General features: G+C 39.5%; 1 protein-coding gene across 8 annotated transcripts; it reads left to right on the top strand.

Moving 5' to 3' along the window:
• The first annotated feature begins 8569 nt into the window (after positions 1 to 8569).
• Nalcn (sodium leak channel, non-selective) lies at positions 8570 to 331365 on the top strand. 8 transcript variants are annotated; one of them, XM_087193083.1, is made up of 44 exons: positions 8803 to 8937; positions 25778 to 25924; positions 29451 to 29633; positions 51374 to 51457; positions 52729 to 52868; positions 52956 to 53084; positions 74685 to 74839; positions 122461 to 122603; positions 122733 to 122837; positions 130837 to 130923; positions 148893 to 149024; positions 166340 to 166507; positions 172889 to 173080; positions 207400 to 207537; positions 224169 to 224243; positions 249064 to 249200; positions 250545 to 250686; positions 265962 to 266035; positions 279149 to 279250; positions 279647 to 279716; positions 282808 to 282899; positions 282987 to 283109; positions 285166 to 285222; positions 285455 to 285575; positions 285672 to 285803; positions 286732 to 286899; positions 288402 to 288506; positions 294962 to 295068; positions 302300 to 302420; positions 302507 to 302605; positions 307709 to 307802; positions 308294 to 308400; positions 309009 to 309083; positions 309803 to 309922; positions 312569 to 312637; positions 313694 to 313842; positions 314684 to 314777; positions 316355 to 316487; positions 317162 to 317277; positions 319757 to 319914; positions 323368 to 323518; positions 324823 to 324972; positions 327103 to 327220; positions 329626 to 331365. In XM_087193083.1, the coding sequence occupies exons 2-44, from the start codon at positions 25817 to 25819 to the stop codon at positions 329817 to 329819; spliced, it is 5217 nt and encodes a 1738-aa protein (XP_087049209.1). In that variant the 5' UTR covers positions 8803 to 8937; positions 25778 to 25816; the 3' UTR covers positions 329820 to 331365. The 8 variants fall into 8 exon arrangements, with proteins under 8 accessions (XP_087049211.1, XP_087049209.1, XP_087049213.1 ...); XM_087193087.1 differs by having other exon boundaries at positions 8856 to 8937; positions 74685 to 74804; XM_021239415.2 differs by lacking the exon at positions 8803 to 8937 and adding an exon at positions 23481 to 23674.
• Positions 331366 to 495498: the final 164133 nt, after the last annotated feature.

Here is a 495498-nt window from a genome sequence, read left to right as displayed (position 1 = left end):
AGACTACAGACATTCCTTTATTAATTCAACAAGTTAAAATTGAGTGCCTATATGTGAGAAGCACTGTTCTAGGTGCTGAGTATAGACAAATGGGTAAAACAGACAAAGTCCTGCCCTGATGGGCCTTCCATTCCAGCAGTGTAGACCAGAAAATGAGTAAATGCACAAAATTTGATAGATGTAAAATAGCTAAAATTAAAGATTTTAAAAAATATAAAGGGTATGGAAATAAGAAATATTGGATTGAGGTCAATGAATCTTTACATAGGATTGACTGGGAAGTTTTCATTGAGAATGTGATACACAAAAACTGACGGCCTGTGTGAGCCCAAAAGATTTCTGAGAGAATAGTACTCCAGAGCAAAGAGTAGGTGCAAAGGTCCTGGAGTAGAAGTGTGCTTGATCATTTCAGAGACAGCAAGGAGTAAACATGGCTGGAGTAGAAATCATGAAGGAAGAGTGAAGGAGTGGGAAGGTCAGAGAGCTGATGGGGGTCACATCATGTATGACACAGGAAGTCCGAGTGAGGACCCCAAGTGTGAAAGGACATTCTCACCATTGTTGCAGAGTGGTATTATTCTATGCATTCATTATATTTGCTGTAGTTGAGTTTGCTGAGATTTGAACACAGGAGGTAGAAATGGGCAGCAGAAACAGGGAGACCATACAATAGAGGAGCAATCCTGGCAAACGCTGGAAGGGATAACAGTAACAAGAGAGTGAGCAGTGATTATATTTTCTCATATGGTTATCAGGAAATTTGCAAACAAAAAAATCCTAAGAATTGTACAAGGCACACACAAACACCCACCACCTTGATTCGGCCAGAAGAGTTTACCTGCTCTATTTCACAGCATCCATCTCCCCTTTCTCCATCCAGCCATCGGTGTGTCCTAGATTTTGATGCATTGCAAAGTAAACTGCAGACATCCTTACTGATCTGCCTAAATATTCAGGATGTTATCAACCATAGCTCTCTATATTTTGCAGTCTTTTCTATTATGGAAAATTTGCATAAGGTAAAGAAGACATCTTATTTAGAAAAAAAGTGCAGCTCACTGCCAATGTTCATTTAATTTTCAGTGATCAAGAATGACTGTATTTTATAAATGGAAATGCCACTACTGAAAACAGAATGGTATAAATAGAATGATGTGCTTTATTTCCAAAAACGATCAATGTGCTAGAATGATGTAAAATAATAAGAAAAGCAAGATATTGCCTGGTAAGCTTTGCAGGAAAGTTAGACTGTAATCTGCTGATTATCTCAGAGTGCTGGAGTCGCCTGTGCTACTGGCAGATACCCTCCAGGAAAATTAGAAATCGGTTAACATACAGAATGTTACCATCATTCCCAGAACTTCCCTCATGCCCTTTACTAGTCAGTCTTCCCTTGATCCAGCAGCAAACGCACTTCTGACTTTTTTCTCCAATACTTTTTCTATTTTAAAAATATATTGACTAGGGCCAGGGATTTAGCCCAATGGTTCTGCCGCCTGTCTCGCAAGCACAAGGACCCGAGTTTGATCCCTGGTACCAAAAAGAAAAAAAAATGGGGCCAGGGATTTAGCTCAGTGATTTCGCTGCCTGCTGCGCAAGAGCAAGGACCTGAGTTCGATCCCCAGTACCAAAAAATAAATAAATAAATAAATATTGACTAAATTGTACATTATTAATCCTTTGGTATAAAGTTTCTCAGCATATTAGTAAGATTTATCTATGTTCCAGTAGTTCATTCTTTTTAATGCTTTTCCAATTGATAGGACTAAGCTCAATAACTATGGAGAAATCTATTTCATTTTTCAAACAGATTTGATGACCCAGGCTAGCCTGCATGGTTAGGTTGTCACGTTTAAAATTACATTTATTTTTCTAAAAAAAAAATGGTTGAATCCAGAAGCAGTAGTCATTTATGAAATAAGTATCCCAGGGTTTACAGCATTAAATTATAACCCTCAAGAGTTTTGCACAACCAAAGGTTGAAATGTTTTATTAACACATAAGTGTACATATTTATGGGGTACAGTGTGATATTTAAATATATTTATACATTGTGTATTGGTCAGTTAAAGCAATTAACATTTCCATCTTCTTTTTACTACTTTTTATATGGAGCTCTTCTTGTGCAGCTATTCATAAAATATATAAATTATTATGAACTAAAGTCCTCATCTGCTCTTTTGGGTCTACAAGTGCTAGAACGAATATTATAATTTTTAAAAATTATTTCTGATCAAAGAGTTGGTGAGATAGTGAGAATTCATTAGGCCAAGTGTAGGTACCAAGACAGAACTCAGAAATACAGAGTGTGAAGCCATTTGACCATATCCGGGTAAAGATGTGGGTTTGCAGCTCAGAGAAGGGAAACAGGAGCAGCAGCCTCAAATCTCCCACTACCTTCCTTAAACTTGAAAAGTCAAAGGACCTTGAGGACATCTGCCTTGAAGCTGAGGAGGAGGGAGCCACTGTCCCTAAGAACTTGTAACTAGGAGCCAGAACTGGCATGGGACTTTAGATAAAACACATTAAATCACAATGAAAGCTATACGCCACACATTTTGTCACACTTGTACTACAGACCACAAATCCCCTGTGGAGAAATCACCTTCATCCTAAGCTTCAAATAACTTCATGGAAGACTTTTCTTCAGAGAGATTTTAGTGAAAAAATAACCAAATTACAGGGGAGAGGGGGCACTCTTTGGAAAAATCTACAGAAAAAATAGATACTATAAACAGACCCATAAAATCTTCGGACTTTGAAATTACCAGGCACATCTTACAAGATAACAGTATCTGTATGCTTGAAGCATAAGAGATAAAGGGCTAGCTAAAAACAAGCTCTGTAAGAAATAGAAAATTATGACTACTGACCGAGCTTTTATCATTTCAAGTGAACTATTAAATTTACGAACTACAAACATCTCTTTAATAGTTGAGTACACACAGCAAGGTAGATAAGTGAACTTGAAGATAGATCAGAAACTATCAGAATGCCTCAAAAACAATAAAAAGAGCAAATGACTATAGATTCAGAGACATAAAAGATAAAGCATGAAGTCTAATATACAATTAAATTGGAGCCTCAGAAAGAATGGAGAAATTAAGACCAATCGATAAGTTCCAAAAGGTTAATAAATCTCAAGTAGGATAAATAAAATGACATTAATATATTGACCCATCATAGAGAAACTTTTGAGAACCAAAGACAAGGAGAAAAATGCTTTAAAGCTGTCAGCCAAAAAGGTAAATTAACTTCAGCAAGAAAACATCTAGCTTGAACACTGATTTCTCAAAAGTAAATTTGAAAAGTATATTGTCAGAGGTTAGTGAAATTTTACATTCAATTTGCTGAGATAACATAAATGTTAACTTGGATTAGGATTTAGTCTATCAGGACAGGATTTTTTTAAGGAATTAGTCATTAATAGTATTATCAAGAAAACAAGCAACATATAACAATTGGCCACCAGCAGATTTTCAAGGTGGAAGTTTGGGAAAATATATAAATTTTCAATTTCAAAAGTAGGCACAACTAGAAGCATCTAAAAAAATAGAATTTAGATAGGTAAAACTAAAAGGCTGAAGTTTAATGAAAAGAAAGTCCCTAAAATGCAGTAAAAACATAAAGGATAAAAAAATACAGGCAGAGGGCTGGTATACCCAATAAAAAGACACTTTGGAACCACAATAGTTTTAATTCATTGGGAAAATATAGCAATTTTAAACATATATAATACTTCATATCATAGCCCCAGATCATGTGAAGTGAATGTAAAAGGTAAAATATCACCTTCCATCAAAATGGGAGATTTTAATACAACTTTTTCACAAACTGATAAATGAAGTAAAGAAAAATTCAGTAAAGATGCTAAAGCAGAATACTGAGGGGCATGATCAACAATATGGGCCTAGTCAACACTGTGAGAAACATTATCCCATGGTCTGGATCATCAAAACAATGTTGAGTGCACATTCCTTTCGAACGCACATGAAGATGCCCTTCAGCTCCAGCCTGGACCTTTGGGAAGCTAGGGAAAGAATACACCCCAGGGCTGGCCCAGCTGGAAGCAAGGGCTTCCCTTGTGCAGTTGGGTTGGGTCTATGGGTCAGAGGCTCTAGGCCATTGGTCATAGGTCATAGGTCTAGGTCATAGGTCAGTGGGCTCTAGTGGGTGGTGGTGGGGGTGGTGGTTAGATTGCATCTCCTGGGGGCATCTCTAGCCCGAAGTGGCCTATTCACTGGGTTCTAACAGCAGCTGGTGACAGCTGCACTGCCCTGTTACAGAGGCTCTGGTTGTGAAGTGGACAAAGTCTATCACTGCCCACACTTCACTCCTCAGACACTCAAGTCCACTGCTTCTCACACTAAGTTTATCCCACCCAAGCCAAGTTTACCCTGGATTCTTGTTGGTCTCCATTTCTGGGTAATTTGCAAGATGGGAATTAGCAAGGTGAGTGGCAGCCTCTACTGTGACAGCTGAGTTCCTCCTCCTCACCCTGACCCCACTGGACCCCTTTTCTGCAGCCAGCACCTGTGGGCAGCGAGAGTGACCCAGCCTGTCAATCCTGAGAGCTCTGAGCACCCGATTACTACACACTTACTTAGATATTTCCTACAAGAAATACAATCTCCAAGGTTATTTTTGGAACACAAAGATTTACTCCTGTCTGTTAGCAGTTTGTATTAAAAGAGTCAAAATACCCGTCATTTTATTATGGAGCAGTTCACTTGAAACATGACCTTTGTTTTTAGAATCCATCAATTCCTCTGGGTGATCAGCTCAGAGGTGGCTCCACACAATGAAACCTCTGTTTTGCTCCCGCGAGACCATTTAATTGGTATTGGTTTATTCCTGATTTCATGGCATTCTTTTTTTCCTTCTAAAACCTAGTTTTCCCTTGGAAGTATACTCCAAAAGTAGAATGAAGTGGCGAGGAAGAAAATTTCCTCAATTAACCTGTAAAGTATGCACAGTGTGATCACACATACTCTTACATGATGTGATTCTCTAAGACCAAAGCGGCCTCTGTGGACTCCTGGACCAGGCAGTTGATGTTTCTACACAGAGACCAATTGCATTTGTTACCCAGAGGACTCTCTGTCCAGTGTAAGAGTCACAGCTCTGGTCTTTCTGAGGTTCAACAGCATCTCTCCATGGACTTAGCCTTCCTTCTCTGATTTTCTGTTGAGCGGTATGCCAAACTTACTTCCCATCCAGGCTGCATTCAGTGCAAGTAAGAACTACGTGAAACACTGAACAGCCAGATGACAACCTGGCAAAGGCCTCAACTCTGACACAGCAGATGGCCTGTTACCACCTAGTTGCACTCACTTATTTTAGTGCTTCAGGTAACACAGCTACAAAGTACGTGCAAGGTCTTCGGGGATTTCTGAGCTGATCCAACCTGCAGACTGCAAGGGAGGCTCTTGTGACTTTCAGCAGAGGGGAAGGCTGGGAGAGTTCCCTGGTATCTGTGAGGAAGGAATGCCTTGCAAAGTATGACAGGAATGGGTTACTCAAATGATAGTTGTTTTATCCAGAGAAGGTCCCCATAGTTACCATCCCATCCCAGAGACACTTAGAATTTCAACCAGGTGTGGTGGTGCACTCCTGTAATCCCAGCACTCTGGAAGGTTGAAGCAGGAGGATTACAAGTTTGAGCCCAGTCTGGGAAATTTAGGGACTTTTCAAGACTCTGCCTCAAAATAAAATGGGCTAGGATGCAGCCCTGAGTTCAATCCCCAGAAGTACACCCACAAACAAATCAGGATTTCCACAGAAATATTTAAGATGGCCCAAGTGACTGATCTCAACTATCAGGGAAATTTAGCCAATATCATGTTAGGAAAAAGTAAGAAACAAGGTGTCTTCCAAAACCTTCCAATATTTAAATTATGAATAAATGTTTTGTGGCTGTTTGGAGATGCTGACTCGTGAGAAAACAAGGACTTAGTCAATGTATCCATCTACAAAATCTCTGGCAAGGAAAGAAACCAACCCGGAAGTTCTTTCCTCAGCAGACCCATATCACAGGTCTTACTTCCCCAAAGATCCAGGACAGCGCTAAATTGTTTTCGGGACTGCACAGATTAGCAAAATCCCCTTTCAGTAGCTCTTCCCTTCCCCAGAGGCACTTGATGATGCCAACCTGCTTGCAACTGTGTAGAAGCCCTCAACACCACCATTAAAAAAATGCATCCCTTCTACTTAGATTGAATTCTATCCATGAGAATCCAGAGAGAGTACACAAGCAGGAGATGCGGGTTGGTTAGCATCTTTACAGTTTTTAAGTGGGCCTGCCTCAAATGTCTCTAACAGAAGATTCGTCATATCAGTATTTAGTGGGCAGCAGGCCTTGAAAATCACACAAAATACACAGGTGTGTACTGCCTTAAAACAATCTCCTCACAAGAAGCTCAGAAGCAATGGAGAGCCTTGGGTAGTTACTAAGCATAAAGTACCCGTAAATCAAACTGGATGGAATCTTCCTCCAGGACAATCCTTCCCAAGTAGAATCCAGCACCTATATGTCCATAGAGCACAAGGCATCTCCCCTCTCCACAGATTTTTAAATTTCTCTCTTAGCAAGGTTATTGTTTCCTCAGTACCTCATTGTGGCATCAAGGGTGACACTAATTTTTAGTGGAGATAAATAGTGGGAACAGATGAGTTGTAAGAACCAAGTGTCCTTCTTTCATCAGATTCTTACTGTTTCCATAGTTACATCCACTCCAAAACACTTGCCAGATGATCAGCACAATTTCCTCTAAGTTATAGCTTGTTCATTGTCTTGGTTGTACATTGGCCTGGACTCGCCCTCTGTACTGCAAAATCCTCTGTGTCAGCTGTTTCCTCTCTGTTTGGCCATGCACCTTTCCCAATCTCATACCATTTAATACAAATTTAACCCTAAATTTCACACTCGAGTACCTTCCGGGGCCCAGAAGATGCCCCCAGATGTTCTCTGACATGTGGCAATGCAGACCTGGCCCCGCCAGATCTTACTACTTTTCATGACAAACTAAAAAGCTCACAGTATTTAAATGTTGGTAATCAATCTTAATTTGTCAAAAATCTGTTGCCAGTTGGGCTAAACCCACCTGTGAATTTCACTGAAACCACAAGGAAGCATTCTGGAAAAGATGCTTATCCACCTTCCCTCCTTTTACTAAAAGAAGATAGCAGGAATGATGAGCAGGTAGAAGGAGCCACATGACATTTTGTACACAATAGCAGCCTTTTTGAATGCTTATCCACTTCCAGATACAGCAACTATTTAGATTCCAGAATGGATGTACTGAGCTTTTCCAAACATTCTTTAGATTTCCCAAAACTCCTAGGGATTTTCCTTGAACAGGATAGATCCTCCAGCTGTCTTCATTGACCCTGGGATTGTTTGGCTAGTGAGAGAAACTATAGATACCTACGCAGAGGTACAACCATGGCAGAGAATGATCTGAAACTCCTGTTGGATGAAGGGTAGAGCTGAGATTAGTAACATCATTGTTTTGTTACATCATTCAAAGCATTTTTAAGTATCCTAGTGTTTAAGTATTTCATTAGTACGATTTTCTGACCTACAATTCAAACTTAAGGTCCAAAGAATGATACACAGCTATATATTTTAAGAGAGGTGCTGAAGTGAACTATTATTTAGATCTATTGAGAGTAGTGACATAAATCGGTAAACAATTTTTTCCAAACAAATTACAGTTTTATCTGTTAAAATTACTTTTAATTTTGTTATGATAAGTGATCTCATCATTTGCTTAAAATTTAGCTTTTCATACAGTTGGTCTTCCTGAAGTCTTCAAAGTTTCAGGAAAAACAATCACACGTGTTTCTGTGTCTTATGAAAACCCAACTGCTTTAAATTTTCCCTTAAAACAAAAAAGTGCTAATATGGATTTTAAAGGTTAATAGATTGTGAGTAGGTTTTTTTAAAGGCAGTAACTTAATTAAATATACTAGAAAATGCATTTTTAAATGTAGGCCATTAATCTTGCTTTTATCCCTGGAGATACAACATTTTGTGATACACAGCTGTCCTGGGTTTAGGATTTCTGCTGTGGAGGAAGCGTCACTCTGTTTTCTCCGTCCCCGTGCCTGCGTGTGTGATGTTTAGCTGGCGGAGAGTCCCTTATTGTAGTATCTGGCCACAGGGCAAGATGCCAGCTCCTAAGCAAGCAATTCAGAGTTCTACCTAGAGGGAGGGCGTCCTCGGGGCTGAGGATGCTGCGGAAGACCCAATATTCCCGTCCTCCTGCTCTGCGGGGAGCCCAGGGAGCCCCACTCGAGTGGAGCCTCCCACCTGGGTTCCACATACAGGGTGTGGGGCCGCTCTCAATTTGTGAACGGACTTTCATTCTCACTCACACGGCATCTGTGTTATGGGAAACGCCACCGTGTTTCGGAGACGGGAAGAGTGGCTGGCGCGTTCGCCGCTCAGCAACTCGTCCGCTGCGGTCCGCAGGCCGGGTCGCTGCGCCCCGCGGAGGCGCGCGCTGGGGCCTGGCGGGTACCGGCGTACGCCCGCTCGCGTGTACACGGGCGTGCCGAGTGTGCCGGAGACCCCGGGCCGGCAGAGCCGCGCGGCTGTGGCTGCGAGGCTGGGGTGGCGGCCAGCGAGGAGCCCGCGAGCACCGACCTGGCGCGCTCGCCACCGCCGCGGCGCGGCCTCCTCCGCCCCTCCCTCCGGCCTGGGCATCACCGCAGCGCCCGCAGCACAGCCAATTTTAAAGCTGAATTAAACTTAGAACCTGTGACGGCTCCAACCCCCGAGCCTCAGCCTCCGTCCTCCCTGCCCCCACGCGCGCGGCGAGGCTCGGGACGCTCGGGCGGCGCGCGGTGACGGAGCCGGCGTAGGAGAGGCCGCGTCCCGCCCGCCGCCGCCGCCCGCGGGCACCGTGACCGCTCTGCGCGCCGGGGTTACAGGTTGGTCACTGGCGCTGGGCCCGGCCGGGCGGACGGGCGGGGACGCGGGGCTGTGGCCGGGAGCGGCGCGCAGCTCCTCGGGGTCGCGGCCGGGAAGGGGCCCGGAGCCGCGCGGCGTCCGCGTCCGCGTCCGCGCTGTCCCTGCGCGCGGGTGCCCCCGGCGCCTGCACCGAGCCGCCCCGGCCGGGCCTGAGAAGCCGGGGCTGCCGAGCCGGGGCTGCCCCGCCGGGCATACAGCAGGTGTTGGGGGTGGGGCTGGGACGCGAGCACCGCCCTGACTGCCCCAGCTCGGAGGCCTGGGTCAACCCCAGGGCCAAAGCGCAGGTGTGTGGGGCAGTTCCGCTCCAGCAGGTTTCAAGGAGGGCCCAGGCCTCCCCCCAGCCCTGCATCTGGCATCTGCAGATTTGTTTGCTAAATATCCTTCATTTTCCTAATAGGCCTGGTCGAGCAGCTATCATTAGGGTGGCCACCCAGCCAGCAGAGCTGTGTCCTTCCCAGGCAGCTCCGTTTTGTCATTGAACCTCGAAGGGCCTATTGCCCTGGCCTGGCTGGAATCCCCAGCCACTTGGCCACCTAGAACCCTGACTGAAGGGTGATCTTGCTGAAGCCGTGTTCCTCTTTCAGGATGTTGTGATGACTCTGAACTCGGATCTTAAATTCTTGAAATACTGTAGGAATAAATTTTCAGATTCAGGCTCCATTTTTCAAGGCATACACACACACACACACACACACACACACACACTCAAGCTTACAAAGCTTTCAGTCTTTGTCTTGTGTTTGTGTGTCATCTCCTAGGCCTGGATTTCCTTGGCAGTGAAATGACAGTTAAGGAGCAGTGAGGTTTTTTTGGTCTGTGGTTAGTGGAGAAGCACTCTCATAGGGGGGGTCAAAATTAACAGGTGGCTATTTTTTTAAAAAATTAGAATCCCTATTTTCGTTGCTGCAGCTGTAACTTGTTACATGGGAAGGAGTCCGTGGGCGGTGCAGATCTCTGTGAAGCAGGTGCCCAGCAAGAGGGGCATTTTGCATCTAAAGATGAGTAAGAATCATGGCTTCTTCAGCCACCACAACCATTAATGTCCGAACTGGCTGCTTGTCATTCACGGTGTTCAATGTCGGCGACTTCATTCTTACATAGTGTATTTTTACCCAGCCATTGCTAAAACCAGAGTGAAGGAAAAATCAGGCTTTGGAGGAAAACCGAAAAAGTGAACAGGCCTATTGAATTCTCTTACATGTTCATAGATAACTCGATGTCTTTGTGGAGAACAAGACCTGTCACTGGAAAGAACGGTGAGGGAGCCTCAATAAAAGCTAAGCATTCTTGTGGCATGGTGTTAATGGATTTATAACTTTGGATGTGACTTGAAGGCTATTTAGTAGAGGAGAAATGCACTTTTAAAAGAAAAAATATTCATAATAGTAACATTATCTTGCAGTTTAGTGAGTTGGAGGTTTCAGTAGCATTTTCTTCTCCTTTGGGTACGGCATTTCTCTGAAATGTGCTCCAATCACTTCTTTTCCCTTCCCTCAGTACATCGTGAATGTGCACCTGTATTCGTTGGCACACGTGTGTGCATGTGCACGCAGATATATGTGTGTTTTACCAGTGATACTGAGATACCATCAGAATTTTTATGGCTGTCAGGTTATCGTTGGGGAAAAGAGTCACAGGTGGATTTGAAGTTTGTGGAGAAAAGCCCACATGGGCACCACTACGTCGTAGTAAAAACCAGGCACCGGGCCAGCAGCTGGGTGCTTAGTCAGGTGGAGAGATGGCCCAGGCTCTGTGAATCTGTCAGGAAAGAGAAATAATGTAAGCAAATACAAATATAAGGAGGTATCCTATCTTCTAGTTTGGGTTTGGAAACTATGATTTCATACTTAGAGAAATTATGAGTTATACCCCCAAAATGGTATCAACAATTTTAGACCTTAGCTAAAATTTTAGACCTTCACATTGTTTTTTTCTTTTTAATTTACAAAGAATGGTTTTTTGGTTCAAGCTGTATGGTTCTCACCTATCTCAAGAACCTGTCCAAGAAGCTTTAAATTTTCAGAACTTTCATGTGCAAAACTTAACTTCATTGGCTATTTTTGAATTTTAAAATAAAAGGTTAGAGATGACAGAAGGGTGGATAAGAGAAAATAAGCACTCATAGTTCTAACAAACTTAAAGAAGCAACTGTGATATCTGTCTTCTTCCTGTAGTTTCTAAAGGCAGAACTTTAGTTGTCATGATGTTGTATAATTTTTATACTGGCTGTTCCCTTTAATATTTATCATAAACATTTTTTAAAATTTTATATATAATTTTTCTCAAAATTTATACAAGACTATGTAACACTTGTGCTTAAAGAGAATATCTTTACTTCTTTAACTCATGCTTAAAGAAATTCACTATGCTTAGTGAATATAACCTCACATGTACAGCCATACCTCTATCATTGGACATTTATGGTTCCTAATACTTCATCATTAGAAACAATGTCCTGATAGATTGTTACAGTACAGTGATTTATTTCTATTTTGCTTTTTCCTTAAAGTTTCTTACGAACTATATTTCTGAGAACAAGAAGTATCTAAATTGGATATACACATACAAATTTTATATATACCTATATTTTATCTATTATATATATCATATCTATGTATTCTTATGTGTCTTCAGAGTAGCTTCCTAAACACTTCACACTGTAATTTAGAATAAGTTGCTTGATATGCTTTCAAAGTAAATCTGCCATTTTAAAAAAATATTTATAAATCACCTTCCCTCTTTTATGAGAATAAAAAAAGATAAAATAATAACTTGGACTTATGACACTTGTGCCATACAAAAATTAGAACTTTAACGAGTTCTTCTGAAAACCAGATGACAAAATGCACCTCTTACAGTAAAACCAAAATAGGAATGTTAATAGAAAAAATAAGTACATGCCAGTTCTTTTAGGAAAAATGGCTGTTGAGTTGCGTTTAATTTTGCTTTTGCTTTCCAACTCAGATGTCAAATGCATGATCAAAAACCTGCATATGGGGAAAAATCTGTACCCCATACAGAGGAGCCTTTGTCCCTAGGCAGCAGAATCCAAGATGTTTCTGCCCGGTTCAATGGAGATGGAGCTGGACCGATGGGCAAAACTAAGGTTCTGCTCACAATTCCCTTTCTAAGAGAGTTGTACGAAAACCTAGGAAGGAAGATCCTGGGAGGACCCCTTCATATGAAGGCCTTGGGAGCAGGGGGTTGGTAAGAGAGATGTGATTTCCAAAGCAATTTCTCTGTGAGCTCCAAAGGCAAGAGCAGCTAGACCAAAGGAAATATGCTCAGAGGACAGACACTCACCCTAGGCCCGCAGATGGAGGCCAGAACAAGGCGGAGCAACTCAAGGAGAATGAGAAGCTCGAAAGGCCAGAACCCTACAGCCAGAGGAGACTGTTCATGGGGAGAGGAAGATTATGCAGAGGAAGGAGATGAAAGGAAGACTTTGTTTGCGGAGGGAGGGTATGTGTGGAAGACACCCAGCAGGGTCACACAAACACATGCTCTTCCTGGCTGAGAAAGCAGAGCACGGAACACAGCCAACTTGCACAGTGAAATGACACCATTTTTCCCTGGTAGATAAAAAAGTACAGATCGAAATAGGTTATCATGTGCCAGGAAAGATAAATAAAATGTAGGCAAGACTGAGATATAGCCTGGTGAACACATGAATTTGAGGGTAATAAGAAGAGAAATGATTCATCAGCATCTGGATCAAGTTTCTCACAAAATTACCTGTCCACATAGGGACAACTTAGATTGACTTTTAACATCCTTTCCAAAATCGTCAACAAATCGTCATTTCGTTTCCCGAAAATGTGTGGTCCTAAAAATATCACAAGACAATTCTCTTAGGGTAATAATATGGCTCAAAAATGAAAAATATATGAAATGTGTACATCCTAGGCAAGTGCTACTGAGAGAAAAAAAAGGACAAGATTGAAATATGTGACTATCAGAAAAACAGTTCCAAAATAATTAAATAAGAAAAAGAGGACTTTGAAGTAATAAAAGTCACTACTTTTAATAAAGTAATTACAGGCTTCCTGTAAATACTAATTATAGCATCATAGTAATGTGTATAGTGAAAAGTATTCTTGTGATAATTTGGGGGCCAGAGGAGACATGGCCCATTGATCTAGTATCCTCAAAAAGGATCCTGTATCCCAAACGGGCACTTAGAGTAAGCATTTCAAATAAGTAAAGAAAACAAAGAAATAGAACTTCATTGCTGTATTTCTTCAGAGGAAGAAAATAAAAGAGTAAAGTTTAAAAATTAAAAACACAAATGATTTCAGTGGACACTCAAGTTGCGATCAGCCTGACATATGAACAGCTTGGGTTAGGACTGGAATTTTAGTTTTAACTTATGAACAGTCTTGAGTTATGACCTGAAAGCTGGCTGCTTGGTCTCAGAAGCAGATTCAGCCCTTAAATCTGGAAGGAATGTTATAGCATCCTCCCCTGTGAGGTTCAGAAATCCTAGGCCAGTGTCTCTCTAAGGACACTGAGATCTGTCTCTACACAGGAGAGAGACTCTGAAGGCTGTGTAGAGGAGCCTGAGCCTTCAGTTGACCAACTTGAGTTACAGCCAGCCCTTGAGAACAAATTGAGTTCGTTAGTCAAGGGTCCACTGTGACTACAATGTAGAACAGCTCTGGATCTGATAGAAGAAAGCTACCAGCTGCAGCATTCTAACCTGTCAAGATTATTAAGCTGCAGATAGCTATAGGAAGAATTAGAACACCAAGAAATAAGAACTATGAAGAATGAAAAGAAGGTTAGTGGAAGAAGGTGTTAGAGAAATGGGTGATCAGACTATAGTAATGCAAATGGAGAGGGGTGGGAGCGATGGATCAGTGGCTTCCACCATGCTGACCGCGTTTAGAGACTGAAGAAAGAGAAGGAAAGGGAGCAGGAGATTCAGAATAAATTCAGGTCTCCAAGCCTGCATGACAGTGGGTAGTCTTGTTGGTATTTAGTTATATCAAGATAAAGCAATGAATTATCTTTCAGTTAATAGTATCTATGTGTTAAATACTTCATTTTCTCTAATTGTTCTTTTTATTAGAAAATCTACTTCACAATTTCACAAATCACTTCTGGAGCAGAGGAAGGAATTTTTTTTTGAAAATTAACATTTTTGAAAACAAATTATGGAAGACTTTGTCAGATAAGATACAAATTTATATTAGATGAGATATAAGTCATTGATTTATTAAAATTCAGTTTAATATTAGTTATAAAGCTTGCCTGAAGATAAAAAACAATAAACCTAGATAATGTAAAAATGGGGATCTTTCAGGCATGGAAATTTGTTAATTATTCATTCCAAGGACCAAAACACAGAGATTAAAATATATGTTGTAAATAAGAGATTAAATTCCTAAAAATAAAATTTAATGCCCTTAGGAAGACCTTTACTTGAATTATCCCCTTCCTTTCTCTCACTTTAATATTTGTCGATATTTTAGGGAGAAAAATAATTTTAACTCTGGGAATCCTCAAAAATAATTTTCTATTTTTAGCAGTAAAAAATCAGTACAACTTTAAAATCTGCTAGTTGAATTAGGAAGTTTTGTTTTAATTTCTTCACTGAAAGACATCAAATAGCTATTTTAACGGTATATTCTAGATTAGAAAATTAGACCAGAAATCAACAAGAAGACTTTTATCTTTTATAAGACAAAATAATTCCTATATATAAACACAGTGCAGTTATTTAATTTTTGAGAAAATCTAAAGATCTCCAAGGAAAATTTAAGAATGGAATATACCAGATATACAAATAATTATCAATCAAAATTTTTTCTCAGATTTATATTTTGCCTATTTTTTATAACTAGACTCATATTTTTCCCAAACAATAAGCCCTGATTGTGAACTGAAAACTCTTTAAGTATTAAATGCCCTCCTGAGTAGCTAAACTAGTGATGACCCAGATGTCTACAAATCATTTGGGGAGAGGTTTTAAAAAATATTATTTTTCATGCTCCACCTTTGGAGACTCCAATCTCGTATGGGTGAGGTGCAGGAAGCATAGGTCACATGTCTCAATCATCATGGCTGCTATAACAAATGCCATACCCTGGGCAGTTTAAACAACAGGCATTGCTTTCTTAAAGTTCTGGAGATTGGGAAGCCCAAGGTCAAACTGTTTTCCACTTCCTAATGAGAGCTCATTTCTTGTCTTCAGGTGGTACCATCTTGCTGTATTCTCACACAACCAAGAGAGGTTCTTCTAAGGGCACTAATCTTACTGAAGAGGGTCCTACCCTCTAACTAACTAACTGCCTACCAAAGGCCCTATCTCCAAATACCATACAATCAGACCTAAGGATTTTAACTGTGATTTATGAAGAACAACAAACATTCAGTCTATAGCTTTGAGAATGTTTATAAACCTCACTAGATGAATCAGATGTTGGGTAATTTTTAGAAATCAGTATTTTATTGACAGTCTTTATCCAAATTATTTGGATTCATATTACAAAATGAATCGATCACAAAAAACTTAGAAATCGCATTGTGATTTTCCTTAATGCTGTATTTAAATAGAATAGCAAGTCTTGGAAGGCACTATTTAAAACAATCCACTTTCTTAGTCAACCCTTTGCAGATTCATACTACAAAAATTAAATAACCACTAAAAACAGATACCTTGGGCTGGGGAAATAGCTAAATGGTAGAGCACTTGTTTAAGATGTGTGAGGCCCTGGATTACAATCCCTACCACCACAAAAATTTTAAAAATCTTTAAAAAGAATATTTTTATACTATTTAAATGACAATAGCAGCTCCTCAGAATGAAATGCCTGTCACTAGACAATTGACAATGACAACCTGTGACATTTATGGCACTTCATAAGGACAGAAGACACTTTAGAGACTCCTCTGAAATTGGAAAGCTTTGTACAAAGCCACACAGTAAACCTGAGGAGGTTTTTAACTTGATATTCTTTCCTTAAAATTTCCCTTTACCTACATTGTACCCAGAATAACTCAAAAAAATTAGAAGTTTATGTCCTTTCTAATCATGGAGAGAATGACAAGGGCTTGTTAAACGGGCTGAGTTTTTAGAGGCTCCCTAAAGATGCTTAGCTTCCATCTGCAATCTGGTTACCTGGATTTGTAATCAGTGAGGTGTCTTAAATAGCGAAACTCACAGGAGCAGCGAGGAACATGGCGGCTTCTAGGGCCTGGAGGAAGGAGGAGTGGAGAGCTGCTGGTATTGGGTGTCAGGTTGCAGTTGGGCTGGGATTTAGCTCAGTGGCACCACGCCTGCCTTGTGAGTGCAAGGTCCTGAGTTCGATCCCCGGTACCCCCCCCCCCCCGCCAAAAAAAGGTTGCAGTTATGGAAAAGGAATATGTTCCGGAGGTCTGCTCTACACCGTGGTGGTTATTGTTAACAACACTGTGCACCTAGCACTGTTGTGGGGATACATGTCATGTCAAGTGACCTCACCACTGTATTTTAAAGTGCAGCAATTTAAGTAACACAAATACAACCTCATTTCCTCTCTTACTGCCAGACTGTTTTGGTTTTGGCCATTGAGTGCCATAAAGAAAGAATATTGCGGATATTGCCAGACATATTTGTTTTTCCAGTACTTGGGATTAAATTCAGGGATGCTGCACTGAGCTACATCTCCAGCCCTTTCTTATTTTATTTTGAGACAGGGTTTCTCTAAGTTTCCCAGACTAGGCTAGAAATTTCAATCCTCCTGCCTCAGCTTCCCAGAGTGCTAGAATTACAAGCATGTACTACAATGACAGGGCTCAGACTCTGCTTTTTAAAGGTCAAGTAAAATTCAGTTTTTAAAATTAAAAAAATAAGCAGAACAAACCTTGGTGAAGTAATCACATTGTTTTAGAATATGTGTAGAAAAAGCTGAGAAAAATAGAATGTTGTTTTTCTTTGAGATTTAGTAAATAGAGTCAGTATACAAAGCAAGGAACCATTTTCCTGTTTCTAATAAGTATGTTGAGGAGGGACAAGAAAAAAAATAGAGCCTATTTTGGGTGATGGCATTTGGAAATGTTTGGCTTCCTCTGTGTGGTTGATATGGGGTACCAAGTAATCCAAACAAGCAAAATAATCCAAACAAGGGGAACATTATAACTCCAAACCTGCTAGATATGGGAATCGCTAGTTCATGTTCTCTAAAATCAAAGAATGAATTCTAGGAACAACAGAGGTTAAGAGTAGGAAAAATTTATTGAGAGAAAGAAAGCTTCTGCCTAAGAGAGACAGATGGGGGACCAGAAAGTGAGTTGCTCACCCCCCTTGCTTTTCAAAGGTGTTTTATAGGGCAAAGACATGAGGTGGGGTGGGTACAAAATGAGACAAAACTGTAGTCAACTAATGATCCAATGGAAAATCACAAGGTGGGCATGAGGCGGGACAAACCCATGATTAACCAATAAAATTACAAGTACAGTCACCCAGGTAATATTGATTGAGTGGGGATCAAATGGGGAAAACAAGTCAGGTAGCAAGCTTATATAGAATGAACAAGGAATTTCTGGAAAGGAAATGGGCTAGGGAGATTGATGCCTATTTAGAATATCAATCACTGCTATTCATCTCCAGGAGAAGTAGGTAAGTACCTTTTCTCTGTGTAATGCTAACCAGTGAATGTGCTTCATTTGGTTTTTATGCTGAGAGCCCAGTCTTGTCCTTATAATAATTTCAAACTAACTGAGCTATCTGCAGTGTGGTCACTGTCTTGGGTGGCCTGGTGGGCCTCCTGGGACTACCTACCATGGTGTTTTTGCAGCGATACATCCTGATTTCATGAGGGTCAAAACAGAGAGGCAGAGATGAATAAGAATCTCAAAATGAAAGTAACATTTGGAGGAGGGAAAGGGGAGGAAAGGAGAGAGGGGGACAAGAGAACCAGCACAACTGAATCAGGGTATTCACTTTCATAGAAAATTAGATTGAACATCAACCACTGCTGAGAAACACCTGCAGCCTCTGCACTGCAGACACACATCGTTTCCATGACCCACGGGGGCTGACCTTTCCAGGATGTGTTAGTTCTCCCACTAATGTGACACTCTCCAGTGTTGCTGGGGGAAGGCAGGACTCCAGAATGTGACTCAGAGAGAAAATAACCCAGCTGCCTGTCTTCCCTCCAGGCGAGTCCAGATGAAAGGGAATTGGGCACCCAGTGCATCACAGTTCCTGAGCTAGGGATCCCAGCGGGGAAGGGGGGCCTGGGGTACATGGCTGGACAGAGTCTGGTGTTGCAGTGGTTCAGGTCTAGTGGCAGCCATGCTCCCATCTGATTTCGCCACTTAGGCATGGGAGAGGCAGAAGGGGAGACTCCATCTCTCGTCCGGGAAACATGCTTCCATTCCTAAATCCTTGGAAGGGTCTGACTGAGATTCACCGTGACCAACCTCGAAAAGACCTGGCTCCCTGGTGGCTCATCACACGCTAGCTGTGTGACCCCAGCAGGGCACTCACCTTGTCCACTGCATCGCAAAATAGGAATGACGGGGACGCCTGCCTCCTTGGCCTGGTTAGAAGTAGATGAAATGACTCATGCAAAGCTCCTAGCTTTGCTCATAATAAACCCTCAGCAAGTGTTAGGTAAGAACGACTTAAGCTTCAATTTTAAAAATACTTTCTACTTAACTTTACACGAAAAGTATCATCATTGCCAAATATTTGAAATAGATAAAAGGTCTTAATATTAAGAAGTGAAAAATCAAATTCTTCCTTCCTCTACTTTAGTTCTTCAAGCAAAACACACTACTCCAGTTTCTCTGTGAAAACATTTGATTTTATTTCAAATTTTGTTTTTCACACTCTTCTTTTAAGTATGTTTAATGATTAAATAAAAAGGCAATAATCGAGCAGCTACTAAAAAGGTGACACCGGGGTTGGTGGATTCTAGTTTGAGGAAGTGCAGTGTCCCCTTTGGGAGTCTCTGGAGGCTGTAGGGTGTGACCTCCTGGAGAGAGGAATAGGGAGAGAGAGGGTGCAGTCAGTGGTGCCCATGATGGGAGACGGGGGTGATCTGGGCTTTCAGCCATTGAGACACAGGGAGAGGACCCTCAGTAGGGCAGAGGGAGGGGAGCAAGCCAAGGGTCCCAGGCTTAATAGTGCCCGGGGCTGGGAGGAAGGTCCACAAATAGAGACAGTTGAGCAGGAGGAGGGGAGAGGGATGCTGAAGAACAAGAAATAAGACGAAAATAGTGGGGTGTCCCCTCTAATTTAAACCGTGGCATAAAACTTACGATGCTGTCTTCATTTATTCTGGATGAGAAGGAATTTGACAAAATAGAAAGTCCAACTTTACAGAAACAATATGTTACTGAGCCAGCATCAGGAACAAGTGTCCTCTTTTGTCTTCAGGGATGTATCATGACATGTTGAAGTATGGTGAGAGATGTAAATATGTTTCTGGGAGAACAGGAAAGTCTGGTTTGTGGCTTGGGTTGTGTGGCCATTAAAAAAAAAGAGGGAGAAATACACACACTTGAAATAATTAAGATTGGAATGCTCAAATCAACAAATTGAAAACATCAGATTCAATTATCTCCCAAAGTATGAGGTGACACTTTTCTCAGTTACTAATTCACTACCCGAAAGCTAATCTAGAAAGATGAGCTTCTGTCTGTTTACTTTGCCAGGCCTCATATATACAAGGATGTGAATGAGCTTGGATGATGAGGAGGGGAAAGGAGAGGTGCGATGTTCGAAGGTGGTGTTTATTTACACAGGATTTGGTGTGCATGCATATTTATTGACAAAGATGTTCACAAGATACTGCTGGGTGGCAAAAAAGCTGATGACAGAATAATAAGGAAGCGGCCATTTAAAAATAAATACATGCATGAAAAAATGTATATGGAAAATAAAATCCTAAAAGAGAAAGAATTCACACCCCAGTGGAGAGAAAGCACACCAGCTAAAGAAAATCCACAAGGAGAGGGACCATATCTGGCTCTGACTTCATCTGCAGCCCCTTGCCCAGTGGCTGACACAATGAACGTGCTCAGCAAACACTCGACAAAAATGATTCTCGTGAAGTGGAATATCCCAGTGGCTTTCACTGCTGTCTTTCATTTTGTTTATATTTTATTTTCTCTTTTTCCTATAACAAATCTGTATTACTTCTTTTAATAAAAATAAAATAAAAATCAGAGTATTTTCTTCTAATTTAAGGTAGAAGTGTTTGAAGTCTAGGAAAGGACTAGATAGGGAGCCATTATTGCATGAGTCTCCTTTCCCCTGATAGCAGAGAGGCATGCTGGGAGTTATCTGATAGCAGAGAGGCATGCTGGGAGTTAGCTGATAGCAGAGAAGCATGTTGGGAGTTAGCTGATAGCAGAGAGGCATGCTGAGAGTTAGCTGTTCCCTATTCCTTGCTCAGGAAGGAGGGATGGAGCCAGCAGAAAGCTGTAAGGTATGAAAGGACCATAAGGTGGAGGTTGAAGGGTAACTGCATCATGGTAGAATCTCTCCTTTAATTAACCAGTGCTCTACCTTTAAATTGTGCACGCTCTCTGTCCTGTCAGGAACATGGCGCATCCAGGAATTGTAGGAGGGAAGAGACCAAGTACATTTTGTTCAATGCTAAATCCATGTCACCTACCAATGGCTGGGGTTCTTTTTAAATGAATGGAATCATGTAGAATGAAGGAGGGGAAACTTCCTATTAGTGATGATGATTACTCTTTCAAAGACACAAAAGTAAGTTTAGAGTGAGGAATGAGACGGAACTTATCGAACATTGTTTTCTGAATATTTTTCTCAAATTTTGACAGTAAGTACTGGGGTAAAAGCCCGTGTGTTGTGTGTGTTGTGTGCGTGCACGCGTGCACGCATGCGCGTGGATCAAACTCAGGACCTTGCGCTTGTGAGGCAGGCGCGGTGGCACTGAGCTACATCCCCCACCCTAAATCTTGTTTGTTATATGTTATAGCAAACAAATCACACACAGACCAAATTTGCTCATAAGTTAACTTAGGGAATTAGGAATGACTGATGTGGGACTGGGAATAAACAAAGAGGACGCAGCTGGAATAAAGGATTTGAAGTAGCTGAGAAAAGTTGGAGAATAGTGGCGTATTTGGTATATGTGAGTGGAGCGTGTAGGTCTGGTTATGAAAGGAAGTTCAGGTAAAATCAGTGATTTTCTATGTCCTGGGAATGTAAGATTAAGTAAAGAAGGCAATTTTTAAGATCCAAGAATGCCTTTCATGTTCTCTTCTATATGTTGAGCACATAGTGCCGTGCTTAAAACGATATGCATATGTTTGCAGTGTGAATGAATGAATGAGAAACAAGATAATGAGATTTTCTGAGTTGCAGGATAGACTATATCAGATTGTTAGAAAGTTCATTTCTTTAAAATATGAATTATGTCAGTCTATAAACCTGGGTAATCTTTCCATTTACTTTTGTCTTCAATTTCTTTTATCAATGTTTTATAGTTTTCATTGTATAGATCTTTAACCTCCTGGGTTAAACTTATTCATAGCCTTTTCATTATTTTGTAGCTATAGTAAAAGATTTTTTTTTATGAAAGAGAAATTTCTTATCAGTATATAGAGATGCTGTTCATTATTGTCTGTTGATTTTACAACATGCAAAATCAAATTTACTGAATTTGTGAGCTAGTTCTTCAAAAGTTTTAGAATTTTCTATATTGCAGATCATATCATCTGCAAACAGGGACAATTTAAATTCCTCCTTTCCAATTTGGATGCCTTTTGTTTCTTTTTCTTGCCTAATTTCTCTGGCGAGGACTTCCAGTACCTTGTTGAATATCAGCATGGAGAGAGGGCTTCCCTGTCTTGTTCCAGATCTTAGAGGACAAACTTTCACCTTTTGCCTGTTGAATGTGATGTTGGTTGTGGGTTTGTCAAATATGGTCTTTCTTATATGGAGGCACATTTCTTCTATACCTAATTTGTTAAGAGTTTTTTTTTTTTTTCATGAAGGAAAGTTGAATTTTGGCAATTTTTTTCTGCATCAATTGAAATGATCATATGGGAAGTTGATTTTTACACAAATAAGGGTTTATTTAAAAAGCAACCCAAGGGCTGGGGATATAGCTTAGTGGGAGAGATATTGCCTAACATGTGTCTGGCCCTTGATTCAATCGTCAGGACCAAAAAAAAAGCCTCGACCTGGAGGGAGCCTGTAGTGATGAGACCCTTGTACATACATGGAAACAAGAAAAGACGTCACTGTCGAGAGTGTGGGAGACTTGGGTATTGTGCATCCCTGTGGTCCTGCAGGCAGTGGGACCTGGGACATGAGAGGAAAGAGGAAAGTAGAAAGGTCCTAACTCATACCAGTCTGTTGTGTTGCATCTTAAGTGACGGTGGGTGGGGTCCATGTGTCTCCCTTTACCCAGGGAAGAGGCAGCCCAGATACATGACACAGCAGTGGTAGCTGAAATTAACAGATAGAAATAGAAACTATAAGAACAGATGATAAAGCCAGTCCTGGTAGCACATGCCTGTAATCCCAGCACTGGAGACCTGAGACAGGAGGATTGCTGCGAGTTCAAGTCCAGCCTGAATTACATAGCAAGACCCTGTCTCAAAAAACCAAAGGGAAAAACAACAACAAAAGAACAGATGATGATGTTTAAGTAGAGCAGACAAGCAAATGGGAAAGTTGGAAGAAGCATGTTGCAAACTATAATGCAGAAGAAGAGTTTGGTGACTTTCATATAGAGCCCAGGAGAGTAACAAGGAAGAGAAACTACCATTAGGTGGAAATATCTTACTTAAAGAAAAAAATATCCTCAGGGCTGGGGATTTAGCTCAGTGGTTCCGCTGCCTGCTTTACAAGTGCAAGGTCCTGAGTTCGATCCCCAGTACCAAAGGAAAAAAAAAAAGAAAAAATATCTTCATTTTAATTTGGTCAAGAGAGGGCAAGAATGAAGGAGGAAAAGGATATGCCAATAGAACTTAAACTGCTACCATGAATTATAAAAACTAGATCTTAACTATTTAAAAGAGAGCAATGAACCAAAGTATGTTTTCTCCTGGAGTTGCTGTTAGCAGTTTCCAAGTAAGATTTATCAGTGAGCATATCGTAGCTGTGTGTCCTGTCTCCCAATATTGAACTATTTAAATAGAGACTATTCTAAGTAAGTGTGAAAAAGCTGTTGAAAGCCCTGTTTTTCAAACTTAGTGCACTGCTTTATGAAAGACTTTTGTGGAAACAGGAAAAACATTAGCTTATAAACACATAATGGTGATAAGCCAGAGATATGAGGCAGCAATTTCCTATCAAAGCACTAAACTTGCCTAGATACTTAAATATCCCTCCTGGTCTTTGTCGAAAGAATATTAATTTCTATGCACAAATATTGATCCAATATGAACAATGGTATAAAACAACGTTACTAAGTATAAAGGATAATTATTACAATCAATGGCCTCAAATTAATCTTAGATTCTTTATATTTGTAACTTACATTTACTACTTGAATACTTTATGTCATTTATTTTTTTCCTGCCTCAGGCCTCCAAATGCTGGGATTACAGGAAGGTGCCACCATGCCTGGCTCTCATTTAATATTTTTAAATGAGTCAAAATTTAAGGAATTCAGGAGCTCTTTTTTGAGTTGTGAGGTCCTCGTCAATGAGGCTGTTTCTCTGGAGTTTGGACAGTTTGTTCTTTGGACACTGTTTGATTCGGGGACATGCTGGCAGCAGGTAAAATGAGCGTCAAAGTGACTGACAAGGTCATTCAATTATGGTTGCACTGTTTTGATGGATTAAATATAGCTAAAACAGATACTACTTTAAAAAGAATTCTGGAGGTATGTTGCTTTAGACAAGTCAATCAAAAATCAACTTTTCTTCAGGTGGCATATTGGTAGTGAGAGATGCATAGAACTCATAGGGCCATCAGTAACCCTGTGGCTGTCTGTGAGTCTAACTTTGGGATTCCATTGTGAACCCCCTCTTTTACTCCCTAGTTTGTGTTCTGTCATCTTGAAAGATTTCTAAAATTTTGCATCCAGTGTTTGGATGTGTAGAAGACTGTCATTCAAGTGGCATCTCAACTAGAGGCCACCAGATGTTTCCCCCTCCAAAGTAAACCAGAGAGCAAGTGTAATTTGAATATTTTGCATACATTTACATAGGATGTCAAGAGTCCCTAACTCCAATTATGTAAAATAAAATTAATTAGTGCACCCTCCTGCAAAGCTGTATTCAGGCTCAGCATCGAAGGCAGTAAGAGCCTGGAAATACCTCACAGTCTGAGACCCAATTAGGTTGATTTCCTCCAGGAGCAGGAGAGTTAGGCTGAGGTGCCATTCAGTGGATTGAGCAGCACATGGCAGAATAGACACTCATGGTGCCCTGTGTAAGGCAGATTCACAGCTGAGTCAGAGTCAAAGTTCGGTCATCCCGAGGGGCTGTGGTTTATCCTTTTTCCCAGTGGAAGTTGTGAGTGCGCATTTTTACCTGCACTGTGAACACATTTTTGCCCGTCTTGTGCTCCAGTAAGGACTGAGTGGCACTCCTTAGCTGCTCTTGCTCCATTTCTTCCTGCCGCTCCGTGGGCCACCAGCAGGAGAGCCAGTGGGCCTTCCCGGTGTTAAGCCGAACTTCCCTTTTCCTGACTGGGATTGGCATGGCTGCACAATGCCTGAAGGGCGCTCCACTGCTCTCTGCCTTTAGTTGTCTCAGCACCGCCACCGTGGTCACCTCTGCATGCCTTACACTTTGTCATCAGCTAGATCTTGTTTTAAATTTCAAGTTTTCTTAGGTGGCCTTGGCCAAGTGGTTATCAGCCTGGAGGCTAGAATTTCCCATGCATGCATTGAAAAACAAGATGATTTCTCTATTAGAGCTATTGTAAAGATTAAATAATATACCACTACTCATTACTCCAAACTTAAGTAGATATTGAAAAAACATTAGATATTCTCCTTATCTGAGACTCAATCCAGGTGTTAATCGAATGGGAAGTCTCACTGTGGACTCCCTGCCTTGACAACGTCTCTTTTATTTTCATGTATTTGCTATTTGTATCCCAAGGCCCCCTTCTGTGGCTGCTGATCTATGGGAGGTGGGGACAGTGGCCAAAAGGAGGAAGCACAAAGGGCAGGATGCAAATGACTCGGAATTGTGGAAAATTCAGCAGCAAGCCAATACCTCATCTCCCCCTCCATGCAAACTGATGAAGACATTACCTCAGAGTGGCTGGAAGAATTGAGATAATCACTGCATATATAAAATCAAATTTTAAAAAATCTCTTCTTAAAGGAGATTCTACTCTGATTCTTTCTAATCCCCATCCTTTCTGGGAAGTACAAAATTGGTAGATAGACTTGGGACTATTGTTGGAAATAGGAGATGCCTGTGAATGCTGTTAATTTAACACAGGGGAAACCCTGGGAGAAACTGTATTTCATCTAGATTCCTTAGCAGTGCTCTAGTGCAGACTGCCTTAAGGTGGATGCAGCTTTAGGTGTATGGACATCTATCTCAGAACATTCCCAAATAATGGATATACGCTATGAGGTAAGCATTTGTAACCCATCCATTCTACACATTCGTTTCTAAACTACTTATGAAGTACATAAGATAAACTACTGGGTTAGGAGAAAAAAGAATTGAGCTTTTATTAATATTAATTTATCCCATTCCTTTCCCATTTTTATTTATATAGGTTTGTTATCTACACTAACTAGAGTAGAACATGTGTGTGATCTACAAATGCATCAACACACATGAGGAATTTGATTTTTTAGATGAAGACAAAGATGACTTAGGTGATGACTGAAGCTCTCTTTCTTTTCCCAGACTGTGGTTTGGTTCCTGCCCCTCAAAGCTAACTCCAGCATGCTCAAAAGGAAGCAGAGTTCCAGGGTGGAAGCCCAGCCCGTTACTGACTTTGGTCCTGATGAATCTCTGTCAGACAATGCTGACATACTCTGGATTAACAAGCCAGTAAGTTTCATTTTGAAGTCTGGGAGGAACATGCTGATGTAAGGGAAATTTGATTCATAAATTCTTTGAACTGTCTGTTTGAGCTGCAGTGAAGTATGAGTGAATCTCCAGCGTCTGGAAGTTGGGCACAATTCAAAGGAAAGAATGAGGCTTTGCTGTGAGCTCCTTACATAGGAAGATATGCCAGGTGGTCTGGTTCCCTCCCATCCTCTCTCTGGAATCGCTGTCCTTAGAGTCAAAGTGTAGAGAGAATTCCACCTCCTAGACTGATCTGAGATGAGAAAACTATTGTCCCCGCCCCAACACTGAGGACTGAACCTGCGACCTTTTCACTGAGCTACATCCTCAGCTTTCCTTTTATTCTTTATTTTGAGACAAGGTCTCTCTAAGTCACTAAATTGCCCAGGTTGGGCCCAAATGCAGTCCTCCTGCCCCCGCCTTCCGGAGTCCTGGGATTGCAGGATTTACCACTGCACCTGGTTGACCAAGCTATTCTTAACCAAAGTCTTTTCCTTACCAGTCCTTTCCTCTCAATATGCACGAGTCTGAGACACTGAGCACATATTGGGAATTAAAGGGCTTCTTTTGAGTTGCAAGCTTTGAATCAATGGAAAGGCTAATGAGATAGCAGATAGTGTCTCTGCAGAACTCTGTCACTTTCTCTGCCTAATTAAGTGGATGAGAACATGAGAGGAAGAGCTTCCATGCCAGCTTACCATTGCTTGCTAGGCAGGACAGCAATCAGAACTGAGCAAGAACGGCCAACCTGTCAGTCTTGGAGCTCAGCTCTGCAATATAAAGTAGGGGCAACTCCCTTCCTCACCTGGGTGATAATGCTGAGTCCAGGCACAGGCGGACCTGCTGCCTCCCTCAGGGCTTCTTCCTTTCCCCCAGCCGGGTAAAGATGCTCTGCTGGCCTTCCATCCATCCTTCCTCATCTTTCCTTCTCTAACCTGCTTTCCAGATTCCTTCCCCAAGCCGCTCTTCTCTCTCTCTAAGGTGCTGCTCCTGCTCTCATTCCCCTTGTTTTACAACCACGGAAACATCCCTGGTCCTTCACTGCAAATTCTGACATGCTGAGCTCGGTTTACAGTGCTACTTGCAGGCTCTGGGCTGGTGGCAGCCACCCCTGGTCTGCAGCTGCACACTGCTCTCTTGACCCTCAGCAGCCCCTTCCCGCAAAGCCTCCCCAGGCTCTGACTTGTGCACATTGGTGTCCTTTGTTCGTGCCCTGGCTCAAAGGGCCTTGTCCTCACTCCTCTGATGGCTCAAATCCTCCTCCTCCTCCTCCCCCCTCCCACCTCTGCCTCCTCCGTCAGGGCAGCCTGAGATTCAGCCCCTCTGCACCCCAGCCCTACTCAAAATGAACCTCTTCTCTGTCCACACATCCTATTTGTGTGTACAAGCCACGTGTGATCCAACACTATGGCTGGTGTTTAAAGTTTTTAAAATTATTACAGTAAAGGACACATTGCCATTAATCCTCCCCCCAAAAAAAACTCCAAAACTCCTCCTCGCTTTGAGCACACTTACACCATTGTTCTTGCCACTTTCTGAAGCAGTTCTGGAAGCTCTTCCATAATTGTCTTTATGAGCTGTGATTAAAAAAAAAAAATACAGTGAATGCTGCTGCCCAGTGCCATCCAACAGAAAGGCAGGGCTGTAAAACCATGAGTGTGCTCTCACCCACCTCACTGACCAGAGCTGTGACTGTGCGACTTCTGCTTCTTCCCAAAGCCAAAATGACCATGGCAAGAAAACATTCTGAATCCATTCAGCACCTCGAGACAGCCAGGATGGCACAGCTAAAGATAATCACGAAAGAGGACTCCCAGGACTGTTTCAGAAAGTGGAGACAGTGCTGGGAGAAGTGTGTTCAATGCCAGGGGGAGTATTTTGAAGTTGATTAAGGGCACCCTATTTTTTATTGTAAAACATTTTGGAATTTAAACATCCGCTGTATTTTTTCATCACACCTCATAGGTCTTCCATTTATGTTTAGAGAATTGAATGGAATAGAGAATAAAGCACTCACTAAACTTTTCATGCTGTCTGCTCCGTAAAGAAATTTCTGAGAACTGCTGAAAAAGGTAGTGTTATAAATGGAGCCTCAGAGGCACTAACTGTAATTATTAATACTTTCGATTCTTTCTTCAAACTCTAAACAGGTTTGCTGGGGAAGAACCCATCTTTTGAAGCTCTTTTGGTAATTGGATCCTTTATGTTGGAGGTCCAGATGGGACTAAATTCAAACACTGATACTTTTTGAAGTGCTTCCAAATTGCATGAAAAGTACATCAACCCTTAAAATAAATCGAATCCTAAGTATCTTATGTGATATGGAATTACTGGCATTGTGTCTTTATGTAAATATAACTGCCAGGCAAATATTAAAATCCAGTCACTAGCCTACAAGTGTCTGAATCTCCTTAAAATTCAGACAGTCTTTTTTACTTTTTATCTTAAGGACTTGCTAGTTTGCATAGCTGCAGAATCCATCTACCAAATTAAACACTTTCTCTTCAGGTTGAATGTAAAATCAATGAATTAACATGACCACATATATATTGAAGATATTCAATAAATAGCATTTGAATATGTCTAAGAATTGTGTACTAAATTCATTAGTAACATTAATTGTATGTGGTTAGCACATAGATGTAGTTATTTTTCATCCAATTATTTTTCACAATAAAATATTATATGTGAGTGACTATATGTCCTGTGCATAGACACATGTAAACACACACATTTGTTATTTTAATTCTTTCTTCTTATTTTAGCATTAAGGAAAATCTTTATGCAGTGTATGTACTATTAGGTTTATACAGAAACTTAATTTTTAGAATTTGAGAGAGGTTCTATTTTAAAAATAATTTTTCTAAAATAGAAAATTCCACTTAGTACCTTTTTAGAATGTAGGATGAAGCCAGATTTTTAAAAACAATTTTCATACAAAGAGATTATATATGATACAATTCGCAACCAAACCCTATGTATAAGAAGTGTTTCGTATCAGTTGATTTTAAGAGCATTTGTAAGCTACTGTGATAGCTCCTTGGATAGTAGGGATGTTATAATAAGTAGAATATGGCCCTTAATTCTAGGTGCTCATACTACAAAAAAGGAAAAGAGTAACACCAGCTTTTATAGGAGTTAATTGCTAACGTATAATTTAATAGAACTTGAATTTTGCATATCATGGCCTGATGCCTTGGAAGTTACTGGAGCCTTGGAGTCACTGAGCAGCTGTAAATTTAGCTTTTGGCTCTTGTGAATGTATGACCACAGGAATGTCTCTTCACCTTCCTGAGTCTCAGCGTCATGTGGAAAATCAGCTGCTTTGAGAATCAAATGCTACAAAAATGGGTGAAAATATTTAGCACATCATATGCACTTAGCAGATGTTTGCTTCCTTCTGTGCGGGTGTCATATTTTAGCCTTGGTATTGATTTTTAAATAGCGTGGTTCATAAAGAAGGCCCCAGTTTCTAGTCCCTCATAATCACTTTGGGCCATCCTTGCAGTGGGTCCACTCTCTGCTGCGCATCTGCGCCATCATCAGCGTGATCTCTGTGTGCATGAACACGCCCATGACCTTCGAGCACTATCCTCCTCTTCAGTATGTGACCTTTACCTTGGACACTTTATTGATGTTTCTCTACACGGCAGAGATGATAGCAAAAATGCACATCCGGGGTATTGTCAAGGTGAGTGTTCCCATGTCATTTAAATTAATAACCGAAGTACATTTTTGAACATCTTAATAAGTTTAATATTTTCATATGAATTTCAGTAAAACAAAGCATCATTTTTTTGGTACCGGGGATTGAACTCAGGACCTTGTGCTTGGGAGGCAGGCACGGCACCACTGAGCTAAATCCCGGGCCCATCAAAGCATCTTTTTATTTTACTCATATTGAAATCTTGTGAAATTCCCATTGGTAAAAATATGTTACATAAGAATGTTTTGGGGGGGGGATTTAGCTCAGTGGCACCGCGCCTTCATCACAAGCATAAGGGCCTGAGTTTGATCCCTGGTACAAAAAAAAAAAAAAAAGAATGTTTAAAGGATTAATGGTTGTATTAGCTGTCCTCTTACTGAGACACAATACCGACACCCACAACTTAAAGGAGAGGTTTAATTCATCTCATAGTTTCAAGGGATTCAGTCCATGGTTAGCTGGCTACAAGGTATCTTGGTGGAAGAGGATGGTGAAGCAAAGATGTTTAGTTCACAGTGACCAAGAAGCAGAGCAGGATAATAGTGCCAGAGTGGAAGGAGCCAGGGACTATACATGGTGTCCAAAGTCATGCCTCCATGCCCACACAGACACACCCAGAAATGTGTGGGGTGGTTTCCAACCTAATCAAATTGACGTCATTAAGTGCAACCACCTCTATGAAGTCTTGGAATATCTGGAAAAGAAGCAGGTGGGCTAAGTGTGGGCTCCGTGGAGTGCAGAGGAGGGTTTAGCAGGTCACCTAGGGCCGAACCCATGACCTTATGGCCCAGTCGCTTGGCCCGGAACATGCATGTTAATATTTGTTGATTGATGGAATATAGAATAAGTGTTTTATGATAAAGTTAGAGTGTGATGATACTCAGTAAGATATCATCAACTGCAGCATTTTGAAAATACAAAAGGATAAAATTCTGAGACTATAAGAAAAAGAATGTGTAGCATGCAGTTGACAACAGTGAGAAACAAAAATAAGTCAAAAATGTTAGGGTCGGGGGTTTAGCTCAGTGGCATGGCACTGGCCTCACAAGCGCAGGGTCCTGAGTTCGATCCCTGGTACAAAAAAAAAAAAATATATATATATATATATATATATTTACATAAAAAAGAAAAAGGGAAGTATTTCTGTCACAGGATGTCTCTTCCTTTGGTATCACTAACCTTTACTGAAGTTAAAAATCCATAGATAATGCTATCCGAAAATATTCTAAATTATACCATTTGAGGTGACAGTAGTATAATGACACAGCAGCCTGGGCTTTAGAATTTGACAAATGACAGATTTGACTCAAAGCCTGGCTCTTATTTACTGTTCTATCAATGTCTCAAGTCAGGAAATTGGCAGAGGACAGTGTTTCATTCTGTATAAGGACTTTGAAAATGCAATAGGATGATACATAGCTCACAGTTATTAGTCAATTTTGTTGCTTCCCTTCATCCATAATGCATTTGGTGCTGTCCTTAAGAAAGAGTGATCACAGACAACGTATTCCTGTGCTCATTTTTAAGTTTTCATCACAGAATTTTAATTTTTTATTACAGAATTTCAAAGTTTAAATGAAAGTAGATTTAGGGTTAATGAATCCTAACATTAACAATGAGCAACATTTGGCTAGTTTTGTTTTACTTTGAAACAACTCTGAGAAATCAAGTCATTTAAGAAACAGGTCTTTATGCATTGGAAAGAAAGCAGAATTTTCTTTACTTTTTTTTTTCTTTGCTTTTTTATGTAAGGACTATCCTTACATAGAGAAAAATTAACAAAAATTCCTTGACATCGGCTGGTACTCACCCCATGTTTGTTGTATCCCATTGTCACAAGTATTACTTTTTACAATAAGTTTATTTGAATCAGAACTCGAAGTTCACATAGTGTGTTTGATTGTTATATTTTAAGTCTTTTTAAAGTCACTTTAAATCTATTAAGTCTCAGACCCATTCATTTTGCAAAATATTTTTCGATGTCATTGATCCATTGGGATAAATGAGTCTTTTGTCCCCTGGAATATTCTGCACTCTGGATTGGCTGGTTGCTTCCTGGTGATTTCATTTAAAACTTTTTTAAACACCATATGCCCTGAACTATCTTGACTAGCAGTATACACAACTGACTCTTTTCTCCTACATGTTCAACACAAAAATGCCTAAATGTTTCTTAATCAGATGGGTGGGAAATGATAAATCTGTATAAATTAATTTGCATTTCCCTTTTGGGAGTAAGGTTGGGCACAACTGTATTTATCCAAGAGCCATTTTCAGTCCTTTTCATTCACATTTGGAGTATTCTGTAAGTGGTGGGAATATTAGCCTCTGTGATATGTTACAATTTCTTTTTTCAGTTTCCCATTGTCTTGGGGTTGCTCATTGTTGAGTGTGCCATACAGAATCCTTCTTGTCCAACTTATGGGCAGACTTTCTGTTCTGCTTTTGTGTTTTGGAGGACTGCTGTATAGTTTTCCTCATACAGATCTTCCTAATCTTTGTTTATACTTATGCTTTCATGTGTTCTCTGTTTGTTGTCTAGATAAGTTTTTATCTTCAATTATATATTCCAAATTATAGTTCTTTTAAGCAAAAGCAGTTGATTTCTCTCTATTAATATTATATTCTGCTCCTTTAGTAGATTAACTAAAATCTTGCATTATTTATAGGAGTCTTTCCATTATTTCTTTTGATATTTTCATATCACATATCAAATGCAAATAAAAACACTTAGCTCTTTCCAATTGTCATACCCCTAATTTTTTCTTATATTTAATTGGACCAGCTAATATTCCTGATAAAATTATAAATAGCGTTAGAAGCATGAACATGTTTGTTTTGTTCCTGGTTTACCCAAAGCAATTCTAGGATTTTCTCATTGAGTAATTTTAGGGATTTGAGCTTAAAGTATGGATATCTTTATCAGATTAAAGGACTACACATTAATTCTAATTTTTCAGTTGTATTTGGGATAGATTTTTAACTTTTTCCATTGATTATTGTTCTCCTTTTGTAATAAATTTTCTAATACTAAGTTATTCTTACGTTCTTGGATGAAACCCCACTAGGAAGTGATATATTTTTATTCTTACATGTTTTTATTTTCATACAGTTTCAGTGTGTTATTTGATTATATTTCTTATTGTTTTTTATTTTGAATTCTGTAGAATATTTTTCAGGTTTTACTATTAGATTTCTTGTGTGTGTGTATGTGCATAAGCATGCACTTCGATAATCCAAAATAATCTGAATACACAGGATCTTTTTAACTTTCAGTTTTGGCATAAATGTCCTCTGAAGCCATCTGATTTTGCTACTGTTTGATTTGGTTCACCTTGCAGTATTTCCTGGTTTTTAATGGAATTTGGTCTACTTAGACTTATTTGATCTATTGGAGTCTGTTTATTGAAGTGTATTTTCCTAGGAAACTATCCATTATTTGGTCTGTCTCATTTATTAACTTAAGATTGCTTTTAAGTAACAATTTTAATTTCCTGTTTGAGTAGCATTTGTTATTTTAATCTGAGCTTTTTATTAAATTTGCTAGTATTGTTTGTTCCACTTTGCTTTAGATTAGCCAGTTGGTTACTTACTCTGTTACTTATTTTTTAAAAAAAAACAAAAACTCATTTATTTATTTTTCTAACTCAATTTTTGCTTTTATATTTATTAATTTCTTGTTTTATTTATGTTGTTGATCTATTTCTAGCTTTTTGTGCTTCTCAAATTTCTATTTCTTGAAGTTCTTAGATGTGCTGCTTCATTGCTTTGTGGGGTAAAATGCTGCTGCTGGTGCTGCTAAAAATATTTTCTTTCTTCTGTGTGACTTGATTTTTCCTATTAAATATTGAAAGACTCTATTGTTAAAGTCTGCAGTTCTATGAAAATATACTTTTTATTGTTGAGTGCTAGGGACACCGTTTACTGAGTACATTGTGTGATATTTATTTCATTCCATTCTGCATTGTTCCTCAGGATTCTTTTCTATTCCAATTGGCCTGGGTCCTATCTCAATCTTTCATTTCCATCATTTTCTTTAAATTCAGTTCCATTGATTTTTACCTGTTCTGTTTTTCACTTCCCTCACTGTACTTGGCATGCTGTCTCTTTTTCCTTTTAGTTTATTTCTCTTTCCAAAATGATCTTTTCATTCCTTTAAAATTTCCTGAACACTTTCTTTTTTTTTTAAGTCTCAACAGTTGAGATATCATTTTTGTGCTTTTCTATTTTTAGTTTTTGGTGCTTCTATACTCATTTCTTTTGCTTATTTTGTTATATTCTACTATGATTTTCATCTTTTGTGGGTTTTTGCATTTGCATGTTTATGCATTATTTCAATCATTTAATAAACTATAATATATTTGTAAGGACTGGATCATCACTCCTTGTCTTATCTTGTAACTCTATATGAAGTGAGAACTTATGCATTAGAGTGGCTTCCGTTGACACTCAGTGTGAGCTGTCCCTCCACTGTAGTTACCTTGACATAAAAGCTACAGTTTCTCTGTTACCTACTGTAAGACCGAGGGCCTTACCAAACGCTCTGAGGAGCTGACTGCAGCAAAGAACACCCAGGAGGGAACACACCGGACAAGTTGGAAAGTAAAACAGACCTTTATTAGTCTGGCCAGACGGCACTCCCAAAGCAAAGTAGCTTAGAGAGGCAGCTGGCTCAGAGTCCGAGGCTCTTTTATAGGGGTTGCAAGGGGAAGTGAGCAAGCAGAGATTACAAAAGGGAGATGCTGACGGTTAGGGGATTTAGATAGCATGTTCCAATACATTTAGATAGTAGATAGCATGTTCCAGTACATTTTCTGTTTATGGGGAGTTGGGTAATTTTAAAGAACACTGTGCATTTTGTGAACCTTTGTTTTTCTTCCCAGAAATGACATCACATGGTTTACTCAGAAGGGGAGGGGGAGTATCGAGTGAGGCAACATAGAATAACCTTTGTTCAATTTCATATAGTCCCACATTCCCCACTGATTTTTGTGGATTTTAAGTAATCTTATGCAAGGCCCTAGGCAAACATTGTATGTAACAACAGGATAACAGCAAACATACATACTTTTTTGATAAATCACTTCTGCACACCTTCTCCATGTACCTAAGCCTTCTGGTCTTGTATATCTTTTTTTATCCTTTTAATAAGACAAAATACAAAATCCTTTTATATCAAAAGTATATCTCTTTTACTTATAGCCTTTTAAATATTTTTTTCTCCGTCTCACTACAAACCTTTTATAACAAACTTGTCTTCAGCTGTTAAAATTTTAAAGTGTCCCTTTTTTTTTCTGTTCTCAGATTGTTACATGTTAAAATTCGACTGGCTGTCAACAGAACAGTAATAACCTTGAGTTCTTTGTCAACAAAGTACAGAAAAGAGCAAGTTAACCCTATAATTACAATTTAAGAATTTGTAATGTACAAGAAGTCTTTTAAGCACACCAATTAAACATCAACTCAAATTGCAACAAAGATACATTTATCAGTTAGCTACAATTTGTAACTTGGTTTTTTTTGTAAAATCTCTTGACGTCTGGTAGAGCACAGTTGCAGTTTCTCTGGTTTTGTTTTGGATTTCAGACCTTTGTAGCTGCATCGGGCGGATAACACAGCGCTGGCCTTGGCTCTCAAAGCCAGAAGTGTTTTTTTTTATTTTGTTTTATTTTGTTTTATGTTCTTCAGAGCTTTTTTAGTAGTTTTTAATCTATAGAAAAAAACTATATCAAACTTAAATTTTTAATTCTTACAGATTCAAAGTAAGAAAAATATTTTTAGTTTTCAGTAAATAGCTCCTAATCTGTTGATAGGAATTTAAAAAATACTAATTTATATCATTTTGAAAACAAGTTGGTCATAAATTATAAAGCTTTATTTTTCTTCAGTGCTGGGGATTGAACCCATGGCCTTCACACAGAGCTGCATCTCCAGCCCTTTTAAGTTTTTATTTTGTGACAGGGTCTCACCAAGTAGTTAAGTTGCCCAGGTGGGGCTTCAAGTTGGGATCACGCTGCCTCAGGATCTCAGAGTGCTGCAATTACAGATGTGCACCCCCACACCTGACTAATTTTCCTCCCTTAATTATTGATTCAGCTTCTAATATTTAAATCATTAAAACATCAGTCAGTACTCTGTTCTCTTGGAATGAATATGTAATTTATGTATCTCATCTACCTCTGTGCTTTTTTTTGTTAGACTGTGACAGTTAAGAGTGGTTCCTAGTGTGATTTTTGTGATGTGAAATCCATGTCTTGCTTTATTAAATGACTGAAAAACAGAGTTTTATTCTAGGCAATTGTCATATAGTTGTTTTATTCAAGCTGAAATCTTTAAAAAGCCAACACATGGCGACTTCAATCACAAAGCACTCTACCCAGAATATTCAGCTCTTTCACTGCAAGGGCAGAGGCGGCCAACATCTAGATGACCAACCTACACAAGTGACCAGGACATCCAGGGCCCCCTGGGTGAATCACAGTATGGAAAACAGGGCCAGCCAATGCCCAGGAGGGTTAAGTAACAAATGCGCAAAAGTTACTTGAGCATTCTCCAAAGATCAACTTTCCTCCAACACCACCTCCTGAGATAGCAACTGGTTCTCTGAATGAAACTAAACCGAGTGCTTAGAGAAAACAGGCTGACAAGTTTGTGGAAGACCTAGAGGGTCTGGGGGTCATCCTGAAACCCTTGCACTGAGGCCATGATGAGCTTACTCCCATGCACCAACAGAACTCCATAACATAGAAAGTACTATTGAATGCAAGTAGAACACTGAGTGGAAATGTGAGAAAAGGAAACTGAGACTAAATGGCTAGCGTTCGTTGTAGAACTGTAACTTAGTGGGCTACAAACTACACGTGAATGTAAAGCAAAAGAACAAAACAAAAGTAAATAAGCAACTATGACAAATGTCACCAAGGCATTTCTGAAAGATGAAAGGTCATGAAACCCCTGATCTAAGGGCACCAACAAAAACTCTTTTCAGGAGGCTAGACACTATGCTGGTAAATAACTCCACGCTGGGTTAGGCAGGCACTGTGGGGCCAGTGCAGAAGGATTAGTTGAGAGGACCAGTATTCTAGAGGAAGTGGAACTCAGAACAGTGGTGCCTTCTCACTGAGTGTTCACCATCTTTGCCACCAGTCACGAGGTGGCGACAGAGCAGGCGCTGCTGTACCCAAGTCATCCCCCGCTTTATCCAAGCCCTAACTTCATGGCTGTGCACCGCGTGCTGCTTCAAACAGGCATTTCAGGACAGGCACAGATCAAAGATTAGATTGGGCTTGACATTACAGTCTTAGATTTAAAACTTAAACTTTTAATCAGAGAGTCTTAACAAAATATCATCTGTCTCATGTTGTTAATTTAAATTTTATTGCTTTGTATTTAATTTGGTTTTTTGCTTTTATAGCTACATGAGTAATATGGACATAATATAATTATTTAAGTTACATCATAATAAAAAAATCTGTTGGGCAGGGCATGGTGGTGCATAACTGTAATCCCAGCATTCGGGAGGCTGAGGCAGGAGGATTGCTGTGAGTTTGAAGCCAGCCTGGGCTACATAGTGAGTTCATGGCCAGCCTGAACTACAAAGGGAGACCCTGCCTCAAAAAAACAAAACAAAACAAAAACCCCACACATCTGTCCACAGAAGGGCTCTATGAGGCTTTTGAGAGGACCTCTTTCATTTATATTGTAAAGTGTGGCTTCGTGTGCTCTCATTACTTAAATCTATGATCATTTTACAAAGTTTGATTAAGTACCTGTGTTGTAAAACCTTTTTTTTCATACTTTTTCTACCTTAATTCATTTGCCAAAAGCTCTGCCATTATTCCTCACCCAATTTGTAGACTCTTCATCCACAGTCATTTGCAAATACTTGTGTTCACTCATAAGGTGTAAGCTTATGTGTGCATGTACACGTGTGGGCCATCAGATGACTCTTGTCTTAATAAGTTTTCACATTGCTTGGAACAGAAGTGAACAAATATTAAATCTGTAATATGCATCGATTTGTACCTGATACATTTCCAAGAATCGGGCAGATTGAGTTATTGAGTGAAGAACAGCTGCTTTGCCGTGTCTTCCGTGTGGAAAAGAGCATGTGAGTTGATGTACATACTTACCAGGGATCCTGGGCATGCTGCTTTTTTCATTTTTTTTTTTTATTTTCATGAGTAAGTGTATTAACTCCCCAATTATTTTTAAAATTTGTTATATTTTATTTATTTTTTAAAATTTTATTTTGAGACAAGTCTTATATAGTTGCCCAGGGTAATCCTCCTGCCTTAGCGTCTCAGCATTTACACACATGTACCACCACATCCAAACTCATAATAAATCATTTATAGAAGAAAAACAACGCATATTTGCCCATCTACAGGTCATTAAGTTTTAAAATTATTTCTACCCTGTCTTGGCAATATTATATAACATCTAATATTATCCAAGAGTTCCTAATGTATAAAATTATGTCTAACAAGTCAACCCCAGAAATTTTATGTTTCAAAAACAAAGCACTGAAATGACAATTTCCTAGAATTTCCCACTAGTTTTACTGACCTAATATTTTGCCAAATTTATTAAAATATGTATAAATATTAAATGTTTCAGATATTTAAAATGTTAAGATATTTAAGAGGTAACTATATTTTAGTGTAAGAATTATATTCTTAAACCCAAGTACAGTTTCCATGTTTTCCTTTAGTCATTCAACAGGCATTTATTGAACACTTGTGTTGAGTTCACCATTGTCCCAGGAAAAAGTAAACAGACAAAGCCAAGCAGAGCCTCAGTCCCAGAGAGAAACTTACCTCCTTAGCTGGCACTTCCATTTTCCATATCCAGTATGTTCTTGAAATCACGTTGAATAGCATATTTTCAGAAGAAAGCCATCTATATCCATTAACTTAAATGGGAAGACTAATAATGTTTTAGGGCAACACCAACCAGTTTCACCAAATATCATTACTTCCCTCTCTGACTCCTTGATAACGGCGAACCAGCCTATTTCTGCATAATAAAAAGCATTTAAAACTCTCACCACTCAATTATTTGAATGTACTAAACTCAGCAGTGAATGTTTCCTATGCACCCAACAACAGTGGAATGTGGGCTGGGAGGGGCAGTGCATATCTCTAATCCCAGCCATCTGAGAGATGAGACAGGAGGCTCGCAAGTTTGAGGCTGCCCTTGGCAACTTAGTGAGACCTTTCTCAAAACTAAAAAACAAATTAAAAAATAAAGCTGGGGGTATAGCTCAGTGGAAGGGAGCTTGGGTAGGATGCGTCAGCTCTAGGTTCAGTTCCTGGAAAGGCCAAAATAAACCAACCAACAAACAAAGTAATAGCGTAATACGCTAATTCACTGAATTACCATATTTCACTAAATTGCTTATTTCATTCGTTGATTGTTCATAGATTCACAGATCCTTAAATAATATTATAAAAACTGCCAGTTACTCTTTTACTATAAAATTAAAGATAGGCATTGATGGAACCATTACAAGATGCACCCTAAATTCAGAAGCACTAAACTGTGTTGCGACAAGGGAGCAAATCTCAGGCCTGACAGAAGATGTAATGGAGCTGGGCCGGGGGTCTCCAGTCTCCGATCCTATGAGAGGGAGGGAAGAGGAAGCCAGTGACTCTGGTATTTAATAGTTAAGCAGGTCAATGGTGGCAGAACAGGATTTAGTCTAAAGGAACCAAGATAACACCACATTTCAAAGTGTACCCTTGGCAGGATTCATGGATAACTTAAATGTTTCCACTGGCACAGGTATGGATTCATTATAGTGGCTCTTCTAGTTTCATAGTAATTTGGGGGGCAAATACTTTAACAAATATACATAGCAAATATTGGCAGAGAGAGATGACAGAGAGAAATAGAGAGACAGAGACAGACACAGACAGAGAGAATGAATCAGTGTTTTGTGGATTTGAATAAAAGCTAGGGGGAGGCAGGAATAAAAAGAGAGACTGAGAAGTCTGCTGGGGATATCAGAGAAGGAGTGGGATGTAAAGTCTGGAAGATTGAACAAGGTGATATGTCAGGGGACAGGAGGAAAGGATTTCACAGAGAAAGGGGAGACTTGGGTGCACTGAGATGAGCACTGCTGGGGAGGGCCCCAGAACTGGAGGGGCCGCCGCTGCCTCTTGTAGGGCTCCGTGTCTTACAAGTTGGGACTTCATTCTGTGGTCTGTAAAGATACATAGGGGATCTTACTCCATCAGTGACACAGTGCTTCTCTGGACAGAGCATGCTCAATGTACTGCTGGAGAGAGAAATTGAAGCAGAAATTTCTAGCAAAAATAGCCTTTAAACATTTTTGTTAGATATATTTGTTTTAAGATTTTCCCGTATTTTATGTTTTCCCATGCCCCTGAGGCAAAAGTAAACCATGCTGATAATACTCTTTGTGCTACTGCAAAGCGTCCGGTGTATTGCAGACTGAATTCTTCCAACGATTTTCACTTGTCTGTCATCTGCCAATAGGCCTAGGTAAAAGTAGCAGGTGTCCTTTGAGCTCAGTTGAAGTGATAAATAATAATGCCGAGACACAGTGACAGATGGGCCCCGGGAACTTGGGACAATAAATCATGCTCTCGTGAAGCCAAACCAGTGCATATCACTCTGTGATTGCGGAATGTATCTCTACAAATCTGTTTGGTTTCTCTGCTTCTTCAATACTTGGAAGTCATGCCAAGTTACTTTCTTGTACTAGATAATTGATTGGCAGCTTCCAACTGTTTACTTTCTCTACACATTGACAGGCAGCTCTTGAATACCTCATCTGCTCAGCCTACAGGGTGTTGATTTCTACCCAAACCTCAAGCCCCTCCACCCTTCATTTTCTGTTGATACAACAAACAAATTAAAACCTTCCTTTCATATTTGAGGTGTTAAATGTCTTAAGTACCACTAGGTATTCTTGTATGTTTGATTCTGGTTACTTATTTTGGAAGCAGGGAAAGAGGGCAATTTACTTTTTATAAATATTAAAACCAGGGCATTAATGCAGTGAGATTTTAGGTAATCTGAACATACTTATATATTGAACCATAGCAACATTAAATCAATTATGGTAAGGCCTTTGAAAACAAAAATTGAAAAACAGATTTGCTGAGAGTGTCAAACAAAAAGTATAATTCAAGATTATATCTCAGAGTACCAGATGTCAAAGTCTCTATTCTATATATGAAACATTCTTTGAACTTCTTTAGCCTTGTGATTATTGACAATGATTAATATGATAGCAATTTTGATTCCCACCAGTCAGTTCCATTTACAATTTCGTTATAATGCACAAATTGTCTAAACCATGACCCTGTTAGAGCCTGTTCACATGGAGTGTTCAGCTGTTCTTACCTAAACCATACTAATCCAGGAAATAACCATTTTATCTCCTAATCTTATCTGTGGATTTTCATGATCATACAGCAGGAGTATTAACTTTATGATGTTAACTTCCTCTCTTTTCCACATCTTCCTGTTAGAAGCAATACTAGTAGTTTCATCAGTGACAGGTGGTCACAGTCATCCGGCACACTAACTGGTTTCTTGCTGAGCACATGATAATCTGCAGAAGCTCTGTCTAGGGTATGACTCATGTGCTTATGAGATCATTCATGTGATAAATGCTGAATGTCACTCCCTGTGACAGGTGCTGAAACTACAGCCCTCAATTATCTTGGTTCAAGTCCCAAGGAATTACTAATGTTTAGAACAAACTCAAACACTTACCATGGGAGATAGACTTATTTTTTAAAAATGCAACATGAAAGAGTAGATTCAAAGATTTAAGTAGGAAAGCCAAACATCACCATGAGATCTGATCTCAACTATAAGTTCGTGAAGCAATCACTAATGATTACTAAAGACCATTCTGTGAGGACCCAGCCTGAGCAAATGGTAGAGTACCTCCTGTGAGTCAGGAGGTGGTCTGAGTAGGCAGTGGTCAGATTAGAACTGAGAGTGAATTTTTTTAGGAAGACAGAGGAGAATTAGGAACAAAAAATGGTAAGAGAAACAGGTTAAAAAAATCATGGAAAAACACTGAGTTACTAGTCTTTGTATCTTGGCTCACTAAAAATCTGCTTAGTTGGGGCCAGGGATTTAGCCCAGTGGTGCTGCTGCCTGTCTTGCAAGCACAAAGGCCTGAGTTCAATTCCTGGTACAAAAAAAAGCACCAAACAAATCTGCTTAGGAAAGGTCTTCAAGAATCCTGAAGGACTTTTAGAAGCACAAGCCAAAAACTAATATTAAAAACTATGTCTGGTGGATTATTTCCTGAGTTTACTGGGAAGGTGAAAGGTTCTAACTGACCAGTGCACACCAGCTAGTGTGTGGTGGGCGTATTGGTGATAGGTAAATGTACTGTGAATCTCTGGAAAGTCCACCTAAGAAAACATCCCATAACTAGCATTATTTATTAACTCAAAACAGTAGTTTTCTCTTTTCTCCAGTCATGGTGACACACATGTAATCTCAACACTCTGGGAGGCTGAGACAGGAGTTTGAAAAGTTCGAACCCAGCCTAGGCAACTTAGTGACCTACAAGATCCTGTGTAAAAATAAATAAATAAATAAAAATAATCTGTCCTTTTATATAGTTTGAAATAGACTGTGGGTCAGCATTACATCAGTTTCCTTAGCAAACAAATTAGGACATAGGACATAAAAGTCAGCCATTAACATTCTGAATTTAGGAGGTCCAGATTTTTAGATTTTATTTTATTTTTGGCAAATGAAGAAGTGATTTTTATGAAGGCTAAAATAATCACCATTTAAAAATATTACTTCTGAAAATCTCTTTTAAGACACTTATGTCATAGGCATTAAACAATACATAAGGATACATAGTGAAAAGTATGTCTCTCTTCCACCCCAGGCTGCTCGCAATCCCCGCCCTGGCAGGGAAACATCACTGTTTATCTTCACTAATGTTAGACTCTAAGTAATCCTCAGTATAATGATGAGCCCTCCTTCTATATCTTATGTTCATTCATTCATTTAATTCATTAACAAAGCAAATTTTAAGCATGAAAGGAGGTTATATTGTCATTACATAGAACATTTTTAATAATAAAAAATCATTACTAATACTGTTCAGGAAAAAATACCAAATAAACTCACCTATCTATGCCTCTGTACCCAGTGACCTCTTAACTAGCTGTTTCTTGCTTAACATTTACTCATTAACTGGTGTGATTTTTAAACAGTTCTCTCCTGAGTCCCATTAAATTTCAGTTTTCAGTTTTGGAATTCTTTACCTTGATTTTAAATAATAATAAGTATATCTAGTTCTTTAAATACAGATCAGTTGCTATTTTTCTCTTCTCATCTGAAGTAAAAGGCAAATGTGTTTATTTAGTATCAGGCAGTTTGAAAATACACACTCATTTTCCTTCCTACCTACTTATCGACACATAATGTAATGTATGTATCACATTTTGTTTAATTAATTGAGAACATACGTGAGGGCAGATGTTTGCTTTTTACTCCTGAATTACTGGTTCTCGAACACTGCCCAGATGGTAGAAGTGTCCAGTGCCTGGTATAAACGAGTGAAACCCAAGCACAACTTTAAATACTTTATCCTGTTGGATGTTAATTAAAATTAGGCTCAGAGAAAATTCCTTTTCTATCTTAGCTACATTGTATTTATTAAGATTATAGCTAATTTGTGTTTTCAAGTCATGGCACAATACAAGGTGAATGCGATCCTGATAGAAGGTGTTCTGTGAGGCTTCAAAGGGAACTCTAATATGGTTGAATTTTTGTTTATATTCAGTAAGTGCATGTGTGTTTATGTGTAGACATAACCTGCAGCATCCTAAGATGCAGTTTTCCTCTTCCCTGGGTATAAATTATATCATGATCATGACAGTTATTTTAATAAGCTTATTGTCCTCCTGTCACCTAGAGCCAAGGCTCAGAGTTTGCTTTCAAAATAACTCTTTTGGGAGTTTTCTCAAACCCATGAGTCAACAAGTATGGTTCATTTTCTTGCCACTGGTAAAATTTTTTGCACATTTATTTGGGAACTAGCACTGCTTTCTCTAAACTCTTCATAGACTTCATCCTCCTACTTCCCCACCATGTTTATAACTTTATTATAAATTATACTGCCTGTGTATTATCTGGGTTTGTTCAGATCTATTTTTCTACAAAATTGTTATTGTTGGTGTGGTGGTGGTGGTTGTGTGAGCGTGTGTGTGTGTGTGTGTTTTCTAGGCATTCATTAAGCATCTTTTGTAAAGCATGTTTATTAACTGGAGATTATATCTCATATCTCAGTCTGAGATATGAAGTTATATGAGACAATTTTCACTGAGTATTTCATTAATTTGTTAATTTTGTGAACAACATAATTGTTTTTGGAAACTTTTCAAGGAAATTTTTTTTGATAACCTACTTGCTATTAAAGGTGACAGGCTATGGGAATTATTTTATTTTCTTAAATATTCTGCATTATGGTTTATGTTTTATTTTAATTGTTTGCATTGTTCAATTTTTATCTTCTTGGTGGATTCAACCATGAATAGTAATGTTATCTGTAACCAAACTGAGAATTGAGTTAACATGGATGATCCCAAGCTAGTAATTTGCTGAGACAGTCATGTAAAAGTAAAGCATTCCTATTTAAAGTTGCCAGTTCTAACCTCATGATATTCTCTATGTTGTTATTCTAAAGCAAAATTATTTTCTAAAATTCTCATTTTAATAAAACTTGCATCTCATATCAGTAGAGATTCCCTGCTTAAAAATGAAGTGCTAGATCTTTATCTTTCTTTTACATGCATAAACCCATTGCAGTTAAAGTCAACATGTATTTTATTTCCAACTTAAGACAAATTTCTTCTTCTTTTTTAGCTTGAAGTAGGTTTGTCGTTAACTTTCCTACCAGTAGTGGCTGATGGAACAGTTTGGAAGGCCTCATGTGGCCGACTGTGTGCTCAGGTTCTTGTAGGAATGGACCTGGGGTAGGAGCAACATAGCCCTGGACAAATCAACTCATGTACATAACTAAATACTCATGAAAAACAGCTAAGAAAATTCGTATTCCATTGTATACTGCTCAACATAAATACTACATTGCAGATATAAGTGCCATAGAACAGTGTTTGTTCCTTAAGGGGTAGCATTCATGTGGCTGAGAAAACAAACTGTGGTTTTGCTTTGCATGAATTTAAAATTTTACACTCAAATAAGGACTAAAATATTTAATAGATATTGTGAAATAGGAAGAAAATGCTCAAAAGAGAAGGGAAACTAGGGACGGGGACAGGGAGGAAGGGAAAAGAAAAAAAACAAGAGAAGAAGGAAAAATGGAAACAGCTTCTGTAGCTAAGGAAGGGAAGAGGGTTGAAGGGAGAGATGGGGAATGGGAAAAAAAAGAAGCAGCAAGATGTATCATGCACAGGTACAAATTCCCTCGGATGAATGTGATAAGTATATCTAAAATGTACCAATAAATTTAACTAAAGAAAATTTTATACTCAGAGTTCTGAAGTTTCTCCTGTTTCAGTAAATCATTTGTCTTAAAAATAATGCCATTTAAAATGCCATATATAAAAAAACCCCACGTCTTCTTTATCCAGTTTCCAGTTCATGGGCCTGGGCTGCTTCCAAGCTTTAGCTATTGCAAATTGTGCCGCTATAAACATGGGTGCACATATATCGCTGTGGTATTATTCTGTGAGACCTAAATAACTCCATTTTAAAATTTGACTCCATCTTAGAACAAGGCAGTAAAGTGGCCTATACATAAATTCCACTTCACTGAAGTCAACTATTCCCCTAGTCTCCTTTGTGCCCATAAAGTAATGATAAAATGTCCTTGCTCTGGGACAACAGATAAAAAAAGGACACAGCTCCTAACTCAATCCTCTGTTTGCCCAGAAAACAGACGCTCCTGGGCCCATTATCTATGTGCTGACCATGAACATTCTGTCAATGAGCTGATTGTTCCTTTTTTATAAAATCTACATGTAGCCACCCCTCTTCCCCCGCCCCCTCGTACACCCCATACTTGCTAAATATCAACCAATCATGTAACTGCTAAATGGAAAATCCCCAAACCTTGCTGTAGCCACAATAAAAACCCTGCTGATTTAAAATTCGGGACTCTCAATCCTGCATCTGCGAGAGTCCCTGCTGGAGCTTGAATAAACGACCCTCTTGTGTTTGCATCAGAATCGGCTCCTTGGTGGTCTTTGGGGACTTCGCGACCTGGGCACAACAATTCCTTTGACTCTTTGGGGAAGATACCCAGCAGGGGAATAGCTGGGTCAAATGGGACCTCTAGCCCTAGTTCTTTGAGGTATCTCCATACTGATTTCCACAGTGGTTGCACCAGTCTGCACTCCCACCAACAATGGAGAAGGGTTCCTTTCTCCCCACAACCCCGCCAGCATTTGTTATTGGATGGTTTCTTGACAGCAGCCATTCTTTGTGGGGTGAGGTGGAATCTCAGTGTTGTTTTCATCTGTATCTTTTGAATGACCAGTCATGTTGAACATTTTTTCACATATTTATTTGCTGCTTTTACTTCTTTGTCTGAGAAATGTCTGTTCATTTCAGATGCCCATTTTTGAATTGGGTGTTTGAATTTGGGGGGTCTGATTTTTTTCAGTTCTTTATATATTTTAGGTAGTAGTCCTTTGTCTAAGGTAGAGCTGCTGAAAATTTTTTCCCAAATTGTAGGTTGTCTCTTAGCTCTGTTGGTGGTTTATCTTTCAGCGCAGAAGCTTTTTAATAAGCTGAGATCCCAGTTGTTGATTCTTTGTGCTAGTTCCCCTGATACTAAGGTTTTGTTCATGAAGTCTTCTCCTATGCCAATGTCTTCAAGTGTTTTACCTAACTTATCTTCCAGCAAATTTAGTGTTTCTGTCTTAAAATTTAAATCTTTAATCCACTTTGATGTTAGTTTAGTGCATGGTGATAGGTATGGGTCTAGTTTTAATCTTTGACAGGTTGAAATCCAGTTTTTCCAACACCATTTATTAAATAGGCTATCTTTCCTCCAATGAGGGTGGTTGGCTCCTTTGTTAAAGATGAGGTGGCTGAGTATGTCTGGAGTTATTTCTGCATCTTCTAATCTATTCCACTGATCCTCAGGTCTGTTTCTTTGTCAGTACCATGCTGTTTTTAATCACAGTAGCTTTGTAGTATAGTTTCAAGTTGGGGATTGTGATAACCCCAGCCATGACTCTGTTGCCTAGAATTGCTTTTGCTATTCTAGGTTTCTTCTGCTTCCAAATGAATTTTTGGATTGTTTTCTCTAGTTCTGTGAAATATATTGTTGGAATTTCAATCGGCACTGCATTGCATCTACATAGTAGATTTGGAAATATGTCCATTTTCACTATATTGGTTCTTCCTACCCAGGAACAAGGGAAATCTTTCCTTTTTCTTATGTCCTCCTCGATCTCCTTGTTCAGAATGCTGTAGTTTTCAGTGTAGAGATCTTTTGCTTCCTTTGTTAGATTGATTCCTAGATATTTCATTTTTTGGGATGCTATTGTAAAAGGAATTGTTTCCCTAATTTCTTTCTCAGTGAGTCTGTTATTTGTGTATAAGACAGCTATTATTTTTTGAGTGTTGACCTTATATCCAGCTACTCTACTGAATCTGTCAATTAAGTGTAGAAGTCTTTTGGCTGAGTTTTTTGGGTCTTCTATGTAAAGTATCATATCATCAGCAAATAATGACAATTTAGCTTCTTCCTTTCCTATCTTTATTCCTTTTATTTCTTTCTCTTGTCTAATTGCTGTGGCTAATGTTTCCAGAACTTTATTGAACCAGAGTGGTGATGGTGGACATCTTTATCTTGCTCCTGATTTTACCGTGAAAGTTTTCAGTTTTTGATAATTTAGTATGATGTTGGCTGTTGGTTTTTCATAGATAGCCTTAATCAGGTTGCGATAAAACCAATTCCAATTCCAATTTTCTGTAGGGTGTTTATCATGAATGGGTGTTGGATTTTGTCAAATGCCTTTTCTGCATCTGCTGAGATGATCATGTGGTTTTTTTTGTCCTTGACTCTGTTAATATAGTGTATTACATTTATTGATTTACATATGATGAACCATCCTTGCATCCCTGGGATAAATCTGACTTGGTCAGGCTGTATGATCTTCTTGATGACCCTCTGTATTCTGTTTGCCAGTATCTTGTTGAGGATTTTTGCATCTATGTTCATTAGGGAGATTGGCCCGTAGTTCTCTTTTTGGGTTGGGTCTTTCCCTGGTTTTAGAATCAAAGTAACACTTGCTTCCTGAAATGAATTTGGAAGCCTTGAATTTCCTTGATGAGTTTAAAGAGTAATGGCAATAGTTCTTTAAATATCTTGTAGAATTCAGCAGTGAAGCCATCAGGACCTGGGCTTTTCTTTGTTGGTAAATTTTTTATTACATTTTCAATTTCACTCATGTAATTGAGGTGTTTAGAATTTCTATATCTTCTTCATTTAACTTTGGCAGTTCATATGTATCTAGAAATCTGTCCATTTCTTCTGTGTTTTCCATTTTTATTACAATACAGGTTCTCGAAGTAGGTATTGATGATGCTTTGGATTTCTGCTGGATCTGTTGTGACTTCACCTTTTTCATTCTTAATTGCATGTATTTGTGCTTTTTCTTTCCTTTTTTTGATAAGGTTGGCTAAAGGTTTATCAATTTTATTTATTCTTTCAAAAAACCAACCCTTTGATTCATTAATTTTTTATATTGTTCTCTTAGTCTCCATTGCATTGATTTCTGCTCTAATCTTTATAATTTCCTCTCTTGTATGAGCTTTGGGTTTGTTATGCTCTTCTTTTTTCTAGGAGCATGAGGTTCTGGATTTGGTTATTTTTCTGAGTTCTCTCTGTTTTCCTAATATGGGCATTCACTACTATGAATTTCCCATGTAGAGCTGCTTTCATTGTGACCCATAGATTTCTGTATGTTGTACTGGCATTATCATTTACTTGTAGAAACTGTCTAATTTATTTAATTTCCTCTGTGACCCATTGGTTGTTTGGAGGGTGTTATTCAATTTCCATGTGTTTGTGGGAGTTTTGTGGTTTCTTATGTTATTGATCTCCAATTTTATTGCACTATGGTCTGATAATATACAGGGGGTAACTTCAGTTCTTTTACATTGACTTAGACATGTCCTATGAGCTAGCATGTGGTCTATTTTAGAGAATGACCCGTGTGCAGCTGAAAAGAATGTATATTCTGATTTTGTGGGGAGGAACACTCTGTAAACATCTATTAAGTCCATTTGTTCAATAGCTTGGTTCAGTTCTAGAATTTCGTTAATTTTTTGCCTAGATGATCTGTCTATTTGTGATAGTGGGGTATTAAGGTCCCCCACTACAATTGTATTAGTGCTTATTTGGTTTTTCATGTCCATTAATATTTGTTTTGTATAGTTGGGGGCATTCATATTTGGTGCATATATATTTAGGATTGTCATCTCTTCCTCTTGGATTGTTCCCTTCACAAGGATGTAGTGACCATCTTTGTCTCTCTTAATTAGTTTTGGTTTGAAATCTACTTTGTCTGCAAATAAGATTGCTATGCCTGCTTTTTTCTGGGTTCCTGTGGCATGGAGAACTGTTTTCCATCCTTTTACTTTCAGTCTATGAATTTCTTTTTGAGTTATGTGTGTTTCTTGTATACAGCATATTGCTGGATTTTGCTTCTTAATCCATTCTGTCAATCTGTTTCCTTTGATTGGTGCATTGAGGCTATTAACATTGATAGTTATAATTGATAGATATTGACTCATCCTTGTCATGATGTTTTACTATTGTTGGCTATTTTATTTCTTATTTTTTCCCCTTTTCCCTTTAGTTTCTTACCTTGCCTCGTGGCTTCCCTCCATTGAGCCTCATGGAGTTGTGACCTTCATTGTCTTTTTCTAGGATATTCCTTAGAGTTGTTTGGAGTGCTGGTTTGGTGTTCATGAAATTTCTCAGGTGATCTTTGTTGTGGAAGTATCTAATTTCCCCATCGATTTTGAAAGATAATTTTGCAGGATACAGTAGTCTAAGTTGGAAGTTATTTGCTTTTAGGGTTTGAAATCTTCCACTCTAGGTTCTCCTTGACCTGAGGGTTTGTGTCGAGAAGTCTGCCATGATTCTGATGAGCTTTCCTTTGTAGGTGATTTGTTTCTTTTCTCTAACTGTGTGTAGGATTTTGTTCTTCTGCTGGGTTTCTGGGATCTTGACTATTATATGTCTATGTGTAGAGTTTTTTTTGATCATGTGTAGTTGGAGTTCTATATGCATCACTTATCTGTATGTCCAATTCTCTACCTCTGTCTGGGAAGTTTTCTACTATTACTTCTGTGAACAGTTTTTTTATGTCAATTGTACTTTCTCCTGTTTTTTCATGGACTCCTATCAGTCTTATGTTATTCTTCTTTGCATCATCTAGCAGCTGCTGGATTGATTTCTCGTGGTCCCTTACTATTTTTAAGAAATCTCTCTTTTCATGGTCTTTAACCACAATCCTGTCTTCTATATCTGATATTCTATCTTCAGAGTCCCTTAATCTGCTGTGCATGCTTTCAATAAAATTTTTAATCTCCTGAATATCTGTTTGAATCTGTGTCATGGATTCCATTTCTTTCTTATGTTGGGAGATCATGGTTTCCATTTCTTTGTTACGCTGGGCATTCATGGCTTCCAGCAACCATGCTGTTTTCAATCACAGTAGCTTTGTAGTATAGTTTCAAGTTGGGGATTGTGATAACCCCAGCCATGCCTCTGCTGCCTAGAATTGCTTTTGTTATCCTAGGTCTCTTTTGGTTCCAAATGAATTTTTGCATTGTTTTCTCTAGTTCTGTGAAATATATTGTTGGAATTGCAATCAGCACTGCATTAAATCTATGTAGTAGTTTTAGAAGTGTGGCCATTTTCACTTTATTGGTTCTTTCTACCCAGAAATAAGGGATTTCTTTCCATTTTCTTATGTCCTCAATCTCCTTTTTCAGAGTGCTGTAGTTTTCAGTATAGAGGTCTTTTGCTTCCTATGTTAGATTTATTCGTAGATATTTCATTTTTTGGGATGCTATTGTAAAAGGAATTGTTTCCCTAATTTCTTTCTCAGTGAGTCTGTTACTTGTGAATAAGAAGGCTATTGAGTTTTGAGTGTTTATAAAATGGAGTACTACTCAGCCATAAAGAACGAGAAACTAGAGACATTTATAGCTAAATGGATGCATATTGAGGCCATACTCTTAAGTGAAATAAATAGGATACACATGTGTAAATACTGAATAGTTTCTCTAGTGTGAGAAACTGAAAGTGTAAATAAGGATTAAAATGATAATTTGAAATAGGAAGAAAAGGTTCAAAGGTGTAGGGGTGGTGGGAGGGGAAGGGGAAAGGAAAGAAGGGAAAGAAAAAATTATGAGAAAAGTTAAAAAATGGAAACAAAGTCTATGTAAATAGGGAAGGGTGCACAGGTAATAGGGAAAAGATAAGAACCAAGATACATCATGTACAAGTACAAGCACCCAGTGATAAATGTAAACATATTGTATACCTAAAATAAAAGAATTTAAGGGAAAAAAATGCCATATAAAAGTTTTTGTTCTATTATGATACAAATATTATGCATGACTTTTATTTAATACCCTTTGACTGTTCTGTCCATAGAAGGTTTGCCGAAATAGTACTTATTTTTCCTGATAATCCTTGTGAAATTTATTTTTAGGGGGATAGTTCCTATGTGAAAGATCGCTGGTGTGTTTTTGATGGATTCATGGTCTTTTGCCTGTGGGTTTCTTTGGTGTTACAGGTAAATATTTTTAAATCACTTTTTCCAAAGTGGGGATTATTTGCATTGAAAATTTAAATACAAATATTAAAAAATGTATATCAAATATGATCATATGATTTCCTACAATGTTTACCTTAAATGTTTATTTGTAAAAAAAAATCTAATCTATTTGTAATATTTTAATTATTTCTGGTAACACTTGTGAATTATTTCTCAATATGAAATTAAAATACTGGAAATAATTATTTCTTTTTAAACAAATATAAAGATAGTCATTAAAAGTATATGGGGAGAGATTTCTGCATTTGTTAAATAAAAATTTGAATTTAAAAATTAAAGGCCTTGTCATTTACTTTACTAAATCCTCATTAAAAGCTACTAAGTAAATTAATATTTAGGTATACACAGGTCAACAAAAAATACCTCATTTCAAATATAAATGCCTTATTATAAAAAATGGGAAACATTAAAAAGGTTTAAAGCAGAGATTTTATTGGAAAATAGTAAAATTTAGTTCTGTATATTCTTTCAGGTATGAGTTTACATTTAATTAAGGTTACTATTTTATTTCTATATAATTTGATTTGATTGTTTTTATTTTATTCTGGTAAGAACAGAACATGAAATAAAATTTTAAGTGTATAATACAGTATTATTGATTTCAGGTAAAAAAGTGAATACAGATTTCTAGAGCTTGTTCATCTATTCTTCATTAAGACTTTCACAGTTCACTTTGCCAACACTTTATAGTGTTTATTGATAAATTGTCCTTCCTTATTTATATAAAACTCACCTCTAACAATCTCACATATTAATGTGGCCTTTTCCATGTAATAACTATTTTTTTAATTTTTTTCATGTAATAACTATTGTGTTAGATATTTTCTAATTATTACTTTGCATCTGATAGTAAATGGTACAGTTTTTTGTTTTGTAATATTTTAATACTTTCTCCATAACTTTATTTTCTAAATATTAAAAAGCTTCCGTCAAAGAACATTATTAGTGAGGAAGACATATTCTATATTCTTAGTACTTGCTTTCCTAATGAAGATTGTATCTTGATATGTTAGATAGGAAATGAGTAAGATTAATGGCATTCTCATTAGTATTTGTGTCACTCAAGATATTTACAGATTTGAAATGCACTCAAAATTAATTTTGGTGGAAAATAATGTAGGACTAAATTCAGGATTCAGGGTGCACTCTTAGTTCTTATCTGTATATTCCATGACTATACACAATACTAAGGGAAATCTAAACTTGTTTATCTATCTCTTAATTTATAGGTATTTGAAATTGCCGATATAGTTGATCAAATGTCACCTTGGGGCATGTTACGGATCCCACGCCCGTTGATTATGATCAGGGCTTTCCGGATTTACTTCCGATTTGAACTGCCAAGGACCAGAATTACAAACATTTTAAAGTAAGCACTGCTGTTATTTAAGTTAATGGGGAAAATTTGTAACATTTGTTGCTAGTTTTATTCATTTTACCTACTTTTCTACCCTAGGCGGTCAGGAGAACAAATATGGAGTGTTTCAATTTTCCTGATTTTCTTTCTACTTCTTTATGGAATTTTAGGAGTTCAGATGTTTGGAACATTTACCTACCACTGTGTAGTGAATGACACAAAACCAGGGTAAGTTCATCTATTGGCTCCAATTTAAGCTAGATGATAAACAAGGGCATTTCTGCAACGTTTGTGAGAAAAAAAATTTGATGTCAAAGTTTTGGATAATAGCATTTATGTAATCTGTGTTCTGTATTCTTTAATTCCTCGGTATTGCTTTATCCAGTTTTTAAGCCAAGAGTTCATGACAGACCAGATAGAAAAATGTGGGGAAACAGATAAAGCAAATGCATAGCTGTACATTTAGAAACCTTCCCCATTTTGACCAAATGGGGAATTGTTCTAGCAACACTGACAAAGTCCTTCATGGTATCAGAATGGGTTACATGTTAGGGAAAAAAATAAACTCTAATTTATATAATTGTAATTCTGATCATTCTTCCCAAACAATTATTTTTTGTAGCATCATTCTGAGATAAAACTCTACCATTTGATGTAGTCATGTGTTGTAGGGTTGGTGGGTAAGATACTATAAATCTTTCTCTATATGTTTATGTATCTATATATACTTTGATTATCAATTAGACATTGCTTAGGTGGGTCCCTGCCTCTCCTATTTGGCTGATCACAAGGAGTGGAGCGATGGGAAGAGAGTGGATTGCTGGCACTTAGTCATGCATGACCCAGTATACATGTCCCTGGTCATACATGTCCCTTAGGACATGGAAATCAGAGTCTATGACGCCTCGCATAACTCAGAGGTGCAAGACATGTGTCAGGAATTGAGTAGTAAAACTGACTTTTACACCCTGCATTCAGATCTTTAGGCAGGAATTGATTGGTTTACAAATGAAGCACTAATTTATAAATAACAGAAAGGAAAAATTTCTCGATTTAGATCATAGAAAGTAAATTTACCATATTTTATTAAATTCAAAAGGAGATTGCAAGCAGCCATTCATCTATTTTTAATGTGTTAATATCATTTATAAATCAATTGTGTCTGTGAAGATTAATGAGTTTTAAAGACTTTGAAACTGTTACTGTGTGTTTTCTGCACTTGAAGGGTTATTTACATATCATGCATGTACTTGTATATGTGAAAATTAGATGAACCACACAAAGTGAATATTCTTGTGAGTATGGACATCATGGTAAACTTGGATTAGTTCCAAGAGTTTGTGTTGTGTGAGCTGGGATAAATGATTGATTTACCCTGAAGCAGGTATCATAACGGGGCATACTTCGGGAATCAGCAGAAGGATGAAATGAAGGAATGGGTATAGAGGCTTAAGAAAGGTGACAGGCACAAAATAAAGGTACTCAATAAATGCTACTTGTCATTGCTTTGTTGCCATAAAGATATATATATATATATAATTATGTGCTGAGATGATGCATCTAAGAGTACCTCTGGATAAGAGACAGGATAGTAAAAGAAAAGATCAATAAAGTAAGCCACATTTAAAACTCATAAGAATGGGGAAAAAAGCATGTATAAATAATTAATGGAAATACTATTTTACTAAAGAAGTAAGTAAATTAATTCTGAGTTTATTTCAAATTTATGATGACCACTAAATAATTATTAGTTTCTCTCAGAACAAAAATGTTAAGAACTGTGCTCCTAATTTATGCAAATAGAGATGTATATTATGTGACTTGAAATAGGTATGTACTATGTTTATTACTTGCTGTCTCTGTATCCTCAACGTAAACCCTGCAAGGATAGGAACCATGTGCAAGGTTCTCAGAAAATATAAATGAACACAGTAACTTGCAACAGCATCAGTATAAATTTCCTAGTTAAATGTTAAACACGATGGCCTTATCAATTAGTCAATGCCTTAGTTACATTACTTCTGTGTAGTAGGGCTATATGTGCATATCACTTCCACTTAGATGTTTACTGTAGGGCGAGAAGGGTGGAAACAGATACTATATGTTCTTTTACTTTTCACAGCATATTGTTAAAGGAGCATGCTCATTGTTTTGTTGTTATTTTAGGTAATTTTTTTTTTTGGTACCAGGGATCAAACTCGGGTCTTTCTGCTTGCACAGCAGGTGGTGGAACCATTGAGCTAAATCCCTGGCTACACTGATTGTAATTTAAAATTACTTATCTATTCACACATATTTTTAAAGAAAAATACCTCTGTTACTAGGCACACTCCCATTCTATTTTTATTCTTCAAAACATAGCCTTAGAAACCAAAGTTTGATAATAAAAATTTGATTTTCTGGGCATATTATTTTCTCTATTATCATAACTGAATCATTCTTTTTATTTAATCACTATTGAGGTTTTACTGATGTATGAAAACCAATTCATATTTAATGTGTGCATCTCCGAGAAACTCACTGCTTTGGCTGTCAGAATTAAATCTAGAGAGTAAGTTATCTCACTTCTTTTTCTACTTCCTAAAAATTACAATCCTATTTAAATAAATGTTTATATTTTCTGCGAAGTAGAGGTTGAGATGTGTTCTTTATTTAATGGTTAGAGTAGATATTGATATCTATCTTGTTTCAAAATGTAAAGGAAAAGTTTTCAGTGTTTCCACTAAGAGGGTAGCTGTGGAGTTTTAGTGTGAGTACATTACCTTTAATTCGTATATTGCTAGGGTTTTCAACAATTAATGTGTGCCACATTTTATCCAGTGCTTTTACTACAAATACTGAGATAATATTATGTCCTTTCTTTTTTGTTTTATTAATGTGAATTACATGACTAATATTAAACCACTCTTGCATTTCTGGTATCTAGATACCATTTAATATGTTGCAATATTTGATTTGCTATTTTTTTAATAAATTATTGCATCTTTGCTTATGAGGATCATTATGGTAACTTTCTTAAAGTCTGTATCAACTTTTGAAATCAGAGTGAAGATAGGACATGTCTGTTCTTTTGTTTATTAATAGCATAATGAGATTAATATACTTTCTTCCTTAAATGTTTTAGAGAATTCACTCTTGAAAACCTATGGGCCTAACATTTTTTTGTTGTTGGTTTTTGTTTGGTTTGTTGTTTTGTTTTTCATGGGGCTTTTTGCAAGAAGATTTTGAATTACAAATTAAATGTATTTACTACAAAGGCGTATTAAGATTTTATCTTTCTTGTTTGTCAGGTTTGATAAATTTTGTTTTCAAAGAACTTATATATTCTTATTGATGGTCAACACCAGCAAAATGTTTATAATCTCATTAACCACTCAATATCTGTAGGATCAGTGGGGTTAAATCATTGTTTATTCCTGATGTTAATAAATTATATTGTTTCTGTCCCTTTTTGATGTCTTTGTCTCATTCTAGTCATACGTACAAGAATACATTTTGATTTAACTTTCTCTACTTTTATTGTTTTCCATGTTGATTCCTTTCTTTATCATCATTTCCTTCTTTCTGTTTTTTCTTTTTTCTTTTTCTTCTTAAAATAAAAACATATCATTGTCTTTAACAATTTCTCTGTTTTAATGTAAGAATTTAAAGATAATAATTTTCCTCTTAAATACTGCATTCGTTCCTCTTCCAAATTTATATATTAGTATTTTCATTATTGTTTAATCAAATATTTTCTAATTTTACTTGTCCAGAAATTTTTTTCTTTTTGTATCAGGGATTGAACTCAAGACCTTGCACTTGGGAGGCAGGCATGGTGCCACTGAACTAAATCCCTGGCCCCTAATTTTACTTGTGCTATATTCTTTAACCTGTAGGTTACTTGGAAGTGTATTTTTAGAAGGATGAATTTTTCTAAACATGTTATTTTGTATGTGTGTATCTGTGTGTGTTTTATTTTGTTGTGATCAGACAACAATTCCTGTAAAATTTTAACCTCTTGAAATTGATTAAAATCATTGTAAGGACCAGTATGATGTAAATTGGTGAACATTTCTGCTGTGAGAATTTGGAAAGAATGTCAAGTCTGAAGTTTTTTAGTATCATTTTATAAATGCCACCTCAGTCAAGGTAGCTAATGATGTTGTTCTAGTTATTTCTCTCTCTTTTTGTTGCAGTAGTTGTTGATCTTTTGTTATCTGGTTGTCCCATCAATTAGTGAAAAAACACAATTACATTTTCAAAATGTGACAAGTTTTAATTTTTCTTTTAGCTGTGTCACTTTGTGCTTTATGTAACCTGCAACTCTAGCTCAGTGCATGAACATAAAAGTGTCACTGTGTCTTTCTGGTATGCAGACCATTTTATCACTCTAAATTTGAAATTTATTCTGAATTTGCTTCTGTATAGTCGGGTTTTGTGCTAGATCAGGAACATGACCTTCAAATATTTCCTTTAACAGTAACAACTAAATTTCATCTTTCTAAAACTATTTTTATTTACTCAGCTTTTTTCCTATTAACCAATTGATGTTTTCTCACAATTACTTAAAATTAAGTATTTAGTCCACTCCTACACAGGCAAGAAAAGGAAGCACGTGACAAGTACTTGCTTAGTTTTAAAGCACGAGCCACTAATTTTGGGCTCAGCCTGGTGAGGATGGAATGAAATCCAGTGATAGGAGCTAAAAGGAAGAAGAAAGCCAGCAGTAAGAGTCTGGCACAGTCAGAGGCCCTAATCAGCATTCCACTGTTAAAACCTTAGAGCTTTAGGGTTTGTTATTTTTTTAAATAAGGGAAATGCATTGATCAGCGACCACCAAATTTATTTTATCCTTCTGGCATATGGTATGCATGGAAGGGACCTGGAACTCCTATATTCTATTGATGGGAAGATAAAAGGGCACAACTACTTCAGATGACAGCTGGACAATTTTTAAAAAGATCCTAGAGTTTGGTGCCATGTGCCTCATTCATTAATTCCTTGTTGGTGGATCCATTCCTATGGTCTCTGTTGTGCTTGATGGGCCTATTTGACCATCTTCCAGCATTACTCTGGAACTCTTTGTAATCTCACTTTATGCCTGGGATCATTTCCAGCTCTCAGCCTGCCACAGGCTGAGGAATCTGTCTTCTGTCTCATGTGGGTGTGGAAACCCAAGCTCTTAATCCTGATTTGTACCCCTGTTCGCATCACCATTTTGCAAACTCATGGCCCTTCGGTTCCTACTCTGGTGCTCTCTTCTCTCTCAGGTTTTGACATTTTGGAACCTATTTTCCTTTCTTCTGAGCATGAATATTCAGTTTCAAATGTGATCTTTTATCTAATAGAGTCAGTTGTTTGTAGGAGAAAGAGTTGGATTTAATGTAGTCCATCTTGCCAGAATCAGCTCTCCGGCAATCGTGGCTATATTTTTTTCATTCTTTTATTAGTATATGTGTGCACAGCATAATGGTTACATTCATCTTGAGGCATTTATACATATACATATCACATTGTAGTAATTTTTACTTTCTTCCTCTTCCCTACCCTCCTGTTTCCCACCATCTCCAGATCCCTTCCCATTGCCCCAAAGTCTACCTCCATATTATCTAAGCTTTCTGAGGAAACCTATGGGGATGGTGGGAGAGAATAGAGCTGTGTTTACCTCCTTATCTCTAGTGCCTGGTACCCTAGCACAGAATTAGTACCTAGTCATTATTTCATGATGCCATTGTTGATATTGGTAATAACATTATGGCAAATTGATAAAGAAAAGAGAAAATAACTGAGAAAGAAGAGTAAGTCACTAAATGCAGATAAGGAGAAATAGCTAAAAATAGAAAAGCAACATCCAGGGCAGAGAAAGGCAGTAAAGTAATACAAATACAGGGTAGGAAGGTTGAAGGAAGCAATGAGTAAGGGAGTCACCTGTGTGGGCGAGGAAAGAGACAAATGCGGGAAGAAAATCTGTAGGTAGTTTGTCTTGCTGTGCTTTTTCAGTGTGTGTAGGCTGTCGAACATGTCTAGATTGTCCTGAGTGAATATGAAAATGGAAAAGAGACTGTGTGGGTGGGAGACAATAACTACAGTGATGAGAGCAGAGAAGTCACCGGAGACAGCTGTGAGAGAATTCAGTGGAGAAGTGGACGCAGGGCGCATGTCGTTAGACCGAGTCCGGAGGGGAGAGTCGGAGAGCTTGTTGGTCCCTCAAGAGGGTCAATATCAAACCGGCAAGCTGAACTTTAGCACACATAAGTTACCCCGCAAAGGTGAGCACACTTGGGTTCCATTTAACATCGACACGCGTACCGTAGCGCCCACTGGGAGGAGGCATACGGGCGTCCTCACACCCAGGGCCCTTCATTCACTTCAGAGTACCTGTGGTTGGCTTCATGCTGTGCTCTGTTTGAAGAACTGAATATCACTGCGAAAAGTACTAAAAGCCCACTTGTATTTGGGTTATTAGTGCCCACTCACTACATCATCTTAAAATAGAGTTCGTCAAGAGGAATTTCCTAAACATGGGTAGAAGTTTCAGTTCCTCTAGTCAGCAGTGATGGCAGGGCAGCTGCCTGTGCTTTTATCTCTTTCTCATATTTACAAAATCTGCCCAATAGCATGAGGTACGTGCATACATTTTGTCTCTTGTGTATGTGACTCTGAGTTTACTGTTTAAAGTGAAAATACCTAACTAGCCACTCAGTAGTAATGTTGCTCATAATGACAGCTTTTGTAGATTTGGTGATTCATCTCAAAACCAGTCATTTATACCCTTTGAATTTTCATTTCAGTATGATAGAGTTTTAAAATCCCACACACAAGTAGAAAAACTGTCAACACCATTTTTAACATTAGTTGTAGCCTGGACATTAATTTGATTTTATTTTTAGAGATTCAAAAGATGCTCACACTAACAACACAGAAAATGTCAATTTTTAAACAGTTTTCAACTTTGCTTGTTTCCTTTTGTGGCTTCTAAACTATGACATAAAAACAAAAAGAACAAATCCTGTCATTTGCAACAGCAGGAATGAACCTGGAGGACATTGTGTTAAGCAAAAAAGCCAGGCACGGAGACAAAGACTGCAGGACCTTGCTTAGAGGTGAAATCTTAAAAAGCGGATTCGGGGAGGTAGAGAGGAGAATGGTGTTCAGCAAAGGCTGAGGGTCAGCCGAGGGGTGAAGAGTGGGGAACAGGAAGAAGCTGATGGTCCAAGGGGAGTGCTCAGCAGGACAGGAAGTCTAAGCTTTGAGATCTGTATTGCACAGCAGGGTGACTACAGTCTCTAGCAATGTATTGTATGTTTCAAAATAACTAAATTTCAAATACATCACCACAACAGCTATTCTGTAATTAAGGTGATGGCTATGTTAATTAATTTGATTTAATCATTCTACATTGTATACGTATATCAGAGCATCATATTGTGCTCCATAAATGTATTACAATGATTTGTCGATTACAAAAAATATTAATTCAAAAATAATATCTCATAAAAAGATCTGAATCGGGTATTTAATTGTGGTATAATGGTTGTATTTACAGAAATCAGTGTTGCTAGGTACTAGCAGGACCTCATTTCTCATAATGATTGTTCTTTAACAGTTGTTACTATTTCTGCCTGCTTGATTTGCATGACCTGTACCTCTCAGACCAGAGCCTTGTAAATCTCAGAGTTTACCGTCCATCTCTAGAATGGATTCTGTTTAATCTCAGAGGCAAATGGGATGAAGAGGGAAGAACTCAGTGCACCCAGTTTTGCTTTTAAATAGAATATAATTCTTTTAAAGCATCTAGAAAGGAATCTTGGGTGTATCTTCAGTAGCATTATGGGTAAAGCTTTAGATTCTTCCCTGATAATGAACGACAACCTGAGGCAATTATGGAAAGAATAGTGAGATTTGAGAAGCAAAGCACGTCATTTCCTAAAGAAAGTTGAGAAGAGCAATGGCCTGTAGCAGGAACAGGTGCTGCGAAATACCAAATGTGATGGCAGAAATCCCCCTGCTGCTGAGAGAGGAACGTGTCAAGATGAGCTGTCGGGTGAAATAGAAAAGATGAGGACTTTCCTGCCCCCTTATTATCATTACTGAGGAAATAGAGAAATGTATTTAAGGCTTCATATCAGATAATGAAATCTTATTCCCAAGGGAGGGTTGATTAGAATAACTTTAAGTAAATATAAAGGTTAAATATATAAAAGTTTGTTATAGAAAGAACAGTATTCCACCAGGAGTTCAGGTTGGACCATTAGCATTAAGAGGTAAAATGCCCCTGTGTCATAAATGGCCAGGACAATTCTGGCCTCTCCTTGTTATTTCAGAGTAATTACTAATGCTTCTTCTATCTTAAGGAGGCTCAGTACACACCATCTATTCCATCCTCATCCTTTCCAGGATCAGCTTTTAGAATTTGGTTGTATTTTATACACTGGGTTGTATTAGAGACAACACAAAGTTGAATTTGTTAGGGACAATTAGCTATTGCTGATCCAAATAAAATTTAATTACCCTAAAGAATAAACTTAAATTTTATCTTACAAGTTATTTTTACAAAATGATGAATTTTTAAAAAAATGGACAAGTCAAAAGATTAAAAATAGAAGTAGTAAAACTTAGAATATTAAATTTTAATTTCTCTGGACTTTACAGATAATTTTATATAATATGTAAAATCACAAATGCCTTAAATTCATGAACGTTCTATGATGTTTCTTGATTTATTTAAACTTATTTTGAAAGGAGGAAGAAGCAAGAGTCACTGCTGTATTTAACTTACAGGACTTAGGCAAAGATGTCTGCCAGATGGGGATACAAGAATATATTTGGTAATTGCATGTGAGGAAATTTTTTATTTAAAATATTCAAATAAGAAATGAAGCATAGATAGCACTCTAATTTAATTGATAGCATTTATTGAGCACCTCTTACACTTGCTTATAACTAATTTTTAGAACAATCTGAAAGGAACTACTTCCCCTATTGTACAGATGAAGATACACTGCCAAAGAAGTTCAATAACGTATTCAGCTGGCATTTGAGAAGGTTTGAAACTTAAGTCTAGCCTCTAAGTCCATGCTTACTCCACCATTTAAGCAATTTCTGTATTTTAATTCCACATTCATAATCTTGTACATCAACAAATCTACATCCACATATATAAACTCTTTATAATATATAAAGTATACTTCCTTCACATAGAGAAATTAAAGTCCATATTGCATCTGGTCTCTACCTTGTATAGGCATTATATTCCAGGAAATTCAGTCTCATCTGAATCTATAAAAATGACATGATTATATTTTATTACTTCATATATCTCTTTAAAAATTGTCCTGCACATGAATTTCCAAGATATGAAGCACCTGAGCCATCAACGAAAATCAGTCTTTCATATGATGACAATTTTTAAAGAAAATATAAGAAATTCCACTGCCTGCCTCACAAGTGCAAGGACCTGAGTTTATCCCAGGTACCAAAAAAAACCAAAAAAACAATGGAAAGAAAATATAAGAAAACACTTCAGAATAAATTCAGCTCCCATATGAAAATGAATACCAGCATAATTTCACCTGCATAGCAAAAAAAAAAAATTACAAGAGTCTTTGTTATAAAAAAAGTAACTCCACAGTTTGAAAAGGGCTCTAAAAATTGAGTGATTTCTTGTGATAAATTCTAAGATAACATTTCTTTTGATCATGTTTCCTTCTCAAAAAGAAGATAATGTAATATATAGGTTGTAAGATTTGAATTAATAATTACTGGTAAATAACCTTTTTAAAATAACTGCCATATGTTATTTTCTTATAACAACCTAACAAGTCATGTTTCATTTTTACATTCTATTTTACAGCCAAGGAAATTGAAGGTCATATGGGTAAATATAAAGGCCAAGATAAAAGAACATTAAACTATAGAAGCAGGGCTTAAACCCTGTTCTCCTTAACTTTGATTTTCTGCTTTCAGTTGTAACTTGTTCAGTGCATAAGATAATCTGCAACATGCTTGTGTCTGGAATCTGCACAAAGTGTATAGTTTCCTTTTGGTTAAGGGGCATGTTCATAGGAGACGTTTGAAATGGGGCAGATCAGTAAGTGGTAACAGTAAGACTGCATTTTATGTACTACAAACATGTGCTAATAAAGAAAACGATCTGGAAAAAAAGACTGGATTCTCAAATGCTGTGCAGGAACTCCTGTCCAAGGGAAATGTGGAGGGGGGCTCCCACCAATTCACCCCTCACAAATAGTGTTGGCCACAGTCACACCACGGAAGTCACCTTTAGTAAGTTTGATGTCTCAGCCTTACCACCAGTCAATTTTGAAAATTAATTTCTAGATGAGATCACCGTAATGAAAAATCACACCCCTCCCCCCCCCGGCAAACTTTGTGAAAATACTGCTTTCTAAGCCACACGCATGTATTTGTATTGATAGGCAGGGTTAAGGTTCTCAGAAGTGGGAAGGTTGTAGATCAATGATTGAAAACCTTGGTTTTGCATTAAAACTCTCAAAGATAGGTCATAGGGTAGAAACCAAAATTGCATGTCATTTTAAAGACTGGATCTTGAGTCTTCGTGAAATGGCATGCTTCTAGCTAGCCTGGGGGCAACTTGGGTTTCCTCTTCCCATAAGGCTGTTCACCTACAAATGTCTAAGAAGCACACACAAAAAAATCAGAGCCTCTTGTCATTTTCAAAAAAAATCAGATTTGTCCACATGTCCTGGTAACTGCAGGGCAACCGTGGCAACTTCACTGATTTGGTGACTCTTGTATGTCTTTATTCCCAGCAATTGAATTGGACATTTGTCATTAGTGGCTGAGGGCAGCTGGGACCAGGGATTTTAATCCTTGTCTATCTTTCCTTGTCTTTCACTTTCCATTTCCTTAATGTTGTGGAGCCCTTGACATTTTCTGGACCTTCCAAAAAACGGAGCCTTACTGGAGAGGGAAGAATTACTGCTCTCCAAGCGTGAACCTTAGCCGAATCACACCAAATAAACATAACCACATTTTGAGCTCCTAACAACAAGAGATGCTTTTGGTTCATTATTGCTATTTTATAGTGCAATCTCATGGTTGAGGTGTAGGATCCTCCCCCAGAAAGGCGTGCTCCTTGCCACACACTGGCTAAATCACCAACTCCAGTCCTATATGCCTGGCTCCCAAATCTAGCAACTTCTTTTCATCAAGGCAGCTGATCCTCTGCACATCACTGCCCACCTTAGTCTTTCAGCTTCTAAGTGAAGGTAGAAGACTGCTTGATCACCTCTTGGCCAAGACTTGAAATATTAAGGGCAGTATGCTGACTTGGAACCTTAAAACAGGTTGCCCTGCCTTTGGAGCTCATCAGCACATTGCCTCGTGTCCTGACACATTACTTTTCTGATATTGTTGTGAACTCGTTCCCATGCCTCTAATCACCTGCTCCTGACTCAACTGCAGCCTTTCAGTTTCTGTCATGCACATTGTCCAGCAAAGTAGTGAGTGATATACATGGGGTAAATGAAATATACAATGAATATCTCAATTTTTAAAAATACTATAGTAAGACACATTGCTATTAATCTGCCTGAAAATAGTCCCCCTTGCTTCAAACACACTTATCCCACCATTTGTGCCACTTTCTGAAGCAGTTCTGGGAGTGCTCTTTCTAGTGTTTTTAAGAGGTATGTGCTGCTCCTGAGTGCCAACCCATGGAAAGGCAGGTTTATAAATACATTATGGTGTGTCCTCACCCACTGTGTTCACAGGATCTGGGACCATGTACTGCTGGGTCTCTCCAAACTCAAAATGACCATGAAAGGTAAAAAATTTGAATTAATTCAGAGCACTGAGGCAGCCACAACAGTGCAACTAAAGTCAGTCAGGAAAGAGGACTCCAGAACTGCTTCAGAAAGTGGCAAGAACAATGGGCTATGTGTGTTTGAAGCAAGAGGGAGTACTTTAAGTGGGGATTCATGGCAATGTGTCTTTTATTGTAATATTTTTAAAAAAATTTAAATATTCATTATATTTTTCTATCACACCTCATAGTTAAAAGAGTAAACTTGAGGGAAATATACAATTCACAAACTATTCATATATAACAATACTACTTAACAGATACTACTTGACAGACATCTTTAAAATAAAATCATATGTTGCTATTTAAATTGCATAGTCAAAAATTTGTAAAAACTGTTCAGTTTTTACTATTTTATGCACGATGTCCACAGCTCTCTACAGCCTTTGCCTGTGAGCCATTTAAGAATCAGTGGAGTGGGACAATCATGTTAAAGGCTCACTTTAACAGTAAAAAATTATTTCCCTAAGAGTGTGTCAGATTGACTTGTTTATTTAAAAGGTGTGATGCGCATACTAGTTCCTACCTCAGACTGTTTGTTTCTCAGTCTGACTGAAAGTCTAGGCAGAGCCATTGAAAGTCTTCAAAAGTCAGTAAATAATTTATCTCTGTAAATAATGTCCTTAATTCTCCACATGGGATTAGCTTTCCAAAGAATCCAGCCTTAAAATGAGCTAGGCCAATTCACAGAATTTTTTAATTAATCCTGACAAAAGGAGACTACATAGAGATGAAAACTAAGCGGATAATTCTCTGAAAGGAACCCAGAGAGCAGGTAGCAGCCCAAGCAGGTTCTCTGTGGGTTCACACAATGGCCAAGATGACTCCTAAATTCAGAGGTCAGCTTTTAGCAAGACAAAGAACCTTGTGTTCTTTTTGCCACTGACAACAAGCTAACTGCCACCACATAGGGTGTCAGAGCCCATATTCTCTGGGATCCTGGGTACAAAAGTGTGTGTGTGTGATTCTCTTTCATGGTGACTTAATTGTTACAATTATGTTCTGTTAAATTCTTCCTAGCACACATAATACAAGTAGAAAAGAAACCTTACTGATGCAACAGATAACAAAAATGCTCCTAAGTTATACAGTGTTCTTTGTTGCATGTGGATGTGACATGCATGTATAATCATGCCTAATCCTACTGAATAAAGGCAATATAACCATGGCATTGACTAATTGATAATGTCTTCCTGTTTAACGTTTAACCAGGGAATCTATACTGATGCTGTTGCAAGTTACTGTGTTCATTTCTCTTTTCTGAAAAGATTGCATATGCTTCCTAGTCTAAAATCACATGGAAAAAAGCTCTATTCTTATAGAGCTTAGTCTCTCAGGGCACCTGTTATAACAAACGACAATTCAAGAAGTCATCACCATTCGCTGATATGGTTTATGTTATGGCTGTGTCTAGATATCCCCCCAAAGCTTCATGAGGTCATAGGTGGGTGAATTTCACCTTTTTCAGAGGTTGCTGAAGTTAGAGTGTGATGCTGGGGTTAAGGGTGTGTGATTACTAAATCAGTCCACTGATTGGTTTGGCTCCACTCTAATCCTGGTAGCCTGGATACAATATAAGGGACAGAGAGAGGCTTGACCTCTCCCTTGTTGCTTTTGCTGTCTTTGCCTGCAATGAGCTGTCTCTCCTCTGTGATTCCCCCCTGCCGTGTGCCACTCTGCCTTGGATCCAGCCAACTATGGACTGAATCCTCTATGAACCGTAAGCCAAATAAACCTTCCCTCCCTTAATGTGTGGGTGTCTTGGGTATTTTGTCTCAGCAACAAGAAAAGTTACTAAGACAGCTTACATCTAAAAATCCCTCCGAAGTCTCATGTGCTCAGAGGCAGAGCTTTGAGAAGGAGATTGGATCATGGACCCTGGACCTAGTTGAAAGAGGTGGTGATTAGAGGAGTGACCTGAAGAGGTGTATTCTTGTGCAAGGCTCCCCACCCTCTGCTTCCTGGCTGCCATGATTGAGTAGCTTTCTTCTGCCATGCTGTTTCTGTCTTGAAGCCAGCTGTCCATGGAGTAAGTCCTCTGAAACCATGAGCCAAAATAAACCTCTCCTTCAGGTTTCAGGAGTTGGGTATTTTGTCCCAGTGACAGGCAAGTGACCAATATGCCTACTTGTGTTCAGTTCTTTAAGAGCCAAAAATAATGAAAATATAAACTAAATTGCTATCTATACATTCCTATCAAAGTTACATTTTGTGAAAACCCAGTAAGTAAATTTAGGAATAGGCTTCTTTGTCAAACAGTGGTTTTTAAAACGTTTCAGTGTTTCTCTGGAACTAGGGGACAGGTTATGGCTATCAGTCCAAGCTACATCAGTCATTCTGTGCCAGTTTGGAGGAAGCACATATTCTTACCTTATTCTCCATTCTGTGAAACTCTGAACATGTTTAAAAGTCCTTTGGTATGGTGACAGCTGTTTACTCACCACCCATGAGAAAACACTGAACAGCTACAGCTACAGCTACCACTGGGGGGTGACTGGCTCCTCTCTCTGCCTCCTCTCTTCTTCTCCCTCCTCTGTCTCCTCTCTCTCTCTTCATCTTCCTTTCCCCCTCCTCCTCTTTCTCTTCTACTCTCTTTTCCACCCTTTCCTCCTCCCTTTCTTCCTTCTCCTACTCTTCTTCTCTTTCTCCTCCCTCTTCCTCTCTCCCTCCCCATCCCATTCCCATCCCTTTTCCCTCCCACCTCCTCCGTCCCTCCCCACAGACGTAGGCTTGGACATTCCCACTTCCCAGAATGCAATGCCTGTTGCTCCTTTCATAGTACTCCCCCAGCAGCACTGCTGTTGGAAGGTTTTTCTAGTACCCACCAGCAGCCTTTTTGGCCATGTGTGGTACTATTACATTGTGTTTCAGAAAATCTTGCGCATATCATAGCTCTTAAAGCAGCACCATGCTGTCCTGTGGATATGCATTTTTTTCATCCTGAAGCCTGTAGGTGGGAAATATCTTCTTGGACATCTCCATTCCTATTATGGTGTGTGGCGTAAAGAAGGCCTGTGAAAAGTTATTAAATTGAATGAATGAGCAAGATAGTCAAATGAAAGTGTCCCTACTAAGAATAAGGGAAAAAACAATTTCCTAACAACAGCTGAATAATCCTAAATTATGTGCATGATGACAGTAATTACAAAAGAGCAACACTAAATGCAATGCAACAAGCAGAGACAGTAGTTTGATATCGGTAGAGAAAGAGAGTGGGAGTAACAAGAGAAGTCCAGCATGAAGCCTTGATCTTATGCTTTTAACATTGGTGAGCATGCAGAGATGAGAAACTGCACATCCTGCCTCTACCTCACAGGGCATGTGTGGAGTAAGAGGAACATGGTTTCACTTTATTTCCCTTTTCTTTTGTGTGAAAGTGTCACGAGGTTATCTGGAAATTGTTTTTTACATAGCTGGGAATTTTCTCATCTTACAAATGAGGAAACTGAGGCTCAAATGATTAAAATAACTTGTGCAATGTAAATCGGTTAATCACTGAAAGAAGATGACTGTTCTTGTTTTCTACTACACAGCTTAATAGTACTCTGTGCCATTAAGATTAATGCTTAATTTAAAACCATAGAACTCTGAAGTCCCAAAGTATTCTTGGGGGCTGTTATTATAAGCAATTTTAGTAACAAGCTCAAAACACATTTTCTTAGATCTCACATTCCTCCATAATGTTATTTGTAAATAGGATGTTTTGTTAAGAATTAAAAAAAAAAATCCAAAACCATATGCCAGGAGGATAATTAAAGCCTTTTGAAAAACAATTAACTGCTCCAAGGGATTCCAGTGCTTGTTTTGAAGTGTAGAAACTACTAAAGCCAGAAATTTAAAATACTGAAAGTCCATGCCAATGTGGAGGGATCATGCTAGAAAAATGCGTCCAAACAAAAGGATGCCCTTTTTGAAGAGTTTCTTTCTGTAGTTACTTTAGAAATAAATAGATCAACTATAGATTTATATAATGGTAGAAAGGCACATTCATTAGTTTATTTAGAAAATACTTATTAAGCATCCATTATAGAGTAGTCAAAGTTCTCCAGAGAAATACAGCTATTGATTGGCTCGAATGATGTGTCTGTATAAAGAGATTTCTTCTAAGGAATTAGCTCATGCAGTTGTGAGGGCTGGCAAGACCAACATCTTCAAGGCAGGCTGGATACTGTGGCAGGAGGTGACATTTTCAGCTTGAGTTCAGTGGCAGTCAGAAGGTAGAATGGTGTCCTCAGTCAGCATTGGAGGACCTCAGTCTTTTTACTTGAGGCCTTCAGCTAAGCAATTGGGCCTACTCATGTTATGACAGGTAATGTGCTTTACTCAAAGTCTCCTGGTTTACCTGCTAATCACTTCTAAAAACTACCTTAAGCGTAACATCTAGACTGGAATTTGACCAAACAGCTGGGTACTAACTAGTCTGACCAAGTTGACACATAAATCTAACCACCACAGGGGATATGACACAAACTGGAATTGGAGCTTATATTAAGGAACAGTTGAGTTGGAAGACATCCAAGGACTACACAAACATGAATCACACTTGCTCTAAGTGCCAGGAATGAAAAGTGAGGGCATTTTGAGAAGTTATAGCAGGGAAACCTAGCCCAGTCTGAGGGACTTGGAATGGCTCTAATGAGAAAGTGACATTCAGGCTGTTACCTGAAAGCTAAAAAGTGCAGTGAACCAAGCAAAGAAGGAGGAGGACAGGTAGAAGGAATCTTAGGAGTTGTGGGGGGAAATTATCCAAAATGTTGTTTGAGGGATGGGAAGAGCCAGATCCTTTAGGAATTTCTTGATCATGTCACAGACTTGGCACTATTAATGTAGGACAGTGATTCTGAGGAGACTTTCTATATTCTCAATGCCAAATGCATGGGAAGATCTAAGAGCAGGAAGCCAGACAGCCGGTGTGGGATCAAATACTGGGACCAGTAGAGCAGGAGAGGAGAGAGCTCACCTATCTCAGAAGATATTAGCGAGAGTGTGATGGTTAATCTTGATTGTCATCTTGATTGTCTTGAGGGACACCTAGGAAATTAGTAAAGTATATTTCTAGGTAAGTCTGAGTGAGACATATGGGAATGACCTTAGGAATGACCTCTATCTAGTTCCTGGCCTTTTACTCTCTGGCTGTTCTCCTTCTCTGTGCTTCCTAGCTGCCGAAAAGTGAGCAGCTTTCCACTTCCATACCCTCTGCCGTGTTTCTGCCTGGGAGCCAACTGACCATGGACAGTACCCTTTGCAAGTGTGAGCCAAAATAAACCTTTTCTGCTTTAAGTCAGCAATGGAAAGCTGATCAGCTCTGAGGTCTTTGGAGGACACGATAATTAGTTCTGAGGCTTGAGGGAAAAGTAGTGGTTGAGAGTGGTTCCAAGATTTCAAGTTCACTCTGTTTGGACCGTGGTCCTATTAGTTTTGAGCATAATTGCTGGGAAAGAGGCTGAATTCAGTAGGGTATATGGAGCTAGAAGGACATACTGTGTAGACAAATGGAGAGATTTAACAGACAGCTGGGTGTGTAGCCCTGACACTCTAAAAAGACATCTAAGGGGCCAGGGATTTAGCTCAGTGGTTCCACCGCCTGCCTTGCAAGTGCAAGGTCCCAAGTTCAATCCCTGGTACCAAAAAAAAAAAGACATCTAAGATGAGAGAGAGAGTGAGAGTGGATAAGATTGCATAGGGAGATATTGTGACAAGATATCAAGAGAAGAAGGCCAAGTACAAAACTCAGAGCAACTAGAGGGTAAAGGCCAATTGCAGAAGGAAGACGGCTGAATAACTGTGGGCAGAACCAGCATCTCCACAGCTACCAGAGCTGCCTCTCTGTGATTTTCTTCCATTGTCACATCTGTCTTTTTCTTCACACCCAGGAGACATTTTTCACTTTTGAGAACTCATGTGATTAGTCCAGGCCCCCATCCATAATCCAGGATAATATCTCAAACTCAAGGCTTTTAACCTTAATTGTGTCTATAACTGTATTTCTTTTTCCCAAGTAATGTAATATCGTCTTCCCTTGGTATTTGTGGGGACTTGGTTCCATGACTTCCAGTAGATACCAAAATGTGCAGATGCTGCCATTGCCTTATATGAAATGGCATACTATTTCCCTGTAACCCATGTATATCCGTCCTCCTTTATACTTTAGATGATCTCCAGATTACTTACAATGTCTAAAACAATGCAGTGCTATGTAAATAGTTGTAGTGTATTGCTTGGGTTGTTAAGACAGGGAATAATTTTGGTATATGTTCAGTGCAAATCCAATTTATAAATTTTTCTGAGGTTGGTTAAATCTTATGTGGAACTCATGTAAATGGAAGGGCAACCGAGTCTCCATAGGTACCAGAAATGGATATGTGGACATGTTTAGGGAACCATTTCTTTTTATTTTATTTTATTTTTTTTTTTGGTACCGGGAATTGAACTTGGGCCCTTGCATGGTGAAACCACTGAGCTAAATCCCCAGCTAAGGGAACCATCTCTTAAAGACAAAGGCAGCTATTTAGAACACTGCCAAGAGGTCACAGAAAACAAAAACTAAAAATTTCCTGATGTAACACATGAAAATAAACCAAAGCAATTACAGTGTTTTTGAGATCATGGAAATGGGGTAAAAAAATAAAATTGGGAAAAATACAACCAGATACTTTTTAAAGAAATCTGTTAGAAATGCTGGTCTTAAAACTCACTTAAACACGAATGAACATTTATTATAACTGGGAAATCATTATCCAAGAGTTGCCTGGTGGAGCAATAATTTAATTTTCATATTCCAGAGTGCATTTTTTAAAATTCAGACTATTTGAGAAAAAAATGAACAAGAAAATAATTAGCATTAACAAATTAAAATCTGGAAGATTCTTATTATCTGAGAGAAATTAAACTAAGATAAATAACAAATGTATATTCTGAGACTTGACGTTCATTTCATTTTTTAAATGGTAATTACCATGTGGTTTTAGATACATGTCTTGCAGAGCAATTAATCATCTAATAAATATGTCTCTAATAAGAATTCCAATAGTTTAATGTTGGCAAAAATGATATGTTTCCAATCTGCTTTCTATAAAGCCAAAAGACTTCAAAATATCTGTATTAGTGAGAGTTGTGCTTAAAGTGACAATCGATGCTATTATGAAAGATAAAGGAATTGAAATCAAAAAGGAAAAACTTCAGTATTTATAAGTGAGTGAAAACAGTCATAATACTCAAAATTATTGAATAATTAACTTATTCCCAGTGGTACTCTGAGTATGGTACTTTAGCTCATTTGATCTTTTAAGCGCTGCTACAGAGTAGGTGCAATTATTCTCCAGTTTTAGAAGGGAGCCCACTGAGGCAAGAGGCACCAGAGCTAGATTTTTAGTCTAGGCAGTCTACACATTTTAAATTGTCTCTAGCAGTAGCTATTGATAAGGAAACCAGGACCTGTTTTATGTCCTGTACAGATGTAAATCATTGCATTCTCACCCTAACCTGATGAGGTAGGCATTTTCACACCATCTTACAGGTGAAGAAACTGAGGTACGGATAACATAAGTCACACACATAGTAAGTGATTGAGCCAGAATTCACACCCAAGGCTTACTTGCTCCAGATGACAATTTCTTCTTTTCCTCTCTAAATAGCTAAAAGGTGATTCTTAAACAGTTAAACAATTTTTATTTATTTTAAATGTTTTTATTAATACATAGTTTTTGAAACTTTCCACATAGTCAAAATGTTTTCTCAAACTTGTTCTTTTAAGATATTTAAAATGTTTAGAAGCATCAATTTTGATAGGCCAGTTCACTAGTTTTATCTGAACTTTATCTTGCCTTTGTGAAGTATAATTAAAGAACTGAGCGATCTATGAACCAAAAAACTGTCTTTCAGCTCCTCAGTTCTATACACAAAACTGCTTTCAGTATCACATGCCAAAATGATTTTTTTTGAAGGGGCGGGGGGGCGGGTAGTGGAGTTTGAACTCAGACCTTTTCACTAAGCTAATTCCCAGCCCCTTTGTTTGTCTGCTTATTTTCTTGTTTTTTTGTTCACTTGAGACAGGGTCTGGCTAAGTTACTAAGTTGTCCAGGCTGGGTTAAATTTGTAGTCCTCCTGCTTCAGCCTCCCAGAGTGCTGGGCTCGACAATTCTTTACTGTTGTATTTTTACTTGCTAGGATTTATGCTATATTTAAAATGGTAATGATTAACAATAACACACAATAAACATTTATTTGAGTCCTTGCAATGTTAGACTTTATCCTATGCACATTAATTGGCTTATTTCATAAAACTCTTATACAGCTCTGCTGTTAAATATGATTATTCTCCCTATTTTACAGGTAAGAAATCTGAGCTTAGAGAGTCTTAGAACCTTACTACAGTCACACAACTAGTAAATGCAGAGCTGGGACAAAACCCAGAAAGCTTCACTCTGAAACTCTGAAGCTCAGTTACCATATTGTTCTAATGTCATAGGAGCCAAATCTTTTTTTTTCCCCTAGTACCGGGGTTCGAGCTCAGGACCTTGCGCTTGCCAGGCAAGTACAGCGACACTGAGCTACATCCCCAGCCTGCCAAATCTTAAATACAGCATCCAGTGAGACTTAAGGGAGAATGATCATTTGGCCTACAGATAAGAGAAATAAGTGATGTGACTGCCTGTCACATTTTTCTCACCCACCAAAATGATAATTTCCATAATTAGATCTTTACCTTTGAGTTTTGCCTATGAGATCCAAAGGGTCTGAATAAAATGTGACCAGAAGAAACAATAATGTAACCACTTTATTCCCAGAGAAATGTAGACTACTTAGCAGGTTTTTATCCAAGAGAAGATAAAACCCTGAAGGAATAAGCTTAGGATATCTGAATTGTAGGTGAAGCCTCTAGACCTATGTTTGAGACTAGCCAGTGGGTACAGAATCATCAGGCATGGGTGTGTGTGTGTGTGTGTGTGTGTGTGTGCGCGTGTGTGTGAGTAAAACCATTTATACATGTATGTTAGATAACAGGAGGCACACTTAAACGTCAGACTATAGAGAGTGTGTTAAATGAGGGAAAGGAAGGAGCTAATTGAATATATGAAGTCATTAAAGAAAACAAAATGGCACCCAACAGTTGAATTCCATTTGGCTTAGGGACTCAGGAAATCCCAAGAAATATTGATAGATTAAGGAATGACTGTTAAAAAATTGTTGATTTGTTAGGCTTGTGAAATTATCCAGTGTAAATTTTGCCTTCTGCCCAAACCCTTTGAATGACTTCAGATAGCTGTGGTAGGGCCCATTTTTAAGGTCATCTCAGAATGAGAGTCTGCAATGAGATTCACCATTCCAATGACTTCCTTAGTCCAGTATCCAAAAAAGCTATTACCTGTCTAAATCCTTCTAAATCAACTTAATTTCCAGCCTGGAAAGATGAAAAAACGTTAGGTTGCTATTTACCGAAAAGACCTTAATATTCCTCGAGTTATCACCACATCACCTTATCATCTCTTTCTTTCCAAGGTGATGCATTCAATCTCTCTTTATTTGTCTGCTTCTCTATCTGCAATGCACCTCTGCCAACACTGCAGAAGCCCAAACCATGTATAAGACTTGCAGTGTTTGTACCATACAAAAATGACCATAATCCCTTGACATTGATTAGACAGGAGAAATAAAATTGGTGCTTACAGTAGGAAAAGGAGTTTGTGAGTGACCAGGAATTGCCAGGAAAGTTACTTGCAAATCTATAGGAAAACTTCTTTCTTCATTTATCTGGATCTTAGTCTTTAATGACAAAAATAGTAATGGTAATATTCTTCCAAGGAGTGTTAATGGGAATTAATCAAGTATCATTTATTTGAGAATGTTTAATATCTCATTGCTGTTACGAATGCCAGTCGTGAATCACCAAGCTTAAGACTGTGTTGATATACAGCTGTTATTAATGAAGAGTGATTATATTATCCATTTTAATCAACATTTACAGTTATCCAGTTTCTAACGCTTTTGTGTGTTGTTCACAGGAATGTAACCTGGAATAGTTTAGCTATTCCAGATACACACTGCTCACCAGAGCTGGAAGAAGGCTACCAGTGTCCCGCAGGATTTAAATGCATGGACCTCGAAGATCTGGGACTTAGCAGGCAAGAGCTGGGCTACAGTGGCTTTAATGAGATAGGTCTGTCTCACTGGAGAACTCTTTCAGTTTCTGTTTTCTATGTTTATGCAATGGATGGAATGATTGTACAGTTGATATTTCAGGTTATGACTGACTAGTACAAAAGCATAAATGCAAATTTAAACGCTATGCCTATATTATAATATATTCTACCCTACAGTCTGCAGCACCCGGACTATATTAGTATACAAATTCAACACTGGCTGAATAGAGTTAAAGATCTCTCATATTAAGCTATTTTGATTCTTAATTATAACATTTAAAAATTCTTTGTTGAGTAATGTTAAGAGTTGTTGACTGAAAGATAAGTAAGACTTGGTTACTTTTCACATGTAACTGTATCCTAGAAGGCAAGGTAAGTCTTAGAAATTGTAATATTGGACTTTTATGAGGCTAGAGAGCTGGAAAGTACTCTGGAACAGAAAACAGCCAATCAAAACCAGAATGAATGCATCAGCAATGTGATGGATACAAGGGAAGTGCTTGTACATGATGTGTCAAATGTATACATTTCTTTTGGGCTTGTCATATGAAGATCTGAAATGTGCCAGTGCATATACAATGAAAGAAGTTAGCATCTGCCATCTAATCAATATCACTGTATTTATTATAATTGCATTCAAGTTGCCCATATTTTTGGTTAAAGCAAACAGTGAGATTCTAGACAAATACTTTATCCTTTGAGAATTTTTAGTGAAACAATTTTAAAGAACTAATTTATCCTTGAAATTTCCAAGCCTGGGTGTATTCAAGAGAGATCTGGACACTTTTGCTCAAACCCTAAGAGGTGTACCTTGCATTATGAAGCAGGATGGTGGCTGTACTCTTTTGGAAGCGAAATTTTTTTTTTTTGACTTTTTTTTTTGGTACTGGGGATCAAACTCAGGACCTTGCGCTTGCAAGGCAGGCAGCTGAACCACTGAGCTAAATCCCCAGCCCTATTTTTCGGCCTTTGATGTAGTTTCACATCTCAATGAGCAACATACAGTGGGAGATTCCATAGCCAGGTGTGAGCATCAGGCCCTATCAATTCTGGTTTCTACTGGTGCAAATGCAGTCATAAGATCTTCCCCACATCAGAAAAAGTGGCTGCTGAACAGAGTCCCACCAGGGCTTTCAATCTGTAGCAGCTCCAGGGTGGAGCAATGAGCTCTGGGCTGAGTGCTGGAATTTCAGAAAGGATATGTTGGAATTTCAGAAAGGTTGCATTGATTAAGGAATGCTTTCCTGATTTATGAGCTAAAGCAAAAGCTATAGATTTCAGATAGAATATAGTACTGAACTAGGGTTAAAAAGCACAAATAGATGATATTTTAAAGTGAATTTTGCAAGCACCAGCTCTGTATTTATTCTTATATTTTAATATGCCCTCACCATGGATGACCAGCAGCTTAGATGGCATTCATCCATCTCTTTTGAACAGTGACAGGGTTTCCTTATCACAGGAAAGTCTAGAAGCCAACTGATGCAAAGGATTTCAAATTGCTGTAGTCTGTTATCTACTTTTGTAATCAATATTAAGTCCTTCCCTCTGGCACAGAGGCTCCTCTGGATTGTATCAGTGACTTTCAGGCCTGAGCAGGAAATCACAGCTGTGGAACGAGAAATGTGATGTAGAGGTGGGTAGGCTTTATGAACAAGCTTCAGCAATCTCAGTAGCTGGGCGTGACCAGAATGCAAGACTGTAGCTCATTCTTTTTTTGGCGGGGTGGGCAGGGGGGTCGGTGGTAACTGAGTGTACCCATGTCTTCTAGGGAGTGTGGCAGCATTCAAGAACTTAATTACTCTTGCAAAAAAATACCTCCAGTCCTGTGAAATCATTTTGCTCATCCTAAGCAAATCACACTGACCATTTTAAGTGCACCAATCATCCTAAAATTTGACATGCTGAGTTATATTCAAGGTGAATCATCTTTCTTCACTGTGGCTTATACCAGTGTTAATTAATAAAGGGTGCAATCTCCCTTTGAGAGAGAAAACATCCTTATACAAAGTATTGGCTGGAGAGGAGCAATTGTAGGAGGCAGTTGCCCTGGGAGCAGTCAGCTCCCACAAAAGCCATGATCTTACTGCAGCTGCACTGTTGATTTGCACATTTATCTCTCAAGAATTTAAGTTCCTTGAAAACAGGAAGCTCATCTTTTCATCTTCATGGCTCCAGGGCCTCTTGCAATGCCTGGCTCATGGGGACCCTCTATAAATATTTACCAAAGGACTGAACAAAATGTGTGTTCTTTTGAATTCCTCGGTAACCAGTTATGTTTCTATTAGGAGATACAGCATAATAGAGAAATGTTATTTTATTATTGTTCTTTTTCCTTGATTTTGCATGTTTTTGTTGGCCATATTCACTGTTTGTCATGACTTCCCTTTCTATATGAGCTTAATTTAGTCTGTTTGCTTCTCCTCAAATGATGAATTAATCATCATTGTGTGACTAATGACTGGTTAGATAATGAAATGTTGACTTTGTATTATAATCAAATAAGTTTTAAATGGTCATTGTAGTTTAGGTTGAAATAAATAGCTGCTTCTTGATGTTATGCATCCTTGTAGATACACAAACATGTATTTTAGGAGATTGTTTTTTAAAGTTTTTATAAAAACAAAAGACAATATTCCTCCCAAAATAAGGCAAAGAAATTATTCTATTAGAGATATGCAATTATTTCTTTAGTGTGCAATTGAATTTAAAACATAATTAGGTGCCTGAGAGTATATATAAATTTGGCCAATATACTTACATATGTAAGTAATTGAGATTGATTTAAAAGGAGTTTCCTTTTCTTACCAACAAATTAACACGCAAAACAATGAATTTCAATTCATGTATACAATTTTTATTACAAGGAGCTTTAAGTCTCATTAGAATTTAATATAGATGCTGTTGAAAATCTCGTTTTAAAATTGTATTAAAAGCCAGACTGAGTGAGTAGAAAAACTTACAAAGAGTCCCTGTAGCAAGATGGAGAGTAAAGACATTCTTGAATCCCTAAAATCACCAAAACATAACGATATCTGAGAAACAGAACTACAGTCTCCATAGTAAGGACTGAAAACCCCGGAACTATGAGGTGCAATATCCGAGGACCGAGTCTGACAGAAAACTTCCTGAGAGGATTCTGGGTACTGTGGACCTCAGACAAGGCCAGCAGGATGTCAGTATTCTAATCAGGGTTGCTTGAGACTGGAGAGCCTGAGAGGTTTCCATTTTGAATCATGGAGTCAGAGAGTTGCTGACTGTGGGGATCTTTCTGGGACTCCGTGTGGCGTCTCAACAGAGAGGCCTCCTTGCTACAAGGAGTCGGTAGAGAGAAAGGAAGGACAGACTTACTTGTGAAGGCTCCCTGCACTGCTGACCTGGTTTGACAAGGATGAGGTGAAATCTAAACTGACTATACCTCAGAATGGCCTGTGGAGCTTTAACTTTCTCCTCTATAAGTCATTTTTAATATTTTTATTTTTGACACGTGTTCATCTTTATTAGATCCAGTGTGATATTTCAATATATGTAGGCAATGTACAGTGAACAGACTGGCACATCCATCACCTCAAACATGTATCATTTCTTTGTGTTAGGGACATTCAAAATCACCCCTATTAGCTACGTTGAAATACACAATGACACATTGTCAGCCATAGTTACCTTACTGTGCTATAGAACATTAGAAGTGATTTTTCCTGCCTAGCTGCACCCCTGTGCCCATTAACCATACTCCCTCCAAACCCCCAGCCCCATGCTCCGGTAAACACTGTTCTCTTTGCTGCTTCTGTGAGGTCAACATTTTTAGCAGTGAAAATGTGTGGCATTTGTCTCTCTGTGGCTGACTTACTTCATTTAACACCATATCCTCCAGTTGCATCCATGCTGCTACAAATGACAGGATTTCATTCTTTTTATGACTGAATAATGTTTCATTACATAGATTTATAGCACATCTAGGTTTGTTCTTTATCCTAGCTATTGTAATAAACATAGGAGTGCAAATATCCCTGATCCACCAATTGACGTGCACCATTCCGAGAACAATTAAATAGAAATCTTAGAGTGATCCCAGGCAAGATGGTATGTAAAATCTCTCCACATGGTTGTAATGACACAGAGTTGTGAACCACTGGACTAGAGCAATATACGCACCTGTACCCTATCTTAACCACACATGCCCGCATTAACTAATATCCCCAAATTCTAGTCAGTGGAGATTGTATTCCAGAAGGAAGATTCTTGGTGTTGTTTGATCTTCCTTCCTATTATCCTGCTCTCAAAAGTCTTTGCATTTCTGTGCTCTGTTTCTAGAATCATATCCACACTCACCTTGTATCATTGAATTTTTCTCCCATTTGTCAGGCCTCACACATATGTTTATTTGTATTTTATCCCTATGCATTTGCATTTGTCATCGTTGGAGCCATGCCCTGTCTTTCAGCACCTTTTCAACGGGCTCTCCTTCTGCAGCGTCCAAGAGAAACAGCTGATGGGGCGTTAGGCAGAAGCCGCAGCCCAGCTAGGTCACACATGGTCTCCAGCACTCACTGGTTTATTTTCTGGCCTCTCTTAAATCCCTGGACCATGTGGTAACTGAGATGTCCATAGTTTCCAAATCCTTTCCTTTCCTTTAAACATTTGCCATTTTTATTCCTAGGTACATATCCTATGATTGCTTGTTTAGGACTTTTAATTCACACATCCCCTCTAAGATGTTAACCTGGGTACTTAGCATATCAAGCCCTCCTCCACATTCCAGCCACAAGAAGGACCACACATAACGGGAAGGATGTCTTTGACAAACAACTGTTTAGCAGATTCAGTCTCCATGACTGAGGTGTGTGGGGAAGGTGGGTAGTAATGATAGAGGGAAAAGATTTGAAGATGGACAGAATCCAAAACCCACACTGACGAGTTGAAATAAGCACAAAATCACCCTAGCCTACCTTATTTAGAATATGTATTCCGCTTCCATTTTCTGAAAATGTTTTCTACTTTCCCCGTCTTCCGTCCCCTGTGTTCTTGCATGCTTATGAACAAGAGAGTGCTGATAATCCGAGACACACAGGAGGGGTCTGTGATTTCCTATAAGAGCCCTGACATGCAACCATAGGCGTGTACAGCTGGAAAAGACAGTGAAGTCATGAGCTTGCCCACAGTTCAGTGGGAGGGAGGCTGAGCATCAGAGAGAGCAAGGTTAGAGTTCCAGGGAACAAAGATGGAGGCAGGCTGCCTTCACCTCTCACGGTGACAGGACATCATCACTCAACCTCCCTCAGTCTCCTGTCTGTGCTTCATTAAGAAGAATAATTTTCAAAGTTTCCTTTTACTGTTAAATTTGTAGTAGGATGTTAACATTATTCACCTTCGGAGAGGTACTGATTGGAATGACCGCTGTCCAAACAGAAATATTGTGCTGTTAGAAAAAAACAAAACCAAATCTATTGTGCCAAATGTATCATTTCTACATGCAAAAGAAATCATAGCAAACACAATTAATGTGGCAAATTTATAGGTCATGATCTTACAAAGGAAAGTAAGACATCTGGTACAGGAGATGAGTACAAAACTACTCAACAGGTGGCTTGAACTTTCCATAGATTGTGCTGTCAGATGAAAAACAAAACATGTTTGGATTAAACTCAGTGAATCTCATAAAATTGATGATAAAGTTCATCCTGAAAAGTCACCTATGAAGTAAAGAGACATCAAGCATTTTTGTTACTTGCCTTCAAGTTATAATAACTGAGCTCTAGCAATAACCTAGATGCCCATTAACAGATTAAGAATAAATATATATATATATGATATATATAATGGAATTTTATTCAGCCATAAAGTAAAATGAACTCTAGTCATTTGTAGAAAAATGGATGGATCTTGAGATCATAATGTTAAATGAAATAATTCAGACAAAGAAAGTTAAATATCGCATGATTCTGTCATGTGAAAAACTCAATTTTACATAAAGAGTAAAAGGCAGATCTTTAGAGTAGGAGATGGGAATGGGCGAAGGGATAAAAAGAGTATAGAGGGGAAAGAGGATTAAAAATGATTAAGATGTTATATATCTGTACCAGCCCTGAAAATGAATGTAAATTTCATGTATTGTGAACATATATCAATAAAAAATTCAAACTTTCTAAAAAATAAATAAAAATTAAAATTCAGGCTCCCTAATAGCAAAAAACAACATATTAAAATTTATGTAATGAATCTGAAGCACAGATAATAATAAATATAAAAATTATAAGACTAAAGGAGAAAAATCCCAATTTTAAAATACCAAGAATTAAACCTGATTGAAGCAGTTTATATCAGTGGAAGCCCATACACAAAATCAGACCATAAATGAAGGTATTCTGAAAATAACTCATAGACAAGATGTCTGAATAATATATGTGCTTTTAGTACCACATGTGTTATATGTAGTGGACTATTTCTCTATTCTTTAAAAATAATACTCCAAGATGATGCCAGGAAGTCACAAACACAGGATTGTGGCAGTAACTCATTGTCCAAGGGACTGTCTTTATTTTTGTGATTGCTATCATTACTTAGGACAACCACTGCTATCAGTCATTGATTGCTTATTGGGTAACCGGCAGCTGGCAAAAGGTTTTCCATCCATTGTTTTTAATTCTCCAAATTAACCCATAAAGTGTGGTTTTTCTTCACTTGGTAGGTGAGGAGAACGAGCTGAGAAAGCATGAACTTGCCCCAGTGCCCCCTCGCCTGTTATGTCTGGAACCCAGGTTGCTGGCTCTCGGGCTACAAACTCTGCCTCACTTATGAGGTCAGCTGCAGAAAGCCTCCATGCCTGTGGGTCGTCAGCGCGGCTGGTCCATGATGGTCTCGTTCCAATAATGACAGCAGAATGGCCTGTCCGTCCTGTCCACCTGAGTCCCTTGTCCTGAACTCTTTAGGACAAGGAAAGCTTGTGACCAAAAGTGACTTCCACTGCAAACCAGGGGCCTCCAGGTTAGACCTACAGAGTACATACACATTGGGAGAGAACATAAACAGTAAGAAAAGTATGCTACTTGATATATTTTGGTCAGATGTGTACTTATTTAAGTTAATCTCAAAATTCCATTCTAAGATATATGTATTTACTATATATAATTTATACATGCATTAATTTTCCAGTATATTTGAATTTGCTTTCTCCTTCACATTGAAGAATGAATATTTAATTTCACTTTCCACATTACTGCAAAGTACCCAACAATTTTATCCAAAATGATTTCAAAAATTTAGATTAATTAATTGCCTTAATGAAGATGTGAAATGAAGAGTATTCACCTTATTAGTCCTTTTATTTTTTTAATTAATTAATTAATTTTTTGGTACCAGGGATCAAACTGGGGACCTTGGGGACCTTGTGCTTGCAAGGCAGGCCGTGGAACCACTGAGCTAAATCCCCGACCCTTTTTTTTTTTGGTATCAGGGATCGAACTCGGGACCTTGAGCTATAGTCCTTTTAATTAAAAACAATCACAAAGCTTTCCTTACAATATGTCTTTCCAAAAATATTAAGTGGAAAAATGACAAGTTTAGCTTCATGGATGTTAAAATGTGGATCTTGTGTGCTTCTATAAATTTAAAGTGATGGCTTGTAATACCTATAATTTTTTTCTGGAATTAATAAATTAATTGAGCCATTTAAAGAAAATCTGGAAAATTAAAGAGAGTTGGAGGCTGCCAGATTCTCAAATTGTCTCAAGTCACTTCTGAAGCAGGATAGTAGGGGTATTGAAATTTGAGACTAGTAAGTTTTTCCAATGGGAAAGATTGTTTGTTTGAGCTGTTATTTATTTCGTGATATAGTCTCCTTTGACTTTGGGTGGTATTGACTATAAGATTTAGAGTCAGCTTCCTGTGTTGGTCAAACATCAGTTTTATTTAATATTGATGAGAAACAAGTGTGATAACTTTTGTTACTACTCGTGTTCTGTGCTGGGAGCCACTACTGTATTTTGCTGAAATCAGATGCCAGCAAATCCACCACGCCGCCTGATGTTTCAGTTTTGATATAGGATGTGTTTGGTTTTAAAATTCTTCTGTAGGCATTTTATTGGTGTTCTATTATTTCTATAATTTTTATTTTATTACGTCCTGTATTAAATGTGGACATAAAGTACGATGAAAAAATTATATTCAAATTATGATAGAATTTAAATTGAACTTCTTTGATGCTGGTCAAAATCGATTCATCAAATTTAAATGTTGTTAAACTGTATTTCATGCTGCTGTACGTGATCTCAGATGAAAACTGTACAAATGAATAGAAAATAGAAATATTTATCCACAATGATGATTTATTACAGAATGTACATTTTTATTGCAGCTGCAAAAAAGCCACAGTCAAGACTATTTGTAAAATATGTAATTGAGATTTATAATGCTTTCTGAAAAACTCACCAAAGGGTAGTTTTGCCAGTGGAATTACTTATTGATTTTTATGAAAAATCACATATGGAAGATAGAACTAGGGCCATAGGATTCAACCAAAAGTGTTTGTGTTTACTTAAATCTGATAATTCTGTAATTTGTTCTCTGGAGGGATTCTTTTATCACCGGACAAAGAAACCCTAACATATATTTGTTGAATAGAGGACAAAGTCATGAAACTTCATAGGAGGAATAGTTGTCAAAATCCTTAGTCCAACACGGAGGGTTGTATTCCAGTGTCTTAGGTGGCTACAGACCAAAAGTGTGTGATTGAAAATTTTTAAACGGACTGAGATTTTATTAGATTCTTATACAGGGCTGTTGATTTACTTAAACTGAAATTAGTTGTGCAGACAATATTCAGGATGTTAGAAAGAGAGAAAGTTTATAGCTAGAAATTACAAATGTGATTAAAAAGAGACAGCCACTGTCTGCTGTCTCGCAGCTATTTGGGAATTCTTTTTGAATGGATAAAAAAAGGCAGCTGCTAGAGTGAATTTCCAGTAGGCAAGGAAAGGAGATTTACAGGGGATTTCAGGCTGAGGGTGTAATGCAACGGTAGAGTACTTGTCTAGCATTTCATTTGTGAGGTTTCCAAAAATCCACTGCTACTGCTCATAGTAATAATAAAATAAGAAGTGAATTTCTGAGAAAAAATGATTGAGGTTTTTTAATACTATACATGATAATACACAAAATAGCTAATGGTTTCTTAAAAATCAGCATTTTTTATAGTTATACTTTAATATTTGTAAATTATGAAATAATTCATTCCAATGATTCAATATAATGAATGTCATTATATTGTACACCTAAAATGTACCAATAAAATAAAATTTAAAAGAAAGAAATAATTCAAATAGCATTATATGTATTGAAAGAAATAAATAAATTCTGCCATATATAAATCCCTCCCGCCCTCTCTCCTTTTCTTCCTTCCTTTCTTCTTTTCTCTTTATAAAGTGCCATGGTGTTTTGTTTTGTTTTGTTTTAGGAGACAGGATCTCAGTATCCAGTTCAGGCCAGCCTTGAACTCATGGAGATCCCCCTGCCTCAGCCTCCCTAGTACTGGACTTACAAATGTGTGCCACCACGCCTGGCTTCGTGCCATGGTTTTTAATAAAATACTTTGACTCTTTTCCTTTCTGAGAGACATTGGAATAGTTCTAGGTTTTTACTACTGTGAGGATGTGTCGATTGGAACACAGAGCCACTTACCTTCAGCACAGGAGTATTCTTCAGAACCCATTCTTGAAACAATTTGAGGGCCAAAGAAAATACACATTTTTAATAGAATAGATAACCGGTGGTTTATTTTTCAAAAATGTTATAGACATTCATAATGCTGTCTTTACTGTATAAGAGTGGGCTGGGGGTGTGCTTCAGCGATAGAGTTCATGCTTAATATGCACAAGCCCCTAGGCTCAGTCTCCACCTACCCATCCATCCATCCACCCATCCATCTCTGTGTAGAAATAGTTAAATACATGGAGTCTGTAACTACTCTATATCTATAAAGAATTTTTAGTTATGCATAAACATTGAAGGGAAATTAACACTGTGTGTGCTCTGTACTTTACTGGAGACCAGCAGTTCCCTCTTTTCTTGATGAGCTCCTCCTGCTCCTCCTAGAGTTCCTCTCTCCCGCACTTGCAGCAACCTATGATTCACCCTTTCTGTGCAGCTTCTCCAATGCAACAGGAGCATTTACTACTCTCTGTCTTAACTGTGATGGCAAGGTTTGTACATAGAAGTTGACACCACATCCTACTTATGTCCCACATCTGGGGCGTGCGTGTGCATGCATGTGTGTGTGTGTGTATGGTGTTTCTTTTGTCTTGCCTGTGAGCTCATGAGACTGACATGTCTCAAGTAGGGACATTTCAAACACACATTTTGGTATCTATTCTACCCCTCATTGAGTTCAGTATATACTTGAAGACTAGCTGACCGCATCCAAGAGATCTTTACATTAGATGCATTACAAAATCATCATTCTGTGGCAATTTGGTGATTGAAAATTGAAAAAGAATTCAAATACAACTTTGGCATTTAAATTGAGCCTTAGTAGATTGGCTTCTACATTAAGCCCGATGTGGGAAACAAGTGTGAATCCATTCACAGAAGTCTGATGCAGACCGTCAGGGAGACTCTCCTTGCCAGTGAGGGCAGGCAGTGGCACCTCGTTCTTTGGATACTCACTGAAATTAAATTAATTTCACTAGCTGGTTGGTTGGCCCAGAAAAGAATAACATTGATTCAACATCAACATTTAAATAACCCTTAATCATTTGAGAAACCCTTGCTAGCTCTGACCTCAAGGCTGAGGCATTTCAGAGGAGAGCAGAGCTTGGCTCTCCATCCTAGGGGTCCTGCTGAGTCAAAACTGCTGAGGAGGAGAAGACGCTCCCGCAGCCCTCGATCAAGTGCTTTCGCCCTGAGCCACAGAGGCTGTGCAGAGAAGGTGTCCCTCCCAGCAGGCCCTGGCTGTGCAGAAAGGGGCTGCCTTCTTTCTTCTCTGTCCTCCACCCCTCAGCTCCCACACCCTTAGAGTAAAGTTTAGTAAACAGTCTAAAACATACTAAGGATGCCAAAATAAATGTGCTAAAGATTAAGATGAAAATTAATATACTAAACCCAATCACAAAAGGCTAATAAATATTAGGTGTTGCTGTTAAAACAACACTAGCAGTACACCAAAATTGCTACCAGCAAGAGTACAATTGATCAGATTTACTTTTAGATATAAGTAGAAAAAGGAGCTGAATTCCTGTTTTTATGAGAAAGTCAGAATTTTCAGAAAATATAAGATGTATTCTTACAGTAAGTATAAAAATGAGGTGTAGTCCCATACTTATTATGCATTTTCTTTGTACAGGTACTGAAAATATAACGATGAAAACAGATATAAGTAAGTTCTTGCCCTCAAATAGAGATGTTAAAAATAAGAAATGAAGGTGAAATAATTTCAGAAGAAAGGGTTACCTTTAACGTGTTTTCAATATGAATGTGTAAAATTGGACGAGTCTCACTTTTCCCACTTATCTTATTTCTCTCTTTTGTGTAACCAACCTAACTAAACAAATGCATTTCTTACTTCTGGGGATGAAAATTGCACTTTAAGAATTATGTTTTCACTTTAGATTTTGATAAGCCAGCTATATAGTGACAGATTAAGTGTAGTATCTTTAAGTTGTTGCTGGTCAAATATTCTTGGTTTTTATGCACCTTTCTGCAAATGTTTTATCTTATTTTTCATAACTAGCTCAATTGAGTGTAGAATTTTGAATTCATGTTTATTTTTCCTGAAAATTTCAAAATTATTCCACTATATTATAGAATCTATTATTGCATTGCCAGTAACATTTCACCCATGAGTCTACTTATAGAGCCTTTGCTTAGATTTTTTTCTTTTGTAACCTGTTTTTTTCTCTAGTACTTTTTAAGATTTACCCTTTAGCTTCACTATTTCATGATCTTACTGTCTGTCTGGCTATAGATCTTCGTTATTTATTTACTAGAGAGTCACTTTTTATTTGAGACTCATGCCTTCCTTCAATCCAGGTTGATTTTCAAATATTATCTTCTCAAATCACATCTCTTTCTTAGTCTGTCTTTTCTTTGATTTTGGATATTGGTTAAATACTTGGCTAATGCTTACCCTGTCACATCTTGAGCGTCTCTAAATCTTGCTTTCTAACTTCCTTCTGTTTTCTGTTTGTCCTCTGGCCCTCTTACTAGGTGCCTGGTAAATCTTGGATTATTGTCCAAGCCTCTTAAAGTTATTTCCATATTTCCCAGCTTAAATTCTTTGATAAGCTCTTTGTAATTGTCTTTATCTCTCAGTGTGTCTAGTTGGTTATTCAGCTTTTTCATTGGATCTTTAATTCCATCTATAATTTTCATATCTAGAATTTCTATTTAATTTTGTTTCAGATATGTCTTTTTCATCTTTTTTAAATACTCTGTCCTATTTCTGAACTTCTTTTCACTGTCAGAACCTTAAACATGCTGGGCAGCAGAAGCCCTGGAGGTTTATACTGATTCCCAGTTATCCATGAACCACCTTGGTTTTGGGTGCTGATCATTGTTGTGATTCTGTATTCTCTCAAACTCTCTGACTGCTAGATGTTTTGCTCACATAGATTTGACCTATTTTATACATTGAATAATTGTTTCCTGTGTATGTACATTTCCTCATCTTAGTTGAGCATCTGGTAAGGAGGGCATAGTCCAAGAAATTGTTTTTCTAGTATTAGAATTTTTATGTAATGATGCAGTTCTTTTTTCCTTGATATATCTATGAATTATATTATATTCACAGTGCATATTTAGCATTGACTCAAAATGTGACAGGTTAGTATTTATAGGAATTTAAATTTTCACTAAGATTCCCTGTTGCAGAATTTTTACAAAGATTCCATATTGTTTTGGGCTACTAAGTTATTACAACAGGCTCTGCAACCTGGGAAGGCAATATATCGCCAGGTACTTTGTATGAAAACAAAAAATGAAAAAAAGCGAGCGGGATATGAGAGCACACTGCAAATAAACAGTGGCAATAATTGAGCAATGAGAACAATTTTGACAGATAGTAGTGCTGAAACTTCTTAATATTAATTGCAGCAAATATTTGAAGGCTTTCATCCTCCACATATGTGCTTTAACAATAAGCAAAATGTAAAATGAAATAAAAACTCTAATGCAGAATTACCCTAACACAAACCAAACAAGTTTTTGAAAGGAACTCTTACTCTTCTAATAAAGCAATAATCTATATTTGTGCAGAGTGATGATGCACTATTTCACTTAAAAACTAGTGGTGACAACAAATCTTGACCCCAAATTGACATTAAACTAAGACAGTGTCTGAAGGTCTGTCACTCTGCCGACAGCATCCACAGTGTCACCTGGTGCCAGCTCCATTCTATGAGAGGGGCAGTGAGATTCAGAGAAGGAAGCAGTCCTGGAGGAGGGAGAGGCCCTGGCGCTGATTGCAGTCACTGTACTCCAGGGGAGAGCTGCTGTCCTGAGTTCTCCGGAGTGCTCAAGTCCAAGTGAAAGGGCTCAGTTTCAGGACATAGTCCACATGGTGTTAGGAGGGTGAGTTTGGACAATGTACAATCTCCAGCCTATAAAATAGGGATAAAAATAGTGTATATCTCAGAGGGCCATAGAACAATTAGATTAGCCTATTCTCATCCTCACACCTAATGAGTTCCCGGTAAAATTTTACTATGACTATAATTATCATCTCTATGAGGTATATAATTATTAAGTAAATGAGTGAAGGAATTACAATGCAAACAGTAGATGGCAAGTGGTGGAAATAGAGGCCAAATCCACCCAGTATCTACATGCTTTCCTTGGTATCAGATTACTTCATTGCAATCTTTGCAAAACGCTCATGATCATGTAACATTATTTTAAAGTGTACTCATATTTTATGGTACTGGTATATGCTGTGTTTACTGGTGTATTCTCTTTTCCATGGATGCTTTGGGAATAAAGTGTTTAAAGATATTTGACTATTTCCTGTACTTCTTTGAGATGCTCCCAGGAAGGCTGTTCCTAAGTGAAGATGCTTTGTCCTTGCAGGGCTTCTAAAGAGCTAAAGCTATGCTGCTGTCAGCAAACATGGCCAGCAGGTCAAATCCTGTTTATGGCCTGTCTTTATAAATAAAGTTTTATTGCAACCCAGGGCCATGTATTTATGCATGATCTAGGTCTGGTTTCCTCCAATAATAGCAGAGTCCAGTAGCTCCCCTGGAGACCCCAAGGTCCACAGTGTAGTTCCTGTCTGAGGCTTTAAGAAAAAGTTAGCAAATCCTTAAAGTATAATAAAGGAAGATGATATTACTGAGGCCATGTTTCATTTATTAAAGATCAAACCTAGGGCTGCACACATTCTAGGAAGTGTTCTACCATTCAGCTACCTCTCCAGGCCAATTCCTTTTTTACCATACCTTTCCACAGCTGCCCAGAATCCTCAAATCCTTATATTTGGTTCTTGCCTGTATCTCTTATGCTAGGAGGTTCACATACATCTCGTACTTTTCTGGTTTTGTAGAGAGCTCAGCCTCCTTTTCTGAGCCAATGCTCTTAAATCTCTCTATGTGAAATTTGAAAAAAGATATTATCCTAGATGAAAATACCCCTGAAAGGCACCTTCTTTCCTCTGTCCTCCTTAATTACCAGGGCTATGGTCTTTGAATCTATCATTCACTTTAAGTAAGGAATTTTTGACAAGTGGCTGATAAGCTAGACATTGAATCATTGTTAGATTTAAACTACCAAATATTTTTCATTATAAAGGTGAGAATCTCAGTGGTTAAAGACATTTCTCATAAAATTAGCATCAAGATATTAGATATCTTTCCTTAAATGCCTTGGTTTAGCCAGAAAATATAACTTGAAAATGAGTGAGAAGGGAGAAAGTAATTATACTTACTAAGCTAATAAAAATAATATAAACTACCACTTCTAAGGTAGGAAAATAATTCAACGATCACTTCCTCTGGCAGGCTTCTGGGATTTTTTGTTTTGTTTTTATTACGGGGGATTGAACTCGGGTCCTTGCGCTTGGCAGGCAGGCGGCAGAGCCACTGAGCTAAATCCCTGGCCCTCTGGTAGAGTTCTTGTGAGAAGGAAATAAGATCTTTCTTCCTTTGGGCATATATCCAGTTTGCCTCCTCTTCAACCAAGAGGTAAACTCATTTCTCTTCCCCTGGAATGTGAGCTCTGTAACTTTCTTTGCCCATGAGAATGTGACACTGTGCAAATTTTGGAGCCAGTGTCTTAGAAGGTCCTGTGGTTCCTTACTTGTTCACGTAAGTACTACCCTTAGATGACATGTAGAGAATGCTGGTCTTGTCTACAGGAAGATAAAAGGCCACATGGAGAAGACAGTCCCCAATGCTTGGTGTGACTCAGTCCTTTCAGGCTGTAGTGCCTCGTATGTCCTGCTAGACCCAGCTGAGAGCAGCAAAAGAATCATCATCTCACTCTACTGCAAACTGCTTCCCAGGGAATCATGCCAAGAAACTGTGGTTGTTTTAAACCACTACTCTTTACAGAGATTTGCTATACATGCAACATAGAATAGCAAAACTTTCATTTTGACAGAAAGGAAACTGGGGGCACTGATATTAATCAATATACCTAAGCCTACATAATAAAAATCATTCCAATTTAGCATTCATACTCTAAACCTATACACGCTACTGAATTCTGTATTTTCAAAAAATTAAAGATTATTTTATTAGCATTTTTTAAGACAAGGGTAGCCTGAGAGGTGTTTGTTTACCACTTTGATGCATTTTTGGGGGCTTTGGAAATTAGCAATGTTCAGGAAAACCAGAGCTGTACAGTTATCTACCCCAAGGAATGTTTTAAGTGGAGATTTTAGATAGTTGTTTAAAGTCCATTCATTCATTCTAAAAATATTTTTGGCATCAATTCTCTGTTAGGAACTATTTTTTCCACTGGAAGGCACCAGATCAGTGTTAATATAGAACTGGAAATGGATGCTATTATATTTTCATTCAATTAAAAATTCATTCTTGTTCCCAACTTTATTTCCTCAGTAGATGACTTGTTTCAGGCTTTGGGACTCTAAATGATGCACTAAATTCTTTTGACTAGCTTAAAGCATAGTGTTATATTTTAAGAAACAAATGGATAAACAGGGCTTATCTTTGAGGATTTTCTATTTACACCAAACTTGCAGCCTAAATAAATAAATCTAAACCATGGTAATAAGAAGAGATAACTTAGGCTTCAGGAAAGTTTGATTAAATCTCAAGTCTTCAGCATGTTTCCAAAACTAAACTGTTTTCTTCTCTTCATTGATTTAAAAAGAATGCTAATTTTTATTGTCAGTGGTGAGGTGACTTTTAAAAAGCTCTATAAAATGAGGCCAGAAGGAACAGAAATTGAGTCAAAATAATGGATGGCAGCTCTTACTTATTCTTACTGTCTTGTATCTGGCTGTACCACATTTTAACCAAAAGGGAGACACCTGGAGGGGTTAATTAGCTGGCAGCTGTCTGTGATTAGTCTGCAAAGGCTAAGAAGGAAGCCAGCCAGAAGAAAGCAGCGAGCAACAGCTAGATAATGAATGGAGGAAAGGAGCAGCTGGCAGGAAATGAGACCTGTAACCTTTACAGAGGGGTGGAGAAAGCACTGGGCCACTGAAAACGGAACCTGGGTGGAAAGACTTGGTGATAGACAGTATAAAATGAAAGTGCAGCAGCTGGCTATTTTGTGTAAGGAGCAAGATTTAGGAAGTCATTGAATTGTTGTGAGACCAGTGACCACCATTGTAGGAAGGAAGGACAGGTGAACATGTACTCAGTGGCTCCTGCATCGTGTCAAGCATGGGAGAGGAATGTGTCCCAGGTGGACTAACTTAATATGAAAAGTCCTGCTCAGCCTGTGACCTCAGATAGGTCAGAGGAGCATGGTAAATGAGAGCTGCTTTGGTCATCTCTATATATGTATATGTTTGAGATATTTAATTCAGTCAACCAATTTGTCCATTTATCCGTAGTGTGCACTGTTATAGGTTGAAACTTCAGTGAAAGAACAGAAAACACAATGACAGTTGTCAAAAGTAACAATAAAAAAGTTATTGGAGAACCAAATATATTTAAATATATATATATAATAGGCTAATAAAATATTTTAAACTCTAGTGTTCCTATTTTAGTTGTTCTTTGTCCTTTGTACAAAGGGAGGCCCACTAAACATGTTACTCATTGTTATTATTTTTATTTACTTTAATCAGAGTTAAATACTTGTACAGGAGCATAAATCATGTATTTATGCTTCTACAAAGCAGTGGAGCTATATTATGAGTATTTAAATTACTTGAATTGATGGTGACCTGTAAGCCTTGATGTATTTTGATCCTTGATAATTTTATATCTTTGATATAAAATTTTGACCCTCTGGTTGCATAATTAAAGAGAATTAAATTGATGATGCATATTTTTTAATATTCATGTCATGTGAATTTGTCAACATGGTAAGCTTCACTTCCCTTGCTTTGCTGGGGTGGGGTGTTAATTCTGTTTATTCACTGCAAATATGTGCCTGTATATCCTACAGGATCCCCAGCAATTCCTTTACCACTCTACAACAGAACAGCTGAGCCCAAAGCTAGGGGTCTATCTGGGAAAATTCCATATGGTACTGAACACAAGTGTTCAGACCGTCCACAGTATTAGCATCCCCAAGAAGAGATTACAGAGATGCTTCCTTGGTACAAAGCGCATGTAATTGTTCTTCTCTCCTCTCTCTCCTGTCCTCAAGAAAAGGCAGGAGATGTATTTTTTCCTCTCTGCTGGATCCCATCTTAAAAGCGCACTGCTTATAGGTTACAAATTATAATACCTGAGCTGATGGTGTTGAGGCTGAGCGAAGAAGAATAACTTACATGTGAGACTTATGTTGTGGTCTTTGGATGGGGCTGTTTTAATTACTGACTTCAAAGCAGTCATCATTCACTGAGAATATACAGTCTTAAACATAAATTTTGAAGAAAATGGAATAATGATAAGGGCCTATGAAAATATAATCCAAGAACATACTGTACTTCTGCTGAATTAGCAAAGTTCTGTTGTGTTTATAGGATGGAGAAAATAGTACAGATTGGTTGATAATGTCAATAGAATCTGCCATTAGATTTGTAAATTATTTGGGAAATCTTGACAACACAGAGAAATTTATTCCAATTAAAACAAATGGCTAAGATCTTTAATTATGAATTATTTAAACCTTATCATCTGCTGAGGAATTGGGCAAGTTCATTATTTATAAGTCACTGTCTGCAACTTCAGATTAATTGTAAGCTGTCTGTTTGATATGTTGATACAATTAATAGCAGCTTTTTCATGTTAAGCATATATGAAATAAAATCACAAAAATTTTGGATAATCACTAATAAAAACAGTGAGTCATGATTGTTATTTGGAAGACATACATCTTTAGAATTTTTTAAGGTTTATTCAACAAAATAGTTACTTTACTTAAAAATATACATGTAGAGATATTTTACTAAATTATCTTCAGTAATTATAGCAGTTTAAATAAATGGTTTCCATACAAATTGTAGCAGTTTAAATTATGGTCTCCACATAAATCATAAATGATAGAAGTTAGTGATGAAATAAATATATGAGATCATCAATTCCAACCTTCCACTAAGACATATTAAACTTCAAATGAAAAGCACATCAAAAATTAAACAAATGATTTCTTTAATATTCCATTTAAAGACACCAAGTTAATGAATTTAAAATATGTTTTAAAATTACTGTTCCTTGGGGATTCGTATAAAAATATCCTTTAAAGTAGGGAATTTTGTACTGTCTTAGCCACTTTCCCATCGTGGAGGAAGGGCTGCTCCTGGCATGGTGGCCAGGAGCTCATAGAGAAGGGAGGGGCATGGACTAGGGAGGAGCCCAAGACTAGCCCAGTTCAGGCCACCCCCCCACCAGGGACCCACCTCTCAGTGGTACCCAAGTATAGTGCCCTTGAGATCCAGTCACCTTCCACACACATAAGAATACACCAATGCTGATGAACTTGTACACTATTTAGCCCACTTTTGGACATTACATACTTAGGAATGTTCTTTGTATATTGCCAAATAATTTTCACGCCAGAATTTGCACATTTGAATCATGTATTTTGTTCTCTTTGTGGTATAATATGTATTTATGCATTGTTAGCTGACTTGCACACTGAGAACCAGTCATATAACTATAAATCCACTTGTGTGAATTCCCCATTTTCCACATCCATGTATGTATGCACATATAGATACACAAGTGGACTCCATGAAACTAGATTCAGTTGATACAAAGGAAATGTCATTTGAGTTATGAATTCATTGGAAAAATGTTATAAGCATGTAATTTCCCCTGATAATTATAATTTAAGAATAGATATTGTATTTTGTATGTGTTTCACTTAGAAAATATTAGTAGTAAGGGGTATGCCCCTTATAATTTTTATATTTCTTCAATTTCAGAACCTCAGTTTTATAAGAAATTTGATTCTTTAAAAAAAAATACTAAAACAGCAAACAAAATATTTTTTGATGACTACTTCCGATTTTGGTCCTCTTTCCAGTGTCTCTAGGGTAACATTTTCTACCCTTTTAGGCTTTCAAACTCATTTGTATGTGATATATATGTATGTTTACATAGAATGTGAGAAGCATCATTTACACTTTATTTGATGAAGAAATATGCTTCAGTTTGTTTTGGTTTAGCTATGAATACCACACATTTGATTCAGTCCTTCTACATTTGGTGGATATATTTTTTATTTTTGTGAGTGATTGCTAACAGTGGAATGTTATTCTTGTGCAACATACAAATGCTTCTCTATAATACCATATATATTTGGAAACAGAAGGCCTGGGTATGAACATGCTTTTATTTTTAAAAACTAAAATCTTCTAAATTGCTCCTACATAGTCCCACCAGTACTATGTCTTCCTTGCAGCCTGTCAATATTTGAGACTATCAAACTTTTAGGTTTTAGTCAACCAAATGGACATGAAAGGTATTTCTATCCTTTCTAGTAACTAGTGAGATTATAATCAAGTTAATCATTTTTCCATCTGCTCATTAACCAATCGAGTTTTTTTCTTTCTTTTCCTGGAAGTGCCAGTTTGTATTCTTGCCCTACTTTCTTCCTGGGTTGTCTGTCTTATTCTTATATATGTTCTGCATATTTGACTTTTGTCTGTTATTTATGTTATGGTTATAGTATTCCAGAGTTAACCAAAGGTAAAATGCTAAAGGGCTACCTGAACTCAGAATTATACACGGGCTTCTAAGCAGACACCATGTTCTAAGTAAGAATTTGGCATGTGGGAAAAATGGAATATGGAGCTTCATAGATAAAGGATGATATAGAGTCAAGAATGACTGTCATACCACCCTCGCTAGCGAATGGCATTGCCGCTTACGTCGTGATCAAGAAATTAACCATATTTCTCTGTGTACTGGCAAATCTCATTTCCTTTCCACTAACCTTGGGAAAGTGTTCTCAGAGTGGAAAAAATATATGACCAGGGACTGTATTAAGAGGATGTTGAAGTCAAGTAAAAGGAGGAATACTTGCACTAAAAAAAGGACAGATTTAATAGCTGTCTCCATTCCAACAATAAGAAGCAAAAGTAATAACGGGCAAGATCACCAGGGCCACGTGTCTTGGAAAGAGATTTGTGAGTTGATTGCAGTCAATGGCACAGAACCTTTCAAGATAAACTCTAGGACCTAGAGGGAGTGGTAATGGGCCATTCCTTATAATAGAGTCTTGGAAGACAGTAAGACATCTAATGGGATGCAAAAATATGGCCTTTTTCCTTCCCTACCCTAATATTTTTCTATTAAAAAAATGACATGGTACTGGAAGTAATAGCACACAGCAAGGACTCTACTTTGTAGCTTTATTGAGCATCTCAAGTGTCTGAAAGGTACAAACCTAAAAACCAAATGATTTCAGCATGCAAAATGTCCCAGAATTTTTTATTTTACTTCTAAAACAGAAATTCAAGGGGAAAATACCAACCTTAACCTATAATCAAGCCTCAATGACGAGAACTTTCCTGGTTTATATTTTATCTTAGAATGCTAAGGACTTGCAATACCCTTAGTTTTCATTAATTTTAGTAAGATGTAATTTGAGGAAACTAAAAAGGTTTCTTAAATTCCTTCATGGCTGGGAAGTTGTCGCATTACCTACAAGACTGGCTTTGTGGTTGTAAGTTGAATTCCTAAAGGTAGACGTTGGTATACTAAATAACAAGAGCTGTATGAACAGGCAGGATTAAGTGTACATTCTGTACTAACAGCACGACAGGCTGGAAAATCGAATGCATTGGGATAGCAAGAAGTATTCTTACCACATGAGAGGGAGAGAGGATAATGCAGAAAGAACAAGAACCAGTGACTGTCATGCAAAACATAAGAATTTAGTTTTAGCAGCTGCATGTTTGGGGTTGATTTCAAAAGAAAAATACTTATCTACCAATCTAGATGCCTAAGGAGCATGAAAGCTATGTTTTTAAGAAACCATAAATTTTCTATCAGTAAATTTTCACAGCTATGAACTATCGATTTCATAGAAAAGTAAAATTAAGTTTGATATATTTCTTAACAATAGAGTTTGCATTTTAAGAACCATTCAAATTCAGCCTTGTTTGTTCATTACATAGATAAGAAAGTCCTTCTATCCAGCAAAGGGGTAATCATAGGCAAACATGGTTTCTTGACCTAAAGATGCTTTTTCTCATTACAAGAGTAAAACACATGCATTCTGGGCATGTTTGAGAACATAAAAGTGTGTATCTTCCCCCCAAAAAACCCTTGAAATTATGCTTTATGTATTTCTAGGAAAATGAAGTTATATAGCTATATATATATATTTTTTTCAGGCCAATATTTAATTAAATCAATTGTGATAAAATCACTTTGTTTCAAAAGGTAATATATTTTCTGAGTATTTCATGATTTAAAGCAGCACATTTCATCTTGTCAAAGCATCATTCTAGCTTGGAGGGCCTCAGAATTGACTCAAATCAGCCTCCACACCATCACTGGGTCAGGCATGGGGTACAACAAGGACGGCAAACTGATGGTGGGCAGGAAAGGCTGCAGGAGGAACAGAGAGGTCCTGGATACAGCACATGAAGACAGAAAAATCCCCATTGCAACAGAGAAAAAAAGAGTTTCCAAGCCCTTCATTCACGTATCTGGCTGCCTTCCCAGGGGCACACTCCACCTTGGTCCAGGCAGGTTCTACCAAGAGATGCTCATGCAAGCTGCATTTCACATTTGTGTTCCCCTTAAGGAGTGTTTGATCTGCAGTTTCTCCCTGGAATGGTACTCAGTTTATTATTTTTAGTTTATACAACTCACAGCAACCTCCAGCAGCATTTTCCCTGTAGGTGGATGTTTATTGGATGTTTATTTTCTTGGCCCAGTTTCATTGAGTTTGAAGAGTAGGCAGAAATCTCTGTTTTTGTGGGTCATATGTCAGCTTTGATGAAGTCTTCTTTACATGAGAATAATCTTGCCCAATGTCATATCCATTCTACAGATGCACTATATTTAATTGTACCCACAAGGCTTTTTAAAATTTAAGCACTAGTTTTGAGTTTTAAGGATCTCTTAGTGATGAGTTATTGAAAACTGTAGTGCCTTCTTTAAAAGTTTTCTCCTCTGGACTTCCCTAATTGCACATAATTCTTGCTTTTTTGGCACAATAAAGATAAAAAGGACACCAAGTACACATATCTTAGGCTTAATTGCATTTTCTGCTCAAAAGCCAAATCATTTTTAAAAAACTGATGTTAAATAGACCTCCCATAGTTAACAAAGCTAGAAGCTTCTTCACACAGTTAGTTTTCCCCGGACCAGATGGCCATGGAAAATGCCAAACACAGCAGCTCCACTGTGTTCTAACACTGTTCAGCTTAGGGAGCCTTAGGTTTCCAAAAAGAGCAGACAGAGCAATGGGATGACTGTTTCCTATTGTTGATGCCAATATAAGCTCATCCTGCTCTTCATATATTAAGCCATCTTGGAACTCAATCTCTCACTGCTTAGGTTTATCAGACATAGACTAAGTACTGCATGTAAGGCTCTCTTCTAGTTATGGTAGAGGGATGCAGACAGGGCAGAGACATTAAGGAATTTAGAATCTACTAGGCTAAGTAGACTTGTAAATAGGTTACTTCAGTACACTACAAAAGTGCACACACCAAAAAAAAAAAAGGAATTATTTTTCCCTTTCCATTATTATAGGGTCATCCCAGAAAAACTGGCACTGCAGCTCACAAAAAAATTGATAGGAGAACTTTATGTCTTTTAGGAAACAGGGAATACTTTGTACATAAAAGGTATAAATTTGTGTATATAAACAGAGGTAAGCATAACAAGGAACCAAGCACTGATGAGCCACCACTGAGGATAAACAACTTCCTAAAGCCCTGAGGCTCCCAGTTTGGCCTGTCCCTGGAGAGCTGGGCACTCAGGAAAGACTATGGAGGAAAAGGAAGAGAGAGAATCCTGGGCTTGGAATCGAATACTGTAGAAGTCTCTAAATGAGGGGTTGAATGGCTGTCAGTAGGGACTCTTGGGTGATACTGGAGGATGTTTTAGACAGCTAAGGTTGGTCTTGGAGACCACGCTGTGTTGTAATACAGTAAATTAACCAAGGAGCATGGATAGTTACCATCCCATCTTGTTCAAACCAACGATGCTTATGAGGGAGAAATCCACTTTTGTGAACAATGCCCTGGTGCTCAATTTTTCTACACACTTTGAGCAGCCAGTGCTTAACAAGATGAATCAGATCAGAATTCTTCACTTCCTTGACCCTGTAATATCTCCAAAGGTTACCCAGCATATGATGAAAATTACTTATCTATGTCTCATGAAATTGTCTTTAGTGAATCCACATTAATAAAGATTATGCATATCAAACATTATTATTTAGACCAATAATCATGGTTTCTTAAATACACTTTTTGTGTGTAAAATGAGTGGAAATAAATTGAAAAGATCCAAGATAAACTTTCTTAATTCCCCAAAACAAAATGTGACTGTGGTCAATTTATAGAAAGTCCAACATGAGGCAAAAAGGAAGAAATTCACTGAATAATGTGTATTTCAACAAAGTATTTACAAAAAAAAGCTAGAAAAATTAAGGTTAAGTTAAAATTAAGGTAAATTAGTCATAATTTATTTGAAACTGAAAAGGTATTAAACAGTTTAACAACTGCAATAAGTACATTATATTTAACATCACAAAATTACTTAATTTCACTCATCCATCAGTGAAGTAATTTTTATACAAATCTATGGTAATATACAGAATGACATATTTGTTAAATTATGTGGATTTTAAGATTATAGCAGTCACCTGGTTCCAACCTTTGGGATATTTGGAAATCAGGAAACGTATACACTGAACACCGTTTTTCCTTCTTGCAAGGTATGAAAAACATTCAAACAAGAATTTTCCAGCATACAAGTATAAAAGGATATATTCTTTACAGGAAATCACAGTGCTGACAGACTAAAACCTCTGGTAAGATTTCCATCCAAGAAAAATTTGGTGTTTGAATTTAAGAAAATGGAAAATTTTGTTGCTGGACCATATACAATATTTCCAGTGCTGACTGAAAGTCAGGAAAGATGTATGTGGAAATAAGACATTCCTGAGAACATAGCATAAATAGGTAATTTTGAGAAATCACTGTGATGTGTCTGTCCAACTAGAGACAGCCGTCAATGGCAGTATTCTCTAGAGATCGAGAATAAATCTAGAATTACAGGAGGTTGCTCTGACCAAAATGTCTCTCTCACTGGTCAGCATGCAAGTCTGGATACTTCCTTAGTGGTGATCTAAGCAATCAATATAGTTCAATTCAGTTAAGGGTCAGCTGAATTTACAGAGATAGTATAGAATTTGATGTTTGCTAATTAGTGTGATGAATAGGCCATTATCATCTATTGCTGTGTAAGAGGGAAAGCAGAGGGGATGTACAAGATTTGAAGGGAAGAACATTTATTGGGTGGCTTTTTCCATATTGAGTGGCTTCCCAGCCTGGTGTGCTGGGCCATACCTGTAGTACGAACACTCAAGAGGATTGCAAATTTGAACCCAGCCTGGGCAAGTTAGAGAAACCCTGCATCAAAATTTTAAAAAAAGGGTAGGGCTGGGGATGTGTCACTGGGCCACTGTGTCATTAGTCCAATGGCCTAGGTTTCAATCCCCAGTACTACAAAAAAAAAAAAAAAAAGAGTTGCTCCTCATGTATGATCTAAGCATCCTTGCTCTAAATACTAAACAAAGTTTCATTTATTTCTTCAATTAGTAATAAGTAAAGGTGTGTCTTGAGTGTTGCATGGCATGGGCTCCCCATCAATTCATACATACCGCATGGCAGGGGAAGAAAGAAGGAACATCCCTGTCCCATCCACTGGGCATTTCAGAGGAGATGCTGGGACTCAGGACATGCAGGAGCATAGCAGATAAGGTTATAAACAGCAATAAGCATTAAGAAAGGAGGCTCGGGCCTTGTCAACTCTCAACACTCACCAGGGTAGGGATTGTTAACTTTCCCCTGCTACATAGAAAGAATTTGGTATTGTAGCTATGTACACTTTCTGCTCTCTGTGTTTCATATTTAAGAGACATCATCACTAGACCAGTCAATATTAATGATTAGTTCATATTAATAATTATCACTGATTAATCATTATCACTAGAAATAAATTACAAAGGGTAAATTAAATGTTAAAATATATTTTGTTAAATACATTCTTTGGGAGATTATATCTTTATGGATGGTATGTACATTCTTATTAGGGTAGTTTTCCTCTGTTTATCTTAATACCAATTTTCTCTCATTTCTACATAGAAATTTAATCTAGTTAAGATCGTTCAGACCCCTATGAAATCGTCTAGATGTGCTATCATCACTCCTGACAATTGTTCTATCTTTGCTAGAGGATAAAGTGTGAAGTAACTTGTTGAAATTAAGTCCCACTAACTCTTCTTTTCTAGCAACCCTATGGATACTCACTCCATGCAGCTGTGCATTCATCCATAAATCCATCCACACATACAGAGCGCAAATTTTGAAAAGGAAAGTGAACCATAGGAGAATTCATGCCTTCTGAAAGAGCCGAGGTTGCATTTTCCTGGCGATTTGCATTTTCTTTTCTCAGGATCTATAGAATATCTAGACCAGTGACGGTTGACCTTTTAGAGACCCAGTGAAAACTGCAACCTGAATCTTACTTATTTATCACTCAGTGCCAACACTGCAACTAAACCTGAATACTGAGGTTTTAGTTTATAAAAAAACAATTCATACATTAACATCTTTTGTCTTAAAAAAAAAAAACACATGTGCCATAGGTTTGCCACCATGGATCTACACTCTTTCTAGGATTAATAGTTATTTTAGAGTTGATAAATTTTTATGATTAGCTTCTTACTTATTTAACCATTTAAACCAATTTCTCATTTTTACCAATTTTTCTTGAAGATTATAATTTCTTTATTTGTGGGTAATAAATAATGATTACACAGATAATTAAACAGATAATGATTAGTTGTTTCTGTATTAAATTTTACTCCTGAAAGACTCTTTCACCCTGTTTCCTTTTCATTTGTAAAGCTTTTCTGCATCTGAAAAGCTAATCCTTAGGATCTTCTTTACAGCCATTTCTGGGAGCATTATTTTTGCACGTGCCCAATATCCTCCTGCACCCACTAGTGGGAAGTGTAAACCCCAGATGAGAATTTACAGACAATCTCATTGCAGACGAGAACTTACAGACAATCTGAAAGATAGGACAGGCATCGAAATGACACATAAACTGACAGCTTTGGCCTCCTGTCTTTGTACAGGATACTGCTGCTGCTGTGTTTGAATGGCAGTATTAGTTAGAGGATCTTTGAATTTGGAAATTCATTTTCACCAGTGTAATTCATTTTGCATCTAACTGAATAATTGTTCTATGTGTTTGTTTGACTGGAAAGAAAGTGGTTCCTGGTTTCTGTGGATGATGGGTAGGAATAAGAGGTGTCATAATGTAGCTGCCCCCAAACAAGTTGTACTGTACTAGAGACTGGAGAATTCTCAGTGATAGGACTATCAGGCTGTAATATGCAGACACCATCTGCCATGGAAAGAACACATTTTCAGAAAGCCCCCTGTTCCTACGTTGGCCTGGCCTTTGTCTCCAAATTTCACATGTACTCTTACATTCGTTTGCTGTTTCCCTGACTCACCCAGCTAGCTAATGACTAATGACATTTTAATATACTCCTTACATGAATATCCTGTTATGTGATTCAATCCTGACTTGATTTCTACTACAATTGATGTGTCTCTTTACTGTTTTTCTGTCCGTTCATTCCCTTTCTGGAAATCAAGTGTGTGAGAAAATATTTTTATTGATTCAGTATTCAAGAATAATTTATTAATGCCAAATGTGCCTGGCATTTCTTCAGTAAACAGATAAAAACAATCCTTGCTTTTCTGGAGCATGCACATTCTATAGGTAATAATCAAGATAAGTAAAATAAATACTGTGATAGGTAGGGCTCAGTGCTAAGAAAAGGAATGTAGACAAGGAGATGGGCTCTTCCGAAAGTAGACAGCAACTCTGAATCATTCTGGCCCAAAACTCCAGAATCATGTTTTTCTTTTCCCACACAGCCAATCTATCAATAAATCCCATTGGTGCCCCATGAACAATACATTTAGAGTCTTACTAATAATCTTCAGCATCTGCTTTGCCCAACTATGATGGTCCCAAATTCAAAGTATTTGCAATGGTTTTCCAAAATATTCCCTGTTAGTACTAAACATTTTTCATATTTCCTTGCCTTGGATAACAAGATGCAGGCTTCGTAGGTAGTCTTTCCAAGTATGTGACTTCCTGTGGGCAGTCACTGTGGTATTGTTTGATTGTGTGTGTTATTTTTAGGACTTTCCCTATATCCTAATTTTTTTTTTTCAGTAAGAAATAACACTTCTCTGGCAAGCTCTTTAAAGCCTTACAATGAGATAGATTAAAGTGTAATTCTTATTCTTGATAAAAAACTTATCATTCATGTTGCCAGATCATACAATTAGTCATGAAACCCAAATCCTAAATTTAAAAGTAACAATCTCATGCTTAAAGTATCTCTTTTCAGCATTTCAAGGAACCTTAAGCAAGTCTTTATGTGACATTGAATAGTAAATATTACCTTGTTATTGTAGATCTATGGAGAGAATTCATTCTTTGGGCTGAGAGTTTGTGTAGAGTATGAATTTCTGTGGTTCAGCTTGCCAGCAACTCCAGGAAAAGTTAATGGAATGGTTTTAGTGAGGAAAAAAAGGGCTGTTTTATGGAAAGTTATTCTTTTTGTTTCTCTGCACTATCAAATCTGTATGAAACCCTAAAGATTTATCTATTAACTTTTACATAGCACTTTTTTTTCAAACTGACATCACTAGAACTAGAACTGTGTCAATGGGCCAGAATCTACTTTGAATAGTAGTCTATGCAAAGAGTTGGGGTAACATGAGCTTGTATGAGACATAATAAGATACAGTGCCTCATGGAAGACAGAGAGCTGGTTTCTTTCAGAAGTCACCACCCTGGGTAGGTGGCATGCATGTGTGACACTGCCCTAGGAACTAATCTCACACCAGAGCCATGGGCCACAGCTCTGCCATCCTCAGCACATACTCTCCCAGGGTGACTTTGGCTTCTCTGTTTCTAGATGGGAGGAGAAAAGAGAAAAATAAGTGCTGGGATAGGGCTTTGGCCATTAGTTGGAAGTTGTCCACATGAGGAAGATCTCTGTCACATGGCCACACCTTCTCGCAGGAAATTCAGTATATATATATATATATCCCTCCCCTGAGCAGCCATGTGTGCAGGGAGATAGGAAGAAAGAGTCTGCAGTATCGGCCACAGGGTTAGTATATAGGTTAATAAATATAGTCCAAAAAATAAGCATTTTATTAAAATGAAAACAAATTTATTTTTATAAAATAATTTCTCTGTTGAATATTTTACTTCTCAAGTGGTTAAATTTTCATCATGAAACACAATCGCTAGCCAATATATATGCACCTGTGTTTATAGCGGCACAGTTTATAATAGCTAAAGTTTGGAAACAGCCCAAGTGCCCATCGACTGGAAACTGGATAAAGAAGATGTGGTTTTTTAATAGAATGGAGTACTACTCAGCCATAAAGAACAAGAAACTAGAGACATTTATAGCTAAATGGATGCACATTGAGGTGATACTCTTAAGTGAAATAAATAGGACACACGTGTATAAATACCGAATAGTTTCTCTAGTGTGAGAAATTGAAAGTGTAAATAAGGATGAAAATGATTAAAACAAATAATTGATAATTTGAAATAAGTAAAGGTCTAAGGGTTTGGGGATGGTGGAAGGGAAAGGGGAAAGGGAAGAAGGGAAAGAAAAAAATTATGAGAAAAAAAATGGCATCAAACTCTGTGTAGATAGGGAAGGTGGAGGGGGTGAAGGGTGCACAGGTAATGGGAGAAAAAATAAAAACTAAGATGCATCATGTTCTGGTACAAACACCCAATGATAAATGTAAACGTATTTTATACCTAAAATGTACCAATAAATATATATATTTTAAAAAAAGAAACACAATCTCTAGAATTTCAGTTAGGATTACTGAATTACCAAAAGGTATATTCCAAAGCTTAACAAGAGTCATGTTTAAAATTTTTCGTTGTTTGGATTTACCTAATAGATTAGTGAGAATGACTAAAATCTTGCTGTGTTTTAAGTTTTAAATCTGGAGTTTTTGTGAAAATTCTGAGAATATCTAAAATCATCTGTATCTCACTCTTGTTAGACAATAATCTGAGGAATATAGAGGAAAGGAAAGAAAGCAGATAAACACTCCCTCCTTTCCCCGGCAAAAACACAAAAGAACTATTGCTAATTCAAAAAACAGAAAGGAGTTTTCTCCTCCCCTCCCTTTCCTCTCCTTGAGTGAGTCTGTTTAACTTGAAAAGCAAAGTTTTCCTTTCACAAAGTATATCAGACAGGAATTTGTTCCGATTCCTCAAAACCTAGCCAGGGAAAGTTCAGGAGGCTCAGGCATCCATAGCAGAGTGGAAAGAACATGTCTGCCGGGAAAGCACATGTCTATCCTGATGCTGCTCCAGGCTCGCACTCCTTGTTAACTTGGGGACATGTCTCAGCTTCATGAAGCCACAGTGCCCTCACATTCAAGAGTGAGAAGACTGACCTTACCAGGTGTTGATGCAGAAATACAGCCAGAAAGGACCTAGCGTGTGATAGGATGGCTCTCTCCATAGGCGTAATCTGGGAAAGTCCTAGGAAACTCAATGTCATTATTCCTTTGGATTGATTGCCAGCATTTGAAGTTTCTCTGGGTTGGAGGTCTCATGACACCTTAGACTACCACTGCTCTGCTATCCTGAGGCATGGGTGCAAAGAGGACCTAACACTCAAGGATCTTTCAATGGAACAGGAAGAGAACTGAGACCTGGCTCTGATTATGAATTTCATGGTAATGATGGCCCAAAACAAGCTGCTACCATCTTTTAGCTATGGCTAATGTTTACCAATAGCAGAAACTCCAAGCCCACTGTGATAGTTAACTGTTGTGTCAGCTTGAGTGAGAAACACCCAACTGATTGGCTTAGTGTAGTTCTGGGTGTGAATTGAATGGATTCATCAAAGATGGAAGATCCATTCTGGGTGTGAGTGGTACCAACCAATAGGCTTGTAGCCTGAATGGAATAAAAAGGAGAAAGAAGCAGAAAGACTCACTTCTGTTTCTTTGGAGAAGCTCCAATCTTTGCCTTCACCTTGAATATTCATCTCCTGGCTTCCAACACTGACCCTTCAGAAATATCTTACATTAAATCTGTTTTTCTAATGAGCACTGACCAATACATCTCCCCTACACTTGGCTCTTCCAGGACTGACTGCTCCTCTTCAGAGCTCCACCCTTCATTTCAGAAACTAGAAAGAGGAGCCTGGGTTCTCAGAGGCTATAAAATGCACTTGAGAACAGCACCATGTTTCCCACACACAAGGAAAATCTAACAGAAATAGGAGGTCATGGTGTGAGTCCTGGGATGGAGTTCATTCCGAAGTGCCACTTACCTAGCCAGGTGATCTTGGCAAAAGACTTAAGGTGCCTCAAAGTAGGTTTGTTTATAAAATAGGATTAGTAGGATTAGTTATACTAAAGTGGCTGTGAGAATGAAATGAACAAAGCCTGGCTTGCATGAATGTGTTACAAGTCTCAGCCACTTTAATACAGCAATATAATGTTTGGGATGCAGAGGTGGTGTTTGATGGTTTCCCACCACCTGTGAATGAATGGCAGATAGATACTGAAGCCATTCAAGCCAGCATGAGGGCCAGCATACTGGATCCCCCAGGAAAAAGACAAGAGAAAGGCAGAGGCTGGAAGAGAGGTCGCATGAGATAACAAAAGAGTCTGCAAAGACAATGTAAACCCTATGTCTGGAGAGAAGGAGGGCCATGCAACTACCATTGGGATTTCAGGAGGAGGGCGTTGGGGCATGGCAGGGGTGACCAAATCTGGCTGGTAGGGTCTGTGCTGGAAGCCAGGAGACAAATGTCCAAGGTGAGGGCCATGGTCCATACTCAGGCAGCAGCAGAGCAGGTCTGCTGCCACAGGCATCAGGAGCACTGGCAGCAGGTGTGGGCCACCAGTTGGCCTTGGAAGCCATCTCTTCACAGCAATTAGTGTGACAGTCACTAATTGGTGCCCCTGTTGGAGCCCCTTCAAGATGGCAGATGAGCAGACTGACCAGCTTTCAGAGTTTTTTTACCTCTATAATAGCTACTCTCCTTGTTCTCCAAAATACCCTTCCCTATGTGTTTTCTTTTTGAATAGCAACCCTCTCCCTAACCTATTCTTTGCTGTTTAATTTCAGTTGCTTACTTAACTTCAAAGTTAGCATACTTTTGTTTATATACCAGGTACACAGAGCATGATGGTGAGCAAAGGAAAAAAAAAAACTGGCTTGTCTTGTGGACTTTGCAATCTACAAAGGGAGAGAAAGAAATAAACTTTAAAATGTGGGCAACTTTTTCAAATGCTACATTTTACTGAAAAAAAAGTTATGTAATGTATGTCCTACATTGTAGAGGATCAGAGCATCTTTAAAATGAAAGCTTTGGGGAAAAAGAAAATTTACTAGACATGAGTTTGTTATGAAGATTAAACCCTGAAGATCAGTGTTTTCATTGCTGTCTTAGTCACCTTCTGGCTGCTGTACGCAGTACCCAAAACCCACAACTTAAAGGAGGAGTAGTTTACTTTGGCTCACACTTTTTATACCATTCGGTCTATATTCAGCTGGCTCCAAAGCAGGGAGGATATGCTGAAAGGTTCTGGAGGAGGAAAACTGCCCATGTCATGGTGGCCGGAAAGCAGAGAAAAGCCAGGGAGGCAGATACACCCCTCCAGGTCATGGTCCAGTGACCCACATCTTCTGACCAGACCCCACCTCCTAACAGCACATTTAGCTACAGATTCTTCCGTGGATTAATCCAGTGATGAGTAAGGTCCCTATGATCCGGTCATCTTCCAAATGCCCAGCCTCTGAACACATTAGCCTTTTGGGGAAGTTCGAAATATAAACCATAACAGTTGCTATCTCTTTAACAGAAGAGGTAATCATGAATTCTAGGTCAAAAATAAGGGTTAAAAGACTGAAACAATTAAATGGGCCACATGAAACAGCCTCCTCACTAATGTTTACACAGATGATAAAATGTTCATGTGCCCTTTTAAACTTCAATATTTTCTGCTGGATAATTGACCTATGTCCATAAAGACAGTAGCAAATGTAATCTGGCTTAAAAGAATTATAAAATAGAACCATCATCTTAGGTACTTATTCCCAGTCTGTAAGTATTCACCTTGACAGGAAGGCCGAGAGTGACAAGATTGACCAAGTGAAAATGTAAATAAACTTTCAAAGCCACCTCCTTATTCCTCAAAACAGAGGCAACCTCTAACCTGCTCTCTCATTGCTAATTCTACTAACTGAATTTTTATGGGTGTTCATAAAACTCCTTTGTCAGTAGTATAATTCTGAGCTATGTCCGAAAACAACAGTAATAATAATTTGTTCACCAAAAATCATTTAGGTGTTTCCTTATATTTTTAAACAGTAGTTATATCTTTTTCCTTATATTTTCCTTACATTTTTAAACAGTAGCTATTAAAGCTCAAACAATTGGCTTAAAAGTAATTTGTACAAAAAATATGTACACCAGAAAAACTCATGAATAGCCTACATTGCTTGATGACAAACTATAATGAGTTAGTCGTACTAGCTGAATCACAAAATAAAGAAAAGATTATTAAAACGTTAAGTAATTGCTTCACATACTGGATGTATTTCTCTGTGTTGGACTTCAGCTAACATTCCCAGGAGTGATTTTCTATAGTCCTGATCAGTTATAAAAAGCTAATGTCACTCCATCAGCCACAGTGCAAATGTCTGATTGCTCTCTTGTTGTCATTAGCCCAGATAGTTGCTCAAAAGGTAGGATGGCTGGCCAAATGATCTCCAGCTTTGTGCAGCTGTCTTGCCAATGTGCCTAATGAGCACACAGAAAGACTTCCAGGCATAAGCAGGCCAGATCACAGCTGCCTGAAGCCCTCTGGCTTTGATTAAGTCTGTTGTGTTATTATATAATGGCTACTTGAACCATGTTCCACGAATGACAGGATTTGTCTCCCTCCTTCACTACTCTATTATCCCCCTTTTTATATTGCCTTATAGCTTCTTAAAATCAAGCAGAAAGGCCATATTGAGATATCAGGAGAAAAAGTTATTAGCAGGGGAAAATCACAAGTGGAATGTTAAAGATTCTGACACCATGATTTGGGGTCAGCCAGGAGACTCAGCCTCATCACAATTCAACTTTACTCTCTGCTAACCTGGCATCTTCAGCCCTATGCTGCTATGAGCACATAAGCCAAATTGTGGTCAAGCAGATGAGACTGTGTGCAGAGAACCATGCCTTCACACTCATTAACTTAACTCTCATTTTAATCAAATGTCTTCATTTAACTGTGCTATTTCTGATCTGTATCAAAAACCAAAAAAGTTATTTTGACTTCTGGTTTCTGCTTTGACTTGTGAAGAACTTAGAAGTCATCACTTCTACCCTCACAACAAGAAAAATATTAAACACTCTGAAATTCAACAACTCTGATAGTCAGCAGTGTTTCTTAGATCCAATAGAGAATTGGGATCACAGGGAAAACCGCTGTCTTAAAATTTGGAGACAGGTGAATACAGAGAATGACAGCTTAGGGGAAACAGAAGCCAGTGCATCCAGAAATACATAAACTGATATGGAGTCATTCTTGGTAGCATAATGTGGCCTCAAAGTTTAAAAATTCTCACAATCTTGGGGGTATTACTCCTGCTTTTATGAGTTTTATCTCCTAGAACATTCCCAGGTTCTCGTGGTGAAGTTCAGATCAGAACTTCCACATACTTGCTACAGGGGGAGAGGAAAATTAATTATTCTGAACTAGTCCCAGAGCTCTTTGGTTCTACAAAAGTGATGGCTTTAAGAAATCCACTTCTGCTGGGGATTTAGCTCAGTGATTCTACCGCCTGCCTCTTAAGCATGAGGTCCCGAGTTTGATCCCTGGTACCAAAAAAAACCAAAGGGAAATCCACTTCCCCAGAGTCATACCTGAACTAAAGGACTGTTGGATAAGTGAATCCCCCACTAGCCTTCCATTATCTCATATGCTGAGAGGGAAAGGCTAAGAAAATCTTCTGTAGGTCCCAGGTCAGGAACTCAAGCTAACTGAAAAAACTGACATTTAATCTGGGATGATAGAAGGCTTCTTCTCCCCAATAACTTCTATTGTATACACAGGGCTCCAGCATAATCTGAGAAACCTTGAAGATGCAGATTCTATTTATTCTCAATTCTTTATTAGTACAAGTTTGTGACACATAGTAAGTACATTCATCATGGGGGAAATCAGTACATACACATATCACATCTTGATCCTCTTTACTTCCTCTTTCACTCCCCTCTTCCCTCCATCCCTGGGTCCTCTTCTTAACCTTTCAAAGAACCAACTCTTGATTCATTCATTCTTTGTATTGGTTTTTGTTGTTTAATTTTCAGAAGGCATTTTAGGAAAACTTACAACAACAGGGGAGACAGAAACAAGGAAGCTGAAGGAAATGCAAGCCAATGACACCAACAGATACAGCACATTAAACACAGTCCAACTCCTAAGGAAAATAAACATAAAGACTCAGTAAATTCCTTCTTATCTCGGTTACTGGTTAACCAATAAATCATATCTGGCTCCCAACACAAAAGTACAAGTCATGGTAAAAGACAAAATCATGGAAGAGATAGCAAAGTGACAAAGCCAGCATCAGAACCAGACTTAGATACCACAAAGATTTTATACTTACCCAATAATCTGGAATTATTTTGAAAGTTAAAGTAATTGACTAATAAGCTAGCAATTCTAGTGAGAAAAGGGGACATCGTTGAAGAACACATGGGTAATGAAAGAGAGAGGAAAAAAAACTCAACAAGTGAATCAAAAGAAAATACTAAAAATAAAAAACACAGGAACAGAAATAAAGAATGCCTTCAGTGAACTTCAGTAAGCTAGAGGCTAGATGTGGCTGAGAAAAGACTCACTGAGCTTGGTTCTGTGTCAGTGGAAATTTCAGACTTAAGTACAAAGAATGAAAAAAAAGACTGAAAACAAAATGTCAAAAAGTATAGAACAATTATACAACATCTAGTATTTGCATAATGGAGACATGGGAGGAGGAAGAAAGAATCTGAGAAAAACATTAAAACTAATAATGGCAACAAATTTTCCAAAATTAATGAGGACACAAAAACAGATTCAGGAGGCCCAAAGAACACCATTGTAGTCAGGGTTTGCAAGGGAATAGATTTAATACAGGACACATAATTTTATAGAGACCCAAAGAATCCAGCCAAGGGCCTGGATCCCATGGCGGTGTTCCGCATGAGTCCAGCCAGAGGCCTAGAGCCCATGGCAATGTCTCATACAAGTCCTTATCAATGATCTGCACAGGAAAGGCCCAAGGGCTAGTGGTGGAAGCTAGAAAGTCTGCTCCACAGGGTGAAGGATCTGTGCCAGATAGCTGAGGGATCTGCACTGGAGCCAGGAAGCTACACTCAAAGGGGGAGACCAGAGCTCTCCAAAGAGAACAGTAGCCATTCTTGGCAACAGTGAGGACCCAAGCTTCTCCAATGACAGAACAGTCAAGTTCGTATTAGGAAAACCAGCCACAACAAAGCTTCTACTGGGAAATCAGCAGCATGCAATCTTCCAGTTCTCCTTTTATGCCCTTGGCAACAATCCTCAGGTGGATCTTCCATGCCCAGAGCCACACTGACTCAGTTTAGCTAGGTGTTCCCACTTAAATTCACCATTAGTTAATCCACCACAAACACCAAACAGGATAAGCCTCAAAATAGCTATACCTCAACATGTATTCCCATTACACAAAATCAAAGAGAAAAATCTTAAAAGAAGCCAAAGAAAAAATACCAATGGAGAATGAGGGTAAGAATTATGATAGACTTGTCTTCAAAACTCATGTAAACAAAAATAGGGTGAAGGTAAACATTTCAAGTATTGAAAGAGTAAAAAACAAACTATATATTTGTTTCCAGAGATATTTTCTCTCAAAAATGAAAAAAAAAAAAGAACTTTCTCATACAAGTAAAAACTCAGAAATGATAAAATTAGTTCAATCCCCAGTACCGAAAAAAAAAAAAAAAAAAAAAATGATAAAATTTCTCTGGAGAGGGAAAAGTATGTAGCTAATAGCTCAGATATATGTAAAGGAGAGTATTGGAAAATGAATAAATGATAACAAAATAAAAACATTTGGTTTTCTTATTCTAAACAGATATAATAGATAATTATTTGCTCATAATAATCATAGCAATAATATGTAATTACAGCTATTGATACATATGGATAAATGAGTCACCTATCAGCAGTGTTACAGTTCTCCTTTTCTAGGTGCCTCTATAGGCATGGTGCTGCATCCCTGTAGTCCCAGCACTCTGGGAGGCTAAGGCCAGAGTAGCTCAAGCTTAATTCCAGGCTAGACAATTCCCTTACTTAGTGAGTCTCTGTCTCAAAATAAAAAATAATTTTTAAAAAGGGCAAGGGATGTAATTCAATGACAGAGCCCTTGCCTAGCCTGTGTAAGGCTGTGGATTTGATCATCAGCACCAAAAACATAATATGCATTTTAAACCACTTGAAAAATCTTGTCTTTAAGTGTATTTCTAGGCTTTAGAAATCATAGGAAAATAATGGGCAAAAGAATGTGAGAAAAAATTTCCCCATATCTGGTTTTTAATTTATAGCAATTAATATTCCATATTTAGTCATAGTAATTAAACTATAGTATTACCATTAATGATATTTGAATATATCTTTGTTTTAAATTTTCTATTTTGATAATTTCTTTTTTTTGGTACCGGGGATGGAACTCAGGACCTCCCGCTTGTGAAGCAGGAGGCGAAGCCACTGAGCTAAATCCTTGGGAATTTTGATAATTTCTAAATTGATACAATTCAGTCTTTCACTGTACATGATGGAAATTTGATATTTATCGTAACACAAATTAAAACTCTTTTAGTTAAAATCCACATGTTGTTTACATTTCGTATATTTATTGAAAATTACTTTTGGCTCACATCACGCAAGTACCGTTCCTCCCTTCCCACTTAGATCTGACTCAGATTTTAATATTTCTAAATGAACACATTTCAACTATTTATTTCCAGTCTCGGTTGGTATTTCATCCTCTACTTATTTACTAGTTCAGTGGGCTTTTCTATTAAAAATAAACAGTAGCTGGGTATGGTGATGTACACCTCTAATCCCAGCTACTCTGGAGGCTAAGGCTGGAGAATCACCCATTAGAGGCCAGCTGTACCTCTTAAAATGCATAAAATAAAAAGGGCTGAGGATGTAACTCCCTGGTAGAGTGCCCCTAGACTCCAATCCCTACTATCAAGTAATCAGTGAACGCTTCCTGTTGTGGCAAGAGTTATCACTGCTTATGTATGATAATGCAGAAACATGAACTGTGTCACCAAATGGGATGAAAAGTGTCTTAGACCTTTTTCCCAAACACTTCGTTCTAATTTTTGGATTTTTGAGATTCTTATGTCATAACTATTAAAACTCCTTAAAGCCGGGGATTTAGCTCAGTGGTTTTGCTGCCTGCTGCACAAGCGCAAGGACCCGAGTTCGATCTCTGGTACCAAAAAAAATAATAATAAATTAAGTAAAATAAAACTCCTTAAAAATTATACAAAGTTCTAGCCCTTTGGCTTGATTTCCTCTGATTGTAACTCTGAATAAATCTTTCAAAACTAGGTGACAAAACTAAAATATTCTAAAAGAAACCATATCTCTACTAGGAAATATTTTGCTTGCTTTTTGACAAAGGTTAAAAGCTTCTAATTAACATTCATTTCATGCTTTAGTGCTTACATCATTGCCCTAGTAGATCCACAAAAAGCTGAGGTCAAAATGGTGACCAGGCTGATCCCATGTCCTGTAGATAAGGAGTAGTGGACACTTAATTTGCATGTTTGGGGAGGCAACTGACAGTTAACTGTGGCTAAGTCAATTAAGAGAAAATAAATTTCCAAAATCTGAAATCATTACTCTTGAAAAGGCAGACAGGTATCTTAACGACAGAGAGCTATGTGGCATGACTTCTTTGCTACCTTGACTCTTGGTCAACCTGGACATTGGCCAGCAGCCGAAGGCAGGGAGTGTTTTGCTTGGCATGTGGGTTCAGGGTCCTGCTTTCATACCTCAGCTTCTTCACCACGGTCAGCCTCCAGCCTTGTCAACACTTCCTTTCCATTTCTGAATGATGTGGTTACGGATTTCACCTCTCCTTTTCTGGAAGTATTTTCATTTTTGGTTTGTTTTTTTTTTGGTACCAGGAATCGAACTCAGGGACTTGTGCTTTCAAGGCAGGTGGTGGAACCACTGAGCTAAATCCCTGGCCCTCTAGAAGTATTTTCTATTCACAACTGGGATGGTTAGAAATTTACCAAGTTTTCATGAATATATGTCAACTAAAAATATCTATTACTTATTTAAAAAGTTTAACATAGAAAATATATGCAAGCATTTATATATATATGTTTTTTCTTTTAATTTTTATTAGTAAGTGTTTACAGTACATAAAGTTTTCATTCATCTAAAGAGTAGCATATGTACTTAACATATTTTGACTCTTTTTTTTGCTCTTCCCTTTCTCTGTCTCTAGATCCCCTTCCTACATTTTCATCTTTTTAAAAATTCATGTTATGACAAGTCATGATTACAGTCATTGTAGGTAGTTGGCGTATGTACATGACACATCTTAAATCTTTTTATGCCCCTCCCATCTCTTGGTCTTTTTCCCATTTGCAAAATATTTATCTCAATGGCCAATAAATACGTGAAAAAATGTTCTACTTTGCTAGCTATTACAGAATTGCAAATTAAAACAACACTGAGATTTCAGCTTACTCCAGAAAGATGTCAATCATCAAGAAATCAATAACAAATGAGGGAGAGGCTGTGGTGAAAAAAGAACCCTACTACCTTGCTGTTGGGAATACATATGCTTTTTCTATGTGATCATTGGTCTATTGCAAAATTTTAGTACTGTAGTCAGTGAGGTTTAATGGTTAAGATTTAATAATTTCACCAGTGAGGCAAAATGCTGAACTATAAAAAACAAATAGAAATCTAAATTAAAGCATAGCTCAGAAACATGAGGTTTAAATATGTTTGAAAGAGTTTAGAGTGAAATAAGTCCATTTATACTTGTTCCATGTTCTAGAATAGAAATTGAAAATGTTGTCTTGTTTTACTTTATTTTGTTTTATTACTTCATTAGCCTAATGGCTGTTTTCAGGCTGAAGGTGTGTAGCTTGTTAGTTGTGGGCAAATTGTGTTAGAGATGATTGCAATGATAAGGGTATATCACAGTCTATCATAAGGCTAATCATCAGAAAAATACATGAGTGAATCATTTTTAGAATATATTTCAGTAAAACTGAAAGTAATTTCAAGAGATAGAAAACATTGTTCATGAAGTTTTTTTGTTAGGATAAATTATTTATTAGAATAATCTGAAAGGTGATATTATCCCAAGCAATTTAAATCTAGGTGGTTTGTTCAGTGAATCTCTGAAAATAAAGATGAGCCTTTCTTGCAAGTGTTGGTCAATGACATTCTCATTTCTCAGAAGAGAGTACATTGAGCTTTCGTAACAAAGGCTTATGTTGCTCAATCCAGATGTTCACCTTAAGGATCTCTCACTTTTTAAAAAATTGTCTTGTGACAAATAGATTTACTTACTACAATTGGGTAAAATGCACTATTATTACCCATCCAACTTGAGGATTTTATGAGTTTATATGAAGTAAATGTTGAACTGTGCGAGGCCAATTTGGAGGGAAAAAACATTGGAGAAAGTGACTCTCCTGACCATTAGCTGAAATATTTTTTCACCATGTGGCTGGGATCTGTAAAAGAAATATATCAGAGAGTAAGAGAAATGAAGAGTTCACCAAAAGAAAAACAAATTTCAATATAAAATGTGTCACCAACACATGGCCTCAGCTACAAGTTGTAATTAAACAAAGGAATGTGCATCTCGCTGTACACCAGCTTGTTGCTGCTTAGATTCCATTGTTGTTCCTGCACCAGTGTGTTATGACCCATTTATGGTTCAGAAAGAATGAGATCCCAAGATCATGGATTAAGAATTAGTCTCTTTTCTGTGTTCACCCATGAGTACATTGAATGTCTCACTGTGATTCATAAGCAAAACCTGGAACAATTGCAAAACACCTTATGTTTGTGATTTGGCTTGGAATCATTCTGAAAGTAGTATATTTTGGGAAAATTTTGTGCTACTTATTTCATTCAAAATATGTAAATTTTGTCCTCAAAATTTATTTAATGCATTTCTTTTTTGGCCAATCGTGTGGATCAAACCCAGGACCTCACACATGCTAAGCAATGGTTCACCCACTGAGCTACACCTCCAATCCCCTTCATTAATGTTATTTCTAAAGTCTACTTCTATGTATGAAGATATCTTCTTCCAGGAATATGTATGTGAACAGCCATCCTAATTAATTGCAGAAATGTTAAAAGAAAGCTTTTTCTTCTAACATATGTTGTTGAAGCCATTGACTTATATAAATACTTGGAATTGGGGTGCTGTTGGGCCCTAGTGGGCAGAGGTCAGTGAAGCTACCATGCATACAACCCGCAATGCACATGGCAGGTCTACAAAACCAGCACCACCCATCCCAAATGCCCCTCTTACCAAAGTTGAAGAACCTCTGGTTAGAGTATCAGCTGAATAAGCCAGTGGTAGTTCTTCCCCTTGACACTTTCACGTTTATATAACAGTTAATTTGACTTCAATTCAAACTGACAGTACAACTTGCTTTTTGAGTAGCTGCAGTGAATTCCCCTCTAAGCTATTCAAAGCTGTTATTTTTTTCTATTGGTCCTTCCATTTAATAAGAATATTGCTGTGTGGATCAGTTCTAGGGTTTAAACTTAGAATTTAGTCGGAGGATACACAGGTTTTATACATATAAACATAACAAAACAAATGAAAACTAAATGAAGCACAGCTCATTTTATATTGGATGAGCTGCATTTCTACTAAAAGAGCTATGCAAAAAATCAAGTTCTTCCCGTATGTTCTCCTATTTGACTACTTTCCAGGATCAAATACTTTGGTCACTGCATCTGGAGTTGAGAAAATGAGCACCTGTTTGGAATTTAGGATTGGGATTGTATATTTCTACAACTTACTCTGCACTGTAAAAGCAGTTCCTTGAAACCCTGATACATCACCATTCATATGTGGTAGTAAAGGAATATACAAAGTCTTTCCCCCTTTCCAACTGAGGGAGATGTTCAAACTGAAGTTTGGATGAGGCAAAGGCAATCAGTTTATCTCTACAAAGAGTGAGTATGATCAGACTCCACTGGAGAAATAGAAAAATTTAGAAAAATTTGTAAGGAACCTGTGCTCTTGAGTAACAAGAATGTTACCATTACCTGTCCCCATACCCAGACAATATTCTGTTCCCACATGGGAAACGAAGCCAGATGAGCAGGTCAATTTCATGAATCATATTTGAAGAACCACACAAGAAACCAAGTATCTAGGCAGGGTGACCTGGGTAAAATGAAGAATGATTTGATTGATGGTGCTGGGAGCACTCATTCTCCAGACTCTTACAGCTGGTCTGTCTCCCAAAGCTGAGAGCAAATTCTAAAGGAGCCAAGGGCTGGTCTGCATCCACTGAAATGGAAACTTGCTTTACTAGGAAGAGGGCTACCTAGGAGGTGCCATGGCCCACACCACTGGAGGGATTATAGTAATTCAAGGATGTTGCCCTGAGGATCCAAACACTGAAAGAGGAATGTTTGGTCCTGAAATGAGGCCCTCTGGTTCTATTAGGAATTCTGAGTGTGGGGATGAAGGTAATTAATTATTCATTGCAAATCCTTGCACACATATTTTTCAACAGTATCAAGCCTATATCACCAATTACACATTCTCAAATTTCTTCACCATAAATCAAATTTTACCTTTTCATTTGTCTATTTTCTCCTCTTATAACAAAATACCTGATGCTGGGTACTTATAAAGAAAAAAATGTATTTACCTTACAGTTTTGAAAGCTGAAAATCGAGAATGGGACAGACTCATCTTTTGACCTCTGGTCCCCCCTTAACTGGATCACAGTATGGCAGACAACATAACGGAGAGAGTGTGGGCAGGAGGGAGAGATCACAAGGCAAGAAAGAAGACAGAGCAACTCAGAGGTCAGGCTCACTGAGAGAGAGGTCAACCCACTCTCTTGGAACTAAGAGAGGTCCCACAAGAACTACCCTAATCCCCTTTTAGAGCCCAAGGCCCTAATTACCTTGCAGGAAGACTCACTCTTAGAAGTGCTACCACTTCTTAATATGGCCACATTACGGGACCAACCACATCCCAACCATAGTGGTCACCATTTGAATAGAACACAGATACGTCCTGTTTTGAGAGAGGCTTAGTGGTGAATCATAGCTTTTAGTTTCGAGTAATTATCACTGCAATTCTGTGGCCTGTCATTTGAGAGTGGGATGACTTAATGTGGTTATGTAACCTATGACTAGGAGAAACAAGTGCGATGTCTCCGTTTTCATGAAAACCAGCAGAAGATGGTACAGTGGTAATGTAATCCTACAGATAATAAGAAAAAGATGGGAATATGGTTTTGTTCAAGCTATAAAAAATTCCTCTACTGTATCTCAAGGTAGGCAGCCTATAGCAAGTTTCAAGATTAGTGTTTATCTTCTATGTGTAGATTGCGATTCTTCCTAAATAATGAACTCAAGCTTCCAGTGGAAGAGGTCAAAGAGAACGAGTGACATTAGGAGGCCTGAGGAGCTGTGTGTCCTTATTGTGAGTTTGCTCTTCCATGATTTTAATTTGCATCTGGAGACCTTGAGGTCCGGGAAAGCACTGCTATTCCAGGAGCCGCCAGAGTATTTTCGGAACAGGTCTTACTGTTCTGTAATAAGCAAATGAATTATATCCCCAGGTGTCATTGTACAGTTATTATTCACTTAACAGAATGTGGGATTTTGGCTAGAAATTGTAGCCCAAACACTGAAAGAAAGGATGGATGGATGGTCCTAAAAGGAGTCTTCTGCTTCTGTTAGGAATTCTATTGGAAATTCCATTTACATTGACCAAAACTACTCTCTAGAAAAAAATTTCTGTGTATCAATATGTTTTCTAGGCATTTTCCACACTGGACAACACTACAGGAATAGCATCGGCTTTTGAGTTTGTACATATGTGTGCATGTATTTTAAGTGGTTTTTGAAAATTGGTGACATAAAGGTAATGAACTGTAAAATGTATTAGAAAAATGCCTTCGCGTGTCTTCAGACTGTGTGACTGTGTGATCATTGTTTGATTTATCGATGTTGGGGGTTTCTCAGAGCCTGGTGCAGATGTGAAGGATAACGTCTTAACTCTGGAAGACTCACACTAGTGAGGTGATGGAACCCAGTGCAATGAGTGCCTTGGTACAAGTGAACACAAGGCTGTCCGCAAGGGCTGGGACTGGCACCTTATGTGGCCCGAGGGCAGAGGGTGTGAGCCCTGCTGGACACTGACGAGGATTTATGCGAACATCACTGGACAGAGGGTTTCTTTCTCAGGGCTGTCATGTACTGCAGAAAATGAGAGGACCACATATTTGATTTCTGTCCATCTGAATATTGGTCAGACATTGGAAAATCTCTGCTTTTCTTTTCCTGTGTCTTGCAAAGCTGGTGGCAGAAAAGTGGTGGGGAAGGACTGGTATCCCACTGCTTTGGCCCTTGTACCCGACAGCGACTTCTTCAAAGCCTTTTTTGCTAGTACAGTTCACACGGACGGGAAGCATTTCTCCAGTAGTCCACATCTCCTGCAGTGTTTTGGGGTATAGTGTTACAAATTCCTCGTTTCTTGCTAGCAGCAAACCCAGCTCTTTGAACTGCACTGTGGGTTCCTGTTTCTTTCCCTTCTCCTCTTTGTTGAATTAGGAAAAATGGAGGAAAAGCTTCAAGGTTACATATTGCATGTGCAATTTTTTGCTTAATTCTAAATAACAGCTTCTCTGTAGATGTAGTAAAGATCTGGTCAGGAAGAAGGAAAATAATTTTCCATGTTTCCCTCAGATTTAATATTACATTGACAGTAAATTGGTCAAGCTATTAAACTTTAATGGTGATTTATAATGGATTTCTGTAGCCACTGTTCTGTATTCATTCAATAACTAGAGGAAAATAAGGCGCATACATTATTTGTTTTATGTTAAAATTACCCTTCATATTCAGTTCATAAAAGCAAAAATGTGGCCCATTTTTCAGTATATCTAAAGCATTAATGGAAACAGTCATTTGTTTTCAGTGGGCCTCTTATGGTTTGTATTTGCTGTTCTTCCATGCTTTAAACTTAGCCATCATGCCTTAGAAAAGAATGAACTCCATTAAAGCCCTGTTCTCGAGCCATAGAAAATATGAAAAACATGGCAAAAAGAAAGAATAATAAATAAGATGTGTGAACTCATTCATGGGCTCCATTTCAGATTCTGTGGCTTCCCACGTTGGGCACCTGTTTTTTGGGGGGTTTTTTTGGTACCGGGAATCGAACTCCGGTCCTTTTGCTTGCGCAGCAGGCAGCAAAACCACTGAGCTAAATCCCCAGCCCCCTGTTGGGCATCTTTGTTAACCAATGCTCTTCCTTTCCTTTGCTGCGACTTGTGAGGCTGATATGTAACCTTTTGCTCACCTCCTACCCAACTGCACAGAGGATTCCCGAGCTGCTAAATCAGTAAAAGAACCTTGGACTTGTCTTCTGTTTTTCAGTCTGTCTGTTCATCTGTACTTGTGATAATTAACTTGATAAGGGCATAAAATAAATGAATCTGATCACAGCAAAAAAAATTTTTGAAAGGGATTGGAGGGGAAGAGGGTATAAAGAATTGAGGTGTGTTACAATAAATGTAATTATTATGTACTGCAAACATGCTAATAAAAATTTTAAAAAAATTTAAATGCCTTACAAATATAAGCTGTTATGAAAATGACTTACCAGTGTACAGAATAGAATTCTTAAATGGACAGGCTCTATATACCTCAAGCTCGGACTCACAGAAGCTAAAATGTTGCTGTCTAAGATCTAGAGAACAGAATAGCTTGGGAAGGATGCTGGGGAGGAAAGTGGCAGTAGGATGGCTGTAGGATGGCTGACAGTATAGGGGTGCAATTGGATAGGAACAAACTGTCAGTGCTCTGTAGCTCACTAGGATAACTATGGTTGAAAACAACTCTATTTCAAAGTAGCGAGTAGGTAGGGCTTTGAATGCTCTCAACAAAAAATTATAACTGAAGTGAGAGAGATCTCAAAGTTCTGCTCTGATCATCACTCATCAAACACATATGAAAATGTCAAATAAATATGTACTATTACTGTTTGTCAAGTAAAAATAAAAATATGTGGAAAACAAAGCCAGTACTGTAGGAAATTATATTCTATCTAAGTCTATTAGCACACATTAATACATAATAGTGGCACGCTGTCCTCCGGCTGAGTTTTTCCTTGGGACCTCTTTATCTATTACTGCCTGCATTTGCAGCCACCTCCCCTGTGGCCCCGCATGCTTTGGGATGGCTTGATGCTGACCTGTACACACACATGCAGCAACACTCAGGTCCCCCTGACTGGAGAACCCTCCTTGTTAGCTTGGAAATGTGGTCATCTGTACATTCAAGTTGTGCCTTTCCATGTTATTAGAACATATAGGGATGGACATTAGTTTATCTTGTATAGTGTAACTTATTTATGGCATTAGAATTTAATGAGATCATATATTTATCAATTTGTGAGTAAAATATTTGTCTTTTTATTCTATGAACAACTTTCAGTCAATAGCATATTTCATTTATATGTTTTCTCATGAAATTGTATGGAACAAAAGATTTCCAAATAAATCATCATAATAATAGCAGCACCTGAAATACCTTAAGAACTCCTGGATGCCCTGGTTTAGCAGAGATTGAGTCATTTAAACCTCGTGACACTAGTAGATCTGTACACAATGGAAATCAGAAAGCTCGATATCATCACAAATAGATGGCATCTAGCCCTAGTTCCAGAATGGCAGGGCTAATTCTACTTCCCCTGCTTACTACTGTGTATCCTTGCAAAGGTTATTTTAACCTTTATGTGCTTTAGTTTTCACCCGAACTAGTGTTATGAGGATAAAACATGTCTTTTCTCGGTATGGCATTTTAGTTTCTCTTAAGCAATATTCAAAAGCCTGTTTATGTGCTTTAAACTTTCTAATATCAGGAATATTTTCAGTGAGAAAACACCATTTGATGATTTGCAACCTTACATTTTGTTGTTCATTAAATATGATAGATTCCAAAGATAAACTCCATTATATTAATATATAAAGCCTGAGATACTTCAGTCGTCAGATGAGAAAAAGGCTTTAAGTGCAACCCCATTCTTAGATTTATTTCATTTTGTTTAAAACTGGTAGGTGCTTTTCAGCCTACCGAATGTGGTGAGACCCAGGTGGCAAGCTTAAATGGTACACATTCTTTTTTATTATACCAATACTTGGTTTGAACGTTCGTTTCCTCCTCCACATTATTAGATGGATTTAACTGCAAAAGACACAACAAAATTATTTTATTGCTTGAGATAACGTAATCATATTGGCTTGAAGTCAGAAATGATTTTATCAAAATCCCGAGAATAAGAACAAAAAGATGTTGCAGGTGATTTTAATCCCTTTAGAAGGGTGTCTGTCACTGAGCAAATGAGCATGGATAACTATTGATTGTTTCCCTGAAAAATGTTTTCTTATTTCAAAAGTCAGCCCTAACCCAGTCTGTTGTCCTCTGTGTTGACAGGCACCAGCATATTCACCGTCTACGAGGCCTCCTCCCAGGAAGGCTGGGTTTTCCTCATGTACAGAGCGATTGACAGCTTTCCTTGTTGGCGTTCTTACTTCTATTTCATCACTCTCATTTTCTTTCTTGCCTGGCTTGTTAAGGTACTGGCAAAATCATACTAGTAAAGTCTACCTTTTGTACTAGTTCTGCAGATCTTGTGTTTCTTTTTGGATGCCTTCTGCTCCCTCATTCTTAGTGTTTGATAAAGCTGGTTTCTAATTTTCTTTCAGAATGTGTTTATTGCCGTCATCATTGAGACATTTGCAGAAATCAGAGTACAATTCCAACAAATGTGGGGATCAAGAAGCAGCACAACTTCCACAGCCACCACACAGGTAAGGAGTCACCGAGATGTTGCCACCACCAGCCAGACATGGAGAGATCCAGCCTCACTGCCACAGAGCCTGAGGATGCTTGATACAGTGGGTGTCTACAGTCTGACACAGTAGGGAGCCACAAAGGCCCAAGCCCAGAAAAACCAGATCGAACATGCTCGGTGTAGCATGAAAGTCACAACTCTGTGAGTGGTTTTGGTACAAAAGTGAGTTTGCCAGTCACATTTACTGTGGGCCTTTGTTTTGATTCTGACATCACAAGTCTTCAGTGGGCTTGCAGATCAAATATAGCAACTGTGGAGTTTCTGTGTTTATGTAATTGAAAGCCTAGGTAATGATGTGTATCCTGTGGTATGTATCATATATATCATGGATATATATCATGGATATAGATATATATCATAGATGATATACATATATCTATGAGATAGATATAGATAGATAGATATATATCATAGAATTTTTGGAATGGAAAATACATTTCATTCAGAAGAAACCAGTCATGGTGCAATAAACTATGGAGAAAACCCTTTCTCCGCCAGTGCATGCCTTTGATTTTTGACGGATCACTGTGTATTCAGAAGCCTCTGAGAGATTAAAGGGGAACTAGAATTTACTAAATGCAGAAGAGCAGTTAATTACATAACCAGATAATTTAGATCCACCTCTTTGTTTTCAGTTTTCGTTTTTGTGTGTGTGTTTGTTTTTGTGGTGGTTAAGAAAAGGAAGGATGGGTTTATATACATATCTTTTTCTACTATGGATCTTTATGAAAAAGAAAATAAAAATTCAAAAAAGATGATACAGTATAATGCTTTATAAATAGTATTTTAATATTAAATTCTAAAGCAAATTTAATATATGTTTGGAGAAATTATACCAATCTGTTGGGACAAAAGTATCTGTGAAACTAAGTACCAATTTTATTTTGAAAACTTTCAAACTGAATACTTAATAATTATATGTTCAGATGCTATTAAATATAGGAATATTTAGGAAAAGACTTACAATCCTATAGCATTTTTATGATACTGTAGAAGTCTGAACTGTCTTGTCAGTTTGTTACAGATGAAATAGTGTTGATATTATTCAATTTTGATAATTATTCAAACTTTTATGAAAGCTTTTTTTTTAAAATGCTATCTAGGTTATGTCAGAGATATCTTACAGGAAGGCCTTCAAGGAATCAGCCAAATCTAGTTCTTATCTCCTCTCTCAAGCCTTTCAGAAAAATATGAGAAATAGTAAAGTTCCAAGCCCATTCTGAGGTGACAGCTTCTTGAAGGTCACATTTCATGCTGGAGACATCGAGACCTAAATGAAACATAGGACTGTGGACTCGGCACTCAGCCTCCATGCAGTGGTCCTGAAAGGTGGCCTAAAATGTCTTTTAAAACACATTATATTTATTAGGTAATTGATGTATGAAAGCACAGCTGGAAAAGTAATGTGTGGAAGTGCCACCCAATCAGTCAGCAGTTATGATAGAAAGTGAAATGTAAAAAGACTTTCAACAAAGTCGTGTAAAATTATTTTGATGCAAAGTGTAAAATTATTTTGATGCAAAGATGTACTTAATCAGGAAGCATAAGTCGGTAATTCAGAGGGAATGCATCTAGATGTTCAGCAGAGGTAATCTGCTTCATTAAGAAATATGCTTTGACTGAGGACCCGGTTGCTAAGCGACCAGCTCCTACCTGCAGCCTCTTGATGAAACACCACTTAGGCAGCCTAGCAACAGGGCCTCAGGCCCCGCCCACCCATAATTGGCCACTTCCAGAGATCCCACATGCTTTTCTGTGAGACAGCTTCTGCCTGGATTCTGCTACCTTTGTAAAACCTGACTACACTCAATGACTGAGGACTTCTCCTAAAGTGCTTTAAAATACTAAATCACAAATTTCTAATTCTGATAAAACAGCCTCTAAGAAAATAAAATTAAATAAAGGTGGTTACTGAATTGTAAAGCACACAGCTTTTCAGGTATGGAGTTCAACATAGCCTTTCTCTAGTAGGTGGAAAATTTTCAATTGTTTAAGAGGATTTCTCACCAAAGAGCTAAAGATGTCTTGAGCACGTTGGATTTGTTTATGTCTCTTAAGTCTGTAGACTTCTCCTGACACCCGTGTGTGTGTGTGTGTGTGTGTGTGTGTGTGTGTGTACATTAGCAGGACAAAGAAAAAGACCTTGATATTTTAGGTGGTGCCATTTAGAGGCAAAAGGGAACCAACAATGAGAACTTTTTCTTTAAAATAACAAAGCACCCTTTTCTAATTGAATGACCACTACCAAATACCTCTGAGTCATAGCATAAAACAAATTACAGAAAGATTAATGCCAAAGGTCTTATGGTGACTGTAATACAATGTGGAAGTGAGTAACGAAAGGAAATTGGGCTAGAAACTTTCAGATTAGTAATCAGAAGTCTGCCTGAGCTCTAGGGGCTTGTGATATTTTGTACCTTCATCATTCTTAGACAGGTAGCTCGATGATGGATTGGGTTAAAAGGCAAAAGATCCACACTGCCACAATACAGTGGCCCCTCAGCCCACCTGGCACTACCCATGTCACTGTATTGTCCCGATACTGGATGTCTGGATGTCCCCAAGTGCTGGGAGAAGTCCAGATCTTACTCCAGCTGCTTAAACACTTCACTTCTGGTTCCCATTGCCAGTCCTGTGGTCTTCTGACCTGCACTGGCTCTTGACAGGGTTGAGCCAACTTTGCCTGGAGTAGAACAGAAAGAACTGCTCGGCCTCAGGGCCACTCAAGGCTGCTTTTCTGTTGTGTGCAGTGAAAGGAGATACAAACCAGGCGCCTGGAAGTCAATACATACCTAACTTCTGTAAACATAATTCATGGTGCACTAGGGCACTATCAGAGGTTTGGCAAATGTTCTCCTTGTTTAAAGAAAGTGGCAACTTCAGGATCTGTTATTATCTCTGTCTGAGGTCTCTTGTTTTCTGAATTAATATTTCCCAATTAAAATATAAAACTGAGGGGGATAGAAGTGATACAGGAAAGAGGGATGCTTTTAAAATCTTCCTCTGTGATGATTTCATCAGTATTCTTAGAACGTGCCTCCAGCCACCTTTTTATGAATATACAGTGCTCAATGCAGAGGCAGAAAGGCATGGATTAAAAAGATGCATGGTCCAAAATGAAAAGAATCCCCCCCTCCAAAAAAGACTATATACAACTTAATGCTCAAGACAGTACTTCAGGAAAAATTTATTTACTGTGTTCCAAAACCATTGGTTCCTCATGAAAGTGCATCATGAAAATAGGTGAGAAAGCAGTTTAATGAGTGAGGTTTGGAAAAGGGCCGCAGTGGCGTATACAAGAGTGACCTCCTTGGTGGAGGAGGAACAATGCATGGAACAATGCATCCGTCATAGGAAGCCCCAAGTGAGAATTAAATTTTGTGAGGCTGTCATTGAATATTTTATTTAATAATGGAATCAAGCCATGTGTCCACCCTCATAATATTTTGTGTAATAATGGCTACTGCCTGTTTTTAAAAATGATTCTGAAAAAACTCAAAGAGCATAAGAATTTCAAAATAAGTTTTACATTTTCTCTTCATTACTATGTGTGTGTGGGGGGGGTAATTTTATTTCAGCTTCTAGTGATTTCCCTGCTATCAAGATTCTTTTTCTCACCACCTCCCAACAGATAACCTGGTAATAATGATGATGTTTTGCCTGTAGAAAAAAAAAGTCCCAAAGCATACTTTATAAACCAAGTAACCCATTAAAAAGCTCTAATAGTTGAAAGTGGGCAAGTCTGAGATAATTCTCAAGCCTGAAATCTTCATGGTTTCCCAGTGATTGTACTGAGCATGCTGGAATCTGTTTACATTGGTAATTCATAACATCTTTTTACTGACATCTATTGAGGGTGGCATTAAGCACAGGGTAATGACTTTACCATCTGTCTTGTTTAATCTTCACAATAATATTGTGAAATGGGTACCATTATTGTCTCCACTTTGCTCATTAAAAATTGACAAGATTTGGAAAGTTAATCATCTTATCCAGCATCACATAGCAGGCAAGTGGAGGTCCTGGGACTCCACACTGGGCTGCTGCTCAGCTCGAGGAGCCCTGGGGTTCCCCTGCCATCACCTCCTCTTACTGGCTCAACACAAGCTGGGTGTGCTCTGGTCCCAGTTAACTCGCTCTTCTTAAAAGGACAGCACTTCTTATTGTTGGCAGAGGGAACATTCCCATATATTGTTATTTAGCATAAATTGAAACATCTTTTTTAGAAAACGGTTTGGCAATATACATCAAAAGCCTATGCGTGTGTGTGTGTGTGTGTGTGTGTGTGTGTGTGTGTGAGTGTGTGTTATTTGGCTGGTTAAGAGATTCCAATCTAGGAGTTTGTCCTAAGAAGAATTTGGACAATATTCAATGATTTACATTTGAGGGCGTCGGGGATTTAGTTCAGTGGTACTGCTGCCTGCCTTGCAAGAGCAAGGCCCTAAGTTCGATCCCCGGCCCCCCCACCAAAAAACAAAAAAGAATATGGTTTACATTTGAGGATGTTTATTGTGGCATCTTTGTAAAAAAAAAAAAAAGGAAGACATTCTAAATCTATTGACTAAATTATTGCTTATAAATTATGAAATTGAAATGAATGCAAACAATTAAAATAATGATTAAACTTTATTGACATGAAAATCTGCTGACAACATATTATACCCCCCAAAATAAAGGAAGAAAAAAAGATTTCAAGTTTGTGCATGCGCGTGCGCGTGTGTGTATTAAATATGTGTATAAAATACCTGGAAGTTTAACTCTGAAATGTTAGCCATGGTTGTCTCTGGGGGGTGAGTTCAGCTTTTTGTTGTTGTTATTGTCATTGTGTTTGTTTGTTTGAGATAGGATCTCACTATGAAGTTCAGGCTGGCCTTCAACTCACTGTGTAGTCTAGGCTGGCCTCCAATTTGCAATGACCCTCCTGCCTCAGCCTTCTGAGTGCTGGGATGACAGGTGTGCACCACCACACCCGGCAGGGTTCCAGACTTTGTACAGCTCATCCACATTTTCCAGTATGTATCAGGAAATGTGTTAGACTGTGTGATGGGATGGGAAAAGTTACACCATTAAAACAGAAGAAATCATTGACCATTCTAACTGAAACTGCAGTTCCTGTGCTAGTTAAGTTCGATCTCCTACAAGGGACTAGATTCCCAAAATAAACAGCTTAGGTAAAACAGAATTCTGTTCTCTCTCTCAGGCAAAGTTGGAAAAGATCATCTGGGGTTGGTGTGGCGGTCTGTGTTGCCACTAAGCTGGACACCTTCCAAATGTCTGCACCACAGATCCCATTCCCAAAGTTACCTCCTTGGCTAAGATGGCTGCTGTAGCTCTAACTCTCACATCTATATTCCAGTGAACAAAAAGAAATATAGGGGGCTGGGATGTGGCTCAGTGGCACCGTGCCTGCCTCATAAGCACAAGGTCTTGAGTTTGATCTCCACTACCAAAAAAAAAAAAAAAAAAAAAGAAGAGGAAGACATATAGGGAGAAAGAGGGTTTCTGCTTACATCCCATAAACAGAATGCAGCTACAAGGTCAAGATGAGCTCCCAAAAGGACACTAATTAGCCTTTGTTCTTGGGGCTTTAGTGCCCCCATAAATATCCTCAAGTTCTCTACATTTGGAAGATAAAATGAGCAGACAAAGAGACAAGACAAGGATCCTGACTTAGCTCTCCAGCTCGTCTTAAAGTTCTCCTGATGCATTACCCCAGTCTAAGTGTTGTTTTAGAACTCAGGGACCAAAGGGAAATTGAACATGTTTGCATTTCCTTTATTTTATCCAAAGCAGTCACCTTGAGAGAACTCTTTTACTGACAATTAAATTGATTCATGGCATTTTGGTCTGCTAGAAAATTTAATTTAACAGGGAAAATTAGTCTGGGATGAATCAAAGTGAATCTCAGCCCCAGGGACTCTTTGTGCCATGCTGAGACTGGATAGGGGCGGAGACAGTTGTCTTTTGTCTGTAAAGGGAGAGTCTCAGGGTTCTGACTGGGACTTGGAAAGGCACCTAACAGGTGTACTTTCCCATCCTGTGTGTTCCCAGAGGGGGCCTCTTTGTGAAGGACGCACTTGGTTCTACCACCAAGCATCGCTTTGAACTTCCATTCTCAAGGCCAGCTGGTCTCTCAGAGGGCAAATGAGATGAACGACTTGCAGTGGCATCTTTGGTCAAAGGGTCTTTGTAAAATCTGCACCTAATTTGTCCCCTAAAAGATACACACATGGCCTGTCCATTTGGGGACTTGGCTCTGGCTACCTTGCTCATTCTGCAGAGGATGCGCTTTACTTTCTGCAAGTGACCCACATCTCCACTGCCCAGAGTTTGAAAGGATACTCATATGTCCTAGGGAATGGCCATCACATCAGCTAAGATGTCCAGCAGCAGTTATCCTTTGCAGCACAGGCCCAGAGGAACAGGAGGACATCAATAAGGACACCAAAGGAAATGTTTACGTATGCAAAACAATGACCTTGGGCAAGAATAAACAGTGAGTTCGCCTAGCTAGGATCCTCACGTAGAAAAATAAAAAACTATAATTCACCCACTCCTTCTCCCCCTACCTCCACATACACCCTCGATCTCCTAAGGAACTGGGAAGAAAATATGTTAGTGGGAAAATACTTATAACTAGAAAATGTCTTCCAACTGGGTAGAATATTTACAGGTAAATAACTTTCGAGCTAGTGGGACATGCAGTAAAAATCACCAAGGCATTTAAGTTAGTGAATTCCAGGTTTAACTAAGGTAATAGTACTTTGAATTTTATCATTTGCATCCTCTAAATAAAAAGAAACTACTTGTTTCCTTCCTAACCATATAGATGAGATTCCTGTTGGGCAGGTTAGCTGCAGCCTGGTTATAACTGGTCGATTAAGCAGTCTCCTACCATGAACATAACACTTGTCTCTTTCCCTCTGCCACACTATGCTTTGGATATCTGCCCTGAGAATATTCTTTAGTTAGTTCAGTAAGAAATGCCCACCAAATACCAGGTGTGATCACAAAACACAGTGAGTGTTTAAAAAAATATTTACTACAGTAAAAAACACGTTGCTATTAATCCCCTTTAAAATACCACCCCTTGCCTGGAACACATTTATCTAATCATTCTTGCCACCTTCTGAAGCAATTCAGAAGCCTTCTTCCATGAGTGTCTTGTTGTGGCTACCTAGATGTCCTCAGTGGATTCAAAATGTTTACCGCAATTTCAGTCAAAAACATGGTGGTGTGACTTCATCCATTTTATCCACCAAATCTGGCACTGTGACTTCTGGCTCTTCCCCTAAGTCAAAATGACCTTGAAAGGTAAACGTTTTGAATCCAATCAGGACATCAAGGCAGCCCTGACAACGCAACTAAAGGCACAAAACTGAACTTCTAGAGTGGCTTCAGAAAGTGGCAAGAACAATGGGATAGATGCGTTCAAATCCTGAGGATGTATTTTGAGAGGGATTAATGACAATATGTCTTTTACTGCAATAATTTTTAAATATAAATATTCACTGTAGTTTTTATAATCATGCCTCATAAAGGTAGAAATTCACCTATATTTACCTATAGTAAAAACACACCAGACATGATTCTTTAGAGTCCTTTTTTCTCCTGGATCTAATAAATGATAATTAATATAAAGAGGATAAAACATTTATGGAATATTTCTCTAGAGGAAAAGACTATCTGAGCAATTAAATGTGAAGCCTATGAAAGATAGGTAATACATGATACATAGCAAGTGCTTAATGAATGCAGTCCTTACTCTTACTATTATTCACTTAAGTTTCAGTGTTAAAGTGAGCATAATTGAAATGATTCATGTGCCAAAGATAAACCCTTCCAAAAGCAAATTTTTCATGACGTAAAAAATGGAGAAGGCTGGAGACATAAAGTTAGAGTTCTCGATGTTCCTTATGAAATGTCTCTGACTCATCCTCTTGTTTGTCTTGAAGATGTTTCATGAAGATGCAGCAGGTGGCTGGCAGCTGGTAGCTGTGGACGTCAACAAGCCCCAGGGACGTGCCCCAGCGTGTCTCCAGGTACAGTACAAGTTCGCCCAGCAAGGTTGTTTGACTTTCATTTTTGTACAAGGGAATCCACAGCTCTGTAAGCTCTAGATTCGCCCAGATCTACAGTCCGGAAGTCAGGGAAAGTATTAACTCCACTCCTGTTCTTAGGACCCAGCATTCTTTCAGATGCCCAGTAGGCATTTGTCAAACTTGTGATGAGTGTGTGCACAGAGGTAAGAGCATAACAGCACCTCAGCAGTCTCTGATCAATGAAGAATTCTGTTGCCGTATTAAATTTTGTGAAAATATTCTTAAGGGCCTGAAGTATTTGGGGCCGAGCAGGCATGGTCACATTTCACTCAATACTGTACTTCACTGAGTGCCAGGGGAGAAATGTTCTGCGGTTTACAAGCTCCTCAGCGATGTGATGTCAGGATGCTGTGTCCTTAGCCAGGCACACCTGCAGCGAGCTTGAGGACGGGTGTTGTGGGGAAGGGGCGGGCAGCTGGAGTCCTGGAGGGACTCTCAGGCCATCGGAAGGTGGGGCCTCAGGTCCCTACCCAGAGCTTCCTGGGCTTAGCATGCGCTGGGAGCCCCCAAGGCCCAGTGTGCTCCTCCCTCCATCTCTTCTCTACCGGACCACACTGGCATCTTCTTTTGTCAATTGCAGTAATTCATTCAAAACAACGTGAGGATCTGATACACACACATACTCTGAAGTAATTGCTACAGCCAAGCTAATGAATACAGCCTTCACTTCACATCCCTCTGTGTACACTCCTGTGTACATGTGTGTAGGTGTGAGTGTGTGTGTGTGTGTGTGTGTGGTAAGAGCACATAAGTTGTCTCAGTACATTTCAAATGTACAATGCAGTATTGTTAACTGTGATCACCATTTTGTACATTAGAGCCCACAAAGGAATCATCTCATAACTGAAAGCTTGGACTGGCATCTCCCTGTTTCACTGTGGGAAGTCTGTCCATACAGACACACAGCACATCATAATTCTGATTCTTCTTACATCCTGTGCCCATCCTCCCTCTGTGCTCCTCCCATCCTCTGGCCCCCTTCCCATTGGCAAAAGAGCTGTCTTCTTTTCTTCAATTCGTTTTTCAATCCCTTTTCCCTCCTCCATTCCTTTATCTCTACATTTACTTCTCATTTGAAAAAGATCTCCCTGCTTCTTTTTATCTTTTATTTTGCTCTTTATTTATATTTTGTGTTTCTCATGTAAGACCAACCACGCACTGTTTAAGCTTGTGAGTCTGACTTATTTCACTTAATGTTATGGTCTCAAGGTGCATCCATTTACCCATGAATGATTCAAGTTTATCCTTTTTTTTCTGACATAATAATACTTCACAGAGTATAAATAGCACGTTTTCTTTATCCACTCATCTGTTGATAGGCATATCTCCCCATTTCTATAGCCCATATCTAGCCCTGGTAACCCATTCTATTCTCAGTCTCTATGCATTTGACTTTTTTAGATTCCACATATAAACAAGGTCATACAGTATTTGCCTTTCTGTGTCTGGCTTATTCCACTTAGTATTATGTCTCCTGGGTTCATCCGTTTTACTGCAAATGGCAGAATTTCCTTTTATATTGTGGTGAAATAGTCTTCCATGTTTTGTAGGTGCCACCTTTTCTCTATCCTTTATAAAACACATAATAGATTGTAGACTGTAGACACCCTGCTGTGCTGTAGAGCCCTGAACTTCTTTCTTCCATCTAATGGTATTTCCATGTCCAGTTTCTAACTCCCTTCTATCCCCCTCATTACCCTTCCTACCTTTTAGTGAGCACAATTCTCTGCTCTATTTCAATGAAATCAACATTTTCGCCTTTCATACATGAGTGAGAGAGACCATGAGGTAGCCATCCTTCTGTCCCTGCCTTATTTCCTTAATATATTTCCAGTCCCACCCATGTTGCTGTGAATGGCAAGATGTCATCCCTTTTCTGGCTGAATATATCCCACTGTGGATATATACATTTTCTTTATTCATTCACCCTGCAATGGCCATTTCAGCTGGTTCTGTATCTTAGCTATTCTGAGTAATGCTGCTGTAAACATGAGAGTGTGGTGATGCCTTCGATATGGTCATTTCATTTCCTTCTGATACATACCCTGTAGTGGAACACCTGGATCATACAGTAGTTCCATATTTAACTTTTTAAGGCACAGCCATTGTGTTTTTAATAAATTGGCTGTACCAATTTATGTTTCCACCAATAGTGTACAAAAGATACCTTTTCTCCACATCTTCACCAACATTTATCTTTTGTCTTTTTGATAGTAGCTTTTCTATCAGGTGTGAGATTATATTATTGTGGTTTTGGTATATATTTTCCTGATGGTACTGATGCTAAGTACCTTTTCATATACCTGTTGACTATTCATATATTTTCCTTGGAAAAATGTCTACTCAAGTTCTTTGTCCATCTTTAAATAATGTTGTTTTCTGCACTTTAGTTGTTCGAGTTCTTTGAATATTTTGGATTTTTTACCTTTTCAGACATAAGACTTGAGAATATTTTTTTTCTGTTCTGTAGGTTGCTTTTTCATTGAATTGCTTGTTAGTTATCTCTAGCAGTTAAAAGAATGGAGAAGGGAAAGAGAAAGATTGTTCATGAATATTGATAGTATTAAAATTATTTTTTGATGTTCTTTTCATCCTATATTTGATGGTAACAATGCTGCTAATGGGAAATGACTATAAGTACTCTACTACTGTTGCTACTAGTAATAATAACATTAACAACAGTTATAATGGTAGCTGTTAGCATAAAAGCACTTTCCCTTACATTATCCATTAATCCATCAGCTGATATTTACTTCACACCTACTGTGTGCCAGTCACTAAGATAGTCCTGAGCAAAACAAGCACAGTTCCCTGCCTTCCTGGAGCTCGCAGTGTACTTTAGGGTGGGAGGCAACAAGGCCATGTGGAAGTAGCAAGCCAAGAGCAAAGGGGATTTTGAAAAAACTAATGCAAGACATTAAGAGACTGTATCATTTGGAATCCTCTTTGCCTGGGAGGTCAGGAAAATCCTTAAGAGGTAGGGAAGTTTAAACAAAGACTATGAGAAGAAGGAAGGGAGTGGCGAAGGAGGAGTTCACGACAACCCCAAGATGTAGAGAGAAGGCTGTTCTTCCTCAGCCATTTCTCTACAGGTGAGAAAGTGATAGAAATAAATTACTGTTTTAGAGCTGCTCTGAGTCGCTAATTGGAATCATATGGGAGCCAGAATCCAGTGCTTTAAGATCTATTAAATACTTTTGAATAGCTGCCTCTGGATTTTGATGAGGAATTAGGAGGCTTGTTTATCACAAAGATTTGACACTGAAAAGGGATGAATGGCTGTAATGAAAAAACTGAGCAAGAATACAGTAAAATGAGCATTGGTGTGCATAATGGAGAATTACAGTAGGTTGAGTTTGGAGTATTTTAGACATGTGCTAGGAATATAGCAGAATATTTGGTTAAATTCTGTAAACATGAGTCATAGGGTTAGAAAATAAGGAAGTCAGACAACTCAACGTGGAGGAAGTTCCGTTCAACTCAGCTTCACATTCGGTCTTTAATCAAGCTTTTCAGAAGGACCCAACATTCGTGAAAGCATATGGATGAAAAGGGGGAGGAGCATGGAGAGAGAGAGAGAGCATTTCCATGTCTGAGCACAGTAATAATGATTATTAAAAGAAAAGAGGTAAGCAGTATCTTTAAGATGAAATGGCAGTCAGATACCTTTACGAGTGCTGAATGCTGTCCAAAACCAGGTAACAGGAACACTTCCGCTTGAGGGTTCCACTCACAGTCTTCCACTCACTCAGAATCATCTCTCACTCCCAAGGGCAAATGGTAGCACAGGCCATTTTGTTTATTTTTGTTTGTTTGTTTTCAATACTGGACATTGAACCCAGGGCCTCTGCGCTGAACTACATACACCCCAAGCGCCTTTAAATTTTTTTTCAAGCTTTTGAGACAGTGTCTCCCTCACTAAGCTTCTGTGTTGCCCAGGCTGGGCTCAAGTTTGCTATTCTCCTACCCTCCCCTCCCAGAGTGCTGGGACTGCGGGATACGACACTATGCCCAGCTGTATTTCCTTTTATTTTTAAAACAAGCAAAATGTGACTCTGTTCTCATTATTAAAAGTTAACTGTAAAAAAGTAAAAACGAGAGCTGCCCTTCCAACATTTCTTCCCTCTTTCTCCCTCTGGAGGCCACATAGAGTGGATTCTTTTCAGGCCTCTGCCTTTGTCCCTGCATTTACATATTTTGTGTAAATTTACACATTACTTCTCTTTATGCATAATTCTATGATGGGAAAGTAAGTAATAAGTGTAAAAACACATAAATGTACAAAACATGTAGCAGTGCATGAATAGAAGTTATTTTTATTTTATTTACTTATTTATTTTGGTACCAGGGATTGAACTCGGGACCTTGCGCTTGCAAGGCAGGCGGTGAAACCACTGAGCTAAATCCCCAGCCCTAGAAGTTATTTTTAGAGCACCCTGCACTTGAAGAACACTGAGAGTGAACAGACTTCTGGCCTGCTTTTCTCATCTATATTTCCTGCTGCATTCCAGGGGTCGCTTGTTTGAGTTATCATGAAATAAGTTATAATAATGCGACTTCAGATCAGAGATGTTATAATAATAAGTAATGTGAGAACTTCGAAGTGTATTTCCATATATTTTATATTTTCAAAATTTCCAAATTTTAAATTCATAACTCAGTGCAAAAAGTGAAGGCTCACAAATGAAGGACATTAAAAATCCTCTCTGTCATTTTTTAGGCTAAATTAACTAATATTCTTCATCAGTGGATTGACTAATATTCTTCTCTATTATTATCTTAGATTTTTCACTTTCTGTCGAGCTTTCTGGGTCCTTGTTAGTTTATGGGTTTGAACATCTGTCTTCTCCAGCAACTACAAGTAATTAGATAATTTAATAAAATAAGATTAATTGAAGTGGCTTAATCTTCCCACCCCTGTTAAATTAAATAGATGATATAATTGATGTTTCTGTGATGTTGGGTATTTTATGTGTAATAGCGCTCTCTCTCTCTCTCACATCATTTCTGTTCTCTCAAATCAATAAATCCATTAAAATTTAATATATTTCAGTCATTAATTAGGCTCAAATATAGCAACTAATGTTTTTGTTTCTCTATATTCTCACTACACATACATACACCAAATATCGCAGTTATGCAGTATTTCTGCTCCGAACATGTATTAGTTGTGGAGCTATGTTAAAATGAATTAGAGCACATAGTGATCTTCTAACTCCTTTACAGAATAATAGCCTCTGTAGAGCCATTTGTGGGGGGAAATAGGCACCTATGGTCTGCAATTTGAAACTATACAAATTCAAGTTTCCCAGACACAAAATTATAATTATAATAATCATAACCATAATTGTAATTATAATGGGACTCATATGCAGGAACGCTAGGAAAAGATCCAATTTTGTGCCCTTAGAGTAGTCTTTTCTGTTTTCATAATGAATAAGACTGCATGTACTCCTAAATTTAACTGCAAAACCCTAAGTTCAGGGCAGAAAGAGTGTTGAAGTGGTGGGAGGTATGTAGCAACCTCTCTAATGCCATTTGTTGAGCTTTTTGAGTTAATTTAATATTAATTATGTACTTTTGGCTAGGACCTTGCTCATGTTTATCCAATTACTAGCGAAATTCATGTTATTTTTAATGAGATACTTAGCCATGGTAAATATATGCTACTTGCAGTAAATTCATTCCTAAATTAAGAATAAATAGGCCGGTGTCCTGTAGCTCCTGATGCAGCCACCACCTGGTGAAACACTTCCTGCCTGGAGTGTTTCCTGCTGCTGCCTCCAGGGTTCCCACACTGCTGCATCAACACACGGCTGACCCTGAACAGGAGATCCTGGGAATGTGGATGAGCTGACCCTCAAAGCTGCCTTCTCCGCTTTTCTGAGCTACACCGTCGCCAACACCCATCTCCTAGCATGACCTCCCTGTCTCCCATTCCCACCTCCCTCAGCACACATGTTCTTCTGCACCCAGTACATATCTTTGAGGGGAGATAGAGCATGCTATTGCAGCCTCTTAGGAACAGACAGACATATTTCAGCCCTGCTACTTATTAGTGATGTGACATGTTTATGCAAAATGGGGCCGATAATACTTCTTTCCTGGGTTTGAGAGCATTAAGTGGATATCTGCGTATTGCTTCGTCGCAAGGAATAGACTGTACGCTGAAAAACACCACATGCTCTGGGCATAGTCCACCCTCCCAGGTGACTCTGCCTTCTGTGCCTTGCTCTCCCTCTGTTTGGGCCACGGTCTCGCCCCTTTATTTCTGTGTATGCCTCTGTCTCTGTTATCTCACCCTGAGCAATCGCTGCACTCTGGCTCTTGCATATGACTCAGACATAGCTGGCTGTGCCTGAGTTGGCTGACCTCCCAAGCAAGCTCTGAGGAGACTCCCCAAAAAGCCTCCAGAGAAGGAGGTGGGCTGGAAGGGATTACAGTTCCACTGCAGGTCACAGAAAACAGGAGATGCTGGTCAGAAGCAGCAAGTCATGAGAATTAAAATGGAAGCAGCAGGTCTATGTATTCAAGTACTCTTCCCTCAGTATCTGTGGGGGATCAGTCCCAGAAACTCCTGTGGATCCACAAATCGGTGGATGTTCAACTCCCTGTTATAAAATGGTGTGCTATTTGCATATTACCTATGCTCATCCCCCTGCAGACTTTAACTCATTTCTAAGGGACTTACAATTCCTAATGTAAGGTAAACATTATGAAATAATTCTTATACTGTGTTGTTTAGGGAATGATGACAAGAAAAAAAGCCTGTCCATGTTCAGTACAGATGGAATTACTTTTCAAACATTTCCCATCTACAGTTGGTTGAATCCACGAATGCAGAACCATGTATATACGCAAAGGGCCAATCTTGTTAGTGCCACACAGCATACACCCGAAGTAACGTGAAACCTCCCTTACTCCCGTCTGAAAACCATGCTTTGCTGGGAACACTGTTCAGCCACTGACATCAGCATGAAGGAGTGGCTGGACAAGGGACCCGACTCTGATGATAAGAATTAGGGAGACGACCTCAGCAGTTATAACCCAGGCAGAGTTTTCCTTACTAAACCTTTAAGTCTCACAGCACTTGAGAAGTATATTAAGGGTTAATTAGACCACTATTCTTTGACATAATACCCTTAAAAGATAGTTTCAGGAAACACCACATAGTTCCCATACATCTGCAAATGAATGACTTGTGAATTGATGGCATTTCAGAATATAGTAAGTCATTTCTTTGCATTTGATTATATATATATTAGAAAAAAATTTAGAAAATATATATTAAAATAATATATATTTTATCTATTAGAAAATAATATATATTAGAAAAAAAATTTTACATTAGAATATATATTAGAAAGTAATTATTATATATATTAGAAAATATATTTTAGAAAATATATATATAAGAAAATAATTTAGAAACACAGATATGAAGAATATCTACGCACTTACTGTTAGAAATAATAATGACTAACATTTATTGACCCACCCAGGGATTTATAAGTACTGCATTAAATTAATCAGTCCTTAAAATAACTCTGTAAATCCAAGTATGCTGTGATCTATGTTTTTGGCAGATGAGGAGGTACAGGCTGAGAGACCTAAAGTAACGATGACACTCATGTGTCACTAGTTAGGTCTAGGACTTTCATCTCAGGCAGTCTAATATTTTTGATGACTTCATTTTCATCACTGGAAAAATTATCCTTTTATAAAAATATTTCACCGCCAGGGACCCAAGTTTGATCCCCGATACCAAATATATATATACACATATGACTGGGCCAGAGATTTAGCTCAGTGGTTCCGCCACCTGCCTCCCAAGCACAAGGACCTGAGTTTGATCCCTGGTACAAAAATATATATATAATATATATACGACCATTTGTTTATCCATTCGTTTATTCTTCAAATTGATGGACCTCAGGGCTCATTTATTGCTTTGCTATTGAGAACGTGCTAAAATCCTGCCTCTCCCTGCCTCTGTGCACTGGTGTGAGAATCCTTCTAGCACGTATGGCCTGAAGAGCAGGTGCTAGGTAAAGGATATGCACACTCTGAACTCTGTAAGACATTTCCTAATGCTCCCCAGATAACAGCTCCACCTTTGTTGCCTATTAGCTTCTTGTAAAAATTTTCATTTGTTCTCATCCTTGTCCACACTTGTTACCCAACTTTTACATTTTGATGGTGCGAAATAGCATCTCATAATGTTAAATTTCCATCTCTCTGATTACAACCTACAAATGCCGAGCACTTTTTCATATATTCATAGGCTACTTCTGAATTGCTATAGGTTCAAAAGCAATCTGTAGATAGCCCACTTAACTGCTGATTATTTCAAATGATTTTCAGAAATTTTGTATCTTCTAAAGTAGACTTTAAATATCAGGTAAAGAGACAAATCCAAAATATTAGTCTGTGATACACGGATGCATATTTCACACCTCCGCTGTCTTTGGGCAATATAGCAATTCTTTCCAGTGGTATTTCCAAGCCATTTAGAAAGTTTCTTGAATGTGTGCTTAAGTGTGGGTCTCAGAAAAGGAAAAAGATGTAATTGATTCTTTGAGCATCAAATCAACCAATTATGCAGCTATTAAATGCTATTTTTGAATAAGCAACATCTGTACCGAGGGGTCAGTCTAATGCATGATAAACAGAATTCAATTAAATGGGAACCTCATTCCTCAGCTGCTGTGGTGACAACCATTTTCCCTTGGCTCCTCAGGTAGGAGTTTTCATCCCTTGACAGTTTGACAGATGTGGCTGCGCACTCCAAGCCTTCTCCCAACACATACCCGGTGATCTATTATCATAAAAAAAAGTCTCTGACAAGAAAATGAAAACATATATGAGACCTGGCATGCTCTTGTTCAATTTCTCTCCTACAACATCTCCTTGTATATCTTCCCTCTGTAAAGAACAGAGGCAATAGCTCTTACCATAAGTAGGTCAAATTGAGACAAAATTATTACTGCAGTGTTTTAATGCATGTTAAAAATTTTTCCGTTGAAGCTGAAGATTAGAAGGAGGTGAACTGTGTGATATAAGAATTTCAAGAGTTGAAGGGACATCGTAGGCACTTCTGACAATGTCTACCTTCTTAGTGAACCTTCCCACAAACTGGCAGATTGTTCCAAGAATTGATGGGGCCCATGAGGATCAGGTCCCTTCCACAAGCTGGCTTCTTCTGGACTTCTGGACCAGTGCGAGAAGGCAGTGTGGCCCAGCTAAGATAGCGTGGCACAGGAGCACTTGGGAAAACTCGCCCTATCTCTCTGAGCCTCAGTTTCCACACCTGAAAGAAGATCCGTAGAAACGAACCTCAGCGCATTCTTGCTCCCCTGTTCACACCTCAGGGTCTTCTGTGAGAGCTCCCTTCGCACGCATCCTGTAGTCCACTGACTTCAGTTACAGCCTGCTTCCTTTCTTAGGTTTTAGACATACGCTCTACCCTCCACAGTTGACTTATCTAAGTTGAAAGATAAAATTGTATGTCTTTATCATGTCAGCGTGTTGCCTTGAAGAACATACCCATGACAGAATGCTAAATCCATAGGCACCACCTTGAATAGCTATCATTTTTGCAGGAAGAACCCTGCATGTCTCACCTCCTCATGCTTCCAAATTGCAGTGTGTGGTCAGTAAGTAGTCATTGTGTGGGCAATGATTTTTCATCTGACTCTCATGTCCAGCTGTACCTTTGTGACCTTTGAGCAACATCTAAGGGTCTGGCAGGCCCTTTGCTGAGGGCTTCTCAGATACACCACCTCTTTCGCCCCCCAAAATTATCTCACTTCTGCCCTGCTCTTTTCACAGAGAACCCAGCCTTTTCCTGCATTTCCAGGAACCTTGCTGTGGTTTAAATCTCGACTCCTAAAGCTTCCTGTGTCTGGAAGGCTGTTGGATTATGGGGGCATTATAGTTGAGCTGCTGTTAGGAGAGAGGGTCTGATTGAAAAAGGAAGTCACTGGAGACGTGGCCCAGAAGGGTCTATCTCCCTCCCCAGCTCTTCTTTCCTCTCTCTCTGCTTCCTGACCACCAGACCAGAGCAGCTTCCCTCCACCCAGGCCCTTCCTCCATTTGTTTGGCCCAGTTGACTACAGACTGAGACCTCTAAAAACCATGCACTAAAATAACCCTCTCCTCCTTTAAGTTGTGGGTGTTGGCTATTGTGGCTCAGCAATGAGGACAGTGATGAAGACAAGCCTTCAACCAACCTGTACTGCCCCTGTTTGTCTTCTCCCTATCTGATCTGTCTGCAATCCCACCATGGATCCAGGCTTCCTGCTTTTTTAAAAAATCACTCTCTCTGCTCCAACTTAATAGCTCAACCCTCAAAAGCAGGTCAAAGAAAGCTCCTCAACAGAATGACCTCCAGCTCCTTGACTTTATTTGTCCAATTTTTTTTCTGTTTCCCTCTTTCTTCTCTATTGCCTCCATTACAGCTTCACCTGATTGGCGCTGAGCACGTGCTTGGTGGATTACATGTGACTGCACAGGTACCGATGCTTCCATGTGCAGAACTACATGACCTCACATAAGTCTCTCCCATGTATACTCACATGCACACCCACACAATGTTCTCCCTTGCACACTCATGCACAGTTTCTAACAGATTCCATAAAAGTTTGCTTAGAGGCAAATATTTGGGCAGAAAGTGAAGAGCATTGGTGTGCTTTACCTTCCTTCTTCTGCTATTCTTTTTCAAGACATTGGAAATGAGAAAAAGTATTGTCAAAGAAATGATCCCTTGGTTTCATTATTTTCCATGTCCAGAAAAGCAAGCAAAGTCAACATTTCACTATTGAAAAGCCAAATTTTAGCATTTTAATTCCTTTTTCAAGTGTCAAGAATGAAGTCACATAGGGCACTGAGCTCTTAATCCTTAAATTGCAGTTAAGCTAATTGAAAGAGCCTTGTACGAGTTTTCATTTACTTCTCCTTTCTCCCACTGATCCGTAAATGTATGGCTACAATATGTGAAGAAACAAGGAGATATTAAGTAGTGTTAAGTAGTTCTGAGCATACATTATGGCATTGTACTCTGGAAAACACATATTGTCCTAAATTGAAGCTTTCATTAACAAAATACACCCTGGTTTAAATCAATCCAAGACAGACTTTCTATTGGGCGGGTAATAGGAAAAGTTCCATTTAAACATTCCTTACTTCCTCTAATATATCCAGAGCAGTGTGGCCTTAATGACAGATGGCTTTTGTGTGCCCACAGATGGCTTTTGTGTGCTTCTAGTGCTTAGACAGGCATCGTATCTGTGGGAGTTCTGTGGCATTATGGGTCCTGATGAGTCTGGATAGAAGAATGGGGCTGTATTTGCAAGGTCAGTCCCAGAATAACCAGGCTGAGCCCTTTGAACAAGCCTGTAAATGGTTTCCCCTTCTCACAAGCGTTAGTATTCAAGATTAGAACATGAGTTTTCAAGTACCTCAGAGCAGACCCCTGCTCTGTGAAGGTGTCAGAAGAGCCAGGGCAGCCGAGGGTTAGCAACCTAGTGAAGCAGCGTTATTTAAGCTGTGTTGGCATATAAAGCAGATGCTGACTTTTGCTCATGGATTTGTAGATGGGATGAACAGTGCTGCCAGTCTGAGTCAATCTCAGCTGATCATGGCCAAGCTCACATCTGTGTCGAGGGCCAGCCACTCATCAGTTCTCATCTTTGCTCTGGGCTTGGCTAGCTGGCGAGTGGGGTAAAGAGGATATCAGGGCCCCTAGCTACCATGCAAAAGGCTAAATGGGAGTGTGAATGTGGTGGCTCAGAGTTCCAGTGGCAGCAAGAGTAAGTCCTGACACACAAGTATTTTTCAAGTGTCTGCTCACTTCCCTTTTTCTGTTGTCTCACTGATCAAAACAAGTCACATGGCTGAGTCTTGTATCTTGGAGGATACTGCCAAGGATGTGGATACAGGGAAGGGGTTCAACTGGAGGCTGTGGGCTCTTCCGCAGAAACTGAAGGCAACTTGAAATCCACTGGCTTAGTATAATAATCCACCCAGTTTAGCAGCATTTCTGTTCCAATAAGAATGTGTTTCGTTTTATTAAAATCTAGTTTGTGTTGTAAAGTCAAGGGCTGGTGATTGAAATGTGCTAACAATAATAAATATTTTTTTGTCAACTTTGTAATTTAACATCTAGCCTAACTCTTACAGGGAAGAGTGAAAGCTATACTCATGTTGGCCAAGAGATGAAAGAGTCTCAGAAAATTCCTCTTCCTTCTTCCTACAGTTTGACTTCTGATGTTCAAGCTTCCCTAACTTAGTTCTCTGTTCCAAGAAAAGGAGAAAACTATTCTCAGGTTGTGGCAGCTGGTGGGGTGTCCATGGGGAATCACAGACTTCCAGGCCCCCTGTGGAGTGTCACTTATGAGTTACTTTCTATTCTGGCTCTGCAAGTACAGGCAGATGGGAAAGACATTCTGCAAAGACATCCATTGGTCTGTTTTCAGTATTGATGTCAATACGTTATTTTTTTAATTCCTTGATATTAGACATTTACTTTGTCTATTGATTGTAGAAATAATGAATATGCAGATGTCTTCTCAGTAAGGATGCACCACTTGCAAATAGGAGATTTATTTTAGGTTGAGTGCATTTGGCTTTTTTACATGATTATGTTCTTGTTCTTATAACTCATATACAAGATGGTTTCTTAAAATTTCACCTTGTGACTGTGTTGTTCTTCCAATACGTTTATTTTGAAATGCAATTAAAACACAAACTTTAGTGCGTGTCTGATGCAGGGTTCTGTGGGTGAAACTTTATTTTACAAATGTAGGATATTTTATTCACTCAACCAGTAATTGAAAGATTTAACCACTGAACTGTAGTGTTCATTATCCTAATTTGTATTTATTGTGGTGTCTAGGTCCACAATCTTGGCTTGTAGGATAAATGTCAAAAGAATTTTCAAAATCGTTAAAGCATTATTTAATAGAAAAAATTTTTGAGAAATTTAATAGAAAAGTGCCCATAAAGTACTTAAACATTTGTATCACTAAAACTTGAGACTGCTTTAGACATTTTGAAAGTCTGTGAATTTTTATGGTCCATGTCAAGATTTGATGTCTCTTCCACATGATTGCTCATGTTGTAGCTTCTTACCTTCCCTATAAGCAACTGGTTGTATCTCTATCTTTAAATCTTAGACTTTACAGTGTTTTTCCAATACAGTATTATAAAGTTACAGCATGCAAGATGCCTGATATTGGCTGAAATCTAGACCAAATAGTCTTATTTATATTCATGTTTCAATGTAGAGATGTAGATGCTATCACATACATATTCTGGGGAGAAAACCGTGTCACCAGAGGTTAAATCAGGCACAGAGAGGGCAGGGATTTAGCTCAGTGGTTCCGCGCCTGCCTGGCAAGCGCAAGGTCCTGGGTTCGATCCCCAGTACCAAAAAAAAAAAATATACACCAATCAGGCACAGAGCCATGATTTAAACTCAGCCCAACCTGTCTTCAAAATTGACATTCAGTTACACCATGACCATCTTATACCCTTCTGTTAGGAATAGATTGTCTTCAGCTTTCAAATACAGACTTCATGTAATTCTGGCTTCTATCCAACAACATAGTTTTGACGAGATTTCGTCTCATTTGATTTAGTATGGAGGAGAGGCAAATGCATTAGGACTGCTCAGTAGAAGGCAAGAGGAGACCTGCTTTGTCCCCAAAGCCTGAGTCTGCCCTCCAACTCTGTGCCCTTGGAGATCTTATCCTCTCTGAGCAGGCTATTTCTCCATATGCAAGAGGAGATACCAAAAGTACCTCTCTCACAGGATTGCTGATTACTAAATGATATTATTAGAGTGGAATGGAATATATTTGAAATGAAGCTTGGTACAAACCAAGTACTCAAAGAAATACGAGCTCTTATTTTGGTAATATACTTTGTGGATGTCAGTTTTAATTGCATGAGGAGCCCTATTCATATTTGGCTTAGACTTGACAGTGTTTTGAGAACTTTTCTTTGATAGTATCACCCAGAACTTATGTACAAAAGGTGTCCTTCCTTGTTTTTCTGCTTGAAGTTGGACTCAGTATCGTTATTTCCAATGTACTTGAAATATTCAATCTTAGTCATTATAGTCTTTTAGAGTCATGAAATTGTGAAGGTGTAAATAATTTTATAGGTCACCAATTTATCCTCCTCCTCAAGGAGTATCACCTACAACAGTGCTTCTCAAACTTGAAAATCCACATGAATCACAAGGGGACCTTGTTGACATGCAAATTTGGACTTGGTAGGCCTGGGATGGGGCTTGAGATTCTGTATTTCTGATAACCTCTGAGGACGCTGCTAGTCCCAGGACCTCACTTTGAGTAGCAAGTCTCTAGAGCAGCTCTGATAGGTCTTGCTGTCTTCAGGATCATTCTATTTTTCATATGTTGGTAACTACAACTGTTACATACATAAATAAGTAGTTCTTGGATCAAAGGCAAACCGAAAGCATATTTAGAACTTGTCTGAGTTTTTTAAAATGTAAGCTAAAATGACATTGCAATTGAAGGGAATTTTAAATAATTGAGTGCATATTTAAATCTGAAAAGCCTTATAATAAACATATAAAAATAGGAATGTATATGCACACAACTACATATCTACATATATATGCACATATGCATATCCATATGAGAATATGTACATCTCTTTATATAGATAGGCAGATAGAGCCTACATTTATATTAAATAATGTAATTGTTGAAACATCAAGTTATGTAATATTTTGAGGCACTGATTCAATTTCAACATTTTCCTTTGTATTAATTTTTACAAGAAAATAAAAGTTGGACTACAAATTTGAGCTGTCCTAAACACATAAGCATGGGTCAGAATGTCATGTGGCCAGCCCTTTCATGTTGCAGAAACTGATACCAGTTTCAAATATGGCTTGAATTGAGTTGAGTTAAAGTGATCCATGTTACTAGCTCTAACACTGAAGCTGGAGTTGCTGACTTTAATATTTAAATTTATCTGCTGCACATACTTATCACCTTCATTTTTATTTAATATTTGAAAGTTATTACTTTGGAGAAAGTCAACTTAGCAATGGTGATTATAGCATATCAAACTCCCTTGTAAGTGATTATTTTAATGACTCTTTACCAACAAGGACACGTAGACATTCAGACAAAAAACAACCTAATTATAATGACAGCACCAAAGTGAAGCTGTAACAGTTACAAAACCAATTTAAAAGTTTTTCTGACAGCCATGGCTAAAAGCTTTGTTTGGACCTCTCCCTAATAACAGTTTACCTAAGACGCAAAGCCACAGAAATGGAAAATAGAAAGAGAAAGTTGTGGCGTTCTTGTCATGCAGATAAAATGGAAATCAGTTGAAATGTTTTTAATAGAACATTACATTGAAAAGAGTATAGAAAAGGAAAAATAGTTATGGAATTTAACTCTGACAATGCAAAGAAAGACTAACAATAAAAATTCTAATGAGAATAGAAACTTAGCCAACTGATTCGCTTATCTACATTATGAAGGTCAGTCGCTCCTTTGAGTCAATGGATGTGTATACAAACATGGTGATTGGGAGTTCTGGAATTTGATTTTGTATTACCTATAAAATAAAATAAAAAGCCAAAAAATGGATATAAGAATCGAATAGCCATGATGACAGGAAGCCTCACTGAAAACCTGCTCTTCCGGGGACTCTCAAATTATTAGACTTTTATCACACTTATTTATTTCCCTTGATTCTGGATTCATTCACATATACAATAGAATTAATTCTTTGACCTTGAGTGATTAATTTCTCACTCCTGACAGAAAAATACCCAACTCAGAATTGCATTTTTCCTGCAAGCCTAGAGCACTTGTCGTGTGCAAACACTGTCCTAGGCACTTCACAAATGTTGACTCATTTAAAAACAATAATGAGCCCCTGGAGTAGACACCTTTATGTCCATTATACTGATGAAAAATTTGAGCCACAGAGAGATTTAAGTAACTTGCCCAGGGACGCAGCATCGAGGCAGTCTGGCCCAGCCTGCACTGTCAGTGCATACTGTGTGGTAACAAAGACACCCCAAAACACTCACAGATGCCTAGAGATAGAGGTGGGGCTCAGGGGAGATAGCTTTTCTGTCCATCCTGTTCACAGGCTGTGTGAATCAGTTGTGGTTCTAGAGGAGCAGAATCAATAGGAAAAAACATGCATATATATATATATATACACAGAAAATGGCTGCTTGTTCAGGGCAAAGTCAGGGGATCCCAGGAACTGCTCTGTCCAAGAATCTGGAAGCCACAGAACAAAAGGGATCAAGCACACAGCACCAGCCCTAGACTGAAGGCCCAAAAGCTCCATGGACAGGCTCTGGTGTCAATGACATTGCAAGGCTGAAGAAACTGGAGTCTCATGTCCACAGTGACCGCAGTAGCAAAACAAGCATCCACTCAGGGGGGAGCTTTTCAAAACAAAAGCCACTTCCTCCTTCTTCTTCCCCTTTCAGTCCACTGGGGCTGTGAGACTATTGTGTGGTGCCACCCACAGTCAGAATGGGTCTTCCCTCCTGGGTTTGCTGGCTCAGGTGCCAGTTATCTCTGGAAGTGCCCCTCAGACACACCAGGAAGAAGGCTTTACTAATCTGCTAGGTGTTTCTTAATCCAGTGCAGTTGATATATCATGATCAGTGGTCACACTCAGCTTCAGTTAGGCTCTTTCAGTTGCAAAGCCTAAAGAGCTTTCAGGTCAGAGCAAGCAGTAAAAGTCTTTGTTCATTGGTACATGCAAGAAATGAGACTCAGGAAAAGCAGTCTGGTGTCACTGTTCCTGTGCAGTTGTCACTACAGGGCCATGGGTCAAGGGCTCAGGTCTGTCCATGACCTCTCCTCCTCTGTAGTCCAGGGACATCATCCTCTATTCCCTGCATTTAGATGTTCTTTACCCTACAGCTGGGTAAAATCTGAGAATGGACTTGAAACAAATGAGTACAGAGCCTGGTTCTACTATTACGCATATATGATCTTCAACAGATGAACTCTGCATTCTCTGTAAGACATGAGTCAGATATCTTACTCTGGTGAAAATTAAAGAGATAAAAATAAAACATGCATATAGAATGGCCTGGGACATAGTAAGCATTCGATACATTCAACCATTGTGACAATATTCACTTGATAAATGTTTAGTTGTCTCTTAGTTGAAGGTAGACCCAAGATTCTGAACTTGAGTCAAAATCTTGGGTCTAGCTTCAATGTTTCTGTTACAGTGGAAAAGTTAACTTCTGACTCTTAGTTTCTTTATCCATAAAATTGGTATAACTTTTTAGGAATGCTATGAATATTAAATGAGTTAATGTATGCAAAGTACCTAGAATGGCTGCAGGTACATAATAATTGCAATATGGACATTAGCCATTATTATTTGTAGTATAATTTTCAGCAAATATGTATGAAAGCAATAAGTAAAAATAAATCTTCGGCTTCTCCCACCATTCAGGTGTTTGATGACTATCTCTAAAATGTTTTGATCCTTAATCAGTTTCTCTGTTAAAAGAAAATAAATAATACTTGTTTTGTGGTTCAGCTTTTTAAAAAATCCTTTCTCCACAGTCAAATTCAGGATGAAAACTACCTAGCCAGTCCTTCAGAATTAAGATGCAAACTACACACATTAAATGCAGTATAGTCTCCATTTTTAACGGAAGGTCTCTGAAACTATCTTCCTGGTCATGTTTTGACTGCTTGAAAAAAAGATGCCTGTGTCACACTGCAAGGGACATTGCTCGAGTCATCTTTGAAGCACGGTTTTGCACAGCACTGTATCACAGAGTTGTCACTTGAGGTCTCAGCCCTTGGATTCCATTCAGTCTTGAGGTGTATTTCTTTGTTAAGAGTGTATCATTTTTGCCTCCCTAGAAAATGATGCGGTCGTCAGTTTTCCACATGTTTATCCTGAGCATGGTGACTGTGGACGTGATTGTTGCAGCCAGCAATTATTACAAGGGAGAAAACTTCAGAAGGCAGTATGATGAGTTCTACCTTGCAGAGGTAAGCAGCTGTCTGCGTCCTGCATCTCCAGCCAAGGTAAAGGTGAACTTCAGAGAGGGCCATTTATGAACAGAAAATAAATTTCAGTTCATTAATAACTTGAGTTCCACCAAAACTGATTCATTCTCTGATTATTAAAGTGATTGCTCTAGTCACTGTTTTCTGATTCATTTCTTCTCCTCAAGAGCCTGGGAAATCTCCACAGTAAGTCATGTTGCCAGGGCAACCCTTTTTCCCTGGGTTTTACCTAGTGATCTTGCTGTTTTCAACCCACCTCTCATGTTCTCTCCCTTTGTTATTTTGCATTATCTTGTTTCCTACTAATGTAAGCAAGCACAGATTCAGAAGATTAGAAATAATCAAGTCAGGAGGACACTGAAGGAAAATTTAAACAGATGTACAGTAATTGCTGAACTAGAAACGGAGATGCTACAACCTGTGCTAACAGCGAATCACCACAAAGCAGCTATATATGTTTGAGGTGATGGAGATGCTGATTACTTTGATTTGATCATTACACAGGGTATACATGGATCAAAGCATCACATGGTACCCCGTGCATTTGTACTTTACTATGTGTCAATTAAATGTAAAATAAAACTTAAAACAGAAATGGTAGGTTTAGTGATTATATAAACATCTGTATAGCATCATATATACCATATTAGGGTTTTCAAATAGTAATTATTATTGGCTGAGTGACTTTGTTAATATTTGATTCTTAAGTATTTTTAATAATTTCCAGTGACCACTGTTTTTTTCACTGTGAAAAAATTATATCAGAATTCAATTGTTTTATATATATATATGAAAAAGTTGATTGACAAACAGAAATTCATTCATCCTATAAGTATATATAAAACTGTGCTACATTTTAAGAAATCCCATATATAAAAAGTAAAGCAAAAAGGTAGAAAAATTACAGTTTAATTATTTTTACTACACAGGCATTTTCACATAAAAATTGATTTTTCATATAGTTCAGTTTTCTTAGATACCTAGAATTCTCCCAACTCACTAAAATGAGTGGATAATGAAATTCAGTCCACCCACCCATGAACTCTTCTGAAAAACAATTGGTTGCATATACCTAATTCAGTGTAAACATCTATATAGATTCAAGGAACTTTTAAGGAGACACTTATGAATTCCTGTCGTGGTGGAAATTTTCCTATAACAAAATATCATTGATAATAAACCTCCACAGTCTCTGTAATGTAACACTTAACTAATAGCTCCCTGTTACATGGAACTTGTAGTCTATCAAGAAATATAGATGGCAAACAATAACGAGATTTTCATACTGTGGTGAACTAATGATAGTGGCTCAAGAAGTAATTAAATCCAAACCAACATCTGAAAATGATATCATTTTGCTACAAATCCAGCACACAGAGAAGGTTAAAAGCAGTGGAAACACAGCAGTAGTATTGTCTTCAGACACATGCCTAATACAGAGAGAGGGCACTGGGGGCATCCCCATTGGTTTCTGTTTCTCCTGGAATGCAGGAAGTAAGGCTGGCATTCAGGCTAATGACAAGACAATAAGACGAGAAGCTTGAATAGAAAGGAGGGTAAGCAAAATCTAATAATAATAGAGATGCAGTAAGTACAAGACTAAATATTCAGCTGAATTTCAAGAGTAGAAATTTATAGTAATACCAATTTAGAAAGATAGGTGACTTTTTTTAGGCTTTATATAAGAAGGAAGAAAACCAACATTCAAATTGATAAGCTTTAGATTTTTTAAATCCCCCTGGTGGGTGGTTCTGAGAGACAAGGAGATGAAGGAATAAGGATGACTGGCAGAAGGGTGGAGAGGAAGACCTGTGGTCTAGACTGAGTGTGAAAAGAAGTTAAAATAAGAGGAAAGTGAAGGAACAAAAGTAAAGGATCAAAGATCTCTTGTCAAAGAACAGGAATGGGTGAGGAGGGGGGTCAGAGAGCTGGAAGGTGAAGTTGTGGTCAGAAACCCCGTGGAGTGAGTGCATAAACTGCCTGCACTGGGAGCAGAACGGAGTGGAATTCTACTGGAAGTGTACCCAATATTCCACATGCAAAAGAGATCTCTTTCCTCTTTTATTTCTACATATTGGATGATTTATGATTACACGGTAACAAGTTTCAACAAAACATCAAATAATTTATATTGTAGAGTTCACTGATTACTATTTAAGTGCATTGGTAAAGTCAAGAGGCAGTTGATAAATCCTTGTCATTTTTCTGTTTTGTAAATAATACTAGAAATTAAAACAACAGAGGAACAAGATTGTGTAGTAGGATCTAGTATTTGTTATGTACCCCATTCTTATTGCTCTCTTCCTAAACCGTGAAAAATAAACTTGATTTCACTAACCTAGGCAGTAAAGTCAGTTCTGGGGATCTACTGCATATATAGCATAGTGCCAGTAGCAACCATATGGTATCGTGTGTAAAATTTTCTAAGTGGATAGATTGTAAGTGTTCTTAACACACATGAAATTATTAATAATAGTAACAATGAAGGTGGCAGGTGGAAACTGGGAGAAGATGAATATGTCTATGACATTGTTGGTGATAATTTCAGGGGAAATGCTTATTTCCAAATGAATATATTATATCAATGAAGCTTTTTACATGTCAATGATATCTCAACAAAGTAGTAAATAAAGTAACCGACTGTGAAGTCTTGGGAAGAAAGCCAATAAGCAAGGCAAGCAGTGATGATTTAGTTCACTCAAAAGCCTTCCAGAGCACATGAGTTTATTCTTGAACTATTTAAGCATTCAGAACTTCTTGTTCCACTAGATTGGCTGACTTGCAGTGTTTGGGATTTTCCAAGTATGTTTGGTCTTTATTCAGAGTATCTTGTCACTTCTCTTTAGGCCAGAAACTTGTATGTAAGTGAAAGTGATTTGTCTTAATGAATGTGGGTAAGTCATTTTAAACTTACTTAAATAAAATCTTTCCTTTTTAAAAAAGCTTATAAAAATGGCTGTAGTGTAAACTAGGGGTCAGAAAACTATTTTTAAAGAGTCAGATAAACATGGTAGGCTTTGCAGGCCGCCTGCTTTCAGGATCAGCTAAACTCTGCCATTGTGCAAAAGTGCAGTGGTCTCAGAATGGTTGTCTTCCAGTAAAACTTTATTTGCTAAACTGTGCTGTAGCTTGGATGCTGGCTTAAGGTATAGAAGCAGAGAGCATTTCAACTAACATTTATGTGTGTTAAATTCCAAAACATTAATATTGACAACAATAATAGCTTCCGCTTTAGGGAGAACTTATTATGTGCCAAATACTCTAAAGGAATTCTTTATCTCATTTAATCCTCAAAATGTCTGTAATGGCAGCAATTCACATTTATGGACTATAATGATGCTGTATTTAAAGCAGCAGCATTATGTAATAGCTTTGAAAGCTTATTTTTAAAATAAATCACAAAAGGCCATTGCTTTTGAAGAAATTATTTCTTTCTTAGACTTCTATATATTCCAGAAAAAAAAATTATTTAGAAAATCCAAAATTAGCCACTTTACCCATTAGGAATCGACTCACAGCCTAAAAAGACATCTTTAAGAATAAATTAAGCTGCTTAAATTCTGTTATGAAGCTGAGGACTTGTTTTGTTACTTGAGATTAATTGGCCTAAATTTAGAATTAGTAAAAAAGCAGAGAAAACTTTATTTTCTAATCTATGCATAATCATAAGAAAGTAAACACTAATTTTTATAAGAATTTTAATTTTTTACTTTCCTCTAAGAGAATATATTATTATTTCACATAAAATCACAGTTTTATGATAAGCAGTTATATTTTAAAATATACTCTTATTTTTAATTACAGATAAAATCCAAATATTTTCTTCTCTATCTTTATACAATAATATATCAATATATGTATATCCATTACATGTATCGGAAACTTACCAGCACAGTGCAGTGATAGACACACGAGGTAAACAATTTTAACAAAATGCCTCCTTTTAAGAAACTCATAAGCAGATGGAAGAGACTCAAGGAAGCAGGCAGAGCTAGCAGACAGCCCCTCTGTTCACTGCCCAAAGTCAGCTCTGTTTGTCTTTCTAATGTCACCTCCAGGAAGCCTCTCTGCTCTCCTCTGGATCTACCTGAACAGGAAGCTTAACCCTCCTTTAGCTCCTACTGTTAAGTTTTTCTGAGCATTGTCATTTTTACCAGTGAAGCCAAAGGAGAGCAAGAAGAGGTCCCCTATGCTATGTACCCATAATAAATTAACTAAAACTCCTGCTAAGACATGTCTCCCTCCCCAGTCTTTCTTGATCTCTCTCCCCTTCACCTCCACATCTCCCCAACTTGACATCTGCCTAAGCAGTAATTCCACTCTGCCCCCGGCCTTGCATTCTCTGCTTGCCTTTGGTAGAGCAAAACAAAAAAGGCCTGCTGTTAAGAGGATCAAAAGGAAGTAAAACAGTCCTCTTCCTCCACTGTTAGCCCTCTTAGTGCCCCACGCTGTGTCTCCTTTTCTAATTCTTATTTCTCTCTTTTTGATTCTTGAGTTATCCTGACTTGGATCTCTAATAAAATGTTGAACAGAAGCGGTGACACTGGATGTCCTTGGCTTGTTTCTGTCTTTTGACACAGGTGCTCATCAGTTCATCATTAATGTTCTATGTAGACTTTGTAGATGCCTCTTTCATGTTAATAAAGTTTGCTTCTATTTCTAAATTAAAAGCTAAGAGCTTTTCTCATGATGAGTTCCTTTTATTCAATGTTCTCTATATCTATTGAGCTGACTACTTCGTGTATGTTAATTTGTTTGTAGTACAGTATTTTGGAATAATAGATCTTCTGATGCTGACCTATATTAGATTCCTGGAACACTTGATTTTGTAACATTACTTTTAATACCCAATTACAATATACTGCCCTTATATGTAGGACTTTTAAATCTCTAGCCATACAGATGGTTGTTCTGTGATTTTTCCTTTCTTTTATGCTACTAATCTAGATTTGTTAGAAAAGTTACATTTCATTTTTAAAGGAAACAGGTATGATATTCCCAATTTCCCTTCCATAGCATCTTCAGAAAGCTCTTCTGAAACGTCTTCTCGGTCTGGTGTCTGTGGTGGGGCCCCTGGTGGAAAAGAAATGATAGAGACATGGATCAGTGGTTTATTGTATGATTTAATGTTTATAATTTATTGGCTCTATGGCTTATTGCTGCTTGCTAGCTATAGAGTTATTAACTTTAACTAATGTTTCACAGTTATGGTATTCTATCAGGATGTGTGTAATCCTGACATCTAAAGGTGTTTGTTTATAACTTCTTGATCATAGAAGTAAATCACTTCTGATGCTAACTGCTTGGAGTTAGGCCAGATGTCGCAGGTTGGGGTCACCGTCCTCCATACGATTGCCCACTGGACACAACAGCCGCGAGCTCAGGGAGTTCCTGTGCCTCCCATACCTGTGACCAATAGGCTACAGTTCAGGGGTTCACACTCACTGCCCCCCTCAAGACTGATTAGAACAACTGCTAGAACAACTAGAACAATTAGAACATTTGCTAGAACAACTCAGAAATGGGACAGTGCTATATGCATACCTAGATTTTCATTACAGAACACAAAATATAAATTAGATCCAGCCAGAAGAAGGGAAAGGCCTGAGAGGATCCCAAGTGTGAAGCTTCCAGGGCCTTCTCTCTATGGAGTCAGGACGCACCCTCTCAACACATTGATGCATAGCAGCACACACAGCTTCCCTGTCGAAACCAGGGAAGCTTGCTGAGATTCGTGACCAGAATATTTATCGGGATTTCATTATGTAGGCATAATTTATTGAATCACTGGCCTCATGCACATGGTAAGAGTTTCAGGCATGCCCAGTTCCCATGAATCTCCTCATTGTCATAAACTACCAGGCCCTCCATGAATAACAGACACTCCTGTAATGTGGCAACTTTCAAGGATTTAGAGGCTAACTCTCAGAACCCAAGGGGGAGAAATAGCCAAACCCTCTATCTTTGGTTCAAAGAACTAGCTTTTAGTTTGGTTAATACTAACAATTTCTATCTGCTCTATTTAAATTTTCTGAAATAACTTGTTTATTCCTAATCTTTTTATTTATTACCTCCCTCTTTTTCTTCGTTATGTTTTAATTTTTGCTCTTATCCTGATGATTTTCCTCTTTTCATTTATCTCTTTCGGTTTCAAATAAACTTTTTTGAGAGTTCTTTGACAAAATCGATTTTATCTAGACTAAATTCATATTCTGAGCTTTAAAGGTGTATTGTCTTTCTTCGTAGATATTTTCATGCCTTTTAGAAGATTGGCAAGCTGCCTTATTTTGCTTAGGCAGTTTTATTGTTCCTCTCTCTCACCACTTCTGTGGTCTCGAACTTTCTTGGTGACTAGCTAGTTGCCTTTATTCTGATGATTTTTGGGCCCCATCCAGAGCCAGATTTTTAAATGTCATTTGGAGGCTGCTGGCCCCTTGATCTTGGAGATATCATAGCTCTGTGTGTGGGGGGGGGGGGATGTTCCTGGAGACCAAACCCAGAGTCTTAACACTGAGCTACATCTCCAGCCCTTCTGTTAACCTTTCCTCTGAAGCTGGATATCACTAAGTCACTGAGTTGTCCAGGCTATGCTTCAATTTGTCATCTTCCTGCATCAGCCCCCCAGAATGCTAGGACTTACCGCAGCTTTTGTCAAGAGTCCGTAAGGGAGAACAGTCTGATTTTATTTATGAGCTGGTTATTTATCCTACATCTTGAGGCCTGTAGTTCTGTATAGAGACAGGCCCAGTCACTAGGTCTTTTTGTTTGGTCCATTGCAGAAGAAACCCATCCAGTCTGTCTGCCAGCCTAGAAGTTTCTTTCTGGTCCACTACTGCCTGCCCCTTGAGCAGCATTGTGGTGCATTGAACTTCTGGTGATACTGGCTTCTGAACTCGATCTGGATTCTTGGGATTTTTTTATGACTGCAATGTGTTGCAAACAGAAAGGTTTTCATGTAGTGTAAACTCATTTATCACCTTGTAGGAAATCATTTTTTCCTAAAAAACTTAATTTCTGTGTTTCTCCATACACATTTTAATGATGTTTGTTAAAATGAAGTTAAATAAAAAGAAGCATTTAAAACCCGAAGCCTATATTTGAGTTCATTAATCACAAGAAATGATCAAGTTAAGAGAGTAACCCATCTTGCCATGGCAGCAGTCTTTGGCATTATTGTTAAAAAGTTTAATTGTATTTTCTGGAAAATTTTAAGTAGATTATATTCTTATGGCAGTTGCTTTTTTCATGTGTTCCTAGAGAATTTAGGCAGTATCTTTCTAGGTAGAAAAATACCATAATTACAATGTGGACTATTCAGCCAACCATCTGAGAAGTTTGCTCTTTTGCTCTGTAGACCACTGAGGGAGGCACCCGTAGGCCGAGGTGGTGATTAACAGACAGCTCCAGAATGATGCAAGCAAACTTTTTTTGCTGTTAACTGCATGTGAATTTCATTTAAGAGAATGTGGCTTCCTGAACTGAATTTCTTGTAAGCTTTGTCTTGTAAATTTCTCTTGTGATAAATACACATTCATTTTCCCATGAATACCATTACTTTCATTGAAATTATAAAACAGAGACTGCAGGACAAATCTTGGGTGATATATTTCAAATATCTTTCCACATATGGGCAATACCTGTACCATTCTATCTTCACAGGCTTCCATGGCAATATCAGTTCATTTATAATTTGTCATCTATAAATGTTCATACATTATTCATTGAATTAAAAGGGCAGAGCAATTTCCATTGTTCCATTTATATTGAGCATGTCATTTTCCACTCAATTATTATTCTCTTTACCTTTAGATATTTGGCAGTCATCTTGCTTTACCTGCTAGCCTCACAAATCCAATTACAAGTTCTTTTAGACAAGCATTTAAAAAGTATTTCTCATTCTTTTCATTCTGCAACAATTATCTTTGCACAAGCTATGTCCTATCCTGAAAACGAATAGGATACTTTTCTTTCAGTAATAGCTTCTTTAATTTTTAAATCTGCACCTCATTATTGACCATTTTCTTGAAAGCAGGATGGATTGTTATGGCAAACACTATTATATGTCATTATGTATTATTACAAAATTCAAATGTTTGAATTTAAATTAAAAAATACAGTGTTCGAAGAGTCCTAAAATGTTCCTTTGAATATTGTACTCTCCACTATGGTGACAGAAGACTGTGTGTATCTGTCAGGCTTGCGCTGTGGTTTGAGTATGGTTTGTTAGCCTCCTCCAAAGCTCCTGTTGGAATTTCATCCCCATTGTATTAAGAAAGAGGGTGACAACAAAATGGCGCCAATGTATTGTCCAACTGTGGGGTTTAGGGTTGGGGCTTTGGGGAGAGGATTAGGGTTAGGTCAGGTCACCAGGATGAGGCCCTTATAGTTGAACATCGGTGGCTTTATAAGAAGAGAAACAGGAAGATACGCACACATACCTCCTTTCTGGCTCTTTCCATACAGTGTCCTATACCACCTTGAGCCTCTGCCAACAGCAAGGCCATCACCAGTTGTGGCACCCTAGACCTTAGAGTAGAACTATGAATCAAAATAAATTTTTAGAACTTACCCAAAACTGTAATACTGTGTTACCAGCAACAGAAAGCAGACCAGCATGACAGCATGTATTCTCAACAGGGAGGAATGAAACACTTCCCAAAAAGTGAAAAAAATTTTAATGAATTTTATTGGTACATTTTAGGCATACAGAATAATGACATTCATCATTGGAAATGTGCACCTTTACATAATCTCTCTTGGTTCTTATGTTTTCCCCATTCCCCTGCCCTCCCTTCAACCTGTCTATCCCTCCTTATTTACAAAGATTTTGTTTCCATTTTTTCAGTGAAAATTTATTCTTAGTTGATGGGAAGCAAAAAAATCCATCTTACTCTTTTTATGCGTAAAGCAGAAATAGACATTCAGAATATATATATATATATATATATATATATATATATATATATATATATATATGAAGTAGTGATTAGGAACAAAATCTCTAAAAAAGACTCATTTGGAGGAGTGTGACCAAAAAAGGAAAGGGGAAACACTGCTTCCCAATAATTGTAAAAAGAAAGAAAGAATTTTTTAAATGTATTATTTCCAAGCAATGGAACAAAAATATTTATCCAGGTCTTTTAACAAATCTTGTCTTAACTCTTCAAAAGGAAACTTCAACTGGGACACACTCACGGGTGGGGGGGTTGTTCTGCAAGGGTACTGCCTTTGTTTACTGTTGCTAATAACACAACACCACACACTGTGTGAGTTACAAAGAAAAGAGATTTAGTCTGCCTCAAGGTTCTGGCCCAAGATCGAGGGGTTGCATCTAATGATGGGTTTCTTCCTGGCAAGATCTCAGAGCAGAACTAGGAATTTCAGGTAGAGAAAGAGAGCACATAAGAGATCGAACCAAACTGGCTTTATAGCAGAGCCACTCTTGAACCCACTGAGCAGCCACGACAATGTAGGGCTGCCTGAGAGGAAGGACACCTTTGGAGTCCACCTTTGCAGGGTGTGCCTGAAGATTGCTTGGGATTTGCATAGAGCCTCGTGGTTAGGCACTTGCTTGGTGTTTTTTGTGGGAATCCTTGCAAGTAATAAGGTTCTACAGACATCCCAGTCCCCTCTCCTTTCATGTAGCTGACAGCAGGATGTGATCAAGTTCACCCCTGTCCAGCTCTTGTAGAGGTTGAGTTCAATGAAATATTCCAAAACCACCTATTGAGAAGGGATTGCTATAGCTTGGCTCCTCACTGCTTCTACTCTGATTCTTCTGAACTGTTCTATTCCTCTGAATTTGAATCCTGTGCCAAACTGCATAATCTAAACTAACTGGTGACCATTTACACTCATTGAATTTTCCTAATCCTCTCCTATAAATCTGGACATACCTCTCCTTTTGACAAGCTAATCCATAACTTCAAGTAAATTAGACTTATTTTTATGTCTATTCTTTGTCTACAAAATGTTATCACATTGGAGTTAATACTTTTTATCAGAAGTAGAGTGTTAACTTGTGAAAATTAACAAATTATGTGACAAGTGAAGTATTTGATCCCAAAAGAATCTAGAATCAAGAATCTTAGTAGGAAAACCGGTGAGAATATAGATATTTAAATATAATCACAGAGTAGTTTGCTAAATCTTTTTTAGTGTCTTTGAGAAGGACAGAATTTTCCTACCAAGCAAATGATAATGCAAATGGGTCCAGCTGCATATGTTACTATTAATTATGGTTATTTAAACAACTCGAGTTTTTAAAATAATAACTGCAAAGTTATTAAAACAATTGTACTTACATATTATGAGATACTCTATTAGAGTGTAGTTCAGGAATCTATTAGTAGTATCCTCCTTTTTTATATAAATCTCACTTTGAAATGGATCACCCCCCTTTCCTTTGGAGCAAGTCTTAGTCTGGAAATACAGAGGGAGAAAAATGCCTTTGTGGGTGCCTAACGCTGCTTCCTCTGCTGATAGAGCAGCCATCAGGATAGGGGAAACTTTCATGACCCCACTGGGTTTCACTTTCTCCAGAGATCCTGCCCTACCTCTGGGGAGGAGAACAATTACAGGACTGCCTTATATTTTTGCAAGGCCAATGCTAAGAAATCCGTACTAAGCAGAAATTGTCCCTCGCTTGGGCTTGCAGCAAAGACTTGAGTTGTCTGGTCCCTGAGACTGCTGCTCAGGGGCAGGAACCAATTGATCCCCTGTAGAGAAGTTGCCCCTGTCTGTTGGTTGCTCATGGTCCAGGGGAGTCCACTGAGTCCTGCTGTTCTCGATGGATCAGGAAGGAGCGTTGCCAATGGGTGAATTACTCCAGGTGGGGGGTAAAGGACTTCACTAGTCCTGGGAGAGCCTCCCTCCTTGTGCTCACAAAGGAGTTGTGGGTTTTAGGTCTCTCACCAGCAACAGCCTTGGTACTCCTATTGTCCCTCCTTTGCCACAGTTTGTCCTTGTCTCTGTTGGTGTTTTAATGTCTCCAGGAGAAATAGGGCACAAAACAGACTTTCTGAAACTTCAAGTGAAGATTTCAACAAATGAGGTTAAAAGAGCAAAGACATTTCTGAGAACTTATTCTTAATATGGGTCATCGAGTGGGGGAAAAACTCAAAACAGTGGTAGAAATCATGAGGGAAAAGTGAAACAGACCACCCATCCAGATTCAAATCATAAGAGTCCTTGAAGGAAAAGAGGAACAAAGAGAAGAAAAGTAGTAATAAATAAGAGAGGAAAAATTTCCCAAATAGAACAAAAGCTTAAATCTTCAGATTGAAAGGGCACACTAAATCTCAGAGATTAAATGGAGAAAGCACATCCTAAGTTTATCTTATTGACCTTACTTGGTTGGATGCATAAATAAAAAATGACTTTCAGCCTCTGAACAGGTTTAAGTGACCGACAAAAGGAAAATAAATCTATTGTGCATTGAATGACTCATCCACATTGGAAAGTAGAAGGCAGTGAACTATACATACATTCACTATACATATATACATATTCACTATACATATATCCATATGTATATACTTGATTTTATATATATATATATATATATGTATGTATGTATATGTATATCGTTGAGAGAAATGAACCAAGACTCAAGAATTCATGTAGAACCAAAATGTGCATTTGGCAGTTTTATAGGGAAGGACTAAGCAAGTACACAACCTTGAAATTTGTTTAAGGAAACTACTACAAAGTGTGCTGATCTCAAGATAAGTATATCATAATCCATGTGTCTAAATAAAATGAAGATGGAAAGGAGAGAAAAAAAGAGAGCATTGGATCTACATGGAAGATTATAATAAAAATGCCAAATAGAAATCCTTGAGGAAAATAGAGATAATATGTCAAATCATAATTTTGTATTCAACAATTAAGTACAAATATTATGTCAATTTAAAAATTAAATTTAAATACAAAGTAATCTGCCAGGCACAGTAGTCACACCTGTAATCCTAGCACTTGGGAAACTGAGGCAGGAGGATCGCATGAGAAACAACCTGGAGTACATAATATGTTCAAGGCCAGCCTGAACTACATATATCTTATAACAAAAAAGCCCCTGAAATAAAAAATGTATGAAGAATTTAATGATAGAGATGATTTTAAATTTATCAAGTTTTATTAAGTGAGCCTAGAATTTTAAAATTTTCAAACAGTTCAATAAAATAAATTTTACTTGTGGAATTAAAATTACTGGGACCAGTTCTTAATTGAGATCTGTTCTCTTTCCAAGTAAAATCTTAATGAGAGGAGTTCTGAAAGAAAAGTAACCAAAACAATTGAGGTATCTTATTTACTTTTGTAGCTTTAAAGTGTATTTTAAATTAAAAAAAAAAAATTTAAAGTCTGAAACATAGCCCAAAACAAGCACTATTCAATTAATAGAACAAAATTTTAAAACCTTTTTTAAAATAGAAACTAAGATTAGATAGGTGAGCTATTTCAGAAAAATCAGAGTTTGGGAGAGGAGGTGAACTCAATGGGGGATGAAAGGGCACTGTGTACTGTGAAGTTTGCAAATTGGCAAAAGATGGAAAATCCAGAGAATGTTTTCTGAGTCAATAATAAAAATAAAGTATGGGTTAATTTCTGGCTCCTGGGAATTAAATTGAGGGATTAAAAAGCCAAGTAGAATGTCCAAGTTAATAATAAGGAAAAGAAAGGAACAAATATTTGACCACATCAGAAAAAAAGACAAGGATAAAAGATGAAAATGCCAATATGATAAATAGGAAATGTAATGTAAAGTATAACTTTGCCATAGTAAATGTGAGTAGGCTGAATTTTCTATTAAAAGACATAGAAAATCTGAGTATGTTCAAACAAGATCAAATAATGTACTGGTGACAGAAAATACATATAAAGTAGCTCCAAAATGTGGCTGAAAGTCATCTCTGCAAAACACCTAAAATGTTGAAATATTTTAAATGCTCAACGGAATGTGCAAAAGGTGAAGGAAAATTCTCAAGGCCAATAATTACATATGACATGAGTCCAGCATGCCCAGTAGGCTTCACAGCCCGCAGCTGTCCTGAAGACATCTGATTATCTTTGTCACTAGGACTTTGTGGTTTTCAGGGAGTTCCAAGGACACAGAAGCTAGGAGCAGTGCAGGTAGTCATAAGAGAAATCCCCAAGTAGCATCAGGACACACAGCCTGTACGTACTTCAATGACAGCAGGAAAAAGCCCATCGCTCCAGGATAAATGCTGAGGAACCCTTCAGTCTTAGATGTGAGATATTTTTACTGAAATATCTCTACTGAAAGTTTGTAAAATAGTCTGCCTTTGTCTGAGATGAGAGTTCAAAATTACATTACTTTCAAGGTCTGAAAAACAGCCAAGGAATTACTTCAAAGAGGTAGTGTATTTGCAAAATATCCCTGGCTCCCTGGAAGGACCAGTTCTATCTGGGAGAAAAATTTGTTCTAAATGCATACCCTGAAAACCTAGAGGAAACTGATGATTTCCTCTAAAATATATAAATAGCAAATTAATGGATGAGATAAGAGACCTAACCAGGACAACTTTGGAAAGTTTCGCTCTGCTACCATCAAAGGACTCCCCCCCCCATATGTGATCCTAGTGCAGCAATGGAGAGCCTTTTAGAGCTTTTAGTGATACAAACATCCCCCTGCAGAATGTGTGCAAAGGTTCTCCATCACTGTCCTAGTGGATTCTACTTGTAGACAAAAATCTGATTAGTCTTATTTTATTTAAGAAATTACAGATTTACGAAAATAAAAAACTCTACAACATATTTGATAAAGCTAGTATAATCTTGACCAAACCTGACAATGGTACATAATAAATAAAACTAAAGATCATGTCTTATATAACAATAGATGCAAAAAATATAAATAATGTATTATCCAATGAAATCCAATACATTAGCATTACCAGAGTTTATTCCAGGAATAAACAAATGGATAATATCAAACACTTTCATGACATATGTCACTACCTCAATGAATTGAAAGTTAAATCTCTCTAAGTAGAATATGAAGAGAAAGAAAGTCCCCAATCATGTTAGAAAATAATTATCAAAACCTAGTTCAACAATTACATATAAAGACTAAAGAAACTTCCGTGAAATTAAGATCAAATTATTGATTCCTGCTAATAATATTTTATTATTCAGTAACTACAATTATACTATTACAGCTAATTCATTAATATGACTTCAAAAATAAATCTTGAAGAAACAGTAGCCTTAATTGCAAATGATATGTACATACTTCTATAAAAATTAGGGGACCTTATTAAAATATTAGAATTAATAGAAAAACCTAGTTAAGTAGGCATAAAAAATCAATATGGGGAAATCAATACGTTTTCCCTCCATTGGAACTACCAGGGTATATATAACTTTTTGGATGTGTATGCATAGACAGATACATTTAAATATGAGGAAAAGTTTTATTAAAGAATATAGAGAGATGCCATCTTACTTCAAGAAAAATGGCTGTTATCAAGAAATCAAAGATAACAAAACCTGGTGAGGTTGTGATGGAAAAAGAAACCCTTCTACATTGTTGGTAGGAATGTAAGCAAATTAGCATAATTTTCCTACTGGAAATCAGTATGGAGATTCCTCAAAAACTAAAAGTAGAAATTCCATTTGACCCAACTATTCCCCTTCTTGATATCTTCTAGATAAGAGTTAAAATCGTCATATTACAGGGATACATGCATACCCATGTTTAGCTACAATTTTTAGGAGTTAAATCTTGTAAATGGCCTGTATCCCATCAACAGGTGAATAACTAAAGAAAATGTGGTATTTATACACGATGGAGTACTATTCTGCCATAAAGAGGCATTCATAGGTAAATAGATGCAGCTTGAAACCATAATAATACATACTCTGTGTATATATATAAAGGGGGGTGGAGGGAGAGGGAGAGAGGGAACAAAATAGAAGACAGACAACTATGGCAGGAGATCTTTTTCAAATGGATAGGAGAACAAGACAGGGAGGGAGGGGGATGGATAGAAAAATTGAAGGGGAAAAATGATGAAAATGGAGCTTTTGAAATGGGGAAGGGGGCCAGGAGTTGAAATAAGCAGGGAGGGAGCGGAAAAAGTGGAGGGGTGAGGGATGCAAAAAAGGAAGAATTAAGATGTAATACGTACAGGTACCAAATTCCCATGATAAATGTAGTCATTGTGTACTACAAACATGTACTAAAAACATGAAAAGTTTTTTAGAAAATGTAAAAAAAGAAAAAAATATAGAATAGAGTCCAACTAAATAGAAAAATTTGTGATCTTGGATATTAAGACTATATGTTATTCTAAAAGTCTTGTCCTATATATGAAAGGCAAATTTAAAAATCACAAAGTTGAAGATAGACAGATAGGAGCATGTGAAATGTATAATGTTTATAGAACTAAAACACCAAAGTTAAAAACCACACTACTAGGGCAAAATTATTTGCAATACAGATCCCAGACAAAGATTAATGTCTTCAATATCAACAACACTGAAATCTGATAAGAAAGACCAAATAACACCATAGAAAGGTGTTATGAAAAACAACGTTTTGAAAAACAAAATTTAATTATTTTCTCTCTTAAGAGAAACTAAATCTAAGTGATCAATACATGTATGAACAGATGAGAAGCAGTTAAGTTTGCTTATAGTAGTGCTAGTACAGATTTGGGACATGGGTAATTTTTCTACATTTGTGGAAGGCAAATGACTTACTATAAATATTTTGAAAATGATCTCTTAATACTTGCTCAACTTTAAAACACACATACCAGGTTTTGCCCCAACAATGTCAAGTTTGGAAATCTGTTGTTAGATTTAAAGGAAAAACTTTGGTAAATTTTACTATCCAAAGGCTGATTATTGCAGCCTCATTTTTGAAGTAGTAAAATGTGATTCCTTAAAGTAGCACCTGAATGAATTAGTAGGAAGAATGTTGAGTTAAATAAGTGGTGGTCACTATGGGAAATTGTGCAGTAGATAGGAAGAGTGTGTGGGACTTTAATCCCCTAATCTGGAGGGACAGGCATGATTGTAAGTGAGAAAAGCAAGCTGAGAAGTGTTCTGGAAAATGCAGACCTATTCATGTGACTGCCCAAGGTTGGACAAGGGTGGAGACAACTGAGTATATTCAAAGACATGAATGGGAAACCCCTGGGAAAGCTGAGCAATGGTGCTTAACATTTTCTTGTGTGCTTAAGATTATTTCTAGAAGATAAATGCCTATTAAACATAAAAAGCAACTTGAATCCATGGAAATGATAGACTTGAGAACTAAGGCTGAATTTCTCCTCATATCAAAATTAACCATCTGCATAGCTTTTAATAGCCCATTTCTCAAAGTATGATTATTAAAACTCCATTTCCCTCCACATTTGCCAAATGTTAGTGGAACAAAGTTCCTTCTGATAGTAAATACTGGCTTAGAAAAGGGAAAGAAAGGTCTTTTTATCCCTGTCTTCCAGTAAATTATATGATATTTTCTCAGAGGGATTTATTTTAACTAATCCCAATGTTCAGCCCTATATTCTTCAATTACAAATTAATCTTACATTGCACACTTTCATTCTAGTTACAACCTTCATTGTAAAATGAGAATTCTTTCCCATAGGGCAGGTAACAGAGAATAACACACTTTTTATTATGTGCATTTTATAATATTGCTATATGTAATAGCAAATTCATAGAGTTTACATTAGAGATTAAAAGGTTGAATGAATATTAACATAGCAATGTTGGTTATATATTAGTAATGCAGTGATATATTGCATTAATTTATTAATTGGTGTATGCACACACATAAATTGCCTGGTATAGAATCCCAGTCTTTCCTCTTGTCATGTGCCTCAAAGCACAAAGGGATCAATGATATTACTTTAGTTTAATTATGGCTAGTAGCATATAAGTCATTTTATAATATGCCATGAACTATATAGAAATTTGATCTTTAGAAAATACAATTTATTAAAAAACAGATTTTCTGGATGTACAGCAATTTTATAAATGGCAGTAGTTTTAAAATACTACCAAATAGTGGATGATAAAGAAATAATTCCACTTACTGTTATTACAACTTCAACATTTTTGTCTGATTATCTAAAATATCCTGGTTCTACTGTGTTCTACATGGTGTTTTCCAAACCCATTTTTTAATAAAATGTCATTCTTGACCTTATAGGGCCCCTCAGTTTATATGAGAGTGGCTGGAATTCCTACACTGATAAGTGTATGAGATAATTTTTAACAATAGCTTTGGATTTAATTTCAGTGTTTCTTTGTTCATCTAGGTGGCCTTTACAGTCCTGTTTGATTTGGAAGCACTTCTGAAGATATGGTGTTTGGGATTTACTGGATATATTAGCTCATCTCTCCACAAATTTGAGCTGCTTCTCGTCATTGGAACGACTCTTCATGTGTACCCAGATCTTTATCATTCCCAATTCACATACTTTCAGGTAATGTACATTATGTTTATTTTGTCTTTAGAATTTTTTTCAAGATAAATGATAGTCACATTATTATAACAACTGTAAATACCAAATATAATATATATAGTGAATATGAGCTCTCATCCTTAACTGCCCAATGACACCTTTAATGTCAGAAACATCACCTTCATAAATTATGACAATTGTTTCTAAATCTCTTAAACATTTACAGTAATAAATGCAGATGTTTGATATACTGTCTCTAAATTAGCAGATACACATATTTATATACATACAGATGTAATATATCTGTGCATACAGCAAATTTTGAAGTACATAGCTCTTGGCATGAACTTGAAAGAAGAGGAAATAAGAATTTAATTACAAGTGTGTATCCCCATTGTAAACAATGGCTTACAATGGGGATAATCAGGATTTACAAGTCCTTTGCAAATTTTAATTAGTCAGATATTTCATTATTTACAAAAACCTATTTATTTTTTTGTGATGATTAAATAGTATTACTTATAATTCTCATTTCATAATAATTGGACATTAGTTTTTCAAATATGTATGCTGTATCATATTACTTTATAATTTTTAATTATTATAGTTACATTCTTTGTAATTGTTAGGTTATAGCAATGTCCTCAGTGTTCTGTTAAATTCTTGGTAAAAGCGATAAAACATTCAGATATAAAACCCTAGTCAAAAGCATCTAAATATAGTCATTCTTATGACTCAGATTTTGTCATTTATATTATTTGTCATGGACACACTAGAATGTACATTTTTCTCAATTAATATTTTTAAGTAGTTGGAAACGTAATGGCAGGAGAAATTTTAAATAGAAATTTACAGAAACAATGTTCCAATTCTTTAGAAGAAAGAAAATACATTCCAATTACATTGATTTTTATTTGTTGGTAAAACCGAAGCCATTATTTTTAGAATAATGTTAAATCTGCTGCCCAGCCTGTATAGTGATATGGGACTGGAAGAGACCTAATGCACAAGACTGGAAAAGCAAGCCCCCACGCCCACAGAAAAGCCTTTAGTCATCACAGGAAGCGTTTTTAAACCCTAGAGGGCTCTCCTGCCTCACTTTCCTTCATTTTCCTGAACATCTTTGGACGCAAATCCTTCATCATTTGATGGGTTACTTGAGGTGTGGTTCCCACTCATGAGATGGGGGCGCAGAGTTAGGAGCATTTGAAATTCCCAACACAAAGTGCGTGTTCCAAACATTCGAGCCTTGAATGGCTTTGTACACTGCTGTCTGGACTCACAAAACCCACATGAACACTTTGTAACCACCGTGTGTCATCACCGTGCAAAATTATAGAGAATATGTCTAAAGATCAAAATAATGAAATATCTTTTTGTAAACCTATTAAATTAGCCAACTTAAGAAATATCTCAAGACCATAATGTTAAGTGAAATAAGTCGGGGCAAAAAGTTAAATATTGGATGGGATCTCTCATATGAGAAATGCAAAACATAAATAAATTAAAGAATAAAATGGAAGAAAACAGGAAACTGGGAAGCCCATTCTTTTGGAGACAGGGTGAGCAGGGGAAAGAGGAGTGGGTAAGTGTGGTGCGGAGATGAGGAATCAGGGACAGAAAATGATCAAGGTACAATATCCATGGACCAATTCCCCTACAGCGAAGATATCTATCATGTGTCACAAGCTAACAGAAAAAAAGAAAAATACTGTCTCCCTTTTTAGCAAAGGTAGAGTTTAAAATATATTCAGGGCCTTAAAATTTTGGTAGTACCTGACAAATAATTTTTCAGTGAAGAATTCAAATAGTGTAATCAAAACTTTTTGTGGAAAAATATTCATTATGGAGTTGAGAGGAAAAAATGGGAACTGTTTAAATGGTAAATAGGAAATATCTTAGTAAATCAGAATGCAAATTTTACTGTAAAATGATGATTATGATGAATTTATAATAACTTAAAATTAGGATCATGTTTTATCTAAATATAAAACAGTATAAATTATATAACATATGTGTATGTGTGTAAAATACCTGCAAATAGAAAAATGACTGGAAAACAGCTTATTACAAATTATTAATCATGTCTGACTTTTTCCTTTTAGTCTTTTTCACAAACTTTCTAAAATTAATCTTCATTTTATGGCTAATAGATACACTCAAATCATGGTGCCATTTCCTTTTTTAATGAATTTCATTCTGGATTATAATTTGTACCAGTTTAATTTATGTTAATTAAATGATTTTAAATTTTATCTATGCATGGCCATATTTATATTTTTCTAGTGAAATAAATTAGGTCTTTTGAGAAGCTTGTTGTGACAATAATTTTTTTCGGAGTCACACGTGGAGAACGTCCTCTGCTCCACAGATTGGCTCTTTGGGGCCCAATTTGTTCTCCTTTGCTGACCCTCACACTGCATTTCACTCAACCTTTCCTGGTTGTGTTGGAGTAGGTCTTTCCTTAGTGTATTGTATCATTCATATTGAAGCTCACTGTTCAGCACAAAATGGCTTCCTTTACACTATCAGTCGGTCTGTAAGATTACCTACTATTGTTATGCATGCAGCATTCACATTTCCTTACTGAACACCTGCTGTGCTTCAGGCCCGCTCAGCCCCTGAAAGAGCAATGGAGGAGGCAGAGAAAGGCCAGACCTCATTACGCTTAAATTCTAGAGGGGAAGCAATTTCCAAAGCAGAACAGAAAAGAATGTGGACTCCACAGTGGAGATGCTGTAAGACAGAAACAAGCAGGGGCAAGGATGGCGACTGTGGCATGAGTGCTATTGGAAACCCTCTCTGAAGAGGTAGCAGGTGGCTTTGAGCAGGCCCTGAATGAAGGGAGGGCGCGAGCCATGGGGGAGGCATTCCAGGCCAAGAGGACCACCTTGCACGCATCCTTCGGTGGGACCTAATGGACTTGTGGAAGGACCGCTCCAAGCTGGCATGAACAGCGGTCGGCACGATGGTGCTGACGCGATGGCGCGGGCTGGTGTGTGTTGTGCTTGGGTGAGTCAGGCCCGTGTAGAGTGCACTGTCTCCTTTGCTTCCCATAACCACCCTGGAAGACGAAGACGGCAGTCAATTGAGGTCCCAGGAGACCCAATGCCTTGCCCAAGTCACTGTCCACATATCTAGCACATGGGGGAGCCGAAACTTACTAAGAAGTTTAATTTCCGAGTTCCTGTTGTTCACCATGCGATTTCTACAGCATTTCACTATGAAGCAACAGAGTGACCTTTCAGAGACTTACTGGGAAATATGAGCAGGAGAATATGCTTTGGAAAACAACACAAAATGTTCCAAAGTGTTTGTCTCTGGGATTATGGTTTACTTTGTTCCATGTCTATAGGAACAAATGATAAAAGACTACTGGTAGACAGAGTGAAAAGCATACTTATCCACAAACACATGAAAAGGCACAGTTAACATCACTGGTAAGGATTTTTCCTTTGCAGTTTCAACTCTGAAAATGCCGATTAAATCACCAGTGTAAGAGTTGTGTTAACTTTTATTTCTTCAAGTTAGTCATGGGCTGTTTTTATTAGAATTTAGGATGGGACTAAAAGTTATTGAGACAGTCTTTTAAATATGATTTGAATACATATGAGGAAACTACATGTAGTAAAATTTGAGCTATAAACCGGTTAAATTGTTCCTGCAAGCTTGCTTGCATCAGCTGTTCACAGTTAGGTACTGAATCATTTATGTTTTAGAATAGGTAAACCTGATAAAATGTGAAACATTGCTAGATTATTATTCTGGATATTAACATGAATGTTAGTATTTTAGCAGTTCTTGGGACAAAGCTGTTTTCTTTTATGTGAAAAGATGACACGAATGTAATAACTTCTGATTTTGGAAAGTATGTTAACAATTAGAGCAGAAGAAGCTAGTAGCTAAGCTATGTGATATGATGCTTAATTCAAATAACTTGATTTCTCACATAAATTTTCTTTTTTTTTCTGTACCGGGGATTGAACTCGGGACCTTGCACTTGCAAGGCAGGCAGCGGAACCACTGAGCTAAATCCCTGGCCCACATAAATTTCCTTTTTAAGTGTTATATTAAGGATTTTAAATATTCATTTTTACATGCTCTTCAGTCATCTGTCCAATTAATTTACTTGACATGCTGCTGCTACAAACCATACATCTGTCTTTTGTAAATAATAGGAATGGTAGGGCTCATCATCATCTTCTGTTAAGGTCTAGGAAGATATAAATGGCTTCAAGTATGGCAAAATTCAGAAATTAAAATGATGTCTAGTGTCATGGGGACTCAGCCTCCTTCTTCATTTCCCTTTCTTTTGTACTGGCTTCATTCTTAAACTTGCCTGCTCCATTGGGTTGGCAAAGATGGCTTCAGATCCTCAAGCCTTGTGTAGTTCTTCCAACAAGGCACACTGTGAAAAAAATTAGAACATCTCTTATTAGAAGTACCAGCAAAATTCATGATGATAACTCAGGCCATTGTGAATGCTCTGGCCAGGCCTGTGTTATGGGGCTTGGAGAGTTCCTTCTAGACCTCAAGAACAAGGATGGAACAGGAATGATTTATCAAAAGAAAATCAGGAAAAGTAGCAAGCTAGGGACAGTAGAAGAGCAAAAACAAATATATGTTATTTTACACAGGTAAAAGTTAAAATCTAGTTGTTTCAGTGTATTTCTTTTTCTTTACTGCATTCCAAATACAATATTTGTCTTCCAAGACAGCCTGTCTTCCCATGCATATCAAAGCATTGGAACTACCATTCTAAGTATCACATTTCATTTATGCCACAAACATAAGGTTCTAACAAAACAACGCTAAATTTGGAATCTGTCTTATAATCAGTGGTGTAGTATATTTTAATTGGTGACAATTTTTATTTTTTACAGGTACATAAAAAGGTGATAACATCTTATTATCGTTGATATCATTCCATTCCATGTACTTCAGCTTTTACTTTCATAACAATTTATAATTTTAAACATACACATATTCCCTTAAGAGCTATGTCTGTTGTATGCTTTTTTATAATGATGTTTGGCATATAATCAGTTTTTGTTGAATAAATAAGTGGATTAATTAATTAACTGGTTGTAGGTTGGTGAGCTCTTTGCAAAGGTATAGATGTACAACTTGTACCTAAATTATGTATTATTATTTATAATATCCACATATAGAGTGTAGATAACAAGTAGATGTAACAAAGATCTAAAAATGTCAAGTTTACATGAAAAAGAAGCCTGTTTTTCTCCAGTAGTTGGTTGATGATCGGGGAAAGAAGGAAGCCAGACTGTTAGACTGAATCAGACCTGTCATATTTTTTACAAGGGTTCTACTTCTGGTCCAAAGTTCCCACTCCCGCTGTCTCCATTTCTAGGCCAGAGAAAGGGATAAAGAGTGGATCCAGAGGGCCAGGGATTTAGCTCAGTGGTTTCACCTCCTGCTACACAAGCACAAGGACCCAAGTTCAATCCCCGGTACCAAAATAGAAACAAAAGAGTGGATCCAGGGCAAGTTTAATGCAAAGTGCCAAAAACGGTACAAAGCACTTTTTCTCATATCCTGTAAATCTGAGCCTAGTTCAGGGGCACACCCAGTGCATGGGATAGGTGCAAAGGCTGGAAGATCTTAAGTCACAATCGCTAAGCTAAAATTCAACAAGTTATATTATTTAACAGAAGGAGGAGGAAATGAATATTGGAATAGAAGTCTCAGCTAGAAGTAAAAAGTCTTTGAGAGAAGTTTGATTTTTCCATTTCTTTTTTTTTGGTACCTGGGATCGAACTCGGGTCCTTGCGCTTGTGCAGCAGGCAGCGAAACCACTGAGCTAAATCCACGGCCCTCCATTTCTTTATGAATGTGTAATACCTAGGAAAATGTATACAACGTTAAATATAACTAATATTAAACTAAAGGCTTTCTTAGATATTGTAACTTTAGAAAAATGTCCATTTTAATCCCAGCACAATTGGCCATTATTTTGATCCCAGCATGGTTGAATCATTTCTGTAATCCCAGCTGCTTGGAAGGCCGAGGCTGGAGGATTTAAATTCAAGCCTAGCCTGGGCAACATAGTGAGATATTGATATCACAAAAAGAAGAGGCAGAAGAAGAAGACAAAGAGGAAGAGCAGGAGGAAGAGGACCGAAAGTCAGTTTTATTTCAATGGCATATACTAGTTACTACCATTTTGAATGATCACATTCTGTGCTAAAATGCCCAATTACCATTTCTCAGTTACTCACTAATATGGTGGGCACTGAGGTAGACAGATGAGTCAGTTGCCCCTTTATAATTCTAATATCTATATGCTCAAATGGAAAAATAAGATTTTCTACAAAGTACTATGAATGCGATGTTTTAGTATGAACTACTTAAGATTCTGTATGTTTTTCCTTCTCCTGACAGGTTCTTCGGGTCGTTCGGCTTATTAAGATTTCACCAGCGTTAGAAGATTTTGTGTACAAGATATTTGGTCCTGGCAAAAAGCTTGGGAGCTTGGTTGTTTTTACTGCCAGCCTCTTGATTGTGATGTCAGCGATTAGTTTACAGATGTTCTGCTTTGTTGAAGAACTTGACAGATTTACGACGTTTCCAAGGGTAAGATTAAAAATGCAGTCAGTTTAATTCACTATTTTATTTTAGTAATAAATGATCAACACTGAAGTAATTTCACTTCAGGCCTGGTTCAAAAATATTGTTGGAATTTTTATAATAAGAGATAATTAAATTTTAATATTTAAAATCATCGGCAGAGGCAGGTGTTTGAGTCCATTTTCTTCATTGTCATATTTTACATCAACTCCAAAAATCTAGAAATAATATAATTAGATGTCAAAAAACAGTAAAAATGGAAACTAGGTTTCTTTCCAGCTATAAATTAATATATGGTAGAATTTTAAAGTGAAATTGCCATTCTTTTTCTTGTGAGAGGTAATATGTTTTTATCTATTTTACAGTTCATATATTTTATATCAGGCATAATCTAAAAAGGTAGCTTTAGATTTTCAGTATGACAGAGTCCATAGATTTTAGATTGGAAATCATCTAGTTCATAACTCTGCATTCTCACTGGAATTCACTCGGGCTAAAAAGGGAGTTAAAAATCGGTTAGTCCATCCACAGAATTTATATGAAAAATTGGCTCGCTAACTGAAAGAACCCGAAATTTAACCCTATGTAGACTTGGAAGTATGAAAATATAGCAACAAAGAATCTATATACAGTATTTTCATGATAGGTTGAAAGAGTAAGGCCTATTTTGGGGAAGAATACTTTTGAGGCAAAAATAGCATAAAATATCTTTTTTTTAAGTTGTGACTTTGTTACACTAGCTACCAGCTTTAGAATTGATTCTTGTGTAAGGCAGAGTCTTCATTCATACATCCCCAAGCCGATAAAGACCCAGGAAATTTTGATGATCCTGAGGACACAGTCACAACTAAGCTCCCAGTTCTCAAGAAACTCTGCACTGCAGGAAGTAACCAAGGTGGAGACAGGCAGAAAGCTCTCTGGGAACCAGGGGGAGGCCCATAACCAGGGTGGAAAAGTCCAGGCAGCTATGCTGAAACAGGTGGTCACTCGGGAACAGATGGATGTGCCAAATGAAGTGGAAGAGAACAGTGTGCCAGGTCCAGGGCAGCTTGTGCTAATGGTCTGAGGTGAGCAGTTTCTTCTTCCAGAAAGTAAAGGAGAAAGAGCAGTCACAGGTGAACAGAGGACATCGTGCAGGCTTCTGGGCTAGGAACTCAGATGCGCCCATGAGCATGGCCGGAGGATGGGATAGGGGCCTGAGTCCCGGGCTGCACCCCCCTCTAGAAAACTGCCAGGCCCTGCCAGTGCCCCTAGTCTGGCACGGGAGGGCAGCGGACAAGGCTTGACTGTGACCTGTGGTCAGCCGGAAGGGTTGCACATGGGATTTTGGCCAGCAGCCAGACCCCTCAGCAAGAGTCAGCTCTTGTGCCAGAGATGGAGGGGCACAAAGTAGGATGGAAGTGAGGTCAGGAGCCCACCTCCCTGCCTGCCCCTCACTCGGTGAGCAAACAGAGCAGACGGCCATCGTGCACTTAGTGACACAGATGGTTACTAGCATGCTTCGCCTTCCCTCTGGTTTAATTCGCCAGGTGTTGTCAAAGGCCCACAGTTCTAGGCACAAGGGAGAGCAAAAGAAAAAACAGAAAAGAAAACTCAGTTCTATTTTTCATTTGCTGTCTTAATTGCATATCTTCATCTTTTACCTCTTCTTCCCATTTCACCTCACTGATTGTGTATCCCTTACTCAAACCCTCTTTGAGCCAGGCGGCTGTGTGCGCAGTTCTCCACCTAGTAGAAAGGTAACATCAGCCCCAGAGCCATGGGAATTGGCACCCCGAGAGCCACTCTGTAATCAACACCTCAGTCTTTCTGGAGCAAGACACCAACCTTCAGACAAAGGATAAATAAAGACAATCAGTAAATCCTACGTCAGATTTTGCCACTAAATAAACTACAAAAAAAAAAGAATCTTTAAATTCTTTCAGAAATGTTTGAATTTTGGAGTTGTATATGAGGCTGTGGCCCCAGCCCACTCACAGTTCTCACTTCCTGCCACACGGGCCTGATTTGACCTCCTGCTCCATTGTTTTTTAGCAGTGCGAGACTGGACAAATTATTCTCCAAAGTTTTATTCTATCACATCCAAAATACAGGTAGAAAGAGGGTTTTTTGCCCACATTGTTTATATTGAGTAATATACAGAACAACACAACTGGACCTAGAAAGCACTTTTCAAGCATTCAAGTATACCCTGTGTAATGTTTTTGAGGTTGTTGGTGGTGTTTCTGGATAAAGACAAGACTGCCTTCTGGATCCATCCCGGACCTAGCCCCTCTAGATCTGCTCTGTTATCCAACCGTAGGAGGAATCGTGAAGCATTACATGCTCCTATCTCCATGAGTCAGTTGTGCCCTTCTGCCCGATTACCTGACCCCCTTCACAAAAGCAGCTCAGCAACTCAAGAGTCCCTAATCTGCAGTTCAGCAGCAGACAGTATTTACTTCCTGAGCATGTGAAGTAACAAGAACTATAATTAAAAGCTAAATCCCTTATAAATAATCTAATTTCATAAGAAGTGTTCAAAACATTACAATTACAAAGGAACTCATTATCGCTCCTAATCAGATAAAGCATGGACTGTGAGTAGCACTTGCCTGATAGGGAATCATCAGAAAAGTTGATTAAAATCACACAACACTGGATACTAGATTTCTCTCCAGCACTAGCTGCCAGGTCTCACTGCCTTCAGTACTCTTGGACCCATTTCCCTCCACATCCAGTGGTTGGGAGCTTGGAGTAGGCTAAGTTAATTACAGTATTACACTCTGGATTTTAACTCAAGCAATCTTAAAAGCTGGTTACCTGCAACATCTATTGGGCTGTTAAGGATGGTGCAGGAAATTGGGGAAGTGTGTGTGAGGCAGGGGAGCATGTACTCCACAGAGAGGAGGAGCCAGGCAGAGGCAGGAGGAGTCTGGTGTGGCAGGGTGAACTCAGGGTCTGTGACAGAGAAGTGGCTTTGCTGTGGCTGTTTCTCCAGCCCAGTCTCCACCCAGCCATCCAGTTAAGGAAAGTTCCCTAGGAAAGTTGAAATAGACATAAAACCAAATACTGGGTTCCATTAGGCCTGACTGTGCCTTAAGCTCCAGCAATCTGCTGTGAAATCTAAGATGACCTAGTATGCACATGTGAAAGTCCTTTCCCCAACCAGATTCCGGGAAGGGAATTTTGAAGGAACAGAGAAACAGCAGAGAAAGCAGTAGGCCAGGTACACTTAGTGGCCACCCAGTGCAGTGACCCTAGTTGGAGCACCCAAAATGCTACAAGGAAGAGGATACTAAAGGGAAGTACAGCCATATGGTTAAACACAGAGAAAGGGGGCCATCAGAGCTTGCCAGAATTGATCCAAATGTTCATAAGCTGATGTAGCCCACAACACCTTCAAGTTACCTTTTAACTAACTTCTTTAATGCTCTTTTTCCTTCTTCTTCCATAAAGTAATAGGAAAATTCATAAATTTCTGGATCATGCCTAAGCTATTTTGATTAGGTAGATGGTCTTGGATAACACTCAACTTACCTGTGATTCACTCATTTTTAAAATGGTAATGATATCTGTGTAATCATTTGGTACGTGTGAGCTCTATTCACTGGTACACAGGATAAGAGGAGGCTTGGAGTGTTTGGATAACCCACCCAAAGCTACACTCCTGAGAGCTGAATTTATAGTTATCTACAGTCTTTCTGAGTTATTTCCCGTTGGGGTCATGTGTGCCTGGCAAACACATCAAAAGTAATGGATTATTGGGAAATATTTGTTGAATGTCAAGAATAAAATTCTTTGTAATTTTGTGATTACTTTTTAGTCTTTGTAACTGTACCTGAAAGAAAAAACATTTGGGATATTCAACAAAATTTCATGCAGGATTTAACAACCAAAGTACATGAGTCATTAACATTGTTGGGGCATGGCCTGTAGGTGACATAGGGATCTTGTCAGAACCTTGGGTCTGCAGCTGGTGCTCCATAGCACACAGCAGAAACAGCACTTGTGGAGGGAGATCTCATACACAAGACTTAGGAAAGATGTTCCAGAAGACAACTAATGAACAAGTTTTTGAATGAATTCTCCCAGATTCTGCCTTCTATGACTGTTCATTCTAGAGCCCCCATTTCCCTCCATCATTGCTCTTACCTTATCCCATCAGAAATGCCTGCCTCAAGAGAGTCTTCTTTAATTTCCATATGTTTGCATAATTTCTGTGGTTTCTTTTGCCATTGAATTCTAGTTTCATTGCACTATGATCTGATAATACTCATGGGATAAGTTTGATTCTTTTGCATTTACTTAACTATCCTTTATGGACTAGCTTGGGGTCTATTTTGGAGAAAGTTCTAAGTGCTGCTGAGAAGAATGTGTATTCTGTTCTTGGGTGGAACACTGTAGATATCTATTAAGTCCATTTGCTTGAAGGTTTGATTCAACTTTGATATTTCCTTATTGATTTTTTATCTTGTTGGTCTATTTGTGAAACACTACCCTCTTAAATAATCAATGGGTCACAGAAGACGTTAGACAGTTCCTAGGATCAAATGATAATGCCTATACAACATATCAGAACCTATGGAACACAATGAAAGCAGTCCAAGTAGTTTATAGATGTGAATGCTCACTTCAAAAAAACAGAGTGAGTCCAAATAGACAACCTAGCGATACACCTGAAGACTATAGAAACAAGAACAATCCAAATCCTAGTACAAGGAAGAAAATTATAAACATTAGAGCAGAAATTAATAGAATCAAGGCTAAAAATATAATAGAAAGAATCAGTGAATAACAGAGTTGATTCTTTGAAAGAATAAACAAAATAGACCCCCTAAACCAATCTTACCAAAAAAGGAAAAAGACCCAGATCAATGTAATTATAAATAGAAAAGGTGAAATCACAGTGGACACTGCTGAAACCCAGCAGATTATTAGTAATTATTTGAAAACCTGTACTAGAATAAATTGGAGCGTTCAGAAAAAAATGGATAGGTTCCTAAATATATATGAACTACAAAAACAGAACCAAGAAGATATAAAAACCTTGAACAATCCAGTAAGAGGCAATGAAATTAAAGAAGTAATAAAAAAAAAACCCTACCAACTAAGAAAAGCCCATGTCCCCATGGATTCACTGCTAAATTCTATAGGAACTTTAGGGAAGATCTAATCCCAGTACTCATCAAATTGTTTTAAAAAATTGAAAGGGAGGGAGCCCTCCCAAAGTCATTCCTGGAAGCTAGTATTACACTGATATCAAAACCAGGAAAGGACTAAACTACAAAAAAAAAGAGAACTACAGGCCAATTTCTTTAATGAACACAGATGCACAATTGCTCAAAAAGATATAGGCAAATAGAGTGCAACAAATCATCAGAAAGATCATACATCATGACGAAGTAGAATTCACCCTAAGGATGCAGGGATAGTTCAACATATGCAAATCAAGAAATGTAATACATCACGTAAACAGAAGCAAGAACAAAAATCCCAAGATCACTTCAATTGATACAGTTAAAGCCTTTGACAAAATCTAACAACCATTCATGATAAAAGCCCCAGAGGAAATTAGATATAGAAGGACTTTATCTCAATCTGATAAAAGTCATCTATGGTAAACCGATAGCCAATATCATATTAAATATGAAGAAGCTTAAACTTTCCCTCTAAAATCAGAAACAAGACAAGGATGTCCACTATCACCACTCCTGTTCAATGTAGTTCTCAAAACATTAGCCAAAATGTTAAGGCAAGAGAAAGAAATAAAAGGGATATGTATAAGAAAGGAAGAAGTCAGATTATCATTATTTGTATGATGACGTAATGCTCTACATTGAAGAACCAAAAAATTCCACCAAATGACTCCTAGAATAAATAACCAAATTCTATAGCCTAATAGGATACCAAGTCAATACACAAAATCAGTAGAGTTCCTGTACATCAATAATAAACTTAGCAAGAAAGAAATTAGGGGAAAAATACCTTTCACCATAGCATCAAGAAAAATTAAATACTTAAGAATTAACCTAACTTATAAAGTGAAAAATCTCTACAATGAAAAGTACAGTAATATGAAAAAGGATATTGAAGGAGACATCAGGAAATGGAAATATATCTCCTATTTGTAGATAGGTAAAGTCAGTATTGTCAAAATGGCCATATTCTCAAAATTGATACACAGATTTAATGCAATCCCAATAAAAATACCAATAACGTTCCTTACAGAACTAGAAAAAATGATACTGCAATTTATATGGAACCAGAATGGACCTAGGATACCAAAAAAAAAAAAAAAGAAATCCTTGGTAACAACAGCACAGCAGTAGGCATCGCAATCCTGGACTTCAGATTATGTATGTATACTGCAAAGGAACAGTGATAAAAGCATCATTATATTGGGGAAAAAAAAAAAAGACATGTGGATCAATAGAACAGAATAGAAGATTCAGAAACAACTCCAGACATATTCAACTACCTGATCTTTGACAAAGTGGCCAAAAACGTATGCTGTAGGAAAGATAGACTCTTTAACAAATAATGCTGGAGAAACTGGATATCCACATGCAGGAGATTGAATCTAGACCTATCTCTCACCATGTACCAAACTAAAATCAAGATGGATCAAAGATATAAATTTTAAAACAGAAACAGTCTGCTACAAGATAAAAATAGGTAAAACTCTTGAAGACAGGCATAGTCAAAGTCTTTCTGCACAAAACTCAGTTATACAAGATACCAGAAATCAACAAATGGGATTATATTAAATTAAAAAGCTTCTGCACAGAAAATAAAGCAAGCAACACAGTGAAGAGACAGCCTACAGAATGGGAAAAAATCTTGCCAACTATTCCACAGACAAAGGACTAATATCCAGAATATATAAAGAACTCAAAAATTAGAACCCCTGAAATAATAAAAGACCCAACCAAAACTTCACAACTAAAATGAATAGATATTTCTTACAAGAAGAAGTACAAATGGCCAATAAATATGCAAAAAAATGTTCAACATTTCTGACCATTGAAAGAAGACAAATTAAAACAATACCTGAGATTTGATCTTACTCCAAAAAGAATGGCTATCATCAAGAAATCAAATAATAACAAATGCTGGCAAGGCAGCAGGGAAAAGGAGCCCTTATATGTTGTCAATGGGAATGTAAACTAGTATAACTTTTACAGAAATTGGTAAAGAGAGTCCTCAGAAAACTAAAAATAGAATCCCATTTGACTCACCTATTCCCTTTCTAGATATCTTCCTGAAAGAGTTAAACAGCATATTACAGTGACATACACAGCAGCACAATTCACAGTAGCTAAATCTTGGAAGCAGCCTGTATCTCCACAAGGTAAGTGTACTAAGCAAATGTGGTATTTATACACAATGGAGTACTACTCTGCCATAAAGGATAAACTCGAATCATTTGTAGGAAAATGGATGCACATTGTGACCATAAAAATCCAAACTATAAATAAAAAGCAAAATAAAATATCGGTAAAAAATAGGGAATTTGAATTTTTGCAAATGGAAAGGGAACCAGGAAGGAGAGAGAGAGAGGGAAGGAAGGAAGGAGAGAGAGAAGAGGCAAGGGATTAAAAATAAAGAATTAAGATCTGTTGTGTGCATGTACCAATGCCCCATGAAGCATGTGATCATTATACAAACATATACTAATGGATAAAATAAAATACAAGGCAGATCTACACAAACAGAAAAACAAAGAAGTGCCTGCATCATCCTGCCATGAATGGTTTTGCTAGAAATGACAGAAAACTGGAATTCAATTGACTTAATAAACAGTCAGGAAATTTATGTCACAACAGGTAAGAGATTCAGAAAGTCAAGATTTTCCTCCACTCCATGAGGCTGTGTTGAAGTCCTAACTTCCAGTACTCAAACATGACCTTGTTGGGAATGGAGCTGATAGAGTTCACATGAGGCCAGTGGGTGGTAGAAGCCTGCCTAGTGTGACTGGTGTTCTTTGGACACAGACAGATACACACAGAGGACAGCTGAAGTGAAGACACATCAGAAGATGTCATAAATTTGAAGTGGCATCTGCAAACCAAAGAACATCAAGGAATACTGACCAGTACTTAGGCTAGAAGACACGAGGGAGGATTTTCACCTCGAGCCATCGGACTCCACTCCTGCCAACACCCTGAGGCAGGACAGCTCTGTCACTGTAAGCCACCCAGTTTGTGGTACCACTCTTGCGGCCTAACAAAGTAATACAGATGCTTACTACACATAGTTCTTCCATATGTTAGCAAAATGGAGGCAGCGCTGACAGGCTTCATGATAAATGCTGAGGAAAAAAGGGAGTCCTCTCTTCGCAGGCCTTCTTCATAGGAGCAAGAAAACTTTCTTCAATCTCACCCTCCTTCCCCCTAGTAAACTTGTACTAATCTCTCTTTGGAAGGATTGGGTAACATGCTCACTCCCAGTCCTTGGCAGGATGGTGGCCAACTGGAATGACTGACTTGGGTTAATCATATGAGTCTTGAGGGAAAACCATAGAAAACACTACCTGGGTCAGACTCTCTCTCATCTCTGAAGCTCCTGACTCCCTGTGCAAACAGGGTGTGTGAGTAGACGTGGTAGAAAGAGGTCTGGTGTTTCATTCTTCTCACCAGATGCATGTGACCAGGTCCTTGCCACAATTCACAGGTAGCTCTCTGTAAAACAGGAAGCATGAGGCTGGGTAGAGTGGATCAACTCGATATTTCTGCTGTTCCTGACCTTGGCCACTTCCTGTCACATGCCATTGACAGGAAACACAGATAAACTGAGCTTGGAAGTGCTGTGCCTTCCTTGTGTCCCTTCCAATCCCTATCATCAAGCAGCAGTGGGTCAGAGAGGAAGACAGCCTGAGAACATCAGCACACATTCCTCAGAGATTCAGAAGGGTGCTTGAATGTTTCTCAGTGGAAAAGAAAAAGAGAATGATACCTTGATAGAATTTAATAAAACAACTTTATCATCCCCAGTCAATAACTTTCTATTCTAGTGTGAACCAGACACTTTGCTAAATAGAAAAAGCAAGTACAATCCTGCTGCAAGGCAATATTCAAGAATTCCTGTTTTGTTGGGATGAATAAATTGTATTCTGAGGACAATTTAGATTAACTTTTTAGGATGGAACAGGCTGTACAGGTTATAATACCAACTGCCTTAAGCAAAAGCAGCCACAGACTTCCTGTAGCAAACACAAATTGCTTGTTTTCCCAGAGTTACTGGATAAAAGTTGATAAACACAGTTTCACTAAGATTTTCCTCAGTTTTCCCTTACATTTATTACATAAAGCAACTGCCTATAAGACATTAAAATAAGTACGGTAAACAGTCACTATACATCTTCAGTTAATTCAATGTCTTTATTCCTTCTTGTTCCTCACTAAAATGATAATAAACAGGCCACATTTGTTTTGCAGTTATACAAATGAAGATAGTTTTTATTTATAAGTAATATACTACTCCAGTAAAATGAAGTACTTGAATTTTAATATTATTTATTGACACAGGTTGCTTAATATGCATTCTCTAAATGCTAATTACTTGCTCTATTGAATTTTCACTTATAAAATCATGTCCCAAAGAATTACTATGCAGCAAAAGCAAAAAAGGTTATAAAACACTTAATTATAAATTTCCCTGTTTCCTTTCAGCCATCACAATGACTAATCGTACTTTTAGTTGCATTAAAAGAATTACTGAGAAATTTGAAGAAACAACTTGCTCTTTCATTTTTTTTTCATTATTTTCCAGATGTAGTTGATCACATTTTTAAAATTAATTCAAAGTTTATCTTCCAAAGTGTTGGTTTTGATTAACATTGCTGAATATTTATAATTACTTCGTTGTTTTATCTTACATTTGCATATTTCATTTTGTCATGAGACATGTGAAAGTTACCACAGATAATAAAACAGCCTGAAGATGGAGCTCAGTGCAAGAGCACCGAATGAGCATACATGAGGCCCTGAGTTCTGTCCCCAGTACCACACATACGTAGAAAACAATAACAAAAAGAATACTAGTAAGAGGCCAGGGATTTAGCTCAGTGGTTTCGCTGCCTGCTGCGCAAAGCACGAGGACCCAAGTTCGATCCCCGGTACCAAAAAAAAAAAAAAAAAAGGAATACTAGTAAGACACATTCCTGTGGCCACACATATCACAGTAGCTCTGAAGTTCCTGGGTGCTTCTCTCTCTCTGATCACTCTCTTTTCATTCTCTCTTACAGAGAATCACTTTTTTGAATTGAATGCTCATGTTAGTGCCTATATAAGCATCAACTGAAAGACATCTTTTGCATAATTTATATTTGCTTTATATTGTCTCATACTATTTCTTCTCCAGATCACTCAAAATTGCATTTGTGAGATTTGTCTATAACAGTGCATGTAGCTGTAGTTCACTGGTTGTCACTATACTGCACAAAACAGAACTGTGCATTTTATTATATATACATATAATGAATGATTCATATAAACATGACACAGTCGTGTTTCCATTGTCATGTGCAATGGGCAGATTCTAAGCTGGCCTCATGATATTTGCTCCCATCATACATTCCCAGAATAACCCTTTCCCCTTGGGTAAGAGCAGGGCTTGTAAACAGGGTAAGGTTTCATCCTGTGAGTATATTGATGATTGTTTAATGCTGAGTCAACCAAAAAGGAGATCCTTTTACATGGCCCTGACCTAAGCAAGGGTCCAGAGAGGAGGGAGATGTAAGACTAGAGAGAGCCTTCTGTTGATTTTAAGGAAGCAAGCTGAGATGGCCACATGGCTTGCATCTGAGGGTGGCTTCAGGGATCTCTGAGTGATGTGTGACCTACACCATCAAGACAGCAGAACAGTCTTACAACCCCGTGGAACAAAGTTCTGATAATAACACAAAACAATGTTGAATGAGACCAAATGTTGAATTAGAAGCTCCAAGAGGAGACTTCAGCTCAGTGAAGACCTTGATTTCAGCCTTTTTAGACTGAGCAGAGAACACAGGATGATTAAGAATACAGTGTGTGTGTAAATTTTTTTAAATTATTGCAATAGAAGAACCTTGCCCTCAATCTTTTGAACACACCTATCTCATTGTTCTTGCCACATTCTGAAGCGAGTTCTGAAGGTCCTCTTTCATTAGTCTCTTTAGTTGCATGTAGGGAACAGGGAAAGAGGATGTTACCAGAATCCCTGCAGAGGGACCTGGTCTCCTGTGAGCCAGGACAGCACAAGGTCAATTAAAGAATAATGACAGGAAATGAGACTTAAGGAAGATGCTGGGTTCTGGGCCTGATCAATGTTGCTCTGGGCAGCAAAAATGGCACCTTGCAAGCTTGCCACTCTTTATTGGATTCATAGGGAGTAAGAGATGACTCAGAGGGCAGTGGATAATCCTAAATTGACAAAGATATTATAAAAGGGGAAGTATCAGCTGTCTTGGAGGGTGGCAGTAATTGTAGGACCATGAGGATCTTATACTGATGAGGATCTTCTCTTGATTAGGATGGTAAGATAATCAGACATTCTTATAACAGTAGGTGAGATGAGTTAAACTGATAAGGAATTTGTCCCTCCCCAGGTGAAAACTTTCTGTTCCTCAAGGAACCAGAATGTCTTCAGCTGATGTAATCTTACCCTTGAGTGTCACAGCATCATGGGACCATTGAGGTCTCATCTGTGACCGGAAGCGAAAATGGAGATATGTTTTGGCATGTCATAGCTGGCATGTAGGCAAGAAGAGTAGATCTAATCATAATTTAATTGTGAAATGATTTTCCCCCAAATTCTGTAGAATGGCTCCTAACAGTTGCACTGCAGTGGTTGCCTTGATGTTCTGAATCAATTAAAAGCATTTACCTTTCATGGTCATTTTGACCTTGCAGAAGAGCCAGAAGTCACACAGTGCCAGGTCCAGTGAGTAAAGTGGATGAAGATACACTGTGATATTTTTATCAGCTTGCCTTTCTGTTGAGTGGCACTCAACAGCACTACCCCCTGTATTTTTGATCATACCTGTTAAGGACACTCATGAAAGAGGACTTCCAGAACTACTGGGAAAGGGAAAGAATGATGAAATAAGTGCATTCAAAGGAAGGAAGAGTATTTTGAAGGGGATTCATGGCAATGTATATTATATTGCAATAAATTTTTAATTAAAATATTTGCTGTATTTTTCAAACACCCCTTGTATACCAGGCCGGCACTTCTTCCACCAAAAAACATGAAATAATAAATGAGTGTTGTTTTAAGCTGCTAAATGTGTGGTAAATTGTTACACATCAGTAGAAAACTAATGAATCCAGGTGTTCATGTTTGTTTCTAAATTTTGTGAATCAAAATAGCGCTGCTCTGAACATTCTCACCCATCAGTTTTTGCACACGTGAAATAATTCCTTTTCAGAGAAAGTAGCTAGGAATAGAATTGCTTGATCTTACAATAAACATATCTTCAACTCTAATAGGTATTGTTAAACTTGCATTTAAAAGTGGATCAGCAGCTCATCTGTCAGCAGTATGTGTGTTCTCTGTTTCACTGAACTCAGCAGCATTCAGTATTATCAAGAATATACATGGTTACTTTGTTTTGCTATAAGCGTTTAGGTCTTCATTTAAGCTGCATCGATTTTTGTGTCTGTATGAGAGAGTCATTTTGTTTCACCTGAATGGCTGATTATTGTAGTACCACCCTTGACTTACCTATCCATATGCCTCAGTCTCCACGGCCAGGTTGTGTCGTGATTCCACCTGTGACTGTCCAGAGAGATACGTGAGATCACTTGTCTTCTTTTGTCATTCCATCCTTTTTCTTGTTGGCCTTTTCTCTGAGAATGAAGTCCAATAAATATCCAGCTTCACTCAAGTGTCTTATCTAGCAAACTTCACCTTTCAACTGTCCATGATTTTCTTCCTTATGTCTGATACGTTAAAAATCAAAGTCTACCAGATATCACAAATTCCCTAGGGAAGATGCTTTGCTTTACTCAAGCCAATTCTTAGTTTTCGGTCTCTGGATTTTCCATTATTTTCTTGGGATCCTAGCTAGGCCTTTAAATGAATGTTAATTGCATTTTATCTAGAATTGCCTGGAGTTTTTAATTCATTTTTTTCCATAGGCAATCAGAAACTGAGGTCCACTAATAAATTTTGGAGAAGAATAAAAAAGCATTCCATGGGCTGTGTTTCAGATGGATAGATTTCGTTTGTATTGGCACAGTGTATGGCAGTCCCTTCTAGTGTTGCTCCTCCCCATCATCAGCCTCACATTTCTCTACCAGTTTGCTTGAAGAATATTACCTCCTCTCTCTCTGAGGATCATATCCTCATGTTTATACTCCCCAGTCTACTACATCACTCCAAAACACTTATTTCCATAGAGTTTACAACCATTTATAGTGAAGGCTAGCTAAATCATAAGCCGGTTTTGTTGTTTATACTTGCATCAGCCTTCTTCATGTAATGGAGTTGTGGCACATAGACATGAACAAATGTACTATCTGCCCTCTTTATAGCACAGTCAAGAACCTAAGAAGAACGCAAAACATTTATCCCAGACTAGAAGGCATGACCATAAACTCAACCCAGCCAAAGTTGTTGGTTCCCACAGATATGCCCAATTTGAGAGCCACATCAAATAAGTCCTGGGGGATATTTAAAAATTCTAGGAACTTATTTTATGCCCAACCACTGTGCTCCCAAGTGTGCTGTCATCTTAAAAAGAGGAAGGCACTGCTTCCAAGGAAGTTGGTCTGCAAAGCTTGAGAGGTAAATATGCCTTATACAGGTAGAGATTTGGGGACTGAGGCCATTCCATAAAAAAGGAAATCAAATAAAAAATCAGAGACGTGGAAAATCAGAGGCATAGAGAGATGTGTGGGAAAGGCTGCAGTGGTGGACTGTAGCCAGCTATGTAGGGCTTGTGGTGGTTGGAATTGGGGCACAGGAGAGCTGTTGAAGAGTTTTAGTGTTGCTTGCTTATTTCATTTCCTGGAGAATACCAAAACTACTTTGAGGAAGGTCACACAGGAAAACATGTGATTTCTCTGAGGGGTTGTTTTTGCTGAACAAAATTCATTTCTATTGACCAAAGACAAAAATTTATGACCAGTTGAAAAATCACAGGCATCTTTGGGGGCAATATTTTATATTTTCTGTGAAGCCATTATTGTGTCAGATCTTTCACAGTCTCATAAAGAGAGTCCCCTCTGAGGCATTAGACCAGTTTATCCATGCTGGGACATGACTCGCTAATCAAAACTGGCAATTTGATTCAAATTTTGAAGTAACCCCCCCAAAAAGCCTTGAAATTAACTTTATTTCTCTCCCTCTTTAACTTTATGGAGTTTTTTGTGGGGTGTTTTTGTTTTGTTTTGTTTTTTGCTCTTGGTTTTATTTTTTTGTTATTCATTGGCAGAACAGTGATAAAATAATTCCCTGTGACCCTCCTTTCAGGAGTGATTTTACCGCTGTATAAATCACATGGAGATGGCCATCTTTTCTGCTTGTATGTTCACATCATTGGTCCCTGGAACAATGTTTATCAGAATGACTATTTCCCTTGATAAAGCACCCCTGTATTCCTTTCATTAACTCCTGCAGTGTATTCTTTCAGGGAGGAATGTTTTCACCTCTCCTCACATCATAATAGTTCTTATTTGCAGTTCCCAAACTATTAGTTGCACCAGTCAGTGGACTAATCCAATATCACACATCCATGATCCATGCATTCCAAAAACTGCCACCTGTGAGTGCCTGAGACTTTGGGGGTACATCCAGATAAAGCTAAAACACAGTGTATGAACACAGTATGTGAGGCCCTCTGATAAGGACTTTGCATATTTACATAGAAAACAGTGCACATATACCTATATAGACTTCCACATACATCTAACATAATCCTGAGAAAATTCCATCAAGGAATAGTATACATGCTATTTACAAAGAAACAGTCAGGAGTGTTACCAATAATTTGTGAGAAACAACAGGAAAATATCTAAGACTACAATAATTAAAAGAACATGATTTATAGTTCAAAGAGAGAAGAAACCCATATATTTGTTAAAATGATGCCAGACAGCACCACTCCCAGCCCAGAGGAAGGGACTTCTGGGCCACCATTCCACCACCCCCAGCCCAGAGGAGGTGAGCTGTGCAGGCATAAATAGCACCAACCCCAGGGTGGAAATGAGAACACATGTAAATAAGTCTCAGAACCAGACTTCCAGATCACCTACAGCAACCTCAAAGAGAAAGGAGATGGAACACTGTGATACTCAACAAACTGGACTCCCTGAACTGGCAAAAAAAGAGGATCTGGAAAAAATGAAATTAGAAATAATTTCTCAGGTAACAGCAGAGATTGTGCCCATAGTACAAGACATGATTAATAAATCTAGAGAGGACATAGATAAAAAAAGGGGGGGGGCTGAGAAACATGATGGAATCCCAACAAAGGAAACAAATGGAATCCATAAAACAGATACAAATGGATTTCCAGGAGATTAAAAACTCCACTGAAAGTCTACACAGCAGAATGAGCGAACATGAGGACAGAATTTCAGATATAGAAGATAAGATTGCAATTAGTAAACAGGAAAAGAAAAATTCCTTCAAAATTGTAAGGGACCATGCGAAATCAATCCAGCAACTGCTAGATGATGCAAAGAAGAATATCATAAGACTGCTTGGAGTCAACAAAGAAACAGGAGAGAGTGAAGATGACGTAAAAAATAATTGTTCACAGAAGTAATGGCAGAAAACTTCCCAAGCAGGGGAAAAGAACTTGACATACAGATAAGTGAGGCATGTAGGACTCCAACAAGCCTAGATCAAAAAAAAATCTACACATAGGCATATAATTGTTAAGTTTCCAAAAACACAACAGAAGAACACAGTTCTACAGGCAGTTAGAGTAAAGAAACAAATCACATACAAAGGAAAGCCCATCAGAATCACAGGAGACTTCTCAACACAAACCCTCAAGCCAAGAAGAGCTTGGAGTGACATATTCCAAGCCCTAAAGGAAAACAGCCTCCAACCCAAATTGATGCACCCTGCAAAACTATCTTTCAAAATTGATGGAGAAATAAGATACTTTCATGACAAAGAACATTTTAGGAACTTCATGAATACCAAACCAGCACTCCAAAAAATCTGAGCTAATATCCCAGGTACAGACAATGAGGATCACAACCTCAGGAAGCCCAGCAGAATGAATCTGTCAGGCGTGACAGGAAATTAAATGCAAAGGGGGAGAATCCAACAAAAAGAAAAAGTCATGAAAATGATAAGTCAATACATATCAGTTATAACCATCAATGTTAATGGTCTCAATTCACCAATCTAAAGAAATAGACTGGCAGAATAGGTCAAGAAGCAAAATCCAACAATACGCTGCATACAAGAAACACACGTAATTCAAAAAGAAACTCATAGATGGAAAACAATACTCCATGTGATGGGAACCTGAAAAAAAGCAGGAGTAGCTATCCTCTTTCCAGATCAAGTGGATTTCAAACCAACACTGATTAAGAGAGACAGAGAAGGACACTACAACCTTGTAAAGGGAACAATCCAAGAGGAAGAGATGACAATCATAAATATCTATGCACCAAACACTAGTGCGCCCAACTATATAAAACAAATACTAACAGACATGAAAAGTCATATATGCACTAATACAATAGTAGTGGGGACCTCAGTACCTCACTGTCACAAATAGATCAACTAGACAAAATATAAGTGATAAAATACTTGAACTCAAATAAACTCTTGAACAAATGAACTTAACAGATGTTTACAGAGTCTTCCACCCCACAAAATCAGAATACACATTCTTTTCAGCTGTACATGGGTCATTCTCCAAAATAGACCACATACTCACTCATAGAACATGTTTAAGTAAGTGCAAAGGAATTGAAGTTATCCCCTGTGTATTATCAGACCATAGTGTGATGAAATTGGAGATCAATAGCAAAAGAAATGGCAAAAATTCCATAAACACATGAAAATTGAACAACACACTTCTGAATAACCAATGGGTCACAGAGGAAATTAAAGAAATCAGAGAGTTCCTACAATTAAATGACAATGACAATACAACATATCGGAATTTATGGGACACAATGAAAGCAGTCTTACGAGGGAAATTCATAGCACTGAATACTCATATTAGGAAAACAGAATGAGCCCAATTAAACAACCTGATGCTGAACCTCAAGCTTCTAGAAAAAGAAGAGAAGGACAAACCCAAAGCTCATACAAGGGAGGAAATTATAAAGATCAGAGCAGAAATCAATGCAATGGAGACTAAAAGAACGATACAAAAAAATCAATGAAGGCAAGAGTTGGTTCTTCAAAAGGATAAACGAAATTGACAAACCCTTAGCCAACCTTATCAGAAAAGGGAAAGAAAAGGCCTAAATCCATGCAATTAGGAATGAAAAGGGTGAAATGACAACAGACCCAGCAGAAATCCAGAGGATCATCAATACCTCCTTCCAGAACCTATATGCCAATAAGATGGAAAACACAGAAGAAATGGAAAGATTCCTAGATATGTATGAATTATGAAAGTTGAACAAAGAACACCTAAAAATTCTAAACAATCCAATATCAATGAAATTGAAAATGTAATTAAAACCTTACCAACTAAGAAAAGCCCAGGTCCTGATGGCTTCACTGCTGAATTCTACGAGACATTTCGAGAGGAACTCCGGCCACTACTGTTTAAACTCTTCAGTGAAATTGAAAGGGAAGCAATACTCCCAAATTCATTCCTGGAAGCAAGCATCATCTTGATTCCCAAAGCAGAGAAAGACCCAACTGAAAAGGAGAACTACAGGCCAATCTCACTAATGAACATAGATGCAAAAATCCTTAATAAGATACTGGCAAATAGAATGCAGACGATCATCAAGAAGATCATACACCCTGACCAAATGGAATTCATCCCAGGGATGCAGGGATGGTTCAACATATGAAAATAAATCAATGTGATACACTATATCAATAGAGCCAAGGGCAAAAACCATATAATTATCTCAGTAGATGCAGAAAAAGCATTTGACAAAATCCAACATGCATTTATGATAAAAACCCTACAAAAAATTGGAATAGATGGTCTCTACCTCAACCTGATAAAAGCCATCTATGAAAAACCAACAGCCAATATCATACTAAATGGTCAAAAACTGAAATCCTTCACACTAAAATCAGGAACAAGACAAAGATGTCCACTATCACCACTCTTGTTCAGTATAGTTTTGGAAACATTAGCCATGGCAATTAGACAAGAGAAAGAAATAAAAGGAATAAAGATAGGAAATGAAGAAGTCAAATTGTCATTATTTGCAGATGACATGATACTCTATATACAAGACCCCAAGAAATCCACCAAATGTCTTCTAGACTTAATAACTAAATTCAGTAGAGTAGCTGGATACAAGATCAACACACAAAAATAAATAGCTTTCCTCTACATGAACAACAGACTCACTGAGAGAGAAATAGGGCAAACAATTCCTTTCACAATAGCATCCAAAAGACTGAAATACCTAGGAATCAGCCTAACAAAAGAAATCAGAGACCTCTTTTCTGAAAACTATAGCACTCTGAAAAGAGAGATTGAAGATGTTATCAGAAAATGAACAGACATCCCCTGCTCCTAAGTAGGAAGGATCAATATAGTGAAAATGGTCATACTTCCAAAACTGCTATATAGATTCAATGAAATCCCAATTGAAATCCCATCAACATACTTCATGGAACTTGAGAAAATAATCCAAAAATTCATTTGGAACAAGAAGAGACCCAGAATAGCAAAAGCAATTCTAGGTGACAGAGACATGCCAAGGGGTGTCACAATCCCCAACTTGAAACTCTACTACAATGCTACTGTGATTAAAAAAACAAAACAAAACAAAAAAAACAGCATGATGCAGGCAAAGAAACAGACCTGAGGACCAGTGGAACAGAATAGAATATACCAAAATGACTCCTGACACACTCAGCCATCTCATCTTCGATAAAGGAGCCAAACACCCTCACTGGAGGAAAGATAGCCTCTTTAATAAATGGTACTGGAGAAATTGGGTTTCAAATTGCCAACAGTTAAAACTAGACCTATATCTCTCATCATGCACTAAACTAAAATCAAAATGGATTAAAGATCTAAATATTGAAATAGAAACGCTGAACCAGCTGGAACAGAGGTTAGGTAGAACTTTTGAAGACATTGGTGTAGGAATAGACTTTATGAACAAAACCTCAGTTGCCCGTGAACTAGCACAAAGAATCAACAAGTGGGATCTCTTCTTTTTAAAAAGCTTCTGCACAGCAAGAGAAACCACCAACAATGTGAAGAGACAGCCCACAATGTGGGAAAAAATCTTCACCTGCTATTTATCAGACAAAAGTCTACTATCTCAAATCTATAAAGAACTTAAAAAGATCAGACCTTCTAAATTTAAAGACCCAATCCGAAAATGGGCATCTGAAATTAACAGACATTTCTCACACAAAGAAGTAGAAATAGCAAATAAACATATGAAAAATTGCTCAATATCACTGGTCATTCAAGTAATGCAAATGAAAACAACGCTGAGATTCCACCTCACCCCAGAAAGAATGGCTGCTATCATGAAATCAACCAATAACAAATGCTGGTGAGGCTATGGGGAACCCTGCTCCACTGCAGGTAGGAGTGGAGACTGGTGCAAGCCCTGAGGAAATCATCATGGAGATACCTCAAAGAACTAGGACTGGAAGTTCCATTTGACCCAGCTATTCCACTACTGGGTATCTTCCCTAAAGAATTAAAAGAAGCATAACACAGGGATATATGTGTACCCATGTTCATAGCAGCACAATTTGTAATAGCTGAAACTTGGAAGCAGCCCAATTGCCCATCAACTGGAGACTGGATAAAGAATATGTGTTTTATAATAAAGTGGAGTACTACTTAGCCATAAAAAATGAGAAGTTAGAGACATTTATAGCTAAATGGATGCATATTGAGGTGATTCTCTTAAGTGAATTAAACAGGACACACATGTGTAAATACTGAATAGTTTCTCTAGTGTGAGAAACTGAAAGTGTAAATAAGGACAAAAAGGTGCAATAGATAATGTGAAATAGGAAGAAAAGGGGCAAAGGGGAAGTGGGAGGGCTAGGGGAAAGGATAGAAGGGAATGGAATTAATATGAGAAAATGGAAAAATGGAAACAAAGTCTTTGTAAATAGGGAAGGATGGAGAGGTTGAAGGCAAGGCAGGGGAAGGGGAAAAAAATAAGAACCAGGAGAGATTATGTAATGTTGCAAATTTCCAATGATGAATGTCATTATATTGTATACTTGTAATGTACCAATAAAGTAATATATTAAAAAATGACATCAGACAAAAAAAGTATCACCATTAATGGTTAAAAGACTAATATTAAACAATTTGATAATACTAGGTACCCTTACTATGTACGAAAATATCTTCTTGATGAATTAAAACATAAGATAGGTAAAGTATGCAAATGCAGAACTAGAAGAAAATATAATCTTTAATCTTGGATGGTCAAGGACTGTGTAGGTCTAGAAGAATAAATTATAAAGAAGAAAGGTAAGTTTGACTCTTAAATAAAAAATAACCACCACCAGTATTTTCTTTAAACAATTGAAGCTGTGAAGATACAACTGCACTTTCTTATTCATAGCAATGAGAAAATGTGAAAGGGACGAGGCTAGTTTGTCATTTTCATTTTTACTTAACAATGATGCACATCATTGGCAAAAAGCACAGCTATCCTGAGACATTGCGCGTGGCTGTGGAAATCTGTGTAACTTTTCTGGAAGTCAGTTTTTTTCATTATATATGAGAACACTAAAACTATTTTTATTGTGGATGTAACTGCCTCTCTGGAAATGTGTGAGAATAACCAGTGATGCACACAAAGATTGATCTTCAAAAAAATGCTCTTTATTACATTTTTTGCCCTCGTAGAAAGTTTGAAACAACCTTAATGTCCAGCCATATTGAAATTTCTGAGTAGATTTCATTATAGAGTGATACATTGTAAGGTCATCAAGAGTGTCTTTTTTACAAAATTAATAAAGTCATGAATGAGATAGTGATGATAAAATATTAACCAAAAACATGTAATAGAAAACTATATTTGCAGCTGAATTCGATTTTGTCTCAAGTATACACACACACATATGTCTAGAAAAACTGGTAGAAATCTTGACAAACTATAAAAATATACTATTTATCGTGTGGATTATGACTTATTTTATTCTTTTACCATTTTAGTATTTTCACATTTTTTACAATGAATAGCTTCTTAGTTTAAAGAATGAAAATAGATGGGTAAACAGATATAAAACTGTGATTTGACCAGGCATGGTAGTGCATGCCTGATATCCCCCCACTGTGGAAAATTGATGCAGGAAGATCACAAGTTCAAACCCAGTCTGGGAAAATTAGATACTTAGTGAGACCCTGTCTTAAAAATTAAGAATAGTTTAATGCAAGGTCGCTTGGTTTAATCTCCAATACTACAAAAAAAGAAAATCAAACAAACTGACTTATAGGTGAGTGAGAAAAAAAAAACAACCCTTTTAAATATTAGGTACATAAATAGCTAAAATTTTAAAGGAACAATATATACATAACCACAGAAATAGGTTAGTTGTATTTATAATGAGACTAATTTTCATTTTTGACTTGCAAAATCAGTTTTATCAAAGTTAAATTATTTCAGTTAAACATTAACTTATAGATAACTGTCAGATTTATTTTTGAGGTATGAGAATATTATATATATACTGTCAAAATGAAAGTAAAGTTTTGAAATTTGTTTGCAATGTAATATAATTTCCATTTAAGATTTTTGTGAACTTAGTAAAGAGAAATCTAAGATAATTACATATGGTACTGTTTCAGATGGTACAAGATGTATAGGAAGGAAGAACGGAGGAATTGGGTAAGATTTTGAAAAATCTCACCTGTGATACTTTTTTAAATTAAGCATATTTTTTATCTGACGCAAAGAAATAAGCAGGTAAAGTAGTTCATACTTATAAAGAGAGCGATGACAGAGAGGAAAACTTCATGCCCGAAATATAGTTATTTTCATATGCAAAAACAACCATTTCCCTGACCAAAGTTGCTTTCTTTTTAAAGCTAACTAGAAAAATCTTGTTCTTGAATGCAGTTAAACAAACAAATAGTAAGGGAACATAGTGAAATTTTCTATGCCTGGTATTTTAGTTACAGAAATCTTCTTAACAAATCCTCATTGCATTTAACAATAAGGCAGAGGTACAACCGTGCTTTTAGGAACACTGTCCATTTCATATGTTACTAAATAATGATTTCATGCAAAGTAAAATATCAACTTTCATCTACAGTCTTACAGCACATATTTGCCAATGAAATGCATCACTTAGATCATGAAAGTTTAATCTGACTGACATTAGCAAAATCACTAATTAAGAAATAGGGCAAAAATACTCCAAGAAACTTGACAGTCTGCTCTATGAGGAAAATTAATTCAGAAGTCCCCCATTTGCATAAATCTCCAGGTCTCATTTTCACAGCTGTTTGTTCTGTCAGCTAGGTGGTTGCATTTCAAAATTATTTTAACGTAATCAGTGGGAAGTACACCTTTCAGCTAAAAATATCATGCTCTGTAAGAAAGATTATTAAGGGGAATATATAATACAAGTTCACCCAATTCTTTTAATACTTCTCATATATAATGATTATAATGAAGGAACTTTGCCTTAAGTTAAGAAAATATTTTTATTAAATATATTTTATAATTTTAGATTTTAATAAAAAGAAAAGGTTATGGCTGTCTTTTTCATGTGAAAAAGTGCTAATGAGTAGAGCTGATTTTAGCAAAGCATGAAAAACTAGAGGAAGCTATTTTTCATTAATCAGTGGAACATAATATGGAGTACCTGATACGTACTTAGTACTGTGCCAAAGGTGATTTTAAAAATTTAAATTTCGCTTAGCATAGGCACGTATGTTATTTACCTCTGGGTTTTAAATAATGGGAAGAGATTGGAGATCAGCAATTTTAGATCTGAAAATGCCTTTTACCTTGACTATCCAAAGGACAGCAGAGATCTGGGGCCAGCAGATCCTGGTGTGTGGACACACAGCAGTGACATTTGCTGCCTGTGAGGCTGGGGTCATCAATGAAGCCCCCCACCCCCCGCACTTGAGTTCTCCCTCTCCAGTCGGAGCTCTGACACCTGCAGAGACTTCTTTACAGGACGATTGTGAAGATGGCACTGAACAACGGGCACTTAGCTGCTGTGGAAGCAACAAAGGCCCATTCAAATACATTTCCTGGCTCAGTGTCTCTTTTCATATCAGTTGCTTAAAAGAAATCCTGGAAAACTGTACAAAACCATGGCCTTTTCTACAGCATCATATACAGCATTATGCTAGGTATGGTGGCGCACGCCTGTGATCCCAGCACTGGGGAGGCTGAGGTAAGAGGGCGGCAGAGAGTTCGAGGCCAGCCTAGGCTACATAGTGAGTTCAAAGCCAGCCTGAACTATGCAGTGAGACCCTGTCTCAAAGAAAAGCAACAACAAAAAAAATATGGCATTCCATGTAAAGTTACCTCAGGCCTGGGAGAGAAGAGATACCACTGGATACACCTACACATATTTTTGTAACTAGAAAGAGTCACTAGTTTTTTGAAATGATCTTCTGTCTTTTTTTTTCTTTTATTCTTGAAAATATATTTAAGTGTAGACCCTACTTAAAGTAATTTGCTGCTGGAATAGGCATAATGTTCTGGTGTCTGCTTTGATTCTAATTACGTTCAAGCTCATTTTGACATTTAAAGCCAATTATGTTATTCTAGATCCAATAAGACTTTTCGTTAGTCACCTAAAATTTGACCGGTGGACAGGAATTTAGCTCAGTGGTTCCGGTGCCTGCCTTGCAAGCACAAGGTCCCGAGTTCAATCCCTGGTACCAAAAAAATAAAAAAATAAAAATAAAATTTGACCAGTAAACAACCCCCCCTTTTTATTCATTGAAGTGGAATGCTTGGTAACTCCTGTATATTGGGAATTGTAAAGTTAAAATGATTAGTATGGATTCATTTTCAAACAAGGAAAGAATTGTGTGGCATTTCTTGCCAACGAAAAAGGCAGTCACGGAATTAACTGAAACTACCAGTTTCTACTTCACTTCTTTCTAAATCACCAGAAATAGCCATAGAGCAATGATTTTAAGAAGATATTGATATTTTAAACATTTCACTTGCATTGACTCAAAGGTAATTGATTCAGACAGATCTCTAAATTAAAAGGGTTTTATACACACAGAGATGTATATATCTATGTATATATAACTTTATCATTTTAAATCATTAATAATAAAAAACCCTGCAGGACACAGCCCACAGCCCGGTGCAGCCAGGGTTCCGCTGTGTTAAATTCCAGTCTCTGTGAGGTCTTAAGACACAGAGCGAAGCACCTGGCTTACTGATTTCCTTATTTTTGGCCTGTTTACTAACTCTATGACTTACACCATCTATTCAATAAGAGTCCAATTGTAATTTAATACAATTTAGCTAGTAACAAACATTCTCTGTATCCTTTTTCTGTAATTTAAAGACATATGATCTGATCTGAAAAGAGACCAGAAAGAATATTACATAAAACAAAATTTTCCAAATGACGAACCTTAATCGATTAATGGATCATGAAACAGTAGAGACTTACTGCTGGAAGATACCATAGGATAAAATAAAATAATCTCATAAAAAAACCACTGTCAAACTTTCAAAATCATGCATCTAAAGGAAATGTTTTCTCAAAAATATAACTTGTCATCATTTTTGAGCTTTGTAAAAAAGGAATCAGATTGTACATAACAAAATAGTTTTACGTCATAAAATATAAAGGAATTCTGAAGTTCTAACCAACATGAGGAAAATTCTAACCAATGGCACAGTATCTTTAGTACAGATTTTTAAGCTGTTATTTTACATGTTACAGATATAGTGCTTTAATGTTTATAAAGTATTCACACGTGTTATTTTGATTCTCAAAACACTCTTTGAAGAATGAAAATATGACTGTCAATTTGAAGAAGATTGGGCTTGAGATGGCTGTGCGCTTTACTCAAAGGCACAATGAAGCCAGTCAGCAACCTAATCTCAAATTTAATCTCAGACCTGACTCTGCTCTGCTGCTCTCCGGACCCCAGATCATCAGGATTTTTGTGCTCAGCCCCATCTCTCTCTTGGCCTGCAGTCTTCCCACTGCCCCTTCTTGGAAGGTCATTTTCTCTTGAGAGGGAGAGCTGAAGTACAGGTGACAGAAGTTGGACCACATGAAGGTGTTTGGAAAAGCTACTGGCTGATAACACATTTCCCCATGGGGTAACTTTCTCCACAGTGCAGCTGGGTGGCCAAGGACAGCCAGGAAGAGTTAGATTCGCCTCAGAGCTGGCATTTTTCCTGAGAGCTGGCAAAAAATGACAGAGATGGACTTGGAGAGCTAGCAAGAATGTAATTGAATTGATGGGTCATGGAATCCCATCTAAGCCAGATAAAGAGGGATTTAAAATTAAGAAATGGCTAATGCCAGTAGCTTTCCCATGTCCACGCTTTGTTTCTACTCCATGTCTCAAATCCACAGTATTTGTGTTTCGGTGCAATCCAGTTTAGCCACAGTTAAGAAATGCCTCTTGGAGCTTTTGTTTACTCTAGGGCTTTAAGTGCATTAAATGTCATTTTAATGGCCTTTCTGAATCCCTAACTCTCTATAAGATTGTCATCTTGTCAGTTATCCAGTTGGAGTTTTGTCAACCAGTGCACTTTTTGAGAAATGTAACCCCACATTTAAATCCAACATTTACTATATGGCATTATCATTTTTAAATATTGCACAAGTTTTAAATAAAAGATAAAGTTTTAAATAACACAAATACAATGACATATTAACAAAATATCATAGGATCATGAGGCTTTGGGTTTTTTCAGAAGATAAACTGCTCTACAAATTACTGTTATTTGAATAGGAAAAAAGAAACAGGGAGATTGAGTGGGTGACTAATTAAGGCAATTAAAACCAAAGGAGATGTCGGCACTCAGTGAAGGCCATCAAGGGAAATCTATTTTAGGACTGTCTGGTAGTAAGACGCAGCAGGAACACTCCCAGTACATGGTTCAGCTACTATATAAGTTGTCAAGTGGATTTTATTCTGAAAGCAAATCTTTTGTAGAGAAAAAGTTCTGGAAGCCAGCTGAAGATAAAGAAAAGTAGATGCAAGCTCCATTGTAACTTGAAAGTTGTACATGAATGATGTGAGTTGTTATCTTCACCACATCTTACACATATTTAACGTGTATATTTTAAGAAAAAATGAATACACATTTTACATGTGTTTCAATACAAACAATACAATAACCTGCTAAGTAAAAAGTAACTGTACAAAATATATGTCTACGCAAAAACTTGTACACAGATGTTCATAGCAGCATTATTCATGATAGCCAAAAAATGGAAACAATACAAATACTTAAAACTAATCAATAGACACAATGTGATATATGTGTACAATGAAATTTCACTGGACTGTAGGTGAATCCTGGCCACAGAAGGTATGATTTCATCCAAAGAAAGTGGCCAACATAGGCAAATCCATAGAAACAGTGAATATTAATGGCAGCCAGGTGATACAGGAGGGAGGAATGTGATTGACTAGCATGAGTGTTTATTTTCTTGTTGGGGTAATGAGCATGTTCTTAGATAGTGGTAGTTGTTGTACTATCCTTCACATAAATTAAAAATCACCTAACTGTGTAATATACAAGGTGAATTTTATAGTATATGAATTATATGTCAACAAAGCTGCCACTTCTTTTAAAAAAGTCCAAAAAGAAAGAGTATGTATCCCTTTCCCTTGTATCTTTATCTTTTCCATTTCACTTCTCAGAGTTATAAATTTATTATAGATGCTTTCAAGAATTTTTACACACACAGAAGCCTATCTACATATGCATATTGCAAATGGGATCACACTGTGTATTCTACTTTTGCTGCACATGGGCCATGGCCTAAGGTGTTTACCTATTCTGCTTTTTCTAGATATTGGACTACGTTTAACCTGAATTGATATACACCCATACTAAAATTCTAAAATGTCCACTAGGTCATCAAATTCCAAGTGTCATTCATGATATTTTTTAAAGGAATTAAGGAGAACTTTGCAAAGTCTGGATAAACACTTTTAGCCTATTTATTCCAGCATTAGAGAACACCCTTGATTTGCCTTCATCTCACTCTAAGAATGTCTGTCAGAGAGATTGCTTGGTACAGAAAAGGATTTTCTGTCACTGATGGATGGTCCAGCCTCTGCCACAGTGCAGTGGCCTGCACACTCCGTAGTCCTCAGGGAAGCTTGTCAAGAGGACATTGCCCATCCCGCATATGAGCAGTGTTCAGGGATGATAGGAAAAAAGAGAAACTGTGAAAATACCTGTTTATCCCCCTTCCTTCTCTCAGGGTGGGCTTATTTTCATGTACATTTCCCGAGTTCAGTTTACGAGCGGAAAATACAACACCAAAACATAGAGTCACCTAGGGAAAACTGTTGTAGCTTTCTAATAAGCTGTTGTAGTAGGAATATCAATGAATACCAAGGATAAATAAATGCAGAAATGAGACCAAGAACTAAGGTTGGAGTTAGCAGAATTTCCTGGCAGATTAGGGATAGGATATGCGGCAAAGACCACAGGTGTCCTAAAGGGCATCGGCCCGAATAACTCAAAGAATGCCTTCTTTATTCTTCGAGGTAGAAAGGTGAATAGGAAGGATGGATTTGTGAGTAGGGCATGATTATCTGAGGCATCCAATGCCTGAGATTCCTGTTAGACACCCACGTGGGGATGTGGTGCGGACTCCGGAGGAGTGGCTGGAATACAAATGTAGGAGTCATCAGCTTACAGATGACATTTGATGGCACCAAAATGGGTGAGATCAACTGGTCAATGTTCAGAGACAAGAAAAAGATCCGAGGATCACACTGGCTCTGCAAGATGAGGAAACAGGGGAAACCAGCAAAGGAGCCTGAAAAGGGCTGGCGGTGGTGTTTGTGGCTCCATACTACCAGGCTTTGGCCCTTTAGAGACACGGAGGCCCTCATTCTCTCCTTCCAGCTGTGTTTTGTCCTGGACTACCCTTGTGTTGCTCACCTCCCCCACACTTCTATTATTATTTTGCCCTCCATTCTCTGGGTTTTCCCTTTGTCTTTTTCCTATGTCCCCATGAAATATGATCCACTCTGATGCAAAACAGAAACTCAGCCAATGATCTTCAAAAGCTTTCTCCTCCATGAAATGAAAATCACTGCAGTCTCTTTATTCAGTCCATTTTCTTTCCCTCCAGACTTGATTTCACTCAGAGACTGTGTTGCCTTCCATTGCTTCTACTCAAGTACATGGCCAGGCACCACTCTTTCGTTCACCTCCAGATGCTACTCTGAACCATGGGATTGTTGTCTGCAGTTTCCATTTTTAGACAGTGTTTGGTTGATTCATTTCTCCCCCAAGAGGGCAGAGCTGCTTGTTACAGATCGCTTCTTATACAGATTGGACAATCACCCCTGGTTCAATTAGCAGCAAGTGGGCACCTGCAGTGGAGCAGTGATTCATCTGCCCAGTGAGGTCTCATATGAGATTATGTCATTATAAACGATGAAGAAAGTGCATTTGTAAGTAAAGTAAAAATCGCTAACCCTATTTGTACTTATAGGTGTGGAATTGAGAGATAAAATAGTAAAATGGAGCAAAACCACAGTTTCCTCTGCCACAAACCTGAGGGAATGAATAAAACAACTAATAATCAGGCTGAAAAAATTATATCATCATAATCACAGGAAAGAAAGGTGATAATTTTGTGTCATATTCTTTGACTAGCAGCCACCAGAAAAGAGAAAGAGTGAAAGAAAGAGAGGATATGGGAAAAACATGAGCACCCTAGGCTCATCCCCTGAACTTTTCCTCTGAAGAAGTCAAGAAGAAATAAGTTGGGAGGAAAAATCCTAAAACATATATTCATATCCCTCGATCTGAGAAGACTCCAGTTGAGGGAAAAGTAGAGCTCTGGAAAAAGACAAGGATCCCTCAAGTATAGAAGTCACTGTTCCTGAAGCAAGATAAATTGCTACATCTCACCATTTTCATTTTTCTCAGCTGGAAAGAAGCTTGAGAGGGAAGCAAAAGTATTATAATTTCTGAAAACTAATTCCCTTTCAACCACAAAAATGCCTCATAATGAAAGCATGGAAAGAAGAAGACAGAGCTGTAAGGGACAGGAGGCTGAGGACAGAGGGGCAGTGAGAGCTCCAGAGACATCCTCTCCCCACAGGCAGAGGACTGAGGCCAGGAGGCCACTGCCTGCATCCTCACATGGAGCCTGTGCAGTGATGGCCAGGTCTGCAAAGAGGCCAGGGAATGAGAAGGGAACACCTAGGACTGGTGGCCTCTGATGTTACAAAGGTCCTGAATTTACCTGCATTGGAGAAACACCTGAAATCTGATGTTTCTGTCCTCACTATCTTCAGCCCCAACTAACTTCCTTCCTTGCAAACACCTCTCTTCATGCTGAGACAGCAAAACACAGAGGCGAATACCTCGGGCACATTGAAACGGGACTAAAAACTGGAGATGAGATTCTGAGAGCACCTCTGACACTACAGTGGACAGAATGAGAGATTGGGATAAGAAAGTTGAAAATGGAAATTATGACAACTATGGAACTGTTTTGAAAGCAGTTAGAACAGGTAGTAAGAAAACTCCAAGGAAAGAAACTGTGAGAGGAAGAATAGGTTCTACACAATGACATGAGAATTGACATTATTCCAAAGCATAGGTAAGATGTTTGAGTCTGGAAGCTATTTGAGGTAGAAGGAAGAAAATGTTATAGAAGAAACATGAAAACAGAAAATCTCAGCATAAATAAAGGGAAAGAAAAAACTGTATAAGAAACTGACAGTTCAAAAAATGTAAATTAAACTAGGTCAGATTCTGACTAGTGGAAAATAGGGAAGGGATTCAACTTAATCTCGAACGTTTACCTTCTACTACCATAGCTTTCATAGTAGCAGAGCCTGGAAGGAGAAAATAGAATCATAGAACATTACCTGGCTCAACAGCAAATATTTTCATAGTCAACCTACCGAATAACAATCCATTGTTTGTAGCATTCTCAGTCACACAGAAGACTCGGTTATGATTGTAAAACAAAACATATTATCAAGCTTGAGAATGTAAATGTATGAATGACAAAAGATGGAAAATAAAAGTGTGGGCCCAAACAGGTAGTAGGACTGATACATCATTTTAGTGAAATGGTACACCATTCTTGTATACTGGAACAAGAAATAAAGGTTTTCATGCAACATTTAGATTTAGGCAAAAGAAATAGGGAATAATGTTCCACCTGAATGAAATCTTCACATATCATAACAGAAGTTTGTGTCTAAAGTGGATAAATCACGATACATCAAGTGAGAATATGCATAGCACTACTGGAAGTGGAATCAACATTAAAGTTGGTGACCTCTGTGAACTGGAACCCAGATACTTAGGCATAAGACGTGTTCTTTACTAAGACACTCACAAGAGGTTTTCTTACTACTTAATGTTTCAATCATATATTGCCTTAGGATTTTGAAAACTAACATTAAACATGAGCTTAAAAAGAAACAAGCAGAAGCTCTATAAGAAAATGTCATTGGTCAGAATCATAATTGAAGACTTAATAAATGGATATAAATAACTTTTCTTAATAAGATTGGAAATAAATACCTTTTTATGATTGTAAATAATTTGAAAACATTATCAATTTTTATTAAATAATCGTAATGCAACCTCAGTGAATAAAACACCAGGATTTGGAGGGATTAGCATATAAAAAATAAATCAGGAAAAGAAGGAAATTCTGATAATAAGGAAATAAATAAGAAAATTCTGATAATAAAGGGTAACGAACAAAGGCTAATAAGAACCCTACCAATTGTTAAAATGTGCTATTATTAGGTAACTTGGAAATGAAGTAGTTTGGTGAGGAACAATAGGAAGTCTGTAGAGTCATAGTAAAATGTGTATTTGATGTATGATAAAAGGGATATTTCAAATTAATGAGGAAAGGCTAGATTTGTCCTATTAAATTGTGCCGAATCACCTGGTCACCTAATGTAAAGAAAAAAATGAAAGTGAATCCCTGTCATTATGTATGCTGAAATAAAAACAGGATTTAAACTCTTTTACACAGCTGTTTCAGGTTGAATATATTCAGCATAACAAAATGAGGCAACTAAAACCGTTGCATAAAACCATGGGCAAATTTGTGTCTAATCTTGAAGTGAAAGAAGATTTATTTCCCCAAACAAAAACACTTTAAATAAATGGAATGACCATTTAAAAATTCAACAATTATGTTTTCAAAAATACCATAAACTAATAGGGAAATACTTTACACACATCTGGCAGATAGAAAATGTTTTTTATTAATTTATAAAGAGCTGGTGGAAACACTTAAGAGAAAAAAAGTTCAACCGGATAGGAAACTGGGCTACCAAGCAAACAGGTAGTTCAGAGAAAAGAAGCAAGTTCCTGTAGGTTTGGGTCCAATTCTGCTTTTCCCACCATTGAAGTCTGCTTACCTTCACTAAAAGATCGATTGCTGTCATGTTGTCAAAACTGTTCTTTAGCTACCTAATATGGTAGCTTTCTCATATTTCTCTAGCACACTGTACTTTACATTTTTCTTCTTAACGTTGGCCATGTTCATCACCTTCTTCTCCTCTTAGTTATAAATTTCTTAAGAGAAGAAAGCCCTGTGTCACACATCTCAATTCCAGCACATCAAACTTTTAGTAGCCACTAGTAATCCCCATTTGAATAAATAAGCTAAGCACTTTCTTCTACAAATAGGAGCATTATGCCCAATTTAAGTCAATAAGTGCACTTAATTCACAATCTCGAACTATCATTTGAATTGAAATTTCTGGAGAAAATCTTAACAAAACTAAAGCATCCTTCAAGCAAGACACAAATTAATTTTCAGCCCACAACAGAAGTATTTCATGGCACTGCCTTTCAGTGGTTTATTCATGTAAGAAGCTATAAACACAAATCCCATTCTAACAGAAAGCTTTGCTCTCAAATATAATTCGCAATATGAACTTTCAGGGGGTTAAGCTATGCAGAAATTATTTTTTTCCCCCTAAGACTCTCCAAAGAGCCAAGGATAACCCTGGTGTTCTTGCCTTCCTTGCGTATCTCACAACAGCAGATCACAACCCCATAGCTCCATATTCCTGCGCGTTCACTCAACACATAATAACTGAGTATTCATGAAAGGTAGTACAGCCAATGAAAACAAATTAGGTTGGTTTGTGCCCAAGACAGCTGAAAGGTTTACCTGAAATTGTGGTCTTTCGGTACCAGGAATAAATCTGTTAGACTTCCTCCCAAGCTTTCCTGTCACTTTCGGGGGAAAGCAAGCCATGTTCAGGAGGGCTCCTTTTATACATACAGGTGAACATTTGGATGTTTCTGCTACTGCCGCTGAGACTGGAACGTACATGTTTCCATGCAGCTCAAATCTTTTCTGAAGAAAATACAGCAATCTGGCATTTTTATATGACTGGTCTTTGGAATTTGTGTTCCTCACCTACATTTAGTAATAAATATTTAACAGAAAATATGTACTGATAAAATAATTGCCCTAAATAAGTTTGGGCATAATTATCCAGTTAAATGATGTCTATAAAATTCTCAAGCATTTTTAGAGAGAGTTAAAACTTACTTTTTGCATAGAATGGCCTTCTCCTAGGCACCTTGACAAGGAAAGTGTTATATTGTTTAAGGTAATGCTGTGGTCAAGTATCAATAACAACATACTTCACACTTCTGGGAACAAAAAACACTTTGTAAGATAATGAGATTATGGAAAAAACAAGGAGAGGTTAAGTGCTTCATACATAGAGGGTAAGTAGAAAAGCTTATCTCCCAATTTAAGATTCATTTAACAATTAATTGCTCTTTTATTCAAATGGGTCCAGTATGTTCTGAGCAATGAAAAGTTAATTAGCCCCAGTAAAGAAAATTGTGCTAAAGGGGTACTGTGTGATCAAGCTTGGTAATGGTAGATCCAAAATTTCGCTGAACACAAGATGTAATATTTGGAAAATGCCTGGGTGCTACTTCTATTATTGCCACAAATTAATAGAGTGACTTTGAGCTACTCAGTTATCATCTTTGAACCTAGCTTTCCTTATCTTCAAAGAGAAAGAATGAGATTGCATTATCTTTAGGGTGCTTTGAGCTCTAAGATCTTTTTAGGATAAGTCTTTTATCTTCGCCTCGGTCTGTCTTTGTATTATCTTGGACTTTTTGGAATCTAAATACCTTTGTAATTTGATGTATGTCTTCATTGTACTAAAACCTATAAAGAGATTTTTAAAGAGTCACTAGGATCTTTTCCCACAGTGTCATAAAGTCTCATTAGGAAATATTTTCTGACCACTGATATGTACAGGTATGTGAATCAGAGATGCATAAATAATCATACATTTAGTTGGAGAAACATGTCACAGTGGAACTAACCAAAGACCTTTGGGGAAGGGTGTGAGCTGTTAGTGTGGCTGGCTTTTACTGGAATACCCTGGGGTTTTTGGTCATGACTTCTGTGGTCTTGACTCTGTACCTTGAAATTATTTTTTAAATCATGAAAAATGTATCTCTGTTAAGTTGCTCAGCATGCTAATTATAGTTTAGAAATATTTCTTTTTAAAAGATTCACATGTTTTTAATATGATAGCTGAAATAATTTGACAGATGGGTACTATAAAGGAAAATTAAGGTTATTACTGTCTTATATACTTCAGACAATCAAAGTAATCACTATAAAAATAAGTTTCTCTTAGCAGCAGCAAAAATAAATAAATAATCTGTTGGGAATTAAAATAAGTTGCTGAAAGGGAAAAAAATGAAAGACAAATAAGCAAACCTCCTGATTTTTAAAAATTTACTGAACAGTATTTTTAATCAACAAGGCTAATTTTAATTCAGGGAAATTAGTTTAGTTTTCCACACTGAGAAGTTTAGTGTGATGCTTGTAAGATCTTTGCTCTTAGTTCTCTCTCATCTGGTGCATCAAAATTATTCTTGTGCTAGTCCATCAGATAAGAATCAATAACATTGACATCAAAATCCTCAACTGAGCACGGTAGACCGCTTTTAACTGTATTCACGTCTAAAGCTGGGTATAATTAATCCTTCTTTTCTTTTCCTCTGTAGGCATTCATGTCCATGTTCCAGATCCTCACCCAGGAAGGATGGGTGGATGTGATGGACCAAACCCTAAACGCTGTGGGACACATGTGGGCCCCAGTGGTTGCCATCTACTTCATTCTGTATCATCTCTTTGCCACCCTGGTGAGTTCAGCATTTCCTTGGAACTTGACTGAATTGTTGGGACAAATTATATTTTGAAATTCATAATAGGATGACCATCAGCAGATATCTGACCTGTTGTCAACTTAAAAATGGAGCCAAAGGACAAATGCAGAGTAGTCTAGTTGGATGAAATCTCTTATGTTCTAAATTCCTAAAAATCAAAGAAGTACCAAGGAACTAGCTTTCAGATTTGTTAATTTAGAAGTTGTCTCTGGCAGGTACAAATGTTTGCGTGAGAGGAAATGAAACAAAACAAAACAGAAATCTCATATCCACACACCCAATTAACTACCCCTTAACATTCACACCTAGGTAATCTAAGGATGGAACTGGAATTACACTTACATTTTTATCCTGTAAAGACAACTCTCTTTGTTTTCACAGCTGTAATTAAACTGAGGACAGAAGCTGGGGGCCTTAGCATGCAGTCAGTTAATTAGAAGTCAGCATAGTGTTTTTGTGCTGTGTTCAACAGAAAGAAGCACATGGGAGAAAATGCAACACATAACTGAAAATAAGGGAAAAGCGCAAGAAAAGTGAATACCAAAGTCCAGAAACATTAACGTCTGCTACACAGGCAGATTTTTCTCCTCAGCATATTGCTGTTAAAAGCAAAGGGTTGAAAATATGACATTTAGTCTAACGAATATAGTCTCAGGTTTTTCTAATACCAAATGTTCATCACTGTATAATAAATTTGTTCATATTTAAGAAACAAAGCTATTCTCTAATATTACCCTACAAGGTTCAAGTTAGGGATCTCAATTGCTATCCTTTGTCTGGAACAAATAAAATAAAAATGACTGCTACTATTTATTGAGTGACAAAATGTGTTACAATATTATCCTTCATCTGTGGGACCATCAAAATAGGTAATCATCTTCGCAATCAGATATTGATACTGAGGCTCAGAGGAGGATGATAATTTTTCTGAGGTTACGCAGAGTGTAAGTTCAGAAGAGCCAGAATGTTCCCTCCTCTGTCTGATCTAAAAATCTAGAGTCACTCACCTGCTTTCTGTTTCCCTCGATAATGAGGTTGAAAGTTGCTACTCAAAAGTGTCTGCATCGAGTCAGCAAAACAAACCGCACATCACCTCACAGGTCTGTTCTAGTTCTGGACACCTGTGAGTCAGGCAAGTGCTTGGAAAATTACATGTGACAATGTACAAGTTGCCTCTGCTGTGGATGGAGGTTTTCAAAACCAACACATGCCCATGCAGTTTACTGTGCTGTAGAGACATGGATTCAAGCAGTAGAAGCACTGAGAAGTAGTTTGGGATTCTTTTTCCATGGCGTTGACTTTAAACACATTCACAAAAGCAGAGGGCAAGGAGCAATGGGAGTAGAGGCCTAGGTTCAGAGCTGAATCTGACCACAATGTCCTGATACGCTGGCCCTGCATCTTCACATCCTCCTTTCCAGGCTCTTTGAGTCTTCATCATTCATTCATTCATTCAGCCATCATTCATTCACTTATTCACTCGTGAATTCAACTAATGTTTCCTAAGCAACTGCTATGTGTTTAAGTTCCTCTGAAACTGGAATCACTAGGAGACAACCTTGGGTTAAATGCAGAAAAGATTTGACTGTACTCATCTGTGTATGAGAGTAATTAATCTATTTGTTTTTCCAGTAATCAATTTAATGGTTTCCTAATTAAATAGCATAATCGTTTGCTACCCTCATTGCAGATTATTCACACTCAGATGTATGTATTTGTTTTTTAAGTCAGAGTCACAAAATGTGGAAGCTGGGGAAGACACTATCTAGCTTGGTAAACAGTAATTTTTTAAAAATAGAAAAGTATAGGCACCATGCACGTAATGAAATAAAGTATTAAAATGCCTAATAGGAGCCAGGGATGTATCTCAGTGGCACCACACCTGCCTGGCAAGTGCAAAGTCCTGAATTCAATTCCCAGTACTGGAAAAAAAAAAAAAAAGAAAGAAAGAAAGCTCCTAATAGACTTTTTAGGGAATCTTCTTTATGGGCCAGAATTATGGCACTGATTGTAGAACCCTGGGTATATCCCAGGATGCTGGGGTTCAACCAAGGCTTTAGGAAGTCACAGCACAACTTGAAGATCTGTATCGATTTCCCTCCCTTTATCCAACTGATTTAAGTACTGGCTCAAAGCACCTATCACCGTTTTTATTGTGATTTTCAAAAGTAGTTCTGCCAAGCATGGTGTGCACAGCTGTCATTGTAGCATTGACTCAGCAGTCAGGAGGATCATTGTGAGTTTAAGGCCAGCCTAAACTACACAGTGAGACCCTGTCTCAAAAAACCAAAAAGAAAAAGAAAAAGAAAAAGAAAAAGAAAGAAAGAAAGAAAGAAAGAAAGAAAGAGTAGTTCTAAAAACTGTAAATTAAAATCTTCTGTTATTTATTCACAATCCTTTTAAATCTGTAGAGCAACTGAGACTTGAAATGTCTACAGATCAACAGTAGAAGAGTTTTATTTGGTGTACATGATGTAGTACAAGAGCAAAAAACTGGAGTCTGAAAATTGCAGCTGGATTTCAGCTCTATTGGGCACTAGAAATGTGACTTTGCAAGAATCGGAAAACTTTCCTGACCACTATGTTACTATATCTGAGAGTAAGGATACTAACCCCCAGCAGAACTAGCTTTCAACGTTGTCCTGTACCTGTGAGATGTCTCTATTTCTGAGATGTTTTAGCCCTAAGAGGATGATCATAGCTGCTACCAAACAAAATTAAAGTTCAGATGAGATGATTCAAATAAGATCTTGATTAATGTTAAAAATTTATTATACTGGTTCAGATAGCTTTCCTTTATAAAAACAAAATATTGTTGATAAATGTAATATTTCATTTACACCACTCTCTAGACCAATTCCCTCTCTCCTTTCTTTTCTTCCTTTCTTACACTTTTTCTCCCAAGCAATAACCATGATAAATTTAGTGTGGGTTTATCATCCACATTTAAATCATATTTCACTAAATTTCACATAGTATCATTCATAAGAAAACTCATTTGTGTAACATTAAGGAAAACAATAAACTATACACAGGTGAAAAGGTGCATTTGTTTCAGAGATTCTAAGATATGAAAATAAATGGGTATCCTGCTGAATTCTATAAGGTATTTAGAGAAGAACTACTGCCACTACTGTTTCAACTCTTCAGTGAAATTGAAAGGGAAGCAATATTCCCAAATTCACTCCTGGAAGCAAGCATCACCTTGATCTCAAAAGCAGAGAAAGATCCAATCGAAAAAAGAACCATAGGCCAATCTCACTAAAGAACATAGAAGCAAAAACCTTCAAAAAGACACTGGCAAACAGAATACAGATCATCAAGATCATATACCTTGACCAAGTGGGTTTCATCCCAGGGATGCAGGGATGGTTCAACATATGAAAATCAATAAATGTAATACACTATATCAATGGAGCCAAGGACAAAAACCATATGATCATCTCAATAGATGCAGAAAAAGCATTTGACAAAATCCAACAGCCATTCATAACATTCAACACCCTACAGAAAATTGGAATAGACAGTCTTTATCTCTACCTGATAAAAGCCACCTATAAAAACCCAACAGCCAACATCATACTAAGTGGTCAAAAACTGAAATCCTACGTGCTAAAATCAGGAACAAGACAAGGATGTCCACTATCACCACTCCTGTTCAATAGAGTTTTAGAAACATTAACCACAGCAATTAGACAAGAGAAAGAAATAAAAGGAATAAAGATAGGAAACAAGTTAAATTCTCATTATTTGCAGATGACATTATATCCTATAGAGAAGAGCCCAAGAACTCCACCAAAATTCTTCTAGACTTAACCAGATTCAGTAGAGTAGCTGGATACAAGGTCAATTCACAAAAATCAATAGCCTTCCTGTACATGAACAATAGACTTACTGAGAGAGGAACTGGAGAAATAACTCCTTTCACAATAGCATCCAAAAAAATGAAATACCTAGGAATCAGCCTAACGAAAGAAATCAAAGACCTCTACCATAAAAACTATAGCACTCTGAAAAAAGAGATCAAAGAGGATATCAGAAAATGGAAAGACACCCCTTGCTCCTGGGTAGGAAGAACCAATACAGTGAAAATGGCCATACTTCTAAAACTACTATATAGATTCAATGCAATTCCAATTGAAATTCCAACAGCATACTTCACAGAACTTGAGAAAACAATCCCAAAAATTCATTTGGAGCATGAAGAAACCTAGAATACCACAAGCAATTCTAGGCAACAAAGACAAAGTAGGGATTTTCACAATCCCCAACTTGAAACTCTACTACAAAGCTACTGTGATAAAAACAGCATGGTACAGGCAAAGAAACAGACCTGAGGACCAGTGGAACAGATTAGAAGATGAAGAAACAACTTCAGACATACTCAGCCACCTTATCTTCGACAAAGGAGCCAAACACCCTCACTGGAGGAAAGATAGCCTCTTTAATAAATGATGCTAGAAAAATTGGGTTTCAACTTGCCAAAGATTAAAACTAGACCTATATCTCTCACCATGTACTAAACTAAAATCAAAATGGCCTAAAGATCTAAATATTAAAACAGAACCACTAAACCAGCTGGAAGAGAGGTTAGGTAGAACTCTTGAAGACATTGGCATAGGAAAAGATTGCATGAACAAAACCTCAGTCGCATGTGAACTAGCGCAAAGAATCAACAAGTGGGATCTCTTCTTTTTAAAAAGCTTCTGCACAGCAAGAGAAACCACCAACAGAGTAAAAAGACAATCCACAATATGGGAAAAAAATTTTACCAGCTGTTCCTCAGACAAAGGTCTACTATCTAGAATACATAAAGAACTTAAAAAAATAAGACCCCCAAAATTTAAAGACCCAATCCAAAAATGGACATCTGAAATGAACAGACATTTCTCCAACAAAGAAGTAGAAACAGCAAATAAACATGTGAAAAAAATGTTCAGTATCACTGGTCATTCAAAAGATGCAGATGAAAACAGTGCTGAGATTCCACCTCACCCCAGAAAGAATGGCTGCTATCATGAAACAACCAATAACCAATGCTGGCGGGGCTGTGGGGAAAGAGGAACCCTGCTCCACTGCTGGTGGGAGTGCAGACTGGTGCAACCACTGTGGAAATCACTATGGAGATACCTCAAAGAACTAGGATTAGAGGTCCCATTTGACCCAGCTATTCCTCTACTGGGTACCTTCCCCAAAGAATTAAAAGTATCATACCACAGCGATGTATGTGCACCCATGTTCATAGAGGCACAGTTTGTAATAGCTAAAACTTGGAAACAGCCCAATTGCCCATCAACTGGAGACTGGATAAAGAAGATGTGTGTTTTTTATAAAATGGAGTACTGCTCAACCATAAAGAATGAGAAACTAGAGACATTTATAGCTAAATGGATGGACATTGAGGCGATACTCTTAAGTGAAATAAATAGGACACATACGTGTAAATACCAAATAGTTTCTCTAGTGTGAGAAACTGAAAGTGAAATAAGGATCAAAATGTATAATAGATAATGTGAAATAGGAAGAAAAGGTGCAAAGGGGAAGGGGAATTTGGAGGGGTACGGGAAAGGAAAGAAGGGAAAGGAGTAAATATGAGAAATGAAACATCGGAAACAAAGTGTTTGTAAATAGGAAGGGGTAGAGGGGTTGAAGGGAGGGCATGGGAATGGGGAAAAAAATAAAAACCAAGATATATCATGTACAAATTCCCAATGATGAATGTCATCATATTGTATACCTAAAATGTACCAATAAACTTAATGAAAAAAATAAATGTGTATTTTCAAATCAATGAAATATGGCAGTTTCCCTCACATTTTTGCATCTATTCAAAATGTAGCATATTTAAATTTAAGGTTATCACCTAAACAAATTTTATGCCATAAATTTTGAAGGTTAATATTAATATATTTTAATTTGAGAAGCACCAATCCCATGTACTGATGGCTGTACCTGGATGTCATTATCCCCTGAGACCAAGCTGTATTGGACCATGTGTTTCCCTACTTACGAATCATCAGTAGCAGCAATTTTCAAAACATGTGGAAGCAAATTCTACATATATTCCACAGTTAAGTTTTTCACTGAAGATTATTTTTGAGGTCTTTTTCCCTTAATACTCACAAAGATAATTCAATCACTAGTGTATACAGCCATATTTATTATTCATTGATTAAATATGTATCTGTTTCCTACTGATGGGTATTTAGGCTTTTTTCCAAAATCTTACTCTTCAATGCTGCAATACATGTATGCATTGTGTCCACTCGTGTGAGAGTTTCTCTAGGATCTATGCCATAAAGTAAAATGCCTGGATCCTGGATCCTGCCCAGATTGCTCTATACTAGGGGTCCTGCAAGTCCAGATATCAGATCTGACCCACCACCTATATTGATATGACCTGTGTGCGACAGAAGATTTTGACATTTTTTTTGATGGTTGTGTAAATACACGCATAAGATCTTCGGTGTTGCCATCAAGGATGAATTTGTAGACCCTTTCTCTGGGAAAACTGCACAGATCTGCTCTCGCAATTGTAATGGTGGGCAATTCCCATATTCTTACATTCTCACTTATATTTCTTTCATATTTGACTTCTAAGACTTTGATACTCTGAGGAGTGAACTGTGTATCGTTTTGCCTTAACTTGCATTTTTGCATTTACATCATTATTAATTTGGAAGCACTTCTGTATCAGATTGTTTGCCATCCTCTTTGTGACTCACCTAATAGCTTGCTTTATTTTCCAAAGGCTAGTTTGTCTTTTTAGAAATTCATTTGCTGGAGGGAGATTTTAGATAGATAGATAGGTAGATAGATAGATAGATAGATAGATAGATAGATAGATAGATATTTTAGATAGATAGATCCATCCATTCATACACACATAAAGTAATTTATTGACTATTATATATGCTGCAAATACTGTCTTGGGTACTCTTTTTGTTCAAATTTATGATGTCTTTTACATATTTTGATGTGGTCAAAACCACTGGTTTTTCACTTATGGTTTATATTTATTTTAAACTCATGCTTTAGAAATTCTTTTCCACCCTGAGGTAATAAAATATTCTTCTGTATGTTCTTCTCATGTTTACATTTTTTTGGTTTTTCACCTTTAGGTCTTTAGCTCATCTCAACTTACTACTTATATATAGTATAAGTTACATGAATTATACGGCTTAAATGAAACTCAAATAGATTTTTCTCAACCAACTGTATTTGAGAATTTTAATGCTTTAGGATATTTATTTAGCTTCTATTTAAACTTTTTAATTTATAAATGATTTTAATGAGACATAAAAGTGAAACACATCATCACTATATTAAAACCAACAGCATAACTTCAATACTATCCCTCTAAAAATAAAACCCTTAGCATTAAAATCACTTCCCCATTTCCCAGAGATTTTTCTTAATAAGTGATCAACAATCATTTTCCTTTCCCTATGTACAATTTGACAGTTACACTACAGGCTCTGTCAGTTTAGCTACAAGGATCCAGGACAGTCTTACTAAATCTCCACTGCCGTGTGCAAGGGCTAACCTACATCCCTGCCAAAGTGAATTAGTCCACCTCTCCTTAAAGCTTACACCTCAGAGGAAGTTAGCAGTGATAAATGCATACCAAAGGACAAACAAAGCCTGAAAAGAGGCATGGTAGTTGTTACTTGCCATGTGCCCCGTTCATAAACAGCTGCTTCCCAGTTGTTCCATGTCAACCTGATGTGAAATTTTAAATATTTAAATAAAGAGCTGGAACAATTTGTAGACCAACGTTTCAGTATGTGTGTAAGGGGGATAGGCCTGTGTAATGCCCACATCTCATGCCATAAAAACTGAAAAGTGTTAAAGTTAAAATCTCTATTCCATAATCCTGGCTGAAGGCATAAACATACCTTAAAATGAGCATTTTTGTTAAATTGTGTGTTTCTTTTTATAAAGTATAACAAACACTCTTAACCTAAATGGAGAAAATAAAGTCTACATAAATCTACAAGCTCTAATTTGTCTTTTATTCATGCTGACCAACAATGCCTCACACATCCTGGTGGGTTCTTGATGTTGTCTTCTCAGGAACAGACATGTGCCAGGCAGCAAAAGGAAAGAGAAAAAAAGAAAAAAAAAAGTGCTTGTCTGCAGTTTGTTCTGGAATAAAAAACAGCAGGCCATTCTATGGCTCCTGGGGGCACCAAATTGTCATCTCACAATGAAAATCAAGCTTAAGTGTGCAGCAGATGCATATGCATAACCATTATCTATTGTCCCTGGAACATCTCTTGCTGTCAGGCAGGTATGCTTCGTTTCTGTCCTGACTGATTGCGGTTTTCCACATACTTGTTGAATTCATCTTTCCCTCCACTTTTGCCAAGGATTTAAAGATGAGGGCTACAAGAGATTTAATCAGTTTAAAGACTATTTCTCCCTTTTTGATGTTTTTCTCTTTATTATTGGCTTGGAGGAAAGTCCTGTGATGTGAATACTGAAGAGAGAGAAAATGTAATTAAGCGTTTATTGTGGATGGTCTTTTTGTTACCTTTGAAGTGCTGAAATTAACACAGCAATCTCTTGATTCTGCCATGGTGGTGGCAGCTTGCTGAGAATAGTCATATTTTGCTGACAGAAATGTGCATTCCAAAGTATAAATTAAATAACTTGATTTCATAGAATTCCTTTAAAAGTACATCTATGTTGAATGTATCCCATTTCACACGGCTCTGATTACATTTGACTTTTTGTTGACCCATATAAAAAGTGAAATTGTTTCATACTACAGGCTGCAAGACTGCTTAGGAATTGTGTGATTATAATGGTAAAAAGAAAAAGAAAAACACAAGATTGTGGGCACTGATCATATTCCTGCTGTGCTTCTATTGTATACCTGAAAATAATTTAAAACATAGAAATTGCCAGTAGAGTTCACAATAGAGAAAGAAATAAGATAAAGGGTGACATCTCAGCTAAGGGGCCACCTTTAAGCTAAATAAAAGGAGAAGAAAATAGTAAAAATAAACTTTAGGAAAAGGAAAAGACCTATAGGGTGAGGTCATGACTATATGCAGAGTTGAAGAGAAACCAAAATAGGATACGTAGTTACCAAAACAGAAATTGTCAGCCAAGTAAATCCATTCTACATGTCTGCCATCCTGCAAAGAAACCATAATTTTCAGCAATCCAAATCATGCTCTCCCTAAAGTGAGTCTTATTTGCAGAGAATGCATGTTGGACAGAGTAGTTGAGGAAGTAATTATTTTGTAAACACAACTACTTTAGTTATTTATTGAATTTAACCAAAATTTATTGTGGCTAAATGGAAGAAAAGTTTTACTATCCATGGTTAAATGTATAAAACTCAAAAACACCAAATGCCAAGCAAACCCTTAGTTCAGAGGAATCTGAGTTTTTACAGTAGAGTATGAGGTGTGAAAGGAAAAGGAGTCAGAGAAAGAGAAGAATCCTAAGCAATATGACTATAGCCAAACAACCAGGAGGTGCTGGGCGGGAACCATATTGAATATAGAAAACTCACTTTTGAAATCCGTGGATTGGGAAGGTCAAATTTCCACCAATAAATCTGTTATGTCATTCATAAAAATTCTAACAGAAAGACTTCCCAGGTTTCAAAAGATCTGAAATGTGGCATTTTTGTACATTGAAGCCATTGTTCTCAGAAAAGAAAGAAAAGAAGAAACAGAGGTATGAGCTCAACAGGACGGCTTTATTTCAGAACGAACCTGAGAGATACCACTCTGGCACTAGAGACCAGACCGCTGCTCTCACGCAGGCTACAGGGTCGTTTGTAAGGTTCGGGTGGGGGGGGGGAGGCGTCCAGTGAGAGGGGCTTGTGGCTCCCTGCCAAGAACAAGGCTTGAGCGAGCAAAAGTGGGAATGGTTCCCCGAGGACAAGGCTTGGGAAAGCATGGGGGGGTGGGGGGTGGCTATCAATAGTAGGCCCGATAGTGTTGTGACTCTCCAGGGGCAGCTCTGCTCATTTACAGGGCTCTTTGATCAGGACGGCAGGGGTCGGATTCCTTCAATTGTCAGTGCTAAAAATATGTTGGGAATGAGCATCATAACTTGAGAAGAATAAAAAAATTAAGTATCTGAAGTTTTTTGTTATTGTATACTTTTTCATTGAAATCACTGATTCATAACATGGATAGTTACCATAAAGATCACAAAGTTGAATATTCCATAGTAAAACGGATGCTGTGTTGTATATTACAATAATTAAATTCCGTTTAAGATGACAAGTAGCCAATACATGAAAATATACATATTTGAATTTTTTTAAGGGTTGCACAAACTGAACATCGTTCTGTTAAGATTACATATGTACTATCACAGTGTTCAAGAGGAAATGAAATGATATGCCATGAGCCTTTTTCCCCTTGAAATTGCATCATTAAAAAAACAGTGACATTGTATTTGGGGCCATATTCTAACATGAAGTATTTGATAAATCTGAATATTAAAAAAATACATAAAGGTAGATTGATTGCATCCTTTAGAAGTGGCAGCATATGAAAGTTTCATATGCACGATGAAGCACTTATGATTCAATGTGGCAGGTCATAGTAAAAATTATTATATCAATTACATTTTAATATAAAGCTGTAAACTCTACATAAAGGCTAGGAAAACCATTTGGCACAGGGCATATGGTGCTTGTAGTAGGTAAACACTAACTGAATATGAGATGTAGCCATTGATGTCCAGGTTATAAATGAGCATTACCTTGGCTTGCTGTACCAACAAACAAAAATCCCCAGGAAATTGAGGACTGGTTCTTGCTTGTAGAATTAGGACTTGTCCCTCATTCCCATGCCTTTCAATGCCACATGCTACTGTATTAGTAAGCAGCTGACACCCAGGCCAGGGTCTGCCCTGCCCAGTTCCACACTGCATGTGTAAGAAAATAATGTATCACTGACAAGGTGAATTAAATATGATGAAAACCAAGCTGGCAGCCTCCCCTCGCGTCTACTTTTTGATCACAGTTGTTATTATCACCTTATTAGAGTCTGAGCAAAGAACCACAAAGTAGCTCTCATCTCCTCACCATCAGCTGCACACTCGCCCTAGTCTTCTGAATCTTCTGTCTCCCTTTGAAGAAGCCCAGCCTCACTCCAGTCATCACTGACCCTCCATGCCAAGTTGTCACCCTGTCACAGTGACCTGCCAGGGACATGGAGACACAGATACAACCAAAAGTCCACGTCCACACGGAGCATTAGGAGGAAACTCAAGCTCCATACCCACATTTTTTTTACCTTGTTTCTGTTTTTAACTAATCTCTTCTTTTTGCCATCACACTATCATGCAAATTGAACAATGAAGCCTAAACATGCAAAGATCTGTTGAATGAAATGAAGTCTAATGCACTCTTAGAGCAAACTTTAAACTCTCTCTTATGCTAGTCTTAAGTTTGTTGCCAACAATCTCCTCTCCGCAGTTGGTGCTCAGTCCAGTGAGTTGGGCTTCGCATTGCAAAGCCCTGTCAGCATTTTTCCCTAGCAAGGCCAAAGCTGTGCCTGTGTAAGTCTGGCCTTCTCCCATCTACTGTGAAAATCACACTCAGCTCTGCCATGACAAGAAGTGGGGTGAGAATCCATCCGTGTCCTAGTCCTCTGCTCAGAGGATGGCTTTTTTCTCTTATCTCCATGAAGAATGTATAAAATATATTGTTTATTTTTAAACAGACTCTTGAAAATGGGGAAGGGAATTTGGAGAAGGAGAGAGGAAAGGGAGAAGGAAAGAAGGAATTGAAAAGGATCAAGATATGTGATATGCATGTACCAATCGCCCCAAAGGAGCATCACTCTTCTGCACTACAAACATGCACTAATTTTTAAAAAGATAAGAAAATAGTCTATATGTAATTATCTTTGTCAAACTGCTCTTTACTAGTTAAACTTGAAATGAACCAGTTTGAAATGGCTGCATTGAGATGTGTTATGTACATGTTCCAACTCCCCATGAAGAATGTAACCATTATATAGTGCACATACTAATAGAAATAAAAATCAAAGAAGAAAATTGTGCAAAACAAAAACAAGCAAGCAAAGAAAGCCACAACTTTTGAAAAGACAAACTCAACAGAGAAGCAGGTAACATCATTATTTCGTGACTGTTGCAAGCTCCCAGTGGAGTCTTCTGACCTGCTGACCTCTGTAGCACTCAGGAACCTGCCTGTGCTGAACCCACCTCTCGGCTTTCGAAGCAGCTTCCTGCAAGTCAGGCTCTGGCTGCAGTTCTCCTGCCTCACCAGCCCCTGATGAGCCACCTGCTCCCTGGCCGCCTGAGATTCCTTCCTCACACCGCTTTTCCTGCCGAAGTCATCCTCCTTGTACCTTGGTGCCTGTTGACGCATCCTGGAATCTCAGTCTGTGTCTCACAATCTTAAGTGCGGGGTCCGTGACCCAGGATCCCAGACAAGACTCAGAAACCTAAATGCTCTGATGGTACCAAGCTCTGTCTGTGATACTCAGTGGGCTTTAGTGTCCGATTGTCCATGTTGTACTCACACAGCTGCCCTCCCACCGCTGCTGCAGCTTTGCTTCAGACTTCAGCCTTTGATGGGGAAGCAAGAATCCTCACTAGGAAAAGTGTCCCTAGAGGACATGGTGCACCACCCTTGGGGAGGGAAGAGTAGGAAGCTGCCTGTAAGAGAAGCCCTGTAAGCTCCCCAAATAACAAGTCTCACTTGGTTGCACATGGAGTAGCCAGGCTTCTGAGCTCGGATGAGAGCTGAGCGCCATTGTGTCCCATGGTGGAACACTCCAAGCCAAGGCCTAGACAGAGAGTCTAGTGAGTTGAACACCCCCCCCCAAATATGTATCAGTGTCTCAACCCCTGCAGCCTTTGAATGTGACTTTATTGGAAAAGAAGCCTTTGCAGATGTAACTAAATCAGGCATCTTATGAAGAGATCATCCTGGATTACCTGGGAGCATCCTAAATTCAATGACAAGTGTTCTTCTAAGAGACCCAGAGAATGAGACACACACAGAAAGAGAAAGCCTTGTGAGGGTGGAGCCAGACACTGTGTTACGTGTTGACAGGCCAAGGACTGCCTGGGGCCACTCAAAGATGGAAAGGGCAAGGAAGGATTCTGTCATAGGACTTGACAACTGGACTTTCCACTTCTGTCCTCCAGAACGGTGACTGAATAAACATCTTATGTTAAGCCACCAGATGTATACATTTTGCTTCAGAAGCTCTGAAAAACTCACAGAGGGTCTGGAGCTGAGCGGTTGGCCACACGGGCTGATGGAAGCCCAGAGCCCTCAATCCACGCACTATCCGTTAACCCTGGTAGAGGACGGACACTGACCTACCCACTTCACAGCAAACCAGATGCTGGTTATATGCATATCTTGACCGTAGACAACGCCTAAAAGAAGGACTTATTTAAATGTAATTGAGATCTAAAGAACTAAGTTGAATTGATATACCATTACTCTACCTTCAGCCTTCAGCAGAAACAGAGGGATTGATTATGAACTAAATTAAATTCATTTGTAGAAAAATTATTTTGACATAATGTTTGTGCCTATATATTTTCATATAGGCTATACAAGAATTGGATTTGTTGGAGGAGGATTAAAAATGCAAAAAAGAATAGCTGCAATTTGTTGAGCTATTACTATATTGGTAACATTATCCTAAAGACGACGCTGAAACTCACCGTGAGCTGGTGATGGCCACATAGCTGGCAGTGGGCAGAGCCTGTTTGCAAACTGAGGTCTCTGACCCCAAGCACAACTCTATCCCCTACCACGCTGCACCCCAGACAGTGCCCCACACATCCATGGAGTCCCATCAACTGCTGGTGGAATTTAATCAGATAATAACCTCAATCTCATTGTCCTTAGGTAACTCACTATCTGTCTGGTGTTGGGGAAATTATTAAAATTAAAACCTCCTCCCATCCCAGACAACCTCTCCATGAATGTAGAAGAGAAAGGAAACAGTTTTACTCTTGGATAAGCACTAAACAGCCTGAGATGGGCATCATAGGCAACCGGCTAGAGATGGCAAAGGCAGAAAGAAGCCTCACTGTCTGGTATCACCACATACAGAACCTGTTTTAGAGATAAAAATAACCATCCTCAAGTGAGAAGACACCCACAGCATCATTTAGATACACCTCATCTTAAATCACCTGGTAACTGGGGAGACCATCTTTGGGAGTTGATCACTTGTATTCACAGGAAAAATAAGACTTCCCCTAGCTCCCAGACAAGTGTATAGTGTCACACCTCGGAGACCCATGTCTAGGTTAAATGCCCATAGAGAAAGGGACTTGGTGTTATTTATATTTTAAGCAGATCACCCTCCCCAGTCCTTAAGAAACCCATTTCTGAGTTGGAAACTACTGAGAGGCTGATTTAACTTTGAAAAAGATTTATATACCTCTCAAAGGGAATCTAAAAAACATACAATGGCAAGTTTTCTAAAGGAAATGCCGCAAGGGAGGGGAAGTCTCCTTTTTCATATTTTCCATCGAGGAAAGACATTATCTTTCCTTCCTTCTTTCCTTCCTTTCAATGGAGGACTTTGTCTTTTCTTTCTTTCATCAAAGACTACAGAATTTATTTGTTTGTTTGCTTATTTATTTATTTATTTTCTCGGGAGGGGATACTGGGGATTGAAGCCAGAGCCTTCTCACTGAGCTACATCCTCACCCTTTTATTATTATTTTTTTAATTAGAATATCACTAAGTTTCTAAATTGCACAGGCTGACCTCAAATTTAGGATCCTCTTACGTCACCCTCCCAAAATGCTGGGATTGTAGCACCACCATGCTTGGCTTTCTTTTCTTTCTTTTTGACTTTTATGTTTGTACTTTTTCTGGAAAGACAGGAAATCCAATTAAACTGGGACACATAACAATGCTTGTCCAAGTGCCTAGGGAGCAGTGAAGTGGGGTGAGATGACTCCTGTTGGGGAGACCTTCAGTTTCACACCAACTAGCTTGAGGTGAGGATGCAGGGAAATGCAGACTCCTCCTCTGACACTTATTATCACCAAGTTCCCAGGAAAGGGCTTAAACATGGAGTGAACTATGAAATGCCCAACTCAGATACATGGCTGCTTTTCAAGGAAGCCTGATGCCCAGTAAAGAGGGAGCCATTAATTCCTGCACCGTGATCTCTCTGGGACTGCAAAATCACAGCCAAATCACTGCAGCTTAGTTACCTTCATTCTCAGCCATCTAATGTTAACAAGTGGGAATAATTTGTTAAGAGTAAAACTGAAAAGAAGAATGTAAATTAGGAATGAAAATGATGAGGAAATGAATGTGGGCTTTTGGAAATTCCAAGTCAAAGAATGACTAAAAACTTAAAATATTTTTAAATGTTACTGTATTTTTTCTTTCTCATATTACCTGTTCTAAAAGAAGCATATTTTTTTAATTTGAGAAATATCGTGAAATATAAAAAGGGGGAAATTTTATTTTTCACCTCATGAAGACAGATACTATTGACATTTCTAAAGTATCTCCTTCTAGCATTTTCTCTACTATTCCTTTTTATACACATATACCTCTACCACATATACTCTTACATAATATTGCAATGTAACCATTTTTCAGTACTATAAAAATTCAGGAGTTATCTACTGCTATATAACAAATTACCCATAAACTAAATGCTTACTAACAAGTAAAACTGTTTCATCCCACTTTCTGTGGGTGAAGAAACTGGGCTAAGCTCACTGTGTGTTTCTAGTTTAGTCTCTCATGAGGCTATTCAAGATGTTGGCTGGAGCTGCAGTGACCTCAGAGGTTTGCTGTGACTGGAGTGTTTACTTCCACTCTTGGAGAGACTTCAGTTCCTTGCTGGGTATTGGTGGGAAGCCACAGTTCATACCACGTGGGCCTTTTCATACAGCTGCTTGAGTGTCCTTACAACATGGCACCTGGCTTCACAGGGGCTGGTGATCCAAGAAAAAGTAAGGTGAAAGACATGACGTCTTTTATTGCTTAGCTTCATGAGACATACATTGTCTTCTCCATAACCTACTAGTTGCACAGTCCAGCCATAGCCAGTGTGGGAGGGGACTATACAAGGGTGTGAACATCTGCAGCTAGGAGGAATGTTGCAGGCTATCTTGGAGAGGAGCTCCCTCAACAGGAATTTTTAATGGCTGCAGGAATTTTGTCATGTAAAGCTCAGTAATTGTATTAACTATTTATGCAAGTTTAGATTTTATTTCTGATATTTCATGATTAAAAAGAATGTTCTAGCAAGCACCTTTGCATATTAAGGTTTTTATCAACACTTCAGATTTATTTCTTTGGATATGGTCTCACAGGTGGAATCATTGAATTCGAAATTTTTAAAATTTGTTCTTTGTATTGACTTCATAAAACACATTTGACATGTTATAATGTTTATTTCAGTTAACCCATGCATTTCCTTTGGTGTATTCATGACAAATACCTTAAAATGCCAATGCACTGACTCACAGCTGCATGTATATTTTTCAGTCAATGAATTCTATGTACAATATATTTTAGGTAGATTTTCTATATTATATGTAATATTGAATACTTATGGCATGTGGGTCTTTTTCATTTTTATTTAACCGTGTTATAGATCCTCCTGAGTTTGTTTGTTGCTGTTATTTTGGACAACTTAGAGCTTGATGAAGATCTAAAGAAGCTTAAACAAGTAAGTAATGTATGGGAAATTTTTTAAACCTTCATTTAAAAAATAAGAATAAAGCAGGGCTGGGGATTTAGCTCAGTGGTTCTGGAGCCCGCCTCACAAGCACAAGGTCCTGAGTTCAATCCCCGGTACAAAAAGAAAAAAGAATAAAGCATGCCCTTACAGTGATAATGGAAGTTTGAGCTTTAAAGTAAAGAGTGACTTAAGATAGTCTGAGCTGGCAAAATGATGTTTACTTTTAAGTTTTACTTTTATATCCCATCAACAAGGGAGATTTTTCTATTACTACACAGATAAATATCTTTGTTTTATTATTTTTGAGTAAAAGTAAGATGAGCATAATATAAATTGGATACGGAGACAATTCTCCTCGTGCCATTAAATGAAGGTTGTGTAGAAATCATGCCTCAGGGCCAGATTGCCATTTTCCACACTGGTATGTAACATTTTTGGTCATCACCCTAAAAATATTAAACATCAACTTGTCTGACCTCTAGACACTAAAACAGAATTCAGTATGAGGCCCATAGTGATTGGAAGAAACGAAACAGAGTCAATGGTCAGACACATGCCCGGCTATGTGTGAACACGGACTATGTGTCATGGTATGAGGGTTATCCCCCCGAAAAGGAAATGAAAGTGTGTGACAGTTGTGTTAATGGCAGACAGGTGGAAGAGATAATTACCTAGTCTCATAGTTCCTGTTTCATAATGGGTACTAGACTTGAATATCCGGCTCTGTCACAGAGTATACATAAACCCTTTGAGATATACATTTGGGGAAAGGGGGACATGGATTAGGATTTTCTTGGATTGCCCTTCCCCATCCTGCAAGCAGAGCTGAGATGTTTACAAACAGAACCAAGGTTCTAAAACAATTCTATTGAGCTCACATGAAAGCCCTACAAATTCAGAATTTTCAAAAGTGGTCACGTTAGGCATTTCACCTTATTTTTATCCGACTCCAAATGGAAAATCGGGACCTTAATTGACATCTGATTTTCTTCCTGAACTAAAAAGTTTTAATAAACATATAGCTGTGTTTTTAGTACCCGCCACGGGTTATAAAATGGCTTGCTAGATATTAGAGAAGCTTTGTGCCTTAGTTACTTTCTCATCGCTCTCACACAATCCCTGACACCCACAGCTCTCAAGACCGAAAGTTTATTTTGGCTCACAGACCACAAAGGTTTCAGTCCATCGTCAGCCGGCCACGAGGCAGGGCAGCAGGACAGAGGGATGTGGCAGAGGAGAAAGAGCTAGAGGCGTGTTGGCAGAAGGAGAAAGAGGGAGCAAGGGAGGCGGGAAGGAGGCGGGCCCTGTCAGGCCACGCCCCTGTGACCTCCTCCTCCAACCAGGCCTCACCTCCCGAGTCACCCTTAGCTACCAAGCCATCAGTAGACCGTTCCACCGATGAGTCTCACACCCCACACGGCCATCTCTCCAAACCCTCTCCTATGTGCTCATGAGGCTTTCAGAGTCACCTAGATACAAACCATAACACGTTGTTTCCAGAAATTCTGTACATCAGAATGGATCATCCACTTGGGCTAGCCTACAATTTGGAGTATTTTCTTTGAATATTAAGGATATTTGAGCATTGAAAACTCATCCTAAATAAAGCAGCAATTTCATTTTCATCAGTACCTTTCACATTGTTCTTTATTCGTGATGGGATTGAAACTACGTATCTATTAAAATCATCTATTAATTTCATATCTGAAACTCATTGAATTTCATACTTGAAATATTTTAATTCTAAAATGTTCCTGGTTGTTTTTCTTCCATTTTTGCATAAGAACAGTTTGTGTTTTCACTGTTTTAGCAACTTTCTTATTTTTTATATGCTTGGTTTTCCTTATTTTCAGTGACCTGAGCCTTTGAGGTAGAATAACTTCAGGAATACACAAACATACATGGGCACATGCAGGTGTGCACTTTCATATACCTGTGTTCATGTTAATGTGGATTCCTGAAATTCACACTCTCCTCTACAGTTTCTTTTAAATCTCCAATGAAAATGTTATATGAAATATTTAGTTTTGTATGTCCAGAAGTCCAACTATTAAGACTTAAATGTATGTATGTGATCTATTTTTTCCATCCTCTGATAGAGAATTGAATAGAGGGGAATATGAAAAAAGAGGTCTTTTTCTTTTATTTTCTTGAAAAGCACTATGTATTCCAAATTCTGCCTTTGTTCACTTCAAACTTTTTTTATTTTTTACTTTGGGGACTTTTAGAGATGGACTGAAAGTCTGTCTTTTTTTTAACTTTTAGAGATGGACTAGTCCATCTCTAAAATCTTTTGCCAAGTCCACTAATTGGTCTGCAGGTTCCTGTTGCTATGGCAATGTGTGTTGAATGCTTTTGAAACAAAAATCTTTTGCCACTTCTGCTAATTGGTCTGCAGGTTCCTGTTGCTATGGCAATGTGTGTCGAATGTTTGCTTAGTGCCAAGTGCCATATATTACCACTTATTATTCACAACAACTATTTAATACAGAAATTATCATTATATCCATCTTACAGATGAGGAAAATAAGACACAAAGAATTAAGTAATTTGTCCAAAGTCACACAGCCTACAAATGACAGTGCTGGGATTTGAGCTTAGGTAATTTGTACCAAAAGCCTAGACTCTTAAGCTCTAAACTATATTTAGTCAAGCTAAAGCTAAAGAAATGCCAAACATGAGTCATGTATGTATTCAGTAGGGGCTCATTCATAGGACTATTAACATTTTTATAACTGATGATATTGTAGGTAACAAAGCCATCATTATATTCACCAAATAACTGTTAAGGTAAGGCTCACTTCTCAGGAATGGAGGTAAATTAAGCAGCAAAGTCATTAAAACCAACTGAAGTAGTTATTCTCTTTCTTTCAGAAATCACATGCTCTCATCAGAGCTTCTATATGGTAGCAAATGCTCCTCACAGCTCCTCTTCTCTTTGTGACCTTCTTGACCCGTGATCCTCTTTAGACATGAGTCAGAAAACATTTGTGTTAAAATATAAAAGTCGGTTCATGCATACTTTTCAAGAGCCATGGGAACCTGTGCCAGTTACCTCTAACATGCAGAAGCTAAACATGTAATACTCAGTACACTTGGAGATCACAGAAAGCAGGCCAACTGCCTGGGAGAGGAAATGCCACTGGAAGCTTGACAGGGTGACTAGGCCAGAAATTAGGAAGCTCTTCAAATTATGACATTAAAGGAACATGTTTGAATATAATGTAGTGATAAAAGTGCAGCCATGTAACCACACCAAGTTGGGAATGTGGTAAGGTCGGATGTCAGGGGTCAAAGGACATGGAGCCTTTCGGTTAGAGGCTCAGTGAGGGCAAGTATGATCTGCATGATTCATTGTTAGGGGGAAATCCTAGTCTCCATAATAGACCTGCGATGTGTTGTATCTTTTCCAGCTATTTTCCTGTACAACCTCCTTGCACTTTAGCCTGTGGTTTCCAGTCAGGGACTGCTGCCCTCTAGAGATCCTCTTGAGATCTATGGAGGCAGTCAGTCAGCCATTTTTAACCCTAAGGAAGCCTAAAGGGAATTGTGCCTTGTCCAATATAAAACCACATGAGCTAAAATGACGTTTAACACTTCCAGCTGAAAATTCACAAATTCTAAGTGGCAGCTCTGTTTCTTTAAAGGTGAAGCCCTGAAGTCTCTTCAGGTGTGATTGAAAAATATGATGAATATTTAATTTTTAAAATTTACTACAGTAAAAGACACATTGTCATTAATCCCTCTCAGAAAACGCCCTCTTTCTTCAAACACATTTATCTCATGATTCTTATCACTTTCTGAAGCAGTTCTGCAAGTCTTCTTTCAGGAGTGTCTTTAGTTTCGCTGTCCTGGCTGTCTTGCAGTCCAGACTCAATTCAAAATGTTTGCTTTCCTAGGTGTTTTGACTTTGACGAACAGCCAGAAATCACATGGTAGCAGATCCAGTAAATAGCATGGATGACAACACACTGTGATGTTTTTATGAGCCTGCTTTTCCTTTGGATGGCACTCAGCAGCAGCTTTTACTGTGTTTTTGATCACACCTCATAAAGACACTCACAAAACAGGACTTCCAGACTTGCTTCAGCAAGTGGCCAGAATAAGGGGATAAGTGCATTCGAAGTGAGGAGTATTTTGATTAATGATAATATGTTTTTTATTGTAAAAATTTTTATTTAATTTATATATTCACCTTATTTTTATCATGCTTCATATATGACTTCTTTTAAGAAAGAAAACCAATGATGAATTTCTTAGTGCTTATTCAAAGCATTTTGGTGGGGAAGGTTGTTGTTGTTCTTTTTAAGAAAGATTTGGAGGGAAAAATGAAAGAGCTTCTTGGGAACAATTTTGGGAAGTTGTCATGTAAGTGCCCATTACCACTATTACTCTTCAAGGTCTTCCCAGGGTGTGTCATCATGTGGCTTTCCTCTGCCATTTCTCATGATGAAAATGCTTCAAAATGTCACCCAATCATACAATTACCTAAAAGTCCTATGTTACTTTTCCTGTGTGTTGTTACATTTAAGACACAATTGATTCCTAGCACTGACAGTGCAATTGTATTATTTTCATAGTTGCTGTAATTTATGGGACCCTATATCTAATTAAGTAAAGACTACATTTCTCTTTTCAGCATCCTCAAAACATAATACAAGACCTGGAAATAAATGCACAAATACACACACACACACACACAGAGTGATTTTCTACATGAGATAAATTGTTTAGCCATTGTCTGTGATTGTGAGATTATGCTAAACTACTGAGAAGACAAACCAGTTGGTCTGGAAGCTAACAACAGTAACAGCAAATGGTGGCCAAAAACTGCTCTCTGAGCAGTAGTTAAGAGTTGGTGACCTTGAAGCTCAGTGGTGTAGGACTAGCACCAGGGAACGTGGGTACAATTTCACAGACTTTGAAAATGAAGAGAATTCTTGCAGCTTTAATGATTTTTGCAAATTCTGTCCAAGAAAGCCATGGAGGATTTTCTTTTAAGCAGTATAAAATTCATTAAACTAAAAGAAAAACTCACAGAGCTGCCTAAGGGAAAGAGTCATTGAAAATAGAAGCGTAGATAGTTTGTGTAGATTAAATTCAAAGCTATGAAATTAAAAAGGGCTTTCTCAGCTCTGTATCCAGTCTTCTTTGAATTCCAGTTCATGTGTGATGATGTTTCTTTGATGAAGCCCACTCCATGGTGGTGGGTGGATGCGTAAAGAAACCCCTCTTTTCCTTACTAGTTTTTTTTAAAAAAACAAAAGCAATAGTCCTACATTCTTTTTCAAATACATGTGCTCCAGGTTAATATTTTTCTTCAGCCTTACCTTGTGTGATAGTTGCTGCTATCTGTCAAGTTGACTGGAGTAAGAGAGGCCCACATGGCTGGTAAAACAGCATTTTGGGGTGCATCTGTAGGGATGCTTCTGGAGGATATTAGCATTTTGGTAGATTGGATAAAGCAGATTCTCTTCCCCACTGGAGACCAACATCATCGAAACCTTTGAGGGCCACAAGAGAACAAAAAGATAGAGGAAGTTGAACTTACTGCACCTGATTGCTTGGGCTGGGTAACTCAGGGCCCCTCCTCAGACTTGGTACCCCGACTGGACCCTACACCATCTGTTCTCTGGCTCTCAGGCTTTTCAACCACACCACTGGCTTTCTGACGTCCCCAGCTTACATTGGAAGCTATATAAGTTCCCCTTCTCAGCCTCCATAATTGCCTGAGCCAATACTTTATTTATCTCACATATCTTACTGGAATTTTGACAGAATTTAAATAATATAAATAAGGTATTGGATCCTTATTCCCCAGCATATTCATTTTCACTCTCTTTGCCTGCTATAGTGAGCTCATTTCAGATTTTGGACCTTTTTAAGGAGACAAGGATGTTGCCGGAGATGCCATTCAGATAAGCACTCATTGCATGCCATGAATCTGAGCCGAGTCATCTGTCTTCTCGGTATTTTGTCAGTCTTCATTGAGTGAGCTCAAACTAATGTGACTTAAAAGTGAATGACACAACTGCTAAGTAACAAATTGTACTGATTTAACACTCCCTTGTTCGGGGCACTTGACATAAATTACCAATGTATTAAGAAGATGAAAACTAATGTTTGCATGGGAAAAAATTCAACGTGAATAAATTTCTTGCCAAAAATCACACAATTTGTAAGTGACTAAGTTGGAACAACATGGTCTGCCTGACTCTAAACCAGTGTCCTTGCCGAAAGACACCATGCTGCCTGCTCAGAGACCAGGTCTTTCCTTAATAATGAGGAACTCAGCTAGAAAGTGAGTTGGATGAGATTCTTATCCAGTTTTGGATCAGCATATTTCCTCTCTGTGAGGATAGAGACAGGAAGCCAGATTCTAATCAAAATATCTTATTGAGCCTGTAATCAGGGAGATGTGGAGGAAGGCAGTATGATTCACACCCTAATGGCATAGGCTAAGATCATTAGATGTATCCCTTTTACCGCTGAGAAATTATCAACCTGGAGAGGAAACCTGCCCATCTGGAAGCCCGGGGTCTGGATACTCCTCTGCTGTCCCGTAGGTGTTAGCAACAAGGGACATGCAACAAGCAAGAGACTGTCCCTACCCCCAAATAACATGTGAGCTAGTGAGAGAAAGTGACAAACCAGGCACTTTTAGTTCAGTAGTGATCACTGTGAGGGGTTTTGGAGGTACATAGTCAACAATATCTAACTTAGCCTGCTACATCAGAGGTGTTTTCTCACAAGTGTGGAATGTATTAGAACTTGAAGGTTGATGTATTAGTCAGCTTTTTGTTACTGAGACCAAATACTCGACACCTACAATTCAAAGGAGAAAGGGTTTATTTTTGTTCATGCTTACAGGGTATTCAGCCCTGGGTCAACTGGCTCCGATGTAGGAACATCATGGTGGAAATGGAGGCAGGGCAAAGCTGCTCATTTCTAGGAAACAGAGCAGGGGAACAGCACCAGAGAGAAAAGGAGCCATGTATAGTACCCAAATTCATACCTCTGTGACCCAACAATACACACCAAAATTGTGCTTTGCCAATCTGCTAGGCATTTCTTAATTCAATCAATTAGGCATGTTAGGATTACTGGTTATAGTTGAATAATGGTTATCCTAGTGAAGGAATTTGGAGGAAGATGGCATTAAGGAAAGAGGCCATAAAAGGATGGGGAGTTTGACACATCCTACAACATGGAAGAGCCTTGACGACATACTACATGAAATAGCTAGTTACAAAAAGACACACACTGTATGATTCCACTTGTGAGTATCTAAGGTAGTCAAACTCACAGAAACCAAAAAGAGAAAGGTGATAATCATAGATTGGAGAGAGGGGTAAAAGTTGTTCAATGGGCATGGAGTTTCCATTTTGCAAAATAAAAAAGACCTAGGGATCACCATTGTGATTATGCTTTACTGAATTACACACTTAAGAACAGCTAATATGGTACATTTTATGTTACACTTTTTTTTAACCACAAATAAGTCTTTTAAAATTTAAACTTGATTACCATAGTAAGCAAGGCAGTGTTCAGTGATGGCGAAAAGATTGGGTTCCAGGACTCTGATGGTGAAGCAGCTGTGTTGCAGATGCTGGAAAGTGAATGACAGCTGAGGAAGTGAGGACGAATTGCCAGTCTTTCCCTCTCAGATTCTTCCTACTCTACATTTCCAGACAGATTACCTCGTTGCCAACTGATCTTTCAGTTTGTAAGTTAGTTAATACCATTTACTGCCATGCTACCCAGCCTTTTGCCACTGTGGTATTCATGGGAAATAATATCTGTACAGCACACTGGGGTCAGCAGGCAGGAAGCACGTGCGGCTAGAAGCACAGAACAACTAGGATTCCTGCTGCTCCAGGAAACACTGAGATACCCAAGAGACAGAGAACCAACACCCTGAAGAACGTATAAATCATTAGTGGCTGAGGGGCGGGGCACATTTTACTCAAAGCCACTGATGCTACTGAACTGCACTGGAAGCTACTCTCTCTCAGTCATTTGGCTGGAGATGACTCACTTTTTTGTCATTTTAAATGTTATTGCCTGTAATTCTCCGTAATTCAGATCTCAAGAGATAATCTTACGTAGTATTGGATCTGCTATTGCTGAAAAAGCCCCATCAATATTAGACTTTTTAATAATAAATTTGTTTGTCACACTAAAATATAAACAGCAATAAGATCAATTTTTTAAAATGTGGCTAAGATTTAGGTTTAAGTCAGGAAGTCCCAGCAGAGGCCCAGAATTTGGGAATATCAGTTATCGACATTAAGGTAACAGCTTATAAGTAAGAAATCAATGGAAAAAAAGTGGAAATGTCCAACTGGATTTTTGGAGTCAAACAGGAAAAAGTCAAAGTGTCAGAAAGTCAGATCAAAAGAAAACAGGTCCCTTGTTAGAATTGATGTCTTCCTAATAGGAGCTGATATGTGCCCTGAAAAAAGATATGGAAGCCCTAATCCTTAGAGCCCGTGAATGTGACTTAATTGGAAAAAGGCTCTTTGCAGATGGAATCAAGTTAAGAAGTCACTGGAGTGGCCCCTTATGTGACTCGTTTTCTTATGAGAAGAGGACCAAGGACAGATGCAAACACACAGAGAAGACACTGTTTTATGAGGGAGACAGAGATTGGCATGATGCACCTGCAAGAAACAACCAGGAGTGACAATATCTCAGCAGCTAGGAGAAGCCCACAGAGTGGACCCTCCCTCAGAGTGTCCAGAAGGGACTTGTGCTGCTGACATCCTGATCTCGGACTTCTAGTCCTTGAGCTGAGAGACAATAAATTGATGTCCTTCTAAGCCACCCAGTTTTTTGGAAATGTGTGCATCAGTCTTAGGAAATTAATACAGCTCCAAAGCCTCACCAGAAATAATCCCTTTCTGAAGCTGAAAGCCACACAGCTGAGAACATGGGTCTGTGGGGAGCAGTAGATGTGCCCTCAAAAATACAGACCAACCAGAAGCAGCACGTCCCAGCAATTGGAGATATTTTCTTCTACCCTGAATCAAACAAATCCCCAAGTTGGATAGATTTGAGACTGTTGAGGAAGAGAGTCTATAGACCCATCTAGAATTTCATTTTCTATAATCTTGAGCTGAACCACATCACTTTTAGAGGATATTGTTTTAGAAAATTTGCTCTTTACCTTGTATCCACTGGCACCCCAGGAATTGTTTCAATTGTCATTGAACAAACATACAACTCCACAACTAAGACTGTCTCAGTTTACTCTTTAATTGTGCTGATTCAGCTTGATTTTAATATGATTTTTCATCACGCTTTTCTAAATAAGCTCTCAATTTTTTTTCCTTAAACATGAATGTTGGAGGGAAATGTATCCTATTTGAGGAAGAGTTACACATGAAGTCCACCTCGGTGAAGCCCTCCTTAGCCATGAGGATGCTCTTTCATTTTACTTCTTTTAATCAAGAGAATGAAATTTTAAAAAACAATAGTTATTTCACTGAGCCACTGAAGACAGCAAGGATGACAAGAAAAGCAACTGAACAGTACACTTTTGTTTTCCAGCTCCTGTCACAGGCAATGGGAAACCAGATTACCGTGGTTCTAGGAGAAAAACGTTAACAATTGGCTTTCAGTTTTATGCAGTGTCTGACAGTTGTTGAATCACAAAAAGACACTTTCATAGCTGTTACAACTTGTAATAAGGAGTTATAATAATGAGCTTCACCTTGTGTAGACCTAAACACTAAACATGAACATGTTGGCGGTGTTGTCAGGGATTCAGTTCCTTTGGACTCAATTTTCACAGTCTATTTTTTTTTCTGGGTAGTTCAAATACTTTTCCATTCTCCCTAAAACATTTTCACCATGTGCTTGTTCATTTATTCATCAAATATGTGAATCCATACCATATACAAACACTAGACCAGGGATGGGGTAAATAAGTCAGCAAGTAAGGTCTCGGCTCTCGAATATGAATACAGGTTGAGTGTTCCTTATCTGAAAAGCTTGGAACCAGAAGTATTCCAGATTTCAGAGGGTTTTTGCTTTGCTGGGTGAGCCTGCATAGTTTGTTCAAACTGCATCTTTACATCTGTTGTACCCTCTTTAATGACCTAGGTCCCACTCCTATGTATTGCCTTATACAGTTGTTTCCCACTATTGTGACTGATGCTTATGTTCCCTTCCTGGTCCCATAGGCATTTGAGTCCAGACCCCTGTGCTAGACTCTGATAAGGTCCTTTGCACGTTGGGAGCCAGCCTCACTGGGGCTGTATTTGCTGTACACCATAATGAGCTCTGTTGTTTTTGTCCAATTCTGTTCTGTTTTGCTGGTGTACGTGCAGTGTGGGTTTTTAACATATTTTTTGTATTTTTAAGATTTTTAACATGTATTTCTACTCTCTCCCCTGTCCGTTACTGTGAACTTGCTGGCACCACCCCACCCACATATCCTCAGTCCCCATCATAAGCAACATAATAGTCTTCACCTCTAGGGAGCAGCACCAGGCTGCGATGTATGAAAAGCTTCCCCTGGATGTCCTCTGCTTCTGTTGCAGTCTCTGGCTGTGGAGGTGCTGCTGTTGGGGCCAATACAGGCATTGGTGTCTCTGCATGATAAAATTTTGTAAACTCATACAACTGTCCCTTAATGAAAGCCTCCATTGCATTAATAAATGCTGTAAGACAGGATTTTTATTAGTGCGTGAATAAAACAAAATGATGAAAGTCAGGAAAGCCATACATCCATTCGTTTCCATTTATGTAATTTACTCTCAAAATTCACCACTTTCTGATGACTTTTCACTGCAAAGGTTTAAGAAAGGCATTATATGACTCTCTGGATATTCACATGACCTCAATGTATTTTTCATTGGACCATTCCATCTTTCACTGGATTTGTGGCAGAAAGCTCAGAGATATGTGTTTCATCCTCTCAGGGGAGCTGACAGCAAGCAGGGCCAGATCCATCCTTCCAGAAATAGTAGGCAGGCACAGAATCTGCCTTCTTCTTCCCCATCACCTGTCCAGCTCCATTCCTGGTTGACAGAAGTGGATAGAGGCATGGAGGGTTCAGTCACTCAGCAGGAGTGCAGTGTGCACAGAGATATTAATCCTTTTCCCAGAGGCAGGTGGAGTGGGGGCTTCAAGAGAGTCACTGGTTGGCTCTTGGCCCAGCCTTTTTGTGCCTGTGAAAATAAGGGACTGGATCCTTGAGCTGGGAGCTTGCCAGGCTGGAGAGCTGGTAGGACTACTGGGTATAGCCACCAGATTAGAGCAGAGAGTAGGTGGTTGAAAGACATCAACAGCTTTCTCCTGGATAATGGTGAGGACCTGGGCAGGATAGGTATGCCCATGTGTGGCCTTGAGCTTTCTGAAGGGGAAAAGCCAGCAGAGTTCCCTGGCTATAACCTGCAGAGCTGTCAAAAAGGCTTTCTGAGACTAAACCCACCTAGTTCGCTGCCACCTGAGATAGTGCAGAGATCTCAGTGGCTCTGTGACTGATGTTAGAGGGAGATGGAAAAGCCAGAGGGCTGCTCAGGCAGAGGCCTAGCTAGACATGCTCCAAGCAGAGAGACGCCTAGCAGAATAGCTCAAGGAAAACAAGACCCCCCCTTTTCTTAAAATGTCTGACTGCATTGGAATACTGCAGCAAAGTTATCCTTACAAAAGAAATGAATTACACAAACTGTATCTAATCCTATCAGCAAAGGCCATAAACTTTACACAGGTCTGAATCCAGACCAAATCCGGAGGAGGACCACTGTGAGGTATGGCTAGCTTCCTAAGATCCTAAGATTTCTTCTCCTTCAGACTCTCCACCCTGGCCTCCACCTGGAGGAGCCAGACCGCAAAGAAGGAGGTGTGGAACAATAAAAGAAGGATAGAACTGTGAAAGAGCAGACCATGTCCCCTCCTTAGTTCAGTGCCTTGAGCCACACTTGTAGCATAGTGGAGCTAACAGAGACTAGGATCAGATGTGAGATTAGATGACACTGGACTGATCTGTAATAACCAAAACTGGCCAAAAAGCCATGAAATTTATCTAGCTATTGTGACCAGTCTTTTTATCTTTGTCTATAATTCAATGATTTCATCATTATCCTTTCCTTACATTCTACTCTATGTGTGTGCTCAGGACCAGGCACACTGGGGGAGCCTGCGTCCCTGGCGCTGTCACGCATAGCCATCAGCCATGGAGTATTTTATACTCTGAATCTAAGAATATTTAGATTTTTTGTAGGATGTATGTTATTTGGTTTGATGTTATCCCTATTTCCATCCTGTTTTGCATAAAATATGTTGATTAATGTAAATTTCCATAGTGCATCTAAAAAGCCCTTTTATTACAGTGTGCAAAATCTAACAACTCTACAATTGACCGCGAGAACCCTCAGGAGTAATATTTGGAAATGCATGATTGTGGCCTACAAAAGAAATTAGTCAAAGGGACCAAGCTCTGCTGGGGTCCAAACCCAAAAGAGGAGACTCTGGTCCAAAATATGTGTCTTCTGTTCCTTCAATTTAAAAGACTGAATTTATTTTATGGTAAATACCGTTACTGATACAATTTTATATGTCCAATAGGGTGAAACAAATAAGAAAATTTGCTGTGGATAATGAGAGCCAGATTTCACACTGTCAGAAAAAAAGTTACAGATATAGAAAGGGGAGCTTTCCTATCTGAAGCTAGATTGGAGTGCCAGTTATTTTAAGATGGAAAATATATAGGCAGATGATACAGACACACCTACTACATACATACATATGGGTTGTGGTCATGCAAAATACATGCTTATATATAGTTAAATAGATACAATACTATATATAATTTAGTGTGTACATGTGGGTTAGTTTATACACATACTATCCTCACTCTTTCTGCTGAGGGAGCCTAGTAGCAGAAACACAGTCCACCCCCTTTTCTGCAGTTCTCCTTCCTTGGCTTTAGTTACCCCAAATCAGTTGCAGTTTGAAATTATTAAATGCAAAATTCTAGAAACAATTCTTAAATTTCTCACCACTCTGAGTAGTATGATGAAATCTCTTACTATCCTACTTTGTCTTGCTTTGTCCCACTTGGGACATGAATCATCCTTTTGTCCAGTGTATCCACACTGTATATGTTACCCACCCGTTAGTCACTTAATGGCCACCTCAGTTTTCAGATAGACTCTTGAGGTTTCAGAGTGCTAATGTTCAAGTGATTCTTATTTACTTAATAATGGCCTCAAAGTGCAAAAACAGTGATAATAACAATTGGGGTATGTCAAGAGAAGCTGTAGAGTCCGTTTTTCAGGTGAAAATATAGTAAGATGTTTTGAGAAAGAAAGAGACCACATTCATTAACTTTTAATATAATGTATCATTATAATTGTTCTATTTCATCACTAGGTATTATTGTTCATCTCTTACTCAGCCTAATATATAAATAAGCTTTATCGTGGATATATATGCATGTATAGGAAAAAGCATATGGCTCTGTACTATCTGGTTTCTATTCTCCATGGATTAGGAATTCCAAAGGGAGAGATAAGGGGGGGGATAAAAGCTTGTCTAAAGTGTAGAGAAGCCAACTGAAAGACTCCAAGTGCCAAAAGTAGGAATACTTTGAGCAATAAAATAAATAAGATAAATCACAATAATACTGATTTGTTACCAAAAGAATGAAATGAATAGCTGCAAATCCATCCATTTATAATGATTCAATCCATAAGTCAAGGAGAAGAGACAACTCTTTCTCTCAGAATAACTTAAATAAAAAATGTAGAGAAATAGAAATGATAGAATAGCAAGTGAAGAAAACACATTTGCCTTTAGGACACCAAAGTTATAACTGTTATAGCCAAGACCTACTGATGAATGCAAAAATCATTGTGTGAAACTTTAAAGAAAAATAGAATATTTACATGGACTCAAAGTATCCCCCTCCAAATAAATTTTCAAATAATTCTAGTAGTTTTGACAAGTGTCTACAAATTCTTTGAGATTCCCCCTTCCAGAGAGATAAAGCTTAGTTGGTCTGTTCAGAATCACAGCTGGATTTAGACCTCAACTAATCCAAGTGACTGCAGTAACATCGCCCCCAATGAGACATCCTGATATCATCTTCGCCCTGGTGTGGTGAGAGGGACATTGCATCTCCACAGTATTCTTCCAGAAAAATTCCATATCCTCAGTGTAGGCATGAGAAATCATTAAACTCCAAACCAAGGGATGCTGTCCAGAAGTACCTGACTGCTACTCCTCACTACCATTGAAGTCATCAAAACCAGTAGTACCTGAGTTATTGTCATAGCCAAGAGAAGCATAAGGAGATGGGACAAGAGCAAGGTGGTGACTTGGATGGAATTCTGGAACTGACGAGGAACACTCATACAAAAACTTGGGGATTCCAAATAAGGCCTACTCTGTAGTTACTAGTAATGGACCAAGGTTAATTTCTTAGTTCTGATCAATGTTCTGTGGTTATGTAAGGTGCTAACATAAGAAAAACTAGATCAAGAGGGTACAGGCTCTCTGTTCTTGTTGCAACTCTTGTGCCAGTTTAAAATTATTTCAAAATAAAGAAATTTTTTAAAAATTGGATAAGAATTTTCTACAATAAACCCTACCAACACATACATATAAATTGTTCAAAGATACATACACAGATCTGTGACATTTTATACCATAAATATGTTCCGTTGAATTCATAGTTAATTCTGGTTTTTTATCATAAAATGTTAACAGTATACTCTTCATGAAGAGCCAAATGCTTTTATTATTTTATGATAAAGTAATTTTTACAATTTTTATTATGTTCCTATTAGCAAATCCAATGTGACTTGTCATTTCTCCACTGTTGTCTTTGCCTGTAATATAATTCATCTGAAATTGGGAGAACTGAGTATACTTGCTAATCTGGTTGACTCCACTTTGTAAAGAAACCAAGAAAAGAATGAGAGAGTGAGGCGAAATATTACAGATGACTCACTTTTGGCCTCTTCATGGGTCATGGATGATTTTGCCTTCTCTCATTACCATTGTGTTAGTTATCATTGTCTTCTATTAAATTACAATGTGAGGTCACCAAGTGTCAATTAGCCCTCCTCTTGATTTAAAGAGTGTCATCTTAGTAGGTGTATTAGTCAACTTTCCCACTGGTAAGACACAATACAGGACACTCACAGCTTAATGGAGGAGAGGTTTAATTTAGCTCACAGTTTCAGGAGATTCAGTCCATGGTCAGCTGGCTCTAAGGAAGAAACACCATGGCTGAAAGCTGTGGTTGAGCAAAGCTTCTTAGTTCATGGTGACCAGGAAGCAGAGTAGGGGAGCAGCACCTGAGAGGAAAGAGTGAGAGACCCTATATAGTACCCAACATCACACCTCTATGACCCACCCAGACACACCCAGAAACGTGCTCTACCAATCCCTTGGGCTGCTCCATAGTCAATCAGGTTGACCCAATCAAGCTTAACTTTTACAGTAGGGGAAAGATGTGCATAAAAAGTCACAGTGCAAAGCCCTGGGCAATAAGTTGGAGGACATACAAGGACGCATAGGAAGGTATTCCTAATTCAAGGTAGAGGCAGGTCATGGAACGTGGGTCAAAAATGATGGATAAAATTTTGTTAGGAAAATGGGAGAAAAATGTTCCAAATGAAAAAATAGCAGATACATAATTCCAGAAGTAAAAGTTGCTTGAAAATTGTTTTGATGGGACAATCTGGCACAATTTTTAGAGGTTTAAGAAAGCTTGCAGTCAAATGCCAGTTCTGCCACATCTGGCTGTGTGACTTCGGGAAGCTGATTTAAACTCCTTACACCTCAGTTTCTTCACCTACAACATGATGTGACACGATGCTGATTATGAGCCGTTCATCGGGGGCCTATTTTGAGGATTAAATTTGCACATCAAGTGTTGAGGAGAATCCCCAGCACAAGTGTTTACTACTCATTTGCCAATTGCTCTGAGAAATATTCCTAGAGAAAGAGATTTGGAAAAGATGTGGAACAGTTAAACAAGAACAGAAGGACAGTGCACCACAGGCAGGGGTACCGTATACCTGCAAAATCACAGGTGAAGGAACTGGATGGGAGGAAAACACAGCCTAGAAGGCTACATAGAGTATAGGGCACTAGAAGATACTCTATCCCTTGCTCAGAAGATCAGCATTTCTTCTGTACATAATCAACAGTCCTTGAATTACTTTAAGGACCGGGGGACATAATGGCATTCCTTTTATTCTTTTGGTGTTCTGAAGGATTTAAAAGGACAAGACTAAGATGGAAAGACTTAAACAGTTTTAGTGAGATGAAACTCATGGTGATCAAGTGACCACTAGAGTTAGCAGCACAGGGGATATGGGCGATTCTGACAAGAGCAGCCCAGAGGGTAGTGAAAAACACCTGAGACCAGAGAGGGTGGAAGGTGACCAGGTGGTGGTATAGATGACATGCAGGCATCCTCTTTAAACAAGTGAGTTTGAGAAGGGGAGGAGAAAGAGGAAGGAGGCCAGATCAGGAGGGATGATTGCCTCTATTTTCAGTTTTAGTTTTACAATCATGAATCTTGAGAAAAGAAACCAATCAGCATAGCAAGTGGGGATACATGGAACAAGAGGGGAAGGTAGGTGGTCCCAGACTAGATGGCAGAAGAAGCTGGAGAACACCAGGCTAGAGCCTTCTTATTTACTCCTGCTTGCTTCCCTGAAATCATTTTCCTGCAGACTGTGGCATAATGATAGCTCTGGCTTTCATAGCATATTTCTCTTGAGTAATTCAAATTACAGGCAATATGCTATCTCTCTTATATATCTGGCGTTTATATAAAAAAGTGAAGATCCTCATTTTTCATTTGAGAACACTGAAATCCAAAATGTTTAAGAGATTATAAAACTAAGCCAAAATTTAAATCTGAATCTTCTTACTTTTTTTACTGTTTTTCTTAGACTATGTTATCACTTATATTTTCTAAATCAGAAAAGGGGGAGAATAATATGGGTATATGTGGGTGTAGCCACACACATGCAGTATATGTATTCCATAGTCTTCCTGAATATCCTTCAATATGGGCTTTTTTCTATTGCTTACTGAATATTCATCTCATAGCATAAACCAAGTGTCTAGTTTGTATGGAACTCTAATATAATTTTATCTGAAGTTGAGCAAACAAAATGCATTTTTTATCATAATGAGCATATTTCTATGACTCAGTAAACTCCCAGTGGAAACAATTGTGTCTCAGTTGAATAACACAAGAGGGATGTAGTATAAAATACAGGTGTTTGGAATCTAGAAGAAAAAACAAATAAAAGCAATCTTTATTTACCACCACTGTCTCTAAGTAATAATTCAACTAATGGGATTTTGACAAGCAATAATATAAGTAAAATTTATCCACTCAACATAATTAGGCATCCTAGTTTTTGAATAAGATTTTTTGGCTATTACTAATTTATTAGACTTGTCTGCAATCTTAGTGCTTTTGCAAATATTATTTACACTGCTGCTCGAAATAACCTTGTGAAGGCATTTCAAGCTTGTAAGATTCCAAGTTCAGTGCTAAGAATATGAAAGTAAACATTTCACTTGCATTTTAAGGATGTCACACAGTGGTGTCAACGTACAACCCCTGCCTGAGTGCCCCATGAGCTCCCAAACCAGCACGCACCCAGCAGCCTCTCCCTTCCCAGGGCCCAGCTCCTCCACACCCCAGATCTTCTCCCCACCTCCTGCCAGGTGTGCTGTCACAGATCAGACTCTGTGGGAGGATGCAGAAAACACTGCCTGCAATTCCTCAGCTCAATGTTACGAAACAACTCTGACGGTTGCAGGGTGCCAGCTGCCATGTAAAAATGTCGCTGTTACGACCCATAGGTCACCTGACAAACGAGCCCTTCAATTTACATGGGTGGCTTGAGAAGAGGGGTTGAAATAATTAAAACCACAGTTTGACCTGAGGGTACTGAACTTATTATGATTTTTTTTTGTAAAAGAGGGGGAAAATTAGCGACATTTTTAAAGAAAACATTTTAAAAGTCTACAGGATTACTGTCTTACATGCAGCCATGCAAGTTGATTTCTCTTTGCATTCAGTAAAAAATAAAAAGTTCACCCCTTTAAGAAACTCATTGGATTTATCAGGCTACTGAGGGATATCTTTTATATTTTTACATCAAGGGTTTATAATAACACTGGGATATTATTAAAAACCAACATATTTGAGCATTACTCCACATAACTGGTCTGTTTTCACCCAGAAGCCATGTAAATTTGGATTGTAAAATCAACAATAAATAAATTAGCTAGAGAAACTCCCTTGAAAAATAATAGCTTGTGCTTTAGAAATACTTTATGATCTGAATTGCTATATCATGTATGGATTCAGAAGCACCAAGTGCAATTGTGTAAGGAAGCAAAGAGAATTCAGCTTAATTTACTCACATAACAAAGAGGAGAAACTTTTTTCTGACTGAGCATAATGTGGTCATTTTTCATACACAGAACAGCCAAAAATACTCTTCTGTTATGCTAACCTACACATCTACATGCATTTTTCCAACTAGCGTGGACTTAATTTGAAAATGAGACTCTTTCACAAGTCTGGATGCCTTTTAAATTGTTTCCTTTTAGAAAATCACAAAAAATTACAAAACAAATTTATTTAATATAATCCTTCAAGGCAGTTATTTGTTGCAGTATTCAGAATGGAAGTAAAAGTGAATAATGTTTGGATCTCTTAACAGAAGAAAGCACAGGCTGGAACGTGGAAGATTTAAGCGATGAGGCAGAACAGGGTGTGAGTCCTGCAGAGCGATTACGCCCGAACTCTCTTGAGAAGCACAAGAAAGCAAAAGGCTTTCAGCCGCCCAACGTGCTGTGTTATCTCTGCAAGACAGATGCTGAGCCAGCGAATAGCACTGAGCTGAGATGATTTATATTTTTTAAAGCTCAGGGTTTGAAATTTGCTTCTTTGATTCCACCTTCCTTTTTGCAAATGTGCTTCCCCCCATGTGCATCTGTGACAAAGCTATCATCTGATCGGTCAGGGCGAGTGACTTCATGGTCTGCCAAAGCCATTATCAACTCTCTCTTTTGTACTGTGCTTTGCGTTAGGGCTTTCAAGAGAAAGAGTAAAATCTTAGCATTCTGTGCACTGTGCTCCTTCCCTTCAAGAATCAGGACTTTTGAATTTTTAATGGACATCTACAATTATAATTACTTTATGTTTAAAAAGTCTCCATTTTGGGGGAATACTTCAATAATCTTAAATTCATATCCAGTTCTTTTATTGATATTATTCACTCATTAGAATAAAAGTAGATTTAATCTTGGAAAGATCTGAGATTAAGCTCAAGAAGGAGAAATAATTTGGATAAAAGGTAGAATATCATTTTATTACATTGTAAAAAAAACCTGCTGAGTGGCTCCAAGGTACCCTGAAGGCGTTTTATTTGTCCTGGCTACCTCATCCTCCCCCAACCTGCAACACAGACCCCACCACCACCACCATTCCCATCTTGCTCCGTCTCCTTTTTTCTCTGTTTGTGTCTTGGTCAGATTCATGGATTGGAGAAGGAGAAAGGGTAAAGGTTCTGTTGATTGATAGTGATAAAGTAGGAATTAATTGATGTGGCTCCATTGCACCATCTGCTCTCTTTTTTTAAACTTTTGCTGAGCTAGAATATATATATTCTCTACCTAGGCTGGGCTTGAACTTGCGGTTTTCCTGCATGAGGCTCCCAGAGCATTGGGATTATAGGCATGCACCACTATGCCCAGTTTTATCTCATTTAATTTTGTCATCCTGGAGAGTCTCTAATATCATATATTATTACTTTCATCATGTCATTTAATTGGCCTCCCAAGGTCATCTGAATTGTAGGTGACGCAGAGTCAGAATGTCCAGCTCATTTTTACCAACTGAATGCACCCAGCCCAAACAGACCAAGAAATGCCATCTGTACCTTAGAAGACCACACCTCTGCCCTCTGCAGCCCACAGCCTCATCTGGTCCCGGACAACCACCCTGCTGATGCTGTGCCGCCCGCCCAGGCCACTGACACCTGCTTGTTGAACTCACTGTGGATGGGATCATTCAGTCCTTTTGCTATGTCCGGTTTCCCTCACCCAACATCACGCTGTAAAATTCACCCACATTCTCATGTTGGGATGTAGCTCACTCATTCAGATGTTTCAATAAACCGCAGTTTATCTTTTCATTGTACTGCTGATGAGCATTTTGATGGTTTGCAGTTGGGACTTTTTTTTTTTCCATTTGAATGCTCTTCATGTATTTTCTCGTTATTTTTGAGAACATGAAGTGGGAGTTGAATCTTCAACTCCTGGGCTCAAGTGATCCTCCCACCTCAGCTCCTAGTTACCTGGGACTACAGAGAGACAACACCATGACCAAATTAATACTTAAAATTACAAACACACAGCCAAGCGTTCTACTTTAAAAATAAGTCACCGAGAAACCCAATATATTTAGAACTTTTAGGACACTTCCTTCAAATTGTGTATCTTTTACTTCAGTCTACACGAGTGACTTTGTGTTACATTCTTCATATTACTTCTGCGATTGTACTGCACGAAGCAGTTGGGACTTCCAGACGGCTCCCCCATGGGCGTGGGGGGACAGGGCTAAGTGTGCTGCACACTTCTGGCAGGTGTGCCCCCGGGAGGACTCGCAGGCACCTAAGTGTGTGTGTTCTTTACTGGATGCCACTCATCCACTAAGAACAGGAAACAGCAGCTGGGATCTGCTATTCAGAAAGAGACCCTTCGGTGCTCACAGTGGGCACTCACGGCCCAGAGAGACCTGGTCTGTCTGCAGCTCCAGCAACTGCTCACCTGGCTCCCTTCTCCCTCCCCTTCTGCACATCTATGGAGCCAGGATGCTCAGTGCTGACAGGAGGATTGGCAGCACCATGAGGGCCCTTCAGAGCCATCCCAAGGAGCTTCGTCTTCTCTCTCACTTGTGATGCTGGTCAGTGCAGTGGCCAACTCGAGCAGGGCTCTAATTCCTTGCTAAACCCTCTCTCCCCTCCTGGAGGGTGCTAGGAAAGGAGATGTTGAATAGAATCTTGACCCTAAGGAGCTCACAAGCTCTGGCGGCATTAATATCTCTACTGCAAATTAAAATGGGATGAGCTCCATTTTTGAAATGTGTAAGTAGAGGTCATCTTTTAATGCTGGTTGACTACATGTGTGAAGCACTTATTCTTGGATAGTCAATGAAATATAACTTGCCTTTTCCACAACAAGTCCATTTTTCAAGGCTTTGTACTCAATCTAAACACTCATCATCTTGTCCATGACTAACATCAGTTCAGTTTAAATACTGAAAGGATCTCATTGTAGTCCATTCTGTGGATGTAAGGTGCCCTACTCCACTCCAACAAATTTGCCCAGCTAACAGCTACTTCATGCTTCTCTTCCCATACTTGGGAAACACCTGTCATCTCCCAGTTGTTCTCTGCAGAGTTTAGTTCTACCACCTGATTCGTACAACTACTTATTCAGTGAGTATTTGCTTAACTTGCTTTGCAGCAACTATTGCACCAGGCAATGACTGTGGAATGAGAAGAACAACCCCACATGGTCCCTGTCCTCACAGTGGGTACAGTTTCAGGGAAGAGAGCACCATTGCTCATAGGGTCCCACAATATAATTTCAAAGGATGAAATGTGCAGTGGGCTCAATAGCATCCTCCATATAGCATCCTAATCCTTCTGGATCAGGGTGGGTTCTGAATCCAGTGTTTGACATCTTTATCAGAAAACAGATGTAGAGATTCAGATACACAAGCAGAAGAACACACAAGGAAAAGGCATGCGATACCAGAGCTGGGGTGGGGTAGCTACCGACACAAGCCAAGGAACACTGAGGCCTGCCTAGACTCACCGCAAGCTGGGAGATGGAATTCTTCCCTGGAGCCCACAGAAAACTTGACCTCAGCTTCTAGCCTCTGAAAGGGGGAGAGATTGGCAGCTTCTGTTGCATTACACTGCCACGCTTTTGGTAACTGGTGGCAGCAAGCAGTCCCAGGAGACTGATACAGCGTGTGTTAGGTGGAACCACAAGAAATTGCTTTGACCCACACAAATCACAACATTGTATGACCCAGAATAGCAGGCTAGGAGGAAAATGTTGCGGGTTAGAGAAAGCTTCTCCAAGGAATTGTGAGGGGAACTGAAATCTGAAGAACAAGTGGAAGTGAATGAAATTCGAGATAAAGAGGAAGAGGAGGTCCAGCAGAGGGTACAACAGGTACAAAAGTCCTGAGGCAGAGGGTCCACAGACTCTTCAGGAAGTGAAAGAAGACGTAAGTGCAACACAGGTAGTGCAGCTGAGGCTGCACAGGTAGTGAGGAACAAAACAGCACTCAAAACCTGAGTGAGAGGGCCGGGGATTTAGCTCAGTGGTTCCACCGCCTGCCTCACAAGTGCAAGGACCCAAGTTCGATCCCTGGTACCAAAAAAAAAAAAACCTGAGTGAGAGATTCAGACTTCTGGTACCACTGAATGTGGTGGATACTGCAAAAGCTTTTAAGACCAAGTGAGATTTCTGTCACTGCAGAATGGAGAACAGATTAGAATGAGCCAAAACAAAGAGGGGTAGAAACAGAGAGTGAAGGAGCCCAGTTGAGGTCTTCGGCCAGGCAGGTGCTGGTGGGGCTGGAGGAGTGGAAAGGCTGAGAGCTTTCAGGAAAGAGCCCATGCTTTCGTTTCAATGATGAGTCCTAACTCATATGCCAGTGATCCACTCCTGGTGAATCTCAAGTCCAGTGATGACTTCTGCAACCACACACAGCCATGGAGTCTACTGAAGCGGAAGCAGCGCCCTCCTTTTGCCCCCTTTATTTCTCCCTTGGTTCCCTATGCATTGTTCCTCAGCACTCTCCACCTCTCACCAGGGTAGCCGTTATATTTTCGTTGGCACTGATGACAGAACTCTCTATTGGTTACATTGTGGACTAGTGAGGACAAGCACAATGACTTGGTAATTTCTACATCCCCAGAACTCAGCATAGAATCCAGCTTCTGGATTGAGAAATGACAGCATCAATGAAAAAAACAAATGAATCAATGAATGAATAATTAGAAATACTCCCTTTCTGCTCTATCTTATCAGCCTGTCTTTGGCCAGATATAACTAATTGCCTTAAGGTCTAGTCTGTCTTAATAAGTTAGCTGCTTTTCCTTTTCTGTGTGCCATACAATTTTTTTTATCAGCTGTATCACTGATCTTTTGGAAAACAAGTTTTTTTGCATAAGTCTTCACTGGTGGACAGAATCATTTCTCTAAAGCCCTCACTCCATGCAGCCGCTAGCAGGTTTTGTTTTATGCCTTTGGAGTTAATTCTTTACCATCACTGTCATCAAATCATCATCAGATTACAAAGAACATGTCTTCCGCATACATCACCATGACAAGTGCAGCGAACAGAACAGCCGGGGCCCCTTCACCAAGGGGCTTATCTCTAAGGCAGAAAGGCAAAGAAAGGCTAAGCATCAAACCAGAGGTGTGTGAGTAGCTCAGGTGAACTGTGGATTACACTGAACAAAAATGAAAGAGGAATTTCTGTAGCAGAATCAGAAAACACGAAATCAGGATACATCATCTTGCAGCCAGATGACAGCTGAGATATCAGTCATGGCAGGATCCTGTCTCCTGCAACACTCAGCTCTTCCCTTCCCTCTGGCCAGTTTGTATTTTCCCATGTGGGTAGCAGGGAAAGTCTGCGCCCTCTTCCTATAATAATCAAAGTTCTTTCAGCCTCTGCTGCTAATTTCTCCACAACCCCAAGACAAATTGTAATTTTAAGCAAAACCCCACTCAGCAAGGGGGTAATGAGCCGATAGTTTCGAAGCGGTGCTCTCCAACCTCCCAAAAGGTCTGCCCAGATTAAACGTGGCCATGGGATGGGACAGCGTCACAAGCTGGAAAAGGAGACAGGAAAGAAGTGGGGAAGTGAATGCCAGTCTTCAGAGAGATCAGAGAGGCGAAGAGGGCTGAACAGAAATGAGGGATGCCTGCCAGAGAAGCGAAGGAGGAGAGAGAGGGTGGGACAGTGCACAGTGGCTTCTGCCAGCCACAATCAATCTCTGTAACTTTGGCTCCAGTCAGTGATGTTCAGTCTCTGCCTCCCAGACACACTCTGTGTAGTAATGTAAATATTCTCAAGTAGATAAGTCAGTCATTTACCTGCTATTACTCACAAAGGTACTTTATAGCATTTAAAACTAGCAGTGCTCAAGCATCTTCTCAGCCAAATTAAAACCCTTGCTTTGTTGATCAAATATTTGTATTTAGAGCTATTTTTTTAATCTGCTAGACTACGTGACCAAGTCTCTTGACATTTTCTCTCTTTTCAAATATTACCACATTGGCATGCTTCTGTGGCTCATATTTTTATTGTTATTCTTTTGATATCTAACTCTAACACCTGGAGATATGAAACATTTTTCTTTAATTATGTGAATGATCTTAAGCAAAAATTTAAAAATACACATAGGATGGAAAGAGGCTTATTATCATGAGGAATAAAATAACATAACCTTTTATTTTTCATTTTGTTCTAGTGTAGATTTGTAAATTGTTTTTGCTTCTGTTTTTGTTTCCCGGACACTCAAAGTTTTAGCCCACAGAACGCTCTCACTATAGTGTGCGTGGCAGGCTAGAGAGGCGTGCTTGGTAGTACTTTGCTGCCATCTACTGGTTTCGCATGTAATTACTCATCGTCACAATTCTAAAACTAATTTTCTGTAATGCAGTGCTCTATGAGTTCTCTTCTTTTTTCTTCTTTGTTTTTATTTTTCTTTAGTTAAAGCAAAGTGAAGCAAATGCAGACACAAAAGAAAAGCTCCCTTTGCGCCTGAGAATCTTTGAAAAATTTCCAAACAGACCACAAATGGTGAAAATCTCCAAACTTCCTTCAGATTTCACGGTCCCTAAAATCAGGTATTTTAAGTATTTCTTTCATTGTAAACCTCAATGCCACAGTGAAAGATTCATAATAAATCTGATCCAGCCTCTCAAACACATAGGTAGGTGCGTTTCTTTTCTGTTTTTTTTTAAGTTGTTACCTGTATTTTTCCGCTCCGCCTCTATTTTAAAGCCTTTGACCCTGTAAGCCGTGTGTTAGACAGGAGGGAGTTTACAGCTCCCATAGCCCAGGGAGAGGCCCCTCCCAGTGCCCTGCTTCCCCCTGGCCCCCCACGTAAATGCAAAGGTGCCCAGTGTGCAGGGTGGGCAGACAGTTCAGCCTCTGCCCCTGTGCCCTGCAGGGATATAATCTCTTCTGCAGCCCTTTTATTTCCAGTAAATATAGAAACCACAGCGGGCAGCTCTCTTTGACTACAGCACTTGGTTAGACTGACATGTCTGGTCACAATAGAATTTGGCTTCTACTGTTTAAAGGAACTATGGCATTTTACACTCATACTAATTTAACATTACCCCTCCAGTTAAGCAAATGAGTGGAATAATAATGTTCTATTCCTTTTTAATGATGTAAAAGAGATTATTCAGTGATAGCTCAAAAAAATCACAAATAGAATCAGGATAATATGAAATTATTTAGCTAATTCATTTTTAACCATTTGGGTGGGGGCAGTTATAGAAGTGTGAGACTAGCTATGGTACCATAAAATTTAAAATTCAGATAGAAAAGTGCAAGATTAAATGATGGGGATATGTTTTGAGGACTGGGATGTTAGACTGCTGCATCCCTGTGTCGATATCGTAAAATGCAACTTCAGATGGCAGTGACCTCACTGAGCTAATTTGGAACCAGCCTTGCATATGAGGTCCATAGGACATTGACTGTATTTGCATTTCTGTCTTAGAAAAACAAAATTAATTGATGTTACTTAAATTGAAGAGCTCTTACTTAAATTTGCACAGTGTTTTGGAGAGCAGATCTTTATTTGTCTTTAAATGTAAAATTATCTCTCAAGGACTTTCATGATGAATGGAAGTTTGGAAGGAAAAATTAATTCTTTCAAGTCTGAAGAGAAAGATAAAGTATCTTATTACCACGACAGGATTCAGAAATGCCAACAGTTACTGAATATCCTTGCTTTACAGTGATTTTGGAGACATTATTTTGTTAAACAGGAGTCAGTCACAATTCAGGAAGCATTCTGTAAATATCATATTTTGGAAATGAGTTTTGTGCCAGGTCTTATTTCTTCTAACCTTTTGTCACTGCTTTATCTTAGCTCAGGCAAGCACATCCCTGTAAAATGCCATCACAGCTCGTGGCATTAATAATGCTGATGTCTGTCTACTTCCTTTGCAAAGGGAGAGTTTTATGAAGCAGTTCATTGACCGCCAGCAACAGGACACTTGCTGCCTCTTTAGAATCCTCCCTTCGACCTCCTCCTCCTCCTGCGATCACTCCAAACGGTCAGCGATCGAAGACAACAAATACATTGACCAAAAAGTAAGACCCACTCTCAAATGACCAAACTGGTTTAAAATGTCTGTATTACAGTAAAGGTCAATGTCTTGGGGGCATATTGAAGAAAAGTTGCTTTATTTGTAGGAGAAATCATTAAGCCTAACATTTTTACCCCTGATCTGAACCAAAAAGCTCAGAAGTGATAAAAACCTGGCATTTTCCAATTTATGCATTTAAAACTTGCCTCTGTAAGTCAGCTTCTGAGCTACATGGCAGCTGTGTGGCTTTGAGTCACTGAGAGCTGCTCATAGCTGTGACTTCTCAGGTGCAGAATGCAGAGTTCAGGTCCCGAGCTTCTGTCTGACGTAACAACGGCCTGACGCTCATCATCCGCCAGTGACCATGCAGTTACTCCACCAGGAAGACAAACTAGAGCAGATATTATTAAAACTTTTCAAAATCACTGCCATTCATTAGCTTCTTATCACAGGTCAGGAATTATCTGTACACACATTGTCTTATTGATATTCTGCTTTGCCCTTAGAAAAATGGGAAATTTTTTTCTCCAGTTCCACAGCAAAATGTCAGCCTGGAACCACATGCACATAAAGCAACCCTAGTTATTATGTTTTAAAGAAATATCATTTCCCATATCTTCACTTTAAAAAAGGCATATGCCATAAAATGCATCATGTAAGTGCAACAATAAGTATCCATATATGCATGCATCCATCCATGTTTCATTTGCATAGATGTGCACAGATTGTACTGTTAGCTTGGTAACATAATCGTTATGCTCAGTAACAGTTCAGTAGCATAATCAGCTAAACATGAAAGGACTATAACAGAGTCTGTGAGGGGTGAAACATTAGTGTTTGCAAAAGCAGCTGATTCACTTGCAAGTATTTCATTGATCCATCTTGGAATTCTGAGCTTGCTTTGTATTCTCTTAAATTATTACCACCCTCTCTCTATTGCTTACAGTGAAATCCATATTTCTCTGTTACCGTGTGAATCCTAGCTTTCTCATGCCTAGGATCCTCCTCTTTGCCATTTGTCCCCACCTCACGGGGATGAGACATTCAGCCTGCTCTGGCCTGTCCCCTCCTGGGTCTCACCCCCTCCCCTGAGGAAACACTGCTCACCCCTACACCTCCCCAGTTCCTAAGCTCTCTGTCCTCGGTTATCATGATACCTTTGCAATAAGTCTCTTCTTTCTTAAGAATTTCATTACTTTTCTCTCAAGTCATCTATATATGTTATTCCTCTGTTTTACAGAACCCAAGATTGATCTATACACATCAGTTCGAAGCTGGTGGCTTGTTTTTAAGTAATAAGGGTCTGGTTGATTGATTTGTGTCTTAGTCACTTTCTTCATCACTGGGTCAAAATACCCATCACCCACAACTTAAGGAAGAGAGGTTGATTTTGGTTCATGTTTCAGTCCGTGCTTGGCCAGCTCCAGCACAGGAAGGCATGCCAGAGGGGCCTGGCGGAGGAAAAGCTGCTCGCCTCATGGCAGATGGGAGGCAGAGGAGGAGGGGAGGAGCTGCGAGGGAGAAAACCCCTTCCTGGCCGTGGTCCGCCATGCCCTCCCTCTGGCTGACACCACGTGATCTATGATGTCCTTAGAACCCAGTCACCTTTCAAAAGCACATGAGGCTGTGAGGGGACATCTAGATATAAACCATTATATGGGGGGAGGCTTATGAGATTTTCTCTATACTCATATATGCCTTGTACATCTTTTGTCATCAGAACTGCTCAATCTGGGAATATTTTCATTTTGCAGTCTAAGATATTTCTGTGCTCAGGGACATTTCCATTTGTTACTTGTTCAAGTATTACTGTTCTGTTTTAGCACTGCCCCTTCCCCTTAGGATTGCCATCTTTTTTATTTTTGTACTGTGCTTTGAGATATTTTTTTCCGCTTGGTTTTTCTAGCCACTAATTTGATCTCAATTGAGATCATCTTTCACTTTTAAATTCTTAGTGAAAAAAATTACAGTATTTATGTTAATTTTAACTCTCCTTAAAGGCTTTTACTTTGCTTTTTTTAAATTAAATTTGTCACTTCTGTTCTTCACAGTCACAATTCATGCAATGCTGTGAACGGAACACAGAAGCAAAAGCCCCTGTGTTCATGGATAAACAAGTAGAAAGACAAGGTCTATTTTGAGCCCATGGGTCCGAAAGTGTATTTTTATATTGCTAGAAAGTGATTTGTTTCCATTTTGGTTTTGGTGTTTGTTTGGTTTCCAAAGCAGCTGATACACCAGGAGTAGAATCCCTGCCCATCCTGGTGACCTCCCACCCCCAGGGAGGGGACGAAGAGCTGACATGCACAGAACCCACCATGACAAACCACAGCAGGCTTTTCAAACCATGGAGCAGGATCCCACAGGAAGCACAACATTGAAAAATCAGTCCACGCACATTGAGTTTCCCTTTGAAGTGAAACATGATGTTCCTCACACTTCCTGGACTTACTTTTTTTCATTTGATGAAGAAAACAATCAAAAAGATGCTTAGCAGGGGAAGAATCTGAGATCAGCTTCATCCCTGTCTGCACCCACCGTCGCTCCCCTGCCCTCTTCTTGTTGGCTTGGGTTCAGAGAACCTAAAATGTTATTTCTGGTTTCTCTAATGCCCTTTTATTTTTTGTGGGCTCTTTTTCATCCTCTCATTTAATAGATTTTTGTGACTAACTGAAGGTAAAATAACAGTTTCAGTTTTACTATAATCTTAGACTTCAGCCTCTCTTGTCATCTCTTGAAATATAATAAATTAGCAGAGATGCCAGCATCTAAAAAAGACTGGATGTTTTGAAGACAGCAGGAAGTTCCCCAGCCAATAAAGTCAGTTGATTATCTTAAACAAAGGGTGTTGTAAATGATGGTTATGTCACCCTTCATCCCATTTGTGTGTTAACCTGTGTGTTAGTCATCTTTTTATCACTCTGACCAAATACCTGGCTCACAGCCTCAGAAGTTTCAGTCCATGGCCAACTGGTTCTATTGCTGTGAAGCAGAACACCATGGCGGAAGGGTGTGGTGGAACACAGCTGCTCACGCTATGCCAGACAGGAAGCAGAGAGAGAGAGCAGAAAACTGGAGAAGAAGGGAGTGGAACTACATATGGTCTCCAAGACCACACCCCCACGATCCACCCTGTTCAACTAGGCCCCATGGCCTGTTTCCATCACCTGCCGATAATACCATCAAATTAAGACCTCATCCATGGATTAATCCATTGGTGAAGTGAGATCCCTCATGATCCAGTTACCTTCCAAAACCCCATCAGCAACCCAGCCTTCAAAGCAGTGAGCCTTTGAGGGAACATATCATGGCCAGATATAGGTAAACTGCAGCTGGGATAATGCTGATCACGTACTGTACCCATTGCTCAGGTAAGTGCTCCAATATGGAGAGCGGTGCTGAGGACACACCTTGCCTGCGTCTCAGCAGCAGAACCCTCTATCCTGAGAGCAACCAGAAGGAATCTGTGTTGCCCTCCATCCATCCATAAAGCTTGAGTTTATTTAGGTTGTCTTTCCTTTTAGTATCTACTGTTCCCATTTTCATCTACTCCCTGATCCTGGCCTTCTTAATAAATACTTAGGATTTTTCATCCTTGTTGAGAGACATTGGCCAGAGAATCCCTCATTAATGAAGTTCAGTGTGAGCATTTAATGGAAGCAGAAATCAAAGAGAAGGCACTCTGGCATTTGCATTTAGCTATGGCAAGCCATTTTCATTTTTATTAAGAAATCCAAAGGCCACTTAAAAACAAGGGCACAAAAACACAGAACAAAATCTCGAACACAGCCCGTACCACTGGTTGCTCTCAGGCAGTATTTTTCAGTGAACGCTTGGAAATTTCCTTTAAAATCCACAGCACTGGGCCCAGGATTTAGCTCAGTGGTTCTGCCGTCTGCCTTGCAAGTGCAAGGGCCAGAGTTCAATCCCCAATACCAAAAAAAAAAAACAAAAAACCCCAGCACTTTGGAAATGCCAGCGCTGTGAAGTGGTGGCCGGGCCCTTCATCCTGAGTGAAAACGTGTCCGGCACTGTGCAAATTGAGGCTGTTTTTCCCCAGTAAGTGTTCAGAAGAAGAAAGGGAGAAGTTGGCTTCTCAGTGATTCTCACAGCAAGGGCAGAGGAACACACAATAAAACTTTTCACTTGGTCACTGTCTGTGAGGCGGAACTTCTGACTTCCCCCACACCAGGGAAAATTGCCTCTCTCATGCCAGGGAAAGCAGTGAGTTCCAGGAAACCAACGATCACAAGTTAAGGGAAGAAAAAAATAAACAACCACAAAACGGGGTTGGAGTTGGATGAAGCACGGAAGAAAATCCAGAAGCGCGTGGTAGGTCAGATTTTCTCCAAGTAATTTCCCTGGCTTTGAAGAGTGATAGGTAGTTCCCATGGCGACCTCCCTGGGCAGTGACAGCAGCTTCAGAACAACCCATTTGACCACCTTTTCTTGCAGTGTAAAACACTCATCCTTCCTCCAGTGGGGGAGAAAGCGTACAGTTTTTCAGGCTTTGGCAGGGTTTGTGCAGATGCTGAGGGAGGAGACAGGATGGAAGTCTTTCCTCCCGTCCTTGGGATAAGGGACTCCTTTCCTGACCCCCTGGAAAAGCCATTCCCAACCCTCTCTCCACCCACTCCTGCTCCTGTAGACAGCTGCCTGCGAAGGAGGGCCCCTTCCCTGACTAAAACATACACTCCGCATCCCGCATCCCGAGAAGACTTTTCTACTTTGCAGGCAGAGAGAAAGCAAGCGGGCAAGTGCCTCTATTTGAATTTTCTCTACCCTGTTGACATCAAACCTTAGCTGCCTTAAACAGAGCGCTTTCTAATACACAAAGGTGTGAACTTGGCTGTGTGGCAGCTGGTAACAAAAGCAGCCCACTCAGCCCCGGAAGTGAATCCTCTGCTCAAGCTCAAGCCCACAGCCGCTGAATCTAGGGGCTCCCCTTGCTCTTTGGCCTGCACTCGCTCCCCAGTGTTTCTTCCGGCTGGTCCTCGCTATCCTGCTGTTTCCTGGGTCAGATCCTGCTGTGGTCTGGAAAGCCCTGTGAATCTCCAAGAGCCCCACAATCAGAGACGGAGGGAGGGAAGAGAGGCTTCCCAGCTCCCTCCCTGTGCCCCGAACGTCTTAGCCTAGTATGTTTCTCCCTTGTCTGCTTCCTTCTGCTAAGCCTATAACAAGTCCCATTACAAGCCTCCAAAATTAACAGCTAACACAGGTACAAAATGAAGAGGAAAGGGATAACCCTAATTACTATGTCTTGTTTCTCCTTTTTCATCTTCATGCAGTCACTCTGTAAACATGTATAGAGCATCTGCTCTCCATGGGTCATGGGACTCCAACGGTGAGCGAGATGTGAGCTTAGAGGCTGATAGTGAGGACAGGAAGACACCCACGGATGGGTGGGTGTGAAAGTGTTTCCGGGGAAGTGTGAGTGAGGAGCCCCCAGGGAGGTTGGAAGACAGGAAGTTGCTCCAGGCAGGGGACCCTGTGGAAAGGCGTCCTGTGCATCACACAGCTGTTGGAGAGAAGTGGCAAGACTGAGGGACGCAGGTTCCAACCCTGGTCTGTAAGGGAGAAGTAATTCCTGCTTTCAGGATTTCTTAGGAGAATTAAGTAAGAGAACGTATGTTACACACCCAGTATCACAGCTGACACAGGCGCCCCTGAACCCCACGGAGGGAGGAGGTTCCCTGTCAGGAAGCTCTGTCAGGTGTCAGGTTCAGCAAAGGACTTCCATTCCTGGATCCAGACAAGACTTTACTTAAACAAATGTGACCTTCAGATGTAGCAGTGCAGGTGAGCGCAGTGTACTGTACTAATTTCGGATTTCTTTTCCACATTGTGCATGGGCTGACATTTCATCCAGTCTGATTTTTGTTGATATTTCAGTTGCTGCTTCACTGTCTACCCAGTGTCTTAGATTCTCAAGAAGTGACTTAAATAGTTCTGTAAGGTTTACTCTCCTTAAACGCTCGCTGATTGCCATACAGCATTTTTATAATTTTCTATGTAATTATAGAGTATTTGATGACTTGTTCTTATAAACCTGAACATAGCAAGTTACTCAGCCCAATCTATAATTTCTAGAATGAATATTTACTCAGAGAGAGAGAGAGAAACAATGAGAGAGAAAGAGAGAGAGAAAGAACAAGAGAGAGAGCAACCTGTTTTCTTCTCTAGGGCGTTTGCTCTCTTGGAGGGATTTTCTAAAACAATAGCTTAGCAGCTCTGTGGAATTATTCACGATCTGTCTCCAGGGGAAGGGGCAGATATAAGGAATGTTATGATACAGCCATATGCTGCATCTCAGAGACACACACAGCATCGCCCTGCAGGAAGAGCGCGTGTTCATCACACCAAACACGCAAATGCCCTTGAGCTTCCGACACCTTTAGATCATCGAGAGCTCATTTGTCACCAGAAATGAAAAGATACACAGTGTCCAATTGAAATATTGTTTGTTGATCTTGGTAGAATTGTTGAGCTCATAATAAAATATAGCTGTGTTCCAGTGTGAACACTTTTTATGTTTGAGGACCTTTATGAGCAGTGTTTTGGCTGCAGAGTGAAAACCAGTTTTTCACCTTCAACTAAGGAGAGTGGAAATTCTCTATTTATGATCCCTTTTGAAAAATAATTAATTGTTCAATTTTTTTAGTTTGGCACTATATGCAATCTATTTATATTCCTGAGTTGTATGTTTACTGAGGGTCAAAAGTAAATCAGTGTTGGATTAAGGATTTTGTTATAGCTAATGGGGAAAGTTTTTAATTAAGAGTTTTCTCTACCATCTCCAAATCAGATATCACAGACCTGAGTCACTTTGAAAGCTATCTTTGAAATACACAATTTGCTCTTCTTCATACACTTTTCTGCCTCTTGAGTATAGTCTTACGCATAGATTTTATTTTTCATTGTTATGCCAATCATAATGTGTCGAATTTATCACTAATGACAATGTTCTTATTATTTGTACCTGAAGTTCAAATGCAATTGAAAAATAATTGAATCCAAAGACTGCTTCTTTGGATTACCAGCGTGGCAAGGATTTTAAATTCACAGAGGGATGTGTGGTTAAAAGCATCTGACATTTTCTCTAGAATAATAAATTCACTCACCTTTTTCATCTCTGCAGATTTCCGGTCTTAGTCTTTCTCTTTATATGAACCAAGACCATTAAGTCATTCTGGCTTTTACTTCTCTAATTAAAATCTACCTACCATAGATTCATAGTTTCTTGCCAGCAAGAGTCATGTATGAAAAATATATAAATTTTCCAGTAATTAAATGTCCTGCTTTTCCCTCACACTTTGCACTGTAGTGTCCTTGTGCTAGGCTAGATGATGTGTAAGATATTGGAGATCTGACCAAATCAAGTGACCCCAGCTACTGCTTTAGTGACTAAAGCATTCGCATAAAATTCAAGTGTAGAAATGTCAAGTCAGTTAGGCTTCCAATGGTTTGGTTTCCAGTTTTACAAGATTTTCCTATCAAGTCGACTCACTTCAAAATAAGCCATTCTTCATAACTTTCACCTCATTCACATTTGTTGTTTCAAGGTTAACTACTTATGAAAAAAATGTAAAACAGAAAAGAGATGTAAAGAATAAAAGTAATGTTTTAATATTAATTCATTCTTCAAATATATGTCAAGCACCAACTATGTCTAGTGCTAGATGCCGGAGGGAAATGGAGCAGACAAGGTGAACATTGCCCCTGTAGAGTCCATCCAGCCTAGGGGAACCAGAAAGACAGAGCCATGTCACAGAAGCAGGAGTGGCTTGTGCTGTTTTTCCTGAGCTCAGAGGAAGAGTGAAGACTGGTGCACTTGCCGCATGTGTGTACTGTCTGTGCATTTGCCTATCATGTGCATTTTAACTCCTGCTTGGTGCCTTTACAGAGTGTAAGGTTTATCATATTGAAATAAGTTAAGATTAAAGATCCTGACCCATCATCTAAAGCTTCCTTTTCACAAAATTCACACCCTAAGGCGCATTTCAAAGCTTCATAGCAGGACATTATAATGGGATTCACCTTTATATGCGTCATAACATCACTGTTTTGATCTTCCTGCCACCTACATTAATCACTTTTTAAAATTCTTTCCTTCTCACTATAATGTCAACCCCATCAAAAGTTTATTTTATAGAAACCTCTTGCCATACACATAATGTGTCACATGTATTCAGACATTAATTTTCAGTTCATGGGTGCATGAAAACTTCAAATGTAGTCAAGTGAGGCACCACCTTCAACCTATGCAATTATGAGTAATTGCCTATTTCCAATGACTATTTTTATGTGGGTGACTTGTTCAGTAAAGCAGCTTATTACCATAATTATACTATATCTTCCTAGCAGGAATGACACTCATTAAGCCTTATTCATTGCACCAAGGTTTTGTGTTTCATGGTCATATGTTCTTAAAATACTTTCCCATTTATTATTAATCTGTTAGTATCTTCAAAGTGAGCAAAGAAAAATAAGGCCACTCAAAATTTTTCTCCTTCAGAAACAGAAATGTATTGTTAGTACATCCAATAAAAAACTGTAGTCAAATATTTATAATATTTCTTTCCCAAGTCATTGCCAAAGGTTTCATTCTGTGGATAGTCATCACAGGGAAGGTATGGTTCTTTAGGGTCCAGGCCAGTGGTGGCAAATCACTGAAGCCCTACAAAGTTCACCATCACCGGAAGCATTGCAGCCTCTCAGAGGCATCTAACGTTCCCTGAAAGGCCTGTGGCTACTCATAGGTGATTGAATTAATTGAAATAATTTTCTAATTAATTTGAAAGTTGTCATGGATCCCTAATTTTAAGGCATCAGAAAATATAAAGCATAAATACTATGGCCTTGCTGGCTTTAGTGGGCTAGAAAATGAATAGATCTTTTTTTAGTGCTTCAGATGTGTTATTCTGACAACAAATTACATATATAGAACAAGGGAAAATATCAGTTTAATTTTTGTACCGTTTCTTAGTTTGCAATGGTGCAGACTGAATCCGGGGCCTTGTGCATGCTAACCAACTGCTCTACCATTAAACTGTATCCCTAGCCCTTTTTATTTTGTCTATATTGATACACGGTCTCACTAAGTTGCCCAGACTAGGCTCAAATTTGTGATTCTTCTGCGTCATCCTCCCAAGTGGGTTAATTTAGATTTTTGCAGTAGGATTGGGGGTAGGTCAAAGTTTGTAATATACTTTGTTTCTTTTTATTTATTTATTTTTGGTACCAGGGATTGAACTCAGGCAGGACCTTGCACTTGCAAAGCAGGTGAGGTGCCACTGAGCTAAATGCCTGGATCTTGTAATATACTTTAAACCAAATCTTTCAAGCCAAGCAGAAAATACTTTTCATAGTTTAGTCCAGAAAATTTTTTAACATTTTAAGTGGAGTGATGTTATACATAGATGCTGAGGTATTGTAAAAAGATTTGAACCTTGACAGTAAATCATAGTTACAATTTTGCAATTAATATTATGTATGACCTTAGATGATATAATTTTTATGATTCTCAGATTTCTCATCTGTAAAAAAGAGACAATAATTCTTACCTTTAAGGATTAGTTTGAAGATTAAGCTTAGCACAAATCAAGGAGCCAACAAAATGTAGAAGTTTAAAAATATACCTGTAATAGGCATTTGTACAATTCTTCATTCAGGGACTGGAGAATAACATTCTAATTTAAGAACAGATAAATTATTTCTAAAATTTGACCATTTACTGTACCACAAAGGAACTCTAAACATATAACAAATCAATATCCTAAAGACACCATTATTTGACCAAAATATAATGAAATTAAAAATCTAGTGACAAGAAAATAACAACCACCAAAAAAGACTACACAGTTGGGAGTTGAGAAATCATTTCTAATAACTCATGGAGCCAAAAAACAACATTGGAAATAAGAAAATATCTACAATCAGAAAGTAATGAACATAAAATATATCAGACTTGTAGGAAGTAGCTAAAGGTATTATAGAGAGAAAATTATGCTTAGAATACATATCTAGTAAAGGAATAAAGACTAATTAACCATCTAGCCATTCAACTCAAGAATTTATAAAAATCAAGAAAACAATAAGACAACAGAAGGAAATAAATAATAAAAAAACAAAGTAGATAGTAATTGAATGAGGAGGAAAGAAGTGATACATGATACCAACAAAAACTTAAATTTTGTTCTTTGAAAAGACTAATAAAAATGATAAATCTGCATTACAGTTCAACATGAAAAAAGTATGGAGTCATCCAGAAGGACGACAGAGGCATCTGCTCAGTCTCTGATGCTCCTTACATTCTCATGTGAACACAGACAGAATACCTAAGTAACCAAACCCAAGTCCATGGACAGCACATAGGAGACATTCAGAAGTAGGTAATCCACAGAACCCAAATAAGAGCAGGTGCACACATGCCAACAGCCATATGACTTGCATGGAATTGGTGTCCACGGTGACAAAACCAAGGTGATTAACAGAGCATCCATTACTCATGAGAAAAGGATCCCACCTCCTTAGCACCACTCTGAAGAGAAACATTGAGGAATGGAATGAAGATTAAACAGGCCAGGACATGAGTGATGAGAAGAGTAGACCCAGGTCCAGTTGAGGTGGGCTAGATGGAGGGATGAGGGACACAGCCAGAACTGGTTCTCACCAGCATTTATGTCAATATCTGAGTCATTTTTGAGGCTCGCTTGCCTGTGTGAAGCATGTTTTTAAGTACTTTCCTCACAAAAGGCTCAGGGGAACAATATTACATATTACCTGACTTATATGATGGTGTCTTGAAAACAAATTGGTGTCCTTTTAAAACTGAAAGTTATTTTCCAGGATGGGAAAAAACCCTGAATTTCACACTCTCTGCTTGGCAGACCTTCATATATTCCTTTAGTTTCCTCTAATATAAATTATTGCTGCTGAAAAGTCTGCCGATAATGTTCTTTCTTTTATAAATCTCTTCCTGTAAGATATTAAAATATTTTCTTTTAAATTAAATTCCTGTAACTTCTTTGGTGTATGTCTTCTTTGTGGTTATTCGCAGTTGATATTTTTAGGTACATGGTGTGTGCCTTTAATACATAATTTCAAATCTTTTTCTGTGTCAGAAAAGTTTACTGCATGTTCTGGTCTCTTGCTGTCATATTCTTCTGTGGGGACTCCTACTTGACTCTCTCCAATTTGTCATTTTCTAGCAAATAATTTTTACCTCTTTCTTCATTCATTTTTGATTCTTGAAAATTTTTCTCTTCACTCTCTATTGCTCTTAGGGCATCAACAATTTCCTCTTCTTCACTGTTTATTTCTCTTAGGGAATCTAATCACTTTGTACTCCTTTGAGTTTAGTACTTTATTTTTGAGTTTTTCTCATTCTTGTATATGTTGCCAATTCAAATTTATGTGGTTTCTAATGCCTTTTAACTCATTTTTCAATAGAATACTATAAGTAGAGCTGTTTATGAGCATATTCTTACAATATGTTTTTTGCTCTGTTTTCTTATAATAACTTTTGTAAGCTCAGTAATAAAGAGTATTGCTGGAGTCTGGATTGTGTTCTTGAAAAACCATTTCCCAGTAAATAAACCAGAGCTCCTTGGAGGAGATCAGTGATTTGGATAGGAAGTGTACATATGTCCTTGAAGCATCTTTTCATACCTGACCTCAAAGAACTTCAGCACCCGCTCTAAAGTCCTACCAAAGACTCCCGTGAGCCACCTTGGAAAATTCCCAATGAGCCCTGAGATCATGTGACCTGCAATACAAATAGCAATAGCAATAACCAAATCCATCAATTATGTTTAAACCTTGAGTTCAAAATGATATTTTAAAAACAGTAATTAGTCATCAAGAGATTGACTGAAAGTCAGTCAGCTACATAAAAACTATGAAGTAAAGGTCAAAAATCAAGCACTTATCTTGTTTTTTCCCATATGAATTGTACCACTGGGCAGCCAGACAATACAAGAGATAAAATACCTCATTTCCAAAGTATTCCAACTAGTAAATAAAAAGGAAATGACAGTTTTGCCAGCTGAGTGAATTCATGGGTCTATGTAATGAGCATCAATGCTGTTACTGTCACAAAGGCAACCCCAGCCAGCAGGTCTACTGGTGAAAGAACAGGACCCCACCCGTGTCTACCAAAGGGAACCCCCAAGTCGGCCTGCGGAAGTCTCCAAATCTAGCTCCCAGTTCACAGAAAAGGTGGAAGGCATTGAGTCACCCCAGAATATGCAGTCAGCAAAGCCAGATTCCTGGGAACACAGGAGAAATGTCCCTGGGTCTTTGACTTGGAAGACGTTCCCAAGAAGCCATTGACAGCATCTTCCTGGTACAGATGATTCAAGCACAAATAACTAAGCAGATCGGGTTGGTCTTCCATGCTTTCGGATTCCGTGTTAAAGTCACAATTCTGGAAACATCTTTTAAACTAAACGTTTAACATTTTAAAGATATCAATTTTGTACTATTTTAACATATAAATGAATGTATTTGTTTTCTATCGCTAACGCAATCCAGGAATTGTTACCTTGTGGAGTGGAATGTTTTAGGTTTACAAAATAAATGCACATAAAAAATGTATTCTTCAACTAGTCTGTTTTTGTTCTTCAATGCAAAATTTATGTAAATGTGTCCCTTTCGCCTGTCTTTGAATTCTTAAATTTCCCATGCATTTATATACAGAATGGGCCACCACTGACTACTTGCATAACTACAGTTTAGAATTTCAGATCTAAAATTACTTATTATAAGATGGATCTGCGTATTCCTCGTTTTATCTCAGGTTGTTGTCAGTATCCTGTAAGGCCAGAAGAGGGCGCTGCAGAGCGGCGTAGCGCTGAGTTCTCTGTGACACCGGAGAATGCTTTTTGCTGAAGGAAAGATGCAAATCTTTACTGTAGCAGTAAGAATCAAAGGGATGGCTAGATAATCACTGAAGACCTTTACTTATTAAGGAAAAGAACAACTGAAATATATAACTATCAAAATATATACTGTATCTACATAACAGATACATTATCAAGTATATACTTTATATAGCTTCTATTTATAAAATATTTATATTACATGTCATATTTGCTACATATTATTTTATATGTATGATATATGTATATATCCTTTCTTTCTTCTTTCAAGAACATCCCAAAACTGAATCTAAAATTTTTCTGTTACAAAATATTTTCTTCTTCTACTTCTGGTGTTCATTACAACAGCCTCCAGGCCTTGTATGGCTTAATAGTGCATTCTGCTTTAATCATTTTAAGCTCAGGACAATGGAGATTCTGTAGCCTTTTAGCAACTTTTTGCAGTGCAGAAATCACTGAGGAAACACCACCCTGGATACCATCCCGAAGGCTTTCCCTAACATGGAGAATTCATTATGCATCGGCCACTCCACTGCAGGGGCAGCGGGTGGGTGACTGAAGTCAGATGCACCTGGTGGTTGAGCTCCTGGATGTATGGTGGCATCTGTAGTCTCTGTAACCTGGCTTTGCCTCCCGCCTGGTTGTGTCTGGAGGTGTCACCAAAGAAGATGTGGTAACATCTGGTAGATGTGCTCCCAGCTCAGGGAGATTAAATTAGGGCCCACAATCACCTCTCTAGGGGAGGGGAGAAGATGTGTCAAAGTTTCCTGCTCCATCATTGTAATAGCCTCTAAATAAATGCCATCCTCTCTTGTCTCCCTGTCTACACATTAATTTATTCTAGGCATTTTAGGGAAGAATGAAACCAATTCAGTTTTTAATTATCAAATATAAATAAGTAAAAGAAGTAGGCCTGCTTTCCTAGTGAGGGGGAGGTTGCCAATGTGTCCGGTGACCTCACACACGCCCTTCCTCGCAGGTCTGCTGGAAAATAGGAAATTACATTGCAAGTTATGACGCTCCTCCTAGGTTGTCAGCTGTGACTGAGAAGAGCAGTTTGTGATTTGGGTTCCTTTCCAGCCATAGCCATGGGAGCACATTGGTCGATGTTGTAGCATTTGTTTATAGGTTGGTTTGTAGATAGGACCTCTGTTTGTAGATTTGTGTCTCAACCTGCCTAACCCTTGTTGAAAAAGAGTTAGGTGGTCTGATTTTACTGAACAATTTTCTGTCTCTTGCTTCTTTTTCTTCCCTCAACTTTGTTTGGAACATGTTATGCCTTATAGTGTTTCCTCTGATTACCTCACTTTAAAACCCACCCACCATAGCACTTGTACAGATAGTTTGCCCCATTTCACTTGCTCTGGGCCTATATTTCCAGCTTCATCCACCACTTTTGCTACCGAGTCTCCTTTGTCCTTTGAGGCTCATACCTTCCACTTCTTCAGCAAAGTCATGGCCGTCTGTCCCAGACACCCAGCCCTCGCCCAGCCCCTGAGTAACACCCCCCTCTCCTTTCTCCTGAACTTACTGTCCAGTACTTGAGCATCTACTATGTTGTCCTGTTCACTAATGGCATCATGTATCCTAACCTGGCCTGCCTCATAAGTTCTTCGATTCTAGAATCTAGGAATTCTGATTCCTAGCTATTCCTTATCTGCATTGGTCACTAGTACTGTGCCAAGTGCTCAGTAAATCTAATGTGATCTATTGGTGACAACAAACATTCTGCCATTATTAGCTCTAGTCTGACTCCTGGAGTTACATTTTCTAACTGTTTGTTATGAATCCACCCTTGATGGTGCCTTTCCTTGTCCTCTCCTTCCCTCTCCCAGGCCACTTTGGCTCCTTGTATACCTGCCATTAATCTACCTTCTGTGTCTAGCTAGCACGACAGAGCTCAGTTTGGGGAGTGTGTTTCCCGGCCTGCATGCAGCTGGCAGGACTTTCTTTGCTCCTCTTCTCTGGAATAGTTCCTCTACAGTCAACCCCTTCAATGCCCATCTCACTGACTCCACACCTGTCGACAAATCAACTCCTAACCTCGTATTCAGATTAGCACTGGACCCCAGGCCTAGAACCAGTAGCACATGTCACTGAACGGTGATGAAAAGGAGTCTAATGTTAGTCTCAGCATTAAGTTCTTAGGAAACTGAAAAGCCAATGACACACAGTGTCGCTCTCCATCCCAGGGCTGTGACATGCAGCTCTCCTTCACAGTCCTGATCAAACAGAAGTAAAAATGAAAAGGAATATTAAACAATAGAATCCTTTATGTGACAGTGCTTTAATGAAAAGCGTTTCTGTCTAGTGTTTTAGTAGCGCCATCTATTTAGCGATTTGTTGGTGTATTATTCCTTGACATTCCAAAACTAAAATCAATCTCTTATGCTTTCAGCTTCGCAAGTCTGTGTTCAGCATCAGAGCCAGGAACCTTCTGGAAAAAGAGACTGCAGTCACTAAAATCTTGAGGTAATAACAATAAACACTGACACATACTTAAACACAAGTAGGATTCTATTAAACAGAAAGGAACTGCTTTTAATGAACTAATTTTCTGGGCAAAAACATGTGCTTTATGTTAGAAAGCTGCTTTGAGTATCTGTGTACTGATAATAACATCAAAGACATTACTAACGTCCTTCTTGAAAAAGTAGTATACTAGCACAATAGGCCATTTCTTTCAGGTATTTAAGCATTAATTATAGGCATGAATGTTTATAAAAGGATGAAAACACCTTACTGTTATTCTTATACTTTGTATCTTTTGTAATACGTAAAGGAAAAAACATAGAATAAATGGTAAGAGTGCAAGTAATAATTGTACAGTCAGTTACTTTTTAACGTAATTAGAATTTATCAGTCTAATACATTTATGAAAAATCTATTGGAATTGAAAGCATGCCTATCTTAGAATGTTTATGAAACATGTAATTGTCATGCTACTTTCTAAAACATGCCTTGAAATGAACTTACAATAAGGAAAATTAAACTACCCATTTACAAGTGTAAGACTGCATGCCATATGAGAGTATAAGACTACAATAGAGTAGCCTGATCAGCATGACATGGCATAAACATTTGGAATATCATTGATTACTACATACATTAAGTTGACCTATGTGACAGAAATAGCTATTGGGAGAGAAGGGAGACTGCCCAACAAGGCAGACGGACCTCATCGTGCTAGGAAGCACTGTCCAAATTTGTGCTAATTATCATTCTACCTAAAGGGTGTCCACAGAAAAATGGTACCTAAGGAAGACAGTGTTCTGTGTATTCACTCTCTACATTGGCTGCTCATGCATAGAATTGTACATGTGCCAGAGTAGCATTTCTGAGATGTGAATGAATAATTTGGGGCTTGAGTCATATCTTTATGGAATATGATGGCCAATCCCAATGTGGGTTTGCTCTGCTGGCGGGTCCGTCTGCACTGGGGTTCCCATGGCATACAGCTGGCCTCAGACACTTCACAGTCTCCAAGATCATTACCCAGACTGTCTCGATGTTGGACAAGTTCATGTCAGGGTCCTACAGAAAAAGGTTGATCTACCCAATAAGACACGAAACCTCCCTCCAATCATCAACTACTCTAGGGACTGACTAGGGAGCGGTAGTACTCTATCCGACTGAGAACATACCTGTCAGAACAGCAGCTGAGCTCATGCCCTCACCTGTCCAGAGGATCTGCCATCCCTGAGTGTGCTGTGCCCAGGGGATAGAGACTTTCCAAGGTAGAGGCGTACACAGAGTCACCTAAGAAAGACACCCCCAGGCCACGGCCTCCCCTCCCTGTGCACTTTTATTTAACCAATCTGCTGCTTTTCCTTTCCAGCCTCTTCCATCTCTCTTCTCCCTTGGTTTACAAGAGAAAAGCAAAACTAACCTGTCCCGAATCTGTGGTGTGTGTTTACCAAAGCTGTAAAATCCCCTGGCCAGCCAAACAAAGGGACAGTTCCCATGCGACTTTCTCCAGGAGGAGGGTCCCATTGGACACTACTTATTATCTATCTAGGTGACAATTTTATTTGGAAACTCTCCTTCCAATAATTCATCTACTTTAGAAGTAGGCTTTAGAAATCACATGGTTGTCACAGGGCATGTGTTGATGTGTCATTTAAACTGGAAAAATAAAGCCAGACCTTTTCTGACAGATTCGGCTTGGTTTGACAATGAAAAGTGACTTTAATAGGTGCACAGTGTCACAAAGCTGAATGAGTTAGATGGATAAGACTAGACAATGTTTGCTGAAAATTCCATCTAATCACATATACAATAGTGTGAGAAATGACCTGGCAAGGGGAAATTTTAATATATAGAAGATTAGTGGGTTTTTTTGAAATAAAAATCTATGGTATACATGAGAAAAATTCAAGACTATCAAAGAATATGGACTCCCTCAAACATGCCCAACAATTGTGAAATTTGGGACCAGTCATATTTTACTACATCCCAGCAGACTACGAAATGAGAGGAGCTCCTTCGTGCAATCTTCGCTGTTACCTCAATAAAAGCGTAACTTGGGCTAGGGATAAGCTCGGTGGTAGACTACGTGCCTACTAGTGCAAAGCCATAGGTTCAAGCCCTAGCATAAGAAAAGACTACAGTTTGAAAAACGAAACCTAAATGCCCACATTAGTCTCTTCATGCATTAAGGACATGTGCATGATATCTTTCTGGGGAGTACTTATCTTTAACCCTAGTAACAAGAGCACTAGCAATTTCAGACTATTAGTGATACTAACAGCACATGATTTCTCTCCTGCATTCTAATATCATTAATCAGTTCACAAGTCAGGAAGTGATTGGATCCATGTCTATGGGTCCCTGAACTTTTTTTTGTTGCTACAGGTTTGTTTTACACAATGATCACTTCATTGTGGGGAGTAGGTACCTGTAAATTTCTTAATTCTTTTTGTTCCCCTTCTTCCCCACTCCCTCCCTCTCTAGAACCCCTTCTCATTTGCAATCTCCTTGTTTCCTATTGTCTGTCTTTATTTTTGCTCTTTAACTTGTTCAGACTTTGGGTTTCTCATATAAGAGAAGTTATGCTGCACTTAAGCTTGTGTGTCTGGTTTATCTCACTTAGCATTATAATCTCAAGGTACACACTTTTAATGCTGTTTTCCAGGGAACAACAGCAACTGAAAAGACAAAGAAAGGGAGAAAAGGTTAAAAGATAGAAAATGAAAAATATTTACCTTCCCAAGGCAATTGACTGAAATAACCTCCACCAAACGGAGGTGTAAGAAACACTCTCCTCACTCTCGGTGTCTCCTTCATCCTTTAAAGTCTTCCCTTCGTGAACCCTAAGCTTTCCTTCTCCTAGTCGCCCTGCCAGGGCGCCTGCATCACTCAAGAGCAGCCTTTCCTGGGGCCACACGGAAGGAGGGAAGGGCTGAGACGCAGCAGATGCAGATTCCCTCTCTTACTGGGTGGGGCTGTGTGGGTATAGAGGGAAGTCCCCTGAGCCTGCTGCTTTAGTGTTCTGTCGCTGACTTTCCTAGGTTTTATCTTTTTGAAAAGTTATTGTCTTTAGTTGTATGTTGGCAGATTCCTCACCAGGGAGATGAGTAAGAGAAGTATAGGGATGCAGGAAAAGAGACCCGGGCTGAATCACTTTGGCAGATGCATCACAGGTTGGCATTTATCCGCATTTGGATGCTGATAAAGGTTAATTACATAAATTTTAAATCAAATATGAAATATTAGTGTCTTAAAGATAACTTCCAAGAACTGACCAGTACTTGGGAACATAAAACAAAGCTAATCCCCAAGGTAATATATCTGTGTGAACAGGTCACGTGTCTGTGAATTCACAATCCCATCATTCGTTCTGGGGAAAACGAGTTGCGAGCAGCAGGGCCCCTCCAGCTCTTAACAGGACCCTGGGCTGGCCCCGAGCTCTGCTCCTGCGTGACTGAACAGTTCTCTTACCCTGCCCTCAGTTTTCTCATCTGCCTGTATGCCGGATACTTTCCAGGAAGTTTGTCTGAAAACCTGTTGAAGGACCAAAGTTAACTGTAGTGTTTCCTCCAGGGAAGATGACCTCAACATGCTCCATGTGTCAGAAGGGACAGGTCAGAGGGGAAATTCATTGTGATGCAAGGCTTGCTGTAAGTGTGGCCAAGATGGAGATCTGGTTGAGATTGGCAGGACTCTTGCCATAAGAGTTTGGCCTGCCCAGGATACATGGGTAACAGGTGCCCGCCATCAGCAGGTAGCAAGTGCCACTCTGGGGATGGGGACCGCCCTGTACCTCTCTGCTACCTTGTATCCACGTGAGTTCATCATTTCAGCTACCGATTACTCACAGAGACTTTGCCCTTCTGTTTTCTACTTTCTTTTCTTCTTGATTTGATCGATTTCTGAGAAGAGGGAAAATAAATGGTGACTTAATGTTGCCATCTATACATGTGAATTTTTTTCTCCTTTTGTGCCTTTCAAACTTTTAACTGTATACATGTGTTACCATTAAAGAATAAATATAACTGAGTTTTAGAAATGGTATTTTAAAAAGTGCTTGGGATTGTAGCAGGAGTCTTGACAGAAATCTTGAAGAATTCCAATTCTTTTTAGGGGGCTGGTTTGACCATTTGAATGACCGATTGTCCAGAAGAAGCAGTCTAATGGTCTATTGTTCAGACAAATGGATTGAAGAAGAGCCAGAACTAACATCAACATCTTTATCTTGGTTCTCTGTACTGATAATTAAGCTATAGGATGCCCATTTGCAAATATCCATCTTCCACTTGAAGTACCATCTGTATTATTCCAGCAAAAATTATCTCTACACATTATTACAATCGGAAAATTCCAGCCCACAGAGGAAAAGTCTCAGAGAGAAAGAGCGATGGTATCTGGGGATGTTACTCTGGTAGACTCACCCGTGTCTACACACAGTCATCTCTCATTCATGTCCTTATATTGACTATTTTTTTCAAGAAAACTAACTTCTGTTTTGAGATATAGAGATGAATTTCTGGATCCAGTTGAGAACCCTTGAGTGAGGAAAAGGTGGTCCATTTCTATGGAACTGGACCAGGCTCAAAGGGACGGGTCCCCTATCACAGGTGGGCCTCTGCACTCTTTCAAGACTTATCTGAAGAGCATTTTGAGAGACAGGATGTTCTACTACCTAAATTATAAAACCCAGGGCTGCGATTAAATTCGCTGCTGTGCTGACTTGCACTCCGCTGTTCACCTCCACTGAAGAAAGTTTCCTTTTAAAAGGCAGTGACCTTTTCTCTGCCTCCGACGAAATAAAAAACAAAGAGCAGTGTATTTCCAGAGCAACACCGCCTCTGCTGAGAACTCCACTAATTCAAAGCCTTGAAATGGAGCAGAATCCATGATCATTCCTGCCAGGCTGCATGCATACAGAAATGTCAAAATACAACAATTAAACACGGTGTGTTATTTTAGAAAGTCCCATCTTTTTATGGACTGCCATGAGTACAACAGTATCTTCATGACCTTGTTAGATGCTCAGTCTGATTGCATTCTGATATTTTGATACATCACATAATTTTGTCTGCCCTGCACTTATTAAAATAGTTTTTTTTAAAGTCTAATGAATACTTTTTAGTGGAGTTCTAACATTAAGTACTTTTAATGGAATATGTAGGGTTAATTTTTCTCTTGTCATTTTAAGTGAATCATTTTCATTGACCGCAAAGAAACTCATATAATATATATATATAATATATAATGTAATATATAATGTAATATATATATTGTTTTTTTCTGAAAGAAGTGCACCAAGACATCCATCCAGCCATTCATTCTTTCAAGAAAAATTTTTGTATCATGCTCTACATTCCAGGCATTTTACCCTCTTTGCTTTTTCCCACTTGACAAGTTCAGTTTTCCTTTTAAAATTCTCAAACCATTGGTCATCCCAGCCATCCAGCAATGCTATGCTATTTCTCTGCAGTTCCACCCTCCCGCAGGACCAGCAGGGCACCCTCAGGACCTCTGAGAGGGCATGCGTGTGTGGCTGCATCTCAAGATCTTGGAGCTCCACTCACCAGCTCCTCGGGCAGTGCTTCCCCAGCTACAGGGGGGCAGGGAGGGAGTTGCAATGGCCGCTGCCCTGCTGGAGAGGGAAGAGGACTGAGACCCTCTAGGCTCAGGTCTGGTGACCAACATTTGCCAAGGAAAACCCAAAGTTTCAAGAAAAGGAATAGGAATAGGAGTAGGAATTAATGTCATAAACATTTATCTTTGTGGTTCTCCTAAGGCTGCCTAGTTGTTGGTTTTTCCTTATGATTTTGCTGACACTTTTAGATTAGTCAAAAGACCATTTGGAGATAAAGATACTGAGAAGTATTCAGAGGACTGTAAAATCTGGGTATATGCATTTGTATAAAACACAAAACAGTGAAGATTTTAAACTATAACTATAGTAGTGCCCCTTATCCAGGGTTTTCTTTCTGTGTGTCAGTTACCCATGATCAATCATAATCCAAATATTTTAAGTGGAAAGTTACAGAAATAAGTAATTCATAAGTTTTAAGTTGTGTGCTGTTCTGAGAAGCATGATGGACTCTCTCAGCAGCCTGCTCTATCTGGCCTGGGTTGTGAATCATCTCTTTGTCCAGTGTATCCATGCTTTATATGCTACCCATTGGTTAGTCACTTACTAGCTAGCTGTCTCAGGTTGGTTATTAGATCAACTTTTTGGTATCACAGTTCAAGAAGTACTTATTTCACTTAATAATAGCCTCAAAGCACAGAAGTAGTTATACAAAGGAAACCTCAGGACACAAACCATGGAAGGACAGATTAACTCTGATATTACATAGCAATACTTCAGAGTGTATAGGATACTAGGATATATAGGGTTTTGTACTGTCTGCAAATTCAGGCATCCAGTCGGGGTCTCGGAATATATACCCTTGGGTATGGAAGGACTACTGTAAGTTAACTACAATAATACATTCTAAAGATATTTTCTGAGCTAGTACCTCATTTGTGGTAAACAAAATATTTTATATTTTATTGCAATAATACATGATTTATAGATTTGTGATTGTGATAGTGCTATGTATCAGGAGAACTACTATTAAATTTTACCATCAGAGGAAAAAAAAGTGCTTTAAAGGAGTTTATTTTGTAGGGCAGTTTTCAATTCATCACACAATTGAGTGTAGGTACAGAGATTTCCCTTGTGTCTCCTGCTCCCACATGGACACACTCTTCCCACTGTCAGCATTTCCCACCAGGGCAGTACATTTGTTACAGGTCATGAAACTACACTGACATATCATTAACATCCAGAGTCCAGAGCTTGTAGTAGTCGACACTTGTATGTAGATAGATATACACAGATATGTATTTCTAGAGACATTCACAGGTGTTTGTAGCAGCTTTATTCATAATTTCTCACACTTGGCAGCAACCAAGATGTCCTTCAGCAAGTCAACGGATAAATAAATTGTGGTACATCCAGCCGATGGAATATTACTCAGCACTAAAGCAAATGACCTGTCAAGCCATAAAAATGTAGGGAAGAAACACAAATGCATATTTTTAGACAAAAAAGTAAATCCGAAAAGGCTACATACTGAATGGCTCCATTCTGTGGCATCCTGGAAAAGGCAACACTGTGGACACAGGAAGCTATTTTAACAAGATGTTGCTGTTACTATTTTATCATTAGAGTATAAAGTAATAAGTAATACAGAAAAATAAAATATATATCTGTCGTAATTTTGATTAGTCAATTTCTGCAGCATTTGAAAATTTTCACTTTTATTATAGTGAAAAATTCAGTTTTGGCATTGTAATGTACATGTTTCTGAGCCAGCAGTCAGGTTACTAGATGTGAACCCCAATGAATAGCGTAGGGTTTCAAACAGTTTATTTGCTGCATTTTAATAGGTGCACCAAAGGCATAGATTTCCCAGGAGTTAATTTTCATTTTTGTATATTGCACGTGCACAAGATAAAGATATTCAGGGCTTATTTTCAATCTACAATGAGATCCTAGCCACCCATGTATTTGCATATCTATAGATGAGAACATTTTTATGAATAATGCAAGATTTGGAAGGACTAACCACTGTTGCTATTAATCAGCTATATGCATTTAACCAGGACTGGGCTCTTTCAAAAAGGAGAGAGATATTCACTCCCATAAAAAGCAGCTTTTTCCTTCTCTCAGCAAGAAGCCATTATCCAGGTCTCACCCATTAGCATCCTCTTTGTCTCTACTTTGGGTGATCACATTGTCATCCAGTATATCAGGTAAGAGCCCTTTCTAGGAAATACTCTAGTACTCCCTTACACCCTTATACAGTCATAGCATTATGTAATTACCACTGAAGGACTGTTTTGGTGTTGTCTGCTGATGTGATTGCATCACATTAACCAACATCTGATAATACTTTCAAGTGTATTACCTTGTGGAGCTCGAAATATGAGCAAATCCCCTTAAATAATGCTGCATTCTACAAAGTTATACTGCAGTTCCTTTGGATGGTGATTACATTGAATACCAGATGAGATCATGTAATCTAACTCTTCTTTAATGAGTGAGAATAATTTGAAGGCTGATAGTCCTCTCTTTCATTATGGAACCTGTAGGCTTTTTCTCTCCCTTGTTCTGGGACATTAAGAATGAAGTGATGGAGACAAAGAAAGGAACAGAGGAGCTCTCGCTGTTGTGTCTATAAACAACGAGCGGTGTTTCAAGGCTAATAAAGCACCAGAGATCTCTCTTATAACCATCATCTTTGGGCCAATTTAAAAATATTTTAGATGGAAAAATGTCAAGAAAAATAGACACTATTTCTTAAAATATGATTCTCTTCCCCCAAACTCCATAAAGATTTTATATATAATATATATAAAGATTTTACATATATTATATATAAAGATTTTACATATATTATATATAAAGATTTTACATATATTATATATAAAGATTTTACATATATTATACATAAAGATTTTATATATATATATATTTGTCATATAAGGGGCAATTGAAATTCCATAGCACAAAGGCAATGCAGGGAGAGAAAGAAAAAAGAATCAATCTTTCATATGTTTTTTTTTTCCAAAGGCTTGGCAAGAAACCAGGCGTAATATTTTTGCAACTGGGAATGTGTTTGCTGAAGAATATTCCCACATTCAAGTCAGCATCAGGGGTCCTCATCTTGTTTTACTTTCAAAGGTAGAGAGGGTATAACATTAACCCCAGCTGGGAAAAGGAGAATGCTGAGCTGTAATTCTCCTCCGGGGAACGGGAATAAAGGGGTTACATATGCTTGCATAATGGAGAATTTCCTAACTCAGACAAGACAAAAGACTTCATTATGTTTCACTAGACACTTGAAGCCCTGTGCTCCACTTCCAGAGGCCAAGTAGGCAGATCTTTTTTTTTTTAACATCAAGCCACTAGATGGAGTTTCTGAGAAACGGCCCTCCCGCAATTGGCAGCATGAAGAGATGGAGGGAGACAATGCGGACTTTGGCTCTGGACTCCACCCTGTCTCTGAGAAAAGTGAGATCCCTGAAATTCGCAGTGTATTTTTTTTTCAAAATCATTAGCTATGCTTCTCCTCTGAGCATCAAGTAAATGAACATTTTCTTCCTGCAAACATACTTGTTTTGCCATTCTTTGGGACCAGAAGCATCCAGATCCTACTGGAAAATGGAGAGTGGCCCAATATAGCTTAATCGAGCATTCAATTATTTCCCTGGGGTAGGTCTGTTACAAAGTAACTTGAATGCTGTATGCATTCCATTTGTTAGGCAAAATAATCAAGTCTCCATTTCCTGAGTCAGCCATAATTCGGTTTGTCAGCAGATCCCTCTCAGATGAGATCTAGGGAGACCATGTTCCCAGTGATGGATCAAACCTCTGATTTAGGAAATGGAAATGAGTTCGGTGCTACACTGGCTTTTGGGGTCCCCTAACAGCTTCCACATATAACAGAACAATTGTCAAATTTCCTAGTTGCAAGAGGCAATATATTATTCGTTTCATTGTTTTCTGAGTCTGACCTATTATAGGCGTGCAGCCTGTTACTCTTGAATGGCATAGTGTTATAACTGGAGACAAAATTAAGATTATTTAATTTGTCCCTTTTAAAAGCACATTTTAAATACATGCGGTTCTGTTGGTGATTATTTTCACACTTCGTAAGTATATGAAGTGATAAAAAGGAAATTAAAATATTTGATTTTTCACAGCATATTGAGTTTAACTCATTCAGCAAATGTTTATATATTGAGTACCTGCCTGTGCACAGGAACTGGGAAATAACAGTGGGCAGCTTTGAAGATGACCCTTGCTCTTTTGGAGCTCTTCAGAGCACAGCACATGGGAGCAACTGAGATGCCAGAGGGGATTGTATGGAAAGATTGGCACCCACTAGTAGAGGAACGGACTGGAAAGGAGACCAGAGAGAGACCAACAGGACTTTAGAAGCCACCCTGAGCTAAGGGAGGAGCAATAGAGATGAAGGTTTAAGGTAGTGGTAATGCCTGCATTTGTTACCTATGGCTGCACATCAAAATAACTCAAACCTTGAGTGATTTAACACCAAATTTCCTATCAAGGCTGGGGAGAAGAGGCCTGGTGGGCCTAGTAGACTCCTCTGTCCTATTACACGGGTTCCGTTGGAGCCCCAGGTGATGAGAAGGTGGGCAGCAGCTCTGCCCAGGGCACAGGAAGTCACTGGCTGCTCCCTCCAACTGAAGTTCTTTGAGTCTTTATTTCCCATAGGTTTGGTTCTGAGAGAGCTCCAGTCTGGTTACAAGTTTTAGTGTGTATTAGTGAAAAGGTCAAAAGTGAAATGGACCTCTTACTCTTGCTTCTGTTTTTGTACAGTTAGAAATCATTCCAAGCAAGCCAACCATCATGGAGCACTCATGCAGGAGGATCACAAGTTTGAGCCCAGCCTGGGCAGCTTAGTGACATAGAGAGACCCTATTTCAAAATAAAAAGGTGCAGGGGGGTAGAGGTGTAGCTCAGTGTAAAGGCCCTAGGTTCAATCCCCAGTACTACAAAAAGAAAATAAATAAAAGAAGGGAGATAGGAGGAGGAAGAGAGGAAATGAGAAAAAAGAAAAGAAATCATTCTGGAAAACAGCAATGTGAGCATAGAAGAAAGCAGTGGGAATGAAATGAAAGGGCATAGGGAAAGACTATCATTACTCATTGAAGTGGCTGCCTCACTCTGGTGAAGCACAGGTTTTCTGATTGCAGGACAGAGCTAAAAAAACAGTCCTCCCAATCTCAAAGAGCGAATCATCCAGAGAACAGAGACGGTGCGATGGGCATGTATGTGAAATTCCAGCCCCTTTCATATTATTTTCTCAACTCTCTAGACCCAGTAAGGAAAAAAACATGAGTTAAGAGAAGAAATTTCTCAGTGACACTTCAGTGACACATGTTGGGGGAGGAGTGGGGAACAGGTCATAGCAAAAGGGGAGTTTTTCCAGTAGCTGTGGTCTCCATGGAAACTTGCCCTTCTATTCAGGAGGGCAACAGGACCTCCCTTCTGCAGAGGCCACCCAGGGCCAAGTCACACCGCCGCCACTGGGCCCTGGAGTCCATAGGTACATAGCTAACTCTTCCCCAGAAGGAATGGCCCACCACTCTCACACAGGCCTGTTGGGGACATAACCAACAATTTTTGCAGCATGCAATTGAGAGCCAATTATGCTCCCCCATGTCCAGCAAAGCGGGGCCCCATCCTCAAACTAGAATTTTTTTTCCAGTAATAGGAATCAAACTCAGGACCTTGCATTTGCCAGGCAGGCCCAGCACCACTGAGCTAAATCCCCATCCATGAACTAGAATATTGTTCTCAACATGTATGTGTTTTGTATTTAAAACGTGCCTGTCCCAACTACTCTAGGGAAATCTTACCATAAAAACAATAAAGTTACTAAGATATGGGTGAAGGCTAAGTCTTGACAGTTTAGACAGATTGCAGGAATCTGGGTATCTAGGCTACAAAAACAGTTACTCCAAATAGATTTTCTCAAAATGATTTCATGTGTCCCATTCTTTTTCCAGAAAACAACCCTAAACATGCATAGTATGAAATCATGCTTTACTTTTGGCAACTCAGCTGAACTTAAAATGCTTCTTCCTGTGCGACATCTTTCTAGGCCTGAAAATCAGCACATCTCCCTCCATCACTATCATAAATCCTGTGTTTCAATAAAATACTGACTTGGATTATTTTTCCAAAGTGGTCCCTGCTGCTTGCTAAACAAGAATAGTAATTGTTTAGGCTTTATTTCCAGTAATGTATTTACATTTGTTGAATTGAAAATTTCATAGATATTCATCATAACTATCTGCATCCTCATCGAGAGGGTTAAGGACTTAAATATATATATATATGGTAGCATAAGAGGTGCTGTTTTGAGTACAGTCGATAGTTACAAGACTTTTTCTCAAAGATCTTGACTCTCAGACAGACAGTGATAATGTAAAGCCGTTTTCATAATGCATTTTATGACATGTATGCATTTGTCCTGGAAGGCAGTGGCTGAAGTACCCATGTTGAAGTGTTTGGCAAATGTGGTATCTTAAGATTTGCATATCATAAAACCATCGCATGTGAAGTCTGTGAGTTGCCTTCAGTGTCACATCCTTCTCCTAATTCTACCGTAAGGAAACCGAGTTCCAACTAGCTGGGGACAGTATGCCTGGCACACAGGTCTCTGAACCCTGGTATCCGTCTCTTTCCACTTGACTCCTGCCATTGGAGAGAGGTTTCCAGAGAAGTCTTATTTTCTCACTCAAATCATTCTCACCATGGGCGTTGAGTCACCTAGCTGTTTTCACTCATTAGCAAATCTGAAATTAACACCAGCCTAGCTGCGATCTAAAGAGAACTTGTTTTTAAAAGTCTTCAGGCTTTTGAGACTATAACCAGTTACCAGATAGCCACAGCCTTTCCATTGAGTTTTCTCCAGGTCAGGATCCAGCTTTTATTTTTTTAAATCACTGTGGTAAGACACACACACACATAACACAATTTGCCTTCTTCACTACTTCTGAGTGTGCAGTTCAGGAGTGTAAGTATATTCGCATTGTTTGCATAATTCCAGGTTTAGTTACTTCTCTTTACAACTCATTTTGTCTCTCTCTTTATGCTTCCATGTTTTCCTAAATTTCTGCCAAATATCTTTGGAACATATATTTCATTATTCCAGGGGTTTGACTGGATAAATCCTTTCCTAAGGGCTTTTATTAGAAACCTCCTTGTTTAAATTCAAAAGCGGCATCATGATTGCCTATGGGTAGGCTGGCCTATGGGTGCTTACAGAACCCTGACAGAAAGCCCTGTCAGTAAATAGCGGGTGGGAACAGAAGGAAGCGGGCAAGAGGTAAATTTGCTATTTATTTTCTGGCTCTTCCTTGAGTGAAACTTCTCCTTCTAAGTGTCTGGGACACAGAGCCTAACAAGTATTTTCCTTTATATGCCATTTGCTGTATATCGCCTTTTCATTGGTGTTTTCTTTAAAAGTCAGTAAGAGTAATGAGCAGTTATGTATTATTCATCCCGTGTGTACAAATCACAATGTATCTGGGGCTCCTTTTTCCTAGAGCTTGCACTCGACAGCGCATGCTGAGTGGATCATTCGAAGGGCAGCCAGCAAAAGAAAGGTCGATCCTCAGTGTACAGCATCATATCCGACAGGAGCGCAGGTAACACCCCAGAAAGAGGGCCTCAGAGCAGGCAGGAAGTATGTTTCTGTGTGCCGTCCACCGCCCTGGCTGGAGCCAGCTTCCCACATTGGGCTGAGTTCTATCTGCTGGTGATAACAATAATGAAATTCACAATCCAAATCAAAGATACGAAAAAAATCTTTATTTCAAAGCCTTTTCCTTGGTGATAGCCAAACTCTCACTTTTAAGATCAGAAGGGAAAATTCTACAATCTTGTTAGAGGGGATCAAAGGCATTTGGAGAGATGCTAAGCTTTGGCTGTAAAAGAAGTGAGACATTCGTGAGGTTATATCAGAAAGGTTTTTTTTTTTTATCATGGTCATTGCTTAAAAGTCCAAATTTGATCTTGAGATGCATTGATTGTTATTGTTTTAGGTCACTAAGACATGGATCAAACAGCCAGAGGATCAGCAGGGGGAAATCTCTTGAAACTTTGACTCAAGATGTGAGTTGTGAGCAATGCTTATTTTGGAAACATGGTTATGAAAATATTTAAATGTCTGCTTAGATGATTCCAGTGCCTCAGTCTTTCTGTCATCTTGTCACTTCTCCTGAACACTTCATACCAGAGGGAATCGGAAAACAGCACAGAAAATAAATTACATGACCAGGACTGAAAAATGACGGCTAGCTGGAAAAATCTAGACATGTCAAACAGAGCACGTCTTGGTTAAAAGAGTAACACAAAAATGGTGTATCCATTTAATTTGACTGAAACTAAGGAAATGTAAAGCATTTGATAGGAACGATTCACATTATTAAATTTGAATATTTACCAAGTTCCAAATATTGTGGAATATAGATCCACTATCTATAATTTCAGGGCTTTGCATATTAAAAATAATTTTTTCCAGAAAAATTCTTCTGTTGAGGACCACATAGAATTTGCCAAGAATATTTTTTAGACTGTAGGCTATTCGTGTGTTTATCTGCTGACTCAATAGCTATTTATCGAACGTCGTATGTGCGGGGACCTCTTGGAAGTAAGAAGTAGGAGGTAAACACAAAACACACTCAGCTGCTCTTCTGGAGCTAACATTCTAGAAAAGGAGACAGATGATAGGTAAAGAGAGAATGACATTTCTCAGAGTGATCTTTTCTAAATTTTCCATATCTCTCTATCATGCAACACATTTGCGTTGTTGTGGAAAGTAAAGTAAAGGAGGGTAAAGGAATCATAGGAAGAGATTTGGGGCCGGGAGTTTTAGAATCGATGGTCAGTGTAGACCCCTCTATCGTAGCCCCGAGACATAAATGAAGCTAAGGAGCAAAAGCTGAGAAGCCAACGGTCAGGCTCCCAGAAGCTGCACCATGCTGAGATTACCATGAAAGAGTTAAGGAGGGTCTGATTCGAATGCAGGCCTGAGCTTGGGTCTGGCAAATTGGCTAGGAGCACCATCTTGAATGTTCAGAGCCAAGGATGGCACTTGGGACAGGATTGCTAATGAAAGAAAGGTGGCAGGACCACAGGTTTTGGTCTTTTTCTCCATTTGTCCCTTATTTCGCAAGAATTTCTGGAGTATTCAGTGTACTACATCTGCTTTCAATGCAAAACCTGCTGTCTGTCCTTAGTAAGTGTTCCAAGCAAAAGTGAACGTAAGAAGATGGTGATGACATCACCTGTTCTCACCCAATACCGCATGGGTCTGGTTGGCACACGGCTGTGTTTGCCCTTCGATGTTTTAGATCCAGAGCTCTGTCTGACTGGCTGCCATATGACTGACATGCAATTGAGATCAGTCCCAACAGGAGCCCTGTGCTCTGACCTTTTCAGCATCAGGCATGGCGCCTACAGAAAATCACCAGGAGAAAATTCAGAGGCAACATTCGTCCTGAGCACTTCCCTTCAACATGATTCAGTGGGAATCTACCATCTGGCTGAAGAAGCAAACGAGAGCACAGATTTGAAAATGTGTCTTGAGATACATACAGTAAAGGTCCTGTTTGAGCAATCTCAATCCCAGAAATTTCTTCATCACAGACATTATATTTTTCATACAGATGTATAACAAAATCCACCCCCTGTCTTCTCCATGGAGAAATGTCAAGGGGTTCAGATCATTTCATAAAATATCTTTCTAATGCTTTTTCTGCCTTAATTGGAGACCTTTAAATTAGAAAATGTTATCATTTTCACTTATTCCTAACAATACAAGGTACAGAGAAGTGGATCTAAAGAATGCTTCTCATAAAGTCCATGGAGTAATGTGAACAATGGCTTCCCTCTTCCTACAGTCTGTACCCCAGGTACAGGCTTGTGCGACCTGCCTGTCCCCTGCCTGTCACATCCAACTCAGTTCCTGCTCTCTCGGCTCCTCCTGCCCTGGCATCGTGGCTCTTCCCTCCCTGAAAGAACACATTTCTGCTGCCAGCCAACAGCCTGCACCCTTGCCTTCGAGTCTTTTGGCAAAGTAGCACATCCGGATTTAATCTACCTGTCTTCTAGCATGCTCAAGTCTTTTTTTTTGAAAATTATCATTAAAACACAAAGCATTCACTAATGTACAGGACTTAACTCATTTTGATTTTTCTCCTATCTTCCCCTGATTAGTCCATCAGCTCGACAAATACAGGGATTAATTATGTGGTTTTTTTCCTCCTGCCATATCCTCAGTGGTGGAACAGCACCTGGCACATAATGGAATTTCAGTAAATACATGCTGAATGATTTTTAGAGGAAAAGTGTCCTTGCTAAGATATTTATGGTCATTTAACTATACATATCATACTTATATGTTGTAGCTCTATATTCCATATGTAATAGTTATATATGTTATAGCTAAATATACTACATACACAAGATATGATGAAAATATAGTGAATATTTAAATTTTTCAATTTATTATGGTAAAAGGTGCATTGTCCTTAATCCTTCTCAAAATACTCCCTCTCACTTGAAACACACGTATCCTAGTCTTCTTGGAAGTCCTCTTCTGTGAGAGTTTTTTTTGTTTTTGTTTTTGTTTTTTGGTATCGGGGATCAAACTTGGGACTTTGCGCTTGCACAGCAGGCACCAAAACCACTGAGCTAAATCCCTGGCCCTCGTGAGAGTCCTTAGTTGGGAGGTCATGGCTGCCTCAGGGTCCTGAGCTGACTCGAAGCATTTGCCTTTCCTGGCCATTTTGACTTTGGGGAAGAGCCGGAGGCAGCAGTGCCTGGGCCAGTGACTAAGGAGGATGAGGATGCCCTGTCATGTTTCATGAGCCTGCCTTCCCATTGGGTGCATTGGGCAGCTGCGCTCACCGCATTTTTGCTCGCAGCTTGTAAAGACACCGAGAAGGAGGATGTCTAGAACTGCTTCGGAAAGTGGCAAGAAGGCTGAGATAAGTGTGTTCCAAACAACCTACTTTGGAGGGGATTAACACCAATGTGTCTTTTATTGTACTAAGTTTTTATTTAAACATCCACTGTATGTTTTGATTACACCTCATAGATGTGTATGCATGTGTATTAACTGCAGAATTTTAACAATAGTGATATTTTGGCCTTCAGGGAATCTCCCATTGTAATATGCCTCCTTTGCGCTTATTTGTAGCATTCCAATACAGTGCGATACAGAAACGCACAAAGAGAAGACAGTGAAATCAAGATGATCCAGGAGAAAAAGGAGCAAGCGGAAATGAAAAGGTACAGGCTCGGCGGTGGCCTGGGGCTGTCGTGCTTGATGTTGGGGTGGCAGCCGTAGCCTCACTCTCGGTACCTGTCCCCCTCAAGGAAAGTGCAGGAGGAGGAACTGCGAGAGAACCACCCGTACTTCGACAAGCCGCTCTTCATAGTGGGCCGCGAGCACAGGTTCAGGAACTTCTGCCGGGTGGTGGTCCGAGCTCGCTTCAATGCGTAAGTGCACTGGGCTGCTGAGGGGTTGTTACAGGAAGGAGAATGGTGTGATCCTAACGGGCTCACAAAATAAACCCTGGGCTAATTAACCATGCCGCTCCTCTCTGTTGAGCGCCTGACCAGGGGAAGACAAAGGTTGCGAATAGTTAATGTTGGTAGGGCACTCACCTTAACAAACCCCATAAGGCCAATTTTATCTGTGCATTTTCATGGTTGCCTGATATGTCCTTATCAATGTTATGGATTCCATGTTTTCTTCAGAAAATACTAAAACCAAGGGAGGCTAAATGACATAGTGAATGTCATTGTCCATTTCTTCTATCAGATTTGTGTTTCTTTGTGATCAAAATACTGGAATCGATCTAGTCTAGAATAATGTGAAGTAGAAGGAAAGTTGACCAGCGCTCCCACTACCAACAGTTACGAGAAGAAAACCCCCTGACCACTGTCTCTGCTTAACCAACATGGAAGGAACAAGAAAGAAAGTGTCAGTAGGGTAAACTGGATGACCACATATTTGCGGAGACCTGAGCCAAGTTTCACAGGAACCAGTGGATGAGATGAGTTTTGTCAAGTGTAACTTTAATAACCTGCAGTCATTAAGCATCTCAGGGAAAATGTAAAGCTTCCCATCCTGACCTTATAAAATTGGGCCTTCTCTGATGCCATCTTTTAAGTAAACTGATCTCCTTTGTGGATAATTTATTACTGGCTGAATTGCTCCCCCTTTTTTCGAGACTGGGTCTCACTATATAGTCAGGCTGGCTTGAGCTTGGGGTGATCCTCCTCCCTCAGCCTCTCCAGTGCTGAGATTGAAGGCCTGGGCCACCACACCTGGCCTCATACATTTAACTTTAAATAGATAATTAAATTGAAATGAGGTCATTAGGTTGAGCCATGATCCACTTTAACTGGTTTCCTCGCAGGAAGAGGAAGTTTAGAATCAGACACACATAGGCTTCAGGAAGACAGGTAGAGGGAGGACAACTGTCGACAAGTCAAGGGGCCAGGCCTGGAATAGATCCTGCCTCATAGCCCCCAGAAGAAACAACCAAGGACTGGGTCCAGGACTTCCCGCCTCGAGAATTTTGAGAAAATAAATCTCCCTTGCTTGGCCCACCCAGGAATCCAACCTACTTCTCCTAACATCACAGCCTGGCAGAGACCCCAGGGCCACTTGCTGTCCTCTGAGCCCCCTCTTCCTACTGAGAAGGACTTTCAGGTCTGCAGAGAGTAAGGGCTTTGTTCAGGGACCCCAACTAGTGTATGGCTCTCTCCTGGTTGCCAGTCTGTGGTTCTTTCTGCCTGAACAATTTAGAGCACCTAAGTGATAATCATTAAAACCTTCCTTGAGTTTCTGCAAAATACGGAAGAAGATGGCAATTTAGAAGTGGATTGGATCAGTGCCAGCGCAGGTTTTTCATCTTGAATTATCCTGTTGTCTGCCTATACCTTAGCATCTAATTGCCAATTCCCAACCTCATTTCGTGTGGTGTAATTCTCCTTTTGTCAGCTGAATAGACTGATGAAGACTTTACTGTAACTGAGAACACGGGCAAAGACTGTCAGGCCTCACTAAGTAAGCACATGGGCTTCCTGAAAGGAAGGGTTGTAAGACTGTATAAATTATCCCACAAGACCACAGCTACATGCGGGCAGAACTCTAGTGTATAGAGTACCTAACTAAACAATTATGAAGAATAGCCTTGTATATCCTTGAAGGCAAAGATTTTTAAATGAATGATTTTCAATGAAAGTCAAAATTTGATTTTGTGTTACCCCTGTGAAGAATTTTTGAATGGAGCCTTGAATCCTAAAATCAAGTATTCTGAGAAGTAGAATACTTTCCATAGCATCAACTGCAAATTCTTTTGATTTTGCTTTTATCCAATGTCCTTTAGCTTCCAAAGTCACATAGCTACTATATTTTATAGTGGACATTTTATAGAGGACATAAAGGAGATTTTAGGCAGATGAGGTATTTGTAAATATTTTGCTGCCAAGTGGTCACATGCTTGCTCCTTGAAGAATTCTGTATGCTTATTCTCTCTTACAGATCTAAAACAGACCCTGTCACAGGAGCTGTGAAAAATACAAAGTACCATCAACTTTAGTAAGCACCATAAACTCTTATTTTTTCATGCACTTCTGAAGTATTTGTGTTTTATGCTGCCTAAAAATATAAAACATTCTCTTAGATTTTCTTAATATACTATGAAATAGATAACTGGGAACCCATCTTTAAAACTACTAGTATGTTAACAGAATCACAGAAGCCCGTCTGTGACTCCTGGCAGTGTTTCCCGGAGCACCTGTGTACCTCAGTTTTGCTTGGTCTTTGGCAGTGACTTGCTGGGATTGGTCACTTACCTGGACTGGGTCATGATCGTTGTAACCATCTGCTCCTGCATTTCCATGATGTTTGAATCCCCCTTCCGGAGAGTCATGCACGCACCTACTTTGCAGGTACTGCTGCTAAATCTCAGCTCCCGGGTAGGTGGTAACACAGTGACCTGCAATTTTTCCATCTACCATGACCAAATTGCCTCTTGCCCCTTTCAGATTGCCGAGTACGTGTTTGTGATATTCATGAGCATTGAGCTTAATCTGAAGATTATGGCAGATGGCTTATTTTTCACTCCAACTGCTGTCATCAGGGACTTTGGTGGAGTAATGGACATATTTATTTATCTTGTAAGTCTTTGGTTATCTCCTAAATGTAAAATGTAAGGATTTTGTAAAATCTCCTGAATCGCTTGGTGCAAGACTGGGATATGTGAGGTCTATTGCCATAACTGCAGTCTTAAATGGATGTGATAGTAGTCCATTATATGCAAATAAGGGACATACATGTAAAATCTAAATAAAAGCCATTAATGTATCCATGGATAATTGTTCAAATACATCAACCACAATTTTACATAGGAGAATGACATACATGAATAAAATTTGGAACAGCAAAATTAGTTTACATCCCACATTTCTTGGGTCTCTTATGATACACAATGTTTGAACCATGTAAATCATGTTATTGATCATGAGCACATTGTTACTAAAAGCAAACTGAAATCTTTGTGGTTGGACCTCAAACTTGATTGTAACACACAAAATACCTGGTTATACCAATTGCCCATTTAAGTGCTCAGTTCCACTAAACAGAAACCATGAGAGTAGACTCAAAGAAATTTTTTTTAATCAACACGAAGAAGACTTCAGACCAATGACTAGGCGGGCACAAGGAGAAAGGCGATTAGGAACAGGTAGTGTGTTGCTGATGATTAATAAGATAGCAGTGAACTTGATAAAAAGGCATTTCAATCGTGTTGCATCAGTGGAACTGTCAGTGCAGGAAGTTAAAAAGAGTAGAAAGCACTGGGGTGCACGGACACAGAATGGCCGCCCCACTTCCTTCATGCATACATGAGGCCACTGTCCTTGGAGGCCCCAACAGGCCCAGCTTTGGTTCATCGCTTGGTTAACAGACTGTGTGACCCGCCTGTGTTTATCCCACGTGGTGCATGGAACCCCTGCGGTAGGGCAGGCTGTGGCCAGTTGGCTCTCAGAAAATGTAGCTTGTAGATGAAAAATTGTATAAATGGCAGAGATTGTTTTTTCTGTCTAGGTGAGCTTGATATTTCTTTGTTGGATGCCTCAAAATGTGCCTGCTGAATCCGGAGCTCAGCTCCTCATGGTCCTTCGCTGCCTGAGACCTCTGCGGATATTCAAGCTGGTGCCCCAGATGAGGAAAGTTGTTCGCGAACTTTTCAGTGGCTTCAAGGAAATCTTTTTGGTATGTCAGAGCTACCCTTGGCTTCTGGTTCATCACAGTCAGGCTGTTAGGTAGCTACTAGGGTGATCAGAGAGGCTTGCTGGTCAAGGTCTCATCTGCACTTCTGTGTATTCCCAGAGGGTTGCACAGGCAACAGCAAAATATACTGCACGTTCAGAAACTTCACCGGTGGGTGATTCTGGCATCTCCATTCATTCGATTTAATGAACATAAACTAAGGAAAAGCACTCTGGAAAGCACAATGAGTGGTGAACCCAAAGAGGTGGTGTCCACTAAACTTTTCATTCTTCTTCTTAATTTCTGCTCTGAGTTTCAGCTTCCTCATCTAGAAATTAAGGACAAGAAACATCAAGTCCATCTACCTCACAAACAGGAATAGGGATTAACACATGGGCTCATCATCCTATTCGCCACATCCTCTTACACCTATGGTTTAGAATTTGTGTCTAGATCTTGGGACTGTTAACATAAATGACTTGAAAACTATAAACACAGGTAAACCCTACCTAAGCAACCTGAACATGCAGTACAGAATACTTACAAATGCGATTCAAGGGCACAACTTTCCTTTTGGTTGGACAGACATTTCAGGGTCTTCTAAAAGAATAGGGGTTGGGATAAAACAAGGAGTAAAAGGCTCATTGCTGGCAAGCTAAGTCCTCATTTTCTTTACTCAAAACCATAGAACTGTGGCCTTTCACACAGCTGGAAGTGAGGAACACACACTTTCTCCCGGCAGTTCATGTATGCGAGTCCCAGACCGCTGGTGGAGATGACAAGGGGACCTCGTGCCTTCCTCCCAATGAGGTTTCTGCGTAACTTTAGGATGCTTAGGGCACGTATTTAGATTATTCACCTGTACAGTAAAGGTTTGATCTGCATTTTGCTCTCTGCCACTTTCCTCTGCTGACACCGAAGTATTCAGCCAGCAGGGGGAGCACGAATTCATTCACAGATTTGCTTCTGGGGCCGGAGTTACTTGAGCCTTGGGTGCACAGTGCAGATGCACCAGGCTCAGGAGAGAGCAGAGCCCCAGCCCCTAGTTATGCTCCTAAAAAGGACAGGATCTATTTTGAAAAAATCAGGCACAGTATAATTATCTAAGTATTTTTCCTCTATTCCATTAAATAAAATAAAGCAAAAGGGTTGCTTTCAAAATCAGAAAAGTTCTAATCATATAAAAAATACCCTAGCACATTTTCTCTCTTTAAATTTTTTATCAGTATATGTTTGCAATGTATATTAATTGCATTCATGTTGGGGTACTGGTGCACCTACATATCACATCTGTCTTTATTTTTTTCAATGCAAATTTTTTTTTCCATTTGACGTTTCACTAAGCCTAATCAAACAACCTAAGGTGGAAAACTTAAAAGACAGTATCAAAAAAACTATGAATTTTATATAATGTGAACTAGAGGGGGGTGTTTATATCATGATGTAAACCAAAACTAATGTTTACATTTTATCAAGAAGTTTAACATTTCATCATTTTCTTTCAGGTCTCCATTCTTTTGCTGACATTAATGCTTGTTTTTGCAAGCTTTGGAGTTCAGCTTTTTGCTGGAAAACTAGCCAAATGCAATGACCCCAACATTATCAGAAGGGTAAGATGCTCTTATCTGTCTTTTGAAATAAAAATTAAAATAGTTCGCCATTCCTAGGAAAGCATGTGGGACCAGTGGCTGCTGAGGATACGTTGAAATCCCCCTGATGAAAACCTGAGAATTCTCTTCCCATGAACGCCTTTGGCCTTAAGCATGATATTCCCCTAGAGAAGATTTATACGGTTAGAGCACAGCTCGGAGAAGCCCGCTCCTCCCTCTCGTCCTGTACCAATTGACTGCTGATGTCTTGGGCACTGTCACTCAAGATCCCAACTATTTAAAGCTGAGAGCCTCAGAAACTTTCCCTTCAGACTTCCCCTACCTCCATCCTGCCCCTGTTTTTATTATTAGTTATAATAGGGCATGTTTCTGATACGTAATGAATACAGTTCATCCTGAGCAGTTGGCGCACATACATATAACATCTTCATCTTTTCACTTCCCCTTCCTCTCCCCTCCCTTCTCCCTTCATGTGTATATCCCTTTCCATTTGCAAAAGATCTGTCTCCTTGTTTCATATTATCTATCTTTTATTTTACCCTTTAAATCATTTATATTGTTTCTCATGTAAGAGAAACCATGCATTATTTAAATTTGTGTGTCTGATTTATTTCACTAAGCATCATGGCCTCAAAATGTATCCATTTTCTTCCAAATGACACATTTATCCTTCTTTATGGCTGAATAATACTCCGTCGTGTATATTTTCTCTATCCCTTCATCTGTTGTCCACCCTGCCTCCATTGTCACATAAGATTCCTTGCATCATCTAGCAGCTGCTGGATTGACTTCTTGTGGTCCTTTACAATTTTGAAGCAATTTTACTTTTCCTGGTCACTAATTGCAATCTTATCTTCTATATCTGAAATTCTGTCCTCACATTGGCTCATTCTGGTGTGTACACTTTTGATGGAGTTTTTGATCTCCTGGAAATCTATTTGCAACTGTTTTATGGATTCCATTTGTTTCCTATGTTGGGACTCTATCATGTTCCTGAGCTCCTCTCTAGATTTATTAATCATGTCTTACACTATGAGCACAATCTCTGCTGTCATCTGAGAAATTATTTCTGATTTCATTTTTTCCAGATCCTCTTTTAGTGTCAGTTCAGGGAGACGAGGTTGTTGAGTATCAGTATTTCATCTCATTTCCCTTTGGGGTTGCTGTAGGTGATCTGGAAATCTGGTTTTGAGACTCGTTTACGTGTTTTCTCATTTCGACCTGTGCACAGGGTCAGGGGGAATGCTGTTGGCGTCCATGGCTCACCTTCTCTGGGCTGGGAGCAGTGGGACGGTGGCCCGGAAGCCCCTTCCTCTGGGCTGGGAGCAGTGTGATGGATGGCAGCCCGGAAGCCCCTTTCTCTGGGTCAGGGGTGGTGGGAAGAACGGCCATCACATAAGATTCCTATCAGCAAACAGCCCCCCCGCAAGAAAATGTACAAGAGCAAAATTTGACTCTCACAGCCCTTTTTTATTCCTTCCTCACTGTCCATATCTTCCCTGTTAGAAAGCAGGGCCTTGACATTAGCTCTCAGCTGCCAAGCTTCCTCTTTAGGACCCCAAGAAGGACCCAAACTTGAACCCCTTCCCCATAGCATTTCTCATCCTTTCACTTGTCTCATGAAGAGGGGCTTAGGTCCAGGAACTTACTGTGATCAAACACATGCATTTCATCTTGGTAAGTTGGACAGCTCTCCCTCAGATGGCCAACGAGGGACTCGGGTGCCTTCAGTTGCTGCGTCTTCGGGGTCTTCTCCTTTTGGCCGGCAGATAAGAGCAGACAGCCAGCACCACCACAGAGGCCAGGCCAAGCCTGCCAGTAGCCCATACAGCTCCAAGCCACTTTCCCCTGGCCAGAGCGCAGCCTCGCCACACCGGAGGGAGGCTGGGGGGGTGCGGTTCAGTGCTGTTCCCTGCAGGAGAAGGGGCACAGTGTGGTTATCAGCTGATCCTCCTGTACCATCCCCATTGTCCTGCTCCCTGGGATTCTTCTCTATATTATAAATAGAGTACAGATGCAAACCAAGTACTGCTGATGTTTACACCAGCAAATGTATTTCCTCATCCCTCTAACTAAAATAAAACCTCAGTTCAATTGAAATGTGCTCCTCCAAAAGACCTAAGAAAGCTGAGCTATGTTATATTTTCTAGAAAATATGGCTAATACAGATTTTATAAGAATTGTTCATCCTGTAATCATTGTAAAATATAGATAGTATCTTTGTCCACTCAAAATATATCATAAATTATATGAATATGAAGACTTCAGGAAGTACCAGTCTGGGGGAGATATTCTAGAATTCCATAAAGAATTCCCAAGAAGACATAACAAGGAACATGGTGTGAAGGTCATGATGTCCAAATTAACAGATGGAGGGACAATAAAGATCTGGTGCATTAGCCCACAAGCTTAGGAAAGGAACCAAGTTATTTTAGACTCACACTAAACAGAAGCCAGAGGATAATAACATTTTAACATGAAGCCTGCTGGGCATCCTGGATGACTCAGTCATTAATGATGGCCTAGGAGCATGGTGGTGATGTTATATGATGAACTCACACCCAGTCCAAGCAAAAGCTGGGGGTTTCTAGGGGCGTGCAGAGCCCCTGGGAGATGGGTAATGGCATCTGGAGAAGCGTTTGCCTCTCCTGGAGCAGGGAGGTCTGTGGATGCCCCAGAAGAAAATCCCAAGGAGAGAGTCATCCTACAGAACACCAGTGTCCAGCTGGACCAGCGAAACCGGCCGAGTGGAAAAGACTCTGTGTCCTTGCATCCTAATCCCCATGTCAGAGACCCCGGCCGAGAGCAGCATGGGGAGGACAGGCACATCCACTCTATCTCTGAGTTTTGGTCCATCTTTCTAAATGAAGAGACCAACTTGCGGATGAAGGGAAACCAGATACACCAGCATTTGACCCCCAGCTCACTTTAAAGACAGCCTGGGTTGTTAGGCCAGTGTTGCCCGTTTTGGAGAACACGTTATTTTCTCACATTTGCCTGAACACTTCCCTCCTCTGCTGTGTTTCTTAAAACCTGACAGCAGACATCAATGTAGACAGAGACGTGCAGTCCAGAGTTCAGTCCCAAAGCTGTGTAGACAAAGGCCGAAGTTACCTTTTGACAAATAATTGTTAAATGTCAGAGGCCCCATAGTCAGTGCGATGATGTAAGTACTGGAAAACCAGTTAGGTCACTGCCTGTCTTACAACACTCTCTGTCCAGTCAGAATCCATGTTTCATGGTCCAGCAGCTGAAATATAAAGTCAGTGGTTACAGGAAGCAGACACAATGTACTATCTGCGTGGGACATTGTGCATCCTGGGGCACTGGGCTGGGATGGCAACAGGGAGGAGGGAAGATTTAGATGAGCAGGAGCAGCTCTCCTAAGCCAAGAAAATAGAATAATGAAAGACACTAGGCTACAAAAGGGAGTCTTGGTGCAGAGGCAGGAAAGTAAGTAAGAAGAGGAGAACATGAGGCTTGGAAGTAGAGGCTCCACATGAGAATCCTGCCTTAGCCTGGCCACCCCATCCCTCTGAATCTATGTGCCCTTCTGTAACACTTCTCGCACGGCGGTATTATTGAGTACTTTAGCTTGTTCGTGCACCTAACCCTGTCTCCAGCAGTCAGAGGTATACTTCATTTCCCTCCCATGTTGACAAGAACTGAAAATCAAGGCCAGAAATGTAAGTTAGGGAGAGACCCTCAAGATCCCAAACGCCAGACAGCAGGCTTTGGAATTTCTTTGATGAGGAAGGAGAAGGGATTAAAGGTTTGTAAGAAAAGGAGTCAGATACTTCTACGTGCTTACAAAATACAAAGTATTATTTTCATTGCCCATATTTAACTAATGAGGAAAATAGGTGTAAAATTATTGAATAACTTGTGAAAGGTCTCCCACCTCGTAGTGCAGAAGTTGGGACTGACCAGAAAGCCTGGCCTCACGTGCTGTGCTGGTATCCAGGATATCAGGCTGCCTCACGCAACCAAAGGTGAGCTCAGCTAGCCAAGCTGCAAGGGGCAGAGAGGCCTAGTACCTCCTGGTGCCTCCGTATGATACACCGCATGGAGCCCAACTAATGCTGTGAGTGAGTAGATGTGGTTAGGAAAAATGACAGCAGTATGTTTTCAACTTTAAAAAGCATGGAAAGATAAAAGCTGCATAATCTCATATATGCATAGGGAAAAAGACTGAAAGGTATATATCAAGGTATGAATTTCATTTATCTCTGGGTAATTATAGGTAAATTTTCCTTCCTCTAATTTGTCAGGCTTTGTAAACTAAAGATGTATTATTTGTGTCAAAAGTATTTTGTTTTAAAGAATTCTATTGGTAATCCAGGAGGAGGTAGTGTTGTCTTCAATTAAATTAGAATGAAGCCATGGGCCATGTGGTACAAGGAAAAACAAAACATCTGTTGGTGCTGATAGCTGATGGCTTGCAGTCTATGGACAGAAATGGGGGGCCCAGAGCCAGGCACGGTGACACAAGTCTGTAATCCCACCACAGTGGGAGGCTGAGGCAGGAGGATTGCAAACCTAATCTGGGTAACTTAGTGGTTTAGTAAGACCCTGTCTTAGGAGGGAGGCAAGGCAAGGCAAGGCAAGGCAAGGCAGAAAGAGACAGAGAGAGAAATGTGGATCCCAAAAGGAGACAGATTTTAGGGTCAAAGATGACTTTAAGCAAGTTCAGTTCCTATTGAAATATTCAAGTGATGATCAAGAATTTTCTCTGATATAACTCAGAAAAAGTGGTTTAGGTTCAAAATATAATCACCATACCAAAGAAACAAAAATAGCCAAAGGGAGAAGCAACAGAAAATCGCTTAAAATTGCTCCAGATGGGTTTTGCCGCCTGCCTCACAAGTGCAAGGTCCTGAGTTCGATCCCGGTACCCACCCACCCCCAAAAAATTGGCTCCAGATGTTTTTAAAAATATTTTTAAGCAGCTTTATTGAAAGGTAATTCACATACTATAAAATTCACCCCCTTTAAGTGTGCAGTTCAATAATTTTAAAGAATTCTATTGGAAATATTCGGAGCTCCACAACCAGCACAATGGCCACTTTCAGAACTTTTGTGTCACTGCAAAGGGGAACCTTGTATCTGGAAACTGTCACCCTTCATCTTTTTATCCCTCCATCTACCTCCAGTCCTAGATGACTACTGATCTAATTTTTTTCTTACCTCTGTAGTTTCCTGTTCTGGACCTTCATACCAGTGGGATTATATACTATGTGGTCTTCAGTGACTGACTTTTCTCACTTGCATACTATTTCCTGGAGTCATCTGTGTGTAGTTTGTATCAAAACTTCATCCCTTTTGATGCCCAAGTAATATTCCACTGTGTGAATATAACACATTCTGTGTATTTGTCCAATGATGGACATGTGAGTGGTTTCTGCCTTCTAGCTATTATGAATATTGCCAATGTAAACATTCAGTTACAAGTTTCTCTACCGACCTACATTTTCATTCATCTTTGGAAGAGAGATAGCTAGGGGTGGAACCACTGGGCCATAGGGTATAGCTGTCCATATTCCATTGCTATAACAAAATACTGGAAACTGGTTACTTTATTTAAAAAGAGGTATATTAGCTCACGGTTTGGGAAGCTGTGAATCCAAGACAGGCAGCCCTATCTTTTCTACCTCTGGTTAGGGCCTCTTGGCTACATCACATGACGTCAAGTGACGTCATGGTGGGAGCTCATGTAAGAGAGAGAGAGATCACATGGTCAGACGGGAAGTGGGAGACCAGGGAGAGGCCAGCTTTGCTCTTTTGTAACAACCCTCTTCCGCGGGAACTGACTCTGAGAGAGCAGCGTTAGTCATGTTACAGGGCAGCAGCCCAGCGACCTGGTGACCTGACCACCTTCCATTAGGCCCACCTCTTACACCACCACACAGGGACCAAGACCCCAGCACAGGACCTGGGGGACACCATCAAACCATGCCCAAAGCACAGCACACGGCAACTGTGCATTTACTCATTCAATGAACCGCATCATTTTCCAAAGGGGTCTAGATGCCCAACAGTGAGGCACTGAGATGAGGGCCCCCCCCACACATCCTTACAGGCACAGGCACAGGTTGTTATTTGGCTTTCTGGTGACAGCCTTCCTAGTGAGTGTGGAATATTATTCCGTGGTGGTTTTGATTTGCACCCCTAATGCTACAGAGCATGCTTTCATGTGCTTCTTGGCCACTTGTCTGTCTCCCTTGGAGTCTGGTCTGTTAGGGTATGGGGCACACTTGCTCATGTTTTCAGCGCTGACTCCAGCCTGCCTCTCTCTGAGTCTTTGCTACTATTTCCTGGGGTGCTGTCCACATTACTGCTGTTGGATTAAAAGCCTTCATTTTCTATTTAATATAAGAAATGTTCCACATCTATTATCTTTTCTGAATTCACTTTCTGACCAGTTTCCCTTACCTCTTTTGTTTTTCCTACTTTAGGAAGATTGTAATGGCATATTCAGAATTAACGTAAGTGTGTCCAAGAACTTAAATTTAAAATTAAGACCTGGAGAGAAAAAACCTGGATTTTGGGTGCCCCGTGTTTGGTAAGCATATCAGAAAAATACCCTGAGGAATGCTGTGTTTGTCAGTATTGGGATTTAAATCAATAGAGTATGGCATGAAACTAGAAGTAATTCTGCTAGAGATGTTAAAATGCTGGTAAGTAATACAGGGAAAGCACAGAATTACAACAAGATACAAAAGTAAGATCAATAAAAGGGCAAGTGACACACTGGATTCTGTGTTGCTTCATGAAACTAATGAAATACTGCTGCAGTATTTTCCTAATACTTCAAAAATACATATCTGGATTCAAATGGCTTTAAAAATTAATGAACTGAGGAAGATAAGTTAGGTAGAATTCTTGAAGACATTGGCATAGGAAAAGACTTTATGAACAAAACCTCAATAGCATGGGAATTAGCACAAAGAATCAACAACTGGGATCTCATCTTATTAAAAAGCTTCTGCACTGAAAGAGAAACCACCAACAGAGCTAAGAGATATCCTACAATGTGGGAAAAATTTTTAGCAGCTGTACCTCAGACAAAGGATACTATCTAGAATCTATAAAGAATTGAAAAAAATCAGACCCCCCCAAATTCAAAGACCCAATTCAAAAATGGGCATCTAAAATGAACAGGCATTTCTCAAAGAAGTAAAAGCAGCAAATAAACATATGAAAAAATGTTCAACATCACTGGTCATTTGAGAGATGCAGATGAAAACAACACTGAGATTCCACCTCACCCCAGAAGGAATGGTTGCTATCAAGAAATCAACCAATAACAAATGCTGGTGGGGGGGGGAGAAAGGAACCCTTCTCCATTGTTGGTGGGAGTGCAGACTGGTGCGACCACTGTGGAAATCGGTATGGAGATACCTCAAAGAACTAGGGCTAGAGGTCCCATTTGACCCAGCTATTCCCCTGCTGGGTATCTTCCCAAAAGATTTAAAAGAATCATACCACAGTGATATATGTGCACCCATGTTCATAGCGGCACAGTTTGTAATAGCTAAAGCTTGGAAGCAGTCCAAGTGCCCATCAACTGCAAACTGGATAAAGAAGATGTGGTTTTTTTATAAAATGGAGTACTATTCAGCCATAAAGAATGACAGACTAGAGACATTTATAGCTAAATGGATGCATTTAAGCCCTTATTCTTAAGTGAAATAAATAGGACTCACGTGTAAACACCGAATAGTTCCTCTGTTGTGAGAAACTGAAAGTGTAAATAAGGATTAAAATTATTAAAATGAATAATTGATAATTTGAAATAGGAAGAAAAGGTCCAAAGGGGTAGGGGAAGTGGGAGGGGATGGGGAAAGGAAAGAATGGAAAGGAAAAATTATGAGAAAAGGAAAAAATGGAAACAAAGTCTTTGTAAATAGGGAAGGGTAGAAGAGGTGAAGGGAGGGCAGGGAATGGGGAAAAAATAAGAACCAAGACACATCATGTGCTGGTAAAAGCACCCAATGATAAATGTAAATGTATTGTATACCTAAAATGTACCAATAAAAGAATTTAAAGAAAAAAAATAATGAACCTTAAAAGACAAAGGTTTTGTGGGACATGAAAGCTAATCTCATTCTGAGTTCATATCTTTAAGGATGAATCTGCTGTCCTTACAACAATTATACAGAAGCTTAAATCATAAGGCTACTTCTGTTTTTCAAAACCCACTTACACTGAGAGATTTCCATGATTGAAACACTGGAGAGAAATAATCAATAACACAGTTGATTATATCTCATTCTGTCTTTAAAATTCATTTTTCTTGAAAATGAGCTTTCAAAGCATTTGTGTCAGTGCTAGAAATATCTAGTACCTTCCTGCTCATCTACTTTATTAATGACTATGAATGGAATCTCTCTGCTTTGTGGATGATCTACTGTTCTGTTAACTTCATTTGTTCTTTTAATTACCTTTTCAAGACTTCTTTTTTACCTATTCTTAGAATACAGTTGAGCCACAGAAACTCAGCTTTTTTCACAATTGACATTCTCTTCCAAATGTCAATAGCATTTCACTCAGCTGTAGCCTAGGACTCACTGCCACTTTACTTTGGCATTTTTTACTATGAAATTCATTTTTATAAACAATTCAAGATAATTTATGTTGGTTTTGTTTAAGTACCCAAGAACTGTGAAAAAAGATTAATTTTGGATGTGGGGCTTGAGCATGGATAAAGAAGAATATGACCCACAGGGATATATTCATTCTAGTGTGCACTAGAAAAGCATTGTAATTTACATTAAAATAAAAAATTAAAGAAGCATAAAAAGTTTATTTTGTGAGATGGAAATTCATTATACAATATATAAATAGCTTATTTATATCAGAGCACCAAGTGAGATTTATTTCTCCACTGTCTTAAGATTTGGGCTAAAGCCTCAAAGCTGAATGCAATAGGAAATAAAGTGTCCTTATATCCTAAAGAGAGCAGCTAGACCAAGCCAGCAGAACTTACTAAGACATTATCGACCTCTGTCACCCAGCTCTAGAAACTCTGCATTCGAAGATACAATTCTGCAATTAAATGAAGTCAGGAGTGGAGAGGGTTGTGGCTTTTTCCCTCCCTTCACCATGGAGAAAGGTCAAGAGGCCCTAGTCCATTGAAGATCCACGAGAGAACCACTTAAGACCAGAGCTTGGATAGTATATTAGTCGGCTTTCCCATTGCTGGGACACAGTACCTAATACCCACACTTAAAGGAGGAGAGATTTAATCTGGCTCACAGTTGTGAGGATTCAGTCCTTGGTTGACCGGCTCCCAGGCAGAAACATTATGGTGGAAGGACATGGCAGTAGAAACCTGCTCACCAGATGTCAGCCAGAAAACAGAGAAAGGAGGAGCCCTGAAGGGAGACATATCCTCCAAAGGCATGGAAGCAGAGACACACCTCATCCAACCTGGCCCCGCCTCCCAACAGCACGTTTAGCTATGAACTCATGAATGGATCGATCCACTGATGGGTACAGCACCCTCATGATCCAATCACCCTTCAAAAGCCCCACCTCTGAGTGCATGAGACTTTAGGGGGACATTTTAGATCTAAACCCTAAAAGAGGCAAGAAGAGAGGCTCTTGTGGGCAAACTGCATTTCACCACCTGGCTGAGCAGGGTCTTCCTAGAGTGCTGTGTAGTCCTTGTCTAGAGCCACATGCTCTGAGCCATACTGAGTGGAACCTGCTGAGAAGAACTGTGTGTTGAGGAGAAGGTACCACATCGCAGAGGCCAAGAGTGTATTTCCAGGAGTAAGAGGGGAGATTCACCCAGAGACTGCCCACTCACAGTGGGAATGTGCAGGGGGCAGTCTTGTTGTATACTGCAGTGTCTTAAGAGAAAATTTGAGGTACAGTGAGACCAACAGCTCAGGCAACAGTTGCCAAGGGAAAGGTGCTCTGTTGCTCACAGTTCCAAGAGTTCCCCACACCCTGGGGGATCACAGAGGAAAGGGGAGAATTGCGGGAAAAGCCTGTTTTGTAGATTTCCTGGAAAGGAACAGGAAGGCAGGGTGATCCAGTTTAGGATTCTGTAGTGGCTCTGGGACAGAGTGGCCATCCCTAGTGGTCAGGCGGCTGGCCCTGGGGATTAGAACAGGTGTGTAGTAGCCCAGTGCAGTGGTGGAAAGATGGCACCTGTGCGGCAGCCGGCTGTTTGTTACCATTGAAAGCTCTAAAAGGTTTCCCATCACGGGCCTAGAGTGTGATAACTCAGTAAAGGAAGTGCTTGGGATGTGGATTCTTAGTTGGTTGCTTTGTATTTGAAAACCATACCCCTAAGAGGAGGACTTTGATCTAAGTGACCAGAAAGCTTTGGGGCATCCCAAGATATCAAGAGAACTGGAACTCACTGGAAGGCAATGTTTAGAGAAAGCAAACCTGTCCCAGATTGTACCCTGTGGCATTCAACGTGTCCCATAAAACCTGTCACGTGATTTTAAGGATCAAGTTTAGTTGACATGCAATGCTTCATGTAAGTTATCACTAGGGGTTTCAAGTTCAATGACATTTTAAAAGCATGAGCAAATAGAGAGGCATCCCTTGGACATCATCATATTTACTTTTGTGCATTTGTCCATGATACTGTGCCTTGGGTTGGTTGTAGTGAAATAAAAATCCTCAGTCTCATACATGTCAATTGTAACTGTGACAATTTTTACATTTTTCTTCTTCAGTACTTTAATCAAGAGTTGGAAGCTGAAGACTTTATAATTTTATGTTGCCTAAATTATGGTTTAAGAAAGTAACTTATATCTAAGAATATCAAGAGGAAAGCATCAGTAGTTAAAATTAGGATGTAAATATGCACTAACTCAGGAGACAATCTAGTTTCTATATTCTCTCTTCAAATGAATACATTCATTTCCTTCTAAATCACTCAGATTTGATAAAATAAAAATCACCTTGGTAAAAAGCATTAAACACACAATATATTCTTTATTGTGTGTTTTAACCAGAGGTCTGGGTTAAAGGAAAATGACACGAGAGAAAAAACAAAGTATCCAGTTTTATTGTAAGTATATTTATTGAGTGCTTACAATCCACCAGGTGTTATGGTTATCACTGATTCTGCCACAGATACAGGACAGCCTTTGTTCCTTACATGATTGAGGTCTAATGAAGAAAAGAAAGTGGAATTACAAGTAATTTCATGTAATATTCTAAGAGTTCTGATGCTCTATCAAAACCCCTAAATTCACCTCTAGCTTTCCTGAAGTTCATCACCAGGTAATTTTAAATTACACTATAAGAAGTTCTGGGCCAAGGGAGATCCAGGGTTTAAGGTTCAAATAATTTGGGCATGCCAGGGTCTGAGATGGAACCTGTGCAGGGGAAGGATTCCAAGACAGGCTCTTGAGTTTTGTAGATGATCTGCTTCTAGTTTCTTGCACAATAGTGGTGCACACAGGAGAAGCCCTGAGTCCACAACACAATAAAACCTGGCAGAAGAATCAGAAGAGACACAGTGCTAACTGTCAAAGGACAGCCAACAGGAATTAAACAAGTGAGAGGAAGAAGGGCCAAGCAGATAGGGAGGAAGGGCCAGGAGGAGAGCTAAGGTGTTGCAAGTTGAAAAAGCTCTATTTCCAACTCTCAAGGAAGAAGGAACGTTGATGCATTCTAGGAAGTGCAGAATGTTTCCGATTCATCCAGGCATGGTGGCCTATAATCCCAGCACTTGGGAGGCTGAAGCCACAATTGTGAGGCCAGTCTGGGCTACATAGCGAGTTCAAGGCTACATAGAGAGACCTGTCTCAAAAATAGAATTTTGTTTTGATGCTTCACCAGAGGTGGTGAGGCATGTCTATAATCCCAGCACTCTCAGAGGCTGAGGCAAGGGAATGGCAAACTCAAAGCCAGCCTGGGTGACTTAGTGAGACCCTGTCTCAAAATTTTAAAACTTTTAAGAGGGGTTTGGAGATGTAGTTCAGTGCAGAGTACCATAAAAATGTTTTTAAAGTTTCTGATTTCTGTAGGCTAGACATCTGACTGAAATATGTCAGATACAGCATGCCATTCTGGACAATGTTGCTCCCTGTGTTTCCACATTCAAGGCAGAAGCTAGGTCACATCCTGCATGGACCCCTGACTCCCCCAGAGGAGGGGCTCGTTTTGTGATCTTGGGGGTCCTGGAGCGCTTTCATTAGGATGATAACATACTGATGAAATCATAAGGTTGAAACCAATGGCTTAGTTTCCTGAATTAGATAGAAAATAATTATAATCTCCTAAAAATTAACCAGAAAATATGATATTTAAGCAGCCTTCCAATTTAAGGAAGTGCAGCATATGAAACAACAATAATGGATTATGTTGGAGATTTGTGGAAATCCTCTGTAGTGGTAGATAAAATCTCAAATTTTCCAATTCTGCTACCATGAACAAAATATAAATACATATCTCATTAACACTGCAAAAAGTCTTACTTTCAACAATTTAAGTTTATGATACTGCATTTTTTTTGTCTCAGTTTAATAGTATATTTTAACATATTCTAACTTCTAAAGGATGTGAAATGTGAAAGTAGTTTAAGTTGCTGCAAATTTAGCTGAAAAAGCACTTTTACGAAAAGAAAAAGCATGAATAAGAAAGTTCAAGATCAGAACTGAGAACTAGCTCTCAAGGTTTTAAAAAGACCTTATTCAAGCAAACTGCAGCATCTGAAGAAGGCTTATAATTTCTGTCTACTACAGAAGATATGAAATTTATTTGAAACCCTCCCAAAGAAAAGTTCTTGGAAAAATCCAAAAGAATGTATTTGTACTTTCATACCAAAAAAAAAAAAAAAAAAAACAGAATTCTAAAATAGGAATTTCCAGTTCTACTCTTTTTGCCAGGCAGATCTTATGCACTGTATAGAAAACACCTCAGCCAATCAGCCTTGGGCCTTTAGGACCAAGTCAATTTCAGTTTTATGTTTTCTAATTAGATCCCCATCTATTTAGCATTTTTAAAAAACTTATAAAGGTACAGCTCATGATTGCCTCTGTAGTTTTAAAAATATAAAAGATGGTGGGAAAACACTGAACTAGAAAAACACTGAACACTCCAGAGTGTTTCCTTTCTTGAGGGTTACATTTTGATGGATGAGCTAGGAAGAAAAAAAATGATTAAAATATAATTTAGATAGCGTTCCATGGACCTACTCCACTCAACAGTCAAGAGCTCAGTTCTTCATTAAATTTCAGAAGAGTCGTGATAGTCCTTCTTTTCTGGTGTGTGGTTCTCTAAATCTTTTATTTATTTAAAAGAACCTCAAATAAGGACAAAAGCACTGAATTCTAACAAGGACAAAAACAGCTAGCCAAGACCCATAACTATTAAAGAAGAAGCAGCATAGTAGAAAGGATTACTTCTTTAACTGGAAAGAAAAAAGTATAAATGCATCAGGAAAGCAAGGAATGAGACATCTCTTTCCCCCAAAGAAGAGAAATAATAATGGGCCCATGTGTCTTAGGAATGAGAAATCAACTGTCGGTGTTGTCAGGACCAGGCAGAAGAGTCACAGTGCCTCAGACACTGGACCTGGAATTGCTAAGCCTTTTGCTTTGAATTGGAAACACGCACCATTATCCACCATCATCTAATGAACACAATAATAAATCCTAACTCTAATCCACTGTCGAGACTCAGCAAACAGATGCCATGGGCCCCACCTTCCCAAAGCTGCAGCTGCACGGCGCCCAGGCTTGGGAAGAGCCACAGGTAGCTGGCCCAGGGTGTTTTGCACTGGAATTTCACAGCACATCCCGCTTTCTGAATTGCAGGGCAAATCCTCGGAATTTTAATTTCGACAATGTGGGAAATGCTATGCTGGCGTTGTTTGAAGTTCTCTCCCTGAAAGGCTGGGTAGAAGTGAGGGACGTTATTATTCATCGTGTGGGGCCGGTAAGTAAGCAAGCACAGGAAGTCTGAATGCTTCCAGAGCAGCTTTCATTTCCTTCGATGAATAACTAAACTTTTCCTTTATGCAGATCCACGGAATCTACATTCATGTGTTTGTATTCCTGGGTTGCATGATTGGACTGACCCTTTTTGTTGGAGTGGTTATTGCTAATTTCAATGAAAACAAGGTAAGAATTCTTGGTTTAAATAGCATAGGTTTTATTCTTTTCTAGCCCCTCACTTTGAGCAATTTTTTTCCCATACCCAGCACGAAGTCGCACTGACCGATAACATGCCCCGTGTAAGTAATCCATGTAACTATCTTACACACTACCTCGGTGCTGCCTTTCGGATACATTATTCAGGAGTACAATTCTCTGGCTGAATTTACCCTTTTGGTAACAGTGTTATTAATTCACCGACAACTGAGAAGTGCATCTCCTATTGTTCAGATTGAAAGGATGTTCAGCAAGTTATTAAAATACAATAGCTGAAAGTGATGTGCTGATTGCGGGTAATATTACTTTCACAAAATGAAAATTGCATGCTCCTTTGTAACTCAGTAGGTAAACTCGGAATTTAGATGGGGTAGGGAGGTGCCATGCAAATTTTTCAATCCTAATTCATAGAATATAAAGATTTTCTAATTTCATATAAACTTTGCATACTTCACAAACTCAAGAAGCATGTTGAGTTTGTGACAGCTCTAATATCACTGCAAGACTCACAATCAGAGGGCAGGAGTGTATCTTCTTATCAAAGGGAGAGTTTAGGGAGGAGCATTCTGTTTGGCCTCCTCGGAGTGCCCCTCGTCCTGGGTACAGTTGATAGCTGAGCTAGGGAAAGGTGGTTTGGAATCGTAATAACTGGAGTGCACACATTTTTGAGCGCTTATGATGTACTAAGATTTTACACATGCTACTATTCATTCTCACAGCTTTAAATGCACAGAAGACGAAAACAATAGCTTGTCTAGGACTCATAAGGAACAAAATATTAGGGTCAGAATTAGTGCCAATTACTGTAAAGTCTGTGTTTCTTCGAATCCAAAAGTATAAGAACCTCTACTGCGAAGCTAGATTTGCCTGCCAAGCTCCGTGCTGTTCCATGTTATTCATGGCTGGGGCTGATTCCCGTGTGCTCACATCAGAGCTCTTTGGCTGGTAGCCGCACGTGGCACTGTATCATTCACTGTCCCCGGGCTCAATGTGTGTGGTACCAGTCACTCAGTCAATTGCCATCTTTGATGTGTGCCTAATGAGTACATCACTTCATGCAGGCTTTCAAAGGGTGCAATTTAAAAATCCCCCCTTGGGGCCCCAACATTACTCCTACCCACAGAAACATGGAATCTTAGAAAGAACCATAGTGATTGCCTGGCCCAGCCCCTCTATTTTACTCCTTAACACACTCACAAATGAGTTTCTCTGAGCCCTCAGTTTCATACCAAGCAGAAAGAGGAAGATGGGTCTTTTCAGATGCCTTTCAGCCATGTGGTAGAGCAGACTCTGGGAATTCCAGAGCCAGAGAAGAAGCTAATCAGTCCACTGTCAGCACAGTGTAGGTCCTGCTGGCTCAGGGCTCCATGCAGGGACCCTGAGCAGACTCCTGATTCCAGGAGGGTCAGGATCTGTGGCAGCTCACAGAAATGGAACAACATAAGATGTCCAATAACTGGACACAAGTGTGTAGTTAATTGCTAGTCTTCAAAGTAGAGAAAGCTGAATTACTAAGGGAGACCATTGTATTCCTATTCTGAAAGAGGAAGAGGGGCCCACCTGTTGGGGAAGGCTGGTATCTACCAAATGGGCCCTGAGAAAGGGGACAATTAGAAGTCATTTTACCAGACATTACAAACCAGATTAGACAGTTGAGATATACATTTCTAAACCGTGTGACATTTTTAGAAAAAGAACTTTTCTGCAAGTTTTTGAGAAGACAACACATAAGCAGCTATACAGTGGCATTCATTCCTTTAGTATTCAGTCATTGACAGATTTATTTGAACACATGCTTAGTGACAACACTGCTGCTAGCACTGAGGACCTAACAGGGTGAACTGGACCACAAGAGATTTATGCCCTTCCGGAGCACACAGCCTAATGGTCATGGCGAAGGATTTAGAAGTAGATTTCCAGATAGACAATAGAGGGATAGAGGGATGGGAAAGAAAATAAACTTTGGAAGCAAGGTTTTCAAAATTCAGGACTGCACAAAAATAGGTCTCCCTTACAAAATAGAAGCCTCTTTACAAAGCTCCATGTCTATGCCAGCAATAGGGGTCTTTTCCCACTGATCTCCTTACCATGAGAGGATGTATTTAATAGACTTAATTTGATGATAATAATAAACTTTTTATATATTAACTATCAGATGATACTTTCATGTTCATTTTTCTTTTGTTTTTATTATTTAGAGTTCACTTCTCCTTGTTTTGTATAACAAAGGAATAATATTATGGTTTAAAGTTGTGGAGAATAAGTATTTGTTTGCAGTTAGTAAGTGGTTTTACAATACTAATGTAAAGAAAAAATAACTTAAAACCGATACTATTATTAAGAATAAGTGGTGTAATTAAAAATGACAAAAGAAGCTGATCACCAGAAATATATAGAACTTTTGCATCTCAAACTGTACACAGCAAAAGTTAACCCACTTATAAAAGAAACTAGCAAATTCAAAATCATAGTGAAATATATTGATCCTCTAAGAAACTGATATACAAGACAAAAATAAAGAAAATATGAGATCTGACACAATAAAGAATTTCATCTGATGGAAATGAAAATGATTCTAACAGTTTGGGAATATGCATTATTTTAAGTACAAAAATGTATCCTGCAGGAGCCCATAAAACAGAAACTATGGAAGAGTGATAATGTGCTAAAAAGAAAGTGATGGGAAAAATTCCTCATTAATTCAGAAATGTTATCACAATATCCTAAATAATTTATGAGCTAAAGAAGAAATAACAGAACACCACAGAGCATTTAGGAAAAACATCATTCTAAATATCATATATATAAAATCTCACAAGACTTAGATAAACCAGTAATTAGAGACATATCACTTTAAGTGTATATGTTTGAGAAAAATCAAAGGCTAAATATTAATAGGTCACATATCCAAATCAACAAATTATAATGAAAACAACAAAGTAAAAGTGAAGAAAGGCGGAAGAAAATTACAAATATTAGAGCAAAAATTATTAAGAAAATGAAGAACAAGGGCTGGGAATTTAACTCAGTGATTCCACCGCCTGCCTTGCAAGTGCAAGGACCCAAGTTTGATCCCTGGTACCAAAAAAAAAAAAAAAGAAAAGAAAAGAAAATGAAGAACTTGTATAATTTTTATAAGGAGGAAGAATAAAAGAAGCTGATTTCTTAAAATTAAGTCAAAAGCTTCCAGTAAGGTTGGGCAAGAACAAAGATACAGAAAAGGAAAATACACAAGGCATAATAATTAAAATAGTGCTGGTGTTGGTGAAGTGGGAGAAAGTGAGAGTTACAGAAGAGAGCAGAAAGCCCCGGGGCCATGTGTCCATGGGACAGAGAACACACAGCCAATCGGTGCCCAGGGTGAGGCCAGCAGCCAGGGCTGGTGACCCCAGATGTCTCCGTAGAAAAGGCTGAGCTGAGCTCTCCACCTCATGACACCCTCAAAAGTCATTTCAGGTGAGGACTCTCCATGAAATGCAAAATTTCAGCCATTTTAAACCATGTAAGCACTTATTTTTTTACCCTGGAGTAAGTGTGTATTTGTTGACATTAGACACAAAGTAAGATTTATAAAGAAAAAAATGATAAATTAGATCACATGATGATGTGAAATTTCTGCAAGACAAGAGGCACTCTAAAATAAAAATATGAGCTAAGATAAAGAGAAAATACTGTATTTACAGCCCACATAACTGACAAAAGTTCCACAATATATAAAGAATATGTATGGATTACATAGGACCCATGATATTGCTACCAAATATTAAAAATATCAAAATACAAGAAGAATATGAATGGGCAATTCACATATACAAGAATCACCATTCATATACATAAAATATGCTTCATCTCAGTAGTACTTATACTAAATTAGATACGTTTTATACTCATCAGAATGACCATTTTAAAAGGTCTAAAGATGACATGTATTGGCATGAATATAGGGAATGGTGGGACTTTTTTTGGTCATTGCTTTTCGGACAGCGACTTGGCAACATTTGGTAAATGCTTAAATGTGGTAAACACTTAAATTTCTAGATTTCAGCAGTTCTTCCCCTAGTCCCTAGTGGGGTCCCTAGAGGGGACCCTGATAGATTTTCACTGAGAGATAACATCTGGGTGTCAATTATTGTTTATCTTCCATAAGCCTACAAGGAATAGCCTCTGATATATTTGCACTGTGGACCACTATGCGAGCAGTTAAAATGAACAGATTAGATCTAGGGATCTAGATGTATGGGCAACATACTGTCCAATGAAGATACAAACTGCATAATAAGCATATATTGTATACCAGATATATCGATTTAAAAACTCAAAACAAATACATTCATGTGTGCCTATGCTTCGACAAGCACAAAATTATTAAAACCAAGGAGGGTCCACCCTGGAACATCAGTAGTTACCTTGAAGAAGGAAAGGGAAGGTGAAGGTGAGGTAAACTTTTCCCCAGATTCTTAAATTATACTTTTGCCTTTATAATATAATAAAATATAATCCAGTTCAATGCAGTACAGTATAATTTATGTGCATTTCAATCGAGTATCCAATTACATAACACAGAAGATCTGATCCCTGTTAAATATCTGATTTAGCAAGTTATCACAGCATTAACTTCTAAAGAGGCAAATTCTATGGCTTTGTACCTCTTAAAAATAATTTTACAATGCATATATTAGAATTTTTTTAAAGCAGACAAAACACCCTTAAGTAGAAACAGCACCATTGACAAGCTGTAATTTTGCTCCAGTGAAATGAAAAGAAGTTAAACGTGACCAGTTAGGATCCCTTTCTGAAAATGGACTCATGTAGAAAACCTTCTGGAAATTTCCCCAAACCTGGACATTGCACACCGTCCAGATAAAAGCTGAAGGCTGTGGACTCCTCTGAAGCACGTGACCAGCAGTTGGGACACCCCTCCCATGACTGGTAGAGTTCTGAGCGTGTTTCCCTAGCACCCACCATGTCTGAGGCATATCTTTATGCCAAGCCCCCTTGCCGGCCCTGTTTGTAATGCCATTCCAAGTGCAATGTCTTTTCCTTTTCCTTTGGCTGCTTTCTTTGTTTGTCAAGGGGACGGCTCTGCTGACCGTAGATCAGAGACGATGGGAAGATCTCAAGAGCAGACTGAAGATCGCACAGCCCCTTCATCTCCCACCTCGTCCTGGTATCAAAGATGCTCTGATTTTATTCACGCTGGGCACTGGTCTTCACGATTCCCCAGGAGTCTCACATTTAAATTAAAATAATAATTGTGAGGCCACCAGGAGGTTGTGCATAAGTTAATTCAGACACAGGCTCCAAACTCCAGATCTTTCCATAAGGCTATTAAAATCAGCCACCTAACAACAGTGCTTCAGTGCCCTCAGAATAAGCCTTAATGAAAACAATGGATTTTTAAATAAAGTATATTTGTGCTTGCCTTTTACTAAACTGACAGAAATTGAATGATGTGCTTCTCCTTCCAACACGGACAGCGTCCTTCACTGTCATTTTAAATACCCAGAGCCAGCCATCCCTGCAAAATACTTCATAATAGATTGAACTGGGGTGGGGGCAGGGCAATGGGTTTTAAGATGAGCATTAAAGAAAACAAAAGACAAGGAGGTAAATGTGAGCCATGCCTAAAGTGCCCTTGCCTAAACCTTTCTTTTCCAGATAATGACGGTTTTAGAGCTAAAATGTATGACATAACTCAGCACCCGTTCTTTAAGAGGACCATTGCATTACTTGTTCTGGCCCAGTCTGTGTTGCTGTCTGTTAAGGTACTTCCACTCCTTTCACTCTGAGACTCTGGGGGTGGACTTTAAAAAAAAAATTAGTAGGACATGTTTGCAGTACATAATGTTTACATTCATCTTAGGGGACCGGTACTGCAGTACATAATGTTTACTTGGGGGACTGGTACATGTACTTAATATGGCTTCATTCTCTTTATTTCCTCTCCTCTCCCCTCCCTCTCCCCTCCCTGTGCCTCTGGATCCCCTCCCCATTTGCAAAACCCCAGGCACCTTAAGCCATCTAATCTTTGACAAAAGAGCCAAAAACATATGCTGGGAAAAAAAGACAACCTCTTTAATAAATGGTGCTGGGAAAACTGGTTACACACATGCAGAAGACTGAATTTAGACTCGAATCTCTCACCGTGTACTAAAATAAAATCAAAATAGGTCAAAGACATAAACATGAAAACAGAAACACTTAATCTGCTGGAAAATAAAATGGAGGTGTCTTTGTAGTTTCTGTTACATCCAAGACTATCACAAGCTGCCTTGGCTATTTGCAGTCTGTATCCTTTAGTACAAAAATTAGAATTCTGTGTGTCCCCAGGGGACTGGCAATGACCAATGACCGCGTGTTATTCCTGTTCCAGTGGGACGTCGAGGACCCCGTGACTGTCCCGTTGGCGACGATGTCAGTTGTTTTCACCTTCATCTTTGTTCTAGAGGTACAGTGACAAGTTGGGAGCCCTGGGGGGAGCCATGCACGATTTCAAAGTACACCAGTGTCCCCCTTTAATGGCACTTCCTTTCAGCTCTGGCTTACATTGCCTTTGGAGCCTTGGGGCTGGGCAGGGAGCAGAGAGCATGCTCTTCGGATATTTCCTTTTTAGGCTGTACTGCTTAACTTGAATAAAGACTTCACTTTATGGTCCCAATTTTTCTAGCCACAGAAGTGATGCTGTGGATGGTAATGTCTGGACATTGGTCTAGTTGTATGAGTTTGACTATTTACGGCAAACTGCACAGGCCACTGTAACTCAGGGACTTAAATTAGAGTGTGATGGCAAAGCCCAGTTGGCCCAGCCAAGATTATTTTAATATGTGGTCTGTATAATATCACTTTACAGTGTATTTATCTTTGAAATACAAGCAGATTCTCATTTCACCCTATAGTGGCTGATGTTTTAGAAAATCTATGGCCTTTTACTTGAGAGAGAAAAATGTCCTGCTAGCAGAGCTAGTCATAAAACACCAGAAAAGAGTGTGGTGAATACAGATGTGTCACCTACTTAGCTTTAAAAATAAAATCATATAATCTGGCAATTAACTTCTCTTTCCATTTTCTACATCCTTTAAAAACATAGTATGTCTTAAATTAATAGATTTAAATATATGCTGATATAGGCTGAACACCCTATGTAGTCTCACCATTATTTTTCTCCAGGTTACAATGAAGATCATAGCAATGTCGCCGGCTGGCTTCTGGCAAAGCAGAAGGAATCGATATGATCTCCTGGTGACGTCCCTGGGTGTCGTGTGGGTGGTGCTTCACTTCGCTCTCTTGGTAAGCGCACAGTGAGCCGCCATTTCAGTTGGGAATTTCAGTTCAGCTTACCCCAGCTCTACAACCAGCTTCATTTCACTCCATGTCAGCCACTGTCCCCTGTTAGATTAACCTCCGTAAAGCCCAGCTGGGATCAAGGCCAGCCCTCTGCTACCCTTGCACATGTATTGGTGTGCACATGCACACACATATGCAGATACACACACACACACACTCTTCACGTAGGTGAACCCTGACTTTTCAGACTCATAGAGTGTGTAAACCAGAAAGAAGAACCTTCATGATCTCCTCATTTAAGCTTTCATTTTACCAAAGGTTAAAAGAGTGAGCTCAGAAAACTGAAACAGAGATTAGGAAGCCCATCTAACTCATACAAGCTGGTGTCAGAAGGCTCAGACCCTGCTTTCTGAGCTGGAATGTAGCATCCTTCCTGCTCCATGATAACCAGTATTTTATCCTGCAATTCATGGTTACTTCCACAGCCTTATTCTCTCCCAGACATTTAGCTGCCCTTTCTCTGAAGCACAGCATTCCCATCTCTGTATCTGAATTCTGTTTTTCCTAACATTCCTTTATCTCCCTTTCTAGTCTGAAGTCCAATTCCAAATCTGCAACAATGGATGCACTTAACTGTTATCTAGAGTGGTGGTGTTCAAGAGAAACAAAATCTGGCCACAGAGAGCATTTAAATCTTCTAGGAGAAATTTAAAAAGAAATAAATGATAATACTTTAATAATATACTTTTTAACCTACCCATATCCAACATACTCTTACTTAACATGGAAGCTATATAAAACTATTCATTAATGTTTTTCTTTTGGTATGAAATCTTTGTGGATTTTACATTTACAGCACATCCTCATTTAAATCGGCTACATTTCCAGCGTGCAGAAGCCAGTTGTGGCTGGTGGGTTGTGTGTTGTATATAACAGCCCTTGGAGACCTGGGTCCTAGTCTCAGATCCACCTTTGTCCAGCCATGATCAATTTGTTTCTCTTTGGTAACCTTTTATTAAACATAACTTCATAATCCATCTATTCCATATAGTCATTCTAGGGCTCACATGAAATCATGTGTGTAAAGCTCCTTCAAACTCTAACGATTATGTCAACCCATAGGCATTATTAAAAATACCTTTGTTTTTATTAGTCTTCTTTGATCCCCACCAAAAGTACCATCATTGGTCTTCCCCATTCTCCCATCCTCTTTCATATTAGATGCATAAAGTTCCATAACATACAGAATCCATTTAAACCATCAAAAAGAGCTTGCTTTAGTATAAAATTGCCATGCACATGACACATTGTCTGTCTTAAACCAGTGGTTGTTGTCAGCATCAGAGGCCATTTGAGCTTTCAGTCAACTGCACTTATTTTTTTGAAGAACAGTTTTGAGGACAAAGTTGTGTATGTCACTGTGCTAGGACTGAGGAGGATGAAATGAACAAAACGAAAACAGTCACTGCTCATGTAACCCTTACACCCTGCAAAACTAAGTAGATAATCCCTGCATCCTCACACATTAGTGATAATTATGCTAATGTGAGTCTGCTCGGGACCTTGTGGTCCCAGTGAAAGCTCATCAGATCACCATCGGAACACAAGAGGAGGTGTCCACAGTAGATCCTGAGCTAACCTAAGAAAAAGAGGCAGCAAAGTCCATGCTTTTCTTTCCCTGACAAATATTTAGCTAAAAGCTAGTCAATCTAAGCAGAAGAATAAAGTAGGCTTCCTAACCCCAGATACCTCCAGATAGGAAAACCTGAGCCCCAAAAGCCAACTTGCCTATCCTGCTTGACTGCATCTGTTCTTCCCAAGAACCTCTGGTGTTGGAAGAGTGCTCATTCTCCGTCATATTTTGTGGCGAACTGCTGGGAACACTGGGAAGGAAGGTGCAGCCTGAACTCCTTCCAAAGATGCTATGTGCACACATTCCTTCACTTGTGTTTCCCCAAAGATCTCACAGGACCCCCTTCCCAGGCGCCCATCTGTGACTGTTGTCATTTGGCTGGGAGAATAGTCGTGCTTTGGCATCAGCTGAATGTCAAAGTTGTTATTGCAGTTGTAGCCGATGAGATCTTTGTTTCTTGGAGGAAGCCTTCTTAGTCATACAGCGCAGTCATCTTTTGCTTTAATCACACACTTGAAGAAAGACCTGGAGGTGTTCCTGAGCAGAGGGAAGTTTTCTGAAGTCAGCGTGGAAGAATGGACATGTCGCTGGTCTTCAGAGAGGAGTCTGCCTTCACCAACCTTCTCTGACACCAGCCCTTCCCCTTGGCCCGGATTCCTGTTTTTTCTGTCTCACTTCCTCATGCCACACAATTATCCTGTGGTTTTCACACGCTGTCCTCAAAGGAGCTAGTCACTGCTTTATGTAAAATAAATTCTGAAATGCAGAATTCAGTTAATCAAAACAGAACCCAAAGTTTCATTTGAGATTTGATTTTATAGCTAATATTTATTCATGAGTTTTGGCAGTGACCTTTTCAGCACCTTTGCTTTAAAGATAAATTTCTTATAAAGAATTTTCATATTTTATTAAGCTAATTATTCAAAAGGCTTCACAGAAGACTTGAAATGTAAAATAGAACTGTAACGAGATCTTTTGTGCAAATGATGAGAGGCTGTCTTCTGTGTAACTTGCAGAACGCGTACACCTACATGATGGGCGCGTGTGTGATCGTCTTTCGCTTTTTCTCCATCTGCGGAAAGCACGTGAGTAGGCAGTGAAGAATCCTATCGGAGGTCACCTGTGCGCTGAAGAACGTGCAGTGGCCAGCAGACTTCAGCTGGCCTGAGTGTGTGTAGCTGTAGCCCGCAGATTATTAAATGACAGATGCACCTGGAGACCAGTAATGTTAAGTGAAATAAATCACATGATTTCTCTTGCGTGAGAAACCCAAAGTATAAATAAAGAGCAAAATAAAAGATAGAAATAGGAAACAAGGAGACAAGTGACATAAAGTCAAGATTAAAAATATTAAATATTAAAGCAAATTACTAGTTTAATTATCTTGTGATATGATTCCTACTATTTATATTGCTTAATTTGTTCTTCATATTTGCAAGGTAAACACAATTATCAATCAAAGATAACATATTGGCCATGAAAATAAAAACTAATGATCATACCAGATGTGCCTTTATTTGTATTGTTTTTATATTTAATAAAGGTAACTTTAGTGCAAAGAAAAATAATATTTAATGAACAATTATGGTACATAATTTTAGATTGGTATATCTTCTTTGTTAATGTTCATGCATACATTTTACCTACAGTTTTTGTTTTTTAGGGACATTATTTCTTTATTGTTACTAATATTCTTTCATATATATATATCATAAATCCACATAGTCTATATATATATATATCATAAATCCACATAGTCAATATATTTAATATTTTATGGTTATTTAGCACTGTGCCATTATTTAGGTTTGGTTTTTGTGAAAGTAAATTGAGTCTATTTGCCATAAATCCAAAATATGTACCCCTTTGTGGAGAACTGGGAACAATAGAAGAGAAAATGGGAAGCTAAAAACTTGGCGTACAGTTCAAAGTATGAATAGAATTTCTCAACGCCTGATGGTTTTAAGATAATGTAATTTAATACCTAGCAGAAACCAACTTTTAAGTGATAAATTCTTGAGAGTCAGTCTAGGGCCAACCTGCTTAAATAGTATTCACTACCAGACCTTCCGTGGCATGGCACCTGGCTTATGCTCTCCCCTCTCTGTCTCCCCCGAATACCACACCCTCCTGGACTCCAGGTAACGCTGAAGATGCTCCTCCTCACCGTGGTCGTCAGCATGTACAAAAGCTTCTTCATCATAGTAGGGATGTTCCTCTTGCTACTCTGCTACGCTTTTGCTGGTGTTGTTCTATTTGGTACTGTGAAGTATGGAGAGAACATTAACAGGTTGGTGTATATTTATCTTTCTCCTCACTTACCGACAAACATTTTAATAATAAAATCATGGAAGAGACTTAAGAGATTTTTTTGTTTGTTAAACACCAGGGAAGAGGAGAAAGGAAGCAATCATTTGGAAATCAAAATAAAATAAAATACCTAAATTTTAAATGATATTCTTCCAATTGAAAAGGTTATGCCTGTTTACTTTGGAAACTTTTAGAAAATTCAGAAATAAAGAAAACAAAAAGAATCCATAATTCGATTGACTCTTAGGAATAATGACTCCTAATTCCATCACTTTTCCTACCCATTTATTGCCCCCCCAAATGCTGTACTTTTTCTGAATAAAGCAATTTTGAAATGGCTTTCTTTTCAGCAAAATACGGAAAGTTAGTTAACATCAAAAAAAGTTAGTTTAACATCAAAATGATGTTAAGGTACAGAAAGTATGTTTCAAAGATTGTCTTAATTTTTATGGGAACATCTCATTTTTTAAAAAATGTCCTGATACAACAAAGAAACAAACAGAAAAATGTCCCATGTTGAAGAAAGTACTTGTCACTTGATACATGGAGGCTCCTCTTTTATAGCTTAGTCCAAGTGAATGAATGAATCACACTTAGTTGTCAGAGATTGCTCACTCAGCCATTCAAGATGAATGGTAATCAGTTGGTGGTCCAGCTAGAAGCAACTTATTCAGATAGCCATACTTGAAGACAAACAAATAAGAGAACATAACTTTTGGAAATGGTAGTGTAGCAACCGAAACAGCTGCAAAATCTACCTATCTGAGTGATGACGACAAACCATACTATTCACATTCTGGTTTTTTTTTTTCTTAAATTAGGCATGCAAATTTTTCTTCAGCTGGCAAAGCTATTACTGTACTCTTCCGAATTGTCACAGGTGAAGACTGGAACAAGATTATGCATGACTGTATGGTAAATATCCCCTCAGTACTATCAATGCCTCAACTTAGAATCAGCATGAAGCTACCTGGCAATGCAATATGGTGGTATCATCCTTGTTAGCATCAAGATCTTGTACACAAAATATATATCCTGACCTTTTAGTCTATGAACTGCAATTTTTCATTACAATGTAATAATATACAGAAGAAAACATTCATTAACCCCACTTGAGCTGTTGTCTTAGTTAACAAATACACATTATATGGCATTGTTCATTCCCTCCAACTTTCATCATTGTGGCGGTCAAATAGGGGAGCTCTACTTCTTCAATTTATAGCATTCAACAGATACTCACCAAGCCCCTGGTTGTCCTGGGCCAAAGGCTACGTTCTCATTTTCAAGTCCAAGGTGTCCTCTGGGAGCTGATGTCCAGGGTTCTGACCCACTCTTCCTCCGGTACCCTATCTCCCCCAGGATAGTTCTGTATCATCCTTCTAATCTCAGTTTAAATATTAGTTCCTTCTGGTATTTTTCCCTAGGCTAAGACTGCAGGTTATATTTTCTTACAATACTCTCTATCTCCTTTTTGTAGCATCTACCACAGTTCCAGTGAATTATTGGCTGAAATTAATCTGCTCCGTCTGCCTCCCTTTCTGGACTAATGCTGTCCTATAGATATTTCTGCAGTGGTGCAAGTCTAGGCTGTCCAATTCAGGGACCATTAGCCAGATGTGGCTGTTGAGCATTTGAGGAACTGAATTTTACATCAGGTTTATTTATATTTAATGTTAATTAACATGAATTTAAATTTAAATTGCCACGTGGACCTCCTGTTGCACCATGCGCTATCAGCAGTGTCAAAGGGGCTGTGTCTCTCTTAGCCGTCTATCCCAAACATGTGGCACAAACCGTGCACACAGTAAGAACTACACAACTTTATGCACCAGACAAAATTACCAAATCAAATATAACCCAAGGCAGAATTGAATAAATTGTAAGTAAAAGTAGCAGCAGAATGCTATGGGAATGTAGATGAAAAAGCTACTCTCTGCCTGAAAGAAACCAGGACGTTTTCTTAGAGGTGTTGGCATTTTAACGGGCCCCTAAAGAATAATAACCTGACTCTTGTGCTGTTCCATAACATCCCATAATGGTGCCCCAGGAATGGGGATTACTTGTTACACAATTTGAATATGTATTTGCTATGCATAGTTTACCTTTCTAAATTGTAAAATCAGAACAATTTTAAATGCCTTTTTATTTGATTTTCTGTAATTTGATCATAGTGGCTACTCAGGACTTGGGGCTAGTGGAAGTAGCAGGAAGCGTATCTAGCAGAGTAAACCAGTTCATTTTCATAGTGCCATGAAATTGCTTCTAACAATGGCAGTGAGCTTAGGATTCTGCCACACCAAAAACACAGCATAAATGAAATATTCTTTTGGATTTTTGCTATAGATGACTCACCCAACGTACGTGGCTTTTACAAGATGACTTTGAAGTTACAGTCTGTATGGCTAGGAATCTGTTCACACAGTGCTGTCGGAGGAATTTTGTATTCTTCTCTTCTCTTGCCTTCTCCTCCCTCTTCTCTCACCATCTCCCAGGTTCAGCCTCCTTTCTGCACTCCAGATGAATTTACATACTGGGCAACAGACTGTGGCAATTATGCAGGAGCACTGATGTACTTCTGTTCATTTTATGTCATCATTGCCTACATCATGCTAAATCTGCTCGTAGGTAAGTGATGTTCATTGAATGGTTTTTCATCTCTTCAAACTCAGGTACTTAGGTAATTATGTACAATTTTCAAGTAATTATCCTGGATTACTGGGGGCGGGTGTTTCATGGCATTAATTATAAATTATTGCCTCTTGATGCAGAAGTTGGAAAGACCTTTAAAAAGCATGTAAATGACAGTTGATTGCAATTTTGAGAGTTTTACTATTTATTATGACCATTAATTTCGAAAGAGCTCTTCCCATAGATTGCATTGAACAAATCTCAGGGAGGACTACCTTGATAGCCTCAAAATATCACATTTTTTTGTTTTTGAAAGATACATTTTGTTCACCCAGTTGTGGGGGCACCCAGAACCAAATACAACCTTTAAAAAATGCTCTGGAACTCTTCACCAAGGGTTGATCCAGCTGGCCCGAATGTCTGCACACACAGAATGTGTGTTTGTGCGCATGACCCTTGTGTTTTGGAAAGGCGAGAACTAGGTAAACAGCTCAGTCCAAGTGTAAAACATGCCAATTTGGAAACCATACTAAAAGCACTTTTAAAAATTTGGCTTTATGATATGGGTGATAAAATCCATTATTTATAATAGATGTTTTACTTTTTCTTTAAAAATGACAGATTAGCCTAATTGCCTAACTTCTGAATTTTTCTTCTGCTTTTTTTTTTAGCCATAATTGTAGAGAATTTCTCCTTGTTTTATTCCACTGAGGAGGACCAGCTTTTAAGTTATAATGATCTTCGTCACTTTCAAATCATATGGAATATGGTGGATGATAAAAGAGAGGTAAAGGTCTTTGTTTCATGCCCCACCCCAGAAAAACCTACTGACAAATCTCAGAGGTTCCAGCGGTCTTGTGGTTGGTAACTCATGCATGTTGCTTTTTAAAGGCCACTGGCAAATTGCAGAAAGCTGTCATTGACAGTTCAGCCTAAGGAGCTAGGAGGAGAAAGGGACAGAACAGTTCCTCCCCACGTCCTTTCCAGCCAGGAGCATCCTCTTCAGACTTCCGGGAGGTCAGCAAGGACAGGAAGCCAAGGAACTCTGAAGGAATGAGCCTTGGGCTCAGGGTGGGAGGCGGGACTGAGGCCAAGAAAGGGACCGTATTTACAGCTTCACGATCACTTCAACCTCAAGCAGCCATCCTGAGCACAAACACAGAGGAGCTATCTAAGCGGGCTCTGGAAGCAGTTGGTCTGAATGGTTTCTGAGTTACTATGTTAATATTTTACCCCAAAGCTTACCCAAGATTTCAGAATCAACCAAAGCAGCAGCAGCTTCTCTCCTTTTTCTCCTCCCTTTCTTCCCCTCCTCGTCCTTACCCTCTTCTTCCCCGTTCTTCATCCTGGGAGGCACTGACGCTCAGGTCTAGGCACCTGATTATAGAGCAGTGAACAGGAAGAGCTTCCATTCTAATGAGGGGGGATGAAGAATAACAGGTAACATAATAGTAGTAGTAATAGTGCCAGCGGAGCATCTGTAATCCAAATATCTGAAATGCTCCAACATAACACCATGAGCGGAAAATCCCACACCTGACCTCGTGTAATGAGGCGCAGTAAAACCACAGTCTCCTTACTCATACTGTATGAATTTACCTTCAGGCTATATATATGAAACATACACGAATTTCACGTTTAGACTTGGGTTCCACACCCAATACACTTCATTATGTATATGTAAGTATATCTGGAAAAAAATCCAAAATCTGAAATGCTGGTCACTGGCATGTCAGGTAAGGGACAGTCAGTTTATATTATTTCAAGAGGTTCTGAGCACATTGGCAAAGCTGAAACGGCAGACGGGAGTTGGAGTGGAGCCTGGCTTCAGCCGGGATGGTCATGAGGCCTTCACAGAGGAGCGATATTTGGCTTTGCATCTGAAAAATAAGGAAAATTCAACTGTGAAAAGGTCTGGGTAAGTTCCAGAAACAATTTTAAGCAAGGCTGGGGCCGGGGATTTAGCTCAGTGGTTCCGCCGCCTGCCTTGTAAGTGGAAGGATCCGAGTTCGATCCCCTGTACCCCCCCCCCCCAAAAAAAGAAAGACTGACTGATGGCCGCTGAAGATCAATGGGCCAAAGCAGGCCTCAGGGCTTCCTGAAGTTGAACAAGGGCCGCCCAGCAGCTCACAGCCTTCTCTGTCCTCTCGCTCCTTGGTAGCCCTCTGTCAGGACTTTCTCCCGAGGCAGGTCTGTGTGCAGGCACCTGGCCCAGCTCCTCCCTCATATCTGGGCTCACTCCTGTCTCAGCTGTCACCTCAGGACCCTGCTCTTGTCAGACACACACAGGGAAGACCACACTCCTGGCACACAGGGGTGCTAGGGACCGGCCGGAGGCCAGGGTCACCGGTTGTATCCAGAAACATAGCTGGGCTGGTGTGGTCGGCTGTGCTGCCTTCAAGGTATCGAGGCCTTTAGAGCTACTTAGACCCGGAAAGAAGGCAGAGCTGGGAACATCGCTGTCGTGTGTTTCATTGTTCTAATCATGCAGAAGACTGAAGCGGAACTCACAGTGCCTGTGTCTTCGTCACTTCCCTCATTGCTGGGACAAAATACCTCACACCCACAACTCAAAGGAGTATGTTTTAGCCCATAGTCAGCTGGCTCCTAGGCAGGATGGCGTGGCAGAAGGGCATAGCAGAGGAAACGCTGCTCACCTCACGGCAGACAGGAAGCAGAGAGCTAAACCCTTCCCGGCCGCCACCCCCGGTGACCTGCCTCTGCCCCCTCCCTAACAGCCGGTCAGCTGTAAACCCTGTAATCCAGTCACCTTTCCCAAAGCCCCCTGTGAGCACGCAAGGCTCTCGGGGGACATCCAGCTATAAACACATGTAGAAGCTCTGGCATCCAAGTGACGCGTGGGTGCACTGTTCGTGTCTGCGGAAACGCATTCCTGAGCGCTCAGCGTGTGCGAGAAGGAACTGAGTCAACGGGATGGACTAGGAGTGCGCTCCCCTGCATCAGCTCCAGGGGAAGCAGAGGCGCTTCCTGTCCTCCCCGGCTGCACAGGGCGCCCTGTCCCGTGTCCCGTGCCCCGTAGGCAGGAGCAGCCCAAGCAGACTCAACTCTGCTCGTGGCTCCCAGGACAGGTAACGCCCCCAGTCCAAAGAGGCCAGCCAAGGACTTTCTTCCCTCCTGGTGCTAATCCTGCTGTCTTTGGAGAAGTAGCTCCTGTTTCAAGTTTTGTTTGGTCTTGGGTTTTGGCATGAAGAGAGACCCCCAAGTGGAGCCCCGGAAGTCTGACCCGGGTTGTGCTCTGCCCTCAGGGCGTGATCCCCACGTTCCGTGTGAAGTTCCTGCTGCGGCTGCTGCGAGGGCGGCTGGAGGTGGACCTCGACAAGGACAAGCTCCTGTTCAAGCACATGTGCTACGAGATGGAGAGGCTGCACAGCGGCGGCGACGTCACCTTCCACGACGTCCTGAGGTACGCGCGAGTTTCACCGCCGGGGCGACAGAGCTGGGTGCGGGCCAGAGACCAGAGCTGTGGTCCTCAGAGGCCTCGTGAGCGTGATCAACAAGTCCGTCCAGAACCCACAAGGCCACATGGCCGTGCCTATAAAGTGGGGTTACGCCTCCCTCCCGGGCATGAAGTGGCTCCAGGACTCACTGCCCCTTGATGAGCATCGCCAGTGAGGTCCGGCCTCTGCATTCTAGGGTGAGGGAATCCTCTGGAAGAGCGAAGCCCCCGCTCACGGGTGCCTGGCCTGTGGCAGCGGTGGGGCTGATCAGATCCCCTCCCTCAGGCACCTCTGGAAGCTTCTGCCAGGCCCCTCCGTGACGCCTGCGCTTGGTCAGTGCCTTTCCTTCCCTCTGAGACCTCTGTAGTAGTGGTCCCTAGGGCTGCTGTGACACAGTGCTGTCCACTGAGTGGCTGACTTCTCTTGGTTCTGGAGGCCAGAGGGCTAAGGGCACAATGTTGGCAGGGTTGGTTTCTTCAGGGGCTGTTGGTTTCTTCAGGCGGCAGGGGCACAGGCCTCTCCCCAGCTTTTAGTGACTTCTTGGCAATATTTATCTTATAGAAGCAGCGCCCTGGGCTCGTCTTGATCCACACACAGTGTTTTCCTTGTGTATCTTTAGCCAAGTTCCTCCTTTTAGAAGGACACCAGTCATGTTGGATCAGGGCCCCACGTGCTCTGGTGTGACCCCATGCAGACTAATGACATCTGCTGAGTCCTCTTTGCAAATAAGATCAAATCGTGAGATACTGAGAGTTAGGATACCACTATATCTATTTTGAGGGGAAATATTTGACTCATAATAGCTTCTTAAACAGGAGCCCCTCAATAAAATTTGTAAGTCTATGACTTGCAAAGGAAAACAATGATTTTTTTGTTGTTGTTCAACATCACGTGCATTTATTGGCTTGAAGAGCAAATGTCTATGTCTGAGAATATTTTTATTTTTAATAATTGCTCCCAGAAATGCAACATTTCCCTAATGGTGAAGTTAGGCAACAAACAATAGCATTAACAATATCTATGTCTTGTCACTAGCAGAAATCATAGAGACCTTTAGATCATGTAACTGCCTGCTTGACTGGCATCTTAAAATATCATTTATGCTCACCAGTACTTAGAAGTCACTTGACCTCAGTTAGATGTTATTACCTAGTGAAACAATAAAGAAGCACTTACGTTACCATATCATCACTTTTGTAAAGAAGCTAATTTGGAACTGTGTTTCAACATAGTGGATTTCCTTGGTAATAATGTGTGTTTCATGACATGCCTTTAAAACATTATTCTAAGAAATGCTCCCATGGGCTCCCCTGCCAGAGGGGTGGATGCCACAGAAAAAGTTAAAAGAACTTTTTAAAAAAAAATGTTAGAAAGAAATTATTGCTAGCAGTAGCTATTTTGATCATGTGGCAAGTGCCTGATAAGTGGTGGATATTCTGTCACCAATTTTGGAAGAATCCAGGTACACAGAAAAACCCTTGGGGCTAGAAGATGAAAAGAGATCAGGTCAAAACAGGAGGGACCTGGGAAAAGTTCTGAAGTTATGAATTTTGCCTCCCATGATTCACTTCTCCTGTGGATATGCTAAGAAGCAGAAAAAGATGGGATGGAAAATACAGATGGATAACAAAGAGTGTCGTCTCGCTCAGAACATCAGTCTTTCCTCCTAACGCTAAATTTTTAGATTCGATGTGTGACATGTAGACACGCTGTTGTCATTAATAATTAACCTTTAACCTCTCTGGAGCACAGAGGTGCATCCACCAGGTGTGTTGGAAAAATAAAGAGAATATTTAAATTTTAAAAATATATTATAGGTGCTGCACACCTGCACTTGCCAGGCTGAGGCAGGAGAATCATCACCATGAGTTCGAGGCCAGCCCGGGCTACATAGTGAGTTCAGGGCCAGCCTGAACTACAAAGTGAGACCCTGTCTCAAAAGCCAAAGCAAAACGTGTATTACTGTAAAAGACACATTGGCCTTCCCCCCTCCTCAGAATACTCCTCCTTACTTCAAAAATACTCATCCCATCATTCTTGCCACTTTCTGAAGCAGCTCTGAAAGTCCTCTTTCATGAGCGTCTTTAGTTGTACCGTTGTGGCTGCCTTGATGTCCTGAAGCAATTTAAAATGTTTACCTTTCACGCTCATTTTGACTTTGGAAAAGAGCCAGAGGTTGCACAGTGTCACACCTGGTGAATAAGTAGATGGGGACGTGGTAATGCTCTTACCAGCCTGGCTTTCCATTGGATGGGAGTCAAGCAGGGGCATTCACCATTTTGATCACGCCTTGTAAAGACCCTCATGAAAGAGGATTCCAGACCTGCTTCAGAAAGTGGAAAGAATGATGGGCTAAGTGTGCTCCACGCGAGGAGGAATACTGTGAGGGGAGTTAATGGTCATGTGGCGTTTACTGCAATATTGCTTAAATTTAAACATTTACATTTATTCTGATCACATCTCATAATAGAAAGGGACCCAGCCAAAGCCTGTAGTGGTGGCTTTGTCCCCTTCCTATTCCTCTGGCCCAGTGCATGAAACAAACAGTTCAGAAGGATGAGACTCTTGATGAGTTGAGGGCTGAAGAGAAGAGCTAATGAGCTTTTTCCCTCTAGGGTGGGCAAAAACTTAACAAAGAAGCGAAGGCCAATGGCCCAGAGCTCCAGAGACTCCATGCTGTAATTTGGGCTCCAGCATTGACCCTGAGCTCACAGAATCTGGGACTCTGAGGTTGCACAGGCCATACAGCACTGCCAGAAGGGGCTGTGTGCTCCTTTGGTTGGGGACCCTCAACCCTGACGTGCTGTGAGTCACCTTATTGCCCTCGCACTTGATGCGACCTGGCAGCTGCGTTAGCTTCACTCACTACTTTTTGGGCCATTTGAGCCATGGGCTAAATGGGAATCAACATTCAGCCCTGGCTTTGTAGCCTCGAAAGAAGTGAGGAAGATACAGAGGTATAAATGAGACAAACTGAGCGGGAAATGGGGGAGAGGCCTGCAGGACATAGGCAGGCATGTTAACCATCTCCAGTTGGAGATAACTGTGAAGGCAGCATGGAGGGAGCAGTCTTCCGTTTGCAGAGAAAGGCCCAGAGTCTGCGCTTAGGCAGCTGCAAAGGTAGAGCACTGCGTAGTCTGGATCTTTTGTTGGACAAGCGCTTAGATGCACTCACTGCTATAAATGTCCCACAAAGTACTAACTCGTTCATCACTCGGCCAGACAGGTACCAAGATTGTTTTCGTTTTACAGACTAGGGAGCAAGACACAGAGGTGTAACCAGCCCAAGTCACCCAACTAGTAAGGGGTGACATCAAATCGCTGCACTGGTCGGGTTGAGCGACTTCCTGTCTGGTCTCTGCCACCCCTGAGCGTCAACCGCTCGGCAGTCACTTGAGCCCTGCTGTGCTTCCCCGTAGCATGCTCTCCTACCGCTCCGTGGACATCCGGAAGAGCCTGCAGCTGGAGGAGCTCCTGGCCAGGGAGCAGCTGGAGTACACCATCGAGGAAGAGGTGGCCAAGCAGACCATCCGCATGTGGCTCAAGAAGTGCCTGAAGCGCATCCGGGCCGTGAGTGAACCGCAAGGACGTGGCTTGCGTCCCCACCCGCGGAGGAGGCGGGCCGAAGGGAAAGCGCTCCCTGACCGCGGCCCAGAGCCATCGCCACCAGTTGGGCTCCTTTACACTGTGGCCCCTGCACCCACTGAGGCTGGCAGATACTGCTGCAAACCCTTACTCTGCACCGAGCCCAGCCTCCTTCTCTTGACCAGAGTCTGTAATGTGGCTCTGATGAATCACATCTTTATTATCTTACGTGAAGGTTTAAACAGCAACTTAATGATATTAGAATATGTATGATCACCATTTATGAAATGCTCTCAAATATCTACTGAGTCTGAATTTACAAAATTACTTTTAAATTGCTGCTAAAAGTCCTGCAATCCATCGATGATGTTTGGTCTCTAGAGGCCATCTCTCAAATGATTTTAATGATCTGTCCGCTGTTTCCTGACCTACACGTTTGTAAGCGCCTCTAACTTCTAAATTAATGAACATGTACTATGTGGGCATATATGTGTTGCAGTGAGTATCTTTTTTAGGTAATTATTTTTATGAATGTTTTTGACTTATTCTTCACACATAGAAAAGATCAAACTAATCACTACGCATTTAATGTATCCTAATGTTTGCGTAAGATTTATTTTGTCCTGCTCTTCAGAAAGACGTCGTACTACAGAAATAGACATTTCTGTTGGAGGAAGGAGGGTCCTTGAAGGGAAGAAATACCCCAGTCTCCTCTAATGAGACCAACTGCCCCCTGTGGCCCTGTCCCAGCTGGTCCTCTGGGGACTCGGCTAGCTCCAGGGACCAGCCTGTCCTCCTCGAAGGGAACGGGATTCCTGGCTTCAGGAAGTGCCAAGATGAACTGGCCCAGTGCACTGGCCTACTGGGCCAGCCTACTGGGTCCAGAACCGAGACAGGCACCAAGGTTCCCTCCGTCACCCAAGGCTCTCTGCCTCCTGCTCTTTGCAGGAAAGGGAGGGTGTGGGTTTAGTGAGCAGAGAATAAAATAAGAAGGGAAAAATAGAACACCCAAATTAGTGATTTTAAATAAAACATAAGGTGATAGCAATGAGCACAACTAATTGTTATGCAAATGAGAAGGGATGGGAAGGCAGTTCCTAAACCTCTAAGCCCTCTTGTGTCAGTCTAAGTCACCATTGGAACTAGTTCGAGACCCTGGTTCGGAAGTTCCTAAGATGCCGCCCATCCCAGAGGCGTTTGGAGAGGAGAGGAGAGTGGGACTTGGGTGGGCCGAGGAGGGGGTGCTGGGCTCCCCTTTCCCTTCCTGAAGGGGCAGCATCTTCCTGCAGAAACAGCAGCAGTCCTGCAGCATCATCCACAGCCTTCGGGAGAGCCAGCAGCAGGAGCTGAGCCGCTTCCTGAACCCTCCCAGCATCGAGACCACCCAGCCAAGCGAGGACACAAATGCCAGCAGCCAGGACCACAACATGCAACCCGAGGTAGGGGCCCAGAGTCCTACACCCTGGGATGTCCTGTGATTTAAAACAGTTGGTCTCAGAAGCATTTCAACCAAGGTAGCAATATTTCTCTGAGGACTTTTTTTCACTGAAACAAACCGAAATGGTCAGAACATGTGGATCCAGATCATAATTGTGTCTTTGTCATTCAGGATTCAGAATCAAAAGATTCTGACTTGTGTGATATCAGTCAGCTTTCTAACACCAAGACAAAATACCTGAGGTAATCAATGCAGAGGGCAGAAAGGTTTATTTGGAGATTTCAGCACATGAGTGGTTGGCCTGTTGTTTTGTGCCTGTGGAGAGGTAGCAGGAGTGGGTGTCCAGGGGAGCTGCCGATCTTGGGGTAGCCAGGAAGAAAGAGAGACCAGAGGATGCAGGCTCCCAATATCCTCTTCAAGGGCATCTGCCAGAGACCTGACTTCCTCAACTGAGGACCCACCTCCTGAGGGTTCTGCCACTTCCTATATCAAGTCTTTGGGGTACATTCAAGATCCAAGCTATAACACATGAATCCTAAAAATCATCAGTGCCCTGAATGCTGTAGTGCTCCCGGGACTTGTTGTCTGTCCATCTGTTGTCTTGTGGTTTTCTTTCTTCTTTTTTTGTCAGGGAGGGGGGTTCTTTGGATTTTTGTCTAAAAAGTTAACATCACATCCAAGGGCTGAATCTGAGTCTGGAAATACTACGTGCCTCCGGAGAGGACAGGTCACATGAAGCTCTGCCCTACCTGCTTTCTTCCCCTCAGCAAGTCATATAAACTTGCTAACTTTGTGTTACTGAAAATGTTTGCACTTGGTTTTCAGTTTTGCTCAGTAATGCACTCGATGAGGACTCTTCCTTCCTTAGTTGGGCATTGGAAGAGCATATGGAATTCAGGATGATGGATTGAGGAGCTTTTAGTTACTAAAACACAGCATATCTTCATTTCCAAACTCAATCCACATAACTGGGGTGGCAGCAAAGAGGGGAGGAGGAGGCATGGACAGGGGCCCCGGCCTGGGTCTCTCCTGAGGATGGCTGGCAGTGCCTCCTGTGAGGGCCAGGTGAGGTCTGAACACACAGTGAAACAGGGCCAATGAGCAGGGATGGTGATGATTGCCGAGCTGTCTGGTTTAGACTTTTTAAAAAACTAGAGAGATATCTGGCAAGCCAAGAGGGAATTCTGAGGCAATGTGAAGGCCGAGGCATTGGTTAGGGAAGAGGAAGTCGCTGGGTGAAGCAGAGGCAGGGGAAGCGTCAGGAGGTCTTCAGTGTTAGGCTGTCATCAGCTGAATCCTCCGGGGACCTCACAGAGGTCCCTGCCTGTAGATACGCTTTTCTGGAGCTCCAGGTTCTGACCTCCAGCCTGGCAAAGGCCCAGTGCCCTAGATCCAGCCAGTCCCACTGCCCTCCCTTGCTTCAGTGCCACCGTCCCTGCCTGGGTACGGAAGGTCAGCAGCATCCTCAGGAGTGGAGGAATGAAGGGCTGGGGCTACCCAGGAATCCCCAAGAGGAGGTGCCTCCTCCAAAGCGGTCTCCTGTTGCCCCAGGCAGACACACCTCGGTGGCTTTCCTTGACTCTTTTTACCCAAATTCACGTTTCCTTTCCCTCTTGTGGGCACAGTGCATCCCGGTTATTCTTCCCATTTGTTTTCCCACCTTGTTTCTTTCTTTCATACAAGAAAAGAAAGCTCCAGACCAGTGGGAGCAGTGAGAAGGACAGTGTTAAGAAACAGCCAGAACTTCTCCTATGAGAGAATTATTTTAGCTTTCACAACGGAATGAGAACATGTGGTATCTATCTGTCTTTTTTCATTTAATACAGTGTCCTCCAGTTCCATCCATGTTCCAAATCCTGGTATTTTATAGCACAATAGGGTAACTACAGTCAATGACAATCTCCAATATATTTCAAAATAACTAGAAGACCCTAAATGTTCCCAGTACATAGAAATGGTAAATGTTTGAGAAGATGGAAATGCTGATTTCCCTCATTCATCATTACACATTGTATACATGTACTGAATGATTGTACCATGCCTCATAAATATGTACAAGTGTTATGTGTCAATTAAAATACTTTTTTAAAAGATGAAAAGGCCATAACTGCTTACTTCTTCTCTTACACAGACAAGCAGCCAGCAGCAGCTCTTGAGCCCCACTCTGTCAGATAGAGGGGGAAGTCGGCAGGATACAGGCGATGCTGGGAAGCCCCAGAGGAAGTTTGGGCAGTGGCGTCTGCCCTCGGGTGGGTGCATCAGTCATTTCTTCCCTGATTGGGGTCTTTAAAAGATCTTTACTATCTTTGTGTTGGGTCTTGGATTTCAAAATACAGGTCTGAATTAGCTTTCTCTTGCTATAAGCCAATACCTGACACAATCAACTTTAAAAGAGGAACAGTACAGTTTGGCTCAAATCTTTGGGGTTTTCAGTCCATGGCTGGTCATCCCATTGCTTTGGGGTCTGGGAGAGGCATCATATCATGGTAGAGGAAGCTGCTCATCTGCCACCACCAGGAAGCAAAGAGAAAGACAAGACCCATGTCCCATAATCTCCTTCCAGGGCACACCCCCTGCAGCCCGAGACCTCTTACTACTCCCACCTCTTTGGGGTTGCACCTCCTCCCAGTAGTGCCAAGTGGGAATCGAGGGCCTTGGGGCACAGATCAGTTCTGAACTATAACAGGGTCTCTTTTCAGTTATTTACAGATAGTGAGCCAGTCACAAATGTATCCCCTTACCAAAACTATTCTCCTCCAAATAACTTCTTTGAATGTAACTCTACTCACCCTAATCTTCAGCTCCCATGGCTGGGAGGGCAGGGTCTGTGAACAAAGTGAACTGTCATAACCAAGATCCAGAAAGAAAGGAGGAGGTTTCCAATGGTGTCTCTGCGCTTTCAAGACATTGCAATGTGGGCCAAGTTTCTGTTAGTTCTGAAAAGGAATGAACAGACAGAAAAATTCAGAAAATGCCACAGGCCCCTACTTTATTTCAGTATATACTTGCGTATGTCGAGATAGGTACTGAGCAGGTCACCATCTTCATGTAGTCTGCCATTTAACTAAGTAATAATAATAACAACAACAACAATGACAAACTAATGTAACACTGTCTGTATACCAATCACCATTCTAAGTGCATCGCTTATGTTCCCTCATTTAGTCCTCATAATTGTATTATTTTCCTTGCTTCACTGACTGAGCAAGAGAATTTTGTTCTAAAGAAATTTAGGGTTTCAAAAAGCCCAGATAATTGCATTAGAGGCATGGAAGAAGGGACAGCAATGCCCTGCACACCCCAGTGTCCCCTGCCTATGGTGCCCTCTACAGAGGACCAAGTCAGGGTGAAGCAGGGCTCATCATGCTTTTTAACTGCACCCCAACTTCAACACTATCCAAATGAGTTGATAGGAGGTGTTCTACATCATTTGTGCTCCGCAAAGCAATGAGAGCACAACTTACATTTTGTAACTAGAGATGTTTAGTGGATCCTAATTAATGTAACCACCAAAGATATTGTCTGTTTTCACATCTGAGAGTTTACTATTCAGGGATCACAAATGACCTAGATGCTTCCCAGTTCAAATAAATCCAGGACTGATGGGAAACAAGACTGAGTAGATGGTGGGGCCATGACATGAAAAACCTATAATGACAGACCAAGAACTTTCACTTCCCTCCTGTAGGCAATTAGAAGCCAGCAATGTTTTCTGAGCAAGATGTGACATTTGGAATCCATGCTTTGGGGAGAGCTAATTGTCTATGGCAGTGTCTAGAGGCAGATTATAAGCTGGAGGATATTACTGTAGTCATGACCAAGCTGGAGGTCCCAGTCCCACAAGAATAGATAGGAGAGATGATCTGGGAGACAATGTTCCATCGTTGGTGTTGACTTCATTGGATTTTTAAAAAATTATGTTGTCAAAAATCCCTCCAGTGGTCCATGCCTAGGTAAGACCAGTGTAAAAAATGGCAGTAACCAAAGAGACTTGCTACTGGCGACACACTGAGTTTGAGGAGGCAAAGGGAAGTCAAAAGAGCATCTTAAGGGGACCAATAATGTACCTGTGTCATGCTATGCACCTTCTTAAGTCATCTCATTGAATGTATTTTAATCTGTACAATAGTACAATGAGGACATTTGCATTCTCTTCATTTTTCAATGGAGAGCACTTGGGTTCAGAGATGTGAACTTGCCTGTGGCTGGGTACCTACGACAGAGGTAGGACCCAAGATCAGGACTGTGGGAAACCTGAGCCACCTCCTTCTTTGCAAGCCCTCCTAACCACCTCCTCGACCTTCCCATTAACTACACTGTCCCTTCTTTTTCTTCATATGCATACACTAATTAATACCAACTAATGACACTTCTGTTTATCCAAAATGGAACTTCTAGTGATTTTCTAGTTTTCATAATTATCTCAGTGAGAGGCGCAAGGAGCATTACTTTTCCAAGTACTGTTATTAGTTGTCTATGACCATGACTTTTAAATATATTATAAACAGCCAAACGCTGGAAAGGTTTCTTAGTTAACATCCAGGGCTAGGGCTTGGGAACCCAGTGTTACTGATTGCACATCACAGTTTCCAGGAATGGTTTCGAAAAATGAAGTGACACCAGCTTGCTCACAGGACTCTTCTTAATTCCACAGCCCCCAAACCAATTAGCCATTCGGTGTCTTCGGTCAACTTACGGTTTGGAGGGAGGACAACGATGAAGTCTGTCGTATGCAAGGTGAGTCCCATGACGGACACGGCTTCCTGTGGCTCCGAGGTCAAGAAGTGGTGGACGAGGCAGCTGACTGTGGAGAGTGACGAAAGTGAAGACGATCTTTTAGATATTTAGATGGTGAAAACTGTTTTGTGATATTTTCCCTTAATTGTCCAGTGAGCAGTCTGTAATTGATATATGATTTAGTTCCAACTGGCACAAGACTCTTTAAAATCCGTGTTTGTTCCATCATAGCAAGGCATCAAAATTGGTCTGTCCAACCTATGTGTCTGATGTAATATTATTATGTATTCAAGAAAATTTGGGGTGGAAGGTGTAGGCCAGTGGTGGATCACTAGCTTAGCATGTGCAAACCCCTGTGTTCAATTGCAGGCACCGCAAAGAAAGAAAGATAAAGAAAAAAGAAAAAAATTGTGTAATGACAGTATTGATAATAGAAACTACACCAACCACAGATGTAAATCATTCAATAACTTCATATGTCCTATGTGAACTAAAGTATACATTTATGTGTGCTCTTGTGCATTATTACCACCCCCCAAAAGAGTGCTAAGCCCCGGGAGACTAAAGTTCACAGTACAGGACTTGTAGCTTTAGTTCACTTTTTTCCGTTTCCTCTAGAAATATTTCTCTTGGGAGAATTTATTATTTATGATTGATCTGAAAAGGTCAGCACTGAGCTCATGCCAAAATGAGAGTAGTTTCACAAACTACAGATTCTGAATTTTAAAAGAATATTCTTTTTCTCCTGTAATTTTTAAAAATATACACAAGATACTCAGAGATGAGAACAAATGGATTTCTGTCTTTAGTTATTCCAACGTAATTGCCATCTGCTTCCAAGAAAATTACATGTGCAGGTCCCAGGCAAAGACACTGATCCATGATGTTAATTGGTATAAAACAATCCTGTAGATAGATAACTTGTGGACATGGTGGTACAAACATGGTGTTTCTTTAAAAGCCTTTTAATAACAAAATCTAGCAAAAAGAGTAAAATAATATCCCTCAAGTTATTTAAAAAATCCTTGCATGTGTGATGTTTTCACTGGCTTCATTTCTTACCTTAGTTTCCAAGGTGTGAAGATTTTTAAATCGGCAGAGATATGTGGCTTGCTCCCAATGCACTGTTACTTAGATTCAGAATGAGTCCCCCACTGTCAGAATCACCTATGAAAATCACGGCGCCCTCCAAAATCTTACTCTGAAGATTTGGTATTTGGCAAGTTAATTAAATTTTCTAGCATGCCAGTGGCCCATGTCCTCAGGGAAAATTAGAAATGCAAAATGATTGCAAAGTACCATTGGACTCTTGGCTGGATCAATCAAACGAAAGTGGGTTCGGGCCTTTAACAATTTTATTACTAACTAGAGACTTGCTGGTTAGGTTATTTTTTATCAGACTGATTATCTAAGACTCTTTGAACTCCCAGGTTTATTTTCTTTATTTAACATTCTTCAAATAGCCAAATGCCACATTTCCCTGTATCACAACTGTAGCATTGTGGTGACTATTGATTGTCTACATGGTTATGTGTGACTACAAGATAATGAGCAATGCAGGTCTGCACAGTCAAAATGATTTTACTGGGTTTTATGTTCATTTGGAGCTTACTTTTTGTAAATAAAAAAGTAAAATAAATATTGAATTTATAAAATACTTTACACTGAACTGATGCTTATTTCGAAACTTTCTCTTGGTGTTGGGGGTAGTACTCGGTGGCTGGCACTTTGCACACCCTGGAGTGAATATTCGGTCCATAATTGTTTGGCAGAAACTCTGTCCCTGGTATTCATTTCAGCGGAGGCAGAATGTTCCTTTTCTATTTGTGCGGATCAAGCTGTGTGACTGACTATCCCGTGCCTTTGAAAGCTCCAGTGAAGTAGAGAAGGCACTTCCGCGGCCAGGGCACAGGTCTGCACTAGTGCTGCACAAAAACACGGTCCCCTTTCTTGCCTCATTACATGTGAGTGAGGCAGCTTCATTCCTACAAGACCACCAAGCCCTTCCCAAAATGTCTGCCACTGATGGTCAGGAGGACATCGTTGTTGTTCATCCTGAAAGGACGCAAGGACAGAATTGAAATGCATTTAAAGGCACAGCCCTTGGCATGTTCAATTAAAAGAAGCAAACACTCCCGGAAGAAAGCATCTCTATGCTTTTCCTGAAGCAGGTGGAGCAGACGGCCAGCCCGGGAAGATAGCCACCACCCCCTATTTTTTCTTAACCCTTGATAGTGAGCATACTGAGTGACCTGGGGAAACAGATGGGAAAACTAAGGCCACAATATTCCCTGGTCTTTAGGGAGGCCAGCTACTACAACAATTCTGTCCGCGTGCCACCCACTGCCATTAATTAAAAGAGGTGTGGGGTCCATGGGGACCAGAAAGCCTCAGGGGCAGCAGAGCTGAGGCAGAGCCCCCAGGAAAGAACAGACCACACAGGCACTGCCCATGGACAATCAAGGGACTCAGAGGGAAAGGAGGGGGACAGAATGGCCAGGCCAGTGCCATTCACTTTGTTCTTACTGGCGCTTCCAGACCCATGCCCACCAGCACAGCACAAATGGGACTATAGCTGCCCTGCACATGTTGAATAGGATAAGGCCACATAGAAGAAAAGGCACTATTATAAATCCTTATACAAAAGTGGTTTCTAAGTGAGTTGAATGATATGTTTGCCTGTCTGTTTATTGCAGTGGCATACTGTAGATTCGTAATTTTCAATCTATTGTTTAGCGGTGGAACACTTCCTCAAAGAAACTCTTTGAAGGGATCCTAAAACTTCATGAACCAATGATAGCACAGCCCTGGTGGAAATAGGGGTGAAGGTGAGAACCCTATCTACATGGAGTCTCCTGACCTTTTATTACAAATTGAACTGTGTCCCCCAAAAGATATGTTGAAGTTCTAACCCCTCACACAGTGACTGTGACTTTATTTGGAAATAGGGCATTTGCAGAGGTAATGAGTTAAGTTATGATGGGCTCATACTAGAGTGGGGTGGGTCATCAATCCGGGAACACTGAGAATAGAGACTCTGACTCTCAGGGAAGATGGCCCATGAAGTCAGAAGCAGAGAATGGATTAATATCGCCACAAACCAAGAACCTCCTGGCCCACCAGAAACTCCAAGGGACATGGAAGGATCCACCCTCTGGGCTTCAGAGGGAGCATGGCTCTGCCAACACTGCCCAGCCAAATTATAAGAAAATAAATTTCCATTATTTCAAACTGCCCAGTTTGTGATAGTTTGTTACAGCAGCCCTAGAAGACTAATACACACCTTAAACTCACTCCAATCCCAACAATAGCCCAAGCCATCCTAGTGCTGAAAGGAACCCAGTTTGGCAAATGTCAGTATGAAGCAAAGATCAGGAGTTTTGGAGTGTGTCCTATTTTCCAAGTCCTGAATTTACTGGTTACTCCCTATAATTTCTGATGGGTTTCACACCCTCTCAGAGCCCCTAGTTTTATATCTTGTGTTTTAAAAAGCAGAGGAGTGAATTTATTCACTTCACTTCTTTGAGTGGTTCACAATATCTGGATGGGCTTAGTCTCAGCTGACTTGCAACATTCTCTGAATCATTAATCCACTATCTACCCTCCCTTCCTCCCTTTTAGAATCCTCACTTGGCCAACTGTCAGATTTTTGTTTTCTCAGCTAAGATTACAGTCAGTTTTGGAAACTTCTTCAGGTCAATATTGAAACAATTTGTTGACTATAGGATCATCTTCCATGGAGAGCATTTTTAGAAAATGCCCTTTTGGTATCACTCCAAAAATCCACCCCAAATATTATTGTGAGTTCTCTCTCCTCTTACATTTCCCTCTTCTTCATTCAGCTTCTCCACAGGGTGATATTTGGGTAATGAGATAGACTTTTAGAAAGTGTCCTAAAACCTTAGTGTTCATTTTATTGTGAGTCTTGTGAGTCCTTTGTAGTAAATCCAACTGAGAAAATGGAAGCCAAGCTAATTGGCTGTGATCCCTCCTGGGATGGGAGAAGCAAAGGTGAGATGAGGAGACAAATGGTGCCTCAGTGTTACAGCTTGAGTCTAGATGTCTCCCCAAAGCCTCATGTGGTCATAGGTGGGGCTTTATCAGAGGTGGTTGGATCTAGAGTGTGTGACACTAGAATTAATTAGTGTGCAATGCTAGGCACAAGGGCACTAGGATTAAGGGTCTGAGTGCTACCTGCCCTAAATAGCCTGGTTAAGATATAAGGGATAGAAAGAGCTGTGGTCATCCCTTGCTTGCTTGCTTGCTTTGCTTGCTTTGCTACCCACTGCCCACCATGGACTGTTTCTCCTCTGCAATGCTCATCTGCCACACCACCCTGCTTTGGAGCCAGCTGATTATGGACTGAAACCTTTGCAAACTGTGAGCTAAATAAACCTTTCCTCCTTTAATTTTGAGTGTTGCATATTTTGTCACACCAATGAGAAAAGTAACTAACACATTCCACTTGCCCTGGGAGGGGGCTTTGGATGGAGAGTCCCAAAGCTCCTCAGCACCCATCTCCGCTGGGATGGAGGATCTTTCAGAGTCCTGCCAACCTCCTAAGTCCACAAGACACACTCTTGGGTTGGCATTCTGCCAAGGCCTTAGCCCAAGATAGAAATGTCCTTAGAAGTCATTGTCCATCATACCAACATGTGAAGCCCATGAGGGCTGGGAAGAACCCCAAAGTACCAAATGGTGTAGCATGCAGTGAGCTACCTGGCTTCCTTCTCCTTCCTAACAACAGAGCTCCACCCTCGTATCTCCTTGCTGAACCTTCCAGACTGACACAAATGACAGGAGCCCCTCCACCTCCTGCAAGCTTGCACTCCAGGCTGTCCTTCCACTTGCAATGTTGAGCACAATGCTAGGTGCTTGACAGTACCTCCAGTGTCCCTTCAAACTGACATCCACTATCCCCTTGTGTCTGTATTGTCAATGTGCTTACATAGATACTAGGCGCTTACCACCCCCTCGCCCCTGCACCCTGGCTTGTCATTGGCACACAACTCATGTGCCTCTAGGGAGAGCTGCTGGGTCTTCCACACTACCAAAGCTGCCAAAGGTTTTGTTGTTCAGTTTTGTTTGTTTTAGTCTTTATGATACGTGATCAAACTATACCGTGAATGTTTGAATTTTTTAAAAAAATTATTACAGTAAAAGGCACATTGCCATTAATCTTCCTCAAAATATCCCACTTCAAACACACTCATCCCATCATTCTTGCCACTTTCTGAAGCAGTTCTGGGAGTTCTCTTTCATGAATGCGTTTATGAGGTGTTATCAGAAATACAGTGAATGGTGTGCTGCCAAGTGCCGTCTAATGGAAAGGCAGGCTTTAAATTTATGACAGTATCTCCTCATTCATCTTATTCACTGAGTCTGGTACCATGCAACCTCTGGCTCTTCCCCAAAGCCAAAGTGACCATGAAAGGTAAGCATTTAAATTAATTCAGAACAGAAAAGCAGCCACAACAGCACAATTAAAGACAGCGAGAGGACTTCACAAATTGCTTCAGAAAATGGCATCTTACACTGTGAGATATGTATATTTGAAGTCAGGGTGAGTATTTTGAGAGGGATTAATGGCAAAATCTCTTTCACTGTAATAAATATTTTTTATTTAAACATTGGCCATATTTTTATCACACCTTGTATCTTCTCTCTGTTGATCTTCTTTCAAATTCTGCTTTATGGTTATCATGGCAGCCTCCTCCTTCCTCCTATTTCTCCCTCATCTTCATCACCGTGTCTCCTCAGGCTTGATTTACCCACCGTTACACACACACACACACACACACACACACACACTTCACACAAGATCTTTTTGCATTGTTATCAGTAGATTATTGTACAATTCTGACTTTCACCCTGATTAGTTTTCTGTGATATCTGAGGTGCTTCCCAAACCCTTATCTCCAGCCCCTAGAAGCTAGTAACCTAAAAAGATCTCTGAAGTGTATTTCCATAACTTTCATTTTTATCTTGATATTTTTGTGTATGTTCATTCATCCACTCTTCTTTCTCTTCTGCCTCAGAAAAAGAGTGATTTTGCTTCTTTTCCAAATCTGATTTCTCCATCTGAATGATTTATCATTTTAACCCATTGAAATTTTCTGGGCATCTGCTATGTGCTGTGCTATGCCTTGTGAAAAATCCAGAGATGAACATAGCAACACTGTCCTCTACTTCACAGTCAGTAAGGGAGGCAAGATAAATACATCAATTCTTGTGCTACAAAGTAATAGCATCTGCCGTAGACAGGTGCTGGGGAGGCTTGTTAGGTGGTGCTGCCATTTGAATAGACATTAAATAAATGATATTGGATTAAATAGTCACAAATGAGGGCGCCGCTTACAGAATGTCATTTGGAATCATTGTAGAAGAAAAGTATGGAAGAGGGACTCTGTTTATCCCGTGAATCACAAGCCTTCTTAACAGGCATTTAAAAGGAGAATGGAATAATAGGTTTAGTCAGGTATAAAGAACCTTGACTGCCCACCACTTCATCTGAACTGTGATCAGTAGAAAAGGAGAGTCATTAGAGAGCGGGAGGAAGAGAAATTATAGTAATAATACAAGACCTGGCCTGTGCTTTAGGAAGAGTACCCTAGGGGCAGTGTGTAAAATGGAATAAAGTAGGGAAAGAAAGAGACAGGATGAATACACTCCACCCTTCATATCCACAGATTCTGCAAACACAGAACAAAAAATATACAGAAAAAAATACATCTGTGCTGAGCATATACAAACTTTTCCCTTGTTATTATTCCCCAAAAATACAGTATAACAATTGTCTACATCACATTTGTAGTGTGTTAGGTATTATAAGTAATCTAAAGATGATTTAACATGTACATGAGAAGGTGCATAGATTATGTACAAACACTACGTTGGTATATGGAACTTGAGTATCTCAGATTTTGGTATTACAAGGGAGTTTGTGACCAATTCCCTGTGGATATCAAGGGATGGTGGTATCTACAATACAATAGTTCTTTAAGTGAGAGAAACCCAGAAGTTGACCTATTGTGGTGGCAGAAGAAATCGAATAGGAGTAGACATGTAGCAAGGTCTTACTAAGATAATAGGGATTGTCAGACCCCACCAAGCTGGGCCCATCTGTCCATCACCAACTGCCTTGCTCTTTCACACCACATTGCTCTTTGATAACCTTTTCTTGAACTACAGGACCTACAAAAACTCAAGGATCATTTCCTGGACCTGGTTTCAATTCTCCTAGTTTTCTCCTCCAGCCCTTTTAATGACTGTGTAACTTCCAGTTAATGTATCTGTTCTTTTTGATTTTCAGTTCTCTGAGTCACCCAGTAAGCAATAACTCCTCATTCTTTCCACCCTCTGAGTCTCTAGTAACTTCTAATCTACATTATCTCGCCTTGGGTTTACTTATTCTCGATATCTCATACGAGTGGATCATGTAATATTTGATCTTTTGTATCTGGCTTGTTGCACTTACCATACTGTTTTCAGAGTGTATCCCATGTTGTATCATGGATCAGGACTCCATTCCTTTCCCATTGTGTGTGTAGACCACGTTTTGTTCATCCATTCTTCTGATGACATTGCTTCTGTCCCCATATTTGAGCTGAGGCCACATGCTTCCTGAATGGCCTCAGCCAATGACTGACTGAGTGTGGTAGTAGGAGGCCCTGCATTTGCAGCCAGAGTGGGCTGCTGTGCTGGCTATCTCTTCAGTGGGAACTCCTGTTGGCCTGGCTGATGCTCTTTCTGTGAGTGTCCTCAGAGGTCAGAGACTTTTCCTATGTCCTCTTCTCTTCACCTCCCTGATGTCAGATGCACACTGCAGCCTGAAAGCTTCTACTCCTGCTCCTTTTCTCTTTTACTCCAGAATCTTACACCTAACTGTAAGACCCTGGCTCTTCTACCACTATCTTGGCAGCTGCTTCCAAGATGCTCCAACCAAAACAGTAAGTGGTGGTGTGATTTGAACATGGATCGTGTCCTCTAAAAGTCTATGTGTTAAAAGCTTGCCTAGAGTTGGTGCTATTGGGAGGTGGTGGAAACTTTAAGAGGCAGAGTTCAGTGAGAGGTCCTTAGGTCACTGAGGGAGTGCCACTGAAAAGCATTGTGGGATAGCAGGTTCTCTAGGATTCCTGGCTCATGATGTAAGTTGTTTGCTCTGACATGTGCTCCCCACCATTGTCATCCAGTCCTCTCACCAAAGGCCCAAAGTACTTGGCACATGCAGGGCCACCTGCTCTTGGACGTGAAAGTCCAGAACTATCAACTGAATAAAGCTTTCTTCTTCATAACTAAGTTGCCTCAGGTATTTTGTTGTAGTAACCTGTAGCTGATACATGGGAACACCTAGGAAAAGCACATTCTTGGCAGAGGAATATGAGGTGCAAAGGCCTCCTGGTGGGTATGTACTTGATGAATTAGGGATGATAAAGGAAAAGAATGCGATTAAATCACAGAGATAACCAGGAATCCTATCACTCAAGATTTTGTGAGCAACAGTCTGCAGAATTCTAAAGCTGTTCTCCAGTATTTTTATATCCTGGTCATTGGCTCAAACATTACTAAAAGGTACTGTCCAGAAGGGATTTTGCTGAAGTAATTGATATTCCAGATTTTAAGCCAGGGAGTTGTCCTGGATTCTACAGACGGATCCAACTGAAAAGTAGAGGAATATCTCTGGCTGGAATTAGAGAAATGTGGAGGAAAAGTGGGGAGGAAGGATCTGCAACATGAGCCACCTACTGTGGCTAGAGGGGCCATGCGGGAAAAATGGGGAGAGATATGGACAGCCACCACAAGCAAAGACAGCCTTGCAAGGAGATGGGAACCTAGTGCTTAACCACAAGGACCAAACCCAGCAAACAATTTGAATGAACAAGGAAATGCATCCACTACCAAAAATTCCAAAAGGGAATGCAATCTTGCTGACCCCTTCATGGCAACCTAATGAGATTCAGATGACAGAAACCAGCCAAGCCCACTAGACTTCCCACAGAATTGTGAGATGATAAATGAGCGCAGATTTAAGGTGCTAAAATGATGACAATGTGTGATGGCAGCAACAGAAAATGACTAAGGAAGACCTGGTACATTTCTGGATTTTGATGTCAGTGATGATGTCATGAGAGAATTTTGAGCCAAGAAATGGCTATCTCTGATGTACAGGGTTGAAGAATAGCTTTGACTATGTATGGAGACTGGAAGTGAAACCAATCTGAAGGGATTCCTGCAACCCAAGAGAAATCATTCTGGTTTGAGTAGTTTGGGGATGGAGGTGGTGACTGGGGAAGGATCCTAGATGTATTTATTTCAAAGGCAGAGCTATCAGTGTTGTTGACTGGCAAAGTGAGAGAGGGAACAAAATCCACAGTGATACCAGCTGGCAACTGGAAGAATGAAATGGACACTTACTGAGATGAACCAAAGTGATTGGAGTCAATGCTGAATTTGGAATCTCAGCTGGGCATCTATGGATATGAAAACCCAAAGTAAGGTGTTCAGTCACCATTGACAAATTTCAGAAGATACTCATATTCTTACACTTCAAATATCTCAAATATTTTTGCCTTTCTAAGGCTCCTGAACCCCTAAGCTAAATCTGGATTGTAAAAAGAAATTGATTTGTGGAGAGATGGAAAGATTGTTCCAGAAGAGTGGTTTGGCTTGTGTGTTTTATTTGGTTGTTGGTTGTTAGGTGAGAGGTGGGTTTGCCTAAGTTATCTCCCCACACTTTGTCAGATGCTACTTGCTTCACTTCAAGTCAGAGCAAGTGGCAAGAGTCATCAAGCAACCCATCCAAGTTGCACAGATGTGTAGCCTACATGTGGAAAGCTTGAGTGAACTGCACCCTCCCCACAGGAAACCCAGAGGGTGTGAGGCACATTAACCAAGAGCTTTACAGGGTCCAGAGAGAGCACTTCTTTGGCATTTGTCTGTAGTGCTGAAGTTGTTGAGAGCCAGGAACAACTGTGTTTGCAGGAGAGAGAGAGAGAGAGAGAGAGAGAGAGAGAGAGAGAGAGAGTATGGATTTCCCATAACAAAGTACCAGCCTGGGTGACTGAAACAACAGAAAGCTATTTTCTCACATTTCTGGAGGCTGGCAATCCAAAATCAAAATCAAACATTAGCAGATTTGGTTTCTCCTGAAGTCCCCCTCCATGGCTCTTTTCTCTGTATTGCCACACAGTATTTCCTGCATGATTATCCCTGTCTTGATCTCTTCTTATAAGGCCACTGGCCATGGGGATTACATCCCACCCATATGGCTTCATTTTACCTTAATTACCTGTTCAAAGGCCCCATTTTCAAATACAGTCACATTCTGAAGCCATGAGTGTAAGGGTTTCAAAACATGAGTTTGGGAAGAGACACAACTCAACCTGTAACAGGATGCCTAGGAGGCCTCCCTGCCAAGGTCTATTAGAATCATTTTTCAGAGGACAAAAAAGGTGAGCCGGAGTCTGCTCAACCCTAACGAAGACACAGAATGCTGAGTTTCCCCCTTTCCCAGAAGCCCAGAAACACACAAGATCCATATTCCCTGAGTTAACACTTTTGTGCGTTGGTATTTGGAAGCTAACAGCCACCAAGAGTAACCAGATGTTACTCAGATTTTCTATTGCTTGGACAAAATGCCCAACACCTGCTACTTAAAGAAGTTTGTTTTGGCTCATGGTTTCAGAGGTTTCAATCCATGGTCAGCTGGCTCCAAGGCAGAAACATCATGGTGGAAGGAAGTGAAGGAGCAAAGCTGCTTAGTTCGTGGTGGCAGGGAAGCAGAACACAGGGAGGGGTGTCAGCGAGTGATACACCTTCTGAAGGCATGGCTCCTGGAACCACCTCCTCCAGCTGGGCACCCTAACAGCACTCTGAGCTGTGAATGTTGCCAAGTCCACTGATGAATTGGTGTCCTGTGATACAGTCACTTTTCCATGTGTCACTTAATCTAGAGAGGCCAATAATTGAGATTGACTGGCACACAGGGATACCTTAAATCCCTGCATGTCCCCTGGAAACTCATGGCTAGAAATCTCCTTTCCAATCAGCCTGGGCCTTTGCTGTCGTGGTGTGTCACTCCCACATTAATGCTTCTAATAGATAGGAGTTTCTCCATTTAAAAATTGCATCTTGACCTTACACTCACTGGGATGGCAGCTATACAAATAAACCTTCCTTAAAAAAAGGAAAACAGAAAAAAAAGAAGTGTTGATGAGGATACAGAGAAAGCAGAATCCTTGTTCCTGTGCACTGTTGGTGGAAATGTAAAATAGCACAGTCACCTTGGAAAACAGCATGGTAGTTCCTCAAAAAAATTAAAAATAGAATTACTGTATAAGCCGCCTGCATCTATATATCCAGAGTGATTTAAACCAGGGTCGTAAATAGAGATGTTAGTATATATACTTCTGTTTATGACAGAATTAGTCACAAAAGCCAAAACGTGGAAGCAACTTAAACATCCATGGGAGAATGAATGCAACATTAAGAAGGAAGCAAATTCCAGCACATGCTCCAACAAGCATAAACCTTAAGGACATTGTGCTTAGTGTTACGGTTTAGACCTAGATTTCCCCCCAAGAGTCCCCGTGCACTCATAGGCAGGTCTTTTGGAAGGTGACTGGATTTGGGGGCATTATAGCCAACTTGTTAGGAGACAGGTTCTGACCAGAAGAGGTCTCTGGGGCATGGCCTGGAAGCGTTTATCTCCCTCCCCAGCTCTTCCCTTGATCACTCTCTCTGCTTCCCAGCAACCATGCTGTGAGCAGATCTCCTCTGCCAGACCCCTCTGCCATCCACCCTCCCTTGGAGCCAGATGGCTATGGACTGAAACCTCTACAAACTGTGAGCCAAAATAAACCTCTCCTCCTTAAAGTTGTGGGTGTCAGGTATTGTCTCCGCAATGAGGAGAGTGACTAAGACATTCGGTAATCACAAAAACAAATCCTGCGTCCTTTCAGTTAAATAAGCTATCAGGCTCATAAAGCCTCAAGGTAGAAAAGTAGTCACTGGGAGTTAAAGAAAGAGTAATTTTGCTTGAGGGCTACAGAGCTTCACTTTTGCAAGATGAGCAGGCCCTGAAGATGGCTGCACAGCGGTGTGAGTACACCTTATCCTATTGGACTTACACTTTAAAACAGTTTCTATGATAAATTTTATCGTATGTGTATTATACTACAAACATTCTTTAAAAGTTAAATACATCTTGCTCTCTGATCCTAAAAGCTAATAGCAAAATTGAAAAATCAAACAATTCCAATGCCGCCTTTAGATTATGCTTCCATATCCACCTGCTCTCTGTGATTTAAGTTCTGTATTGTCGTCTCCTGGCTGAAAAGACCTTTGCTGTCATCTAAACCGGCAGTGGTATTTTATTACTTTGCTTCGGGGCAGCATGTCACCTATTCAATTTAGAATCTCCCTGCAGTACACCTAATAAATACCTAAATGCCATTTGGATGCTAGAGGGCTGGCACTCCTGTCCTTTGAATATAGCCCAGTCATATCTGAAATTATTTCTCATCCTCCCTTTCTGGGAACTGGTTCAATATCAATGTCAATTTTTAAAGCTTGGTTAAAAAATCAACTAACCTACAAGAGGACTTACATAGCTCCGTTCTGTTTCTTTCTCCAATTGGTATTTGTCGCTCCACTTCCTGTATGATGTGGATGATGACTCCCAAAAACAACACCAAGTGGAAACATTTGTTTAGATGAATCATTCCCCGCTGTGTTCCCAATGCCCAACTAGCCACTGAGCTGTCAGCATCTCATTGACGCCAAAGCCACCCATGGGTCAGAAATGGGGTGAGGCTCATAGATTTTCTGCAAATAAATACATAATAAAAGATCGCACTTTTCCATTCTAAACCACGTCAAATCATCTAAAATAATAAAATAGAAACTTAACCAAAGATTACCAAGAATAGCAAAAAAAAAAAAAAAAAACAGTTTCCAGAAAAGCTTTCATTAGCCAAGATCACAGAGGAAAGAATTGTATGCATAAATTACAAAAGAATAGCAGCTTTTTTATTTGAATTATCTGCATACCCTCAGCACTCTTCATTTATTTTGACTTTGGAGATGCAGAGGATAAGAGTAGGGAATACTCTGGGGGCATAAGGAGAGGTTGGAAGGATTAACAGTAGGATAGAGGACAAGGAAACAGAGAGATGAGAAGGAAAGTATAGTCCCCATTCTAGCCATCGTTTCTCAGAAATAGAGCGTACTATTTCAAGCTTGCAGGTAATTAGCTAGTGTTGGCCAGTGGGCTAAGAGAAACGGTTAATATGGAATAGACAGAGTGAGTGTCTTAATCAAGAGTACCTAGAAAAACAGAACCAATGGTTGTGTGTGCGTGTGTGTGTGTGTGTGTGTGTGTGTCTGTGTGTGATTTATTTTAAGTAATTGGCTTATGCCATCTTTGGAAAATAATGACAAGCCCAAAATCTGTCCAGTAAGCTAGCAGACTGGAAATTCTAGCAGGCTTTCTATGTTTTATGTTCTCTGTCTTTGGGCAGAATTCCTTCTTCAAGAAACCACAGGTCCTCAACCTGATGAGGGACACACGTATTGTAGCCATTAAGCTACTTCACTCAAAGCCTGCTGAGTTAAATGTTAATCATATCTTTAAAAAAAATACCTTTGCAGCAACATTTAAACTACTGTTAGATGAACAAGTGGGCACCACAGCCAGCGAGGTAGACACATAAAATTAGCCATCCCAGTGACTATCATTTTATTCCCCATAGGTGGTTGATAGTGAAACCTTAGATGTGTTCATTCATCAGCCTGTGGAATCCAAACAACTCCCCGCCACCACCCAGTGCTGATTTTATTCATTTGGTTTCTTGCATTTCTTTCCCCCAAGAAAGAAGGGAGAGCTTAGAGAAGGAAGTTGTGCTGACTTCAATTTTCAGTATTTTTATTTGTTGTCCAGAAGGTAATCCTAATTTGCTAGGCTGTGTCAATGAACATGAGGGATAAGTCACCTCCCACAAGCTACTGTACAGTCCTGACCTCTTGAGCCTTATTGGGCTAGGAGCAGAAGGACAGCTATCTTGGGATATGTTAGACTCAAGGCACCATCTTCTCCCTCACAGTCTGCAGATCACAGGAGAAGCATCACACCGGGCCCAATCTAGCACATTGGGCTTCTTCTCACACACAACCTCTTCCTGACTTTGTTCAAGATACCATCCTGCTCGACCGGAAAAGCCCACTTTGCCCCCAAGATGGCAGCCACTCCTGGTACCTTCAATCTTCCTGTGGCCATTACTGGCTGCAGGGAGCCCCTCATTTCTGTCTACAGCTTTGCATCAGAGGCAAGCCCATGCAGGATGTCCAAATGGGTGTTCTTTTTGATTCATTGGTTCTTTTCTCAAGACAATGAAAAGGGGTCCTGCTCAGGGCCAGGTCAGAAGATAATTGGGAATTTTGCAGAGCCCTAATGAGCATAGCCTGAAGGTCCTGGCTGTGTTCTCACTTCCAGCAGCCATCCCTCGACAATATGTCACACCACCAGCCCTTCTTCTCCTATCCAGGGGTTTCCCAGCCCAGGCAGGGTTCTCCACTCCCCTCCTGCAATTGCCTAACACCCTGTCTAACTGTTAATTAGATGCCTCGTTTCTTGGCACGTGCATGGGCTTAAGCCATCTGCTTATTGATCACATCCTTCAGAATATATTGGATTTTAAGGAAGCCAGCCACAAAAGTAGGTTATGTTGCAGGTGGTCTGTTGAGGAGATTTCTCCAGAGTAGACTTTTGAGTGTGTAGTATGGGCTGACCTGGGGCCACACACGGGGATCAACAAACTACAGATGTATCGGCTGCAAAGCTCATAGATTGCCATCACAGTAAAGTGACTCAGAAACAAAACATGTCTACCAAAAAGTCTCCCAATGTTGTTGCTATTGAACAAAAGAAAAATATATGCAGGGAGCCAACAAGCTACATAGTTACTGAGGTCTCAGCACAAGTCCTAAAGAACCAATCCCCCTGCTTGCAAATAGTCCTAAAGCTTTCTTCTCCCACCCACACCAACATTTCAGTCATCCACTGGACTTGGGAACCCTCGGGTGAAGGCATCAGTGTGTCTCTGTACCCCTAGCTTCTCTAGATGGCACGTTACCCACGCTTGGCTCTCATTGCTGCTCTTCAGATCGTAAAGCCTGGAAATATTTCAGATTTTTTTTTTAAAACCTCACTTCTGAATAAGAATATCTGATATTCCTCACATTTATGGAAAACAAAATGATACCCACTGAGAAGATTCTTCGTTTTGCCATCCTGATTTCCTGTGCCATTCCTCTTTTTAACTCACTTCTTTGAGGATGACAGACTTGCTCCCCAGGTAAGGTAAAACACTGGCATAAACAAAGAGACATATGAGTACATTGTCCAGTGGAGACTGGGGTTGTTCTTCAGTTCTTGTCAAAGAGCTTTATTGCAGACCCTACAAGGGTGCAAGGTCCTGAGAACACAGAGAGAAACCAAGCAGGGCCACAATTCAACCCCCCACCCCCGGCAGGTGTGGCCATAGGGCCGTGTGAGTGGCCACACCTGGGTGACAGGGGGGCCACTTGGGTCCTTGGCTTGTGCTTTCTGTGTCATATAAAAAAGAAATCCCTAATTAGGTGAAAGGGACTTTATTTAAAAAGATGACTGCAATACTTTGGCAAAAAATCTGACCCCTGAAACAAGTCACTTTCACAGAAATATTGTTCATTTGTCAGTAGATCCAAACTGCAGCTCATCATTCAAGAGGCAAAGGCTGGGAATGGGGAAGACCCTATGACCCATAAGTTCTTCTGCTATTTCTGGGAATGCAGAAGGCTGAGTTGACCCTTTACTGGTGCTCTTCCCCGGGAATGGGGACCCAGGCAAAGTTAAACATTGTCCAACTTCCCTCAAGGTCCCCACCTCAGGGATTCTTTTTTCTGTAAAGTGAGATTAGTACTGCTGCCTGCCTCACCTGCTTCTCATGGAGAAAGTGAAGACCAGTGTGTGCAGGTGTGTCATAGACTATAAAACACCCAGTTAGTACCATCAGCTATTCTTATTATCTCTGACCATGGCTATTTGGGTCTCATGTTCAGAGGTCACACTGGCCACCACTGTCTTATAAAACCTCCATGTTTCACACCTGGAGCCCATGAGTTAGCTGTGTGTGAGGCCATGGTAGCGATCCTAGTGGCTCCTTAATAAACCTCCAGATGCAGCACCATTTCCCTCTGCCAAGTTTCCAGGCCACGCAACTGGGCTGTTTGACCTGGGCATGTACTGGAGCCAAGGAAAAGTATTTGTCAGTCTGAGCAGCTGCTTAGCTGTCAGTGCCTAAGTGCAATGCCTGAGAAGGCAGCACCTAACGCAGAGTGATAGAGCGAGCAGACACTTGTGAAAAGCTATATAAGCTGCGAGATCAGAGTTCTGAATTCACTTTTCCTTCAAAGGTTTCCAAGGCTTGTGTTGGAAATTCAGACCACTGTCGCTCAGAGGACGAAGTCGAGTGGAGATGCACCTAGCAGCAGGTGTGACATCAGCAAGGCCACAGGAGAAGTGTGAATAATGCTTTGGTCAGCAAACCAAATAAAGATGCCTGGGGAGCAAAGCTTTTTCTGAAACCCAAGGAAGAAAATCAATGTTCCTGGAAGGGAGAAAGAGCGAAAATCTATAAGAAAGGGAAATGAGTGGTATGTAATGCAATTTGAAGATTTTTTTTTTCCTTCTTTCATGCAGTTGACTCAATAGAAAATGAAACTTACAAACCTCTGGTTAGAAATGTGAAGGTTTAACTAGCAAGACCCAGACAGCTCTCGGATGGACGGGCGGTGGCTCAGTGGGCCACTGCTGATATCCAGACCTGGTTTTCCTTTCTTTGTTTATTTTTTTCTGACTTACAGGAATAGATCTGATACGGACATTTCAAAAATGAGATATTAAGATTTGGAAAGAAGACTATGTCTGTCTCTTTATTAAGCCTCCCCACTATAGATAAATAAGACAGCTCTTTTGCACTTAACTTCATGAACAAATGTGGGAAACTTCAAGAGTCTTGAGCACCAGTCTGCAAACTTCAGAAGCAATTTCAGGAGACGTATTCTGGAAAGAATATCCATTTTGCATTTATTTAAATGATTGAAATATAAATGCCCTTTCCTAAATGATAGTATCTATTAATCCATTATTATTATATTATTGGTGGTGGGGACCAGGTCTTTATCTTTGCACACTTACTACTAGGAATGGGTACAATCATCTTTGTATAGTAAAATCAACATCACTATTTGTCTTATAGTCTATGGACTAATCTACCATGTTTCCCTGAAAATAAGACCTACCCAGAAAATAATCAGCCTTAAAAACTAGAGATCAGAAATGCCAGCCCCAATCAGCCTATCCTTACCTTACCTGCCTCACAGAGCGGCCACTGAGCAAGAGAACAGTGGTGGAACTTTTGATCTCTAGTTTTCACTGCTGATTATTTTCTGGCTAGGTCTTATTTTGAGGGACATAGGTAGCTCCCACTTCTCTGTCAATATCTGTATTGTTACTACAAGTGATTCGTATTCAAATACACAATGAAAAAGTCAGAAACTCTCAAACCAAGATAAAGACCACAGAATGACTCACCCCTCTCCATCTTCTTTGCATTTGTTTCATTTTTCTGCCCGTGAGACCACCGCAATCTATGGAAATGATGGGCAGACAGTGCTTTCTGTCAAACCTGCTGGAAATATCATCCTAGGAAAGATGGATTAGAAATACAGATTGAATGCTGACTGTGGTTACCAGTAATTACTATCAAAACGACCCAACTCATGAAAAATAAAGAGATAAAGCTCTTAGTCACACAGATGCAATGAAACAGCCCCACATCAGTCCATATCTCTTCATCTGAATTCAGCAAAGTCACAAGTTGGCCAAGGGAGCAATGGCTTTTAACTCTGATTTCACTTTGATGTGTTTATTCACCAACCAGGAACCCTGTGGGTTAACCTTTCTCTAGCATTCATTGATCCTCTGAGATCTGAAGACTTAATAAAAATGACCTAACCAACACCTAGTTTTTTTAAATATGATTTGCCTAAATTGGGCTGCATCCAAGATTGTTAGAACTCCTTACATCTCTAAATGATGACAAGAAAACTAGCCCAAGACATTATTGAATTTTTAGCTATTTTGTTCTTCAACAAATGGCTGAGATATTTTAAAGCATAAAATAACTTCTCAGCTGGCAGTGTAGGGATAGTTTCTCTTTAGCTGTGACTTTCACCCCAAGAAGAGAGGAAAATGAGTGAATTGGTAGGGGATCTAGGAGAGAAAGTCTCAATATGCCAGCCTCCTAACTGACCATGAAAACCCTGACCTCAGAGAGAATCTAAACATTTTAATTATAATTACATTCTTTCGGGGCCACATTAGTTTTTCTTTTTCGTTTAGTTTTTGTTTGTTTTTTTTAACATTAGAAACAGAAAGGGAATGGATCAATAAATAGTCACTGGTAGGAGATGGTTCTATCTCCTTAAGAATTACTTCTCAAGATTTATCTGTGGCAGTGGGCTAATCCCTGTTACAGCTTGTACCTAGAGGTCCCCCCCCAAAGCCTCATACACTCATAGGTGGCTGGATTAGGGTGTGTGAATGTGGATTAAGGAAGTGATACTAGGATTAAGGATGTGGATGATGGAAGTCTCACTCTGGGTCCAGGTGGCACCAATCAATCAGATTATAACCTGGATGGAATATAGAGGGACAGAAAGAAGTCAGGCTTGCTGCTGCTGCTGCTGTTTGCTGCTTTCTTCCTGTCCTGCCACACCATTGAGTGTTTCTCCTCTATGATGCCCTCTCCGCCATGCTTTAGTACTGACTATGGACTGAAATCTCTACAAACTGTGAGATGAAATAAACTTTTCCTCCTTTACCTTTAGGTGTTGGGTATCTTGTCTCAGCAATGAGAAAAGTAACTTAAGACACCACCTAATCATAAATGTGAGATGAATCCACACAGATGTCTTGTCATTTCTCAAAATGATTACATGATTGACTTGGAATTAGGTCAAAATAGTTTGCTTTATGAATTGTTTTCTGAATTATGTTTAAAATACAATGACTATCTGCTTTAGGAAGAATGAGTTTTCAGATATGAATAGAGTATTTCTCTGCATTTGGACAGAACTCATCTTCCAATTAGAATAGCAGGTGTGTCTATTTTTCTACACAGGGCCCACAGTAGCATTTAAACATGCAAACTCTCCCTACAATTACTCTGCTTGTCTCTTATTCTATCCTAGTAAACTTGTTTCCCAATTAGATAACAAGTATGATCTAAATAAGAAATTAAGGAACTGTGGTGCTGCAAAGGGACTTCAATCAGGAGACCTGTCCTTTACTCCTAGATTTGCTGTTTTCAGCCTATAGGATTTTAAACAAATACTTAAACATTCTCAATCCCCTGTCTCATCATCCATCACAAAAGAATAGCAGTACTTCATAAGTGTTTATCTTAATGAGGCAGAAGAATATAATAAATGTGCAAGCTCTTTGATAAATGTATAGTTCTTCGTGACACATCCATGTTACCACTGAGAGACAAGTTGGTAAAGTGTGTTCCTATGAGCTTTTGGGTCAGAGCAACTTCGATTCAGAATTCAACTCTCAGAGCTAGGTGGTCTAGGGCTTTGTGCACAATTACGTGATTAACTGGTAAAATATGTTTCCATCATGAATTGGTTGTTTTCTGAATTATGTTTGACATTTCAGTGACTGTCTTCTTTAAAACAATTATTTTTAACACCTGACTGGAGTGTTTCTAAGGCAATGAGGCAGGCAATTCTTAAATAGCCTCTAAAATCTTCAGCCCTAGTTCCCAGGAGTGGGAGTATAATGGAACATCATACCTATGGCAAAAGGGATTTCATAAATGTTGTTAAGGCTACTAATAGGTTGATCTTGAATTAGTAAAAATGTAGGTTATGGAAAGGAGTTTAATGTAATAAAAGCAAGAGGTTTTCGATAGCTAGTAACAGGGAAATCAGAGAACCTTGAGGCATAAGAAGAATTTCACACACAACTGTTGTATTTGAAGATGAAGGGGAAAATGTGAAAAGGAGCTCGGAGTGGCCTCTGGAAGCTAAGAGAAGCTTCTGATCCACAGCCCAGAAGCCCACAAGAAAGCAGAACCTCAGTCCTAGAACTGCAAGGACCTAGATTCTGTCAATAACTTGGATGAACTTGGAAGTAGGTTCTCCACATAGGCTCTAGTTATGAGACTGGTCTGGCTAACAACTTGATTTACACCTGTGAAATCCTGAACAGAGAAGTCTGTAAACTTCCAACCTCCAGAACTAGGAGACAGGGAGTGTTGTTTTAAGCTACTTGGTTTTTGTTAACGTTAGGGCAAAAAACTTACACTGCCAAGATTAAGATAAAGTGAGTTAAGGGCTGGGGATTTAGCTCCATGGTTCCAGAGCCTGTCTCACAAGCTCAAGGTCCTGAGTCTGATCCCCAAAAACAAAAAAAAAGTGAGTTAAGCAACCTGCTCAGTACCTGGCATGCAGCAGGAAAAGAGGAACTTATAAATGTGAATCCTGTTCCTTCCTTTAAAGCCTCATTTCCCAAACTTTAACGCACACTTGAATCAGCTGGAGACCTAGTTACGATGAAGAGTCTGATTCAGCTGGTCAAAGTGTTTCTGACACGCTGCCAGGGATGCTGCTCCTGTGGTGTAGAAATCACCTTGGAGTGCAGGGCTTGGAGCTCACCTCCACCTGTGAGTAGGTCCCCGTCTTGACTCTGCAGGAGATTCCCGTAGAGAACTGATACCCAGAAGCCTGGGTTTGACTTCTAATTTGTTTGGTCTCAGGTGGAGCAAAGGCATCCATCTCTTCCAAAGATCTTCCAGTGAATCTCTAGTGCAGCAGGGTGGAAAAGGATGCCGCTCATTTCTGGTTCTCCATGTGTGCCCCTGGTCCAACAGCATCAGTTTCCTCTGGGGACATGATAGAAATGCAAATCCAGACCCAGTACCTGTTGGCTGGACAGAGCGCCCAGAAAAATCTAACACTGACAATTTCCACTTAAACTCATCCCCCTGGCCTAACATCAGGCACTTTGTGGGGAACTCTTGTCTCCTAAGTGGCCCTGGAAGGACCACTCCCGCAGGAACAATGGAGCAGAGAGGCTGCTGACCTCCCATGACTTCTGTGGATGTAGCTGAGACTCATTATGACTCTTTAAACAGCACTTAGTGACATGGCTCCTTATATAATCTGAAAACTCTTCTCAAAAGAATGGATTAGAAAGGCAATGGGGAAAATGTAACAACCAATTACGGCAAGAAACTCCCTCCCCCCTCCCCCTTTTCACTTATCTCATTAAATAGGCAGTTGTTACTCAGAATCTTCCAACTTTTTAAAAATTAATTATTAGTGCCTGAAGGTATGGAAGCCCTGAACATTTATGAGACTACACAAGTAGACAAAAACAGAAGGCCTGCTGACTTTCCGGCTAGGCAACCCAATTTCCCAATTATCTTTCCTAGGCAAATTACTGATCTAAATATAACACATTGTAACCTCTGCCTTTTTTCTGCCGGGCTGATACACCGATGCCTTGATCTCTTGTTTTCTCTCTTCTGCTCAAGAAAACAAGGATGGGTAACAGTGATCTAGATGCTTGTCAAATACAATATTGCTGAATTAGGAGGGAAGCCTGCATGACCTTACCTAGCCAGCACCTCTGAAGGGAAATGGGAGAGCTTGAACTGTCCTTGCCCAACCCTACGAACAGATTAATTAACGGTTCTGATTTTAGACCCTTCAGGCAGCATTTCTGAGTGAAGGGACTGTGGCTGACTCCCAGGAAGCCTTTGCTTGTTATTTCAGGGTGATACTAACTGACAGACAGCGGGGACTGCAATTAGCATAGTGTTTATGGCCACTGATGGGAAGTGGTCCACTTTCTTGGGAAGTGCCCTTACCCTGCTGGGGGTGAGTGTGGGATCCAGCAACATCTGAACAGGGATGACTTCTAATCTGTGCTCTGGGGCCTGTCTGTATTCTGGGCTCAAACCCCAACCTCCAAAATTTTGGAAATCACCAACCGCAAGTCCTAGAGGTACTTTGCCCTTAACCACCACAGACAGCTGGCCCGATGCCTCAGTCATTCCTTTTTCAAATAGTTTTTGACCCTCTACAATCAGGAAAACCATTTAGGGTCTGTCAAACCTCTGTGTGTGGCACTGCAGATCTTACATTCCCTCTGGCCACCTCTGCCATGTCTACTACATAACTTCTTACTTTTCATGTGAATTGTGCATTTTGGCTTTGAACCTGTTTTTGTCAACACTGTTTGAATTTACGTTCTAGACTTTTGCTTCATGTTATAGGCTGAGTGATGACCCCAGTTACCACCACCACCAACGTTCATATATTGAAGTCCCACCCTCCCAAAACCTCAGTCTGTGATTTGTTCAGCACAGAGTTTTTGAAGAAGTGATTAAGATTAAATGAGGTTATTAAGGTTGTCTCTATCCAACATAACTTGTGGCCATATAAGAAGACAAGAATTGGACACAGACAAGCACAGAGAAAAGACCATGTGGAGACACAGGGAGATGTTTGGATGGCCATTGTCAACCAAGGAGGTCCCATGAGAAAGCAAAGCTGCTGAGACGTTGATCTCAGATTTCTAGCCTCTACAACTATGAGAAAATAAATTTCTGCTATTTAAGTTGCCCGTTCTGTGGTAATTTGGTAACACCAGCTCTAGCACATCAGTATATCTCAACAGCCTTCTGTCTTTCTTTTTCCCAATTGCTACTCCAACCCTAGTTGAAGGACAATACACTCACAATGCTCTCATCCCTTGGGAAGCAAACGTGATATTCAAAATATTTTAAAACAAGTGTAGCATGGGCACTGCCCAACCAGAATGAACTGCAGTTGTAGTGATGGTGCCACTATTACCCATCTATTATTAAATGGTAATAAATCAAGGGATCCAGAGGTGGTGGGGTGGGAGCCAGGACTTATGGTTGAAGCCATTTACCACAGAAATGTTTTAGTATGTTCATAACCTGTGCAGCCATGCAGACAAACCAGGTGAGCCTCAGCCTGCTTAATCCAGGCAGCTGAGCAGCTCTGGCCACCCACATTCTCCGTCTTCTTCTGATGGGAAAGAGGCATCATTACTTACTAATCTCAGCAGGCATACTCTGGTTTCTCTTCAGATCATATAAATATTTTGCCTTTTAAAATTTCAACAGGCACTAGAAACATTCATCTCACCTGGGATTTTTCCCTCTTCATCCTAGTATTGGTGATCATTCCTCAGTGATCCTATTTCTGAACTTCCCCTATTTCCCTAATTCAGCTTCAGTTCATTACATCTCACCTGCACCATGCAGTGCCTTACTACTTGGCATCTCTTATCCAGTCCTGACACTCACTGTGATGCTACCATCTCAAAGGGCAGTTCTCATAGAATTACCCCCTCTCTCCACAAATAAATACACTAAAGAACATGTGAATATGCTAATCTATTTTTCAGGATTATCAAAAAAAGCTGAGCCTAGCTCATCCGTGATTCTCGACGCATTCACTCCATAAATATTTATCCACCTCTGCCAAGTGACAAGTACTGAGCACTGAAAATCCAGCCACGAATGAGACGTGGCCTCTGCCCTCCAGCTCCTTGCATGCTAACAGAGTAGGAAGTAAACCACAAGGGGGCATGAAAAGGGCTGTAATTGGATAAGCACAGTGTGCTCTGGGAGAGCACAGGAGGAGCCTCCAACTGAACTAAACTCAGTGGTGACAGAAAAGGGATGAGAAAAGTAGGACACTGCACTCAAGAGAAGGGGTGTCACCCTAAAAGGAAACTCAGAGAGGGGCTCTAAGAAAGAAAGGAGAGAAAGAGGGAGAGGGAGAGGGGGGAGAGAGAGAGAGAGAGAGAGAGAGAGAGAGAGAGAGAGAGATGATTGCAATCTGAGATACAAGTGCCATGCTAAACCATGAAGAGGGGAGGTCTATGGGTGTATCCAGGAAGGCAAAGGAAAGCGGGAGTTGTTATGGCAAAATGAAGTTGTTTTGAAACAGAGCATTGGCTACAGGATCTTATGGCAGAAGTCGACCTTCATTCATTAGTGGAGACAGTGTCAGGCAAGAGTTCATGTACCTCTGGTGAGCTGTCCTTGTGACTCCTGTGTTAAGAGATGGTCTGATGGACTCTTTGGTGATGGTCTCTTGCATCAGGCAAATTGTGCACAAGGACCCTTCTTTCACATCCCCCTGGATCTGTTTAATGGGTTTCACAAAAGTGACTCCATTTTGATTCTGACAACTTTCAGTAGGGACAGTTCAAGAAGAGAGCACCTTGTGGACAAAGGGGAAGAGCACTATCTTTTTTGGTAACTTCGAGGGACTTAAGATTTTTGTGCAAACCTTGAGGAGAGGAATAATACCTAGAACTGGAGAGGTAAGTAGGATTTCACTCATGGTGATCCTGGTGATGCCCACTGAGGGGTTTGGTCTCACCTGACAGCACTGGAAGCTGCTGAAGAGCACCTGGAAGGGACACAGTGTGGTCAGACCTGGATTCTGGTTGGAGCCTCCTGGCCTCAGTTGAATGCAGAGCCTGGAAGAACTAAGATGGAGAACATGTGAACGTCTTCAAGAAAGAGACTTTGATTGATTAAGGGGATTGAGTAGGGTTAAGAAGTGTTGGATTCTCCCATATTGAGGAACTACTAGGAACAGGGTTTGGAGCCTGATATATTTTGAGGATTTGAGAGCTAGAGATGACTTCCCAATTTCTGACTTTAGCAGCTGGGTGGGTGGAAGATGATGCCATTTTCTGATTTAAGAGACTTGGGTGTGAGAACTGTTTCAAGGGGAATTATGATGAATTCAGTATTTAGCATTTTGGGTTTGAGAGAGAAATGTCCAGATGCCAGAGGTATGGATCGAGAGCTTCAGAGAAAGGTGTAAGCAGCAGATGTAACTTCCAGAGTCTTCAGCAGACAGCCGTGTCCATCCCCCCATCTGCTGTGACCCCAAACCCCGCCTCCAGTCCAACCACAACCCCACCTCAGCCACAGCCACAGCCCACAGCTCTCCCTGTACCTGTGCAACTCTTCCACAAACAAGCGCCTTCACCATTCCTTCCCATTCCCTGATCAACACTTGTCAAAACTGTGCTCCTCCTTTGAATGTTGTTTTCTCTATGAAGCCTTATGGAATTCCACTAATTGCTTCCAGATGCTTTTTTCTTTATTCAGAAAATTATATCTGTCTCTCTCACTAGAATACCAGCTCCTGAAAATATTTATCTTTCCATCTCCTCCTGTCATAATACCCCAAAGAGAATAGATGAACGATAAATTTTAGTGGAATGCCAAGATAAGCCTGTGGAAAACAAGGACAGTGAAGTAGTCAGCGGGCAGTTAGAAAAAGAATAGCCACTTTGGTTGTTCTACTAAGGGGAACTTGTTATACAATAGAGGAAATGTTGAGAAGTCAAAAGGGGGAGGTGAGGCCACCCATCAACTATCCACAGCAGGGAGCCCCTGCCATGCTTCAGGATCACATGCAGCGTTACTATGGCCCAGGATTTGAGCTCAGCTGGCAGATGCTTTAGCTATGGAGGACTGCTATGGCTTAGATCTAAAATGTTCCATGGAAGTCTCATGTATTCAGAGGCAGGGCTTTTAGCATGTGATTGGATGATGGGGGCGGGGAGGTGCTCTAAGCATAAGTGAGTTAATCCACTGATGAGTTCATTGCAGAATGAGTGTAGGAGGTGGGGCCTGGTGGGAGGTTGGTCACTGGGGGCATGACCTAGAAGGGTGTTTTGTTAAATTAATCTAATTAATACACTTTTGATATACATAATGATGACTTTCATCATAGGGAAGTTGTATCTGTACATAATAGATTCTTCTTTTTTTTCCCCATTATCTTTCCCTCCCTTCAACGTTCTCTCCATTTACAAAAGCTTTGTTTCCATTTTTTCCTTCTATTCTCTTTTTTCTCCTTTTCCCTTCCTTCCCTTCCCTCTCCACCTCCCTTGTTCCCTTTCACATTTGAATATTTTCTTCCTACTCCTCAATATCGGTCATCCATTTTGGTCCTTACTTATTCTTTGGGTTTTTCACACAAGAGAAGCAATGCAATATTTAAATGTGTGTCAGATTTATTTTACTTAAAATCAAGTTCTCAAAGTTCATCCATTTACCTAAAAATGTCTCATTTATCCTTCTTTACAGCACTGTAATACTCTATTGTATATACAAACCATATTTTCTTTATGCATTCATCCAGTGATGGGCATCTGAGCTGTTTCCAAGATTTAGCTATTACAAATTGTGCTGCTATAAACATGGATATGCATATATCACTGTGCTATGATGCTTTTAACTCTTTTGGGAAGATACCTAGAAGGAGAATCGCTGGTTCAAATGGAACCTTTAGTTTTAGTTTTTTGAGGAATCTCTATATTGATTTCCATATTAGCTGTACAAATTTATACTCCCATCAACAGTGGAGCAGGGTTCCTTTGTCCCCACAGCCCCTCCAGCGTTTGTTATTGGTTGATTTCTTGATGACAGCCATTCTTTCTGGAGTGAGATGGAATCTCAGCATTGTTTTAATTTGCATATCTCCAACCATTCTCATTTTGTCTTCTGGTCTCCATGGGGTGAGCACTTCACCACACCTTTCTGCCATGCAATTTCTGCCTCAGAGCTAACCAACCACGGACAAAAACCTCTAACAACCATGAGCCAAAATAAGCCTTTCCTTGTTTAAATTGTAGTAATTTGTCCCAGCAATGGGGAAATTGAAAAGACCTTTCAGAAGTACAACAGAAGGCAGACAATACCAAGAGCTAGGGCCGGGGGAAAACACAGCTGTCACTGGAGAGGTTGCCCAAGAGAGAGGAGAAGAAAATTTCTGGCTTCTCCCTTTCTCCCACCCTTTTATCTCCCATTAATACCTTTCATTGGCCAAACCAGATGGCAACCCATCTACAAAAGAGTTTGGGAGACACCCTGCAAGCTGGGCTATCTATGAGAGGACAAAGGGCCAGAGCAGAGATAAAGTGAAGAACAGACCTGAGAACAAACAGATAAACAGCCAGCCCAGCTGGTAACCAACTCTGGTAATTCACTCTACAAACAGAAGGAGTTTAAGGCACTTAGTTTTTAATAAGGGAAAGAGATGCACAAAAGTCTCTTGGAATTGTTTGCTGTCTACTGAACTGGAGCCTGAAATGCAAAAGGACATGCGTCCCATTGTTCAGTATCACAAACCCTACAACAGGACATAGAACAGTGAAATAGAAACATGGGAGTTAGTAAAGCCTTAATTAAGAAGAGATATTCCAACTAGGCTTTATTTACCATATTGGTCAGCTTTCCGTTGCTAGGACAAAATATCTGACACCTAAACTTAAAGGAGAGGTTTATTTTGGCCTACAGTTTCAGAGGTTTTAATCCATGGTCAGCTGGCTCCAGGGCAGAAACCTGGCCGAACGGTGTGGCAGAGAAAAGATGCTCAACTTACAGCAGCCAGAAAGCAGATTGGGAGGGAAGAAATCAAACATAAATGGCCCAAGAACCAGACAGAGTTACTAAGGTTGTGCCACTGCCTCCAAGTGCCCCTGCCCTCCCTTCTAATATCAATTCAGCTGTGAAGCAATCGATGGTTAACCCATTGCCGAGGTTATTGCCCTCTCAATCCAATCACTTCCCCAGAAATCTCAATCGAGCCAAACTGACAATCAAAATTAACCAGCCTGGATACCTAGCAGTCCTCAGATAGACAAAAGATCATAAAGGCCATTAGCTATAAACAAAATGTAGGAGTTTAGAAAAGAAAGAAAATAGTTTTAGCTGGAGACCTCAGAAAGAAAGATATTCATAAAGAAGCTACTATTTTGATTTAACCTATTTTAAGATTTGGAAAATGAAACAAAAGAGGAAGCAAAAGCTAAGAAGTTAACCGAGAGTATACACTCAGAGAAAACCTCGGTTTGTTGGGATTGTGACCTTCAAACCAAGCCAGCATCTCTCCTCTATTCCCTTTCAGACACAGATATTTCTGCTCCCTGGTATTCTTTGCTGAGAATGCGTCCCCAATAATGTGGGTCCCTTCTTAGGGAAAAAGGCATATCCTTGCCGTTTGATGGGGAGCAGTGGGTTCAATGGGTTTCCTTCTAGCTGCTTGGGAATGATGGGTTCAATTCTTATGTAATTTTGAAACTTACCTAAGCCCTACATCCATACACAGAAAACTTCCTAAATTTAAAAGTCATAGGAAAGCAGTTCAGCTATTATAGGCAATTTAGCAAAACTGTAGCAAAATGTTTAAAGCTCTGATAACTAGAGAGAATTGGTTCTTCCAGCACACTGGGCTGCCATGTTGTTCTGATTGGAATTCTTGTCTTGAATTGTGTGCGCTTTCTGAATTAGCTCTTTCCTTGGGCTAAAGAGATGATCACACAGATCCATTATTCCTTTTGGCCCTCTGGACTAGGAAAGCAAAGTTTCTCCATTCTACTTGAAGATAGAGATGAAGCTGAAGGATTTGTATAAGACATTACTGAGAATCCTGGCTGTGAGTCTTTGTCTCCTTCGAGCCAGTACGACATCCAAAAGACAGGAAAGAGAGAGCGAACAAAAGACACAGAGACAGAGACTTGAGAGAATATGGGTCTTGGTCTGATCCAAGCTGCTCTGGGCAGCAAAGACAAAGACAGCAAGGATGTCCAGTGTTTGTTCATTACAAGTGTGGGAGGGAGGGGATCTGGGCAGGCCCTGGGACACCTGCTGGTAGTAAGTATCATAAGCAGGACTGTAGAATGAGGGTATTAGCATATCTTTTGCAGGAGAGAACAATGGTTTATTTATAGGGGAAGAAGTTAGTTGGAGTCAGTTGACCTTAATTGGAAGTGAACTCAGTCGAGCCCTGCTACTTCACAGACTAGGACTTAAGTTTCAATAGCAGCCATTAACAAAGGAGCAATACTCAACCAACTCTGCTATCTGACATGCCCATTTGTCACCTAAAGCTTAGGTCAGACTGCTAAGATAATACACAGCTGAATTATAGTAGGGCAAAAAGCTTTTGCCAATATAGCCTGCTAATATTGGGTAGAGGTGTCTGCTATAAATTTGGAAACCAGAAAGTGTTTTGCAATATCCTAGAGGAAGCTTTAAGATATCCGAAAGAGACCACCAATTTGCATTCCTGTTTCAAGACAGCCCTCGGTGGTAGCTCTTCCTGGTGTTTGTGTGTTACTCCAGGGTGTCACGAGGGATAGGGCTCCTGGGGCAAGTTGACATCCTCTTTCGCTCCAAGCTCTCTCTGCAGCTGTTAGTCCCTGTTGGAACATAGTTTCCCACCCCCCTGGAGAATGAAGCATCACTGCCATTTCCACCCTCAAGCACAATTTCCACGTCCTTGTCTAAGATCCCCATCACACTAATGACCAATCAGGAAGCTTATGTATTATTACTCCCTTCCATCTGCTATCTTCTGGGCTGTTTTATACATTTAGTCATCATTCCCTCTTTTGGCCCCCAAGGCCTAGCATTTTCATAACTTTCTTATCATTCCAAGAAGATGAGTAGAACATCAAAGTTCCTGGGTGCTAATAGTCATCAGGCCAGCAAGCTGCTGCCCACTACTCACAGGCTCTGGGCAGGGGAACTGAGGGGGAAACTTCTACTGTAATGTCTCATGCGACCTTACTGAGTCATCAGCAAGTGTGAAAGTTAGTGGCAAAGGAGTGAAAACAGACAATCAGCACTTTTTTTTGTTTTGGTCTTTTGGTACTTTCACTAATTCTCCTTCCCCCTCCTGAGAAGCAGGAATCTGAATGTTCCAAGATATTAGTGAACAAACTACCTTCCTGCCACTTGGTTGTTCATGAGTGGACTACAGGAAAGCTGCTTTGGAAATAGAATGTGTTTTCTATACAGCTGGACCATGTAGTGCCACAGGCAGCAGCACCAGCCAACTTGGAAGCACAGTTTTGATTTCAAGACCAGTGAATTAAAAGAAATGGTATAACATTAGCATCCTTTTTTTTTCTTGAGAGAACAGCATAAACAAATTTACAAAGCTCTGTTTTTTATTGTCGTAGTTGAAGCTTTCTGGGGTGAATATTACTGTTTCTATTTAACACTGATTGCTTCCTTCTTAGGCTTGTGATCATGACTAAATACATGTCTGTTGGCAATAGATTTGGTGAAATTCACAAACAACGTTAGTGTCCTTTCTAAATACCTTTATAGATTCAGAGTTTTTATTTAGGAAGGAAGAAGTAGAAAACCCCAAATTTTCTAATTTTTCTCTGTGGTTCTCAGAAACAAAGATTCCTTGTCTTGAAACATATCTAAGAGTTCCATGAGCATTACAGTATTTTGAATGCAAGTAACAAAACATTATTTTGGTACATTCTACACCCCTCACTCATTTATTCCCAGGCAACCATTTTTTTTTACTTTGTGCTTACTCAAGAGCTGCATGGTCATGTACCATGGAACAATGCTCCGGTCAGCGTCTTACCTACTTTCTAGTCACTGAGACATGATACCCGACACTGACAACTCTAAGGAGGAGAGGTTTATTTTGGCTCATAGTTTGTAGAGGTTTCATTCCACAGTTCATTGGCTCCAAGGCAGGGTGGCATGGCAGAGGGGCTTGGAACGGAAGGCTTACTCATGGCATGGGATGGCAGTGGGAAGCAGATGGGAAGTTCAAGGGAGAAAGGAGGGAGACAGAGCCTTCTAGGCCACACCCCAGTGGCCCACTTCCTCCAACCAGGTTCTAGCTCTCAACATCACATTTAGCCATAAACTCATCAGTGGATTAATCCAGTGATACCTTTCAATTCCCCATGATCCAATCATCTCCCTAAAGTATCATCTATGAGTACATGAGGCTTTGTGGGGGTGGAGGGCATCTAGTTATAAGCCGTAAGAGTCAGCAGTCGAGCGTATGTGCCATGATAATCCCATCAGATCATAACGAGGCTGAACAATTCCTATTGCCTAGTACATCATAGCTATAATAATATCACAGCACAACACATTCCTCACGTGTTTGTGGTGATGGTGGTGTAAACACACTACTGGATTGCCAGTCACCTGAGAGTAGAGCACATGCAATTACATACAGTACATGTTACTTTTATGTTATCACTTTATATATTTCCAATACTATAATTGTTATTTTTTTAGAGTGTACTCTTACTTATACAGAAAAAAGTTTCCTGGGAAAGAATATGGCATTTTAAGCAAGCAGCAGTCTCAGGCACTTCCTGTTTACCACATGGTGTGCTTGATTTAATCTCATGTCTTTTGCTCATCATGGCCCTAGGAGCCATGGGCTGTGTATGAGTGTGATTGAAAAATACAGTGAATATTTTTTTTTTTTTTGGTACCAGGGATCGAACTCGGGACCTTGTGCTTGTGAGGCAGGCACCGGAACCACTGAGCTAAATCCCCGGCCCCTAATATTTAAATTTAAAAATGTATTACAGTAAAAGACACATTGTCATTAATCATCCTCAAAAATAATCCTCCCCATTTTTTATACACTTATCTTTCTTGCTGCATTCTGAAGCAGTTCTGGAAGTCCTCTTTCATTGGTACCTTTAGTTGTGCTAGTCTGTCTGCCTTGATGCCCTGAATCAATTCAAAGGGTTTACTTTCAAGGTCATTTTTGACTTTGGGGAAGAGCCAGAAGTTACATGGTGCCAGATTTGGTGAATAAGATGGATGAGAACACACCATAATGTTTTTAGGAGTCTGCCTTTCCCTTGGATGGCACTCATCAACAACATTCACCATTTCTACATTCAACATTTTTTTTTAAATCATATCTGGTGAAGACATTCACGAAACAAGACTTTGAGAATTGCTTCAGAAAGTAGCAAGAACAATGGAATAACATTTATAGATTAGTGGCCATGTATCTTTTATTGTAATCAATTTTTTAAACTTTAAACTTTCACTGTATATTTTGATCACCCCATGTATGCATATGTATGTGTGTATTGCTATGTAGCCTAGATGTGTCTCAGTTCACTTTCTGATGTTCAAACTATATTCAAATGATCTAATGACATTTCTTACAATGCATCCTCATTGTTAAATGACACGAAACTGTAATTCCTTTCTTCCCCTAACAGATACCTGCAGTTCTATTAGTCACGCACCTCAGAAAGTGTATTTATGGGCTGGAGATTTAGCTCAGTGGTTCTGGCGCCTGCCTCACAAGCACAAGGTCCCGAGTTTGATACCCAGTACCAAAAAAAAAGTATATTTATATGTATTTTCTAAAACACTCTAAGAAAAATACTTCAGTGTAAAATAATTACATATGAAATGCTTAGAAGAAGAATTCAGGGCTTCAAGTAAATGTACTACATAGCAAAGAAGCAGTTGAATCAGCAATCACAAAACTTAACAGTATGGCAGCTACCTGCCAGACAATAATTCTATGTAAAAATGTCCAAACACATAGAGTTGTACACAGTCCTGGGACATAGGAAGAATTTAAATTAAGCAAAAAGAAAAGTAAAGGCACAGTGGGGAAATATATGACTCTTGGGTTTTTTTGTTTTGTTTTGTTTTTTGCTGTTGTTGTTGATGGTGGTGGTTATACTTTGTGTTATTAATGAGCTGGAAAATCAACTGAGGAAAGAGCCAAAGATGCAAAGAGAAATGTGATCAAAATAAGAATTTTAAGAAGGTAAATGGAACTTCAAATACAGAATAAGAATTTAATAGAACCAAAAAGCTGACTATTGCTTCAGCCAGATAATACTGCAGACTCTAGATTTTAGAGAATACTTGCTGAGCAGAATCAATTTTTGGTTTAATGATGGACATTGTACCAAGTTTTACCTTCCCAATGGATGTCTACATCAGCAGAGACAGCAGAAGAACTGGATTAAATTAAATCCCATACATGCCACATAGCAGACGCATGGCTCCTCACATCCATCGAGCAAAGCAACTTTTCCTCTCTCTTTATCTTCGTACTTCTTGCCAAGCTCCTTTCTGGTTTTCCTGTGATTCCTGTCCAGATTCTGTCCAGGTGAGTCAGTGTCCTGAGATTCCTGAAAAAATCACTGTGCTGGGCAAAGCTGCAGGTCCCTTGTTTTTTAACATGCGTAGCTGAGATTGGTTTAAGTAGGGATAAAATTCTATGACCTCCACACAGGAATTTCCTCAACCTTTCTCACTCTGTGACAAAGCACCATACATCACATATCAACCTCTCAGCCTAAGAACCCCGCATAGACCACCAGTGTTTCTCACTTTAAACTCCATGTAAGCTTCTTCAAACCCCTTGATATATACAGGGGCTGTGAAGATCCCGGTCTTCAAAGCTGCTTTTGAAACATGCATTTATATTTATTACCCTTAATGAAAAGCAACAATTGATGCAGTTTTGTTCTTGATTTGATCCACTAGCTTGTAACTAGTTTTTAAACGCTCATAGAAAAACTATCCCCCAACAAGTCACAGTGTGGTGAGCAAATGAAATGCATGGCCACAGTTTTACATAATATTCATATGCAAAAAGATGGATGCCTCACTTACAAACTTCTAATTCAACAGACTATTCTAATAATACATGGGGGGATTTAAATGTATTACACAACAGCAATTCCAAATTCAATGAAAAATAGATACACTCTCTTGAACTAATAAGCAAAATAGAATTTAAAATTCTTAGTGCAGTTTTGCACAAGGCAGATTTTTTCTTCATCATCCACAGTGGGTTGCAAAGAATGTTAAATTGATTCTTCATGAAGCTTGGAAATAGTGTATCAATGTTAGATTAATAATGTAAGAATATGACATAATGTGAAGGAGCATATTGTAGAGAAGAAATTGAACTGCATATGGGTAAGAATTCCAAATACCTGCATAATGTCACGGTCACAAGGGGACTGATGAGTTCAAGTCATGTTACTTTGCAAAAGAAAATATTATGTTCTTTTCCCAGTCACACAGGGAATTAATAAATGCTGTGGGAAACATTAAAATACATCAAAAATGGCCTGTAGACATAGACAATCACCTAATCTTTATTGTTTGGGGAAGGGGGATATTTTACCTTTGTTTTCATTGTGATATATTGCCCCTCAGCATCATCTTTTAAATTCAACTTTCATCATTGTTTTCAATCCACTGTGATTTTGCAAGTAAATTGCACTATGTACTGGATCAATTTGAATATCCATGTGGAAAGAAACATTAATCTTGAGCTCTATATCCTACCATAAGCAAAAATCAATCCCAAATGTGAAAGGAAAAAAATTTAAGTTCTAGAAGATTTTGTAAGAGAATATAATATGATGTTGGATAACCAAGGCTCTGTAAAGAGGTGCTTAAACCACTACCACTACAGAAAAATATTAATAAATGTGACTATATTAAAATTAGGAATTTCCATATATCAAAAGAAAATAAACTCAACAATAAGAAAATAAAAAGACAGATACATGTGGAAAAAGAGATTTCCAATAAACATAAATCACAAATGATTTAAATCCTATTTGTTATTACAAAGAAAGATAAAATTAGACAAAAGATTTAAGTAGGTACTTCACAATAAATGGTATCCATATGGGCAATAAACACAAATTTGTGGTTGCAATTCCACCTCATTAGTCATCAGAAAAATTAAAATGAAAGCCACAATGGTGAACCATTACATGCTTGCTATGAGTGAAATTCTAAAACACTAAGAGCATCAAATGTTGGCAAGAACATACAATAACTGGAACTATCCCATAATGCTTCAGGAGTCTATGTTACATCTGCTTTGGAAAACTCTTAGGCACTATCTGCTACAGCTAAACATATACATTATCAAGACCCAACAATTGCACTTTTGAGTACACAGCCAACAGAAGAGTACCCACACGTGCAATAAATTATTTGCTCATCAACATCAGAATAAATTTTAAAATTGTGTTCTTATTCATACAGTAGAATACACAGCAATACAAACATGTTGTGTTCAATTACATTAAAGATCTCAAAACAAAAGCAGATACAACACAACATTATATCCTATGTGATTCCATTTATATGAATTGAAAAGCCAAGCAAAATTCTCTTTGGTATTAAAAAGTCAAACTACTGGTTAATTTTGAAAAATCATTCTGTATTTTTATGTGTGGGCACACAGACATGTTCACTTTGTGAGAATTCATCAAACTGCTCTAATGTACAGATACTCTTCTATGTGTTTGGTATACTTTGATAAATATTTTTACTTAAAACATCTTTGGCAACTACTTGCACAAATGTAAAACAAAACAAAAATATTTTCCACAACTGCAGACATTGATTTGGGGGTAGAGGAAGATAGTGAACAGAAGTGAAAATCACCTCTATATTCGATAATTTTTTAACTGAAGCTACTTTCTGATACAGCTTGCATATATTCCTATTGATTGTTCCATTTTAATGGTATTAGAAAGTCAAAATCTAGCTGTATTTTTTGTGTGTGGTGCTAGTGATCAAACTCAGGGTCTTGAACATGCTAACCAAGTTCTTACCACTGAGCTATATTCCCCGGCCCTACTAAATTTTTAGAAAAAAAATATTAAATGAGTTTGATTAATACAACAGAATGCAATTAACTTGAAATTCCTAGAATATCTTAACTTGCCAGATATTAACACCAGAAGCAACCCAGACCTGCTAAGGCAGAGAAAGTAAAGGAGTCAGAATAGCACAGACTGCTTTGTGCCTCTCAAGTCTGTGTAATTGCTAACTAAAATTAAATATAGTTACTTTGAATATCTGCAATATTTTCTGGATATCTTTTTTTATTAGTTGCAAGTTAACTAATAAAAGAAGGATGCATGTGCCACATGAGATATCTGAAACCTTTTGTGATATGAAACTGTCAGGGAGGAAAATTTAAGACATATCACAATAAAGGGGCTCTGTAATCTCACCCCTCTTTTTCTTACAATGAAAAAGTAGGTAACTAATAGAATATTGGACAGGAGACTTAAATAGGTAACTCATCAGAGATGCAAGTGGAGGATAAAGGCTCTCAAGTTTCAAGCATTCCTAAGAGGGGACGTGAAAGGGGTGAACCTAGCAAAAAGGATAGGCCAGGAATAATGAAAGAAATTGCACAGTGTATGAACTTTAGATGCAGTAATGTATAATGGTGGTAGCTTTTCTGCGTCCCTTTCCACTGTAATTTCCTTATGCTGCTCTCCAGTCTCCACTAGCAGAATGCAGGATTCTCAAAGGAGCATGGGAGAGAATCATGAGGGGCAGAAACTCACCTTAAACTGTCCACGGTTTATGGAAAGTGTAGAAGACATGAATCTACACATGTAAAGAATCTTGCACACAGTAGGTAACCGAAAGCAGGTAGCTATTGTCATCTTGTTCACACTACAAGAATGTCAGAACCTTTATGATATCATTAAAAATGGAACAGCCTGTAGGAACATGCACAAGATATCAGAGAATAACTTGAATTAGAGTCATCTTACAGTTTAGAAGCTGTGGTATCATATCCAAGGAAAGTTGCTGTTTGAGAAACAAACATTAGTGCAAAAGTAATGACTTCCAGAAAAGTTTGGAGGATTTTGTCAATGAAAAAAAATAGGGCGAGATTAAAATATTTTCAGAAAAAGGTTCAGCTACAAACTGTCAGAGTGGTGGAAAATTGCATGTCATTATGGAGATGCAGCTTCACGACTTTTCTTCCTTGCTAGTTCTTTGATCAGGAGGATACAGGTGTCAAATAAAACACCTTGTACCTTTTGCAATATGAAACTGTCAGAAAGGAAAATACAGGTTGCCAAAGGGTATAAAATTCAAGTTTATAATAGATTTATACTAAATCACCAAATTTCATCTATTGCAAACACAAGCACCTTCTTCCACACATGGTGTATTTATTGTTCAGTGCCAGAGAGTGGAAGTTGTTCATCAAGTGAGACAAGTCCTGGCCACAAGGTGAGCCGTGATTCCTACAATACTCTGCACGGTGTTTCCAGGAAGAGGTCTCACAGCAGGCACAGCATAAAGGGAGTGAGCCTCAAGACAGTCTTGCTTAGCTGTTGCATTGTATGAGCTCCCCAAGAGATCAGAGGCAGTGAGGGGTAACTGGCTAAACCCATGGAAGGGCAGAACTAGGAAATGTGGCAAGATAATGGTGACATGCTCATAATTCAGAAGCATCTACATGAAAGCTTAAGACACCGGCACAGGGCCATTTGAGCAAGTCTAGGGGAGTTAACTAGGGTGCCATCTAAGTCAGAAACCTTAGTGTTAAAGGGCAGCCAGGTTCCCATCTTCCATTACCTGATCTGTAATGATGAGTTAATTTGGGAAACAGAGCAAAACCCCAAAACCTACAGTTGTAGGTTGAGTTTGATTTTTTTGTTTGTTTGTTTGTCCATGTGGTTTAGTTTGGTTTGGTTTGGTTTGGTTTTTGTGCTTGGTTTGGTTTGGTTTACAAAACTGAGGATTGAACCCAGGGCCTTCGCACAGGATTGTAGGGGAAAGGGATCTGTAAATAGGGAAAGGCTTCATTGGACTTTCTGGCTAAACCTGACTAGAAAGATTTAAAGCTTCACTAGAGAAAGCAACTAGCAAGACAAGAGAGGAGGTGGATAGGCAGCATGTAGGGGGAGCCAGGTGCTGGAAACCAAGGTAGCTGCCCCTGACCCACCTCCAGTAAAATGCACAGAAGACAAAAGGCAGCCATATAATATATACTCCCATTCTAGGGCCACTATGTTAGTGTACTAGTCCCCTTACTTGCTAACTCAACCTTGTATGTAAGGTTCTTTTTAACAAACCCATAAATTCTAAAGATGAGATTCTAACAAGATCACTTAAGAATTTGCATGTAGACCGTGAAACAGGGAGTTAGGAGTCTTGGGGCCTGGGATCCATCTATGACAGCCCAGGAAACCAATCAGATTATGACAAATTCCAGGTAGGGGGAGGGCCCTGGTATCCCATAAAATCAGCCAACAACAAAGGGCTCTCAGGTCCTCCATCTATCCAGAAACCTGGAAAAAGTCATTGTGATGTGTTTCCTTATCAATGTGTTTCCTTAGTAAAGATTCATTGTAATGTATTTTCTTATTAATCAGCTAATGTAAGTCCCTTACTAACCTCATTACATAATAACAATTATATAGCTCTTTTTTGTCTCATATCTTTTTAGTTATAATGTTTTTATTATAAATATTAGCACCTATTATATCACCATTAATGATCACAAACTTTCTTGTACATGATGTAGGAAATCATACACAGATATAGAATTTAGAAAGCCAAACTAAAATCATTCCCTTCAATTGACTAAACTCATCTATGAGAGAGAGAGAGAGAGAGAGAGAGAGAGAGAGAGAGAGAGAGAGAGAATACTTCTGATAGGTTCTCACCTAGAGGAGTTCATTTTTAGGTTACCACAATTTGACCTAAATCCCTGAAGATTCAGAAACCACAGAAAGAATCTGCCTACCAGATAACTAGTAAGAAAGAAAGATGGTGTTTGAGTTAGAAACAAAGATAGTGCAAGCAATAATTAATGATAGTTAAGAAGTTAAATATAAAAGTATTGGGCTTTTGGGCTGTTACTTAGACTTTGCTCTGTTTCTTTCAACAAATATTTCCTGGAAACTGCATCAGAAGTAAGCTTAAAGACATCAAAATGAATAGAGTGTGATCTCTAGTCTCCAGACACTAATGTAAAAGATAGTTTCATTAGTTAGCTCATGAATAGGCAGTTAGCAGAGAAAAGTCCCAAGATATAGTTGGGAAATCAACCACATTGGTAAGAATTAAAATAAAAATAGGTAGTGGACTAGGACTTAATACCAAGAATGAAGTTCCTCAGGCAACACAACACACAAAGGGAATTGCAGACCCTCCCTATTAAATTCCTGAGTTTCAAGGATCTTAAAATGCAAAATAACCAGTATTCTTTTACAATCCCAGTTTCCTTTAAACCCTACACTCTGAGTAACTGGATTAGAGAGCCTGAGTTCCAATTGGTTATTTTAAATTCATGGAGCTACCTAACAGTTGAGCAATTCCTATTCTCTGCTTATACATAAGAAGCTCTGGATCAAGAGGACATGTGGCACCCTACTTAAGACCATTTCTAACTGGGAGCTATTTCTCTTCCTATATTTCTAATAAACACCTTGCTAGCTTCCTATTTTTGTCCGTGATTTTATTCTTTGGCTTTGTGAGACAAGAAGCTTGAATTTACATGGTTTATATAGAAATAGCTGATAGGTGTTTCACTGAGAATTTGAGGATGGGAAGGGAGCAGCAGACACAAATGGTATTGTCTAGGAAACCTCAGTATATGTATAATATACTTACTGTAAATTGAATGTAAGGTAGTAGGATTAAGGGAAGAGAAACAAACTTCCATGACATCAACTTTACTTGCTTCTTATTAGATAACCATAATCCATACTTTAAAACAGCATGTTCAAAGTAGAGGATTTGAAACCACTCTGTGCTTAAATAGGATTCTGTTCAAATGGCAGAATGTGTAGAGATGCAATCTACTTCCTCCCATGGCTCCATTAAAATGTTAATAAATTAGTGTGTTTTTTAAAAGGCCTACAAAACAAATAAAAGTGGGAGAGAGAGAAAATATAAAATAAGAGATTGAGGAAATTTCTAGAACACAGAAAATATGTGCAGAGAAGGCTTCAGCTAAGGAGGGAGCCAGTCTTGGTGGTAGGATCTCGGGAAGCAGTCAGGACAGCAGAGAGCAGGAGTTGTGTTACAGCTTATATCTAGATGTCCTCTCAAAGCTTCATGTGCTCATAGGTGGGTTTGGGGGAGGGGTCTGGATCATGGGTGTGTGATACTGGATTAATCCACTGCTGGGTTTATAGCTAGATGTAATGCTTGGAGGTGAAGCCTGGTGGGAGGAGGTAGATCACTGTGAGCATGGCCTGGAGATACATTTATACATCTGCCTTGAGTGTTCACTGCATCCTGCAGACTACACCATGCCATGAACTATTTTGCCTTTTCCATGCCATCCTGCCTTGGAGTCAGCCATCTATGGATTGAAACCTCTACAAACTCTGAAGTAGCATAAACCTTCCCTCCTTTAACTTGTGAGTGTCAGGAATTTTGTCCCAGCAACAAGAAAAGTAACTAAAAGAAGTGGGCAGGTACATTAATTAATGGCTTTCATCTGAAATGGCTAAAATCCAAGTCCATACTGTCCTGCAGACCAGAGAGTTACCCATTATGAAAGCAGCAAGTTCCCTTCCCTAAAGAAACAGACAAACTATTAATGGATAACTAAAAGTGAATGTGGATTTTATTTTTCTGCTATTTAACAAACTCCATCAAGGACACAGAGCACTAGTCAATGTTTCTATAACCTCAATCTGAACATGACTAACAAAGCAAGAACCGCTAGAAATCTGAATGAAGCCTATAGCATGACATCAAATGAAAGTGACAAATCAGGTAAAAAGGGAATCCCGGAGGAAAAGAAGGTGAGCTTTTAAAACTTTCTAGTTAATATGAGAATTAACACTAATATGAACATTAATTTGAGAATATATTGTATTCAGGGAAGAAGGAAGAGGAGAAGGGGGAAAGAAAGAGGGGGAAAGAAAGGAGGAAGACAGATGTATTATGCAAAATAACAATTGCCTTAAAATCATGCCACTGTTCAGTTGGCTCATATTTGGACCATACCAATTTCTGTTTTGTTGCCTTGGCAAAGAGTAAGGAAATTGATTTAATTTTAACTTTCTGTCTTTGGTTGTATGAATATCATGACATCAGAACCATAGTAAAAGAAATGTACTCCAGTCCAAAGAAGCTACTTGATTCTTAATAAGCAGAGTTCTTGTAATCATAATGGAAATTGTGCACATTCATTCAACAAATGTTTATCGAGTACCTACTATATGCCACATATTTTAAGCATGTGGACTATATCAGTGAGTAAGACAGAAAACAAAATGAAATAACCTTTCCAGCTCCTCTCCTGACTCTCTCCTTCACAGCTGCCAGTTCATAAAAGCACTTTTTCTCTATGTCCTTCTGCCACACAATCTTTCCTTGGAGCCAGAGGACTATGGACTGAAACATGAGCCAAAATAAGTCTCTCTTTCCTTACACTGTAGGTGTTGGGTATTTTTTCCTAGCAACAAGGAGTGCAACTAAGTCTTCAACCAGGTCATTCAGGTGCTGCCTTCAGAACAGACTAGAAGGGGCAGAAATGGAGGCAGATGGACTACTTCAGAGGTTATCACAGTGCATTTTTTGACCATTCTCTATCCAAAGCATGGAGACTTAAACACTATTAATACCCAGATTGAAAATGTTAGCAACCTGGCCACATTAGAGTAAATGCAGAGCTCAGAGTTGGGAGGTTAAGTGGAAAGGAGGATCAGGATCAGGACAGAACTTTTCATTGTAAGGTCTTTTATATGCCCCAGTTCTTAAAAAGCAATATATTATATATATATGAATAATTGATTTTCAAAATGTAGGTTAAATACACCACCTCTAGTAGAGAAAGTAGTCAAGGTAAATGCCACATTAATTATATACAAACTGCTTCTTTTTAGCATGTGGGTCACAATTCATTCCCTACAGTGGTTTTCTAAATGATTTCAAAATGCTCATTTTATCTTCTTACTGTAATATGAACATTTTTGCCATCCTCCCTTACCCATCTGCAATTCCCAGTATTGAGAGGTGACATTGTGTGCAAAGTGAAGAGCTTGCCAAGTTTCCACGGGCAGCATAACAAGGCAGGAAAAACACAGGGGATCACAGGCCCAGTTACGAATGATGTGGCTTCGGATGACTGCCCAAATATCCCTGAGCATCCCAAAAATGGGCATGGGCATGAGGTAAATGTTGAACCTGAGGATTGGCTTGGGTGTGCAGTAAGCTAATCGATGTGAAGCACTTTGTAAAGTGAAGGTTCTAAGCATTTTTATATTTACATAGCTATGTTGCATATACCACTGATTATTAGTGCATTGCACAGTGCTTCTTATAATCAGTATGTTTTACTCTTCCTTAATTCTCTAACATAATTAGTGAAGGTGTGCTGTTAAGTAAAAGAGTAATTACCCTAAACTTTGAGTCAGGCGTGAAAGATATCTGGTCCCATCAGTCACTTTGGGATGCTTCAAATCCAATTTCATCCTCTCCTTGGTTTAGAGAAACATAATCTCTATAATGAGTTCTTCATAGTCAAAGGAAACATCTTAAACTTTATCTTTATTTCATGCAGAATCATTTTTAGGCAAATGGTTTTACCTTTATCATAAAATGTGAGCACTGGGTTTTACGACATGATACTGTGACATATAGTTGAAATTTCAAGGAAGCCCTTTCCATCATCATGAAATTTCTCTGCATACATCGTATATAAGAAACTCCTTACAGCCATAATGCATGTGTGAAAAGAATAATTCATCCTTCCAACACCATAACCATTCAGGTCACTGAATGCTTAGGAACCAAGCTTTTACTACCTTCCAATCATATACTCTTTGGCTTGGCTGATAAGAAGCCTTTCAACTACACATACTTACAAGAAAACAAGAAAGATTGTCTCTTATGTTCTCTGGGATTTTATTATGGTGCTAACCTTTCGGCAAGAAATGGCATTTGAGAAATGCCACAGGCATTTTAACTCTTGTTCGAGTTATTAATGGCAAAGATGACCTACCAACAAACGGGGGATAAAGTTTCAATAACCTCAGTTCTCCAGGGCCATTAGGAGCCCATTTTTCATATAGGCTAATGCCATTTTATTTGTCACTTTACTCCAAGAAATATTAATTTCCATCAGTATCAAAAAAATAGAGCATCTTGTGAGACTTCAAGTGACAAAGTCCTATGGAGACCACACCTTTAGCATCTTTTTTATTTATTTTCTTAAACTTGCTCTTCTCAGGTTGATCAGCAGGCATTGATCTGATCAGCAATTTTCAAGCCCAAATCTAGAACTCAGAATGATGATAGGGAAGTTTTTTCTCATCCACAAATATCTCTCTAAAACATTTTCAGAGAACATAAAGACAGCAAATCTTCTTGTCTATTCTAGCAGAAGAACCATCCACAGACATGATCTGCCCTGTTGGACAGTGCAGATTGGGAAGGCAATGAGTAAGTAAGAAAGCCTCTGGCTGAGTCATGCACATTAGCCGTATCATCCCCTGACCACCGAACCAGTGATAGTGGAAGCTTCCTGTGTGAAAGCTTGGAACTTCCAGGGGTTCATATCCAAGGGACTATTTGAATAAATAAATATTCAACTTTTTTCACTCATCAAATATCAATTGAGACATAAATATTTACATCACACACAACCATAGATGGTTAGAATATCAATGAACAAGAAACCAGACACTGTCTTCATGAAACTCCTACTCTTGACTAGGCTTAGAGATGAGACCAAAGGGGCTTTGGAGTGCCTGGTGTTGAGAGATTCTGCCATCTTGTATGGTGGCCAGAGAGTCTTTTCTGAAAAAAAGCACATTTTAGTAAAGCCTGAAAGGAAGTGGGGAGTTACCCATGTGGATAACAAGTTTACAGCAGACGTCATGGATCCTCATTTGCCTTTAAAATCTAATTTTTTGTCGCTTATGTTTACCTTATTTTGGTATGGAAAATGGAGGTTTGGCAAAAAATAATTACTATATTTCTTCTATAACATCAATTTTTAACTTTCAGAAGCTTATTAGATGACCTGCATCTTCTCATTCCTATTGTCTAGGTCATCTCATCTTTTATCACACAGAAAGGGCTAACAACCTCAGTCCTTGAGAACCTGCAGTCAAAACCCTCACAGTCACTGCACTCCCTTCCAGCTGGAAGGTTTGATGAGCAATGGAGGAGCAATTACAGGCCACAGTGAGACATGAGAACTTACTGGGTTTTCTTTGTGCTTTCCCTGAGGTCCATGTCATGCATGACCATTTAGCAGAATCCTTATAGTACACATACATAACAGAAGCAGAAGATATCCTGCAGTACTTTTAGGGGGCAATAGAATTATTTTACTTCTTTTTGTTGTTGTTTGTTCATAGATGTTTAATTTTTAAAGTTATAATTTTTTAAAATTACAACAAAAAAAATTTGTAATTTTACATCTGAAAATTAAGATACGGGGTCTCTATTTGATTTTTTTTTCCTTAGGTTCTTTTATTGGTGCATTGTAGGTATACAATTCGTTTACATTTATCATTGGGTGCTTGTACCTGTACATGATGTATCTTGGTTCTTATTTTTTCCCCATTGCCTGTGACTCCTTCACCTCCTCCACCCTTCCCTATTTACATAGACATCATTTCCATTTTTTTTCTTTTCTTATAATTTTTCCTTTCCCTTCTTTCCTTTCCCCTTCCCCTCCCTTCACCCCTACGACTTTGGACCTTTTTTCCTATTTCAAATTATCAATTATTCATTTTGATCATTTTAACCCTAAATTACACTATCAGTTTCTCACAGTAGAAAAACTATTCGGTATTTACACATGTGTGTCCTATTTATTTCACTTAAGAGTATGGCCTCGATATGAATCCATTTAGCTATAAATGACTCTAGTTTTCGTTCTTTATGGCTGAGTAGTACTCCATTTTATAGAAAACCCACATCTTCTTTATCCAGTTTCCAGTTGATGGCACTTGGGCTATTTCCAAGATTTAGCTATTACAAACTGTGCCACTATAAACATGGGTGGACATATATTATTCTGGTATGATTCTTTTAATTCTTTTGGGAAGATCCCCAGCAGGGGAATAGCTGGGTCAAATGGGACCTCTAGCCCTAGTTCTTTGAGGAATCTCCATACTGATTTCCACAGTGGTTGTACCAGTCTGCACTCCCACCAGCGACGGAGAAGGGTTCCTTTCTCCTCACACCCCCACCAGCATTTGTTATTGGTTGATTTCCTGATAGCAGCCACTCTTTCTGGGGTGAGGTGTAATCTCAGTGTTGTTTTCATCTGCATCTCTCAAATGACCAGCGATGTTGAATATTTTTTCATGTATTTATTTGCTGCTTTTACTTCTTGTTTTGAGAAATGCCTGTTCATTTCAGATGCCCATTTTTGAACTGAGTCTCTGAATTTGGGGGGGTCTCATTTTTTTCAGTTCTTTATGTATTCTAGATAGTAATCCTTTGTTTTATTTCTTTTAAAATCAGGAGAAGGCAACGATTCTTATTTAGCTTGGAGAAAATGCTTTACTATGTAATATCAATATATTTGTCTGTATACTAATACACAGTACAAGATGATGTCTAATATTTGATGAAGGAAGGGGCTCATGAAAACAAAACTGCCTATGTCCCACCAAAGTCCTAAATTGGCCCCAGGGCTAATTTCACGCACAGGGTCCCAGCCCAGAAGGCCCCATACTCGGTTAAACTCCTGCCACAGGTAAAGAGTTGTAGAAGGCATGATCGTGTGTACGGGAAATGAGGAACAGATTCTGTCATCCACAGAGTAGGTCCCAGGACACTAAAGTAGGAGTCAGTGTGACTACAGCATAGGCTCCCTTTGGATGGGAGGGGAGCTTTTGCTAGTGAACAACACAAGTCAGTTGTGTAGTTTGAAAAGAAATGAATTTTGCCTCATTTGTATCACTGCTAATTTGTGACTTTTATCACAAGTGAGGTTCTCATGTTTATGGGAATAGACAGCAATTATCAATGGCCTCTGCCATTTAACTCCAGCAACTGTGGCAGGTGCTCCAGGGTACCTCGAGGTTGACTCTGACAGTAGTTGTGAGAGAGAAGCCTTGTGCCCCCCTTCATAAGGGAAACATGTCTCCATGATGGTAGGCAAAGTCACACAAATACCAAACGACAGATCTCTGCTTCAGACCCGAGAATGAGTGACACCAAACTCCATCTTCCTCTTGCCTTTTCCCTCGAGTAACAAAAGGGAAACAATAATGATGCTCCCATTCCTGGCCATTACCCTCTGCCATTGCCCCATCCCACTGAGGGCTCTCCCTCAAGCAGCACCATGACTATAAAGCATAACGCTTCCACTCACATCACTCCTCATCCCCCAGAACATCCTTTCTGTGCTGTCTTATGAAAGATAGAACCTCAACTCCTGACCTCAACCTTCAGGGCCCCGCCCACCAGGTCCCACCCCCAGCTCTACTTCCTCTCTTACGTTCCTTTCTCCTGTACCTCTAGGTGGTTTGATTGGGCTTCTGCTCTAATACCATCTTCTCAGAAAGGCCTTCCTAGGGGCCTCTCCCTAGAACAGCACCAGCCTGAACATCCTGAAACCCTTCCCTCTACCATACGTCTCCTCTTTGCATGCTTCCCATCTGATATTAAATTGTTTGTTCCCGTCCCACAGTAGAACCCCCAGGAGGGCAGGGGCTCACTTCTTGGGCACGGCTGTCATTGGAAGTCCTTGACATGAGGAATCTGGTGCTGGCTGCGCACACCTCCTGGCCAAGGTGCTGCGGAATACTTCACATCTACCTCAGCCCTGCTTTTCCCAAGGCTGCTGCTAATCTTTTATGTGCTACCTTGTTCTTCGAGCTTTTTTAGAAAAGCCAGCCAACATTTGCTTTTGTGTCTTCTCTTTCTCATCGCTGTCACTGCCAGAGGCCACTTCCCAGAGGGTCTGAACTTTCACTGAAGCATCTCTTTGGCATTCCTTTTCAAGCTCACCAGGCACTCACAGAAACTTGTTATTTCTGGATCAAAGGAGGAGACATTTTGAGTTTTTTTGGCACTGTAGCACATTAGGTTTTAAATTGTGTTCATGCCGTAATTAACTTCTTTGAGACAGTAAACAGTAATCATTTCTCAAATTCATTATTTCTAAAGTTATCACAGAATAGCATACAAGACGTGAGGAAACCCAAAAAGTTATCACTTCATCTTTAGATTATCTTTGTCAGACTGGTAGAAAATATATGGAAGCTGGATGCAAAAATAATTGAGAATGTGAACTCAAACTCAACACCATTGACTTTTGCTCTTGTTAATTCTTTATTGTCAGGGACTCTCTCAGTCATTATGCAGTGGTTTACCAATATCCCTGGCCTCTCCTGAGATGCCAGGAGCACACCCCGCCCCCCCACCAAGTTGTGACAAACAAAAACGTCTCCAGGCATGGCCAGACTCTCCCACCAAAGAGGGGAGATAGCCCGCAGGGGCAGAATCCCACCTCCATCCAAAATGACCTCACTGTTCCTCCATTTCCTCATGGGTAACAATACTCCCTTTTTATGTGGTTATTTTGAGGATTAATGGGCTCATCATAAGCACTCAGCAAGAGTCACCTTTCATTTGGAAAGAGTACTCCATAATCCAAGTCAGGGGCTGCCTGGGCATGTCTCATGAGGAAGTTAACTTTCCAGTTCAGCTGAGATTTGTGTAGAGTGTATCACACAAAGGGACTTCAAAATATGGATAAAAAAAATCAGTCTGTATGCAGAAATCATAACAGGGAGAGATTTTTTGAGTTTTTCTCAATAGATGCTAAGCACTATGCTAAGGGCATTGTGTATATTTCCTTATTTTAGCTTAAAAACAGAATAGGAAATAGATCGTGTTACTCCCAGTTTATAGTAGGAGAACTCTGGCTCATGAGGATCAAACACCTTTCCAAGTTTGCTCAGCCTGCAGAGCCAACACTTGAACCGAAGTCTGTCTGACTGTGCTCTTATACATAATGTTGTATAACCCTAAAGTATACTGCGAGTGTCTTTTATGAGGAAACAAAAGCCTAGAAAAAAATGACTTACCCAAAACACACAGCTATTCAGAGGTTCAGAAGTTCATTGTTATGTTCCAATGATCAACCACTCTTGTCATCATATTTTGGTTTTATATCTCCACATCCCAGTAAACATGCTGGAACCAACTCTTTTAATATATCACCTCGAATCTGTCTCTTGTAGGGTGTCATAGTTTCAGGGACATAGAACCTCAGTGTTCTGTGCATATACAGAAAATGGCCAGGAGCAAAAAGACTCTGTGCTTGCCCTCCAGTGTTCACTGTGGAAGGTCAAGGCTAACCACCCCTCCTTTGTGTGGCACTTAGCATCTTCAAAGATTTCCCAAACCAGGCACCTCTGTGGAACTTGTACAAAAAATAAACAAAATTGAATGATCACAATTCCTAACATGCGGTCCATTTCAGGGAACCTGCTGAATTCAAGGACTCAAAAGAAAGAAAGAACCACAAATTACTACTATAGGAGTTTTAGTTGCCACTTTTGCCAAACTAGTCATAATGAGCTGCCCAAGGCAAGAATCATCCTGCACATACCAGCTAACACTGCATTTGTGCATGGAATGTGCCCACCCATTGTAGTCAGCGTTTACAAGGGAATAGATCTAATACAGGACACATAATTTACAGAGTTATTTTATAATATTCACCCTAAACATTAAAGGCAGAGGAGTGCAAGGGATCTGTCCACACACTACAGATCCAAAGAATCCAGCCAAGGGCCTGGATCCCACGGCAATGTCCCTCACAAGTCCCGCTGAAGGCCTAGAGCCCAAGGCACTGTTGTCTATGAGTCCAGACAGAGGCCTAGAGCCCATGGCAGTGTCTCATGCTTGTCTGTATGGAGGTTCTGCACTGCGAAGCCCCAGAGGGCAATAGTGGAAGCTAGAAAGTCTGCACTGTGGGGTGAAGGATCTGTGCTACCAGGATGAGGGGTCTGCACTGGAGCAAGGAAGTCATGCTCAAGGCAAAGACCAGAGCTTCCCTGAAAAGAACAGCAGCCGTCCTCTGACCATGAGAAGAGCTGAGTTCGTATCAGGAAAAGCAACCACAGCAAGCTTCTCCAGGAAAATCAACAGCGTATGATCTTCCCCTCCAGTTTCGCCCTGTATGCCACTGTTGGCAACAATTCCCAGGTGGGTCTTCCATGCCCAGAACCACACTGACTCAATTCAGCTGGGCATTCCAAGTTGACCATTAGTCCACCACACCACCTAACTGTGCTCTTGCTGATAGCTGCCTGTGTTGGAAACCTGTTAGGAAAAAAAAAAAAAAAAAAAAAAATTACTAGCCAAGTTTCTGAATATCTGTTCATTGGCATTCCTGGAGCTTACCTGTGTGCACTGATATAGCCTGAATGACCACTGGAAGACTGGAAAGCAATATTTTGCATAATAAGGCTTCAAGAGATTATGCTATCATAAAAAACATACATTTAGATGTTGCTCTGGATCCCATAGGAGAGGGGAAAGCAAGGGCTCTGCTCTGGAACACTGTGCCATTTTCCATTCCCTCTTCTTTCTAACTAATGGAATCCCAGGGTTATCAGGTTTGCAACTAATCCCTGCCAAAACTGTCCACGTGTTTCTGGCCACTGAGATATAAACTGGGGGAGATAGTTCTGGAAGACTAATACTGACCTAGGCCCCCTTCCTCTTCTTTCCTCTTCTTCTTTCTTCTTACCTGGAATGTTGACAGAGTTCCTGGAGCAGCAGGCATTACTGTGGGTCCATGTAGACAAAATCATGCATTCGACATGGGACAGTAAGGAGGAAGAAGGAGGCTAACAGAAAGGATAGGAAATCTAGCCTGTTACCTATCTTTATGCAGCAATCTCCAGTACTGAAAAGACAGGAAGGAAGGAAGGGAGGGAGGGAGGAAGGAAAGAAAGAAGGAAAGAAAGAAGAGAAAGAAAGAAAGAAAGAAAGAAAGAAAGAAAGAAGAAAAGGAGGGAGGGAGGGAAGGAAAGAAGGAAGAAAGAAAGAAAGAAAGAAAGAAAGAAAGAAAGAAAGAAAGAAAGAAAGAAAGAAAGAAAGAAAGAAAGAAAAAGAAAAGGAGGGAGGGAGGGAAGGAAGAGAAAAGAGAGGAGAAGGAGACAGAGACAGGAAAGGGAACAGATCCAGGGCCACAGCAGAATCACAGCAGGGTGGCTCCGCCTGCTCCCCTGCCTCCAACATACACCCGGCCTGGCCCAGCGCACACGGGACGCCCCAGCTTCCTCAGTCCCACTCAGCATTTCTTATCTTAGCCTAGCAAACCAGAGACTCCTTCCAAACTGTCTCCCTTAATCTAGATTCTTTAGAAAAAATGTTTTTCTGTGGGTCCAACACCCTTTACCTGTTGCTTTAAAATCGTGCTAGTTGTCCCTCGATTTGAGTTCAGAAATGACATTGGCTTTCTCCTGTCTACCACCTGCTATTAAAGGCAAACTAAGCCTGTTTTAGCCCAGTCTTCTGAACCTGCAGTATTTCCCCCTTTTCTTCACTTTTCTCTTTAGCTTCCCTCCTCCAAAAGAGGGCCCTCTCACTTCACATTCCCTTGTCCCTGCAGGAAGCACTTTCTCAAACAAAGAACACTATCCCAGCCCTCAGATTGTTCAAGTGGCCACTTCCCACCCAATGGGCTTCAAGTTGGTGCAGTAGCCAAGGAGGAGGCTCTTCCAATGAGACTGCGTGCACGCCGCTGCTTTGGTCTTGACAGACAACAGCCCTCATTTGAATGCCTCCTACCTCTTCATCTAAGCAAATACTTCAGCTTCCCTCTGCTGAAACAAACCAAAGAGTTAATCAAACTCCTGAAATGAGTCCTGGGGAGTTGGAAACATGGCAGCGTGCCCTGCCTGCCTATTCTGCAAATTTAAGAACACTGGGCCTCCCAAGAGCTGATGCTTGAGGGTCTTTGAAACACCCGGAATACTAAATGAGCTGGGGATTTTCTGTCATTAGCCACAGCTACTGAAAAGGGAACTGGAGAAGGAAATGCAAAATATTTTATGTTCACCTTTTGGATAGATCTATGTCTGATTTAAAAGCAAAATAAGTCAACAGGTTCAAATGGAAAATATGCATAAAATTATACCCAATAGTTCACTCAGTTATTTGCAGAGCTTTTTTTTTATTTAATTCATCTTTTATTTAAGTGCAACACAATGGAAAACCTGTCCTGCCGGGCCACACAGCAGCAAGTCAGAGGGTGGCCACCAGTAGACTGGCTTGCATGAGGATGCCAAGGCTACTGAGAAAGATAAAATAAGAGAGGAAAGACTTTGAGGGCTGGTGCAATTCAGACTTTCAGGGAGATAATAAGGTAGAAACAAAATTTACCCCCATATGTTTGGAAGAGGTTTTCAAGGAGGGCACAGGGCTTGCTCCTAGGTAAAGAGGACACTGAATTTTTGACATCCATTCTCAGGGACAGTTTAAGGCAAACTTTTTAATACGCTAGTAGAAGGGCCAGCCAGATGGCCTTTGCAAGGAGGAAAGATGTCTACATTTTAAAAAAATCTTTTAAATCAATAAATTAATAAATGAGTATACAAATAGACAATGGCCAGAATATCAAAATAGAACCGTGACCCACAACGTGCAGCAACGTGTCCAGTAAGCCAAACCTCTCATCTATAATACACATCCTGAGGAGTCGCCCCGCTGTAAGTCAGTCTTCAGGGAGCCAGACTGCTATCTCTAGCTTCAGTCCAGATAGCTCAACAATAACTTCTGCAACAATCTGCCAAAATGGCCAGGACTTGATTAAGAACTGTATCAGTCAGGGTTCTCCAGAGAAACAGGACCCATAGGAGCAAACACACACACATATACAAGCATGCATGCACACACAAACTAGGAGACTTGTAAGAATTTACTCATGCAGACTGAGCAGTCCCTTGGCATGCCATCTGCAAGCAGGAGAACTTGAAAGCTAGTGGAAGTGTTGTAGTCCAAGACAACAGCTGGGAAAACAAAGGCTCTGACACCCAAGGTTAGGAGAAAATGGATGTAATTAGTCAGCTTTCCCATTGCTGGGACATAATACCCAACACCCACAATAAAGGAGGAGAGGTTTAAATTGGCTCCGGATTTCAGAAAATTCAGTCCATGGTAGGCTGGCTCCAATGTGAAAACATCATAGCAGAAGAGCATGGCAGAGCAAAGATGCTTAGTTCATGACAGCTAGGAAGCAGAGTAGGGGAGCATCACCAGAGAGGAAAGGTCAAAAACCATGTATAATATCCAAGTTTGTGCCTCCAAGACCCGCCCAAACACATCCAGAAGTGTGTTCCACTAATCCCCTGGGTGGGTTCCAAGTCAATCAAGTTGACACAATTAGGCTTGACCACACAATGGATGTCTTAGCTCAAGAAGCGATCGCATTCACCATTCTTCTGCTTCTTTATTCTATTTGAGACCTCAACAGATTGCATGATGTCCAGCCACATTGAGGGCGATCTTCTTTACTCCATCCAGTAACCCAAATGCTAGCCTTTCGCAGAAGTACCCTTATAGACACACAATGTTTTACTAGCTATTTGAGCATCCATTAGCCCAGTCAAGTTGACATCAAATTAACCATCACAGTACCTGACATTGACCCTACTTTTTGTCTTTGATTCCAAATTAGGACCAACCAGAAAAGTCAAATATGCTCCTTCCAACACTGCCCTGCTTTCCTAGGGAGACCATCAGCGGTTTCCCCAATAGCCTCCAATAAGAGTGTACCTGAAACACCCTTTTATCCACCATAAAGCCTTCCCTCTCCCCTGCTCACCTTTGAGTGTCTGCCAAATACAAAGGATGGTGGCTGACTGCCATACTCTAGCAAACTCTGAATAAACAGCCTTAGCTTTTCTATTTGAAGGGTCTTTGATTTTTTCCAAACAAACAACCTGGAAGCAGTAAGGTATATTCCAGGAAGCCAATAAGATCTCTATTCTCTATCCAGAGAACCTCTGGGTAGGACCTTGGGGGAAAAATTCTATCACTGCAGTCCATATTCCCAAAGCCAGAGGTGGCCTCCAAAGGAAACTGAAATCAATTCAGACCCACGAGCTCCATCACTGGCTCCTCACCTTGGTGTAACTGCTGACTGGAAGTGCGTCTTTGGCAAGTCTCCAAACTCCATACGGGTTCCTCTTGTGACAGTTCTTCTGAGTTTTGAACATTAGCTTACATACACAGGGCCTGTACTTTATTCATGGATCCTTATTTTTGTGTGTGCCTTTAGTATCACAGTCTTCTTGTGGGTTTATTCTCACCCCCTCAATTACACACCTCACCAATCTTCTTCTGTGACTCTCGTCCCTATCCGATACCTTGGAGAGTCCTTGACACATTGAAGTCTTCTGATCACTAACATTACCTGACTACTGGAAATCTCTTCTCTTTCAAGGATTTGAAATAAATGATTCTTATAAATGTGCAGAACTGTATTAGTTTTAAGTCTAAAATTGCTTGCCACAGTGAATCAAAACAGTTTCAACATGCATTCAATTTTGGCATATGCTGGTCTGGTGTTTTCATTAAGGAGGAACTAGGTAGGGATACGTGCTAGATTACTTCATGGTCACCTTGAATAGGAATGTCCAGCCAAACAGTCAGTGCCACCCCGGTCATAGAAGAACCACCTGAGGATTGTTTAGTCCTCAGAACAGGACTAAAAGGAGAACAGGAGGAGAGAATTTCGTGCTGATTTTCCTTGGAAGGGCCTTACTCCAGAATCCTAGAGGCCTCTGCTGCAATTCACCTATAGGGGCTGCCAGAGACTCCAAACAGCATCTCACCTCCCACCCACCTCTTACTCTTGGAAGAGCTGAGGCTGCTGAGCTTTGGCTGCTGTTCTCTTCGGAGGAGCTCTGGTCTTTGCCTTCAACTGGACGTCATCCTCTGGCTCTTAGTACAGACTCTCAGCCTTCAGCTCCCGGGCTTTCTAGCACAGAAGCCTTCCATCTTCCATGGCGGACTCCCCAGCCTTCTGACTGATGCTGACTTACAGGGGACACTGCTGTGGGCTCCAGGCCCTCAGCTAGATTCTTCGGATCTCTAGCATGCAGCCAGCTCTCTTACACTCTTCTGCATTTGACTTTGGGGTGAATATTACAAAATGATCCTATAAATTATGTGTGCTGTATTACATCTATTCCCTTGTAAACCCACTGATTACAAAAGGATATAAATAATAAAATGATAAATCTCAATGGAAAAATAGAAACCGGGAAAAGATCACTTTGTTCACTTAGGGCATTTCCAAATCAGAAGGGAGATCTCCTCCAAGTGTAACTCAGGGCCCCAGGGTCCTTCTCTCTTATGGCTCCATCATCAGTGCCTGATTCCCCAAGTTCCAATGCTCACCTCAAGTTAGAGGGGAAAACGTGGAGGGTCAGATATGGGAGGCTTTTACAGGACAGGCCTAGAAGTGTGGCAGTGACTTCTAGCAGATTTCTATCAGCCAGATTCAGACCCGTGGCCACATGGAATTTCAAGAGAGCTAAAAATGTGACCTAATTCTGGCTCAGGGAGAAGAAAAAATGGGTTTGGTTAAAGCTAATCAATTTCTGCTACACTTATCAAGAAAAAACAAAACTCTGCTGTGAAGTCTTTCTTTTGAAAGTATCATTTCCTATCCCAAATCCCCACTTCGTCATTGAACAATGTGCGCATGCCAAGCTCTAACTTGGATTCTTCATACATCAAAGGGTACAGTGCCTCTCCCGATGGCCCTGGTTACTTAAACATGAAGGACACCTATCAGGGACAGCACCAACAGCAGAAAGTCCTGCCAGTTGTCCCTGCCTTTTAAGCGAGTGCTGTGCTTTATTGTATTGCTTCTAGATGCATCTCAGCTTCCATGAACCAGTGAACTAGTTAATTGGCTACACCAAAGAAATATTAAGAGACTGTGATCCCTCAGAGCATGAGCCTTCAAGGGTGAAGGGCATGTCATGGGTCAACACAAGGCCACATGTGACAAGGACAAGGAAGAAAATGACATTTTAGAAAGGGAAAAAGTCTGTGAGAATGCTTAGATGTATCATATTCCAAATCACTGAAGTGACAAACTCTCTGTAGACAATTACTTGGCTACAAAAAAGAGAATTTCTTTGTTGGACTTTAGGAATCTTCCTTGTTTAACCCATGTATGTATCAGCTCAAGCAAATCTGAAACAAAAAGTAATGGAGATTTTGGTTAGTTCTTATGCAGATCTTGATTTATTTTGACTTGTTCACAGGGTCCAGCAAAACAATCCACCCCTTTCCACAGAAACCAGATGTTGAGAAGTAAACACTGCTATATCCCAGGCACAGGCTGACATGGCCTGCTTCCAAGCCATCTCCCGGGGCATCCTTCAACAACAGGCCACATCTGACCCTTTCATCAGACTGACAGCAGCCAAGCTTCATGTCTGCCTCTACCAGAGCAATAGCTGAGAGTCATACGGAACGTGAATATTCCCCGGAGTTCAGCAAAAATGTCAGATCTGCTTTCAGACGATTCATAGAAAAAAAAAAGTTGTAGAATAAAAATAATGTGGCAATTTTTAAAATGAGAAAATGAACAAGATATGTGAACACAGCTCAGATAGACTTGTCTGTTTTCAATTATAGTTGGCTGCAAATCAGTTCTCAATTTTCTGCTTGTTTTATTTCCTAACACAGCATTCCCCACATCAGCCAATGACCAAAATGCACACCACCCAAGGTAATTCTGCCCCATTATTTTCTCTGTCCCAGGCCACAGAACATTCTGGTTGAATTGCAAAATTATTAAGGCAAATATTTATTATACCTAAAAAAACACATAGGCATATGCTATTTCCTATATTTATCCCCTACTATTCACCACCACGTATTGCCAGAGCCTCTTCTCCCTCCATTAGCACTGATAAATTGCAGCTGATGACAGCTCAGTTCCTGTTCCAATGGGTTAAGTGAAATAAAATGAGCAGAAAAGTAGCAAACAAGGCCTTGGGGTGACATAACGCTCTAAAATAGCTGATTTTTACCTCTGAGGTTTTTACAGATGATTCTGCCTGAAATTCTCCAATTTGGGGTAATGATGCTGAAAGTGTAATATGAGAATTTGGGGTAGAAGCAACACGTGGTGGTGGCAGAAAGGTTACATGTGGATAAAAACCCAGCTCGGCGTGAGATGCCAGTTGGGGCTAATCACCTAAGGGCTAAGAGGAGCCCTGATTCAGTGGTTCTATTAGTGAAAAGAGTATGTTTTGAAGTTTGCTTTAGCAAGAGTAAAAACAGCATCTCCAACAGTGTATTTAGAAATGAAGGAGCTGAGACCTGAATTAAGAAAACCATCCTAGCCACAGCTCTGCGGTGGCACAGGGATCTTTCACTGGAATTATCAACCCTTTTAGGGCCCCTTCTTTGTCTCTGAATACTAGACCCCATGTCTTGGCTCTCTTGGGGCTGATGGGATGTCTGGCTGTGACTGCACCTATCCAACCATGAGGACCACTGCTATGGAACATAAGGAACTGGGCTCTTTACTGAAAAAAAAATATTTATCCCAAGTTTTTGCTTTTTAAGAAGATTTTAAGAAGAGAAATTATGGTCACAGTGAAATGTGAAATATGAAATGTTCCCTCTGGAATGGGAGGTAAGACAATAGAAATTCAGAAAAGACCTGAAGTCTACACCAAGAGCCACAGAAAATTTTGCCTAGCATCTCTGCCGCTCCCTGGATAGCCCAAATGTGGTCCCCACTGACCCCAACCCGGAGTCCCTTGGACCATCTCTACTCTCTAGTTTACATGTCCCACTCTACTTCAACTAATTTCTGCCAAAGAACTCTGGACATTGTGTGCAGTTGTGTAAAGCCCTTCACCACACCTTGGAGCTGCGCACCCCTGAGGCATTACTTACGCCCAGCATTGTCTGGGAACCCTTCTGACCACTTTCATTCCATTTCACCCTGAACACCCAAGTCTTGCTCATAAAACCACAGCAGCACACTAGAGGGGCCTCCTACAAAGTCTGGCAAAACTTTCATTCCTCTCTTGTTAACCAAATACGTTCCCTGGGGAACTTTGTGCTAATTTCTCACCCTTTTCAAGACCCATCTTACACTCACTCCTACACTCCCACATGGACATAAATGCCTACAGGAGACTCCGTGTCCTCTCTTCCACCCCTGCATAGTAGATGAATCACAGGTGCAAAGCTCGGTGCATGTGTACAGACAGATCACATCTATGCACCGACACCCAGACCAAGAAAGAGAATGGAACCAAAACTCTAGACTCCCCACTCATGTTTCCTCTCCCGAACTTACTCCCTGAAGCACTCATATGCTCGTATGCTCCTATGCTCGTATGCTTGTGTGTGTGTGAGCACACACACCTGAGGCTATTATTCCCACTTCTAAATCCACAGCTTGATATTGCTTGTTTGTAAGCAATATTCTCTGCTGGAAGCATATGAGATGTACTTGTTCTGTGCTTGTCTTCTTTCATCAACCATTGTAGCTGTGTTTATTCATGCTGTGTGTACTTGTAGTTCATTCACTCATTCATTCTTGTTCCCGTAAGTTTTCTATTGTGTGAGTGTGCTACCATTTGCTTATCTATTCACTGTTGATGTACACTTGAGTAGCTTCCAGCCCAACTACTTTGTTAATGATGGATCTTTCAATGTCCTATGATGCAGATATATATAATCTTTCAATGAACACATGTGTGCATTTCTGTGGGGCTGTACCCTGAGGTGGAATTTGGGGGGCTATTCAGTATTCACATGTTTAGCTTTAATATGAATACTGCCAGTTTCCAGAGTGTACAGATTTACACCCCCACTAGCACTGTATGAGAATTTTGGTTGCTTTATTATATGGTCACCATCACTTGGCATTTTTTATCTGTTCATTTTTGCCATTGTAGTGATTGTGCATTAATGGTTTTAAATCATTAATAAATCCAGTAGCATCCTCCTCCTCCAGATTTAACTTTGGTGACTCTTTCCCTTTATTATAAACTCACATCTTCTGCATGTCCAGTGAATACTGACCTTCATCTTCTCTTCTCCTATGCCTCTTCCTTCTTTTACCTCTCCCAAACTGCAGCATTTTTGTTCTTTTCTTTGCCTTTATAAACGCTCTTCATGATCATTTCATTTATTGCAGCTTCAATTCAGTCCTGTGATTATTCTTCCAAAATCTGATTCCTTCCAGACTTGATAATTAGAGCAATCTTCCATCATCTTATTCATTTATTCATCCAATTGGTATTTGACCCTTTAATAAGTTTGGTTTGCCTAGAGTATCAAGCACTTGGCTAGGATGCAGAGATATAAATTTTAGTAAGAAATACTCCTGGCCCTCAAACAGTGTAGTGTCTCAGAAAGATAGAAACAAATATACAAACTTATGTAGTACTTGGGAAGCCACTGCAATGGAGGTTACAGAGGGAACCCAAGGCATGGAGAAAGCACTCAGACAAAAGAATAAGTGCAAGAAGTGACATAAGAAGTTGTCCCCTAGGTCCTGATATCTAAAGAGAATCTGGAAGAACTAACAAAGGATTTTTGAGCAAAGACTGCAGGGAAATCTGTTGCATAGAAAGGAAATTCATGTAACAGCATGGAGTACACATCGTATGTGCTGTCTTCGTCACCTTCTCGTCGCGGGAACAAAACACCCAACACCCACAAGTTAAGGAGGAGAGGTTCATTTTGGCTCCCAGTTTTTAGGGAATTCAGTCCATACCCAGCTGGCTCCAAGGCAGGAGGGGCACGGTGGAATGGCCTGGGTGCTGCTCATCCCATACCACCCAGAAAGCAGAGAAAGTAAAGGGAGGAGCCAAGGAGAGAGATATATGCTTCCGAGTCACTCCCCCAGTAACCTGACTTCCTACCTACATTCAAGTACAGAGCTCACTGGTGCATTAATCATTGATCCAGTCCCCTTGCAGACCCCACCTCTGAACACACTAGGCTTTGGGTGGATGTTTTAGATTTACACCCTAACATCCACTCCCATCGGGTGGTTTAGAATGGCTGTTAGAGAGGTCAGAAACAAAACAGGAGGCTGGAAGCAGACCTGAAGGGCTTCTAGTCCTTGCTAGGAAGTGACTGAATCAATAAATCAAAAAAAATCCATTAATGTCTTTGGATAATGCTGTTTAATTTACTGAAAAGATCATGTCTGAGTAAGAGATCCTATTTTAGTACCAAAACTAAGGCAACCATATGTCCTGGCTTTTCCAGGACTCCACTGATTTAAAATATTTTGCCTTATCAGACCATGTGTCAGAACACAGCCCAATTTAGGGTCAGGAAAATTTGGTTACCATAACCTCAGTCCATCCTACACACCATATTGTTTTTCAAATAAATGGCGACATTGTTTCCGTTGGTATCCTACACAAAAGAAAAAATAATCCTGATTTGTGAGCTTACAATTCATACTTATGAATATTCAAAGACACAACTCCAGTTAAAACAAGAGCTATGCTACAGGCAACAGAGATACTCTTCCCATAGCTCCATTTACTTTACTAACAGGCTGTAGTGTAAAGGCCTAAGAAAAAACAATTAATATTTTGATAATACTGTGTTATCTTGCCTTAAGCATTTTTGGTTTTGCTTTTCATTTACTGAAGTATCATAGCAGAAACTGTAGCTACTTTGGCCACTTCTAAGGTGGCTTCCCTATATCCAGGGGCTTCGTAGGGTTCAATCTCTGCAGGGCGTCAGATTTCAGGAAACCCAATCCAATCACAAGGAATTTATGAGGAAACTCACTTATGGTTCACAACCTGCAGCAGCAACACTTCTTTAACCTTCTGTCCGCTGTGTCTTCCTTAATCCTATAGCTATCTCAGCACCCCGGCCTTGCCAAATCCTGACAGTTCCCTTCCCTGCCCCACCCCGGCTTGTTATTATGAAGATTACTCTAGCTTTTACCTTCATGTCCACTTGTCTTGGGGTATTACCCAAATTCTCCACCACAATGACATCTGAAGTTTAATCAGGCAAGTGGAAGCCTTTTCCACCTCCTCCTCCTCATCTGGGTCTTTTTTTTTTTCTATCCATTTTCCCAGAAGAGGGTTCAGGACATACTACCCCATATTATGGCACCCTGGCTTCTGGAGAAAGAGCAGAAGCAGGCCACGGAAACTAGGTACAATTCTTCTCACCCCGCCTCCCCTGAAACAGGCCAGAAAACCTAGCTGAATCTCCCCTGAAATTGCATCAGACCCTCATTCCAGAAACAAGGACAGGAAGGAAATGTCCTGTCTCTGAAAACACAGACACAGAGAACAGCCATAACAGGCAGTCCCTTGCCATGCCTTCAGTTACCACAAGGAGGGTGGACTAAAGGCACATGTCCCGTAAATGCACTTCTCTACAACCATCCACAAAAACAGTTTCTTTACTTCTTTGTGTCTTCATTTCTGAAGCCTCCCATGTCACACAAAGCATGTATTAAATAAAGCTCTATGCTTTGCTCTTTTTATTTTTGTCTTTTCTTATAGATGTCTAGAGTGTTGGTGTGTTTTAAGGTGATTGTTGTTTATGTTTGTAATGTTTCCTGAGTATAACATCCTAGAAGAAAATTAGAGGGGCAATGCAAACAGAGCGTTAGGTTTCTGTCTCCACCCAGAATTACAAAAATTCCATCTACCTTAGAAACATAGTCCTAAAAAGCTTTAGGACTGCCCAAGACTTCCCTTGCTTATATTCACTAATATCTGCCATTTTCCGCCTTTATTACTCTGGCTCTAGAAGTGATGTCATTCATTTCCATAGAAGCTTTCAGTGTCTCTGAGTTTCTACAGTTACAAAAACTCCTTTCCTGGTCACTGTCCCATGCGAAAGACAATCCAGCCTGTTGCTGAGGTTGAGCTGTCAAATTTTTGTCATTTCCAAGACAAAACTATCGTGATGATTTTGCAAGTAATGCTGGATGCTCCAATAAGTGGATTTTGTTGGTTACCCCTAAATGTAATCTGTCAAAACCTATCCTTAACTATGAAACGAACATCAAGGATTTTCTTTTCATCTTTTCTTAGGGAATGCCTTATTAAAAACTAGCTGGAAAGCCTTTATCATCCAGAGCTAAATTCTTAAATGTCCAAGATTGAAACTTAGGGAAGATGAAAGATACAAAACCAGTGGTCAGTGAGAAATCAGCCAGAGAAGCTCCCCAAGTCTGAAGGCAAAGTTAATGAAGCCAAAATCTCTTTTTAAAAGAGTGACTTGCACTCTACTAGCCATTTCTTAGTCTACCCTGGAATAGGGAGGGCAGGTGGATGCTGGCCTGAAAGAGCGGAGGCTTTGGCATCAGACAGACCTGGGTTCTAATGCTGGACCTCAGTGAGTAAATGATTCTGTCTGTTTAATTAAATGACCTACTTCACTTAGGCACTCACAAGAAGATGATAAATAGCAACTACCTGACAGAATTATTGAGAGTATTAAGTGAAACCAAACATACTCCGTTCCTGAAATAGGTCTCAGTACAAGCTGGACACTCGTTACACTCAGTCACTCTCTTTGCCGCATCTTCTACTTGCCGCTTAGAGGAATATTATTTGGGAATTCTATGCCTTTTTTGAACATTGTAACTTCAACTTGGAGTTGCACTGTGGCAAGCAGGAGAGTTTTGGCCAGAAAAAAAGCCACCTTTCATAAAATTTCAGGGAATATCTAACTTAATGCATCCATATTTTTGCTCAGGCTTCCAAGAAACTCTTAGATGAAAAATAAAATCATAAGAAATAGAGAACCCTGAGGTTTTTGGTTCATTTGTTTTCCTCCAAACCATATGCTAGCTTCTTTTCCTTTTTAAAGTTTTGTCACTGTGCCTACATCAAACTAAATACTTAACCCCAAGATGTAGGTAGAACTGTTATTTCCATTTGATATATAGAAGACTGAAACTAAGTTTATTTTCCTCGAGGTGTGTGACTTCAAAATATTGCATTTACCACATAGCTTCTGATGTATATTTTTAAGCTTAGTATTATTTTATCTTTATGGCGTGCTGCCCAAAAAATTCAAGCAGGGATTATATTAATTATAAATAAATACTTCCATGACAGGGAAGTTATCAGAAGCCCACAAATCAAAGCTACACAAAGCAAACCAGGCAATCAATGAACTAGACCTGGACAATAAGGTCACTTATGTGAAAATACAGCCCATAGGTATAATTCTCCACTAAATGACTACTGTTTGCTGCCATAAACTGTGTTATTTATCCAAAGCAACAAAAGAATTATTTTTTCTAGCTGAAATAACATGTGAGGCTCTTATTTGGCACTAGGAATGAGATTTTAAAAGAGGAAAAAATTGAGAGGTGAAGTACAGACTCAAAGCTAGAAAGACTGGAAAAATCTCTGATTCTGTTTCCTGGTATGATAGTATCAAGTCCATCTGCCTCTTCTTTTTCCCTGGCTGGTGCCAAAATGATATCAACTCATTTCTCCAGCTTCAGAACCCAGTTCTTTCTAAAATACAAGTAGTGCTGGGAGGTTCCAACAAAGTTCCATCCATCATTGAGAACTTCATGGCAATAACGCTCCCTCCTTCCCACCAATGAAAGTAGGGAGAGGTGGGGAAAGATTCTGCGTGTCTCCTTTACTAAAGATGGAGACAAAGCGCTTCTCGGTTTTGCATGGACTGAGCTCAGAGATATGTTTGCCCTGTTCGAGCTAATATTCTTCAAACCCAAGCCTTCCAGGAAATGAAAGACTAGCTAAAGCATAATTATTTGCATAACAAAATGCTACCAATAATCTTTGCTGTGAGTACAATGGACATTGTTGACTTGCACTGGCTTTTTTTTTTCTACTTTTGCGGTACGTTAGAAGTTTTGTTTTGTTTTTTTAAACTGACTAGAAAGGGCAAATTCTATAGTAGTTATCACAAATCTTATTGCACCCACTTATTCTGCTACCTCTGACTCAAAAGAAGTATCAAAAGGGCAACAGAAATGCAACTGAGTACATTTGTTTAAGGAAAATTTTAAGTGGATTTCCTGCAAAATACGATTTTTGGCAAGAAAAGAAATTTTAAAGATAACACACTAAATATGTTAAAGGACAAAAGTAATTAGAACACAGCTTCAAGAACTTAATATTACCAAAACTCTCCCAAGAATAAATAGAAAATCTTGAGGGACCTATAGATACCAAGGAAAGAAGTTGAATTAGTAATCCAAAACCTCCCAACAAAGATAAGTCCAGGACTAGACAGCTTCTCTGGAAAATTCTGCCAAGCATTTGAAGAAGAATTAGGACAAGCCCTGCTCAAATTCTTCCCCAAAAAAAAGACTGAGAAGGAAAAGTTCTTAATGCATTCCATGACACCGATATTATTCTGGTACCAAAACCAGGCGAAATACCAAGAAAAGAAAAAGACTACCCATCAATGGCTTACAGATATAGATACAAAAATCCTCAAAAGAAAAGAACACCAGCAAACAAAACATGATATCCCTTTAAAAAGACTACACGCTATGTTCAAGTGGGGTTACCTCAGGAAAACCAGGATAATTCAACATGAAAAATTATATCATATTAACAGAATTTCAAATTTTTAGGAGAAGCTTCTGTGACATCTCATTCAACGTAGAAAATGCATTTGACAAAATGCAACATATTTTCATGATTTAAAAGAAAACACTCAACAAATTTGGAATAGAAGAGAACTTCCTTAAAAAACTAAACAATTGTAAGAAACAGAGGAGTCAATTTTCATTCCCTCAGATTTGGCAATTAATTCTTATATTAGGCGTCTAAGGAATTAAAAAAATTAAACAGCAAAAAAAAAACCCTAAAGGAAATGATAACTGCATATCAAAGAGATACCTGCATACCCATGTTTACCGCTGTATTGTTTGCAATATGTAACTGATGAATGGATAAAGGAAAAATACTATATATACACACTGGAATATCATTCATCCATAAAAATAATTATATCCTGTCAGTTACAGAAAAATAGTTATAACTAGAGGATATTATACCAAGTGACACAAGTCAGACACAGAAAGACAAATCACACGTTTCTTCTCACATGTGGATGCTAAGACAGAGTCTATCTGAATGTAGAATAATGATTAGTAGAGACCGAGAAAGATTGGAGGGGAGACAGAGTAGAGAGAGTTTGGATAATGGGCAGTAATTCAATTAGATGAAAGAAATAAGTTCCAGTGTTCCACAGGGTGTGCAGTGAGTCTAATTCACAACAACTATGAATAACTAGAAGAAAGGAGTTTGAAGGTCTCTAAATACAGAGTAATGATAAAGAGGTTGGAACGTTACTCTTCATTTGATCAGTATGTACCATATACATATATTGACACCTCACATTCTGTTTCAGAATTATGTATGATCAATGCATGCTATTGAAAATATTTAATGTTTCAGGAGATGGAAATGCTAATTATCTTTATTTGACCATTGTACATCATATACATGTATCAAATTATCACACTCTACCCCATAAATAAATGCAATTAAAATAAAATAAATAAATAAATTTGACTTTTCTATACTAAAATTCTGATGTGGTCAAGAAAATAGACTTACAAAATGGACTAAAATATCTGCACAGCATATATCTAGTTAGAGTGTAGCATTCAAAATACGTAAAAAAACACTCAAAATAAAAAGACAAAAATTCCAACTACAAATGGGCAATGGATTTGAACTGACTGTTCTCCAAAAAGATACACAAATGGTCAACAGACACGTGAAACCATGTTCAGCTATACGGATGATAAAAGAAAATCGAAACCACAATGATACATGACTTCACCCCCAACAGGAATTGTTATTTTTAAAAAAGAAAAGAAGTGAAGTATTGGCAGGAATGTAGAGGGACAGGTACTCTCATGCATTGCTGGTGAGAATATAAAATTCTGTGACCATGAAAAAGAGTTTGGCAGCTCCTCAAAAACTTCAACATTGAATTGTCCTATAAGCCAGCAGTTCCACTCCCAGGTATTTATCCAAGAGAAGTGAAAGTGTATGTGTATGCAGAAACTTAAACATGGATATTTACAGCTCCAAGAACCAAAAAGCAGAAATCACTCAGCTATTCATCAGTGAATGAATGGATAAAAATTTATGCAACACACATACACTGGAATACTATTCAGTCATAAAAAGGACCAAAGTACTGGCACATCGATAACTTGGATAAATTTTGGAAACACTATATGAAGTGAGAGAAGTCAGACACAAAAGGTCACACCTTGTATCATTCTCTTTATATGAAATACTCAAAATAAGCAAATCCAAACAGACTGAAAGAAGATTAGCAGTTGCTAGGGGACGGAAGGAAGGGCAAGTGAGGATTTGTGATTACGTAAAGGGTAAAATGCTTTCCTGTGATGAAAAAGCTTTGAGAGAGAGGCAGTGGTGAGCAACCCTGAACACACTGAATGTCACTGAATTATATACTTCAAGAAAGCTAATCATACAGTATGTAAATATCAATGAACTGGGAAAGAGTAATATGGCCCTATTATTGAAGAGATGAAAGCAACCATAACATCTGCTAAAAGAGATGAAAACTGGCAGCCTCTGGAGACTGAGTCTGCAGGGAGGAGTGATCTTTAGCTTCTTATTTTTACTCGTACTCTAAGTCATTCCATGCAGCATTATCTGGGCTTTAACTATGTGTATGAATTACTCTGATGAAAAAGTTCTATGTATCTTTGAAAAGATCAGTGTTCCAGGGTGCCGGAGTCCTGGCGGTTCTGTGTGGATTCTCAGGGAACAGAGGCGAATGAGCCAATTTTTGACATACATAGAAGATGATCACCCACTCAGCAGAAGCCTTCACAGAAGTAAAGCCAAGGTCAGCAGTTGTGGGCAGGGCTGGCCAAAGCCACTTTGTGAGCTGGGCAGTGAGGACTGAGGAAACAGATCCCCGAGGCCTCTGTCACACGACAGCCACCCAGCTTCAGGTGCTGGATTCACCGCCGTGGTCAACACTGGCATGTACCCCATTCCTCCTGGGGTCTGTCAGGTGCCCACATGCAATGTCTTGAGCTCATTGTTAAAATCGTCTCAGCACTCTCTGGATAATAAACCACACATTCAACCCATCAGCGAGACTATTCAGTTCTACTTCCAAAATGTGTGTTCAACGGGTTCTTTTTTCAACATCTTCTTCCCAACAATCCACATTGAACAACAATCCACCATTGAAAAGTACCAAATTACTGACATCTGGACAGGACTGGAAGCCTCTGAGGCCAACCCAGCCCAATCTCCACTCACCATTCACAGGGATCTTGTAATCAAGTCCAATCACGACACTCTCTTCCTTGAAGCTTTTCAATGAATTCTTAATATATTCCAAAGTTCTTTATTCAGCTCATAAGGCCCTGTGGTTTGTTGTGCTTCTATTTTTTGGCCTTCTCTTTGTTCCTTCTCAAGATCTTCATATCTACTTTTGGATCTTCCAGAGTGCTCATGCCTTGCAGGAGCACCCAGCCCTAGCCTTACCTGGCTGGCTCCTTCAGGGCCCAAGACAGGGGAAGGTGCTGCAGTCTTTCCTCTAAACAGCTTGGGTCTCCTGCTGCCAAGACCTGCGTAACTTTTAGCCCAGTTTTAATTATATTGTGTAACATTGTTTGTTTGATCTCTTTCTCATTAGTCTGCACATTCCATGAATAAAGTAAGGACCAGTGGCATTTTGTGAGCTTCTATGTCTCTGTCTTTTAACACAGGTTTTGGAATATAACCAATGTGCATCCTAGATAGTTGCCAAACAAACAGAGTAAAATCATTTCTCGTTTCTAGGAAAGAAGCTTCATTTATGGCTCAGTGGCTACTACTTTGCAAGTAAAAATGAGAACTTTATTTCTATGCTGTTTACAAATCTTAACAGGATGAAGTCATATATTATAATGCCTAAATCTAGATAACTCATTAAAAATGAGGAAGAACACTTTAAAAATAAAACTCTCACAGTTCTATGCATCAGTTCATCTGTTCCAATTATAAATCACCAGTTGAAGGAAGTAATCAGTGATTCTGATACAAGTATTTTTAATAAAGAACTTATGAACATTTTTCAAACCCTAGGTAGCAACACTTTTGAACCTCAGAGCATAATTATATGATGAACATAAGATTGAGTCACAAAGAAAACAATCACTTGAGGTGTGACATGGAGCTAGCTACATCCTACCAGTCAGTCACTCTCAGAATGGTGGAGAAGTAAAGCAAAGTGGAGAATTTCCATACCAATGGATTATTGCTAAGAGCACTTGCCATTACAAATCCCTCATCTTTCCATGGTTGAGAATGTGCCTGGTTCAGTTCAGTTGTAGCTGCACATTGCCCCTATGCTAGAATTTGGCAAGACAATGCAATGATAGTTCTTCAAATAAACAATACAGCCCACTGGGCCATCCAATGTCCTCTGATCCATGTGCCCCTCAACCCAGTGTATTTGGAATAGGTTAAGGGGAATGGTGACTTCTAGTTCCTAGAATCCTTTCATAACTATCTGAGGCTCCTCCCTCTCCCCTGCAAATGCAGGAAGTAAGGGTTGCAGACCCAGTAGTATCTCCAGATACAAAGAAGCCAGACTTCAGGAGGTTGAACTGTCTTGGAAAATGACAAGTCCAGGTCTTGAACCAGGACTCTCCAGTTTGTTCATTACAGGCTAATGTGCAACAAGTGCTTACAATTGCCAGCGCTGTTCTAAATTCTTAGATATGTGTCAATTATTTTTTAAAAAGATAATTACTTCTGCTTTGGTGTAGCTTACATTATAGCAGAAAAAGATATAAGCTGTAATTTCAAATAGGATGAGCAAAACAGGGCTCTTGAGAAGAGGAGAGAGAATTGCCAAGTGGGCAACTCTGGCAGGTCACGAGCCATCAGGCATTCACTCAGACGTAAATAACTGGTGATGATGAGGATGGATAAAGAACCCACTAGGCACATTTTGGAAGTAAAACTGACTCGTCTCGCTGATTAATTGGATGGAAGCTTCATGCTTTCTCTAGAGGTGTCAGGATGACTATTGAAACAGGCTCAAAAGACACCAGATGAGGTCACCTGCTAGAATGCCAGTAATGAATCAAGACTCGGGCTGACACGGAACAGTGTAACAGTGTCCGAGGGGCAGAGTAGGGAATCCACTGGGTTAGAGCAGAGGGATGGGAGAGAGAGGAGGAATGGAGGAGATCAGAGGTGGGATTGGAGCTAAGGCTGCAGAGCCTTGTAGGGTCATTGAAAGGGTCATGGCTTTCATCCTATGGAAAATGAGGAGCCAGGAGAGTTCTAAAAGAGGAGAGGCATGATCTGCCCTTTATTTTAACCAGGATGCCAGGCTGATGGTACACTATCCAGAACATGGATGGAATAAGAAATCCAATCAGAGGCTACTGAAAAATTCAAGTTTGAGGTGATGGTGGCCTGGGCCAACATGTTGGCAAAGGAGGCCATGAGAAGTGATGAGAACGTGGATCCATCAGTGTTGTAGGGTCAAAGTAAACAGAATGTGCTGATGGGTTGAATGTGTAGTGTTATAAAAAGAGAGAAATTGAGGACAGCTCTTGAGTTTTGACCTGAGCACCAGAAGCATTACACTGCCAAGCACATAGGACAATAGTGGACAGGTTGAGGAGAAAGAACAGGAAGCTCAGTCTCAGACAAGTTATGTTTTAGTTGTCTACCAGGAGGAGGTGTCACAGATGCTGTTTAATGTGCAAATCTGGGCTTCAGCCAACATTCTTTGGCTGAGACAGGAGTTCCTGGTGCAATGTTCATCCCAGCTCACTGTACTTCTTCACAGCCATAGCTTGGAATTCTCCAGAATGAGAAACATGGTAGTGAAGCTAAACTCTCCTGCTGCCCTCCAATCTGCATGGGACTGATTTCCAGGAAAAATAACCAGTCACTCTGCATTCTACCTAAGAGGACCCGTAATCTAGGGGCTCCCTGCCCAATGTAATATGGCAGAAACCCTAGTACAGAACACATCACACAAGGCAAGAAAGAATGTTATAAATTTGCATTGTAATTGATTATATAGGTACCATTTGTCCAATATATTTAATCATTTTTCTTACTGTATTAGGAAGATGCAACTTTGATATTTTTTGGTACCAGGGATCGAACTCGGGAACTTGCGCTTGCAAGGCAGGTGGCAGAACCACTGAGCTAAATCCCCGGCCGCAATTTTGTTTTTATATCTTTGTAGAAAAAATTTTAAAAGCATGGGGTAGCTGAGTTGATCCAAAACAGCTACATTCAATGCATCTAAATAACCCTCTTTTTGAATCAATGCCAGTGGAATGATCATATTTTAAAACTTTTCCTATAAATGTGACATATGCGTCGCCATGTGTCAGCATAATCTCTGCTGAAAACAGTTCGGTGAATGACAAGTTGATTGGCCCCAATTTGAAAAGCATAGTATATAAAAACATAATTTCAGTGTGGCCAACATTATGACAGATTCTATATTCTGCTCATACATAGAACTAGTTCGAACTGTTTGGGGAATTTCGGTAGTGTGCAAATGCTTGCAGCAAAGAAAATTGGCCAGATAGGAGAAGAAGAAAAGGGAAGGAATGGAATTAACAACTGTTTGGTGACTATTATCAGCCAAGCATTGTCTGAAGGAAAATGGAGGGGCAGGGATTGATTGCTAATCGTTGTTTTTGCTGTCAAGGGAACAGCACCATAGACATGAAAAGAACATGGGCGTTGCAACTGTAGACCACAAGTGCAGTCGCAGCTCTGTTGCTTACTGTGAGGAATCAAATTATGTCACTTATTTGACCTTTAGCTTTTATATCTGTAAAGGGACACACAATAGATAGCTGTAAGAATTCAACTAGGTTTTATTTTTTACACACACACACACACACACACACACACACACACACGCACCACAGTGGGCTTGACTTTTTCCTAATTTCATTCCTTTGCAAACGGTGAATTATGAAGATTCCAATATGATGTGTGAGGCTTGAACCACTCGAGCAGATACACACCACAATTTAGACAACCAAGGAAAATCTGCAGGTCATTCCAGCTAAGAGGACACGCAGGGTCTTGTTGATGCAACAGCTCAGAGATTTGAAAGAATAAACAGAACCCAGAACAAGTCCCTCTTCTGTCCATAACATCAGCCACACCGGGGCCTCTCCTGTGGTCTCCTCATTCATTTTAATGAGTTTGCCTCCAAAGCTGTGGTCTTGTCAGTTCAAAGCCTCCAAAAGAAATTCTGATAAAAAACAAAGTAGAAAAAGTGCTGTGCTTATTTGGGGAAGTGCAGAGCATAAAGAATGTTCTAGAAATCCCTCCACAGAGTTCCATGCATATCCATCTCTCCCTGTGTTTATGAGAAGCATCCATAACTAAGATCTGCTCTGCAAACTGCTGCTTCATAAGGAATTTGGGTTTGTTACTTTCATTTTCCTTGACCTGCTGCAAGTAACAGTAAGCATGAAGGACAATTCCAAATTCCTGATGAAAGGAGAAAGTCCAGACAAGGGGATGGGGATTAAGCTGGAAGTTGAGGTGGCAAAAGAATAAACCCCTTTAGAGGAGAAAGGAGGTGGGTCCAAAATGAAGGGAGCTTGGCTTTCTAATCCCATCCCAAGGAGTGTCAACTCTGAAATAAGAATGATGCCTCTAATTTGCTCTTTCAGCAGCTATTGATTGGGTTTTTCAGATGGCTGTAATGTGAGAAATTCTACAGCTCTCTGGTAAAAGTATGAATGGATAGATCAGCTCTTTTGCAGTTGAAAGCCAGATGAACAGATAAACAATAACAAGTGAGAAGAGGAAAGAAATTGCATGGCTTTTCTTCATTTTTTTTCACACTAGTTTCTCTTGCATAACAAAATCATCTCAAGAAACAACATCAGTTTGGGAGAAAGGAAGAAAGACTCCCAACACGCAAAATTACAGCATGTTGGCCAAATGCAAAGTGATTTCCTTTGTAAAGTCTGAGCTCCACGAGGTGAACAGGAGTCGGGAGATGGTAAAACATGCAGGACAAAGAGGGGCTCCCCATGACCACACAATGCACATGCTGAGCAAGGTGAGAGTACAGAGCCAGGTGCAGGTTCACCAGGGTAGAGGTGTGTGCGGTAGACAAGGCCAAGGACGAAGAGCTGCAGTGCTAGGAACTGCAGCTTAAAACCTGACCGGGGAAGATGTTCACAGTCGGCTCTCTGTGTTGACAGATTCCCACTGCTGGAGCAGACTCCCGCTGCCTCCTACCCTGGAGAGGGAAAGAGGGACTTGGGACTGGGATGGCTCTGCTGTGGACCTTGGCAGACAAAACTCTTGATGCACGCATCATTTCCTAAGTCAGCGGGCTAAGATTCAAGGATAAGACCGGGTGCGAACTGAGGGTGAAGGAGATGAATTTAGGCTACTGCCCACGGCAAACACAAGAGTAATCCTTGTGGCTCATGTGTCCCCTAGCTCAGCTCCCCAGGGCTCTCTAGGTACATGGAACCATTAGTGAGGAGTGTGGGAGGGGCCATTGAATCACTGGGCGACTCTTTGCAAAAAGTGGGATGTGTACTTCTCCCCTAGCAAGCTTTCTACACACACACACACACACACACACACACACACACACAAACACACACATACTTCTGTGCTGCTCATATTTTCTACCAACAAATATTTTGACATCACAACTCTACAATAAGTGCCAAAAAATGAAGATTAAGGCCTAAAACATTTCAAAACTAAAGTATACTTACTCAGCTAAACGCATGTCACAATTTTTCAGACTGACATCTCTCCCATTGCTTCTGAAGTTGGAGCTAAGTGGGTCAATAAATGTCGTTCGCGATCCATTATGAAATATTCCTTTATTTCCACTGGGTCCTGGCGTAAACATAATCTATCTTAATAGTAGGACCTCTCTTGGTACGGATCAATTGAAAAGTCCTACACAGTTGCTTTTGTCTTCTCCTCCTTAAACCTTTAAGTAAATATTAAAAACTGTTTTTAATAACTGTATTTTAAGTTTTACAATGTTCAGATGGGTACATACTCAAAACAATTAAAAGCAGGGTCTCCGAGACCCTGTATTGGTGCACCTATGCTCATATCAGCTTAATTTGTAATAGCCAAAATGTGAAAACAACTCAAGTGTCCATCGAATAAAGCATAAACACAATCTGGTGTATATGTGCAATGAAAATTACTAAGCTTTGAAAAGGAAGAGACTCTAATGCATTCTACAATATGGATGAAGCTTGCTTGAGAGCCTTGCTCTAAGTAGAAAAAGGCAGTCACAAAAAGGCAAACACTTACGCTTCCACTTCAGTGAGATGCTGTGGTTCATCCTCTACAGGTTTATGTGCTCAAACGTTGGTCACCAGTGTGACAATGTTGTGGGGTGGAAGCTTTAAGAGATGGGAGGTGGTGAAAGAGACTCAGGCCATGGAGGCCATACCCTTATGAATGGATTAACGCTGTCTCACAAGAATAGAGCAGGTCTGGTAGAAGCGACTTAATTCCCATGAGAGCAGAATGTTATAAGTGAACCCAATCTCCTTCCAGTCTCTTGCTTCCTGATGCAATATGTGTTCTCTTCCACACTCACTCTTGACATCGTGATACTATCCTCCATGTGACCCTCATCAGAGACAGGCAAATGCTGGCTCCAATGACTTGAACCTTCACAACTGTGGGCTAAATAAGCCTTTATCTTTATAAAGTGTCTAACCTCAAGTCTTTTGTTTTAACAACACAAAGCAGACTAAACATGAGTAACCTAATCAAATTCATAGAAACAGGAAACAGAATGATGGTTGCCAGGGGCTGAGGGCAGGAGGGAATTGGGGGTTTGATATCAGAGTTTCAGCTTTGCAAGGTGAAGAGTCCTGGAGATCAGTTGTACAACAATGTGAAGACACTTAACACTGCTGAACTGTACCCTGAAAAATGGTGAAGACAGGAAATGTTGCATGTATCTTACCACCATTAAAAAATTTAAATTTACAGAGTACAGTCTGGTAATCTATTAAATGAAGAAACCTTTGGGGAAGAAAGGAAATTTCAGGGAGTGACCCGGACAAAGAGTGGTGTTGGATTGAAAACCTTGGGAAGGGCTTAAGTGGCAAAGGGAGCAAGATTCAGAATTCTAACTGCAGTCCATTGGCCTTCTCTCAATGGATTCCTAACAGATTGAGAAATGGCTCTAGGGCTGGGGATGCACTCTAATGTGAATGTTTTCACAGCAGAATGCTGGGTTGGGTGAGAGAGTGGAGGACCCTTGGGAGAGTGTGGGTCTTGAACTAGGGGCACAGCTGTGGGTGCAAATAGCAGACCACACAAAAGTCTGATGAGGGACAGGACACTAGCAGAGCAGCAGGTAAGCAAAACGACTTCAAGAGCTGTGTGAAGGATTGACTGCAGGGAACTGTGCTAGAAGCAGGAAAGCCAATGAGGAATGGGTTGTAATATTGGTCTTTGCCATTAAATTGACCTTACCACAATTAGTCATAGTATTTACCCAGTCCTCCAGTAAGATGGCTCAGTATTTTACAATAATCAGTCTCCCAGGAAGCCTCAATATTAAAGTCCCAACAGATGCAAAAGGAAAATATTGAAGGGAGGAGGATGGAGGGGAATATAAAGACTAATCTACCAGGGAAAGAACTGCAAAACTGAGTGATTTATAAAGGATAACTGGGATTTCTTTCCTCAAAAATAGCTGAACTATAGAACAGCAACCTAAGGTAATTTAGTAAACTTCACACATTAATGGGCATTCCTTCTTAAGACTACTGAATAACCAAAAATTATAGAAGAGAACAGGAGAGAGAGAGAGAGAGAGAGAGAGAGGAAACAAAGCACAGAAGAAATAAGTAAACATCTGGAACAATAAGGGTCTCACTCCCAGTGGAACATGGGGTATGAGTCAGGGAGAGATGGAGGAAGTGTGTGTGTGTCTGTGTTTGTGTGTGCACACATATGTGCATCATATTTGTGTACACACATAGGGTTGGTGAATGTACCTGGCAGAAAATATAGGTCAAAGCCAGACAGAACTAAAGAAAGTATGTAGCTGCCGACTTACCTGTAGGCTTTATTGTCAGAGATTTTTGCTGGTAAGAATGAGTTCATGAAAGAACATGGTTGTGTGTAAAAATAAATTTATATATAACTCCAGTTCAGGACTCTTTTGGTATGCCTTGTATACATAATCACCGCATGAAGTCTCCATAAATACACATCTAAAAAAAGATGAACACACTTAATCAAAGTGTTGGGATGGTTCAAAATAATATATACAGAATGCCTGGGAATCATGCCTGGCATATAGTAAATACTCAACAAAACCCAGTAATTACAATGAAAACAGTATTGTATTATTTATATATGCGTGCATAAACTACTATTGTGGATTGGAGGAAATTTACCTAGTCACATACCTTTATAACATGCATTTATTGACTATTACAAGTCAAGTATTAGGTACCAAAAGGATATTGAACTGTCAGCCAAGTTTAGAATGTTGCCTGATTATATTAGAATATGAACTCTCCAGAGTCTCCTATGTAGATATCAAGAAGGTCAAGTGCACAGGAAAAAATCTCAGCTAGTGGAGGATGAGAGCACCCTGATTACTGTCCACCATAATGCCATGGTGCAGTCACCCCTGGAGGTGCAGTGCTTCCCCCTGCTGGATGGAGGACTTGAAGACCAAGCAGTCTTACATTTCCGTAATCAGAGACACAATGCTTCAGAAAGTAGAAAAGGAGAAGAGCAATGTGAAGAAGTGATGTCGATAGATGAGGTTAGGGCAGCCACCTATCGTGCAGGAAGGGCATCTGATGGGTCTCTGTTGGCAGCACTGCCATATCCCCAATCTAGAGGGAGCCCTGGCAAAGGCAGAGAGCCGGAGCTCTGAGAGGGCTATTGAGGGAGGAGAATCCCTGTGAAGAAACAGCGAGCCTCCCACCCCACAGTGCACAACACAGTTCCTTTGATCATCTCTTTTTGTAAACATACTTAACAACTTCTGGGGGCCTCCGGCTGTTTGGCACTCAGCCAGCCATTTCTACCTGAGCCTCACGCTGCTGAATGTCCCACCTCCATTACAGAAGGCAGAACACAGACACGGAACACAGATAATGCTGCGTGGTGATGGCATTAACAAGGAGTGAGGTGCCAAGAGGTCATTAGCATGAAAGAGGTTCCAGGGGAGCATTAACAAGAATTGGGGTACCAAGGGGACTTTAACATGAAGTGAGGTGCAAAGGGGAGGGATATTACCACGAAAGAGAGATCAAGGTGAAGCTTGAAGCAAGACCTAAAGAAAGGTGCTTGGAGCTCAGAGAGCTAAAAGGAGAGGGCACAGGGGGACCCTGGTTACATGCAGGAGGAGGGCCCAGAAATGAGCAGAACAGGGCAGGGCAGGCTCTCAAAGACAGAAGAAGCCAGGATCGCTGTAGACCATGGGGTAGAATTGGAGCGGAATATAACCACGAAGGAAGGGGACTTGGAGGAAGATTTGTTTGGCAGTCCCACCCCAAGGTGCCCCAGTGGCATCTTTCTTTGTACCCCCCCCCACACACACACACACATGCACACACCGGCTGCTGCTGTCTGAACCATATCTCCCTCTAACACCACCTCTGCGCTGCCCTCCTAGATTCTCAGGAGCCAACCCACAGGTCCTCGGCACAGGTCCCTTCACCTGTGCACACACCCATTTCTATCCCCGCTGCCTCTGCCGCACAGTCCTCGGAGGCCTCTCCTCTCCACCCCTGCTGCCTCCTCTCCTGTCACTTTGGCTCTGATTTTAATGTCTTTAGTTTATCCCCTGCATTGCCACTAAGCTGACTGCTCTCAAATTCAAATAAAATGGCACTACCACGTTTTTACACTGTTTTGCTAATTCCCCCTTGCTCTCACAAGAAAGGCCTTCATGACTCCCTACTTCCCTGTCTCATTCTTCTCCTCACTACATATTCCTCCCACGTCCCTGGTCTACCTAAGCAATATTTACTTATTGTAAGACAGGAATCAGGCACTCGCATTGCTTCTGTCGTGAGTTTCCTCCAACAGCTCAGAGGAGGTAAATACCCGCTTCTCTCTCCACGCACTGTGCAGCCGTCGCTATGGCACACGTCATGCTGGGTGAGCCTCACTCTGGTGTCTGTTTTCCTCATTGAACTGGAAACTTCTGGTAACAAGGACTGATTTATACAGTCCTGGATCCCCAGAACTTAGCAGAGTGTTTGATTCATAGCAGTTATTTTATCATTGTGGTGATTTTAATGAATGAATGACATAAACAATTGATAAAAATCTATGCCAGTCAGAGAGAAAGTGTGGAATGCTTAAGATCTTATAACTGGAGCTTCCTCCTAAATGGAAACTTCCAGAAGCAAAATGGAGTCATATTCTGAAGAGAAGTTTCACTGAGGCCCAGACGACTTGGCACATTGTACATAAATGCTTTTAGGGTCATATAAGAATGGTGGACTCACATATGTGTGAATTGTTTCATTCTGGTCGCACTCTGTACAGTAGTGTTGCGTTGATGTGGTGCCCAAGTATTCCAGTTTGGTTCATATGGGGGCATAGAAGTTAGTATCAAGTCACCCAACACATCTTCTCAGCGTGTTTCATCTGGCCACACTGGAGCCCCAGGAGTCCTGTTCTCACCACCGTGACCAAATGCCCTTCCCATCCTAGGACGTGGAAAAACACCAGAATGTCACAGAGACCACCTGCCATGCCAGGCACTGAGCCATCCTACATCTCTACAGAGCCATCAGGCTCCCTGGATTGCTATAAGCACTTCAAAATGAGCCCAGAAAGACAAGTGGAGGACAAACAGAACAACAATGTGCACCTGTGAACACAGCCCTGGACCACCAGCCACTGTGAGGTGGGTGGCAGCGGGAACAGATGGCAGCGTCCATCTCAGTTTCCAATCCCTGAGGCTGTGCCTTCCTGCTTCCCTTCCATCTCTCCTGAAACACAGTTTTGGCAGGTAGCTGGTCCCTTGGAATCAACAGAATCCTTCAAAGTCATTCCGGAACAGTACAGTGAGCAAGGCCAATCTACATGCAGAACCAGAAAGCCAGAGTTATAAACATGAGTCACATCCAAGATGAATCAGTGACCTTGTCAGGATGTTCCCCAATTTTAACAAAGCTCTGTCATTGACGATCTAGGGCCCATTTAAAGAAAAGACAGAGGAACTCGGACTCAGTGGAAGTCAAGAGTTATTTAGACAATGTCATCTGCAGATTCCAGCCAGGCTCTGGGCTGCAGAGGGACCCCGCTGTCCCGATCAGCAAGCTGCTTGTGCTGACTCACACCCCACCTCCACCTGCATCCCCCCTCACCCAGGGCCTGTTGGTGTCCTCACCTAGAAAACAGTCAGAACTGTGGACAGACATTGACTAAAACTGAGCTTCCCCATTTGTGTTCCCCAGAATGGACTTCCGGTGTGTCGGGAGTTGTTAATGTCTATAAATATTTTATAGTGTTTAAAAAAATGTAAAATGCAATGTCTCCAAGATCACTTGAATTCTATTTTTTACAGCTTCCTCTGTAAACTTCCTGAATCCACTAAACTTAAAAAGATGCTGCTTTAAAGTATTAGACAAATAAATTATTCTCAGTATGTTAGGAGATTCCCAGTATGTTATTATCCTTATCATAATTACAGAAGATAAAGGAAGTGCATAGCTTTTCCAAGCCTCATGGTGATGTCCTTCAGCCCTCTTCAGGTGACATCCCACATTCTCGACAAATATTACTGCTCTGAGGAGCTCCAAGAGGTGCCTTAATTTGGGAAGTGACGGGTTAAGGAAATGGGGCTTCATCTCTTGACCCTCTATTGAGCACTTGCTAAACATTGTGCTAAGTCCTGTAGGAGCATTTTATATTGATAAGGGTATCAGCCCTGCCCTCACGGGGCTTTCCACCTAATGAAAGAGACAAGGGGCCGGATCTGAGGTCTAGCAGGAGCCGAGGGAACCTGATGAACTCTAGAGCACTGAACAAATACAGATAGCTTGATACCATTCAACTCAGTCCTCACCACAGCCCTCGGATTCGGTACTGTCACCACTCCAGAGATGGGGAAAGTGAGACTCAGAGACATGAAGTAACTCAACCAAAGGCAAGAGTCCAGGTGTGTTTGACTCTAGACAGCTGGTGTTCTTTCTCTTAACTGAACCACATTACTTCTCAATAAAAATAGTAACAAAATGGGGAGGAGGACTGAGCAAGAAGGAGAACTTCACTCCAGTGACACTGCTAGTGCAGACATCAGAGAAGGTTTCATGGAGGAGGGACACTTGAGCTGAGGCTTGCAGGAAGCTGTGTTCAACAGGGATTCAAGAAGAGACTCTCAGGCCAAGGTGTGAGGTCAGTGATCTGGCAGTCAGTGTGGGTGGCTTTGGGGTATGAGAATGTGGAGGGATGGAGCAGGAGATCAGCAAGATTATGCTGCTAATGAAAGGCACAAAGCCCCTGTGGCGATGTTGTCCACACAGCAGCCAGGCAAGACACGCCATCCCGCACACCTGCTGTGTGATAGGCCCTCCTTCAGCTCTGTACCACGTGAGTTCCCTTTTTCTCTCAGAAACGTTTGCCTCTCATTCTTTCTCCCTATTCCAATCAGACTTCATGAATATGAAAATCAGAAACCTTTTAAGAATAATTCAGTGCAGCCTGCACAGCATTTTTTTCTCCAAGTTACCCCGAAACTTCTGTCTCTCCCTCACCATCTGCAACAGCTACTCCCAAATTCCTGGTGGAACAGCATGGGACACTGTGACCTTCTGCTCTTTCCATGAGATGCACAGAGAGCCTGGCCAGCCTGTAAGGTCCACCCAAGAGCTAAGATCACAAGTCTGCTTATCAGCTTTAGAACATATGGATCCAGGCATAAGAGAAAATTTCCACTGCTGTGTACAAGTTCATGGGAATCCTGTGGCAGGGAAACACTCATCTATACCCTCTCCTAGGCCTCTGCCCATGTCCAGACTATTCCCTGGGAAGGTGGAGGATTTCCTCAAACTACTCTGAGCTCCAGACAAAAGCAAAAGTTTGGATAGAAATAGAAAGGCACCTTTTTGGAATGATATTGACCATAATAATATAAGAGGAAGGGCAAGAAAATGATAATGACTTGCTAGTTTCTCTGAAAATTTGGGGTCTTTATTTGTATCACTGGGTTCTTAGCAGAAACCTAGTAACACAAATAAATAGAAGAAGCCACTTTCTTTCCCCCCAAAGAATGGGGCTGGGACAATGGCTCACACTGAGTATAGCCCAAGACAAAAATTACCCATCAGCACAAAAGGGTAAGCAGCCAGAAAAGAGAGATTCTTTGTGTTGCGAGAGTGGAATAAGACCGTGGATGTTGTGGTGTAAATAGGAAGAAAAGGCTTCAATGAAAAATGTGTAGAAAATCGAATGAGATAAGACAGAATCTAAAAGAAATGTCGGGGAAAGGATAGGTTCAGGGGTCTGTTTTGCTTTTTTTCCCTACAATAATAGAGAGATTTTATCAAGTTTCAATACTGATAGTAACAAAAAAGATGCTAAAGCCACAGAGGAGGCTGATGGATGGAGAGCGGTCCCTGAGGAGGTGAAAGAGCAGAGTGAGGTGTGTGTTCAGGCAGAAGGGAAATCCGTGCACATTAAAAAGAATCAAGAATGTGATGGTGAAGGAAGGCAAGTGTAGGAAGAGAGAACTACTTCAGGTAATTCCCGTCTGATGTTTTCTATTGTCTCAAGTGGGTTAAGAGTTGAAGAAGGTAAGGAAGTCTTGAAGAAAGAAATCGCAGAAGTGTTGTGGCTGTGGTCTAATGGTGGATGTTACTGATGGGTCACACCCATAATCCCAGCCTTCCATGTAGTTTCTCCAACAATTTCAGCAGGCTGGGGTGGGAGCAAGAAAGGTAGGGGCAGATTGATCAAGACTGTTATTTTTTGTGGATCAGTGGAAAAAATGTTAGAGAGTGAGGGTGTAAGGGTATAAGAAAGAGAGTGTATTCACTCATTCAATATAAGAGAATGTATTCATTCATTCAAAACAAGGGAATGTATCCAATGTATCCATTCATTCAGCAAGTATCTGCTGAGTGCCTCCTATGTGCCAAGCATTGTTCTGTTTTGTTTGTTTTGTTTTTGGTACCGGGGATGGAACTCGGGTCCTTCTGCTTGTGCAGCAGGCAGCGGAACCACTGAGCTAAATCCCCAGCCCTGCCAAGCATTGTTCTAAGCATAAGAGGCAGTGGCAAACAAAGCAGGCAGGGATTGCTGGCAGTGGTGCACAGAGGACACAAACAAGAATGAACAGGTTAACAAGGAAGTAAGAATTTTTGGTGGTGGGCATATGTATCAGTCACTTTCCCGTCACTGAGACAAAATACTCAACACCTGCCACTTATGACAGGAGAGGGTTTTTTGGTTCACACTTTTCAGAGGATGCAGTCCATGGTCCGCCACCTCCAAGGCACAAATTGCATGGTAGAGAGGTGTGATGGAGGAGAGCTGCTCATATCACAGCAGCCAGGGAGCAGAGAGAGAAGACAGGAGCCAGGAACAAGAATGCAACCTTCCAGGTCACAGCCCCCAGCAGGCCCCAGCTCCTAACAGCAAGGCTAATCCACAGATAGAGCCCCCATGATCCAATCACCTTCCAAAATCTTGGGGGGACATTTTTGGTTGCACTATGAAAGACAAGGTATGACAATGAAGACCTGCTGTGTTTGGAGTGGAAGACTTCTCTGAGGAGGCTGGAGTCATGACACCCAAAGTCAGGCAGGTGGGGAATGAAGAGAACTCGGGGGGCTGGGGAATAAGGAAACTGAGCATCTGAAAAGGGTCACAGATGCAAACCCCGGAGGGCTGGAGAGCAGAGGCCAGAGGAGTGTGCTGATCACATGGTTTCAGAGGACGAGCAGTTCGAGACCATTGTTAGGTTCAAAGAATGACAATGGAGCTCAGTGAATTTTTCTCTGCTGTGCTCAGAATGGTGACTAAGGACCACAGCTGAGTCCCAACATCCTAAAGGCCTGCATTTTATGTTCAGAGAAACTTCCAGTTATTGCATAGCCATGAGGCTTGCCGAGGGCATCCTTGGCCATAGGAGAGTAGGGAAGCACAGAGAGGGTGACAACCTCAGCACTCACCAGCAATCAAGCAGGAAGCAGGGTGCACTTGCCTTTCCATCTTCACAGGAGACTCCCCGAGGAGGACGGGAAGACCCAGCAGAAGTCATGGCACACCTCCCTCCATCCCAGATGGGAGACAGTCACAGGCCGGCCACCGTAGGCAAGGAGAAGGCCTTACATCAGAGACAAAGCAGAGGAAGGACAGGACCAGAATGAGCATATTCTAAAACCTGAGAGCCACCACACATCACGACAGTCATGCTAAGAAGAGGCAGAGGAAGTCCACGCTTTAGGGGTAACACTTTGGCAAGGAGAACGTGCTGTTTTATGCCTCTACTCCAACAAGGTGAGATTCCACAAGATCTTGTCTAAGGTTTAAAACAATGACTGAAGCAGAGTGAATGAGGGCTTGTTCTTTCCCTCATCCAGTCCATGTTTATTTAGCACATAGAATACAGTCAGCTCAGCTTTGGGTGCTTAGGAGACACTGAGCAAAATGGGCAAATATCTGCCTTTGAGGGACCTAATATGGGAAGGGGGCACTGAGGACATGAATTCCGGTCCTACAGTGTTTACAGCATCAGGACTGAGTGTGGTATTGGGGACAAGGAAGGGGGACCATCTGTAGGTAAAGTGACCAGGGAGGGCCCTCGGGGGAAGAGGGCACGTGGGTGGATGAAGTACAAGTCATGTGCATACTGGAGACCTTGCTCTCAGGCAGAGGCCGTGGGGAGAGTCAGGGGAGCCTGGTGTGGCGGGAGCAGCCCAAGCAAGGTGGAGGTGCAGGAGATGAGGTCAGAGGGTCAGACAGATGCAACCCTGGGGGGAGTTTCCCTCCACGGCAATAAGGCCTGGGGTGTCAGACTCAGACTGGGCGTGATGAAAAGTCCCTGGAGGATTAAGAGTAGGGGTGTGGCACAGTGTGTCAGTCAGCTTCCCATCACTGAGATAAACACATTCAAAGGAGGAAAGATTGGTTTTGGCTTGAGTTCTCAGAGGTTTTAGTCCATAGTCTGCTGGCCCTGTCCCCTTAGGGCCTGAGGCAAGGCAGAGCATCCTGGCAAGCGTGAATGGAGGAACAGAGCTCCTCATCTCATGGGGAGCATCTCATGGGGGTCCCCATGTCCCCCTCAAGCCACACCCCAATGCCCCAATTTCCTTGGGGGAGGCCCCATCTCCCACTAGTTCTATGCTCTGATGATCAAACCTTTAACACGTGAGCCCCTGGAGGACACTTCAGATTCAAGCTATAGCACATAGTTTTTAAGAGATTTTTCTGGTAGCCATGCGGGAGATTGAATGTAGGGACAAGAAGAGAAATGGAAAGGTTATTCATGAGGCTGCTGTAGCCCAGGTGATAGGTTGTGATGGCCTGAACCAGGAAGAAGCAGAGAGGCAGCAGGAAGTGACCAGACCAGGGAGAGAATACATGGTCGGCCCTGCCTGGGTCCTGGTTTGTTGAAGAAGAGCTTGGAATAGAGGGTGGGTTCTACACTCCTGAGATGAAGAAACAAGGAGTGAGTGCAGGGTTCGCTGAAAGAGTGGGAGTGACCAGGACATACCGTGAAGGAGTAGAGACCTGAAAATGACTTTGAATACCAGAAGGACCCCAAGCCAAATGACAGTGTTCACTTGAGAGGAAAGGTTTCAGGGAACCAGGAGATAGATGAGAAATTCTGCAGCTTGGCTAAGGGTGTGCACGAAGTCGCCTACCATGCAGTGGTACCATTAAATTAAAAGAATTCAGGGGAAGGGCTCAGGAGGGGAACCATTACATCTGGTCTGGTAGAAGGAAACACACAGCCAAGCAGAAAGGATGACGGCCAAAGAAACTTCTGTCAATTTGGATGAAAAACATGGATGAATTCTGTGGAAAATAACTGGCCTAGAAATTTCCACAGAAGTGAACTCTGAGGTCTCTGATGGATTGGAGGACATGGACCTCTCTGGAAGCAGCCAGCTGCTCTTGGAAATCCTAGACCAGGTGGGCTGGCAACAGAGTTGGTTGGTTCCCAGGAGCCACACTGAGTGCTGGAAATAACTAGCTCCAGATGGATGGGAGGCCTTCTGGATGGAATCCTTCACAGCTTGTCTTAACTGTGACTCCAGGGGGATAAATGGAAAATGGCATCATCGATTTTAAAATGAGTCTAGGTGAGATAGTTGCCTGTACAGCTGTTTCCCTTTACTCAACGCAGAGGTCTGATTTCTGCCCACTTCATTTCACAAAAATAGTCCTTGTCGAGTTCACTAGAGTGGCCTCTATACTGCTTGCTCCATGGGCAGTTTTCAGCCTTCCTTTTTTAGGACATCTCATCAACCACACCCTCAACCAAGAAGCACTTCCTTCAGATTTCCTTTGTAACATTTCCCTCTCCTGACTGTGCTCCTACCCCTCTGCCTACTCCTTTGGTCTGTCTCTAAGATCCGCCCTTACATGGTCTTTCAATGTTGAGCCTCCTTAATCTTTGGCTGTGGACTGTGTGCTGTTCTCCCTTTCTGTCCCATCTCTCAGTGATCTACTTCAGATTCCTACTTTTAGCTGCTCAATACAATCTGGGCATGTGACCAGCACTGCAGGAGTGTCCAGGGGTGTCTCTAAGGCATAGCTAAGTTAGGTCATTGTGATTTAAATGGTAAATGGAGGCTCAGCATGGAAAATGAAGACCAAGGAAGCTATAGGTAAAGGCAGAAAGGAGAACACAAGTTAAAACTCTTGGAAAAGCTATTCACTGGATTGGAAGATGAATAGGAACCATTAAACAAAAGTAACTGCCACCATCACCCATCACAAGTAACATTATTCTACAAGGTAATTGCTTATCTGTACATTTCAAGCTCTATGTTAATGTATGCATTAGCTTTGTATTGCCACTTCCTACATTCCATCATCCCCTTTATCCAAAATATCCATGCCTATCTTTCATTCGATATACTACCAGGCTTTGGTTCATCAATTCAATCCATCACCTGCAATTTTTATTGATTGCCTTTAGGTTGTATGGGAATGTTTAAAGCACTGTCATCCATCTGGATCCTCAGAGATCTCGATACAATTTTCCATCAGTGTCAATTAGGAAAAGACACAAAGGAACCACATGTTTATCCATTATTTTATTAAAGGAACAGGTAATGAAGCACCACTTGTGAGCAATCAACAATCATTAGTGCATACAACTAAAAAGAGGATATTCTAGGTTTTTAAAATCTACACTATAACCAACCATCACGTATACAAAAAATAGTTCCCTGCAGTGTACTGGGTGGCACTCCTGCTGCTCAGCTTATTCATCTGCCCTAATGAATTACCTCTGCACTCTTCAATAGCAAAGCTCAGCAAGCTCTCCCCATTTCCACCTATTTTGCATACCATCTGCAGAGACAACCAGCTATGAAGGTGATAGCCCTCATCTTGGAACCAGAAGTCCTGGAAGATCCCATTTCTTCATCTGTATGCTTTTGTGATTGATCCTATACCTTCTCTCCGCACTTGTCTAAAATAAGTCAGGTGGTAAGAGTCTTACTATTAGGAAAAAGCTTTGGAAATCCAAACACTTGGCCGTTGCCTTTGTTCTGTGGAAAGTTTAAGAAAGAGTTGCCAGCTCCCAGAAGTGTGGACTGTGAGGAACAGCCTCCTAGAAGGCACCATTCATTTATTATATGTGTACTTACAAAATCTTTGACTGCCAGCTTCAGGACTAAACAGAAGACTAAATTAGCTTCAGGACTAAATTGTTCTATTCAACTGCATTCTCAGAATTACCCAGTGAGCTAGGAAGGCAGGGACTATTGTTTGCATTTTGCAAATGGGGAAAGGGAGATTCAGAGTTTAACAAACTGACCAAGATAAAACAATGAGAAAATGGTCAAGCTAAATTCAATTTGTCATACTTTCTAATTTTTTCATTCTACACCTTTCAGCAGCTACAACAGGAAAGGAGAAAGCAGTGCCTAAGTCCTTTCTAGTGCAACTTCTCTATTCCTAGAGACTCAACCCACCTCTGAGAAAGCTTATCTCTCCCTTACTCACTGTGGTTTATTCAAAATGTTCACATACTGATTTCTACCAATCAGGGTTATACGTATTAGTCTTTACTTATGTCACAAAAACAACACTAGGCATTCCCATGTAACTTCACATTCATAATTATTAGCAATATGCAGGTAAGAATTTACTTCCTAAGATGGCTGGATGTCTATTTTAATTATTTCACAACACAAAATGTCTAGATAGGTTTCCCTTTTCATGGATAGAGATGTTTTAAAAATTAGTTTAACAACACCACATTAGACGTGCAGAGTTCTGAGTGTGGCTCTTGGAGAGGAAATGCCCTCTCAAAGTCTCGCACATTTAATGTGGAATGATCTTAAATACATTTTCTCTTCACATGCACATATGACTGAAGGTCACACACACACGCACACACACATGCTGCAGCTTAGCTGGGGACAGACTACACAGTGTATTCTAGCAGTTTCCAACTTGAGGCACAAAAGATACTAAACTCGCATGATAATCCAGTGTTGAACATCCCCTTAACCCCCAGTGAAATGCTATGGACTCCAGTTTAAATTCTTCTCAAGTTTTCAGGGAGAGGAAACAACTCCAAAGCAGCCTATTGCAGGTATTTATCTGCATGGACAAGATGTTGGCTAGCCTGATACAACTCTGACACTTGCAAGACGATGGTGGCTGGGTTTCACACAAGAGAATTTGATATGGGCAAAGTGGGATGGGCCAAAAACACCACAAATGTAGGTTCTTTATACATGGCCCGCTAGGCCTTTGCCTGACTGCAACCAGCAGATTTTTATGATCATTAAATTCATCAACAAATGAATAGAAGACCCAAACACATCTTTTTAATTAAAAAATGTTCTCCCCCTCACCCCCACAATCAGACTTCTACTCATTTCAGCCACGGGGGGAAAAAAATGTCATCATCATAATTCCTAATAGCTTACTTCTGTTTCCGCTTCAATAGATACCCTGTAGATGGGAAGTCACATAGCAGATTTGTGTCCTATCAAGTTGCCTCCACCCGAAAACAGCTGCAATGCTTATCTAATTAAACCCCAGTACCAAACTGTGAGCTTCAGCATAAATCATTAATATTGTATTTTGGATCACTTTAAATTCTGACTGGGGGTAGGTGGCTTCCAGCACACTGGTCTCCAAAGAAGATTTTTCAAATAATCTTTAAGCGGCGCTGAAAAAATAAAACAAGCTGCCTGCTGTTCAGTAAGGGCTCTGCTATCCTGCTGCACTCTGATTAGCTGTTAACACTAATTGAGAGATGGATATTGCTTATTCTAAAAATGCTAAAGACTTTTTTTTATTACCTAAAAAAATGCAGTTCTCCTCATCTCAAAAATGTGTCTGTGGCTCTTTGCCCAAATTGTAAACAGTGCCAGAAGAATGGTGGTTTCTGGGTCTCTTGTCTCCGGTGTGCAGAGTCATTATTCTGAATCACTTCTTTCCTCCAGGTGCCCATCCACAAGTCAGCAAACTGTGATCTCCACAAGGGATTTGCACATGCACACCCTACATCTGGAGCATGGAAGTGCTCTTCACACAGCTCTGATGGCCCAGAAATATTTATGTAAATCTCCATCCCAGTAAGGCACATGCTGATGCACTTGGGTTTAAACTCATAAACCAAGAGGAAGAGCTTTTTGTATCCCCATTCTAATAGATGAAAGCCAACAGCCACGCCAAATGGGACAATTTAGACATAGAGACATTGGCCAAAACTAAATGAATGTCTGCTTCCTTCTAGCGTTCTAGGAAAGATACCAAGCCACTGTGCCAAAGCACACTGCTCTTCTTTGTTAGAAAAATACTCTGATCCGCCCAAAATCAGGGCATCAATCACCACCAACATCAAAAGAGATATATGCAAGGCAGAATCCTTAATGAGGAACAATTGACAGCAGAAACACAGCATCCACCTAGCTCAGCATTAATACAGCTTAAACATTATGAAGAACTCAGACAAAGCAGCTGAACCACGAGGTTCTCATTCTCATAAGCCAAGGTTGGTGGAGACTTTGCCAGGGTACTGCCTGGCACTCAGCCACATCCGCTAAAGAGAGATGGGAAACCTGAGAGAAAACAAATAAGAGAAAGAGGTTTGTTGAAGAGGAACAAATTAAAAGGAAAATATCAAGGTACTGGAATGACTTACTGGAGAGAAGAGACTGAAAGATTAGGGGACAATCTGAAAGACCACAGAAAGATTCCTGCCCACGGAGGCAGTAATAATCAAAGGCCTCTCCTGAGGCTACCAAACTGGTCAAAACAGATCGGGGCATGGAGATTTGGACTGTTTCAACTCAACTGAGTAGAAACTACATTTCCCAGAAACCCTCTACATACACAATCCTGAGATATGGTACGGATGATTGGGCAGCTGGAGTCCAGCGTAGCCATATTGATTTCTAGGCTTTGAATCTCGGAGCAGGGCAGGAGCCTACTGTTCATCTGCATGTGCACCTTGCTGCTGCTTCAACTCTTAACTCCTGCTGAACACCTTCGTTCAGCTGAGCAGTTGCCAGCTGCTTCTGGTAGCATTGGCATCCTCAGCGTTGGAGAATAGGAGGTCAGTAGATGTCAATACAGATTTTATCCCATCCATCTGGATTCCAGGTAGTGCCTCTGGCTCAAGTTTATCTTTGCATTCTCCATTCACATCCATCTTCCCTCTTAGCACCTCTACCTACACATATTCCTGTCAGTGGGACTTCCTTGAAAGTGCTTAGGAAGAAGAGCAATTTTCCTTGGTCTGTAATTATTTAATTAAAGCATTCTAGATGATAACTCATTATGGCATTCTAGGTAACTCATCATACAACTTTGTGGGGTGGGGCTTGGAAACTGGCACCAAGATGCTCTTTGAATAACAAACAGCTTCTGCTTCAGAGACCTCATGTTTGCTTCCTGTTAGAACATAGAGTTATCCACACATACATATGTATAATAATGTATGCATGCACAGACCTATATGTAAATGATATGCCCATGTATAATGTGCAGTCCTATTTTGCTTCACAATGAGATACTTTCTGAGGAATGCTTGGTTAGGCAATTTCATCATGGTGGGAATGTCACAGAATATATTTGCACAAAATAAAACAACTATGATGTCACTAGGTGATATAATCTTCTGAGACCACCATCAGATACACAGTGTGTCTTGACCAAGATGGCACACAACACTCACAATTTAAAGGAGGAGAGGTTTATTTTGGCTCATGATTTTTAGAGGAATAAATTCATAGTCAGCTGGCTCCAAGGCAGAAAGTGCATGGTGGAAAGATCTGGCAGAGGAAAACTGCTCTAGTCATGGCACCCAAGAAGCAGACAGAAGAACAAGGGAAGGAGATATACTTTTCCCGGTCACCCCCTCAATGATCCACTTCAAACCACACCCCATCTCCTAAGAGCAAGTCAGCTATGAATTCATCAGTGGACTAATCCATAGATGAATATAGCATTCCCATGATCCCATCACCTACCAAACATAAGAGAATTTGAGGGGACTCCCCAGATCTAAACCACATGCAATAGATATATATAAAATTGTGTAGGCTACCTTGTTATCTGGTAAAATAGGGTAAAATCTCACACTCTTCCCATTTTCAAATGTACGATTTCTATGTTGATTTCCATCATCTCTATTTCCTTAACCCAGTCTTTGTTAATGGCACTTAAATCTAGTAGAGCGGATCACCCCTCCTGTGGGGCTCCCCTACTTTCTATGAAAGGCAACACAAAAATGTGTCAAACTCTCTGCTTGCATTAGAAAGAATTTCCCAGAAACATGTGGAAAGTGAAAACTCCTTCTAGTGCTTTACTTTCCCTCTCAGCCACATGGGAAAGAACCCTGTGCATCCTTTCAGGAAGGCCTTCATAGCACCCTTCCAGGGGAACATGCCTCCATGCAGAAAGTGCCCAGTGAGAATGTCTGGCTTCCAGGTTCATCTTCATCACCTGCCAACTTGCAGAGGACCATACTATTGATTATGTCCAAAGCAGGCTGTGAAGAGTTAACCCCTCAATTGGCTTGTTTTGAGAAGTGAGTCTGGGCCAAAGCCTACATGGCAAGGTCAGAGTAACACACCCAAATTCCATTCCCACAACTAAAACCTTCTAACTGGAAAGACAATGTTCTAATTATGACTATATATTTTATCTATTCTGTTCCTAATTCAAGAATGCTTTGTCTTGTCCTTTATGAGCCTTGTTTACATTAATTTCCTTAGAAACTGCACATAGCTTGCCTTTACCCCAGTTGATTGCCAATAAAAGTCAGTGCCTGGGACTGGCCAGGGCCTTTGTCAGCAAATGTTTTATAAATGTAAAGGATTTGAAGACTCAACCCATTCCCCTTACTGAAAAACAAACCTCAACTCTAGTTCCCCCCCACTGTGGGTCAGAACCTAACTTTTACCCTCAACTTACATGTCTAGGATTTCAGTCTTGGTCAGACTTCTCTCTAGAGGGCTGCATTCTGCTCTAAATATTGCATAGCTATGGGTAAATTATTTTCCTTGAAGAAAAATAATTACCTAGAATCATGATATCACAAATCTCTTTTCTTTCATTCTGCAGTCTTGCCTGTCTCCTTTATGGTCATGACTCCCTGCTGCTGAATCCAACCCTTATCTTCTCTTCTGGTATCAAAATTGATCATCCCTCTAGCCAAAGAATAAAGAATGAAAGTGGAACAATAACAACAACAAAATCTATAAGGATGCAATAGAAAGAAATTGTAATCTAATTTATTTTTCTTGGAATCAAGGAAAATTTGTAATACTGGGCAATAAGGACTGTAATATGCTTGAAACATAATATACTTGGGAGATGTAATAAGAATGACCTTGGTTGTAACTCACCTTTTTCTGTGAATCAGGAAACGCCTCTAGGTTGTTTTTCCCAATCACTAACAATTAAAATTCTGAAGTTACCAAACAATCCCATTATACCAAGCATTGTTCTTTTATTCAATTGTTCATTCAACAAAAACATCTATTGATTCATGTCTATGTGCCAGGCATTGTGCACTCAGTTTGCCAGGCATGCAGTTTAGAGCCAGACAGTCTGGTATCTGAGCTTTTAAGGCCAAGAATCAAAAGCTTAAGTCTGACATTTTCTAATTAAGTAAAACATTTTTATGCAATAATTTCAGGGTCTTCAAATATAATGCATTTGGTGACAAGCTGATGGGACTCAGAGATAAGTTGCTGTGGGTTTTCTACAAGTGGCTTAGAAAAGATGGTTCCCAAGTTTAATTTATTTTGGCTCTTTATAAAGCTGAGCACCAAACATGTTTCTTGACCCTCCTCAGGCAGTTGGTTCTCCCTACTTGCCATGAATTTGAATCTGCCGTGGAATGTTTTAAAACAGAAATGCCCAACCATCCTCTCCTCCCCAGAGATGATTGTACAGTAGGTGGGATTGGGAAGCAGTTGTCTGTTATATTTTTAAATTCCACAGGAAAATTTTATACATAGCTAGGGGTAAAGCCCACTGACTATGAGCTCTATGCATATTTTTCAATAAGTAAATGAATAAATATTATTAAATGTCTTACTCTTTTAAACCACTTGGCACACTGCTAGGAGCAAATTCTAAGAGCAAGAAAGGAATAAGAGGAAATGCTGCATTAACGTTATGTTTAGGGACAACACCATATAATAGAGTAAGTATTATTAGCTGAGAGATATAACATAGAGCCTTTTAGGCTGAAAATAAGGACCCTTTTGACACTTTTATATATTAGAGCATTTCTTATATCCTTGTAAAATAGTGTCTATACTTTTGTTTTCTTTTACTAAGAAAATACATTAAAATACTATGAATTTGATGCTTTAAAATAATTTTAAATATTATTAATCATATCTAGTTATATTTTTAAAATACTAACACCTACATATGCCAGGCATTATTTATTCAGACTACAGACTATGTTTAGTGAAAAATGGGCTTAGGAAGTAACTCGGTGACCCCCTGGAATTTATAGTCTGCACATCAGGGACCACAGCCATAGGCCACCTACCTACCAGGAACATGACACAAGAGAGGGTATGGGGGAAGCTGAGTGGTAGAGCATAGGTTTGGCATGCGTGAGGCCCTGGGTTTCATTCCCAGCAGTGGAAAAAAAAATTGAACTAATAATGACACTAGGAGGAAATGTTTAATCAAACTGAGGAAGAAGTAAAATTAAAACATTAGAGATAAGGATAATTCTAAATTTCTATATAGTGACAAAATCACAAGGGAAAAATGCAAAACTTTATGTTTTTTATAAGCTATCATTACATAGAATTAATAATTTCAGATTGCTGAAGGAAAAGAAATAAATCAGACTAGCTGAGTAATACCAACAATGCAGAGCAAATTTGTAGTAGAACAACTCTGTGACAGTTTCTCAAGAATAAGATAAAATTTAACATAATAATATATGGAGGGAGATAATCGGGGAGAAAAAAAGTCATTGGATTATTTAATTTAAGGAAAAATACTACAGTTTGAGTATCCCTTATCCAAAACCAGTACCAGAAGTGGTTTGGCCTTGATTTTTTTTTTTTTTCAGATTCTGGAGTATCTGCACAAATATTATGAGGTATCTTGGAGATGGGCCCCAATCTAAATACAAAATTCATTTATGTTTCATATATACCTTATGCAAATAGCCTGAAGGCAATTTTATGCAATGTTTTAATAATTTTGTCCATGAAATAAACTTTCATGACATGGAATTTTCCACTTGTTGGGTCATGTCAGTACTCAAATATTTCAAATTTTGGAACATTGTGGATTTTGTATTTTTGGATTAGGAGTGTTCAGTCTCTACTGTAAAATAATGAACTATATTGAATGCATAGCAGAAAAAAGCAAAATACAAAATTCCGTAAGAAATCAAAAAATCATTTTTCAAAAACTTACTGAAAATTCAGAAAAAAGTACACTGAAGATCAAAATCAGAATTTCTTAAATAGAAATTATTTGTGGCTAGATTGCAGAGTAGAATAACCTATTACTGGAAAGGAAAAGGGTACTTAGTACTGAATGGTTATGCTGGCCATACATGAAGGTCACAGAGGTCAAGCTGGAGAAACAGAGATACTGCTCAGTCTTCCTTCTCCACGCTTTGCACCAAAGCTCTGAACTATGCTCAGGAAAGAACAACTCTTGAAAAATGATAAAACCAGAGGTCCTTCCATTCTGCGGGCACCAAAACAATTCTTTCTGTGAGTCTTCTCTGAAAGGAAACACACACCCAGTTGGATGTCAAGAAACTTCTATGTGGCATATTGACACATTGTAGTGGCTCAGAGCTGAGGAGAGTAATAATGTGGACAAGTTAACTTTGGTGCTAATTAACTACAAAACTCTTCGCTAGCCTGAATTCCTGTTGATTGCTTGTTTAGAATGTCTCCTGAAACTCCTGGAAAGCAACCAGGAGGGTTATGTATTGTTAAGATGCTCTTTAATGAGCACTTCTTTCCCACAGCAACGGAACTTCTCTACAACGTAAGAAAATGCTTCCAATAAATGCTTTTGATAAAATCTCCATAATGATCATTGTGTTATTGGTTAAAACAGCGCTGAATAATGAAACCTCCACACGGGTGTCTAAAAGATTGAGTCACTAATTCAAAAAGAAGTTGTTATTGTTGTTTTTAATTCCAACATGTTTGGAAGGAACCCACTTAAACATCCACAATAACAGTGGAAAATCTTTATAAGCAGAGAAATGAAAATTTCCTTCTTATTGTGTTTTGAGTAGCCAAATTGCACCCAGTATTGTAAAATCAAAGTGCTTTGTTGCTAGGGGATTCAATGAATCATCCCAAGTCAGGTTTTAAGCAGATTGATAAAAGTGTTCCCTCTTAATTTGTTTTTTCTCTAGAACACAGTTTTTGCTTGAGCAACAAATATGCAAACAGATCATATGGGAACAGAAATTTGTATGGTAATAAATAAATCTTTCCCCAACACTAATACTTAATGCTACACATAATTATTGTTATAACACATAGCAATCAGATATAAGTGATAGAAAAACCAGGCAACAACAGCATTAGATATTATGTTAGCATTGCTAAGAAAAGCAGCCCTGGGATAACCATGGAAGTAGGAGGAACAGGAGACTACTTTGAACTGCTTCCAGAGATACCTCCCTTCTTGTCCTAGGCAACTGCTGCTGGGCCTCATTGGTTTAAAGAATGGTGTCATCATTGTCCTATGTCTCCCAAGGAGACTATGGTGAAGAAGGCAACATTCAACTGCCTTGTAAAAGCTAACATATTTGTTAATGGTTAACCATTTAACTGATAGTGAGAGTGGATAATAAGAAAATTATACTCATATTATTTAAAGTAATATGAGTAATGTCTAAAATAACATGAGTAAATGTCTCAGTATAGACATTCACACTGAATAAAGGTGAATCTAGCAAACAATGTTCTTCATAATATTATCAGTATAAGAGTATTTATAGAGGGTTAGTATGAGAACACAGACATGAAGAGTTCATACAAACAACTGAAATGCTGTACATGGAAAACAATAGTCAACAGAGGACCTGAACCTTCTAGGCCACCATACCACTGCCCCCAGGGTGTACCAGGAGGACACACCCTCCCTGCCCTTGAAATGAGAAGACATGTAAACAAGTCTCAAAACCAGACTCCCAGATCACCTAAAGCAACCCCAAAGGGAAATGAGAAGGAACAATCTGATACTCAACCACCTGGACTCCCTGAACTGGCAATGAAAGAGGATTTGGAAAAAAAGAAATCAGAAATAATTTCTCAGATAACAGCAGAGATTGTGCCCATGGTGCAGGACATGATTAATAAATCTAGAGAGGACACAGATAAAAAAAATAGAGGAGCTGAGGAACATGAGGGAATCCCAATATAGGAAACAAATGGAATCCATAAAACACATGCAAACAGATTTCCAGGAGATTAAAAACACTGAAAGTTTACGCAGCAGAATGAGCCAAGGTGAGGACAGAATTTCAGATATAGAAGATAAGATTGCAATTAGTGACCAGGGAAAGAAAAATTTCTTTAACATAGTAAAGGACCACAAGACATCAATTCAGCAGCTGCTAGATGATGCAAAGAAGAATGACATAAGATGGATTGGACTCAATGAAGAAACGGGAGAGAGTGCAGATGACATAAAAAAACTGTTCACAGAAGTGATGGCAGAAAACTTCCCAAGCAGGGGAAAAGAACTTGACATATGGATAAGTGAGGCATAAAGGACTCCAACTAGCCTTGATCAAAAAAAAATCTATACATAGGCATATAATAGTTAAGATTCCAGAAACCCAGCAGGAGAACAAAATTCTACAAGCAGTGAGAGAAAAGAAACAAATCACATACAAAGGAAAGCCCATCAGAACTACAGCAGACTTCTCAATGCAAACCCTCAAGGCAAGAAGAGCTTGGACTGACATATTTCAAGCCCTGAAGGAAAACAGCCTCCAACCCAGATTGATGTACGCTGCAAAAGTATCTTTCAAAATTGATGGAGAAATAAGATACTTTCATGACAAAGAACACCTTAGAAACTTCATGAATACCAAACCAGCACTCCAAAAAATTTTAGATAATATCCTAGGTACAATGAGGATCACAACCCCAGGAATCACAGCAGAATTAATCGATTGGGTGCAACAAGAAATTAAATGCAAAGAGAGAGAATCCAACAAAAGGAAAAAGTCATGACAATGGTAAGTCAATACATATCAGTTATAACCATCAATGTTTTTTTTTTACCATCAATGTTAATGGTCTAAATTCACCAATCAAAAGAAATAGACTGGCAGAATGGATCAAGAAGCAAGATCCAACAATATGCTGCATAAAAGGAACACACTTAATTCAAAGTGAAACTCATAGACTGAAGGTTAAAGGGTGGAAAACAATACTCCATGTGACAGGAACCTGAAAAAAAAGCAGGAGTAGCTATCCTCTTTGTAGATCAAATGGATTTCAAACTAACACTGATTAAGAGACACAAAGAAGGACACTACATCCTTGTAAAGGGAACAATCCAAGAGGAAGAGATGACAATCATAAACATATATGCACCAAAGACTAGTGTGCCCAACTGTATAAAACAAATAGTAACAGACATGAAAAATCAAATAAGCACTAATACAAGAGCAGTGGGGGACCTCAACACCCCACTGTCACAAAGAGATAGATCAACTAGACAAACTTAAACAATGAAATACTAGAACTCAATCAAACTCTTGAACAAATGAATTTAACAGATGTTTACAGAGTCTTCCACCCCACAAAATCAGAATACACATTCTTCTCAGCTGCACATGGGTCATTCTCAAAAATAGACCACATACTCGCTTATAGAACATGTTTAAGTAAATGCAAAGGAATTGAAGTTATTCCCTGTATATTATCAGATAATAGTGTGGTGAAATTGGAGATCAACAGCAAAAGAAACTGGAAGAATTTCATAAACACATGGAAATTGAACAACACACTTCTGAATAACCAATGGGTCACAGAGGAAATTAAAGAAGAAATCAGACAATTCCTACAATTAAATGACAATGACAATGTAATGTATTGGAATCTATGGGACACAATGAAAGCAGTCTTATGAGGGAAATTCATAGCAGTGAATACTCATATTAGGAAAACAGAGCAAGCCCAATTAAACAACCTGATGCTGAACCTCAAGCTTCTAGAAAAAGAAGAGCAGGACAAACCCAAAGCTCATACAAGGGAGGAAATTATATAAAGATCAGAGCAGAAATCAATGCAATGGAGATTAAGAGAATGATCCAAAAGAAATCAATGAAGCCAAGAGTTGGTTCTTTGAAAGAATAAACTAAATTGACAAACTCTTAGCCAACCTTATCAGAAAAAGGAAAGAAAAGGCCCAAATCCATGTAATTAGGAATGAAAAGGGTGAAATTACAACAGACCCAGAAGAAATCCAGAGGATCATCAATACATACCTTGAGAACCTATACGCCAAAAAGATGGAAAACACAGAAGAATGGACAGATTCCTAAATACGTATGAATTACCAAATTTGAATGAAGAAGACCTAAAAATTTTAAACAACCCAATATCAATCAATGAAATTGAAAATGTAATTAAAAACTTACCAACTAAGAAAAGCACAGGTCCTGATGGCTTCATTGGTGAATTCTATGAGACATTTAGAGAGGAACTACTGCCACTACTGCTTAAACTCTTCAATTACATTGAAAGGGAAGCAATACTCCCAAATTCATTCCTGGAAGCAAGCATCACCTTGATCCCCAAAGCAGAGGAAGACCCAACTGAAAAAGAGAACTATAGGCCAATCTCACCAATGAACATAGATGCAAAAATCCTTATTAAGCTACTGGCAAATTGAATGCAGAAGATAATCAAGAAGATCATATACCAAGTGGGATTCATCCCAGGGATGCAGGGATGGTTCAACATACACAAGTCAATCAATGTAATACACTGTATCAATACAGCCAAGGACAAAAACCATATGATCATCTCAATAGGTGTGGAAAAAGCATTTGACAAAAATCCAACGCACATTTATGTTTAAAACCCTACAAAAAAATGGAATAGACATTCTCTACCTCAATCTGATAAAATCCATCAATGAAAAACCAACAGCTGGACCAGGGGTTTAGCTCAGTGGTTCCACTGCCTGCCTCGCAAGCACAAGGTCCAGAGTTTGATCCCCAGTACCAAAAAAAACAAAAAACAAAAAAATCCAACAGCCAATATCATACTAAATGGTCAAAAACTGAAATCCTTCACACTCAAATCAGGAACAAGACAAGGATGTCCACCATCACCACTCTTGTTCAATATAGTTCTGGAAACATTAGCCATGGCAATTAGACAAGAGAAAGAAATAAAAGGAAGAAAGATAGGAAATGAAGAAGTCAAATTGTCATTATTTGCAGATGACATGATACTCTATATGCAAGACCCAAACAATTCCATCAAAAGTCTTCTAGACTTAATAACCAACTTCAGTAAAGTAGATGGATACGAGGTCAACACACAAAAATCAATAGTTTTCCTCTACACGAACAACAGACTCACTGAGAGAGAACTAGGGCAAATAATTCCTTTCACAATAGCATCCAAAAAACTGAAATACCTAGGAATCAACCTAACAAAAGAAATCAAAGACCTCTTCTCTGAAAACTATAGCACCCTGAAAAGAGAGATTGAAGATGATATCAGAAAATGAAAAGACATCCCCTGCTCCTGGGTAGGAAGAATCAACATGGTGAAAATGGCCATACTTTCAAAACTGCTACATAGATTCAATGCAACCCCAATTGAAATCCAAGCAGCATACTTCACGGACCTTGAGAAAACAATCCAAAAATTCATTTGGAACAAGAAGAGACCCAGAATAGCAAAAGAAATTCTAGGCAACAGAGACATGGCAGGGGCTATCACAACCCCCAACTTAAAACTCTACTACAAAGCTACTGTGATAAAAACAGCATGGTACTGGCAAAAAGCAGATCTGAGGACCAGTGGAAGAGATTACAAGATGCACAGAGAACCCCAGACACACTCAGTCACCTCATCTTCAACAAAGGAGCCAATCATCCTCACTGGAGGAAAGATAGCCTCTTCAATAAATGGGGCTGGGAAAATTGGGTTTCAACTTGCCAGAGATTAAAACTAGACCTATATCTCTCTCCATGCACTAAATTAAAATCAAAATGGATTAAAGATCTAAATATTAATACAGAAACACTAAACCAGCATAATAGAGGTTAGGTAGAACCCTTGAAGACATTGGTGTAGGAAAAGATTTCATATACAAAACCTCAGTTGCTCATGAACTAGCACAATCAACAAGTGGTATCTCTTCTTATTAAAAAGCTTCTGCACAGCAAGAAAAATTACCAACAGTGTGAAGAGACAACCCACAATGTGGGAAAAAATTTTCACCAGCAATTCCTCAAACAAAGGTTTACTATCTAGAATATATAAAGAACTTAAAAAAATCAGACCTCCAAATTTAAAGATCCAATACAAAAATGGGCATCTGAAATGAACAGATATTTCTCAGACAGAGAAGTAGAAATAGCAAATAAATGTATGAAAAAATGTTCAACATCACTGGTCATTCGAGAGATGCAAAGGAAAACAATGCTGAGATTCCACCTCATCCCAGAAAGAATGGCTGCTATCATGAAATCAACCAATAACAAATGCTGGTGGGGCTGTGGGGAAAGAGGAACCCTGCTCCACTGCTGGTGGGAGTGCAGACTGGTGTAACCACTGTGGAAATCAGAATGGAGATACCTCAAAGAACTAGGACTGGAAGTCCCATTTGATCCAGCTATTCATTCCCCTGCTGGGTATCTTCCCCAAAGAATTAAAAGAATCATACCATAGTGATATATGTGTACCCATGTTCATAGCAGCACAATTTGTAATAGCTAAAACTTGGAAGCAGCCCAATTGCCCATCAACTGGAGACTGGATAAAGAAAATGTGTTTTTTAAAAAATAAAATGGAGTACTACTCAGCCATAAAAAAGGAGAAATTAGAAACATGTATAGCTAAATGGATGCACATTGAGCCATACTCTTAAGTGAATTAAATAGGACATACATGTGTAAATACCAAATAGTTTCTCTAGTGTGAGAAATTGAAAGTGTAAATAAGGACTAAAAGGTATAATAGACAATGTGAAATAGGAAGAAAAGGGCTAAGGAGCAAGGGGAAGGGAAGTAGGAGAGGTAGAGGAAAGGAAAGTAGGGAGTGGAATTAATATGAGAAAATGAAAAAATGGAAACAGTCTTTGTAGATAGGGAGGGATGGAGGGGTTGAATGGAGAGCAGGGGAATGGGGGAAAAATAAGAACCAAGAGAGATTATGTAAAGGTGCAAATTTCCAATGATGAATGTCATTATATTGTATACCTAAAATGTACCAATATAATTAATTTTTTTAAAAGAATAAAAAAAACAACAGCCTATTATTTATATAGTAAATATCTCCCATGAGCTACTGATGGATTATAAATCCGTTTTTGTTCAGATATTTTCTGGTGACATACAAAAGAGAGTAATGTGGACCATTTTGCCATTAAAACCACAAAATGAAGCTTGCACAAGTCTCTCACACTGAATTTTAGGTAGATTTGGGTTTTGTAATGTCCATGAGCAATAAAAGAAAATTAGAGTAGAACATTTCCAAGGGTATCAGGGGTTTTAATGAACAAGAATAGCATTTAATAAAAGAGGAGTGAAAATGATTTTTTTCTATGCTTTTTTTTTCTCTGAAAAGTACCCTTCTAATTATATATGTATCTTAATTAAAATCTCATATTCATGTTTTATATTTTCAATTGGACTTGTATCATTAAAACTGCATCACATTTGATGTATTTATAATTATAGCTAAAAGGTCATGTTAATGTTCATCTCTTTCATGCTGGAAATCAACAACAACAACAACAAAAACATGAAAAATTGTCTCAAATTATTTCTTTCCAGAAATTCAATCTCCAGATACAAAATTCAACATCTATGTATCTTTGAAAGTCAAAAACCTTTGAGGTCAGTAGTTGGAGTTTTAAATGACAGATCTAAAAATCTTGCTGTTTGCAAAAACACAATCTCAAACTCCCTTTAAGAAATAATCTACACAGGAAAAAACTAGAATGAATCATAGGTCTAAATAAGGTCATAAAGGAGATATTTCACTATCGTAGATGAGCTAACAGGATAAAATTATATATCCTTTGGCTGTAAGCATTGAACTTCAAATCCCTAAATCTTTCCCTTTATAAGAAAATTTTTTAATAACTAATGTTACAAGATCAAATCCAAATCAATTGCCCAATATTAGATCTTTTCTAAGTAACTATTTCCTATTATTCCTCAATAAGGAAATTACAAGAACAAAAGCACTGTAAGTTATAAAAGTTTGTGCTACAAATAGCAACATGTCTCTTCAGGTCTATTGCTTGGCTTTTTGGAAGTATGTCAGTAGGAAAATTTCCTACAGAGACATTTAGCATTTAGATATTGTGAGTTGAATTATTTCCCCCAAAAGATATGTTGAAGTTCTAAACCTTAGAATCTCAGAATATGACCTTCTTTAAAGATATAGTCATTTGTAAGAAATATGAAAAACTACACTGCTTTTGCTATTTTCACATTCAACACAGAACTTTCTCTAGCCAAAATGTACGTGGATTTTCTCCACACACCAAGCAGTTCTCCACCCGACAGTACTGGAAGTCCTACAGTGCAATGAAATCAGAAACTGTCTCCCTGGAGACAGCCATCAGAGCACACTGGCTGGGAACTTAGTTCCACAAGACTGCCTGTCATTTCAGATGCTAATTCCAAGTGGCAGCTTGTACCTTCTGACAAATTAACTATAAATTGAGGTTCCCAGGACCCCTTCTTAGAATTTTATTATTTGCCAAGACAACTCACACCTATTTAGTTATTTATCTACCTACTTTATTTATTTGTTTATCTTTGCAATACTGGAACTTGAACTCAGGACCTTCACACTGACCTACATCCCCAGTTCTTTTAAATTTTGAGACAGGATCTCACTAAGTCACTAGGTTCCCAAACTTGTAATCATCCTGCCTCAGCCTCCCAGAGCCCTGTGATCACAGGTGTGCACCACCATGCCTGGAAAACTACCCAGATTAAAGTATTTTATCATCAGAAACTAATACAGATGTCTGTGGAACTTGGAAATCTGTTTTCCCAGCATTTCAACTTGTGCCTACATACTGCTACATCTCCAATCATGTCTTGATTTTCTTTAAATGAAATTCAAGCAAAAAACTTGGGTTCTGGAACTTTAAAAGCCTCCTTTCTTTCCTCGAAAGAGCAGGTGTTCTCCCACACCAGAGGAAAGGGCTTATGGGCCACCATCTACCCCACCTCTCCCGGCCCAGAGGTAGAGGCTTCTGAGCCGCCCTCCTACTGCTCCTGGTCCAGAGGAAGGGGCTTCCCAGACACCATCCCTCCCGCCACTCCCGGCCCAAAGGAAAGGGCTTTTGGGCCTCCATCTGTCTTGCTGCTCCTGGCCCAGAGGAAGGGGCTTCCAGGCCACCATACTTCCTGCTGTTCCCGGCCCCTGTCTCACCTCTCCCAGCTCAGAGGAGGTGAACAGGGCAGGTGCCAACAGCACCCCCCCACCCCCCCAGTTGAAATGAGAAGACCCCGTAAATAAGTCTCAGAACCAGATTTCCAGATCACCTACAGCAATCCCAAAGGGAAATGAGATGGAACACTCTGATATTCAACCACCTGGACTCACTGAACTGGCAACAAAAGGGGATCTGGAAAAAATGAAATCAGAAATAATTTCTCAGATAACAGGAGAGATTGCACTCCTAGTGCAAGACATGATTAATAAATCTAGAGAGGAACTGAGGAACATGATGGAATCCCAACATAGGAAGCAAATGGAATCCATAAAACAGATGCAAATAGATTTCCAGGAGATGAAAAACTCCATTGAAAGTCTACACAGCAGAACAAGCCAATGTGAGGACAGAATTTCAGATATAGAAGATAAGATAGCAATAAATGAGCAGGAAAAAAAAATTGCTTCAAAATTATACAGGAACCCAAGAAATCAATCCAGCAGCTGCTAGACGATGCAAAGAAGAATAACATAAGATTGATTGGAGTCAAAGAAGAAACAGGAGAGAGTGCAGAGGACTGGCAATGATAAGTCAATACGTTTCAGTTATAACCATCAACATTAATGGTCTCAATTCACCAATCAAAAGAAATAGACTGGCAGAATGGATCAAGAAGCAAAATCCAACAATATGCTGCATACAAGAAACACACTCAGTTCAAAAAGAAACTTATAGACTGAAAGTTAAAGGGTGGAAAACAATACTCCATGTGACAGGAACCCGAAAAAAAGCAGGAGTAGCTATCCTCTTGGCAGATCAAGTAGATTTCAAACCAACACTGATTAAGAGAGACAGAGAAGGACACTACATCCTTAGAACAATCCAAGAGGAAGAGATGACAATCATAAATATCTATGCACCAAACACTAGTGCACCCAACTATATAAAAAAATTACTAACGGATATGAAAAGTCATATATGCACTAATAAAATTGTAGTGGGGGACCTCAACACCCCACTGTTACAAACAGATAGATCAACTAGACAAAAAATAAGTAATGAAATACTAGAACTCAATCGAACTCTTGAACAAATGAACTTAAAAGATGTTTACACAGTCTTCCACCCCACAAAATCAGAATACACATTCTTCTCAGCTGCACATGGGTTATTCTCAAAAATAGACCACATACTTGCTCATAGAACATGTTTAAGTGAGTGCAAAGAAATTGAAGTTATCTCCTGTATATTATCAGACCATAGTGCGATGAAATTGGAGATCCATAGCAAAAGAAACTGGAAAAATTTCATAAACACATGGTAATTGAACGACACACTTCTGAATAACCAATAGGTCACAGAGGAAATTAAAGAAGAAATCAGACAGTTCCTTCAATTAAATGACAATGACAATACAACATATCAGAATCTATGGGACACAATGAAAGCAGTCTTATGAGGGAAATTCATAGCAGTGAATGTGCATATTAGGAAAACAGAACGAGCCCAATTAAACAACCTGATGCTGAACCTCAAGCTTCTAGAAAAAGAAGAGAAGGACAAACCCAAAGCTTATACAAGGGAGGAAATTATAAAGATCAGAGGAGAAATCAATGCAATGGAGACTAAGAGAATGATACAAAAAAAAAAAATCAATGAAACCAAGAGTTGGTTCTTCAAAAGAATAAACTAAATTGGCAAACTCTTAGCCAACCTTATCAGAAAAAGGAAAGAAAAGGCCCAAATCCATGTAATTAGGAATGAAAAGGGTGAAATTACAACAGACCCAGCAGAAATACAGAGGATCATCAATACCTACTTCCAGAGCCTATACACAAATAAGATGGAAACACAGAAGAAATGCACAGATTCCTAGATACATATGAATTACCAAAGTTGAGTGAAAAAGACCTAAAAGTTCTAAACAATCCAATATCAACCAATGAAATTGAAAACATAATAAAAAACTTACCAACTAAGAAAAGCCCAGGCCCTGATGGCTTCACTGCTGAATTCTATAAGACATTTAGAGAAGAACTACTGCTTAAACTCTTCAATGAAATTGAAAGGGAAGCAATACTCCCAAATTCATTCCTGGAAGTAAGCATCACCTTGATCCCCAAAGCAGAGAAAGACCCAACCAAAAAGGAGAACTATAGGCCAATCTCATTAATGAACATAGATGCAAAAATCCTTAATAAGATACCGGCAAATAGAATGCGGAAGATCATCAAGAAGATCATACACTTTGATCAAGCAGGACTCATCCCAGGGATGTAGGGATGGTTCAACATACGCAAATCAATCAATGTAATACACTATATCAATAGAGCCAAGAACAAAAACCATATGATTATCTCCATAGATACATGAAAAGCATTTGACAAAATCCAACATGCATTTATGATAAAAACCCTACAAAAAATTGGAATGGATGGTCTCTACCTCAAACTGATAGAAGCCACCTATGAAAAACCAACAGCCAATATCATACTAAATGGTCAAAAACTGAAATCCTTCACACTCAAATCAGGAACAAGACAAGGATGTCCACTATCACCACTCTTGTTCAATATAGTTCTGGAAACATTAGCCACGGCAATTAGACAAGAGAAAGAAATAAAAGGAAGAAAGATAAGAAATGAAGAAGCCAAATTGTCATTATTTGCAGATGACATGATACTCTATATAGAAGACGCCAAGAACTCCATAAAAAGTCTTCTAGACTTAATAACCAAATTCAGTCAAGTAGCTGGTTACAAGGTCAACACACAAAAATCAATAGCTTTCCTCTACACAAATGACAGGCTCACTGAGAGAGAAATAGGGCAAATAATTCCTTTCACAATAGCATCCAAAAAACTGAAATACCTAGGAATCATCCTAACAAAAGAAATCAAAGAACTCTTCTCTGAAAATTATAGCAGTCTGAAAAGAGAGATTGAAGATGATATCAGAAAATGGACAGACAATCCCTGCTCCTGGGTAGGAAGAATTAATATAGTGAAAATGGTCATACTTCTAAAACTGCTACATAGATTCAATGCACTTCCAATTGAGATCCCAGCAGCATACTTCATGGACCTTGAGAAAACAATCCAAAAATTCATTTGGAATGAGAAGAGACCCAGAATAGCAAAAGCAATTCTAGGTAACAGAGACATGGCAGGGGGTATCACAATCCCCAACCTGCAACTATACTACAAAGTACTGTGATAAAAACAGCATGGTACTGGCAAAGAAACAGACCTAAGGACCAGTGGAACAGATTAGAAGATGCAGAAACAACTCCAGACATACTCAGCCATCTCATCTTCAACAAAGGAGCCAAACACCCTCACTGGAGGAAAGATAACCTCTTTAATAAATGGTGCTGGAAAAATTGGGTTTCAACTTGCCAACGATTAAAACTAGACCTATATCTCTCTCCATGCACTAAATTAAAATCAAAATGGATTAAAGATCTAAATATTAAAATAGAAATGCTGAACCAGTTGGAACAGAGGTTAGATAGAACTCTTGAAGACATCAGTTTAGGAAAAGATTTTATGAACAAAACCTCAGTTGCCCATGAACTAGCACAAACAATCAACAAGTGGGATCTCTTCTTATTAAAAAGCTTCTGCACAGCAAGAGAAACCACCAGCAGTGTGAAGAGACAACCCACAATGTGGGAAAAAATCTTCACCTGCTTTTCGTCAGACAAAGGTCTACTATCTCGAATCTATAAAGAACTTAAAAAAGATCAGACCTCCCAAATTTAAAGACCCAATCCAAAAATGGGCATCTGAAATGACCAGACATTTCTCAGACAAAGAAGAAGAAATAGCAAATAAACGTATGAAAAAATGTTCAACATCACTGGTCATTCGAGAGATGCAAAGGAAAACAATGCTGAGATTCCACCTCACTCCAGAAAGAATGGCTGCTATCATGAAATCAACCAATAACAAATGCTGGCAGGGCTGTGGGGAAAGTGGAACACTGCTCCAGTGCTGGTGGGAGTGTAGACTGGTGCAACCACTGTGGAAATCAGTATGGAGATACCTCAAAGAACTAGGACTGGAAGTCCCATTTGACCCAGCTATTCCACTGCTGGGGATCTTCCCCAAAGAATTAAAAGAATCATACCACAGTGATATATGTGCACCCATGTTCATAGCAGCACAGTTTGTGACAGCTAAAACTTGGAAACAGCCCAAATGCCCATCAACTGGAGACTGGATAAAGAAAATGTGGTTTTTTATAAAATGGAGTACTACTCAGCCATAAAAAAATGAAAAACTAGAGACATTTATAGCTAAATGAATACACATTGAGGTGATACTCTTAAGTGAAATCAATAGGACACACATGTATAAATATCGAATAGTTTCTCTGGTGTGAGAAACTGAAAGTGTAAATAAGGACTAAAATGTATGATAGGTAATGTGAAATAGGAAGAAAAGGGGCAAAGGGGAAGGAAGTGGGAGGGCTAGGGGAAAGGAAAGAGGGGAATGGAATTAATATGAGAAAATGGAAAAACAGGAACAAAATCTGTGTATATAGGGAGGAATGGAGGGGTTGAAGGGAGGGCTGGGCAAGGGTGAAAAATAAGAACCAAGAGAGATTATGTAAAAGTGCAAATTTCCAATGATGAATGTCATTATACTGTATACCTAAAATGTACCAATGATTAGAATGAATAATCGATAATGTAAAATAGGAAGAAAATGTCCAAAAGGGTAGGGGTAGTGGGAGGGGCAGGGGAAAGGAAAGAAGGGAAAGGAAAAATGATGAGAAATGGAAAAAATGGAAATAAAGTCTTTGTAAATAGGGAAGGGTGGAGGGGATGAAGGGAGGGCTAGGAATGGGGAAAAAAGAAGAACCAAGATGCATCATGTAAAGGTACAAGTTCCCAATGAGAAATGTAAGTGTGTTATATACCTACAATGTACCAATAAAAGAATTTAAGGGGGAAAAAAAAGAAAGAAAGAGCAGGTGAAGGACAACGCTTTCTCCTCCAGCACTGAAGCTGCTCTTGGTACCTGCCTGCAAGATCTGTCTGCTTGTGGCCCAGGTGAGTTGTTGAGCCGGAGCCAGCGGCGTTCACTCCCCACTGTCCCGCAGGACAGGCTAGAGACACAGTCTCTGTGCAGTGACAGACAGGTGTTCTGGCTGCTAGGTGTATCAGACTCACACCAAAGCTGAAGGAAGCAGTCTTGTGAGCTGGCAAAGAGAATCAAAGGAAAAGTCTTTAAAATAAGCACCTGAAGCCATTTCTTCACTCTGTTGGTTGTTTCTTTTGCTGTGCAGAAGGCTTTTAATTTGATATGATCCCATTTGTTGATTCTTGGTATTGTTTCTTGGTTCATTTTTAGCAGCTATTCCTCGGACAGAGGACTAACGTCTGCAATATCTATATAAAAAATTAGACCCTCCAAATTAACAGGCCCAATCAAAATATGGGCAACTGGAATGCATAGACACTTCACAGAAGTACAAATGGTCAGTAAGTAGTTGAAAAATATGTTCACCATGGAGACCATTAGAGAAATGCAAATTACAACAACGTTGAGATTCTGTTTCACTCCAGAAAGAATGGCTATCATCAAGAAATCAAATAATAACAAAGGCTGGAGAGACTTCGAGGGAGAAGGAACCTTTCTATATTGTTGGTGGGAATGTAAACTACTGCAACCACTTTGGAAATCAATATGGAGTTTTCTCAGAAAACTAAAAATAGAAATTCCATTTGACCCAGCTATTACTTTTCTAGGTATCTTCCTGAAAGAGTTAAAGTCATCATCTCACAGTGATACATGCACACCCATGTTTATAGCAGCATGACTTATAATAGTTAAATCTTGGAAACAGCCTATATGCCCATCAACAGATGAATGGATAAAGAAAATGGTATTTATACACAATACAGTATGACTCTGCCATAAAGAAAGATAAAGTTGAGGCATTTGTAGGTAAATGGATGAAACTTGAGATCAAATGTTAGGTGAAATAAGTCACCCACACAAGCTTAAATGTCACATGGTCTCTTTCTTATGAGAAACTCATATATATATATATATATAGAGAGAGAGAGAGAGAGAGAGAGAAAGAGAGAGAGAGAGAGAGAAATAGAAGGTAGAAAAATGAAAATAAGAAATGGAGGAGGGAGAAGGAAGGGAAGGAAAGGGAACAGGAAAAAAAGAATTGAGAGGAAAAAATGATGAAAATAGAGCTTTTGCAAATGGGAAGGGGCCTAAGACTTGGAAGGAGCAGGGAGGGATAAAGGATGAAAAAAGAAAGAATTAAATGTATTATGTACATGTATCAGTTCCCCCACAATAAATATAATCATTATGCACCACAAACATGTACTAATAAAAAATAAAATGGGTACTGCTCTCAGATTTTGCCCCAGAAACATACAAATGAAGAGTACGATTTAAAAACCCAAATCCCAAAGAATCATACACATCATACTGAATTATTGCATCTGTATCAACCTGCGGACCACTCCTCTGGCCAGCACCTCTCACCTTCCAACAGCCTGGTAATAAACATGCTGCAAGGACAACGGGGCTGAAGGACCAAGGCCACATCCAACCCAGTCCTAATCAAGGGCACGGACAAGCAGAGGCCTTGAGTAGAATCCAATAGCATTAAAATGAAGGCCTTTAAGAGTCGGTTGAACTTCATACCTGGGATTAGTGCTCTTAGAAAACAGGCCTACAAGAACTCATTCACCCCTTCCACCATGGGAAGACCAGAAAGAAGGTGCTGCTGATGGAGCAGAGCTTCCAGACTCCAGAACTGTGAACAATACATTTCTATGGTTCCTAAATTACCCAATGTAAGGGATTGTTAAAGTAGGGAAACAGACTAAGATACCTGTACGCCTCAAATTATGATACCGCATTGTTATCTGTCATACTATTTTGGTCACATCGTGTGCAGGGAAACTTTTCATGGAGATCATCAGTGAACAGTATTTCTATGCTTGATTGAGGAAGTTTTGTGTCAGACCACTTTCTTCTAAAAGCATTGCTTAGGGACCACTGTTGTCTTAATCCATTCAGGCTGCTATAACAAAATGCCACAGACTCGGTGCTTATAAACAACTAAATGTATTTCTTATGGCCTTGGGGGCTGGAAAATCCAAAATCAAGGTGCCAGTCTATTCAGTGTCTAGTGAGGGCCCTGTGCCCAGTGGATAAATATCTGTCTTCTCACTCTGTCCTCACTTGGAAAGAGGGCAAAGGATTTCTGTGGTGTCTCTTTTAAAAGGACTCTAATCCCATTTGTGAGGACTCTACCCTCATAACCTGATTACCTCTTAACACCATCACCTTTTGAGTGAAGATTTCAATGTTTGGATCTTGGGTTCGTTGTATCTGTACTAGTCAGAAAACTGAACCAAGATGATGGATATAGGTGTGATCAAAAATATACAGTGAATACTTAAAGCTTTATTACAGTAAAAGTCACATTGTTTTAGTATATGTGCTGCCAAAGGGAGCATGAAAAGGCACGTCGCTATTGATTCCCCTCAAAGTCCTCCCCATTACTTTGAACACACTTATTCTATCATTCTTGCCACTTTCTGAAGCAGCTCTGGAAGTTCTCTTTCATGTCTTTACCAGATCCGATCAAAAATATATTGAATGCTGCTGCTGTGTGCCATGCAAAGGTAAAGACAGGCTCATAAAAATATTGCAGTGTGTCCTTATCCACCTTATTTACTGTATCTGGCACCATGCCTCTTCTGATTCTTCCCAAAAGTCAAAATGACCATGAAAGGCAAATATTTTGAAGCGATTCAGGATATCAAGTCATGACAGCACAACTAAAAACCTTCATGGAAGAGTACTTCCAGAACTCCTCCAGAAAGTGGTAAGAATGATTAGCTATCATCGTGTTCAAAGCAAGGGTAGTATCTTGAGGGAGATGAATGGCACTGTGTCTGTTCCTGTAATAAATTTTTATTTAAATTTTCACTGTATATTCTAATCAACACACACATGATGGTGGCTGGGGGTTACAAGGTATTGGCTTCTCTAATTTTGGAGGCTAAGAAGTCCCACAATCAGTTATTTGCAAGCTGGAGCCTCAGGAAAGCTGACGGTGTTGTTTGAAGGGCTGAACCCCAGAGAGCCAGTAGTATAAAGCAGTGATGGCGAACCTTTTAGAGAGCAAGTGCCAAACTGCAACCCCGAACCCACTTACTTATTGCAAAGTGCCAGTGCTGCAATGAAACCTGAATATTGAGGTTTTAGTTTTAAAAAAAACGGCTCATACATTAACAACTTTTGCCTTAAAAGAAAAACGCAATAACACGTGTGTCATAGCTTCATCACCATTGGTGCAGAATCTAGTCTGAGTCTGAAGAACTCAGAACCAGAGCCAGAGAGCAGCAGACCCATGTCCCAGCTCAACAATCAGGCAGAGGGATTCAGCTGTCCTCATTTGTTTTGTTCTAGTCAAGCCCTCAAACCATCCAATGGTGAGGAGGGGAATTAGAGAGGGGAACTGGCTTCAATTGATCCACCAATTTACATCTCAGCATCCTTTGGAAACACCCTCACAGACTACCCAGAAATATGGTTTAACTACATATCGGGTTATTTCCCATGACCCAGTCAGGTGGACACAAAATTAACCACTACACCTGCTCTTACAGAACTATTTCTAGAAGAACAGAATCAGAATTATGGCTATTCCCAGGCCAATTGTGATGCTCCAGGGAAAACAAAACAAAAAGCAGAGGTCTGTATGCTTCCATTTGTTCCTTCTATAAACCTTCCTCTAAGCCAAGACCATTCCATAACCCAAAATCAACTTCATTACTCATATACTCCCAACATTATTTTTACAAATTATGTACCCCCTTGAAGGCTTTTAAAACTTTTTATCCAAGAGCTTAAATAGTTGTAAAGAACTGATTTCTGGCAGGTTGCAAATGTTACAATTTTAAAATGAGAGCTACAGAATCCTTTTAATGTATGCAACAGAATCTAAATTGCATAGTAGTTTGAAAACCACCTATTGGGAGACTGTTGTCTCTTCTTGTGGCTTCTCCCCCAGAAGATGATGGTATCCTGCAGAAGCCAGTATCCTTTATTATGGAAATGAAAAACATGCCTGGCCTAAGAGTAGGAGAAGATAAATGACAATCCAGTGAGAGGTGGAATATTCAGGATCAGCTGCTGTCTCGTGAAAACAAGGCCTATCTGTAGATCAGGAACAACGTGTGTGAGCTACAAAGCGGCTTCTGCCTCCCTTGAGCCCTGCATATCTACCATCCTCACCAAAAGCATATAAGAAAGGAAATTCTGGGAAGCATACTTCAGCTTAGACAAGTAGACACATTACAAAGCCATCACATTAGGAATCTTGCTGAGCATTAGAGACCAACCCAAACGCAAAGCTCTTGCTGTCTTCCCATACCCTGAGAGCTGAAGTCTTTTGTCTCTGACCCAGGAGTCTCATGTCTTCTATCAGAATCCATAGAGCTGTTGTTGGCCAACTTGCCAGGCTGCAAAGAGATTAAACTCCCAGGTTCTTCACAGTTCTTGACACCAGTATTTTCAATTTAGCAATACACAAACAAGTTATTTCTTAACTTTAGAAATGTTTACATTATCTTTTTTGTTGTTTTGTATTCCATTACTCTTTATTCAGATTCATATCTTTATTCAGATTCATAATCTAATGTATTTTATTGCTTGGAAGTCTTCTATTGATTTCACCACTACTCTTTACTCAATAAAAATGTTTATATAAACTAAATATTTAAATTTGTTTCATTTCCTCTGGCCATTATAGTATGAAAAATAAGTATTAAAAATTTCTCCATATTGTATAAACCTTAAGAATATTATTGGTAGGCAACAGATCAGAAATGTAAGTATATTTTGACCTTAAATAAATAATGCTTATCAAAGGAAAAATTTTATTGAAAATTAATCAGCTCATGTAATACAAATAAAAAATGAATCCATTTGGAAGCTATCCTATATACTTTATATTAAGGAGAAATTGAAAATATTAAACATTTTATAGATTAAGTTAAAGACCAACATACTTAAATATTTCATTATATGATATGATAAAATGATTTTTAACTACTTAATTAGACAATGCATACTGAATCTAAAACAAATCACATAAAATTTTCATCCAAGAGATTTATATAAGGTATCCTAAAAATTTTGGTAGTTTGGGAGCATTCCAGTTACATTTAAAAGATTCTGCAGCACTACCTGATTGTCAGGTTGTTCAAAGGTTTCTGTTTTCTGGTTAAAAAAAGACTAAGGATGAGTCCTAAAAATAGCTGCAAAGGATTGCTTACTGTTATATACATGAAAATGTCATTGTCAACACTCACTATTTCTTAAAGCATGCTTTGCCTTGTGCCCACAGAATTTCACATTCTTTGACAAAAGGAGGGAAATGGAAGAAATGTAATCATTAAGCAAAAGCTGTCAGTAACTCACTGTTCCTATATCTGAACAGGAACATTTCAACCCAGACCGAAAACACCAAATTTCACCTAAAATAAAATAGAAAGATTTGGGACTTGGGTTCAGAGCCTGCTTTTGGCTTACCAACAGGAAGAAGGCCTATCATGAACTCAGGAAAGTTCTCCAGCGCTGAATGTTAGAAGAAAAGACCCAGAACCTAAGGATTTAAACATGAAGCCCTTTAAAACTCTCCATGTCTTATATCCCATGAAAGTACTTGCCAGTGGAGACCACTTTGAGCTTCCACTAAGATGCAGCCCCTCCTTATTTTTATATGGCCTAAATTCTCTTGAGTACAATTGCAACCACTCCTTGTAGTTATGGGCATATATATACATGCGAAGAAAAGCCTAGATTGATATATGCAAAACAAGTAGAGACTAGAATTGGGGAGATTGGTCAGCGGGACTGTCTTTTTTCACAAATATGTATTTATGCATTTTTATTTGAAATTAATAACTGGAAAAGAAATACGAAAGAAGAAGTTTACAATTGGAAAAAGTATTGGAGTTAAGGAATTGGGACTAAGTTAAATGTGGTGTACAAAGAAATAAGACCATGGAAGTATATATGGGATTTGTAGAACTGCAGAAATTTAGGCTAAACAAGCCAAACATCAGAGATGTCATTTTATTGGGGGTTTTGCCACATTTTTCTCAAAATTCTATTTATTATCTATAGTCGCTAATCTCATGAAGTTAAAAAATTGGGTGCTTGTGTTTTATGTACAGCATCTGGATATGGACATGTGAAGACCTTGACCCTAAATCTCCCCTAAAAACTAAAATATCAATTTAATCAGTATTGGGAATAGCTAGGCAACCAGGCATGCTAGCTATTGAGTAGATTGATGCAAAGATAGCAGACCCCATGGCCTTTATACCTTATTGATGCCAGGGTGAGAACAAGTTTTGTTTTCACAAAGACCTTCGGTTTAGTCTTTATTTAAAACACTACAAATTGCAGACGGCCAAGTATCCTAATGTTTTCAGTGGTATTTGCAAATGTTTACAGATATCAGTTTCTAACTTGGGCCTCTGCAGCATTAGATGAAGTTGAAATTCCAGGCTCACTACCAAAGGGTCACAAGATCTTTGTTAAAGGACCAAGAAAACAAAAATTCCAGCTCAGCATAACCTCTTCTTTCACAAGGCCTGTCTGCAGTTCAAGCACTAAGGAACAAAGCTGTTGGTCCTGCTTTGAAGATATTCAGGGGAGCCCTGAAGCAGGGACCCAGGGGAAACAAAGCTTGCCACATCTTGTCAACTGCAGAGGAAAATAACTGGGTACTTCAAGTGATAAATAAATCACAACAGACCAATGTTTCTTAACCTTGAAAACTTTTTAAGTCATAATAGACATCTGGCAATCTGGCTGAGTATTTTAAAGTGCATGGCTCCTGTGAATTGTTGACATAGTATGGTAATTACAAAAGAGTGAAGTGTAAGACATGCAGTTATTGGATGCATCCATGCTCCAACAATTCAATGACACTACCATAAAGCAGTCTTGAAACCATTTGTCAGGTAACCTTATCTTTTCTTATGATAAGGGAAGGGAAAGAAATGGTAATATTTTGAAGGGTTGGCATTCATGTAGATTTTTTTCTGTCCTCAAGTTCTGGAAGGAAACCAAGAAGAAGTCCCAGGATTTTCTTCCCTGTTCTCATGCCCTCCAGCCCACATTCCAGTCTGGTTGATCACAACTCTTTCCCCCTGGATTGTCTTCTCTCTTGTGGATTCTTGACACATTTGGGTGGGATTCTTGTCTTGTGGTGTCACAGGCCAGGTCACCTAGCAGTAAAGCCTTGAATAAGACAAGAAGCCTTATTCCAGTGATTCATTGGGTGACAGATTTCAGGAGAAAGAGAATGAGAATAGTGTGGTGGGACAGAAAGATAAAGTCATCAAGGGTACAGCCGTCTGGGCAGCAGAAAGTGGCTTCACTGGCCAAAGGTGGCAGTGAGCTGTGAACACCAGGGCAGGTACATTTGATTGGCAAAGGGATCTGAAGGGGGCCCCAGTGGCAACCACTGCACGCCCAGCCCCGGGCTCAGGGCCGAGGGTCTAGACCTGAAACTCAACCCATGTCTTCCACATGCACTCAGACAAAGGATGGAAACATGGACATAAGTAACTCCTCTTTAATGTTTTGTGAAACAGTGGCCACCCATGGGTAGCTGGCACTCTACTCAGAGGCAGGAAAGGCCCACAGGGGAAGAAAGTTGAAGAAGCAATTAAGACAGCATTCTTTATGATCCTGTAAGCATCTTTTCTAGCATGGTGTCCCATGCCTAACCAACATGTACTGATCCTTACTTACTTGCTCAGTGATTTTTTTCTATCCATGTAAAACATGGTAAACACATCGTGATAAAACGTACATAACATTAAGTTTGCTATTTTAGTCACTTTTAGATATGCAATTCCTCCCTACTCCTTTTAGAAGCAGTGTTCTCTTCTACCAAGAATTGAACACATAGTGGGAGTCAAGTGACCTCCACCATTGACCTCTGTTGGGGGAAATCCCTGAAGATCTGAGTCCTTACTACAAAAACAAGCTTTCTGCAATGCCCCTGGATATGATGCTTGGTATAACCATTTCAGGCATTCAGTATTTTCATGTTGGGCAGGGAGATTAAATTGCCCCTCTCTGGGCTAACAATGTTGGCACTGCATTTTGATCTTCCAATCTCTACACATGCTATCATCAACAATGGATAGTGCTTCTGTTTGCTGAAAAAATATAAATAATTTAAATCCTGCAGGGAGCAGATTTTTATTTACAGGGCTCTATTGTCATTCTTGTACCTGGTGGGACTATGGTAAAATTACACGAGTTTATTAAAAAATAAAAATTGATGGTTCCGGCTCCATTCCTCTACCCCATGGAATGAGATCAAATAGCAGCTGCACAGAAACAAGGACCCCATCAGTATTTAAACAACGATCAGTGGGCCGGGGGCGGGGTGGGGAGCTGACTAACATTTGCAGGAATGAGTTTTCAGATGCGAGAGCTCCCTATTGTGCCTACAGCTTCCCGGACATCACCACATTGTGGAGTTCAGATGTTCACGCTCTGAAACGTTTCCAAGTCCAACCTTCGCCCTTGTTGGATGTTTTGTTTCATCATTCCCCTTTTATTTATGATTCCCCACATTTTCTAAGATAGAGGCTTACACTGCAGAAACAGTCTAAAGCATACCCCCTACATACAAACTGATCTCCAGATTTCCAGCGAAATTGCTGCCTTTGTATACTTATGGACTGACGTGATAACTGAAAATAACTTCCATTAGCACTATAAAAACTCCAGCTGATACCAAATGAATTTCATTTGATACCAGCAGAGAAAAATATTGGCTACTGAGATATTCTTTGTTCATGGTTATTTACAGTTAGCTAGAATCCATGTACAATTCAGCCAGCCAGAAGGCGCCAGATGATTTCCATTACTGGAGGATCTGTGTGTAAGGTCTTCCTCTAAAAGACAGGCTCACCTTCATTTGCTGAAGCACTAGGGCCCTTCTTGTCATCCCGGGTCCACCACAAATAAGGAAATGTCTAGTCATTAAAGTCCTCAGAATAAGATATAAACAGATGTTTAAGAGATGGGTAGTATCTAACATTTCCCTCCCCACCTCCAATTCATCACCATCCCATTGTGCAAATTTTAGAAAAAGTCAACTAAATGATTAGAACATTCCCCAAAGCCATAATCCTGATGACTTTTTAAATGTAAATACTGCAAATGTATATGTATCACTGTTAAGAGTTAAGTGTCTGTTGGTATTCTTGTCATGTTATCTCCAGAATTTTACTTTTTGAGAAATATCACATATACAGTTGAAGGTTTGTTCCCATGTTACCCCCCTGACCCCCGACAGGTGAAATCACTATCATGAAGTTGCATACATCATGTCCATTCAAGAATTATGCTTTTCATATATATGTGTGTGTATATATATATATACACTATGTATGTAAACAATTTTAAATGTCTTTAAACAGCATATCTACCTATCTTTCCACCAATTGCTTTCTTCATTCAACATTATGGATTTTTAATTTTCTATTGTCAGTACACATAAGATGTACCCTTTTAACTATTTTTTATGTGTACAATTAATTAAGTAATATTAAGGATATTCACCGTGTTGGGCAACCATCTGTATCTATTTCCAGAACTTTTTCATCACTCAAAACAAAAGCCCTGAACAATATCCTATATTTCCTCCCTCTCCCGGGCCCTGCAAACTGCCTTCATTTTTTGCCTCTATGAATCTTATTACACTGGGCACCTCATCTATGTGGAACAATGCAATATCTCTTTTTACGTCCAATTTATTTCACTAACATAATCACACTGTGTTTTTCATAATTCCTATTTGTACATACTGATAAAGGTCATTCATCTCAAATAGTATATAATATACCCATATATTAGAGACAAATATTGACTCATACCTCTATTGATAGCTCTTAAAGTTCCAGTTCTTCTTCACTGTAACAAAAACACTTTTGCAGTGCCAAGAGGGAATGCCTACCTGGAAGCAGAGCTGTCCATTTTCAGCTCTACCAGATCTGCCCAATTGCTAAGTCATTGCTTTGACTTACTTTCCTCCCAACAGCAAACCTGAGTTACTGCTTTCCTGTGGCCTTGTTGGTACTGTTACACTTTCATTTTTAATTTTTGAACCCTTTATGTGTGTGAAATGCTATCTCCATGTTGGCATCTCTTAATCAGTAGTGAGGCAACATCATTTCATCTTCATTAGGCTTTAAATCTTTTCATATGAAATGCATGCTCATAATGTTTACCCTCTTTTATATTATCTTTTGCTTTCATTGATTTCTGGAGGAAACACACCCATAGATATTCTGCATAGTAATCATTTGGTCTATACATTTCAAATTACTTTGTTAATCATCTCTATCAAGTCTTTGCTTTCTAGCTCACTAATTGCTGATCTATCCACACTACATTTGGCCTTCTACTTTGGTTTACTCTGGGTTAGTTTTGTTTTGCTTTGCTTTGCTTTGCTTTGCTGGGTTGGATTGGTTGGTTGCTTGCTTTCTGATTTTATTTCCATTTTCTTGATTTGGACACTTCTTTGTTTTTAGGGGTTTTTTTTCTAACTTATACAAATAAGACTATAAATTCCTGTCAAAAAATGCTTTATTCACCCCACAAGCATTGACATGTAGTGCTTTGCTTTATTTAAAAGACTATGCAATGTCCCAGGGGCTGAAGTCTGTCCCTGTTAGTTCCTTCTGCAGAGACCTGGAGGCAGGACATTCCCTTTTCCTTCATAGATCTGAAAGTATCTACTTTTGCCCTGACTCTTTAATGATGAGTATGATGTGTTTTTCCTCAACATCTTGACATAGTTGCCAGCACCTCTCATCCCTGGGGGCAGCAGCTGCTAATGCAGGTGCCTTTCTAAGTCACCAGTCTGTGCTCTCAGGTACTGTGTACGATGTTCTCATTGTCTTTGATTTTCCAGTTTGATGACTTGTAGGCACTGTTTTGCTTCTTTAGGGCTTTTAGGATGGTGTGCTCCTTTGATCTGAGGTCTTTTCCTCAATAAGGAAATGTTCTCCACAGTGTGTCTTTCCTCCATTCTTTCTGTTCTGCCATTCAGTGATATCTACTAGAAATACATTGGAACTTATTACTCTAGCCCAAGCCTTATACATTCTTTCAAAGTTTCTAGCTCGTGGACTTGTTCCATTTATTTGTATAATATTTAGTCTGTTCTCTCAAATCTACCTGTTCTTGTCATAGTGTTGTGCTCTGGTTGTGCTTTTTATTCCATCCTTTCAGTCTTTGAAACACCCTTACCTTTACATTGTCTTTTGTGTTCTTCTGTTTTCTTTCTGTCTTAGTTGAAAAAATGTGCCATGTCTCCTTTCCTTGCGTAATGTGTAATTGCGGCTGTGCACTCGTATTCCGAGAGGATTTGTTTCCATGGGAATCCCTGGCAGCTGGTTAGAGGAATAGCCCAGGTCACCTCACACTAATTCCATTCGAATTTCCATGGATGGGGTCCAGACATCGGGATTTCTTCAAACTCTCCAAGTGACTGCAATGTCCAGCTGTGGTTGAAATCACTTTCTCTAGTATCTAGCAGCCTGAGTCTGCTTTTATGCCTTTGTAAGTCTTTTTCACTTGAACTCCCCTTTTCCTGCTTTTGAGTGGGATACGTGGTGGAACAGGGTGGGGCTGGTATGGTAGTAAAACATATATGATATAAAATTTAACATTTCAACCATCTTTCAGCATACTGTTCAGTGGCATTAATTACACTCACACAGTGGTGCGACCATCACAGCTATCAATTTCCAGGAGGATTTCATGATCCCAAACTGCAACTCTGGTCTATTAAATAGTAGCCTCTCAGCCTCCCCTCCTGATGACTCCTGATAATTTCCAAGCTATACTTTGTCATTATAAATTTGATTATTCTTCATACATTTATAAGTTAAAGCATAGCAGTATTTGTCTTTGCATGACTGACTTGTTTCACTTAGCATGTCTTCAAAGTTAACTCGTGTTACAGTGTGATTCAGAATTTTATTTATTTTGAAGGCTGAATAGTATTTCATTGTCTGAATATACCATATTTTTATCCTTCCATCTGTTTGAATACTTAGTTTGTTTCTACCATTTTTGCTATTGTGAGTGATGCTACTATAAATATTTTTGTACAGTTATCTGTTTGACTCTCTGCTTTAAATTATTTTGAATAGATAGTAGGAGTTCTATTTCGACTCATATGATTGTTCTGCATTTAAATTTTTGAAGAACTTCCAAATTGACTTCCTTGGGGATTAAGCAATTTCATACCCCCACCAGCAAAGCACAAAGGCTCCAGTTGCCCCACATCTTCATTAACTTATTTTTCTTTTTAAAAAATTCATAGCTATGAACACAAGTGTGGAAAGGTTGGGTATATTTTTAATTGTTACCATTCTCTATCCAGAAACTCTATGCAATTTGGGAAGGAGAAGACTTTGTGCCATCTTAGGGCTCCCAGAAGACCAAGTTTCACTTTTGAGTTAAAATAACAAGAATCACTTCACCTGAAGCCCTTAACCTGTGTTGTACGTTAAGAGAAAACTACCTCTCACTCGCTCAGGAACTTCAAATGGCCATTTTAAGGTTAAAAAAAAAAAGGAATGGATCAAACAACATGAATGATACCAGAAGTTAACTGCAACGGATTTACTTGTATGATGCATAAATGAATTTGTAGAGAGAATGCAATTTTATACTGAGATAGATAAGCCATGAATATCAAAGAAGACGGCACTCTCATCACAAGGATAATTTGAAGAAGTTATTTAGAAAGAGCCAAGAAAAAGAAAAACTAGAATAAACATTGCAGAAAACTGCTATATAACCCCAGTATTATTACCATACCTAGGTCAAAAGGATGAGTGGATAAAGTAGTTACTTGCACATAAGAAATGTTGAAAAGGTCACTGTGGAATGAGCAATGATCTTGGATTAAGAGACACAGCCAGCCTGAAGTGACCTCATAGGGATGAAGATTACTGCATCTTCCTGCCCGCACCAGTGTCCTGCCGGGGTACAGCTGATCAGAGTGGGAGGCAGAGGATGAGGAAGTCCTGGCAGTTGTACCTCGAGGTCAGTGGCCAACGGCCTACATGGTGTGGCCCAAAGGAGGATAAACCCAAAAGAAGATGGAAAATGTGCTTTAGTATGGTTATTTTATCTCCTTGAAGTCATCAAAGTTTCTAATGGATATTCCGTAAGTGTTGATTTTCCATGAACCTCTACTTACAAACCTTAAAAGCAAACTCTCATGTCTCTTCTGTGCACTCCTGAGCATACATTAACCCAGTTCATACCGTATCACTTCCTGTGCTTGGTCGGACCAGCTCTCCACTGATCTCACCCAGCGTCTTTGAGAGGAGATCAAGAGACTTTTAGATATTTTGTCCAACTGCAAAGTCATTCTCCTTGAAATTGTCTCCAAAGTTTAGGTTTCTGTCACCCCCAAATCATCTATTGCATAAATAGAATCTTTCTTCAGCTTTGGGCTTTTGAGTTACAGTATATAAGCAATTGGTTTTGTTAAATAAGTTAATGGGCAGATGATTTTTAAATTCCTGAACTCCCTTCCGCACTCTCTCCCAACAGTCTGTCCTTATAACACTCCTGAATTCAAATGTGGCCACACAGGAAATGTCATTTAAGAAAACACAGAGATACACATTATATTATTAAAAGGTTTTTGTTATTATTGTTATAGTGAATGAGAGAAAGGAAATTCTGGTCTAGTGTGCAGATTATAAATGTTCCAAGATGGAGACAGTGTCTTGTATTTCTCTTAGAGTTCTCATTCTCCAAAGAAGCAGTAACATTCTCTCCAATGTGTCATTGTCTGGCTAATTGATCTGAGATGTCAATGCAGCCTCTAAGAACCTGACCCAGCATGCTTGGGTTCTTTAATAACTAAAAGGTGAGCAAGACACTATTTTTTTCATCTCATTACTTCTCCAAAGTTTCTTACAGTGATATTCTGGAAACTTTGGCATGAGAGTATGCAATTTGTTCAATTCCCTGAAGACAGGATATTATGGTATAATGATCTCATAAAGGGTAATCTGTACTTCTAATTCTACACATACTTAATGAACTATTTGGAACTATAAAATGAAAAGTCTTCATAAATTGTTAGAAAAACCATGCAATGTACAAAATGAACTCAATCTCTCACTTACAAAGAAAGAAAGGAATGACAAATAGTAACTACATTGGGCTAAGAAGTTAAAAGTGGACCTTCCCTAAATCTTACAGAGTGAGGATTTCTATATAAAAATCTGTACATGCAGCTCTCCATGTCTATTTGCACAACTATGTTTTCACTATAGCAAGGAAAAAAGATGTGTCCCCCCTTCTCGAGGAACTAACAAGCCTGGTGTGAGACAAAGCATACAGGATAGGGCACTAATCCAAATGACACACCTGGTGGCAGGTAAACAGGAGTGCTATAAGGTACAAATACCACAGCCACTCAGCAGTGAAAAACCAGACATCCAAACGTGGGCTAGAGCCAAGAGAAAGGCATGGAGAGTTAAAGAAAGACTCATTTCACTCCTTAAAGAATGTAAGGTAGATTTATTTTTAGGACCATCATGATAATTTTAAGTGTGACTAATCAGCTGAGGGCTCTTCTCAATTTGGTTACAAATCACAAACCAGCAAAGTGCAGCTCTCTTAATATTAGTGGTTCTAGGCTTTGAGTGCCAGTGGCTCTTAGCTCTTAGTGTTACTTCCCTTTGATGGCTTCTAGCCACTTATCAGCTCATCATCAGTTAAAGTTTGTGGCCCCCTTAACAACTTTCTAGAGCTCTTTCAGCAGCATCTGCTGCCTCTCTGGGGCTCTCTGTAGGTCACCACAGGTCTCCACCAGTTTCTGCTGGATGCTACGGATCTCCACTGGTCTCTGGAACTCTTCGTGCTAGAATGTCCTAGTGCTACCACCTCTTTTTAGTGCAGCCTGGCCAGCTGATTCTGTCAGAGATAAGATCATGGCTAAGCAGCAGGATCACTTGAGCAAGACTTTTGGGGACCTGTGCTGTAGCACGGCAGGTAGTGCATAGGGATGGGGTCCTCCACTCCTGACCTGAAGAGAGTGAGGGAATGCTATTATATAGAACAGGAGCATCCTGCACATGCTCAGTTTCCTACATTTTGCAAACCTACTTGAGGACTTTTGCAGTAGTGACAGAGGGAACTATATCTGGAGGTAATAGGGTAGAGTCACCTGGGATGTCCTTGTTTCAAGCCTGCTGCAACCAAGGAAAATGTCTTCTGGAGCAGCCACAGAACATCTAGGACAGGCATAGCTTCCAGGGCAATGGTTCTAAACTTCAGGAGAAGCAGCTGCTTGATCAACAGCTCCCTCTTTCCAGAAAAATGGCAGGGAGGAAGTCCCGACCACCGTGAGTTTTAAGGAATCTCTAGGAGGAGCTGCTCTGTCCATCATGACCCCTTGAGGTTTGGGGGTTTTAAGAATAGCTCTGGCGGTGGACAAAGTAACCACAGAGGTGGTGGGAAGACCCTGGAACTAGTTACCCAGACCTCTTTAGGGGAGGTTACAGGGAACAAAGCAAAGGAACAGGACAGCTGTCAGTTGGGTCACACCCCTTCCAGTTGTCAGAGGGAAAACAAAGGGCAGAACCTCCTTTCTTTTCTATCTTCTAAAGACCCCTGCAACAGGGTTTGTGGCCAGAGAAGGATTGAATTCAACTCTGATTATAAAGAGAGTGGTAATTGATAGCTAAGGAGCAGGTGGGCGTTAGTGGGTGGAAAGTACTAGAAGGAAGCATCAGGGGTAAGAGGTATTCTGACTAAACCCTCTCAATAAGATATTTTCTGAAGATGGGCCGGGGGAAGAGACATCAGGTGGGGGGGGGGGTTGATAAATGAAGAACAAAACTCTAGCAGATATGGAGATGGTCAGCTATTGAGAGTGAGGGATTCCAGCTAAGCTGATCTGGCAAGGTTCTTGATAAAAAAGGACAATGAAGAGATGAAAACAAAATCCCCCAGGTCAAGGTCCAATTGAGAAGAGAGTTCAGAGGAGCCTGAGCAAAGTTTAGTCAAGGAGACAGTCTTTGTTAGGAGTCAGCAAGGAGCACAGCATTCTGGGAAGCTGAAGAGGAAACCGACTCAATGGGCATGCGAGACAGGGAGGAGACAGCCACCCAGAGGCCGAGAGGTGATGCTTTGGTTGACAGACTCTGGGGCATAACAGGAAGTGTTTGAGGAGGGAAATAAGCAGACTACAGGCTGGGAGGAAATGTTTCTGTACATATATCAAGTAAAAGACTTCCATCCCAAGCACATAACAAACTCCACAGCTCAGTAGCAAAGAAGACAAATAATGCAATTTATTCTAATGAGCAAAAGATTTGAACAGGCAGGTCACAAAAGAGACATACATACATATATACCACACACAACAACAACGGCCACTGATCACATGAGAAACCGCTCAACATCATGAGTCACAAAAGAAAGGCAAACACAATGGACAATTAGAAGCACTAAGAACACACAGAACAGCTAAAATATGATAGACAATCTCAAGTGCTGATTAATGTTGTGAAGCAAATGGACTCCTTTTGCATTGCTTACAGGATTGGAAAATGAAAAACTACTTTGGCTAGTTCTTATAAAATTAAAAGTACACTGACCTTGTGACCCATGTATTCTACTGATAGAAATTTTTTAAAACGAAAAGAAAAAGAGAGACAGAAAACATGTTTAGGAAAAAATAACTTGTATGTGAATGTTTATGGCAGTTTTATTAATATAATGAAAAATTGGAAACAATTCAAATTTCCATTAACAAGAGAATGGACAATGGTGATCTATCTACATAGTAGAATACAGATAATAAAAAGGAACAAACTCCTGCACAACATAGAAGAATGTCAATGATATTATTCTTGGAAAAAGAAATCCAGAGTAAGCAGTCACTGACGCTGTTCAACAGTTCAATGATGCCTCAAGGACCTGTACTCTTTCTGTCTTTCTACTCTACCACCCCTAACCATCTGACTTTCATCCTTATGGTTGCAAGGCTGCTCCAGCCCTATAAAACACATCCATGTGAAAGGCATTTAAAAGGAGGTAAAGGGCAGTACCAGCTCCAACTGTCCATTTTTTATCAGACTTCCACATATATTTTTTTCTGTTACTGGGGATTGAATCGAGGCCGGTGCAGTGCCACTGAGCTAAATCCTCAGCCCCACTTATATATTTTTTGCCAAAATGAGGTCACATAGAAATCTATCTGTAGACCAGAATCAAAATTTTCTCTTCTTCAGGCTGGGATATGTTGCTACCCTGGGGGAAATCAGTGTTCTTTTAGCAAGACAGGAGGAGGGATGGATATCATATAGACAGTTAAGAGTGTGAACCACACAATGAATGAAATGAATCTAAATCCTTTGGGCCTGCAACAAGGAACGAACAGAGATGAGCACACATGACCCAAGTCACATTACAGGATCCCACCAGAAGCCAGTGTAATTTTTCTAAAGCAGAGACTAAGAAAATCCTTCAATACCAAAAAAAAGAGAACATATGGAATGGCTAAATAAGATGCTTTGAGATAGCTGTTGAGAATTGAGAAGCAAGGACCAAGATGGTGGCCGTAAGCAACAAGTTAGATTAAAGAATTCTAATGAGGAGAAAACAAGGATGTATTCACTTGGGTTGTGCTAATCGGCTGGGTGGTTTAAACACCAGAACTTTCTTCGTTACAGTTCTGGAGGCCAGAAGTCCAAGGTCAAGGTACCCGGAACTTCATTCTTGGTGAGGTCTCCCCTTCTGGGTGGCAGGAAGCACCTTCTCACAGTGTCCTCCGTGGCACAGAGTGAGGTCTGCTGTCTCTTCCTGTTCTCACAAGGCCAAGTCTCCATCACACTGGGACCACTCTTGTGACTTCATGTCACCTCTCTCACCCCCCTCACAGGCCCTGTGTCCAAATACAGTCACGTGGGAGTGAGTGCTACAATGTATGAATTTGGGAGGGACACAAATATCTAGTCTATAACAGAAGCAAACAGTTAACTATTTAGAAGTCTATGCCCCATTTCAAACGAATCCATGACCATGAACATCAGGACATTTTCCACGTTGAACATTTAACTCTCAAGAGAAAATACAAGGCATTAGCCCTTGGAATGGAATAAGCACTACTCCAGTCAAGAGGCTGAGAGATGGCCTGCTCATTTCAGACTCTCGGGATGCTCTTCTCGGCCCTGAGCAGCACTCTGAGCTCTCAACACTGCTTGGAGCAGATGCACTGTTTACAAACAGAATGCATTGGCTGGCATATAGCAGCTGTGATTAAGTTAATGACTAAGTGTCGTTTTAAGATGGTAAATATCTGAAACCCACATATCTTGCATGCTATTATTTGGTTCCGTAAATGTTTAGACAGCTGGTGGAAGTTTGTCCTGACACTGGCATTAACATCCACTCCCATAAAGTGGAGCACACCAGCATCTCTACCCACTAACTGTTTTTCCTCCCTCGTGTAGAGAGATGCCGATCTGCTGTCCTGAGGCAAAGGAATCCAGAGCTCAGCCCCTGAACTTCATGAGCCATTGTTTATGTTCCATGCATTGAAGCGAAGGCGACAATTCTATTGCCCCATAAAAAAGAACAGGCACACATCTTGGCTGAAAGAGGCTTTAGTAATCTTCTAGGTCAGTGGTGTTAAACTCCCATTGGCACCTTGTTTCCAAGTGAAAGATTCTACAAAGTTCCCATCATTAAAAGAGATAAAAAGTAGTGCTACTTGGCTACAGCACAGATACTGGTGAATATCCCAGTCCCCAGGGAGGCCTTAAGTGCCTTTGCAGTAAATATCTCACATCAAAAAAGAGCCTGGCATGCCCACCAGCTGCCATTTTAGCCAGCGGGCACCTGCAACAACAGCCAACACCCCCCGGCCCCTGCCCACCTCTGGACTCTTAGCTGTGCAGCTACATGGTTCCACAATACAGAGGCACAAGGGGACATAAAGGCCATTGTCCTGAGCTGCAGAAGTGAAAAACAGAGAGAGGGCCTCTCTCAAGCTCCATGCTGAAAATTGAAGCCCACTGGGAAAGTGAAGAGAATCTCTGCAATGAAGGCACACCAGACTACTGTACTTGGTAAGTTGGAGTGATCATCACCTCCCATCAGAACCTAGATATCTTCAGGGGAAATGCAGCTGGAACTTGCAGTAGAACCTTGCACAGTTCAACCCTTCAGGAGGATGGGGAGCTCACCTTGGGACTTGCAACCAGAAATCTGTCTGAATCTCATGGGTCTGTGACTGGCTTACTGAGACTCATTGACTCATAATTGCACACTGCTGCCCACATTGTCTATTGTGACAGCAGAGACATACCCTGAAGGAGGCCCTTCATTTTTATCTTTTATTTGTTATTTTCAAAATTACCACTATTTTTTTGCTCTTATTTTTATTTTTTTCTTCTTTTTCTACTTTTTAAAAATTTTTATTTTTCTCTTTTCTTTCTCTCTCTCACCCTTGCTCCCTTGCTGTCCCACATTGTTCTTCATCTCCCTTTGTGTTCCTGTTCTGGCCCTAATTTGTATTTCTTCTTTATTTTTCTTTTCTTCTATTTTCTTCTCTCACCTGTGCCCTCTAGACTCACTGCTAACCTTCCCCTATCCCTCTACCTATCTATTCTTCCCTTCCCAACTCCTTCTAACTCCCTATCCCGAAGGGTAAAGTTGCAATATTGAAGAGTTTATTCACTATAAACATATGTTGGGTTGGTCCTTGATCTTGATTTAATTCACACAGTTAAAGGTGATATGTTAATAACTACCACAAATTGTCATTTTCTAAGAGGTACTTGATGCTATTGTGTTGCTAATTGTATCACTTGGGCTAAAGTGTTGTGATTGATCTAATCAATTATCCTTCCTGATACAATGAAAATGAGACAGCCTCACAGCCATTAGAGACTCAAAACCTAAAGACTAGCTATATCTGGAAACACCTCTGAGAAGCAATCATTCCATAAGGTTCTAAATACATCAACAAAGATACTTACAATATGCAACTTTAAAGTATCAACCTAGGAATTTAACCAAGAACAGTACCAAAAACAAAAATGAAAAGATATTTAGGCAAGTCACAAACTCAGACTTCCATCCCCCAAAAGGCAAATTCTGGGGGAAATGAGGTGGAAAAGGCTGATAATCAACCACCTGGACACCCTTAACTGATAGCACAGGAAGTAACAAAACAGATGAATGAGGCTGTAGAAAAATTCAAAGCAGAAATATTCTCCCAGATGACTACAGAGATGGTGAGCAGAGTGAAAGACATGATTAGAGGCTCTAGAACAGAAACTGATTAAAAAAAAAAAATAGATGAGCTCAGAAACATGCTGGAAGCCATGAATGCCCAGCATAAGAAAGAAATGGAAACAGTGATCACTCAACATAAGAAAGAAATGGAATCCATGAAACAGATTCAAATAAATATTCAGGAGATTAAAAACTCCACTGAACACATGCATAGCAGATTAAGGGAATCTGAAGACAGAATATCAGATGTAGAAGACAGGATTGCAGTTAAGGACCATAAAAACAAAGAATTTCTTAAAAATAGTAAGGGATCACAAGAAATCAATCCAGCAGCTGCTACATGATGCAAAGAAGAATAACACAAGACTGATAGAAGTCCATGAAAAAACAGGAGAAAGTTCAATTGGCATAAAACAAAACTGTTCACAGAAGTAATGGTAGAAAACTTCCCAGACAGAGGTGGAGAATTGAACATACAGATAAATGAAGCATACAGAACTCCAACTAGCCATGATCAAAAAAATCTACACCATGGGGCCAGGGATTTAGCTCAGTGGTTCCACTGCCTGCCTTGCAACTGCAAGGACCGGAGTTGGATCCCTGGTACAAAAAAAAAAAAAAAAAAAAAATCTACACCTGGACATACAATAGTCAAGATCCCAGAAACCCAACAGAAGAACAAAATCTTACAGGCAGTTAGAGAAAAGAAACAAATCACCTACAAAAGAAAGCCCAACAGAATCACAGCAGATTTCTCAACACAAACCCTCAAATCAAGGAGAGCCTGGAGTGAAGTATTTCAAGCCCTAAAAGAAAACAACTTCCAACCTAGACTGTTGTATCCTGCAAAATTATCTTTCAAAATCAATGGAGAAATTAGATACTTTCGTGACAAAGAACACCTGAGAAATTTCAAGAACACCAAACCAGCACTCCAAACAGTTCCAAGCAATATCCTAGAAAAAGACAGTGAAGGTCAACTCCATGAGGCCAAACAGGGGGAAGCCACCAGGCAAGGTAAGAAACTAAAGGGAAAGGGAGGAAAAAAATAAGAAATAAAAGAGCCAACAAAAGTAAAACATCATGACAAGGATGAGTCAGTATCTATCAATTATAACTCTCCATGTTAATAGCCTCAATTCACCAATCAAAATAAATAGACTGACAGAATGGATTAAGAAGCAAAATCCAGGAATATGCTGCATACAAGAAACACACCTAACTCAAAAAGAAATATATAGACTGAAAGTAAAAGGATGGAAAACAGTTCTCCACATGTCAGGAACCCAGAAAAAAGTAATGGTAGCAATCTTATTTTCAAAGTAGATTTCAAACCAAAACTAATTAAGAGAGACAAAGATGGACACTACATCCTTGTGAAGGGAACAGTCCAAGAGGAAGAGATGACAATCATAAATATATATGCACCAAATATGAATGCCCCCAATTATAGAAAACAAATATTAACGGACATGAAAAACCAAATAAGCACTAACATAATTCTAGTGGGGGATCTCAATATCCCACTATCACAAGTAGACAAATCATCTAGACAAAAAATTAACAATGAAATTCTAGAACTGAACCAAGCTATTGAACAAATGGACTTAATAGATGTTTACAGAGTATTCTACCACACAAAATCAGAATACACATTCTTTTCAGCTGCACATGGGTCATTCTCCAAAATAGACCACATACTAGCTCATAGGACATGTCTAAGTAAATGTAAAAGAATTAAAGTTAACCCCTGTATATTATCAGACCATAGTGCAATAATATTGGAGATCAATGCTATAAGAAAGCACAAAACTCCCACAAACACATGGAAATTAAATAACACCCTCTCAAACAACCAATGAGTCACAGAGGAAATTAAAGAAGAAATTAAACAGTTTCTACAAGTAAATGATAATGCCAATAAAACACACAGAAATCTATGGAACACAATGAAAGCAGTTCTACACTGGAAATTCATAGCAGTGAATGCACATATTAGGAAAACAGAACTCAAATAAATAACCTAATGCAGAACCTCAAGCTTCTAGAAAAAGAAGAGCATAACAAACCCAAAGCTCATACAAGGGAGGAAATTATAGATCAGAGCAGAAATCAATGCAATGGAGACTAAGAGAATGATGCAAAAAAATAAATGAATCAATGAGTTGGTTTTTCAAAAGAATAAATAAAATCGATAAAGCCTGAGCCAACCTTATCAAAAAAAGGAAAGAAAAGGCTCAAATCCATACAATTAAGAATGAAAAAGGTGATGTCACAACTGACCCAGCAGAAATCCAGAGCATCATCAATACCTACTTCAAGAAATTGTACTCTAATAAACTGGAAAACACAGAAGAAATGGACAGATTCCTAGATCCATATGAATTGCCAAAGTTAAATAAAGAACATATAGAAATTCTAAACACCCCAATTACAATGAGTGAAATTGAAAATGTAATAAAATATTTACCAACAAAGAAAAGTCCAGGTCCTGATGGCTTCACTGCTGAATTCTACAAGACATTTAAAGAAGAACTAATGCCATTACTCTTTAAACTCATCAAGGAAATTGAAAGGGAAGCAAGGCTTCCAAACTCTTTCCTGGAAGGAAGTGTGACTTTGATTCCAAAACCAGGGAAAGACCCAACCCAAAAAGAGAACTACAGGTCAATCTCCCTAATGAATATAGATGCAAAAATCCTCAACAAGATAATGGCAAACAGAATACAGAGGGTCATCAAGAAGATCATACACCCTGACCAAGTCAGATTTATCCCAGGGATGCAAGAAAGGTTCAACATTCATAAATCAATAAATGTAATACACTATATTAACAGAGTCAAGGACAAAAACAATATGATCATCTCAATAGATGCAAAAAAGGGATTCAATAAAATCCAACACCCATTCAAGATTAAAACTCTACAGAAAATTGGAATAGAAGGTCTTTATCTCAACTTGATTAAGGCTATCTATGAAAAACCAACAGCCAACATCATACTAAATGGTCAAAAGCTGAAAACTTTCACGCTGGAACAAGGCAAGGATGTCCACTATCACCACTCCTGTTCAATATAGTTCTGGAAACATTAGCCACAGCAATTAGAAAAGAGAAAGAAATAAAAGGAATAAAGATAGGAAAGGAAGAAGTTAAATTGTCATTATTTGCTGATGATATGATACTTTACATAGAAGACCCAAAATACTCTGCCAAAAGACTTCTAGACTTAATTGACAGATTCAGTAGAGTAGCTGGTTATAAGGTCAACACTAAAAAAAAATAGCCTTTTTATACACAAATAATAGACTCACTGAGAGAGAAATTAGGGAAACAATTCCTTTTACAATAGCATCCAAAAAAATGAAATATCTAGGAATCAATCTAGCAAAAGACCTCTACACTGAAAACTACAGCATTCTGAAAAAGGAGATTGAGGAGGACATAAGAAAATGGAAAGACATCCCTTGTTCCTGGGTAGGAAGAACCAATATAGTGAAAATGGACATACTTCCAAAACTACTATATAGATTTAACATAATACCGATTGAAATTCCAACAATATACTTCACAGAACTAGAGAAAACAATCCAAAAATTCATTCGTAACCAGAAGAGACCTAGAATAGCAAAAGCAATTCTAGGCAACAGAGACATGGCTGGGGGTATCACAATCCCCAACTTGAAACTATACTACAAAGCTACTGTGATTAAAAACAGCATGGTACTGGCAAAGAAATGGACCTGAGGATCAGTAGAATTTATTAGAAGATGCAAAAACAACTTCAGACATACTCAGCCACCTCATCTTTGACAAAGGAGCAAACCACCCTCATTGGAGGAAAGATAGCCTATTTAATAAATGGTGTTGGAAAAACTGGATTTCAACCTGCCAAAGATTAAAACTAGACCCATACCTATCACCATGCACTAAACTAACATCAAAGTGGATTAAAGATTTAAATTTTAAGACAGAAACACTAAATTTGCTGGAAGATAAGTTAGGTAGAACTCTTGAAGACATTAGCATAGGAAAAGACTTTATGAACAAAACCTCAGTAGCACGGTAACTAGCATGAAGAATCAACAACTGGGATCTCAGCTTATTAAAAAGCTTCTGTACTGAAAGATAAACCACCAACAGAGCTAAGAGACAACCTACAATGTGGGAAGAAATATTTAGCAGCTGTAGCTCAGACAAAGGTCTACTATCTAGAATATATAAAGAACTGAAAATAATCAGACCCCCCAAATTCAAACACCCAATTCAAAAATGGGCATCTGAAATGAACAGACATTTCTCAGACAAAGAAGTAAAAGCAGCAAATAAATACGTGAAAAAATGTTCAACATCACTGGTCATTTGAGAGATGCAGATGAAAACAACACTGAGATTCCACCTCACCCCACAAAGAATGGCTGCTATCAAGAAACCATCCAATAACAAATGCTGGCGGACGTGTGGGGAGAAAGGAACCCTTCTCCATTGTTGGTGGGAGTGCAGACTGGTGCAACCACTGTGGAAATCAGTATGGAGATACCTCAAAGAACTAGGGCTAGAGGTCCCATTTGACCCAGCTATTCCCCTGCTGGGGATCTTCCCAAAAGAATTAAAAGAATCATACCACAGAGATATATGTGCACCCATGTTTATGGTGGCACAGTTTGTAATAGCTAAAGCTTGTAAGCAGCCCAAGTGCCAATAAACTGGAAACTGGATAAAGAAGATGTGGATTTTTTATGAAATGGAGTACTACTCAGCCATAAAGAATGAGAAACTAGAGACATTTATAGCTAAATGGATGCACAATGAGGCCATACTCTTAAGTGAAATAAATAGGACACACATGTGTAGATACTGAATAGTTTCTCTAGTGTGAGAAACTGAAAGTATAATTAAGAATTAATATGATTAAACTGAATAATTGATAATTTGAAATAGAAAGAAAAGGTCCAAAGGGGTAGGTAGAGGTGGCAGGAGGGGAAGGGGGAGATGAGAGTTACAGGCTGGAATCTGGAAATAATCCATATATAGATTGTGTTTAAAACTATAGGAAGAGATGTAGATGGAGACTAGGCTGGAGCTCATCAATGGATTGGGAAGGAAAAGTCACTGAGATCAAAGGAGAGAAGGGTATGTTTCTGGAAGAAGCACATACAACTATGTACAGTACACAGTACTCGGTAGTGTGATAAATGACTTTTACTATTTTATGTACTTATCATAACATGCTATGCTTTTAATCCTTTAGAGCATAATCCTACTTATATAAAAGAGTTTACTGTAAAACAGTGTGCTGCTATGCCAGTGGTAGCCTCATGTATCTGGTGTTTAACTGCATATTTGGATAATATCAAGGGGCCATCACAGATGATTGACCCATACCTTCTCAGTTTGCACTTAGAAGTTGGCACTCTGTGTGGTACTTTGCGATACACACAGATGAAATTGCCTAATAACATATTTCTCAGATTACATTTCCATCATGTGTCACATGACTGTATTGAAATTTAAATTTTAAAAATTTGGCCTATGTAGAGTCTACTAGCTAATTAGAATTTTTTCCAGACCACTATTTGTTCAGTATTAGTTTTGAAAATCTTTCTAAAGCAAATCACATCTTCTGAGGTCTTGTTAATGCTTGAGATGTTTTTTTAAATTATATGGAAAAATGTTTAAGTACTTTTCAGTTTTGCTTTGGTTGAGTTCTATTATATTTGAATATTATTATAGTTTTTTTCCTTGCATTGCTTTTCTTTGAATAATACTAATTTTTGTATATGTGTGTGTTCAGTGAATGATAATAAAGTTTTTAAAAAATTATTTTAAAAAGAAAAAGAGCCCAGCTTAGAAACTACCTTCTTGGGTCTGTTTCTCAAGCCTCTTTGACTACTTGTGCATCTTGGGAAATAGAATCAAGCCAATTTCTAATTCGTACCAATCTTCAGAATTAAGAGTCTAGAGAGAAGATGGCGCAATGAGAATGAAGACAGAAATGTTCCCTTCTTAGTACCAATAAGTTGTACTAGCACCTGTGTGCTGAAATAAGGAAAAGGAGAACTTGTCTCAGAGAAAACAGGAACACAAAAATGAAAATAAAATGGATGTCAGTGGATTACTGGTTCAGATGAGACAAGTATGAATTCAGGTTTAAATCCAGGGAGATACCTAACTGAATGAGGATGGGAGTAAGAAGTCTAGGATCCCATTCCCCACACATCTGCCCTTTCCCCACAGGAAGCGAGAAACACCTGCACAGAAGGTGAAGAAATCACAGAACACATTGAAATCCACCATCTATGCTGATATCTGTAATCAAGATCGGTATAGTAAATCACCACTAAGAAATAATGCTTCCAGTAGGGCCATCCACAATCATCCAAACCAAGTCTGTCTTCTTCAGTATTTTCCACTCTCTTCTTTTGCTCCCTCCCCAGTCCTAAACACTAAAAACTCAGGAGAAAATCAACGGGATGAACTCACTCCCCCCAAGTATGGGGCACAATCATGGTCAATTCTAGAGAAACCAGAGGAAAGACAGAAACCTGAAAATGAGGACACAGAGAGGCTTTGGAGGAATATACAAATTCACATTTCTCCCAAATCACAAAGTACAGAGAGGCCTCTTCACTAAAAGATAGTGGAAGCACTCTGAAGCCAGCCTGGAGCTGCCTCAGGAGAGACCATGCACACTGATCTCTGTCCAAATATAATTCAATCAACAGCTCAACAAACATTTATTGAGTACTTCCTAGTTGCAAAGCCCTTACATCTTCATCGGGGAGACAGAAGTTAAGGACAAGGGACTCTTCCAAAAGAAACTCAAAATCCACAGAAAGAAATGACAAATGAACAAATCAACAAAGGGGAAAGAAGAAGAGCCATATTTCTAAACAGGAAGAGACTAATTCCCTTGGGGAGGAGACACAGTGAGATCTGACTTCAAAAAGGAGTCATGTTTAAGGAGAGTTTACAGTGAGAAATAAATATTTTTTCCCCCAACTAGGAAAGCTTACTGCAAGTCCAAATACATGTGCAACTGGCAAAGTTTCACAAGTGTTAGTGGTGTGCTGTAATTTATCTGGTTGTATTAACCCAGTGCAATGCAGAAGATGTGTGTGGGAGTCAGAGAGCAAGTTTGGGGCAAATGGCCTCTTTAGGAAGCCAATTTAACGGTACAAACAACATATGTCAGAAGTCTGAACTAAGGGAGCAGCAGAGAAGATAGCTTAAAAATGTTATTTAAGAGAGAAGATGGAAAGAAAGTGATAACCAAGAGGGTAGGAGTGGAAGATGAATTGAAAATATCCCCTGGGTATCTCTGTCTTCCCATCACACCGAATTGATTTTCTGTCTGTGTCACTATCTTCATTTGTGCACTGTCAGTCATCCAGGGCCCGAGCCCAAGATTTGAGAGACGTTCTTAATTCTTCTCTTTCCTTATCCTGACATTCAATCTATCAGCAAAACTTTTGAAAGCTACTGCTGATTCCCTCTTAAACATGCTTACTCTTTTCCAACCCTCTTGACAAAGTTAAATTTTACTGAGTCTGTATTCCTGGAAAATAGCGGTGACAAAGAAATGCCTACTCTTCTGTGTTCCGGGAAATGGTTCAATGCGAAGGACCTCCTCTCCCACATAACTGGATAAGGCCCACAGATCCCCCTGACCTTTTCCTTTTCCCTGAGACAAGGCCAGCCACAGGCCCTCCAGTTCCCACTCGTTGCCTCATAAACCATGGAAGGAACTGTCTTTGTAGGTCAATCAGAATGACATGGCCATTCATCTGACTTGATCAAATTTCCGTTAAGCTTTTTTCCTTCCTTAAGGTCCTGAACTTACACACACACACACACACACACACACACACACACCACTAAGCAGCATAGGGCTTCTACCTAACGTCCTTTATGGAGGACAGGCTGGCCTCAGGGTAAAACTTCCTCAATTTCATACCTGACCACTCCACCTCCACCAGTTTGATCCACTTCCCTACACTCTGTTCTTTCCTCCCTAAAGACAGCTTTTTTCTGCTTACCCATGGATACACGTGCCTAGTTCATGGTCAGCATTCTCAGCCTACTGCAATAGTCCCCTTTTTGCCCTGCTGCAAAAATCCTTTCCAACATACTCTCTCCTTGCCTAACTTGGATTTGTTTTTTTCCATGCACTGCATCACCCTTGACCAAGACATCATTACCTGTCTCCAGAGGTGTCACAGTAGGCTCCAGATTACTCCAGCCACTTCCCTTCCGACCGGTTTCCAAGTTACCCTTTGCACCCATGACTGTACAACAGGACCCTACCCAGCCCTCCACCCTCACCTCTCACTGCTCTTCCCTTGTCGGGAAGCTGCACCAGGTTCCTTCCCCTTCCTTTCCCTTGTCTTTGAGCCTTTGAGCATGCTCAAAGTGATCGTTAGACACAGACTCAGATGTTACACAGATGTTGGAATTATCAGACAAGGGACGCAGACATTTGTTAAATATCTATGTTAAAGGTGGAAAAGAAAAAAAGTAGGTAACAGGCAAGTAGAGATGGGGAAATCCAGCAGAGACAGGGAGACTCGAAGGAAAACTCAAAAGGAAATGCTGCAAATCAAAAGCACCATAAAAAGAATGAACACCATCTATCATAAGCTCATTAGTAGCTTTGGCAAGGTCAAGGAACTTGGCCAAGGAACACATCAATATAACTTTCCAAAATGAAAGCTCCAGAGAGAAAAGAGTGAAAAAAAAGAGAAAAGAGCATCCAAAGTCTGTAGATATGTATCACAGGACATTAGGGAGAGAGATTGACAGCTACAGGAACACACAAACATCTCTGGTATGTGTATTAACTAGAACACTGAAAGAACACCCAAGAAAAAAATAAATCTGAAAGCTGATAACTTTCCAAAATTAATGACAGATCTCAAAGCACAGATTCAGAAATTTCTGAAAACACTGAACAGTATAAACATACATACACACATGCAAAAAAAAAAAAAACCCAGCCCTTTCTCATTCAAACTGCAGAAAATCAAGACAAAGGGAAAATACTTTATAAAAGAACAAGAATAAGAATTACACACCAGCAAGAAGGGAGTGGAATAAAATGCTAAAGTGTTGGGAGGGACGAAAAAATACTACCAACCCGGAATGCTATTACATCCAATGAAATTAACCTATAAAAGTGAAGAAAAATACTTTGTTGGTGGAACTATAAAATGGTATAGCACCTGTGGGAAATAGTTTGGTAGTTTCTAGAAAAGTTAAATTTAGAATCACCATATGACATAGAAGTCCCTGCTAAGAGAATTTAAAGTAGGGGCCAAACAGGTGCCTGTATGCAATCATCATGGTGGCGTTATTCAAGATCATTAAAACAAGGAAAGAAATCAAGTGTACATCAAAAGCTAAATAGACCCACATGGTGATGTGCTCCTGTAATCCCAGCACTCTGGAAGGCTAAGGCAGAAGGATCACAAGTTTAAGCCCAGCTGGGGCAACTTAGCAACTTAGTGAGATAGTGTCTCAAAATTGCTTTTTAATTTTAATTTTAGAGAAGCCAGGGATGTAACTCAATGTGAAGGTCTTGTGTTCAACCCCTAGTTCCCCAAGATGAGGGGTGGGGGAGGGGGGAGGAAGAGGTGGAAGAGGAGAGAGGATGATAAAGAAAATATACTTGTGTGATGGTTTGTGTCTAGATCCCCCCCTAAAGCCTCATGCAGTCACAAGTGAGGCTATTTCAGAGGTGGCTGAATCTAGAGGATGTGATGATGGAAATGATTCATAGTACAATGCTAGGATTAAGGGTGTGAGTGCTACCTGCCGTAAGGGCATTATAAGAGACAGAACGAGGTTTGTTGCTTGCTGCTCTTGCTGTCTTCTACCTGCCATGTTTCTCCTCTGTGATGTCCCTCTGTCATGCCACCCTGCCTTGGAGCCAGCTGATTATGAGCTGAAACTTTTAAAAACTGTGAGCCAAAATAAAACTTTCCTCCTTTTAACTTTGGGTGGGTGTTGGGTATTTTGTCTCAGCAACAAGAAGGGTAACTAAGACAACTTCTGATGGAATATTACTCAGCCTTAGAAAGGAACCTGGACAAACCTTGAAAACTATGCTAAATGGAACAAGCCAGTTGTAAAGTGACACATACTATAAATAATGCTACTACATACCTATTATAATAGTTAATATCAAAAAACTTACAGTACCAGTTGCTGCCAAAAACTCAAAAGATCAGGAAGTCTCACTGGTAGTGGAAATCTAAATGATAGGGAAATCTCATTCTAGGCCTGAGACATGACATCATGTAGGTATCTGAGGTGTGCAGAAGGGCCAGCAAGTAAGGAGGGCCCACCAGAACTGAATGGTGGGGGCATGTCAGAGAGACAAAGGAGCCGGAAGAAGGAAGCCATCTACATTGTTGTTGGGAATGTAAACTGGTACAATGATTATAGAAACCAGTATGGAGAATCCTCAAAAAACTAAAACTATAAATTCCATTTGATTCAGCTATATCCCTTCTATGAATCTTCTTGAAAGAGTTGAAGACATCATATTACACTGATACATGCATACTCAAATTTATAGCAGCACAAGTGACAATGCCTAAATCCTGGAAGTGGCCTATATGTCCATCAATAAATGAATGGATAAAGAAAATGTGGTATTCATAAATAATGGAGTACTATTCTGCCATAAAGAAGGATAAAGTTGAGTTATTTGTGGGAAAAAGGAGGCACCTTGAGACCATGTTAAGTGAAATAAATCAGACACACAAGGTTAAACATCACATGGTCTCTCTTGTATGAGAAACCCAAAATATAAAGAAAGAGCAAAATAACAGACATATAATAGGAAATAGCATGATCTTTTGCAAACAGGAAGTAGACTATGAGATGGAGGTGGAGGGAAAGGGGATGAAAAGGAATTAAGATGTGTTATGCACATGTTCCAACTCCCTGCAATGAATGTAATCATTATGCACTACTAAAAATAAAAATTAATAAAAAAAAAAGACACAGGGGCCAACATGAAAGAACTACCAATATCCAAAGTGGGAATAATTTGAATAAGAAAATTTAAAATGTGGTATTGGATAAATCCAATACATAAAATGAATATTTATGAGTCTGGATTTATATCAGTAATTGAAAACATGAATACATGGGGAGACAAGACAAGTCTTTCACACAGAATAATTCCAGATCATTGAAACAGGCCATCCACCTTCGAAGAAGTGGAGCCCAAACCCCAGTCCTGAGGGGTGAGCTGCAGGGTGGGGTGAGTTCCCTCCAAGAGAGCCACACAGAAAGGAGGAAAATGAGGGGGACTTGTGGTGGCACAAGCCAACACACACTCCCTGGGCCAGGGGAGAAACGGTGCCAACTCCTGTTGGCAGTGCGTGCCTCTGACACACTGTGATGGCAAAGGTACTTCTCTCTGTGCTCTTCCTCCCCAAGGCCCATATCCCCAGGCCAATAATGAGAAAAACATCAGACACAGTCCCATGGAAGGTTATTCTACAAACTGTCTGAAATTTCTCCAACTAAAATTTCCCCGAACAGTCAAGGTCACAGAAAAGAAAGTACAGGAAGCTGTGATGGTCAAGAGGAGGTTAAGGAGACGTGACAACCAAATGCAGTGCTATATTCTGGATGGAATTCTTGGTGAGAAAAAGGCCATCAAGACAAACTGAGGAAATCTGAATGAAACATAAACTTTAGTTAACAATAGTGTATTAACATTGGTTCATCAATTGTGACAAAATGCACCACTGTGATACAAGATATCAATAACAGGGAAAACTACACGAGGATATGGGAATTCTTTGTATTCTGAAATGTTTTTGTGAGTCCAAAACTAAAATGGAGCCACTTGTAGGAAAATGGATGCACCTTGAGACATAATGTAAGTGAAATAAGCCAGACACACAAGCTTAAATATCACATGGCTTCTCTTACATGAGATACCAAAGTACAAATAAATTAAAGTGAAGAATGAAAGATAGATATTAGGAAACAAGGAGATAGATCTTTTGCAATGGGAAGCGGACCAAGAGCTAGAGGAAGGGGCTATAAAAAGAATTAAGATGTATTATGTACCTGGACCAACTCCCCATGATGAATGTCATCATTATGCACTCCAATCATGTACTAAATTTTTGAAACTATTTTAAATAAAAAATTTATTAAAATATAAACATAATTTGAAACATATTTGAAATATAAAGAATATACTTCAGATAGAGAAAAATGACATCAGATCTGAGATGGAAGAAATAACAATGAACAAAAATATAGATGAACACCTATATAAACAGATATTAACCATATGCAACAAAATAATGTCTAATGTGCTTAGGGGATAGGGCAGAACATAAGAATAGATGATAATAACACAGCTTAGAAAAGTTTTAAAACGTAAAAGTATTCTAAAATCTTTCATTATTGCAGAATACAGTAAACATGTTGATAAACTTTAGATTTTGATGAATCAAGTAGGCAAATTAAGTAGATTACAATAGCTACTGTGAGCACTGAGAATAGACCAGAGATTTACAATCCTGTCTTTTCTTCAACATTTATTCAGAATCTGATCATTTTTCCTCACCATACCTGCTCCCACTCAGGTGCAAAAGGCATTGTGTGTGATCTCTCCCCTGGAGTATTGCAGCCCCTCCTAACGGAGCGCTATCCTTAAGCTTATGCTGCACATAGAACCTGGGAATTTTAACATTCTAAAGAACCTAGAGTGCTCTGTCCAATCCAAAGTTAGATCTTGGGGTTCTGTAATGATTTCACTTCTTATTCAAAGGAAAACTGAAATGACCACAGTGGTTTTCCAGACCCTGCATCAACTGCCCCACTCCCAGTGACTATAATCAGCTGGTTTCCTAAATGCTCCCCCTCCCTCTCTGCCACTCTCATGGCCTCCTGGGTGGACCTGTAACACTCAAAAGCCTCTCTCAACTCACCCTTCACACTTCCCCTCTGCCCAAGATGCCCCTCCCCGCAGCAAATAGCCAAACTTTGCTATTTGAAATTAGATAAATATAAAACAGTCTTCTCTTGACCAAAGATTTAAGTCCCTTTGACCAGAGCAGCATTATTGATTCAGAGTAAGGGTGCAGAGTCCAGATGGGGGCTTCTGGACTTAAGCGCTCCATGTCTGTCTTAACTGTCCTTTTCCAAGGCCAAGGAAAACAAGGCCTTGGGTTATTTGATGTGGCTTTGAGCCTGCATGACTCCTTTCCCCCTAATCCTATATCTCTACCTCTTCGTTTCATGAGATACCTTATGATTCTTGGTGTGTGGTTTCCTTTATTGCCATGGGGCCATGAATCTGTTGTCAGACTTTAGGTGCCATGGCCTGGATATGGTTTGTCCTGCCAAAGCTCATGGTAGAATTTGGTTGTCAGTGCCATAGGGTTCAAGGTGAGGGCTTTAGGAGGTGGCTGGTCACAGTCCTATGAATGGGTTCATGTTTTTCTTGAATGAATCCATTCACTTGAGAGTTTATTAATTCTCCCAGGAATGGATTGTTCCTCACAAAAGCAGGTTGTGATAAAGCAAACCTGGCCCCCTCCCTCACTCTCTCTCACCCCTACCCACTTGCCTTCCCACTTTTCCTCCATGGGTTGACACAGCCTGAGGCCCTCACTGAATGTGGCTGCCTGGTCTTAGACTTCCAGCCTCCAGAACCATAACCAAAATAAACCTCTTTTCCTTATAAATTACCCAATCTGAAGTATTTTGCTCTAGCGATGCAAACTGGTCTAAGACACCAAGAACTTCTATGGTGCTGGTGCTCATTTTATTATTGTTCTTTAAATATAAATGTTTCATGCTACATTTACATTCAGGTATACTGATTGTATCAGTGAACTATGTCATCTTCCTGAAGAGGAGTCAAGATGAGCGTAAGCTTTTCTCTGAAGTAGATACTCGAGTATAGGTGACATTTCAAAAGTCTTTACTGATGTCTGGAATGTGTGATGGTCCCAAAGAGCAATGCCTTCTTCCTTTGCTGACACCAGCGGACTGTGAGGGGTTGAATTAACCCATTCAGCCCAGCTGTGAGACTGACAACACCCTCAAGTAGGTGGTTTCTCTCCTCCGAAAGCTGGAGATGAGGCTGTGGAACCCCCAACATGATTCTGTTCCATCATATCCTTGCCAGATGTTTCTGTCAGATTGATAAGACTCCCATCTCTTTCTGTCTCACATATCTTTAGAAGTCTTTACACCAAGCTGTTTATTTTTTGAGGGGAAAAATCTCCATAATTAAGATCCCAGACATTGTATACTCACTAGATACAAAATTGTCCTGAAGATAAATTGGGCACATCAGGGCTTTTTCCTGGCACTAGTTTATTCACTCTAGGTGAGCCATCGTGACAACAAAGTAGGGCAGTCTTTTAGATGAGTCATTGATTTGCTGAGCATCTGTTGGCTTTTCTTCAGAATTCATCATTTGTGACTCTAGAGTAGTTTGTAATCTTTCTTCATGTTTTCATCAGAACTTGCTGACATGTTTCAACGGCAAAATTCCACGATGGGGGGTCTTTCCCCATGTGAAATAGAAAACCATTCTCCTTCAAGAAAGAGTTAAAATTTCACTCTAGGTCTTTTCACATTTTGATTCTTTATGAAAGCCTTCAGCAGGTCTCTGTTCTCTAGAGAGGGTTGGTTAAGAATTGTACTTAGACAGCAGAGTTAGGTTCTTTTCAGCAGTAATTAATTATTAGTATAACAATGATGATGATGATGATGATGAAGATATCAATATTTGTAGTGAGTTTTCTATGTGACACCCTACTCACCTTCCTTTATTGTTTCATTTATTCTTTATAATAATCCTATAAATTCAACATCACTGTCCACATCTGAGGGTAAAGAAAGTGTACCCAAGAGGTCATGTGACTTGTTCAAGGGCACAAAACTGAGTCAGGGTTTGGACCCAAGTCAGTTGGGCTCAAAGTCTGCAGATCTTCCACTGCTTCCAGGCTACAGTGCTGATGCCCCGTCACAGAAAATCTACCTCCCCATCTAGAAAGAGGACTCTGCTTTTCACTCTTCACTTTTATAGTCATTAAGACCGTCTCGAACACAATGCATGCCAGGACTTCTGAATTATGAATTAGAGAGAATAGAGGGGAAACCAGGGCTATTCGGTCCCAATTCCCCAAGCAGGCCATCAAGAAAGTGGAGAACTAACAGAGAAAGTGAGGAGTCCTGGTGTTATGAATCAAGTGGCCTGGTGGAAGCTCCCGAGGAGTTTCTGGCTCCAACTGTGGACTGAGGGTGCTGTCTTAGTCACTTTCCAAGTCACTAGGACAAAATACCCAACTCCCGGAATTTAAAGAGATGTATTTTGGCTCACAGTTTGTAGAGTTTTCCGCCCACAACTGGCTGACTCCAGAGCAGAAGCAGCACTGTGGGAGGGCATGGGTGGAGGAGAGCAGCTCACCACTGCTTCTCCAGGAAGCAGAGTCAAGGGAGGAGCCCACAGGGAGACGTAACCTTCCAGGACACATCCACAGTGACCCATCTCGTCTGACCACGTCCCACCTTCTAAGAGCAAGTCAGCAATACCACTCCCATAGTCCTATCACCTTGCAAAAGCCCCAGCTTTGAGTGCATGAGGCTCGGGGGCGGGGCGGGGGGGAGCATGCAGATATAAACTGTAACACTGTGGTCAGAAATGGCTCGGGAAGTAGGCAAGACTAAGGCCACAGCTGAAGGGCACCTGTGACTTGTGCCAGGAGAGTAAGGAAGGATAGCCAATGGCCCTCAGTGGAAGTAGATGAGGCAATCCTTTCTTGGTTAACATCTTGGAATAGGAAAGTGTCTGTAACTTAGTGTATCGAGAAAACAAAAGAAAACGGGGTAGGCTTTACAGGGGATTTCATCTCTTCCCTCCTGAGCAGAGGAAGCAAGGGCGACCTCCTCCGGCCACGTCCTCCTCCCCAGCTGACTACACAGTGGATTTAAGGAGAGAATGGCATCAATTCCAAAGTGCGCAGTCACGCTCAGAACTGTCTGAATGCACAGAGATGTCTCATCTCCACTGATGCCAGCCAGCCAGCCTTCCCATCTCCATCTCCACCTCCCAAAACTTCAGAAGCATTACTGGAAATAATGTTCCTAATTCTGATGTGATATATATCATAAGTCTTGGAACAAAGGCCTAAATAGTATCATGTTGTAAATATTAATACTTCAAAAGACCATCTGGAGGCTGCTCCCTTCAATGTTCTGATAATCGCAACTGCTGTATCTGCATTGCGCTTACACTTTTGAGTATTCTTCCATTTAATTATCACATTTTATAATATGCTTTCACATCCTGGGAATTGGCTTCATTATTGTTTCTTGTGTATGTCTAAGAAAAACCATCTCCAGAGATACTGCCTGACTTCCCCAAGGTCACACAACTGGAAAGGTCAAGGCTAGATAGACATTCCTGTTCTCTGTCTTAGTTAAGTTTTCATCACTGAGACACAATATCTGACACCCACAACTTAAAGGAGGAGAGGTTTATTTTGGCTCACAGTCTGTAGAGGTTTTAGTCCCTAGTCAGCTGGCTCCAAAGCAGGTGGCATGGCAGAGGAGAAACAGTTCGTAGCATGGTTACAGGAATCAGAGAGTGATCAAGAGAGGAGGTAGAGAGATAGACTCTTTCAGACCACATTTCAGTGAGCTCCGCCAACGAGGCTCCACCTCCCAACATCACCTTTAGCTATAAACTCATAAATGGACTAATTCACTGATGAGTATCATGGTCCAATCACTTCCCCAAAGCCCCACCTATGAGCACATGAAGCTTTGAAGGGTCCTCTAGATATAAACCACAGCACTGACTCTGCAGCTTATGTCCTGATTCTGTCCACAGCACAGAGGCCAGCTACTGCACCCACTCCAGGGTTACTTTTCAAGATGTGACCATTTTTTCTGTATTAAGAAATCACCACTCTCAAATTTGGTATAACTATATAAGCTTCTTTTGGAAAGCCCTTCCAAAAACTGCTAATAAAACCCTAGGGCTTAGTTAAGACCTAAATATGACATGTAAAACCATCGGGATTTCTGTGGAACCTCAGAAAGAGGTATACTCAATTTTAGCTGTGGCACATTCACTCTGAAGTCACACTCTTTTGGTCTGGTGCACATTCCTTTCTAATTACTACATAAATTACAATGTCTCAAACCACAAAAGCTGTGAAATTCTGACCTACCATGGAAATATATCTCCTAATGCATGTCAGAAGAAATCGGCCAAATCCAGCAGAATCTCTAAGGGAAGCTGTGCATCTGATCTGCCAGCCTGTTCTTTTGACTTCTATTTCAACTACAAGAAGCATAACATAATGGGTAATGGTTACTTTTACTTCATGAACGACCCCTCATTTGTCTATCTGTGCATTACTGTAAGTTTCTCCATCCTCAATTCTTGATCCAAGAGTCTCTTTCCATTACTTGTGACAAATTATAAAATCTATTATTTTTGCATGACCATACCATAAAATCAATTGTCTTTTTCCATGGTTTCTATTTTTTCTTTCTACCTTATAAATAGATGAACTTCTCCTAAAAAATAATGGGGTTAGATCAGTAACATAATTCACAATTTCATACCTTTGGATAAGGGAAAAACTAATATGGGTACATGAAGATATTTCTCTTCCCATTGAGGTGAGTTGGCTCAGGGCAAGAGAAAGAGATCATTGGTTTATAGGATTCAGTCTCAGAGATCTCAGCAAATTCTAGGAACCACTGACCAATAAAAATCAAATAATTCAGAGCTCCAGCCTTTATGGCAGCTGAAAGTAATTTGTCCTTGTGTACACACAAGGCCACAGCTCCCCTTGTCTCCATTAGTTTTGAAGAGTTACCTGATGCTTTTGCAATATCAGGTAGCTCTGATGCCAGACATAGACCTTAGCCTGGAAAGCACCCCTATAGCTTTAAATGATTGATGACCCAAGCTACTGATTCTGAGATCAGAACCTAGGTCTTTTTCTAACTATTGTAATAAATGCTCAGTAAATTGCCATTTCTGCTAAGTATTTTATTTACAAAATACATGGGGTAATCAAAACTTATGTATATATATATTTTAAATGTATTGTAGTAAAACACATTGCCATTAATCCCTCTCAAACAACTCCCTCTAACTTCAAACACACTTATCCCATTGTTCTTGCCACTTTCGGAAGTGCTCTTTCATGAGTGTCTTCACAAGATGTTATCGACAATACAATGAATGCTGCTGCCAAGTGCCATTCAATGAAAAGGTAGGTTTGTAAAACCAAGATGGTGTGTCTTCATCCACCTTATTCACTGGATCTGGAGCTATAAGACTTATGGCTCTTCCCAAAAGTCAAAATAACCATGAAAGTTAAATGTTTTGAATCATTTGAGGACAATGAGGCAGCCACAATAGTACAGCTCCTGAAAGACACTGACAAAAGAGGACTTCCAGAACTGCTTCAGAAAGTGGCAAGCGTTATGGGATAAGTGTGTTCAAAGTTAGGGGGAGGATTTTGAGAGTTATTAATGGCAATGTGTCTTTTAGTGTAATAAATTTAGACATTTACCATAGTATTCTATCACACTTCATAGTTCAAAACTCAATAGACTCTTTATTCCTGTCACCATAAGCATGAGTTGCTTACTTTCACTTATAGAAAAAGGAAATTTTCTTTAAATTTCACCAGGAAAGGAAAATGCAAACTCAGCAGAGCAAAGTGGTTTTTAAAGTCAGGACTGGAGCTTAGACTAGAACAGTTGCTCACCTACATAATCATTTGTTGACCAATACTCTAGTCATCTAGTGTTCTCAGAAGCTGCTCAAAATCATACTAACCCCAGCATGGTAGGAAAGATAGCAGGCTAATTCCCAAGTGAAAAAGAGTGTCATCTCACCCTTTCCTGATTCCTGTGGCCCAGCCTGGAGGAAGATGGTTGCAAGAGAGACTAAATATTACCTCTACCTATCTTAGTCAGCAGTTGGGCTCCTGTAACAAAAGGCAGAGTTGTACCTAGATGTCCTCCCAAAGCCTCATGTGCTTATAGGTGGGGCTTTTCAGAACTGGCTGGATCTAGGGTATGTGATACTGGGATTAAGGGTGTATAACTGATTTGTTTAGCATAATTCTGAGTGTGGACAATGAGAAGGCCCACCCTCTGTGTGTGGCACCACCCAAAAGACTGGTAGATAAAAGAAAAAGGGATAAAAGGAAAAAAGGTAGCTTGCTTAACTTGGTGCTGCTGCTTTGCTGCTTGCTACCTTCTGCCTGCCATTCCATAAACTGTTTCTCCTCTGCCATGCCCCTCTGCTATGTCACCCTGCCTTGGAGCCAGCTGACTGTGCATGTGAAACCCCTACAAACTGTGAACTGAAATAAAACTTTCCTCCTTTAGCTTGCAGAGGTTGAGTATTTTGTCTTAGCAACAAGGAAAGTAACCAAGACAAAGCAAACAAGTTTATTAGCTTGTGCAGCACACCTCAGAACAAAGATATCTCAATGAAAAGTAACTCAGCACAGAGGCCTAGAACTTTGGCTTATAGAACATCTTCAACAAACAACAGTAAATTTGTGGAAAATGAATAAAGTAAAGCAGTTTTAGCAGAAACTTCCAATGATGAAAAAGTGTGGGAAGGTAAAGATAAGAAGGAAACTAATGGAGTAAAGTTCACTTGTCCATCCCTCTGGTGCTACCTAGGCTGCTAAGAGTTTAGATTTGTCTCAGGTAAATGAGAATTTATACCTGTCATTAGGTAGACAAGGAAGAGAACAGAGATTTGTTTGCTGCTTTTTTTTTCTGAAGTACTAAGGATTGAACCCAGGGCCTTCTCTCTGAACTACACCTTCAGCCCATTTTTTATTTTTTATTTTGAGTTAGGATCTCACTAAGCTGCTAAGTAGCCCAGGCTGGGTTCAAACTTATGGTTCTCCTGCCTCAGCCACCCAAAATGTTGTTGCTTCTTAATAATTTTTATGCCAAAAATAATTTTTATGCCAAAGAGACATATTTTGAAGTGGCATATTCTAGTTTGTTTCAGCATTCTAGAAGTGTCTGTGGCTGAGGATTCCTACATCTTTCCCAAAGTGGAGGACTCTGGAATCCTTCCAGAGCTGGCTGGGGCTTTGTGTGCCTTCTCCGGGAAGCTCAAGCAGTAGTTAGGATTCGTATATATCCCAGTTTCCTGGAAGAGTCTTTACATCTATGGGTCTCCCATTATTATCAACAAAGTCCCTTCTCCCTCTCAAAAGTGAATATTGTTGGAATGTTAGCCACCTTAATGATTACAGGGTAACTAATTCTACTTGGTGTGCTGTATGAGATATTCAAATTCCTTAAGCTATTGTCAGAAACCCGACAGATCACTCATTGTAACTCAGAAAAAATGCAAAATGTTCTGCTTCATGAACTCAATAAATATGTATAAGCCACTGCATTTAGCCATACAGTGACTATGGAGATGTGTAAGTCCATATCCCTGTCCCTTTATGAGCTTAGCATAGTTTCCCCAGGTCTTAGGAGCTCACTGTCTGGCCAGTCCTCCCCACTGTCTGTTGGAAGCCCAGGAAAGCTCCTACATGTTTGTTTTTCAGTGTTAGGCACCAAGTTCTACAGATTTCTGTCCATGTGCCCTGATCTCTGCTACCCTATGCTGCTCTCCCTGGAGAAGGTGAGAACCCTCCAAGATGGCTCCTGTTGAGTCCTTGTCTCCTACTATTCATATTCTACCATAATTCTCTCTCTCACTTAGAGTGTTCACTGGATCTGTCAAAGTCATTTGTAAGGGAAATGCAGTAGAAGTTCTGAGAAAGAATTTGGGAAATTAGATTACGAAAGGACCAGCTCCCATATTGGGTGTCCCCTCTTTCTCAGGGAAGGGAGATTTCCCAGGGAGAACCCAGCCCAGCCGGGTGGGTACCGAGGGAGCTCTTTGGCCAACAGCTGGCAAGAATCCTGCCCTCAGCTAGACAGCCCATGAGAGACTCAGTCTCCCGACAATTCCATGAATGCACTTGGAAGCACAGCTGCTTCAGGCAAGCCTTCAGAGACACTGCAGTCCTGCCTGGTGGCAAGTTTTTTTGAGACCTAACTAAGCTGCATCAAAATCCCTGACCTATGGGCATGGAGGGATAACAGATGTTTGTTGTTTTGAGGCACTAAGTTTTAGGGTAACTTTATACACCAGGAGATAACTAGTACAGTTGATTCTTGTCTAGTACTGTGTGATACACAGGCTTTTCACTCTCCCAGTCCCAGGCCTTATTCCAACTCTCCGTATAAGCTGGTGAACCTTGATAGGCCCCCAGGACCACTCTATCCTTCAAAATGACTGACGATGGAAACTTCCACTGCACCGCAGACTAGTGACCATACCCCTCTCCTGTTCCATATAGACTCAAGATTTTGTGCCAAGCTGGGCTCAGTCAAGCCTCCGAGCTAGGGAAGCATGCAGCCAGTGCCTGGACCTCCTGAAGAACTCTCTATTACAGAGTCAGATCTTACGTCCATCCTCTCTGCTCTCCTCAGCATTTCCAAGGCAGATGGGTGGCTAATTATCTTGTGAGATCAGTCCACAGAGTTTCAAATTCAATTCCCAATAGCTTTCCAAGATTTTTCATGAAGTTGAATAAATGGTTGAGACACTAGTTCATTTCTATGGTTCTGTGATAAATATCAAACCAAGTATTTTAGGAGCATACCATTGTTTCCATTCAAGAGTTAATATTGTTTTTAAAAATGAATAATTAAGCACAAGGAACAACAGGGCAAGGAGAAAAAGTGGGGTGCAAAGAGACAGCACCTCAGGATGAGCAGGGACAGAAGGTGAAGGTATTTACACTGTGTGGAACTTAGTGTTGGCAGGTTTCATACTACAGACCAGAACAACTTCTATGATGAACATCACATCTTGTCCTCCTGTGAGAACAATTCTATGGCTACATAAAAGTGTCTCTGAGTCCATTAATGCCTCACTCTGAAAAGCCTATGACAGAGAAAAAAGCTGAAATCTCATTGTACCTTGAATGCAACCTGCTAAGATACCAGAATGCAGAGATGCTCTTCGTGAGAGCACACAGAGTATAGCTTTTATTCTCTTAGGTAAGAACAAAATTGCACGGAAGCAGAACAGGAATTCTTTGTGGGAAATGAAACTCTTACCTCCCATAAACATTTCTAAATACTCAGGTTCCATTTCCCTGGCAAGGTCCAAACACGGAGCTATTAAGGGCCATCTGTAAGAGTGAGAAGGTAACAACTCTAAAGTGGTAAGAAGCAGCACTTGTCTATCCTTTGCACCGCAATCCCATGAAATAAGTAATACAATTCTGTCCTCAACAAAGCGATTGTTTTGTGACACAGTGGGCTCATGTTTTATGAGAACATAAAGTGTGATTGAGTCAGCCAGGTAACCCTCAGCCTGGTCCTGGAACTCATGGCCAGTGGGCAGAGCACAGCTGAGACAGCCTCATCTGAGACGCAAGGACATTTCTACAGCAGATACAGATGAGCCACTGATCTTCAACACTGCTCTGCAGGATCTGAGAGTGGAAGGAGGCTCAGCAAAACAGAACATGAGCCTCAGAATATTCCAAAGTTCTCTTTAGGAAATGATGAGAAAGAAGTCAACTTGAGACATAGGTCCTCTGAGAGCATGGCATTGAAATATCCCAGTGGATTTCTGTCTTTGAAAAGGGCACCAAGGCCAACAATGGTCATCTTTAGTACTCCCTTAATGGGTGGTCTTTCTTCACCCAAATAAAGTTTTCTATTTCTCAGAGACCATTTATTAGCTGTATTTTCTACTTGCAAGTCTGGGTTAGAGTTCTCCAGAGAAAAACAACCAATAGAATATATATATATAATAGTAAGAGGGGATTTATTAAATTGGCTTATACAGTCAGAGGCTGAATGATCCCACAGTAGCTGTCAGAAGGCTGGAAAGCTGGCAAAACCAATAAATGCTCAGTCCAAGAAGCTGGAAGCCACTGAACAAGAAGGAGCAAAAATGCAGCCCCAGGTTGAAAATGAAACTCCTAAAGCCCCCTAGAGAGTCCCCTGTACAAGTCCACATTAAAAGGCTGAATAATCTCGAGTCTTATACCCATGGTGATGCCAATAGCAAAAATACACCAGCTCAAGGAATATGTGCATGTGAGCTTCTCCCTCCTTGCACTTTTTGTTCCATCCAGCTCTGGCCCAACTGGACGGTGACATGACCCTCATGCTAATCCTCCCTGGAAACACTTTCATAAACACTCCCAGACATATGCTTCCATTCAGCCAAGTTGACATTAACCATCACGCCAGCTCAAATATCAGGTGTCACCAAAATATGCAGTAAATGGTTAAATTTTTTTAAATTATTACATTAATCTTCCTCAAAATATTCTCCCTCACTTCAAGCACATATCCCAATCAGTCTCACTGTTTTCTGGTGCAGTTCTAAGAAGTCCTCTTTCATGTCTTTACAAGGTACAATTACAAATACGGCGAATGTTGTTACTGAATGCCATCCGATGGAAAGACAGGCTTGTAAAAACATGATGGTGTGTCTTCATCCACCTTATTCACAGGATCTGGCAGTGTGACTTCTGGCTTTTCCCCCAAATCAAAATGTATTCGGTGTAAATACCGAATAGTTTCTCTAGTGTGAGAAACTGAAAGTGTAAATCAGGACTAAAAGGTATAATAGATAATACGAATAGGAAGAAAAGGGCCAAAGGGGAAGGGGTAGGGGAAAGAAAAGTAAGGAATGGAATTCATACGAGAAAATGAAAAAAATGAAACAAAGTCTCTGTAAATAGGGAGGGATGGAGGGGTTGAAGGGAGGGCAGGGGAAGGAGGAAAAATAAGAACCAAGAGAGATTATGTAAGGGTGCAAATTTCCAATGCTGAATGTCATTATATTGTACACCTAAAAGGTACCAATAAAAGGATATACAGTTTTAAAAAATGACAATGAAAGGTAAACATTTTTTAATCAATTCATTACTCACAAAAGAGGACTTGCAGAAAGTGGCAGGAATGATGGGATGAGTGTATTTGAATCAAGGAGGAGTGTGCTGGGGGCAGGGGGTAATGTCAGTGTGTCTTTTACTGTAATCAATTTTTAAAATTCAAACACTCACCATATGTTAGATCATACCTCATCCCCCCCCACCAGACACCACCAGACCCAGACTCACATACAAGCACCCCCCAGCCTATTGAAGATTGTTTACTCCTTTCCTTGAAAATTGCCCCAACTTAAACTTATCTTCGGTAAACCAGGTGATGCAAAAGTGGCCACATACCAGCCTTCCCAGACACTGTGAAGCATATGAGCAAGTCACTGCCTCCGATTCCCAACCTCCCAATCGTGTTAAAAGTTTTACTCACTTAATCTCTAAAGAGTCCTTCGAGGCAGGAAGGAGCAGAAACTCAGAGAGTCAATAAGCCCAAATACCCTAAGTCTCTTTTTTCCCCTACTAGCTATGCGTCCCTCTGTGCACTAAATCAAAAGGCAGTCATATTCCTCCCAGACCCCTTCAAAAGCTTTCTCCACTCCATACCATTTCCAAGATGATCCTTAAAGAGGATGAATATCCATCAGATACACATCCATTGGGAGTTGGGAGGGGGGCAACTGCTCAGGAGTTAAAGCCATGTGTCTGGAATCAGTTGCGACTAACTCCTCCCTCATAGTATGAACCTGGGAAAGGGACTTACTTCACCTTCCTGAGATCACTTTCTCCATCTGTAAAGTGTGGGTGGCACTGCCTGTCTCACAGAGCCTGTAGAGGAGACAGTACACACCCTGAAATGGGCACTTCCTAGCACATACTCCATGAGTGATTTCGCATCAATGCCTGCCTAAGTCTTTGACCTTGATAGAACACAAATATAAACTACCATGACACTAAGAAAATAATTTCCCTGGATGACACAAATGTCAACTTTTGTAATTTACAAGCAGTTTGACCTCACAAGAACACCAGTTATCATGGGTTGAAGGTATCTTAGATTCATTATTAGTGGATCTTATGACAGGCTCATAAGTTAAATATGATGCTTTTGAGAATAAATTAATGTGATGGATTCAGTGAATTTTTACAACTTTGCCAAGAGGTGTTGAAAATCAAAAGATAATCAGCCCGTTAATTGCAAAACCACTTAGGTCTCAGACCCATGGCACCTAAACCAGCCAAGATAACTTTTTGGATTGTAGCTCATGGTTTAACAGATAAAATCAGATTTCTTTTTAGCTTCCTCTATCAAAAATGGAGAAATCTTTCATTATCAAAGGAGAAGTTCTTTCCAAGATTTTCTCTTTGCCTTACAGATTTGCTACCTGCTCTCTTACCACTCTGCACAAGGTGGTCCAGCACACAAGATAGCCCTAAGGAGGAATAGATGGTGAAATACAGAAAAAGAAATACAAAGGCACCAACTTCTTTCATGCAACACCATCAGTGCTAAGTGAGTTGTGTCCTGGAGTTGTTTCCATATCTTGGATGTACTCAGTTACATCCAGCAGAGAGGGCAGCACCTTAGTTCAGTCTCAGTTACACCAGTATTTCTGGTTAAGGTTGGCCTAGCTGGTTGTCCCAAATTCTCCTATTCTTCTGGTCCCTGGAGCAATATGAATAAACAGAGGTCACAAGGAGTCTCCAGTGAGGTTTTAGAACCTAAGAAACTGCCTTTCTAACCTATAAATCCAGAGAGGTTGGGCACTAGCTCAAAGAACAGGGTGGATGCAAGTCACCCACAGTACATGCATGAGTGTATTCTAACTGGGTGCTTGGATGGAAGAATGGAATGATAAGAACGCTTAAAACTCACCTAATAAAGTCTGGCCTGAGTCTACGCAGAGCCTCAGACTCTACTCCCAATCTGGTAAACCCTAGAACACCCTAGAGAAACACAAGCATCTCATTTTAATATGTCTAAGACTGGGCAGCTGGGTGTTGCCGTATTCAGTGAGGAGCTTCCTCTGTGTGTATGTAACCCCACATTTCAGAATATACCCTGATTGCATTCCTCCTGTGCTAAGCATCATCAGAGGCCAACATCAGAGTCCCCAGAGGAACTCTTCACCAAGCAGACATCTACGCCCCACCACAGAGCCATAGATGAGAGACTCTGGGGTGATGCCCAGCCATTCAGGGTGAACAGAACCTTCAGGTGATGCTGATGAGTGTTATGTTTGAGAACCACTGGCTCAGAGGAAAAGTGTAAAAAGAATCCCTTTCCAAAGAATTATGTCAAAGTTTCCCCTCAGTGAGGATGGCCTACCTAATGAGATGTTTACAAACTACCCACACTGGAGCTGGGAATGGCGCTTAGTGACAGCGGACTTTCCTAGCCCTGGGTTCAATCCCCAGGACCAGAAAATAAGCAAACAATCTACCCAGATGCTTTTAATATACAGCCCAGGTTGACAGACTTTGCCTTATAGAAATTGCATGCATGAACTCCTTCTTTACAGTCTTCTTGAAATTTTGTATAGAATTGGATGCATTGCATGTGAATGTATTTCTGGGTGAGGTTCTACAGCTTTCATCAAATTCTCAAATGGGTCTGTTATCCCCAAAGTAGTTAATAATATAAGGGTTTAACAGGGAAAGACCCAACCCAAAAGGAAAACTACAGACCAATCTCCCTAATGAACATAGATGCAAAAATCCTCAACAAGATACTGGCAAACAGAATACAGAGGGTCATCAAAAAGATCATACACCCTGACCAAGTTGGATTTATCCCAGGGATGCAAGGATGGTTCAATATTCATAAATCAATAAATGTAATACACTATTTTAACAGAGTCAAGGACAAAAACCATATGATCATCTCAATAGATGCAGAAAAGGCATTTGACAAAATCCAACACCCATTCATGACAAAAAAAAAAATCCTACAGAAAATTGGAATAGGTCTTTATCTCAACCTGATTAAGGCTATCTATGAAAAACCAAGAGCCAACACCATACTAAATGGTCAAAAACTGAAAACTTTCACGCTAAAATCAGGAACAAGACAAGGATGCTCACTCTCACCACTCCTGTTCAATATAGTTCTGGAAACATTAGCCACAGCAATTAGAAAAGAGAAAGGAATGAAGATAGGAAATGAAGAAGTTAAACTGTCATTTTTTGCTGATGATATGATACTTTACATAGAAGACCAAAAAAAACTCGGCCAAAAGACTTCTAGTCTTAATCAACAGATTCAGTAGAGTAGCTGGATATAAGGTCAACACTCAGAAAACAATAGCCTTCTTATTAGCAGACTCCTGAGAGAGAAATTAGGGAAACAATTCCTTTTACAATAGCATCCAAAAAAATGAAATATCTAGGAATCAACCTAACAAAGGAAGCAAAAGACCACTACACTGAAAATTGCACCACTCTGAAAAAGGAGATCGAGGAGGATATAAGAAAATGGAAAGATATCCCTTGTTCCTGGGTAGGAGAAATCAATATAGTGAAAATGGCCATACTTCCAAAACTACTATATAGATTTAATGCAATGCCAATTGAAATTCCAATATACTTCACAGAACTAGAGAAAACAATCCAAAAATTCATTTGGAACCAGAAAAGACCTAGAGTAGCAAAATCAACTCTAGGCAACAGAGACATGGCTGGGAGTATCTCAATCCCCAACTTGAAACTATACTACAAAGCTACTGTGATAAAAACAGCATGGCAAAGAAACAGACCTGGGAATCAGTGGCATTTATTAGAAGATGCAGAAACAACTTCTGACATACTCAGCCACCTCATCTTTGACAAGGGAGCAAACCACCCTCATTGGAGGAAAGATAACCTATCTAATAAATGGTATTGGAAAAACTGGATTTCAACCCAGCCAAAGATTAAAACTAGACCCATACCTATCACCATGCACTAAACTAACATCAAAGTGGATTAAAGATCTAAATATTAAAACAGAAACACTAAACTTGCTGGAAGATAAGTTAGGTAGAACTCTTGAAGACATTGGCATAGGAAAAGACTTTATGAATAAAACCTCAGTAGCACAGGAACTAGCACAAAGAATCAACAACTGGGATCTCATCTTACAAAAAATCTTCTGCACTGCAAGAGAAGCCACCAACAGAGCTAAGAGACAACCTACAATGTGGAAAACATTTTTAGCTGCTCTACCTCAGACAAAAGTCTACTATCTATAATATATAAAGAATTGAAAAAAATCAGACCCCCCAAATTCAAAGACCTAATGCAGAGGAAGCTCCCTCGCCACCATCCCAAGCTCCTAGGTCAGAGAAGGTGAGCCAGTCCCAGACCCAGAAAGGAGCTCCCCCTCTGCCACCCCATGCATCTAGGGCAGAGAAGCTGAACCAGTCCCAGCACCCAGAAGGAAGCTCCCCTGCCACCATCCCATACACCTAGGGCAGAGAAGCTGAGCCAGTCCCAGCACCCAGAGGAAGCTCCTCCACCACCATCCCAAGCTCCTAGAGCAGAGAAGGTGAGTCACGTGGGTGCCAGAAGCACCCCCCCCCCCCGTAGAAATGTAAAGACATGTAAACAAGCCTCAAAAACAGACTTCCAGATCACCTACAGCAACCCCAAAGGGAAACGAGGTGGAACAATCTAATGCTCAACCACCTGGACTCTCTGAACTGGCAAAAAAAGAGGATCTGGGAAAAATGAAATCAGAAATAATTAGTCAAATAACAGCAAAGATTGTGCTCATGGTGCAAGACATGATTAATAAATCTAGAGAGGACACAGATTAAAAAAAATAGAGAAGCTGAGGAAAATGATGGAATCCCAACATAGGAAAAAAAATGGAATCCATAAAACAGATCTCCAGGAGATTAAAATCTCCATCAAAAGTCTGCACAGCAGATGAACCAATGTGAGGATAGAATTTCAGGTACAGAAGAAAAGATTGCAATTAGTGAGGAGGAAAAGAAAAATTGCTTTAAAATTGTAAAGGAACATGAGAAATCAATCCAGCAGCTGCTAGATGATGCGAAGAAGAATAACATAAGACTGACTGGAGTCAATGAAGAAGGAGGAGAGAGTGCAGATGACATAAAAAAAACTGTTCACAGAAGTGATGGCAGAAAACTTCCCAAGGAGGGGAAAAGAACTTGACATACAGATAAGTGAGGCATATAGGACTCCAACTAGCCTTGATCAAAAAAAATCTACACATAGGCATATAATAGTTAGGATTCCAGAAATCCAACAGAAGAACAAAATTCTACAAGCAGTGAGAGAAAAGAAACAAATCACATACAAAGGAAAGCCCATCAGAATCACAGAAAACTTCTCAATGCAAACCTTCAAGGCAAGAAGACCTTGGAGTGATGTATTTCAAGCCCTAAAGGAAAACAGCCTCCAACCCAGATTGAGGAACCCTGCAAAACTATCTTTCAAAATTGATGGAGAAGTAAGATACTTTCATGACAAAGAGCACCTCAGGAACTTCATGAATATCAAACCGGCACTCCAAAAAATTTTAAACAATACCCTAGGAAAAGACAGTGAGGATTACATGCCAGGAAACCCAGCAGAATGAATCTACTGGGCGTGACAAATTAAATGCAAAGGGAGAGAATCCAACAAAAAGAAAAAGTCATGACAAAGCTTTTAAAACTTTTAACTTCATCTCCCTAATGAGTGTATAATTCAGTCTTGTTATTGTACTGATTAGTATTTTTCTGATTCTAGAGTTGCACACCTTTCCTTGTGCTATACTGGCTATTTATCATCTTCTTATGTCTACTTTTTAATTGGGTTGTCTATTAATGAGCTCTAAGAATTCTTTATATATTCTGGTCATAGGTTATATGCATTGTAAATATGGTCTGTTTAAGGACTACTTTTCATTTTAATGATGTCACTGAAAGTTCTAAATTTTGATGGAATCTCATTTATCAATATTTTTCTTTTATATATCATGTCTTTTGTATACTAGGTATTTCTTGCCTACCCTGAATTCATAAACATTTTCCCTTATAATTTCTTCTTAAAGTTTTATACTTTTAGGCTTTCTTATTTAGGTTCATAGATCCCTTCAAGTTATTTTCATGTATGGAAAAAAAGGGTTGAGGTTAATTTTTTATATACGGATACCAGGTGTTCTAGTGCCATTTGCTGAAAACACTATCTCTTCCTTGGCTCTTGAATTGAGTTTATATTCTATAAAATGCTAATGTTAAATAATCTTTCAAAACTCACTGGGCCATATATGTGTGGTTCTATTTCTAGATTCTCTGTTTTATTCCAATGATCTATATGTCTTTCCTTACACCAACACTGCCTTGATTACTGTAGCTTTAGAAGAAGTCTTAAAATTAGGTACTAAACATCTTCCAACACTGTTTTTGTTTTTTGAGTTTTTTTTAACTTTTCTAGGTTCTTTGTACTCCTACATAACTTTTAAATTTCAATATCCAATTCTTCCTTTATAGCAAGTATACACAGACCTGAATTTTTATATATAGCTTGTGTTTTCCAATCCTGCTAAATTCAAATACAAGTTCTAGAGGCTCCTAGAGATTTCTTAGTATTTTCTCTGTAGATGATCATTTCATCTACATATAAAGATTTTGCTTCTACCTTGCCAATCCTATCCTAATTGTGTTATTTTTCAGAGTTTAATGGACAGATAAAGAGTAAGCATATCTGCCCTTGTTCCCCACCTTAAGGAGAAAGCATTGTATCTTCTCCATTCATATAAGGCGTTCTCACTGGAAGTATGGAGTACATGTCTTTAATCTGTTGAGAAGTTTCTGTTCTACTTCTAGTCTCCTGATAGCTTTTATCATGAACAGCTGTGGAATTTAGTCCAATACTTTTTCTCCAACTAGTGACAGGATCATATGGCTTTTTCCTTTCCTCTGTTAAAATGATGACTTTTGGGGGTGGATCTTCCAATACTGAACCAACACTGCCATCCCTATAAAAAAACCACTTTCTACATACTGCCAGATCTGACTTCTAAGAATTTGTTTTGTTAAACAAATTTCTATCTATGTTCATACTTTTGTCTTCTATTATCTTTATCCAGTTTTAGGATTAGCACAATGTTGAGTTCCTAAAATGAGGGGAGAAGTGTTCCTTCTTTTTTCTGCTTTAATTGTTTGATATAATTTATCAGTTAAAATGTATATGAGCCTGCTGTTGTCATATAGGTAGGTTTTCAAGCTAGGAATATGCTTTCTTTAATTGGTGCTATACAAATTTTATATTTCCTCCAGAGTTAGTTTCATTAATTTGTCTTCCAAGGTACTTCTTAGAAGTTGTCAAACTTATTTCAAAACAGATTTTTGAAATATACTTTCTATATCCTTTTAAATTCTGTAAAATCTGTACTAATGTCTCCTAGATCTTGATATTGTAATTTTAAAAATGTATAATTGATATTGTGTAATAGGAAGAAACGTTCTAAAGGAGCAGGGGAAGTGGGAGGGGTAGGGGAAAGGAAAAAAAGGAAAAGAAAAAATATGAGAAAAGGAAAAAAATGGAAACAAAGTCTTTGCAAATAGGGAAGGGTGGAGGGGGTGAAGGGAGGGCAGGGGAAAGGGAAAAAAAATAAGAACCAAGATACTCATGTAATGGTACAAGATCCCAATGATGAATGTAACTGTATCTTATACCTAAAATGTACCAATAAACTTAATGGGAAAAAAAAAAGACCTAACTCAAAAATGGACATCTGAAATGAGCAGAGAGTTCTCAAAGAAGTAAAAGCAGCAAATAAATATATGAAAAAATGTTCAACATCACTGATAATTCAAGATATGCAGATGAAAACAACACTGAGATTCCACCTCACCGCACAAAGAATGGCTGCTATCAAGAAATCAACCAATAACAAATGCTGGCTGGAGTGTGGGGAGAAAGGAACCCTTCTCCATTGTTGGTGGGAGTGTAGACTGGTGCAACCACTGTGAAAGTCAGTATGGAGATACCTCAAAGAACTAGGGCTAATGGTCCCATTTGACCCAGCTGTTCCCCTGCTGGCTATCTTCCCCAAAGAATTAAAAGAATCATACCATAGCGATATATGTGCACCCATGTTTATAGTGGCACCGTTTGTAATAGCTAAAGCTTGGAAACAGCCCAAGTGCCCATCAACTGGAAACTGGATAAAGAAGATGTGGGGTTTTTTTATAAAATGGAGTAGTATTCAGCCATGAAGAATGAGAAACTAGAGACATTTATAACTAAATGGATGGATATTGAGGCCATACTCTTAAGTGAAATAAATAGGACATACATGTAAATACTGAATAGTTTCTCTAGTGTGAGAAACTAAAAGTGTAAATAAGGATTAAAATTATTAAAACAAATAATTGATAATTTGAAATATTAAAAGGTCCAAAAGCGTAGGGATGGTGGGAGGGGAAGGGGAAAGATAGAATGGAAAGGAAAAATTATGAGAAAAGAAAAAAAATGGAAATGAAATCTATGTAAACAGGGAAGGGTGGAGGGGGTGTAGGGCGCACAGGTAATGGAGAAAAAGAAGAACCAAGATTCATCATGTACAGGTACAAGCACCCAATGATAAATGTAAACATATTGTATACCTAAAATGTACCAATAAAAGAATTTAAAAAGAAAATATAAGGGTTTAAGTGTGAGAGATGCATTTCCTCACATTTACTTAGTGGAGACTTAGTGAAGTAACTGATGTAAATACAGGATTAAGTGCCAGGGGTGTTAAAATCGTATGAATTAACCATTAAAGGAAGGATACCCACATTGATCTCTATCATCATCATCATTATAAGCTATTCCACATACCAAGGAGCAGGCTGCCATGTTGGGGGTACATTTTTCTTATTTGACCTTCATGCAACCCTGTGACATATGCAAGGGCATATTATCTCTAGCAATAATCCCAGAAGATAAATTATAATTTCCACAATCAGCCCCAAATGGCCAGGACTTAATTAATAACTGATAGCTTACTTAATTTTTGTCCTTACTTCCAATTAATGACCAGCCAGAGACAGCCAAATAAGCCCTCTATACTACTCTGCCATGAAAAAAAAAGAAGTTGAGTCATTTGTAGGAAAATGGTTGCAGTGTGAGGCCATAATATTGTGTGAAATAAATCAGACACATAAAAAATGTCACATGGTTTCTCTTATATGAGAAACCCAAAGTACAAATAAATTAAAGAGCAAAATAAAAGATAGATGATAGGAAACAGGGAGATAAGTATTTTGCAAAAGGGAAGGAGATCAGGAGATGAAGGGGAAGGAGAGGAGGGGAAGGGGATGTAAAGAGAATTAAGATATGTTATGTACCAACTCCCCACAAGTAATATGATCATTATGTACTGCAAACATGTACTAAGAAAAAAATTTTAAACTACTTGCATTAGAACACAAAAAACCCTCACAAATATGCTCCTCTAACCAATCACTTCTAGTTAGCTTCTCCCAGCTTCCCGACACTGACAATCTCCCATTAGGATATAAATACAAAACCATCCCTTCTTTCCACTACAAAGCTTTCCCTTTTCTCTTTCTGCCTTTGAATCTCTGAATAAAACAAGTAATCCCAGCTGACTCTCTTTCTATAACAGGCTCAGAATAAATACTCTTTGCTTTTCTCATTTGGTTAGTCTTCATTTATTTCCACAGCTATCTTACCAGGCTTGCTCTCTTTGGTTTCAAAACCAATGAACATCTCTTGCAGTCAAACACTGCATATATCTCCTGCTACACTTATAGGATGATAACCTTATAAGTTAACTTTCAAGTTACTCAGGGTACGGTTTTACCCAGACAGTTTTCTATAGACTCCACGAGTGTATTAGTCAGTTTTGCTTTATCACAACAAAATACCTGAGGCCACTACCATATAAAGTGAAAAGATACACTTAGCTCATAATTTGGGAGATTCAAAGTCCAAGTTGCTCTGGCCTCTGGTAAAGGTGGCAGATGTTAGCACATCATAGTGGTATCTCACAGAAGAGCAAATAGTTACATCTTGAATAGGAGCAGAGAGAAAAAGAGTAGCCAGGGTGAGGATTGTTCTTTTTGAAATAATTCTCACTGGGACTCAGAGAATTTCTCAAGAACTCCCAAGAAGTTTCATGCAAAAGTACCTTCCCTCAGTGATCTAAGGACTTCCTACTATGGATATAACTTTACTTTTCTCATCACTCAGACACCATATCCTAAACCCACAGCTTAAAAGAAGAGAAGTTTGTTTTGACTCACAGTTTCAGAAGTTTCAATCCATGGTTTGCCATCCCCAAGGCAGAAATAACATGGTGGAAGAGCCAGGTGGAGAAAGCTGCTCAAACAATGGCAGCCTGGAAGCAGCGAGAGAAGGGAGGAGCCAGGGGAGGAAGATGCATCCTTCCCAGTCACCTCTGCAGTACCTGCTTCCAACCAGGCCCCACCTCTGGAACACATGAGGCCTTTGGGGAACACTCTACATCTAACATAATGTCTCCACCATCCAAAGTTTCCACCACCACCCACTAGCACCACTGTGGGTACCAACCCTTTAACTTATGGACATTTAGGGAACACTCAACGTCCAAATTATACTAACCAGTATTTGAGTCGGTAAAATAGGTAGATTCATGGAACACATCCCACCCCAAAGTAGCTTCCAAATAGAGGGTCCAAATCAGGTCTAGGATATTTTAAAACACCTCCCTCCCTGTACCCAGATCATACCCAATTCTGACATTCACCTTTGGACTGGGTCAAGAGTAATGATGAATTTTTAACTATATATACAGATTGCTGTTGTTGTTGTAGTTGTTGTTGTTTTTATATTTTCAAATCACTGTTTATCAAATCTTGTTGAGTGTGAGGTATGTGGGAAAGAGAAATAAGATGAAACTGATCTACACAAAGGTTGTATGGCTTGTTTAAGATCACGTGACATTGGCCTGACCTTCCAACATGGCATACTATTATCCTGAAAAAGTAAGGTCACAGGATATTGAGGTCATCATATCCCAACTGGTATGATCTGTATGCAGTTTGTCCCCCAGGTTGCGTGTGCTAGAAGGTTGGTCCTCCGTGTAATAGTATTACAAGGTGGTAGGACATTTAAGTGATGGGGTTAGCTGGAGGTGGCTAGATGATGGCCACTTTCCAGAAGGGAGTAATGCTGGCCTCACAGAGTTGTTTGGGTCTCACAGAAGTGAATTAGTCTTGAAGACAGTGATTATTATAAAGGAATGATTGTAGCCTTTCTGCTCTTTTGCTTCCTCTCTGGCTATCTGCAAATGTTAATTGTGATGTGTAAACTTCGCTTGAACAAGAACTGCCTAACAGGTTAGTAAAGCTCTGGGTATGTCTGTGGATGATTGACATGTAGGCTTCAAACTGAGAAGGGGGCTCCACCTCGGATGTGGTAGGCACCAGTCAACAGGCTTGTAGTTTGGACTGAATAAAAAGGGAAAGAACAAGGAAGTCTCCCCTTCTTCTTTGGAGGCGCTGCAGTCTTCTCCATTACCTTTGGACATTCATCTCTAATCCCTTCAGGCTTCCAGCACAGATTCCAGCCTTCCAACACAGACCCTTCAATTTTGCCACACAGGCTTGCACCAGATGCAGCGGTGAGTTCCAGGCCTTCAACCTTTGACTAGATTCTCCAGCTCACCAGAGTGCAGATGGTCATATTGCATTCTTCCACCCCTGATTCCACAAGCAGTCCCTGTAAGCCTATCTAGTAAATCCTTTATATAGTCATATATATTTTAATATTATATCTGTTCTTCTAGTGAACCCTAACTGATGTGCCATATGACTTTTCTCTCACACACATTCCCACCATGTGATACTATTTGCTGTAAGGCCCTCATCAGTTGCTGTCATGCTGTTTGGACTTTCAACCACCAGAATTATTAACCAAATGGACCTCTTTCCTTCATACATTACCCAGCATCAGGTACTCTGGTGCAGCAACACAAAACAAACAAAGACATCAGCTCATCCCTTGCTCATGGGGCTCCCTTGCCCCCCAAGGAAAGCCATTCTCTTCCCTCTTTACTTGCTCACCTTGTCCCTAAATATCCCAGAATAAGTTTCCTTCACAGCCTCTTGCTGGCTAGGAAAGAACATTATTAAGTCATGTCCAGCCAAAATGCGATGTTATTTATAGTAATCCGCACAAACTAACTTTGGCATTGACTGAAGTGTCTTCCTCTAGCACAGAAATGACAGGCTTTAAAGACCCTCTAAAAAACCCTCTAAAACAATGTATAAAAATCACTTGCTCCAGGTTGCCCTTCGCTCCACATGGACATGACCAGTTTCCTTAGCTCTCTCCAGTGGGCTGCATTCCCTACAACCTCGGAAAGTTCTTTCAGACCTATGCAGTCCACAAAAGATGAGGACAGGGGGAACGTGAAAATTTTGCAGTACTTCCATCAGTTTGTGGTCTCTGTTTACTTTTTCTATCTGAACCTCCCCTCTCATTTCTACTACAAATCAGCTTCGAGAGCTGTTTCCCTTCCCTTGCACGTGATCCTCTCCTGAACTCACTAAGTCTTTCATCTTTCCTGTGTACCAAATTGATGCTGAACTCCTGGCAGGTAAGATTCATGTTCTGTTCTTGATCCTCATACTAAAGTGCCTTGTCAAGCACAGGTGAAAATTGAGCAACAACAAAAGATATTTACTATACTACTTGTTAAGTCCAACTACGTATTGTCTTGTGTTTTACCTCTTTACCCTTTTATGATTCAGATACCCAGGAGATCATAAACTAAGACACTACTATAGCTGTCATCAATAACACAGCACTCCTAGCCCTGGCTAAGTCAGTGCCCAAAGAACTCGGTTGAAACAATGTCTGTTTTATACAGCACATACAATTCTGGGTATGTGGAAAATAAACCTGCATGATTTTTTTGAAAGTTCAAATAAATTCTCTCATCACACACATCTCTGTTTTCTTACTTTTTGACCATATAGAAAACAGTAAGTTTAAGTCTTTTCATGCATTTAACTTACTAAAAAGAAATATCATCACAACTCTGGTCTTTGCAATTTAGGGTAACTGTATATACACCGGAAAAATTTTTCTTGAAACGATAAACACAGCAAATGTTTGAAACTTCAATTTCTACATGTGTAGCACAAATACAAAAACTACTCAACAAGTAAGACTTCCCTTCTGTAAAAAAGGAAAAGAAAGGAAGGGAGGAAGGAGAGAGAGAGAGAGAGCATCATTGAAGTGAGATTTCAGCTTGCTGGTGGGTACTAATGTTGGAAGTCTTAAAATTATCAAGATGAGGTCAGGTGTGGTGCCATGTCCCTGTAATCACAGATATTCAGGATACTGAAACAGGAGGATTGCAATTTTGAGGCCAGCCTGGGCAATTTAGAGAGACTGTGTCAAATCTACATCTATATTTATATCTGTATCTGTATGTATACCTGTATCTGTCTATATCTATCTCCATATATCCTGGAAATGTACTTCAGGGGTCCCTGGGTTCAATCCCCAGTGACACCGAAAGAAAAATCAAAATTAAGTCTTAAATGGTAATAAGCTGAAAGTTCTAAGTTCTTACATATGGAATGATAGTATTTGCTCTATAACACATACACAAGCACACATACATATGCTTACAGATACACAGAAAATGACCTTTACTTTGTACTTTCATTTTTTCTGAAATTTTATCTTAACCATGATTGCATTTTACAGGAAAAATACTAATTAAAAAATTGCCTATCTCCTAACAAGATATTCAAGACCACAATTTTATCTATGTGGCCCCCATAGTTAGGCAGCTCTGAATTAACATGACTGCTTTTCCTCGTGCCTTATCGACCCTAGTCCACTGACTCTCAGTCTAGACCAGAGATGGCAGAAGCATTCTATAAAAAGCTAAATCTTAAATAGTTTAAGCTTTGTGGACTACTTTCTGTTGCAGCTATACAATTCTGCTGTAGTAGTTCAAAAGTAGCATAAATGACATCAAAATAAATGGACATATTTAGGTTCCAATACAGTGCCTTTATTAAAACAGACAATAGGCTTTTTAAATTTAAATTAAACTAAATGAAATTTAAAATTCAATTCCTCAGGTGCACTTTCTATATTTCAAATACTTGATGACCACATGTGGCTAGTGGCTACCGTGTTGGACAGCACAAACACAGAACACTTCCATCATCTCAGTACAGTTAACTCAAGCCCTCAGGATTTTTAAACTACACTAAATTTCTTTAGATAAGAGTGAAAAACAGAACATTTTATTCCCTAAACTACTGAATCCTAGCCATTTTTGACACTTACTCAATATGAATAATTTATAATAGCATCAAGTAGGGTAAAAGTTTCATATTCTGCACAAAATTGCCATGGTGTGATTTTAAGCACCATTTTAATTTTCACAAGGTATGAGGTATTAAAAAGCATGTTGAAATTTTATTTAGAAGACTTAAGAATGGAAAACCAAAACTATCCATACAATAAAGATTATGAGGTGAGCCTCTTTTTATCTTTTTAAAATATCTTATGAAACTGAAATCTAAAACATAATAATTTTAAATATGCCCAAATATGATGGAGAGGGAAAAATAATAGGCAAAACAGAAAGATATCTTATGTAACCATGTCTAAGGGAGGGATGTATTATTTTAAATTACCATCTAGTCTTGGAAGCATTTGAGAGAAATTTTGTCCAATCATTACTTCCCATGACATGACCACACTTTTATCCCAAGAGCTCATTCTTTTTTTCCTTAGAACATAGGAGTTAGAAGTGGGTACAATATGGAACAGAGACACCTCCTTTTTAAAATCATGAGCTGCAAGAGTCACCAAATCATGACAGAAAAGCTTACAGAACTAAACAAGACGTGAAGAAATGGGAGTAGGACTTTAAAAGAAAATAATGCCATAGCATTTCCTATTTGTTTATCAGATTTGCATGAGCTTGTATGTTTCCTGTGCATTTCTTGGTGGCTTAGGTAGACACCTGACTTACTACCCACCTGTAATTCCCTTCTGGACAGAGAATGCACACTGCAAGAAAAACAGCAGAGGAGAAGAAATGGCCTGGGAGAAGTAGCTCAAATTCATCTACTCAACTAGAGGCCACATGAAGTTCATCTCTCCTGCACCCCACCTGCAAGTGGGTACAAAAGCAGCTGGTCCCAGCAGCAGCTACATACATTTGTCCTCAAAAAGTTATGGCCACTAACTACAGAGGGGAAGATCAATGGTCTGAGAGCAAGGCAGTTTGCTTGTGTATTTTGAAGCCCACACCATGACAAGCTATCAGAGAGAAATGTGCTCAGTTAAATTTGACACTGAGGGGGTCCAACAGCCAGAT

Source organism: Heterocephalus glaber, unplaced genomic scaffold (genome assembly GCF_053883595.1).
Source record: "Heterocephalus glaber isolate CG9 unplaced genomic scaffold, H.glaber_assembly_v1.0 deba00001579, whole genome shotgun sequence".
In the NCBI taxonomy this organism is placed as follows: Eukaryota; Metazoa; Chordata; class Mammalia; order Rodentia; family Bathyergidae; genus Heterocephalus; species Heterocephalus glaber.
The sequence above is the reverse complement of the archived record's forward strand: the minus strand, read 5'-3'. Positions and strand labels throughout refer to the sequence as shown.

What these genes read in the sequence shown, in the direction of transcription:
- Nalcn (XM_021239415.2), top strand. Translation starts at nt 23,489, where the DNA reads ATGCTGGGATTACAGGAAGGTGCCACCATGCCTGGCTCTCATTTAATA. An exon ending in ACCCCAACATTATCAGAAGG is followed by an intron (nt 288,507 to 294,961) that starts GTAAGATGCTCT and finishes TTCCTACTTTAG; the next exon opens with GAAGATTGTAATGGCATATT. An exon ending in GCCTGAAGCGCATCCGGGCC is followed by an intron (nt 323,519 to 324,822) that starts GTGAGTGAACCG and finishes ATCTTCCTGCAG; the next exon opens with AAACAGCAGCAGTCCTGCAG.